At 41.1% G+C, this 542,658-nt stretch overlaps 1 protein-coding gene across 8 annotated transcripts; it reads right to left on the minus strand.

Moving 5' to 3' along the window:
• Window positions 1–637: 637 nt before the first annotated feature.
• LOC124554686 (homeotic protein female sterile-like) lies at window positions 638–263,620 on the minus strand. Of its 8 annotated transcripts, XM_047128310.1 has the most exons (18): window positions 263,477–263,606; window positions 257,325–257,513; window positions 248,379–248,523; window positions 233,909–233,957; window positions 208,802–209,032; window positions 190,598–190,792; window positions 144,640–144,993; window positions 138,753–138,881; window positions 131,274–131,435; window positions 131,070–131,147; window positions 125,328–125,408; window positions 112,049–112,150; window positions 101,845–101,990; window positions 89,996–90,149; window positions 83,659–84,157; window positions 51,264–51,434; window positions 10,551–10,670; window positions 638–6,376 (listed from the first exon to the last, which is right to left on the minus strand). In XM_047128310.1, exons 3-18 carry the CDS (start codon window positions 248,393–248,395, stop codon window positions 6,240–6,242), a joined length of 2,625 nt encoding a protein of 874 aa, XP_046984266.1. In that variant the 5' UTR covers window positions 248,396–248,523; window positions 257,325–257,513; window positions 263,477–263,606; the 3' UTR covers window positions 638–6,239. The 8 variants fall into 8 exon arrangements, with proteins under 8 accessions (XP_046984266.1, XP_046984264.1, XP_046984267.1 ...); XM_047128308.1 differs by lacking the exon at window positions 257,325–257,513 and having other exon boundaries at window positions 263,477–263,620; XM_047128311.1 differs by lacking the exon at window positions 257,325–257,513 and having other exon boundaries at window positions 131,070–131,144; window positions 263,287–263,620.
• Window positions 263,621–542,658: the final 279,038 nt, after the last annotated feature.

Raw genomic sequence — 542,658 nt, forward strand, 5'->3', positions numbered from 1 at the left:
GTTCATGTTCAACTGATATACCTCTACCTTGTGCCCACTGTGCTCATTTTCAAATACTTTACAGTGTCAGTTCCCGTATCAACACAAAAATAATTGAGCACGAGAAAGAGGAGGATGTTTTTGCTATAACACTTTAGTGTCAATTGAGTTGTGGTCCATAGCTGAACGCAGAACATTTTCCGATGAGTTGCTGCATATGGTCCAATATTCCTTGTACCAGCAACAATACCACAATATATTTAATGTTAGCTATTGTCTCAATGCAGTTATTAAAAGCAGAAATTAAACAACATTCATTAAATGAACCACAAACTGTAATTTAAGCAGTGTTAATGGCCACTTAATACATCATGACTCTTCTGATTGAATAACTTGAGCATACAAAGAACAAATTACTTTAACGATTCAGCACTACTGATGTGAATCTTGTGTAGATTGAAAGTTTTTCCAGAATGCATCACAGTTATCTACAAAAACTTCAAATTTACTTTGAAGAAAATTTTTCTTGTATTCCTTTTGAAAATAGTTATGCATACATTTTAGGTAATTATGTTTCCATGGTTAACAGACAGAACTCTTTTTTTAACTTTTTGAAGTACAAAGGGATTTGAAAGCAGTTGTCAAGTGAAACACAATGATTTCTTTTCTCTTTAATATATTCTTCCAAATAAACAGAGACCAATACAAAAATCACTGCAGTTAGGTAACCGCCATCATGACTTCACATTAGCAAGATAACAACAAACTCTCATTGGAGTTCAATATGTTTTAGTGTCCCACACATAAATAAGACCTGTTTTTAAGTCATTTGCTTATTGTAAACATTTCACAACCCCCTTCCTCTTCATAGTAGAGCACAAAAAATTTGCTGTTTGAACAGCTGATTGTCCACTGCAACCTTGGCGTTTTCACATAGCTTTAAAATGAAGAAATTTGAGAAAACAGTAAATCCATGCCGTATTTCAAAGACTGTAACCATCTGCACATGGAATGCCTCTTAAAATATGTAACACTGTGTGCCACATTTTCTGCACAGTTCCCGGGAGATCCTTTTATCATCATAAATCACCTGTACAGGATCGTCTTATTAGACTACCCTACCTTAAGAAAATCATTAATACATTAACTTAAAAGCAAAGAAAATGACACACTAAGACTTACATAAAGAAGTAGTAGTAGGACAAATGTAAAATATACAATGAAAATAAAAGGGACAAATCTGATCATAAAGCAGTGACTGGTTATTTGCAAACTGCAGTTATTGAAAAGTATAATCTTGGGGACAGGACTGGGAGTACTGTGAGCAGGATGGATAATTCACTGGAAAGGTTCTAGGGAGGCAGATTTTTAACAAAATACAGGACAATGCCACCATGTTCTGCACTGCTATTCTCCACTCAATGAAGCCTAACATCACATTACAGTAGTTACATCCCGTTCTTTCTACATTTTTTAGGCATGACGAATGTAGTCTAAGAAGTGAATTTCAGAAGACAGACTAACCAAAATAGTTTATAGTTATCTCAGAGTACAGGACTACAAATGATGTATCACCAGCACAAATTGCAAAGCAATTGATGGTATAACTTTTTACAGGGGGGGGGGGGGGGGAGGGGGGGGGACTTCTTAACATGAGAGAGGGAGTACGACTCCTAACAGACGTTGATAATTTCACCCCTGTCTTCAACACAGACAAAACAAAGTTATGAATAAACAGCCGTAAATGATTTTGATATGAGAGCACCATTATAATTTGTTTTGCTTTCCATGAACACATCATCAACCTGAAGAGCAAGGCACTTTTCTCTGCCACAAAAGCACCAATAGTGGGAAAAAATTGTATCATATTGCTGCCATGAGACAAATGATAAATAATAATAATGTAACCACTTAGGTAAAAAAAAAGGAACCTACAGATTATAGTCAAAATAAAGAAATAATTTCCAAACTGGGAAGAATGAGCACGTTTTCAGCTACAAAAATATTTATATCAAATAATGAGCTATATTTGGTGTTTTTAAATGAGACTTAAATGTGAAGTGGAGAAAGGTATTGCAAGACAGATGCTGTGCTAACCCCATTCTAAAGATACTGTAAGGCAACAAAGCTTTCAAATCTGATGTAGCAATATATTGCCCGTTTTACACGTTTTCATAAATTAGTTGCTTGGGTTCCTCTGCCTTTCACATTTACTTTGTACTCTCCAACTTCTGACAGACATTTTCTACTGTCTCTCCTCCTCCCCCCAAAAAATTACTCCTTTTGTGTGTGTGTGTGTGTGTGTGTGTGTGTTCTATGAAAATAAGCTATGGTCTTGAAAATATGAGAAACAGCAGGAGCTTATTCATGGTGCTTTTGGCTGTACTGGTATTTTTGGAAGGAGTGTGCATGTGTTTACACACTCTTATTACAGATTTGCAATGAAAAACACCGAAGTTGACAAGACAAACTATAATAAATCTTCAGTAGCTAGATCTGCCACAAATGTAGTATTCCATGGCTGCCACTTTATAAGAACATGTATTCTTATGGGCGAACACATCTTTTGTAAAACACCCATCAGCTAGTTGTTAAATGTATAAGCAAAAAAAGAAAAAAAGAGCATGAACTATGTTAAAAAGATTACGTGTGCACAGGTTGTATAGCTGATGCTACACTGGCAGGGGAAATCAACTGGGAAAATACAGGTGTCTTATTTACAACATGTAGATGAACAAGTACAAAGGCATGTGTTCACACACTCATCCACATACAAAGCAAATGAACTGCACAATTATTTCCATGGATTAAAGAATAATATACAAATCTTAGTAAAATGTTTACAAGAAATGAAATGTACAAATATTTCTATAAACATCTAAAAAGTAAACTGTAAATTTATGGTAATCACAAATGAAGTTTACACTCATTGCATATTACACCTATATTTTTAGTGTTGCAAAAATAAGAATTCAAAATCCAGCAACACCAAACTTCGAAGACGTAGCTTCAATTATGAGTGCACTATTACATTCACAGCCATTCAAATGTACCTTGCTACGAGTCATGATGACATGCTTAGCAGGTACCTATTGCTTATCGTTGTTTTCTTTTTTTTTTTATTGTTTAAATGTGGTTCATACACTTCACTTTCTTAGTCTTCAATAGGTCTCTAAACACTGAGCATTTGATCTGCTGTCCTGCTTTGCTGGATATTACTCACATAAAAAAATAATTCACAGAGACATTTATTCACAACCCTCAAATAATAAAGTATGTTTATCATCTAAAGATATCAGTGCAACAGACAAAACGTATCACACAAGTTGCTGGTTATTACATATAACCATTTACATGGTGCTTTTATTATATGAAATTGCCTGAGATGAACTCCATGAAATAGATGATCAATATGTACAAACTACTCAAATAATTACTGATTCAACTGTCACAACACTCATCAAGCTATTCATATTGACTATTGAATAAAATACAGATAACTGTATAAAATGCACAGCAACTGATTAACCAAAAGCACACTAAATGAAAATTAAAAATAAATACGATAGAAATAACACTAATGTTCCCTGAAATTTGATCCTGCATCAACAATAATTGAAAATACTAATCTCACTATTATCACAAGCACTTCCCGGAAGTGAATGTGAAGCTGCAGCAACCAGTAGCACATATACTGATCAATAGTATTTGGCAGTAAAAAAATGTCCATAAGGAAGCAGTGAGAGAACATATAAAGCTACTGTGTTGAAAATTACAGTCACATGTGCCATAGCCACTCACAACTATTTTTACTTTTATGTAGCATACTGAACACAAAATCTTTGAGGTTTTGAGTGCTGGTTCCTTTATACGTTATAGGATGATGCAGTATCACATTTTAAATGTTTTATGAGGGACACAAATCTGAACTGCAAGCAGTTACGAAAGTTTGAGGGACAAAAATAGAACTATTACACATTCACTGCCAAATTATCTCGCAATGTAAACATTTTGTCTTCATTAAAACAAGGTTATATCAAAGTTTTGGTTATTAAGTTCTGAAGACATTTAGAACAATTTTATGATAGCTTGCATGCCAAAATAATGAAAAAAAAATACATTCTTTGAGAGGAATACCATGTATCAGCTCTTCCACGGGAATAAAAAGAGGTATTCCTATTTCAGTTACCCACAAAACTGAGGAAGTGCGGCAGTTCTTTTATTCAAAACATGGCAAATGCATAGATCTTCTTCATTCAGGTACAAATATTTAATTAAACAGTAATTTCAAAAAGACATAGATACATCAGACATTACTGGTGTTCCCTTTTTTGTTGAGAATCACTAATAATAATAATAATAATAATAATAATAATAATAATCATAGACTGTGAAACAACTACTGGCTAACAAACCCTAAATACTGACGATGAAATGGAATGTCATAAATACAGTGTCTGGTAGAGAAGGGCTATAATGAAAAATGGGAAATAACCTGTGCCATCAGAACCAGTAAAAATTTGGGAAAAGCTGCAGTGTGTGCAATTCTACAGAAGATATCACAGTATGTGAACTTACATAAGAAGAATATTTCATTATCACAAAAGACACGAGTACAAAAATGAGTAAAATATGTATTGAACATGTTATATCAAATGCTTGGTATCACCAATGTTCCATCTGAATCTGAACAATGCTATGGAACAGACAATGATAACACACACAAGTGTTCAGATAAGAAACTCTCACATTGCAGCAATTTTCCTGTACCAAAATAATGTTCCAAAAAAGACTTTATGCTGCTATGTTAAATGCAATGATCTCAGTTATCAAACAAATTCTCCAGATGAAAATATGGCTCTTTGACAAAAAAAACAGAAATGAGTACAGCAGAAATTCCCGATTCCCGATTTGTAACAAATCTTTAAAAAAGTTCAGATTAAAAACAGTCTACAATTCTGTGTGTATACAAATAATACTGACTGTTTTTTCTGCAAACTATCTACAAGCATTAAAAATGTGATTCAATGGGTACTGCATCCTTATGGAAGAAAAGTTTGCAGCAAAAACTGACAAAATGGTGTTCATCAGCATAGTGCTAATAGTCACTTTATGTCCTATCTATTATTGCATTGGTTAAAATATATGGGTCATTCCACACGAAGTCATCAAAAATCATACAACTGAGAGTCTTGCACACAAAAACACTAATTTATTATTCACTATTATTTCACATGGTAAAAACTAAGCTTTCATGTAGAACCACTCTCACGCAGACGAGTCACGAAAGATACTGACTAAAATCAACAGAAAAATAAGTGTAAATGATACGTAACGAGGCATAAAAATGAGGGGTGGGGGGTTATGGCGGCACGGGGATGGGGAAGGAGGGGAATTGATGACAAAATATTAATAAAAAAATATTTCCCATCATAAATAACAATCAGAAAACACTGTCAAACAGCAATTATGAAAGCTAAAATGAAATGTATGTGTTCTGCAGTTACTTTACGAAACAGTCAACGATGTCAATGAACAGTTTGAGCCTTTCCTGTGCAAGGACAGGAACTATCCAAATGGATTGAAGAAGTTGAGTTTGAATCACACAGATTGTCACAAAACAAACATTTGATTACACAGTTAGTAATATAACAACTGTCTTAAAATATGCAAAATAATGATAACAAATAGGTTTACTTTTGACAACAAAAACTATAAAACTCATAGTACATTAATTTTGAAGTTGCTCTTCCTCTCACTCGAATCTGCATGAAGCATTATGGCTAGTTCACACTACGCCATAGGAGTCACACTAGCTCTTATCTTACATTTACTTATATACATAAGAAGTAACATCTTAAGTTCACTTAAAGAGACACTATAATCCACATTTGTTAAGATTCATACAAATCATAAAAAATAATTGCGGACACCTGATACATGTACTCCTTGATAATACAATGTCTTTGTTTCTGTTTAAGAAATTATTGAGCATAAAAAATAAATATTTACGCCAAAGTCATTTTCACATCAATACTTAATTGCAACAATACTGCTTCATGAGATTATAAAAACTACACCGTCACTGGAAAATGAGAATAGCTGTTACAAATAGTAACAGTGTTAAAACGAGACTGATACTGAAATGTATTAAAACAAATAAAAGCCAAAGACAAGAGGCTGATGGAATGACCCACATCATATTTTTTTTCTTCTTTTCTTTCCTTCAAAAAGTCGATTTGTACAGTTTCTAATATCACCTAACCTGCTTCTGAATCACTAGTGTCAGTCGAGCTACTAGAAAGACTTGAGGTGCTAGAGTCTGTGTCTGAACTGCTTGAAGTGGAGGCTGAAAGATGTGCTGGTCCACCAGCACCATCAATTGATCTGCTCTCATCTGAAAAACAAATTTATTTTTAAAAATGACAACACACTTTTATATTAATGAAGCATTAGTACGACCAATGAAGGAAATAGAAGAGGAATAGATGGAAAGGATTATTATATCATAGATCTCTTTGTTAATCAAAGGGGAATGTAAACGTGAACTAGGAGGAATAAGTATCTAAGTGAAATACAGAATGTAAACTGAAACTTCAAAAAGATTGGTGTATTATATCTGATGCTCAACATTCATCAGCAACTGAATTAAATGGCTCTGGGCTCTGTTGGGGGCTGGGTGGGGGGGGATTCCCTTCTTTTATACATTTTTCCAACCAGAAATTTCCATTATTGTCAAAAGCTTAAGTTTGAGCTATTGAACTGGCACGCAATACATATGAAGTTGCTGTGTTAACGTTATTAGCATTGGTTTTCAATGTATCCATTGAAGAATTTTCTATGAGGCATTGATCTCCATAATGACACAACTTTATAACAAAGATACTGCAAAAGTTTCATTTTTAAACAGCACTAGATAAGTACTTTTTATTTATTTAATCTTACCAAATTCATTCTCTCCCAATACGTCCACTTCAAAAAACATATAGACTAAATCTCTCTCCAAAGAACTGACTCAATTCTTTTTTTAATCAATATTACAAAGTTAAATCCTAATAATGGAATACACAATTAAAAATGCATTCAAAGATTAGTGATCAACGTTAAAGCATAATTACTTCAACAGATTTCTGTTAAACAAAAAGTTAATAAAAAGAAACAAAACAACATGTGCCTATGAGCAAACTATGTGGTTGCAGTATGGTATATCTTACCAGATTGACTAGGTCATGTCTTTTAAGCAGGATGGGCAAAAGTGTGGTATCAAAACATTTTACAGTGATCAGATTGTAGGGACACACAGTATTTCCAAAGTCATGCAGAGTGTACCATACATCGATTTGGGGAAAACAGTCACTTTCAGAATAAAATGAAGTGAGCCACAAACTGATGACAGGTTAGTGTCAATTACCACTAATTGTAATGATGGTCTGGCAGGCTAAAGTGCGGAAAATCACTTGGCAACTAAATAACTAAATACTGGACAACATAAATCGATAAGCAGTCATAAAAGTTAAAAATACATAGCCCAGTCACATTAATGTGACCAGCGCCTTAGTTCAAAACAGTGCAGTAGTTGTAATGTGGAAATGGAGCAATTTATCTGATGTTCAAGAGGGCAGGATCATTAGCTTTCGGGCCAAGGGTGGAAACATTTCCGAAATGAAGTTTGCAACTGTTTGTGTGCCACCTTGATTAAAGTATACCATACATGGCAAATTGGAGCTATCCAGAACTGATGTCAATGCACCTATGGTACCCCACAGGGCCATGAATGACAGCTGCGGACATGTATATGGGTGAATAGATGTACGACTGTTGAGCAACTGACCGCTCAGATGAACCAAGGGGCTACCAACGTTGTCTCATCAATGACAAAGGCTGGAATCTGCACCACAAAACAACAACTGGACATCCACCGAGAGGTGGAAGGTGGCCTTCTCAGATGAATCACGTTTTATGCTCCATCGGACAGAAGGCCACTGGCATGTATAGCATGAAACGTCTGAAAGAAAAAACCCTGCAACAATTGTCAGAAGGGTCTATGCCAGAGGGTATTCCCTGGGTGATTTTGCCGTTATGGAAGGCACAATGGATTAACGCAAGTATGCATCTATCCTTGGGGACCATGCCTACCCGTACATGCAGTTTGTTTTTCCTTCGGCATGACAGTATCTACCAGTTGCTCGCTGTGTACATGCGTGGTTTGAAGAGCACCAAGATGAGTTTGCCCCACTCCCCTGGCCTCTAAACTCCCCATGTCTAAACCCAATAGAAAATTTGGGTGACCACCTTGACCAAGCTGTTCCTGTCATTGATTCTCAACTGAGATGCCTAGCACTCCTGGCTGCAGCAATGGAGTTGGCATGGCTCCATATCCCTGTTGGTACCTTCCAGAACCTCACTGACTCTTCCTGCACACCTCACAGTGGTCCACGTGGTAAACAGTGGTTGTTCAGGCTCCTGACAGGGACTCACAATAAAGTGAGAGGACAGTGTCTCTCATAACTATGGGTTACAGAAGGCACTGCCCCAAATAAATATCTCCAGTCACACCAAAGCACAGAGATTATAATAGGTGCAGGAACACCACCACTGGAGGCTACAGTCATGGAAAAAGGTGATACAGATTGATATGTAAGAGTAAATATTGGCAAATACGAATGTCAACTTAAAATATGCTGAAAACAACAGGGGCAATGTGTATATGCAGACAAATAAATAAATAAAACAAAATAAAAAATTAAAAGAAAAATAAATAAATCTCATGTTTTCCAGTTTAAAATACACTTTTTACCAAGTGAAAATACACTTTCCCTCGGAGCTGTAAAACTTTCCAATCATTTGAATGGTAAAGATTTGAAACACCAGCATAGAACTTCTGGGCACTTTAGTAAACGAAATGCAGCAAAAAAGTCTTTTGGTAAGATCTTTGATGTGCAACAAAACGTATACTGCACATTTTCTTAATGAATTCCACCAAATACAGTACGGTAGCTTCCAAAGAGCAGAAACTGATTTTGTGCTGTGCGGCACACTATAGCTCATGTCACATGATTTCATCAGTCAGTGGCAGTAGATGTTCAGCGCACACGGCACACAATGTAGTCAGCCAATAGTAACCTCACTGTTACGTAGTGCCAACACACAGAAAGTGTAAGTTAATGGTTTGAATTAACATACTTACAGTATAGTTACAAGAAAAGCTAAGCTTTCAAATGCAATATCAGCCATAATTTATTTATTTATTTTGCATTCTTATGTAGGATCCTACAAGAACAACTTTAATTGCAGCATCTGAATATTTATTACAAGCTCGATTTTAAATTTCACTTCTGTACACTTCGAATTTTGTGAGTTACCTGGTTGAATACAAGTTTCGTCAAGCACTTCGAATTTTGTGCATTCTTTGTGCCCTCGTTACTGCATGATTTGTAATCTATGAAATAAAAATGAAAAACTAACTTTGAAGCTTGGTCTTTTTAAGTGTGTGTTACCCTGTAAGATATATCAAATGCAAATGTGTCAGTGAAATTTTAAATACGGCTTAATGATATAAACGGCTGGTCCTCTGGGCCCAGAATTTTGCCAGGTGGCTGTTCCTCAAAGTGTTAAATTTTGAAGAGGAGTCATGTCTTCTGTGATCTAAGACATTCATCACACATTCTCACACCAAACATAATTCATCTTGAATAAAAGGAAATTTACTTTGAAAGTAATGCTTCTCAAGCCACCATTCGCAATATTTCCTCGCGACCTGTTAGAAATGCAAATAGTTGTCATGTCATGCTCACATTAAAGACTTTGGTGTTAAGTAGTATTGCATTGTCCTTGTCCTAAAGCCTTCAATACATTTTGCTATCAGCGGACACTGCATGTACATCGTGTTTTGTTGTAAACGCCATATTTTCTTTGGACTTAAAGTTTTATTATGGTGTTACTCTCTTGTTTATGTTTTATTACTGGAGTATTATTCTGCAGTAATAGGCTAAAGCAAAATTCTTTGTTAGAGTATCAATTCTTAACAGTTAAAATAACAAAAAATCAACTTAAGATAAAAGCAATGAAAAATTCCTGGAACTCTAAAACAATTTTCGGTTTTCCAAGATGAAACAATTCCTGCATTTTTCGCGGATTTTCCAGGGCATATACACCCTGAGGTGGTTATGCAACAGGGCAAGTGACGGAGGAATTTAGTGTGGGTGGTATTTACATGAGTTGAAATGGAGTCTGCCATAAAATCTCACTGGTGTACAGTGCAGAAAGTTGCTGTAGTCTTTGCATCTGATTATTCACCTACAGCAGTCCAAGGGTGATCCGTAATTTTGGTATGACAATACAAAACATCTGAATTGTGTCAGAATGGTTTTGGGAACACTTCACAAACATGAGGGGCCTTGAGTGTGGCACATTCTACTAGGTGTGTGTGTGTGTGTGTGTGTAATTCAATTGCTCCTAAGTGCACACAAAACAGATAACAGCAGATTAATGTATATCAATCCAGATTCAAGAATTACTTAAGTAGTGCAAAGCTTTGCATGTCAGTACTGGCGAATGTTCACTGCAGTTACCTTTTCTTGCATGCTTCTTTGCTGAGCCTAACTGACCAGACACATGCTGCAATCTTTTCTCCAGTTCTTGTTGCTTTTCAGCCATTTGCTCATCTTTAGATTTTCCAGAAAGCTTTTTATCTGAGAAAAAAAAAAAAGTGAAAATAAATTAAGCAATTTATATGAAAATAACTGGAAAATCCAAAACTCTCTAAATATGTTACTAACAACTAAGTGGCACACATAATCAAGCAATGCTGAGATATTTAATTTATAGAAAAATGGCATAATTATTCACTTGAAATATGGAATGACGTGTGTTCAAGAGAACATAATGCAGGAGCTGCAGTTTGCACGTGTATCGTATGCCTTATTTTCGTAGATTAAGATACTCTGACATATGGAATTAATGATGTTACTCAGCCCATTGTATTTTATCTGCCAACACCTACAGAGGAAGGACAAAAAAAAATGTAAATGCATTCCTGAACATAAATGCAGATGCTAACCAAGCCTGCAGGTTTCACTGTTTTGGCTGACCAAGAATGGCACCTGTGCACTGTCCTCAATATATTGCTAGTGTCAGTAGTAGTCAGAGCAGTGTTCCGTATAGTAGTTGGTGCATGATGCCTTAGCTCAGAGCATTATAACGTGGGTAAATTGTTGGTGCTTTTAAGGTGGGTGCCTGTGTAACCAAAGTAGCTGAAGTGTTTGGTGTTTCAAGAGGCACCGTATCGAAGATTTATACTACATACAGGGAAAGCAGAAAAAGTGTGTCTTGAGTGATCATGAAGGACAGTCACTGAAGAGGATTGTGACAAAAATAGGAATACGATGGTTGTGAAAGTCAATGCCAGCACTAAAACAATGGAGCTCCACAGGACGGAGTGCAGGATCTGTAATTCCAAACCAACTCATCAGTGATGGAAGTGTGGTACTGAAGCAATAAAACCTGGAGCAATGGAAGAAAGTAATTTGGTTGGACAAGTCTTATGTGACCATTGTGGATGATCAGGTCCATCCCATAGGCCAATGTTTGTTCCCCAACGGTGATGGTGCATTCCAAGACAACAGTGCCCCTGCTCGCACAGTTCATACCATCCTGTGAGCAAGTGGATTAATTGTATCCTGTAAATTATATCTCACACTTGTGTATCCAGAATTTATTGCTTGCTGCCACCAAAACTTGCAACAAATGGAATAAAAATTCACTAAATAACTCACTACCATCACATTTAATGCTCGCATTGGCTACGAAATTCACAGCAGAGCACCCAAAACACTACTGAACACTCATATGCTGTTGGTGAATGCATGACTCAGGTGCGCAGAATAAGTCTAACCTCGACCGCCATTGTTCGTATATGTCCCACAGCTGTTCCTGTACTGTCAAACGCTTCGGGATGACCAGATGAAGTAGTTTCTTGTACTCGGGTACAATGCTCAAAATGGTTTTCTCATACAGACCACCTGCCTTTTCATACATTTTAAAGAAACTAATGGTGAGTTTTGACCACGAATCTCTCTTTTAAATCCCCAAATGTCCTTCTGCATCAAAATCTGGTAAACAAATGTCTGATCAGATCAAATGATATCTGAAACCGGTTTTCTTTCCCAGCAATGGAGCAAAATCTTGTATTATTGTTAAATTCTTGGGGGTGGTCAATGTGAAAGAACTGTTTAATGCATAGTACCAAAGACAAGATACTTGTTCACCTGGTGAAACCAAAGAGCTTGACAGCAGAGGTACAGCCGTTGGACGTACAAGGCATTTGATGTTGGAATTATTTTGGCCCCTCTAGACAACCGTCAACTTTCACAAATATTATTTATTTACTCTTGCAAATGTTCCCTTGTCAGTCATCTCCTTACATGATTATGTTGCTGTATACAATTTCAAGCAACATTCAAAGATGTATTAAATGTTTCTCAAGTCTATTTTATTTCTTACTTTAGAGAGATCATTTAATGAAACATTTGACTTCTTTTTCTCCAAACTTGTTTATTTCAGTTTTGTCCAGAAAGCATGAAATATAATATATTGAAATACCAGTTGGTATTCTATTATTAATGAGAGCATACAGATGGAGAGAATGCAGGAGGAGTTAGAATTTATGCTGTGATTCGACATTTTTTTGATACTGCATTTACATAGCTAGTAGCAGCTGTTCATGAAGAACTTCAGTTTTGCCTCGAACCACTAATTAAGTAGCCTGATTACTTTCACACAATCAAGTCTTGCAAAAGCAGACCTCAAGCTGGTCAATTTGATATCCCACTTTTCCATTTCCTGCTTTTCATTTGGCTATGAAAATTCATGCAAAAATCCATAGAGTAATTTCTAGGGAGACTTGTTTTCTCTTCACTCAAGCATCTGAACACAAATTCCTAATAGTCTACACCACATTTTCTCTCTGTCCACCGCGGCCTGCACGATTGTGAGCGTTTGGTTTTTAATTTGCCACAATTCCACTACACTACTTTTCCGTGTAACTCCGAACAGCAAAGATCGTGAGAGTTCCAGCCTCTGTTTAGCAACTGTCTTGTTTCATTTTGTGGCCACCAGAGTGCAACAGATCACTTCAAACTTCAATAAGAAGTCAAAGGCATGTCTCACTGAGGTAATAACTACACATTTTCCTATGTTATTAGCTGAAGGCAATTCTTGTATAATATATAATACAGGGTGGTCCACTGATCGTGACCAGGCCAAATATGTCATGAAATAAGTGTCAAACGAAAAAACTACAAGGATGAAACTTGTCTAGCTTGAAGGGGGAAACCAGGTGGAGCTATTGTTGGCCCGCTAGATGGCGCTGCCAAGGGTCTAACGGATATCAACTGATTTTTTAAAAATAGGAATCCCCATTTTTATTACATATTTGTGTAGTACGTAAAGAAATATGAATGTTTTAGTTGGACCACTTTTTTCGCTTTGTGATAGATGGTGCTGTAATAGTCACAAAAATATGGCTCACAATTTTAGATGAACAGTTGATAAGAGATACGTTTTTTAAATTAAAATACAGAACGGAGGTTGTTCCAATGTGATACATGTACCTTTGTGAACTTATCATGTCTGAGAACGCATGATGTTACAGCGTGATTACCTGTAAATACCACATAATGCAATAAATGCTCAGAATGATGTCCATCAACCTCAATGCATTTGGCAATATGTGTAACGACATTCCCCTCAACAGCGAGTAGTTCGCATTCCGTAATGTTCGCGCATGCATTGAAAATGCACTGACGCATATTGTCAGGCATTGTCAGTGGATCACGATAGCAAATATCCTTCAACTTTCCCCACAGAAAGAAATCCGGGGACGTCAGATCCAGTGAACTTGCGGGCCATGATATGATGCTTCGACGACCAATCCACCTGTCATGAAATATGCTATTAAATACCGCTTCAACCCCACACGAGCTATGTGCTGGACATCCATCATGTTGGAAGTACATCGCCATTCTGTCATGCAGTGAAATATCTTGTAGTAACATCGGTAGAACATTATGTAGGAAATCAGCATACATTGCACCATTTAGATTGCCATCAATAAAATGGGGGCCAATTATCCTTCCTCCCGTAATGCCGCACCATACATTAACCCACCAAGGTCGCTAATTTTCCACTTGTCGCAGCCACCGTGGATTTTCCGTTGCCCAATAGCGCATATTATGCCAATTTACGTTACCGCTGTTGGTGAATGACTCTCCATTGCTAAATAGCACACATGTAAAAAAAATCTGTCATCGTCCTGTAATTTCTCTTGTACCCAGTGGCAGAACTGTACACGATGTTCAAAGTCATCACCATGCAATTCCTGGTGCATAGAAATATGGTACAGGTGCAATCGATGTTGTTGTAGCATTCTCAACACTGACGTTTTTGAGAGTCCCGATTCTCGCGCAATTTGTCTGCTACTGATGTGCAGATTAGCCACGACAGCAGCTAAAACCGACGAAAGGTCCGGACACTTGGATGACGTCGTCCAGGATACCGAGCAGCATACATAGCACACGCCCATTGGGCATTTTGATCACAATAGCCATACATCGACACGATATCGACCTTTTTCGATGACAGATGATGGACTTAGGAGTGGCTACATTTACCCTAGAAGCTGCTGCAGAGGACCTGCCAAAAACAGCATTTTCTTCACTGTAGGGACATTATCAATTCAGAAGGATACCTTCGTACTTGAAAAAGCACCCGTGATGTTTCAGAAGTTGTTGGACGAAGTTCTCAGAGGGTTGAAGCCACAACAGTCCATGGTATATCTTCATGATATAATTGTCTTTGCCAGTGATATGGAGCAGCACATATGGGATGCATATGGAAGATATTTTCGAGACTGAGGGCTGCGAATTTAATTTATTTGGTCAGAGGATTTTCAATGTGCTTTTGAGACACTGAAAGTAGCTATGATGTTGAGTCCAATCTTAAGTGTTTACAAATTTCAATAAGGAATTCATTCTGTCATGCAATGCGTCCAACCATGCACTTGGTTGTGTGTCGTCTCAAGAACTTCATGGCGTATCACATATGATGGCCTATGCATCAAGCTAAATGAACTCAGGAAAGAAGAATTAATCCATGACAGAAAAGGAAAGTTTGAGCCTTATCTATGGAATCACCTAGTTCAACTGTTATCACTATAGGAACAAGTTTCAAGTGGTATCGGATCACGCAGTGTTGAAACGGTTGATGAAGTTACACTACAGGCGGTACAACTGAATTTCATTTTTTGGTCATACATAAACCCTAAAAGAAACACAGATGGATTGAGTGGGAAAGTAGCAGTATTACAAATAGGAGGCAATGAGCTTAAGGAATGGCAGACAGCACAGAAAATGTCTTGTGTATATGATGGGTTGCTTTACAGAGATAAGAGTAGTATGGGAGATGTGATTATGTGTTAGCTGACCATGGGCTATGTAGGCCTACTAACAGCAGAGTAGCGGAGGGGTACTGTTGGAGGAATAAGAAGGCAGAGATGGAGCAATATGTGTGAAACTGCATACAGTGTGTTTAGAGAGTGATTTTTTGTCAGACAAACTGCCATTGTAGAGATCACCTGAAGAATTAGTACTGTTTCAATTGTAGGTCGTTTCAACAAAACACCTGCTGGGAATAAATACATACTTACGCTTATAGACCACCTTTCAAGATATGTCGAAATGGTCGCAATGCTCAACCAACAGGCAGAAACAGTGGTGCACACACTAGGAAACAACTGGATACTGAAGTTTGAGGCACTTGAGATGATAATGATGGCTCAGGGAACCGACTTTATGTCTGATTTGTTCAAAGGATTCTGTAGGATGTTGTGTGTGAAAAAAACTGAGAATGAGTCCTCTTTTTCCCCAAGATAATGGAAGGATGGATAAAAATTTACAGAACTATATGGAAGATGGTAGGATACTATGTGGATGCACACCATGTGACTTGAGATAATTGTTTAAAGTGTGTGGTCGCAGCATACCACTCAAAGCAGCACACGGATACAGGATTCTCACTTTACGAGGTGGTATATTGTTGTAAGATGCCATAACCATTCGACATGTTAAGAGCCAAGAAGGGTGACAGAGGATAATCTGTTAAGGAGTTCATGAGAGTGATAAGGGAAATATGGAAGAGGGCAAACAAAGCTAATTCCACGGCACTAGAAAAGCAAAAAGAAGCAGTGAGCCGCACAGCAAGAATGCCACAATAAAAGGTTGGCCAATTGATAATGTTGTTAACTTCTTATACTCCAAAGGAGAAGACGAAGACATTTTTTTGGAAAATGTCAGGAGCCATATCAAGTTGTGGAACGTATGTCACAAATGTACGTCTAAATCCAGTAGCCAAAGAGGACATCAATTGCACACATGAGACAGTTGAAACTGTTTCGCAGGAGCCCAGAAGTTATTGGAGGAATTGTAAGGTTGGGATGGAAGGAAAATGTGAGAAATAAGATAAGAGCAGATTTTAGTTTTGTGTTTGTTCCAGCAGTTTGAGGCACACTGGTTGTACTCTACCTTCAATCAAGTGATAGTAGTAGCCAGTTTCTATGAACAGGGGAAGCTCATGGCAGCAAAAAGACTGGAGCTAGACAGAAGTGGATTGCTTATAAGCAGGACATCACATGAAATAGTGGGACCTACTTTCTGTCTACCAGACAAAGTTATGAGAATAATCCACCTGAGCAATTTGCAGCCTCAGTTGCATTGGCCAAATGAACCTAGTGACCTGTTACCAGCCACAAATCTATGTTAAACCACACTTTAGAACTCAAGCTGATTAAGTCCGTAGACTAACTCATTAACGAGCAAGAGGGGCGAATCTCCATGGAGACATTGATGCAGCATGTGGATCAGTACATGGAGGATCAGTACAAGAGAGAAACAATCTGGACCATTGCCATACCAGGTACTACTATGTCACTTACCCTGCCAAGCACACTCCTTGTTTATGTGTACAAGATCACAACACAAGACGAAGTTTGGGCCCAGCCACTGTTCAAATTCCGGTGGACTGGATCCCCAGAGTCATATGACAGTAGCAGGAACAATAACCGCAAGTTTTTAAGCTAAAAAGCAACAAACAAAGCTTTGAACATGTAGCCCATAAGGAAATGTAGTGGTAAGAGCAATCTTGATTGAAGATGGATTAAATTCAACTGGGCCAACCGCCAGGGAACTTTAGATTCCATGGGTTTATGATGACCCAAGGGTCGGCCTTGAAAGTAGGAGGGCAACATAGCTCACTCACCATATCTGTTCAGAAATGTGCAAAGTAGGAAGTCATTTGCAATTACCATCAGCCACCAATCACTGGTGTTCTGCCTTACAAAATAACAAATAGTTGTCAGAATGTTGTGAGGTGAGCTAGCCTGGTGAAGAGTGGAAACAGTTGATACAGCAGATGAGTCCTGAGCCACTGCCTGGCTGACACTGTTCTCTAGTCAGCAGTGCAGGGCAACACCACACACGACGCCAATGGAAAACTCAGCCATCCTGTCACTTCCTGTGGTGAGTCACAGTGGTGACCAGTAATAATGCAATTTAGAATTTCAGGCTCTTTGATTGGCACTGCATGACATCTTCCTGCATCCCAAATCCACCAGCTATTACAAAGTGAAGAGGAAACAGGTTACTAATGGCAACACGATGGGAACAACCAAAACAAGCAATGCATGACCGTGTTTGTCAGACAACAGATTGTACCATTGCAAAATAAACTGCTTCTAATTACAATTGCAACACCAGAAGGATAGTAAATAACTAAATTTTACTTACTGTATGTGTACAGAACAGTAGGAAGAATACATGATTAAATTTGTAGCTGTGAAATTTAATAAATAGAGCTGCCACTTATGGCAACAACTATGGCTCTAACACAACTGGTCATTGAGATGAAATGAGCTGGATTCAGTCTATGCTGGTACAACTAAGCCAGAATTCATCAATCATAGCAGCTGGAGAGTAGTGGCATGCCAGTCTCTTGGCAACCTATGACCATTCGTTTTCTATGTGTGAGAAATCTGGAGAATATGCTAGTCAACGCAGCAGCTCAACATCCTCCAAAGTAGGGCAGCATAGAAAATGTGCACTGTGTCATGAAAGATGTCATGGAGACCACAAAGACAGGTCACACCAACCCCCCTTAACAGATCAGATATGTAATGGCTGCCAGCCAAATTATTGGCTATGCAAACCAAATATATTTCTGCTGTGTACCCAATGGCACCACATACCATCACACAAGATGATGGGCCTGTATGATGATGAAAAGTGCAATCTCGCATTTGTTCTCCTCAGAGCATACATAAACTGATAGGTCCATTGTGATGCTGTATGCAGAATCAGCAATCGCCTCAAAAAACTTAGGTGCTGCTCACACGAAATCCTCCACAGCATTGAATATGGCCCTCCAAGAATCCTTTTATTGCATATTCGCATGACAGCCGTGGGATCCTAACCAATGCCACCAGCAATAACAATAAATTGTAGTCTCAATTGGCCACAATTGGCTGTCAAATTCAAACATGTGTGATAGATGTTTCTCCTTACATCAGGCATAATACAATATTCTCACATGTAAACAACATTCAAATGTTACTTCTGACTGATAAATTCTCTGTGTACTTTCTGTGCATACAGAGTGTAGGTTGGTGTAAAAATATACAGAGGGTAGATTGGTGTAACACTTACCTACTTTGTATGGTTGGACTAAAATGCGAATCATTTGCATTTCCAAGCCTGTAGTGCACATCTTGCCAATTTGACATTTCTTTCATGTCGCCTGATTGTATTGCCACTTTATAACCAGTGTACAAAATGTGTAGTGAAAAAGTTATATATTACCGAAGAGTCATTATAAGTACAGTGGTAAACTACAGGTGCTTTGTGATTTTGGCACGCAACAAGCAGCACGAGCACATTGCTTCAACAGGTCAGTTACCATAATGAAAGGGATACTAAATTTGTTCTCTGATAGCACGGTGAATTTTTTGCTAGCTTATGCTTTACACACGAGATCCAACAAGTGACTTTGCTAAGGACGAAGCATTTTGCCTGAGATTTTGAACCTCAGAAGACTATCAACATATGGTTTGATGTGAAGAGTCATAGTACTGGTCAGCTTGTACTGAAGCACTTAGATGCAGCACAGACTGCATGTGGCAATGGATCCTTGTTGTCAACCATGCCCTGCACAAGATGGTGCTAGAACCATATAGGTGCAATATGACTTCTCTCATGAAACTGATCGTATTTATTATCTTTCTGTATAGTTACAGTTGATAGGAGCCACTAAGAATGGCTATTGAGACTACGTATGCTCATTTCATACAATTTAAGAATTCTCAAAACAATGGATTACTCCATCAGGATGATGCATCCACTCATATTGCATACAATATTAAAAGTTACATTGATCACAACTTTCAAGAATCTTTCCATCACATTTTTCAATAGTTTATGGAACAGTTTTGGTGTGTGTGTGTGTGTGTGTGTGTGTGTGTGTGTGTGTGTGGCCGGGGAGGGTGCGCGGGAGGGGGGGGGGGTGGATGACGACAACATCCTGAATTGCCTTTACCAGCAATCTGTCATTTTCCTGAGCTGTTGAACAGTGACAGAAAGATATATTACAGTGCACAGCTATCAGCACTAGGAACTGCTACACCTTCTTGACTGAATCATGAACAGTGAACAGAAACAACATTACTGTTTAGCACAATTGAAGAAGACAATCAGGACAGTTGTCTAAATCCTGTCCAAAATGAAACAAATAACTTTATTATCCTCCTCACCACATAGCAGAGAGGCCGAGTCGCGATAGGCACAACAAAAAGATTCACACTATTACAGCTTTCGGCCATTAAGGCACAGCAACACACACACACACACACAAAAAAAACACAGAGAGAGAGAGAGAGAGAGAAGCGTGTGCACGCGCGCAAACACAACTTACACACATCTGCAGTCTCAAACAACTGAAACCACAATCAATTCAGCATCTCCGTTATATGGTGAGTAGCAACTTTCATTCTCTAATACTGTTACATTCCATCCTGGATTATCCATTGTTTGATAATCCTTCTGTCGCAAGTTGCTGACGTTACGGGTATACCCATGAGTACATTGAAACACATTGTGAGAGAGAGTCATAGGGCCGATACAGAAGTTGGATCATTTACCACACCAAATAACAAACTATTAGGAATTTGGAAACTGAATTTGGTAAACAGAAAATGTACGGTTTTCACAAACTGAATTGTGAACTCCATGAAACGTGATTAATGGTTTACGATTCAGACACAGTGAAACAGCAACCAAGCAGAAATTATTTAAGGAAAAGAATGATATTCGCATACAACTTGCAATATTTATGAGTCATTCAGAGGTACAGAACTGGTGGGAGGCCTGTGATATTTGTGGATGATCTGAATTAGGCTTACATCAACTTGTTCTATGCTAATCATCATCTTACAGTTGTAGGATAAGGGCTTTCTTGCTTCTCGTTTGAAAGACAAAGTGAAATACTACTGTACATGTTGGTAGTGTTACATTAAATGAATAGCTTTCGTGATAAAATCTTCTGATTGCCACAATGACAGGAAACTTTGAGGAATAGCTCAGAAGCAAATTAATCCCAAATATCCCATCAAACTGTTTTAGGGACAGCAAAACTTCTTATCACAATATTAAAGTTAAGCCAAGTTTTTCTCAAAAAGAAATAAACTTACTTCCACAAAAAGGTTTTCTTTCTGATGAAGCTACATACAAATAAAAAATGTAATTTCTAATCAAACGCAACGAACACACATCTGAAACATTCAAACATTCATAATATCCGCACCAAACATCGATATTCAGTTCTTAAATTACTCATGCCTATAAGACATCAAACTTATTTGGACTTCAGCAAAATATTCTACAAAATAAGAATGTTACATTCACACTAAATTACACAGTTCAAATATCAGAAGAAAAAAATTTAGTAGTAGACGCTTAATTCACAAAGCTAAACTTCTGTAAGGATTAACATTTAATGGAACGAACTACTGACATAATGACATAACAATCTCTGCTAATGCACACATGAACAGTAGTAACGATAGTGAGGGTAATAATGCTACCAGTAATGATGAGTTAAGTGATATTGAAGACACTGACATTGACACAGTAGTAGTGACACCAATGCAAATGGAACCCAGCCACTTTACCCTATTAAGATCTGAAGGGGATTCTGAGTCGTCCTTGAAGAAAAATGGCAGATCATATTCTCCATTGTTTGAGCCCTGACAGTTCTGTGTATTCTTAGTTTCATATGTTGTTAACACACTATATTATTGGTAGCTCCAGAGCTGTTTAAATTTCAGTGCACAAATCCCTCCTCTATTTGGTTGGGTGTGGTTAGGTGGTTGTCATTCTGTGCCCGATTCTGGGAGTTTCCTGTGACAACTTGGGATTTCCCCACTTTATAGTAAGCCTAGTTGTGCTAATAATTGTTCAGAAAATATGTAAGATGTTTTGAAAATTTTTGTATAAAAAAAAAATCTATACTTTTAAGCCCCGTCAGGCCTATAGCTTCACGTTTTTGCAGGATGGACTACGGCAAGGAAGTTGAAAGATTAGTAGATTTTAGTGTTGCAACAGGATGATTTTCCAACTGACATTGGTACATCAAGTGAAAAAAGTACCGATGCTGAAACAGGCCAGGTTCTTAAAGAATTCAGACTCAATAATTCACAGGCCAAACAACCAAAAAATCACATCAACAAAATACTTAATTCTCCACAGCCTGCAATTAAATTTGAAGTTAGCAGTGATACCAATAAACAAATCCTAACTCTTTTCAGTCAAGGGAGATGTGACAAGTGTGCAATTTATAATACATAATCAAGACCGCATTCATTCATTCGAAGAGTTTCCAATGTAAGGTATTTTCATGTGTCAATAAGAGAAGAGACATCTCATTAAGTAATTTTTGTTGATGACTGTATCATTGCAACCTGAAGGGACTTTCAGTTTTTGTTTTTTGTTTTTTTTGGTGGAGCGAGATTGAAGGAGGGGGGGGGGGGAGGAGGTCAAAAAAACTGTTTTCTCCTGGTTTTATTTTACTAAAACAATTTCCAACTGACTCAAAAAAGATACGTGTCAAAGCCAAAGAACAAAAGTGCAACCCCTAAGGGTTAAGCCTGTGTTACTTGCACATAACTTTGATACTATAATATTTTTAAGGTGAGTAGGAGCAGATCCATGTGATCTCCCTCCTGCATGTGGTTTCCTATAAATGACTTATGTTCTGCTTGCAGCTCTTGAACATCTAATCAACAATATACAAATTTCGGCATTGTCAACAATATAGCACACACAGTAGAAAGATCAATAAGCAAATTGTTACAGCACTTCTTGCAAAAATGCGTTTTTTATTTTATTTTATTGAGGCATTCACTCAGAACAGACCCTTCTCAAATGAAGGTGTAAGTTACTTGGGGATAACTTCTCTTTAGATGGTATACATAAGAATGTTTTCCTTCTAACACTACAATTGTCAAATGCTTTACGTGCCACACACGCCTTTCTGTTTTTCTAATGAGACAAATCTGCAAATTCATGCTTAAAATCATGGGACGTGATTGCAGGAAAATGTTCACAAGATATCGCCTTAGTCCATTAGAAAACTGCAAGGTACCAACCGAGAATATAGCACATTGGTGTACTGAATTGTTGATACACATGCCAGTCTGCACAATTATATGGATACAAATATAGTTGATCTGATTCTCTCCCTGCTGCATTCTTTTCTTCACATAAACGTCCATTAACACCAAAGAGAAATATTTTTCTAGCTCCCTTTCTTTGATAAGGATCAACATTCTAGCAGAAACAAGGTCATGCAAGAACGTATTACAGTTATGCCTGCCTCTTGTGAAAACATTATGTGCATTTTTTAAAAAACTGTTTTCTAGTTTTTTTGACTGAATTTGTGTTTTGAGCCTGGGACATAAATACAAGTCTAACCATTCAGTGGTTTAAATGTGTGAGAAAATTACCTTGCAGAGCAACAGATTTTCCTGCAAGTATATTACTAATCCAGCTAACAGACTGGTTCTGTTCCTCGCTACTTGTCTGTTGCAGAGAATAGACAAACTCTGTGTGTGTGTTTTGTGAATTTTCAATTTATTTATTTATTTTGTTGTGAGAGAAATGCAGTAAAAGCACACATTACGTTTATATGCCAATTATCAAGAAGATGAAAGTTGTTTTCCAGCATTAACCAAAAAATATCAGTTGAATCTGCCATAATGGAGAAATTTCAGTAGGTTACTTAGAAACAAGAAAGTACAAAGCATTTTTGCAATAATCTACCCTCGTATAGGAAACTGAACACTGCATGTATGATTTAGTTATCAACTATTATGATTTTAAACAAATTTCCAACAATTAAAGAATGGGTTACTGAAATCTGTATCTGCCAATTAAGCAGCTTAATAAGATGTAATTAGTGGTATATTAAAAAAAGAACAGGAAGAAAAGCAATTCCTTCTTGGCTCAACAACAGTTGCCTTCTTCTAAAGATATTCAGTATGTTTGTCATTTAGCCTTACACATACAGAACAGTATGTGTACAAACACACAGCAGTATTAGAATCTACGTCTTGGCATAATTTTCTAACTGCAAAACCCACAGCAAATTTGCTGACAAATCACACAGAAAAAGTTGTGTGTGTGTGTGTGTGTGTGTGTGTGTGTGTGTGTGTGTGATCTCTCTGTCTGTCTCCACCTCTCCGTCCATCCAATCTCTACATATTTCACACAATTAGATGAACGAGAATAAAATATGTTTCACAACAAATTTATTTGACAAGAGATCATTTACAGCAGAGAACAAATTGTATTTTTCCCTTTATGCAACACAATTAGAGATATTTACATTTATTCATGCCAGTAACACTAGCATCTCACATATCACAGTAATTTATAAACATTCAACTGTCATGAAAGACCACATAAACTTGTCCTAATGCTTTCGGATTCAGATAAAAATACAATCTATCAAGAGATTTTGAGCCTTCATTTTAATTCACTGTATTCTCTTCACCACCACATGAAAATAGTACTATTAAGGGAGTAATTATAATCTTTTCTACACCAAACAGCATGGTAACCCAGCTTTTACACTAGTTCACCATAATTCTACAGCAGTTCTCAGTACTGGCACACTCAGATGCTCTAGATATTTATCTTCACACTGGATATGCAGACATATTTCACAATAGTGAGAGAAATTTGAGGAGGGAAATAGCACAGTTACTACTTACAATCACACATATCTCCGCTCAAGCTGTGCTCACTGATATGCTCATTTGCGGATCTGCTGGAATCTTCTGTACAAATTGTTATCTGCATTGATGCAATGAAGACTTTCATGGCTGGTGTTTACTTCAATTAAAACTTCTGGGCCGAAAGGCCACGGTCGACATATAACGCTATTTATTGATGTTTCATTCTCAGCTGTGGGTGATATCTGCAAAGATAAAACTGGCAACTACATCAAGAACTTTTGATGCAGATGCTAGTTTTACCTCTGACGGTGTCTCTCACAAATAGGGACAAAGTATTTGTAAATAGTTTGATACATCGACCATGGTCTTTCCACTGAAGTAGCAAGTAGATGCTTCAATACCACTGGTAGCTATAAAATCAATTTTGCTCAGCCAAAAACATCTCGATATTTGCAGTGTTAGTGACAGCGCACTGAACAGAATGAACTACTCATTTGCTATGCACATACACAGTCTAATAAATTAAATTATTTTTAGCATTTTTCCTGTTACAATTTTACATTAAACTATGTCATAACAATCTTTACATAGAAAATTCTAAACTGCAAACAGCAAATTATATTTATTAGTGCAACAGAAAGCGATAGTATATGTTTTCACTGTCACTTAATGACAACTTCAATTTGATGAGGCAACTGCCTGTAACACTGACTTTGTACAGGAAACCACATACAACACAATTCGCTCAGTAAGTCACCCAATGAAGCAAGGTATTACGTGCACTTTCCACTTTGTGTAACTTAATGAAGTTTGTAACTTAATGAAGTTATCACTCTTACAAAACACGGAAGTTATGTCATTAGTACTTGGGTGGTGTATACTTAATTTTAGCATGTATCACATAGGATGCATGGAATATAAAACTGTTATTTGTTAAGAAAGAGGCTGTGCAGTTATGTTGGAATCACTGTATCAACATTTTCACAAAACACAATTACAGTACTGAATACGAACAAAATACTGGTAGATTTTTCAGTTGAAAATTTAAAACCAGTATTTTTACACCACACCTCCAGCTTCTTAATTAATTGTTAGTTTTTAACACCATGTGATTGCTGGGAGACTGGAAGAAAAGTGAAAATTGAAAAATCTTTTCCAATAAGGGACCTTAAAATACCCTTCTTACAATTTATTTCCACTAAAAACATATTCACAATTAGAACATTTGCTTAAAACGCAGTGACTGACATACAATGTAAAGTCATTTCTTTATAGCTATTAGAGTGACAGTGGGATTCCATTTGTGGTATGCACGTATCTGCCCATGTTTGAGAAGGTGAATTAAAGTAGTTTGTTTCCTTTTCAGCGGAGTGCCACAACATGCTACAGTGATTATGATATTAAGTTTGTGATGTGTCATGTGCTTCAAATAATGCTAACTCAAGCTCTTACAATGAAAAATGGTGTTGTCACCTTCATTGGAAGACCTTGATTTATCAGCTGCTCCTCTCAGTGATTGCTTGGGGACAACAAAACATTTGATCTTGGTTAGCAGAGGCAAGATGCACTCTCATGGTTTTGACAATTTATGAAGTTCAGCAATTCTTGTAACGATCTCTGGTTGTACTTTTTGAATTATGAACTAACATTCAGCAATTGTCATTTGGAAAGCTTTGAGGTTCATTATAGTTTGTCCACAGTTCAACTTATTAAAGAGCTGGTGCATATCTCTCTCTCTCTCTCTCTCTCTCTCTCTCTCTCTCTCTCTCTCTCCCCCCCCCCCCCCCCCCCCCTCTGATTCTTGTGTTACATTCCTCACTGCGCAAATGAACAGGATGCCCTCTCAGTTATCCTGAAGACTTTGGCACAGATGCACAATGACATGGGGAACTGTGCGTGTAGTATGATCCTCCCATTCTTATGTTCTGCCTCTGCATTAAAGCACAGCTAGTTCACTGTATATCATCCAAGTTACCTTTCCTAATGCCAATCCTTACCTTCTGCCCCTTTTCTGTCTAGCACGTGGCTTCAGACTGGGAAATGATCATCAACCAGTTTTCATTGAACAAGGTCTTCAGGAATGGTCAAAATGGGATATACAGCGGAGAACGACCACATAGCGCCGCTTAATTGGATTCTCTATTAATGTTCAGAAAACAACAAGAGGCTTGCAACAGCTAGACTCCTGGGGTAGCTAGTATTAAAACCCCATAGCAGATGATATGGCTTAAAATCCATCCAGAGGGGAATGGGCGGAAGGGTCGTATGGTCAAATTACTGATAATCTTACAGTCAACTGGTTCATGTGACGGCAAGCAGAACAAACACACAGTGACCTAATGACATAAATTGTAAAACCAACGGTATATACTCTGGTGGTGGAGTGAACCGAAGCCATAATCTACATAAACGCAAATGTCAGCACTCCACTAAAGTCTCAATTCCTTCGCAAATAGCCTGAACCAATTTACATTCTAATTTAAATAGATGTCATCTTGTAAGTGAGATTTTCATTTTATTTCAACTCTCCATCTCTCTTTTTGTCAAGATGTGGATGCTATAACAGTTGAAGGTTTACTGGTTTTCTACAATGGGTCTTTTTCAGACAGAGAAGAGTGGCCTGATGATTTTGGATTCATTATTTTACACCTTTTACAGGAGAAACGTACTGAAGAATCAATAGAGGTCATCACAGATACTTATCTCTGACGAAGGACATTGTCCAAAAGCTAAGCTGCTTTTTGGACTTTTCTACCCGACTTGCGTGCACCTACCTCATTGCTGTATTCCCATATGCTTATTTCATGGAGTTTATCATTTACTTAGATGTATTCCTGACAAATGTGAACATGTGCAGGCCACTGATCCATGCACTGTTCTTCCAATCATGTTGAATACTACTAGTCTTTAGCAATTGTTTGCAAAAACAGCAGTGTCACAGTTTTCTGTATAATCGTGCTGATCACATTCAGCAGTTTTATAGTTCTAAAATCATCAGCAATGACAGTGAATCTGTTTCTTGAAACAATCTGGTCCACAAATCAATGAAGTAACAGAGGAAATATTCAACAAACTAGTAATAAAGTTGGCCCTAAAGAGAAAGACTAAATGACTGATGGGACATTGGTACAAGTATTTGGAAGACTGATGAAGCAGCATTGAAAGAGGATTGTTGAAATGATAGGCAAACTTACAGCACAGTGTATCTGTGAAACTTCACAGATTGCTAGAATCACTGAGATGATGACTGTTGTTTTCATTAAATCCATATTATAACAATGAAAAAATATCACACAATTATGATGTTGCTAGATGAATGCCATTATCTTAAAAAAACAGGGTGTCCCAGGTGGAATGGTCAATATTCAGGGATATGGCAGGAACGATCATTTGAAGTAAAAATGTCTAGTGAACATAGGCTCATTAATGCATACCTTAAAAGCAATGATATGGGCATACATTAAGGGCAATGATACTGTGAAACAAATCTCTTCCACTGCAAGCTGCTTGCATTCCAATTTTTAGAAAAGAAAAATAGATCCAGTTCACACTGGCTCTAAAGAACATACCTCAAGAGCTACGAGCACTTTTTCATCTCAGCTACTGTGAAACACTCCTCTTCTGCTGAGCAAGTGCTCCTAGCTGTAACGTATACATTCTAGAGCCCTTGTTTACTATACATTTTCCTTCGAATGATCGTTTCTATTACACCCCTGAATACTGCCCATTCCTCTTGGGACACCCTGTATAACTGGTACCGGAAGGGGTCGCATACGACAGAATGGTGATTAACACAAATGATGATATTCTTTGCGAGTAAAAACAGTGAGATACGGGATCTTTTTTCATACATCAAACTTCAGCAATCTCTTGAAACTGGTAATGTTTGCTTACAGCAAATCTCATGCTTGTGAAATATGAGCTGTTCTACTGTGAATTCAAATACACAGATAGGATTCAACCACAACTCACTTGGTGCCTCGTTACACACTTTTAATTTTAAAACTATATTTGTCCTCAATACTTGCTGTTAGCTTAGATTTCACTAATATTTATATGCCAAAGAATAGTGTTTGAAACATATTTGTTGTCTTCAAATTTTCTAATTACATAATTCATAGGAGAAGAAAGACTGGATTGCCACTGTTTACTTTTTGTCATTTGTAACATCCTGCGTCAAAAACTTGAGACAAATCACAGTAACTGTTTTGTGAAATGGCTGGCTCAGATATGATATTCATACACGCTGTGTTAGACTTTGTAATTGCATGGCAATGCCAGTACTGACATGTTACAAAATAATATAATATTATTTTAATAATAATAATAATAATAATAATAACAATGACAACAATAACATTAATAGTAATAATAATAACAACAACAACAGCAGCAGCAGTGATGATGGATACCCAGCACCTGTTAGTCTGATTATACATGTGTGGTTCTATTTGCCAGTTTTATGCACATTCTCAACTATGTAACATTATCAACACATATGTTATCACGCATCTATCTTCAGTCAAAAAAATAATATCTACATATTGACACAATAACACTACAGTGTTACTGCCAGGTAATATTAGTAAAAGTAACAAAAAGTAATTATATTTAAACCTTATTTCAGTGAGACTCAAGAATGTGTTTATATAAAAAGGGTCTTTCAATTACCAATGAGAAAATCAAACTCAAACCACTGTTCACTAACTAATCCTATTGTACATGTGGTTCTTAAATGAAATCATTGATTTATTATGTATTTTATAGAACCTCAAATGTTCAAAATCCACCCTCTTTTTATTTGTTCTCATAATTCATTTGAGGCAGTATGAATTTTTAATCAAGTGTATAATATGAGAACAGCCTTTCATGTAATTGATTTGAGACATTTAAAAATAACTTTATATGAAGAGAACAACAGACTAGGTGGCAGTGAAAGGTACTGATCAATTTCTTATGCAACTATAAAAAGTTTGAAGATGAGTCAATAAACAACTAATTATTAACAAATTAGCAAGTTGTGTACAAGTGACCAGATTCCTTATATACTGACATCATCTCAGTTCTAAAGATCACTAAAACAATGCAATATGATAAAAGAAACTAAAAGCAATTGCCACATTACAGATTTGGAAGATGATGAATGTCAATTAGGATGAGAGACATAATGGCATGCTGCAACACATGAGAAAGAAAACAAGCAAAATTTGTTAAATTATCTTACTGCAATCTAAATCTAACCTGCAAAGCTCCTCAAATCTTGAAAACAACATCCACTTATATAGGATGAAGTACACAACCCTTTGGGGTTAATTCTTCAGAGTAAAATTAATAAGAACAACAGACACCAAACACTTAAGTTGTTTTGAGCTATAATTTCATTAGAGCTCCTGCTTATAATGACAAGCATTACGACAAATATATTATTGGGATAAATTTTTAAATACTTCCACATTCAAGGTTTCTACAAAAAATTAAAAATAAAATAAAAATATATATGTAGCTAATATCTTGATATCAAATGTGCTTTGCTTTTTTTTTCTGTCACTTATAACTGTAGGTGTTAACAGTAATTGAGTAAAATTCTCTGTTTATAGCTGTACAATAGTACCTTGGCTAGAAATGGAACTAAAGACAGTATAGAGAAGGACGTCAATTAGAAACAGCAAGTAAGTTGCATTCTACATAAAATGCAATACTAATACATAAAGGAAAGACTACGGAATGTAAATCTATAAAAGTTCCATGTCTCTGGGAGATGTAGGGCACATTGGATGGATGTGATGTACGAAAAAGAAACTTCAAACCACAGCGCAAATGAAATTCAGATATACAGATGCAACAACCCAAATAACAGCACACAGTAGTTGTAGGTCTCAATTGGAAGACTTAAATTATTTCACAAATTACTTTAACGAACAAACAAATAAATAAATATTCTTTCTGAAACAGATGAAAAAGGAATTAAAAATAAATGACAAAGATAACATTCAAGCACTACGAAGAGTGACAGACAGAAAAATAAATAAATAAATAAATAAATAAAGACTATCTTGAGGTGACTTGACATTTCAAGACGAAACACGAAACTACTGAACAAACACAGAAATTTAACTCAAATGAAACATGTTTATAAAAAATTTGGATTTTTTTGTTTGTTTCGTATATATACAATGTAACTAACTTGATAAAAATATATTACATTGACGTCATTTAGATTCTATGTTCTAAATTTTCTTGTAGCCTGGACACACACACACACACACACACACACACACACACACACACACACAAATAAACACAACTGGTTAACACGTATATGTCTGTGAAGGCGTTTCAATGAGAAACACAAAAACACTTTGACTTCAACATGTCCTGGGCAATATTATAAAGCCACTAAACATGGGCCTCTGTGAACAATCCAACATGGCGAGTCTGTGGTCTGCCAATCATAGGCCGGTGTGGTGTACGACAGACATCACAATCAGCTTTCCCCAAGAGGTAGTGAGTGTGACAACATAACCACGATGTCCAGGTTATGTCACTGCAAACACAACAGTGGGACATAAAATGTAATGGCGGACTCTACTTGTTACCAAGATGTTTCACTGCAAAATGTAATGACCGAAGCTACTTGTTACCAAAATTATCATATCATTTGATCTGATTTATGCATGTACAAATTATTAGTGTGCAAAAGTTCAGTGAGAAACTTTATGAAAAGCAATATAGTACGCAAAAATAAACATGTTTTCAATATTCCATCTTACAATCTGAGAAATTATGTAGCAATTTGCATGAAAACAAATTGGTCCAATGACTTCTAACATGCTTAGAAAAACTGATAGCATAAAACTGAGGGTGTGCCCAGAAAAGTGCTATATGAGCGATCACAACAAAGGGACATGGTTAGATAAACTTGAAATACCATTAAAATATGATTTACTATATTAATCATAAGAAAGGATATACATATATATTTTATGTAAACCATATATGTGGCCCAGAATAAAACAGCAAAGATGTGAGCAGTAATAATATATACTTCTGAGGAATGAGAAACTTCTGAAAGCTGTGTTCTGGATGAAAGTTAATGAAGGGTATAAGTGTAGTTAAAGACTCCAGAAAATAATAGAACAGCACACATTTGGTAGTAATTTAACTTCACTAACCATTTAGACAGAATCAGCAGAATCTACTACAGATTCTGAACTTTCCTAACAAATTAAACATTTATGCCACAGTGACCTCAAATGTGACATTTATCAATGACAAGGAATAAGTCATGATCCAACATACAGTTTTAATTATCATGAATGCGCCTTACAATACACAATTAGTAGCAGACAAAGCTCAGTTCTATCATAACTGTTTCTGTACATACAGGGTGAATCACCTAAAACTTGCACTGAAAATATTGTGGAAATGGAAAGCCCTATTGATGTGCAGTTTACACAGAATGGACTGGTAGTCAGGGGCTCGTATTGTTAGCCAATCAACAGGTTGTAATACTACTTAGAAAGCGTATTTTTGTGCTCACACACACTTTTTAAATGTACCAATGCCTATTGACATAAATAAAATAAAAGTAGGGTCAACTAGAATGCTAAATGTGTTTGTTGCAGGATTCTAGTGCAAATTGTTTATGAGATATTGTATTTTGGAAGGTTTCCACATGGATTGTGCCAATCAACCTGCATGGTTGTTAGGTATGATGGTGTTATGTTTCCTTACAGTGTGCTTGTGTGTTCCGGAACTGCATTGTGACTTGCTAGTTAGTCAGTGTGACAATCCAAGCAGTAGGTCATGAGTGGATGATGAATTTTACCAATGCAGAAAAAGCTGACATGCTCACTGTGTATGGAGTGTGTAGGAAGAATAATATCCCAAAGATATCAACCACCTCACCAATTTTTTATCAACCTCGTCAACCAGTTACATCAAAGCCAGACAACATAACAGAAGGAAATGTGACAACAGAAATGGGGGAAATTAATTATCTTGCAGCTGTTGCAGTTGATCCGCACGTTGGATCCCATGCAACCGCACGAGGAAGTGGCACGAGTCAGGCAAGTGTCTACGCACTCTCCATTGACATAGGTTCCATCCCTGACATATTTCTTTCCATCAAGAGCTGCATGGAAACGATTAGAGGATCATGTTAACAATTGTACATGGGCATTAACATAGGATACTTCAGATGTATCATGTATCTTGTTAAGTAATGAAGCCAGATTTACCAATCATGTACAGGTAAACTGCCAGATCATGCTTTGTTGACAATCCTCACTGGCTTCGTCAGGTGGAATATCAGCTTCCATGGAGTGTAAACATATGATGTGGGATAATGAACAATCAGCTCATATACCCATCTTTCATAGACGGAACCCTGAATGCGCAGAAGTATTGCAGCCTCCTAAAAGAGCATCTTCCACAGACGCTAGCAGATGTTCCTCTGCAGACTAGGAGGAACCTGTGGTACCAACATGGTGGCTGACCACACCATAGGGCATGAAGTACTAGAGTGTGTCTTCACAAATTGTTTCCAAATTGTAGGATTGGATGCAGAGGGCCTGTACCTTGGCCAGCCCATTCCCCAGATTTGATGCCTGTAGAACACTTTTCTGCGGGGAAAACTGAAAGACGCTATCTACAGGGACATACCAACTACACCCAATGATAAGCAATCATGTATTACTGCCACCTGCTCGAACATTTCCACTGAAATGCTAGCATGTGTGCAGCAGTCATTCCGTATCAGACTGGAAGTGTATATTGCTGCTGCCAGTGGTCATTTTAACCACAACCTGTCATGGTCAACTGTCTCATTACTGGTAAGAATCCACATAACTAGTGTATGTACTTCTGATATTATTCAGTGTGTGCTACCACAAGTGCTGTAGAAGTGTCAGTGTGGGAACTTTTCAAAGTATGTTATCTCATAAAAGACTCTCACTAGAATCCTGCCACAAACACCACTGCGATTCTAATTTATACTACTTTTAATTTGTTAATGTCGAAAGGCAGAGTCTCATTTAAAAAGTGTATGTTTGCACCAAAATACACTTTGCAAGTATCTTTACAGTCTGTTGGTTGCCTGACAATACAAGCCCCCCTGAGTATGAAGCCATTCAGTGAAAACCACACAAAAGCACTTTCCTTTCCTGCAATATTCGTGGTTAAAGTTTTAGGAGATTCAACCTGTATATAGCACATCAAATACTGTGAATGCTTGTATCTAATTACCAATACAGATGTTAAACCAGGTAAATTTGATACAGAAATACAAAGGAATCTACAAATTAAATATAACTATTTATCTGAGAATGGACAATAATATCCAAAATTAGTAATGGATTAAAATGAATCTTCAAGAACAGCAACTGATTTTAGGCAGTGTTCTACGATATTTATTCACACTATCAGAAAATAAAATGACTGAAAAATAAAAGCAATGTACCATCACAATCAATATGAAGATGATTCAGAATACCATAACAACAGTACTGTCGTAAACTTTTGTGACTTGTGGGAGACTATACCTTCATTTCAAAGATATAATACTGCATTAACAGGTGGAAATTTAAGAGTTCATGATATACTGTTATAGTTCAGGAACCACTATTTATGTTTCCAAATGATGTCAGTTTGATTACAGACACAAAATATGTGAATGTTAAGAGGAAAATATATATCACCACACTGAAGCAAACGAGGTTATCAAGATCCACACATGAAAATTTTAATATGAAATGGTTTCTATATTTTAATTAAGAAATACAACTTGCTCTGGGACACTGGATAAAATCCTATACTATTGGTAGCTCCTTGTGAAACTGAATGAAAGTTCTTATGATTAGTATAACTACAAGAATATCAGGTATAATTACAGTATAGTCCTCTAGTACATCGATGACTATATGGCAACACAGATTTTATGAAGCAGTCATTCACTCACTGGTATAGGTGAAAAATGAGATGGGTTGAATTGAGCCAACGGAAAAACACAAAAACCTGCCAGACACAAACTGCCTTAACAATATGAGTAGAAAAATGGAAGGTATGGTTATGAGTTAGTATCTGCTGACTGAAAATTACTTCGAAGAAAACTGTTCAAAAATTCCGGAACACAGGCACAAAAATGTGAAAAATCTAATCTGTGTACATACCGCAAATAGTGATCACAAAAAACTTTAAGAGCTAGCAAGTTGCAATTCTCTCTTGTAAGTGACACAAACACTGTGTATTAATAAAAGTGAAATCTTCTCAGATTGTCAGGCCAAAAAGAGTATCACCTCGAAGCAATGTTTCTACAGAAGATGAATAGCAAAAAACGTGTCAAAGTTGCTTCCAGAATATGTTGTTACATCAGTGAAATTTTCCACAGAATGACTGCATCATCAGGTTAATATGTTTACAGTAATGAGAGAACAATTTTCAGCTCTAACATCACTTTGATATTCAATATTCTTTAGTTCATGACTCTCTCCCCTCAATGACTTTATTAAAATTGATATTATGAACAAATTCTTAATGCCGCAGAATTATAGTGTGTGCGATAAAGTGGAGAACTTGCAAAATTTATTATCACAGTAAAGTGGGGTGAAATTACACTATCAATGTCACCCCCCCCCCCCTCTCCCCCAATCACAACAACTGCCAGGCGTAACAGTATCGAATGCAAAACATGATGTTCTTATTGATCACCTTGTTAACAGTAAAATAAACTCAAAGAAGAGGCCTGTTTAACAAAACGATAAAAAAATTTCATCAAGAGAATACAGCTCCCAACAAAAAATGGTTTCATAATGAGAAAACTGGAGTACACATTACTGTAACATTCATCTTAGTCTCCAGATTTTGCCCCACTGACTTCTACCCTACACCCCACACACACATGAATACTTGTGGATGGAAAATGTTTGAAGTGCAATGAAGATGTTATCACAATCATACACACATATTTTGAATACTCTCCAGAGCAACAGTTTAGGGAAAGAAACTACTCATTGGAACAGCTTCAGACGTAAGTGCACTGACGTTAAGGGGAAACTACATAAAAAAAAGTTCATTTATTACACATCAAAAATCTTTCACTGCCTGACAGAGACATGTTCATCCTGTTGTCATTTTGCAAATGATACTAATAAAATTAGAAAAAAAAAAAAAAAAAAAAAAATTGGAGGGAGAGGGGGAACAAATTATTGAGCCACAGAACTAACATCTGAATGTAAGAAAGTGAAGGTAATGCAGAAATTACCACAATCATAACATGAAAATGGATGGAATCTATTTTACACAATGTTCGGGAGTACTCAGGCACAACATGTAGAGAAAACATTTAACAGACCAAAAAAAATGTCATTCAGAAGTATCAGGAAAGCGCTAATGAGAATTAAATAAAACCAGACTTAATCAAAGCCATTATGGCATCATACCTGGCCTTATTAAAAAAAAAGAATTTGTTCGGTAACATATATTAGTAAATGCACCAAGACTGAGTGTTTTGGTTGACTGACACACAGGTATAGCACCATATAACTGAAAGTTACACCAAAATTTTCAATATATAAGATAAACCTTATTTAATACTGAAGAGAGAAGTACACCATATAAAACTGTCTGTTTATAATTTCATTGCTATTTGTCATGGGAAGTACAAGTGCACACTGCTTGACAAAAAACATGGAGCACCCAGAAGGGAAGGAGGAAACAAAATGAAACTTCATGGGATGAGAGGGTATGTGATGTTATTTCCTTGATTAAAAAAAAACTGGCACTACGAGCCCAACTACCAGAGAGATGCTGCATCCCCTCTAGCCTGGAGGCACGCACCGATTCACCTATGAAGCTGTTATATCCTCTCCTTAGGCAAGCTGGTTCTTGCTATTTTGGATACTGGCACTGGGAAAGAGTTGATATCAGACTTGGTCCCACATCTTCTACCGGAGTTAGATCTGAGAATCTAGCTGGCCACAGTAGTACCTCAACAACATGCTGCCAGCTTACAGACGCATGCCATGTGCGAATTAGTAATGTCCTGTTGATAAATGGCACCACAATACTGTTGCACAATAGGTAACACACGAAGACGCAGAATGTCCATGACATACTGTTATGCCATCAAGAGTTCCTTCAATCACTACCAGACATGACCCGATATCCCTCCTGATGGCTACCCACACCATAAGACAAGGAGCAACATCACTCGTTGTGCCTCTCCATATCAATGGAAGAATGGGACCTCTCCCCAGGTCACTGCCATACCCGAAAAATGGTCATTTAGGGTAGCACCTAACTGTGATTTATCACTAAACGTGATGCAATGCCATTCATCTATAGTCCATTACTCCCAGTCATGGCATCACTTCAAATGCACCCATTCGTTACAGTGTTAATGGCAGTGTACACATGCAGTGGCAGTTCCTAGTCTGGCTGCTGCCAGTCTCTGACCAATGGCGTGATATGACACAGATGTTGCAGCGAGTCCCTTACTTGTTCTCAGATGACATGTGCAGAGGTGAATTGGTTACAATGGGCTTTGTGCATCATACCCACTGATGGTGTGTACACATAAGAAGTTACACTGACGTCCAACCATTTCTTCTGGGTGCTTCACATTTTCTGTCACACACTGTATACAGGGTGTCCCATTTATCTTGACCACCCTAAATAGCTGTTTGTCCACATGCAAATTAGAAAATGTTTCAAGCAAATGTTCTTTAGCTGTCAGGGGGTCAATTGCCTTTCTTTGTCGTATGACTTTTTTTTTAAATGGCACCCTGCATTTTCTATTCAATAATTCATTTCCTCTCCTAAAGACCTATTCAAAAATGTATCACAGTTTACCATTCTACACCACTCACTGAAACACAACGTTGTTAATTACATAACACTACACTGACATTGACGCTCCCAGCACTTAGTGCAGGTACTCGGGGTAACGGAACACATCCACGTGCCGACACAAGTAGAATACAAAGCCATCATTCCGTCAACCATCGTCAGATGAAGAGTTGTGTGAGTAGAATGTACACCAATGAAGAGAAGGTAGAAATGCTACTCACCTATTGGGAATGTAAGTTAGCAGAACAGTAACTGCAATACTGTTTTCTTATTTAGGGGTACATTTAATACAGTAGTTTAGTCCTTTTAAATACTGTTGTGTAAAGTAGGCATACAGAAAGGCTGTCCTTCCTACAAAGTGCATCAACATAACGTTTATTTTATTGTTGTTGTTGAAGGTAGGCAAAATTCTACGCAGGCAGCGGAACTGTACAGAGAGCAATATTCCGACAAGAATTCACCTTCCCAACAGACGTTTTCTCATCTTGTTATGACGCTTCAGGAAATGGGAAGTTTCAACACACAACAATGCAATTGTCATAGCACTCGCATAGACGAAGCTGCCGACGTTACTGTTCTCACTTTCGTTGCTATGAATCCACATGTGAGCACACAACAGCTCGAACACGAGATTGACATTCCTAAAACCAGTGTACATCGTATTCCTACACGTCGCCAGTTCCATCCTTACTATGTACACCTACATCAACAATTGCATGGGAACGATTTCCAGAATCGTGTACAGTTCTGTCAGTGGGCACAGCAGCAAATCCTCGCCAACTTGAACTTCTTCTCCAATGTTCTATTTACTGATTAATGCTGCTTCTCAAACGAAGGACAGGTAAATACAAGGAACATGCATTATTGGTCCAGCAACAACCCATGATGGCTTAGACAGGTGGAATATCAGTGTCAATGGAGAGTTAACATCTGGTGTGGCATGCCTGGTCTACAATTATTGGCCCTTATTTCATTAATGGTAGTCTGACAGCACAGTGTATGTCAAATTCCTCAGACGAATTCTTCCTCCCCTTCTGGATGAAGTGCTGCTAAGAACCAGAATGCTTATGTGGTATCAACACAATGGATGTCCAGCACATAATGCCTCGCGTGCACTTCATGTTCTGAACTGAAGGTATCCTGCCAGATGGATTGGTCGAGGAGGAACAGTTACTTGGCCTGCTGGGTCTCCTAATTTAAATCCTCTCAACTTTTTTCTTTGGGGATGCATTAAAGACTTTGTCTATCGCGATATTCCAACAACTCCAGAGGACATGCAGGAACGTATTGTGCTTGCTTGCAATTCCCTTCAGTAGGCAACACTGGAAGCAATAAATAATTCTTTCATTCAACAAGTGCACCAGTGTATCAGTGTCCAGGGTCACCACTTAGAGTACCTTTGAATGTTCTACTCCTGGGCAATGGTACAGGAGAGTCAAAGTCAATTTTGTGTTATGTTTTTACTTGGTTTTCATTTGTGTTCTGACAACTCCAGCAAGTGGACGAGTTTTTCACCCTGGGCTCAAATTCAATGTTGTGTTATGCAATTAATAATTTTGTGTTTCAGTGAATGGTACACTGTGATACATTTCTGAATAGGTCTTTAGGAGATGAAATGATTTACCTAAACAAAATACAGGGTGCCATCTTAAAAAGTCATACCGCTGCTTATACCTTTGTAAAAAACAAAGCTACAAAGGAGGCAATCATGCTGATTGATTTCCCCCTTAATGTAAATGTCGTGTGACTAGGGCTTCCCGTCGGGTAGACTGTTCGCCAGATGCAAGTCTTTCGATTTGACGCCACTTTGATGACTTCCCCCTGATGGCTAAAGAACATTTGCTTGAAACGTTTTGTAATTTGTATCTGGACAAACAGTTATTTAGGGTAGACAAGATAAATGGGAGACACTGTGTACTAAGTGCAAGGATTTCTGTGTAAAATGATTGCAGTCTAATATATAACTGATCAAGGCCCTGGGTCTACAAAATAACTAATGGCAGGTCATTTCCTAATAAGGATTAACATTCAGTTGGAAATGGGGTTAGATACGGAGCATAAGCTCGGCTGGACATGGGATCTGGGAAGAAATGCCTATTTCCTCATCAAAGGACTGTGGTAGTGATATGAGCTTGTGTGGTAAAGAACTTGTTACAGGTCTGACTCAGAAAATATTATCATGGCCACAGTGCTAAGGTTTCCAGTGAGAGTAAACAAAACTGAACTTATACAAAAAAGGATGAAAGTAATTAAAAATATTCTTATGGAAAAGATGTAGTACAATATTTGTGCTGAATACATTCTGAAGCAAAGCAAGAAGTAATACAATATCATCCTGAAGATGTTCATGGAGAACAGCAAAAATGACTGTGAAAATACTATCTAACAAAAGGGCAGGTATTATTTACGAAGATACAAAGCCAAACTAATGACTGAAAATTCAGCTGTTTGTTACTCTTAGTGGTGTATAATTTTGAACGAAGTTATTAACAGTTCAGTATACTTAAAAATTCTTAATAGCTGTGATGTGAATGCAAAGGTAAAATGTCCATTCCAAGTTGGTAGAGCCAAATGAATAATTCCCTGAGAATTTGTCAGAACTGGCAGCTATTGACTATTCAAAACTCAAGGATTGCTTCATGTCCAAGACACACAAAATAAAATTATTCCATGTACGAGCCATGGGTAAAAGAAACATAAGATGACTTTATATTCATACGATAAATGAGAAGTACAAATAACAAGCTAATGTAATCAAGTGAGTTCAACATCATGACTTTACTAATGGTTATCGACAAAACTGGAGAGCATAGTTCTATTTACATTACTCTTTGAAATTGTCAATGGGGGGAGATACGCAATCTGTTGATTTAAAACACGTGTGAACAAAACTTCTACATCAAGATCGCAAATTTTCTTTATTGATTTCCGGTTTCACTCACTGATGGGCCATCTTCAGATCAACCTAAAATATTGTTCAGTGTGTGACAATTACCACACATTGTCGCATTCTTTAGAGTTAAGTTGCCCTAAAATGAGAAATTTAGTTGGTTATGTAAATTGATTAGTGATTAATGTTGTCAATTTACATAAGCAACTGAAATTTTTCATTAAAAGGCAACTTAGCTCAAAGGATATGACAATGTGTATTAATTTTCACACACTGAACAACATTTATCTGAAGATGAGCCGATACTGGTAATAAACAAAGAAAATTTGCGATCTTGACATAGGATTTTTATTCACACAGTTGTATTTACTGGTCAGGGATCATTAAATGAGATACTTCACTGAACAAAAGAATTTTCATTATGTGGAACTGAAATGGATTCAGTTTTGCAAGAAGAACAGCAGGCAGTTAATCCTCTGGCATTTATGATGAAAGGCAAAGACTTGAAGCATGAAGATGTTAATACATGTATGTTTTCAGGTTACCTATTTACCACACATGTAAGGCAGGAATATGGTCTCACAATTTCACCAAGATGGGTGCAAGTGCTCACCTAATGTAAGTGACAAAATGTGAGGTCCAGTGATCAGTTCATGCACGCATGATGGTTGATCAATACACAAAGCATGTTAACTGTTCCAGATGTGTCTTGGTACTTTTTCCCTTCATAATTTATATAATATATGTAGTTACACAAAACTGCTACGGACATTAGCATCCATTCTGTGGCTTGGTGAAGTGTAAAAAACCGAATTTCAAATGTGCAGCAAATGGGAGCAAAACTTAAAGAGGAGGGAAACTAAAAACAGAAAGAAATCTTAGAAAACTGCTATTGAAGGTAGGTTGTTTTCCCAGAAAAAAGACCTTCGAATAACGAATGTCAAGGTGACAGCTGTAAACAGGCACGCAGCGGATTAAAATAGGGGCACTGAAGTAAAAGGTGTCTCACCATCAACAGTTGAGACCAGTGGGGACAAAGTGGGGCAGGACCGACACTTAAAAGATGTCAATGGCTAAGAAGACAGTGCCCTATCCGGAGTCTAGTTAAAATTACTTCCTCCCAACAATGAGGTCGAGAGGAAGAAGTCCAAGTACAGTGACGAGGTTTGACGTTCCGTAATTTATTATTGGGAAGTGCAGACCAATGTGTATGCCATAAAAGAGCAACACGACGACATAAAATGCTCTGTAGATTGACAAACAGAACCATGCGAACAGCAGGTCAACAGAGAGGCTGCAGCCTTTGCCGCTATATCGGCTGCCTCGTTTCCGCGGATACCAACATGCCCTAGGAGCCAGAGGAATGCCACAGAGATGCCTCCCAAGTGGAGCATGTGGAGGCAGTCCTGAATCAGGTGGAGCAGAGGATGGACGGGATAAAGGTCTTGGAGGCTGAGAAGAGAGCTGAGCGAATCCCAGCATAAAATATACTGTATCTGCTTATGGCAAAGGATGTGTTGGACAGCCTGGAGAACAGCGTAAAGCTCCACAGCGAAAACCGAACACTGGCCGGGAAGCTAAAATCTAATAGGGGTGTCACCAACAATATAGGCACTCCCAGCACCAAATGTGGTCTTTGAGCTGTCAGTGTAAATATACGTGGCAGCCTCCATTTGTGCACATAGAGCAGCAAATGCCCAACAATAAACTATGTGGGGGGGGGGGGGGGGGGGGGTACTATCTATGGGAAGCTCTGGCAAAGGTCAGAGAGAAGGCAGGTCCGGGGGCAAAGCCAAGGTGGCACCGTATTCCCATTTGTCAAGAAAGTTTCTGGAAATTGGAAGGAAAGAGACTGTAGCAGTTGACAGAAGCGAACTCCTGGTGGTAATAGACAGGAAGGGTGGCCTGCATACCCCAAATCCAAGGAGGTGTCGATAAAAAGGGCATGGGTCAGATGAGCAGGCATGGAAGACAGAAGACTAGCATAACGACTCAGAAGGACAGCGTGCCGATTGGACAGCAGAGGTTCAGCAGTCTCAGCGTAAAGGCTCTCCACAGCGCTGGTGTAAGCTCCAGACGCTAAACGCAAACCATGGTGGTGGCAGAGTCGAGACGCTGAAGAATAGACAGCTGTGCAGAGGAGCAAACTATGTTTCCACAGTCCAATTTCGAGCGCTCTAAGGCATAATATAGGTGGAGGAGGACCACTCGGTCCGCTCCCCAGGAGGTACCACTCAGAACACTGAGGGTGTTGAGGGATTACAGACAGAGAGTCAAAAGATATGAAACGTGGGATGACCAGCACAGTTTCCTGTCAAACTTAAGTCCTGAGAATTTTGTGACATCCATGAACGGAAGGTCGACAGGGCCTAGATGTAGGAAAGGGGGATAAAACTCCGTGCAATGCCAAAAATTTACACAGACGGTCTTACTGGGAGAAAATCTGAAGCCAGTTTCGATGCTCCATAAGTGGAGGTGATCAATAAATCCTTGAAGCTGTTGTTCAAGGAGGCTGGTCCATTGACAGCTGTAGTAGGTTGTGAAATCATTGACAAAGAGGGAGCCCGAGACATCGGGAAGGAGACAGTCCATAACAGATTTATGGCAATGGCAAACAGTACAACACATAGCATGGAGCCCTGGGGCACCACGTTGTCTTGGGAGAAAGTGTGGGACAGAGTAGTGTTCACCCGCACCTTAACTGTGCGCTCTGTCATAAATTCATGAATGAACAGGGGTAGACGATCTCGAAAGCCCCAAGAGAACAGTGTGTGGAGGATGTCTGTCCTCCAACAGGTATCGTATACCCTCCCCAGATCAAAAAATATAGCTACCATTTCGTGTTTCCTGAGAAAATTGTTCATGATACAAGTGGAGAGAACAACAAGATGGTCAACTGCAGAACGATGCTTTCGGAAACCGCATTTGCCAGGCGTTAAAAGGTTTCGGGACTCCAGCCACCAGTCTAAACATCAATTTACCATCTGCTCCACAACCTTACATACACTACTCGTGAGAGAGATGGGGGATAACTAAAGGGGATATGTTTCTCCTTTCCGGGTTTTGGAACAGGAATGATGATAGCTTCCCGCCATCTTCTGGGAAAAGATACTGTCAGTACAAATTCGATTATAAAGGCGAAGGAGGTAACGCAGACTACGGTATGATAAATGCAGCAACATTTGCACGTGGATGCCATTCGGTCCTGGAGTGGAAGAGCGAGGCGAAGAGAGTGTGTGTTGGAGTTCCCACATAGAAAAGACAGTATTACAGCTTCCACAATTTTGAGAGGAGAAGGCAAGAGGTGACATTTTTGCTGCTCGTTTCTTTGGGAGAAAAACTGGTCGGTGATTTGAAGAGCTCGAAATCTCAGCAAAATGTTGACCCAATGAGTTAGAAATTGCGACTGGGCCCACGAAGGTACCCTGCGCGACAGTTGGGCCAGAGATCGAGGAGAAACTAGACATGCCGGATAACCGTAGAATTCGACTCCAAACTACAGATGAGGGAGTGAAGGTGTTAAAGGGACTAATAAAGAATTCCCAGCTTGCCTTCTTGCTATCATGGATGATGCGATGGCATCACACATGTAACTGCTTACAGCGGATACGGTTGGCCAGATGGCGGCGGAAAATGTGAAGAGCACGTCTCCATGCACATACTGTGTCATGGCACGCTTGGTTCCACCAAGGAATTGGGGGGGCACCGGGGCAAAGGGAAGGTACTATATATTGAATATTCCGCACCTGTAAGAATAACTTCCGTAGCATGAGTGACCCGATCGTCGATGCTAGGAAATGGACGGTCGTCAAACGTTGCGAGAGAGAAGAAAAGCGTCTGATCGGCTTGAGAAAACTTCCAGTGTCTTGGGTACATAGATGGCAGTTGTGGCTGTACTCGAAGGACACATGGAAAATGGTCACTAGAGTGTGTATCAGCAAGAGAGAACCATTCAAAGCGCTGAGCTAGCAGAACAATACCAACCGAAAGGACCACATGAGAGAAGATGGACATGGAGGCACACAAAAATGTACGTTCCCGAGGCATACAAGATCCACTCGGTGGAAAAGGTCAATGAATAGGGAGCCTCTCTGACAAGGACACGGAGATCCCCAAAGTGGGTGGCGGGCACTGAAGTCCTCCACCAGCATATAGGGGGGTGGGAGCTGACCAAGGAGATCAGCTCTTGCCATTGGAGTGGCCGATGGAATGCATATGGTACAAAGGGAGAAAGTATATCCAGAAAGGGAAAGATTTACAGAGAGAGCTTGGAAGGAACTGTTTAAAGGGGTTAGATGTTAATGGATAGTATCATGGAGAAGAATCTTAAGTCCCCCGTGTGCCGGAGTGCCATCAACAGAAGGCAGATCAAACCTGACTGATTGGAAATAAGGGAAAACAGAGCGATCATGGGATGTAGCTGTGTTTCCTGAAGACAGAAGACAACTGGGGAGTAGGATCGTACGAGGATTGACAATTCATCCCGATTGGAGCAAACTCTGTGGATATTCCAATGAATATTGACATAGGGTGGACAGGAAAGGGAAAAATCTCACCACAGTTGCTATCAACTCAACGACCGCTGAGAGCCGGTGGCCAACGGTGTGGAACGGCATTCAGCCAAAGGCAGAAGATCCTGATCCATAGGTTGTTCGGGGGCAGCTTCTGATGCCAGTGATCAATTGGTTGATTTGCCACCAGCACTGTGTCTCGCCAACACAGAAGATGGCTGAGGGCGGCTACCGCTGGGTGACGCTGTAGAAGAGAGACACCGCGGCGGAGAAGGAGAGGAACTTTGTTTCTTATGAGCCTTCTTGGAAGCAGGATTTTAGAAGAGAGAGGAGTTGATGGTTGTGAGGTCTGGGTACATAAAAAAATCTATGGGAGTAGTCTCTTTTTTGGAAGTCAGGGCGTCCGATTTTTTGGCTCATGATTTAGCAGGAGCAGACAAAGGCTGAGGCTTAAAGTGAGCAGGTGATAGTGGGGAGGTTGAACGGGCAATCTTTGGGCTGGCCGATTGGACGACTGTGGCGCTAAAGGTGAGATGGCAAGTCTGTGTGGCTACCTCCTTATTAGGTCAAGAAGAGACATGGTCAGTGCTATATTTACCCGCTGGGAGCTCAGTGAGCTTTCTACTGGCAAATAACTTACGAGCAGCAAAGATGGGCACCTTTTCGTTCACTCGGATTTCCTGAATAATGTGTTCATCTACAAAGGTAGGGCAATCTCTAGAGGAAGCAGTGAGGTCCCCCATACAGTTGATGCAATGAGGATATGGAGGTGGACAGTCAACCTTATGGGCATCACTGCCACATGTAACACATTTGGCCGTACTGGAACACGACTGGCTGAGCTCGGGTAATCACCCTTCCCTGGGCCTGGCCTCTACCAGGGCGTACGTACGTGTCCTACCTGTCTACCTGCAGCGGGGAATTACGCGTTACCCCATCAACGGCTAGGCGTGGGAACACGTGGGTCGGCCTTCAGACATGCACAGGGAGGAAAGAAAGAGAAAGGGAGGAAAGAAAGAGAAAAGGAGGAACAAAGAAAAGGAAAGAAGAGATCTCAAATGCTGCAGCAGAGAAGGAGGTTAAGAGAAGAATCAAGGAAAAGAGAAGGACGAAGTGAGGACAGAGACCTTTCAGTATAGAGAGAAAAGAAGAGAAACAAGGTCTTACAGTCATAAGCGGCTGTCTCTGGCTGTAGGCACAAAACATGTCCCAGAGAGATAAATAGAGAGAGAGAGAGAGAGAGAGAGAGAGAGAAGAAGAGGAAGGGAAGGTATGCAGCCCGGAAAGGAAAGAGAGCTGCACTAGCTCGGAGTCCTGTGCTCAGTTCACGTACACATGATGGCTAATCAATATACAATGTATGTTAACTGTTCCAAATGAGTCTTAGTACTTTTTCCTTTCATAATTTACATAATATATGTAGTTACATGCACACTACCATGCTTGTAAGTATTCAGGCTCTGAGAACAGTGACAGAAGAAGACTTTAAGCAATGACATTAGGTAGAGCTGAAGAAAAATGATCCTCCCCCCCCCCCCAAAACACACACACACACACACACACACACACACACACACACACACACACATTCACAAACCCCTTCAGAAAACCTTCTGTACCCTGGCCCCAGAGTACTGTGTAAAGCCCTAACAGGAATTAAAATAGTTCAAACTATTTGAAGCAGATTTGTTACTATCACGATTCCACTGAATTCAGAGGAGTTACATATAAGAATGTACAGATATTATATATGCATTCCCTTGAAGCAGCAAAACTGCAATGTCAACCAATCTGACTCAAATTATACATTAATAATAGAATGAAAACACTGTTTTTGACAGGAGACAAGGTCTACTTACCAACTGCTGGAACGGGTAACTGTTGCAGAGGTCACTCGCGCGCGCGCGCGCCCACACACACACACACACACACACACACACACACACACACACACAAAGCCGACATTAAAAATACTAGATTTTGAAAATTTTAAAACAGTTTCTGCATCACATAATGAAGAGAAACTGAAACAGGACAAGTAAAAAATGGGCATAGAACATTAATGTTTAAAAGCTGATTTCTTTTTTATATCAGTGAAGCTGTATTCCCTTTTTCTGACATGTGCCCTGTCCTCTAATCAAATAATTAGCATCTGTGTGAGATGAATCAATCACAATTTACACACAGTGTTAAATGGATCGTATAGTAGATCCATAGTCCGGGTTAGAGGAGGAGGAGGAGGAGGAGGAGGAAAATTCAGTTTGTTAGCAAAGAGGTCACTCAAGACAAAGAACAAGTTAAAATTTTGGAAGGAGGGGAAGGAAACTGGTAATACCCTTCAGTAAAAGCCTGCAAATACCTGAATCTGGGTGGCTGCGACATGGATTTGAACTCTGGTCCTGCCGAATGAGAGTCCAATGTCATAACCACTGTGCCACCGCACTTGGTGGATCAGAGGAGAGAGAAGAGGCACAAAATTACTTTATTATTATTATTATTATTATTACCACCACCACCACCACCACCACCACCACCACCACCATTATTATCTCCAATTTTTGCACTGTATATGCATTCTGATTTGTGGTTATGAGTGCTATTTCCTTCAGTATCTATACATTTTCCTTTCATTATTCTGTCTTTGTCCTATGTCCGCCTAGATGGAGAGCCAGAAGCACAAATGTGCCACATACCAAATAATGTGCCAGTTGTTGATGAATTTATATGCAGCAGGATAATTTTAACACTTTTTTATTAGGATGCTTTCTTGTCTGTCTGTTCGCTACAAATTTGACGACCTATTCTAAATTAAGTTCCCGATGAGCTACAGACTTGAAATTCTAAACACAGCTCATAACTGGATGGCAGTGCAATTGTGTGGGGGTAAGAACGATCTACCTGCAATAGGGGAGGAGGTGGGATGAAATTGGGGTGACACTATACAACAGCCGTGCTTAGCAGTTTGTGTCACTGCACCTACACGCTTTAAGTGCGTCAATTACCTGCTGCAGAAAGTGTCTGCAAGAATTCATCTGATTTATAGGTGAACCTCTGTAATGCCTGAAGCAAATTTTCACAAAACTTGGCACACACATCACTTAGTACCTGGAAAAAAATTACTGTGGCAGTAAGAACCCTGTAGCACCCCTACAGAGGAGGGTGGGGATGAAAAGGAGTGATATAAAAGCATTACTCAGGGATGTATGAAGCAACATCAATCAAATTTGGTACATTCATGACTCACTTTATTATGTTTTTATTAATTCGTTCTCTATCTGTCCATTTGATCCAAATTTTGCAACTGATTTTAAATTAACTTCCCCATGAGCTAAAGACTTGAAACTTTCAACACAGCACAGAACTGGGTGGCAGTGCAATATAACTCACTTGCTTGTCTGCTGTGTGGTGGAATGTACTTTGTGTGCCATTGTCATTTCCCCCTTTCCTGTTCAAGTTGCAAATGGTTCATGGGAAGAACAGTTGCAAGTAAGCCCCTGTGTGAGCTTAAATCTCTCTAACTTTTACCTTCACGGTTTTTTCTTATGACATATGTAGTAGGAAGCAATACGCTGTTTGGCTCGTGAAGAGAAACTGAAATAAACCTGAAATTTGTCACATGTATCTGTTGTAATCCCATCAAAATGTTTGAGATCAACTGAAAAATTTCACATCCACAACACTAAAAAAGAAAGAAAATTATTATCTAAATAAAATAACTTTTTCATGTAACATGTTTTTTATTTCAGACTGAAAAAGTATAAAGCCCAATACAGATAGTTCCGGAAATTTGTAATTGTGAACTTTAATTAGCTATATGGGATTTATTATGAAAAACTTGGGGTGCATACAATACATAATTGATGCAGGACTAGTTCACGTCCAAACTATTGTTTTTTGCACGTGCCTCATATTGTTTGTTATAAATCTTGGAAGCATTTTCATAGCTATTAAAAACACAATCGCGAATTTTTCAAAACTATCTGTATTGGGCTAAGAGAAATTATTTTTAACTTTTTACTCTGACATAAAAATGTAATACTAAAAATTTATTTTTATTTAAATAATTATTTCTAGGTTTTAAAATGTCCAAATTTGGAAAATCGTCTGAACTACAAATATGTGACAGTATAACCAACTAAATTCATTCAGTATATTTTGTGTGGCTGGGATATTTATTTTTGGGAACACTACACACACAGATAAATGTGTGTGTGGATAAAGCAGCCACATTCAATAGTCTCTGATCTGAATCTACAGTGATTAATTTTGGAAGAAACAAAGATAACAACTCCCATTATGGTCGACGTGTTGAGTGGTTAATAGGCACATTAACAAGATGGAAAACACTGCTAAGCTTTCAGACACTTTCCTTCTTCACCACTACATTGACACACAGACAGACACGCACATTCACTTACTCACAGCTTCAGTGTGTCAATTCACTACATTTTATTGGTACGGCAGCTAAACTGGGATAAGGGATTGTGTCAGGTAAAGTAGTCGAGAGGAGGGGGAGAGGGAGGGAGGAATGGCTAATGGCAGGGAGGGAAAGGCAGCAAGGGAACGTGACAGCAATGTGGCACCAATCAGCGTGTCCTGGCAGGGGCAATGCGACTTGCATGTTGTATATAATGAAGTGCAGAAGTAGATTGGGAGGGAGAGATAAAATGAGGGAAGGGGGAGGGTGTAAGTGTAGACCGAATGAAGTGGAGGATATGGGGGGCAGGGGTGGGATGGGGCAGGAGCTAGCAGAGATTGAGGCCAGATGGAGTGCAGATTGGAGTATGTTCTGAAGGGACAATTCATATCTATGTAATTCGGAGAAGCTGGAGTTTGAAGGGTTGGGAAGGAAGTGAGGGAGATCCAGATGGCACGAGTTGTGAAGAAGCAGTCACTTAAGTATATTATATTGTGCTCATTAGTGTGATCCACTACTGGGTGCTTGGCCATAGTTCAGCAGCGGCCAATCATTCTGGTGGGCAGTTGGCTGCGAAAGTTACAATACAGCTCGAGTATGATCTGGCTACTTTCACAGGAGGCACATGCCTGTTATGGGGCTGGAATAGGACTTGCTGGATGGGTTTAATATGGCAAGTCTTGCACCCAAGTCTTTTGCAGGGAACGATCCATACAGAGGGGGATTGGGAGTTGGTGCAGTAAGGATTTAGTTAGGAGCAGGATGAAAGGTAGGTTAAGCCTCAGTAAAGTTCTTATCAGCGTAATATTGCATAATAAAGGATTCCTCATTTTCAGTTTGTGTGAGCGTGCTTGAATTAGTAGTGTGTGTTCTCCATTCTCACCACCTTTCTCCTCTAACCACCTCAACTCCACCTGACACATCCAAACATATGGACTAAATTGATTTGCTGGTACAATTTAGTCATACCTGGTTCAGCTGCAACAACAAGCCAAGTACGTGTGTGTGTGTGTGTGTGTGTGTGTGTGTGTGTGTGTGTGTGTGTGTGTGTTTGTTTTGTCCTAAATCAGTTAGCTCTGAAAAAAGGAAGTTGTCCAGCTATATAGTAATGTTGTCATTCATTTAGTCCTTCCAATATTTGTATTACACCCAGGATTTTCCATTATATTTATGTAGCCATAGTTATTAAAGTTTTTAAGGCACTGCAGCACAGTCTGGGTGCTGGAACTCTGATGGTTGGGGATGCACCACGGCTAAATTAGTATGTTCTGTTTGCTGAAACCTGTACACTTGTGTTTTCCATTTCTCCTATTACTGAAAAACTATTGTATTCTTTTATCCAGCCTCATATATTGCATCAAATTTAAAGTCACAGAGATGTGGGTGGTGTGAGAATATACCTGTTAACATACAAAACAAGCCACTATATCGTTGCCTTCTCCTTATCATAAAAAATGATGAAACTTCTGTAGATCACCAATTTCAACTTGATCTCGCACATCAGTGAACAGTCACTTTGCTTCACCTAACATGAAACTTAGAACATGTTCTTAATTTTACTGATGCAGTTTAAACAATGTTTAACTTTGGTGCATATTTTAGCTGGTTGCTTACACACGACAAAGTACTAACTGAGGGAAGCTGGAAGTTCCCACCTTTTACAGCACTGGTAACTAGTGACCAATGATGATTTCAGGAACATGTTTCCCAGATTGAGCAAAACTTAAGATCTTGCCAACACAATGTCAATACTTGTAAGTAAAGCACTTTTTAACTACAGGATAAGGACAGAAGCAAAATTATTCCAAAAATACCCAACGAACATTCGTTATTGCTTCATGCAATCATTTACATATATGATATGTAACATAAGTAAATGGAAATTTTGTTACTATTTACAACTTCCTCCAGTTTTTAGCCACAATGTTTTTATTACTGTGGAAATCCACAGATGTACCTTTGGGTATCAGCATACACACAGGCTTTTAAAGTAATTACTACTACCTATCATTTACCTCTCATGCAAAAATAGCAATGAAACACTATGGCAGAACCACACACGTCATGCAACATTCCCAGTATTAAGTGTGAATGAATGATATGTAATTCTCTTATAAATAATAACATCCAGTATCCACGAAACTGAGCTGGTTTATAATGTACAATAATGACATTTAAAGCAAATGAAGGCTCTCTCTAATATTGGTATGAAAAATTGAATTCATTAAAACATTATTTAGTACTGGGAATGTCACAAAATAGCAGGATGTTAGTAATGTGACTTACAGTATGGCTTACGTGGCTTTTTTCTCAGACAAGAGGCAACATATGATTCCAGCTCACGCAGGGTTGATGGTTTTAGGGTTTCAAAGTCAATTTCTATCTCATCAGGATTGGAATCACGCAAAGATGGCTCACGGGACTGGATAATATGAACGACTCTTCCCAATTTGTCACCTGCAATTCATAATACAAAAAGTGCAATTAGGAAACTGTCTTAGGCACTTCAAACATTATTAACTTACAATCAAGTGAATATTTACACAAAATGAGTAAATAATGTGATATTCGCCTAGAATTTAATAGCTATTCGTTTAACATGAATTTTATTATTTATTAGTTTCTAGAGTTTCTGTGTGTGAATTTAATATGTAATAGGCACAGTTCTCGTGTTTTCATTTGCGTCGGAAAGTAAACCGATTTTTGTGACATATTACAAGTTCCTAATCAGTGACGAATTATTTAGTTTCACCTGAGTGATTCAATAGTTAGGTATTTGAATCTCTGCATATTATTAGACACAGTTCCTACGCAGCACGTGCTGATAGTCCGTTTATCTGCATAGTTTAGTTTTCCATGGTGCTTAGTATGGACAGGGACTGCGATAGTTGTGTGCAGATGCAAGCAGAGTTGCTGACACTTCACTCTCAGCTTCAGGGTGTGATGGCTTCGGTTACACAGCTTGAGGCTGCAGTGGATGGGCACCACTGTTGTGGGCCGGCCGAGGGGATCCAACAGATGTCCAGCACGTCTGAGTGCTCCGATAGGTCCTCACCGGTGGCCAACCCAGTTACTGCTTGCACCTGTGGTCGAGTGGGAGGTCGCCCCGGTGCGAAGCAGGCGTCGAAAGACTTCCCACGCAGCCGCACATAAGGCCTCCCCGGTTTGACTGAAACAGGTTCCAGGTGCTGTCTGTGGCTGATGCTGTCGCCTGTCCTGTTTCAGAGGAAACCACTCAGCCTGCAAGATCTAGGCAATCACGGAGGGTGGGATCATTGATAGTTGGGAGCTCCAATGTTAGGCACATTATGCGGCCCATTAGGGACTTGGCTAACAAGAAGGGAAAGAAAACCAATGTGCACTCTGTGTGCATACCAGGTGGAGTCATTCCAGACATGGAAAGTGTCCTCCCATATACCATGAAGAGCGCAGGGTGCAGCCAACTGCACGTGGTTGCTCACATCAATATCAATGATGTGTGTCACTTCGGATAAGAAGAGATTCTCTCTGGTTTCAAGTGGCTAACGGAAGTGGTAAAGGCTGCCATTCTTGCTTGCAAGATGAAAGCAGAGCTGACCATTTGCAGCACAGTCGACAGGACCGATTGCGGACCTCTGGTACAGAGCCGAGTGGAGGGTCTGAATCAGAGGCACAAACGGTTCTGCGACTGTGTAGGCTGCAGATTCCTTGACTTGCGCCAAAGTGTGGTTGGGTTTCGGGTTCCGCTGAATAGGTCAGGTGTCCACTACATGCAGGAGGCGGCTGCATGAGTAGCAGGGGCTGTGTGGCGTGGACTGGGCGGTTTTTTAGGTTAGAAGGTCTCGTGTAAACACAAGAAGGGCTTCAGTCACAAAGGGTACAGGCCAAAAACAGGAAGAATGTAGTTACAGCAACCACTGGTATAACAGTTGTAAATTGTCGTAGCTGTGTTGGGAAAGAACCAGAGCTCCAAGTGCTAATAGAAAGCAATGATGCTCAAATCGTTATAGGCACTGAAAGCTGGCTAAAGCCGGATATAAGCTCAGCTGAAATTTTTGCAAAGTACCTAACGGTGTTCCGAAAGGATAGGCTAAACACGGTTGGTGGTGGCGTGTTTGTTGCTGTTGGAAGTACTTTAACCTGTCGCGAAATTTGAAATAGATACTTCCTGTGAGTTAGTAAGGGCAGAGGTCAATGTCGGCAACCACAATAAAATAATAATAATAGGATCCTTTACCAACTTTCCAATTCAGATGATACAGTTGCTGAAAGATTCAAAGAAAACTTGAGTTTGATTTCAAACACATACCCGATTCATACGATAATAGTTGGTGGTGACTTTAATTTACCCTCGATATGTTAGCGAAAATACATGTTTAATTCCGGAGGTACGCATAAAATATGATCTAAAATTGTGCTAAATGCATTCTCTGAAAATTATTTTGAGCAGTTAGTTCATGAGTCCATGCGAATAGTAAACAGTTGTGAACACACACTTGACCTCTTAGCAACAAATAATCCTGAGTTAATAACGAGCATCAAAACTTATACAGGGATTAGTGAACACAGGGTTGTCGTAGCGAGACTGAATATTGTAATCCCCAAATCCTCCAAAAATAACCGGAATATATAACTATTCAAAAAAGCAGATAAAAATTCACTTGAAGCCTTCCTGATAGACAATCTCCACTCAATCCAAATTAATAATACAAGTGTAGATCAGATGTGGCTTGAATTCAAAGAAATAGTATCACTAGCAATTGAGAGACTTATACCAAATAAATTGACAAACAACGGAGCTGATCCTCCTTGGTACACAAAACGGGTTAGAACACTGTTGCAGAAACAATGAAGCAAACGTGCCAAATTTAAAGAGAGAGAAAATCCCCAAGATTGGCTATCTTTTACAGAAGCTCAAAGTTTTGCGCAGACTTCAATGCAAGATGCTTATAGCAGTTTCCGCAATGAAACTTTGTCTTGAAAACTGGCAGAAAATCCAAAGAGATTCTGGTGGTATGTGAAGCATGTTAGAGGCAAGAAACAATCACTGCCTTCTCTGTGCGATAGCAATGAAGATACTATAGAAGACAGTGCTGCCAAAGCAAAGTTACTAAACACAGCCTTCCAAAATGCCTTCACAAAAGAAGACGAATTAAATATTACAGAATTCGAGTCAAGAACAGCTGCCAACATGAGTAACATAGAAGTAAATATCCTCTGATTAGGGAAGCAACTTAAACCACTTAATAAAAGCAAGTCTTCTGGTTCAGACTGTATACCAATTAGGTTCCTTTTGGAGTATGCCGATGCATTAGCTCCATACTTAACTATCATATACAACCGTTTGCTCGACGAAAGATCTGTACCCAAAGACTGGAAAGTTGCACAGGTCACGCCAATATTCAAGAAAGGTAGCACGAGTAATCCATAAAATTACAGGCCCATATTGTTAATGACGATATGCAGCAGGATTTTGGGACATATATTGTGTTCAAAGATTATGAATTACCTCTAAGAAAACTGTCTATTGACACATAGTCAACATGGGTTTAGAAAACATCGTTCCTGTGAAGCACAACTAGCTCTTTATTCACATGAAGTGTTGAGTGCTACTGACAAGGCAGATCGATTCCGTACTTATGGATTTCCGGAAGGCTTTTGACACTGTACCACAAAAGCAGCTTTTAGTAAAATTGCATGATTATTGAATATCGTCTCAGTTTTGTCACTGGATTTGGGATTTCCTATCAGAGAGGTCACAGTTCGTAGCAACTGATGGAAAGTCATCGAGTAAAACAGAAGTGATTTCTGGCGTTCCCCAAGGTAGTGTTATAGGCCCTTTGCTGTTCCTTATCTATATAAACAATTTGGGAGACAATCTGAGCAGCCGTCTTAGGTTGTTTGCAGATGACACTGTCGTTTATCGACTACTAAAGTCATCAGAATATCAAAACAAACTGCAAAACGATTTACAAAAGCTATCTCATGGGTGCAAAAATTGGCAAGTGATCCTAAATAATAAAAGTGTGAGGTCACCCACATGAGTGCTACAAGGAATTCATTAAACTTTGGTTACACGATAAATCAGTCTAACCTAAAAGCCGCAAATTCAACTAAATACCTACGTATTACAATTTACGAACAACTTAAATTGGAAGGAATACGCAGAAAATGTTGTGTGGAACGCTAACCAAAGACTGCGTTTTATTGGCAGGACACTTAGAAAATGTAACAGATCTACTAAGGAGACTGCCTACACTACACTTGTCCATCCTCCTTTACAATACTGCTGTGCAGATAGGACTGACGGAGTACATCAAAAAAGTTCAAAGAAGGGCAGCACGTTTTGTATTATTGCAAAATATGGGAGAGTGTGTCACAAAAATTATACAGGATTTGGGCTGGACATCATTAAAAGAAAGGCATTTTTCGTTGTGACAATCTTCTCATGAAATTCCAATCACCAACTTTCTCCTCAGAATGTGAAAATATTTTGTTGACACCGACCTACATAGGGAGAAATGATCAGCACGATAAAAGAAGGGAAATCATAGCTCGTACGAAAAGATAGATGTTTCTTCTTTCCACGCGCTATACGACATTGGAATAATAGAGAATTGTGAAGGTGGTTCGAAGAACCCTCTGCCAGGCACTTAAATGTGATTTACAGAGGTATCCATGTAGATGTAGATGTATTGAAAAATATGACAAAAACCACAGAAAGCAAAAAAATCAACTTTAACTTTTGGCAATATGCCAAATGTGGCATTTAACAGTCTTAAAATATGGCTCTACAGTGAGTAACAGTGACAACTGATTTTCCTTACTCATTAAGAAAATAACTGATACTTAAACCAGGACTGCAAAATTATACCTTTCGTTCAGTCCTGGCAAGTAGCAGCATGTTACAGAATAACTTGACAAAACACGCAGCCAGCTGGCTGCCAGGTCTAGTGGGATTGGGGTGGTAAGTTGTGTGCCCTGTAGGAAGGAAAGTAGATTAAAGAGTGTAAGTATAGAAAGGCTCAAAGAATCAGAAGCCTGTTTCTTCTTCTTCTTTTATTGGGGGGGGGGGGGAGGAGGGGGGGGGTCAAGATATTATTGGTGGAAGTTGCTAGGAGCCAGCTCAAGGCGATGTATTTTGTACGACTTGTTAGTGGTGTGCATATCGCTGTCCAGTAGTCAGATCTTTTAATCTTCCTGAAAGTAGTTGGATTGCTAAAAGGCTGTAATTATCGCCCTGTATCATTAGTCAAAGTGATGCTTATGACCCTTAATATAAAGCTGTCATCAACCCAAAGGTTGGTTTGAATGCCACAGAACTTCACTACACTTAATTCTACCCAGCCACTTAAAAGAAAAACTTAAGTTTAATGGGGTCTCCAAGTCACGGTGCAATTAGGCACTTTTCAGATTATCAATAATTGCCTGTGGTACAAGGAAGGATGAGTGACAAATAAAAATGCTAGGACTGACAGGAGACTGAACCTGAGAACTTTGGATTTGTAGACTGGCACTTAACCACTGGGCCAACAAGCCACATTGACTCTGATTTTAATAGTGTAACTGTAAAGAGAATTAATTTGATTCTGTGAATTAACACTTCTGAGAAAATATGTGAAGCAGTACATCAAGTAATTTGTCACAAACGCTGCCACTTCTGGCCCTGGTAGCAAGTGGGACACGATGTGATACAACAAAAGCTTTGAAGACAAAAGTTATATTTTCGGGTGTCTTGTCTTCATATATGAATTTATTGCCTTCAATTTTTACAAATTTTTCTGTCTCCTGACATTTTTATAGCAAATCCTGTTTCACATCTTGTTCTTTCTTCAATGCAGTAAGTAAACAAATCAAATGCAGTTAAAGCTTATTACTTAGTAACAAAAATTATCAAAATTTATTAACCACTTAGACACTAATCATGCAATGTGGAAAATGAAAGATAAATGCAGCACTTATGGTCTGTTGACAAACTGAAGAGTGAACAGGAGCGTCCCTGACCTCTTGTAAAGACACAAGTGCAAACAAATGGGCTGTGCCACATTGTGAGCCACTTACAGCAAAACACTGACCCAACAATATGTCATACCATGCACCAGATGCCACCGCCTACCACTCAGTCAGTGCCCGGACACATACCAAGACCACACACACTTTGGCACGTGGTGTAAATGTCTTGTGCAGCCATGAGACTAGAACAAACCCTTTTTTTCTTCTTCTTCTTTTGAGATAGTGTCAGCCTCCACTGTTAAGGTCACTGCTGCTCTGCCATCATCCGAACAGGACTGGCTACCAAGGGGGTCCAGTCACTGCCATCAAGTTGCACCGAGGCCCTACTAGCCACCAACCCACCAAGGCACTTGCCAGTACCAGTCGCCACCAGGCCGCAGCTCACTCCCTGCATGCCTGCACCTGTCACTTATCACAGCTGGGTGGGGGTTTAAAAGAGTCTTGCACTTAGCAGGCAGTGATACCTGCCACATGTGCCTTGATGCAACTCAGCCACTGGCCAAGACTGTCTATGACACCAAGAATGCACCATGCCAAAACTGTGCTGAGCACAGAGCCAGTCCCCTAATACAACGCTTCACAACCATGAGGTCCATTCGTTGATGCCTGCCTCACTGGTTGAGGCCCACCTTCCACCTGTCAGATGAGCATTTGAGCTTGTAATAAATTAATAAAGTGATTCTACTATGTTCGAATGGCTCCTGTCTCACCCCAATTCACCATCTTCCACCAGAGCTCATCTACACTCTGTACCCCTCTGCATCAGTAGAACAACCTACAGACTATTACACAAAGTTACAGTGACACTTGCACAACATGCAGACATATCATGTAAGTGTTCATTTTCCACCAAATGCTTTGAAACTATACGGAACACACAAATCAGCAACTAATACAAGAAATTCACTTGAACACAATTTATGTACATCACATGTTGTACTCCACTGTTTGATGACAATCTGCTTCTTAGTGTTTTGGTACAGCAGATGTAGAACCCAACTGGAAAAGGCCACTTCCTCCACTAAAGGAGCTGCTCGCTCTCCAGTTTATAGATGGACTATAGCTAATGGGAAATCACAAGAACTGGGGTGGCACGACACTGGTCAGGTGAGATTTATGGAGGCAACAGTTGAACTAGCAACAAATTATACAAAATCTATGTTCGCGGTAGTACAACTGTTGCGCTGTCAGCTGCAAATGTCAAGTCTCCAAATTTTCGCAACAAAGTTTTGCGATGTGCTGATTTTTCACCACATGTCTCATTTTCAAAACTACCCATTTGGATACAGAGCTGAAGTAACACCGCAAGAGTGTGCACCTAATAACAAGCCTTTCAGAGATTTCAAAACCTTATATGTGACCCAGACATGAGGAAGCATAGCCATATAAAGTCCTTAAATAAGATGGAATCCATCGCATTCTTTTCAGGATGGGTAAAGTGACAAATGATCAGCTTGTGTGAGGCCTTCTCATTCTACAGCCTTTCCACTTCTAGATACAAATTTTGAAGGTATCTCAGGAATCATCAAAGATTCCTGTCCTAAATTTTCTTTTAAGATTTCAATAGTGTTGAACTGCTTTCTTCTCAGTTGTTATTTAAGTAAGGCTAAAAAAGAAATCTGCAGAACACTTTTCACAAGGGTAAGGTTGATGAGAGAATGTCACAGATTTCAGTATGCAAAGCTGATAAATTTAGATGGTGAAGTAGGCGGCTGCAGTACAGTGATATGTTACCTTCAGTTTGTGCCATTTCCATCTGCCTGTTACAGCTATTATTTTATCCCCCCAAAAAATTCTACATAGCAATTTTGTTTAGCAATCTGTTCTCACAGAAATTAACAGTGCTCAATTTTTTGGTTTCTGCCAGGATTTTGCAGCATTAGCTAACAGAATAAGTTAATCTAGATAATCAACAATGGTTCTACAATCTACATACATAAACCACAAGCCACCACACAGTGTATGTTGGAGGGAACCTTAAGCCACTACTAATCATTGCCTTTCCTGTTCCACCCATGAATGGAGTGCGAGAAAACCAACTGTCTATCTGCCTCTGTATGCACCCTAACTTCTCTCATCCTGTCTTCACGGGCCTTATGCAAAATGTATGTTGGCAGTAGTACAAGTGTTGTGCAGTCAGCTGCAAATGTCAAGTCTCTAAATTTTGTAAACAACGTTTCACAAAAATGTTGCGCTTCCTCCACAGATTCCAATTCGAGTACACAAAGCACCTCTCTAATACCTGTTGATCGCACCTACCGGTAACAAATCTAGCAGCACTCCTCTGAAATCCCTCGATATATTCCTTTAAGTTGACCTGGTTGGGATCCCAAACAGTCAAGCAGCACTCAAGAATGGAACACACAAATGTTGTATACGGGGTCTCCATTATAGACAAACTATACTTTCCTAAAATTCTACCAATAAACTGAAGTTGACTGTTTACTTTCCCTACTACCAACCTCTAGAACCAATTCCATTTCATACCGCTTTGCGTCATTGTCTATATATATATATATAATTGACATGATGCTAATACTTTAGCCAAACATTACAGGACTGTTTTTCCTACTTATCTCCATTAACTTACACTTATCTACATTAAGTATCTGGCCAATTCTATATCCCACAGTCACCAACGATACTTTCCCCATATTTTATATCCATATCAGCAACCAGTATCAGACTGTTGCTCACTATCAGTCAAATCATTTATGTACACAGGGAACAAGAGCAGTCCTGTCACATTTAACTCTGGCAGTCCTGACAATGATGATACCCTTGTATCCGCTGAACACTTGCTGACAAAATACTGGGTTCTATTACATAATGAGTCTTAGATTGACTCGTGTATCTAGGAAGCTATTCCATACCACTTGGACCTTTGTTAACAGTCTACAGTATGACACCATGTAAAATGCTTTCCAGAAATCTAGTAATATAGAATGTGCCTGCTGCCCTCCATCCAAAATTCACGAAGTATTGTGTGAGAAAGGACATGCTGAGTTTCAAATGAGCAATGCTTTCTAAATCTGTGCTGATTTGTGGACAGAAACTTTTCCCTCTCGTGGAAATTCATTATATTTGACATTAGAATATGTTCAACAATTCTGCAGCTGACTGATGCTAAGGATATTGGTCTGCAATTTTGCAAGTCCATTCTTTTACCCTTCTTATATATAGAGTCACCTGGACTGTTTTCCAGCCGTTTGGAACTTTGCACTGTGTGAGGAACTCTTGATAAGCAAAGGGGCCAATGCCATAGTGTCTCCCTGTATAACCAAACTGGGATTCCATCCAAACTTGGTGACTCATTTGTTCTCAACAGTTTCAGCTGCTTCTCTGCACCAGGGATGCCTATTACTATGTCCTAAATACAGGACACTGTGTGAGACAGTCAATTGATGGTATGTCTGTATAAACCTCCTGTGTGAATGATTTCTTAAAGAGGAAATTCACAATTTCAGCTTTTCTTTTGATATCACCACATCAAACTGGTTGACAAGTGAATGACTGCTTAGTAAATTACTGCTTAGTGATTTTACACAGAACCAAAATTACCTTGAGTTCTCCTCAAGATCTTTTGCAAAGGCAAGACTGAGGAAACTGTATGCTTTGTGCACTGATTTTTGTAGACACAATGTTATTAAACCACTGTAGTTCTTTTCCGTCCTTAATACACTTAGTACACAGTTCTCCAGAGCATTATTTACAATCAATTTACACTTTGCCCATAATTTCTCAACACCCATTATATTGGAACTAAATGACATCTATTCACTATCTAGGTAAGATGCTAACAACTGCTTATCTGCTATTTCCAGCATAAATACTGTCCTAGCCTTCTTGATGGGTCTATTAACTTAGTAACCATCATCATTATGATGACAAGATGATCATTAATCACTGTCTCTACACTGAAACTGTTGACAAGGTCATGCCTCTTTGTAGTTAAAAGGTCTAAAATATTTCCATTATGTGTGGGTTGTCAAACTAACTTCTCATGACTGACTGTCCATATAACTTGCAATGAATCCACAGACATGGCAGTCTGTACTTGGGATGTCATAAAGTGGCTTCCAATTAATACTGCATGTTCATAGTTTTTCCAAGCTACTAAGTGTAGACTTACATTCAATGATTCTGCAACTGTTATGACGGTATTGGGTGCCCAGCAAAAACATCTCATTAGCTCACTTCTAACATTTTGTAAGTTTCCTTAGAAGTCTTACAAAGTTTGATCAGAACTTCATTTTGAAGAACTGCCAGTCAGTAATAAGCATTTTCACAAATTTTGAAGTACCTTGAAGATGGAGGTATCAAAAGACTGAAACAGGTTACTTCTTAAGCTTGGACTACTCACCATACCTTAAACTTTCACTGTCTTAATTATTCCTTTTGTACGTGTCAAGCAAGTGCCACTTCTAATTTCTTAAATCACTCTATTTATGATACAAGTTTTCCTCTTAAAAACTGTCATTGTGATGATTAAAATAAAAAAACATATCTTATTTCAATACATTTATGATGCACAATGAAGAGATCTGAATTGCTGGTTACACCACAAGTAAAGTTGGTATATATAGTGATAGTCAACAAACACATTCTTCAATTTTGATCTGAGGACCCCTACAAAATTTGCATACCAAACAGTTAATATTTATTACCGAACAATTCTCTTACTGCTTAGAATAATAATAATAATAATAATAATAATAATAATAATAATACAGGATCAAACAATAAACACCAGATATTACAGCAAGCATATTATTAAAGATCCCAATACCACAACAGATAAATGCAGACTTTACAAACAACAAATAGAAACAGTAGATCACATCACAAGTGGATGTACAATACTAGCAAATACAGAATACCCCAGAAGACATGACAATGTAGCAAAAATAATACATCAGCAGCTTGCCTTACAACATAAACTTATAAAACAACATGTTCCCACATACAAGTATGCACCACAAAATGTACTGGAGAACGATGAATACAAATTATACTGGAACAGAACCATTATAACAGATAAAACACCACCACATAACAAACCTGACATCTTACTCACCAATAAAAAGAAGAAATTAACACAACTAATCGAAATATCAAAAAATGGTTCAAATGGCTCTGAGCACTATGGGACTCAACTGCTGTGGTCATCAGTCTCCTAGAACTTAGAACTACTTAAACCTAACTAACCTAAGGACATCACACACATCCATGCCCGAGGCAGGATTCGAACCTGCGACCGTAGCAGTCGCACGGTTCCGGACTGCGCGTCTAGAACCGCGAGACCACCGCGGCCGGCAATCGAAATATCCATACCCAATACAACAAATATACAAAAGAAAACAGGAGAAAAAAATTGAAAAATACATCCAACTGGCTGAGGATTATTATTATAATAAATTAGTGTTATTATTCTAAATTAAAAATCAATTTTTTTAATGACTGAGTGGTATTATGTGAGACATCATTCATGGTGTGAAGTGATGAACAGTACACATAAAAAAGCAAGGAAAAATGAAAGTCAGGAAAGCAATATTGGTTAGTATTGAAACTTCCTGGCAGATTAAAACTGTGTGCGCCGACCGAGACTCGAACTCGGGACCTTTGCCCGCGAAAGGCAAAGGTCCCGAGTTCGAGTCTCGGTCGGGCACACAGTTTTAATCTGCCAGGAAGTTTCATATCAGCGCACACTCCGCTGCAGAGTGAAAATCTCATTCTGGAATTGGTTAGTATTGTTGTGGGAGAACATAACCAGCTAAAAACACAAGCATAGATAAAATAGTATTGAAATTGCCTAGCCACACATTCTTCATCATGAATACATTTAAAAGTATTTGTAACAATCCTTAATTGAATAACAGACACAGAGTTCATCAAGCTCCAGTATGGACAAAATAGTGTAATTAATTATTTCGAAAGGAGCCCAATCTGATGAAACTCGCATCAAAGTGCTTAAATAAAATATGAAACTGTCTCAGAAAACTTAAATTACAAGGCAACAGATTGGCTGGCCAGCACTTACTTTCAGTCGGCCAACTTGCAGTGCAGATGTCAGACACATGGTAGTAGGCAAAAACCACTATTCACAGCTTTTGGAGGTGTTAGTTTCTTCATTAGGAAGAAACAAAGGAACAAACAGTTATGAAAGCTAGAGAAAGTTTTTTCTACTTCTCAATATAAGGATACTGCATCCTGAAAGTAGGTACTGGCCAGTATACTTGCAATATTACTAGATAAAATATGGAGTAATTACAAATTAAAATTATTCCTGAAGGAAGAACAAAATTGATTCATGTGGTGTATTGATTAGTAACAAAAATAATTCTTTTTTATCACAAGATGTAGATTTACGACAATTTATGACTACGAGAGATAACACTAAGGCTTCTACGGCTAGCCAGATGAAGGTGACAACAATTCAATATTTATACATAAAACATTTATACATAAACAGAAAGCAACTGCAGCTGGGCGTGGGGTTGTGGAACCTGAGGACTGATTTTCACTGACTAATCTAGTATTAATTATTGACAAAATGTATGCAAGAGTTTGAGAAGACAATCTACCATATTTACTCGAATCTAAGCCGCACTTTTTCCGGCTTTTGTAATCCAAAAAACCGCCTGCGGCTTAGAATCGAGTGCAAAGTGGAAGTTCTGAAAAATGGTGGTAGGTGCCGCCATAACTAACTTCTGCCATTGAATATATGTAGCGCTACACAGGCATTCTTCGCAGCCACAAAGATAAATACTGGCGCCAAAACCTCAGCGTCAGTTAAAAAAACAGGTGGAAGACGAGCTTTTACTCCGCCCCGAGTTTCGATTACTGCATTTTCATACATTATCCAATGAAGTAAATACAAATTCCGTACTGTTCATCTTCAAATGTAGCAGCATTTCAATGTACTACGAAAATCCGACTGGCAAGATTGTTTGGGATGTTTTTCAATATGGCCAACTCTAAGTTCTGAATTTTTTCCTACCTGTGAGAAGAGATGGTTGCTTATAGGAACTTTTATGAATTGTTAATTACATGCAGTATTCTCTTCACCATAAGAATAATATGAATATAAACATTTTTCCGTGTATTCTTTCGTGTTTGCTGCTATCTCATTTAAATCCTGTCTGCCTAATAAATTACGAAACTAGAGTGAGACAACAGAAAATGCGAAAGACTATACACATCATGTCATGTTTATATTCGTATTATTCTTATGACTAATAGTCATACAGTCAGACATGAAGCACGGCAATTGCCTAGATTTTTAAATCTAAGATGACTAATTTTTGTGCAGAATGTAATGTACTAAAGAGACGTCTGCAAAGATTTTCAAACTGAGAAAATTTTTCGCTAAACTCTCGTTCAGAACATCATCTATCACACGCATTCTATTATTTGGTTCTTGTTGATTATTATCAAAGAAAGCAGCAGTGTAAGTAACAACAAATAGCAGTCTCTTGCCATTGTTTCGCTAATGAGATGATTCATCTCCTTTTAAGCGGTGGTAGCATGCACAAAAGCAAGCCATGCCGCGAGCGGCAACATGCCGTAAACACAGAATGTGACAAACAATGCATGACACAGTACAGTAATGCATTTTTAACTTAGAGTGATGTAAACACCTATAACAAAGAGAATGGCACTTATTGTATCAAAGAAAAATATGCAATCAATTCAAAGCAGACGAAGCACATGAAAAAGGAAGGGTACCCGTATAAATATGGACAGAGTGCCTGACGCATAGCAATGGCTACCTGGTAAATTACCTCTAGCAATTAAACAGAGAACCGACTCGTGGAGATAACATCTTGGACCTACTGATAACAAACAGACCCGAACTTTTCGACTCTGTATGTGCAGAACAGGGAATCAGTGATCATAAGGCCGTTGCAGCATCCCTGAATATGTAAGTTAATAGGAATATAAAAAAAGGGAGGAAGGTTTATCTGTTTAGCAAGAGTAATAGGAGGCAGATTTCAGACCACCTAACAGATCAAAATGAAAATTTCTGTTCCGACACTGACAATGTTGAGTGTTTATGGAAAAAGTTCAAGGCAATCGTAAAATGCGTTTTAGACAGGTACGTGCCGAGTAAAACTGTGAGGGACGGGAAAAACCCACCGCGGTACAACAACAAAGTTAGGAAACTACCGCGAAAGCAAAGAGAGCTTCACTCCAAGTTTAAACGCAACCAAAACCTCTCAGACAAACAGAAGCTAAACGATGTCAAAGTTAGCGTAAGGAGGGCTATGCGTGAAGCGTTCATTGAATTCGAAAGTAAAATTCTATGTACCGACTTGACAGAAAATCCTAGGAAGTTCTGGTCTTACGTTAAATCAGTAAGTGGCTCGAAACAGCATATCCAGACACTCCGGGATAATGATGGCATTGAAACAGAGGATGACACGCGTAAAGCTGAAATACTAAACACCTTTTTCCAAAGCTGTTTCACAGAGGAAGACCGCACTGCAGTTCCTTCTCTAAATCCTCGCACAAACGAAAAAATGGCTGACATCGAAATAAGGGTCCAAGGAATAGAAAAGCAACTGGAATCACTCAACAGAGGTAAGTCCACTGGACCTGACGGGATACCAATTCGATTCTACACAGAGTACGCGAAAGAACTTGCCCCCCTTCTAACAGCCGTGTACCGCAAGTCTCTAGAGGAACGGAAGGTTCCAAATGATTGGAAAAGAGCACAGGTAGTCCCAGTCTTCAAGAAAGGTCGTCGAGCAGATGCGCAAAACTATAGACCTATATCTCTTACGTCGATCTGTTGTAGAATTTTAGAACATGTTTTTTGCTCGAGTATCATGTCGTTTTTGGAAACCCAGAAACTACTATGTAGGAATCAACATGGATTCCGGAAACAGCGATCGTGTGAGACCCAACTCGCTTTATTTGTTCGCGAGACCCAGAAAATATTAGATACAGGCTCCCAGGTAGATGCTATTTTTCTTGACTTCCGGAAGGCGTTCGATACAGTTCCGCACTGTCGCCTGATAAACAAAGTAAGAGCCTACAGAATATCAGACCAGCTGTGTGGCTGGATTGAAGAGTTTTTAGCAAACAGACCACAGCATGTTGTTATCAATGGAGAGACGTCTACAGACGTTAAAGTAACCTCTGGCATGCCACAAGGGAGTGTTATGGGACCATTGCTTCTCACAATATATATAAATGACCTAGTAGATAGTGTCGGAAGTTCCATGCGGCTTTTCGCGGATGATCCTGTAGTATACAGAGAAGTTGCAGCATTAGAAAATTGTAGCGAAATGCAGGAAGATCTGCAGCAGATAGGCACTTGGTGCAGGGAGTGGCAACTGACCCTTAACATAGACAAACGTAATGTATTGCGAATACATAGAAGGAAGGATCCTTTATTGTATGATTATATGATAGCGGAACAAACACTGGTAGCAGTTACTTCTGTAAAATATCTGGGAGTATGCGTGCGGAACGATTTGAAGTGGAATGATCATATAAAATTAATTGTTGGTAAGGTGGGTACCAGGTTGAGATTCATTGGGAGAGTCCTTAGAAAATGTAGTCCATCAACAAAGGAGGTGGCTTACAAAACACTCGTTCGACCTATACTTGGGTATTGCTCATCAGTGTGGGATCCGTACCAGATCGAGTTGACGGAGGAGATAGAGAAGATCCAAAGAAGAGCGGCGCGTTTTGTCACAGGGTTATTTGGTAACCGTGATAGCGTTACGGAGCTGTTTATCAAACTCAATTGGCAGACTCTGCAAGAGAGGCGCTCTGCATCGCGGTGTAGCTTGCTCGCCAGGTTTCGAGAGGGTGCGTTTCTGGATGAGGTATCGAATATATTGCTTCCCCCTACTTATACCTCCCGAGGAGATCACGAATGTAAAATTAGAGAGATTAGAGCGTGCACGGAGGCTTTCAGACAGTCGTTCTTCCCGCAAACCATACGCGACTGGAACAGGAAAGGGAGGTAATGACAGTGGCACGTAAAGTGCCCTCCGCCACACACCGTTGGGTGGCTTGCGGAGTATAAATGTAGATGTAGATGTAAAGCTTAACTGCTAAGCTTAGACTCGAACCAAACTACTGTAGCTGTATCGTCATTCATTCGACCTAAATTGTGTCTCATATTAGAATGGACCAACTTTGTTTCGATTTGGAGGTGCGGCTAAAACTTCTCTCTCCCCTTGAATTTCGCGTCTCATTTTTCAGGTGTGGCTTAGATTCGAGTAAATACGGTATGTAGTAAAAATTATTGCTAACTGGACTCTTCTGTCCTGTATCTACTGCTGTCTATCCTTTGCTGCTGTCCTGTGTTCTACATCGTATTTTATCTCTCTCTTACTCTCTGCATCGTTCCCTACATTTTCCTTCACACCTTTCTTGTATGTGCTTAATAGCATCCCTGACCAATATGGCCACAATGGACTTTTGTAGCACCATCTGGCAGAGCTCGTAGCCACTTCGACTACAGCACACATTACCCACCTACTTACTCTACTGCTGGATTCCAGTTCGACATTATTTTAATAGCTGACGACCTCATGTTGCCTCCAAATATATCCATCCTCCTTCCGCACACTGTTCTGGTTATTTTATGTGATTGAGCAACTCTCTTTTGTCTCACATGCAAAATTATCACTATCGCATTTTCATTTTGCACACACTCAAATTGTTTTCCATTTTTGTCTACCCCTCCCCCTTTCTAGTGTGTATTGCACAACGAAATTTGCCTGTGTCAGTTCATATCTCTAGCCATCTGTCACCCTCCCTCATTCCTACCTAAGCACCCCTGGTTACCTTAAGCACCCCTGGTTACCTTACAGAAATTCCTTACTTCCAACTTGGGATGCACCCCCCTTCCTAGGTCCCTTCACAAGAACACAAACCTCTTGACAGAGGAGAAAACAGCCACCTACTATCTTCAGAAAGGGGCAGACTGAATCATCTTTCCAGCATGCAAAGGTTCTAACACTACTATAATGAACTGTAGTGATTGATGCCATCTCCCTCCATGCCCCAACTATCTCCAACTTCTACATATTTACCTCAGAAACCTAACAATCCTGGATGTCCCGCCGTAGCTGGTTACTATGCTCCTGCGGAACGAATCAAAGCTCTTGTTGAACAGTAGCTCCAACTCAATGCTCACATCCCAGTTTCCCATATCAATGACACAGACTTCTTCCTTCAGTATCTCTCAAGCATCCACAGCCCATTACAACCTGGATTACTCCTCATCATTGTTGATGTCACCTCCCTATACATCAACACCCCCATGTCCATGGTCTTGCCACTGTTAAACACTGTGTGTCCCAAGATCATACCTACAACAAACCCACCAATTCATTCATTATACACTTGATAAAGTCTACCCTTGCACAAAACTACTACTACTCTGAGGAGAAGGTATTTAAACAAATCCCCATCATGACAATGTGCACCTATAGGGCATCCTCATAAATGTTAATGGGGAACCTAGAAAAGGCCCGTTCAGGAGGCAGCTAAGCGAATCTCGTTCGCCACAGGGGAAGTGATCACTCACATTAAACGGGGCCATCAGATGTTATGTAGTGCAGAAAAATGAAAAATGCACAGCCTTCAGAGTAATGACCACTTGTTAGGTTCATTATAGACTTAAGACACAAGTGTATACACACAGTGCTTGAAGTGCGGAGTAATATTTTTTAAATCAATGAAAAGCAGCATGATGGTTAGGTTAGGAACTTCAAAGTAAAGGTCAGAAACATCAACACCAATTTACAACATATCAGTGCAGGATGTCTATGTTTTTAATGTAAGTGATTGTGTCTTTAGATGCCTTGTGTGCTTCAAAACTCTGAATACAATGAAAAAATTCAGTTTGCAATGGCATTATAATACCACCCACACAAAAGATTATGAACACTTAGAAGTTAAAGAGTGAGAAGTGGAGGAGGACAAATGCTCAAAACATGCATATGTAATTTGGGCAAGTTACCACATCGCTTTTCAGATTGCCAAAACATTGTGCAGTTTCACTGAAGGAGGATTTATAAAAGACACGTTCAGTAACTGCACCCATGTGACTAGATAGCTGAGCACATTAAAGTGCCTCCTTTCACAGCTCGGGAAGGCAAATACAACTCATGGATAAATGATGAAGGCTACTGGGCTGAGCAGCTTGCATGTGGTTTTTAGAGTTTCTCCACAACTAACTAGGTAATGCCAGGCTGGTACCCACATCCTAGCTCAGATACATATTATGCAAATACTTAGAAAGGATTCTCACATCTGGAACGTGTGATCTACCCTAGATGTACACAGATGGGGTACACAAGATTCTTTCCCAGGGGGAGTGATGGCATCAGGAAGGTCATCCAACCTCCATACTAACACCACAAAAACCGATCTATAACAATGCTAACCACACAGACAAACAGGAAATGGCAAAAGGAAAATATGATGTTAAGTGTCTGCAGCTGAACAGATAGCACCCGAGAGACTTTAGAAATTAGAGAAACTGCCAATACCATTTAAGATACGGTAATGGTTGTTGCACAAAATTTATTGCACTGTTCTTTGGTGCTGCTCGAGTGAACAAACAATTTCTGATATTACTAGTTGACAATTTACAATAACAAAGTTGACAATAGTCTCACTACCACAAATCAATTACCAGACTTGATTCCAATGAAAGACACTATAACGAGGCAGATATTTGTACCTGTGTGCTAGACAGCATTTACAGAATGGGTCTGCAATGGAAGAATGTCAGTTCTGTGGTTACAGACGGCACAATGGTTATCGCTGGCCAAATTATCTGTTTCCTAGCATGGTTGGCCAAAATATTTGTTTCCTAGTACAGGGTGTATATGTGGACAAAGAAACAAAAATTCCCAGTTTCTTCCCGGTTAAAAAATACACTTTCTCCTGGGTGAAAATACGCTTTTCCCATGTTGAGTGACACTATACTTTCCCTCGGGATTGTATAAGTTATTAATCCTTTGAATGGTTAAGGTTTTATACACCGGCATAGAACCTCCCGCCACTTTAGGAAATGAATCCCACAAAGAAATGTGTTTTGGAAAGATCTTTGATGTGGAGCAACATGTACTCTGCATATATTAGTAATCAGAAAGTATATAGTAGAATTCCACCAAACACTGAACGATAGTTTCCAATGCATTGAAGTCGAGATCGCGATACGCTTTTGTAAGCCAGTCACAGCTCATGTCACGTGATCTTGCCAGTCTATGATAGCAGATATTCATCACGTTTACATGGACTCCCAAAACAAAATTTTGTGAACTGATCTCCCAGACTGCTCCTGGATGGTTGTGTAAACATTTCAAAATCAATTCTGGAAATCTGCTTCTGGTTGCTGGTTTTCCAATTCCGCAATTGATTTCCGCTCCCATGTAAACACAACTGGTTTTGAAATGGGCTTGGTCTGTCAAGTTTTGTCTTTTACACTAACTATTCACAACTCGTCTAACTGAAGAGAAATAGCAACTGCGCTGACTAAATCAGAAACTGTAACAGCTGTTTTCCACATGCCATAGTTAACTGCGCTAACAAATGCACTCCAGGCCTTAACGTATAAACAGGACAGCGAAAAATCATTTCTGAAATTCGATCTTCATCTTTCTGAAGATGTCGCATGCAAACGTAGTGATACGGGGCATAGGACACGTGATGTAGTCAGCATATAGCAACATCACTGCTAAGTAGTGCAAAAACACAAATAGGAAAAGTTCATGGCTTAAATTAATGTACATAGTGTAGCTACAAGAAAAGCTAAGCTTTCACATATAACATTTGTCTTTTCTGTGTGTGTTACACTTTGATACATCACACAAATGTGCCAGTAAAATTTAAAGTAATGATGTAAATGTCTGGTCATCTGGGTTCGATATTCTTTAAGTATCTGGCCCTCAAAGTGTTAAGCTTTAAATGAAAATCAAATGCTTTTTTGATTTAAGAAATTCAAAGCATGTTCGCACAAGTAACATAACTCATATTGCATATAATAAAATGTACTTTAAAAGTAACGCTTTCCAAATGACCAACTAAAATATTCTCCCAGGACCATTACAATTCATTTCAGCAGTTGTCAGAGATTGCCAGAAAACGCTGTTACTGTGCCTGCACAGCTAAGATGATGTAGGTAGCCCGTATGTATGTGCGTATATGGCATTAAGAGATCTTACATTATGTCATAAACGAAACTGGACATCTGAGGATACTCCAAGAACACAGGAATTTTGTAAATACTAAAATGCATAATTCAACTTACAGAGCACATCTGTATGTGCAGAGTCACAAGGAAGTAGCCCCAACGTGATATTAAACTTTTCAGTGTGGTTTTCGAGATGAAAATTTTCTTGGCGTACCAGTACTGTATTATCTCATGTTTAGTTCTTTATTATGGCACAACACCATACGTACCAAAAGATAACATCGTGCACTTGAAATTCCGCAAACAGCTGACACTAGACAACAGCGTTTCAAATTAATCGACTACCTCCGCGAAAAAGATTAATTAAAGTCAATTTTTTTAGCAAATCGACACAAAAATAACTTCATTGTTCTGCAAGGCAATTAATACCAGACTGCCAAAAACCTGGGAACAAAATAAAATCAGAGAAAAACTAACAACATATTTCAGCCTTTGATAACTATATAAATATTTTAATTCACTTCATAGCTCCTGGCCACAGGAAATGTGTTTTGTTCTTGAGAGCTGTAAACCCACAGTGCTGGCCACTGTGGCCGAGTGGTTCTAGGCCTTCAGTCCAGAACCACGCTGCTGCTATGGTCGCAGATTCAAATCCTGCCTCGGGTATGGATGTGTGTGATGTCCTTAGGTTAAAGTAGTTCTAAGTCCAGGGGACTGATGACCTCAGATGTTAAGTCCTATAGTGCTTAGAGCCATTTGAACCCTTTTGTAAACCAAGAGGAAACAGCAAAATCACTAAACATAAACACGGTTCACATGGAGACTACCTCTCATCCCACTACAACTCGGACTGCTCTGCGCATGCACAAATCTGGCAGCTTGAGTGCGGCAGAAAAATGTTTCCTGGTAGCATCTGGCTGCTTGTTGCCACTGCCGATACAGCTAACAGTCGCACTTCAAGTAGCCAGAAGCTGGAAAAGATACTGCTCATACGCGACTCAACTGCGCATGTGCAGAAGCCCGCTGGTAACTGCTCAAACGAACCTAATGTTAACCGATGTGAAGTCATGCCCATCGGAAGCAGTTTGTTGTTATGAAATATTGCATAGTCTTCGTCCTAAAGCCTTTGACACATTGCTGTTGCCAGACACTTGTGTGTGCATTGTGTTTTGCTGGGAGATTTCCTTTGCAAGTTAAGTTTTATAATTTTTTTGCTTGTTTGTTTTATTGCTGCAGTAGTATATAAATAAAGTAAAATTCTTTGTTAGAGATCAGTTCTTACCAGTAAAAACTTCAAAAACCTAACTCAAAACTAAACAATGAAAAATTCCTGGAATTCCTAAAACTTTCCGTGTTTTTCTCCCGAATGAAGGAAATTCCACATTTTTCACAGATTTCCTGGAGCATATACACCCTGTAGTACTTTAACAAGAAATGATATATTTGTTACTGGTCCACCATGAGTGTGATGAGTGTGGTGACCTGTGCAACCTAGTTCAACCAGTCATGCGTTCATTCATAGCCAGTAGGCCTTGAAAGCAGTTACAGCAACATGCCATATCACAGTAAACAGCGATGGATGAGTCATGGAAAAGTCCTTGAGAGATTTTTTCAGCTTAGTGTGAAATAGATATACAGGGTGTACATAAAGTCTGGGAACACTTTCAGTTATTTATTTCACAAGAACCAAACATTGTACAGATATCATACATATTTCATTTTGAAGAGAAACCCTGAAAGTAGTAGTTGTTTTTTTAATTTGCTGATAGTCAGTGCTAGTCACAAACATGGCAAGTTCAGGTGCGCAGTGAGCTTTGTGCATGTTGGAGTTCGTCAAAAACAAGTGTGCTACATCTGTTCGTTGGATGTTTAGAACCCAGTACAGTAAGAAGTCACAACAAGGAAGACCATTTATCACTGGCGCAACAAATTCGTTACGACGGGTTGCTTGTGCCAGCAAAGAGAAGTGGACGTCCCAGTTTGAGTGAAGTGAATGAGGAGCGTGTATGAGAGACATTCATAAGGAGTTCAAAGAAATCCATGTGTCATGCATCCCATGAACTCAAAATGGCTCCAATGACAGTGTGGAAAGCCCTGCGACAGAAGCTGTGGGTACCTGAACACGGAACTGCCCCATCGATGGATCGGCCGTGCTACAGAAGGGGACAGCTGTTTCATGAAATGGCCTCCCCAATCACCAGATCTCACTCCGTGTGACTCTTTTCTGTAGGGACACATTAAAGATCTGGTGTATGTACCACCTCTACCACGTGATGTAGCGGAGCTCCGGGAGAGAATATGGGAAGCGACTGCCACAGTCGAAGATGTCATGCTGGGACAGGTATGATATAAGAACTCTATTACCATACTGACGTCTGCCAGGTCACTCATGTTCGCATATTGATTGTTTTTTATACAAACACCTTTCAGACTTTCTCTTCAAAATGCAATATGCACGACATCTGTACAATGTTTAATTCTTGTGCAATAAATAATTGAAAGTGCTCCCGGATTTTATGTAAACCCTGTATTTATTGACATGAGTGGTATGCCTACTGCAGAATTAAACAATGAACAGCAGGTAGCACATTTTGCCTCCTTCTGTGACATTACACACCATTTGAAAGATCCAAATTTAGCTTTGCAGTGTGTAAAAACAGGTTAATTTTGGAGATGTATAACTGTACTCAGGGATTTAAGACAAAATTCTCTTTGTGGAATAGACAGCCACTCATTTCTCCAAAGCTGTCATCCTCAACAATGAGACCATAGCAGAATTTTGAATAGTATGAAAATACACAACAACCCCGCTTTTACGGTCCCAGAACTAATGCTTTCCCACTGCTTACGACGATTTTTAATAGCTCCTGTCAAATCTTCTACGCCCACAATGTTAAACCGCACCTGATTTTGCATTAACATCTTTATAATTTTCCAATGACTTACACTTTATGAAAAAATGTTCGTGGAGAAAAAACTGACGTAACTGAGTAAAACGCACTCGCATAGCATTGGCCTTCAAATAGTGTTTACAAACGCTAAGCAGTTAAATTTCTTGACACCATGGCACTCTTAATCAGCAGATCTGAATCGGTAAATGAGTAGAAGATGGAAAAATTCATGCCATATCACCTGCCACTGCCAATCTCTACTTGGCATGGTGGCTGATGGGAGTCAATAGGTTTGTTTGAATAAACATATCATGACCAATCACAACCATTTTCAAACTGTCTCTACTGTGCATGCATAGCTTTGTGAATGTTGTGATCGTGATGACACCTTTGTCAAACCATATTTAGCGTGTTTTGTACCACTAGTTGACACCTTCACTGACTTAGTGTTACTCAAATGTTTTTGGTTTAAACGCAGCATCAATTATGCATTTTTTCATGCTTAGCAAGATATGTTTCGAGAGTTTATTCTCATTGCCAAGTGCAATATTTATGTATGTATTTTTTGTGCTGCTTTACTCATGTGTGGTTTTCTACATAATTAAGGAGACACAGTACTTGATAACCTCAAAGAGGCAACTACAGTGCAAGAGATGTAGAACAACACATATGCAAACACCACACAAAATACTTACGTAAATATTTGCACTTAACAACAATAAAAGATCCTGAAAAATTGTGCTAAGCCCTGAAAAAATATGTCACTGGTGCAGTTTTTCATTATTTAAATAACAAGTGAAAGCTGCCGCCTGCAGTCAAACATTTCTACTTCCCAGGCAGTTACCAATCACAGTTACACAACCGGTTTTTAACAGATAATAAACCATAATAAACAAGTCCTTGACAAGGATTCTGATGCCTCTTCTGTATATACATCATACAAAATGTAAAAGGGGACTCTGTATGTAACTTTTACCACTTAAAACATTATTTCCCACATTTTTCACTTTCCCCACATTTTACATTTTTTTTTTTTTTTTGTTTAAACAAAGTCTCTGAACTATCACTATCGTCAAAACTTTATACACCCCTAGTGGGGGAATGGTGCACCTGTGAAATTTTTAACTTTTAAAAACGTGTTATAAGAATTTCCATAAACATGAATCTTCACAATTTTGCAATTGCAAGAATGTTGCTGTTTGACTCTACACATGTGCGAGGAACTTTCTTCCACAATTAAGTAACAAAATCCACACACAGAACCTCACTGACACACTTCAACTTAAATGCTTGTCTTCAAATTAGCAGTGTTCAGAAAGTGATACCACACATATGATACTTTAATAAAAATCAAAAATAGGTAATATTGATTGATATCATGTGTTTTTGTGTTTAATGTGTGAATAAAATGATCACAAAATACGAGTAAAAGATGGTGTAAATTTTAACTTTTTATATTCATCACAAGGTGGCATCAATTTTGAGCAACATCATGTTTTGTGCTTAGTTCACCCACATCACCCACATTCTTCATTTAACTGGCAGATTAAAAGAAATGTACATTTTATTTCACTGTTATTTCTCATCAATGTGACATGCTTATAAAATAAAATTTTCAGAGAATGCTTTAATGAGCCACTGTGAACCAATACATCTCCATAGAACATGACATTAGCAGCTGCAGAATTACACTTTTGACAATAGTTTCTCTTGGGAAGCTACCTTGTTCTGATTCCTCCCTCCTTCCCTTCTCCCTCAATGAACTTTCATGAGCTGGCTGTTGCACACTATTGAGGCGTGAGTGGGAGCCACCTCACATGTGGTGTACAGGTCTGTTCTAGATGATGATGAGCTCCACCTGTCCAATGCCTCCACTCAAACCAATGTTCATATCAAGCACACTAATTACCAGTCTATACCAAGCACACTAACCACCAATAACACCTTAATTTTGATAGATACCATCGTTTCCATTCTAAAGTGTCTCTTTCATATAGTCTGGAACAAGTGGCCGATGCATCTGTAGTGATGAGCTATCTCTTGCCGAGTATGCTGAAGGTCTTCAGAGGTAGGCATCAAACCCTGAAACTCTTCTGCAAACAGATGCCATATTCATGTATGCCCTAATCTTCCGAACACCATTAGGAACCAGCCAGTTCATCCCACACTAAAACCAACTTAGCCATACCTTCGGTCGGGACTTCAATTACGTGCCATTGTACTCAGAAATGACGATCACTATCACAATCCTTCTCAGACTGCTACTCTGCCACCCATCCAAACCATGCCAATCCTTTTGCCACTCCTACTCCAAACCCCTTACCACATGGGCAGGGACTGAAAAACTTAGAATATATCTTTGTCGAAATTCACATCTTTTGATTGGATGCACAAACGTAGAAGGTTGTCATGCTACATGAGTGAATACAGAGAAAGCCTTAGTTGTTTGAACCTGACTGTTCAAAAAGTGCCAATTTGGAACTTAGTAACTGGAATGTTTGCTTCTGCAAAAACTTACAGTACCTTTTCCTTCGGAAATTGCCTTCATTTTCTTTGTTTGGCTGATTTAGGCTTTCAAAAATGATTGTTCTGCTGACAAGTAGCAGCATTTTCCTGCCACTGAACTGAATGTGCTTCTGATTTAAGGTATTTCTGGATATTATTTGTCTTTTCCCACCCAATTTCATGATTACAAAATCTATTAATTTCAACCTTTTGTGGGCATTCACAGCCATGCAATCCATGCTTGTATCGCTCCAGATAGAACTGATATGGCCATTAGCGTAGAACTGAAAGTATTGTAACTCTTTTTTTTTAACATTAGGGGAAGAATTTCGGTACAGTCGAAAAACGTTACAGATATTGTTTTCCAGTTGTTATAGTCCAGAATGCTGGAACAGTAGGCTATAGTGACAGATGACGCGAATGTATAAAAACTAGAATTTTAACCACAAGAAGGGTGAGGAGTGGTCTGGGGGAAACAAGCCCCGCCTCCCTTTTGCAGGGCAATAGCCCGCAATATAACAGACACATTGTCACAGGGACTGTCGACCTCTTCTGGTGTCATAAGTATAGTTATCAAAATCCACGATGGGCCATGATTAGTCGCTTCACTTATTACAAAATAAGAAAAGAAAGCAACAAGCAATACAAAACATAAAGCATTTGGGGATGGCTATGGGGCAACTGCCTGTTGACGTTAGCAGAGTATTGTTAACAACACAGTTCATACCTGATATCTAGCACTATTCGATGCAACCACAGCTCAAAACACCTGGCACCTAATTTTTCCACATTAAAAGTGTTCACATTGAACAGACCATTCAGCTACCTACAACAGGCATGGCACCATATCAGTGAGCACACAGATAAGTTGTGGTTGTGCACTTCCTATTTGGAAAACAGGTTCGTGTGCACATTAGCTTTTGAAACTGTGCTTCACCATATGATGTACAATAACAGTTACTGAAAATTGGTTACATTTTCGATATTTATATGCAGAAAATAAAACTATTTCAAACTATCTGATAAAATGTTTATCTGGATACAATTTGATACAGAATAGTAATTTTGTAGTTTTGCATTTTGAGGCAGAATTTGCATCTATTTTGCAATGATCACAAAATGCAAATTTTTCCATTCGCTACACATGGATCAGAAACCATATGGCAAATCCAGTGCAACGCCTGTCCAGTACACCCACACAGCATGTCTTACTCCAGTCTTGTCACAGGCTTATCCTACCCTATCCACTTGTCAAAACAGTCATATGATGCCATTGGGAAAATTCCCCCGTCAGAGCATTAAAAAAATGAATGTGCTCCTGTTCATCGAAAGACCGACTGAAAAGAGGGTATCAGCTGCCTCATTCTACTTTCTTCAGCACCCTTAAAAATTTTCCCAAAATTCTGGACTGTGAATATATTCGCTCTCTTTTTAACATGCAACTCACCTCTCACTCCCACGAGTTCCTCTAACTGAAACTCCCTCACACCTACTATAGTCCGATTAAAATTATTCGATAGCTCACATCTCTCAATTGTTGCTAAGGTGTTGCCACATTGGCTGCTGGCTACGGCTTGGTTGTATGAATAGGTGACACACAAATACAGTGGGTGACTTTACAAATGCTGCTAATTTGTAATTCGGAGCAATGTTGGAAGTAGCCCTGCGAGGTACGTATGAAATACAAGATACTCTATCTACAGCTGATTTTAAATGGTCGATAACTAAACTGCAGCAAATCGTGTTTGGTAGCCTTGAATTGCAGCTCGTGTCCTGAGGTAACCACAACCTCGTGATGTGGAATGCAGGCGATAATACGACCGTCGTCAGTCCTCAGAAAAGCCAATCGCTTTGTTCGTGGCTATTAATGCTAACATCTATGAGTAAACTAGAGACAGAAAGAATTCAGTTTCAGCGCTGAAAGCAAAACCTTAATTTCTCACTACCACTGGTTACCTGACACTATCCTCACATTGGCTAAATGAGCTGCTGTGTTACTAACTGATGATGGCATTTGCTCTCAGGTTATAGGTGACACATTTGGATTCCAAATGAAAAAAAGCAATGATAGGAAGAAAAATAAGAGCAAATAAAAAAGTCAACAGGAGCACGAAAAAGAGGCAGTAAAGTATTAGAAATAAAAAAATTACATTTAAACCAATTAACTGAATAAAAATAACAATCAAACTCTTTTGATTACATTTAAAATTAAAAAAAATACTTTGCTACATTTGACAAGGTTCATTGCAGCATTCAAAAATTCGGCTTCATGAAATGTCGTGCGAAGCTTTAGTGCAAGACAGTCTCCGAGATTATGATAACTGTGTATGTTACGCTGGATCATGCCTTATGCGGCAATATCTAGTAGTCCAGAATGAGATTTTCACTCTGCAGCGGAGTGGGCGCTGATATGAAACTTCCTGGCAGATTAAAACTGTGTGCCAGACCGAGACTCGAACTCGGGACTTTTGCCTTACGCGGGCAAGTGCTCTACCAACTGAGCTACCAAAGCACGACTCACGCTCCGCAGGAGAGCTTCTGTTAAGTTTGGAAGGTATGAGACAAGGTACTGGCAGAAGTAAAGCTGTGAGGATGGAGCGTGAGTCGTGCTTGGGTAGCTCAGTTGGTACAGCACTTGCCCGCGAAAGGCAAAGGTCCCAAATTCGAGGCTCGGTCCGGCACACAGTTTTAATCTGCCAGGAAGTTTAATATCTAGTAGTGTTTGGTTAATGCTGGCGTATGAAACATGTATATTTCATTAGTATTGTGTGTGTGTGTGTGTGTGTGTGTGTGTGTGTGTGGGGGGGGGGGGGTTAATCATGTGATGAAATATGAAATAAAAGTGCCACACCCAGTATTTGAGACTCAAGCACATCACAAAAGGAAGGCTAACAAGGGATTGGAAGTGAACTGACCAACTGTTGTGGCAGTCTGGCAACAGTGAACAGTTTAAGCGCGACACTGAGTGCTCCGATTGTAGGGAACTAGTTCAAACACATGCAGTGTTAACTATTAATTAATTTTAATCAAACAACAGTTCACTGCTTTAAGTCGCTCATACCCATCCACTCCTACTTACCCATTCTCTTTCAACTCATTCAGCCCAACTCATTGTCATTATCCCTTTGGCTGTGAGACAGTGGGCAGTGACAGATACACAGTTTCCTTCATTCTGCCCTATTAATACTATCTCCTCTCACTGTCACTGTCTCCCTCTTGCTCTCTCTTACTGCCACTATCTCATTCATTCCTTCAGACTGCTGCTGTCTCTTCTCACTGTCACTACTACCACTCTCTCCCACACTGTCATTACCACAGACTGTCTCTCACTGTCACTTGCTCTCACCCATCTATCCTTTCTCCTTCCCTTTATTCCTCTCCCACTAGTACTGTCCTCTTCACTCTTTTCCTGGCACTGTTCTTTAACTGTCGACTAAGTTCCACTGCCACTGCCCCCCCCCCCTCCTCACACATTGTCACCAACCACTGTCTATCTCCCAGTATTTATTACTTTTCCAACCCTCTCCCACTGCCACTGCACCGTCGTCTTCTCTCTCACCGTAAGTAAATATATATTCAAATGTTGAAATATCTGAGAGGAATATAGACTGAGGCAGTTGGCACTCCACTTTTGAGTCAGAGCCTTTTAATAAAGAGAAGTATATGTGGTTTTTTATGCTCTGATAGGAGTATTTTCATCTGGTTCCCTTCTTTTCACTACTACAGCGGGTAGGTATCTCATATGAAAAGAAGAGATTCAGTAAAATTGTGATAGTTTACTTATGTGAATTGAAATAATGCAAAACTATATGATTTTACACTTCAGACTGGATTCTATGCACACAAAAAAATCTGCATGTGTATCAGTATTACAATGAGCCTGGGTTCTCAGTCCCCTTCTAATGATAACAAGAAACACTTTACATGGTATTTCTCTGTGCTACATCACTTTATTGATTACGTTTTTGCCTCACACCGGATGTTATGGGAATGATTTACATGTACAAGTAGGGTAATTTTGAATATCTGTACCTTGGAAACGGATGAACATACCAAGAAACTTTTGAATATGATTCAAGATCGACCCCTTAGGAATCTATTGTAAAAAAATTTTAGGCATTTGCTGTGCATACTTGTTTTGGAATCCATGGCTCTGTTTTAGTATCCAAAACAGGTTTTTTTCAGGTTTTCTCAAGAACTTCCCATGAGCTAAACTGTCTCTACATAAGCCCCTTAACATGCTCTGTCGGTCACATTTAATGCAAAAAGAACTAACTGAGCTGCACCACTTGCCTAGGCTGGAGGAAGTGCGTAATATTCAAAACCTGACCCTGTATTGCAGTATAGATGCAGTTGGACAATCCTTCTACCGTATTTACTCCAATCTAAGCCGCACTCGAATCTAAGCCGCACCTGAAAAATGAGACTCGAAATCAAGGAAAAAATATTTTCCCGAATCTAAGCCGCACCTGAAATTTGAGACTCGAAATTCAAGGGGAGAGAAAAATTATATGCCGCATCTCCAAATCGAAACGAAGTTGGTCCACTGTAATATGAGACACAATTTAGGTCGAACGAATGACGATACAGCTACAGTAGTTTGGTTCAAATCGCAAGTTAGCAGTTAAGCTTTACCAGGTAGCCATTGCTATGCGTCAGGCGCTCCGCCCATATTTATACGGGTACCCTTCCTTTTCCACGTGCTTCTTCTGGTTTGAATTGATAGCTTATTTTTCTTTGATCTGATAAGCGCAGTTTTGTTTGTTAAAGGTGTTTACGTCACTCTAAGCTGAAAATGCGTTACTGTACTGTGTCATGCATTGTTCGTCGCATTCTGATAGTGCATGTTTACGGCCTGTCGCCGCTCGCGGCATGGCTTGCTTTTGTGCGCGCTACCGCCGCCCCCCCCCCCCCCCCCCCCTTTCTCTTTTTTTCTTTTTTTTTTAATAGGAATCGTCTCATTAGCGAAACAATGGCAAGAAACTGCTATTTGTTGTTACTTACACTGCTGCTTTCTTTGATAATGATCAACAAGAACCAAATAATAGACTGCGTACGATAGAAGATGTTCAGAACGAGAGTTTAGCGAAAATTTTTCTCCATTTGAAAATCTTTGCAGGCGCCTCTTTAGTACATTACATTCTACACAGAAATTAGTCATCTTAGATTTAAAAATCTAGTCAATTACCATGCTTCATTTCTGACTGTATCACTATTAAGCATAAGAATAATGTGAATATAAACATGACATGATATTTATATTCTTCCGCGTTTGCTGTTGTCTCACTCTAGTTTCGTAGTTTATTACGCAGACCGGATTTAAATAAGATAGCAGCAAACATGAAACAACACATGGCAAAATGTTTATATGCGTATTATTCTTATGGTGACGAGAATACTGCATGTGATTCACAATTTATAAAAGTTCCTATTATAGCAACCATCTCTTCCACAGATAGGAAAAAAATCAGAACGTAGAGTTGGCCATATTGACAAACATCCCAAACAGTCTTGCCAGTCGGATTTTCGTAGTACATTGAAAATAGCTCGTCTTCCACCTTTTTTTTAAAATTTATTTACTGACGCAGACGTTTTGGCGCTAGTATTTATCTTTGTGCCTACAAAACATGCCTGTGTAGCGCTACATATATTCGATGGCAGAAGTAAGTTGTGGCGGCACCCACCAACTTTTTTCAGAATTTCCGCTGGCTTTGCACTCGATTCTAAGCTGCAGGTGGTTTTTTGGATTACAAAAACCGGAAAAAAAGTGCGGCTTAGATTCGAGTAAATACGGTATTGGGTACACAAATGGTCCCTACCCAAGGCTATTCAAAACACTTGGCTCTACCTTTCTATCACCAACAGAACCCGAGGTATGAGCCCTGGAAACATCTTGTTTTATACACAGTGATTTGGAACACAATAGGTAGCATGTGCATTCACATGCGTACCAATACCACCTCTGCTGTAATTTCTGCACAGTTTTTCGTGGGGACATGACCACTGATCAGCTGTCCACCTGAATTAATGACCACTGCCAAATTGTGACTAAAAGTAGAGTTTACCACCCAGTGCTAGAACATGTTGCTGAACAAAACATGCTCAATTTCAGCTGTTGCTTCACAACCCATGCCACCTGGATTCCAATCACCGACATAAGCTCCTCTACATTATTTTGATAGTAATTGTCTTTGCAACATGTTACTTTATCTTTTAATACTCCTTGTCCCCATCTCATTTAGCTCCTGTCCCAAATTCATCTCCACCTGTTGTCCACGACCCTCACTTCACTGATCCTGCACTCTCACCCTTTTCGCCAATCTCTCCTGTCTTCTATTTCTGCCTCTCAATCCATTCCTTGTCATTGGCCTCTGAACACAACTCTCCCTGCCTGCAATCCAGTAGGCTTTAACCATTTACATTATTTTTATAAAGTAATGCACTTCAAATACAGTGGGAACATTTTTGGATTGGAATTTCTTTTTGTATCAGCATGATCATGCTCCTGTCAACACTGTAAGAACCACAGCATAATAGTTCAAAGGAAATCAAGCAGGTCTGCTGAACTGCCTAGCTCGAAGTCTCCACATTAACCGCTTCTGCAGTTTTGCAGTGAATTGAAGTATCAAAAATGTGTCACATCAATTACTCCATAAACTTGGCAGTAACTATTTACACAATTTCAAAAAATATCGACACAACAAATTTCGCCTCCTGTGTTAAGTCTGCACTACAGATCCTACAAACTACTAGTAGCAAAGCTTCTGTCTTTGTAACCTCTGTGCATCCAGCCATCCTAAACCATAAGAAAATTGGTAGAATTTTTTTAAACACATTTTTAATTTACCTCAGTTACTCGTTTCATTATTCAAATCAGGAGATTTAAATGCATAAGTGTAACACTTTGGATCTCAGAAGGCAATTTTGTGTAATACAGTTCCATTTTCTACATGTTAGTGTTGACATAAAAGTAATTTGGCTAGGTGAGTTGATTAATTTAAAAAGGCTGGAGAAAGTTTGCTACTAATAGGCTTTCATGAAATTTCTTTAAATTCTTTAATACATGGGTTTGTTGCCAAAATAGGAATGAGATACAACAGGGTATTTGTGGAAAACATCTTACCTGGCAACTTATTTATATCAAGGCTCAGCTGTCGTTTCTCATCATATGACATTGGTTTGGCATTATCTTCATCCTCCGAGTCAAAACCCAAGTTTGGTGGCGGCATACTGCTACTTCCTTTCTTCTTGCTTCCTCCTGAACGTGAGCTAGTTTTAGGCCGCTTCTGACTACCTGACTTTCCCATCCCACGAGAACTTTTTTTATTTGCCTTAGATGAGGTAGGTGCACCAATCATCACACCAGAGTTTGCACTAAACCCACTTCTGGTTACACTATGAGGCAACTCTGCTCCAAGTCTATCACCGGTTCCTAACACAGAAACATTAGCACCAGCACTTACAGCATCACTTGCAGATACTGTCCTTGCATCCTTCAATGAAGATCCATGTTTTTCAGACTTCTTTTTTTTTCTCCGGTCTTTGTCATCCTTCTTTTTCTTATTGCGCTTCATGGAACTTTCTTCAACAAGCTTGCGCATTTGGTCTTGCATTGCTTTCAGCTGCAACGAACCATTAAGAAAGTTAGAAAGTGTAAAGTTTCTCATACAAGTAGAACGCATTTCTTACTAAGAAACAAGACATATGTATAGAATTCTTAACATTCCTGGAAGCTTTTATAGCTTGTTTGCAAAAGTTTGTGTATATTCACAATTGCTTGACAATTTTCAAACTACAAAAGCATAAACAATTTGCTATATTGCTAAGGGTTTTGTTCCCAGAAAAAAATCAAACTCTAAAGAAAGTGAAATCTTGTATAAAGACTAATTCAATTATTTAAAAATGTCTTTTAATCCTCTTTCTATAACATTTTCAATATCTAACAGAAATGCTGTGAATATCTGACATAATATGGAGAAAAGTACCACACAAGACAAACATCCATAACATTTTAAATAAAGACATTTTTTCGTGCCTATTCGGTTTTGTACATCAGTGCACCATCTGGATATCCAGGCACATTTGTCAATGCACACAACCTTGCCAATTGATATTATTATTATTATTATTATTATTATATTCTGCAGTTTGAATGTAGGCAGGAATTTTGCTAGGTGCTTCAGAGTGTATCTGCATGGGATAAGACCACTTTTGACAATCAGTATAGCTAGGCAGGCATGTGTGGTCAGAGTAAGTAAGATGGGTGGTGCAGTGGCTGCGAGAAAGAACTTGGGCTATCAGCCACAAGAGGAAACAAGATTTGGTTGCCACATATATCTTGTCATAGTAGCAAAATGTTTAATGATAGTTGTCTGTGTTAATACTAAATCTACCTTATTCATTTGAATAGCTCTTATAAAGGATGAATTTATAATGTACAATGTATATTTTAGTTGTGATAGTAAACCAACAGCAGTAAGTGTAATACTGTTTTATACAACAGTAGAAAAATATGGCTATGTTGCTTTATTTCAAGTAGTTGATATGAAAAGAAGGGATAGGTGATGTAAGGAATATCATACACATCACCTAGAAGGTGGCTCATCTGTCTTGTCAAATGAGAGGAATAGGGTGTCTTTGTACATACACTGAAGCGCCAAAGAAACTGGTGTAGGCATGCTTATTTAAATACGGAGATATGTAAACAGGCAGAATACAGTGCAGCAGTTAGCAACGCCTGTATAAAGCAAGTGTCTGGCGTAGTAGTTAGATTGCTTACTGTCGCTACAATTACAGGTTATCAAGTTTGAATGTGATGTTATAGTCGGCACACGAGCAATGGGACACAGCATCTCCGAGGTAGCGATGAAGTGGGGATTTTCCTGTACGATTGTTTCACAAGTGTGCCGTGAATATCAGAAATCTGGTAAAACATCAAATCTCTGACATCGCTGTGGCCAGAAAAAGATATGGCAAGAACAGGACCAACAACGACCGAAGAGAATCGTACAATGTGACAGAAGTGCAACTGTTCCGCAAATTGCTGCAGATTTCAATGCTGGGCCATCAACAAGTGTTAATGTGCAAACTATTCAATGAAACATCATCAATGTGGGCTTTCGGAACTGAAGCCCCACTCGTGTACCCTTGATGACTGCACGACACGAAGCTTTACGCCTCGCCTGGACCCAACAACGCTGATATTGAACTGATGATGACTGGGAACATGTTGCCTCATCAGACACGTCTCATTTCAAATTGTATCAAGCAGATGGAAGTGTACAGGTCTGGAGACAACCTCATGAATCCATGGACCCTGCATGTCAGCAGGGGACTGTTCAAGCTGGTGCAGCCTCTGTAATGGTGTGGGGCGTGTGCAGTTGGAGTGATAGGGGACCCCTGATGCATCTAAATACGACTCTGTCCAGTGACACATACATAAGCATTCTGTCTTATCACCTGCATCCATTCATGCCCATTGCGCACTTAGGCAATTCCAGTAGGACAATGTGATACCCTGTACATCCAGAATTATTACAGATTGGGTCAGAGAACACTCTTCTGAGTTTAAACACTTCCACTGGCCACCAAACTCCCCAGACATGAACATTATTGAGCACATCTGGGATGCCTTGCAATGTGCTGTTCAAAAAAGATCTCAATCCCTCATACTCTTAGAGATTTATGGACAGCCCTGCGGCATTCATGTTGTCAATGCCCTCCAGCACTACTTCAGACATTAGTCGAGTCCACGCCACGTCATGTTGCGGCTTGTCTGCGTGCTCAAGGAGGCACGACACAATATTAGGCAGGTGTACCCGTTTCTTTGGCTCTTCAGTATATAAAATAGTAAGTGCTTGAAGGGGTTGAATATGTACTACATGACTATATAAATGACTCAGCCTTGGTGAGCTTAACGTAACTGGTATAAAATCATTTTAAATTTGTGTATAAATGGTTTCATAATGCAACACAAGATTCTAAATTGTGTTGATATTGCGCTTTACAACAGTTTAGTTTGTGTTGTTAAGTTATAAATTTTGGTCTTTCTTGTTATAGATCTGATTATGGCTACAATAGGCGAAACCTGTAATGCTGAAAAATTATTAGTTGTGACCAAGGCTGTGTAAAATAAAAGTTGCAAATTTATCGCCTATTACACTGGAAAATTGCTGTTATTGTGCAGTATCAGCAATGCCGAACAATTATGTTTCCAGAATGAAATTTTCTCTCTGAAACATCCCCTAAGCTGTGGCTAAGCCATGTCTCCACAATATTCTTTCTTTCGGAAGCATTAGTTTTGCAATGTTCACTGTAGCGCTTCTGTGAAGTTTGGAAGGTAGGAGACGAGATACTGATGGAAGTAAAGCTATGAGGACGGGTCATGAGCCTTGCTTGGGTAGCTCAGTCAGTAGAGCACTTGCCCACAAAACGCAAAGGTCCAGAGTTCGTGTTTCGGTCCTTCACACAGTTTTAATCTGACAGAAAGTTTCAATTATGATGTTGCTATTTCTCTGTAGCATGGCTGGCTTGTCTAATAATATTTGTCCTACACCACACTTCCATTAGTCTGGCATTCAAGATTCGCAACACCCGTAACATGTCCATGTTCCTGGTACAACTCAATTTCTAAATTTTCACAGGAAATAAACCTTCCCTGCCCTATATTTTAAACACATTATAAATTGGGAAGACCACAAAGGCCAAACCAGATCTTCCAGAACTATTATTTCCACTAAATGTAAGTATTAAACATTTCTATATTCACTTATATGTTTTTCACTATTTATTACTGAAACATTCCATTGCAAAAATGCTACATGAAACATGTGATGCTGAAATAAGGGTTGAAGTGTCACAACTTTTGTTGGTAACACCACATATTCTTACTACTGACCAACTAAAGTTCTTCCGATTCATGAATTTAGTAACAGCTTACTGGTAACAAACTATGGTGGACTCCACTTGATGATAGTTGCCAGTCCAGTAGGCTTGACGTAAAAGATGTGACAGAAATGTTAGTCAGCATAAAACCACCGTTAGCTCTTGTAGTTAAGTTCGTATGTTCATAGATCTTTTGTTTCCATTTTCCATCTGTTTATTTGTCTCCCTGATATTTGTTGATTCCACATTATTTACCATGTGAAAGTTCCTAAGCTTGCATTTGTTGATGTATGGATAACTTTGACCACTAACATATAACATTTCAGCAAATTTATTCGATTGTGTGTGTTTGAATACTAATAAGAGTGTGTGGTCAGTGCCACAACAAACATAAAAAGTGACCAAGTGATGTAAATTTCAGGATACAAACAGAATGAAAGCGAAAATTTACAGAAGCACTCCACAAAGAATTTACATTTGACAATTTCATAAGTAAAATTGGAGACTCATCTTAAACCCAGAGGAAGTATTCATTTTTAAATACAATGTCTGAAATAAGGAGACATCAGCACACAGTGCACTTAGCACTGATGAAAAACCATTTAGCATTGATGAAAAGAATACGAATAATTCCTTAGTGATCCAGCAACAGACATGTTAATTTCGGGATGGATTTCAAAATAATTGGAGATCTATTATTCTTGCACAACTGTAAGAAAATTTAAAATGCTTGAAGCTGAATATTATAAAAAGGTACAATAATAATTTCAGTACCGACAAATATTAATGAATGCATCAAGAACTACGTTAAAAAATAGAAATGGCTGAAAAAATGCTTTTGGGGTGAGCCAATCTGCTGAAAGAGAACATTATCTGATGAGGTAAAATGTTCTTTCGGGTTGGATTCGAACCAGAGATCTACGGACATCATCTTACAAAATTCGACACTGAGCTACTGAATAACTGAGTTATAGTTGGGTAAAATGACAATTTTCACTAGGAGCTTAATTTTGTTGAATGACACTATCCTTCACTGCAGCAGTGGGAGAGCATATCTCAGAGGTAAGTGAATGTTTATCTCCTCACAATGCATCACACGTGTAACTAAGCTAGTCCACTCGTGTGTCGACATTGCGACAATTTGCCCTTACAGTGCACCAAATTTTACACATCATCTCACTCACTGGAACACCAAAAATAAGTTTTCAGGAGTTTTTATAGATGTATTTGTACCGTATGGTACTACACACCATTTGTAACAAATTTTCCATAGCATAAATTCCAAAACAAGACATATCTCTGACTGAACATTAAGACAGTAGGAGTAGTGAGCTAACCAGTGACGTCACAAGCATCACGACTCGAATGGAGGGTTTTAGCGGGCTTTAAAATTATTTGAATTTTCTTTCCTTTTTTTACAAAAGTATACTGGAATGAATGAGGAAAAAAGCATGCCAGGTGCATAAAATGACAAATTAATCATTTAAAACAATTTCCAGAAAACAGCTGAATACCTATTGCACAGTAGGTGTTATTAAATACTTTGCATCGTGTGTGTTGCTCATTGTTTTCTTTTTTTGCTTTGAAATGACTGAAAAGACTAATCCTCGTCAATCACAGAGTTTGATTACAGCCCTCACAACACCAGAAGGGATTGATGAGTCCTCTAACCCCATCTGTCAGATTTGTTTTCACAGAAAAACAGAATATGGGTGTACGTTGGCACCCTGCAGGAAAGAGGTGGGGCTCCTTTCACTGCTCCTCATCCCTCTGGTAGTCTTAATTCCAATTTGTTTACACTTTAGCTGACTGCCAGTTTACAGTGTCCATACTCTGCACTATAGTGACCAGAAAGGACAACCTGCCAAAGTCTTATTCTAATATGTGAGTATTTATTTTTGGTTCTACTTCAACGCTACCTCATCAGTTCTACCTCTAGCACTGTCAAATATGGGTCGCACACCTACAAATGTGCATGAAAGGTCAAAACCAATATTCTGCAGATCTTGTAATTATCAAGTTGAGTAGGAAAAGAAAAATAATATTGAGAAACATCTGTACTCTGTTCACATTCAGGACAATGCTGCTGCTTCTTCTCACCAGAAACACTTATACTTAAATAGAAGAAAAAGAAGAAAATAATTGACAACTGAAACAGTCAATTTCAATTTGTCTTCAGGCGCATTGTACAACAACTTTCTAAATTTGTACATCTAATCATTTAGGGCCGTGGGTGGAGGTTGGCAGTGTTTAGTTGTGAATTTTAGAGGAGCAAAGCAATCATATTTGTTACACAATTTAGTAATAACCATACACAGAATTTGAAAATGAACATTGCAAACAACCAAGCAGAAAAAAACATTACTTTGAACACACTCTTGATCACAAAACTAGCCAATTGAAATGATAATCCACAAAACTTCAATTACAGTATTGACCACAAAGATGATCAACATTATTTAAATTCATACGTGCTCTGTCCATCTGAAACAATGCTCTGCTAGCTTTGAAGATATTACAAGAAATGGTTACAGTGACTTCTTATGGGAATAGTGGGTCAATATCAATAGTATTACCTGTTCCTGAAGGAGTGCTAGCTTGCGAACACGCTCGGCATCAGAATCGTCTGAATCGGATGATGATCCACTGCTTGATTCACTTCCTGAAGTGGTCACAGACATCTTTTCATTCTTGCTCCCAGAAACTGGTTCTTCTGGTATTTTTGCATATCTGAGAACACACAGATTACTTTATTACTGTAGCAATATCCTAGAAATTAGTATCAATGACAAGGAAAGGGAAGTTATTTCCTGATAAAGATGAAAATACCACAAATGGAAGTATTAAAGTTCAAAAGCAAGGAACAAACACATGAGCAACAGTAGTAAATGACCTTAAATGTTATTAGTAACTGTACTTTTATGTCATTATCCTGTAACAATGTGAAACCCCCACAGCCTGGGTTGCAGATGGACAGTGTCTAAGAAACAACTATTTACATGTTTATCGATAATGTTACAAAAAATATCATGATAAAATTTCATCACCTGATACTTTTTAAATACTTATCCTAAAATTTTGACTGTGTTAAATTTTTCGAGAAGTGTAGAATTTACTGACGGGTTTTCAAAAGGTTCTATCTTTCGTTCTCTCTATTCATTTAATATAGTAACATGTTACAGCAAGCAAGGTACAAAGTTAGGGAACAACACCAGGCCGAAATACTCAGCCAAACTGACTAGATTCAGCTAGCACTGCCACAAAAATAGCTCTCAGGTTGGAAACAGACACCAAAACTATTTGCAACATTTTCATTCAATCCTGCTAACAGTATTTTATAAGAATATTTATTAATGACAAGGCAAATACAATGCGTATCTACCTTTACATAGTGAACACACCCGTGGCATGGAACTGACTGACTGTTGTACACAAATTACTCATAGTTGAGAGACTTCTCAACTCTGTTGATACTACTGATATAAATGTACCTCCTTTACAAATTCATCCTTGCTCAAAGATCTGGTGCTACATTGTTTTCTGACTGTACTTTACAAATATCTATCACACCACTGAAGTAACATACATTCACAAAATCCCCAAGGTACTGATTTTTTGTAATGTTACCATGTCTAGCAATGCTGACTGCCTCTAAGTTGTCTTCATACGTCTGAACAAACTCATCAAGACTTTACATCAAAAATATTTAAAATATTCAGAATTAGCTTAATCTTAGGACAGTTTCTGAGAATGCTGCATACTCAGAAAAAGTAGCAGATTGCATCACTTCCTGTTTCTCAGATTTCCAAAATATCTCTAATCAATGGGCCATTCGACAGTTGGCTCTTGAACTTCCAGGGATGGGGGGACAATGGATGAAACAAGCTCTCGTTTCTTGCATTAAGAACATGTTCCTTTCAACATTGAAACATCCCATTCAATCTTTGTACGGCATTCATTCAACACCCAGGCTATCCACTTGCTGCAGACCTAAGGTTAGTCTAACTCCTGTCAAATAATGTGTTGTATGATACTAAATCTGATGTCAAGGTCCTCTGCTAGCACACAAATGGTTATGTGCTGGTCCGCGCTAATTGCATCATCAACTGCCTGCTTGTTGTCCATGATGGATGAGGCCAGCCACCCAGAAACACTGCCTCCCACCCCCCGCACCTCTCAATGCACATTCTTTATTTTATGATGGATGTCTACCTGTATTCATCCTTCGACAGCCAAGAAAAGTATAGCAACATGTTGGGACGCATTTGGTACTAACGTCGCCACGGTTCTTGTCATTTACACCCCCCCCCCCCCCCCCCACCCCACCAGAAAGATGTGAATGCCACACTACTCCTATGCCTATATGTCAGTGCTTGTGTACCCACATTGGGTTCACACTATGTTGCATATACACAGCAACGATATCGTCAAATGGAAACCTCTTATAGACTTACAATCTATACGATCACCTGCCTAATCCACAGCCACAAAACAATGTAAGAGATCAATTATTTTCAGTCCTTCCATATGTTAGCTTCAAACCTTTTGTTTAATGCAATTATTTCGGTACTTGCAAAGCATACTTTAACTGAGCATTACTGTGACAATTTTAAAATCTACTCAAATAGTCTGCACTATAACTTATATTTGGCCGTATTGTTGAGTTAATATACAGGAGTGCACTCATGAAGGTCCTATTCTTAATATCATGATTTGCGTCTTGTTCTGTTTCTAATTTCATGGAACATGTAACTTAATACATAATTACAATATTAAATAGCAAAGCAGTACAGAAATTGTCAAGTATTGGAAAAATGGATGGGTGAAGTTCTTGTGCAGTGTACTCATTTATTAACTATTAGAAAAATATGTATTTGTCCTCCTCCATTCCTTAGCCTCATCAACAGGAAACATTGAGCCAGTTGACTTACTGATTAAAAATACCAAATACCGTCACACTAACAAAGATAATTTTATTGATACAAACTTTGTTCATGGAAGGCTTTTGACTGTGTTGACCACAAAATATCACTGCAGAAGTTGGACCATTATGGAGCAAGGGGAGTAGCTTACAATTGGTTCGCCTCTTACATCAAGAACAGAAAGCAGAAGGTAATTCTCCGCAATATTGAGAGTGGTAGTGATGTTCAGTCCCAATGGGGCACTGTCAAGTGGGGCGTTCCCCAAGGGTCGGTGCTGGGGCCACTGCTGTTTCTTATTTATGTAAATGATATGCCTTCTAGTATTACAGGTGATTCAAAAATATTTCTGTTTGCTGATGACACCAACTTGGTAGTGAAGGATCTTGTGTGTAATATTGAAACAGTATCAAATAATGTAGTTCATGAAATAAGTTCGTGGCTTGTGGAAAATAATTTGATGCTAAATCACAGTAAGACTCAGTTTTTACAGTTTCTAACTCACAATTCAACAAGAACCGATATTTTGATCAGACAGAATGGGCATATTATAAGCGAGACGGAACAGTTCAAGTTCCTAGGCGTTCGGATAGATAGTAAGCTGTTGTGGAAAGCTGATGTTCAGGATCTTGTTCAGAAACTAAATGCTGCTTTATTTACCATTAGAACAGTACCTGAAATAAGTGACAGTTCAACACAAAAAGTAGTCTACTTTCCATATTTTCATATGCTTATGTCGTATGGTATTTTTTGGGGTAATTCTTCTGATTCAAAAAGGATATTTTTGGCTCAAAAACAGGCTGTTCAAGCTATATGTGGTGTAAGTTCGAGAACATCTTGTCAACCCCTATTCAATAGTATGGGAATTCTGACATTGCCCTCACAGTATATATTTTCTTTAATGTCGTTTGTTGTTAGCAATATTAGCTTATTCCCAAGAGTTAGCAGTTTTCACTCAGTTAAGACAAGGCAGAAATCAAATCTGCATGTGGAATGCACTTCCTTGACGTGCAGAAAGGAGTGCAGTATTCTGCTGCATCCATTTTCAAATAGCTACCACAATAACTCAAAAATCTTAGCAGTAGCCCAAACACTTTTAAGCCTAAACTGAAGAGTTTCCTCATGGCTCACTCCTCCTATTCTGTCAAGGAGCTCCTGGAAGAGCTGAAAAATTAAGCAAATTCCATAGTTACATTGTTGATTTTCTTTATTTAAACTTACGACTTGTCGCCTGAATATGCTTCTTATATTTCATTTTATCAGTTTCTACTATCGTGTTATAATTTCATGTATTGACTCGTTACATGACCATAGAGACTTCTCCTTAATTTGGTCCCACGGAACAAAAAAATTGTTTCTGTGCATTTTATTCGTATTTTGTTATACTGGCATTTAACCCTTTCACTGCAGTGAATGTGTATACATGTCCTACTCTGTCATTCCCCAGGTGCTGTGGACACGTACACATGCGCTTCTCGTGTGCTATTCTGCATGCATAGTGAGCGGCCAACTTCTCACCAAGGTTGATGAATTACTTCCATATCTTGGTGAATAAAAAAGCTCCTAGTATTTATCGTACAATTTAAATGCCTCTGTGTGCTATCATTTGCTAAAAAAACATCATTTTGATATCTTGAATTGTTTATGAAATATGTCGTTGTTACGACCACATAATGCCCGATGCCTGGGATGGAAAGGGGCACATAGCATCCAACCATCCACTGGACGTAAAAATCAATATCTTGATAATGAAATGGGAACCGATCTGTTATCAATTTTAAATAAAATTTCTATATCTTACCTACATTTCTTATACTGTAGAGTATGATCTAAAATAAACCAGATGCACAGTTTACACAATGCATTTTTACCTCTGCAAACTCTCTAAAATTTCGTCCAATGTTTTACTTAATTTGAGGCAGTGCAGTAACTATGATGAATAATGAAAATAAATGCAGTTCTTTATTAAGCTAAGATAGGAGACTGTAAGATGTGGAAAAATCAAGTTTCTCCAGTTTCGAATTTGGTAGTTAAAAATACGCTTTTTCCTGGGTGAAGCACATTTTTTCTGCATTAAAGAGACAATCTGCAAAACCAATCAATCCTTTATATGGTAAAGGTTTCATACACTGGTATAAAACTTCGCAGCACTTTACAAAACGAATCCCAGCAAAAAACAACACTTTTGGAAAGATCTTTGATGGGTGGCAACTTGTGTGCTGCATACTTTCATGTTACAAAAGTATAACTACAAATTCCACAAAATACAGCATGGTATCTTCTCAATCACTGGAAATGAAATTGCCCTATGTGATTTGTCAGCTGGTCATAGCTCATGTCATATGATCTCACCAGCCATGGACAGCAGGGTCATTCCATGTCAAATTGACTAATTTCTGAACATTTTCATGCTCTAACATCACAAATTTCAATAAAATGTTTTGTGAACATTTGCACATGTCTCCAATAAACAGTGGTATAAAGTTTAACATTCATTGAAGTAAAGGTGGCTGAGGTATAATCACTTATAAGGCCAATCCATATGAAGTGGTCCAGTGATGGTTGCTTGACCATTTTTCAATATTTTAATGTTTTTATATGTGATTGCCCTAATTTGAGAAGTTCAAAACAGTTTTTTAAAATACTTTTTATCTTGCACCTTTACTGGATGGCAGCCATTTTTTTTTTTTTTTTTTTTTTTTTTGTAGACGTGACATTTTTCAGTCTGGAGACATTAGCGAAAATTTGAAAATCTCTGCACTGGGTTAAGTTACAACATTGCAATTGACATGATTGTTTTTAGAAAAGTGTCCTCTACAACATTGTCTGTTACACAAAATACCCTAAATTAAAAAATAACCAGTCACATTGACCAAAGTTTGGTAACCAAATTTTCAAAAATCCACTATTTAGGCCCAAAAATAACAAACAAGGGCTGATTCATGAGAGTATTTTTTTCCTACAGTTAGATGTCATACACTACTAGCCTCATATAAAGCAAGAACACTTACAAATGTTTCATTAATTTTTTATGAATTTTTGAAATTTGAAAATTTTCATTTTTTGTAAATTTTGGGGTTAGTTATCTCAGGCAGGACTGAATATAAAAATATGACTTTTGCACGGTTTGTATACCTATATGACAGCAACGTACTGTAAAAATTTGAACACTGATATCTGACTGAACGAAGATATGAATTTTCGAAAATGAGGAAATAATTCACATTACTCTACAACTGATCTTATGGCTGTTGCCTATTTAAAAGGTTTACTGTTTCATTGTAATAAAATTTAATTGTAACTTATATTTAGTTAACACTATCACCCAATATTCATTTAGTTTATTTATTTTTAATAATGCAATATTAAACAATAGGAGCTTTCACTTTTGTTCTATGGTAATAAAAATGCTCTTTTACGTTTAGGTTTATTGTCAATAAAGAAGTACATTATTGCTGGGTGTGGTATTGTTGTAATCAGTCTGTTCTGAAACCTCTGTTAGAGTGGTTGTACATACTTCGAGAGTGTAGAATGTGTTATGTGCTTTGTTCTGTGTGTAATATGTAATTACTTTTGAGAGATTAAATGGAATGCAATAACATGGATGAACAGTGCTCTGTTGGACAGACAGCAAATGAAGTGTGTCACAAAACAGTTTAAGGTTCAAGTTTCAAAAAACTTGAAAAATGTCAATGACTTTGATAAAGTTAGACAAACTGTTTAAATTCCAAGTAAGTTGTTCTGTAACATCGCTGTTTGAGTTAACATCAGTATGTGAGTATTATGAGAAGAAATATATTCTGAAGTACAATCACATTTTTTGGAAGAAATGTGCTGTGATTCACTTAAAGTTCATAAAAAACCTATTACTAAAGCTTTGAAGGAAATAAAACTTGAACATTTGTTCTTGTTATGTGAGAGTGAAACAACTTCCCAAGTGAAACGTAATGCGATTCCTGGAAATTCCCTGTGCCCAAATTGTTACTCAAAAATATTTGTTGTGAATCTAGAACCAGAATCGTTTAACATTGTTAATGACATTGATATTCCTAATGAGGAAGCTGTTAGCATATTGGATTTTGCTTGTTCTAAGTTAGACATATCTCCTGCTTCGAAAATAATAAAATTAAGTAGTAGAAAAAGAAAAACAGCTATTGAACATAAGGTACAACAAATTTCAGACAAAATTAGTAGAGACTTGGAATCATGCTTTAATAATACAGATACAAACATTATTTCTAAAGAAGAAGAAGAAAACCTACCACGTCAACATCTGACACTGAATATTTGAGATTAATAAACAAATTAAAAATTAAAGGTTCAGTGACATCTAAAGAAGAAAAAGTTAACATTTTAAGTTTGCTCCCTGGCTCATGGTCAAGAGATAAAATAATTCACAAATTCAACATTTCTCATCATTTGGTTAAACTAACACAAAAATTTGTGAAAGAGCAAGGCATTCTTCCAGTTTTAGGAAAGAAGAAAGGAGCAGGTATAAGTGCAGAAAAAATTAAAAAGATCCAACAGTTTTTGAAGATGATGAAAACAGTAGACTGCGCTCATATTGCAAAGATAACAAAAGAGTTGTTATAAATGGAGTTAAAGTAGCAAAGCAGAAATGACTAGAGTTGTCAAATTTAAATGAACTTTATGTAGTTTTCAAAAGTTATCATCCTTAATGCAAAATTGGAAGGTCAAAATTTTGTGACCTCTGCCCTGAGTGGTGAGTTTTGGCTGGATCCTCAGGGACACACTCCATGTGTGTTTGTTTATATCATCAAAATGTCAAACTGATGATTGCATGTGCAAAACTCAGAGATCTTAACTACAAAGAGTTACTAGATTTAATAGTCTGTGACACTAACAGTTATGACTGCATGATGAGTTTGTGTAATAAATGCCCTGGTAAGGAAACCGTTATTGAATTGTTTCACGAATATGATGAGGAAATGCCAGATAGTATTACCTTCAAACAGTGGGTCACAACTGACAGGGCAGAAATGGTAACAGTGGTTAAATCTCAGGAAGAGCACTTGGAATCTTTAATTGATAACTTACAAAAACTCAAAAGTCACCACTATGTTTCTAAAATCCAAAGTAAGTTTTCGAAGGACAAAAAAGCACAATTTCATGAAACTGAATGTATAGTGCTAGCTGATTTTGCAGAAAATTTTACATTTGTGAGTCAGGATGCAATACAAGAGTACCACTGCGTCAATGACCACGTAACAGTGAATCCATTTATTCTCTACTTTAAAAATGAGAAAGATGAAGTTTGCAGTTCTTCAATTTGCATTTTAAGCGACTACTTGGAGCACAACACTTTGGCGGTACATGTGTTTCAAAAGTATGCAATAAATCACATAAAAGAAAATTTTTCCCAAGGTTAAGAAGCTGGTATACTTTTCAGATGGAAGTGGTAGACAGTATAACAACAAAAAGAAATTTTCAAATTTGTGCAACAACAAAGTAGACTTTGGGTTGGAGGCAGAATGGCACTTTTATGCCTCTTGCCATGGTAAAAATGGATGTGATGGAGTAGGAGGTACAACAAAATGTGAAGCAAGTAAAGCCAGCCTACAAAGACCAACCACAGATCAAATTCTCACAGTACAGGTATGTCTTTTGCAAGGATAATATTAAAGGCATTACCTATTTTCTGATCAAGAAAGAAGAAGTGGTTCTGCAAATGAAAACAACACTTCAAACCAGATTTGAAAACTGTATAGCAATAAAATGAACAAGGCATTTCCACAAATTCCTTGGCATTGCAGAAAACTTAGTTCAATGCTATGTAACATCAGAAACCGAAATTTATGAGGATCATTGTGTCAGTACAATTACACCTCTGCCTTTAATGTTGAATGAAATAGTGGCATGTGTGTATGATGGACAGTGGTGGCTTGCAGAGGTTGAAAGAATAATTTTGGAAAACAATGATGTTTTTGTGCATTTTTACCACCATGCTGGCCCAAGAACATCATTCAAGAAATCTACTAGTGACAAAGTTTGGATACCAATGAAAAATGTTTTACGGAAACATTCAGTGCTTGAACTTACCACAGCAACTGGGAGGACTAATTCTATATCACAGAAGCAATCTGAAGAAATAAGTGTTCCTAACATTCACCACAAGGTTTAGGAACAGTCGCATCTCGAAGGATGTTAATTCAAAATATTTATTTTAAGTATGTCAAAATAATATAAATGTTAATTTCAGTGATGTTTCCACTTTTTGTATTATAATTCAATACCTTACTACAATAATAATTGATTATATCCCACCAACATCACACATTAACAGGCAACAGCCATAAGATCAGTTGTAGAGTAATGTGAATTATCTCCTCCTTTTCAAAAATTCATATCTTTGTTCAGTCAGATGTCAATGTTGAAATTTTTTCAGTACGTTGCTATCATATAGGTGTACAAACTGTGCAAAAATCATATTTTCATATTCAGTCCCGCCTGAGATAGCTAACCCCAAAATTTACAAAAAAATGAAAATTTTCAAATTTCAAAAAAAATAAAAAATTAAGGAAACATTTGTAAGTATTCTTGCTATATATGAGGCTAGTAGTGTATGATATCTAACTATAGGAAAAAAATATACTCTCATAAATCACTCCTTGTTTATTTTTGTGCCTAAAAATTGGACCTTTGAAAATTTGGAGGTCGTTTTTGAAGTGTTGGCAGAAGAGCCAACACTGTGTTGCTAGGACACGCCGAAATGCACGTGTTTAATTACACACTGACTGGCGTGAGGTCTGGAACAGTTAAGGGAATTAATAGTAGCAAATAAAGTACGTAGTTGATATAATACTTAACTTTAATCCACAATTGTAGAACATCTCTCGTTACTGTACATTCTTCAAAATATTAATTATCAAATGCTATGGCGCCTTGCTAGGTCGTAGCAAATGACGTAGCTGAAGGCTATGCTAACTATCATCTCGGCAAATGAGAGCGTAGTTGTCAGTGATCCATCTCTGGCTAACTCTGCTGTACAACTGGGAGAGAGTGCCAGGACGTCTCTCTAGGCCTGCCGTGTGGCGGCCCTCGGTCTGCAATCACTGACAGTGGCGACACGTGGGTCCGACTTATACTAGTGGAGCGCGGCCAATTTAAAGGCTACCACCTAGCAAGTGTGGTGTCTGGCGGTGACACCAGTTTTCACTGGTTATTTTTTAATTTACGGTATTTTTTTTGCAACAGACTATGTTGTAGAGGACACTTTTCTAAAAACAATCATGTCAACTGCAATGTTTTAACTTAACCCAGTGCACAGATATTCATATTTTTGCTTAAGTCTCTAAACCGAAACATTATCGCACACTTACAAATGAAAATGGTCGCCATTCAGTAAAGATGAAAGGTAATTTTAAAAAAAACTGTTTTGAAGTCCTCAATTATAGGGTAATCATATATAAAAAATTAAAATATTTAAAAACGGTCAAGCAACCAACTTAATTTGTATTGGGCCACTTCATTCAGATTGACCCTTATTTGACTTTGCCCATAGCGAGCATGAATTTCTGACAAATTTGAGCAGTTATATCTCTGGCTATATTTCAATCAAAGAAATGAAATTTGGCCCTCTTACACAACTTTGTGTGTTCTCTTAACAAAAATAACCAAAAGAATTTTACAAGTCATATTCCACCAGAAAATGTTAGACAAAAATCACCTGAAAAAATTTCAACGTCTGGCTTCTTATATCTCGGGGACAAAAGATATGACGAATGTGAACCTTGGCATGTAGAAACCTAATAATACAAGGTTCTCAAATATGAAGTATTAATTTATGTACCACTGTTCAATACTGAATAAGTGAAGTGCAAAATTAGAGATTCTGTAAAAAAATAAAAAATCCTGTGTTTTCAAACAGTTTTTCCAAAAAACTGTGTTTATAAAACTTTCCAGGCAGGGCTAGTTAGAAAGACCATTGTTTTAACTGCCAAAAAACGTGTATTTGACTATCAAACACTGGTTAACCATGCTAGGTAATATGAATCAAAGTTCGACGTGAAAATTGCGGCCTAGAAAAGATGTAAACTTCAAATTCTTATATCTCATACAGTAAATGCATGCTGAACATGTCAAAAATGTGGAATACAAAATTTCATTCCTCTACTATTTTCTAATAATCTACACATTCGTTGAAATAATAATGATTTTTGTAAAATGTTGAAAGTAAGGTATATTTTGCACTTCTTTTACAAATTACATTTTTCATTAACTTCAAAACCAGTCTCATTCAAAACAATGTGTTTTAAGTCCTTGGGTTCACGTGCGAATGTTCACATAAAATTTCAACGAAATCTGATCATCAAGCGGGAAGGCCTAGGTGAGTTGACATGGAATGACCCAGGCCATATTCAGAGCATAGAGCAAGTGATGTAGTTGGCTAATAGCAGCACCACAACAGTAGCACAAGCACACAAATACGAAAAGTGAGTGTTGTGAATTAATATACAACTTTTTTTTTTACAGTGCTTCAATTTCAGCAGCTGAATATTTATGACAAGTACAATCAAATTTTCACTGCTGTTCACCGAACATTTTGTGGGTTACCTGGCTGAATACATGTTCTGTTGACAACTGACTTTTCCATAGAAAAGACAGTTACATGTGAAATTGCTCAAGAACTCACCTCATATTTCTAAGAATATTTATACTTTTTGCCATCATTATCATATGATTTGTAATCTATGAAAGAACTAAAATAAATATCAAAAAGTAAGCTCGAAAGTTGGTCTTTTTTTAGCATGTGTTGCCCTTCAAGATATATCAAACACTAGTATGCAAGTAAAATTTCAAATAATCGCATAAATGGCTGGTCTTCTGGGGATGAAAGTTTTCGAGTGGCTTGTCCTCAAAGTGTTAATTTTAATGAGATCCAAACGCTCCTCCACGATTTAAGAATTTTATCACAAATTCTCACAAATAACATAACTCATCTGGTGTAAAACAAAATTCACTTTGAAGGTAACGCTTTTCAAACCATTATTTCCAATATTTTCCTGTCGACAGTTGTGACATTATGCTCATTAAAAGCAGTTTTTGTTACAAAGTATTGCATAATCTTCATCCTAAAGCCTTTGACACATTTTGCTGTCAGCAGACGCTTGTGTGTGCACAATGTTTTTTCTGTTGTAAACGGCACATTTTCTTTGCAGATAAAATTTTAGCCACAACAAAGCTGTATGCTCAGTACAAGATGCAGAGAGCACATCTGTAACATAACATTTATATCAGATGCTGCAAAAGTACACTAATGCACTTTGGCGTTCTCTCTAAACAGATAATGACCAGATTATCAACCACCAATGAATGTATAAACAATAGATATATTTCCCTGCACCTAGAAATGCCATGGGAACTTAAAACAGTGCACTTATAATTCCTAGGAACAAAATTTTTGAACTTTCATAATAAAATACTGGTTAGCTCTGTTAAACAAGTATCTTACTGAACCAGTGAAAATTAGTATTATGGTAACTCACCTCATTTCAAACACATCTTGCAGCTTTTTTGCCATTGTTACAACATCGTGATCAGGAGGATTGTACTTGTAACAATTTGTGAATATTAATCTTACATCAGCAGCAAATTCTGCAGCAGTTTTGTATTCCCGATTATCCATTTTTTGCTATATGGAAGGAAAAAATTATCAAATACAAAAACTGTATTATGTATCATGTATAAATATAAGGAATCATGCATTCTAAAGAAATTTTCTTCAACAGAGAGGAAGGAATGAAAGAAACATCCAATTGATGTCTATGTCACTAAAGATGGGATACAAGCTTACACTGACATACAGAGTGAAACACATTCTTTTTTCAAGTGGGCTTGCCAGTGGTAATGCCACAAGCACAATTTACACTTACTGAATGATTACTTATGAAAACGTTGCTGCTTTTAACTGTTCCATCACAGCCCACTTTATTCATCTCAGCCATAATGTTAAACTGCCACAAATGAATAAAATTTAACACTTCTACCAAACTGACAAAAAACTCTACTGAACAGGAAAATAAGTTGAGCTTTGAGAAAATTTTCATCATATTAGAGATGTGACAATATAAGAATGCAGATCTAGTAATGTGTTAAGAGTAGTTTGTTTAAATGCGTGTTTTATGGGTGGATTATTTATTGTTGAGTAGCTCTCTGGATTACACATGAAACAGTTTTGCTAACATCTGTGGTCAATATTTCTGTGGTTTTACTGGCTAACCTCAGCACAAATAAAAAACTTGAAGAGAATGTATTGCTGGAGATATGATTATTGCACAAAAATTTGCATTGGACTGGCAACTAAACTTAACTTTAATAGAGCCTGACTCAGTTTTGACCTCAACGGAATATGTCTGTCAACTGCAATGAACATTCCCACACCTATGGTGTCTAATCCCCCCCCCCCCCTCCCTCCCACCCTCCCTCTTCTGGTAAATCATTTTGTGCTAAAGCTTTTTAGAATCATTCAAAGAAAGTCAACATTCAGTATCGTGGAAACACTCTTATCATTTAACATTAGTTGGAGGTCCTTTAACCTACCGAGAGTAGACTTTTATGTATCTGGATTCAGTGTAGGTTACCATATTTACTCGAATCTAAGCCGCACCCGAATCTAAGCCGCACCTGAAAAATGAGACTCGAAATCGAGGGAAAAAAAAAAATTTCCCGAATCTAAGCCGCACCTGAAATTTGAGACTCGAAATTCAAGGGGAGAGAAAAGTTTTAGGCCGCATCTCCAAATCGAAACAAAGTTGGTCCATTGTAATATGAGAGAGAATTTAGGTCGAATGAATGACGATACAGCTACAGTAGTTTGGGTCGAGTCGTAAGCTTAGCTGTTAAGCTTTACCAGGTAGCCATTGCTATGCGTCAGGCTCTCCGTCTGTATTTATACGGGTACCCTTCCTTTTTCACATGCTTCGTCTGGTTTGAAGTGATTGATTATTTTTCTTTGATCTGATAAGTGCCGTTTTCTTTGTTATAGGTGTTTACGTCACTCTAAGCTGAAAATGTATTACTGTACTGTGTCGTACATTGTTTGTTGCATTCTGATAGTGCGTGTTTACGGCCTGTCGCCGCTTGCAGCATGGCTTGCTTTTGTGCGTGCTACCGCCGCTTAAAAAAAGAGAGAGAGAGAGAGAGAGAGAGAGAGAGAGAGAGAGAGAGAGAGAGAGAGAATTGTCTCATAAGCGAAACAATGGCAAGAGACTGCTATTTGTTGTTACTTACACTGCTGCTTTCTTTGATATTGATCAACAAGAACGAAATAATAGACTGTGTATGATAGAAGATGTTCTGAACGAGAGTTTAGCGAAAACTTTTCTCTGTTTGAAAATGTTTGCAGACACCTCTTTAGTACATTACATTCTGCACAGAAATTAGAGTCATCTTAGATTTAAAAATCTAGTCAATTGCCGTGCTTCATTTCTGACTATCACTATTAGGCATAAGAATAATACGAATATAAACATGACATGCTATGTATATTCTTCCGCGTTTCCTGTTGTCTCACTCTAGTTTCGTAGTTTATTAGGCAGACAGGATTTAAATGAGATAGCAGCAAACACGAAACAATACACGGAAAAATGTTTATATTTGTATTATTCTTATGGTGAAGAGAATACTGCATGTAATTCACAATTCATAAAAGTTCCTATTAGCAACCATCTCTTCTCACAGGTACGAAAAAATTCAGAATGTAGAGTTGGCCATATTGACAAACATCCCAAGCAGTCTTGCCAGTCGGATTTTCGTAGTACATTGAAATGCTGCTCCATTTGAAGACGAACAATACGTAATTTGTATTTACTTCGTTGGATAATGTATGAAAATGCAGTGGTCAAAACTCAGGGCAGGGAAAAAAGCTCGTCTTCCACCTTTTTTTTTTTAAATTTATTTACTGATGCAGATGTTTTGGTGCCAATATTTATCTTTGTGCCTACAAAGCATGCCTGTGTAGCACTACATATATTCGACGGCAGAAGTCAGTTGTGGCGGCACCCACCAACATTTTTTGAACTTCCGCTTGCTTTGCACTCGATTCTAAGCCGCAGGTGGTTTTTTGGATTACAAAAACTGGAAAAAAAAGTGCGGCTTAGATTCGAGTAAATACGGTACATGAACAGCCAGTCTCGTGAAGCTAGTTCTGAACATGTTTGCCGAAAACTGTCTTGAGCAGCTAGTTTGAAAAAACATGTGCAAAGTAAATGTTTTAGACATTGTAATGTGAAACAGGCCTGACCTTATCAACAGTTTCCGTAAAAAGACAAGAATTAATGATTATCATGTCATCACAATGACGATGGTTACTAAAGTTAATAAACCCATCAAGAGGCTTGGAGAGTATTTATACTGGAAAGAGCAGATAAGCAGTTGTTAGTACCTTACTTAAGACAGTAAACTGATGTCATTTACTTCCAATATGATGGACATTGAGGAATTTATTGGCAAAGTTTAAGCTGATTGTAAATCATCGTCTGGAAAAGTATGTACCAGAAAGTGGATTAAGGATGAGAAAGGCCCACAGTGGTTTAATAACAATATTCGGAAAATGTTGAGAAAGCAGAGTTTGTTGCACAGTCAAGTTTAAAAAAGAACACAGAAATGTCGACAAGCAAAAGTTTGTAGAAATTTTTGTGCCTATAGAAAGATCAACCCCCAAAGCGTACAATTTCCACTGTCACACTTCAGTGAAAGATCTTGTGGAGAACTCAAGAAAATTCTGGTTCTATGTAAAATTACTAAGCAGTTGAAGTTTTCTATCCAGTAACTTGTCAACCAGTTTGGTGTGCTGATAGAGGACAGCAAAAGGAAAGCTGCTATCAGCAAAAGGAAATCTGAAGTTTTAAATACCTCATTTAAGAAATCATAAATGCAGGAAGACTGTACAAACAAACTGTTGTTTGACTGTCACACAGACTCCTATATTTAGGACATAGTAATAGGCATCCCTAGCGTAGAGGGGCAACTGAAAGAGAGTTGAAAACAAGTAAGTTGCCAGGTTTAGATGGAATCCCAATTCGGTTTTGTAGTGTCCTCTATGGCATTGGGACCTTACTTAGCTTGCATTTATCGCAAATCTGTTGCCCAGCGCATAGTCTCAAGCCACTGGATAAAAGTACAGGTGACTCCTGTATATAAGGGTAAAGGAACGGACCCAGCAAATATCCTTATCCTCACTTTGCTGCAGAATTCCTGAACATTTTCTCAGAGCGAATACAATAAATCTCCAAGCGAGACAGAACGCATCTGTCCACAAATCACCAAAGCTTTATACAGCATCAGTAATACGAAACTAAGGTTGCCCTTTTCTCACATGATATCCTGCAAACAATGGATGAAGGACAACAGACAAATTTCATATTCCCAAATTTTCAGAAAACGAGCATACAGAAGAGGTTCCCAGCTATGTGAGTTGCTCTCAGACTTCTTACGTAATAGAAACAAGTGTGTTGTACTCAACAGCAAGTGTTATATGAGGAGTGTCCAAAAGATGAGAGATACGACTGCTCTTGTTCTCTATATCCATAAATGATATGAGGGCCAGGGTGAGCAGCAATCTGTGGCTGTTTGCTGATGGCGTACAGGAAGGCGTCATTGTCAAGTGACTAGGACGATATCAGATTACATAAGATAAAATTTATAGTTTGTGTGATTAATGGTATCTTGGTCTTAAAAAAAAAAAAAAGTAAGTTAATGCAGATGAGTAGGAATAACAATCCTGTAATATTCCAAGTACAGCTTTAATAGTACGCTGCTATACACAGTTACGTTGACTAAACATCTAGGCTTAATGTTTTGAAGCAGTACTGCTTGAGTGTTTGGGATCTGCACAGGAAACAACTGATGGCTATCACTACCTCAATTCTTTCGACGATGAACATCTGAGATGAAACATTTTTGTGCCATAAACCTAGGTTGTGGATACCTTTTGAAAGGAATAACTTATTCCAAAAAACTGTGCTTCTTTGAGGCTGAAAAGAAGTTTATTTAAAACAGAGCATTCCTTGCACTGATGATAACAGTACATATGCTGGTATATTACATCCAGCAGGAATGTGTCCATTTTGGTTGCCCACATGTATAATTAAAATTACTCTGTGACTTGACATGTTAGTGAGTAGAGTGGTGTGGGCCAGCTGCCAGCCAATTGCAGTTCTTCCTTGAGTGCCGTGTGCTGACTGTGTTGCCTGATTTGTAGTTTTCATGCAGCGTCTTGGGAAGTGTGGCTGGCTGGATGCCAGAAACACTGTCCTCTTCCACTACAATCTGTCAATCACAAAGTAATTTTAATCGGATTATAGTAACTTACTTCTTGCCCACTTTCCTGTAAATAATGGTTCAATTTGCTACATTATTCTCACCTTCCTTCTTTCCTTTCTATATCCTATTTCTCAGGACTGCAGACCAATGTATCTTAAGTGTCAAAACCGATTCATTCAAAACTTTTGCTTCACTTAAAATCAGGGCACTACAAATATATACCAGTTCCAAATACTTGTGCACGGAATGCACAAAGTCGCTGCCTTGTCCATGGATTAGAATTCCTTTACCCACCCTTGACATCTTTGAAAGTGTTCTTTGATGAACACTTTTAATGGAGAACCCTAATTGAAGCAATGCCAACAAATGTTTCACAGCAAAGTGCTTAAAAACACAAACTCACAACAAAAGTTAGGGGAGGGGAGGGGAGGGGAGGGACTGGAGGGGAGGGACTGGAGGGAGGGGAGGGGAGGGGAGGGACTGGAGGGAGAGAAAAAAAGACAGAAAGGATAAGAAAAACTGAAGCCAATGATGCAAGGTTCCACTGATAATGTTGCAGAAGAAAGTGTTACACGTGCTGCAATGTTAGTTTCACATTGGGGAAGCTGTCTTTCCACTCATGTTACCAGCACAATGACATCATAGGGCCCAAATAGGGCTAAACATCAGAAGACTCAAGCCATTTTAATCAATCTGTAACAAGAGCTACATCAGCAGCTTATTACGATGGTGAAATAACTGTCAGATGAAAGACATCCAACACACTGAAGTAGGTATTGACTTCAATGTCAACTAAGAAAGGAGACAACTCTACTTCATTTACTGAAAAATTGTTTCATAGTAACAAAGCAGAGATTAATTTTCAGTTAATTGTGCATGACAGTGACAAATGGTCAGTTGAAAAAAAGGTGAGGGGGAGGGGGAGAGGTAGGGGGAGAGGGAGGAGGAAACTATGGGAATACTGGAGGGGGAAAAATTATTCATTATACATAAGAGAGATGATACATACAAGACTTTTGCCAGTAAAAAGACTGAAATTGAAACACTTCACTTTTTTGCAGGATGTGCATTTGTTTGAAAATTTGTGAAGGTTAAAAAACTGTGAATTTGGTTGGGAATAAAATCCAGACAATGTTTTTAATATGAACAGCACTCTTCCAATAGAGGCACACCCTGTTCAACAGTAGCACCTTGATTTGAACAGCTCTTTACTATCCATGGTCCTACTGAAAGAGGAATGCAGCCACTACACCTTGTATACTGACTGACAACTTCGGAAAAAAAGTTTAAAAATGAAGGCTTTTAAGTGGTCTGTGAAGTGGTTTTAGGATGCCCAGGTTGAGGACAACTGCCCATGAAAGATCATCTTTCAGATTTAAATAAAAAAGGAATATCAGCAGGGGGGCTGTCAGCTAATGTAGAAGACAACAAATGAAAAATCAACTGAGGCTTACTAAACGAACAATCCCATTACTCGCATGAAGTAATTTAGAGAAATTATAGAACACCTGATTTAGAGAAGCCATTCAAGAAGAGACAAAAATGATGGAAAATCCAGGATGAAATGTAACAATATTATGAAAAGAAAGGTTGCTATTCACAATATAGCGGAGATACTGAGTCACAATAGGCATAGAGTGATGTCAGTTGCCCGAGACGGCAGTCACGGGTGTGTGAGTTGCGTTTGTGCGTGTGCGTGTCACCTATTTCTGACGAAGGCCTTACTGGAAAAACGTTTTATTAGTGGCAGTCTTTTTGCTGTGCCTAACTGCAACTCAGCAGCATAGTGAGTAACAACTTTCCTTTACATAATATTGTTACAGACTATAATGCTGGACAGATATGGAATCAAATAGCACTCTCTCCATAACCAGTCATGTCTCATTACAGTTTCAGCTTCACATAGTTCGATCCACAGTTTAAGTCTTTATGAAACACACCACTTTCATCTGATCGAAGTTATTGGTTTGAAATTATCCCATTGATAGGATAACAAAAGATGTAGTGAAGTGGCTTAAATTTAATCTGCCTACTACTTATAATGAACGCAGCATCCATGCACAAATTTATGAAGACTATAGGCCAAGTACCTTCACTGTAAAATATAAAGTATTTGTGCGAATATAGGTTGCACTTTTTTCCCTAAATTCTGGCTTGAAAAATCATAGTGCAGCCTCCGATCATAAATAATTAATTTCAAAATGAGATGTACACGTGACTTGTGGGTTGAAATTAGTACCATTACAAGTTACTGCAGTTACTTTTGTAAACTATCAAAAATGTAAGAAGAATATAGCAGAAAACTTACACCTTTGTAACATAACATTTTATTTCGAGTTTTTTTAATGCATTTTCCATATCTTTGACTGCACTCCAAGAAGACATTAAGTTTACAGTGAATTAAGTCATAGATAACCGATTTACATACCCTCATCACTGAATTATTTACAAGAGGACAAATTAGAATCTAAAGAAGGCATCCAACTTAAATTCATGTGCCAGTTTCATGATCTTACCTGGCATACCAGAATTTCAGTCACTATTCTGACTAGTTTTTATTCTAATCATGTACGAACCTGCTACATACATCAAATATACTTGTTCAGATCATTCAAATTAAAGACTACAATAATTATAAAATATTTGTAATGCCAACTGTTGCCAAAGAAGATGGGTGTTATTCTCTTATTGTATACTGGTACTCACAAACAAAGTACGCTTTTTGCTAGTCTCGTGTTAGTCAAAGTTTTATCACAGTTTCTGGCAGCTGCTACTATACCTTGTTTGCAAATACAGAAGCTGTTCTTGAAAAAAGAAAAGCAAATCCGTTTTGCAAAACTGCATCAGCTTGTTTGTACCTACCAGCGCCCAAATCACTTCCTACCATCTCAGTATCACCAGAGTCTGATTCTTCACTTTCGCCAGACAATTCAGAATGTTACTCAGAGTCACTATCACAAAGATCATATTCGGTCCCATCAAGATTATCAGAAATTCCAGTTTTTTAAACTTTTCATGGCAATTTCTGAAAATATTAACTGCCAAGCAGCCAAAATGCAATGGCACACTTCTGATGAATGCAGATGTTGCAAACAGCCTCCTGGCATTGAAGCCGTTTTGTTAATGATGTAACTTTTTCACGCTACCTTTGAAAGGATGATTGATACACACATCCACAGCCTGCAACACACTTGTAATGAAGCCTGGAATAATCACTAGGTCACATAGTAGTCTTTTCAGTTTTTGTTTCACCAGCATGCCTACGAAAAGTATCCAACAGAAGCATTGATTTTGGGCGAAGAAGAGTTCCTGGCTGCTTATTCCACATTGCTGAAATCCAGTCCAGGACCAGTTCCTCTGTCATCCACCCACCATCACGAGCTCTTACAGTAACACCAGCTGGGAAGCTTTCTCCCTTGGGGAGGATTTTCTGATTAAAAACCACATATGATGTCAATTTCTGTTCATGTGCTCAATATCACTGTACATCGCTGCTTTTCAGCACTACATGTACATATCTGCACACTATGTTCCCCTATATTATTTACTGTAGTACTGTTCAGCATATCAAAATGAGACCCGTGTTTGGCCTGCAGTCCCTATTTGGGAAAACAGATAATTTTTGCATCGAAGTTGGATCACATAACACTGAAAAGACATTAAAAACTCTTTCCTAAGCTTGAGGCAGTTTTTGCACAATTGCAGTTCTGTGATGGATAGATAGATTATTAGCCAAACCCATCCATAATAAACTTTTAAATTCCACTGGCAAAATGTTTCTTTAACATGCTAATTTCCAGCCTTCAGTTCAAATCATTCAAGCTGTAACGGCATGCTCACGTTTCCTGTTTAGACCTACAAAATCAAGAAAGTCTTTTTCTACATCTGGATATCTGGACTTTTGCTTTTGAAATGATCTCAAACTTTTCAAGCTCTTCACTTGCACACCACCGACAAACATGTTTTTCATCAAATCAAATCTGCAGCCATCTTCCCACTTTCTGTGATCCTTCGCATAGCCGATGACTTTAAATTTAAATTTTCACACAGTTGCTCACACACCAAATGCTAACTAGTCTCTCACCCTTAACTTTCAACTTCATTACACTGTCTTTTAATTTAGGCACGTCAGAAGACTTCCCAAAATGCAAAACTTGTACCATTACGCCCAAAGCACAAAGCACAATTTTGGTGCTCTGCACTGTTCAATTCTTATGTATGGCTGCCACGTAATTCAGTGTCTGCATAATGTCCCATTTGTTTACAATAAGTAAACAATTTGCATAGTGGCTGTTGGGGGCAGCAGGAGACATGCTTTGACCTCACATTTTGGCTGCCAAGGGAAAAGAAGCAGTGAGGGGATAACAATGTTGGCTGCTTGCCGCAGTCCCGGTGCCATACCCTTAACAATGTGACACAGTAATACTTCACATCTAGGGGCATGACAACCAACAAGCTGTCTGTCCGCATGAATGGCCACCGACAAACTGTGGCCAAAAAACAAGTGCACCACCCTGTAGCTGAACACGCTGCCAAACATGATACCCCTCATCTCAATGACTGCTTCACAGCCTGTGCCATATGGATCCTTCCCACCAACACCAGCTTTTCTGAATTGCACAGGTGGGAACTTTCCCTGCAATACATCCTACGTTCCCATAACCCTCCTGGCCCCAACCTTCGTTAGTCCATGTCCTCACCCATCCAGCCCCCTCCCTGTTCCCATTCCAGCACTACACAGCCGTCATTTCACCACCACACTCAGTCCTTTAATTTCTTTTATTTTTATTTCTCTCCTTTCCACCACTTACCCCCTCCCCCCTCCTCTCCTACCCTCCGTCTAAACTGCAACACTTAACTGTCCGCCACTCCCACCATACTATCCCTCCCACTGCCCGCCCCAACCTTCTCCCACCCCCACCCAGTCGCCACTCCCATCACGCACTGGTGCAGCTGCTCGCAGTGTAGTTTCAGCTCTCTGAGGCTGCAGGTGTGTGTGTGTGTGTGTGTGTGTGTGTGTGTGTGTGTGTGTGTCTACTGCTGACAAAGGCCTTAATGGCCGAAAGCTATGATTGTGTGAATCTTTTTATTGTGCCTATCGCGGCTCAGTATCTCCGCTATATGGTGAATACCAACTTTCCTTCTCTCGTATTGTTAAAAACCTTGTGATCTATACGTAGCAGACCATGAGCCCTACCAGAGTACCTAGTACCATATACGGACAAAAATTGTTTCATCTAGAAAAATGATCGGGTAAGTGGTGTTTGCATAACACCTTCTACAAAGATATGGTTCTGTATAAAGTAAAACCAATTCAACACACAAATAAACTGACTGGAAGTGTGATTATATGGCAATCTACTCATACCGTATAGCCTTCAAAAGTTTCAAATTTTATAGTAAACTTTTTAAATATATAACAAATACCTTTACAGTCCCAAGATCCATTGGTTTCTTGATTATGTCATGGTAATCATGGAGACCCAGTAATTCAGCATCAACAGGCTTGTAAAATGGCCATGCATAACCCTGTACAAACATCAGTCAGTATTAATTCAAGAGCAGACAGACTTCTACAACACGTGAATTTCTTCATTCTATTCGATCACGCAATTAAAAATATGGCGGTGCATCTTACAATCTGACATTTACTCATGGAAACTTTATATCAAAAAGGAGCTGACATCATTTTAAAAAGAGAGTACACACCATACTTTTAACTGGCACGTGTGATAACATAATATTCTTGGACTTGTCGAAGGCTTCTGACACTGTTGACTATCAAATAATACTGCTAAAAAAGGTAGAACCACTAGATGTAAGAGGAGTAGTGAACAAGTGGTTCCAGTCCTAGCTGAAAAACAGGATACATGAGGGATAGTCCACTCATCTGCTGTTTTTGTAAAACTACTAGGCAAGAAACACACAAATGTCCGTGTTCCTCAGGGTCATGTACTGGGTTCAATTCTGGTCTTAACATAGATTAATGACTTTTCAGATAGTACAAGACATGGAGAAAGATTTCTCTATGCTCACGACATCAATATCAGTCACTGATAAAACACCAGAGCGCCTATTATTGAAAGCAAATGAATCCCTCAAAAGATGTTTACAGTTGGGTAGTATACAAAAACTGACCTCAAACATTAAGAGAATGAACAGCACGCACTTCAACATTAAGAGGGAAAACAACTGTGTCACATTAGGTATAGATGACATACCTTTAGAAGATCCTATAACGAATATTGATTATCAACTGATGTGTAATGAGCGCACAAAGATACTGGCAAAAAGAATGTCATCAGCATGTTATGCTTTTAGGATTTTATCATCATTTTTAACAGCCAATGTCTTGTGGTAACATACTATTCTTAAACATTCCTGAGGGTGTTTTCATTCAATCATTACAACTACACGAAAAGTGTGGTCTTTTTCTTTTTTTTTTTCACCAGACATGTTTCATTTTATTGAGGTAGAGTACCATCACATGTCTGTAATTAAAGACATTTAAAATTTGATAAGTTTTTAAGATCGAAAAACAGTTCTTTAACAATTTGCTGGGTTTTACTTACAGTGATTTCTGATTGTTTTTTTACCAACATCACGAAATGTCATCTGCTGTCAGGTCTTTGGTGTCTTTCTTTATTAGACACAGACACTTGTAGTTTAATTTTTCGTTGCTCTGCACAACTATGCATTTCTTATGTTTTGCACAGTACACTTTTTCATACACCACTGTTTACTGTTTATTTTTATACTTCTAAGTGTGTATTGTGTTTTGTAGTGTTACTAACACACGATAATGCCTTTTTTGTTTTATACTTTTTTTATTTTTTCAATTAACTGTATGTGTGTTAATCTATTTAATTATGTTGTTGTGTATTTATATACTGTGTAAAAGTGCAAAATAGTGTGATGGAAGAAAAGGTGAGGAGTACGAAGTGAAATGAAACTGGTGGGGGGATGGGGGGGGGGGGGGGGGAGGTGTATGAAGGATAAAAAAGGTTCTTTTCTTTCTCCTATGATTTTTTTCAATTTTGTATGTAGTGTCTGGTTTTCAGTATTTATTCAGTCATTGATCAATTGTTTATTTTGTGTTAATTCTTTGTGTATGTGGAAATTTTCTGGGAAAGGAAGGTGGTTTCTGTCTTTACTGATTCTTATGATGTTCATGTCTCTTTCACTATTGCTTGGTCTGTGGTATTCCTGTTTTAGATTATCTACAAATGTTGAATGGTTTGTACCATATTTCAGTGCTCTGATGAATTCTTTACATCTTGTGTCAAATGTCCTGCCAGTCATTCCAATGTATATTTTTTTCACAATCTCTGCAACTTAGCTGATAGACAGATACCAGGTTGTTGGTAACTATCTGGTATTGATTTGTTTTGGGATGTGCTTTTGTATTGAGTTGTTTGTTTTGTAAGCAACATTTATGCTTTGTTTTTTGAATATGTTGCCTATTTAGCCAGCTAAAACTAATGTGTACAACAGTGCTAAAGATAACTTGGATGACAGAGTAGTAGATAACAAACAATGAAACAACACCTTGTTGAATTTTAATACATACTCATGGTTTACTGCTTTTTAAAGAAAGTCGTGTGCCAGTACCTGAAATACATGGTAGTAATGTCGTGCAGAGACAGTTTTTTTCAGGTGGGCAGAGGAGGAGACAATGGCAACACGTGGCATACTTCAATGTTGGTGGCCTACGAATTGGTTGTCCACACTGGAGTTATCACAAGGGGTATAGCTGCATGTTAATGTCCCAAAAGTCATCAACAAATGTCCTAAGCGTGTGTGGCGATGAGGAGTAAAACTATATTTTTATATTATCAGTTACCAGAATATGTTCGTGTATAAATTAAAAGGCACTGACCTCATGTTCGGGAGGACAGGTTTACTCTGTCCTGCCATCCTGTTTAGGATTTTCCATGGTCTTCCCCGATTACTACAGGCAAATGCCACGATGCACGATGGTTGGTTCACCAATGCCACAGCCTATAGACTATACTTAAGTAGTCTATATACCTATACTTTAAGCTACTGATCTTTATTGTATTACTGTGACAAGTCCTACACCACTGTGAGAGGATTCTTGGATGAAATAAATAAATAACATTGGTTAAGTGAAAAATGTGAAGCTATTCATTAGCGAAGGTTGTTTTAAATGTCACAATGCTTTCCCAGCCATTGCCATATTGGTGGTGGTATGCCCTTGCCTTCCACTGAAGCCTGAACCGACTAATCCAGTCAGTTACAGGTCAACCTACAATTTATAGCAGACTTCAAACCACAGTTCAACTTAGTATTTTTCATACACAAAAATCGTTGTCAAAGATGAAAGAAGTGATTATCATTGGTCATGGTTTCTGAAAAGTTTCTGCTTGCACGGAAAATGCTTTGAGATACACTACTTTACTACATATGAAGTGGATGTTAAAATTCTACTATGAGGAAAGTCATTTGGTCATGAAATCTTCATTGTCTTCCCACTTTTGGTGCAAATATCAACAAACTGTGCCACAACTTTTAGAGACAACTAAAAAAGTTTTCCCCTCAACATAAGATACTTGACCTCTCATACTCAATGAAAGGAAGTGTTTTCTTAATATAGGGAAACAGGAAAAATAATAAAAATCATGACTGGATTGTTCACCAGTTACATTCATGATATTCCACAGTTCCACAATAAAGTGTACAGAGGTACTACACTAATTAAAGAGAAATCCTAATAAAATGAACTTCCTGGCACCTGTCTGAAGACTCTTGCAATGCAAGTTCTGGCAACAATAGCATGTTTCTATTACTGAAGAGGAAAGGATGTGAGAAAACCAAAGTAAGAGAAAAACCGACACATCATACATGGTGTAACAGCATGTTGTTTTAAAAATTTGAGAGTCTGTAGAGGATGAAATTTTGAACATTTTCTTGTAAAAAACTAATAGCCGGAAATGTGAAATAAAGTTTCTACAGCACTATGCACTTTCTACACATTCAGTAGGCTAAATGTAACACTTGAATACTGTAGTTTGGAAAACATTTATTAACAGTAGAGTACAATCAAAGACTGTAAACCGAATATGTGGCTTCATTACTATAGGGTAAATATTCAATGTGATGAAAATTAATTTCATTACATAATGTGCAACAATGAATCATGTTTTGTTTTTGCAATGGAACATCCTCCAGAAGTTCAGGCAAGACCATGCATCATTCAAACAATCTAGTAAGACGTGTTTCAATAAGGTACTCTCCAAGAATTTCAGCCCAAATCTTCACTATGAATATTACCTGGTAACTTTTTGCATAGGTAATGTGTGGATTTTCAACAGCCCAGTGATGGATGTAAAAACATAATTTCACATTTCCGGCTATAGGATGCTTATATCACAAAGTTCAAAACATCATCCTCTATGATCTCCCAAATTTTTGGAGCTCCATTCTCTTATACACTGTGTATAGATCATCCCACTTCCACACCATTCTATACTGGTCACATTTTGTTATTTCAGCCTACATTTTTTGCACATTCACTTGGTTATTAAGTCAAATGCATTTTGAATTAACTCTTTATGTGACTGGTAAATATATACCATATTTACCCAGTTATGAGATGATGTTTTCTCCCAAATACATCATTCGAAAAATACAGGGTAGTCTTATATTCACAGATTGAACTATTGTCGCCGAGATCAACATTTTTACATTGTTTAATGGAGTATACAGGGGTCACTGGGGAAGCACTGGCTATTAAGGTCATATGCAGATTTATTTTGAACCAAGGGCAGGTCAAATGGGGGGGGGGGGGGGGGAGGCAAATGATACTCTCATTCGGACATGCTCGAGTTCGAACATTTCCCCAATATGGCGAAACATGTGACATTTGACTAGCATGGTGCTAGTGCAAGGAATACACGAAAAACTAGGAACTAGCCACTACGACAATCTATTGCTCTGCTTAAAATTTTACAGTTTGTGAAACACAGGAGGAAATAGCATTAAATTCTATCATCTTACAAACTCTTGTATTTCAGCAGGTTTGCAATTAAAGTTCTCATACATGTATTGACACCACATACAAATATTAATGCTACTTTATAAGTAAAGGTAATATTCAAAAGAAAAGGTTCCTAGAAAAGCATTACTTGATTCTGAACCCAGATCAGTATCTTATTTGGTTTTGAGATAATTAAATTATTTACTAAGTGGGTTGCAAATGATAAATTCGTTCATTGTTCATGTATTAGAACACTGGGCAAAAATTTACCAGCTTTTGGTCAGCGTTAGAACTTGATGATGGCGTTCAGATGAAACAAGAAGGAAAATTAATACAGAATGAAATGTATAACGAACAAAATAAATCACATTAAACTAACAGAATTTATTATCGCGAGAATAAGTAACAATGGGCGTAGTACCTTGTCAGTAAATCATGTGACAAGTAAAAGTTGGACTGAATCTTCATTGCTATCTTTTCTCTATGTATTAGTTGATGTTACACAAAACTTGGGCCCTACAAAGTATCGCAGCCTGTCTTTCACAGTTGATCAACAACAGCACTACAGAAGGGTTGGAGAGGGAACAGTGACACCAGCTTGACTTGAGGGCTACGATGAGTGCAGGGAGAGGAATAGTGAGTGGGCAGAAAACATCGTGTTACCAACCCTGGGAATGTATACCATTTTTATGAAAATTTACCACATCTGAACTGCAGTTTGCCTGGATCCATTTGTATTTGGAATTGAATTGACTTTAGAATTGGACAAATACTTTACAACAGTATTCATTTCTGCAGAAGGGAAAAGTCTAGATAAGGCCTATGGCACACTTGCGTGTTTTGTGCTGGAACGTTGCCAACGCCCACCTTGGAATATGACAGGACTGAAAGGGGATGTGTCAGCAGCTGGTTCTATGCAGCCAATGAGGGATCGGCAGGCAGACAATATGTTTGGAAGCAAGAGACATTGTAACATTCTCATGTCAGTATAGCAATGAAATTGCATGTGTATTCGTGGTGGTGGTGGTGGTGGTGGTGGTGGTGGTGGCAAGAGCTTTGTTCTCTGATACCACAGTAACCACAACCGCAGAAATGGCAACATATTCAGAAGAAATACCAAATATTCCTAACAATGAAGATATAAATTTCAAAGACGACTGGGTTAGTAAGCAAAAATGATAGAAAAGAGACTGGTCTACTAATTAATGTGAACTATTTCTTTATTATATTTCTCCTTGTATTATCAAAATGCAGACTGTCAATAAATGGCATAAGTTTAGAATATGTGTAATGTTAACTTTTTAGGCAGATGCTTAATGTCAATAAAATGTTCTGCAATTCTGATTAATCAGATTATGTTGAAATTAAATTTTTCAGATGGAGCCTCTTTAAAAAATGGGAGTCATCTTATGCTCAGGTAAACACAGTATATACCACTGGCCTTAAATGCTGTTTTGTTACTTTATTTACAACAATCAATCAATTTTACTGGTATTAATAAATTCATAGTAGTTTCTCTGATAAGTGTGTATACGATTACTGTGTTTCTACATTGATAGGCTTGAGATTTAAAGGAATACATGAGTAGTGGTATAAATATTTACCAATAGTCTTTGTGGCATTAGCCTTCAGAGCTGGCTTCAGATTCATCTACCAACTGTCACCTGTGCATGTTATCTTCTGATCTATTCTGCTGTAAGTATAAAATCAATAGGGAAGTCGTCTGTCAGCATACACTGCGGATTCGATTTTCTGGACCTCAGTTATATGGATTCGTAATTATCCAGATTGTCAACCATGAACATCTTTGTAGTCTAGTGCATGCGTGCAAGTACACGCCACACTGGTATTACCCAACCAAACCCTGTGCAGTCTTTGCCCCACGAGATTCATTATTCCTTGAGTCAGACAGCCCCCATTTCATTATTGTTTGAGTCAGACATGTTCCAATTGCTACGCCACTGTACCATGTCATGTCTGTGCTCAAAAACGTCAAAACTGGTGTTATTGTTTAAAATCACAAAAAAATATTACTGATTCAAAAAAAATGAGGAGGAGGAGGAGGAGGAGGAAGAACTAGGTGAAAGATAGCTGATGAGCATGGTGTACGTACTTTTGTGACAAGCAATAGTAAGAAGAAAACCAATTTAATTCTGAAGTAAAAATGCAAACTTGATAGTGAAGACATGAGTAAACATCAAAAAGTGATGATGAACGCGAAAAATGAACTCTTGAATGAAACTTTGTATTCTTGGTTTTTACAAAAGCGATCACCTAACATTATGTATTAACCATAGAAAGATAACCATACTTAATAATAGAAAAATCACTTTTCTTCATACATTCAGTCATTTGGATTTTTGATTATCTGGATGGCTTATGACAACAGCCTGGATAATAAAGTCTCCATTGTATTTACAGGTAGTTTTCTCCTGTGTCGCATACATAAGTAAATAGACTGTTGTGAATTCATAAATACCAGACATTATTTCTGCTGATTATTTCTGCAACATGACAAAAACAGTTTACATACACACTTGAATGTAATGGAGGTATTATACATTCATTTTCGGTTGTTTTTAGTGTACTGACATCCATGAACATTTCCTTTACATCTATAAGAGTGACATCACTGAGGAGGCTTAGTTAGATGGTAGATGAAATTCTGGCTGATTATGCAATGAACTGCTACAATGAGGTTACAGAAAAGCACACACAAGATTCTGAATTTAGAGGACACACTCATTCAGATGGCATAGCTACTATTTCTACAGTTTTGAACACTACTATGGAAACTGATGATAGTCTGGGTAACACAGTGTCAAGTGGACCAGTAGGTGAAATGTGTAGTGCAGGTGCATCAGATTGGGTAGTGCCTGTGCCTGAAGCAGCATTTCATTGGAGTTGTTAAACTGACTTTGATATTGAAGTGGTTGCAAATGAGAATTTTATGCATAGTCCAAAGTTGGTTGTGAACCCCACTTTTTTGGTAAATGTCTTCCTCCTGAGGGCATGTGTTTACTAAAAGAATTGACACTGATAATTTTCTGCAGATTTTTTCTCAAATTTACCAGAGGAACTACCATGTATAATTTTGTGCTCCTGATTCATTGGTATGAATATTTATCATTCCAACAATTCATAGTGGACTTGAAGATACAGAATAAATTGAGCAGATTTATCGATTACTAAGAGCCGAAAATGCAGCATTTACTTTTGGCAAATTTCACATCTATTTCTGGTGAAATTCACATACATATTGTTTGTATCTGTAAATGACTCTTCATACATATTTAAAAGATTGTCATGCTATGAGCCTGAAGACATTGTCCTAAAGCTTTGAAATAACTTTATGGTGATTGAATAGCTTCTAAACTTTTATGTTTGCTTTTGCAGAAACTTTCAAGAGGGTTTTTTTTTTCCAAAATGGTCATTGCTTGTTCTGTTTTTTTGGCTCTATTCAAGCTTCCCACTAATGGTTGTTCCTGTTAAAAAGCAGCAACATTTTCCCCACATGTGATCTGAGTGCTTATCTGGTTTAATGTGTTTCTTCATATTAATTTTTCCCAAACCAATTTGATTATTACAAAATCTAATTAAAAGATTAATTTCAACCTTTTGTGGGTATCTGTAGCTATCTCTCATACGAGAACACTACAGGTAGAACCGACGAAGTACTTAGCGTAGCAGTAGAGCCGAAAATAACTATTTGCTCATTAGGAGAAAAATTCTGGCTTGTTCAAAGTAAGCTGACAGGTTTTCTTTTTGGTTGCTATAGTGCAAAGTGCGGACACTATAAACTGGCAGTTAGCCACGAGTGTAAACAAACTAGAAGTATGAACACCACAGAGTGAGGAGTAGTGTGGGGAATTTAACCCTGCCACCCTCTTACAGGTCAGGCAGCCTATGTTGTGACTTGGCAAGACAGCCAAGTCACTATGAGAGGAAGCCGAAAGGCATGCACTTAAGCTCACGCAGGCTGGCGCGAGGTCTGGAACAGTTAAGGGAATTAATAGTAGCAAATAAAGTACGTTGTTGATGTAATACTTAACTTTAATCCATAAGTGGTGTACATTGGTCTGACGGTACAGGCATCACAAGTTAAATATCTATTGATAATGGCGCCTTGCTAGGTCGTAGCAAATGACGTAGCTGAAGGCTATGCTAACTATCGTCTCGGCAATTGAGAGCGTAATTGTCAGTGAACCATTGCTATTAACGTGGGCTGTACAACTGGGGCGAGTGCTAGTAAGTCTCTCTAGACCTGCCGTGTGGTGGCGCTCGGTCTGCAATCACTGACAGTGGCGACATGCGGGTCCGACGTGTACTAACGGACCGCGGCCGATTTAAAGGCTACCACCTAGCAAGTGTGGTGTCTGGCCTACACCCATGTTCCATTTTTCTGTGAAAGCTGACCTGACATACAGTCACATGAATCATCAATCCCGTCTCATTGTGTGAGGGTCATAATAGAACCCCATGATGGACAAGGATTAGTCTCTTCATTCAATCAAAAATAAGAAAAGAACGAACAACACACACAATGTAAGGTATTTGGTAACAGCAACCACACAATTGTTTGCCGAGATCAGCAGTGCCACAAACGAGGAAGTCCTGGTCCGACCTCTACCGTTATTTGACGCAACCACAGTTCAAAACACCAGCCACCTAAAATGGCCATGCTAAAATGTTGGTTGGTTGGTTTGTGGGGGTTGAAGGGACCTTACTACAAAGGCCATCTGTCCCTTTTTCCACGATCATGAAACACCCACAAGGAACAAAAACAAGCAACGGAGATGACAAGGGATGACACAGAACAAGAAAGAGAGAGAGAGAGAGAGAGAGAGAGAGAGAGAGAGAGAGAGAGAGAGAGAGAGAACAGAAAAAGAGGAATTAAAAACACACAGTGTTACAGAGGTTGGCTGACCATGGAAACAAAAAAAGGAAAAGTCAACCACCAAGTGACACACTAAAAAGCTCAATCTAAAACCGTAGGGCAAAGGCCAGACTCAACACAAAACCTCAGATCGAGCGATAAAAGCCCCCTGCGCAAATAAAACTCAAAGCTAAGCCTGCCATCGCAGTGTCATCCATTTAAAGTGCAGGGAGCGTATCAGGCAGCGCAAACTTCTGCCTGAGCACAGTTAAAAGCGGACAGTCCCACAAAATGTGGAGCACTGTCAAAGCTGAACCACAGTGACAGAGAGATGGGTCGTCACAGCACAATAAATAACAGTGCGTCATACAGGAGTGGCCAATGCGCAACCGGCAGAGTACAACAGAGCCCTTGCGAGAGGCCCTCAAAGAGGAGCACCAGACACCAGTAGTCTTCTTGCCGATCTGAAGTTTGTTGGGTGAAGGCAGGGTGCGCCATTCATCACCCCAGGTACCAAGGACCTTCTGCCACAAAACTGAACGGAGATCACACTCCGAAAGGCCACTCTCCAAAGCCAGTGTACCAACAGCCTGTTTGGCCAGTGTGTCAACACATTCATTACCTGGGATGCCGAAATGACCCAGGGTCCACATAAAAACCACAGAGCAGACGTAACGGGCAAGAGTATGGATGGACTCCTGGATAGCCATCACCAGACGAAAGCAAGGAAAACACTGGTTGATAGCTTGTAAACTGGTCAATAGCTTGTAAACCACTCAGAGAGTCACTAAAGATAATGAACGACTCACCTGAGCAGGAGTAGATATACTCTAGGGTACGAGAGATGGCGACCAGCTCGGCAGTGAAAACACTGCAGCCAGCCAGCAATGAGCGTTGTTCAGAATGATCCCCAAGAGTAAGAGCATAACCAACTCGACCAGCAGCCATCGAATCGTCATTATAGACCACGTCAGAGCCATGAAACGCGGCAAGGATGGAAAGAAAGTCGCGGAGGAGGGCCTCAGGAGGGACTGATTTCTTCGGGTCCTGTGCCAAATCCAGCCGAAGCCATGGGCGGGACACACATCACGGGGGTATATGTATATGGGCCCGGAAAAGAGCTGGGAGAGGGAAAAACTCAAGCCCAGAGAGAAGAGCCCAGATGCGAACCGCGATCGTAAACCCAGACCGGGGCTGCCGTTCTGAAAGATGGATGTCCAAGGTGAGGAACAGGAGATGGTAATTTGGATGCCCGGGCAAGCTATAAACATGTGCAGCATAAGTGGCCAGTAGTCGCCGGCGCCGGATCCGCAATGGAGGGACACCAGCCACCACAAGTGGGCTGTTTACAGGGCTTGTGGGGAAAGCTCCAGTTGTGAGTCGGATCCCGCAGTGAAGTATGGGGTCGAGCACCTGCAACACGGAAGGCGATCCGAACCATAAGCCAGGCTGTCATAATCAAGACGGGACTGAATCAACGCCTGATACAGTCATAGAAGGGTAGACCGATCGGCACCCCAGCTGGTGTGAGTCAAGCAACAAAGAGTGTTAAGATGGCGCCACAATGTTTTTCTAAGTTGCCGAATGGGAGCCAAGTCAACCGGGCATCAAAAAGCAAGCCCAAAAACCGATGCGCCTCCACCACGACAAGGGGTTTGCCGTCAAGATAAAGCCGTGGCTCAGGGTGAACAGTGCGATGCTGGCAGAAATGCATGACGCAGGTCTTGGCAGCCAAGAACTGGAAGCCGTGCATGACGGCCCAAGACCACGCCCTGTGGATAGCGCCCTGTAGCCGCCGTTCAGCAACCACAATGCCAATGGAGCTATAATACAGGCAAAAGACACCTGCATACAAAGAAGCCGATACGGACATTCCCACAGCCGCAGCTAGCCCATTGATAGCAACTAAAAAGAGGCAGACACTCAAGACAGAGTCTTATGGGACCCCATTCTCCTGGACTCGGGAGGAACTATGGGGGGAACCAATATGGACGCGAAAGGAACGAAGCAATAGAAAATTCTGAGTAAAAAGCAGGAGTGGGCCCCTAATACCCCACCCATGAAGCATGGTGAGGATGTGATGTTGCCACGTCGTATCGTACGCCTTTCGCATGTCAAAAACGATGGCAACCAGATGCTGACGGCAGGCAAATGCCGTGCAGATGGCAGACTCCAGGCAGAACAGATTATCGGTGGCAGAGCGGCCCTTACGGAACCCACCCTGGGACAGAGCTAGAAGGCCCCGAGACTCAAGTAGGCAACCCAACCTCCAGCTCACCATGCGTTCGAACAACTTGCACATAAAGTTGGCGAGGATAATGGGGCAGTAGCTGTCCACCTCCAGGAGGTTCCTTTCAGGCTTCATTAGGATGATAATGCTTTCCTGCCACTGAGAGGGGAACTCACCCTCAACCCAGATACGGTTGAAAAGGTTGAAGTGGTGTCGCTGGCATAGAGTCACCTAATCTTGCACCAATCCTGTGATGGGGAGGTATGGGTGCCAATGGTGGAGACATACAATTCCCAACATTCCTGCTTCCATTGGCGAGTTGAGGGGACCCGGAAGAACAGGGAATTGCAGATTCTGGGGCAGAAACCACCACATCAATGGCATCATGAGAAAGAGGCTCAAGAGTGGCAATGGAGACGATCTTGTCCGAGTCAGCCTTTTTCAAAGCCCATCTGGGGAGGCACTCAGGTGAGTGATGCTGGGGCAGTGACATAAAGATCGGAAAGTGGTCACTATCGCACAAGTCATCATGCACACTCCATTGGACAAACTGTAGAAGGCCAGGGCTGCAGACCAAAAGGTCAATGGCTCGGTAAGTGCCATGCACCACACTGAAATGTGTGGAGGCACCATTATTTAAAAGAGAAAGGTCGAGCTGTAGCAACATTAGCTCAACGACAGTGCCTCAGCCTACCAAAATGTCACCATTATACTAACTTGTAACTTTAGCTAGCAAACATACGCGTTATATTGTTCTAAGATACTAGATCCCGTGGCTACGTCCTATGATGTAGTACAACGTGTTTATCTTATGCAGACCATTCATCATCTCAATTGGCTAGGCACCAGAGCCTAGAGTGCACTGAAATGCTGTTACATTTGTGCACTTTTTATTTTGCAAACACATTCTTACCCACATCATCTTTCCAAATTGAGCTTCGCAAGATGACATGTAATACCAGTTACTAAAAAGTTGGTTCAAATTTCAATATTTATATGCAGAAAACAAGGCTATATCAAACTATATCTGATAAAAATAGGTCATCTGGTTACAATTCGCAATGAAATATTTTTTAGTAGATAATTTTGCATTTTGAGGCAAAATTCACATCTATATTCACATTTAAAGCTATACGAGAATTTTTATTGTCCCTACTGATTACTACTCCCAAAGAGTACATATCGACATGAATTTCATTGTTATGCTGGATACAACATTTTGTCACTTAATGGATTACAAAAAACCTTAAGATGGAAATACATTTCATGTCTGTTAACACAACAATCGTAGCACAGTAATTAAAATTTTGCAAAACACAGTCTACTATGCGATCTTAAAAATGTGACTCTGTGACCACTCCTTAAAAACTGCAAAGCTCCACGTCATTCCCTTCATAGTTCAAAGAAATTTATGGCTGACCACGAGATTGCATTGAAACTTCTAGGAGTAAATTTTGAGGAAAAAACTTGTAAATGATGATAATATTATTGCTTTAAAAATAGGTGAAATTTTGTATATATGTTACAATACGAAACTAACATTTTCGACACAACAAATGTATATACAAATTATTTCATGTGGAGGTAAATTGATACGTACCGAATGCTTCTTTGAAAAGAGCTCCTTCAATATCTCATTGCAAGCCTTCAGAGATTCATTTAATTTATCCTTCAGCTTTACCTAAAAATAACACAAAACCACATAGTTTATAACTAAGCCAGTACATTCCCTCCCCCCCCCCCCCCCCCACTCTAAACATTAATTATGAATGAAACACAGTACGAGTGCAGGCATTCAAAGAGGGGAATTTTCTGTTGGTACAACAGGTACAAATGGAGTTTCCCCCTAACAATAATGACTAAAACTAAATAGAAATCCACAAGTGTAAGAATACAACCTCTTGCAATTTTTGTAAAGTAATCACATAATTTCTTTCAAATGATGAAGTGACAAGCATACAAACAGTTGCATTTTTTACCACAGAAAAGGAAGGCATAACAATTCTTGATGCATTGGTCCCATTGCTGTGAACAGGTTTCTCATTTGATATCAGATGCACTTTACTACTTGCAATTTTGTAGTATCACACATACAGATAGTTTTACAAGCACCTTTTATCATCATTATTGATGCAAGTGTGGTACTGACAAATGTCTGTAAGTCCTGACTTACACTAACTGTTAACGTGAATTCTTAAGGTCTTGTATATAAGTGTGTGTGTGCTTTTTTTTTTTGCACTTATATGAAAACAATTATTTACAACCACAAATTGCATCAGGCCATTTTAATTAAAAATGGTTTTCTGTTCCAATATTTCCTATTATCATTGTTTATGAGATATATATAAGGTTGAAACAGTTCTGTCATGGGAACTTTGTTGTACTCCTTATTTTGGTACCCTTCCCCTGTTAGTGAGACTGTGAAGATACCTGTTTCGCAGTGTCACACCAATCATTACTGTGTACCTCTAAAGAAGTTGGTACAGTTGTATCCACACACTAACAAACTCACACCAAGGTATGATTACCATGCAACATAAGGAAACCAAGTCCTATATTATATGCCAGATACTGAGCATTTTTTTCCGATACTGACATCAATTATGTTGAATACACTAGCCTCCCGGCATGAACCATGGACCTTGCCGTTGGTGGGGAGGTTTGTGTGCCTCAACGATACAGATAGCCGTACCGTAGGTGCAACCACAACAGAGGGGTATCTGTTGAGAGGCCAGACAAATGTGTGTTTCCTGAAGAGGGGCAGCAGTCTTTTCAGTAGTTGCAGGGGCAACAGCCTGGATGATTGACTGATCTGGCCTTTTAACACTAACCAAAACGGCCATACTGTTGTGGTACTGCGAACGGCTGAAAGAAAAGAGGAAACTACAGCCGTCATTTTTCCTGAGGGCATGCACCTTTACTCTATGATTAAATGATGATGGCGTCCTCTTGGGTAAAATATTCCGGAGGTAAAATAGTCCCCCATTCGGATCTCCGGGCGGGGACTACTCAGGAGGACATTGTTATCAGGAGAAAGAAAACTGGCGTTCTACGGATCGGAGTGTGGAATGTCAGATCCCCTAATAGGGCAGGTAGGCTAGAAAATTTAAAACGGGAAATGGATAGGTTAAAGTTAGATATAGTGGGAATTAGTGAAGTTCGGTGGCAGGAGGAACAAGACTTTTGGTCAGGTGAATACAGGGTTATAAATACAAAATCAAATAGGGTAATGCAGGAGTAGCTTTAATAATGAATAGGAAAATAGGAGTGTGGGTAAGCTACTACCAACAGTATAGTGAACGCATTATTGTGGCCAAGATAGACACGATGCCCATGCCTACAACAGTAGTACAAGTTTATATGCCAACTAGCTCTGCAGATGATGAAGAAATTGATGAAATGTATGATGAGATAAAATAAATTATTCAGGTAGGGAAGGGAGACGAAAATTTAATAGTCATGGGTGACTGGAATTCGACAGTAGGAAAAGGAAGAGAAGGAAACGTAGTAGGTGAATATGGATTGGGGCTAAGAAATGAAAGAGGAAGCCACCTGGTAGAATTTTGCACAGAGCATAACTTAATCATAGCCAACACTTGGTTCAAGAATCATGAAAGAAGGTTGTATACATGGAAGAACCCTGAAGATACTAGAAGGCTTCAGATAGGTTATATAATGGTAAGACAGATTTAGGAACCAGGTTTTAAATTGTAAGACATTTCCAGGGGCAGATGTGGACTCTGACCACAATCTATTGGTTATGAACTGTAGATTAAAACTAAAGAAACTGCAAAAAGGTGGGAATTTAAGGAGATGGGACCTGGATAAACTGAAAGAGTAAAGAGTTTCAGGGAGAGCATAAGGGAACAATTTAAAGGAATGGGGGAAAGAAATACAGTAGAAGAAGAATGGGTAGCTTTGAGGGATGAAATAGTGAAGGCAGCAGAGGATCAAGTAGGTAAAAAGATGAGGGCTAGTAGAAATCCTTGGGTAACAGAAGAGATACTGAATTTAATTAATGAAAGGAGAAAATACAAAAATGCAGTAAATGAAGTGGGCAAAAATGAATACAAACGTCTAAAAAATGAGATCGACAGGAAGTGCGAAATGGCTAAGCACGGATGGCTAGAGGACAAATGTAAGGATGTAGAGGCTTATCTCACGAGGGGTAAGATAGATACTGCCTACAGGAAAATTGAAGAGACCTTTGGAGAAAAGAGAACCACTTGTATGATTATCAAGAGCTCAGATGGAAACGCAGTTCAAAGCAAAGAAGGGAAAGCAGAAAGGTGGAAGGAGTATATAGAGGGTCTATACAGGGGCGATGTTCTTGAGGACAATATTATAAAAAAGAAAGAGAATGTAGATGAAGATGAAATAGCAGGTATGATACTGCTTGAAGAGTTCGACAGAGTGCTGAAAGACCTAAGTCGAAACAAGGCCCCGGGATTAGACAGCATTCCATTAGAACTACTGACAGCCTTGGGAGAGCCAGCCTTACAAAACTCTACCATCTGGTGAGCAAGATGTATGAGACAGGCAAAATACCCTCAGAGTTCAAGAAGAATATAATAATTCCAATCCCAAAGAAAGCAGGTGTTGACGGATGTGAAAATTACCGAACTATCAGTTTAACAAGCCACGGCTGCAAAATACTAACATGAATTCTTTAAAGATGAATGGAAAAACTGGTAGAAGCCGACCTTGGGGAAGATCAGTTGGGATTCCGTAGAAATGTTGGAACATGCGAGGCAATACTGACCCTATGACTTATCTTAGAAGAAAGATTAAGGAAAGGCAAACCTACGTTTCTAGCATTTGTAGACTTAGAGAAAGCTTTTGACAATGTTGACTGGAATACTCTCTTTCAAATTCTACAGGTGGCATTGATAAAATATTGGTAGCGAAAGGCTATTTACAATTTGCACAGAGGGAAGCAGTGGTTGGGAAGGGAGTGAGACAGGGTTGTAGCCTCTCCCCGATGCTATTCAATCTGTATATTGAGCGAACAGTAAAGGAAACAAAAGAAAAATTCGGAGTTGGAATTAAAATCCATGGAGAAGAAATAAAAACTTTGAGGTTCGCCGATGACATTGTAATTCTGTCAGAGACAGCAAAGGACTTGGAATAGCAGTTGAACGGAATGGATAGTGTCTTGAAAGGCGGGTATAGGATGAACATCAACAAAAGCAAAACGAGGATAATGGAATGTAGTCAAATTAAGTCGGGTGATGCTGAGGGAATTAGATTAGGAAATGAGACACTTAAAGTAGTAAATGAGTTTTGCTATTTGGGGAGCAAAATAACTGATGATGGCCGAAGTAGAAAGGATATAAAATGTGTTGAAGTTGAGTGACTGTAGGATGATACAAGACAACTTTAACAAAATTTGTAGTTTGTGTGACAACTGGCAGCTAGCTTCAGGAAAGTGTGGTTCATCTGCAAACGAGACTGTATACAGAACAACTGTGCGACCCATTCTCAAGTATTGCTTGAGTGTTTGGTATCTGCACCAGGTCAGATTGAAGGAAGCAGTTCAGAGGTGAGCTGCTAGAATTGTTACCAGTATGTTCAAAGTTCGAAAAGCACACAAGTATTACGAAGATGCGTTGCAATCTAAAATGGGAATCCCTGGAGGCAAGGCAACATTCTTTTCGAGGAACATTAACAAGTAAATTTTCAGAATTGGTATTTGAATGCCTCTACTGCTGCCAATGTACATTTTTCGTAATGACTTCAAAGATAACAGAAATTAGGGCTCATATGGAGGCACATAGACAGTCTTTTTTCCTCGTTCTATTCGCAAGTGGAACAGGAAAGGAAATGACTACCATATTTACTCGAATCTATGCCGCACCTGAAAAATGAGATTCGAAATTAAGGAAAAAAAAATTTCCCGAATCTAAGCCGCACCTGAAATTTGAGACTCTAAATTCAAGGGGAGAGAAAAGTTTTAGGCCGCACATCCAAATCGAAACAGTGTTGGTCCATTGTAATACGAGACACAATTTAGGTCGAATGAATGACGATACAGCTACAGTAGTTTGGTTCAAGTCGTAAGCTTAGCAGTTAAGCTACACCAGGTAGCCACTGCTATGCGTCAGGCACTCCGTCCGTATTTATACGGGTACCCTTCCTTTTTCAGGTGCTTCGTATGGTTTGAACTGATTGCTTATTTTTCTTTGATACGGTAAGTGCCGTTCTCTTTGTTATAGGTGTTTACGTCACTCTAAGTTAAAAATGCATTACTGTACTGTGTCATGCATAGTTTGTCACATTCTGTGTTTACGGCATGTTGCCGCTCGCGACATGGCTTGCTTTTGTGCATGCTACCACCGCTTAAAAGGAGATGAATCGTCTCATTAGCGAAACAATGGCAAGAGACTGCTATTTGTTGTTACTTACACTGCTGCTTTCTTTGATAATAATCAACAAGAACCAAATAATAGAATGCGTATGATAGATGATGTTCTGAACGAGTGTTTAGCGAGAAATTGTAACCATTTATCGAAATCATAACAACTAAATAACTATCATACACTGCACCAACAAAACAACACAGTAGTATTCTTACTGTGGAGGGTAGTAATTACCTAGTTAATGACAAAGCCTAAAGAGAAAGCTCACAATGAAAATGTAACCCAGATCCTGAAATAAGCATACTAACTGGACTGCAGGGCCAAAAAACATAACACAGGATTTGATGTATGGAGCAGTGTTTGTAGGGATGGTGTTTGAGGTTTTGGATTAACCCTTGTTGAAAGAAAATGATGAAATGAGGCTCTAGTTAACTTTAGTCAAGTACTGGTGGTAAAACAAAGCTCAGACATTTCTGACGCTATCTATGCTGCTGATACTGAGTAACTGTTTTAAGGAGTCCAAACAATGAAGGTCATCAGTCTCCTGTTCACCTCCCAGGACAGAAGCTGTGTACTCAGTCTGTCTGCCTGTAAGTGTGAGAAAGTGTTCAAAATGTTTACATAGTATTTATCTTATGTATCTGAGGTAGAACATGGGAACCAACCTGGTATTCACCTAGTGGGATGTGAGAAACCAACAGTCACGTTGACCTGGGCAGGTCACCATTTCACAAATTTTTTCAAGTGTAGTTAAATATGAAAAACGTACATTTTGATGGCACCAAAAAAGCTTGCCAGAGCTATTAGAATGTACAATCTTAAAACCAGTATTGAAAATATCACAATAGGCTGTTATGTACGGCACGTATAACTGTAACTTACGAAGGTATGTCCTAAAATTTGCTCATTAAGTTAAGACCACTAGAAAGAACTTCTTACAATCTGTGTATCCTGAAAATCTGCTTTAAAAATGTTTACTGTACCTGTGATGTTATCCCAGTAGCTGAATGAGGGACCGTAGCTTGACTAAAGGGAACACCATCATCTTGTCGTTGAGGCTGCTATAAAATATGTTACATTAAACATGGACCTGCTCTCTCAGTATATAATTAAGTCAATGAACAGAATAAGAATCAATTAAGAAACTAAGCAACAATAGTTAAGTACAGAATGTAGTATTTTCTAACCTGGTAAACTGGCAAATCTTTCACAACCTTCCTGATTGTCCTTCCAGATTCTCTCCGTGTAGCAACTTTGGCAGACTTAGAATCAATTGAATTGTAAAGGGGCTCAAAGGAATCTGATGATGGTGTTGTTGTATCTGCCTTTCTTTTCACACCCTTCTTCATCTAAAAGTTACATAAAAAACCTTAAGAATCTCACTTCATTGAACATACATACCAGCATCACATTATAATAAATGCTTTTGTATTATTAACACCTTGAGTAATGCTGCAAACAGCAAAACCAGCATAAAATTCTGTAAATATGTAAGAGGTATTCAATGCAGGACAAAACAACAATACTGTACCTCTCTTATGACATATTACTAGCAGGTCAACAAAAATATTCATCCATTAAGGCAGCACACTAGTTCTTATAGCACACAGATTTATATACAGGGTGCTTCAAAGTCCATGGAACAAATACTGACGGTTCCAGGCAATGCTTCTCGCCCGTCTGTAATGGTTATGTCCCTGAGAAGCAGCAGGGCACAGGTTCTCACGGTATGTGCACGCCTTGTGGGTTGCCTATAAAAACAAGACATCTGCCACATGTGGAAGGGGGTAGGTCCAGCAAAATTAAAGGTCCCAATTAATTCTAAAATATCTTTCTCTACTTAGAGACACTGATTTTTAAGGTTTTCTTGTTTAAAATCAATCTTATTAATTTAGTGGGGTAGGTTGCATGCAGAACACCAGAAACTCTCAACGCACAAGAGCCAGCGAATACTAAGGTTGCCTAGGGTCACCACAATGCATCAGCGAACACTTTGCCTCTCACTAAAGTTGTTCTCAATGACATTAGTAATCACTATCCCTAGATGTTGGAGGCAAAGACTTTGAAACACCCTGTATACTTTCAGCCTGACACTCACAGATCAGGCATTAATATCTGGAAATTTTCTCTCCACGACATCCAAGAGCGTCTCAATGGACGACACACTCGAGACACTCTTATCTTCTGGCATGTGAAGGCCAAAGCTTCTTAAAAATAACTGCAGGGTATTTTAGTCTAAATCAACACTGGCATACACTCTACACAAAACAGAAAACAGCTGATATCCCTGCAGTTTCTATTTACAACTCAATGTTAAACAGTTATTGAGGTTATAGCTAATGTGGCTGGCACAAAAGTAGAGTCCTCACGGTCACAGCCGCTGCCTGCCGCCAGCAGGGCTGTGATTCGCCTGCCTCTCGGCTTTGTTGCCATGTAGGTACCGTTAGTGGTGTGGTAGATCAGAGCAGCTGAAAGCTCAGTGTAACTGTGCTATATGGAGTGTTCACGTCTGACCTCAGTGTCTTACTGTCTTTAGAAAGGTGCTTTGACATGCGTTTGGTGGTGAACGACACTGCAGGAGCAATGGCCTACTTGTAGTACTCCTCCAGTCGGTGTGCGTAAAGGGTGTAAAGACATTCGTGCATGAACAATCTAATATAATCATATCAAATGTACTCAAGTTTTTTACTGATCTGGCAGACAATGAAGACGTGAGGAATAACTTAAATTTTGCGCAAATTCATAAACTTACTGCCAAAGCATGTGGTGTCTCAAAGTCAAATGTAGGTCGTATTAGCAAATCTGTGTCATGTGAACAGAAATCAACCGACTTTGACGATTTTAACAACGAACTCGTGTGTAGAACTGTACTTGGATATAAGACAGAGTAGAGTATCCAACGGCTAAAGAAATACAGGTTGACCTCAGTGAAAAAATTAATTGCTCAGGCTCAGAGACCTCCACTCTTCATCTTTTTCAAGAAGTGTAATGATGGACGGAAATTCTTAATGGAACTCCGAGACACTGGGGCAGCAAGAGCAAAGTTTTTGCAGACAATGCACTTCTTGCATGCTGAAGACACCAGACCTATAGTGTACTTGTATGAAACTTGTGTTTCACAGAACCACACCAATAAGTATATATGGCATGACTCCAAAGGAAACGGCAGTTTGAAAGTGCCTACTGGTAGAAGTGACAGATTAATCATCACCCACACTGATTCATCAACTACAGGCTTCATACCAAAGTTCTTGCTAATCAGATTACCACTCAGAAATGAATGGAGAAGTTTTTAAGAACTGGTTTATTCGACTGTTGTCTGCACTGGAAGAAGGGTCAATTATTGTGATGGATAATGCCAGCTACCACACTATTCAGATAGAAAAGCTGCCACATTGAAATTGGCTCAAGGCACACATTATGGAGTGGTTAAAGAGAAAGAATGTTTCATTTTCAGTTGATGAAACGAAGGATGAACTCCTGTCTAAGGAAGATATCATAGGTGCCAAAAAGACTTATGAATTAGATCAATTGGCAAATGAAATGGGACATCAAGTGGTACGTCTAACACCGTATCACTGCCAGTATAATCCCATTGAATTGATATGGGCCCAAGTACAGCGAGAAGTAGTGAAAAGAAATATACTACTTTCAAACATGCTGATGTCGAGAAGCTAATGCACGAAGCTCTTGACAACGTTACTCAGCAGGACTGGCAGAGGTGCGTAAAACACACAGAAGCATTGCCAAGAAACTGATTTCTTGAACCACGGTTTAAGAGAGACCATAGTGGAAGTTATGATGATACACCTGGCTGAAACAAGCGACAGTAATCTGAAGACACGGAGTCAGAAGACCCTTCAGTTTAGCTAAGTGCCGTCTATGTAAAAAGCCAACTTGATTCAAATGTTTGTCTATTCATTTCAGTTATAGAGGGCATACTGCAGATGTTTTTCCCTTACAGTAGACGTCTGATAAATTTACCAGAAGTGGTGGCGTTTAGTTTACTCGACAGTAACTGTCAATTAAAATAAGATTATCAATTCTGCATTAATAAACAACCGTTTTTCCTAAAAACCTGTATCGAATGTCTTTACACTCGGATATAATCTTACTGCATTCGGTTTACTTCTACATTCGAAATTTAACTTTTTTTTTCATAGAATGATTTACTGGCTGTTTCGTAGGAAGGGTAATGCAGTTCATAAAATGACAAAACATTGTGGTGCTTCTGTATCGATTGTGTATATAAACAGAGCAGTAACATCACAACAGTCCCAGCACCTATTCTGATTCTCCAAGAAGAGCATAGAAAACTGTGATATTTGAAAACTTTTACAAAGAGCTAGAATGTTAAATTGTATTACTTTAGTATGACAGAAGATAGTAGCCGATGGCTAGAGAAATACAGGGTAATGTCAGTGATATAACTGATTATTCTGGCCAGTCACTTCAATGTACTGTCTTCTCCACCCACTTTGTTTTTAATTCAGAAACTGTAATGATGGACGAAATTTGTAACACAAGACAGGGACATTGCAGTAGTAAGAACGAGGTTTGCGTGTACCAAGCACGTATTGCGTTTCGAGTATAATAGGCTTACAGCAAATTTAGATAAAACTTGGGTTTCACAAAACCTTTCGAACAAATATTTTGCTAGACTTCAGTGAAAATGTGGGCTTCAAAATAACTACAATTACTTTTGCGTAGCGTATATTGGCGTTTTCAGTGATGGATGCAATGCCGAAGGATATGTATTAGCAGCCAGTAAAATATTTTTGGGAAGTAGGGAATATTCTCGGTCATATTAATGTGAGCTGTCCAAACAAAACTCTTGGTGATGGCCTATGACTTGCTCGCTGCTGTGCACGGAATAGTGCGGAAGTAATTTGCCTCTGTACGCGATACGAAACAATAACGTTGTCTGAAATGTTACAAAAAATAATTTTGTAGTTTTCTTAAGAACTTTCTCACGGGAAGTTTCTTCGCAGTCCTACAGAATGAAAATTAATCAGTGACGTACATTTTTTGCTACGCAGTCAGCACAGTTTCACACCTCAAACTTTGAGGAGCAGGTGATGTCGCTTTGATGTGCCTAATTTTGTGACAAGCCCTTTTCGGAACTTTATGTCTTTCTTGTGGGGAGAAACGATGTAGCTAAAAATGAAGTAAAAGATTTCGTGCTCTCCCTTAAACGGAGGTTGCATGAATTCCAGAACACGAATGTGATCATTTTTTCTGTACCACATTGTCACGATCTACATAATTGTTCCTGTGTAAACAAGGAAATAGAAAAAAATTAATAAAGCTGTGCAAGATATATGCAGGAAATTCAAAAATACAACATACATTGATATAAGCACACTAGGGAAACGATTTCATACATCACATGGTTTGCACATCAACAGACTAGAAAAAGCATATGTTAGTTGGAAGATCTTGGATATAGTTGATGCAAAATCAAACATGCAGCGAGCTATAAAGCCTGTTATACCTATGAAAGACAAAAGTGATGTATCTTTTGAATTTAACATGCAACATGATGAAACAGTGACGTATATGACGTATACCAAGAGCATTGATGAAAATGCTTTTTTAACGGAAGTAAATATTCCAGCGATTCCAACTTAGTCAGAAACAATATGTGCAACTCGGATTTGCTACATGCTGATGAGTGCTCAGTTGAGAATGAAAACAATGACAAAATATTAATATTACTGCAAGTCAATATTTGTTGTTTAAGAAATAAACTGTTAGAATTAGAACATTTTTGTAACATTAAGGATGTAGATGTGATGTGTGTGTCAGAACACTGGCTAACAGAAAATTAAGTTGACAGTTTTTTCCCTCAAGGATATGTTTTACCTAACAATGTGCATGAAAATCAGAAAAAATGGGGGTGCTGGAATTTATATCAAGCATGTCCAACAATTTTCAAAGTTAGATAACGCCACATTGTTCAAAAGTAAATGCCTAATGTAGCTGTATAAGACTGACTGAAGAAAACATTATAATTGTTAGCCTGTATAGGTCTCTAAATGGAGACATTCATTTTTTATTTTATTTTTTTTTTTTTAAACAGTTTGAACTAGTAGTTTTGAAGCTTTTTAAGTTTAAAACAAGATTGCTATTTGTGGTGATTTTAATATTGAAATGGGAAACTCAAGGCAACACGACTCCAGAACATTTTTTAATATATTAAGATCTTTAAACTTGCACTGCACGAACAAGTGTCCTACTTGTAATGATGCATGCCTAGACAATATTATTGTTAATTTGCATAGAGATGAATATGTGGTTAGCTTGGCTGATGGTCTTTTTGCAGATGGTGATCCATTGCTTTTAACACTTATAATAATAAACCATCTTATTTCAATGAATTTAATGTGGCACGGGTAAGAGGTCAGAGAGAGGAGCACTTAATGTCATTTACTAACAAGTTGAAGAACGCAAACTGGGACTCTGTTTATGAGTGTCATCCAGGAAAAACAGGAGTTGAAAATGATTTTGAAGCTTTTTAAAAAAAAAAAAAAAAAAATAAAAATAAAAAAAAAAAAAAAATATAGACATATGGTCCTCCTGTTCCCGATTAATAAAAGTTAGGTCCTCAGTTAAATGTAAAAATACAAAAATAAACTGGTATACAAAAGAACTGACTGAAATTAGAGAAAATATGCTCATACTGTATCGAACACATAATGGCAAGGACAATCAAGGGTCTGAACCTGTTGTTAAAAAAGAACAGTCCACCTAATAAGTAAGCCACAAAGCTTTATTTTTAACAAATGTTTAGAGAATGGAGTTTTTCCAGCTTTGCTAAAAATCTCTAAAATTATCCCCGTATTCAAAAAAGGTGATAAACAACTCCCCCAGAACTACCGAGCAATATCTATTGTGCCAACATTTTCAAAAATAACTGAATCACTCATGTACTTTCAATTAAGCAATTATGTTGAAATGCATGATCTGCTTTGCAACAATCAATATGGATTTAGACCAGGTAAAAATACCACTGCAGCTGTTCTGGAAATTGTTGATCACACTTGAACAGCTTTTGAAAATAAGAAGATGGTGTCACTTGTATTATGTGATGTAAGTAAAGCTTCTGATTGCATTCCTTTGAACATATTACTAACAAAACTGGAGTATTATGGTGTACAAAAATCTACATTAGCAATATTTTCTACCTATTTGACCAACAGAAGACAGTTTGTCTCAATTAGAAATAAGCATTCTCCCTTAATAGAAATTGGTACAGGTGTGCCACAGGGCTCTGTCCTTGGCCCCTTCTTTTTCATAGTCGCTATCAATGACCTGCCCCATTCTGTATCACAGTGTAATCTGCTATGCAGATGATAAAACTCTGCTTACTTCACACCATAACATCCCAACCCTTGATAATATCATACAAGAAACTCTTGACCCTGCATTAAATTGGTCCACAGCCAATAAACTTGTGTGTAATCCAGACAAAACCCAAAAGCTTATGTTATGATTATCTAAGAATACAGAAAATGAAAGTGTCAAGCTCCTAGGAATACATATTGATGCTAAACTAACTTGGGAAGAGCATATAAGCCAAATCTGCAAAAAAATCTCAAGAGTGACCTACCTCATGTGGAAACAGAGAGAGATGGTCAATAATAATTATCTCCTTATAGCCTATTTTGGACTCTTTCAATCACATATATCATATGGACTACTCATATGGGGACATTCACCTCGTATCAGTAACTTCTTGTAATGTGTAATGTTGGTCAAAAAAAATGGTTCAAATGGCTCTGAGCACTATGGGACTCAACTGCTGTGGTCATAAGTCCCCTAGAACTTAGAACTACTTAAACCTAACTAACCTAAGGACAGCACACAACACCCAGCCATCACGAGGCAGAGAAAATCCCTGACCCCGCCGGGAATCGAACCCGGGAACCCGGGCGTAATGTTGGTCCTGTAGAACACTGTCGTCCTCTTTTTATCAGGCTTAGGGTACGAACAGTGGTGAATCTGTTCATCTAAGAGGCTGCACTCTTTGTCAGGAATAGCATTAAAGAAGGTATTGGCAGGGAAACAATTCACAAACGTGATACTATGGCAAACATTGACATTCCAAGGCACAGACTAGCAATAACAGGAAATTCCCATAAAGCAAATGCCCTCAAAATTTTTAACAAATTTCCTCTTGCCACTCGATCCTTGCCTTTAAAAAAGTTCAAAATAAAATTATATGACTGGCTAACAAAAAACCATGTTATCATATAAAAGAGTTCTTGATATTGACATTGTTGATATTAATAATTAAGATTATAGCTGTATATAAGCTATTTAATTTTCACATATAATGTGATCAATATTTGTATCTTACTATCACTGTAAAAGCCTATTCTACTGTATGTGGTCAACAGCAATAAAGAATCTGAATTATGCCTGTGTTACTATTCAGTCCACTTAAACTGACCTTAATTTGACCATACTACTTCTTTGTTGTTTGTAATAGCTCACATACAAGCCACCATCAACAGATACAGTGAGACACTACAAAGTCATTATAAATAAAGCGAATTTTAGTCAAAACAGACTGTTATCAAAGCCCTTTTTGAATTAAAACTTAGTTTAGCAAACATTTACAACGATATATTTCAATGCTCCAATCTACTTTCTAAGTGTACCTTTGCAGGTTGTGAAGGAGGAATAACAGCTGACGGCTGATTCTCAGTCTGGCCAGTACTCTGAGGCTGAACATCCAACGATGTGACGACTGCTGACTGACCATGGTATGCACCAGCAGGAGCTGTCACCTTAAAATTGACGTGTCATTGAAATAGTAACTTCAGTCCTGGATAATAATATTTTCAAGTTGAAAATTTGATGAGTGAAGAATAGTATTCGAAAATTACATTAAATAATACTGCATATGAGGATAATATCAGCCCAAAAGCCAAGGAAAAGACGGAACTTCCATTAACATAAAACATGTGAATATAGGCTAAAATTTTAAGGTTCATTGTGCTTACGCTATTTTCCAAAATTTCATAGACTTTGGTTGAGAACACCATTCCTACTATGAATTTAGGACTGTGTGAAAGCAACATGCACTTATTATATCATCTTTCCCTGTTTGACTGCTGCTGACAAGTTTACTCGCCATGCTGCCTGTTGCTTCCTGGGTGCTACTGACGAGTATAGTTGCGGCCGCCGGTTTTCCCTTAGCACTTTTGATGAGTTTAGTCGCACCAATTTTCTGTCCCCTGAGCGATGATGACGAGTATAGACGCGACACTACCCAAGTGCTGGTGACAAGATAACTCACACAGCAGACTTCCTGCACCATGCCTCAGTAGCCTTTTGCAGTTCTGGCTGCTAGCTTGTTGTCCCATTCTCTGTCTGTTGTGAGCCTAGGCTTTGCACTACAGTTCACTGTTCATCAGAATTTACTTTAGTGCTCTTCGCGTCCTGCATTTTACAAAGAAAGTGGCAAGACGACGTGGGTGCACTGAGGAAGAAATCATGGAGATTCTTACGAGGAACGACAGTGAAAATGAACTACTTGATCTTGATGAAAGTGATAGCTACCACAGAATCGGAAAGCTGTAGTCATAAACTGTCCACATCAACAGGGGTGTCAATGCAGTCTCGTGTTTCAACAAGAGATGTTAGTAGTTCTGATTCTGAAGACTCAGAAAGTGATAGTGAAATGCCTACGAAGAAATCATGTTTCAGTTATTAATTTGACTGGAAATAAAATAATTTTCGACCAGTTAATCGCGCACTTCATGATACGCTATCAGGACGTGTGTCAAATAGTAAATGAGCCAAGCATTCTGTCAGTTTTGATGTTATTCTTTACAGAAGAACTGATGAAATATATTACTGCAGAAACAAATCAGTTTTATTTATTCACCAAGGAGAACACTCCAGAACCAGTGCATTCTCAAATATCAAAGTGGACAGATACTGGATTGAAAGAAATGTATTGTTTCATAGCTGTTTGTCTTCTGATGACTCATGTGAAAAAACAAACTTGGCGAGTACTGGACCAGACATGTTGTTCTAAATACTCCAATTGTTAGTGAACTGATGTCAAGAGACCACTTTTTGTTACTTATGAAAATATTACATTTCAGTGACAACTCTGCCAATACTGGAGGAGACAGATTATTAAAAATTAGGAACATTGTCGATAAAGTTCGTACAGCTTTCCATAGTGCATTTAATCCACATCAGAAACTCTGCATTGATGAAAGTTTGTTATTATTCAAAGGACGCTTATCTTTGTCTTTCATTTCATCGAAAAGGAGTAAATTTGGAATAAAAACATTTGTGTTATGTGATTGCAAGACTGACTATGTCTTAGATTTTATTGTTTATACAAGGACGTCAACAGAAACTGAGTTTCGCAATTTGGAGGAAAGTAGTGACATAGTAGCCACTATGTCAGAATGATAAGGCCATATTTAGAATGTGGACATACCCTCTACCCTGATAATTGGTACTAAAGCCCGGACTTATTTTCCTGGCTTCACAGTAACAGGAAGAACGCATGTAGTACTGTCCGTACGAAAACACGCAACATGCCACAACTTCAGAAGAAACTGAAATGAGGAGATATTCAATTTATGTGCACTAATACAATGCTTAGCCCTGTCAGATGTATACATAAAACAATCAAGTGGTATAAGAAGTTCTTTCTCCACGTTCTTTATCTGCATGTTTTAAATGCTCCTGTCCTATGCAGATCACTAACAGGTCGTAAAATTTCGACAGCAGAGTTTCATCTGTCACTGACACATATGCATCAGAGTGCAGAAAAGCTAGCAGGGGAAGGTGTTCTGATGATAATCCTCTAAGGTTTGTGGGAAGGCATTTTCCAAACATTATAACAAGTAAGCATTCCAAGGAAAAGAACACTAACATTCATTGTTTGCTGGAAGCAGAAACTTGTCGAGAAAGCAGGTTTGAATGTAACACTTGCAAGGTACCATTGTGTGTCCTACCCTGTTTTGAAAATTACCACACGAAAAGGAATTACTAATCGCAGCACAGAACGAATGCAGCAATGTTATCACAAAAAGCTTTGAAAACTAAAAAAATTATAAAAAAGAGAAAACAAAATAAAATTATATTTTTAACTTTGCCAGTGCCAGTCCAGAACACAGATAAAAAAGGATGGAAAATACATTCACGAAGCGTAAAGGGAACTCCTAAATTTACAGTTCATGACATTGAATCTTCTCTATAAGCGAATTTAATGCGTTAAGAAAAAGACAGAGATTTCACAGCTTTCAAATGTTTGAAAATTTGTTGAGTACTTATGTGCGACAGTTACAAGTACAGCACAGCAAAAAATAATATCTGTGGCAAAACAGTCAGTCATTTCCGGGGTTCCAAATTATAATAGCACTTATTACCATCAGCAAAGGATAGCTGCATCTGTACCTGGATGGAACACTTTACACAGTGTATCTATTACAGGTAAAGAATCTGACAGCGGATGACTAAGCACTCAGTTTATTGTATTCTCAGAAACAAATAGTAGGCTGTGTGAAATTTCCTAACAAGTCACAAAATGAGTATAATTGTTCTTACTGCTGCTCACAGTAAATTCCGATATTGTAGTGCGATATGAATGATAACCTGTATGTCACTTTCTCCTATAAACTAAGTAATACAACATTTTGAACTACAAAAACAATGTACAGTTATCTGTAATGTATGGTTCATATTATTCATTCTTGAGTTAGTACAGTGAGGAACCCATAGAGAAATTCAGATGTTATAAACGGGTTTGCAAGACGGTACAGTAAACTATCGAAGTAAAGCTGACAAATCTCTTTCGGCATGAACTACAAAAATCATGCAAAAAACTACAAGCAATATATAATTCTTAGTGGCGGAAAATAATTCTAAAGATTTAGTTTGATTCTGCAGTAACTCATCTGCAGAGAAACTTTGTAGTGAGAACATTTATTCTGTATCAGTCATGAGAGGGCACAGTGTTTCGCCTGGAATCGTCGTCACTCCAGAAATATTCAGCACAGGGCAGGTGAAGCTGTGTGGGCCGCTCCAGTTCTGGCTGCGGATTGAGGAACAGGCACTTAGCGTGGGTAGCCAGATTACGCCGCACGTCACAGCACCTCAGTGTGCCAAGCAGATGGTGCGCCTCCAGCAGTCAAAGGGTTAATAAGTTCACTCCCCAAGATAAGAAACAGAGCCACATAAACCTACGGAGACCAAAATTGGTTTTATGTTAGGATTTAGTTTTCAATTGACACTGAAGGGCGAGGGGGTTGGGGGGGGGGGGGGGGGGGGGGGGTCATACACACAAGTTTGGAAAGAATCAGCAATGGCTTTGTTGAAGAATATGCTGGGCAATCATGTGGATCAGTTTAAATAAACTGATGACAGCCTACACCAAAATAAGTTTTTAAATTTGTTTTGTACGAGTGTGAATCCAGTGTTACATCACTAAATTGAAAAAAATATACATTCAATGGGAAAACAGTTTAAGTGTGGAAGCAAATTTTATCTTGCTGAAGACAGACAACAGCACTCCCAGCCAGAAAACTTGCACATGCTTTCACAGCAATTCTTCAGTGGAGCACGTACACAACAGAATCACTAATAGTGGTACATAAGAGACAGTGTGACTGAAAACTGCCTATGAGGGCAGTTTGGTTAAGTTTGCAAAATCACCATTGATGTCAGCATTTGTGCGACTTAGTTCCTGCATAATAATAGGTCGTCCTTTACGAGTAAACACATGACGCATCAGTGCTCTGGTAGAGAGCTGTCGTGTGGATAGATGTCTTTCTGCTGTTGTTTCCATGCAGTGATTGTTAAAGATGGGAAAAATCAGATTCAAGCAATGATTAAGTACTTTGTAAAGAAAGGTACAAAAGCAAAGTAAATTCATTCAATTTTCAGAACACACTGGGGGACTCTGCTTCTTCATATTCAAATGTTGCCAAGTGGATCAATGAGTTTAAATTTGGTTGGGCTAGCTGAGTTAGCCTTTGTAGTGTTCAGCTAAGATGTACCGCTACCCAACAAATTACTGCGAAAGCGCATAAAATGATTATGATCCAGGCTGAATGTGTGAGAAACTGCTGAAGCTATGTGATGCCATCTGAATGGGCATATCACATTTTAAAAATGGAGTTAGATATGAGAAAATTACCTGCTAGATGGGGGCTGCAACTCTTAATGCAGAATCAGGCATGCACCTCAATGGAAATGTCTGAACAATATTTGGCCAGTTTTCAGAGCAACCAACAAGATTTTTTGCACTGGTTTGTGACAACAGGTGAAACTTGGATCCACTACTATATCCCAGAGGCAAAACAAGTCAAAACGGTGGAAACATGTTCATTCACCACCACCAATGAAAGCAAAGACAATACAGTCAGCTTGAAATGTCATGGCGTTGATTTACCGAGGTGCTAACGGGATTCTGTTGATATATTATCTTCCAGTTGGTCAAATAACTATGGGACAATGCTACGCTAACCCGCTGGCCATCTACAGAAAAAGATATGTGAAAAAGGTCAGGTTTGGCACGGGAGAAAGTCATCTTTCATTAAGACAATATGCACTCAAATACAAGTATCATTGGCATGGCAAAAATGCATGAACTAACATATGAACTACTGCCAAACCACCTTATTCACCTGATTTGGCTTCTTCAGACTTCCACCTCTTGCCCAAAATCAAAATTTTCCTCAGCAGATGCAGATTCTCTTCAAATGAATAACTGGCAGCTGAAGTTGACATATTTTGTACGCATGGAGGGATCTAATTTTCAAATGGGATCAAGGAACTGGAACATTGCTAGACCAAGTGCATTAGTGTACAGGGAGACTATACTGAAAAATAATACAAGTTTCACTGAGTTAAGTCATTTCTCTCCTTTTCTTTCTCAGAAATTTTCAAACTATCATTGTAAAATGCTTGTGGTGGGTGATCCGCAGACAATGATGTTACTGCTAAGCTGTAATAATCAGAATATAGTGATGTTGCAAGATATCTGTGCTGCCACTGTTCCACAAAAATCGCTGAAGCAGGCACACAGTGCCTTGGTAAAACCATGGCCTATCTATGATTCAGTGTACAAAATTTTAACAGGCTGCTTGTAATTATTTGAAAATGTATGCAATACTTCCCATCAGATAACCCTCTAGGTATGTCAAAAAATGCCAATACATACAAGAGCATCAAAGCGTTATTTAATAACAACATAAACTGATTATACGTATAAAGAAAACACCTTTGAACACCAACTATCCTGCACATCACAGCTCCAAATTATAGCAGTTGTTTGAAACCTTGGGGATTTGTTAACTTTGCATGCAACATAATTTTCACTTCAACAGATACTGTTACAGCAACATAAGGAAAAGTGCACTAGAAAAATGTATTTATATTGAAACTCAATTCCATTTTTTCCCCGAATAGTGCTGATCTCAGATCAACTAGACATCAGCATTACATATGGCACAACCACAAGTTATAATAATTTCAGACACTCATACAAATAAAGACTACAAATAATAAAATTACCTGCTTGGGCAATGAATTGTGGGTCCCATGTGGCAGATTACTGCTAGCTGGCACAGTAGTAGTAGCCGTGCTTCCTGGTACAGGGAGAGGAGGTTGTGTGCCAAGGGGAAGGTGGACAGATCCTGTGGAACTGGCAACAGGTGATGTCTGTACTGTTGATTGTGCAGGAGCTTTGGGTGAGGAGGAAACTGCTGATACACTAGAGCTAACTGTTGGTCCACCACTGTTGCTACTGCTTGAAGACGGGCGACCTCTTAGAACAGCTCCTGAAGAGCTGCCACGAGCTTTCTTCCCTTTTGTTCCTTTTGCTGTAGGTGGATCCAGCTCTACTTCCTCTTTAGGCAGAGCTGCAACCTAAAGACATTGAAAGAAAATATGCAATGCAACATTTTGAAAACAAACAAAAAATTATATGTAATCTCTGTATGTTTGAATGAGAACAAAGTTTGTAATCAGTGCCAGAGATGGGGAAAATTGTTCCACAACTTTCTTTTGCATGGTGTCAGAACAAAAGTAAGTATTTTATGAATTTATTAGGAATTTTTCCAATTTTTGCCCTTTACCACGTACCTCAAGAACCCAGGAAAACAGTTTTAAGATTTTTATATACTTTCCTACATCTGTGAAGTAAAGGTATCCTACAAACAACATTTTGCAGAAAATGGACTATGCAGATGATAGCTACAGTTGATGTAGAAAAACGTCAAAGCCTAAGGAAGTACTGTTTTCCAGCTGTTCAACTGATACAGCCAGACATGAGTGAGCAAATGAGAGTGAATTTTCCAAGCTCAACATATGGTGACTAGATAAGTATCACAGTCTTAACAAAATCATACGACACAATGACTAAAGAACAGTATTTTTATTAGTTTTTAAAGAAATCTAGTACATTGTGACTTGGGAGATTGCAGGACAGTGCCTGACAAGCAAAGCAGATTTCTTAGCATTGGACATACTTAATTACTAAGACCAGACTAATGTCTTGCACACAGCAGTGCCTGGAATGTTACTTTTGTGTGTTAACTATGAAATAACATCTTTCAGAATCAAATTATGTTACCAAATGTAACTCCTCCTTTCCTTTGATAACACATGGTGAAATAATTACATTACTGACAATGAAATAATACAAGAATCTTCTTATAATGCTAACACTTCTAACATTTGTGAAATGCTGCTTATTTTAGATTACTACACAGTGCAAGCATGCAAACTTACAATGACCAGGAAGAAATCTGGGCATGAAAATAATCATTTTTCACAAATAAAACAGCAAAATACACAAATTAGAAGTATTGAAATACATTTCACCATATACCACATATTTTACTTTTCCATATCTACAAAAATATTGAGTATATTACAGTTTAAAGATATGTTGTGCAGAAATAATGGAAATATTCTGGTCATGCAGAAGCACTACACATATTTGTTGTAGCTGTTCTGTCATTATCTCCATCAAATTTCACTCTAAGATATATAAGCAGTGGCCAATATATGTGATGGCATAAAATTGTGCTCTATATTTCTGCTTGGAACCAACTACCAATTTACATTTATGATCACTGCTTCCTGATTGGGGATGGAGTAGGAGAAGGAGGGAGGGGTGAGGGGTGAAGTGGGGGGAGGGGGGGGGGGGGAACACTAACCACTAAAGCACAATAACGAGTAGCTAAATAGAATGAATGAACAAGAGTAAGTTAAGGTTTTCATCACTCGTATGCAAAAAATGGAATAAAGAAAGGAGAAACAAAGATAAAACTATAAAAGAAGCCTATCACAATATTTTATGCCAATCACATAAAAGCGCAAACAAAATCAACACTAATAGCAAATCCAAATTGTCCGACATTTATAGTTCATCTTGTACCATAGTATAGCCATGAAATCACTTGCACATCCACAAGTCCTCACATTATTATTTATAAAATCTCATTCAACCTATTAAGTGAAAAAGAAAGAAAAAGAAATACTTTTCATGCAAATTCTTGTCACATAAATAGCAAATTCTACATGACAGCTGGCATTTTTTAACATATGCAAAACATAAATAAGGAGACATTTATCTACATCTAATATCAAGATCATGTCACATAAAACTCTGGTGACTACTGCTATATACTATGCATCATACACAGTGCAACTTTATTTGGACGCGGCACAGTATGTATCAATGAACTACGGGATGAAATTATGTTTACTGATGTTCTTACCTACATACTGAAAAGCCTGAAACAGAGTTTCACGTTTCTATGAATGTATACTGGAATACAGTTACACAAATGTATACTCAAACTGCCCTACACAGTATAAGAGTACGTTCATAAATAAATCATTTTATACATATCAAAGTCACACAGTACACATAGAAAATAAAACTTGTGAAGTTAAGAAGGCAACATTCCTATCTACAGATATCCCCTCTACACATTTCACATGTCCTACAATAACCAGTTCTAGTTCTTTATTTAGTGAAAAACAGATGTATCTTTCATCATGCTGCAAATTACTCACAGACATGACAAAAAATTCCATACTACACAAATTTAACTGAAGCAATGTAAACAATTCTTGACTTTATAAACCATTTTTCATAAACCAAATTTACCTTATCAAATGTACCTTGTGTGTGTGTGTGTGTGTGTGTGTGTGTGTGTGTGTGTGTGTGTCCGTGTCCGCACGCATTCAGGAGAGTACTTAATAACCACCTTTCTCTAGTTGAGTATCTCCTCATAGTCGAGGGACAACAAAGGAAGATTTTTGCGGAAGAAAACATGAATCTCACAAGTAAATTATCTCTCTAAAACATTGAGAAAAACTTTAACATCAGGCAATATAATTTCCGTATAAAAAAAAATATTATTATTTGCAGTTATAAACACCACTCAAAATAAGCTTTACCCAATACGTTCCAGATTCTTTAAACTCAATGGTTACGCAGTTCTCATTTAGATTTCCCTGCAACTCTAACTAAAGCAAACCACAAAGTGATGAAACCAATGTATCTCTAACACAGCACACAGGAATGTGAACATAATTTGGTAAGTCAGTCGACAAAATTTCCTACCTTCTGTTAAAACTAAATGAATTTTCTACTCAACAAGACTGAGTGACTATGGGAGGATACAAGATGACTTGGACAAAATTTCCAGTTAGTGTGATGAATAGCAGCTGGTTCTAAATGTAGAAAATATTTGTTAATGCAGACAAGCAGGAAAAACAAACCCGTAATATTGGAATACAGTATTAGTATTGTGTTCTTTGACACGGTCATGTCAAGTAAATATTTAGGCATAACATTGGGAAGCGATATGAAACAGAATGAGCATGCAAGGATTGTAGTATGGAAGGCAAATGGTAGACTTTGGTTACATGGAAGAATTTTGGGAAAGTGTGGTTAATCTGTAAAGGAAACTGCATATAGAACACTAGAGCAACCCATTCTTGAGTAGTGCTCGAGTGTCTCTGAATAGCATCAGGTCAGATTAAAGGAAGCAATTCAAAGACGGGTTCCTCGATTTGTTACCTGTACGTTCAAACAACAAGCAACTACGAGGGCTATCCACAAAGTACATTACGTTTTCGTTTGTGTCTGTTAGGGGCGGGGCTAGCGCGGCCATCTTGGTGTCATGGCATTCTGCCGCTCAGTCAGCATCCTGCCGTGCTAGTGAGACGTTCATGCTGTACTCCGTTGAGTTACTGTGACAGTTTGAAATGTCAGCGTAAATTGAAAATGCCGCCAAGTGTGAAGTGCCTGCTGTAATAAGGTTTCTGACTGCAAAAAATTGTACACCGATAGAAATCTATCGGCAGCTTTGTGAAGCGTATGGGGACAACATAATCACTGAAGGTGGAGTGCGTCAATGGGTCATAAAATTTAAAAATGGCCGAACTAACGTTCACAACGAAGAGCGAAGTGGAAGACCCAGCATAGTGACTGCCGAAGTTGTCGAAAAAGTCAATGCCGCGGTCCATGAAAACCGTAATTTCACAATAACGGAACACTCTATGAGTTTTCCAAATATTTCGCCAAGTTTGTTGCACGAAATCATTACCGAAAAGCTTGGTTACCACAAGTTTTATGCAAGATGGATACCAAAAATCTTGACAGAGATTCACAAAAATCAGCGAATGGCTGCAACGTTAACGTTTTTGGACGCTTACGAGAAAGATGGCGACTCATTACTGGATCGCATCATTACTGGTGACGAAACATGGGTTAAGCATGTGAACTGCGAGACAAAATTGCAGTCAATGCAGTGGGGGCATACAAATTCCCCCCAAAAACCCAAGAAATGCATGCAATGTCGGCAAGGAAGGTGATGGAGACTGTCTTTTGGAACAGAAAAGGTGTGATTTTTGTGGATTTCCTAGAAAGAGGCACTACAATAAACTCTTAAAGGTATTGCCAAACGCTGCACAACCTCAGAAGAGCAATACAAAACAAGTGCAGGGGAAAGTTGGTCTCAAAGATCTTGCTGATTCACGACAACGCCCAGGCCCACACGGCAAATGCCACTCGTGAAGTTCTCGAATCTTTTAAGTGGGAGTTGTTTCCTCATCCGCCGTACAGTCCCGATCTGGCACCGAGTGACTTCCACTTATTCCCAACACTGGAGAAGTGGTTGGCTATGCAGCGTTTTGATGACGACGCACAGATTCAAGAAGAGGTAACCACGTGGTTGAAGGCACAGGCGACCGAATTTTACGACGAAGGAATTACCAAGCTCGTCCATCGTTACGATAAGTGCGTTATTTTAAATGCCAACTATGTAGAAAAATAGTATTTAAGTGTGGCTTTCATCTGTATATAATAAAAAAAATTTCCAATACTTTATTTATTTTTAATTTCAAAACGTAATGTACTTTGTGGATAGCCCTTGTATTACAGAGATGCTTTGTGAACTCAAATGGGAATCCCTAGACAGAAGGTGACATTCTTTCAAGGAATACTATTAAGAAACTTTAGGAAACCAGCATTTGAAGCCGGGTGCAGAAAGGCTTCTGCTGCCACCAATACACATTTTGACTACGCACCTCAAAGATATGGTAAGAGAATTTACAGCTCATATGGAGGCAGGCAGACAGCCGTTTTTCCTTGCTCTGTTTTTGAGTGGAACAGGAAAGGAAATGACTTTTAGTGGTTCAGAGTAGCCTCCGCCACATACTGCACAGCAGTTTGCAACCTATTCATATAGATGTACATCATATAAATATCATACAGTACTTTTCCCAAATTACTTGTAATTGTTCCATTTTTATCAACTTATTTCTCGCCCAAATTAAGAGCAGTTAAACTCAGGAAACACACTGCAAAAATTAACACTTTATTTGCGGATTATTCTGTCACTCCTTGATTGATAAATTTCATATTTAAGGTTGAAAAATAAAAACTGAATTTTTATTCTACTAAAATTTTCTTATTTCAAACCAGTTTTTGACTTACTGGGTGCCCACAAAACACTCTGGTGGATAGGAAACCAAACATAATAACCAAAGATACTTCAACACACACAGACTCCAATATCGTAACCAAAGATTATTTGTGTTGACAGTATCTGTGTTTCTAATGTATGATTTCCTAGACACTAGTGTCTCTTGTGGACAATAGTCAGTTGTTCAAAATAGACATTAGTAGAAGAGAAATGCAGTTTCTTGCTTTTCAACCTTTATTCCTTTTTTCTTACAGATTTACCTTTTAACAATAATTTCTGTATAAACTCAAATAACACTATTTTTATTAATCATAATCAACAATCATGATTTTCAACCAAAATTTAATTCAGTCGAAAAATTCCCAATACGTTTCACACCAAGAAAGCTCTAAAGCTTGTAAACATGTAGATTGCTCTCATATGGGAGGTACCATCTGACCTACTGTAAGTGTAACCCAAAGTGGAATCATGTTTGGTTTGATTTTCCAGATTTTAATAGAATGGAGGAGTAAATTAGTAATTAAAATATCATTCACTCACCATAGCTCCAAACATTATTTATTTATAAAAACTGTCATGTCCAAGCACAAGTCATGGCACGAGGTGAAAAGTGTAGCATTCATTCAAAGGCTGGTCGTACAAACTACAGTCTGCACATTTATTTATGTCAAGCCACTCCATCAATTCATTGATTGGCCTTTCCAACGCACAAAGAGTGTCAAATAAGTAAGAAACCCTATTTTAGAAAAGAGTAAGTTCACACAATTTATCATGCTGAAATAATTTTATTTATGACATACAATGCTGCTTTTACTTTTCAGCTTAGTCACCCTGTTTTTCCAATCACTTTTCGTAATGCAACAAGTTTTTCCTGACCAGTATTGTACAAGCTTGGGTCCTGCACTCATAACAAGCTGTTTATTTGATTATTTGAGGCGAGGGCCCTCAACATCATGGTCGTTATGGCCCTGACGAAATGTCAGCATCCCAATCTCATGGGTGGGGATGAAGCCTGTCCCCATAATGGCGCTGCAAGGCAGGTGTGGTGAACAAGTATAGCCCCTAAAGTCCCAAGGCATGATTGCCACATAACTTTCCCTGTCGAATGTGTGATCACTGCCTCTTTTGGGGCACTTTCACCATGTTTCTTCCACATAATTCCCTTATGTTTTTGTCTCATCTGCAGAGAGAAGCCATTTGATAATCCTACCTCCCACACACTGACATTTCCAGAAACATTATGGCTGAATCCAACCACTGCCACTTGTGGGCAGCACTCAGCAAACGTGTCACCCATCTTGCACAGACTTTGCGGTAGTGAAGATGGTCTGTCTGATCTTTGCGAGGGCAAGTGTTCAATTGCAGCCCTCATACATAGCTGCACTAGAATGTTGTTAATGGTAATGCAACAACTGTCTTCCACAATAATGTTAATTGCAATAATGACATCACATGTTGCTGCAATGGTTCTTCCTGTGTGCTGTTCGTCACGCGCATCTTTGTGCCCTTCCACAAACATTACACTCCAACATCAAATTGTATGCTCATACAGCCTTCCCCACAGAGAGAGGTTAACTTCCAATGGACATGGAATTGGACAGTTGTTTTGAGGTGGCGGGGCGAGGGGATGACAGAATGCAGCTCACAAGTGTACACACTATGTTGCAGTAACTCCATTCTAACTGATAAGATACTGCAGTATGCACTGTACGACAGTGTGAGCACTGTCAACACACAAAGTTGAACTCGCCAGCCTTCACATAGTTTATTTTTTTGAGAAAGAACATAGAGAAACTTACTTATTGGACAACCCTTGTAATTTTTTATATCCAATACACAACATCCAAATTAAATCACTGAAATGTTTCCTGTAAAGAATGCAGCACGTCACAGTGTTCTGGTGTCGTGATTTTAAGTATCTCTGACATTCTTCCACCATTCAGAATGCACAATTCTGAATACTTAAACATGCAATTACTTCCCAATATATCAGACTAGTATCAGGAAGGAGACACTGAACGATTGAAAGGCAACTGCTTCACCAACCCAGCCAATCACGTGAAAAACACAAAATGGACAAAGTTTTCATAGAGCATATCAATCAAAACTGTTAGTATAGTATAATGTACTTTTGCAACATCTACTTTCAATACATATCAATGACAGGTAAATTCTGTAAGGTGCATGTCTCAGAATTTTTAAGGAAAAAATGAATGCTAATCGGTACACTCCTGTTCACAGCAGCAGCATTTCAGGTGAGTAACACTGAGCTAAATGTAGTTACCACGCAAAAATATGTACAGCACATAAGTATCATACTACTGAGAATTAGAATCAGGGTTGGTTACGTCTTATATCTATTCTGATTTTCAATATTTCCTTAAACCATTCATGGATAATGACAGAATGATTTCATTTTTCCATCTGCATGTGTCAGTATGGTAATCTGTTTCCTGAGGTTTTAATGTTATCTATATGAAATATTAAATGACTGACTGAGATGTCAACTTAGCTTAGTGAGTATGAAAAATTCACTGTCAGAGACCAAAGGGGTCAATGGAATTAAAAATAAATGAACCTCAACCATAAGAACCTTATTCTTCTGCACAAAATTTGCACTTCCTAGGTTACTTTTGATAGAACATATGACAGGTAAACAGTTCCAGTAAAATAAATAGTCAATGTTGAAAAATCATACATTCGAAATAAATACAAAATTCTAGACAAAAAAGAAAGAAAAAAAAGATTTAACACAGCATTTACTGTAATGCACACAAACTTTTCATGTGTGGCATCACAACTATCTCAGTCCTCCTAAAAGTCGGTATCATATATTTTGGCTAGTTAAGCTTTCTACCAATAAATTTTCCTTGATTCTGGTACTTAAAACTATGCAGACAAGTAACACTACACAGTAGTTCCTAAGTTTACATCAAGACTATTTTGCAAATTGACCACTCATCCTTTAATACTCAGAAGTAATAGCAGCAACAATTGACAACAGCCATCATTAAATTAAAAATTCAGCCAACCATCACACAGACCATGGCACAGTGTCAGTTAACAAGATAACACAAGGTTGTAAAGGACTGTTTGAGGCAAGTTCAAAATGACATCAAAGAGAAAGAAGGCACTGCATATGATGGATTTAGGGGAAATGTTGAAAACACTACTGATGAATTTGGTATTGGAACTTCAATTGCATCTGACTGGAAGAATAACGAGAAGGCAAAGGAAGACTTTTGCTCCAAAATGAGGACAAAGCAAAGTTTAGAGAGTCGCAGGATAAACCGGATGCAACATTAAGATGAAGATGTGGACAGTCAAAAACCCTCGCGCAAATAGTAGTAAATGTGATTTGGAAACATGTCATTTTGATACATTTCATTCACTATTAGAATATCACTTGGTTCCTGCAACTTGTAAAAGAGAGCTTTTCCTTACCCACAGATTTCATAGGAACAAGATGGCAGCACTCAAATTTAACTATTTGTTAGGAGGTATTTTGGAAAATTATGAGTTGCTCTAGGAAACTAAGAGGCTGTAATCGAGTTGTGATTTATCCAAATAGTAGTTTGTCATCTTTACATTACACTTCCCTGTCTTGACCACTGGACAATCAATGTAGTCAATTAATAAGCAATATCAACAGATATGAACAAGATTGCATACATAGGAAAGACAGAATAGATTACATTGCAAATTTATGTTTTATTCAGTCAATGTTTTTTCAGCTAAATTATTATCTGGTACAACCATCTTCAAAGTTAATATATCAGATGTTATTGAGCAACATCTGTACCTTAGCATGTCAGCACAACAATTATTTACATGTCATCACAAATATTTACTCATCAACGAAAAGTTGTCTAATACAATATATGTTGGCCAATATAATAATTCCCTCATTAACAAATATAATCAATGTGCAATATACCTAATAAAAGTTGACTATGAATACTTAGTACGTAATAACACTTATGTGTTGCGTGATGAAATAATATTAGGAACTACGTTCACAAATTCCATTTTGGTAGCAGCAGTATGGGAAAGGATATAAACATTTTTTTGAAAAGACAAATAACATTACTTCATGTTTATATAACGTGACCCTACCTACCCTTTACCAAATTTTAAAAACATCGAAGCCCAAAATTCTTGCTACACTAATGTAATGGCAAACAGAGTTAAATATTCATTTTGTATTTATTTATCACCTTATAACTAGTAAAGATAGTGTAACACAGGTGCACAAAACTCAAGGTCAAAAGTAAATATTGCATTATGTAACACAGCTCTACGAAAGTTGGACCATACATGAAAAGAACTGTTACAGTGTATTACAGAAGGTGACCAAAAGAAATATGGAATAAGACAAACAGAAATGACACTTTTATTCAAAGACAATAATCACACTGATGTCACTACAATTCATAATGTTCCCCTGGACATAACAAAAGGTGGGACATGATTAATAGGGTGTGTGGTCACTACAAATAGCAATGCATGGTCTGCAATGTGCTCCCATCCTGGCCAAAAAATTGGTAAGGATTCCTTATGGTAGGGAATTCCATTCCTATACCAGCACAGTTGATAAGCACGTGCTCAATGGGATTTAAGTCAGGGGACAGGCAGGCTGTGCAGTTCAATGTGGTCACACATTATCACCCATAAAAATGAAGCCAGGGCCGAGTGCACTCCTGAAAGATGCGTAAGCAGGAGGAGTACAGTGTCACAATAATCCTTAACTGTGAGTGTACGATGTTCAAAGATTTGGAGGGTAGTACGCTTATGCAACATTATGCCTCCCAACACTAAAATATCATGTTTGACAATGATCCTGTGTGCATTACATGTTCCCGGGTCTTGGCATATGAGGGTATGTCCAGTATTCCATCAAGCATGCGCTTGGGAAACATACTGCAGCATGAGCACACTACACATGCGCCAATGACCATCCAGTAGTAGTCCAATGCACTGGTGTACGAATGGAACGCACTACCACAAGAACTCCTTATCAGCTTTGTCACCAGCATGGGAACACATTACCACTGCCACCCGTGGTGATCACACACCCTATTACGGACTATGTTCCACCTTCTGTAATGTCCATGGGACCATCATCGTAAATTGCAGTTACTTCAATGGAATTATTGTCTTTGAGTAAAAGTTTTTTTTTTCCAGTTTTTCTCATTGTGTATTTCTTTCGATTTCCTTATCCACTGCACTCTCTACATATTGTCCAAGTTTCATTGCGCTTGTTATTCAGCAGCGACACATCATGCAAAAGTTACTTTCAGCCGTAGGTTTTGCATAGAAGTTTGTAATTTCTTTACAATTCAGTAACCAATAACTAAAGACACAGGCCAAAACTTTACTCGAATGCATGGAGTTTTATGCACCACTTAGTATGTTTCCTGCTATTCCATGTCATCATTGAGCTGTTACCACTAGTATGATTTTCCATACCATTTCAAATATTTGAATTTTACTCTTTTGGAAGCCATATAAAATTGGAAATAATCACCTGCATTTGAAGGACTTACATAGACCAGTTGTCAAAATATTATGTGAAAAACACAACCAACAACCCTGCTGCACGCCCAAGTATTCTTTTTTAAAACCCTTATGATTGGCATGTTAACATAATGTGTGTGTGTGTGTGTGTGTGTGTGTGTGTGTGTGTGTGTGTGTGTGCGCGCGTGTCAGAGAGAGAGAGAGAGAGAGAGAGAGAGAGAGAGAGAGAGAGAGAGTTCTTACACAGTATAAGAGGAGATAATTTTAATATACGTGGTGAATAATTGTTAGGTATAGCATCCTGGAATTGTCGATTTTTCTAATCACAAAACAAAATTATTTATAAAATGTAAGTAGTCACTTATGACAGTTACAACCATCAAATTCATCTTGCAAACTGGAAATAACCGGTGAAAGTACGATAATGTTATTTCATCCACATTATTAGTTTTCTTTTTCATATAATATATAAGTCTCAATCCAATAATCTCACTTTCACTACAAAGCAACTGGACAACCTACTTCTCACAAGTTTTATAAAGATATATTATTAACATTACAAATGAACACAAAAGAATTGCTACCACTGATTTTTATTATGTACTACAAATTCCAATGTCCCGTGTTACAGATACTATCATTTCATATAGGTCATATGAGTTCAGTGGCAAACAAATACACTAAGTGTGACATGAGGGCAATTATTATATAGCACACCATACTTTCAATGAACTTAATAACAACAGCTGAGAATTTTAGCAACATGGGCTAGTATAGAACGCTGTTTTAATAAAATTCCTAAAACTTTTCACAAAACCATACACAATCTAGAGCTGTAAAAATGACACCTATACTAAAGCAATCACATGAATGTGCAGTTCTGTACATGCCACTCTTAAGCAGTTCTAGGCATAGTTGCAGGGATTAAACATAGGAATGGAGAGTGTCTGTTTGCATTTTCAGCTCCAAGGCAAACAAATGACAGACTTAGATGGTAAATAACAAAAGTGTTTTCCTGCTAACCAAGTTTATGAGTCCTACTGAGTTTTGTTTCTTGATTACTTCATTGTAACTACTGCTACTCTCACAGATACGTTAGTTTTACAAAACCTGAAACTAATTAACCTGTCACATGTATGTACACAACAAAGAGAAGTCCGCATCATATAACAGTCCAGTAACCTAACAGTAATAGTAGAACCTAAACAAAAAATACATTTCTTTGCACCAAACTCGCCTGATCACTAAGTCAACTTGTCTGCATACCAAATGAACGTAATCCCAGTGGATGATGCACCCTCTGTTGACAAGACAGCAAAATAATTATGTATGGGTACTCCAACAGATAGATACTAGTAACAGCTGATACGACCTATCTTCACTGCCTAACATTTCCGGAAGACAATATTTTTTTTATTTAATCTTGCAATTCAGCTGCATCATAGTCTCAATAAATTCAAATTTATAATCAACTAAAATTGATCATCAACCATCAGGTACCACCTCCACTGCCATCAAACCCATGCAGAGCAACACGAATTTCACCAATGACCGTGTATTCATATGGTGTAATTTTAACGGCATCGATAAGTGGAGATAAGCATTCCGAGCACGTACTAGTTGCAGGCAGAATTTCTCATTTCAGCTAGGTTTTATGACCTTTAGCCACAAATGTCATCTCATGAAACTTCTCATTTAAGGCTTGGTAAATTTTCCTAACAAAAAGAGTTTATAGTTTGCTTTACTATTTATTTATCTGTCAATCATTACACGGCATTCACTATATTCCAAACAGCAGACAAAGAATGCACTCAGCACTGATCTACATTTTACAATAACATGTTTTCCAAAACAGTTTTAGTGTGATGGAAATTTATCTTCATTCAGTGTCCACCACAGTAGTCTTGTAGACACTCTGATGTATGCTGGGTTAGGCTCCTTTTATTCCAATGACAACAGTTCACTGCGAGCAGGCCTCTGTAAATAAAAATAATCACGTGTCTCGAATCTGTGGCTTCCAGCGTTTCCGCATATTCCACCTACTTACAAAAATTACAAGTAATCACACTAAAATCCTCCGTCTTTTTGTTTTTAATACATGAAATTACTTTACATCAGAAAACAAAATACTGTCACGTTTTAAACGGAAAGGTTATCAAAAGAATTCCCAGCTGCCTCCTACATAACAGCATTTGTTAATGCCACTACGCAACCTATGCAACATGTTACTCTCTGAAACAAATGTTTCGTGTGCCCTTTACCCATTATGGAAATTATGCCATCTGAATATCATATTGTTGAAGGAAGAGTGAACAAAGTCCAGCCAACAAACAACAACTTTGTGTCACCTAAATGTTTCATTCTGTAAATTATTTAAAATTTAATTTACCACCAATAAAATAGAGCAAACAAACAACTGACTCAAATGATGATATGTTCTGTAGCTAACGATTTTAAAGAATGGTAACAACTCTACTGACGCAAAATAATTGTAAGCCTAATGTATGTTTATCAAGTACTGGTAGGATTTGGCACAAATCACCACGAATTTGATACATCACTGTCACTCACAGGACTCATTTATCCGCAAAGAGGCAGCAAAATGTATCAACTACTAGTAAATCTGATACAATACCTTTCTCCATTTATACCTATTACGCAAAAACCATGGCAGAGCCCATAACAGTTTTAAGTCACAATCTGTGGGTGTAATACCCCCAAAATTGAATTTCTGTTCAGCAAAATAAGTCCTAACAATTGGCAAAACTGAGATTAAGGAGAAAGTCATTTAGGTTACTGCTATTCAGTAACAAACAATTTTATTTTAAAGTAAGTTATGTTACAAAACTGTAGCAATTAATTAAAAGAAGACAAGCGGTATCCTCCTGAACTTACTAATTCTTTATCCATACCAAATGAAAAGCCCACATTCTACATTCTTGAAACCTTGATTTTTCAATCAATGTTCATTGGAAGTGTTGTATAATGAATCTTGGGTGACACCAAAATTCAGTATTGCAGTTAACTGTGATAGATAAATTGTAAAAATACGGCAAGTATGTGTACTGCAGTGAGGAAATTACTTTATTGTTGCATTCATATTTCAGCAAAATATTGAACTTTGATGGGAAAGTGAGACAATTGTGATTTCATGCCAAATGTTCAAATGTTTGAATTTGTCTCTGAAGAAATTTTTGTATCGATCACACTGGAAAAATCTCCCCCCCCCCCACAGTAATACTCCAAAAGACAACATTCCTTGTGCCTCCAAATATGTAATTTCTTCTAAATCACACTGCTGCTGCTGCTCCTGTTGTATTTTTCCCATTTCTTTTGAGTTATCCATAACTTACAGAGAACATGTCTAACTGTTGCAGGACAGTATTACAATTTCAGTTAAAAATAGAAGAGAAAGTAGGATTCTTAAATGCAATGAACATTAAGAACCTTGGAGAAATATGTTTATGGCACAGGAAATTCACAGGCTCTGCCCCAGAAATAATAATTACACAGGGTTTTTTTAAAAATAGGTTCACATATATTTCATAGATTTCAAAGTTGATTCCCTGTGTGCTTACAGACAGTGTAACATTGCCACCACACTATATAATCGGGCTGGAAGTTTACACAATGGAGTTAAATTTCAGTGTCCCTGACTGCCATTTGGTTGTTTGCAATGGTCCTGAATGGATTCTGCTCAGATCAGGATTTGATGCCAGGGAATGAAAAGAAGTCTCACAAGACTATATCTGGGTGGAAGTGTGGCTGAAAAAATACTGTTATGTTCTTTGTGCCAAAAACTCCTTTGCTGATCAAGTGTAGCTTGCTGCATAACTGTGGTGAATGATACAGGCATGCTGGACTTCAGAGCACACATGTACAACCCTTTTTATCAAATGGTTGAGTGCTTTGATATAAAAGCATGCATTTCCTATTTGTTTTGTTGGTACAAACTCAATGTAAAAGGCTCTTCTATAGTAAAAAAAATTAAGCCGAAGCTTCCGCTCAGGACTACTATTTTGTACTGTACTACCAATGTTTAATTGATTTTTATTTTCTCGAGAAAATTACATTTACTTTTCAAAAGGTTACACAGTTTACATAATACCAAAATATATCAATGTTCTCATTTTGGTAACTCGTATAAGCTTTGCAATTCTCGCACAAATATCTTCTGTTCACATTTGCAAGGCAAAACTGTTTTAGGCAGCTCAACAATATCAGCAGATACTAGTGACAGTATTCCCTTCTTCTACATGCACTTTCTGGTTCAATGTAAACACAGAAGCAGCCAGTATTTTTTCCATCTTCACTGTGCAGCCACTACTAGAAAAGCAGAGTAAGAAGCAGAGCAGCTTCTCTGCTAACTTTTCTGAAGTTTGTACTTAGTTTTATAGATATTATACAAAACTTTCTCGTTTAGCTTTGTTTGAGACTACACTGCATTTTGGCACACTGTGTGTCATTGAAACAGCACTAACCAAAATAGTAATCTACAAACTAGAAAAGATAAAAGGTGACACTTGCACACCTGACATTCAACCACCACACACACACACACACACACACACACACACACACACACACACTGCACTAATAACATTTTTGATCTTACAATATATGGAACTCAAATGCAAACAGGAAAATAAGTGAAATTATAGGGCACTTCAGGCTAAAATTTATGGACCAAGAAAATATGGAATGAGGTGGTTTGTAATAGAGCAAAGAACATATGGCATTATATACTATGATACAGCAGTATATTTATCTGCCGATGCCGGACAAGTGACTTTTAATTAAAATGTCCCCCTAGTATGGGTATTTACATGACAGATCTGTGAGTGCACTGCAGACACATGGTTGATGACCTATGGAAGTTTGGATCTGTTCGTGAAGCATTCTCAGGTAGCCGAATGGTTAGGTGACATGGACTGTAGCTAAAACAACTATGATTTTGGATGCTTATGCTAACTTCTGAAAACCAGCATCAACAAAGACATTTGTCTTATACCAAGTTTTAACAGAGTGTATGTGTAGGAACCATCTAGGACCAAGCCTTCCATTACATGCAGTCCATTTCCAAAGAGATTCTATTTTACCCCTAACTATAACTTTTAATGGTTATGTTTCCAACAGTTTTTCATTTTTCTCTCTACTGCAAACACATTAGCTGACAATATTATCCAGATGAAAAAACATGTACCCACCTATTTTGACCAGTGCTTTAGCTTTTAAAAAACAGCAAGGAAACTTTGAATATGAAATGAATTCTGTTGCTAGATGGTAACCACCTGTATGGTGCAGCATCATCCACAGACCACACTATGGTAAAGAGCACTGGGTCACTAGCACATACATACTTTATAAAACGTAATAAGCATGGCTGTTCAGGAGGCAGTTAGGTGAGCCAAAATATTACTGATAAAATGGGATGTTCAGGTGACATTACGTAGCACACGGGAAATGCAAACATTTTTGCTGCCTTCAGAGTGATGACCCTAGTTAGGTTCGGCATAGCCTTAGACGTGAGCACATATACTTGCAGCATAGTGCTTAAAGTAAACAGTAGTTCTTTGATAAAAAGTAACCTGATAATCGGGTTACGAACTTCGAAGTGGAGGGAACACACACTAACATCGAACTCCAACACGTCATTGGAGGATGCACAATACTTATGACATGCAATGATGTCTTAAGACATTTTGTGTATGCTTCAAATCTCTATACACAATGGAAAAAACTCAATTTTCAACGACAATACAATACTTTCCATGGAAAGTAAAGGCATTTAGAAAGTAAAGGCTCAGATAATATGGAAGTGCAAAAATTAAAGAAAGTTCTGTTAAACTATGTAACTGAAGTCAAATCATCTTCATGTGGGAGCCAACAAATATGAGTCTGAAGTATTTTCCCCAATTTATTCTCTATGAAAACGTATTTTTACTTTCAGAAGGACTACTCAACAAATGCGTCTTCAATTTGAGCAAGCTATCGTACTGCTACCCATACTGCCAAAGTATTACACAGTTTCACTAAAGGAAAGTTTATGAAGACATGCTCAGTAGCTGCAGCTAAGCAATAGCTCCCTAGAGATTTGACGAGTTTCAGGCAGTTAAGTCTCTCTCCTCCAACTGTTCCATGCAGAATTCAAGAAATGGATTACAAATATATATTATTACATTTTCTTTGGAACTGGATGAGTGCAAACTCACTTCTGATACTGCTAAGCTGGCACTTTACATTCGTGTATTTGATAATAGGCTCATCATTATGAAAGAACTACTGGACTTTGTTCCGATGAAAGACACTGCAACAAGGGCAGATATTCTTGTTTTGTGTGTGTGTGTGTGTGTGTGTGTGTGTGTGTGTGTGTGTGTGTGTAGGGGGGGGGGGGGTGAAGTGTCGACAGTACAGGTCTGCAATAGAAGAATCTCACTTCTGTGACAGCTCAGTGGCTGTGATTGACCTAAATACAGGTATACAGGTTTGGTGATACTTTTATAAGGGATGTTAAAATTGTTACTTGTTCCACATGAGATTTTTGCAATACATTACATGCTCTACCAAGAGGATTTATGTGCTAAAATTGTGAGCATGAGGGAAGTAATGTGTGTGGCGACTCTCACAAAAAATTTCATCCGCAGTCATGCTCATCACCAGTGCAAAGTTTTCTTGTAAGACCTGTAAAGCACTTTTAGTAAAAGTTCGTGAGAAATTTTTTGAACTTAGCAAACTATGGTCATGTTTGATACGCCTGTTGCAGAATTGAAAAATGAGTGGAGGATACATCTGGCCCTCCTCTGTGACACTGTGCACCATATGAATGTTTTGAATTTAGTATTGCAGGGTAAAAACATGGTTAATTTCAGATATGTATGATTGCATTCAAAGCTTTGAGGTGAAACTGTTCATGGAACAGGCAGCTATAAAATGGGAATACTGTTCATTTCTACAGGCTCTCATTCTTAATTATGGAAGCAGAGCAGAGTTTTGAACAGTAACTAATATACTCATTAATGAAACAGATTTGTTTCATATAATTTCAAAGTTAAATAAAAAAGTTCAACATCTTTTCACATCCTTTTCCAGCTGATGTTGACAATGTAGGAACTAAGCTAGTTACTACTTCTAGACCTAAAGTGTGACTGGCAGTTGCGTGACAAGTTTCAAAACAAGATTAATCTTTGTGACTTTTATAATAATTTTCCACATCACAACTTTCCACAACTTGACAGATCTGCAGATACAATTATGTCAATGTTTGGTTCTAGATAGATGTGCAAGCAATTTTTTCCACAGTGAAGAGAATGAAATTTACAGATAGCAGCTTACTCACAGACTTCAATTTAAAAGCTTACCTTTGAATTAGCAGTACTCAAAAAGTGGTACGAGACATTAATGCTTTAACAAAAAGCAAAATAAACAATACTGACTGACATCCTGTTTAAATAAAATGGTCACATAATACATTAAAACAGTCTTCATCATAAGGCGGCATCAATTTTAAGAAATATAATGTTTGTATTTAGCTGCCACACGTTTTTCGTTTCATGAAAATACAACAACAGAGATACAAGTTTCATTTCACTGTCATTTCACACTAATACAACAACCTTAGAAAATAAATTTGCCATGAAACATATTAATGAGCCACCATGAATTGATTTATCATGGGAGTAGTATCAGGTGCAGAATTACTCTCTCTGCCAATGCTTCTTCCTTTCATGAAGCCCAGATTCCTCTCTCCCATACCTCTTTTCCCCAGTATTAGTCGCCCCAAGTCATCCACTTACTGCTGTGGCACGAATGCAAGCCAGTTTGCACATGGAGACTGGTCAACAGGTCTGTAGTACAAGATATAAAGCCACTGTATATGGATTCTTTAGCAGAGATTCATTAAATGACAGTGCATGGTATAGACACGAGTAGAGATGGGCATTGTGCACACGACTATACAGGATGACTAAGCAAAAACTAGGTTTCAGACTTATGGTACCAAGGTGGATTTTGTAGAGTTTTGTTGACTGCATAACCAGCCATGCATCATTGGGATTGTGAAGCATGAAGGCTGGCACTGTTCACACTGAGCTGGTAGCCTTCTTTATTACCAGAGCTTCTGTTTTACAAAGTACAATCTACAGATAAATATTCCTTGGACGACAATGATAGTTAAACTTATTAGACTGAAGAAACTGGGACTGATGTCACACACACAAGGGTAGAGGATACAGGCCTTTATTAGTGTAGATTCAAGTAACAGGCATCCCAACTTACACAAGGTATCCAAATCAAACAGTTACTTTCAATTGTTACAAGGAAAGCAAACTACAGAGGACTGAAGGATATCACACAGAAATATTGATATATTGCTGGAAAAAGTCACTGAAGTACATCTTGAATATGAAACGGCGATGAAAAATGGGATTAATTCTAATATGTGATTACCTGTTTCGGCTTTTTTTATTAAAACCTACCTTCAGAGTTATGTACAGAAAACACAGTCAAAACAGTGTTACAGTTTACATTAATATTCGGATACAGCAGAAGTAGTAAAAACATTCGTACCACATCATTGCTTCCATTATAATAATAGTAGGTCTACTTAGCGAACATGATGAATGGCACTCTGTGGTGAAGCATGGGAATATTTGCAATGTATCAACAGTTTGACAGCATGCCATTTGATATGCTTCACTGAATGTCATCTTGTTAGGAATGATGTGGTATATATTTTATTTAATATTGTTGCTGCATAAATTGAGTTGTAGCCCCTTCAGTTCCAGGGTGCCAGTGGCATATTCATCCCCTGTGTGTATCTTTGTAACTTTGGCATTACATGGGTTCTGTCTGCAGATAAAAGTTACCACACCAGTGTGCCGTATAAAACACGTGCAGAGAAAAGAGGTAAATGATTAACTACAAAGTGACGTCTTCAATATTTGTTGTTGTAGTTGTTGTTGTGGTCTTCAAGTCCTGAGACTGGTTTGATGCAGCTCTCCGTGAAAAATCTACAGGGGGAGGAAATGGAACAGCCCATCCCCATAAAATATATACTAACATTTGTAACTGTCTCCATAAATATCCTGGCATGCAGCAGCACATCAATACATAGCATTTTCATTTAGATGTTTGCAAATCATTCATGTTGTATTGTCATGGGCCATGAAACATTCTGTTCATAAAATTTTGTCCAGAGCTCCACTGGACATCTTCAGCAGTGCTCATGGTTCTGCTGCATCTTGTCGACTGAATGTCCAAGAGCAACATAAATCGAAAAATTCGAACTCTCAGCTCTACAAAAAGCAAATAAGAAACCATCTCGATGGTACAGGTTTGTAGATGAACAATTATGGTTTGGAAAAGTGCTACAACCAAATAACAGTAGGTCAAAGAACAAGGATAAAATACAAAGATGGAAGAACACAGTTTGTCACTTTTGACAAAAAAAGTAACATAACAGACTGGGAAGATATTGCAGAAACGTGACACCATACCAGTTTTTAGACCAACAAAAAGATATGTCAAACCCTTACACGTGTAAAGGATAAATGCCCTATGTTACCTGTCAACACGTAAGTTATATGAAATTCTGTGCACGCATGGTAAGGTTTATATTGGAAATATCAAGATAAATGTGAATACATGGCTGATGGAACATGTACGTCTTTGCTGGCTAGGAAAATTAGGAATATCAGCTGTATCAGAGCACGCTCTTCATTCAGGAAATCATGGGGTGAAGTTTTCCAAAACCGAACTTTTATCTACAATGACAAACTATTACCCATGGCTACATAGAGAAGCTATCAAAATACATAAACATGAGGATAATTTTAAAAACAAAAAGCTATGAAACTTTGCAATATATGAAGTTTAATTTTGCACAAATGACAGTTCAGTTTTAGGTCTTACGAGCATTACAACTTAAAGAATTATGCATCGGTTGACTAGAAGAGGGGAAAGGAATGCAATAGAACATGAATAGGTAGCTTTGAGAGATGCAACTGTGAAGGCAGTAGAGGATCAAATTACGTAAAAAGACAAGGCCTAGTAACAATCATTGAATAACAAAGAATATGCAGCAAATGAAGCAGGTGAAAGGGAAGGAAAAAGAAAGAGAGAAAGAGAGAGAGAGAGAGAGAGAGAGAGAGAGAGAGAGAGAGAGAGAGAGAGAGAATTACACGAACAACAGGTTCAGCCAACCTTGGGAAAGATCAGTTTGGATTCTGCAGAAATGTAGGCACATGCGACGCAATACTGACCCTATGATGTGTATTAAAAAATAGGTTAAGGAAAGGCAAATCCACATTTATAGCATTTGTAGACATAGAGAAAACTTTTGACAATGTTGACGGAATTGAAATTCTGAAGGTAGCAGGGGTAAAATACAGGAAGCACAAGAGGGTATTTGAAATCTGTACAGAAACCAGACAATAGTTGTAAGAGTCGAAGGGCAGGCAAAGGACAGTGCAGTCGAAAAACGAGCTATACAATCTGTACACTGCGTATACAATAAAGAAAACAAAAGAAAAATTTTGGAGTAGGAATTTTTAGTTCAGGGAGCAGAAATAAAAAATTTTGACGTTTATCAATAACATTGTAATTCTGTCAGAGACAGTAAAGGACTTGGAAGAGCAGCTGAACAGAATGGACAGTGTCTCGAGATGAGGATATAAGGCGAACATCAACAAAAGCGAAACAAGGATAATGGAATGTAGTCAAATTAAATCAGGTGATGCTGAGGGAATTAGATTAGGAAATTGCACAGTTGTAGTAGAAGATGAGTTTTGCTATTTGGGCAGCAATATAACTGACAACGGCCGAAGTATAAAGGATATAAAATATAGACTGGTAATGACAAGGAAAGTGTTTCTGGATAAAAGGAATTCATTAAAACAGAATATTAATTTAAGCTTTTCGAAGTCTTTTCTGAAAGTATTTGTTTGGAAGTGAAACATGGACAATAAACAGGTTAGATAAAAAGAGAATAAAAGCTTTTGGACTGTGATACTACAGAAGAAAGCTCAAGATTAGACAGGTAGATCATGTGGGTCAAGTCCTGTTTGTCCAAATTCGCAATTGCGAATACATTTCTTGTATTTCACAATGGCTGTAGTTGCCACAGTGCCTGTTCCTTTGGACATGCATGCACGTCCAAAGGAACATTGCATAGTAATAACACAGACACTGCAATATCGTATTTATCTGCAAACACCGAGCAACTGACTTTCTAATAAAATGTCTGTTCTGTACGGTAAGGTACATAATGGATGTACGTTGCAAACACGGTTGACGACATATGGAAGTTTGGTTCTGGCAGTGAGTCATGCTCAGATAGCCAAACGGTAAGGAAACTGCTTGCAGTAAGTGGGAAATCCAGGTTCGGGTCCTGGTCCGGCATAAATTTTCATTGTCATCATTCCATTCTACAGCTGTGGTTGTGCATATCTGTAACTGCAAATAAATTTCATGTATAAAAGAAATTTGTGCCACAACCTGAGAAGAAGAGATCGGTAGAAAGGACGTACTCTGAGGCATCAAGGGATCATCAATTTAGTTAGTACTGGAGGGAAGTGTGGTTGTGATGGTGGTGGTGGTGGGGGAGGCTAAAAATCGTGAAGAGATAAATACAGTAAGTAGATTCAGAAGGATACAAGTTAAAGAAATTTTCGGAGTGTAGGGGTTTGCAAAGCATAGAGTAACATGGAGAGTTGCAGCAAACCAGTCTTCAGACTGAAGACCACAGCAACAAGGATTATCTCTGTTGATGATGTGTAAACTTCCAACACGCCTTTTCCCAAAGTTTATGTTTCTCTCCAATGTCCGACGACTCAGTTAGCAAGATACTGTGAAACCAGAAGCACCTCTGAAGATGCCCAATGCAGCTCTGGATAAAATGTTAGGAATGGAAAAGTTTTACAGGGTGTATACGGGGACAAGCTAAAAAATTTCCCGGATTTCTCCCGGATATCCCATTTAAAAAATATGCTTTTCCCTGGGCGAAAATACACTTTTTCTGTGCTAAGTGACAGTAGGATTTCCGTAGATTTTCCCTCGGAACTGTAAAACTTATCAATCCTTTGAATGGTTAACGTTTTATACAATTGCGTAGAACTTCCCAGAAAAAAAAGAAAAGACGAGGGAGAGAAGTTTTGGAAAGACCTTTGATTTGCAGCAAGACATACGCTGTATTTTTTCGTATTACACAGCACGTTAGTTTCAGGAGCGCTGAAACAGGTTGCGATGTCCTTTTGTAAGCCAGTCATATCTCAAGCCACAAGATGTTGCCATCCGATGACAGCAGATATTCAGAGCACAGGACACGTGTTATAGTCAGCCAATAGCAAGATCACTGGTTACATAGCATGAACACACAAGAGGAAAAGTTAACGGTTTACATTAATGTGCACAGTATAGCTACACGAAAAGCTAAGCTTTCATATATAATATCGGTCTCTAAGATCAACACGCTACAACAGAAGCTAAGCTTTCCCATGTTATATTGATCTTTTTTGCGTGTGTTATACTTTAAAATACATCACACAAATGTGTCAGTAAATTTAAAATTATGACATAATTGTCTGGGCTCGAAATTCTTGTATGTGGCTGGTCATCAAACTGTTCAGTTTCGAACGCTCTGTGATTTAGAAATCCATCCCACTTTCTCACACGTAACATAATTCATCTTGCGTAAAAAGAAATTTACTTTAAAAGTAACGCTTTTCTAACCACCGTTCGCAATACTATCCGGAGACTGTTAGAAATAGATTCGATTTACCAGTTGCCACAGAGCACCAGAAAACAGGCATTATTGTGCGTGTGCAGCTGCAGTGGTGTAGGAAGCCCGCATGTTCGTATATATGAAGCACTAAGAGAGCTTACATTACACCATAAAAGCAACAGGGGATCAGAGGATACTCCAAAGAGCTATGGAATTTCGTAAACCATACTAAACTGCACAAGTCGGCTTGAAGTGCAAATTGGTTTTTTCCAGATTCACAATGAAGTAAGTCCCATCTGATATTAAGCTTCTCAGTGTGGTTTTTAGATGAAGATTTTCTTGGAGTACCAGTGCTCTACAATCTCATTTTTGGTTCATTATTATACTGCTACTAACTTGGAAATAAAATTAAATCAGAAAACAAACTAATAATATATTTTTGCACTCCATAATTATGTGAATGTATTTTACACTTGATAGCTCCCGGCCACAGAAATCCGTTTTGTTTTCATTTGACGTGGGAGCTGAACACGAAGAGAAGCAGCGAAATCACGTAATGTAAACACGCGTCACATGGAGACTAACTAACCCCTCCCCACTACAACTCAGACAACTCTGTGAATGCCCGAATCTGGCAGCTAGGGCGCGCGAGAAAAATTTTTCTCATTTGCATCTGGCTGCTTGCTGCTACAGCCGATACAGCTAACAGCCAAACTTCAAGTAGCGTGAGAAGGTACTGCTCATACGCGAGTGAACTGCGCATGCGCATCAGCCCCCTGGCAACTGGTCAAACGAACCTAATGTGAACAGTTGTGACGTCATGCTCATAGCAAGCAGTTTATTGTTATGGAGAATTACATACTCTTCACCCTACAGCCTTTGACATATTATTGCTATTTGCAGACGCTTGTGCATGCATAGTGTTTTGTTGTAAATTGCGCATTTCCTTTGCCACTAAGGTGTTTTTTTTGTTTTTTTTCCCCCTCTCCTTTATTGCTGCAGTATCATTCCCCAGTAGCAGGATACAATAACATTCTTTGCTAGAGAATCAATTCATAAAAGTCAAAATTACAAAAATTTAACTGAAAGCTAAAACAATGAAAAATTCTCGGGATTCCGAAAAATTCCCAGGTTTTTCCTGGTTTTCTCCCGGATGAAAAAGTTCCCGGATTTCCCGGTGGTCCCGGGTCGTATATACCCTGTTTTATGAACCGCAATCATCCAAACCAGAAGATTTACCAGCAGCTAAGACATCCAGCCATGAAAGCCTTCATTGCATTTTCATTTATATTTCATTAGTGGATAGGTTCAGTGTCGGTGATCACTAGTACGGTATAACATGACAAAGCAGTGGTATTAATGACAAACTGCCTATTGGCTTCTGTCTCGGGTTCTTCGGCCGACGTTCGTCTGATGACTTTACTGATGTTTCGCCAGCACGAGTGGTTGGCAATGTCAAAGCTTCACCCTCCATTGCCAGAGTTCACCACCAGCAATGTAGGGTGAAGCTTTGACAATGCCAGCCACTCGTGCTGGCGAAACGTCAGTAAAATCATTAAATGAACGTCGGCCAAAGAACCCGAGACAGAAGCCAATAGGCAGTTTGTCAACAAATGGCCACGAAAGCCTAACACTTTAGTGGTATTAATGTTTGGAATTAGTAAAGAGAAATTATTACACTCATGTTCATGGAATTTACAATCACCAATCCACTTGCAGCACATTAACTCATTCAATTTTTAAATGACCGCCAATGGCATTAGGTATATAGGTACTCTGACACAAAATACCATGAATTCATACGTAATTTTATTACTTTCATGAAACGTGCTTTCCACTAAGATACATACAAAACGTATGCTCATATTTCTTGCAATAGGCTGTGGGTATGTAATGGCATAGTGGATGGTAAAATGTCATACCCAGAAGTACAATAAACAAAAACTTGTAAATACTTTAAAAACCCAATTAACAATTATCAATATATTGCAGAATTCCCGTAGACAGTATCCTATTTCCCTATATTGAAATAAGGTAACAAGTGTATACCCACTGACAAAATTCATCTACAAATGCTCCAAGAATTTTAGCACCACATTCATTTCTTGATGATGCATACACAATTTTACTATTGTTTCATATAGAACTACACATGTAAAAATGGCATTATTATTATTAATTATTATTATTATTATTAAATAGACTGTTGCTCAGTTAAACTACATGTTTGTTGTCTGTATAATTCTCTGTGTTTTTAAGTACCGCACATAGTTTTTCAAACTGTTAACATATCCAAGACTGCTGAAGATTCATTAGAGAACATTGCCTAGTTCATATTGAAACTGATAGCAGAAAAAAATTCCTCTACCGAGGGTATCATGAGACAAGGGAAACTACCACCACACTGGATTTTTCACTGGTAATTAAATGCTGTCTATCTAAAACCCTGGAATTATTCTTTATCATTGGTCTCCAAAAATGGGTAAAAAACTTATCTACGTAGAAGTTTCTTCCATTTACAAATGGTATCTGAAGTCCAATGTTCACGTTAATGAAAATTTTGCTGCAAGTTACGACTATTGTCAAGTCAGCCCAGGCATTGCCCCCCCCCCCCCACCTCCTATTTCCCAACACTAATCCGAATGAAGGTACATCAATATCGATGACATTAGTGAAATAACACTAACCTAATTCAAAGTGACACTTTTCTCGCTAACTTTACAGTACTTGTCACTGCTCACGGTACTACAAGTTTTTGCCAAAATCTTTCCAGCAATAAAGGTGGTCTTTTTTTGCACGTCCTAGTAATCCACTTCTTAACCACTTACAACGAACGGAAATGGTTTCAGATCAAATCTAAGTCATCTCATGTTTGTTAGAAGTTAACCTTTTCGAATGAAGTAATACCACAGCTCATAATTTAGTGGAAAACCTTTCCTACAAAAATTTTGATCTCTCTCTGCAGATAGTCACCACACACAAGCAATTACAGATTGATTTCAAGCTTCAGAACATGTCGCTAATGTATCGTACTTCATTAATTTCATAGAATTGAATTTTGGCCACATTCATGCAATCAGTACTGTACTGAGAACTTTTACAATTTCCTTTGTCTGTCATTTCTTGCACTGGACACAAGCCACACAGATTAGACACTGGATAAAAATACTGAATGTGTGCTTGTTAATAAAAAAACTAATGCAACTTGTACGAAAACATTTTTTCCTTGTATAATAAAAAATAAAAAATAAAAAAAGAATAATCTTCATAAAGATTGTCATCCTTTTACAGTAGTTTAGAAAACTATTTCCTGCTTCTTTTACTATCAACTACTACGCAAGTTAATATATTAACAGTTTAAAAGACTGCATGTTTTTTTGCAACTGTTATGGTTGCGATCTGTAACAGAGAAATTTGCAACTACCCCACTGAGCTCAATGGACAAATATTAGGAAGCTATATATATATATATATATGAGGAGCTCAAGGTCTTCAACAGTACCAACCAAACATGACCACACCAACTCTTATCACAATATCTTGGATACTTAGTTTTTAAAACCAACAAATGCATAACAAAGCCAAGATTATTGCAACAGGCTATTTTGCATGCAGTGTTACTCAGTTTATTCTGAACTGAATGTCTAACATTGAAACCTACACTCTTCAATCAATATCCTACAAAACAGTTTTAACTGAATCTAATTATAAGAACCCAAAATTCTTCTGTCACTATCTTAGTGTTTTGTCTGGTTTGCTGTATAAGGTTATAATGTGTACTTCCCACTTATTTACAGAGCCAGACTACAAATAAACATGCATGAACTTCAATTATTGTACCATCAATTAATAACATGTCCTGCTGAGTGAAAAACTGCTATAAATCTTGTACTTTTTTTATCTCCAAAAGTCTTTCACTTTATTTAGGACAAGTTAACATTTTGAAATGAATGAACCTTTTGCAGTCTTTTCAAATTTCTGACAGCTGCTTCATTGCTGATCCCATTTATTACTTGAAAAGGGTTTAAATATTTAAAAAGCTTTCAGTTGTTTGTAGATAGCTATAGTGATAATTTAGAATTGTAAAATGTGCTTTGAGTTAACTATTTTTACATACTGCTGTCACAATGCAGCTGTTTTTAATAAAGAACACCAAAATTGATTTTTTGTCAATTCAGACCTATTTTATCTTTATTCATATCCTTCATCAAGTAACATGTATCTCAGTTTCACTAATTTTAAAATATTACTGGAGAATCACTTTTCTCAACAAATTTTTCAAGATTGGTCATGAAGGTTTCTGGTATCTCTTATTGTAACAAAATTAAAAGGCCAAACTAATTCCTTGAAACGTTCACTTTCTCTCACAGGGGAAATTTCACTTTACACTGGAACTGGAGTATTTTAGATGCATGTTAAGATTTTGCACACAAGAAAATCACAAAATGATATTACAGCAGGAAGAAATACATAGATTTTTATTTCTGCATTTCTACGAGCTTAGTAACTTGCCACTTACAACCACTGCTTACGGTTCCAGTTGACACTGATCACTTAAAAATTTCCCATCACTGTTTTCACTTGGTACCTGATAACTTTACGGGTACAGCTTTACACCAATACTCTTGTGGCAGTGATATTTTTCATGTCTGGTGCAAAGTGATATCAAAAGTGTGCGAGAGATTTTTTTGGTCATGTGTTGTTTTTCATCTTTGCCGTAAGATTATAAAGTCTCCTAGTTTTAGTTCCTTCTCATTGCGAGCTTTTGTGAATAAATATTTTTTCGTTAACTCATTATACCGGACGGCTATGCAATTATTTGTTTTAGGCAAGTCGCCTACATAATTGGTGATCTCCGATTAAGGAACTTTAAATCTTTCATTAGCTACGTTAAACATTAACTGCAAAAGCAATGAACGACGATGGCAAACGATATGGTTCGATAATGGAAGAAATTCATATGCTTCAGAATGAGATAGATATGAACTTCAAGCATATACCGGACCAAAGGAATGACGTTGGTTCAACAACCATGGCACACACCAGCAAGGCAATATCATCGGAAACTGGGACTACTGCAGCACAACCACAGCAAGTAACAGCAATGGAACTACCCGCTGGTTTCAACGCTTCACCAACTCAAAGGTTGCAATTACAGGCACCCCCATTCATGCCTTCTCAGCCACACACATGGTTTGCGGTAATGGAAAATGTATTTCTACAACAAAGAAGAATGCTGAAGATTAGATGGGTAGATCACATAACTAATGAGGAGGTGTTGAAGAGGATTGGGGAGAAGAGGCGTTTGTAGCACAACTTGACTAGAAGAAGGGATCGGCTGGTAGGACATGTTCTGAAGCATCAAGGGATCACCAATTTAGTATTGGAGGGCAGCGTGGAGGGTAAAAACCGTAGAGGGAGACCAAGAGATGAATACACCAATCAGATTCAGAAGGATGTAGGTTGCAGTAGGTACTGGGAGATGATGAAGCTTGCACAGGATAGAGTAGCATGGAGAGCTGCATCAAACCAGTCTCAGGACTGAAGACCACAACAACAACAACAACAACAACAACAACAACAACAACAAAGAATAGTCAGTGATCACAAGAAGTTCACCTTGGTGATAAGTAATTTGAACCATCAGACCTCGGCTTTGATATCTGACATTATAGTGTACCCGCCTACAGAAGGAGCATACTGTAGACTGAAATAAGAATTAATTTCTCGGTGTGTGAAGTCAGTCGATATCAGAGTCAAACAAGTACTGTGCGAAGAGAAATGGGGAGATAAGACCCCATCAGAATACTGGCGTCATTTACGCAGCCTGGTAGATAGTTCGACAGTCTTTGATAGACTGTTACTCCAAGTATGGCAACAACAGCTACCAACGCAAGGAAGAACTACACTAGCTATATACGACAAAAAATCAGTTGACAAACTGCTGCTCACTGCAGACAGAATCTACGAGACGCACGAGCCTACTGCAACAGTCGCAATGACGTCGACAGATGCCACGTACGGTAACTACCACTACCAGCAAGATCAAACTGACTATATAACAGTAAACCGTGCCGCGGTCGCAACGCGACAAACAACAAAAAGTTCAAACAAAATTAGAGATTTAAAAACTGCAATAGAGGATTTGCGAGCGGAGCTACGCACGCTACAGCGACCACAAGTTATCTTTAAGCGCAAGAGAGACCGGGCTGGGTGTGAAACACGAAGTCAATAAGAGGATGAGTGTAAGGTGTGTTGGTACCATAAACGTTTTGGGAGAGATGCTACAAGATGCACATCACCGTGCGCTTACTCAGACAACCAAGGTATGTACAGAAACAGTGCTGTGTTTTCATGTCAGCGACAGCAATCATCACTACATATGCCTCCTGCTTCGAAAAGATTGTATGTATCAGACGTACTTACGGGTACAAGGTTTTTGGAGGATACCGGGTCAGACATTAGTTCGCTTCCTGTCAGCCATGCGCCACACAATGAAAAAGACATACAGCCATGTTTGAAGGCAGTGTACAACTCGGTGATTAACACGTACGGAAGTAAAGCGTGCAAGATAGATTTGGGTTTTTCGAAACAGTTTACCTGGTCTTTTGTGATAGCTGGTATATCAGAACCTATTTTAGGCGCTGATTTTCTGGCACATTTCGAGTTGGCGGTCGACTTACAAGGAAAACGTTTGTTAAATCTGACAGACAACAGTGCAATATCAAGCACTAAAGGGCATACAACTTGTGAGAAGCTACAGGCGATTGGAAACTCTGTAGCCGAAGAGCTACATGACGAAGAGAAGAATCGGAGATGTTCTGACAGACAGACAGACAGACAGACAGACAAAAGAAGTTAAACATATACGGTTCACTATATTCGTACCATGCCAGCACAACCAGTTTCACAATGAGCACTTAGAATCGCATCACAGAGATTGACAGAAACAGAGGTGATATTCGAGGAAATGTTACAGTCGGCAATAATTCGCCGTTCAGACAGTCCGTGGTCTTCACCCCTACACTTAGTACGTAAGAAAGATGGATCATGGAGACCGTGTGGGGATTACTGAGCATTAAACTCAAAAACTATTCCAGATAGATACCCAGTACCTAATATACAGGACTTCACATGTGCTTTGGCCGGCGCGAAAATTTTTAGCGCCCTCAATTGCAAGAAAGCATACAACCAGATACCGGTGGCTCCAAGAGATGCTCAGAAGGCAGCAGTGATTACACTATTTGGATTATTCGAGTTTTTATTTATGCCTTTTGGCCTTAAGAATGCAGCACAGACTTGGCAGTGTTTTATCAACGAGGTGATAAAGGTATTAACATTTTGCTTTGCTTATCTTGATGACATCTTGGTTTTCTCTCCGGATAGTCAAACACATGAACAGCATCTGTGTCGACTTCACAAGCGTCTATTTGACTATGGAGTCATTTTAAACGAAAATAAATGTGTCATGGGCAAGAACCAAGTCACTTTCCTTGGTCATACTGTGTTAGAGAAGGTATATTGCCTCCGACAGAGAAGATCGCAGCGATACAGGCCCTTCCGAAGCCGACAAACTACCAAGAGATACGACGATACATGGGAGTAATAAATTTTTATTGACGTCACCTGCCAGCAATGACTACGGTGCAAGCACCACTCACTGATGCACTCAAGGGACGCGACGCCTAAGGTCAATGAATAATTAAGTGGACACAAGAAATGGACAAAGCATTTAATGATCTTCAAGCAAGCCTCAGCAAAGCAGTGTTGCTTGCTCACCCAGTTCACTACGCACAGCTACCTATTGTTGTAGACGCGAGCCAGTCAGCAATAGGGGCAGTGCTGCACCAGCATGTAGAAGGGCAATGGCAATCACTACGGTTTTTCTCCAAAAAGTTACAGACTCCACAACAGAAGTGGACTGCGTATGACAGAATTGTTCGCGATCTACGAAGCAATTAGGTACTTCCGCCCCCAAATAGAGGCTAGAGCACTGACTGTGTTTACAGACCACAAATCCATAACATCGGCTTTTAAAAACGCCAGTGATAAGTGCTCACCAAGAGAGTTCCGTTATATTGAGTCCGTAAGTCAGTTCACGGCAGATATACGCCATTTAAGAGGCGCAGAAAATTTAGTGGCTGACTATTTTTCACGTATTTGCAGGATTTCAGGAATTATAGACTATGATAAACTTGCAGTGGAACAGACCAAGGATGCAGAGCTACGACAGCTGTTAAACGACCTGTCTACAGTTCTGAAGTTCAAGCAAATTCTGGTGCCTAATTCCAAGAGGAAACTGTGGTGCAACTTTTCTCAAGGCAGACCAAGACCATTAATTTCAGAAATACTGCGCAAGACGGCATTCGACAGAGTCCACACACTATCGTACCCAGGAGCCAATGCTACAATCAAGCTGCTGACAGACCGCTGTGCGGCCTTCTATGAAAAGAGACGAGCGCCTTTGGGTACGTTCCTGCATTCCTTGTCAACAAAGTAAAGTAGGACGACATGTGCGTGCTGGTATTGGAGATTTCCAAGGTACCTCTGCTAGATTCGCACACGTTCACGTGGACCTGGTTGGACCTCTCCCAGAGTCAGAGGGTTACAGATATTTGTTTACGGCCATAGACAGGTGCACATGATGGGCAGAAGCAACTCCAATAGTCGATATTTCAGCCGAAACTACTGCGAAGACGTTTCTGTGTACGTGGGTTGCCCATTTTGGATGCCCCCTTCATGTCACAACTGACCAAGGATGTCAGTTCGAATCTACGTTGTCCCTCGAGCTATCCAAAATGTGCGGTTTCCAATGCCACCACACGACTATCACCCTGCCAGTAATGGTATGGTCGAACGATGGCACAGAACACTCAAAGCAGCATTGATGTGTCATCAAGAGAGATGGACGGCAGCATTGCCATTAGTGTTTTTAGGCCTGCGGACAGCTCACAAACCCGATATTGGTGCATCAGTTGCCGAGATGGTTTACGGCGAGCCGCTACGGATTCCTGCAGATTATTTAGTACCAACCTCATTACCTGGATCAGAGGGCCTCACACACTGGGTGCAGCAGCTAAAATGTCACTGCACAAATATACGTTGCCTGCCACCTTCTCGCCATGGCAACCGTAAGGTGTTTGTACACAAAGACTTATACAATCGCTCTCACGTAATGCTGCGAACACTCAGTCAAATCGCCTTTACAACCACCATATATGGGCCATATCAGGTGCTGAGTAGAAATAAGCATACCATGGACATAATGTACAATGGTGTTCCGACAAAGGTATCGATTGAACGTGTCAATCCAGCATGGGTTTTACCCTCTCCGACCTCTGACACCACGACAGTGCATCAACACATGATGGACACAGAGCATACCGAAACACCGCTCAGTACGTCGACCGAGACAAGTGAACCACCACCACAAACAACAACATCACTGCCCCCGAGACACCCGATGCACACCAGAGCTGGATGTCGAATAAAATTCAAGTATCAAGATATCCCTGGGGCTCCGCACTTTCAGGGGAGGGGGGGGGGGCTGTGTGGCAGTGATATTTTTCATGTCTGGTGCAAAGTGATATCAAAAGCGCACGAGTTGTTGTTGATGTTGTTGTTTTTTTGGGGGGGTCATGTGTTGTTTTTTATCTTTGCCGTGAGACTACAGAGTCTCCTAGTTTTAGTTTCTTCTCATTATGAGTTTTTGTGAATAAATATTTTTTTGTTAACTCATTATACCGGACGACTATGCAATTATTTGCCATAGGCAAGTTGCTTACAGTCTAATCTGTTCACAACCAGCTATTCCCAGAATCCCGTCAGCCACACTCATTATGTGACCATGTCAAACAGATTCACAGAAGAGGGGGAAAAAGAAATCAAGAGTTACATTTTATTAACCAAACTTCACAAAACAACTGCAGAAGCATAAATGAAAACACTAAATGTATTTCACTAATATTTTACTTTTTAATAACATGTTATGAGAGAAGAACACAGCAAGGAAGGAAAAATGTTAAAGAGACTTCAGCATCCCATCAAAAACCTATTGTGTTTGATAAATACCCACTAACACAAAAAAGAAAAATATGCACCACGAAGGAATTATCTGAATGGGGCGGCAATTGGTAGATGTGATGTACATGTACAGACAAACAGATGATTACAATTTCAGAAAAAATTGGATGATTTATTCAAGAGAAAAAGCTTCACAAATTGACCAAGTCAGTAAGATGTTGTTCCACCTCTGACCCTTAAGCGAACAGTTATTTGGCTTGGCACTGATTGACAGAAGTGTTGGATGTTGAGCCAAATTCTGTCCAACTGGCACATTATATCATCAAAATCCCAGGGTTGGTGGTGGGGCCTTCCCATCATGCTCCAATGTTCTTAACTGGGGAGACATCTGGTGAACTTACTGGCCAAGGTAGGATATGGCAAGCATGATGACAAGCAGCACAAACTCTTACCATGTGTGGGCAGAAATTTTGTTGTTCAAATGTAAGTACAGGAAGGCTTGCAATGACGGGCAACAAAATAGGGCGTAGACTATCTTTGACCCACTGCAGTGCTGTAAGCATGCTACGAATGAAACCCAAAGGTCTCCTCCGTATATGGAAAGGAACGGGACCCCAGACAAGCATTCCTGGCTGTCAGGGCATATGGCGGTTATCAGGTCGGCATCCCACCGCTGTCCATATCATCTCCAGACACGTCTTCAGCCTGGAATCTCACTGACTGGAGTGGCACTGTTTTCATTGATAAGCTCAACTTCAAACCAAGCCCCAATTTCCAGCGAAGAAATGCTTGGAGACACCGAGACAGTGGTGCGATACCAATCTGACTGTCACTCACCATACGGCTGATTGAGTGGTGGTCTGGGGTACCATTTCTTTTTGTAGCAGGACTCTTTTGGTTGTCATCTTCTGGCACCCTTACAGCATGATGACATTTTGTTGCCCCTCATAGCAAGTTATCCTGGGTTTTCATTTCAGGTACATATCACCTACCTGCACACAGCAAGAGTTTCTACTGCTTGTCTTCATGCTTACCGAACTCTACCTCAGCCAGGAAGGTCACCGGATGTCTCCCTAATTAAGAATATTTGGAGCATTCTGGACAAGGACCTACAGACAGCCCAGTATTTTGACAATCTAACCACCTGGACAGAATCTGGCACAATATCCCTCACGGGGGTATTCAACATCTCTATCAATATATGATAAGGCAAATATAACTTGTTGCAACACATTATTGACTTGCTCAATTTGTGAACCTCTTTCTCTTATTTCGGTTTCTTTTGAATAATTCCTTCTTGGTGCGCCTCCTTTTCTCTCTCTCTCTCTCTCTCTCTCTCTCTCTCTCTCTCTCTCTCTCTCTCTCTCTCGTTGGGGAGGGGTTCAGTAATCTATAAGCATTCACAACCTTCGGGTTGGTTTGAACAACACAGTGCTCAAACTTCCTGGCACATAACAATTGCATGCCAGACCAGGACTCTCAACCTGTGACATCTGCCTTTTCCAGGCTAGTTCTCTACCAACTGAGCTGTCTAGCCACGATTCCCCACCTCCTTTCCAGGACTGCTAGTGCCATAGGGTATACAGGAGAACTTCTGTGATGGTGGGTTACAAGTCATGCTTTGCTAGCTCAGTCAGTACAGAACTTGCCCATGAAAGGAGAAAATCCCAGGTTCAGACCCAGTCTTGACACAATTTTGATAAACAAGGAAGTTTCAAATTAGTGCACACTCCAAAGTGCATGGTCCTGATGGAGATGGTATGCCCTCCCCTTCCTCTGACCTTTGAACAGACTTGGGTAGCTACAGAGGGATCTACTATTTAATTTACCTTCTGAACCACAGCGCAACTTGCCATTTTTCACAAGGCATAGTCCATATCAATTCATGCACGCTAGGAAAAAATCTTACCTTCATACTCTCTGATGTTATTGAATTTAGCGTATGTTAAAATAAAGAACCAAGTAAGGAACACATGTTTTTTTGTTTTCTCAAAAAAAAAAAAAAGAAAAAAAAAATTGTTTCGTGATACACCCCTCCAAAGATGACATTGTGCATACCATTTTGATGATTAAAATTTGGTAAAAAAATTAAAATGCTGCATCGCTGGAACAGTTCTGTCAAAGTTCGTTTAGTAGAGTGTTCTTAACTTTTTTTTTTATAATTTATGGAATTTTTTTTTTTTCAAAATGCCAACCCATAAAATTTTGATTTTTTCTGTTTATTAGTACCATACTGTTCTACATTCCCTGAAAAGGAGAGCTTTCACTTTTACATTGAACAGATTTTATAAACAACTAAAATTTTTGCCATACATAAAACCTGTTTTACTACCAAATTATCACATAACAGGCTCATAAAAATGAAAACCTAGCCTTATTTAATATAATTTTAGTTTTGAAAGATGAATAAGAGACTCATTTTCCTAGCATTTTAAATGGTTCCAAAATGTATGAACAGTCCACAGACTTAAATGTTTCAATTTATACAACTTCCGTGCACTCTGTTTTGTACTGAAATTAGCCAGTCAAAGAACTAAAAATGTGTTCCACTGCTTCAGTACCTTCCTTTGATATAGAGTGATGCCTTCCCGTTGAACCAATAGGAACTGGTGTACTTATAATTTTCAAAACATTGTAAACAGGAAGTAAAACATTTTGAACAGGAAGTGAGCACCGATGGCGTTGTTGCTGTCCTTCAGCTGGAAACCTATAACCCGAAGTTGGTCCATGTGGTAGCGCGCGCGCACCGGCACACGCACACACGCACCTTCTCAAGTTGTGAATCTGAATATTATCTTGCTGTTTCTGAGGTATTGGCCGATAGAACGAAATTTCTTCTTTCTTGCTCTTTAAAGTGCTTGAAATATGAGTTTGCCCATTGCTTTGATTCCAAAAATCTCTCTTCTGAATTCCTTTCACAAGAGTAGTTTTTTTGCACATTTCTTCTTTTTCCTGCTTATGGAATTATTTGATTTCCTCTTTGGAGAAAAGAATGAGGGCTGTCGACGTGTAAGATTTCACGACTCTCGTAACATCCTCAGCATTCGGAATCGCAGCTGTATTTGGTCTGAAAGGATTATGTTTTGTAGCATGATGCTTCAGCAGGCCTTGTACACCATCACAGGGCCCCTTCTTGTGACCAGTAACACTGTATACCTAGTCAGCTGGCACAAGTGACTTACTCAATTCAAGCAGCTCTTAACGATTTTTAAAATGACTTAGAACGCCATCAGAAATACTGATGATCTTCTCTGCTCCTGTTTGTAGTTGAAGAATCTTGCACATTGCTAACAGAGCATGTGCTGCATCATGTTCTGTGTCATCACTTATAAGTGCAACTCTTATAGTCTTGTTTTGAAAATATGTCACTCCTATAAAAATTGAAACCTGGTCATTACTTCAACGATACCCTTTTACTTCTTGTGGGAGAATTACAGACCAGTTCTCAGCAAAATCACACTGAAGCACTGAACATAGTTCTTCAGCCTGTACACACCCTTTCACTTCCACAATGTGGTGGTGTTGGAATTTCTTTAGATGCTGGTGTGTTACTGCTTTCACTGACCATTTACCAAGTTCATCAATTAAACTGTTAAAGGCAACAGTTTTCTTAATTAGTTTATTTTCCTCCCATGTCGCATATGTAATTTCTGCAGAGTTATCTGCTATGACTTCCAGGCCAAGTGTCTAAAGACAGTCCTCCGATCCCAGGGCAGTCACAGCGTTCTTGGAACAAACAAGTCTCTCGCTTTACGTCGCAGACTACTAATTAATTCACACTCCCAGCCAAGGCGTCATATGTCACCAGCACCAATTAGTTCTTCAAAGTTATCACACAAAGTTCAAAATTCGCGCAGTAACGCATGTGGAACTACCCACTTAGGTCGTAGTGCATAAATTTTTGATCTTCCAACATGTGAAGTTGTATAGTTTCTCTAATAAATTGCAGAAGTTCCTTTAATACTACAAGTCATGTACCTCCTTACTTTCACAACTTTTTAACCTTCAACTGTTACAGTTATAGCATCTTGTGGGCACGCTGGTGAGAATAGTCCCATGTATCTCCCAGATAAAATGACTGCACTATTTTAACTTGAGCTGCTTCTACAGGATGACCATAATAGGGATCTGGTCTTATAAGACTCCTTTTACAGGCCTCACATTTCTTGATTTGTCTAACATGTACTTTGATACGGATGGAACGTGGTTCAAAATTGTTTTCTTTGAAAATGTCTCTGGAATAATTGTTAAACTTGCACCTTTTCACGGTAGGATGCACAATATTCAACAGCTGAATTGATATTTGTGAAAAATTCCTGACAAGAGGTGCAAGAGTGCTTTGGTTAATTTTCTTCTGAAGATTGAATTCCTACTCTGAAGAGTATGGTCAGTTTTACAGTAGTAAATTCATCCATAGCTTTAGTAATTTCTCTGCACTTTCTTGATGCATAGAGCTTATGACTCTACTACTCTGACCAAGGTTTCTTAACAAGACTAACACCTACCTCTGTAGGTGACTGGTTCAGGGTATTTAATTATTCCTCTATTGATGCAAAATCTGCATCTTCTGCACCATGGAAGTCTTCACCTTGTTCAGATACTATCATTGTTGTTATTCTGTCAAAACTTTTAGAACACACAAAGTCGTCACTGGAAACATCTTCACTTTAAACAAAGTTTTCATTTGAAAAGACTTGTTCTCCACCTGAACAGAGTCTCTCCTTTTTTTTTGGTCTTATATAGCATATAGTCAGCACACTTCACTCTTCTGTGGTCCAGTCAGAAGACATTTGAAACAGTCCTTTTCACAAAACACACTGCACCTGTGTCAACTGGCAAATTTCTCACAAAAACACAGAACTAACTAGATGGTCTCAGATTTCTTAGAAGCCTCTTCAGTAAGCAAATTAGCAAATACAGAAACTTGCAATGAACAACCACGACACAAGACAAGAAACTACAATGAAGTGCATGAAATATATGCAGCAATGAAAGTGGAAATAAATAACTGCAACAAAGAAAGTGATAAGAAATAACTGCAGCAAAGACAATACAAATAAACATGTAACAAAGAAATTAGTAAGAAAAATCATCAGTGAAGACGGGTACTAATCAACAGAAAAAAAAAAATTAATTTTTCTGGATTGGCATTTTTTAAAAAGAAAATTTTTTTCTGTAAATTACAAAAAAAATTAATAATAAAATAAAAACACGATGGTAAAAGAACTTTGACATGTTATGTCCAAACAGAGGATAGCATTTCCGAAATTCGCATCTTCAAAATGGTGTTTGTTGTGTCTTCTTTGAAGGCCTGTATCTCAGCGCAGGAATTTTCTTGGGGGAAAAAAAAACGTGTTTCTTACTCACTCCTGAATTTTAGCATATGCTAAACTCAATAACATCCGAGACTATGAAGGTAATCCCCCTGCCTGAAGCGATACGGATTATGCCACAACATATCATGGTCTTGGGTGAAACCACTGGTAAGACACAAAAATCGTTGTTTATATTCTGAAACTAGCCACCTGAGCCATACAATAGAACAACACTATGTAAAATCTAAGTATCCACTAGGCAAGAGTAAAAATGTGCAGTTGTTTGAAAAGGAACCAGATGAGTCTTAATTTGGGTAGGACATAAAATAAATCTGGTAATGATGAGCTGTAATTTAACACACCCACACCAACTACTCTTAATATCTTATTTAATGTGGCATAGTCCACAGTTAAGGAAACTAAATCAAAATACATATGTAAACATCATCCCAAATTGAAGTTTCATCAGATGTATTGGATGAACTGTGCTGCTGAGCACTGCAAATTAATACCTAACACCATTTACAATTTTACACACACAATTATCACAACAGAGCCACAAAAAGCAAACTTTTGTCAAATTTCAAGCAACTACAAATATAATCTGTTGGGTAATTTCATATCGTCAACTACAAATATAATCTGTTGGGTAATTTCATATTGTTTCCTTAGTTTTTGACTAAATTCAATTCCTTTAGCACAGTGTATATAAATCTGTTCCACCATGTCAGTTGCTTGACCTCGTAAAGTCTTTTCCGTATCAAAATATAAAGAACATTCATACATTCGCAGAAAGCACATGCTTTAATTTACCCTGAACACAAACTTCAATATGTAAAACAAGAATCAAATTTTAATGACATTTACATCATCTCAGCTGATTAAATGTGAACACATTACCGTTTTAAAATCCACATCAACTTTCAGCATTTGGTATGCAACGGCAGTCCAGATATGGTAACCATTTGCAGCTGCTAACTTTGCTTTCAATGTACTCTGAGACCCATCAAATGATGATACACTCAGAAATTTCAGGTATATATGGAATCTCTGTAGTTTCCTTAACAAAAACACCATAAAGGAATACAGAAAATTTTACTACACTAAGGAAAAAACAAAACAAAAAACATAACATTACAAAACAAATTGTTTTGCTCTGAACGTGTTCTCAGTTCTTCAGTCATAAATCACTGACAAATGTGAGGTTGCAGTTATGAAAACTACTTGCACACATGCTGACCAACACATGAAGGATGCAGTCCTTTCTTGCAACAAACACACATTGTTCGTGAGCGCCGCTTCTTATCCTTCGTAGAACAAACACTGCAGTAGCGTTCCTTTCTCCCCGGAAGCATCTCTACACCATATACTGTTGTAGCAGGTACATTTGTATCTATTGCACTTTGGTTGCAGTCCTTGTCTGAAACCACTACTCAGAGTGTTTGCAAATGACTATGCTGTTAAACTTCAGGCGTGTCAATGGTTTGTCATTGGGGTTTAGGCTTTCCTCATACAAAACATATGCATTCAGCAACATCCTAGTAATTATGCTGAACACTACCTTCTTCCACATCTTGACAGTCCTCCTCTTATCTAAATAGCAGTATGCCATCATATCAGATGAGTCAATGCCACCCATATACTTATTATATTCAAAAATCACATCTGGTTTCTTGACCGACTGTCTATTGCGAATTGTCTTTTCTGATGATGTAGCAGAGGATGATGTACTCACAAGGAGGACTGGGTTTCTGTGCTTTCTTCTGTCTGAAGCCACAGACAAGTATAAAAGATTTCCTGAAAAAACTTTAGCTGACCTACAGCATAATTCGACAGAAGACGACGTGGCAGGAATTTTCTGTTTCTTCTAATTGTTCCCGTTAGATAAGTGTCGACTGAATACAGCTTTTCTGCCAGAGGAATAGATGTAAAAGATACACAAAACACATGGTAACCTTTTTGCATGTAGCACCCTAGAGCTAGTAGTTTCATGACGACTACATATCCCAGGCCATTCTCTTTTATTTCGTTTTTGTCATCATCACTTTTTGTACCACGGTATACATAAAACCCTAGGCAGTAATTTACTACTGAATCGCATAGCATCCAAAATTTGACTCCGCACCTGTGATGATGTTTAATGGGGAGGTACTGGATTAGCTGTGAGTGTGCCTTTGTCCCAACAAGACTTTCCATCAACACTCAGTTGCTGGTGTTGAGTGTAGTAGCGATGGAAAACATTGTTGGCAATATCCACCAACACTTGAAATTTGGCTGTTGGATCATACAATGGGTGACCAGGAGAGTGAAGTTTCGAATTGTCTACAAAATGTAAGAACCGCAGCCATAACTGAAACCTGTTGCGTGAAACCATTTGCGAAAACCACGGTGTCAACAGGTTCGTATCAGTTGACCAATAACTAAAAATGGTCGGTTTTTTTTTTATCAGTCCCATATTCAAAATCACTGCTATAAAAGCCCTCATTTCTACTACAGTTGTTGGTTGCCACTGTTTGATTCTCGAATTTGGCGATAAATGCGTTGACTGAATCACCTGCCAAGCGTATCTGTTAGTCTCAGTCACCATAATCTTAAGAAGCTGCTGTGAAAACAACAAATTGAAAAAAAAAAAAAAAAAAAAAAAAAAAAAAAAAAAAAAAAAAAAAAATATTGGTGTGGCATTTGCTGGTATATGTTTAGGGCCTGGTAGTTCTGCATACACAAAGCTTGGCGGGGACGGATTATCTGATGCCTCATCCCTTATTTCAACAAAAGTATTTCCACTGCAATTCCGTTGTGTGTGATCATCGTCGTCGTTTGCTGACGCACAATCGTCACTTGAAGAAGAAAACGACGAGTCCTCTGCTCCACCGGACATCTCACAATCCGATTCACTTTCTGCAAATCCTGCAAATTCATCTTCACTTTCACTACTTATCATATTATTGCCTAAATCACTCGTATCTAACTGCAACTTCTTACTTGACGACACCATGCTGCCGCAAAATATTAGGAAAATAAAACAACACCAAAGAAGTTTATTTTACTCAAAATATCGCACTGACAATCGAAAAGAAGATTGATATGCTGTGCCTTCGACCTTCGTTCTGCGTCTTGGCTAGGAAATACTACCAACTTTGCCTTCAAGCGCGGAAAAGATGAACGAGAAGGGCATCACGATCAGATCGTTACTGGAATTTTTCACCAAAAATCTGGATCACGATCAGATCGTATTTGGCACTAAAAGGGTTAAACATTGGTTTAGAAACAGACATTGCTGTATTTCCCTGCGTGATCAGTAACTGCCTTGGACAATGTGAGCATCCAATGCAAGTGAACAATGTCCCAATTACAAAAACCAAAAGGGACATTATATGGCTGTCTGGTTATGGAATACCCTATTTTGTCACAGATCAGAATAGAATTGCTGATTCTGTCAATGCCAACACGCTTGTATACCGAATTTATGAGATAAATGAAACTGTCAAGCAGTACTGACACTATTGTTAAAGCACCAAAATACCACTGTCGTCATAATTCAATCAGTCTCTGAAGTCTGAGGTGAAATAATATATATTCAAGATGTGTACGGTACACGGAGAGGAAAAAAATTTCCCAGATTTCCTGGTTGAAAACATCCAGGTGAAAATACACCTTTTCCCAGGTCAAAGCACATTTTTTCCACGTTAAGTGACAATATACTTTCCAGAGCCATAAAACTTATCAATCCTTTGAATGGTAAAGATTTTGTACACCAGAGTAGAACTTCATGGCATTTTAGGCACCATAAAGCAACATGTTTGCATGGATACATGTATACTGCATATTTTTATATTACAAAAGTATAAATACGAATTCCACCAAATACAGCACAATAGCTTTTGAAGCACTGAACTCCAAGATTGCGCTGCATGATGTGCTTTTGTCAGCCAATCACAGCTCATCACGTAACCTTATCAAGGCATGACAGCATGTATTCAGAGCGCGACACATGACAGTCAGCCCACAGCAACATCACCATTAAGTAGCACGAACACATAACTTGGAAAAGTGAATGGTTTAAACTAATATATGTACAGTACAGTTACAAGGAAAGCTAACTTCTCACATATAACATGTGTCACCCTTTAAGATATATACAAATTTGCAACTAAAACCTTAAATAATGGCAGAAATTGCTGGACTTCTGGGGCCAAAATTTTTCTAGTCGGTTGGTCCTCAAAAGCGTTAAACTTTGAAAGTAACGCTTCTCAAACCGCCATTCACAATATTTTCCTGCGACCTGTAAGAAACATTAACAGTTATGACGTCATGCTCATTGAAAGCAGTTTGTTGTTACGAAGTGTTGTGTAGTCTTCGTCCTAAAGGCTTTGACACATTTTTTGCTGCCGGCAATCGTTCATGTGTGCACGGTGTTTTGTTGTAAATGGCACATTTTCTTTGCAATTGAAATTTCATTTTGGTGTTATTATCTCATTCATGTTTTATTGCTGCTGTATTATTCTGCAGTCGTGGGCTAAAGTAAACTTTTCTGTTAGAGTATCAGTTATTACCAGTAAAAGCTACAAAAGTTTAATTGAAGACTAAAACAATAAAAAATTCCCAAAATTCTAGAAAGTTCCTGAGTTTTGCCCAGATTTCCCGGGATATATATACACCATGAAATTGCTGATAAGAACAACATGTTTTAGAACTGAAGATGCTGAGATACTTGTACCAGAGGCAACAGACAGCATTCCAACATCCATCCGTATGGGCAACTTTAACCGACACAACAAAACTAACGATATTTCATAACCCCCCCCCCCCCCCCCCCTTCCTATGCACAACATATTGTGCTGCTCGCCCACCTTCATTTAAGGAGGGACACAAAACTGAGACAAGAGGAATTGAATAGTAAGTTATGTGATGTTATGAACAATTCAAGAAATTCTAACTTTATGAGAATTGCTCAGCTTATTGCACAAAGAACCTGACATTTGGGCTAACAAAGAATCTCTGAGAAGGGTAAGGCATGGTGCGATCAGAGAACAGACTGAATGAGGATATCATTCTGGGATTTCATTCTGGGGATATTCTGAGAAATTCGACGAGATGAATTTCCTTAATTCCTGTGAAATGGCCTCAGATTTTGAAACACTACAATGGCTTTGTGTGTAAGGCACCAGTTTAGTACAGAGATGTGATCAATCTCAGTCTGAAGTCAATTTTGTTTTACTTCTAATTTTTTCTTTACTCTTGCTCTGGTTTCACTATCAATAACAGTTTTCAGTACCTTGGTTCCAAAATATATGACAAAGAAAGAAAATAAATTATTTAATATGTAGAAAGCACATAATAAGTTATCAATTAAATAGAAATTTAAAATTTTTTTTAACGACTGATAGTCATCATCATGGAAGTACTGGTAAGAAATTGTTTGAGCACCACAAACATTGTATGAATGACATCTTTTCACAGTTGCATTTAAGTTTCAATACGAATGCCTACCAGAGTGAATGGTTTTAATGTGAGGTAGCTGGAATCTAGAAGTACACCACTACTCAGTCAGTCTGTTCTCTGATCATTTTCCACTCCCCCTTGACACACGTCTTCCTCATGTGAAAAAAATTATTCTGTCAATGAAATTGTTTTCAGAAGGTGCCAGAGAAAGAAGTTATATATGAATAAGAAGACAGTTTCAAAAAGGGCAAGCTATATTAGATCTTTAGGATGTGCCCACTGGGTTACTTAGATGATATGTGGATTCACATATTCTGTGAGAAAATGCCGGTTGGTTGGTTGATAGTGTCCAAGGAGCATTGTTACAAGTGTTGGTCTAAGTTTGTTATTCTATGCATGGCATTGGTGTATAGATGTATACTGTGTGAAAGAGCTCCACTTGTAAAAATACTGAAGTGTTCACTATTACTACCTCCCTTCCCTGTTTCTCGAGTGTCAATACAATAGGTCTTTCATGGGGAGAAGGTCTTCAGTTTCCTTTGCAGGTAATATATTCTTATTAATTCCGTAACAATACTAACACATTCTTGTAATAGAGTGCTGCAACTCTTTAAGACAGTCATTTTGCACACACAAAATTTTCTTCTCTAACTAGGCAACACAGTGCACAACAAAAAGGCCACTGTTTTACAAGTACCTTTTTAAATCTGCACCAACAGTTAGTGTTTAACACTGCTTGGGCAGCAAATCTATGAGAGACTCTACATTGCACGTATGTTGTGGCTGTGGTGATCTGGCATGACAAGGAACATTTACTTTGCATAGAACTTCAAGCAAAGTTAAGCTGATTTTGCAATCAATCTTGTCAAGACAATGTCATCATTTTAATGTCACCAAGGACGAAAAAAATGTGAAGATGCCAGTTACTGGAGTCTCTTAAGCACTGCAACACCAAAGACTGCATTCAATTGTGCAGACTTAATATATAGCATATGGCTAAATTCTGTATTAGGGCATTTATTTGATATTACTCAGCAATATTCATAAATATACCTCCATTCTCCTCCACATATTCAATTATTATGTTTGTAATATTTCTAAGCAGACATGTAGAACTTCAGACTTCATGTAATTTTATTTCTTAACAAACTTCACACAATGCAGAAGCAGGAAATGTTTTATAAACTACAAAATGTTTACTATATAATCTTAGGCCTTTTGGACACCATACAAAAGATGCAGTTTGGTATTTACTGCAGAAATACTGACCAAATCAGTAGACGGCACTGAAGGCCAATTAATGAAACTCTGCAACATCTCCTTCCTGGCACTGATGCTTCAAATATTGTTCAGATCACAAAGCTACACAGAATTGCGGACAGGAAGCCACAAGCACAAAGCTTTGCCTTCACAATACTGTTTTCTTTACTTTTTTTGCCAAATATGAGATGTGAAATATTTATTTTCATAGTGATCAGATTTCTAATTAAATTCACTTAATTACTTACTTTTGTAAGGAAGAGCTTTTCAAGGGTCTGGGCCATGACCACAACATCTTCACCAGGTTTGTTATAGACATAACAATTTGTAAACATAGTATTGAAATCTTGAATACATTCTCTTCCACTCCAATAATAGTTATGCTCAAGACGTTTCTTTATTGTCCCCAAGTCCATTGGCTGCTTTATTATTTTATGGTAGTCCTGGAAAGTGAAACAAAAAAATTCAATAAATAAAAAATCATGCTAAAAGTTATTTCTCCAGTAGTATACCCAAGTTCAGTTTCTCACAGTGGTAGTGGTAGTAGTAGTAGTAGTAGTAGTAGGGTAAATGATAAAGATATATAGGATTAAATACTATGAAGGAATTTCTGATAAAATAATGAGCCAAAAAAATTAGCACATCAACAAAAACCTGGAAATCCAACCAAAAACAAATGTTCAAACAATTTACGTTATAAACACCTTAGTAGTTTGGGAAAACTTGTCCCCCCCCCCCCCCCCAAGAGCTGATGTACCCTTGCCCTCACACCTGATAACCAGCTTACAACCAATAATAAGGGGACCTGTTTGCGATGGAATTCAGACAATGGTGCAACTTGGCATTTCTCTCACGCAAAAAGCACTGTTGAAGGTTAAAATCATATTTCAGTACCAGAAAATATTTGATCAGCTGAGAACTGAAAAATTAAGTCTTTTGTGTAGTATAGTAAAACCCCCTTCTCACATTTTTCAGTGGATTGACCCCAAAGAAAGTTTTGCATCACCTCGGTTCCAAGAGTTCTGGAACCTGTACAGAAAATTGGACGAGAGATCAACATAAACATCATTTCCGCCCTTTTTATTGCTCATAAAAACCACACATTGCATGTTGTACCACCATACAGTGAGACCTTCAGAGGTGATGGTCCAATCTCCTGTACACACCAGTACCTCTTATACCCAATAGCATGTCTTCCTGCATTGATGCATGCCTCTATTCTTCGTGGCATACTATCCACAAGTACATTTAGACACTGTTTGTCCAGATTGTCTCACTAATCAACAGCAATTCAGCGTAGATCCCTCAGAGTGGTTGGAGGGTCACTTCGTCCATAAGCAGCCCTTTTCCATCTATCTCGGGCATGTTCGATAGGTTTAGTGTCTGGAGAACATGCTGGCCCCTCTGGTCGAGCAATGCCATTATTCTGATGGAAGTTAATCACAAGACGTGCACGTTGGGGGTACGAATTGTTGTCCATGAAGACAAATGCCTTGCCAATATGCTGCCGATATGGTTGCACTATCAGTCGGAGGATGGCATTAGCGTATCATACATCCCTTACAACGCCTTCCATGACCACCAGCGGTGTACATTGGCCCTACATAATGCCACCCCAAAACAACAGGGAGCCTCTAGCTTGCTGTACTTGCTGGACAGTGTGTCTAAGGTGTTCAGCCTGACCACGTTGCCTCCAAACACGTTGCCTCCAAACACGTTTCCGACAATTGTCTGGTTCAAGGCATATGCGACACTCATCTGTGTCGAGAACGTGATGCCAATCCTGAGCGGTCCATTCGGCATGTTGTTGGGTCTATCTGTACAGCACTGCATGTTGTCATAGTTGCAAAGATGGACCTCGCCACTGACGTCAGGTGTGAAGTTGTGCATCATGCAGCCTATTGTGCACAGTCCGAGTCTTAACACGACGTCCTGTGGCTGCACGAAAAGCATTATTCAACATGGTGGCATTGCTGTCAGGGTTCTCCGAGCCATAATTCTTAGGTAGTGGTCATCCACTGAAGTAGTAGCCCTTGGGATGCCTGAGCGAGGCATGTCATCGACAGTTCCTGTCTCTCTGTACCTTGTCCATGTCTGAACAACATCGCTTTGGTTCACTCCGAGATGTTTTGACACTTCCCTTGTTGAGAGCCGTTCCTAGCACAAAGTAACAATCCGGACACGATCGAACCACGGTACTGACCACCTAAGCATGGCTGAACTACAGACAACACAAGCCGTGTACCTCCTCCCTGATGGAATGACTGGAACTGATTGGCTGTCAGACCCTCTCCGTCTAATAGGCGCTGCTCGTGCACGATTGTTTACATATTTGGGTGGGTTTAGTGACATCTCTGAACAGTCAAAGGGACTGTGTCTGTGATACAATATTCACAGTCAACGTCTATCTTCAGGAGTTCTGGGAACTGGGGTGATGCAAAACTTTTGATGTGTGTAGGAAACACAACAAGCAAAAATGAGTAACCAGAATGAGATTTTCACTCTGCAGCGGAGTGTGCGCTGATATGAAACTTCCTGGCAGATTAAAACTGTGTGCCCGACCGAGACTCGAACTCGGGACCTTTGCCTTTCGCGGGCAAGTGCTCAGTTGGTAGAGCACTTGCCCGCGAAAGGCAAAGGTCCCGAGTTCGAGTCTCGGTCGGGCACACAGTTTTAATCTGCCAGGAAGTTTCATATCAGCGCACACTCCGCTGCAGAGTGAAAATCTCATTCTGGAAACATCCCCCAGGCTGTGGCTAAGCCATGTCTCCGCAATATCCTTTCTTTCAGGAGTGCTAGTTCTGCAAGTTTCGCAGGAGAGCTTCTGTAAAGTTTGGAAGGTAGGAGACGAGGTGCTGGCAGAAGTAAAGCTGTGAGTACCGGGCGTGAGTCGTGCTTCGGTAGCTCAGTTGGTAGAGCACTTGCCCGCGAGAGGCAAAGGTCCCGAGTTCGAGTCTCGGTCGGGCACACAGTTTTAATCTGCCAGGAAGTTTCAAAAATGAGTAAGTTACTCCTGTCACTCTTTATATTGTTCAGTATATGAAATTGAAACAATTTAAATATTGAACATTTAAAAAGAATTGAAATAATTGTTTTTGTTTCTTTCTGACACCAATTAGCTCTAACTGCCTCTCCACAGTATACAAAGCATCAATCACAAAGGCAGTGGCCAAGTGCTTACACACAAACATGTGCACAGGTTTCCCTCTTTGCTCTGGCCATGTCAAATGATGAAAATAAAACAAGCAAGCAAAAATCTTTCGTCAAACCACACTGAAAAGATGTTCTTGTTCTAATGTGAGACTTATTATTTACAATCATTATGGCAAATAAAACTTAACACAATACTGGTTAAAACAATAGGCACAAAAAAATCTACAGTTTGTTGCCAACAAGGTCACTCAGTTCTGCGACAAAGTGGGTGAGAAAGAGGGTGGCAATTGTCATAATGTTACAGAGCATCTTGAGGTGGAATGTTTAAACCCGACATCAGGTCATACCAACCTAAGATTCTGGGCTTAGTATGGATGACTGTAAATTTGAGTTACAGCGGTTTTAATACAATACGATGAGCACAAGGAAGGTTGCTGCTAGAGTCACTATCATCAGATCATGATTACCATAAAGGTAGTAACTTGGCATACTTTCCCACTCCTACAAACACTGTGACCCATAATACAAGTGACGGTGACCAGACATGTTGACAATGAAAATCTTGATTATTGTGCCAACACCATGCTACAAGACCAATAACTTTGCATATAGTCTGTGTTTTCTGTTTTGTTCACAGGCTGACTTTGAGCAGGAATATGATGAACTTTTTGCAGAAATCTGTACGAAAACCAGTGTTAAAGGTCATGATAACGTCGAAAAATACTTAAAATGAAGGATATATTGTAAAACAGAATCATTATGAAGGGAAAGCATTGCATTTAGAGAATGGGACTTCTGTTGAGAGCGACAAAATTGAACATAAAAAGCGGGAATACATAAAATGCAGGAACATAAAAACGGGGTTTACGGTATATCAATGGTTAATGAAGAAATTCTCAGAATAAAATAGTAATTTATAGCTCACTAAAAATTCGGTGTCAGATTAATTCATTTTGTGTCACATGGAGAAACATCACTCAGTTATCCAATACATGTAGAGAAGTCAACATGGAAAACTTATTTTATCCTACAGAGAACATGCAAATATCAGCAGCAATAGAATGTAACTACAGTGAAATCCCTCTTTTACATTTTTCATGGTACTTTTAAAACATGTGTAAAAGTCAGGAAACTGTAGATGGTGGGAAATTACTTTTTAAGAACACACAAGTTCCATATTTCAACAATACATTGGTAGTTCGAAGCTTTTGTGTGTGAAGAATGCAGAACTATAGTTCATTTCAGCTTCTTCTGATGGATTTCTTTCTATCTGGTTCTTCTAGTTCATAAATACACTTTGATGTCAACACAAAAAAATTAGCATAAACCTGAAAGTGAAGCCACTATGCCATCTCATTCAGTGATTAAGGAAAAAAGATCCAGACTTATAGATGACGTGCGTAATTGAATCTGAAAAGTATGAAGTAACAGATGTGACAGCATTTATTTCCTTCCTGCCTAGCAGACATGAATGATGTTAGTAACATTTCCACTGAATGTGGCCTCTAATAAGGATTAGAGTTAAATTGTTATACAGAATGAATTGTTTGTACACAGATTCAAGGGAGATCTTATTACGTTATTGTTCAACAGCTGCAGCAGACTGACGTGGACTCTAGACTTTGGCATCTGAGATTTACGCTCACTCGAATTGCTCGGTGCATGAAATTCCGCAGAAGTCCGTCAGATGTCAATACAGCCACTTTGGACTGAGGAGGCAACTGCATTCGACTTGAATGATGCTCGTGTCGAGTGTCACACGCTCTTATTGCTCGGCCATCTGCTACTGTTACCCGAGCACTGCTCTGTCGCCCACTGCAGGATCACAGATAATAAGTACGAGATGAAGGATAGTGCGAAAGTTAAACTTGATTCAAAATAAAATATCCAGAGCATGAGAGACAATGTTTGTAACAATGTTTGGGAGAGAATTTCATCAGTGACTGATAAGGGTGTCAGTTACATGTACTCTGCTCTCCCGTCTTACAGATCTGCCACCACCCATCCGTAGGTAAATAACTGCAAGTGTAATTTCTAAAGCATTAACAGTTTCAGTGAAAGCTACAATAATTAAAAGAAGGCAAATGAGTGCAGATTAAAACAAAGTGCAATTTCTGGAGCATTAACAGTTTCAGTGAAAGCTACACTAATTAAAAAGTTGCATAGAAATGGCAGATAGAGACCTCCTTTTTATATCAGGAGCTTGTAAATATAGGTTCAGAATTTGGAGAGGAAGAAGTTTCCAACATTTTGCCTCATACAAAGTAGTACAAAACCCTGAAAGACAAAGTCGATGAAATACTAGTGAGTATGATGCCCAGCATTAACCAGGCCATCGGCATGAATGTGTGTGGATGTACAGCGGATATATGGACCGACATATCAGAAAATGTGTTACTTATCTAGTACTTTGCACTTTGTTTATCGAGATCAGGCACTGCGAAATATGACACTGGTGATGAATCACTTTCCTGGGGAGGGGGGGGGGGGGGGGGGGGGGGAGTAAGTATGAGTAATTTATTAAGAACATCAAGGGAACATATTCTAATTGTTAGGTGTAAATCTCCAGCATTTTAGTAATATTTCTTTTTCCCCTGAAGAAGGCACTAATACGTGCAAGGCATGGCAATCCTTTCAGCATTATGCCTGCATTACACGTTTTGAACACAGTCCTAAAACACGTGTTATATAACACATATTTGATACATGGGCTTGGAGTGGTTTTTATTTCACGACATACGATGCTGAAGATAATGTAATGACCATTTCATGATGGAAACTGGTGACATGAATTTGATACAGACAAGCTTGAAGCAAGAAACAGAGTACATACAAAAGCTTGATTAGAATGCTACAGTATCTACCAAACCAATAAGACAAAATTGTTGAACTGCTTTAGGAGAAAGGTTTGTCTGAAAACTTACTGGTTACATCAACAATGCTGCAAAAGTACTCTTGACTTTTTAGAGCCATTCAAAGGTGCAACAGGAACACTGGAAGATGAGAAGTTTCCAACCGTTAAGTTTGTTTTGTTATGGGTGCACGAACTCAAAAGTCATAGTAATATGAGCACAAAGGCACAAGGGTGCATACGTTTTAATTACTGTTCTCACACTGCATGTCTAGCAAGCGAAAATTGTGTGTAATTGCAAAATGCTGCTTTCAGTATCACCAGTATTTTGGCAGTACACTAACACTATCTCTGACTGACAAAGCAAACTTGATCTGAAATCAATCAATTCACTGTAATTACGCTTACAGGGAATAATTTGGAGCCAATTTTGTTCCTGTTAGATTTCTAATTTGTTGGGTCGTCAAGTTCACATATTTACATTTGAATCATTACAGCAGATTGGCGTTATCAAAAGCAGCTATGTGATGATTCATTACAAGACTGACAAAAGTTGGTAGTTACATAGTTTCCTGAGACATTCCTAACTATTCTCAAAATTTGATTATTGCATAAAGCAATCTAGTTTCTCTTAAGGATAACAATGATGTCACGATTACAAACTGCCACTCAGGTGTATATGTGTACAGCTTAAACTGCCGTCCTGTCCCTAGGGTGCCTTGTTTGACCACAGCCTGCTTTGAGCATTCATAATCAGGAAAGTCGTGCGTGGGCATGGTAGGATCGAGTGAGTTAGCAAGCAAAACTTCTTATTTGATACCTCTAGTAAACTTTACCCAAATTATGATAGATCATAACCACAAAGATATAAAATACACTGAACATATTGACCAAGTTGTTCTGTGTACAGAGAATCGGGGAACATATTATATGCACTGTGTCTACTGTTTAGGCCAACTGCACACCAAGTTATTCTGATCAAGCCTTTCTTCGCACTTTAATGCATACCCAGTATCCTCTCATTCATTTTCAGTGAGCCTCCCTTCTTTGTTCAGTCTATTTATTGTTAGTTTCAACTTTGGCTCTTTTTTTTTTAAAGCACTGATGTCTTCCAAGTTTCTTCTTAGCTAGGTTAAATTCCTGCACGTCTTCCTATGTGGCTCCATCTCTTTTAGGTTATGTCGGACCTCCCTGAACCAGGGACTCACTCACTCTTCAGAAAATAGGGAAAAACTGGGATCGATCCTGTTGTGTGTTCATAGAAAGCAGTTTTTAAATGGAAGTGCAGTTTGTAGCTATGCCATCGTTTAATTTAGTTTTCTTGTATTGGACCTAAGGTCTTCCTTTTCTTAGATCCTAACTTCTCTTTCACACCTTTCCAAGAAATCTTTAGGTCATCTGCTGCATACCGTGTGTCCAGTACGATAACTGCACCATAGCATCAAAGTTTAGCATCAAGTAATGTGCATCATTTGATGTAAACATTTCTAGTCAGCTGGTATGTCATATCCATCTTGTTGAGCCTTGAGCTTTTTATCAATATTTGGTTCTATCAACTATATTAGATACTTTTAACTTATACCATTCCCCTTCCAATTTTTACTGTTATTTTTTTAAATTTACATCTGCTTCTCTGAGCACTGGCTAGACATCTCTTGTAAACTGCTTCCTCAAAGGAGATCTGGTTGCATTCCTACTACAATTAGATTTCAAGTTCTTGAATTTGTTTTGTGGATGGGCCTGGGGAACCTGAAAAGATCAGATGATTATCTGCAAAAGCTATGCAGTAGATAGACTTACTGAACTTTCGCAGCCTTCATTATGTAGTTCTTTGCACCACTCACAAATGATTTTCACATTAGTGGTGGTGGTAGTTAAGTGGTGTTGAGTAATCATTCATTTTCTCTAAAACAGTGCCTTTCAAACTTTTTGGGTCCACTGTCCTTTTGATATGAATGTATATGAAATGCTAACATGACACTTGTGGGAAAAGTATTCTCGTGGTTTTTTTTACCAAACTACCATGATTAGACTCAAAATATCATTTCATTTTATTGGGAAGCACATTACCAGTAGCAAGGACATTGAAACAAATGACACACTGAAGTCATTCTCCATTTCTAACAGCAGTACACAAAAAAAAAACTCAAGTAGCTCTAGTCATACTTTCTACATTTTCATATATTCACGTCTTTAGAACAGCAAGATACATTTGAAATGTCACATTTAACATTAGAACCACCAGAGCGGTCAAACTGACTGCAACACGTTTTCAAAACGTTATTTTGACTGCAGTTTTTGTCGTATTACAATAAGCTTCGGTGACTTTCCCAGGTTAAAGGTCAGAATCACCCATACTACACATATTTATTTTTTGAAACGTGGTTAGGATGTTGTTAAGAAGTATACCTAGAACTGCAATAGTCATTTTGACTGCTGTATTGATTATTGTAATAAAATGTCTCACAACATGTCCTCCTCCTGGTTGAGATTAAATCTTAACGATCAGTCTCTAAACAGCAATAATATGCAGAATAATGAAACTCTTAATTTACTTATGTTCATTGTTTGTCTCTGTGTCTCCGGTCATATTGTCATTCATTAACCCATAGCAACATAGTAATCAAGGCTCACAGATCTCTGTCGCTTACCGATGCAGAATTGTTCGCACTCTTAAATGATATTCCAGATGGTAAGTCTTAAGCAGAATGCGGCCTAGATGCAGAAGACCTAAGAGAAGATGTGGACGAAGATTACTGTCAACCAAACGATCAATCTGGAAGCAGTGATTCAGCTTATGCTGAAAAATGTATGGGTGATTTTCAGCCAGGTTAGTAATAATTATGAAATGTGTTATTTACATGTCAAAATTCAACTTTCATATAAAATTCGGGATTTAGATGACAATTACTCTGGGCAGACACTTCTAATTTGAAGTTTTCTATTGTTTTATTACAGCTGTAGAAAATGTATCATGTAAAACAAGACATCAAAATGGACAGATCAACACATGCCTCCCAAAGACCACGTAATATGTTGCTGGGTATTGATGGCATCACAGAGTGAACTGCTGCAGAGTTTGGAAAGACCACATCTGGCAGATTGGCGAGTATACCATCATCAGAGAAAATCCAGGACCTACACCATATTCAGAGCGGTATGTTTCTGATGTCAGTGTAGTGAGTGCATGGCGTTTGTTTATCGATGAATCAATACTGAATGACATAAAACACTGAATGGAAACTGAGGCAAAATGTGTTCTACGAAATGAATTGTGGAGTGTAATTTTGGGGATTTATTGTATGCTCTCAGTGTTCTTGGAGACAATAGTACTGAACTTTATTAACTGTGGTCTACGAAGTGGGGCCCACCTGTCTTCAGTGATACAAAGGCGAGAAACTGCTTTCAAGAAATTATAACATTTTTGCACTTCGACGTTAGACACACAAGATCAGAATGTTTGAAGACAGATAAATTCACTTTAGTATCAAAAGTTTGGAACAAATTGAAAATTGCCATTTGACCTATATTCCAGGTGATAATCTGACTGCTGATGAACAGCTTTTTCCAAGTAAAACAAGGTGTCCACTCTTACAGTATATGCCAAACAAACCAGATAAATTTGGTATAACATTTTGTCTTCTTGTCTACACTGACTCAAAGTTTCTGTGCAATGGGCTCCCTTATTTAGGAAATGACGACAACATATCACGTGACCAGACTCTTCCTGGAAGTATAGTAATGAAGTCAATGGAGCCATTTCAAAAGAAGGAGCGAAAAGTGACTACAGGAAATTTTTTACAACAGTGAAGCTGGGCGAGAAGTTGAGAACTATGGTACTAGCATTGTTAGAACAATTAGACGATCAAGGAGAGAAATTTCAAATGCTGTGAAGGCAATGTAGGCTGATCTTTACCACTCGGATCCCTTCAAACATTCTAGTAGCATTCTCACTGCATATCAAGGCAAATGAAACAAGAATGTGCTTCTGTATAGCACTTTGCATTCATAAGATGAACTTCAAACAGGTTCGGAGGAAAAAACCACCAGAAACAATAGATTTCTACAACAATACAAAATGTGGTGTTGATGTGGTGGATCAAATGGCAAGAAAATACAATGTTAGAGCTGGTACTCGTAAATGGCCAGTTCATGTATTTTATAAGATCACTCGTCGAAATTATATCCTGAAGCTAGCAGAGGAGTTTCGTGTGGGGTACATGGACTGTAAAAGTAACCTGGCAGAAACAGGAGCTGAATCTGGAAACACTGTGGAAGGAAATAAAATGAGGAAACAATGTCAAATGAAGAAGTGTAGGAATAAGACAAGTTATATCTGCAAAACGTGCAAATGTACACTATGTTCCAGCCGTTCTAGAGTTAAAAAGTTGTCCATGCTGAGTGAGAACACAACCATATAAGACAAACATTCGAAAAAACTAACCTTCAAACTGACCGACCCTGAATACAAATGTGTCAGCAGTATGATTAGGCTTCTATCTACCTCACTGCCATAGTTACAGTACTCATTTGCCAGTTATTATATATCACTCTTAGTGCACAAAGAGAGTAGCTGGTAGTGTATGTGCAATAAATGTGAATGACGACTCAAATACCTTTGTCACCATACTCCTATACTTTTTCCTGCGAATATATGTCTTGGAACAGTACACTTTGCACATTACTGAATTACCCGCAAATTAGAAAGGTTAACCAATCATGTACACGAAAGTTCAGATTTTATTTTGCGTTTGAGTGAGTTCTACAATACATCATCAGAGTTACATGGTAGTGTATTTCTGTCCCAAGTCACTTTCCACTGTCTGGCTTCTGAAGGACTGCTGTTTCTGACAGTGTTGCCAGTTCGAGTCTGCACATGAACTGTGGAAGGAGCAGACAGACAAGTCGTGAACAAAAAATGTTATGGAAGCTAAATTTGAATTCAGAGGTGAACGAAAATATTTTTGTTAAGAGTAGTAACTAATAAAAAGCACTAAACACTAAAGCCTGTCTTAATTTTGTTGATCTTGGACATTGATATAATGTGGCAATAATGCTTCCTGAACAGGAGCCACATGATATTTTGAAATGAAACTACCACCAGCACTTTACTATGTTTTTTTATACATTTATTTCACTATCACAATTTCAGCTGTAGAGCCATTTCCAAGCGCAAGGTGAAAATTGCAATTTGATCAATAGTTCAAGGAGCATTACTTCAGTTTCCACCTTGCACTTTAAAATGGCTCTACAGCTGAAATCATCATAGTGAAATAAATATTTAACACCTTACAGCCAAGTAATGGCAATAATTTCATTTAAGAAGATTATTATGACTAAGGTTCCTAATCAAGGAAAAGTCATCACATGATATTTCCCTTTTCTACAGCCTACTGTATTTCAGAGTGAGTGGAAGCGATTTCAGCTGTGAGCATGTGTAAAGCTCATTTTACACGGCAGCATATCAAAGCAAACAAGCGAACCAGCATTCACAGACCATTTGCCATTGTTCACCACAATTTGTCTGTATCTTTAAACAAGCATTTATGATGGAGGTAATGGAAAATAACACAAGGGAACAAGTAGAGTAGGCCAACTCTACTAACACTGTGTATTCTTTTCTGTAACATTCCTCACAGGTTTCACAAGGTAATACTAGATACACTATGATGTAAATCTTTGATATTGAGATAGGATTTTTTTGTCCCCAGTTTTTGACAAAGAGAGCAAAATGGAGTAGGGAAATAAGTATGTAGGTGTAAGAATTTGTAAGTATTCACGAAAAGCATGGAGGTAGTGCATTTAAAACTGAGTATCAGCCCCAGCCTTCTTTACCATTATTCCAAAACTTTACATACATATCTGCTGATACCTTTTGCTGATTCCTCATTACACTAAGTGGAAATTTAAAAGCAGAACATTTATTTAAAAAAAAACACTGTGCAAAACAGCTGAAGAATACACTCTGTGATGTTAGCACAGAAGAGGAGACAACACGAGCTTCCTCTGATGCTTCATTAAAGACTAACAACCAGCTGAAACACACACACACACACACACACACACACACACACACACACACACACACACACACACACACTCATAACAAACTTTATCAAATGTTTTCTTGGAATCACCAGAGAAAATTTTCATTCCCTTGTGTCAGTTCCAGTGTAAACCAGGATTAAGTGAGCAATTCATTCACACTCTCTGCCATCCTTTTCTATTACTTTGTGTCTCTTCCATGGGCATTTACTCAGTAGTGAATGGAAGGGAATACCACAGAATGAGATCATAATAATGATGTTGTTGTTGCTGCTGCTGCTGTGGTCTTCAGTCCAGAGACTGGTTTGATGCAGCTCTCCATGCTACTCTATCCTGTGCAAACATCATCATCTCCCAGTACTTACTGCAACCAACATTCTTCTGAACCTGTTTAGTGTATTCATCTCTTGGTCTCCCTCTACGATTTTTACCCTCCACGCTGCCCTCCAATACTAAATTGGTGATCCCTTGATGCCTCAGAATATGCCCCACCAACCGATCCCTTCTCCTAGTCAAGTTGTGCCACAAACTACTCTTCTCCCCAATTCTATTCAATACCTCCTCAATAATTATGTGATCTACACCATCAAATCATCAGCATTCTTCTGTAGCACCACATTTCGAAAGCTTCTATTCTCTTCTTGTCCAAACCATTTATCGTCCACGTTTCACTTCCATACATGGCTACACTCCATACAAATACTTTCAGAAACGGCTTCCTTACACTTAAATCTATACTTCATGTTAACAAATTTCTCTTCTTCAGAAACACCAGTCTATATATTATATCCTGTCTACTTCTACCGTCATCAGTTATTTTGCTCCCCAAATAGCGAAACACATTTACTACTTTAAGTGTCTCATTTCCTAATCTAATTCCCACAGCATCACCGGATTTAATTTGACTACATTCCATTATCATCATTTTGCTTTTGTTGATGTTCATCTTATATCCTCCTTTTAAGACACTGTCCATTCCATTCAGCTGCTCTTCCAGGTCCTTAGCTGTCTCTGACAGAATTACAATGTCATTGGTGAACCTGAAAGTTTTTATTTCTTCTCCATAGATTTTAATTCCTACTCGTAATTTATCTTTTGTTTCCTTTACTGCTTGCTCAATATACAGATTGAATAACATCAGGGAGAGGCTACAACCCTGTCTCACTCCCTTCCCAACCACTGCTTCCCTTTCATGTCCCTCGATTCTTATAACTGCCATCTGGTTTCTGTACAAATTGTAAATAGCCTTTCGCTCCCTGTATTTTACCCCTGCCACCTTCAGAATTTGAAAGAGAGTATTCCAGTCGACATTGTCAAAAGCTTTCTCTAAGTCTACAAATCCTAGAAACGTAGGTTCGCCTTTCCATAATCTATTCTCTAAGAGAAGTCGTAGGGTCAGTATTGCCTCACGTGTTCCAACATTTCTACGGAATCCAAACTGATCTTCCCCGAGGTCCGCTTCTACCAGTTTTTCCCATTCATCTTTAAAGAATTCGTGTTAGTATTCTGCAGCCGTGACTTATTAAACTGATAGTTCGGTAATTTTCACATCTGTCAACACCTGCTTTCTTTGGGATTGGAATTATTATATTCTTCCTGAAGTCTGAGGGTATTTCACCTGTCTCATACATCTTGCTCATCAGATGGTAGGGTTTTGTCAGGGCTGGCTCTCCCAAGGCCGTCAGTAGTTCTAATGGAATGTTGTCTACTCCCAGGGCCTTGTTTGGACTCGGGTCTTTCATTGCTCTGTCAAACTCTTCAAGCAGTATCATATCTCCTATTTCATCTTCATCTACATTCTCTTCCATTTCTATAATACTGTCCTCAAAAACATCACCCTTGTATAGACCCTCTACATATCACTTCCACCTTTCTGCTTTCCCTTCTTTGCTTAGAACTGGGTTTCCATCTGAGCTCTTGATATTCATACAAGTGGTTCTCTTTTCTCCAAAGGTCTTTTTAATTTTCCTGTAGGCAGTATTTATCTTACCCCTAGTGATATGCGCCTCTACATCCTTACATTTGTCTTCTAGCCATCACTGCTTAGCCATTTTGCACTTCCTGTCTATCTCATTTTTGAGACGTTTGTATTCCTTTTTGCCCACTTCATTTACTGCATTTTTATATTATGATAATGCTTGCAAAACATTGTGATTTTGCATTCACAACTAAATTGTTTCTTGCTGTGAATGTAAACTAAATTATGTAACAAGCAGGAAACCTAAATATTTAGAGCCTAAAAAGCTTGAATATAAAGAGCTCTGTTAGCAAAGTCCACAAAATGAATGTAAAAGTGGCACTTCAGGTCTTCAGCCACACTGTTTCTCTAACTGACAATACTTTTACAGCAACTAAAGAATTGCAACGTGATATAGCAGAGAATACAGATTGTTTTACGGAATTTATGAAGCCTTCTCTATCTAGTGAATAGCAGAATAGCAATCATTTTTTTTTTTTTTTTTTTTCAAATTATTGTTGAATTGTTTGATGTTCTGAATTGCAGGACAGCAATTACCTCAAACCCATATAGGTGTGTATTATCAGAACAAAGCCTAGTAGTAACGGAAACAACTGAAAGGACAAAAGAAGTTTTATGTGCAGTATGTGAAATTGACAAAATGACCGGTAAAATCACACCAACATGCAGTACAGGCTTTTTTTTTAAACAAATTGTTAGTGTTAAGTTTTGCCGAGTGGTAGATAGAATCAAGACGCACTAGAGAATTTATTTTGAGAGTACCGTCGAAGGTGGCTACAAATGGAACCCAACAGCAAGAACACCAAGTTGTTCCTCACAAGCTCTATTAACTCTCATATGAAACCTCCTGGCACTTCAAACTGTAAGAGTAACACTGATCATATGCTGATACTGAATAACTATGGGTTAGAAAAGGAAGATTATGAACCTCGGCTGTTGGAGAGCTCTTGAAACGTGGAAATCCTCCCTCTGTGGATTGAGAAAGGCGTACCACTGATACTGAAGAGTAGTTTTCTTCTGAGAGGAGCCCAATAGCAAATTTTTCTGGCTACTTAGTACAAAAATGAACCTAAAAGTATGGTTGTTTGAGATATAAGGAAATACTTGTGGTAATGAACTTCAAGAAGAAAGCAATTTATTTTTTCTCCATAAAAGTTACTTAACTGTCAGTTTGTGAGATTCTTCAACTGGGCTCAGAGCTCCAATTACTGAGTTAATAAATGGTACTGAAGTGTTTTACAGGCATATGAATCCTGGTTTGCATTTTACTGATAAGGAAATATTATATTTAGGATCTTTAACTAAATGAAATACAGACTTGACAAATTTCACTGGCTCAATGAGAAATATGGAGAACATAAGAATTTTAAATCTTGTGCTAAATGCAAACTGTATTACAGTTGCAGAACAATACTGGAAGACAAGTTTCGTAAAACTCTCAAAATTTAAGGTATTAAAAATTAGGTAGTTTCTTTATAGTGTATTCAAGTGTGAAACAAAATAAATCTTATTTACACTGTGCTAATGTATTTCATTGTCTTTCTTTTATCACTCTACTCCATTAAACTGGAAGGAAATATGAGGGGCATTCAATAAGTAATGCAATAATTATTTTTCTGAAAGCAGGTTGGTTTTAGGATTCCAATACTCCATACATTATTCCCCACTCCTTTGGCTACAAAACCTTAGTTTTCAGCATAATCTCTCTTCAATACAGTGTCCATACACCACCTTACTGGGAGGGTCTGTATGCCCAAATGGTTGAAGCCAGTGTCAACATCTTGCTGCATCAATAACCTCCCCATCGTTCACGTACTGCTTCCCATGGAGCGCATTCTTCAGTGGATGAGTGTGTCAGCACTACCAACAGGAACATCCAGTTGAGCAGTGAAGTGCCTGAATATCATCCGTCTATCACATTTAACGAGAATGTCCATACGGTCAACATAGCACGTATCACAGCTGTGTGGGGCTGGCCGGCATGCAGGAGATCCGTCAGATTTGTGTGACCTCGATGTCACGACAGACTGTTCGCTCTATGACTCACCGTGGTTTTTAGTCACTGCCAGGTCTCCAACAGACTTTCTGCAAGTGCCTACGATTATCTGCGATGCTCTCGTTTTCCGCCATAAGAAACTCGATGGCAGATCTATGCTTGAAATGCACCTTCATTACAGATGACATTTTGAAGGCTGTGTATAGTCACAACCACAACAAATTCTGAGTTTTTTCAAACAAAACTAACCAAGAAAAAAAAATGTGTGTATTACTTATTGGGTTTCCCTCATAACATATTAAACCTGAGCAAAAGAATACTGTTTACGTCAGAGAAGAATGTGATAATATACTGAAGTTGCTTACAGCCTCACAGTTTTCTTGAAGATGCAGTTGTTCAGTGCACGGATTAAATGACGTTCATTTACAAATGATTGTAGTGACATACAAAATGAGGTTGTGGTCAAGAATGTGCACAGAAACACACAGGAGGCGAAAACCGTTTCTTAAACTTGTTTAGTCTCAAGGTGAAAAATATAATGTCATCATAATTTACCTCATCCTTATGCACACTGTGCAAAAATAAAGGATTATGTTTGTAGCATCAAGACGATACTTAGAGATACCCAAGTTGTATACACTAGAGGAGCCATGTTCAATTTTTTACTTGATTAGTGGTTGTGATGAGCCTTCTACACTTGTTACTGATCAGTGAAACCATTATTTCAAGCAGTGAAATCTCTGTGTTTTGTTGTACATATTTGTTTTAATGTCGGACACGAGCCACTAGATGAAAAAAGGTAGACAGTAGTGAGGTGCCTGTTCACTTGTGCTATCTGTGAGTACAGCGCTGCAGCTCGCAGGTGATGGCTTACATTCTGATAAATTTATTCATACTTACTCTTGCTATCATCTGATAATCAGGAAACAAATATAACCACTATGATTGTATTGGGTACTGATTGTAAACTGAATGACTGTTTGCATAAGCAACTGATACATTTGAATGCTAAAGCAACAGAGTCCTTGAGCACACTGCTGTAGGTGACGAAATTTGGTATCACCACTGGGAATCAGTCGAGAGCTTTGATGATCCAATGGTGTCATCCATCGTCCCCTCATCCCAAGAAGTTCAAGAGCCAGCCATCTGCTATAAAAGTGATGCTCACCCCGTTATTAGATTATTGAGGGCCACTGATTGATCTCTAGGGACCTGATGTCGCCATTACTGGGGAAGAGTTCAGCACAACTCGCTGGAGAAATTATTGCACGGAATTAAGGCAAAATGTCGCGAAAACAACGACAATTAGTGCTGCTGCTTCATGATAATGCACGTCCTCATATCGCAAATGTTGTAACACAGGAAGTTACGTCAACCCAGGTGGGCGACACTAGAGCACCACCCTAGAGTCTTGAACTCTCCCCATGTGATTATTACATCTTCAGTCCCTTAAAAAAGGCCTTGGAGTATTGACAATTTCTGCTGGACAAGGATGTGAAGTGAAACAGTTACAGACTCTCTCACACAGCAGGACAAGGTGTTTTACCAAACACGAATCTTCAACCTGGTGATTGCCTCAATGCTCACAGCAATCTTGCATGATTAGCATTCTGATTCTGGAAAGTGCAGCATTTGAACAGAACATTTTTGATCACCCCTTATATTTTTAAGAAGCTGAGAAGAAATTGGAAGCTATCCAGCGTTATATCTACATAAGGAGATTTTTGTACCTACATTTTACGTACCAAACAAGCTGCACAATATAGAGCAAACATGCCATGGATGGCGACGAGTGTGTAAATTGTGCAACTGCATAAATCCAATAATTTCTAAAAAAACTATTATTGCAATAAATCCTGCTTTCAAGTGCTTAATTCGTTAGGAATGTGTGTAAGTGTTACTTTTGACTGATTACATTTATTTGCATTTTTGAGAGGTGTCCCTATTGTAGAAATAAAATTTGTTTGTACAATTACAGAGCTGATTTGCTATCATCAAGAGAAACCTTGATAAAAATTGCTTGGGAGAAACAGCAAACGACCTTCAATTACAATTTGCTACGGGGCAAACACTCTTTGCTCGGGGTGGCCTGCAGGACTGGTCGAGCAGACTTCTATTTGGCGACAAACTTATTCCCACAGGTAATGATACCTCATCAAAGAAATAGTGTTGCCAGTTCTGTGTCGTGTACAACAATGATGATCATAAGTGTTCCTTATGACATGTTTATTAGAACTATGGAACACTTCTGAACCACATAATTTTCCTACACGAGATCAGGAACTGCCAAGCTTGATAATAGTATTGTACAATTTCAGAAAATTTGTGAGTGTAACCACTTAGTACACTGAAATACTACACAATATAAAACACTGTAACAATACGAAACATCATCACAGCTGCAAAACTTCATGTTGCAGAGTACTTACAGGTAAATTGAGCTTCTTAGCATCCACCGGTTGATAAAATGGCCATGCAAATTGATGTTTCCATACTGTCTTGAGCACTGCTTTCAAAAGAAATTGAAGTTGATTGGTAACACGGCCTGGACGGTCTGGATGTGGGTAAAAGGGAGGCTGAACTACACCATTAACTGGCTCCAGATGAGGTTCCTCCCTAGGGGGTGGTTCAATCACATCTTGCTGGCTGCTATTTGCATCCTATGGGGGGAAAAACACATTTACAGTAATACATTAAAAAATTTGCGTCAAAGTAACTAACTGAACAACAATTACACCTGTATAGTATGTCTTTAAAATGAAGAGCAAGCACCACTTGTGGTGGGGAAGAGGCCACTCTCTGAAGGATGCAACAACTGCTGGATATTATCAATAAAAATCAGTTTTCCAACTGGCACTACAGCACATTCTATCGTGGTTTGTGTGTATTCTGTTTGTATGCATTTCTTGTGTAAGATGTTACAAGTAAACTGATGATTCTTTAGAGTCAGACTCTTTTATATAAAACAGCTTCAAATGTCTGATCACAAATGAGTTACTATGTGAAACATTTGCTTTATTCATGTAAGTGAGAAAACTGTACAAAAGGTTAGAAATTATGTATAAAGTTTGTTTTAAGTCATTAAGTGCTCTTATTCTTCAATACTGAATTAATGAAGTCCAGGTATTTGCAAGCCATTAGTTACCCTGCCTCAAGACAAACCAATACTTTCTATTTTTAGTCCTTTTCTTACTGAAATGTTTTAACAAGGACTATACTTCTTAATGAGCAGATAATGACAGCATTTTAATTTTTTAAAATCGGTCAGTAATCATATGAAAGACAGAAAATCTAATCTTTCCTGCCCCTGGAAGCTATTAGATGGACAACCCGCCAATCGGCCAGGGTACAGTGCCTCAGGTTCCAGGATAGTCATTTTCTACATTTTGCGCAGAGATATTCCATGCTAATGTGGTCCAGAGGTTCCCACATGACCATCATGGATTTTGACAAAGTTGTGTGTGAACAAAACCATGTTCCCAATAAACATCAGTAAAGTTTCACTATCATCAATTCAGTACTTCCAGATATAATCATTTGTTTGACCCCCATGGCGCAGCTTTCAAGAATGCATCCCGAGTTTTTGACACCTTTGAGACATAATAGCTATGGCAATATTTTTTTTAAAGAAAATAAACTTGGCCATTTTAAACAACTTTCTGCACACACTTGTGAGCAAAATAATAATTTTTAAAAAAGATTGCTTGATAAACCTGGAATATTGTATGTAATAACTTACCAATACAAGGTTTCAGAATATAAAATTTGATGTGTGTGCCAGTTTTCCATAGCTTACAAACTGAGGGCAAAACTGAAGATTTTTGTAAAAATGTCAAAAACGTGTTTTTTAGCCCACTTTCACAAAAGTCTTCTGCAAACTCTTAAACCATTTTCATTAGAAATACTATGTTATAAGTACCTTGAAAAACTATATTTAGCATTGCAGTGACAGCATAAAAGTCCCAAAAATGATGTCAAAGCTGAAACGCATTGAAAATGCACCCATATTTCACTGGTACTCAAATCTGACATATTTTTGTCATGACTCTCGCCGGCCGAAGTGGCCGTGCGGTTAAAGGCGCTGCAGTCCGGAACCGCAAGCCCGCTACGGTCGCAGGTTCGAATCCTGCCTCGGGCATGGATGTTTGTGATGTCCTTAGGTTAGTTAGGTTTAACTAGTTCTAAGTTCTAGGGGACTAATGACCTCAGCAGTTGAGTCCCATAGTGCTCAGAGCCATTTGAACCATTTTTTTTGTCATGACTCTCGACATATTTCAGCATTTTTTCTGCTGTAACTATGAAATCAAATTGGCTATTAACTTCAAAATTTAACTATGCTTTACCAAGGCACTGCAGATCATGGTAGCAAAATTGTTGAGTAACAGCTACAACACAGAGAGCATAAACTGTGTTCAAGTTTTACACTGTTGTCACATTTGGTAAATTTGGTGAAGTTCACAGCAGTGTATCTGACATTTTTTGAAAAGGATTCATATATTAGAGAATTTTTAGTGTCTTTTTATTATGCAATGCTACTGACATGCTAGTTTAATTCCAGTTTAAAGTATAGCATAGTTTGCTGGTTGGTTGGTTGATTTGGAGGAGGGGACCAAACAAGAGGTCATCGGTCCCGTCGGTTTAGGGAAGGAAGTCTGCTGTGCCCTTTCACAAGAACCATCCCGAAATTTGCCTGAAGCGATTTAGGGAAATAACGGAAAACCTAAATCAGGATGGCTGGATGTGGGTTTGAACCGTAGTCCTCCCAAATGCGAGTCCAATGTGCTAAGAAGTCCAGTGTGCCAACCACTGCACCAGCTCGCTTTGTAGCATAGTTTGTGTTCACACTGTTTGCAGTTTACGTGAACCTATGAAAAATTATGTAAATGTATTGTTTTGGTCCATGGTGGCGTAACCACTGCTGGTTTCTTTTAAAGTGAGGAAAGCCAACATTCCCATCACCATAGGAGTCACCCTGATAGAAATCCAAGAGCAGCCACCAGTGTGTCTTTGCTACAGGTTCCAAGCTTGATAAGGATTTCTTAGAGGTATATCAACATCAGACCTCCAAGCCAGGACAGTATGCTGCATGCATTTAGGGTAAGAGTGGTGGATTGGAAATACCTGAAAGTTTTCTGCTGAGCAGGAGTTGTATTTAACCTTTAACTGCTGAGGTGCAGTCTGTGAGACCACGCACATGTTCCATCACGTGATTACATTACTTTCTCTCGCTCAGTTTCCCCCCACCCTTTCAGTAGCTTCTGAAAAGTGCAAGCAGAATAACATAGTTGTGAGTGTACCAGTTGTTCCAATAGATAGGTGAGTTAGAACTAATTAAATGTTGACTGCAGTCTCTCAGACCGCACCTCAGAGTTAGCGTAATTATTTACAATAAAGAGGTTATTTTGTTATTCTGCTTTAGATTGTACAGATAAACATTGGAAGCAGCCGGATCGTCTGATAATAAAAGGTTCAAGGTGGATCAAAGACATATACCAAAAAACAGGTATGTGTTACTGATGGAAATTTTGAATCGGTAGTGCAGAGTTGGTTGGACAAAACACCGATTCAGACTTTAGTATTGTAGAGGAGACATCCCAGAATGCTCAAAACAAAACAAAAATTGATTACAACAGTCATTCAGAAATTGATGTTTCAGAAGTTTCATCATCTGATGAAGAGCTAGACATGGAACCCATACAAGGATGGAACTCATACAAGGAACCTCAAAAAGTTTTCATTGCATGAACAGGTACAGGTGGTTGAAGAATGCACTGAACAGAGCAGTTAGAACTCCTTTGCATAAAATCATCATAAAATTACACTCATCACAGCTGCCTCTTTCCATTTGGTGTAAGCTAATGGATAATGAAATGATGGATGAGAAGACATCGCTGAAGGCACCACTCAGTGAGACAGGTCGATGGGGAACTGCAATAGATGGTAAAATCATCAACAAAAAGAGAGCCAGAAATGCCCGGTGGGAGACAGGCCACGATCGGGTTAATGGCGATGGCTACAGCAAAGACAACGACTCAGGACGAACGCTGAGGTACACCCTTTTCCTGGATAAATGGTGTCTGACAAGGCAGAACCCACACGCACCTTGAAAACACAATCTTGTAAAAACGCCTGAAGGATACAGGGCAGGCAGCCACGGAATTGAACTGAATTTTATTTGATCCTGTAAGATTATGCTGTGTACGGTATATGTATGTGTAATATAGGGCATGTCAAAGTAGTAACATTCATTATCATTTTTTTCTACCCCTTTAGCTTACATTTTTACATCATTGATAATGAATAACAATATATTCAAATTTAATTGCATAAGTATTCTGCAACACTCTAAAACTTTTTCAATGAGATAGTCTAAGTTTCTTTGGAAAGTCATAGTCAAAAACACTATCTTGCAGGTTTTTAAGCAGACTTCTTAGTAGTCTTGACACCAGAGTACTGGGGTCCTTTTTCTAGCATTGCCAGTCAATGGGGTATGCTCCGTACTTCATTCATCCTTCTTGTATTGTGGGTGTGTACACTAGCATTTGTAACCCAGTCCTCACTACCTTTTGTGATGTACATTATCGTTTTGTATATATACAACGATGAAAAAATTAAGATACCTAACTTCTTGAAACAGTTTCTGCACGTTTCAGAGGTCTTTCTTCTTAAAATGGTCCTAATTGCTTTTTTTTTTTTTTTTTTTTTTTTTTGTAATGTGAACACTCGTTTTGTCTCTTGTTTGTTAGAGTTTCCCCACACAGTCACTCCATACTGTAAGTATGGTTCGAAAAGTCCACGATACACTGTACACAGAAGGTTCTTGTCTGAACACTGTGATAGCTGCATCATTAAGAATATGACAGAGCTCAGTTTCTTACAGACATTATTAATACTTTCTTTTTCATTTGAGTTCATTATCCACAAGAATACCTAAAAATCTAGCAGATTCTACTTCTTCCAGCCTTGTTCCATCAACCTCTAAATCCATGTCTACAGCCTTCTTGTTTTTAAATGCTGCATATGTAGTCTTTTTTAGATTTATAACCAGTTCACTTTCCAACAGCCATTGAGCTGTGACATTTGCAGATACGTATGCTCTTCTCTCAAGCTGTTCCACATTTTGGTCACTATTTAGTATTTTCATGTCGTCAGCATACAATATTTTCTTTTCTTCCTCCTCAACACCTATATCATTAACAAACACATTAAATAACAATGGCCCTTACCGAACCCTGCAGCACTTCGTATTTGATGGGTTTGGTTTCTGACTGGTATGAGTTTCCTAAAGATACATACTGCCTGCAGTTGCAGAAGTATGATTTTATCCATTCACCTGGTTGCCCTTGAATGCCATAGTTGCCTAATATTTTGTATCAGGATTTCATGGTCAATGGTATCAAATGCTTTTGAAAGATCCAGAAACATTGCAGAGACAACCTTTTTTTCATCTAAGGACTGTAAAATGTATTCTGTTAGACTGGCAATTGCTGATTCTATAGATTTACCCTTTCTGAAACCATGTTGTGAGGGTATGAGAATGTTATGTTTGTCCAAATAATTAACTAAGTATACATAAACATTTCCAGGATTTTCGAGAAACCTGATATATGTGAAACTGGTCTGTAGTTATGATTCTTGAGTTTCTCCCGGCGTATTTGATAATCAAAATATCCACAGGTGTGCTGCCGGTCTATAGTATCCAACGGGCACAATATTTCGGCGATCATACATGTCGCTATCATCAGGTGAACTGACGGACTGAGCTCCTGTGAACGTGCCGGCACGGAGATCCGCACGCTATGGCTGCTCAGAGGGAACTGGGTTCGGTCGCGGCGGTGGCCGATTTAAATACCCTCCGCCATGGATAGCCCACTCTCACCGGTGGTAACGAATTTGTACATGGAGAACTTTGAGGAGGAAGCCCTGTCGTCATCCGTATGGAAACATACTTGCTTTTTCCGTTACGTGGACGACACGTTCGTCATCTGGCCACATGGTATGGATAAACTCCTTGACTTCTAAACTCCATACACCCCAACATCAAATTCACTATGGAGACTGAAACGGAGGGTAAATTACCTTTCCTTGACGTCTTGGTCAAGAGAAGGGCTGACGGCACCCTAGGTCATGGGGTGTATCGGAAGACTACGCACACTGATCTGTATTTGCACGCAGACAGCTGCCACCACCCTTCACAGAGGAATGGGGTACTTAAAACTCTAGTACATAGGGCGCGCAATATCTCGGACGCAGAGAGTCTACCCCAGGAATTGGAACATCTGAGAACTGTATTTCGAAAAAATGGGTACTCAGAGTGGCAGATTCAACGTGCTCTCCGCCCAACCACTGCAGCACAACCTGTTGAGATGGATGAAGTCACGAGGGAGGAGGTAGGCACTGCATTTATTCCATACACAGGCGCACTCTCGGGGAAAATCGCCCGCATTCTGAAGAAACACCGCGTCAGAACTGTGTTTTGTCCTCCAAATAAAACTCGTGCACTGGTGGGGAGCGCCAAAGATGACCTCGGTTTGAGGAAGGACGGCGTGTAGCAGATTCCGTGTCAAAGTGGCAAGTCTTATATTGGTCAGACGATGCGTACCGTTGAGGATCGATGCCGTGAACACCAGAGGCACACTTGACTGATGTATCCGAGCAAGTCGGCGGTCGCTGAACATTGTTTGTCGGAAAATCACGCCATGGAGTATGACCGCACGAGGATTCTGGTACAGACGTCGAGATACTGGGACAGCGTTGTTAGAGAGGCCATCGAAATTCGCACCAATGACCACCTCATAAACCGTGACTGTGGCTATAATCTTAGCAAGGCTTGGGAACCAGCGATCGGGTTAATCAAGAGTAAATCGAGCAAACGTATAGTTGTGACGACCACGGCGGACAGAGCCATCACACCGACATCATCTCAGATGCAATCTGTTCCACTGTTCCACAGCGCAACCGTCACGCGGGGCGCGGACGGCGGAGGGAGCAGGCCGCGGGCGGAGGGTATTTAAATCGGCTGCCGCCGCAACCGAATCCAGTTCCCTCTGAGCAGCCACAGCGTACGGATCTCCGTGCCGGCACGTTCACAGGAGCTCAGTCCGTCAGTTCATCTGATGATGGCGACATGTATGATGGCCGAAATATTGTGCCCGTTGGACACTATAGACCGGCAGCACACCCATGGATATTTTGATGGTCTGTAGTTGTTGGGGTCATCGTTATACCCTTTCTTGTACACTGGCACCACCTCGGTTATCTTCAGTTTTTCTGGAAAAATTCCATCTCTGAAAGAACAGTTTGCTATGTTCAGCAGTGGTGTTATTATCTGCTCACTTACCAGCTTTATTACACGATTTGATATTTCAGCATCACCAGCTGATTTCTTAGACTTCAGTTTCTGTATAGTTTTCCGTAGTTCATCTTCCGTGACTGGTCTTGAGAACACAGTATTGCATGATCTTTTTGGTACCTTAATGCTCTTCTGTTTTTGACTATTTCTTTCCAATTTTAAGTTTTCTACTACACTGATATAGTTATTATTCAGTATGTTTGCTATTTCCATACCATCTGTGACCACTGTGTTGTCTATTTTAATTGACCTAATACCTTCTTCTTTGTTTGACCCATCTTTTTCCTTTCTTTCAGCATTGAGATCCTGCAGCTTCCTTCGCTGTTCTAGTATTTCACTGGTAATCCACTGTGTTTGATCTTGCAGTCTTTCTTGTCTCTTTACTTTGGGAAATGTTACATTAAAATGGTATTTAATTGTTGAAATGAATGCGTCATATTTTTCATTTACACTCTGGGCCTGTAGGGTTTCATTCCAGGTTTCCTTACTTAACATTGTTCTAAAGATGTTGATATTTTGTTCACTGATGATCCTAATTTCTTTGGTTGTTTGTTTTGGTTCTGATACTGTTTTGGTTCTGATACTGTGTCATTACTTCTTCAAAAGCTGATTATTTGTCCATGATGATCAGATATTTCTGTCTGAATTACATGTGACTCATAGTTACACATATTAGTAATTATGTTGTCAATAACTGTCTCACTTTGTGAAGTCACTCTTGTTGGTGCAGTTATTGTTACTTTCATGTTATGCTGTATTAACAATTTTTCAAAATCCTGTCTTATTTTTGTGTCTTTTTCCCGTGTCAATGTTGAAGTCTCCACATATAATAAGCTCTCTCTTCATATTCATTCTCAATAAGCTAGCAATTTTTTTTTTCAGATATATGCTAATATTGCCACATGGTGATCTGTACACATAAAACACACTAAAATCCTCTGTCACTATACCAGTAAATTCGAAGTCTTTCTCTAGCAATGGGCAATGTAGCAGCTTCACTGTTTACATTCTTTAGGAGAGTACCTGTTTTTATATCTAAATATAAGGGTGGTGGCATTTGTGTGTGTGTGTGTGTGTGTGTGTGTGTATTGCAGAAGTAATTTTTCTAGTTTCAGTCCTCTATTGCAACATTACCGATTTTACTTTCAGGTAGTCCATGTTCACTGACACGTTATATGTCTGGTCTTACTTCACTCAGGAGTACTTCTGATTCTAAATTTTTTTTACCAAAGTATTGAATATTTTGATGAAGTACTTTTACGTAAAGCCCCATGTGTAAAGAGTATGGAGGATACCAGCTCTCCAGCAGGTGTAGTAGGCCTTCTCCAAATCTAAAAACACGACCAGTCTGGGATTTCCGCAGAAAACTATTCATGACATGGGTGGACAAAGTAACAAGATGGACAACTGCAAAACGCCGTGCTCTAAATCCACACTGTGCTTTTGTCAGTAAACTGCGAGACCCGAGACACCATACCAGCCAGGCATGAATCATACGTTCCATCACCTTGCAGACATAGCTGGTAAGAGAGATGGGGCGGTAACTAGAAGTAAGCTTTTTGTCCTTACTGGGCTTAGGTATACGCATGACAGTGGCTTCACACCAGCATCCAGGAAATCTGCCCTCTGCCCAGATGTGGTTGTATGTGTTAAGCAGAAACTGCTTGCCTGCAAGAGAAAGGTGTTGCAACATCTGAATATGGACAGTGTCCGGCCATGGGGTGGAGGATCGGGATGAATTGAGAGCATGATTGAGCTCCCTCATAGTAGAGGTGGCATTGTAGCACTCACGATTCAGAGAAAAGAAGGGTGTCGCCTGGGCCTGCTCCACATGTTTCCAATGGAGGAAGGCAGGGTGATAGTGGGAAGAGCTCAAAACTTCCATAATTTATAATGGAGGCAGTTTTCCATCATAGGATGACTGTTAAAAACATGGAGAGTACGTCTCTGTGTGCAAATTGCATGGCGGCGTGCCTCAGTTCACCAAGGGACTGGGACACAACGTGGTAAAGAGGAACTGCAAGGAATAGAACAATCTGCAGCATTAAGGATAACGTTGGTGATATAGTCCACCTGGTTATCACAAATGGGGAAATCTTGTCCTTCAAAGGTGGCCACGGAGGAGTAAAGCTGCCAGTCAGCCATAGTAAGCTGCCATTTGCACGTGCAAGCGGATGGGGTAGGAGTCAGCAAATGGAGAGCACACGGGAAATGGTCACTCAAGTAGGTGTCTGAACAAACGGACCACTCAAGATGAGGGGCAAGCTGGGCAGTGCAAAAGGAAGGTCCAAATGGGAATAGAAGTGAGAGGAGTCGCAAAGGAAAGTGGGTGCTCCATTGTTAAGGCAGAAAAGGTTAAGTTGGTTTAAGAAGGTCAGCCAAGAGGGCACCTCTCTGACCGGTCCTGGGAGAACCCCAAAGGGGATGTTGTTGTTGTGGTCTTCAGTCCAGAGACTGGTTCGATGCAGCTCTCCATGCTACTCTATCCTGTGCAAGCTTCATCTCCCAGTATCTACTGCAACCTACATCCTTCTGAATCTGCTTAGTGTATTCTTCTCTTTGTCTCCCTCTACGATTTTTACCCTCCACTCTGCCATCGAAATACTTAATTGGTGATCTCTTGATGCCTTAGAACATGTGCTACCAACCGATCCCTTCTCCTAGTCAAGTTGTGCCACAAATTTCTCTTCTCTCCAATTCTATTCAATACCTCCTCATTAGTTATGTGATCTACACCATCTAATCTTCAGCATTCTTCTGTAGCAACACATTTCGAAAGCTTCTATTCTCTTCTTGTCTAAACTACACTCCTGGAAATGGAAAAAAGAACACATTGACACCGGTGTGTCAGACCCACCATACTTGCTCCGGACAGTGAGAGAGGGCTGTACAAGCAATGATCACACGCACGGCACAGCGGACACACCAGGAACCGCGGTGTTGGCCGTCGAATGGCGCTAGCTGCGCAGCATTTGTGCACCGCCGCCGTCAGTGCCAGCCAGTTTGCCGTGGCATACGGAGCTCCATCGCAGTCTTTAACACTGGTAGCATGCTGCGACAGCGTGGACGTGAACCGTACGTGCAGTTGACAGACTTTGAGCGAGGGCGTATAGTGGGCATGCGGGAGGCCGGGTGGACGTACCGCCGAATTGCTCAACACGTGGGGCGTGAGGTCTCCACAGTACATCGATGTTGTTGCCAGTGGTCGGCGGAAGGTGCACGTGCCCGTCGACCTGGGACCGGACCGCAGCGACGCACAGATGCACGCCAAGACCGTAGGATCCTACGCAGTGCCGTAGGGGACCGCACCGCCACTTCCCAGCAAATTAGGGACACTGTTGCTCCTGGGGTATCGGCGAGGACCATTCGCAACCGTCTCCATGAAGCTGGGCTACGGTCCCGCACACCATTAGGCCGTCTTCCGCTCACGCCCCAACATCGTGCAGCCCGCCTCCAGTGGTGTCGTGACAGGCGTGAATGGAGGGACGAATGGAGACGTGTCGTCTTCAGCGATGAGAGTCGCTTCTGCCTTGGTGTCAATGATGGTCGTATGCGTGTTTGGCGCCGTGCAGGTGAGCGCCACAATCAGGACTGCATACGACCGAGGCACACAGGGCCAACACCCGGCATCATGGAGTGGGGAGTGATCTCCTACACTGGCCGTACACCACTGGTGATCGTCGAGGGGACACTGAATAGTGCACGGTACATCCAAACCGTCATCGAACCCATCGTTCTACCATTCCTAGACCGGCAAGGGAACTTGCTGTTCCAACAGGACAATGCACGTCCGCATGTATCCTGTGCCACCCAACGTGCTCTAGAAGGTGTAAGTCAACTACCCTGGCCAGCAAGACCTCCGGATCTGTCCCCCATTGAGCATGTTTGGGACTGGATGAAGCATCGTCTCACGCGGTCTGCACGTCCAGCACGAATGCTGGTCCAACTGAGGCACCAGGTGGAAATGGCATGGCAAGTCGTTCCACAGGACTACATCCAGCATCTCTACGATCGTCTCCATGGGAGAATAGCAGCCTGCATTGCTGCGAAAGGTGGATATACACTGTACTAGTGCCGACATTGTGCATGCTCTGTTGCCTGTGTCTACGTGCCTGTGGCTCTGTCAGTGTGATCATGTGATGTATCTGACCCCAGGAATGTGTCAATAAAGTTTCCCCTTCCTGGGACAATGAATTCACGGTGTTCTTATTTCAATTTCCAGGAGTGTATTTATCATCCATGTTTCACTTCCATACATGGCTACACTCCATACAAATACTTTCAGAAACGGCTACCTGAAACTTAAATCTATACTCCATGATAACAAATTTCTCTTCTTCAGAAACGCCAGTCTACATTTTATATCCCGTCTACTTCTACCATCATCAGTTATTTTGCTCCCCAAATAGCAAAACTAATTTACTACTTTAAGTGTCTTATTTCCTAATCTAATTCCCGCAGCATCACCGGATTTAATTTGACTACATTCCATTATCCTTGTTTTGCTTTTGTTGATGTTCATCTTATATCCTCCTTTCAAGACATTATCCATTGTGTTCAACTGCTCCTCCAGGTCCTTTGCTATCTCTGACAGAATTAAAATGTTATCGGCAAACCTCGAAGTTTTATTTCTTCTCCATGGATTTTAATACCTACCCCGAATTTTTCTTTTGATTCCTTCACTGCTTGCTCAATATAGAGATTGAATAACATCGGGGAGAGGCTACAACCCTGTCTCAAGAAGCCATCACCTTCTCCACGATAACAAGTCAAGAACTTCATCGCACACTCAGATCTTTGGTTTTTGTGGTCGTCTGTTAGGAGCTTCGGGACCCAACGGGAGCACAGTTTCCTAAACTTTAGGTGTTCAGAAACAATGTTGTAAAGCATTGATTGACACGTCAGGAAATTTGTTTGAGAGACCTGTTATTGTGAAGTGCCTGTTCTCACGAATCCTCACTTCAACTGAATCCACCAAGTCGTATGTAATCAAAGAAGGGCAACCAGAGCGGTCCTCATCATGGAAGTTGTCATGGCCATCTTTGAATTCTCGTACCCACTTACGCACTTTGCTTTCACTCATAACAGTATTACTATACACTTCACAAATCTGTCTACGAATTTCTGCGGCATAAAGGTTCCTTTCTGACAAAAATCATATCACTGAGCGAACCTCACAGAAGGTGGGCGAGTTGGTAATCTTAAACATTTTGAAACACAGAACAGAACCATACATGTTAGCTACAGAGCTGAAACTGAGCACAGTTGTTCCCGAGGCATGCCAGTACATGATGCACATGCTTGTTGCGGTACACGCACAAACTACTAGTGTCTACAACAAAACGGACCTTACTGGAAAAACACGCCTCATAGTGTCAGACAACTAGACGTTGCTTCAAATCTTACTTAGGCCTCTATAGCGCATGTTTCAAATCTTATTGTGTCCAACATTACTTCTACATGAAGCAGTTTTAAACATACCTTATCGCCTTAAATCCGAAGCGGGATACATAAAAATAAAATTTAGAAAAGAATACTGGGATTGTAAGTCTCACTACAAACAATAACCCGACCCTGCCAAAATTTTAAATAATGCTGAAATTCTGTATTTATGATACTCATCCATATTTATTGTAGGAACTCCTATAAAGATCCTGATATGACCATGTTCACACCACCATGCAAGCACAAAGAACGTCATTTCTATTGCTGTAATATACTAGCACATTTCCTACTAAATGCCAAAAAATAAAGTACTCTGAGTCCTAAACAAAAGTGAAAAAGATCAGCATGTTTCATTGACGATACATGTTTGTGCGCCACAGAAATGCCACTTAAGAGCTGATACTAGGAAAGCTACAGCAATGATCGTGAAGTATCACATTCCAGTAAATAAAGATTTGAAACCAGTGTGTACAGATTGCAAATCTGTTTGAATACCGACATAGTCACCTAAATAGTATTGCTAAATCAATTAGGGGTGGTAAGGGATGTAAAGAATGGAGAGGGGGTAATCACAAGAAAGAGAAATGTTGTTAGTTTCATCTTCAGCCTAAAGAGTAGGGAGAGCTATCATTCTAGGAAGAATGACTGTACTTTTCTTCAGAACTGAGCATCAGTATGTTCAAAACGTATAATACAAGTATATCAAGTGAATTAAAGGTAGAACTGGCTGTTCTTTCAGAAAATATTCAGCTCAAAATTTAACTTAGTTTTTGGAACACTTGCCTCAAATACTCGAAGCCACTGCCTTAAAGTGTCTCCGATTGGCTACAGCTGCCCAAAATGAAAAATCACAAAGTTCTTACTAATTTGCATCCTCACAGGTTGAGGGCAAAAACTTTTCATCAACTTATGAAGGAGAAGCTCTGTAATTCAACAACCCTCTGCTTTGATATGCAACAGATACAGGTCCTTCCTAAACTATCAATTAATGAGGTATATTATTCACGTCGAATAAGCCATCACACACTCTGTGTAAGAGACGCAGATAAAAAAATTCCCGACTTCTATGTCTGGAGATAAAATCAAGCGGACAGATGATCTGTTGAGGTTGCTTCAGGTCTTTTGATCATCTCAAGAAGTTTGGTGAGTTCCCTATTGATAATGATAGCTTGATGCTTGTTGCAGATTGTTGTGGAAGGCAGACTGGAATTCCCATGTGGTACACACTTTAAATCCCTTTCTAGTTAAAGTTCCTCAGCAGCTCAAGAACATAACACTGTTTTTTCTTGTATGAGGCCAATCATTTCTTCCTGCTGACGGAGTTTTGGAAAAACATATTTGAAAAATGTAAGACACTGACAGCCACACATTATCATAGTGTTTATAAATTGGTAGGTTCACATCGTGTTTGAGATGACAATTGGAGTGAGAGAGACTACAAAGCAATCAGTTAACATTTTAAAAAGATTGACAGTATTAGTGACATGAAATGAAATATTCTGAAACTCAATTAAAGGTGAAATTTCATCGTCAAAATACAAATGGAGCAAATTTACTGTTGTAATGATCCATCCAAAATGTTCAGCCCCATTCTAAAAAATGGGAAGACAATGTGGTATGTTGCTGAACCATCAGTAATTTAATCATACAAAAGAAAGAGTGAAGCAAATAAGTCTGATCTGAATAATTTACTATGTAAATGTCTTGGGAATAATTGAAAGGCCATAGGAGATTTAGATTTCTATGCTAACATTGTTGATGCAGTTCCTATACGAAGACATTGTAAATTCAATATAAAATGATTACTGATGAACATCAGATAGGAGATATAATACTGCACGAAGAATTTGACAAAGCTCTGAAAGATCTACGTCGAAACACGGCCCTTGGGTTAGACTATATTTCCTCAGAATTGCAGACAGTCTTAGGAGAGCCAGCTATGGCAAAACTCTTCCATCTAGTGTGCAAGATGTATGACAGATGAAATACCCTCAGACTTCAAGAAGAATGTAGTAATGCCAATTTCAAAGAAAGAAGTAGCTGACAGGTGTGAAAACTACCAAGCCACCAATTTAATAAGACATGGTTGCAAAATACCAACACGAATTATTTACAAAAAAAAATAAACAGAAATGATCAGTTTGGATTCCGGAAAAATGTGGGAACACATGAGGCAGTACAGACCCTACGACTTATCTTAGAAGATGGGTTAAGGAAAGGCAAACCTACATTATAGGATTTGTAGACTTAAGAAAAAGTCTTTTGACAGTGTTGCACTGGCATCACGGACTGCTCATAGTACACTAAACAGTAACAGCATGTTTTGACCCTTTGTCATCAAAAGAGTGATAGAGCAAGTGCAATCATTACATTTTGTTTCAAAGTGGGAAGAGTGTCACACAAACTTTTCAAGAGATACGGTGTGTGTGTAGTAGTAAAGCAATGAGTCGTAAAACCGTTTTTATGTTGTATGCAAGATTCCGTGATGGTAGAGAGAGCATTGAAGATGACTGACATCCAGGAGCATCAGCAATTCCAGTAGAAGAAAATGTTTGAACAGTTGCTGAAATTCTTCAAAATGATCATTGTGCATCTACCAGCTTAATTGCGGAGTTCACTGGACTTCCTAAAAAACTGTGCATCGCATTGTGACTGAAAATTTAGGCAAAAATAAAAAACCTGTTGTCACTTTGTGCCACACTCGTTCAAGGATGATCAAAAACATTGCAGAGACATGAAACAATCAGCTGATGGGTACCCACACTTTTCGTCATAGGGAGGGAGGGGGAACATGAGTTTTGCTATTTTGGCAGCAGCAAATTAAACACAGATGATGGTCGAAGTAGAGAGGATATAAAATGAAAATGCCTCATGGGGCAAGATCTGGCAAATACGGCAGGTGGGAAAAAACAGACAGACCATTCCTGAGATGCCAAATGGTGGGTCACTCTTAAGGCCGTATGTGCAGGAGCACTCTCATTATGAATGAACTGGACACCTGATGCCAAAGTTTGAGGAGTTTCCTACACACATCCTCTGTCGGGTGTCTTAAAACTTCCAAACGAAACTGCTGGTTAATGGTCTGGTGAGGGAGGTACAAATTACTGATGCACAATTCATCATCAAACATAGAAAAAGACAATGATCGGCGTCTTCACATTCGACCTCACTTGCCTTGCTATTTTTGGCCTGGAAGAGTTGAGAGTCCTCCTCTGGCTTGACGCATGCTTGGGTTCTGGGTCATACCCACAACACTAACACTCATCACCTTAACTATTTTGTTCAAAAAATCTGGATCACTTTCAGTCTCTGTTTTCAAGTTCTGACACACATTCATGTGCATGGTTTTTTTTTTGTTTTTCTTTTTTGTCCTGTGTGAGAAAGTGCGGAACAAATTTTGCAGCAACATGTCTGAAGTACAGATCCTCTCCCAAAATCCACTAGCATGAGCTCCAACTCATGACTGACTAGTGAAATTGGGTGAATCATGAGAGAATGATCTTCACTGATTGTTTGGTGGATTTATCAATTTTTTTTTCTTGTTTTGTGAGGTTAGTAGGGCATCCAGAACTAAGTTGGTCTTCAACACTCATCTCACCATGTTTTAAGTGCCCAAACTAGTTGAAAACTTTTGAGCAGCTCATAGCATCCTCCTGGAAAGCCTTTTTAAGCATTTGTTAAGTATATGTTGTCGATTTTTTAAGCAGGAAACAAAATCACACACACACACACACACACACACACACACACACACACACACACACACACTTTGTTCTTTTAAAGTTGAAATAACGACTTCGCAAGCAGAAGATGCCAACAGTCAGAGAAACACAGCACTAAGCTCAAATGTTGACCTACACGCTGTCCCCTCGTATACTTCAAACACTGTATTTTTGATCATCCCAAAAGATATTCTGAATCTAAACATAAAAGCTACTAACTTCAGAATTCTGGTAGTGTCCTTAGGTGTACAGCAATAATTTACTGTGTTGACTAGCAATTTTGGTTCAAAGCAAGCACAGCACTAAAAAGTCTCCTCCCAGCCTAGGATGCAAATACACACTTTCCACTAATATCACACAATAGCAGCAATAAACATTATATGGCAAAAAGTGCAAGCAGCCAGTACAGATAGTTGTTTCAAACAACTCTTCATATGAAAGATACTGACCATTTGTTCAAATATACATTTATCTCATATGTGATCATAAAATGTAATTATAATTACAGGAAGTTTAGGACAGCCATTTTTCCAAAGCAATGTGGAAAGAATTCCATGCTGCCTAAAAAGTCAAAAGCCTATAGCAGATCCATTAACATGACATAAGGGAGTGTGTTGTTCCAAGACACTTTTCCTCAACACCACAAGGGGAGATTCTACGCCCATGTAATTACTCCACCCTGAAGCTACACTCTCATTTTGGATTTACACGATTAGCAAGGTTATGGATGTATATCATAATCATGAATGTCAAGCTTTTACCAACACCACCCACAATAAAAATTTCTCACTGAAATCCCCCAACTTGTTACAGAGAGTCTGTTTTAAGTTTGTTCATATTCCATAGAATTCTTCTTAAAATACACCACACTGTGCAAGCAAATGTTTTTAAGTAATACTTATTTCCCACTTTTTATGTTAGCAGAAGCAACACATATCCAGATCCTATCCACCTGAAAAGATGTTTATAATTAACTGAGCTGCTCTTTTTCTTCTTTTAGCTGAGCTTATTGTTATGAAGTGTTCAGCCTAGCTCTTACACATCCACACCCCCACACACACCCACACCATTAATATGACATCTACAGCATTCTGGGTCACCTGGTTTTCAACTGCAGTTTGAGATTGTTCACGACACATCTGCTTTGGTGTGTGTACTGTTGTGTATTTGAAGAACAGTTTCTCATGTTGTGAAGTAAATACCCTTATCAATCTCTTCCTATATTTATCTGGCATCTTCAAACAGGAGCATGTCCTAAGCTATCAGATAACTTCAGCTATAAAGCACTAGCTGCCTGTTTTGACTTTATTCATACTAGGACAAAGTATATTACATGGTGTCATTTCGCTTACTTTTGTTAACAGAGCATTTTGTTTAGCCATGATCACTGGGCTCTATCTTTCAGTACCTTGCTTCACAGTAATTTGCACTGCCAATGTACCCACTTCTGACAGACTGATATAGATGAATTGCACCAAGTCAAGACGTAGGAACCAGGCAACCTTTTTGTTTCCTGTGATGCAACTTATTCAGGATGAGTACTACTATGTTGAACATCAATAAGTGAACTGCTATGGTGGCTATCACTACGTATCTTGTGGATATGTAACACTTTAACCAACGTAGAATTGAATACAATGATGACAATGTTGAGGTATTCACAACCCTATCACAATTGACCTCCAAGAATGTGATAATGACACAGAAAAATTCACAGACAAGGAAGTTCAAGTAGGTTCCACCCACTGTTAAGTTTAATCTTCAGAATGTCTAGAAAAAGATACAACTAACACACTTGCCCTATCTTTTCCACAATACCAATCTAGTATTGCACTATATAACACAATTTATAGTAGAAAACTCTCAAACACGCATTCAGGCATCACATACCACCATTCTGAATGAACTGCAATTCTGATCTCATGAGACATGACGAATGTCATTTCAAATAACATTCTAATGTCTTAAGCATGGATTTTAGCCTTCTTTTTTCTTCTGGGAAATATCACGAATATTGATGGTACAGTGAATTTCTGCCTGGTGAAAGTGTTGTTTAGTCCTGACATTGAAAATGTGTTGAAGGGACTGCACCCAAACAAAAGTAGGTTCCATTTTGTTGCAGTTCTGAAAATTTATACAATTTTCACTTTTTCATGTATGTAGTGGTTGTCAAGTAATGAAGACAAATGGATATTGGTGCGGTCTGTTCGAAATTACTTTAGGATTGACAACTCTGACAGAAGTATCACCGGGAGGGGGGGGGGGGGGGGGGAATGTAAGGAATAATGACTGCATTCCACCAATACCATGATACGAGGGTTTTTTTTTAAGTAAGGGCCGTTTTAATTTTAGAAAAAGATACAAATACTTTTGTAAAAAAACTTATTTTCTGATTCTACACACTTTTACCTATTTTTCTACATAGTTGCCTTGTTTATTTAAGCACTTGTCATACCGTACAACTAAGTTTTTAATTCCCTCTTCAAAGAATTCGGCCGCCTGCTCCGACAGCCAAGAGTTCACGGCCGCTTTCACTTGGAGCTTCTTTAGAGTTGCACAGTAAGCATCTGAGTTGATTGTCGTTCCTCGTGGCATAAAGTCCACTAGCAAAAGCACCGTGCCGGTCCCAGAGCACAGTTGCCATAATCTTGCACTTTGACAGCGTCTGTTTGGCTTTGACCCTGACGGGTGAGGTTGTGTGTCGCCATTCCATCGATTGTTGCTTGCTTTCGGGAGTGATATGGGATACCCATGTTTCATCTCCAGTGACAATTTGACTCAACATGTCATCCCCTTCTTCCTCGTAACGAATCAAAAAGTCCAATGAAGTGGCAAATCTCTTCCCTTTGTGGTCCTCTGGGTACCCACCGAGAACACAGTTTCTTAAAGTTTAGGTTTTCAGACACAATTTTGTACAAAACCGATCTTGAAACTTGTGGAAATTCCAAAGAAACAGTGGAAATTGTGAATCTTCTGTCCTCACGAATCTTTGTTTCGACTGCAGCCACCAAATCTTCAGTGATGACAGAGGGCCGGCCTGAGCGTTCGTCATGGACGTTTTGACAGCCATTTTTAAACTCTCTAACCCACTGACTCACTTTACTTTCACTCATTGCATTCAAGCCATAAACTTCTGTTAACTGACGATGAATTTCTGCAGCTGATAGGCTTCTCGCGGTCAAAAAACGTATCACTAACCGTATCTCTCACGCGGCGGGCGATTCAATAATCGTAAACATTATAAAGCAGTGCAGCGATGCGTACACGTCAGCTACAGAGCTGCAACTTGCATCAGTGTGAACGGAAAGGATGCCGGTAAGTGGCGCGGTGGCTCTTTACGGCGTCCGCGCGAACTACGGGACTATACGCGCGAACGGCCCTTGCTTAAAAAACAACCCTCGTACATGCAGTCAAAGAAACCATCCAAAGTTGTCAAAATTTTAGCCCCCCATCACAACGCTTTCCACTTGCACTGCAAGTCTCAGGCAGCTTGCTGTCCTGTGCAATCGTTGCACCCTGTGATTTTTTTTTTATTACAGGAGCTATTATTTTATTTGTCGTTACTGTTATTTGTCATGTGATACTAAACACTGTCAAAAAGCAATTCACCAAAGGTTATGAGCGGGATTCCACGTTTTCTTCGACAGAGGATTTTGATACGAGGTCTGTCAAGAGAAATAGTAAGTGCATTACATGCCTACTTTGAGACTAAGAAACGCAATGGTGGCCCCCCTGTTCTCTGTTAACAATGTAATTGATAGTAATGCTGTAACTCTGAACATACACAAAAATGCTGTTGTGAAGACTGGCAAAAAGATGTTCAGGTAATAAAAAAACTGCAAAAATCACCACAGCTTGAAGCTATTGGGGAGGGGGCACGACACTTTGCGTAAGCGGATTGCGAATATAGATTCACTTCTTAAGGATGTGATTCATCATCACATTTACGATTGTTACTGCAGAAAGTAAAACCCGACATTCGGCAAGTTATTAGCCACCCTTAAGAAATCAAGTCTTTTTCAAGGCAGTTGTACACAGTTTCGCATGACATAGGATTTTACTATTGAGATTTCCGTGGCCGTTAGTGGTATGGCTTGATAAAACACGGGCCACATCTGACCACATTCTCAAGAAGGTCTGGACAAATAACTAAAAGGAACAATGGCAATGCCTTCTGATAAAGAGGGGCAGACATTATTTGTCATGCTGGCACCTCACAAGGTTCTCTCTTTACAGGTCTCCTGCTAAAATCAAAGGAGACATGAGATGATTATGAAGAGAAAAACCACATTATGTTTACAAAGTTGTTCATATAATCACTAATTCAGAATCTGGGAAAAAAATCGACAACTGTTCTAGATGGTGCTCCTTACCACTGAGCTGTTGAAGAGAAGGCACCTACAATAGCAAAGGAAGAGGAGGAAATGATAGTGGCTTCAGCATCGTAACAATGTAAGTGACAACCTTAGAAATGTGGAGCTTATGGAATTACTCTCTCTCCATGAAACAATTCCCCACAGACAAAATCTATGAGCTGGCAAAAATGTAACAGCATTATTAGGCTACCACCTTACCACTGCCATTTCAACCCGAAGGAGTGAATACAAATTAAAGGCAAAAAGGAATACAAACGTCTCAAAAATGAGATCAACAGGAAGTGCAAAATGGCTAAGCAGGGATGGCTAGGGTATAAAAGTAAGGATGTAGAGGCGCATATCACTAAGGGTAAGATAAATACTGCCTACAGGAAAATTAGAAAGACCTTTGGTGAAAAGAGAACCACTTGCATGAATATCAAGAGCTCAGATGGAAACCCAGTTCTAAGCAAAGAAGGGAAAGCAGAAAGGTGGAAGTAATATGTAGAGGGTCTATACAAGGGTGATGCTTTTGAGGACAGTATTATAGAAATGGAAGAGAATGTAGATGAAGATGAAATAGGAGATATGATACTGCTTGAAGAGTTTGACAGAGCACTGAAAGACCTGAGTCCAAACAAGGCCCTGGGAGTAGACAACATTCCATTAGAACTACTGACGGCCTTGGGAGAGCCAGCCCTGACAAAACCCTACCATCTGGTGAGCAAGATGTATGAGACAGGTGAAATACTCTCAGACTTCAAGAAGAATATAATAACTCCAATCTCAAAGAAAGCAGGTGTTGACAGATGTGAAAATTACCGAACTATCAGTTTAATAAGCCACGGCTGCAGAATACTAACACGAATTCCTTACAGATGAATGGCAAAATTTGTAGAAGCCAACCTCGGGCAAGAACAGTTTGGATTCCGTAGAAATGTTGGAACACGTGAGGCAATACTGACCCTATGATTTATCTTAGAAAATAGATTAAGGAAAGGCAAACCTACGTTTCTAGCATTTGTAGACTTAGAGAAAGCTTTTGACAATGTTGACTGGAATACTCTCTTTCAAATTCTGAAGGTGGCAGTGGTAAAATACAGGGAGCGAAAGGCTATTTACAATTTGTACAGAAACCAGATGGCAGTTATAGGAATCGAGGGACATGAAAGGGAAGCAGTGGTTGGGAAGGGAGTTAGACAGGGTTGTAGCCTCTCCCCGATGTTATTCAATCTGTACATTGAGCAAGCAATAAAGGAAACAAAAGAAAAATTCGGAGTAGGAACTAAAATCCATGGAGAAGAAATAAAAACTTTGTGGTTCACCGATGACATTGTAATTCTGTCAGAGACAGCTAAGGACCTGGAAGAGCAGCTGAATGGAATGGACAGTGTCTTAAAAGGAGGATATAAGATGAACATCAACAAAAGCAAAATGATGATAATGGAATGTAGTCAAATTAAATCCGGTGATGCTGTGGGAATTAGATTAGGAAATGAGACACTTAAAGTAGTAAATGTGTTTCGCTATTTGGGGAGCAAAATAACTGATGATGGCCGAAGTAGAGAGGATAGAAAATGTAGAATGGTAATGGCAAGGAAAGCGTTTGTGAAGGAGAAAAATTTGTTAACGTCGAGTATAGATTTAAGTGTCAGGAACTTATTTCTGAAAGTATTTGTATGGAGTGTAGCCATGTATGGAAGTGAAACATGGACAATAAATAGTTTGGACAAGAAGAGAATAGAAGCTTTCAAAATGTGGTGCTACAGAAGAATGCTGAAGATTAGATGGGTAGATCACATAACTAATGAGGAGGTATTGAATAGAATTGGAGAGAAGAGGAGTTTGTGGCACAACTTGACTAGGAGAAGGGATCGGTTGGTAGGACATGTTCCGAGGCATCAAGGGATCACAAATTTAGCACTGGAGGGCAGCGTGGAGGATAATAATCGTAGAGGGAGACCAAAAGACGAATACACTAAACAGATTCAAAAGGATGTAGGTTGCAGTAGGTACTGGGAGATGAAGCTTGCACAGGATAGAGTAGCATGGAGAGCTGCATCAAACCAGTCTCAGGACTGAAGAACACAACAACAATTACTACATAACAAAAACTTTCATAACTTATGAAATTATAATAAGAACGTCTTATCAGTAACTAACTCCAAATGAAGGTAGTCTCAGGAATTCAGTCTATATCACAAAAAATAAATATTAATGTTTACTATATAATTGCTGCAATACCAAAGCAACTTTTTTGCATTCATTTGTTCTTTCTCCTAACATTTTCTCACTGCGATAAACATGCATAAATATTATGTTTTGTTATGCTAGAAATAAGTAGGTGGACAACAAAAATTAGTAACAGGTTAATTATGAACCTAGCAATCCATTTCTTGTAACAGAAACATAAGGGCAACTGCTTAGTACTTGACATGTGAGCTGACCATTGTGTGTGATAGTTAACAGATATTATCTCTTGTTAGAAAACTGAGTTCTGATTTGGAGCAGAGGAAGATTTGATGTGTTCTTAAGATTTCACTTGCTTAATCTGTTCACCTAACTTCAATAACAAAAAAACTCCACTCTTGTTGAAAATTCTGTAACATCAGAAAATGGATTTTCGTAAAGTGTGTCTTGTTTTAATAATTTATTGCCACAGTTAAAGCTAGAATGATAAGATACTGCACCTCTTCTAGCACACATTGATGCAAATTACATAGTTATAAAGTTAGTAGTTTACAAGTTTGAGTGAGTTGAATGAAATTTAAGATTGTGCGCGAGTTCTGTGTGGGACGTGGCAACCCTGCTCCATGCCTCCACATGCTCCTGCCGAACTGTCAATCCAAAAGTAATTTTAAACAGGCTATAGTGATGTCAAGTAAGTGGTAAAATTCAGGACTTCCCATCAGTATGCGCAGATCACCAACTCAGATTGGACATAGATGGTGGGAGGAAATCAGTGGTGGCCTTTCCAAAGGAACTATCTTTGCATTTGCCTCAAGAAATTTTTCCACTACTGGCCATTAAAATTGCTACACCACGAAGATGACGTGCTACAGACGTGAAATTTAACCGACAGGAAGAAGATGCTGTGATATGCAAATGAGTAGCTTTTCAGAGCATTCACACCAGGTCGGCACTGGTGGCGGCATCTACAGCGTGCTGACATGAGGAAAGTTTCCAACCAATTTCTCATACACAAACAGTAGTTGACTGGTGTTGCCTGGTGAAACGTCGTCGTGATGCCTCGTGTAAGGACGAGAAATGCGTACCATCACGTTTCCGACTTTGATAAAGGTCAGAATGTAGCCTATCGCGATTGCGGTTGCGGTTTATCATATCGCGACATTGCTGCTCGCGTTGGTCGACATCCAATGACTGTTAGCAGAATATGGAATCGGTGGGTTCAGGAGGGTAATACAGAATGCCGTGCTGGATCCCAAAGCCCTCTAGTAACTAGCAGTCGAGATGATAGGCGTCTTATCCGCATGGCTGTAACGGATCGTGCAGCCATGTCTCGATCCCCGAGTCAACAGATGGGGACAATTGCAAGACAACAAACATTTGCACGAACAGTTCAGTTCAATGACGTTTGCAGCAGCATGGACTATCAGCTCTGAGACCATGGCTGCAGTTACCCTTGACACTGCATCACAGACAGGAGCGCCTGCGATGGTGTACTCAATTACGAACCTGGGTGCACGAATGGCAAAACGTCATTTTTTTTTTTATAAATCCAGGTTCTCTTTACAGAATCATTATGGTCGCATCCGTGTTTGGCGACATCGCGGTGAACACACATTGAAAGTGTGTATTCGTCTTCGCCATACTGGCGTATCACCTGGCGTGATGGTATGGGGTGCCATTGGTTACACGTCTTTGTTACCTCTTGTTCGCATTGACGGCACTTTGGACAGTGGACAATTCAGATGTGTTACGAACCATGGCTCTACCCTTCATTCGATCCCTGTGAAACCCTACATTTCAGCAGGATAATGTGCGACCACATGCTGCAGGTCCTGTACGGGCCTTTCTGGATACAGGAAATGTTCGACTGCTGCCCTGGCCAGCACATTCTCCAGATCTCTCACCAATTGAAAATGTCTGCTCAATGGTGGCCGAGCAACTGGCTCGTCACAATACGCAAGTCACTACTCTTGAGGAACAGTGGTATCACGTCGAAGCTGCATGGGCAGCTGTACCTGTACACACCATCCAACCTCTGTTTGACTCAACGCCCATGCGTATCACGGCCGTTATTATGGCCAGAGGTGGTGCATTGATCCTCGGGATCTATGCACCCAAATTGTGTGAAAATGTAATCACGTCAGTTCCAGTATAATATATTTGTCCAATGAGTACCCGCTTATCATCTGCATTTCTTCTTGGTGTAGCAATTTTAATGGCCAATAGTGTAGAAACCACGTAATACCAAAATGTTGGTATCTCAATATCTATTTGAACCCTGCTGGTATAAACTGTGAATCCAATACCTTAATCACTGCAATACATCCTGCAATTTACCTTTCATGGGAATGGTCTAAACATGTGAGTTATCCAGAAATACTAACTAGATAGAAATAAACATTGTCTATAATGGTAAACAGCACTTACCACCAAATTCAGACGCTAACAGAAAAAAAAAGATTGTTTACTCACCGTACTGCTATGAGCCACCGACTCTACCTGCTGCATTTCCTGGTCACGTCTGCAATTAAAAGGTATTTTCAGTTATTGAAGTTCAGAACATAATGACAAAATAATAATACAACATCATACCTTTGAAGCTTACTGAGCAGCTTGCGTATATTATTCTATATGTTATAACCTTTCCCTGACAACCATTCCACATCTGCAAATAAAACCTTATTAAAAACAGCCCAGTCCAAGCTTCCAAGAAAAAATTAGTGAATGAGAAACAATGTACCTTGAAATATTACTTACTGAAGTCTTGTCAATAATCCTGAACACATTCTTATTGCGTACATGTACAACAAGGCAATGTGAAGTACATGAAATTAATACATTGTACAATTCCCACAACAAAGGCACTAAGAGTAGACTATTAATCTCATTAGATGTGTTCAATCATGCAAACCAAAGTGCTACAACTTGCATTCTGATAAAAACGAAGCTTCTGGTTGCAGTTCACACATTTACAAAGTGGAAAACATACGAAGTGAGAAAGTAAAACAGCAAGTAGAAATTGCTAAGGTTATTATACCCAAGCGTATGTTGAGAACACAGCTTTTCCCCTCATTAGAGCTCATAACTGTTACATGAGTGAGCAGATTCCAATTATTTTTCTTTGCACCTGGTTTGAGTAAAATACAACATCACCATTCCCCTAAGCTCCCATTAGGTACCAACAAAGGAATGGCTGGTTCCAAAGTATACAACTCTTATTTCCTTGTTTCTGGTAAGCTGTTGTGATCCACTTCTTGCAACAGCCAGCCAGGTAGCTTCATTCTGTCAACCACAACTACAGGGTGTCATACTCTACAGAGGCCCTGCAAACATGTAGTAATTCCACTGCAATTGCATTGTGTAATTTCTGACGTTTGATGTGCCAACAATGCACTCTGCAACGTGGTTTGACATAACAGCGTGTTTCTGCACGTCACTGTGGTTGGAGATCAGTGTTCAGTGACAAAGTGTGTCACACTCTGTCAAAAAGCATGTGCTTCTTGTAAAACAATATCCGATTACTGGTCCCATTAAGACATGTGTGTTGAACGGTTTGGTGACCAACATATACTGTCTAAATGCTGCGTACAAAAGATAGTGAACAAGATGGAGAGCAGTGGAACAGGGTTGGATCTTCACGACGGGGGCAGCCGCCATTGTCAGAAGAAAACTTGACTGATGTGAAATGATTGTTGGTCTCTCCTGCAAAGTCTGTTCAACATTTATCTAAGGAATTCTGAATGTCATGGAGCATGTCACAGAGCTACAAAGAAAGCTGCCATCTATCCATACGTATTTACAGTTGTTCAGGAACTGAATGTCAATGGCAAAGACAAATGCACAACATTTTGCTGTTGGTTTCAGCAATTTATTGCTTAGGCAATGGTCGAACAACCCCCGAATTAACAAAAGGTTGGCGTTTACTGTGCAATATCACAGCGTCGCTTCATCGGACTTTTTTTTTTTTTTGGGTCTACTGAGACACGTGCAGTTTACATCGAAACGTTTCGGGAATTTGCGAACCAGTTGGATGATGATGAACTCACCCTCAGCTGGTACCAACAGGATGGCATCACATCCCCCATGTCTCGAGTGATCATGGCTGAGGTCTGATTACTTTTCCCCAGCAGAGAGATTTTGAAAGGACCTTTTTTGTTGTGGTTTTAGGGCACAAAACTGCTATGGTCATTAGCGCCTGGTCTGTGGATTAGGTAAAAAAAACACGAAATGGAAATCAGCAGCAATGGGAACAAAAATCAAATACTGGGGAAACTAAAAAACAGATGGAAAGCTTAGAAAACCTATATGGGGGGGGGGGGTGTTGTTTTCCCCAAAAAAAGCTTCAAATGACCAACATTTCACTGACACTAATAAACTCGAGGATGTGATTGGCCGAGCACGTGTCATCTGCTAAAATGGAAGATGTATCGGGCGACAGCTGTAGATGGGCGTGTAGTGGAGTAAAATAGGGGCACTCAAGTAAAGGGTGTCCCACCAACACAGCTGAGAGCAGTGGGGACAAAGCAGGGGAGGATCACCACTTAAAAGATGTCAATGGCTAAAAAGACAGTGACCTGTCCGGAGTCTACTTAAAATTACCTCCTCCCAGCGACTAGTTCGGGAGGAAGAGGTCCAAGCACAAGGAAGAGCATTCACGCCCCACAATTTATTATTGGGAAGTGTGGACCAACGTGCGTGCCATAAAAGAGCAACACAACAACATAAAACACTCTGTTGATCAGCGAAGGGAACCATGCGAACATCAGGCTGAAGAAGAGAGACTGCAACCTTAGCCAATGTATTGGCCGCCTCGTTTCCACGGATACCAACATGTCCTGGGATCCAGAGGAATGCCACAGAGACACCCCTAAAGTGGAGCAAGCAGAGGCAGTCCTGAATCCGGTGGACCAGACAGCCGAGCAGAGTAGTAAACTACGCTTCCATAGTCCAATTTTGAGCACACTAAGGCGCAACATAGGCGGAGAAAAACCGCTTGGTCCACTCCCCGTGAGATACCATTCAGAACACAGAGGGTGTTGACGGATTGCAGACAATGAGCCAAAAGATAGGAAACGCGAGAGGACCAGCACAGTTTTCTGCCAAACGTAAGACCTAGGATGTCCGCGAAAGGAAGGTCAACATGGCCTAGATGTAGGGAAGGCAGAAGAAACTCCGTACGACCCCGAAAATTGACAGTAACAGTCTTACTAGGAGAAAAGCGGACGCCGGTTTTGATGCTTTGAGTGTGGAGGCGATCGAGACCTCTTTGAAGACGTCATTCAAGAAGTCTTGTCTGTTGAGAGTTGTAGTAAATCGCAAAATAGTCCACAAAGAGGGAGCCCGAGACATTGGGAAAGAGACAATCAATAATAGGATTTATGGCAATGGCAAACAGTACAACACTCAGCACGGAGCCCTGGGGTGCCCCGTTTTCTTGGGAGAAAGTAAGGGAGAGAGTAGTGTTCACCCGCACTTTAAATGTGTGCTTTGCCATAAATTCAGAAATAAAAAGGGGCAGCCAACCTCGAAACCGCCAAGAGAACAGTTTGCAGAGGATACCTGTCCTCCAACAGGTATTGTATGCTCTCGCCAGATCAAAAAAATATTGCTATCGTTTGGCGTTTCCTGAGAAAATTCTTCACTATATAAGTGGAGAGAGCAACAAGATGGTCATCTGCAGAACGATGCTTTCGGAAACCGCGTTGAGTAGGTGTTAAAAGGCTTCGGGACTCCAGGCACCAGGCTAAACGGCAATTCACCACACGCTCCAAAACCTTACATACACTACTCGTGAGAGAAATGGGGCAATAGCTAGACAGATGTTTGTCCTTTCCAGGTTTTGGAAAAGGAACGATGATAGCTTCCCGCCATCTTCTGGGAAATGTACTGTCGGTCCAAATTCGATTATAACGGTGAAGGAGGTAATGCAGACTGGTATGATAAATGCAGCAACACTTTGAAGTGGATACCATCTGGTCCTGGGGCAGAAGAGTGAGAAGAAGAAGAGTGTGTGTGTGTGTGTGTGTTGGAGTTTCTGCAAAGGAGAAAACGGTATTACAGCTTTTGGTATTTTGAGAGGAGAAAGCAAGAGGTTGCACTTCCGTTGCACGTTTCTTTGGGAGAAAGGCTGGCGGGTAATTTGAAGAGCTCAAAATCTCAGCAAAGTGTTGACCCAATGAGTTAGAAACTGTGATGGGTTCCACTAAGGTATCACGCACGACAGTGAGCCCAGAGATTGGGGAGAAACTAGGCCGCCAGATAACCATCGAATTCGACTCCAAGCTTCTGAGGAGGGAATGAAGGTGTTAAAAGAGCTAGCAAAGAAGCCCCAGCTTGCCTTCTTGCTATAGCGGATGATGCGACGGCATTGCGCACACAACTGCTTGTAGCGAATACAGTTGGCTAAAGTAGGATGATGGCAGAAAACGCGAAGAGCACATCGTTGCTCACGTGTTGCGTCACGGCACGCCTCATTCCACTATAGAACTGGGAGGTGCCGGGGCAAATCAGAGGTGGGAGTTATTGAACGTTCCGCGGCTGTAAGAATAACTTCTTTAACATGAGTTACCTGACCGTCAACGCTAGGGAAGTGTGGTCATTGAATGTCGCTAGAGGTGAAAAAAGTGTCCAATTGGTTTGGGCAAACTTTCAGCATCTTGGGCACATATATGGCAGTTGTGGCTGCAATCTAAGGACACATGGAAAATGTGTCACTCGAGAGTGTATCAGCAAGAGCGAACCATTCAAAGCGCTGAGGTAGCTGAACAGTACCGACCGAAAGGTCCGAACGAGAGAAACTCGTTGTGGAGGCAGACAAAAACGTAGGTTCCCCAGTGCTGAGGCAAACAAGATCCGCTTGGTGGAAATGTCAATCAATAGGGAGCCTCGCGAACAAGGACGCTGAGATCCCCAAAGTGGGTGGTGGGCATTGAATTCCCCAAAAAGCAAATAGGGGGGAGGGGGGGGGGGGCAGAATCTGACCAAGGAGATCAGCTCTTGCCATCAGTATGGACAATGGAATGTATACGGTACAAAGAGAGAAGGTGTACCCAGAAAGGGAAAGACTGACAGCAACAGCTTGGAAGGAACTGTTTAAGGGGATTGGGTGATAATGGACAGTATCATGGAGAAGAATCTTAAGCCCCTGTGTGTTGGAGTGCCATTAACAAAGGGGACTGACTGAAAATGAGGGAAAACAAAGCGATCGTGAGGACGCAGCTTTGTTTCCGGAACACAGAAGATTACCGGCAAGTAGGATCGTAAGAGGATCGACAATTCATCCCGATTCGCTTTAATGCTGAGAATGTTCCAATGGATAATTGACACAGGGTGGACGGAAAAGGGAAGAATCTTACCATGGTTGCTCTCAACTCAACAACTGCTGAGAGCCGGCGGCCGACAGCGTGGAACGGCATTCAGCCAAAGGCAGAAGATACTGATTCATAGGTTGTTCGGGGGCAGCTCCTGCCACCAGCAATCGGCCGGTGGATTGGCCGCCAGCAGTGCGCCTTGGCGACAGAAGACGGCTGAGGGCAGTTACCGCCAGGTGGCACTGTAGATGAGACACGTCGTGGCAGAGAAAGAGAGAAACTTTGCTTCTTATGAGCCTTCTTGGAAACAGGACGTTGAGATGAGGGAAGAATCGATGGTTGTGAAGTCAGGGTATGTAAAAAAACCTTCATGAGCAGGCTCTTTTTTCGAAGTCCGGGTGTCTGATTCTGGGGCTCGTGATTTAGCAGAAGCCGATGAAGGGTGAGCCATAGAGTGAGCTGGTGATAGTGGGGAGGATGAATGGGCGATCTTTGCACTGGCCAATCTGACAACCGTGGCACTAAAGGTGAGATCACAGATCTGCGTGGCTGCCTCCTTCGTAGGCCGAGGAGATGCAAGGACAGTGCTATATTTACCTCTAGGAGGCACAGTGGGCTTTCGACTGGCAAATAACTTACGAGCAGCAAATGTAGACACCTTTTCGTTCACTCTGATTTCCTCAGTAAGCCGTTCACCTTTGAAAATGAGGCAATCTCTAGAGGAAGCAGAGTGTACGGGTTGGAAACAAGTCCTTGTCAACCCTTTTCATGACTATGTACAGCCGTTATGCCCTGGTCAGACAGGTAGTTTTGAATTTCCTCATTGGACAATCCGTCGAGTGAGCGCGTATAAACCACCCCGCGTGATGAATTTAAAGTGCGGTGCACTTCCACCCGGACAGGGAAGGAGTGTAGCAGTGGAGTTCGCAGCAAGTTTTGTGTCTGGATGGCACCAACTGTTTCTAACAACAAGGTGCCGTTTCGTAATCGGGCACAAGACTTTACAGGACCTGCAATTGCTTTGACATCTTTCTGAATAATGAAAGGGTTGACTGTGGAGAAGTCTCGACCTTCGTCCGACGGAGAAACAAGGAACTGTGGCACTGATGGAAGAATTGTCCGTGGCTGAGACTCATTTAACTTTCGCTTGTAAGCAGAAATTGTAGACATAGAGGAAACTATTGCGGAAGTATCCCCCATGATTACCGGCATCTCCGATGGCGCGCTCCTTCCTTGTGGGGGCCCTCTCTGAGGGCACTCCTGACTTAGGTGATTGTTCACACCTCCCGAGAAACGGACGGAGGGACCAATCGGCACGTTCGTAAGGTACCAGCTCGGGAAATCACCCCTCTCTGGGCCTGGCCATTATCAGGGGGTACGTACGTGTCCTACTTGTCTACCTGGAGCGGGGAATTATGCGTTACCCTGTCAACGGCTAAGCGTGGGAACACGTGGGTCGGCCTTCAGACATGCACAGGGAGGAAAGAAAGAGAAAGGGAGGAACAAAGAAAAGAAGAGAGGTCTCAAACGCTGCAGTGGAGAAGAGGGTAAAGAGAAGAGGCATGGAAAAGAGAAGGCCAAAGGGAGGACAGAGACTTTCCAGCATAGAAAGCAAAGAAGAGAGACTGTCTTACAGTTACAAGTGTCCGTCTCCAGACATAGGCACAAAACATACTCCCATGGGGGAGAAGGGGAAGGGAAGAGGCAGAGGGGGGGGGGGGGAGGGGGGGTTGGGGAAGGATGTGGAAAAGGAAGGTATGCAGCCCGGAAAGGAAAGAGAGCCACACTAGCTCGGGGTCCTGTGCTCGTCACGCACGTATCCACAAAAGAGTTGTGGATCTCCAGGGGGTTCGAAAGGACTGTGGCCCCCCAAGGTCACCTGATAAAACACCACTTGACTTTTTGCTCTGGGGTGGCCTAAAAGCGCATGTCTACATGAGCACATCACACAACTTGGAAGATTTACGAGAGAAGATCATCTGTGAAATCGAAGCAGTGACACCAAAGGTTCTAGCAGCAACGTTCGAGAATCTGCAGTGTCATGTTCAACTGTGTTTGCAAGTTGAGGGCAGTCACTTCCAGCACCTTTTGTGATTCACCTTTATTTCCCCATGAACAAGATATGACATGTTTATTTCATTTCCTGATTTTTATGCAAAGCCTTTAGGCGTAATTTAAGCTAATGTACGTATGTATGTATGTATGTATGTATGTATGTACGTATGTATGTATGTCTTCTTTGGAGCTGGACACACTGTACAATGTAACATTAAGAAAAACCTGCTAGTTTTAACAAAAATATGTACAACTGGATTAGCTTTATACAAATCAGGTAAGAGTGTACTACCAACCAAGTACCTCTTCAAACTCTTCTTGGCGCATTCTTACATTAATCACAAAAGGAATAATTAAAATTAAGAGAAAAAGAATTTGTTTTTACCTGAACAGCACAGGTGGCCAATTGTAGTATCAAGTTATCAACCTAGTTATAGGAAAGTTCAGTTTAACAACTATAACTTTCAGTTTTGTGATTAACTTTGATATCAGAGGGCCACAGGGGCAAAGTACTAAATCTTCCATATTGAATTACACACATTAATTTAGATATTTGTTTTATGGGCACTAGGCTGTGGTCCACGGCATAATTCTCTAAGATTTTGCCTTCCAATGCTGGACACATGAGATACTTAAATGACTCACAATCTCAAACAATCCCAACAAGCCAAACCATTTATATGTATCCATGCAATAGTGTTCATTTGCATGTTCATGATGTCATCAGATCATTGCCTAGGATCATGGAGTCACACTGACTGATGTTATGGAGCTAGTAGTGGGTAAGAGTTTCAACTCTTTATTGTTGATTTTGTGTTTTTTAATTTCTATTGGTTCTCTGTACATACTAGTGTAGCAATGATTAGATCTTGCAGAAAATACAGTGTCAGAGAAATTGATTTGGTGGTTCCTTGGACCCAGTGCATAATCTGCTGCTGCTGCTGCTGCTAATGATTTTTTTCTGCCTTGCCCATGAGGTAACTGTTTCTGTTCCTTAAGGCATGTGCTAAGGCTTATTTTGTAGTTCCTATGTACACTTGACTGCAAGTGCAAGGGATTTAATATAATCCTGCTGTGGAAAGCGTAAATCCTTTCCTCTGTTCAAATATTCATGCATCTTTCTTTTTGGCTTGAGCACTGTACCAATACCGTGTTTTCTGAGTGCTCTGTTGATGCAATCTGTGACAGTTTTTACACACAGAAGGGAAACAGCCTTCAGTCGATTCCTTGGCAGCAGTCTGACACCACAAGCTAACCATTTTGTGCATACAGATAAAGCTTGTTTGAGATTGTAACTGTTTTGTGAATCGCTCAAGCCTATGAAAATGTCTACATTATTGGAAGACAAAACATCCGGCAGACAACTATACCACTGGTCCACAGCATAATGTCCATAAAACAAATACCAGCAATAATGCAAATACCAGCGATGAAAACCTGCATTCTATTGTAGTGTCATAGTGCTGATACTAAGTGTGTTGTGTAATGTTGCCGCAGCTGTCAGATTTAATTGTGCGCCAGCCAGTGACACCTTATGTAGCAGTAACACTGACAGTTTATTCTTTGATTTTTTCACTGCATACTTCTTGCATTATAATGTGTATAGAGTTACAGTTTCTAGTTTCCCAGTTACAAGACAGTGCTTAAAATTCAGGGACGAGTCTACTTTCAGGTATATCATCTCATAATATATTTATTACTCAAAGTTGTTATGTATTTGAGTATGTTTATTCTGATTAATAGTTTCTACATTTAACTGATCAAAAAAATTATGTTTCCAGCGCTACCACTTGGCCTAATAAAACCTGTGGAACTTAAGCTTTTACATTTTTCATGATTCTACACCATAAATTCATAGCCCCTATGAAAAACCCATAAAATCAATTATAAAAATTCCCCAATTTTACATTTCTTCCTTGTAAGGTTTACCTCAATTCTAAGTTCTTACTCGACGCCTCGCTTGACTTCGTCCCGTTTTCTTCCTGTTGACATTTGATGTGACTGAACAAGTTATAACTGGCACAAAAGGCAAAAGGTTCACAACATGGGTGGTGACAGAGTTAAGGGAATATTTAAGGCCATCATGGAGGGGGTAGATGTGAGAGAGGAAATGCGACTAGTGTTGCCAATACAACTTGCAACATTTAGCTTCACCACACTACTATACAACTACTGCTAAGTTGCAGTGGTACTGGGAAAACAAGACAGTCAACGCAAAGTATTCCGGACCGAGCCAATACATTACCGAGGGGCCCATACAGCACCTTTTCTTTCGAAACTTTTAACTCAGTCTCCTCTTTTTGCATGTATTTCCAATGTACTGTATTCAGCAACAATATCAAGAGTCAAGTATTTAAATTCAAACACAGTCTTGAAGCATACACTCAATTATCATTGAGGAAAGGGCGCCCATTTCCAGCTAGTGAACTCTTATTGTCTGGTTACTTGTTAAGTCACCAAATAGGCAGCGCAGCCACCACATCACACTAACACACACAAAATGAGCTCGCCTACTGGATATGAAGAGAGGGGGAGTGGCTCTTCAACGACTGGAATGCAGGTAGGGGTGAAAGCATTTTGTGAAGTGCTGAAAATATACTTTTCATGCAGATGGTGTGCTATGACAAAGATGTCACACGGAAATAGAAAAAGTTTTGCAATAGCACATTTTACAGACTTTCATGTTCAAATCCAACATAATACAGTGCTACAACTACATACACTACTCATGTATATACTTTGCACCACACACTGTAAATTGCAAAGACTGGCAGCAGTGATAGAGGGCATAAGCAGAACTGTAGCACCCGAGTTCGTTCGTTTGTTTGTTTTATCAGATTTACATTTTACACAGTGTACAGAAATTCAATGAGCCAACTTCTTAGAAACGTGAAACATCAATTGGGGACGCAAACTCATTTTTCCATGTGTGTGTTTCTCTGATCAAGACTAAAATAACAGTAACTGTGGTGAGCATATGAAGTGCCGCTCATAAGAAAAGCATCAGCCAATAACAGCAATGGTGACTAAATTTGTCACTTAGCAGATGTCCACATTTCTGCTTCTGGTTTAACCACATAGGTGCTGTGATATTTTTGGTGTAATTCAACATGTTCATCAATTTTTGCTTTTTTCTGGGCGAGGACAAAGGATGATCTCTCAAAACACGCATTTTGAATGTATATTCTGATCAGAGCATGTCAGAAAATAGCTCAATTACCTGATACCCAGAGATCAATTTCAATTTTTGGTGAGTTTTTACTTGATGTTACACATCTAATTTTTTAAAAAAACTGATGAAATCCATTACCACAAATTATTGTATAAACATTGTATTGAACATTTAATTTCCTTCACTTAGATTTTATACAAAGTATTGGAGAATATCGTGATTTTTAATCATATATGCCCCAAGTACGTGTGTTTTTACTCATATTTTAGGGGGTTTTAACATTTTCCTCAGTTTTGCATTTTTTAAGTCCGGACCACACGAAAACATAAAATAGGGGTTTCACTGCACATGCTACCAAAGGTCTGATAGCTCTAACTATATGTGCACTTGAGCAATTGGTGATCTCAGTGTGATTTTAACCCGATGAGAACTAAGCTGCAACCACAATTTGAAAATAAATAAACAAATTTTCACTAGATGCAAGACAAATCAGCTGTTTTAAGATCAGCCATGTGCTTACCTCCACTCTGGCCACATAATCCTATACTATGGTTTGTGCAAGTTGCAGTGGGTCTTTACAATGCCAGCATTATGGCTGATTCAGCAAAGTTTGCCCTTTTGCCCTAGTAGTGAGACAGCTAGATTACCACATCCCAAGGAAGTACCGGATGTCATAACTGTGCCACCGCCAGCAAATTCTTATGACAAGCTCAAAAGAGAACTAATTTGAAGAGTCACAGCCTTGCAGGAGGATACTGGAGATTGTATGCTGACCCAGTACCTTCAGCACTTAAGGAGCGAGGTGGATACTGGTACTGCTACATAATTTGCTGTGCACCATTTGAATCAGCCACCTACCACCAACAATCAAGGCAATAGCAGCATCCCAAATAGCGATTCCATTACCCGCCATTGCAGAGCTTGCACACAGAATTCAAAGATGCTATTACTCCTGCTCAGTTTAGCACAGTAACAGAGCCGTGCAGCAGCAATTGTGTGTGCTGATTGCAACTCTATAGCAGGACAGGCTTATTTATTGTGCACACAATTCAACTAGCTGTTGCCTCAAAGACGATACCATAGAAGACGAAGGAGCTGTTCACTGACTAACGTTATGTCTTCTAATGCAGAGCATTCCACGTGCTGGTACTGCCGCAAGTTCAGTGAGTAGGTGCAAAAGTGTACTGTGCTGTGTTCCTTCACATACACCAGCAGCAGTCTGCAACAGGCACAGCAAACTGCCTGTCCACATCACAGCACCAGTTTATCAGCAACAGGTTATTAGGCCAAAAATATCTGGTGGACACTGGTTCTGGTTTAACTATAATGCCACGAACATCAGCACAACACAGCAGACCACCAACGGCATTCTGTTTGTCAGCAGCTGACAACTCTTCCATATCGACAAATGGATTTGGATTTAGGACTGCATCACCCATTTGTCTGCATCTTCACTGCCACCAACATCTCTGAAGCAGTAATAGGTGCTGATCTTCTGGCTTGTTACCATCTCCTGGCAGAGGTGGTAAATGCTCAGATCATTGACAGTGTTAATAGCCTGACTGACAGGATTTTGTCGCAGTGCACAGTGCCAAGCTAACACAAACCAGTGACTGGAGTGCCCTGTTACAGAAATTCCCAGCTTTGACTAGACCTGCAGGCACTCCAAAACAAGTGCTACACACAATACTTCGCACCATATTAAAACTACTGATTGCCCAATGGCTATTGCTAAAGCCGCGTTTGACATCATGCTGAAAGAAGGCATTATCCGATCAAGTGTCACATGGCCATCCCCTTTACAGCTAGAAATGTAGAGTGCAAGTGTGCATGTGGAAATAATCATGCACTTAATGCCAAAATGGTGCTAAACTGCTGTGGGACTATATTTACACCTTGCATGATGCAACCATATTCAGTGTACTCAATTTTACTAAAGCCTACACACAGATCCCAGTAGCAGAGGAAGACATACAAAAAATGATGATTATCACTCCACTTGCATTATCAGAGTACATACATGACATTCGGCTTATGGTATGCTACTTAGATGTGGAAATGATATGTGACTCAGTTCTGCAAGGCCTGCCACTTTGCTTTGCTTACCTCAATGAAATTCTTATCTTTTCAGTCACTGAGAAGCAACATCAACATCTTACTGAAGTATTAAAGTCCTTAGATCAGTTAGTATGGTCTTGAACACAGTTAAATGTATGTTCAAGCAATCAGAGATTACTTTCCTTGGCCATCAGATATGTTCTGCAGGCTCCTTACCATGATTAGAAGAGGTTAAAGCCATCCTGCAAGTATCGAAGCCGAACACCATCAAAGAATTATGCCAATTCCTAAGAATGTTGAATTTCTATCGTCACCACCTACTAAGTTCAGCAGAACTACAGTAACCATTAACTGCAGCACTTGCTTGCCACGAGGTTAGAGACAATATTCCAGTTCAGTGGACTGATGTGATGTCCTCTGCTTTTTTGATGCCGTAAAACAGAGTACGGCGAACATTGTACTTCTAACACACCCCAAAGCTTGATACATCCTTACCATTAGTGGTGGACCCAAGTGGGACAGCTATCGGTACAGTGTTGTAACAACTGTCTGATGGCTCCTGGCAACTGCTTGCTTACTTACTTAGTTTCACAAACTATCACTGTCACAGCAAAAGTGGAGTGCCTACGACCACAAACTTCTTGTGTGTATGAAGCAGTCTAGTATTTTTTGCTGCAGACAGAAGCAAGGGAATTTAACCTCTACATGGATCATAAACAACTAACTTATGCCTTTAAGTGGAACAGTAACAATTGCTCACCTTATCAGAATAATCAACTAGAATTTATAGCTCAATTTAGCACCGACATTAAGAACATTCTTTACAATGTAGTTGCTGACTGCCACTCATGCGTCAAGTCCCACCAATTCCACAGAACTCCTCCAGGTATAACAAGATGACCAGGGGCTCCAGAGTTTCTTAAACAATGCTACATCTGCGTTACAGATGAATCTTGACATTCCTGAAGATGTCCAGCGATGTTGCAATGCCCCTCAGAGAAGATATTATCCTTTCCTTCCAGTTGAATTTTGTAGAGAAGCCTTCAACAGCCTACACAACTTATGTCACCCTTGGATCTGTCCCATATTTTGCCTGGTGTGTAAGCATTTTGTCTGGCCTGAGATGGAAGAAACAGACTCCCTGGAGTGGACATTTACAAGTTTATAATGTCATCTTAGAAGAGCATCTCACGTGCAATCTTTTACTAGCTGGCTGGAACTAGTGTCAGACAATCTTTCTGCAGAAACGTTAGCCCTCACTTTTGTGTCAGCCACTGCACATTACTACTGACTGCGACAAACAATTTCGAGTCAGACTTACTTTCCAAGCCTAAATTCTAGCCGCCGCTGACACTATGATTAAATTACATATGTATTATAAGGACAAGTTTGTGCCAATAATCAGGAAAGAAACAATATTTCTGGTAAGCCCAATGTGCTGCACAAAAATACTTTAATAGGTTATTTAATTTTAGCATTGATCCCTTTCATTGCGTACTGCCTAACGAGGGAGCAATTTGTTCCCAGTTACAAAAATCACACATAAATTTTACGTGTAATCCCTGAAAAAATCTTTGTCACATTTAAGTGAGCTATTTTCCATCTTCCATTTCACAAATCCTGACAATGACTATTGTATGCAATAGTGTGTATTTTGTTACTTTTATTGGGCCTGTTTGAAAACCCTTGCTTTATAGATAAAAACTATGCAACTTGTCCGTGTCCAACTCATACTAGTACCTGGAGAAACACTTATAGCATGCTCAAATGGCAAAAGAATCACTATCTTCTCCTTTTTTTAACAAAATATAAGGTACATATGTAGTTGCAAGCTACTCAGAAAATCACTAATGTGGGTGGGAAGGAAATACTTTATCACAAAGAAATGCCTTTTCTCGTTCCATCCACAGAGGAGATTAGAAATAATGACCATTATATGGCCCTGCATAAGCTACTGATCAAGATTTATACTTTACACTCACTTCACTGATCTTCCATCATATCTTCATATAAGGTATTTGCATGACCTCGACTGACCTTTCTGGTATAACTATTTTGGAGTTCATATGATACTGTTACAGACCTGCTTACAGGAAGTTGAACAGTTATTAGTATTTTCTATTTGTACTACACAGAAAAAGCTAATACTATCAAGAGGTGGTTTGAAAATTCAAAACTTCCGTCAAGTTCTAACATGATGCCAAGTCTCTCGAGAAAAAACATACCTTCGTGGGAGTGGAACATCAGGGAATGTCAACAGCCCTAAAATCTTTCAACATGTGGTAATATTACAATTTTGGTTGCAAAACTACAGTATGCATCACTGGCATAGCTTTTTTTCACTTACCTTCCTGAAATATACATGTGTGAACAATAGCCTCTTCATTTACGTCACAAAGCTGCAGGTACATGCCCTTTCTTAATGGTGTGGTGTGCAAGACAACACCAACAAATTTTCATCTGTATCACTGTGCATTCTCAATAGCTAACATCTGGAAAAAAAAACAGCATAATTTACAGAGATTTTCCAGGAAATTATTCGAACACAATCTGACTATTCTAATTCTTAACACTTGATGATATTTTGAGTTACACTTAAATACAACACAAAGTCATAATAAAACAATTACGTCCTCCATAAAAATAACACACTGAAGCATCATATGACCAAACATCCAAAATTTCAAAGTACAAGAAGACAACCATTAAAAACACTACACAGCCAATACAACAAATGAAAGATACAAAAATCCCAGACACAGCAACACTCCTCTCATTTGATATAGAAAGCACGTATTCCATACAATTCAAACAACCTCCCTCCCCATCCCCCCCCCCCCCAAAAAAAAAAAAAAACACTCTCTCTCTCTCTCTCTCTCTCTCTCACACACACACACACACACACACACACACACACACACACAGGAATAGAAGTTAGTCTTTAACATATACTTAGTTAGGTTGACAACAAGTAGGTATGCACACCAAAGAGGAGGAAACACGTAATGGAGTTGCAATATTTACGTTGTTAAAAGCAGTGTCCAACGAAATAGTTATATAGAGTGGCAAAAGAACAATAGTACACCACAAAAACAGAGAAACATGGTGAACAGTGTGAAGAAAGTCAAAGTGGTGGTGCGACCTCCAGACCAGATGAGAGGAAACACAGATCAGCAAATTCTAAGTAATTGCCCCCCCCCTTCCATCAAAAATCGCAACATGAACTGTTTAATAATCTAAAAATAACAAAACTGTACCGTTATAGATCCCACTGATAATGCCTTAGAACAAGAAAAAGGTGAAAAGCATCTTAGATAAATAAAGTGGCAGCAGAAAAGGGCAGTTTTATTTACAAAACAAGTAAAGTCCACGTGTTTCATTAACATGCAATGACACCCATGTACATGAGCATTTTCTGCAACAAATTTCATAGCACAGTAACAGCTAAGTAAACATTAAGTTCATACCAATTTACAGTAAATTATTTCTGTGGAACAGCAACTACTTCAAACATCTTTTCAGACTTCCATTGGCGTTATACCAATTCCAAAACATGCAAATATCAGACAATTTGACTACAAATGACAGCAACAGAAATCACCCACAAACTCTCAGAAGTATGGCGACATCAGTTAGAAATAGTTTACTATGAAAAATATCACACACTGCGGGAATTGGCAGGATACAGAGAGCTCTACATTGCACAGAGTTTCTTTATGTAAGTATGAGCTACCCATAATCATGGGAAACATCTGTGGAAATTTACTTCTGATACGTCTCATTAACAATTAGTGTACCAGTTAAGTTTTTTTTTTTTTAAAAAAAAGGGCAAAAATACAATATAACTGCTGAGAAATCAACAACATTAACTGAAAGTAAGGTTACCAGTCTTAATATCTTGACACTGTTCATATAGAATTATTCAAAGGGCAAAAGAGAAAGCGAAACATTGTAAAAATCAGTTAGCATTGTTACTCACCAAAGTAAACCATTCTGCATAAATCTTTTAGTTTTAGTTTAATTATGAAGGATAACGTGTGTGTGTGTGTGTGTGTGTGTGTGTGTGTGTGTGTGTGTGTGTGTGTGTGTGTCTGTGTCTGTGTCTGTGTGTGTGTCTGTGTGTGTGTGTGTGTGTGTGTGTGTGTGGGCGGGCGCGCGTGCATACTTGCACTATTTTTTATTGTTTTTAGCACCATATATTAAGGCTTCAGTTTTCATCATTGGCACACTAGTGCAGAAGGTGACACAAAACCCATTAAACTACTTATATCACATATTTATTTACATATACTCGCATATTTATGCTGACTTTCGCTATTTCTCTTGTGTTCAGAGTGAAATCAAACGTAGGACAAAGCTACTTCTTAGACCTAGGCCCTAAAACATCACTTAAAACTTTGTTTTATGTTGAGTGTATTAAAACCCACAGATGTGTATTTTTCAACATTCATTGATCTGAAAAATGTATTTTGTGTTATAGCATCAGTTTTAACCTATATTTGTGCTTTATACAAATTTGGAAGTAGTATCATTGTTCACCTAAAATAGCAGCATGTACCTACATATACAAAAACACATTTTTGAGGAGTTCTGAAGTTACAAATAAGTGTTCGGCATAACATTCCATAGTAAATTGTTATTTGAGTTACACTTACTGTAGCATCTATAACAACTACCATACGATGCTCCACAGTTTCCCTGTTCTATGTGAGTGTACGCTTTCTGCATGTATTGTAAGCTTTCACCATTTTCAAATTTCTTAGTGACCATAACTATGAAAAATGGTCCAAGCAGCTCCAGGAAGCGACTAATATTATCCCCGGTTTTTCTCTTCTAACAAAAGAATCACTTTGTTGGGTAATCACTTCATTTCTTAAAGGAAGGTAGTGTAAAATATCCAAAAATTATTTATTTAATGTTCCATAAAATATTTCACCAGCCACAATGCAACCCCACAGACACGTACAAGAGATACCGAAGATACCTAAAGTACTACCTTGTCATGCAGATAGTCCCCTCTACAGGAAGTACAGGATCTGTAACCACTCGTCCACAAGACTGAGTGGCATGTCAATGGTGGGTACAGTGGCCGTGCAGAGGGCAGACAGAAATCTAACACCCCCACCCATTCCCCTAATCAACAAGCAACAAGTCTGAGGTGATTTCTTCCACTGAAACTGATCGACTGACACACACTTCACTTTTAAAACCTTGCTGTCTCACATGTCAAGGGGATGTTAACACATTAGGGCAGAGGACTAGTAATCATCAGTAGTTGAAACTTATTGGAAATAATGGTACCCTTTATGGAAATGGCAGCATGGGATGGGAAGATGATCATCTGCATACACTTAATATTAATGAGAATGTCTGGAGAACTCATTCAACCTGAACAGCCTGTTCCAGCAGCCACTGAGGCAACAAGGAGCACCAGTTGAAACAAAAGATGGCCGTCACACAAGTTCTGAGGTTATACTTTGATCATTCTAATGACTGGCAGATATGGTTGACAGGAGCAGTCTTGCAGAATTTCAACTAGGTTCACAATCTGCATCACTGCCCTCAAAACTGATTGTGGGCCCATCTGGTTCTGAGTTGAAAGCAAGGCTAGAATCGGATACTTGAAGGTTCTGTACCATACTCACCTCTCACTGTAACCAGAAACCTTATAGAAAACCCTGGTTCGTGGGTTTTCAAGTTCCCCGTCATACTGTAATCATAAGGGAAGACTCATCACCCAACAATAATTATGATAATTACAGTTTTGTTAGTGGCGGGCATGGCGAGACATGCTGCAAAACTTTACCGAGCGCATTCTCTGAGAAAATTGCCTAGAATAGTTCATACAGGACCCTACTCGTGATGAGAATAAATTTGATCTATTAGCAACAGACGTGACCTATTTGAGGTCATTCGTGCCACAAATGGTATCAATGACAACCAGTTATTTGCAGTGATGTGATTACCCAATGACAAAACAAGAAGGAAGATTTATACATTCAGCAAACTAGATAAAGAAGCAGAAGTGTCATATTTCAATGAGGAACTTGAGAAGTTTAGCTCTGACCAGGAGTACACAGAAGAGCTTTGCTTTAAGTTTAACGACTTAAAAGAACAGTTGATCATGCACTGGATATTTGTGCACCAAGTAGAACAGTATACGATGGGAGGAACCTTCATGGAAAACAGACACCATAAAGCAATGTCTAAAGAAACAGGCTTATGCACAATACATGCAAAACAAAATAAGAGCTGTATGTCTGGATCAGAATAACAATGCGATTGGCATCTACACGTTTACAGTGTTGCTGTCGTAGCAACAAGCAATCTGAGAACACACACTGTTGCACCTCCTGTCCCATTCACCACAACCAGAAAGGACTGCAACACTATTCTGTTGCTGATGATGTTTGTGGCCAGTAAATTAACTGTTACCATTTGTTCTCATTGTGTGCTTCATTTCTTTGTGTGGCATGTATTTTACACAACATAATGACCGAGGCGTGCAATGAAAGTGAGCAAATAAATGTGGCTGCTAAACAGAAATTTTGTAGGGTCAGGTGTGCAGGCATGGGCATTTGTTTCGAGGAGAGAGGCAATTGTGACCCTGCTGCTCCTAATGAAGGTGGTAAAAAAAACTCCAGACACTCACAACATTCACAGTGTGGTCCCAAGTAAGGATACCGCCCCACATGCAGCATTATGTCAGTAACAGAATTTCAAGTTTCTGTTTGATACTGATAGCCGTCACGCAGGATCGGGTGTAATTAGTGGCGCACACCCGCTAAGCCACACCTCCAGTGACTCCATACAAGTGCCCTCTGCTGCTGCGACACACAGCGGCCGGAGGCAGCCACTTGGCCTACTTGCACTCGCAGTCACTTCGACACATGATGCTACACAGATCATGTCTAGTCGCAGTTCCGACACCATCATTCATGCTTTAGTAGACTCTCTCTTGTTGACTTTGTCATAGTTGGACTCTTGTTTTGTGCTGCATTATTTGTAATGAATTGTCATACACTGATAAATAAAAGTTAAAGTAAATCTTCTGTTTGTCGGATAATCTTGTTCGCTAATCATTTCTGCTCCTGCCCAGCTTTCCTATGACAACAGTTGTCACACCACTCTGTAGCCCAACTCTCCTTACCATTGTGTGTGAAGTCTTACACAACATACAGTGTCATGAATGTTCACAAAGAATACCGCATAGAACATAAAGAGGCTTGTTACCTAGGCTACAAACATCCAGTTAGAAAGAGAGAAAGATGAAAATGAGTTGGGCACAATGTATGTGGGTATTATGAGAGAAAGAAACATCAAACCATAGAAGTATTACTTCTTGCAAGATAGAACTATTCAGTGGCAGCAAAACTAATTTATTAACAATTGTCAGAACCCTGCAATTCAGATCTAAAAAAATTAAGGGATGCAAAATAATGTGAATGCGTGATGTTCTTGTGTGGTGTTATCGAATTCTAAGAGGCCTAGTGTGGCTATATTTGACTTTGATAAATGCCAGTTATTTTGTCAGCAAAAACTGAACAGAAAATTATGACGTACTATTGTTCCCTGGGAAAGGACAGAAGAGGTTTTTTCTTGCAAGCTGTTTCCGTACTAAATTGTCACTTAGTTTACAAATCGAGGGAATCACGAGGCTACCACAAGATGAATCCAGACAATTTTCTTTCGTGGCTCAACTGGTCGCTACTGAAAAAGTTTGGGATGACCTGTGTAAGGCAGAGCTTGTGGTACTAGTGAAACAAAAGAAACCATGTATTTCACTTTTAAATATTGAAAGACACCCCAAAAGATAATTTGGCACATTAGGTTTGGAGGGGAATACCTTCGAAATAATGAAATGCAAAAAAATGTTTCTCATATAAAGGTCTGTGTAATCAAATTTTGCAATAATTTGAAATTTTGCAAAATACTCCACCACCATCAGTTAACTTTGAAAAATACAAAATTTTTTACAAAATAAATTAAAAAAGCTTTCAAGCTCTATACATCCATACGTAATAAAGCTGCTTTCTGAAATTCCATTTTTGGAAACAAGCTATGCACAATGTGCTGGGTATTTTCAACATACCTCATTAAACTATCTAAACATTCATTATTAGCCTAATTATATATTTTGATTACAATCGTTTTAAGTTTCAAATTGTTATTTTTCATTCATTTGTGTTTTTTTAGTTTAGTGTTTCCCATACATGTATTTTATTAATTGAAAATAATAAGTAACTCATTATTATGACCCAAAATCATAGCAACAATGACACTCTGTAATTAAATGCTTAAACCAATGTTTTCCTATGCCACATACAAAAAATGAACAAAGTTTCTTCAAATAAAATACACAACAGAGAACACAATATAAAACAAAATTCAGCAGGATTTCAAATTGTCACAAGTGACCCTATAAGTATCAGGCATATTTCGATACATTGGTAAGTCTTGGTTAAGAGAACTGATTATGTACCAGGACTGCAGCTTTATTATGTTGTTTCTCAAGTGGAGATTGAAATCCATATTCTTTAACCATAACTACATCTTAAATTCTCAGAAAGTTCTTCCAACATTGAAAACTGTATACATCTCACAACTGTACCTGTGCCATTGAGCCCTTTGGGATCACCAGATGAACTTCCTTATCCTGGGGTTTGACGGTCAAAACAGCTTTTCCACACTGAATCACCCTTCACATGGTTTCAAAAGAAACTAATCAAGAGTTTGGACTGATAATTCCAGATCTTTTTGAAGTCCCAGCTGTCATCATAACAGCATCTGTCTGATCGGATCAAAAGATATTTGAAAAACATTTTAGTGTGAAAGGACTGTTTAGAGCACTATACCTGAGGACAAAAAATTTGCTCATTTCGTGACCCCCAAAAGGGCTTGTGGCGCAAGTACAATTGTGAGCCCATATACAGCTTTCGATGTTGGAAGAACTTTGTGAGAAGATTTTCAGATCTACTTCTGTTGAGTTGTTATGTCAATCTCCACTTGAGAAACAATATAATCAAGCCGCAATCACTAGTATATAATTGATTCTATTCGCCAAGGCTTACTAATACACTGAAATATGCTCAATATGAATCAGATTATTTAGAGGGTCACTCGCGACAATTTGAAATCCAGTTGATTTCTGTTTTCCATTATGTTCTCTGTCATGTATATTTTGTAAGGAAACTTAACTCATTTTACACGTATGCTGTAAGAAAACATGTTTTAAGCATTTATTTTGTCATTATTATAATGATTTTTAATCATCACAATGAGTAACATTATTTTCAATTAACAAAATACTTGTATGTGAGGCGGTATACTAAAAAACAAGAATGAATGTAAAATGACAATTTGAAACATAAAACAACTAGACTAGATAGTTTAATTATGTTGGAATACTTTGACAGCACAGTGTGTACCGCTTATTTTTCAAGAACAGTATATCAGAAACCAGGTCTATTGCAAATGCCTGCAAGATTAAAGTTTCATTAACTTATTTTGTAACGAACGTTTTCATTTTTCGAACTTAATGGTGGTGTGGAGTATTTTGCAAAAATTCAAATTATTACAAAAGTTGATTATACAAATATCAAGAACATTAATTAGGCCTATGTATCAACTTTTATGTGAAAAACATACATATCATTTCAAACAATTTCCTCCATACTTAATATGCCAAATTATCTTTGGGGGTGTTTTACCCCTTAAAAGGGGACTTGAGAAAAAGTATTGCATCCTTTGGTCCTCTCTACACACACACCAAGCCACTTTAAGTGGCACAAAATACTGTCACAGGGTTCTTCAAGCTTTCACCATACTACGGCTACTTAATATTGTCAGACGGATTTGGGTGCAAATCAAGCATTACATGCTAACATAAAAGCTTCAAAGAGGCAGGAATTTAAAAATTGTTACAGGAAGCAATAGCACAAAACACACCAGAGAAGTGAAGCGGTGATACACACCACACAGGAAAAGTTGTTAAAGCAGCCTGGAAAAACTAAGTGAGCTTAGGAAACAATATTGAGGATATACTCACATCCATAGACAATTCTACAAGCTATTCACAGACCGTAGTTCAGACGACAGAGTCGAGAAAGGAGGGTAGTGACTTGGCTAAGTTGCATTTACCCTTTGCCATTATTCAAGCTCGTTCAGCGTTTGCAGACGTGGTTGTGTTTTGTATTTGTGAGCGACTTCTGCTACAGTTCTATAAGAAATCTCATCTTGCAATTAACAAATACCTCTGCACAAGAATCATATACTACATGCACATTACAGTGATTAGTATATTATATTAATGTAGTTTGTTGGTTAATGAAGGAGTCGTATCTGTTTGAGCCGACCTTTAACACTGAATACACCTTTAAACATGAATTACAGTGCACACACTGTTGCTTTTATGAAGTCTACAAATAGGAAAACTATCATGTTATCAACAGGAACGTGTTCCATAAATGACGAGTTTACCACCATCCTGTGAAGTGAACCCAATACTGCACATTATCAACAGGGAGCGTGCGGAAGTAGTCAGTACAGAACCACACAGCTGTTGATCCCACAACCAAATGCGCACATGCATGTAATTGTGGCCCAACAACAATGCTCCATTCAACACTCAACAGTGTCTTGCTGGCATTCACTTTGTTATTCTGACTCAGGTATACACAGATGCTGATTGAAACATTTGACATTCAAGATGGCAACATGTGAAGACTTAAACAATTACTGCAGTAGAATCTTACTGAAAGATCCCTCACAAAATCTAAAGAAATACTGGCCATATGTGAATGATGAGCTGAAAATCATGCTAGCAAAGCAAAAATCATAAATTCTGAACTCTGCTTTCAAATGTTATTTTATATTAAAAAAAGTCCAGGAGTATTGCCCCAGTTTAGTCCTCACACCACTGAAAAGATGAATGGTACAGAACCTAGATACAAGTAAAATCGTGAAAACTGAACCAAGCTCCAATGCTTGACAGAACCCCTACTGCCTGACAAAATACCAATCAGATTCTACGCAGACCTCGCGGCTGAGTAAGTCTCGCCCCTTTTGATACCATAGATCCCTTCAACAAAACCTATATCTAGTAATTGGAAGAAAGCACAGGTTACACCAGTCTGCAGAAAAGTTAGCAGAAGGAATCCACTAAATTATTGTCCAATACCCACAACATCCGTGTGTTGTAGAATCCTACAACCTATCTGACCCGCACAGATTCCAAAAACATCAGACAAGTGAAAAACAACTTTCACTTCTCATATAAAATTCTGAAACTCACTGATTGAGACATTCAGATGCAGTATTTCTCAATTTCCAAAAACTATTTGACTTAATGAAAGTAGAGAGGATTCAGCATGTTATCATGGACGGAGAGTCATCAAGAGATGTAAAAGTAACTTCAGGTGTGTCCCAGGGAAACGTGTTGGAATCCTTATTGTTCACACTGTTATATTTCACGAACTACCGCCTGAAAAGAAAAGCTGCACAAATATTCAGACCTTGATTAGATGTTACAGAGGTACAAAGACTGGCAACTTAGTTTAAATGTTCAGAAATTTAGAATCGGTTGTAGGAATATGAAATAGAGTGATCACATAGATTCTGTCATAAGTAAAGCTGGTAGCAAACTTAGTTTCGTTGGTAGGATGCTGGGAAAATTCAACCACTCTACGAAGTACGTTGCTTACAGCACACTTGTGTAAGCCGTCCTAAAATAGTGCACAAATGTGTGGGATTTGTACCAAATAGGGCTAACGGGCAATACTGAACATATACGAAGAGCAGCAGCATGTGTAATGACAGGTTGTTCGATCAACAGGGAAGTGTCAGAGTTGATACACCTGAACTGGCTGGCACATCTGAAAATTGATGCAAACGATACTGTGAAAGCCTACTTACCAAGTTGCAACTATCAGCTTTACGTGTGGAATCTAAGAATATACTACACAACCTTTATGTACTGTTCGTATCATGATCGTTAAGATAAGATTGGACTAATTACGTCATGTACAGAGGTGTTTAAGCAATTATTTTTCCAATGCTCCATAGGCAATTGCAATGGGAAGAAATCCTAATGCAGTACCACAGTAAGTATCCTCCACTCTGTACTTCAAAGTGGTTTGTGGAGTACCACTCTTCCTTCAGATCATGCCCAGTTTACCATTTTATTTCCATTTGCATCACACAATCACAATACATGATAAACTCTACATTCTCTAAATATGACTATTTCACTTCCCTTATAGGTTAGTTATGTTTCCAGTGCATAATCTGATACTTTGCATACTTTCAGCTGCAGATCTGCAGAACATAAGCCACTCCAAAAGTGACTCGTTTTACACTTATAAGATCAGTGGGCACTTACACGCAGCATAAACAAATTGGGGGGGGGGGGGGAGAGGGAGAGGGAGAGAGGGAGAGAGAGAGAGAGAGAGAGAGAGAGAGAGAGAGAGAGAGAGAGAGAGAGAGAGAGAGAGAGAGAGAGAGAGCGCCATTAGAACAGCACATATCACTACATAACATAATAAAGTACACATTCTGAACTGTTGACAGCAACTAAGAAAGGTAGCTGCTGCCACACAGTTAAATGCAGTGAATGTGTCAAATCAGAAATGAGGCAAGCAAACTACCAGAACTTCATAAGAATGTTGCCAACTGAAGAAATCTCATATGATCCCTTGGTAGGCAGCAACTACTCTCATTACTTATGCATGGAGTACCAAAAATGCTCTGGGCACAAAGCAAGAGTTCTCACAACAGTGTTTTCTCTGCAGTACATTTTCTTTTTTATTTCATTTGTACCTCAAGAGATAATACTATATGTGCCATTCATACATCCTTCTTAAGACATAAAATCTCCATACTTTTTTTATTGTTGACCAATATTAAATAGCTGCTGCTGTTAACATTATTATTAATGAAGCAAGAAGCACATTTTAACTACACATACATTCAACCAGCAAAATCATTTCAAACTATGTAGCTTGTATGCTTCTTTATATGGCAAACTATATCACACCATCACTACAAAGAAAAACAAGCTTCAGTCGGTTAAGTTCTAAATGCACAAACTGCCAGCAGAAACTTAACACTAGCTCCATGCAAAACAAATTAGCCACTTTATAATGTAAGTCAACAAAGTCAGACATGTTTTTCTATTATTACGTAATTTCAAAGCTCATATCACTGAACACACTGTTTTAACATTACACAACATTTAAACAAAGAAAAATCACAACTGATCAGTTCATAGTCTAAATGAGCAACTTGTTTCCACTATGTTCACTTGAGGTTACATTCAACCCCGATAACCTCACATTACACGTATACCTATATTCCACAAGCCACCTTACGGTATGATCAGAGGGTACTTATGTAGCACTGTCACTTCTGTTACCTGTACCAGTCGCAAAGTGTTTGTAAGATGAACAATTGTTGATAATCTCATGTAGACTTAAATCTCTTTTCTCAAGATACTGATAGGAGGCAGCACTATATTGGTCAACTTTTCAGTATGTTACACAACCAGAATTTTAACAGTAAAGCACACCATATGCTGAACACTGCTTCTGCAGTGTCTACAGTTGGAATTAGATGAGCACCTACACGACATACGTGATTACTAAAGGAGTCAGTAACAAGAAACATTGCTCTCTTTGGATCTTCTCTATTCCTTCTATTAACCCTATTTAATACAGATCTGAGACTGAACAGCAACATTCAAATCTTGGAGGAACTAGGATTTTGTAAGCTACCTCCCTTGGTGACTGGTAACCCTTCCTGAGTATTCTTCCACAAGCCTGCCTGGCTTCGCTTATGATAAGTTGTATGTGGTCTTTTCTCTTCAAATCACTCCCTGTGCATACTTGCATTATAAGTAGTGGGTATGACTGCTTCCAGTGATTGTCCTGCCTGTTTATGTGCAATATGTTAGGTTTGTTTACATTGACAGTTAACTGCCAACCTCTGCACCAAGTATTAAGCCTCAGAACTTCTCCCTGCATTCTGCTACAATTTTCACGTGTTGCAAATACCTTGTGTACATCAGCACTCTTCGCAAACTAACTCGTGGACCTCCTGAAATTATCCACTAGGTCATTTATACATACTGCGAAAAGTAATGGTGCTATTAACACTCCCTTGTGGAACACCCAAAGATCTTGATTTCACTCCCTGAGAATCACGTCTGCTACAAACTCATCAATCCAAACACACCACCGGGCTGACATCCTGTATGTTCATAATTTGTTCATCAGGCAGCATTGGGGAACTATATTTAGTGCCTTCTAAAAGTCAGGAACATGGCATCAACCTGGACACTAATATCAACTGCTTGCTGGGTCTCAAATGAACAGAGGTTTCACACAATCTTTATTTTCATAACAAATGTTGATTCCTACAGGGAGATTTGGTCTCAAAAAATGTCATCCGTGAGCCTAAAACCTGTTCCAACATCAGAGATACAGGCCTGTAGTTCCGTTCAATGGCCCTTCTTGAAAAGGAGAATGCTTCTTTCTACACACTACGTAAACTATATTTCTCTAGTCCCTGTAAGAGGAAGTTCTTTAGCATACTATACATAGACTTACACTGGTATATGATCTGGTCCAGTGGTCTGTCATCTGTTGAGCAATTTGGGTTTTTCTTCTCTATTTCATGATCACTTGTTTTGATATGTCATTTTGACACTGATGGACTGACTTAAAGGAGGAAGCAGTACAATATTCTTCCATGAAATAGTATTGGGGAAAAATCACTTTGTAAAAAAGCTTATGTCTTCACTGGCTGCACTCAATAGTAGGAACTATTGGCTGCATATTGTGTTTTAAGGACACTTAGTAGATACAATGTTTCTCAAGTCTTGTTTATTCAACAGCTTTCCATATAATGTACCAGATCTTTCATTCCCACAATGAACTAGTAACAAAAGCTTTTAGTAAAATACGCAAGGTTAAGGATACTTAAAAACACATATTCAAGTACAGCGGAAAGATGAATGACTTTCATGGTGGAAGTACAAATTTGTCTCTACAAATTTAGAGCTTAACTGTATTTCAACCCCACAGAATGCCCAGCTTGACTCCCAGTGCCTTTTTACTATATACACTGTTTACAAGACCTACATTAGTCAACAGATATGGTGAAAATGGATGCCTACATTGCAGTAGCTTGATTTCATCCCCATACACAGCAATGATCTGCTACTAAATGTTTACAAATTATCACTTCCACCATAATCTTTATTTTTACTGAACACTTAGAATTAGCAATTACTTTTTCCTCACATTCTTGATAGTAAGTGCATCACTGCATTTATAAACACATAGTGTGCACCACTTCTGTACAGAAAGGGTAAAAAAAAAAAAAAAAAAAAAAAAAGAAGTTTGTGTGTATCAATAGCTTAACTTTGTCTATTCTGTGAATTAAATAAGTTTATGGTTCAATGACTAGCTGGCAACACGGCCATTGGTGAATGTAGGAAGTACTTCTCCCTTCTTATACCACTGCATTTATTCCAACCACAATTTTCCATTAAGCTATGTTATTTCTACATATGTGATGTGTAAAGCACTTTACTTACCATCACTCAAAACAAATTTAAATTTGTTTTAAAATAACTATCTTCCCTGTTATCTAGCTACATTAAGAAGCTGTCAGTTAAAATAATAACAATAAACGCACTGTTGTAACTGATGTTGAAATATGTAAACCATCATAATATTTTCAATTTATCACATCACTGAAACGAAAATCAACAGTCATTATTACAAGATTGGGCTCTATTAAAGTTTACTCTATTACTACCCAATAAAAGTGAATATTTAAAGGAAAAAAATGTGGCAAAATAGAGTAGAAGTGTGAACAGAACTTCAGATTCAGCTCTAGCCCCAACCCCTCAAAGCAAAAGGAAATTAATGCTGATATTGATCGATACAATGAAATATGTACAATAAACAGCCACTCTGCTGTGAATTTAACACAATTTTCATAAGTAATAAATTTGGATTGCTTTAGTTCTTGGAGACTATGAGTTATATGGAACCCCAACACATCACAAAGTAAAAACACAGTGCTACAACGCTAAAATGTTTAATATTGTAGCACCATTTACCAAATAAGTATATATAAATTTCTGAGCATTCTATTTATACATACAACTGGTGGCTTTATATTTCAGCATTTTTCAACAAACTTTACTTTCCTGCTGACCAAGCATTGCCCACCAGTGTAAAAATGTTGACAAAATTGGAATTATCACAGTCACAACCTCCAAGACACTTATGAACAGCTGTACCATTGAAAAAAACGACTACCTCTACAAAATCCCTTCTCAAATCAGACTGAATATTACTCTGAGGTGGCAGTGTTTCTTATAAAAAAAATAACTAGCAAATTCCAGTCTTCAAGATATAAATTCTAATCAATTTTCTGAAGGGCATGGAACTGCATGTTTAATAAGCACTTCCCCAATGTTCCTGAACGAGTGGAAGATTACGCCCACTGTAGATACATGTGCCAATTGTTTAATAACACAGGCCATAGACAACGTTCAGTTACAATAAGTAGATATACCAATAAACACAACAGACGACAAGTCTTTCACGTGTCAAACTTCATTACCACTGGAACAACCCAACAGTTCTTCTCACAGGTCGATTCGGAATGTGCATACTAGTCAAGTAACTCAAACTACAAAACTTACTAGTCTTTAACTACTAATATTTATCGACTGGGAGAACTTCTTAACGCCGCTCCCATATTTATTTACGATACAAATACACTGGAGGAACTCACTGTACTATGCATGCATCGCCAATAGACACTGTAAAGCTGCATAAAATAAAAAGAGTAGCACAGTTTCCATAATCACTTTATTTTAAGTAACACTGCGTTCAAGAGTACTACAACTCTCATGAGTAAGTACAATAACACCTTTAACATCACATTATGACTGAATGTAAGCACAAACAGGAACTTAAGATATACCTAGTTCTTAGACGAGACAACACAAGCTCGACATATCAAACAGACGCATGTTTGGCCTTCTAGGTATTCCCTACTGCGTCGCCTCTGTGTAACCAAATAGTGCAGTAGCGTATTAACAAACTGCTTCAACATGGCGGGTTCCTCATTCAGGGAAGAAAGGCACAGGACGAAAGTTGGATATTTTACTGCGTCGCTTACATGCACGATAGACTACGTGGCTCAGATTGCACCGGAAAAAACTCATTATTACCTACCTGACAAGTGTCGTTGCATACAACACGTGAATTTTAAAATAAAAATAAAAAATCACTATGTTTAACATTCCTCTGACGCTATCCTTGGCGTTATTATGGCCGTCTTCCCTGCAACTGGGGAGCCCGTTCGCTGTAAAATATGCATAGGGTCCTTACTGCACAGTCAGAAATGCTAGAAAGGATGCAATACCCGGCACTGAAGGTGGAAGCTCGTTGCAGTTCGAACAATTTCGAAACAACATTTGATAAACACATGATGCCCACTGATTTCTCACACCCCACAAACACATAACATTGCACCAATCCTGTAGGCAGTGTAGTGCTTGGACAACCGGTTGTTTGGATGGCGAAATGTCTTTGAAATTCCTACGTTCCGATTGGTCCGCCGTGCCCACGTGACATTCATGCTTTCGATCACACGTAATTCGAAATAAAAATTGGCTGGAAGCTCATCCAAATTGCGAAAAACGTCCTTCATCGTTTATCAAACTTAAATTATGGCCACACGTTATATTTATGGAGTATAACACCACCCCATATCATTTGTCTTATGCTAAACGTTTGTATTTTCTCGGCGCCTTCCTAATAACTTACATATGAATTTCCTGTGATTTTGGTACCAGACAACACCGCGATAACAATGTGTATTACTGAGTGAAATTTCCTCAATGCTAGTTTATCACATCGAGGTACATCGCAACGTCGCCAAGTGGGTAGTACTGCGAGGAATGCTTAGTGCGCTCAGGACATAATGTACAGCATCAGGAACAAACAAACATCACAACTATCCTCACTTATCTACTAATTAATATAGGTACTGCCAACAAGCTGCATTTTGCGTCTAAATTGAGACTTCGTGAAGTTTAACGATATGACCGTTCTTGTAAGTTCTTTTTCATCGGTCACGCTTACTGGAGGGACACAACAATTTATGTCGCTTTATTCGTATGAATACTGTACTTAAATTTTGGCGTGTACTATACACATTACCGCATGATTTATATAGACTCACAACTATCTATGACTTTGCCCAGTCTGCAGATTGATGTAGAGTGCGCGGCAGGGAGCGCTATCTATTGTACCGTAACCTACAGTCAAGTACGTATCCATCCATGTAAACCGTATTATGGGAAGTATTATAATGTGCCTCTGTACATAGATTAACTTAGTAGTGCCTAGGGAGGAGGAGAGGAGTGTGTGTGTGTGTGTGTGTGTGTGTGTGGGGTGGGGTGGGGGGGGGGGGAGACAGCTAGAAGTAGGAGGAGGGGGGGGGGGGGGGGGGGTTGCCAGAAGTAATCAGTCTCAAGAAAGGCGAAACACGTAACAGCAAGTCTATCCAGAATCATTTGACATGAAATCTCAAAACAATATGGTCCTCGGTACTCTCTTAATTTTGTTGGAACTACTATCACACTAATTTGATCTTCACAGTTTCTGCGGGAGTGGCAAGTATCAGGTTCAATATTAGACATAAAATTCCATGCACAAGGCATTATCATGGAATTTTTAAGGGCTCCGCAGCCATTTTTCTTTATGTGTCTACCAGTTTCAGCTTTTCAGTTGAAAAACTTAAAAACGTCGGCTGTAACACCTCGCAGAGCAGAATATATCCGATGCTGACATCCCTCATGTCAAACAAGCCTTTGGCTTTCCTTTCCGTTTTAGTTTTTATGACGAAAAATAAAAAACTACAACAGAAAGGTAAGCCAAAGGCTTGTTTGACATGAGAGATGTCTGCACCGAATGTATTCTGCACTGCGAGGTGTTACAGACGCCGTTTTAAGTTTTTCAACTGAAAAACTGAAACTGGTAGACACATAAGGAAAAATGGCTGCGGAGCCCTTGAAAATTCCATGGTAATGACTTGTGCGTGGAATTTTATGTCTAATATTGAACCTGATACTTGCCGCTCCCGTAGGAACTGTGAAGATCAAATTAGTGTGATCAACAAAGTTAAGAGAGTACCAAGGACCGTATTGTTTTGAGATTTCACGACAAATGATTCTGGATACATTTGCTGTTATGTGTCTCGTCTTTCTTGAGACTGATTGCTTCTGGCTACCCCCCCCCTCCTCCTCCTACTTCTAGCTGTCTCCCCCCCCCCCCCACACACACACTCCTCTCCTCCTCCCTAGGCACTGAGTTAATCTATTTATCATAATTAATCATTAAACGATATATGTGTGTGCCCCTGAATATATTACAGTATTTTGTGTATTTTATTGTTACTGTTAATTATTATGTTAGCATTTATTTGCACAATTTCCAGCACATGCTGAGCAACTCCAATGGGAGCCGTACTTTGAGGTTCAAATGTATTCACAACGTTCCTCACGTTCTCTGGATTTTAGAATATTTGCTAATTGCAAGCATGTATACTCTCCTGAGAATGGATTCTTACAGGCGGCACAAACTGACTGTCGCATGCTGTTGCTCTGATGGTTTGTTTTCCATACAGAAGTTTCAACAAGGTGAATATTTGTACAAACAACTTCTGCAACAAGGCAACCTAAATCAAATTATCAATGTTTGGAAATATAATTTTGAGGGCATTACGGACATTGATCTAGATATTACTGACATAAATCACAAAAAGGAACCTGTACTCGTACTAAATGTCATTCGGCGAAGTAAATTCATGGAAATGATAAAAAAAAACTGAAAAACACTCTTTGTACAACGGAATCACTGCTGACAAAAAGACTTCGCACTATGCTCCAGGTGTCTGAGAAAAACTAAAAGAAAATTCTTTCCAATAATTTTTCAAAAGCTTCGTGTATTTTGTTCTAATTTCCTATTTACTATGAGCGGCATTCGGATGCTTAACCACTTGTAGACGCTTTTGACACTTGGTAGTGATATTTTACTACCCAGCTTTGCAATCTATTCTGCGTGGTCGCACTGATGCCGCTGAAACTTTAGATATTTGTTATCACATTGGCCATTATATGTACATAAAAACACGATAACAAACACTAAAAATACATCACCAACTCCAGCTGAAAAAGCATACATGAGACAGATCTACCGACACAAAACATCGATGAAATAAGTCTTATGTATTGCTAGTTTTCTATTGATAATAACCCAATAATGCAACACCTTGGAAAACACTAAGTGAACCCTAAAATCATTATTAGTTACATTAAATAACAAAACTAATATAATTTTGTATTATGAATCCTACCTAAATCGTCGCAACAGATTGGAGAAGTCCCAACAGCAGAAGTCCCAACTGCGCACAGACAACGCACAGCTCGCTCTACAAAAACGCTCTTCACGTTTAGTAGTGACAGTTTGCCACACAGCTTCTGTGTAGTCCCACTGATATTGCTGAAATTTTAGATATTTTATTTGTTATCACATTAGCCACTGTATGCACATAAAAACAAGATAACAAATACTAAAAATGCATTACCAGTTCCAGCTGAAACAGCTTACGCAAGGGAGGCCTCTGATGTGGAACATGGATGACGTCTATGTAATGCTGGTTTTGTGTTAATAATAATCAAATAATGCAGTACTATGATATGTAAAATGTAAATATTTGTAAGTTATATTAAATTATAAGACTAAAATCACATAGAACATGAAAAACTGCAACTGAAAAAACGGAATAGGAGCAGGTCTACCAAACGGAACGTGGATGCAGTCCCTGCATTACTAGTTTTGCGCTGATAATAACCCAATAAAGCAACACCACGAAATACATTATATGTACACTAAAATAATTGTTTATTACATTAAATTACAAAACTAAAGTAATGTTGTATTGTGAATCCTACCTAAAACCTCGCAACAGATCTGAGAAGTCCCAACCGCTCATAGACGACGCACAACTGCCTCTGGCAAAGCGCTCACTGAGGGACCCTCCGGTAAAGGTGAGATGGCTGCCGGAAGCATCTGAATCGATAGATATCGAATGACTTTGAAATAATAAGATAATAAGATAAATAAGATAATTTCAAACAAAATTTCAGCAGTCATATCCGCATGTTATTTCTCCTTTTGTAGGTGTAGACGCACTATACAAATGCTATTTTCTAAACTAGCAGTGTCCAGAAAACAGTCTTTACTGGTGTGTGTCAATCGATTCTTATCGATCCAGCTACTCCTGGCGGGCACCGCCCACAGTAGAAAAAATAATACGTTCGAAATGGGGCTTTCAGGAGGGAAAGAGGTTAATGAAATATAAATAAAAGGAATTTTACAGCAAACACAGAAAGTATGAACATAACATTTAAGAAGTTCAAATTTTAATGCAAAATATGCATCTCAAATAGATATTTATCAAAACATAACGCTTCTCTACAGAACAAACAAAATCTGTACTGTAAAAGTGTGTAAAAAAAACTTTAGACATAAGCAACTCTTTCCATTAAGAATTAACTGCTTAAACAAAGTTCATTGCATTTTTGCAATCCACGTTAGATTCCTCTACCAATTACAGCTAATTGTCCTCTTTCAATCATGCAGATATATTGTTTTTGGTTTGTCAAACCTGCGCCATTTTTGCTGTTCATTTTATACTTTTCCAGATTTAAACATTCATCGTTCTCACAGTTAACTGCAGAATTTTACCGTAAGTCTTTTTTGTTCTTGCTTAAAAGTTACCTAAGCAACCACAATTTTAGTTAATTATGTGCAGTCAGAACCAAGATATTAGTTGTAGGACAGGAACAAAATAATAGACGTGATGCTAAAGTGCCTTATGTTGTTTTCTCGTAGTTACTGATAAAAGACAGATTCCTGCTTGTCCAGTGCTTCCCAGTCGTTTACTACTGAGCTGGAAAACCGCGAAGTGATATGCTGTTAGAAATATTTGGGTGGGGCTTTGCAGTCGCCACAGTTATCTTCCAATCAAAGAGGACCGTTTAAAAACCGCTGTGGATTTATTTTATTCTATTGCAAGGAAAATTAAGTTGCAGGAGTAGATACTAGTATCCAGTTTGTGTAATTTTCAAGGTATAAAGCCAAAAACTTGTTCGTCATGCAACGGAGTCCACCATTAAAGTCTCAAGGTCATTCGAACGTTTATGAACCTACAGTTAGTAGACCTTTTACGTATGGCATGACACAGCATTCCATATGTGAGGCAGACTACTAAAACTGAATTACTTTGCACGATGTATCATAATGACTTGCAAGTAGTCCCTTTATAGAATGTTAACTTATTGGTATTTAAATATGGCTGCCAACTGACTACAGAAGAGTTCAAACAAGAGAAAACCATATTTAGTTCAATAACACAAATAAGTGTGTAACACTTTTGCACTAAATAAGCTACAAGTCTGTAAAAAAATCTGTTTCTCAGATTACTTTCAGATTTAGTCTTGCTATATGTCAAGCATTTGATATCGTTTGGTAAGGAATCAAAGATTTTGGTACTGGAATAATTCTCCCCTTTCTAGGCTAAAGTATTTTTATGAAGAGTAACAAACGTAATTTTTTTCTTCTTGTTTTGCAATCATGTGCATAATTATTGCTTATGAATTCCAACCGATTATTTACAACAAAATTTCTTGAGAGAAAATATGTACTTTGATGCTGTAGGTAGAATACGTTACTCCTTACACAGCTGACGACATGATGATCGAGGGTGAGCACCATATAATATTCTCATGGCAAGCTTTGGTGTACCGAAAACTTTCTTTCTTATAGATGATTTACCACAGAATACAATTCCATATGACCTTACTGATATAAGTGAAATATGGCAACTTACTGTTTTGTCCTTCGCCAAGGCTTGCGGTAACAAAGTGCAAAAGTGGCTGAAATTAGTTGCTTATGAAGTTCTAACGAGTTTTTTTTATCAATTTCAATTCTCATCAGTATGAACATCGGAAATTTTTAATGTTTTGCCTTGTTTATTAACTCTTGTTCATTCTTTAAATTTATATCTGAAGCTGTGCTCCTTAATATTCAGAACTGAATATGGTGTGAGTCCTTAAAGTTAAGAAAGAGACCATTTGCAGAAAATCAGTCAACAAAACTTTAAAATTAAATTAAATGTCCAGCTTTAACATTTTATGGAATCTTTGCAGACACAGAGCAAGGACGAACTGGACAGGCAAAGCTAAGGACAAGCAACGCTAAGGAAATTGGCTGCGACCTGATGAAATCAAATGTTTTGGCGTTTGCCTTTAAATTATTCAGTGAAATCATGGAAAACTCAAATCTGGATGACTGGTCAGAGTTGTAACTAACACAACCAACAGCAGCCTTATATTTTTACTTGTACGTAGTTTTGTCTTATTTATTCTATTTCATTTTCACAGGCCTACTCTGCATGTTGGAAAAGAGATACATTAAAAACCTGACGTGCTTCATCCACTGGCCCATGGGGTACTGGTGGTAGTTCAGCTGCCCATCTATTTCAAATAGTAAAATGGGATGCCATCTGTGTACCTAATTTACACTCAAAAGTAGCACGATATTTAACGTTACTAAAGAAAACCCAATTTTCACTTAGAAAAATAGTTTTGAACTTGTGTACTTAGAAAAGGGCAACATTTATTATACAAAAGGAGACAGAAAAGTTCCATTAATAATGGGTAAGCTCTTGCAAACATCAAACATATAACGTCAACATCGTTACGATGTATTGTACTACTCTTCCTATGAATACGTAATGAACTGAGTGAATGATTGTCTGACATCATCGGTGACAGTGCCTGACGTGGACCACTAGATAACCGCCAAAACAGTATTCAGAGAAATGAAATCACTATGCCATCTGCCGCAAATAACCAATGCGTTCCGAAGACCTATGAAATATACAGCCGTTCCCCACCGTACATATTTCTGGCTCAATACTTACGGTTTAACTCAAGTTAAAGATACTAAGAACATGTTAACAGAGAGCTCATGTAGTGCATCACTGACGGGCAGTTGCAGGCGATCAGCAGGTGTAAAGGTCGCTCCTATACGGGACTGGGATAGGAATTAATTCGTAGCTCGGTCATACACGTAGCAGAAGGTAAATCGGCGAAATGTCATAATGAATCACCTGTAATGGGAAAGACAAGCTCAATAAGTACATTTTAAGTTAGTACATTATCTAACCGTCATAATATTTTCATAATTGCATTTTCTCCTCCTTTCGCTTACAAACATTATAGTATCAGAAAATAGTCGCACCTTTCGTCCGTTGAGCACGTGACTAGAAGCAAAATTTTGTGGTATGATCATAATCAATTCACTAAGTTATTTCATGACTGCTCACTGAATATTTTTAAGATGTGACATACTTTAAGATGTGACATACTTCTTTTGAACACGACATCTGGCTATGTTCCCGAACTCTTTAGGTAATTAGCTTAAATAAGACAATAGGCGAAAGAAATTCATCCGTTTGGATAATATTAACACGCCACTGTTCGGAAACTATGACAGGTATGAAAATAAACTTAAGCACTCGCATTTCAAATGGTTGTAAGAGTGAACAAAAAAAGTGAAGGAAAATCCTACAATATCGGCTGCATTTCGTTCGTCTGACGTTAAAAGACGCAAATCCCTAATAAGATTAGATATGTAGTTGGCTTAAAATGATGTCAGCTGGAAGCACCCCGACTTTTCCAGATGTGTCCTGTAGAATGTACTGGGATTGGACAAAATTGTGGAAACACCGTGAGAAACGCATGCAGATTCTTGCCAAGCCTACAGGTTGACCACGAACGGCACCTTTGCAGTGTCCGCAATACGTCTCAACTGTCAGTCGTGGTCAGTCGGAGCTAAGTGAATTAGAATGTGGGCAAATTACTAGACTCGTATTGCGGGTGCTTCTGTAACCGAGGCACACGAAGGGTTTGGTGTTTCAACAGGCACCGTGTCGAAGTTTTATACCGCATAAGTCACAACGCGGACGAAAATGTGTTGAGTGACCGTGACAGATGGTCACTGAAGAGGACTGTGACGAAAAATACGAGGATAACAGCTGCAAAAGTCACTGCAGAATTGAATGTCGCACTCGCGAACCTTGTGAGCACCGAAACAACACGAAGGGGACACCGTGAGTAGGAAATTGCAGGGCGAGCTGGAATTCGAAATCCACTCATCAGTGATGCAAATGCCCACAAAAGGAAAACGTGGTGCCGAAGCCAAAAAACTGGGATTATGAAACAATGGAAGAAAGTAATTTGGTCGGACGAGTCTTGTTGCACACTGTTTCAAACTTCTGACAGAGTTTAACGTCCCAAGAGTGATCCGTGGCAGGCGTTCGGTGACGATTTGGGCAGCCGTATCGTGGGTACCCTGCAAGGTCACATTACTGCCGAGGTTTATGTGGCGAGTTTGGCTGATCAGTATTCGGTGGTACAATGTTTGTTCCTCAATAGTTGCGCTGTTTTCCAAAACAACAGGGCTCCTCTTCACAAAGCTGTCATAGTCCAGTAGTGGTTCTGTGAGCACGAGAATGAACAGTCGCATCTCCCCTGGCCACTACAGTCACCGGATCTCAATATTATTGAGCCTTTATGGTCTACTTTGGAGGGAATGCTGCGTGATAGCTGCCGACCTGCGTCGTTGTCACCTAAATTTTCTACAATTTTCCAGGAAGAATGGAATTAGATTCTCTTGATAACCATACAGGAGCTATATTTACCCATTTCTAGACGACTGGAAGTTGTTTTGCTACGCCGTATTAGGCACGGTAACGTATTGTGTTTTTGATGTTTCCATATTTTTATCCACTCCCTAATTTCTTCTCTGTCAGCTTTCGTAGAACATTCTCCTTCATCATCATAGCGCTTATAGAAACAGAACTCGACTGACAACGAGAGGTACTAGCACGGTGCGAACGCCATGTCATTCGTCGGCTGTTTGCTGCCCCATTTCACGTCGTGGATTGAGAGTTTGCAATACGATCGAATCTTTAGGATGAAATGATGGGGTATACTGGTGATAGTCGTAATGGCTTGCAACCAACATTTGTTCGATGATACATGATGGGGTGCGGTTGGTAAGAGCACGACGACTGGTTGAAATAGCAAGCAGAGCCAGTGTTCGACTTTCTATACGTAGTTCCCATAACGCAAAATGCTGCAATAGACACAGACAACATGAAAAATGAAGTGACGTTTGTCGGAGAGTCAAGTGGGGCAGTGAATAAGACGCGGGACTCTTATGCGGGACGTGCGAACTTCAAATTTCCCCTGGGTGCCTACATCTAGGGTGACCGTGATTTTCCTAAAATTCTTCGAGTGAATATCGCCCTGGTTTCTCAAATAAGCCACGGTAATTTCGCCCATGCTCCTAGGCCTCTAATATGTGATGTTATTTCAGTCATTACAGAATCGAGTCAAATTTACAAATAACTTGGCAGTATGAACCCTCTTATCAGTAAGATGTTGCTCCCCTCTCCCCCTCTTCCTCTTCTGACCTGGATGCATGCACTGATTCGGTTGTGAAGGCTTTCATAAAGCAATTGTGTCTTTCCTGAGGCAAGCTGGACAACAAATGTTGTAACTGTTCCGTGATACTGAGACGTCCGAGCTGGCCCCAGACGTGTTCTGTCGTGGGGAGGTCTGGGGTATTGCTGGCCACGGGAGTACTTGAGCATCACACAGACACGTGACGTGTGTGGACGAGCATTGTCCTGTTGACAATACTGTCGCATGAGAGCTAAGAAATGAGGCTGCAGGGTTTCCATGACATACCGTTGCGCTGTCAGAGTACCATCATTCACTATTAGTCGTGACCTGAAGTTATTGAAGGCTCTGTAATGGGTTGGGGCGTGTGCAGTTGGAGAAATATGGGACCCCTGATACGTCTAGAGACGACTCTGAGATGTGACATGTATGTAAGCATCTTGTCTGATCACCTGCATCCGTTCATGACCACTGTGCATTCCGACGGACTAGGGCAATCCCAGCAGGATAATGCGGCACTCCACACCAGAACCCATTGTGATGCTATGGTGTTTATATTTATAGCCCTCGAGCATCCTACTGTAACTTCATGCATCCTGTTCCCTAAACAGGAACTGATCAAGACATGTACTCTTTTTTTTGTTTCTTTTTGGCGACTTGTCCGAAGCATTTGACTGTGCTACTTATTCATCATTTGGATTTGCAGCTCCTTGTGTTTGCCGTGTTTGCAGTTAAAATTGTAGGATGTGAGGTCCGCCAGTTATGCAAAACACCGTTTTTTCCAAGTACCCAAACATGTTTCAGCACCACTGTGCCATCATCAGTGGGTTTCCGTTTTATTTAATCTTTACACTTGGTGTGCACGACTTTTCACGACCGCTTGTGTGTTATTTATGACAGGTAGCTTGTAATGTTTTCGTGTGGCAAGCCCTTTTATTCTCAGCATCACGGTGAGGTGCCGTGATGCACACGTAAATATGACACGTATTTTCACAAATAAGGTCGTAAAAGCACTTGCACTTCACCAAAAGACAGTGTAATTGCGGTTGTTGTGTGTCCTAGCCCTTAGGTGCTTTGAAGAGGACGTCCTTCGTCACGTAGAGGAGAATCCGACGACGAGTACTCCCGTAGAGCACACAGGTCAGAGCTGACTGCGTATCGTGAAGTGGGAGATTTGAAAGCAATTCCATCTCGAAACTTATTTGACATCGAAACGGTACAGTTCACGATACGGGTTCCTTTTCAAACCTTTAAGTCGCATTCGGGAGGACGACGGTTCAATCCCGCGTCCGGCCATCCTGATTTAGGTTTTCCGTGATTTCCCTAAATCACTCCAGGCAAATGCCGGGATGGTTCCTCTGAAAGGGCACGGCCGCCTTCCTTCCACATCCTTCCCTAAACCGATGAGACCGATGACCACGCTGTCTGGTCTCCTTCCCCAAACAACCAACCAACCATCAAACCTTTAAGTCTCCTCTACAACCCCTAGAAGCCTGTAATAAGAATTGTGATACACCTCGTATAAAGCTGTAGTGAGCCCGCAAGTTGGTGACTCACATTCGGAAGAACGACGGTTCAAACCTGCATCCGGTCATCTAGATTTACGTTTTCCGTGATTTCCCTAAATCGCTCCAGGCAAATGCCAGGATGGTTTCTTCGAAAGGGCTCGGCCGATTTCGTTCCCCATCCTTGACTCAATCCGAGCTTTTGCTCCGTCTCTAATGACTTCGATGTCGACAGGACGTTGAGCTCAATCTTCCTTCCTTCCGTAAGCTGGCTTTAACACCACAGCATTTTACAGAGCATTGTCTTAAGATTTTCGTTCCGAGAGTGTGAACTGGGGACTTGGATTTACTTCACTTCTACTCTAGCATCGCTTCCGCACGTGAGAACTGGAAGTGGTAATTTTATCTTTCCAAGAAAGCCTACGCTGAGGGGAGCGGTAAGGCAGGCTGCACACTACTAGCGGCGGCGCTTTGCCGCTGATTTCTTCCAAGTCGGGACGCTGCGCTGCACGCTGTTGCTCACTTCCGGGAAGCTTTTGTTACACTCCCACGCCGCCGCCGGCTTTCAAAAGATTGCAGCAAATACGTGTCCACGCTGAAGACTTCCTAGTGAACGATTTTCAGTGCATCGTTCTCAGAGACGACATCACAAATGCCAATCCATTTTCAGTATTCAGTTAATGTCGGTCAGTTTCAGGAATCAGTGTAAGTAAATATAAGGGCCGATCAAAAAGTTTCCGTTTGACGGCGTTGCTGCAGCGTACATGAAAAGTAGCGCGACCCCGATGCTGGTTTATAAGCACCGACATGAAGACAAGGTGTTAGTATGACACGCGTGTCTTTCGACGTGCGTGCGATAAATACGTAAACAGGAACTATGGCGAAGTTATTGCCAAATGCGTCCAAACAGTACCAAAGTGCTGTTATTCTTTTCTTAGCTGCCGAAGGACAAACACCGGTAGACGTCCTTTGCAGAATGAAGAATCTGTATGGAGCAGCATGTCTGCCGAAAACCGTCTTTGTGAACAAGGGGTGCTATTGCTTCATGATAACCGACGTCCCCATATCGCGAATGTCGTAACGCAGAAGTGTGAGACACTCGAGCACCTATTCTACGGTCCCGATCTCTCCCATGCGATTATAACGCCTTCTGTCCCTTAGAAAAGGGCTAGGCCGAGGGGAGCAATAATCCCCGCCACACACTGTCCCGTCGGACGAGGAGAACTTCTTCATGCAGCGGGAGACGGATATCTTCAACCTATTGCGTCGGCGGGATGTGGCCGACTGGCATATCGACTCTGGACTTTACGGCCTCGAACGGGCGCTTTTTCATCGTTGCTTCTACCTGCACAATACTGTAACAGATCAACAGAGTTGACACACAAACGCCGTACGATGTGCGTAAGCTAGGACACGTCGTTGGAACACACTCGGCTTATAATCGTATAAGTACGTAAAAAACGTTACCATTCGATGATTACAATGTTCCCGATCCGCACGACGCAGACAACATTAAAAGACGAGGCTGTGCGAACTCAGTATACACCAACGTCTGTTAACTAAAATCCGCTCATATGGGATAGCAAATGAAATCTGTGGCGATACTGAGGGTTTAGCAGTAGGGAGCAAGCAGCGTGTCAACTTGGATGGAGAGCCAGCGATATACACTCCTGGAAATGGAAAAAAGAACACATCGACACCGGTGTGTCAGACCCACCATACTTGCTCCGGACACTGCGAGAGGGCTGTACAAGCAATGATCACACGCACGGCACAGCGGACACAACAGGAACCGCGGTGTTGGCCGTCGAATGGCGCTAGCTGCGCAGCATTTGTGCACCGCCGCCGTCAGTGTCAGCCAGTTTGCCGTGGCATACGGAGCTCCATCGCAGTCTTTAACACTGGTAGCATGCCGCGACAGCGTGGACGTGAAACGTATGTGCAGTTGACGGACTTTGAGCGAGGGCGTATAGTGGGCATGCGAGAGGCCGGGTGGACGTACCGCCGAATTGCTCAACACGTGGGGCGTGAGGTTTCCACAGTACATCGATGTTGTCGCCAGTGGTCGGCGGAAGGTGCACGTGCCCGTCGACCTGGGACCGGACCGCAGCGACGCACGGATGCACGCCAAGACCATAGGATCCTACGCAGTGCCGTAGGGGACCGCACCGCCACTTCCCAGCAAATTAGGGACACTGTTGCTCCTGGGGTATCGGCGAGGACCATTCGCAACCGTCTCCATGAAGCTGGGCTACGGTCCCGCACACCGTTAGGCCGTCTTCCGCTCACGCCCCAACATCGTGCAGCCCGCCTCCAGTGGTGTCGCGACAGGCGTGAATGGAGGGACGAATGGAGACGTGTCGTCTTCAGCGATGAGAGTCGCTTCTGCCTTGGTGCCAATGATGGTCGTATGCGTGTTTGGCGCCGTGCAGGTGAGCGCCACAATCAGGACTGCATACGACCGAGGCACACAGGGCCAACACCGGGCATCATGGTGTGGGGAGCGATCTCCTACACTGGCCGCACACCACTGGTGATCGTCGAGGGGACACTGAATAGTGCACGGTACATCCAAACCGTCATCGAACCCATCGTTCTACCATTCCTAGACCGGCAAGGGAATTTGCTGTTCCAACAGGACAATGCACGTCCGCATGTATCCCGTGCCACCCAACGTGCTCTAGAAGGTGTAAGTCAACTACCCTGGCCAGCAAGATCTCCGGATCTGTCCCCCATTGAGCATGTTTGGGACTGGATGAAGCGTCGTCTCACGCGGTCTGCACGTCCAGCACGAACGCTGGTCCAACTGAGGCGCCAGGTGGAAATGGCATGGCAAGCCGTTCCACAGGACTACATCCAGCATCTCTACGATCGTCTCCATGGGAGAATAGCAGCCTGCATTGCTGCGAAAGGTGGATATACACTGTACTAGTGCCGACATTGTGCATGCTCTGTTGCCTGTGTCTATGTGCCTGTGGTTCTGTCAGTGTGATCATGTGATGTATCTGACCGCAGGACTGTGTCAATAAAGTTTCCCCTTCCTGGGACAATGAATTCACGGTGTTCTTATTTCAATTTCCAGGAGTGTATGTATGAATAGGGTTAGACTTGCCCCAGGGAAGTGTTTTAGAACCACTGGCGTACACATTTCATATTAATGACCTGGTGCACAATATTAATTGTATCCTCGTGCTTTTTGCAGATGATACAAATAGTATATCAAGGCGGCTTCTGGGTCAGGTAATGATCTTATCTGGAAGTCACTGATAAGAAGTTCCGTTGTCACGTTAAACATTTGTTCGACTTATAATCGAGGTGGGAAGGATGACGATTCAAACCCCGCATCCGCTCATCCAGATTTCGGTTTTCCGTGATTTCCCTAAATCGCTCCAGGCAAATGCCAGAATGGTTTCGTCGAAAGGGCTCGGCCGATTTCGCTCCCCATCCTTGACACAATACGAGCTTTTGCTCCGTCTCTAATGACCTCGATGTCGACAGGACGTTGAGCTCAATCTTCCTTCCTTCCTTCCTTCCTTCCTTCCTTCCTCCAGAGAATAACCGCCGACTGATCATCCAGGAGAACCCCTGCTCTACCCACGCAACCATCATCCCTTCCCCTCCCTTCTTCATGGACCAAGGAGATTCAGGCGTCCCATCCTCATCTCCATCTTTTATAACTATGGCAATTGAGTGGGTGGCTTCACTCAGGATCTGCACAGCATAGGAAGAGGATCAGTCTGTATCTTTCTGTTAGTAACAAATTAATGATATTGTAATTACACTAAGTCGCATCACTCAATGTCTATTTGTTAAGAACAAATTAAATGTAATATTACATCATTTTCGTCATTCAAGGTGCCAGCCGAGACCCCACCAAGGCATATATTTAAGTACTCTCATTCTTCAATATTCTCCACATTTTCCACACATATTTCACATTTTTGGATTTTTCAATATGCTATACAATTTTACATATTTCTCAACATTTTTCGTATTTTACACATTTTTCCATATTTTTCGTATTTTTTTCGAAATTTCATCCCATTACAGGAGTTCCATCCCACTGCTCTCGGCATTGTGTGAACGTCGCATCATGTTGCATCGACGTTATGATGCTCTTAGCCGATCACAATGCAGCATTTGCCCAAAAAGTATCGAAATTATTTATGATTACACAGGCACCACTATATTACCAGTGTGTGTGTGTGTGTGTGTGTGTGTGTGTGTGTGTGTCACGTCTCAAAAAATGTTCAAATGTGTGTGAAATCTTATTGGACTTAACTGCTAAGGTCATCAGTCCCTAAGCTTACACACTACTTAACCTAAATTATACTAAGGACAAACACACACACACACCCATGCCCTAGGGAGGACTCGAACCTCTACCGGGACCAGCCGCACAGTCCATAGCGTCCCAGACCGCTCGGCTAATCCAGCGCGGCTGTGACGTCACAACTAGGGCGACCATATGTAGATATACACTACTGGCCATTAAAATTGCTACACCAAGAAGAAATGGAGATGATAAATGGGAATTCATAGGACAAATATATTATACTACAACTGACATGTGATTACATTTTCACGAAGTTCGATTGCATAGATGCTGAGAAATCAGTACCCAGAACAACCACCTCTGGTCGTAATAACGGCCTTGATACCCCTGGGCATTGAGTCAAACAGAGCTTGGATGGCGCGTACAGGTACAGCTGCCCATGCAGCTTCAACACGATACCACAGTTCATCAAGAGTAGTGACTGGCGTATTGTGAAGAGCCAGTTGCTCGGCCACTATTGACCAGACGTTTCCAATTGGTGGGAGATCTGGAGAATGTGCCGGCCAGGGCAGCAGTCGAACATTTTCTGTATCCAGAAAGGCCCGCACAGGACCTGCAACATGCGGTCGTGCATTATCCTGCTGAAATGTATGGTTTCGCAGGGATCGAATGATGGGTAGAGCCACGGGTCGTAACACATCTGAAATGTAACGTCCACTGTTCAAAGTGCCGTCAGTGCGAACAAGAGGTGACCGAGACGTGTAACCACTGGCACCCCATACCATCACGCTGGGTGATACACCAGTGTGGCGATGACGAATACACGCTTCCAATGTGCGTTCACCGCGATGTCGCCAAACACGGATGCGACCATCATGATGCTGTAAACAGAACCTGGATTCATCCGAAAAAATGACGTTTTGCCATTCGTGCACCCAGGTTCGTCGTTGAGTACACCATCGCAGCCGCTCCTGTCTGTGATGCAGCGTCAAGGGTAACAGCAGCCATGGTCTCCGAGCTGATAGTCCATGCTGCTGCAAACGTCGTCGAACTGATTGTACAGATGGTTGCTGTCTTGCAAACGTCCCCATCTGTTGACTCAGGGATCGAGACGTGGCTGCACGATCTATTACAGCCATGCGGATAAGATGCCTGTCATCTCGACTGCTAGTAATACACGTCCTTTGGGATCCAGCACGGCGTTCCGTATTACCCTCCTGAACCCACCGATTCCATATTCTGCTAACAGTCATTGGATCTCGACCAAGGCGAGCAGCAATGTCGCGATACAATGAACCGCAATCGCGATAGGCTGCAATCCGACCTTTATGAAAGTCGGAAACGTGATGGTACGCATTTATCCTCCTTACACGAGGCATCACAACAACGTTTCACCAGGCAACGCCGGTCAACTGCTGTTTGTGTATGAGAAATCGGTTGAAACTTTCCTCATGTCAGCATCTTGTAGGTGTCGCCACCGGTGCCAACCTTGTGTGAATGCTCTGAAAAGCTAATCATTTGCATATCACAGCATCTTCTTCCTGTCGGTTAAATTTCGCGTCTGTTGCACGTCATCTTCGTGGTGTAGCAATTTTAATGGCCAGTAGTGTATGTACCCAAGATTCGTTATTTTTACTATGAGGGTGATGAGTTTGGATTCATGCTCAGCCCACAGAAGTTTAAAGAATTAGTCATCACTGACTGCTCTAAGAAACATTGCATTCGCCAACAAAGGACAGGTATTGATGATGTTTCCACCATCGTCGCCTCTCGTAATTTAGTGCGGTACAAGACTCGATGGACAGCCGCTTGGCTGACTCGCTGTCACCACAGAAAGTGGTGGGATGATAACGCACTGCAGTATGAGGAAACAGCGACATTGCTCTGACCCTGTGATCGTAACAATAGCATAATTTACGTTAGAGGCTGTGAAAAAGCGCTGCGGCTTCGTGACGTTTTGAAAAGCGCTTCACTGATGGACATTGAAGATTATAACTGTCCAGCTGTTCGGAGAGTCAGTAAAGAGTGTGGTTGGCGCATAAGTGGTTACATATGTGCTTCGGAAAATGTACAAAAATTTTTAAGTTGGATTATCAGTAAAATATATTGTCTTGTTTTTAATGTGTGTTTTTTTATTTATTCACGTCAACCTCTTACAGGGCTCACTTAAGTATTCATTATACACTCCCTGTGCTGTTCACAGAGGATCAGTGTTATAATTACAGAAGCCTTCACAATATGTTTCTGGAAGCACAACCTGTCCCTAGACACCTGTATCCAAGGGCCCAAAGGGATATCTCAGTACACAGTAAGTGGCCAGTCATTTAATACGTGAACTGAAGTGCTCATCAGTTGTGGGATGATGGCGGTAGGAGTGCGTTTTTAATATCAAACAAATGTACAAATTAAGTTGATCAATTAATTACCCCTACCAACACACAATACCACACCACCACTCCCATCCCCGGGTAGTAACATGAGTTTTCACCCAGATGGCACATGGGTGGCGGGGGCCACGTTGCCCAGCCCTCCCCCTCTCCAGCTCCCACCTACCCCGTTGGTAGGAATTCCGAATGTTCGCGGGAATTTCGAATTTCGGTGGGAAATTCGAAAAATGATAGTAATTTCAAAACAGGTGAGGATTTATTTATCCCAAGGTTTTGCTGACGTCCCGCCTCACCTCCCACCCGGGAATCAGTGGGATATTCAAAATGGTAGTTGCTAATTTTGGGACTCGAATCCCGGTCCTTCTGGATAGAAAACCCAAGTGCACCCACCAACACAGGGAAACTGTCCAGATGCCGGAGAGGAAAGTTAGGTTAGTGTACTTGTTTACTTTGGGCAGGAAGATGAAGTAAAGATCGGTCCTAATTACGTAATTCAAATGGCTCTGAGCACTATGGGACTTAACATCTGAGGTCATCAGTCCCCTAGAACTTAGAACTACTTAAAACTAACTAACCTAATGACATCACACACATCCATGCCCGAGGCAGGATTCGAACCTGCGACCGTAGCAGTCGCGCGGTTCCGGACTGCGCTCCTAGAACCGCTAGACCACCGCGGCCGGCTAATTACGTAATTAATCATAAAGTTTGGGCATAATGACAAACTATATATAACTACACAAGGAGCTCCTAAAATCGCAATAAGCTCAAAAATTGACGACGTCATATAACTGGTGTTATCCTGATCGGAAAAAAATCACAATTCCACTCGAAACTATAATAGATGTACTCAATCTCTACACAGCTACAGCTTTACCTACAAGCTAGCTGGAAAAAGGCTGGAATGGAAGATACTATCCTTATTTTTGGCGGGAATTGTGTTCAACTGATGAGGTGTTGGAGTTGGACAGAGAGGAGTTTAATAGGTGTATTATCTGTAAGTATACAGCTGAGAACTGAGTCTATCACTGTTTGATATTGGAGGTAGCTAGCTACAAATGGCTCCCACTTCATTGCTCGACAATCACCCTACGGCCCTGGTGCTAGAAATTCAGAAAGACCAATAAACGCTACCACATCTGACAAAATGCTTCACTGTTCTAATTACACATCTAAATTGTCACGAAAAAACTAACACTCATAAGCAACAGGTCATAATGCTGCACATGTAGTGGGGATTGACAAAATCGTTGTATTAAACCAACTACCACAAAAACCGAACTCAAAAGATCACACCAGGAGAGCGGAGCTGAAGCTGCACTTGTGTTTTCCTCTATGTGCGGCCACAAACTAATAAACTTAGAGCCGGCCGCGGTGGTCTCGCGGTTCTAGGCGCGCAGTCCGGAACCGTGCGACTGCTGCGGTCGCAGGTTCGAATCCTGCCTCGGGCATGGATGTGTGTGATGTCCTTAGGTTAGTTAGGTTTAAGTAGTTCTAAGTTCTAGGGGACTTATGACCACAGCAGTTGAGTCCCATAGTGCTCAGAGCCATTAATAAACTGAGAGCCATTATTACCCCCCAATATCACTCCTCATCGCTCCCTCTCCTCACCATAGGTAGGGAAACAGGCTTGGCTTGTTCTACACTGTCACTGATGGTCCACAAAGACGTCCAGTGGTGGCAGTGACATACTGTTTCGAGTCTGTGGAAATCAGTCACAAATAATCAAAAGATTCAAGAACAGAGCGCTTCCTGCAAGCTGTTAAACGAATTTCTCAGAAAGACTGCCCCCCACCTGGAATAACAACAAAAGTACAGAGAACTCTCCAGGTCGCCTTCTAATGTCTGCCAGTTCGGTAACAGGCTGCTGCCACTATCATCCACCACCCATCATGAATTGCAGTAGCTAAGTGTGCAGTCTCTGGCCCACAGACGCACAACCTGAGTAGCGGGTCAAGGCAGATTGTGGCACATTTTGTTAGTACAGATTGCCTACATCAATGGTAGGTATGCACTCAGGGGCAAACCTATTGTTCTCCTTTGATTGACAGGTACTTACCCTATTGTTCTTCTTTGACTGACAGGTACTTAACCTATTGTTCTGTTAAGTGGTTTTCCGTGATACTCCCATTTCCTTTTGATTGACAGGCACTTATCCTATTGCCCCCGACCCCTCCCCCTCCCACAACCCCCTCCCCCCTCACTGCTACAGGTACACTTTCAGGTCTGTGTTATTGGAATATCTCCTCTCATTCTTATCAATTTGATTGACTTCTTAATTAAATTGATCAATTAATTGACCTCTCACCCACTGGTAAACCGCCTCCCTCCCATAAAATGGTGGTGAGTTCAAATTCCATCAGGACAATGCAACACACCATGGATACCTCTACTAACCTAAGAAAATGGTGGGAATGAAAGGACAGTTAGGCTACCTCCACTAACCTAAGTTATCTGACCGCCACCTCATCCTAGGAAATGGTGGGCAGAGGACTCACCCTGAGCTGGACATAAGTCTTTATTTTCAGTTTTTATCTAAACAATTAAAGGCAGTACCACCATAAAGTGTGTTCATCCCAAGGTCCAGAGTCCAACTGACCTAGTATACAGTACTGCCACCAGAGGGCTCTGTTGTGCCTTCTGTGACATAATCCAAGATGGCGGTATGGTGGTGGTGGAGGGAAAGGATCTCATAACAGGAAATTCAAGGGTATAGTGCTTGTTTGTAAAAAATTCAGTTTGTGGGGTTGAATTTCTCTTGCTCATCATTCTCTGCTGCTTGGAAACATGTAAGAAGCAATTACATGGGACAAACATGTTGCATAACCTAATGTTTGGCACTGTACTCTGGTTATCTTAACCTAATTTTTGTGCCTTTGTCGGCACTTAACGTATTGTTCTGTTAAGTGGTTATCCATGTCAACCACATTTCTTTTTCCCAGACAAATACCATGACACTGAATATAGACAGTGATTGCTGGAGTGTATATTATCACAGCAGCATTGCGGTTACACGTCGCCAACGGTGCACCTTCTTAATAAAATTATCGAAATTTGAAAGTGGTCCAGCTAAGGAGCGTGGTATGAAACAGGTATTTGCAACCCCCCTCACTTTGCCGCCACTAGATATTTCTCCAGTATTTGTAATGGATTCTGCCTCGATGCCATTCCATATTTCTGGCACTCTCATATCTCGAAACGGGCCACCTTTCTCAAACCTATCTGCTACAGTAAAATTCCAACATGGTTTTAGCTAGCCCCTATGTATCCTGCAACTACCCCTCAGACTCTGCACTACAGTCCCTACAGCTTTGCGCATGTGATTGTTCCAATGTAAGTCAGAATTGAGTAGAAGTCGGAGAAAGCTATATCTAACATCTTCTGCTACCCGTGTAGAAACAGGCGGAGCTGAGTTACTGCGACAGAACTGTGTTTGGACCATTCGACGGAAATAAAGCCTGCTCCTGCAACATGAGGTAGTATAAAAGAAAGCACAGGAAGTGGGGGAAGGACGTGGATTTTGGTACTGGATTGTGGTGCGTCTCCAAACTACAAACAGGTACTACAGAGCCATGTCCCTCAGGGTCTATCCACGTCTATCAATCCAACATTCTATCATCATTATTCTGTTCCATCCACCAGAGAAAAATTACGAACTATAGAAGCTCCACTAACGTCATCCGATAGAGAACTCGATATGATTTTTTACCGCATCTCTCTCCTGCTATACATAGAAAACAAATACCGTATGCATTCTGGCATCGAGCACATGTGATGATCCTAATAAATATACAGGTATTGATCCACTGCACAGACCAATTTATAGTTCCATCACTTGTACTGTAGGAGGATGATCATATCCCACAGACTATACTGTAAGTCGCAAGAGACGCTCCCTGTGATCCCGTGTCGTTGTTTGAAACACTGTTTTTTTTCTGCTGTAACATGCTCTGTACACTGCCATACATTTTGTTTTTCCGCCATGACATCGAGGTCCGTGTCAGGCTCTAAACTGACATTAACACTTTCTGATCCATTGTCTCTTGCAGAAAACTAGACGTCGCACGGTGTAAATCATCTTGTTACTGCGGCTAACATAACACACTACACACACTGGGTGATTTTAACTAAAAGACAGTTACATCATAAGGAAACTGGGAGTCTGGCGGCGTTATGGAGAGTTTCCAAACTGCTGTCCGAGAGTGACTACATTTAAACTCATCTTTCACAGTGATGGAATACCTGATGGCTCTGGGTTCCGTTTCGACTAATTCCTTACATTGCAGTCACGTACGTGATCACTATTTCGGTGCTATCCGTCCCCAGAAAGTGTTGTCCCTCCACCAAAACTCTTTCTCCAAGTCAAACAAGCGATGTCAGTCAATCAATATGTGGTAACCAACAGCGTACCAGTGGACGGATGCTTATTATTTTAATAATAAACATCACAGTTGATAGTGCGAACAATTTTAGCAGTTTTACAGTAATTTCAACACCGAGCAATGCTGTGACAGCATGTTTCCCAGTTTCAGTATCATAGCTAAACTGCCCCCCTCTCTACTTTGTGAGTATCATTGTGAATGTAGACAGATGCCTGTGCAGTACATCCATTCATTGTTAATTGTCGAACACATACTTCATCAAAGTATACCAGACAGCACTTTTCATATTTCTAACGTCTCGAGCATAGTGCTTAATTTACGATCTATCTCTATGCTGATGGGGGGTCACAGAGCATTCTCACAGTCTTAGGATAAAATTAGAGACTGGAAGACCCCTCACACTGTCATTGACCAACCCGCCCTGCAGCACTATTACCGATTTAATCTGCAACCAATGAGAAGTAGACCATTACATTCCACGTCACGTGAGTGAATTAAGCTAGCCAAGTCTTCGCCCATCCAAGTTCTCCAGATGCACCCATGTCGAGGAGGTTAGAACCCCTTATCGGTGTATAGTAACAGATTTGAAAGTATTGCTATGTAATAGCAGGCAGTTCAGAAAAACAAGAAACGGGTGATTTTTGTGCATGATGGAGCTCCAGACTGATGGAGTTCGAACATTTTTACGCAAATCAGCTACGCTATCAACTCTAAAGCATTGTTCTAGAGTCTCGGATCAGAACCTGGAAGGTCAGAGCATAAACACATGCACTCCTAAGGCTACAACGTCCCGCACGTAAAGCAGGCTATAATATTAGATCACTTGAGATTACGCTCTATCAGTCATGTGGACTGCAGCACTGTTAATATTCCAATGTGAGAAATATATTTCCAGCGCATGACATACATCTTGCAGGTTTCTCTACGATAAACTATGGTATTGAACCATAAAACGAGAAAACTACTTCTGTAAACAGTGGCTCTGTGTGACACATGCACAATATAACTTTCCAGAGATGTATAGCGTCCACTGTCCACATCCGATCATGGTTCAGAAATTATACTATGCCCACATCAGTTCTATATAAAATGATCCTTAGTAATGGAAAATACCTCTTTCAAGGAAACAGATAAACGCATAGCAGCGGCGTCCGACACGTGAAATTACAAGTCATGCCAACACTAACTTCGTAAACAGAGCACATCTGTCAAGCAGATGTATACACAGGGGATTGCAGTGTCTTACAAATACCTATCGCTAACTTAGTTATGAAACTGAAGTATCGATTTTACACTTAAGATGCGACAGGGGAATGGAGTACATCGCATAAATCTTCGTTCGTTTAGAGGAATGTGTCACGTTTCATCACACGTGAGATGGAGATGACCGAAAGGCTTACTGTTAACGATCGCAAGTAGACACTGTTATAAGACCCGCACAGAACAAGCGGTTGTGTACATGTCGAATGCAGGCTATGTCACATATGTGATGCATCCTGATAGAACATCAGGAAAAAAATAGTCAAATGATTTGCTGCAACTTCCCCCCCCCCCCCCTCTCTCTCTCTCTCTCTCTCTCTCTCTCTCTAGAATGCATCATCAGTCAACCATTAAATCGCACCTCGTTGCAATTCCATCTCAACCGACCAATCCATCCACTCTATGTCATCCTTTAACGCAGATGCAAATAAGTTTAGAGGCAGATGGTTCTCTGTCTTCCTGAAAAACGTCAAATACCGTATTCAACTCGAGTGTATCACTGTTACCTCAATAGACATGCTGTAGAATGCTGCCTCAACGGAAAAAAGTGACTTTCCATGGACCCCTTGGCATCCATGTCGATGTTTTTCTCAGCTACCTCTTGCTGTCGCATGCTTGTTCCCATGTAGAAATTGTTCTGCGCCAAGCAGAAGACACGCAAGTACCTCCTCAATTTCCCAGCATTTGGGTGTATTTTCCATCATTATATAAGGTATTTTCCGCAATTCTATCGATTTTTTTATGTCAGTTCTGCCCATGCGATCATGACATAACCTCTCGATCTAAAATTGCTTGTAAAAGTAGTACAGCTGGCAATACCTAGCGCAGATGCACTGATCGGGAGGAATAGTGTAGCACTATACTCGATTGTATCCAGTCGCCTCCACCCCACATATTCCACATTTGCTAAGTGTTTCCTCTGTTTTCTGTATATCTGTGTATGTGCACGTCCAGTCGTAGGGAAGGTATGGATTTGACGTGGAGTACTACGACAGCAAAGGGAAGAGTATGTCAAGTCATAAGAATGGTACAGATATTTCTATTTCCAGAACCACAGACATCAGCAGGGTGTATTTCCGATACTTCGCTCGTTGTCGAATGTCGTTCAACTGAGACCGCATTCGCAACACTTAGTTGTAAGTACAATGATAAAAAATATATGTGACTGGTTTCCTAGGACGATTCTGCCTGTGCGTGCTTGGCATGCAGCGCCAGTGACGGGAATGATACGTGTTTCCCGTTAACGATAGAAGCCGTCTGAATGGAGAGGCCTGTTGGAGTGTAGGAATGTAACTGACTTAACCGTATTGTCCTCTAGACAGTTGAATAGCGAACTAATACCTACTATGTGTTGGGCAGCTTTATTGATCAAGTGGAAATTTGACAAGATTCAATATGGACATGTGTTTGCGCTGCGTCATTATTCCCTCTCATGTAAATTGTTCGGTTGACTGCTTCTTTGCATTTGACTTCTTTATTTAGTTGAGAGAAGATGGATCATGGTGTGTGCGTCCAGCGGATGGAAGACACATTTGCTAGTTCTCTAGACATGAGAAACACCTTAGTTGACTTTGTAAATTATAGGGATGATTTGGAATCTGTTACATCACCGACATCGGTATTTGCGAGTGGAAATATCATTTTCCTCTATTTGTTTCGAGTTCTCACGTAAAGGTCTTCGCAGACGGAATAAGTTTCTAGTTACTCAGTAGTCTAGAGCACGCTTCACCTCGCTAGAGTTTGGGGTTTGTAGAGAAATAATTTCAGTCTATATCTTCGGAAGTATGTTGCACGTGCAATCGGTAGGATACTGCTGTGTGCTTGATATCGAGAAGTACCGCGAAAATGATAAAGTGTTATGGAAAACCATGTGAAAATACATGTGTTCTTGTAATCTCAGAGTCTGGAGATGAGTGTAGAAGAGCAAGCAAACAAGCAGGTCTGGACCAGAAACAGTAACGCGTTTGCGCCGAGGGGAACGAGTCCGAATTTGTAGAACAGTTCTGAGAGTGACTTCGGTCTGCTGAGGGCGCTCTGGTACTTGTGAGTGGATGACCGCCACCCTCGCAGGGAACTGTGTAGTGCTGCAAGGAGTATATACGGTGCTGTTTCTCTTCGTGGTATATGTACAAATGATGTAAGAGGGCTGATTTTGTGTTGTGCAGAATACAAATTGTGTGTTTACTACATCGACACAGTACATGGTGATATATTGCTGGGTTAGAGATTGGTTTCACACTCTAATATTCGAGCTCCTGTCCTCAGTTGGAGAGCAGTGTAATTGAGTAAGAGTCTTTCCGTACTTGACGATATGTAGGGCACTTTCACAAGGTTTAGTTGTCAGTGCAATATGGCGATCAGTGTAAAATAGTTTTTTGCCACTGAAAGTCTAGTCTACAGAAAGAAAAAGAAAGGCGTACGGTGCTTCTACACTGGCGACATCAGTAATTCTGCAGGTAAATTTGATAAGAGCCAATCATAATCCCCCATTCATTCACAAGACATCCTGTGTGCTGAGATATAGGAATCTCTATCTAGTGCTGAGAACGTTTGTGTATGTTGAAAGCAGGAAGTGTAACACGTGACGGATGGGGTGCCACGTTAGGACCGCGAGGAAGAACGAATTCGCATTTTCCTTGTTGTTCTATCGATAGTGATGATGATTACAGTACACCAACCCACGTCGGTGATGTCTTTCCAAGCATTACATCTGCAGGTGCAGTATTCATTATCACACATAGTGCCGGACGCCTGTCCTTCGTAACACTTGTTTGAGAGAATCTTGGCAGGATGCAGCACCTTCCAGAAGCGCTGATTGTAAGATTTTGTCAGATATTGTCCTAGGACAGAGTAGAATCGAGACATATAGCCAGTGTGAGTGTAGGCATACCATAATTTTTTCGGGCGCTGTGCAGATATGAAAGATAAATGCACAGTTTGTGTAAAATGTGTATATATTGCAGTGTAAAGTTACTGTGGCTTATGTTGTGGCATGACCAGAGAAGATGAGTGTGTGTCCTATCGTGAGGGACGTATAGATTCAGCACATCGGTAACCATGAGGGTATGAGACAGAGTTCTTACGTTGAAAATTATGTGCGCTATAGATACTGAGATTCGTTCCAGAACCACAGCCATCAAGAGGAGACATTACCTGTATATCGATCGGAGTCAGACTGTTGCAGCAATCATAATATATAATTGTAGTTACACTGGTAAATATGTTCCTGGCTTCCAATATTCCTCTGAGTCTTGTATGTATTTGATGATCTGTAGACGACTTCTGGGGGGTTTAACTATGGTTCAAATGGCTCTGAGCACTATGGGACTTAACATCTATGGTCATCAGTCCCCTGGAACTTAGAACTACTTAAATCTAACTAACCTAAGGACATCACACAACACCCAGTCATCACGAGGCAGAGAAAATCCCTAATCCCCCCAGGAATCGAACCTGGAAACCCGGGCGCGGGAAGCGAGAACGCTACCGCACGACCGCGAGCTGCGGACCGGGGTTTAACTGCCAGTGCAATAAAGCAATGTGTAGAAAATAGTTTTTTGTCGCTGAAAGTCTCGTCTGCAGGAAAAAAAGGGCAAACAGTGCGCACACACTGGCAGCAGCAGCAGCAGCAGTTTGACGGGTAAATTCAGTGACAGACGGGCTGTCTCGTTAGTATTACTAGGAACAACGCACCCTGTGCTATTCTGGGAAGCACTGCAACGTCTCTCGGCGCTGGACCCACACCTCAGCTATGCGTCATCGTGCTAGCAATGGTGCCTAGGTGAACACGTATTTCAACAGGAATTTCTGGGGTGTCAAGTATGAAAGGGAAGCCACTGCCTCATGCTTGTGGGTCACGAATGAACACCTGTGCGTCGCTGGGCAGCTGACAGCCGCATCACCACTTCGCGGGGTCCGCCAATGCACCCGGATTCCAGTGTCGGCGTCGATTTCACTGACCAATAGGACGCTGTGAATTAAGAAAAACAACCCTATACATGTGAAGAATACCAATTTAATTAATTTGCATAAATTTTTTATATCATCGTGGTGTTGGCAGTACAATATTTAAGGGGAGAGTGTGTGCGAGCGAGTGACATGGAGCAGAACAGCAGGTTAAGTGCAGAACAATAGATTAATTTGCATAATTTTTATGTAAAACGCAGTACAATAGTTCAAGGGGGTGGTTGACAAAGAAGAATGTGTCAGAAATGGTGATCAAAAGCATGTGAAATTGGAAAAGTGTACCAGAAAATGGTGGGAGGACATAACTAATTACTTAATTTGGTATCAAAAGCGGTACAATAGTTTAATGAAATGGGGGTGACATGTAAAACCACTTAACAGAACAATAGGTTAAGTGCCGACAAAGGCGCGAAAATTAGGTTAAGACACCCAGAGCACAATGCCGAACATTAGGTTATGCAACATGTTTGCCCCGTGTAATTGCTTCTTACAAGATATACAAGTTTTCAAACAGCAGAGAATGATGAGCAAGAGAAATTCAACTGCACAAACTGAATTTTTTATAAATAAACAATATACACTTGAATTTCCTGTTATGAGATCTTTCCCCTCCACCACCACCATACCGCCATATTGTATTACATCACGGAAGGCACGACAGCGCCCTCTGGTGGCTGTACTGTGTACTAGGTCATTTGGACTCTGGACCTTGGGGTGAACACACTTTATGGTGGTACTGCTTTTAATTGTTTAAATAAATACTGAAAATAAAGAGTTATGTCCAGCACAGGGTGAGTCCTCTTCCCACCATTTCCTAGGATGAGGTGGTGGTCGGATGACCTAGGTTAGTGGAGGTAGCCCAACTGCCCTTTCTTTCCCGCCATTTTCTTAGGTTAGTAGAGGTATCCATGGTGTGTTGCATTGTCCTGATGGAATTTGAACTTACCACCATTTTATGGGGGGGAGGCGGTTTACCAGTGGGTGAGAGGTTAATTAATTGATCAGTTTAATTAAGTAGTCAGTCAAATTGATAAGAGTGAGATGAGCTATTCCAATAATGCAGACCTGAAAGTGTATCTGTAGCAGTGAGAGGGGGAAGGGGTTGGGGGAGGGGAAGGGGTTGGGGGGACAATAGAATAAGTGCCTGTCAATCAAAAGGAAATGGGCGTGACATGGAAAACCACTTAACAGAGAAATAGGTTAAGTACCTGTTAGTCATAGGTTTGCCCCTAGTGCATACCTGCTCCTGATGTAGGCAGTCTGCACCAATAAAATGTGCCACAATCTGCCTTGACCCCATACTAACCCACTCCAGGAGGAAGTGGGTTCGACCAGTGCAGCACTATCGATGCCAACAAAAACTACACATACAGAACAGGCGGTGATGCCAGCAGACTACAGAGCTAAATGAGATTTGTGATGACTACCCCGACCACGTGTTGTCTGTCTAATATTGCATGCCATGACAGATAGCTTCCACTGCCGGCCACTGTTCTGTGAGGGAAGACATTGACTGTAAGAGTTGTATTTCATATCAACACACCTCTTATAAGTGAGCGCCACAGCTGCGACGACAATAAAGAGCAGTCTTGCTTCCACGAAAAACGGCACAGTCCACTTTCTTTTAGTTTCATGAGCAAAATCGGTATAACCTGAGAGCATTCATCGTGTTCAAATTATATATTGTCGTGCATAAGGGCATTACATTCTTTTCAGATGATTGAATTATCAATATAGAACGGCATCTATACAATCATTCTTTCATGTTTGACTGAAGGATATAGTTGACATCTCTCTCTCTTCCATCGCCTCCCATTACTTTGTGACATCCAATGATGTCAAAAAAGAAACTTACAGCACAACCATCAATTACAGATGAGCAGAGGTTGGAGCAGTATAGCAATAAATCTGACAGATGTATTAACTTATCTCACATTCTCTACACATGTCCACCCTGCATATATATCGAATCAACATCCATTATATGAGGCTGAATAAGCGGTGCAGATTGGAATCTCGATGTTTGGAAGCAGTTACGTGTACTGCTACGACACAAAAGAGAGCTTGTCTGCAGAATCACGTAGTGATGTATTTGACTGAAACTCAAAGTCTGGAAGCAGTTCTAGACATTCATTTGACTTCCAACCTATCGAGTAGGAATCAGCAACAGCTAGCTGACATGTGTATAGAGCTGATTTCTACTACTGCTCTGATACTTTTCCCGTAAGTACACTATGTGATCAAATGTATCCGGACACCCCCAAAACATTCGTTTTTCATATTAGGTGCATTGTGCTGCCACCTACTGCCAGATACTCCATATCAGCGACCTCAGTAGTCATTAGACATCGTGAGAAAGCAGAATGGGGTGCTCTGCGAAACTCATAGACTTCAAACGTGGTCAGGTGATTCGATGCCACTTGTGTCATACGTCTGTACGCGAGAATTCCACACTCCTAAGCATCCGTAGGTCCACTGTTTCCGATGTGATAGTGAAGTGGAAACGTGAAGGGATATGTACAGCACAAAAAGGTACAGGCTGACCTCGTCTGTTGACTGACAGAGACCGCCGACAGTTGAAGAAGGCCGTAATGTGTAATACAGACATCTATGCAGATCATTAGACAGGAATTCCAAACTGCATCAGGATCCACTGCAAGTACTATGACATTTAGGCGGGAGGTAGAAAACTTGGATTTTGTGGTCGAGCGGCTGCTCATAAGCCACACATCACGCCAGTAAATGCCATACGAAGCCTCACTTGGTGTAAGGAGCATAAACATTAGACGTTTGAACAGTGGAAAAACGTTGTGTGGAGTTACGAATCACGGTACACAATGTGGCGACCCGATGGCAGCGTGCGGGTATGGCGAATGCCCTGTGAACGTCATTTGCCAGTGTATGTAGTGCCAACAGTAAAATTCGGAGGTGGTGGTGTTATGGTGTGGTCCTGTTTTTCATGGAGGGGGCTTGCACCCCTTGTTGTTTTGCATGACACTATCACAGCACAGGCCTACATTGATGTTTTAAGCACCTTCTTGCTTCCCACTGTTGAAGAGCAATTTGAGTATGGCGATTGCATCTTTCAACACGATTGAGCACCTGTTCATAACGCACGACCTGTGGCAGAGTGGTCCTGACCTGAATGCTATAGAAGATCTAAGGCATGTTTTGGAACGTCGACTACATGCCAGGCCTCACTGACCACCATCAATACTTCTCCTGGGTGCAGCACTCCATGAAGAATGGGCAGCCATTGCCCAATAAACCTTCCAGCACCTGGCATAACGTATGCCTCTGAGAGTGGAAGCTGTCATCAAGGCTAAGGGTGGGCCAATACAATAGTGAATTCCAGCATTACCTATGGAGGGTGCCACGAACTTGTAGGTCGTTTTCAGCAGATGTTCGGATACTTTTGATCACATAGTGTATATGCTCTTGTAAGGCGGTAGATTAAATGAATGTCAATTTTGCATCTGACGTGAGAGTTTTTATATATCGTAACAGGAAGGTGAATATGTCACCTGACATACTTCAGCGAAAATGAGCAGATGCAAAGGGATGACACTCAATCGACGGTATTAACACACCGAACCTAAATCCTGCATGTCAATGAGCAAGATATGAAACAAGATGCTGGAGGAAACGTTTTATTTGGGAGCAGATGTGAGGGGCGATGTCACATGCTGAGTACAACAGAAACCTCTTGAAGAGACCCGCGGCGCAGGACAACGAAAGGGGCCAGGTGACTTATCCAGGAGGGCAAGTAGTGGGCCACTGGAGTGGTACGGAGATAACATCTTTAGAAAACTGTGTTGGGGAATTTCCAGATGGATACGAACAAACCAGTGATGCAGTCGATCACGTGAACTGCATGTGGTACGCTCATGATGTCCGTATGTAACTTTAAGGCGTCTGGAGCAGGCACAAAACGTCCGATTGGCTGACTGGAACTGGGAGGAGTAAAATGCCGAAATTTCGATACAGTTTGATGGTAGGCCCTTTGCGATTGACAGAGATAGTTTCCACAAAATAATGGAATTATTCTACTGGTCGGAAAAAGCCGTGACGTACAGCACGAAAGGATCCATTTGGGGGAGAGTTTTGCTACGGGAGACTCAGGACCGAAAATTTCGTGGACTCTCCTCTGAACCAGCATCAAGTGCAGAACAGGGCGCATCACGGTCTATATGACGCAAAGGAGGAATTTTGTGTGAACACTGCATTCACTTCGGCTGACATTCAGCTAGATATTAGCTGTAGCGTAACAGTCACATACAGCGTGGCGCACGAAATGTGTTACCAATTGTTTCTTTCGCAATTTACGACGCACATTAGATATCTCGCTGGGATCTCTACAGCAGTACCAGCAGAGCTTAGAAAAACAAATGAGACGTGTAATTCACGATACTGCCGCTAGGAGACTAGTAAGCAGCAATGGCTGACAATGGAAGACTAACAACACAGCAAAGATCGGCAATTGTGTTACTTTTTCATGAAACGGAAAGCCTTGTTGTGACTCAGAAGTGCTTTCGACAACAGTTTAACACACGATGGGTCCCTTGCAAGAAGACCATCCACAGGTTGTACGATAAATTTGTACAGGAAGGAACAGTATTGTAAACGAAGCGACCTCGGCCTAAGCCTGTTTGTTCGCTGGAGACTATTGAAGCAGTACGAGTTGCTGTACAGAGAAGTCCCGGGAAATCGTGTAGAAAGGCAGCAGTGCAACTAGGAATATCCAGGCGCTCCGTTCAACGCATTCTTAAAAGTGACCTCCATATGTACCCATACAAGATGACCTGTGCACAGAAGTTCACTGAAGCACACAAGCAGCAGAGACTACTGTTTGCTCAGTGGGTGGAGGATAGGGAGGAAACTCTCAACAACGTTTGATTTTCAGACAAGGTGCATTTTCATTTACACGGTGTGGTTATCAAACAAAATGTACGCTTTTGAGCCACTGAAAACCCACAAGTGCTTCATGAACGACAACATTATGCTCCAAGGATTACAGCATGAGCAGCAATTTCCAGTCACGGACATACTGGACCTTTTTTCTTCGAAGAAACTGTGAACAGCGAGCGTTATTTGAGCATGCTTCGCAATAGCTTCAATCCACAAATTCTTGCTACTGCCTTGCCCTTCAACACGCAGTGGTTCATGCAAGATGGAGCAAGGGCACATACTGCAAACACTGTGTTGGCGTTTTTACACGAGCATTTCGACATGCGGATCATTTCACTCAGGTTCCCAGGCCGCTTCAATGGCGGACGAAATTGGCCCCCCAATAGTCCAGACCTCAATCCATGTGACTTTTTTTCTTTGGGGATACGTAAAGCAAAAAATTTTCCCGAAACGTCCACGTGATTTAATGGAGCTCAGATGACTTATTCTTCAAGCTTGCAGTGAAATTACGGAAGACATGTGCCGTAGGGTAATTACTAAGTTCAGTGTTCGTTTGAAGGAAGTTAGGAAACGAAGTAGTGGACATACTGAGCATGTGCTGAGTTAGAACAAATCTCCATGGACGGCTCTTCATTGTAGTATATGTTCCTTTCAGATTGTATTGACAACAAAGTTAATATTCAAAAACAAAATGGTAAGACATTTTGTGCGCCCCCCTGTAGTTAATTGTTCTTGCGAGAACTGAGGGGGTATTGTAATATACACGCTGCTCCATCCATGCACGTGCATTTCGCCATATTTCAAGACTATGGATGAGTGCATGTTTTCTAGCCTAACGAGAAACATAGGAGAGTTTCTGCTGATAAAATCAGCAAAGGTTTTGATTAGCCTTTATAAGACTTTCAGAGGACGAGAGCAGCCATGCAGCCGACAGCCCATCGCAGCTAAGGTAAATACCGCTAGCAGAGGCGTAAACTTGTTGGTTCACCAGCTTGTGTCCACTCTGAACTCGAGCAACCTTGGGTAATCTTTTGCTCAGCTTGTCACAAAAACTATCCATCCTCCGTAAGCTTGATTGTCATCCTAAATAGTATCGAATTTAGAACCGGAATCGGATGATTTGTTGTAACGCTAGCCAACTTCACAATGTAGTAGTAAGAATAATTTTGTAAAGAAACTTCTGGTTAAAATTTGGTATTGTTGTGTTTAGACTTATTTTGATTAATCGAGAGGAAATGCGTTATCTTAACGACTGTAATAACATTGTTACGTTACAACCTATGCAAATTCGTGTATTTCTTTGATAATAATTCTGAATTAAACATAATTTGTACTCAGCTAAACACCGTTGTGCTCTGTCATAGAGTAAGGGTGCACACCTAACCCCAATCATTTGTTCTATAGACTCTAACGGCGCTACAGTCTTGAACAGCGCGACCGCTACGGTCGCAGGTTCGAATCCTGCCTCGGGCATGGATGTGTGTGATGTCCTTAGGTTGGTTAGGTTTAAGTGGTTCTAAGTTCTAGGGGACTGATGACCTAAGAAGTTAAGTCCCATAGTGCTCAGAGCCATTTGAACCATATAGACGCTAACGCACTAAAAGGGTGTTTTTGCTGATTTCTGACAAAAGAAAAAATGAGTGGAGTGTCGGATAATGGGGGCCCTGCCAGGATGGCAATTGGTCTGCCAGGATGGCAATCTAGTAAAATTAAAAAGAGTAATCAAAGTTTAGTATTTTTTGTGGCAAGGTTACTCAGGGTGTGTATCGCCATAGTGCTGTAAATGTGTGATCCACAGTGTAGAAAAAGTTATATTAACGAGTAAAGAAAAAGTTTTGTGTTTGTGTAAAAGTAGCTTGTGCATGACTTTGCTGGCGCGCGCGAAGTAATCCACGGGTTGTTGAGTTGGTTTGAATATCCGCGAACAGTGAACGGCGTTGGTAATGAAGTGTTCATAGTCTAAGAAACTTTCAGTGATATATTGGAGACGTGTCAGGTCATACAATTCATATTGACTGGAGCTCAACTCAGGCTCGCGCAATTCGAGAAAGACAGAGGTTAGTTAGACGATAGGAGATGGCGGAAGGACGGAGAACATCGCAGATAGGGCAAACTGAAGATCTTCATAGGACAAAAATTGATGTACAACAAAAAGTATCTAGTGCAAGTCACGAAACCGAACAAAGTGACAGTGCAGAGGGAATAGTGGCAGTTTCGCGATTGGCGTCACAGTCTGAGACCGCACGAAAACGAACAAATGACTTATCTGCTGGGTTAGAAGTAGAATCACAGAATGAGCAACTTCGGTACGTTGAACCAAATGTTGTAATTCTGAATCAAACGGGACAGTTTCCCAGGGAAGAATGTGTGTAAGTATGTCCGCACTATGCACAGAAGTCGGTGAGACGTCACGCGAAAGACGTGAACGACAGGCAAAATTTATATCAAATGTTGAAATGTAACGATGGCGAAGAGTCGGATAGTGTGTTCGCACTATTATTGCAACTCACTATTGTCGTCAAGCAAACTAATACGGGGTTAGCAGATTTAAAACCTGAAACAAATGTAGGGTTAGTAAACTAAAGAACTGAAACGGTGAATTAAAAAACCGAAACCGCGAATTTAAAAACAGAGACAAATGCTGCTTTAAATGGTCTCAAATTTGAAACGAATGCTGGGTTCGAAAAAGTCCGCAAAGATCAGCAAAAGTTCTACATCCATACTCCGCAAGCCACCTGACGGTGTGTGGCGGAGGGTACATTGAGTACCTCTATCGGTTCTCCCTTCTATTCCAGTCTCGTATTGTTCGTGGAAATAAGGATTGTCGGTATGCTTCTGTGTGGGCTCTAATCTCTCTGATTTTATCCTCATGGCCCCTCGCGAGATATACGTAGGAGGGAGCAATATACTGCTTGACTCTTCGGTGCAGGTATGTTCTCGAAACTTTAACAAAAGCCCGTACCGAGCTGCTGAGCATCTCTCCTGTAGAATCTCCCACTGGAGTTTATCTATCATCCCCGTAACGCTTTCGCGATTACTAAATGATCCTGTAACGAAGCGCGCTGCTCTCCGTTGGATCTTCTCTATTTCATCTATCAACCCAATCTGGTACGAATCCCACACTGCTGAGCAGTATTCAAGCAGTGGGCGAACAAGTGTACTGTAGCCTACTTCCTTTGTTTTCGGATTGCATTTCCTTAGGATTCTTCCAATGAATCTCAGTCTGGCATCTGCTTTACCAACGATCAACATTATATGATCATTCCATTTTAAATCACTCCTAATGCGTACTCCCAGATAATTTATGGAATTATCTGCTTCCAGCTGCTGACCTGCTATTTTGTAGCTAAATGATAAGGGATCTATCTTTCTATGTATTCGCAGCACATTACACCTGTCTACATTGAGATTCAATTGCCATTCCCTGCACCATGCGTCAATTCGCTGCAGATCCTCCTGCATTTCAGTGCAATTTTCCATTGTTACAACCTCTCGGTACACCACAGCATCATCTGCAAAAAGCCTCAGTGAACTTCCGATGTCATCCACAAGGTCATTTGTGTATATTGTGAATAGCAACGGTCCTATGACACTCCCCTGCGGCACACCTGAAATCACTCCTACTTCGGAAGACTTTTCTCCATTGAGAATGACATGCTGCGTTCTGTTATCTAGGAACTCTTCAATCCAATCACACAATTAGTCTGATAGTCCATATGCTTTTACTTTGTTCATTAAACGACTGTGGGGAACTGTATCGAACGCCTTGCAGAAGTCAAGAAACACGGCATCCACCTGTGAACCCGTGTCTATGGCCCTCTGAGTCTCGTGGACGAATAGCGCGAGCTGGGTTTCACACGACCGTCTTTTTCGAAACCCATGCTGATTCCTACAGAGTAGGTTTCTAGTCTCCAGAAAAGTCATTATACTCGAACATAATACGTGTTCCAAAATTCTACAATTGATGGATGTTAGGGATATAGGTCTATAGTTCTGCACATCTGTTCTACGTCCCTTCTTGAAAACGGGGATGACCTGTGCCCTTTTCCAATCCTTTGGAACGCTACACTCTACTGAAATCCGGAAAGATGCTAGAGACTCGAGCGAACTAATTCAATCGCTAATGGCTGTCCAGAAAAAGATGCGTACTGACATTGACGAGATGCAGAATGCAGTGTCTAATATCAACCAAAGAGTTGATAACTTAGCACGTAAGGCGTCTGGTAAGGCGCAACAGATCGTGGAAGAACTCAATGTCAGAAAACGTGTCACGCGAGCCGCGTAAAAAAGATTAGATACACCCTTTGAAACCATCGTCTCCAAAAATCAGCATCAGTATGAACAGTTTCGTATAGAACTGAAACAGTATATCGAGAACCGTACAGAAAGCAGTAATGAGGCGGCGGAATCGGTAGTATCACCCGACATAGTGGTGAAAAAAAATCAGGAGGTAACCAAGTCAGTTATACAATCTTCCGTGGCAGTTGCGGAAAAACAAAAAACTCATGGGATTCCACTTTTATATCCACAAGAGGTTGCGTCAGTATTTTCCGATCCGATACAGAAGCAAATGGGAGTAGCACAGTTGAGACAGGTGAGCGAAGCAGGTAATGTGCGTTCACAGCAGACAGTTGTGCGAAAAGCGGGAACTGCGCGCATTCCAAAAGCGCGACAGCCGACCCTCCGAACGTACGCGAATGACGCGATAACAGAGCAGTTTTCGGCGACACATGCACCATATTCTCAATTTACGAGTTACAGCACAACAGGACATACACTGCAGGAAAATACGAATCAAATACAAAGACAGAACACTGATCCAGTAACGGGAAATTTAAACGTATCTTTCAGTCCGATACACGAGGAACGGTACGTGTTAAATAATTACACGCCACTGCGTAGATGCGATGCTAGTGGGACTCAAATATGTCATATCAAGATCCAAATGTGGAAGGACGAATAAAAGACAACATGACGCAGTTGAAGGGAACGAAAAATATTGTGAAAACACATAAGTCATATGGCGCAACAGAAAAATTTGACAATGATCACTTTTTTACAGTCAGAAAATTCCAACATTACAAAGAAAGCGGGAACGGCTTGCACCCCCGCACGTTTATACATCAATTCCAGATTGGTTTACCAGAGCTTTTGCCACTTAGCCATAAACGCAACTTCATTTGTGGTCATATGGAAGGCGCAATAGCGGAAACCATGCAAAGAGTCGCTGCAAACTGTCAGTCGTATGAACAATTTAAGTCTGCATTCTTGAAGCTATACTGGTCCACGGAAACCCAAAATAGGATAAAATATGAATTGTTACAGAAGGCGTCATTCGAAAATTCAGGAGAAAAGAAGCCAGTTAGATTTTTTTGAAGAAATAACAAAAAGAATCAGAGTTTAGACAATCCATACAGTCATGGGGAACTGATATGTATATGCACAATGAAGTTACCGTTGCCTAATCAGCAATCGTTGTTTGGCAGAGAAGGGGATAACATACAGGCATTTAAAGGGATGTCAAGTCCGGGCTGAGTGGTCATTGCAACAGAATGTCAATTTTACGGGCCCGGGTTCGATTCCCGGGTGGATCGGAGATTTTCTCCGCTCAGGGACTGGGTGTTGTGTTGTCCTAATCATCATCATTTCATCCCCATCGACGCGCAAGTCGCTGAAGTGGCGTCAAGTCGAAAGACTTGCACCCGGCAAACGGTCTACCCGATGGGAGGCCCTAGTCACACGACATTTACATTTTAAGGGATGTTAAGAGAACTTGAATTCATCTTCAGTGAAGGGTGAATAATAGCAGCAGATTGGCCTTTAATAATGTTGGGAAAGGTAATCGTTTTGGAAAGAATGGTAATCGCCAATGCAATACTAATAGCTATGGTTTTAGAAACTCACAGAGTTCAAACAATAACTATGGTTTCGGTGAGCCGCGGGATTGCAATAACGGCTTTGGTCCCAGAAACTATGGTCGTAATTACAATTCGTGATACGATACGATCACCGTACAAACGAAACAGGAAGGTTTAGATGTTTTCCATCACAAAACCCAAGTTATTCAGGTGGAACTGGAATGCTTAGCACGCAGAAATGTTGGAAGAATCAGCCTTCAGCAGGACAACACACGCGAAATGAACCGGTACAGGAAGTCGAGTTGAGGCCACCAAACCTGGGTAATAGGCAGAATTGACGAGATGAATGGCACGAAGACCAGTCAAAAGTGACTCAATCGCCAAATGAAGTTGATTTTATAATTTAACATGTAAATAGACTTAGCTTTGATCAGCCAGATTCTGAACTAGGTTTAAGGGGTGACCAGATACAAACACCAGAATGGTGGGAGACAATTGACTGGGAATCGACCGATGATGAGGAACAAGAGTTGTTAACAGTTAATATAGACAGTTGTACAAAAATTGATGATGACCAAATTGTGAAGGATGTATTTCATTTATACGAAACCGAGAGAGAAATGGTATGCCAAGAGGATAATGCACCATTGGCTACACCAGTATCGATACCGAAGTCAGAATTGCCACCAGTACCCAGAGTATGACATCAGCACCTAGTAAGATTATCACTGTGCAATAGCAAGGCTACGGCGTTGAAGTAAGTTCTTTTCGGTACACAAAGGATCTATGGAAGTAATTAAAGTAGTCCATGATAATGCAGTCGAGTTGATTAATCCAAAAACAGGATAGTCATTGGGTTTGCACCATGTGAGTCATTTGAAATTGTGTAAAGAGTAACTCCAGCAGAAGCTTTAGTTGTATTAAATATCCAGAAGTCAAAGAGTAGGAAAGCTAAGAGAAGGCACGCAAATAAAGCTTTTTAGTTTGTACTTATCTCATTTAAATAAATAGGACAACTTTCACAGTAGGTTAAAAAGATAATTGTGAAGGAAAACAATAAAGTAAGAACTAAAGTAACTCTTCTGCAAACTAAATGTGTTCTGGGGAAAGATTAGAAAGCAAGGAGGAAGATAGAGATCAGCATGTGGATAGTTTGACGAAATAGTAGTAGATTCTCTCTTACAAAGGTAGTGTAAAGTAGAAAAAAAGGTTCTTATTGGTGCCATGTCGAGGCCCATGGCCAACTGTCATTCCATGCTCAGCAGAGACACGTCAAGGCACATGGCCGACCGCCATTCCATGCTCAGCAGAAACGTGTCGAGGCACATGAAAAAGAGAGTGACGACTTCAATGAACAACATTGAAGATATAGGAGAAAGGACTGTCTGTGACAGACTAGTATCCAATTAAACTGAAAAAAAAGAAAAAATTACAAACACATGAAGTTTACTGTTATTTTAAAATATTTGATTTTTGGAGAATCTTGTGTGTCAGAAACAGATCTTTATTAACAATGCTTTTCAGTTTTAATCTTGACATATCAATAATATTTCCTTGTATTTCATATTTTTCAACATGTCTAAGTTAAGAAATCCGAATGTTAACATTTTCTTTGGAGGTTAAGATTCTAGTATGTAATGTGTTTGTTAAAATATAGGGTATATATATATAAAATGGGTTTAGCAATTCCATGATGTTAATTCAATATTTGCAAAGTAATTAGTAGGATTAGAAATTTAATAAGTTTGTAAAAGCCACCAATAATTTAAAATTTTTGTAAAGCTATAATGTATAAGTTTAAGACTTTTGTGGGATATAATTATGTTTGTGAATGGGATTGTGTCCGTAAAGTTATGAGAAAGATACAGTTAAGTATAGGTTAAGTATAACATAAATCACGAATTTATTGTAAGAAATGAAACTTTCTTAAATTATGATTGACATGATAAAAATAAGGGGTTAAGTATAGACAATAGGTATTGAAAAAGGGGAGGATAATGTTAAATGAAGGTTTCCTCAACTTCAATACATCTCCATCATCATTTAACATAAGTCTTAAAGTCAAAAACAGATCATTCTCAAATTTAAAAATTTAGGAATGGTACAAATTTATAGAGGAGCTCTGATTTGCTTGAATTTAAATTAAAATTAAAACATAGACAACTATAAAACAGAAAGAAAAGACTTCAGATTAGTTAAATAATTGTATTAAATCAGAAAATTAGAAAGAACATGTTAAATTTTGGAAAAAATAACTTTAGTGCTCAAATAAGTAATATACATGAAATCAAGTGCACTGTAAAATAATGATAAGAAGACTAGAACGAACCACTGTTTAATTATGCCATATATTAAAGTAGAATGTTGGTCAGTAAATATGTCAATTGCTACAGTCAGCAGTCGAAATCAATTTTGCACTGACTTCAATCAATTTCTCAACAATTATAAAAATTTTTGAAAACATTATCAGCGATCTTATACAATATAATTAAATACATATAATTAAAACAGTCTTGATGATAACAATTTCTTTTAATTGGTGCGACCAGTTTCAATCCTTAAGGATCATCTTCAGACTCCAGAACGGCAGGTGGACTTCCATGGGGCAAGCTGCACTGACTCACGATGCTGAACTGACTGCTCATGAGCAGTCACTTCAGCAAACTTATTTTAATCGGAGTGACTGGTTTCAATCCTTAAGGATCATCTTCAGACTCATGAGCAGTCAGTTTAGCATCATGGGTCGGCGCAGTATGCTCCATGGAAGGCCACCTGCTGTTCTGGAGTCTGAAGATGATCATTAAGGATTGAAACCGGTCACTCCAATTAAAAGAAATTTGAAATCAAGACTGTTTTTTAATTATATATATTTAATTTCCCAACATTTGATTGATCCAGCGCAAAATTGAAAACAGAAGGAGGAGGATACGTAAGGTGGCAGATTAAATGAATGTTAATTTCGCATCCTACATGAGAGTTTTTATACATCGTAACAGGAAGGTGAATATTTCAGCTGACATACTTCAGCGAAAATGAGCAGATTTGCCTATGAAAATGTACAGTATGCAATGCAAAGGGATGACACTCAATTGACGGTATTAATACACCGAACCTAAATCCTGCGTATCAATGAGCAAGAGGTGAAACAAGCTGCTGGAGAAAACGTTTCGTTTGGGAGCAGATGCGAGGCCCGACGTCACTGGCCGAGTACAACGGAAAGCTCTTAAAGCGACCCACAGCACAGAACAACGAACGGGCCATGTGACTCATCCAGCAGGGCAAGTAGCAGGCCTTCAGAGTGGCAAGGAAAGAACCTTTAGAAAACTGCGTTGGGGAACTTCCAGATGGATACGAACAAACCGGGGATGCAGTCGATCACGTGAACAGCATGTGGTACGCACATGATGCCCGTATGTAACTTTTAGGCGTCTGAAGCGGGCACAAAATGTCCGATTGGCTGACTGGAACTGGGAAGGAGTAAGGTAACGAAATTTCGATGCAGTTTGATGGTCGGCCCCTTGCAAATGGCAGAGACAGTTTCCACAAAATAAAAGGAATGCTCGTATTGGTCGGAAAAAGCCGTGACGTAGAACATGAAATGACCCAGGTGGGGGACAGTTTTGCTACGAGAGACACAGGACCGAAGATTTCGTGGACTCTCCTCTGAACCAGCGTCAAGTGCAGAACAGGACGCACCAGGAAGGAGGAATTTTGGGCAGCTGATTAAATGAACAAAGGTTTTGATTAGACTTTATAAGACTTTCAGAGGACGAGAGCAGCCATGCAGCCGACAGCTCATCGCAGCTAAGGTGCATACCGCTAGCAGAGGCGTAAACTTGTTTGTTCACCAGCTTGTGTCCACTGTGAACTCGGGCAACCTTGGGTAATCTTTTGCACAGCTTGTCACAAAAACTATCCATCCTCCATAGATTTGATTGTCATCCTAAATAGTACCAAACTTAGAACCAGAATCGAATGATTTGTCGTAATATTGGCCAACTTCACGACGTAGTAGCAAGAATAATTTTGTAAAGAACCCTCTGGTTAAAATTTGATACTGTTGTGTTTAGAGTTATTTTGATTAATTAGGACAAAATGTGTTATCTTGACAACTGTCCTAACAATGTTACGTTACAACCTATGTAAATTCGTGTATTTCTTTGATAATAATTCTGAATTAAAAACAATTTGTGTACAGCTAAACACCACTGTGCTCTGTCATAGAATGAGGGTCCACTCCTAACCCCAATCATTTATTCTATAGACGCTAACGCACTCAAAGTGTGTTTTTTGCTGATGTTTGATGAAAGAGTAAAGGAGTGGAGTGTCAGACTCTTATTGCTTACCAGATGAGCTTCGCTACTTTTGTTTATACCTTCCAACTCTGATACATATCCACAACCCTGTTAGGATTTCCACATAATGTAGATTTCGGGTATTTTTTTTATCCTAGCAATAAGTTGTACGTTAGTTGACAGTGTTTCGACTGCACTTAGCATTCTGGGGCCATAAGAGTGTCCCTTTTTCCTACCTAAGGAATGTGTCTCCTCGGCAGCATAATTTATAGACAATCAGTTAGTAAGTTATGCATTCGAACTGCAACTTTCCCACACTGACAGCTCTACACACATGCACATAAAGACCCTGCACGCGTATAACCAATCGGAAATCTCGATTTCAACCACTTGTACGTTATTTTCGACAGTGCTGCAGAGCTGTAAATAGCGAAATACCCTTTGCAAAACGGATCTGTAGGTGATGTAAGCACATTTATATTCCTCTTGCTAAAGAACATAATATCTTCGATGCAAGTTACATTACTCATATTTTGTAACAAGTTGGTATAGATTCTCCAGCAATAACAACAAACCAAGGGATCATTCAACGCCTGTCATATCTCCTTATATACTCTTAAAGTTTCGTGACGACGGCACATAATCAACACAATTTTGCAGTTTTGTGTGGTAGATGTCGGGTGGACTGAGGGAGACAATCCTTAGTAGGTATTATTCTTCTGTATGAGATAGAACAGCGCATTCCTCGAACGGTATAGTACAACACAAATTGTATTTGTTTTTCTTTATATCAGAAGAGGGAGATGCGTAAAGCTTAAGTCATACAGTGCTTGCACGGTTGACAATAGAAAAACAATGTATACAACTTCTTATGAAAGAACTACGCAGGAACCCTCTCTTGTGATTGACAATTTGTGGGACTGGTCTTCACCCAATACAGGCGACAAAAGTTTACACAGGTTTGTGCAAGCGGCTTCCATCACTGGCCACCTGCTCCAGTGAACCAGTACGTGTATACGTAATATGGCTGAGGTCAACATGCAGACTGTATTTATTTTTCGATACATCAGAAGAGAGAGAAATGGTAAAATGTTATAGGAGGTTCTGTTACAAGGAGTGGTATAACACGTCAAAGTTTGGGTGCATATAGTTCTTAGTTTCTTTTTACCTACTGTGGATGTTATAAAATAAGAATGAGGAGTGCAATCGAACGTAATAATTGATTGTAGAGGTACTGATCTGTATCGGTATTTCATACGTCTGAAATGTATGTAATGGCCTCATATATGATATTTTGTAATTGTAACATGTGGTATGCTCTCAAACTACAACGATTTTGCTCATAAAACTGACAGAAATCGGCTTATCATGGAATCATGACTGTTTATATATACAGGGTGAGTCACCTAACGTTACCACTGGATATATTTCGTAAACCACATCAAATACTGACGAACCGATTCCACAGACCGAACGTGAGGAGAGGGGCTAGTTAATTGTTTAATACAAACCATACAAAAATGCACAGAAGTATGTTTTTTAGCACAAACCTACGTTTTTTTAAATGGAACCCCGTTAGATTTGTTAGCACATCTGAACATATAAACAAATACGTAATCAGTGCCGTTTGTTGCATTGTAAAATGTTAATTACATCCGGAGATATTGTAACCTAAAGTTAACGCTTGAGTACCACTCCTCCGCTGTTCGATCGTGTGTATCGGAGAGCACTGCAACATACATCGCGTTTCTACAGAATGGTCTGCCAACGTTGCTCGAAAATGTCCCACTGGAAACGCGTCGACGTATGTGGTATCAGCATGATGGTGCACCTGCACATTCCGCAATTAACACTAGGCTGACCCTTGACAGGATGTTCGACGGGCGTTTCATAGGACGTGGAGGACGCATAAATTGGCCAGCCCGTTCTCCTGATCTTACACCTGTGGACTTCTTTCCGTGGGGTACGTTAAAGGAGAATGTGTACCGTGATGTGCCTACAACCCCAGAGGATATGAAACAACGTATTGTGGCAGCCTGCGGCGACATTACACCAGATGTACTGCGGCGTATACGACATTCATTACGCCAGAGATTGCAATTGTGTGCAGCAAATGATGGCCACCACATTGAACATCTATTGGCCTGACATGTCGGGACACACTCTATTCCACTCCGTAATTGAAAACGCAAACCACGTGTGTACGTGTACCTCACCCCTCATGGTAATGTACATGTGCGTCAGTGAAAAAGACCAGTAAAAAGGTGTTAGCATGTGGACGTAATGTGCTGTTCCAGTCTCTTCTGTAACTAAGGTCCATCACCGTTCCCTTTGGATCCCTACGCAATTCGGTGCTCTCCGATACACACGATCGAACAGCGGAGGAGTGGTACTCAAGCGTCAACTTTAGGTTACAATATCTCCGGATGTAATTAACATTTTACAATGCAACAAACGGCACTGATTACGTATTTGTTTATATGTTCAGATGTGCTAACAAATCTAACGGGGTTCCATTTTAAAAAAACGTAGGTTTGTGTTAAAAAACATACTTCCGTGCATTTTTGTATGGTTTGTATTAAACAATTACACTAGCCCATCTCCTCACGTTCGGTCTGTGGAATCGGTTCGTCAGTATTTGATGTGGTTTACGAAATATATACAGCGGTAACGTTAGGTGACTCATCATATATATATATATATATATATATATATATATATATATATATATATATAAATCACAACCCCCGTGTTAGTTCATACATCGTCACCTCTAATTATAAAGAAACCACCACTTGAATTATATCCCATTGTGGAACCTAAAAGCCGGCTGTAGTGGCCGAGCGGTTCTAGGCGCTACAGTATGGAACCGCGCGACCGCTACGTCGCAGGTTCGAATCCTGCCTCGGGCATGGATGTGTGTGATGTCCTTAGGTTAGTCAGATTTAAGTAGTTCTAAGTTCTAGGGGACTGATGACCTTAGCAGCGCTCAGAGACATTTGAACCATTTGAATTTTCGAACCTAAAAATTATAGTGTATTTTCCCGTTATGTGAGTAGATTGCGTGAAGCATGCTGAGTTGTGATGACCAAACTGCTTACGGAACTACAACACAAGATCTGCTCCTATTTCGAATGGTGGTCTGTTGGGTGACAGAAAGTTTCCATACAGGTCGGGAGAGGCAAGTTATGGAGCAAAAAGTCAGATGTCAGCAAGCAGATGGTATTTGTTTTCCGTGTATCGGTGGAATATTATAGGCTACTTTGCGACATTATGAGGTTCTTCAAGGATGCTCTGATGATCTGTTTTTTACGTCTCGTAAAAGCCAGCACGATATACCATTGTGCTGGTAAAACAGCACCTGCCATAGCGTACAAAAAGCAATGTCCTCTTGAATTATAGCTTGTTGTTGCTGAAAATAAAATGATTTGTGCCTTTTCCAACATGTTTTTAATACACACGTGCATCCAGGGTCGTTCACAAACCATCTAATTTTGTCCTAGGAGTTTAAATTCTCACTTTTTCGTTACCCTGATGAAAATTTTGAAATAATGAGGACATTCTGCAGTGATTGGTAGTTTTCGCAGCAAAATGGTGGAAGTTTCTTCGATTTTATGCAGGTTGGACATGTGTATGGATGTGAGATAAGTTAATACGTATGTCGGATGTATCGCTATAGAGCTCCAACCTCTGCCGCTTGCTCATCTGTAATTGGTGGCAGTACTGTAGGTTTTCTTTTTAACTTCATTGGATGTCACAAAATAATGAAATAATGTGAGGCGGGGGAAGAGAGAGAGATGTCAACTGTATCCTTCAGTCGAACATGAAAGAATGACTGTATAGATGCCTTTTTATATTGATAATTTAATCATCTGAAAAGAATGTAATGCCCTTGTACATGACAATATATAACTTGAACATGATGAATGCTCTCAAACTATACCGATTTTTATAATGAAACTAAAAGAATGTGGACTGCGCCGATTTTCGTGGAAGGAAGACCGTTTTTTATCGTTATCGAGATTCTGTTTTTTTAACAGATTCTCACTTATAAGACTTTGAATAATAATAGCAATAAGGCTACCGAGAGAGAATGATGTGATATAGGATACTTACTTTTCCGTTTAGTCCTGTTCTGCATGACTGTACTGGAGTGCGACTGCTGTTGACACTTCATGGTTCTTCTTCAAAAATGGTTCAGATGGCTCTGAGCACTATGGGACTTAACATCTGAGGTCATCAGTGTGGTGTCACCGCCAAACACCACACTTGCTAGGTGGTAGCCTTTAAATCGGCCGCGGTCCATTAGTATACGTCGGACCCGCGTGTCGCCACTGTCAGTGATAGCAGACCGAGCGCCACCACACGGCAGGTCTAGAGAGACGTACTGGCACTCGCCCCAGTTGTACAGCCGACGTTCATAGCAATGGTTCACTGACAAATACGCTCTCATTTGCCGAGACGATAGTTAGCATAGCCTTCAGCTACATTTGCTACGACCTAGCAAGGCGCCGTATTCAATTGATAATTAATATTATGAAGCATGTACCGTAACGAGAGATGTTCTACAATTGTGGATTAAAGTTAAGTATTACATCATCAACGTTTTTTATTTGCAATTCTCAAGATATTGTCCTGTTCCAGACCTCACGCCAGTCAGCGCGTAATTAAACGCGTGCATTTCGGCCTCCTCTAGAAAAACAGTGTTGGCTCTTCTGCCAACACTACAATCAGTCCCCTAGAACTTAGAACTACTTAAACCTAACTAACATAAGGGCATCACACACATCCGAACCTGCGACCATAGCAGTCGCATGTTTCCAGACCAAGTGCCTAGAACCATACGGCCACAGTGGCCAGTGGTTCCTCTTCTTCTGCCGACTGAGTGAACAAGACTGAGGCTCCGGAGCTTCTGAGCCTCACCTATATCTCCTACAATGATGTCGCAAGATACTTCCATCCTACTGGCTGAAGTCAAACACGTGACTGGATTAAGGATTCCTATTGGTTCCCACCATTTCCCCCACCCCAGAACGTCATCAGCTGACATCACGGTAGCGCCTTCTGGTGCTGCCAATATGTACTAGGCCTTGTGGTGAACACACTGTCTGTCGCCATCTGGGATTGCATCACAGATGAGAGTGCCCTCTGGTGGTGGCACTGTGTACTAAGTTAGTTGGGCTCTGGACCTCGTGGCGAACATACCTGCATGAAATTGTTTAAATAACCCCCGCAAGTCCTTTTCCCACAAATCCTAAGGAGGAGGTGTCAGTCGGGTGACTGAGTTTAGTCCAAGTGTCCTTTCTTTCACATCATTTTCTTAAGGGTGATGCATTATTCTGTTGGAATTTGAAGTTCCCACCATTCTTCTGTGGGGAGGGGAGGGGGTTAGGTTAGTGGAGGTAGCCCAAGTGAGCTATCTTCCCGCGATTTTCTTTGCTTATTAGAGATAACTGGGGTGTGATGCATTATCCTGCTGGAATTTGAGCTTCCCACCAATTTTCTGTGGGAGGGGGGCGTGGCACTTTCCCACCAAAATTCAAACGCCACCAAAATCCGCCATCTTGAAGGACGTTATGACCATCATCTTGGATGATTTCATGCGCTGTTGACAAGTCTACACGACGCCATCTTGGATGACATCAACACCGCCATCTTGGATAGTGTGGTGAGAGCGCTGTTGCCCCTATACTCGTGGCCAGGCCTTGGAATTGAACCCCTGCCCCCTTGCCTCCTCCCACCTGCTGCTGACTGTGCTCCTCACAAATAAATAAATAAATAAAAATAAAATAAAATAAAGTATATCTTGGTACGTGGCCCGGGTTCGATTCCGGCGTGATCCATTTGTTTTTAATTTACTGTTCCATTTCCGTATACAAGAGGGTGAAGAAATGAAGTAATTTGTTTTGCAATAAAAAAACAAAAAAGTGGTCAGTGCATCTGACCACCACGCAGTGGGCCCAGGTTCGATTCCTGGCCAGGCTAGAGATTTTCTCCACACAGGAACCGTGTTGTGTTGTCTATATTATCGTCAACGCGCGAGTCGCCCAATGACGTCAACTGAACAAATTTACAAGTAGGTGGCCGAGCTTCCTCAGATGGAAACTCCCAGCCATCAATGCTGTACGATCATTTCAATTTTTTCAGCTATCCACACGAACAGTGAGACAACGTCGAAAACAATGGAGGCAGGACTGGTACCGCTTCGTCTTCTGACGAGTCCATGTTCTGCATTCAGCATCATGATGGACAAATGCGCGTGTGGACACTTAAATGGAGAACGAATGTTACCATATCGCATTCGCCGTAGTCAGAAGGTCCCAGCACCTGGCGTGATGCTATGGAGTGCCGTTGGGTACACAACACTATCACCTCTGGTTCACATAGCCAGTAACTTGGGTGGCATCTGTTTCGTTTTTGGCACGTTAAGGTCAGTAACTGTGCACTACATTCGAAGTCACCGTGACGTTATCTTTCAAAACGGTAACAAAAGACTGCATGTTGCCTACACCCTTCCGTTATACAGAGGGAGTTCGGCTTTTGCACGTTTCCCACATCTCTCACCCACTGAAAGCATTTTAACATGGCTTTGCGGAAAACTGGCACTGCACCACTCATCTGCCACTAGGATCACGAACTCTGGCAGAGAGCTGAAGCAGCATCGAATGACGTTCCCATATCTGTCATCGGAGCTCAGTTCAACTCAATGCCCGGCCCGGTCCATAGTTGCTGCTAGATGTGGCAACTCTGTGTACTAAATTTCACTCCCTGTACACCCTCAAAACAAATTTAATCGTGTATTCTTCCTAATACACTGTATAAGAACACTAAATAAAATTTCGCTACCGTTTTTGCTGTTCTCGGTGTCGCAATTGTTATCAACAGCCGTAAAGTTGTAGGAAATGCAGAGACCTGATTGAAATTCTTTGCGAGAATCCTAAGGAAAAGGAAATCATCGTGAAAGATGTGACTTTCAAAACACTCGTTTGACTAACTCTCGAGTATTGCCCAACAGACGGAGAAGATCGAAGAATAGCATCGTATTACTTCACTGGTTCTTTCTACACACTGTTCACAAATGAAACACTCCTCAAACACACTGTAACTTGTTTTCCGCAGTACAAATGTAGATAGCCTCTGAAAACGATTTGCTCCGAGTGAAACATCAAGTAGAACAGGATACACGAGACGATGGCCTAAGAAACAAAGCAACACATCTTCAGCGAAACACAGAATACTGGAACTATAAAACAGCATTTTACAAGATGGTGAGATTCTACCCTGTCCAGCCACATTAATGCGACCACTTGTCAAAATCCCGAATACTCAGCTTCTGCAGCGCAGACCGGATGTGGAGCCGTGCCAACTCCCTTGTCGTGGACAGCTGCACTAGGTTTCTCGGTTGAGGTGGTCCCACAGATTCCCCATTGCTTTCAGATCCGAGGAGTCTGGTCGCTAAGAGAGTACGGTAAGCCCATCCTGGCGTTCTTCAAACCACGTACGTAAACTGCGAGTTGTGTGACACGTTGCACGATCCTGCTGGTAGATGCCATCATCCTGAGGAAAACAAATTGCATATAGGACTAGACATAGTCCCCACGGATGGATGAATATTTGAGTTGGTGCATTGTGCCTTCCAGAATGACGAAACCACAACGTCACGAAGACGTTCCCCAGATGATAGATTAGATTAGATTAGATTAATACTTGTTCCATAGATCACGAATACGACACTTCGTAATGATCTGGAACGTGTCAGATTAATAAAAGATGTCTGTACAAGATATTGCATTACACAAAATATTGCATGACACTAATGTTTAAGTTGGTTTTTCCCCCTCCCTTAATTTATATCTAAAAATTCACCCAATGAGTAGAAGGAGTTGTCATCCAGAAATTCTTTTAATTTATTTTTAAATTTTGGTTGGCTATCTGTCAGGCTTTTGATGCTGTTTGGTAGGTGAACAAAGACTTTTGTGGCAGCATAATTTACCCCTTTCTGTGCCAAAGTCAGATTTAACCCTGCATAGTGAAGATCATCCTTTCTCCTGGTGTTATAGCTATGCACACTGCTATTACTTTTGAAATGGGTTGGATTGTTAACAACAAATTTCATAAGTGAATATATATACTGTGAGGTTACTGTGAGGATCCCTAGATCCTTAAATAGATGTCTGCAGGATGACCGTGGGTGGGCTCCAGCAATTATTCTGATTACACGTTTTTGAGCAATGAATACTTTTCTACTCAACGATTAATTACCCCAGAATATGATGCCATACGAAAGCAGTGAATGAAAGTAGGCATAGTAAGCTAATTTACTGAGATTCTTATCACCAAAATTTGCAATAACCCTAGTAGCATACGTAGCTGAACTCAGACGTTTCAGCAGATCATCAATGTGTTGCTTCCAGTTTAACCTCTCATCAATGGACACACCTAAAAATTTTGAAAATTCTACCTTAGCCACAGACTTCTGTTCGAAGTCTATATTTATTATTGGAGTTGTGTCATTTACTGTACGGAACTGTATATACCGTGTTTTATCAAAATTTAAAGAGAGTCCGTTTGCTGAGAACCACTTAATAATTTTGTGAAAAACATCATTTACAATTACATCACTTAGTTCTTGGTTTTTGGATGTTATTTCTATAATTGTATCATCAGCAAAAAGAACTAACTTTGCATCTTCATCAGTGTGTAATGGTAAGTCATTAATGTACATCAAGAACAATAACGGACATAAGACCGAACCCTGTGGGACCCCGTACTTGATAGCCCCCCAGTTTGAGGAATCAGCTGTTGTTTTAACATTACATGAACCACTTATTTCAAATTTCTGCATTCTTCCAGTTAAGTATGAATTAAACCATTTGTGCACTGCCCCCCTCAAACCATAATGATTTAGCTTATCTAAAAGAATTCCATGATTGCTCTTCATCCGTCCTGGGCTATTCTGTGACTGTTCTACGGCCGTACACGACGATGGCTATCTGTCTGATGGAGAATCAAAAGAAATTCATTTGAAAAGGCCACCTGTCACCACTCAGTGGACGTCCAGGTGTCGTACTGGCGTGCAAATCCCAGCCTTCGTCGGCGATGAGCAGCAGCCAGCACGGGCGCCTACTGCGGAGCCCCACAAGCAGCAACGCTCGCTGAGGCACAGCTGGTAGCTCCTCGGTGCATCTGGGTGGTCAGTTTTAAAGACTGCATGTCTATTATTCCGCGCATATCGCTGCAGCCGTCGTTGACTCCTGTCGTCAGTGGGTCGTTCCTAGATAACAGAACGCAGTATGTCATTCTCAATGGAGAGAAGTCTTCCGAAGTAAGAGTGATTTCAGGTGTGCCGCAGGGAGTGTCGTAGGACCGTTGCTATTCACAATATATATAAATGACCTTGTGGATGACATCGGAAGTTCACTGAGGCTTTTTGCGGATGATGCTGTGGTATATCGAGAGGTATTAACAATGGAAAATTGTACCGAAATGCAGATTGACGCATGTGCTGCGAATACATAGAATGAAAGATCCCTTATCATTTAGCTACAATATAGCAGGTCAGCAACTGGAAGCAGTTAATTCCATAAATTATCTGGGAGCACGCATTAGGGATGATTTAAAATGGAATGATCGTATAAAGTTGATCGTCGGTAAAGCAGATGCCAGACTGACATTCATTGGAAGAATCTTAAGGAAATGCAATCCGAAAACAAAGGAAGTAGGTTACAGTACGCTTGTTCACCCACTGCTCGAATACTGCTCAGCAGTGTGGGATCCGTACCAGATAGGGTTGATAGAAGAGATAGAGAAGATCCAACGGAGAGCAGCGCGCTTCGTTACAGGATCATTTAGTAATCGCGAAAGCGTTACGGAGATGATAGATAAACTCCAGTGGAAGACTTTGCAGGAGAGACGCTCATTAGCTCGGTACGGGCTTTTGTTGAACATACCTTCACCGAGGAGTCAAGCAGTATATTGCTCCCTCCTACGTATATCTCGCGAAGAGACCGTGAGGATAAAATCAGAGAGATCAGAGCCCACACAGAGGCCTACCGACAATCTTTCTTTCCACGAACAATACGAGACTGGTATAGAAGGGAGAACCGATGAGGTACTCAAGGTACCCTCCGCCACACACCGTCAGGTGGCTTGCGGAGTATGGATATAGAGGCCTTAGTGCTGGTGTTGGATAGCGCCATTTTCCGCGTTGCCCGACATGCCTTATAGTATACACCCTCAGTGTTACCTGTCGTCTGTGAGTGTTTACTGCAAGTTGACGTTGAACATAGGCGGTGATCACATTAATGTACTGAACTGCGTAATATTTGTTCTCTTGTCCGAGATTGCAGTCAACTATTCTGCAGAACTGTTGGAAGTGTATTATGATGTCAACCACCCCGAATCAAGCAATGACACTATCAGCTAAGAGTAACAGCGGATGAAAACCATTGCTCAATTATTGGGAATGGAGACTACTGACGAGAATTGTCACAAAGCACTGGAGAGTTAATGTGATACAAGAGTAATGATGTCAGAACTCTATCAGCAACCAATCACACTCTGATGTTAGCTGCAAAAACACAGAATATGAGAACAGATGGCAATTTTCAGGCAGCAGCAGCCAGCCGAGACAAGCAGCAACAGGGAAGTACCCGATTTTGTCACATTTTACGAGTTCCTAAGAGAAGTGAATTATATAGTTTCATCTTGCATGTTTTGGTAATCTAGTTTCTTGAATTTCTGCTGCTAATTAAATATTTAATAGACACAGTTCTCGCGTTTACGTCTGTGTCGGAATGTAAACCGATTTTGTGACATCTTACAAGTTCCTAATAAGGAGCGAATTATTTAGTCTCACTTGAGTGCCTCGGAAGCTTAGATTTTGAATCTCCGCGTGTTAATCTAATTTATTAGACACAGTTCCTGCGTTTTTGTCAGTGTCTACAGGAGACTTCTGTAGCACAGGTCGATAGTCTTTTCTTTGTCTGTATAGCGTAGTTCTCCACGGATGTGAGGATGCAATCTGAGTTGGTCACACTTCGATCACAGTTCCAACCTCTGATGGCTTCAGTTACACTGCTTGAGACTGCAATGGATGGGCATCACTGTTGTAGGCCAGCCCTGGGGACCCAACGGACGACCAGCACGACTCAAGAGTCCGCATCGGTTGCCAGCCCAATTACTGCTCGCTCTGCGGTTTACCCTACACCCATGGTCAAATGGGAGGTCGCCTTGGGCGTGGCATGGGGCGAAAGACTTTCCAGGGGACCGAATGTAAGGGCTTCCCAGTTAGTCTGACAGACACGTTCAAGGTGCTGTCTTTGGCTGACACAGTCTCTCAGCCAGGTGCAGTTGCTTGACATGTTTCAGAGGAAACCTCTCACCCTGCAAGATCTGGGCAATCACAGAGGTTGGGATTATTGGCAGTTGGGAGCCCTAACGTTAGGCAAGTTATGGGGCCCCTTCGGGACATGGCTGCCAAGGAGTGGAAGATAGCTAATGTGCACTCAATGTGCATACTGGGTGGAGTTATTTCTGAGATGGAACAGGTCATTCCAAATGCCATGAAGAGCACAGGGTGCAGCCAGCTGCAGGTGCTGGCTCACGCCGGCAACAATGATGTGTGTCACTTTGTACTGGAAGAGATTCTCTCTGGTTTCAAGCAGCTGTCAGCAGTGGTAAAGGTGCCAGTCTTGCTTGTGAGATGAAAGCAACGCTCACCATTTCCAGCATAGCTGACAAGAACCAATTGCGGACCCCTGGTACATAACCGAGTAGAAGGTCTGAATCAGAGGCTCACACGGTTCTGCGACTGTGTGTTCTGAAGATTCCTCGCCTTGTGTCATAGGGTGACAGGGTTTTGGGTTCCACTAAATAGGTCAGGAGCCCATTACACGCCGGAGGCGGCAGCGCTCGTAGCAGGAGCTGTGTGGTGTGGACTAGGTGGTTTTTTAGGTTAGAGGGTCTCAAGGAAAAATGAAAAGCGTTTCAGTCTCAAAAGCTGCGGCTCGAACACAGGAATAACGTAGATCTAGGAACTATCGGTATAACGGCTGTAAACTGTCGTAGCTGTTTTGGGAAAGTTCTAGAGTTCTAAGCACTAATAGAAAGCACTGATTCAACTAAGAGGATGCAAATCAGGCTTGCTGCAAAAACGCGCTGAAACGGTCGTGAGCGTTAGTTACTTTTGAGATTCGACGTGGTGAGTTGATGTTAGTCAAGAATGTCTTTAAGGCGACAACGACGCCATTATAAACACCACATTGAGTTTGAACAAGGTCGTGTAATTGGGCTGCGAAAATCTGGATGCTGCTTCTGCAGTATTGCAGAAAGGCTTTACAGGAATGTGTCAACTGTACTTGATTGATGACAGCGGTGGTCACGAGAAAGCACGGTCGCAAGAAGACGGGGCTCCGGGCGGCCACGTGGCAATACTGAAAGAGAAGACCATCGTGTTTGGCGTATGGCTCTGGCGTATCGTACAGCATCTTCAGCCGCAGTTGGCACCACACTGACACAAGGAACTGTTACAAATCGGTTACTTCAAGGACAGCTCCGTGTCAGACGGCCTGTGGCCTGCATTCCACTGACCCGAAACCACCGCTATTTGCGACTTCAATGTTGTTAAGCGAGAACTCATTGGATGACAGTGTGGAGGTCTTTTGTGTTTTGTGATGAAAGCTAGTTCCGCGTCAGTCCCAGTAATTGTCCTCTCTAAGTTAGAAGAAGGCCTTCTGCGTGTTAGACACGTAGGACCTACACCTGGAATTATGGTCAGGGTGCGATTTCGTACGACAGCAAGAGTGCTCTCGTGGTTATGCAGCCTACCCTAACTGCAAATCTGTTCGTCAGTCTGGTGACTCGACCTGTTGTGCTGCCATTTATAAACAGCATTCGAGGAGGTGTTTTCCAACAGAATAACGCTTGCCCATATACCGCTGATGTAACCCAAAATGCTGTACAGATGCCTTGGCCTGCTCAATCACCAGATCTGAGTACACATGGGACATCATCGGACGGCAACTCGAGCGTCATCCACAAACAGCACTAACCGTCCCTGTATTGACTGACCGAGTGCCACAGGCATCGAACTCCATCCCACAAACTCACACCCTTTACGTGTAAAACACAATACATGTATGTCTGCACGGTTGCATTCAACATTCTGGCGATTACATAGGTTTTTAATGTACCAACTTTTCACATTTGCAAAGGCTTACCTCACGCTTACATTAATACGTAATCTTGCAATATTAATCAGTTAAATGTGTTATCTAGACAAATGTATTCCCGAAATTCCATTACTCTACAGTAACTATTTTTTGATATTGCGATGTCTTTTGCGTCGTTGTAGTACACCGAGAACTACAATTCCTGAGATGAACTCAACCGGTATAAAAACAGAATTTGGATGTGTGACAGGTTCATCTGCAATACATAAATTGTCTTTATTGGGATCGCTATTTCTCGAGTGCTTCTTTAAGTAGAAATTGACCACTGGGTTGAGACTGTAATAGATTGTGGACATAGATGTTGGGAACTGGAGGAGCTTAAAGTAGCCTTCATTCAGAGATCGCATAACGCTGCATTGTCATAATTTTGGTGGTGGTGATCCAGTAGGTCAGACTAAGTTTCATCATTAATATTTCCCTTCTTTTTCCATTTCGTATTTTATTTTGATACTTTATTCTTGTCTACTCTGATGTATACAGTAATTTGAAATCTAATTGTCATACAACACTCATACAGGGTGAACCCGAACTCCGCCGACAAAATTTAGGAAGTTTTTCAGGGATATTTTTGGAATATTTTGTTGTAATGTAAGCACGGTCACTAGTGGCTCGTTACGGAATGTTACGTAATTGTGATGTATTCGGTTTGTTACACCAGTTATCTTTGTTTCTGCAAAGATGCCTTCACGACAGTCGAAGATCCTGCAGTACCTGCCTTTATAAGACTGAAGGGTCCGGTTTCTCGTGGACACTTATTTACAGACCCAGACGTACGATGGTGCGTTAAAAAGTAATGCTTCCCAATTTTTTATACTGTTCTCAATATGAGTTGAGGTATAACATGTCATCCATACGACTTTGTCGCTTCGCTGACACAAACTGCAACCCTCTGTCATTAGAGGATTCTGAATTGTGGAGTGTAATGTGCCGGTGTGGAACGTCCTTATCTTGGTGCGTAAGAGACTCTCAGAAAATTTGAAAAACAAATTCGAGTTCGTCCACACATGGAGCTCCCTCTCCCTCAGCATGACACACGAGCGCTGTGATCAACAAACTGGTCTCTCGTTGGGAGAAATGTGATCGACACCAGGGTGAGAAATAAATATATAAACATGAATAAAAGGTGTAGAATGTTAATAAAGTAAGTTTTATTTAAAAAGCTTTAAGTGTTGTCACATAAAAATCTCTGAGGTATTATTGTTCAGCACGCCCTCGTATAGTAATGTGGTTCCATCGCTACGGGGACAGTGCTGCATCGCGAGCCGCTCTTACGTTGCATTCAGGGAACCCATTTACGAGATGCATTTCTGATAGCCAGTTGTTGCAGTCTTTCATAATCGTAGCACGTTTACAGTTTACGATGTGAGTCTACTGTCATCCATTCCATACGTCTCTGTAATTTGTAGTCGCCTTTTCCTGATGCTGTCTATGATTTTTCCGAGTTAAACGATTTTGTTTTGAGAACCATCTTAGACATCCGTAGTTTTGCCTTTTGTTCAAAAGAGCACTACGGGACTTGACATCTGAGATCATCAGTCCCCTAGAACTTAGAGAACTATTTAAACCTAACTAACCTAAGGACATCACACACATTCGTGCCCGAGGCATGATTCGAACCTGCGACCGTAGCGGTCGCGCGGTTCCAGACTAAAGCGCCAAGAACCGCTCGGCCACACCGACCGGCTTGCCTTTTGTGATATAGATTTTTGTATACTCCATGTGAGCCTGCATGCCTTTTACCACTTTTAAATAGTTGTGTGTTAGCGGTTCTATTATTTCACCTATTTCACCTAGTTACTTGAATCCGCCCAAGTGCGAATGGGTGATTTTTTTTTTTTTTTTTTTTTTTTTAGATTAGTGTTGACTGTTGATTTGATCGCTTCCGAATACTGTGTTTCCCCATTTTAAACCTGGGCGCTAATTTTTGCTGTTACTTATGGAATTTCTCTATAGACGAGATGGTCTGGCCTGCTGTTAGATAAGGGGTTGTATGAATAAAAACGAGAACATTCTCCACAGTTGATACTCAGAGCAAAAGAACATTTTCAAACAAAGTTCTCAGTTTCGTATGAATAAAAACTAGGAAGCATAATCTCTGACCCTGGAGTACTTTCTCTCTACCTCCCTTCCTTACTGAGTAAGTTCTCAGCAAAGGCCGGCCGTAGTGGCTGAGCGGTTCTAGGCGCTACAGTCTGGAACCGCGCGACCGCTACGGTTGCAGGTTCGAATCCTGCCTCGGGCATGGCTGTGTGTGATGTCCCTAGGTTAGTTAGGTTTAAGTAGTTCTAAGTTCTAGGAGACTGATGACCTCAGAAGTTAAGTCCCATAGTGCTCAGAGCCATTTGAACCATTTTTTTCTCAGCAAAGAGATTAAAATCCAACATCTTTGGTTCTCAGTTTGTTTCGTTTGCGTGTGTTTTGTGTTAGTGAAAGTTTTTCTCAAGTTATTTCTGTGCCGAAATGGAAGGCTCAGGATTAGCCTTTGTCAACATTATTAAAGATTACCCCGCAATCATCAGTAAATCGTAAACCCCGGCCGCAAGAAGAGAGAAGGCGGATTGTGTTAAAGAAATACAACACCGTTATATGGTTAGTTTCGGGAAAGAAATAATGGACTGGCAGATAATGAAGAACCTGCACAACATGAAATCCCGTATCAAGGCCAAAACGGATGTTAATAAGACGGGAAACATTAAGATTTCCCTGAAAAATTGAGAGCAGACATTTTTAAAGTTTTTGGACGGAGATGACTGCAACCCAACTATCCACAGAGTTCCTGTTAAGTCCCATACTTTCCGATTTTTTTATTACGCGCTTAATGCTTTGAAATTTTGATTCAGAAAAATACGTATTTTTAACATGTGAAAATGAAACAATGTTTGGTAAATTTCGTCTACTATATCACCACTTTTCAGTAAAAGTATCACAGTGTACTATGCATGAAATTGGACGAACCCCTCCCACATTTCTGCGTAAACCTGTTTGGTATATTTACTAACTAGAAACTGAATCCTGACACACTACTATTACTTTTTTTAAAAAAGTTTTATTTGGAGCTTGTGCAGTAGGTTGTGGTTCCACCTCTGTCCTCACTTTACCACGGAATTCAGAGGTAACTGACACAGACTGCACATTGTATGAACAAGAGTCAGTTTTGCAGCTACCACTACTTGTTGCAACAGACCATATGGATCTCGTGGGCCCCGAAGTCGTCATACCTTCTCAATCGCCTGCTTCGGGGCATGAGAGACTGCCTAAACGTCGGAGATTAAGCATGGAAAAAGATGAGACACGTAATTTGTCTACTTCAGAGCTGCAAAGGCTGGTGCTATTGTACCAATTGGACATATTGAAACGATAGCAGCAAAAATTGATGCGTGGTGAAGATAAACAATAAAACAAATTGTGTAGTGTCTTATTTACGTACCGAATTGTATTAATAAAGACATCTTTTTTAAGTGAATGTTCATTTACATTCCTCATTTACCAAATTCCATATCCTCTTACAAAAATTATTCAGTACAAATTTCTTTTCAGTGAAACAATAAGAGTAATATAATCCAATTTGAAATGTTAAAAAAGTGTATGCACTTATATTGCTGTGTCTGGCCAGTATCTTCACCACATCATTGTAACAATTTCTGGTAAAGTAAAGCAGAAAGAGTAACTTGTTTTACTGTATCATCTGGCAAATACCTTCACCACTAATCTTTGGTACAGTAAAGCAAAAAGAGTAAGTTGTTTCTATTTTAAATGCTGCAGGTAAGACAGTTGTGCTCTTATTTACTGTACCACCTGGAAAATATGTTCACCACATCCTTGAAACAATTTCTGGTAAAGTAAAGCAAAAAGAGTAACTTGTTTGTATTTTAAATGCTGCAGGTTAGACAGTTGTGCACTTATTTACTGTAGCACCTGGCAAATATCTTCACCACATCCTTGAAACAATTTCTGGTAAAGTAAAGCAAAAAGAGTAACTTATTTGTACTTTAAATGCTGCAGGTTAGACAGTTGCACACTTATTTACTGTAGCACCTGGCAAATATCTTCACCACATCCTTGTAACAATTTCTGGTAAAGTAAAGCAAAAAGAGTAACTTGTTTGTATTTTAAATGCTGGAGGTTAGACAGTTGTGCACTTATTTACTATAGCATCTGGCAAATACCTTCACCACTAATTTTTGGTACAGTAAAGCAAAAAGAGTAACTTGTTTCTATTTTAAATGCTGCAGGTTATACAGTTGTGCACTTATTCACTGTAGCACCTGGCAAATACCTTCACCACATCCGTGGAACAATTTTGGTAAAGTACAATAAAAACTTGTGCCATCAATCTGCTGAAGTTACAGTACAGAAATTACATTAAGGTTCCAGCGGTTCATGTTAACCTGTTGTGTCCAAAGCTATTTACAGTAGTATCTGAAAATTCTGTTCTGAGGGAATAATTATTGTAATTACAAAAAAGTCCGCAGCTCGTGGTCGTGCGGTAGCGCTCTCGCTTCCCACGCCCGGGTTCCCGGGTTCGATTCCCGGCGGGGTCAGGGATTTTCTCTGCCTCGTGATGACTGGGTGTTGTGTGATGTCCTTAGGTTAGTTAGGTTTAAGTATTTCTAAGATCTAGGCGACTGATGACCATAGATGTTAAGTCCCATAGTGCTCAGAGCCAAGCCAATTACAAAAAATATACAAATTGGGTTTAATTATTCAATGTTTGGACAGACACCCATACATTACAGTTGTCGTATTACATTTACAATTTCCCGTCTTTTATTTGTTCCACGTACACGTACGTTTGCTGCTTCCTCTTCTCCCAGTACTGGAGGATTGTTGTCGTCATCCCTAGGTGCCTCAAAATCCTCATCCCCTACATGTTTTGCTACGTTGTGCAAAACAAAACAGGCTATTATCACACTGGGGATTTTTGTTTGGGCAAGCCTTATTTTATTTTGCAGAATTGGGAAACGCCTTTTCACCTGTCCAAAGCACCGTTCAATTATCACCCTTTCCTTAGAGTGAAGTCTGTTGTATGCCCTCTCATCAGGTGTTTCGGGATTTTGAAATGGTGTCATTAACCACGGTGCAATGCCATATCCTTCGTCTCCTAAAATTAGGGCGTTGCACTGGTTCTCACGCAATATACGATAGACATCGGAGTTTCTCCATATGCTAGCGTCATGTACAGACCCTGGTCATGAAGCATCAACACTCGTAAACATTTCACTGTTTTCACACGTCGCCTGCACGTTTATAGATGGAAAGCCCTTTCGATTAACGTATTCGTCTCAATGTGAAGAAGGTTTCATTATAGGTATGTGAGTGCAGTCTAGGGCCCCTACCGCACATGGGAATTTGTATCTCGATTGCCGTTTAACTTTCGCTGTTTCTAGTTCGTTAATATTTCTCGGAAATCTGATCCACGACTAACTTTCCTCCTCTCCTTTCGCGATTTTCCGGAAAAAGTGATTCGCCAGCCAATTAATGTTTTGACTGTTAAATCTATACAAACTTCTACAGCTCCTTTCTTCTGTGTTCCTGCGTGCTACGTATATCTTTTTTTGCCTTTCAAGAAACATAAATTCCGCCATTTTCGCTAAAAGCACTCGGTAACGCTTAATCACAACACAATTCACTCAGCTCGAAGTATGCTACGGAGCTCACTCACAAAAACAGAGAATGTTCTCTGCTTGTGAGAAACTTCTTTGGCTCTATTCATACGAAATCGGAGAATATTCTTTGCTTTGAAACACTTCCCCCACCCTTCAACCCACACTGAGAACATACTCGGGTGAAGTACGAGTATATTCTCAGACTCGCTTTACTCATGCCAACCAGAGAACTTTCTCCGAACTTCTGAGTATAAAGTATATTCTCCGTTTTATTCATACGACTCAAGATTACAGAATCCTCGGAAAACGCTTTGCAATCAAAAATTTAGGGACGTATATCAATATTATACCATCAATTTCTTTTCGTGGTTTCCATAACTATGATGAATAGTGATTCCTACAGTGATTTAGAATGGTTCAGAATTTCACCAATACTTCATAGAAAGTGAAGTACCGGGGGCGAACAAAATGCTATCTATCACAAGACCCATCAGCGTCTGATCTTGTATCCAGCGACTGTTGGTCGGCGTTTGTTCACCTAGCAGGTTGGATAACTCACCAAATCGCTCGTCAACGGGTGACCTGGCACAGGTAACTGTGTGACAGGGCTACTTTAATTTAGACTGAAGGATCAGAGAAACTGATACACCTGCCTAATATCGTGTAGGGCCCCTCGTGAGCATGTAGAAGTGCCGCACCACGACGGGGCATGGACTCGACTAATGTCTAAAGCAGTGCTGGAGGGCATTGACACCATGAATCGTGTATGGCTGTCCGTAAGTTTGTAAGAGTACGAGGGGGTGAAGATCGCTTCTGAACAACAAGTTGCAAATCATCCCAGATATCCTCAATAATGTACATGTCTGGGGAGTTTGGTAGCCAGCGGAAGTGTTTAAAATCAGAAGAGTGTACCTGGAGCCACTCTGTAACAATTCTGGACGTGTCGAGTGTTGCATTGTCCTGCTGGAATTGCACAAGTCCTTCGGAATGCACAATGGACATGAATGGATGCACGTGATCAGACAGGATGCTTACGTACGTGTCACCTCTCAGAGTCGTATCTAGACGTATCAGGGGTCCCATATCACTCCATCTGCACAAGCTCAACATCATTACACACCGAGCGAGATGGCGCAGTGGTTAGACACTGGACTCGCATTCGGGAGGACGACGGTTCAATCCCGCGTCCGGCCATCCTGATTTAGGTTTTCCGTGATTTCCCTAAATCGCTCCAGGCAAATGCCGGGATGGTTCCTTTGAAAGGGCACGGTCGACTTCCTTCCCCATCCTTCCCCAATCCGATCAGACCGATGACCTCGCTGTCTAGTCTCCTTCCCCAAACAACCCAACTCAACATCATTACAGAGCCTCCACCAGCTTGAGCAGTTCGCTGCTGACATGCATGGATTCATGAGGTTGCCACCATACCCGTACACGTCCATCCTCTCGATACAATTTGAAACGAGACTCGTCCGACAAGGGAACGTGTTTCCAGTCATTAATGGCCCAGTGTCGGTGGTGACGGGCCCCGGCGAGGCGCAAAGCTTTGTGACGTGCAGTCATCAAGGGTATAAGATTGGGCCTTCGGCTCCAAATACCCATATGGATGATGTTCCGTTGAATGGATCGCACGCTGACACTTATTGGTGGCCCTGCATTAAAAACTGCATCAATTTCTTGAACTGTTGCACTTCCGTCACGTTGAACGATTCTCTTCAGTCGTCGTTAGTTCTGTTCTTGCAGGATCTTTTTCTCGCCGCAGCGATGTCGGAAATTTGATTTTTTGCCGGATTCCTGATGTTCACGGTACACTCGTGAAATGGTCTTAAGGGAAAATCCCCACTTGATCGCTACCTTGGAGATGCTGTGTCTCATCACTCGTGCGCCGACTATCACACCACCTTCAAACGCACTTAAATCTTGGTAACCTGCCATCGTAGCATCAGTAGCCGATCTAACAACTGTGCCAGACACTTGTTTTCTTATATAGGCGTTGCCGAGCGCAGCGCCGTATTCTGCCTGTTTACATATCTCTCTATTTGAATACGCATTCCTATACCAGTTTCTTTGGCACTTCAGTGTATTTTCCTTTTAGTTTTCAATGTACTTTGATGTTCAAAGTCACTGGGAGCCTTTCACTTACTGTAGCATTGCCCTGTCCTTTCTGTTAATTGTATCAACAACTCAGCAACAAACCTTTCCAAGTAGGTGACGAAGGTGGATGCCTTCGCGGTCCAGGGGCAGATGTTCGGTGGGTGAGTGACCATCTCGCTGTCTGATAGGGAAAAGATGACAAGTCGTACATCATTCTATTAATCTCAGTCGCCACTGATGCGACGAAAGTCACGGTCACTGTGACACCCGTTACAACCAAGTAATAAAGACTCCCAGTCTCTGCGATGTTAGTGTTATTTGACACACACACACACACACACACACACACACACACACACACACACACAAACATATGCATGTGCACCATCCGTGGGTATGTAAAGTATGTAAATGATTAAAGTTGCAGTTCTCTGTGACAAGTAGTGTTGTTCACGTTTAGTTGTGTTATGAGGCGTGGTAGTGCACATAAAAGAGATGTAAACAGCACCATATGTTGAGTGATCACTGTCCAGGACATGGAGATTCTGCATCCTCGTGTGAAACAGCGTTATGAGTACCAGTCATAATTTATAACGGGGCCTGATTCTGGATCTTCATTTGGCCGGCAGGTCGAATCGTGCAATATCCGGATTTTGGGGCAATCGGTTGAGACAGTGGCTCGATGTTGGACTGCGTGGTGGGAGGTATACTCGTCATCAAGATTGCGGTCCGGTCCGACGATTCCTGGCCACCACAAGCAGGCTGTACTGTGTACCAAGTACATAGTAACCCCGTTACCTCTGTGCCAGTCATCCGCAGACAAGTAATGAACTCTGTGTCATCTGCTGCCATTTGTTTGACACTAGCAGCAGTTGGACTAGCGAATTAATATCCCAAGCGTAGGCTGCCGTCAAGGCCCGCCACACACGTGCCGGTATACCTGTCAGGTAAACCTGCACAGGCATACCGGAAAGGTATACCTGTGCAGGCTGGAGTTCACACACGCTACGGTAATCCGGAAGATTTTAACTTAGTCAGTCGAGAAATGGCGAGCAGACAAGGAGACCACGCGATCGCGTTAGTCGGTTTGTTAGTGGCCATGAAGTGTAGAAGAAAAACCGAAAAAAGTGGTGTAAAGAGTGGCTTACCAAGAGAAATTAATACATTCACACGAGATTAGTAAGAGAGTTATGTTCAGATCCTTCAGATTACCGTAATTATTTGCGGATACAGTTATGAGAACTTCTATTTCTGCCCATGAAAGACTGACAGCTACTCTGAGGTTTCTTGTACAGGTCGATCGTACGAACGTAAAAATGAACAGGGTAGCGAACAGCCGCTGCAGCGCAATCGCACCCTCTCACATACCGCTGCGACTGAGCAGTCTGCGCCGCCTGGTTCGGATTATCCCGCCGATGTGGGAGGACTGAACTGGGCTGACGACGAAGACGACGAAATGCGTGATTGAGTGGGCTCGTTCCCACATGAGCTGCCTGGTATTCGTCTTTAACATCCGGGGTGATGTAGCAGGGTTACAGTTACGATATTTACACATCTGCTTACATACGACCATGACCTTATCTGACGTTACTTTCCCTGTGTTGCTTTCTCATGCCTGCAATTGAACGTCAGCCGGGAGCCCTCTCCCTTTTAACAGTAAATATCAACTCCATCTCCAACCCAGTAAAACTACGCTCTCTGAAGGACTTTCTGCGCCTTGGTGCATTTGATGTGGTTTTTCTCCAGGAGGTTTGTGCCCCCTTTCTCTCTGACCTGGTTGGTTATGAGGCACTGTATAACATCGACCCTGACGCCAGGCGGGGCACTGCTTTGCTATACAGTTCAGAGTTAACTCCATCCGATGTTACAAAACTACCCAATGGTCGCGTTCTTGCATGTATCATTCGAGATGTACTTTTTTAATGTCTATGCTGCTTCAGGAGCAAATCACAGGCATGACAGAACAACACTTTTTACGTCAGATATCACCCCTTTCTTTACAGCTCGTCGTCCTATCGTATTTGGCGGAGATTTCAACTGTGTGGTAGCCGATGCTGATCAGGTCCCAACGCCTATGCGATGTGAGGCGCTCGCTTCACTCCTTCGGGCGGCTGACCTTAATGATACGTGGCGCCACTTTCATCCCGTCTACACACAATTTACTCACATATATCCCACTGGGGCAAGCCGTATTGACCGTGTTTATGTCTCTGCTGATCTGATTCCTGCCCTCTGTGCCGTCCAAGTTATTCCCGTGGCCTTTAGTGACCACTGTGCATACTCTTGCTCCTTGCATATCACGGGTCCAACCCCGGTTCCTCGGGGCACCTATTGGAAGATGAATACACTTCATCTCCCAACGCCCGAACTTCACACTCTTGTCACGAAAACATGGCGGGATTGCATCGCTACTGCTTCGAAGTACCCTACCACTGTGGTCTGGTGGCTCCGCTGTGCGAAGCCACGGCTGCGACGTGTTGTCCAGCAACATAGTCTCGAAGTCGCACACTGGAAGCGTAGCACATTAGACTTCTATCAGCAATGACGCACTAACCCTTCCCGCTGACAGGTATGATCAGCTACGCATGCGCCTCAACAAAATTAAAGCGACAGTCCTTCGCTTCTCTCGGAAGAAGGCCGAGGGGATGGTGGTGCGGTGCCGCTCCGCATCCCTGATTGAGGGCGAGAGGCCATCCATCTATCACCTTGCCTCTGAAAGGAATCATGCAAAGAAGAACACCATCCTACGCCTTAAAACAGACGATGGTACGCGCCTCACAGACCATTGTGAAGTCCTCAAACACCTAACGGACCATTATACGCACCTCTTCCAGGATGTTGCGGTAGACGTCGCCGCCCAACGAGCACTTATCGGTGGGGTCCCAACTTCATTGGATCGTCGAGACCGCGACTGTTTAACCGAGCCACTCACACTCGCTGACCTCACATCTGTCCTCCGTGCCTGTCCGGGACAAAAATCACCTGGCCCCGACGGTCTCCCTTATGAATTCTACCAACAATTTTGGGACCTGATCGGAGACCGCTTCTGCAAAATGTGCGAGGAGATTTTTGCTGGTTGCGAACTACCCGCCGAATTTCTAGCTGGACGTATTGCCCTTATTCCAAAGGTCACAGGTCACTGCCGAGCTAAAGACCTGCGTCCTATCACCGTTCTTAACACTGATTATAAGTTGGTGGCACGAAGCGTGGCCTCTCGTCTTAAACAGGTAATGAATAAGGTACTTTGCCCCACTCAATCATGTGGCATTTCGAATCGAACCATCTTCACCGCCGCTTCTATATACCGTGATGCTGTCTTACTCACCGCCGACACTCGAACCCCGGCTGCAATTCTTTCCCTAGATTTCGCCGGTGCCTTTGACAGGGTCTCCCACCCTTACCTGCTGGCCGTTATGTCGCGGATGGGTTTTGGGGAGCGCTTCATAAGAATCATCCGGCACTTCTTGGATGGAGCAAATTCCACAATCGTTGTGAACGGCTGCTGATCACGGCCTATTCCCATCAGACGATCAGTTCGACAAGGGTGTCCCTTGTCAATGTATTTGTTCGCTTTAGCGCTGGACCCCATGCTGCGTGACATCGGACGGATGGTCGATGGTGTCGCTCTCCCAGGCGTCACCTTCCGCAGTGCGGCATACGCGGATGATGTCGGTGTGTTCGTCGCAAACGCTAGGGACATCGATTCAGTTCGCCGAGTTCTCAGCGTTTATGAACGAGCATCCGGTGCCATGTTAAATTCCAACAAAACGGTGCTGATCCCGCTAGGACCACGATCATTGCCCATCGAACGCCCATGGTACCGAGTTGTGGGGGAACAACGTATCTTGGGCCTTGAGGTGACTGCCTGTCCGCAGCGCATGTTAACACTCACGTGGAGGCGGCTTCTCACGCGCATCAGAGGACTTTGCGTGAGTCACGCTGATCGACGACTCGACCTCCATCAACGAATCCAACTGATTAATACTTACATCCTATCACGGGCATGGTATGTAGCACAACTCCTTACGCTACCGAAACAAACCGGCAGAGCCATCTCACAAACAGTATATTGGCTCTTGTGGCGGCATGCACTACTCAAAGTTGATGCACAGACTTGTACACTGCCAAAGGTCGATGGTGGCCTTGGACTCATTGACTTTCCCCGCAAATGTGCGACCCTCCTGATTCACCGTATCGCCACTTTGCGTGAAACTGACCCAGGTGGGACAACAGCGGTTCTTTTCGACCGTTATCGCCCACAATCGGCGCGTGCACCAGTATGTTTGACACATATTCCGTTCCGGATGACGACAGTCAAGGACTATTACCTCAATCAAAGTTACGTCCTAACAGTGGCCACTGACAAGGCACGCACGTCGAAGCGCCTTTACCAGGCACTTCGAGGCCAGCCCACACCACATAAATTAGAGGACAGACGACCGTCGGTCATCTGGCACCAAGCTTGGGCTAATATCAACAACCCAACCCTTCCCACGGAAGTTTCAGCGCTATGGTATCGTGTCGTAAACAATTTAATACCCATTAATCATTGCCTGGCGGCCATCCGCCTACGGCCCTCGGCTGCTTGCGGCCGATGTGGTGACGTAGACACCAGAGAGCATCGTCTCATATGCCCTCACGTCACAGAAGTGTGGGACCTTGCACGTGTGCTATTAGCGCTGATCGGTGGGACGACACCAGACAATGTGTCAATCGACTGGTTCCTTACCCCTGATATTCAGACCTACCCCCGACCACGACGTAACGCAATGGTGTGGCTCTTGGGCCACACCATTTTCACGATCTATCACCTTTCCCTCACCGATGCTGTCCCTTTCACGGACTACCTGACGGAATCTGACCGGAAATATACCATTACTTTTGCAAGATTTCTGAAAGTTGCAATGGTTCATGGTTATCAAAAGATGTTCCGGGTTGACTAAGGCACCTCGTCCAGGAATTGCCTGAGTTTACCCCTGGATCTTTGTCACTCGGACTTTCAAACTACCCTTGACTTGCCTATACCCAAGATTTGACATTGGCCTTCTGGGCATCACTAGAGTAGACTGTTCTATGATACTGATAATATGGCAATTGGTAACATGGGAATTGTGTGAACCTTGTATGAAAAATTATTGGAAAATTAGAAAACACGTAATCTATCTTAGAGGATTATTACTTCGTTAATTCCATGGGCGATGGGATTATCTCGCCAGTTTCGTTTTCATTTGTGTGTGCTGCCGTCCCTGTTTTTAATTTGCCTTCATTTCTGTCTTTATTTATTTCTTCCCTTTCAGATTCTAAACTCATCACTTGCTTCACACCTGCAGAGAGAGGTGTATTTCTGAGTAGTGTGTCGTCGCCCCCTGAGGCATAGCAGAGTATGTCTCCGCTTTTATTTTCGGTTTATGGCAATAAGTCTTGCTACTAACAGCACCCTGCTTTACGTGCTGCGTCGACACTAGAGGATGGCGGCATTTTTGGAGAGGAAAAGGTAGGGCTATAGGGGAGGAAGGAGGCCCAAAAAAAACAAAAAACAAAAAGAAAGAAACAAAAAAAAATAAAAAGAAGCGTATACAAACGTCTGAAAAATGAGATTGACAGGAATTGCATAATGGCTAAGCAGGGATGGCTAGAGGACAAATGTAAGGATGTAGAGGCTCATCTCACCAAGGGTAAGATACATACTGCCTGCAGGAAAATTAAAGAGACCTTTGGAGAAAAGAGAACTACTTGTATGAATATCGAGAGAAAAAAAAAGAAAAAGAAAAAAAATGTCTCAAATAGTCTACTATAATATAACCCGCGCCGGCAGAGCGGTTTTAGGCGCTACAGTCTGGAACCGCGCGACCGCTACTGTCGCAGGTTCGAATCCTGCCTCGGGCATGGATGTGTGTGATGACCTTAGGTAAGTTAGGTTTAAGTAATTCTCAGTTCTAGGGGACTGATGACCTCAAAAGTTGAGTCCCATAGTGCTCAGAGCCATTCGAACCATTTTTAATATCACCTCAAGCTCTTGGCAAAATAATTCCAGAGACGTGTGACGCCATATACAATGTTCTGAAAGGAGTGTATCTTCAGATATGTAAAACAAATACATTTTAAAATTTTTTTATTCTTAGTAACTCTTTTTACAATTCAAAGAGAAAATTTTAACTGAAGCATAATAATGAGTAATACGTGAAATTAGAAAAATAATTGAAAATTTGCTAGTATTCGTCAAATAAGACCATAGAAAAATTAAAAATGCCTCAAAAATCAAATATTATTAAAAGTAGCTAAGTAAGTAGCTGCTGAGTGTGGAAGTTCTTGACTGGTTACCAATCCTGCAGGCGCTGTTTGTTGTTAAACCGATCATATGAAGCAGCTGCGGCAGGACTTAGTGAGCTCGTACTTGAGCTGGGACTGCTTGGATATTCGGAGCTGTGTGAACTCATTGGCACGTTAAGCATTCCCATTTCAGCTTCCCATAGGAGGTCATTGATTCTTCTTTCAACAATCAAACGCTGACGTTTTTCCAGTGACCTCATTCTCATTGCAATAGATTTTCCCAATAGATAATACCTGCCATCGTGGGGCGAAGGCTTTTTAAAATGATCTTTCACTGATAGCAGGACATCATTGGTCAATTCCACACTTTTCCTTTTTTTGCCAAATTAGGTCGTGATATCGGGAGTTGTTTGGAATTTTGAGGACTCTCGTTTTTCTCTGAGGATTCTTCACCGCTGGGTATTTGTGGGGCAGCATCCACGATTCCATCCTGAAGGACGCATATTATTAGACCCTAAAAGTCATTTACCCTGGTTTTAATGTTTATATTAGGAATATAATTTAAAATAAGAGAAAACTATAAAATAAAAATAACACAAACCTTCTTAAAAATTATCAAACAAATAGTTTTACTGTAGTATTTTAAACTTCTATTTCTTATTTTCTTTATAACCCAACTTTTTAAAAAAGCATTGGTTTTGTGTCATTTTAATTGTTATTTTGATTTTGCTTGTAAAAGTAAATTTATAAAGCCCGTCGAAATCTTTTCGGTATACATCCACAGTGTGAAAAAAATACAATTAATTTGTTGTTGTTTCAGTTTTCTGACTCCGCTAAGAAATGGAAAGTTATGCTAAAACATTTGAAGAGATGGAATTTCCCACATTGTCTTGGTGGCATGGATGGTAAACAAATAGACATAGTTTCCTTAGCAAATTCCGGAACTTTTTTCTTCAACTACAAAGGCAGACACTCTGTGGTACTTTCTGCAATAGTGGATGCTAACTGTCGGTTCCTTTTAGTGGATTTTGAAACTAATGGACGGGTTTCTGATGGAGGTGTTATTCAGAATACTAAATATTATGAAAAGTTAGAGAGTAATGAGCTCAAATTTCCAAAGCCATGCAATGTTACAGATTATTTTGAAAATGTCCCTTCCTTTTTTGTGGCTGATGATGCCTTTCCTCTTACACTTAATATTATGAAGCCTTTTCGACAAGGGCAACTAGATTCAGCTAGTAAAGAAATTTACAACTACCGCATTTCAAGAGCAAGACACATTGTCGAAAATTGTTTTGGAATACTTGCATCCAGATTTCGTATATCCCATACTCAAATCAATTTGGAACCAGAGAACATAATAAAAATGGTGATGGCAATACGTGCATTGCATGATTTTTTGATCGAACAACATCCAAGCTTTTAAGCTCCTCCAAACAGTACCTATCAGGAGATGTACGTTGGGACTACTGCCAGGTTTGGATACGTCGGAATCAAATATGATCGCACTGAAACGTCTGAACCACGGGAACGTAACGCATGCTGCTAAACAGCTTAGAAATAGGTTCACTTCATACTTCATGAATGAAGGCAAAGTTCCATGGCAAGACAATACGGTACTTCGAAACAAAAATAGACTAAAAGAAGAAGTTTGGCCTTAGTAAGTTAATAATTCATACAGTTCAAAACATTTTGCATTAATTAATAAAAAACGTGGACTCTAAACATAAACTTTTCATTTGTAAATACAAAATGTAGTTTAATTAAATTAAATTATATTAATATTATAAATAATCTGAGTACTTACTTCATCGATCTCACATCCATCCTCGTCATCCAAGTTTGCACATACGCGCCAGGAGTATCTTCATCGCCAAGAAAATCGAACAGATCTTAGTACCACAATTTTGATGTGTAGACGTTGTCAGTTGAAGCTCCGGATTTCATTGACATGTCACCCGGCCGGATTGTGGGATTTTCTCTGCCCGGGGACTGGGTGTTTGTGTTGTTCTCATCATTTCATCCTCATCATCATCATTCGTGACAGTTGCTAGATCGCACTGTGTAAAACAAAAATAGGACTGTGTATAAATGGGACTTCGTACGGGTGCTGATGACGACGTAGTTGAGAGCCCCACAAAACCAGACATCATCATCATCATTGACATGTCACGTTTCTTCATCTCTTTACGTACATTACTTCTTACATTATTTATTTTCTTAACTACAGATTTCTTTGTAGCATCGGGTTCTAGCTCCTTCAGTTTAATAACAAGTGTTTCATAGGCTCCTTCTCTCTTTTCACGGTCGTAGTACTCTTTATTTTCACCTGCCACAGACAAGGTTCCAACCTATACATTTGGCTAAACTCTTCCATCACTTGGCTCCGTTTTCAGTTTGACAAGTTGATCACACTGTGCGTGTAGCCGCTAGTTGACACTGTTGTACACGTAAATACAAAGACAACCGACGCTCTCTACTCAGGGAGCTAACCCCAGCTGACCAAAAACATGTACAGGCGTGCCAGAGTGACTCACACACACGCTCAGGTTTACACGGCTGCGCAGGTAGAAAGATGTGATTTTTTATTCTTGTGGTCGACTGCGCAGATCGCTACGCCTGTATAGTTTGGCCTACAGGTATACCGGGACGTGTGTGGCGGGCATAACACTGCAACACGAGTGGTGCCGTGACCGGGAAGCACGGCGTCGCATTGCAAATGGTTCAAATGTCTCTGAGCACTGTGGGACTTAACTTCTGAGGTCATCAGTCCCCTAGAACTTAGAACTACTTAAACCTAACTAACCTAAGGACATCACACACATTCATGCCTGAGGCAGGATTGGAACCTGCGCCCGCAACGGTCGCGCGGTTCCAGGCAGAAGCGCCTAGAACCGCTCGACCACACCAGCCGGCGCGTCGCATTGCATTCGGCGATCAATTACAGTTCTGCAGTACTCCACTTGACCATCGACAGCGATTATGGCAGTAACCTGAGGAGGTTCCATTCTTTCAGTGTTTTCGAGAGACACAGTAGTGTTACTATTGGCGTCATTGTGTGGGAAGCAGATGGGTGTGATTTCAGGTCACGACTGGTAGTGATTGAGGGCCCCCTGACGGCATGTGGTATGTCGTGGACATCCTCCGTCCACACGTTCTACCTCTCATGCGACAATATCGTGGGACGATTTTTCAGCAGGACAGTGCTCTTCCACACATGGCACTTGTCTCTACGAATTGCCTGCGCGACACTGAGGAACTCCTGTGGCCAGCAAGACCCCCAGATCTGTGGACCTGGCACGGTCGTCAACTCCGTTCCAGTGCCAGTATCGAGGAGCAGATACAACAGTTTTGGGACAGTTTGCCTCAGAAGACGATACAACGGCTTTATAACACAATTCCCAGCCGAATCAGTGCATGTACGCGTCCAGGCCAGAGGGCTGCAACGCCACACTGATAAGGAACGGGGAGGGGGGAGGGTTCATATTGCAAAGTAAATTGTAGACGATCGTGTAAGCACTGAAATAATATGACATAGCCCCTCAATCCCTGAGGTTTTATTTCGTTCCCCCCCCTCCCCCCCCCCCCCCTCATCTAGGTGCTCCATATTATTTTTTGGGTCAGGCAATGTATGACGAAAAGTTGATGTACGACGATTCTCGTCGTACCACAGTTATTCTCATTTCGCACTTTTAGCCGTTTTGCTACCCTGTTCATCATAGAGTGTAGTTCCTCCTTCGATTCTGCCAATACCACTTCGATCGCTTACATTCTGAATTGTCTTTACTGCTTCTCCTCACAGCATTAAGGGGAAACACCACTGTAACGGCCTAACAACGAGTTTCAATGCCGTTTTGTTTTGGGTGGAAGAAAAAGTGATAGAGAAATAATACTTGGCGTCGTTATGGAGCATATATTTAAGTATATAACCAAAGAATTTTGTGGGAAAATATTACAAACAGTGCAACAATTTTCCCAAGCCATTTTGAATTTGCGGTGATCTGCGGCAAGCACTATAGCTGGTGCCAGTTCGAATCTGCAGAAAAGAAAAATAAAAATCAATGCAGTCTGCGTGAGTGTAGCCAGTAAGCTACGTAGGAGATTTTACACTGAAGCGCCAAAGAAGCTGGTATATGCATCCATATTCATTAAGAGATATGTAAACACGCAGAATACGGCGCTGCGCTCGGCAACATCTATATAAGACTAAAAGTGTCCGGCTCAGTTGTTAGATCGGTTACTGCTGCTACGATAGTAGGTTATCAATATTTAAGTGAGTTTGAAAGTGGTATTATAGTCGGCACACGAGCGATGGTGCACAGGATCTCCAAGGTAGCGACAAAGTGGGGTTTTCCCGTACGGCCATTTCACGAGTGTACCGTGAATATCAGAAATCCGGCAAAAAATCAAATTTCCGACATCCCTACAAGAACAGAACTAACGACGACTGAAGAGAATCGTTCAACGTGACAGAAGTGCAACTCTTCTGCAACTTGTTTCAGATTTCAGTGCTGGGCCATCAGCAAGTGTCAGCGTGTGAACCATTCAACGAAACATCATCGATATGGGCTCTCGGAGCCGAAGGCCCACTCGTGTAGCCTTGATGACCGCACGACATGAAGCTTTACGCCTCGCCTGGGCCCGTCAACACCGACACTGGACTGTTGATGACTGGAAACACGTTACCTGGTCGGACGAGTCTCGTTTCAAATTGTATCGAGCAGACAGACGTGTACGGGTATGGTGACAACCTCTTGAATCCATGTCAGCAGCGGACTGCTCAAGCGGGTGGAGGCGCTGTAATGATGTTGGGCTTGTGCAGATGAAGTGATATGGGACCCCTGATACGTCTAGATAAGACTCTGACAGGTGACACGTACGAAGAGCTTGTCTGATCACGTGCATCCGCTGATGTCCATTGTGCATTCCGACGGACTTGGGCAATTCCAACAGGACACTGCGACACCTCACATGTCTGGAACTGCTACAGAGTGGCTCCAGGAACACTCTTCTGAGTTTAAACACTTCCGCTGGCCATCAAAGTCTCCAGACGTTATTGAGGATATTTGGGATGCCTTGCAACGTGCTGCTCAGAAGAGATCTCTACCCCCTCGTACTCTTACGTATTTATGGTCAGCCCTGCAGGATTGGTGGGGTCAGTTCCCTGCAGCACTACTTCACACATTAGCCGAGTCCATGCCACGTTGTGTTGCGGGAGCTCTGTTTGTTGGCAGGGGCCCTACACGATATTAGGCAGGTATACCAGTTTCTTTGGCTCTTCAGCGTAGAAGTATTGATTTTTGTTTCATTTGCGAGTGTTTGAATAAAGTCGTTCAATTTTCACCAAAAGGACAATAATTTGTTAATGAATATCGTTTAAATTAGTTAATCGAAAATCCCCTATGTGGTTCACTTTGTAATGTAATTTCGAAGATGTAGTTAAATTTTCACATAAAACGATTGAAAATTGTTGGAGCTATGCTGCATACTGTTTTGGAAAATAATATTCCGAGAAAAAGGTGTTTGAACTTTTGAAATGTGTTATAGACATGGACAAATGAAAAAAATTTACTTTTAGAAAACTCTTACCACTAATCTACTCTCCTAGGACTGCCCTGTCCTACTGTTGCCCTTTGCGATCGAAGTCATATCCTCAAGTTTATCATGGAACGATCGTGGCAATTCCATGAACTCATAAACCTTTACAATTCCGTTTAACCCTATTCCAAGCAGGTTCATTGCTAGGACGGTTCGATGGTTGATATGACATGGGTTCCGTATAAATTTAGTACTTGGTATAACAACTCCTGGGCAGTTTGGAGAAGTAATAATTGTTGTGGAGCCTAAGAATCATGGCCTTCGTTCTTGCAACATGATGTCTGCATTACACGTTTTACATTTAACGTACTGAGAAATAACAGAGAAAATGGCAAGAAAATTTGTAATCCTAGAGCTCAGTTCGTAATTCTCATCAAAATCCTGGTCACTCTCTTTCAGTTTCTTATCAGGCAACCTCATATCTATTCTTTGGACGCTTTGATGACATACTGCTCCGACGCCGCGTTGAATACGATGTTTCCGCACCTTTTCCGACCGAGAACACTTTCTTACCACTCATTCTTACTTGTAAGACGAAACTGTATACAGTAAGAACACAAATAAACTATCAAAAGTAAAATTGCACACAAAAATCGAGATTCGAAGCGAACGAATTGTCCTTTTCGTACACGTACTGATTCTTGCTGACGCCAAGCTAATGTGTTACTGTTCTGAAATTCTTCTAATTATACTCAGACACAACAGTGGGTGTCGAGTTGGTGCAGGTAGGCCGTTTCGGACCATCCGAGGCGCTACGGGAGAAGCTCGAAAATTCCATACAACAATTTTTTGCATGGAATAGACTTCTTGCCTCATATTGTAGGAGGTTCAAAAATCTTTTAAGCCAATAAAAATATGATTTTTTGAAAATTCTGTAGTGGTGTTACCTCTTAAGACGCGAGCAGACAGAAGGTGACCTGACGCGCGACTTAGAAGGTGCTTTCGGCCGGAAGAGCGCTCGCCGAAAACGCATTGCAGTACTTGCACTTTAAATGTGGACAGGCACTGATCCAAGGATGGTGAGCTAGGTCACGCATCATATCCTCCTCCACCTCTTTCAAACAACAGTTTGCTCAAAGCATTTACATTTTTACACTAGCGACCCGCCCAAGCTTGGCACGGGTAGCACTATCTACAGCCGGACATCTTGTCCGGCGTAGCGATAACAATTTATGAACACAAACTTTCTCCGTGAATCAGTCTTTCTATTACTGAAAATCGTATCAAAATTCCTGCCGTAGTTGCTGATTAAGCCTCAACATACAGACAGAACAACGTGGCAGAAGATTTTAATTCATCATAGTCCAGTCAATTTGCACTAAATATTTGTAAATTATATACACAAACCTGCATCATGACTCAGCGTATCTCTAAGCCAAAAATGTATCAATGTGGGTACAGTAGCTCCTCAGATTAGTCTTCACATACAAACAGAAAACCTCGACAGGGGTTTTAACTTACGTGTATTGATACACCAATCTCTATCTTTTTCAGCGAACTGTCGGATATTAATAGCGTAGCGTGAAAACTGTGGGCCTCGAAAATTACGAGAAATTCTAGAAGATTACGAGCAGGACTTTCAGTAAGAAAAGACGGGAAAAAAATAACAAAGTCTGAGTTTTCCAAATATATGCAGAAAGACCATTTACATGCTCACTAACACTAGCTCTGCAGACATGTGTTCGTAACATTGTGGTGCTAAGTGAAATGCTGATTGCACACTTCGAATTTAAATCGTGCAAATTATGACCTTGTCAAAGCTGTTACAGTTTGTATCTATTATGGGTCTTAGATCAAATACACGACACGCAAATTTTACTTTTTTTGCAAGAATCAGTTTCAAACAATGTATATCTCTGCACTTCAGTTTCTTGAAATTTATGCCAAAGCGATTAACTAAGCACTAAAGCAAACAAATTATTGTTAGATTTAAATATTTTATTGTTGTGTTATAATGAAATGAAATGTCGTGTGGCAAGGGCCTCCCGTCGGGTAGACCGTTCGCCTGGTGCAAGTCTTTCGATTTGACGCCACTTCGGCGACCTGCGCGTCGATGGGGATGAAATGATGATGATTAGGACAACACAACACCCAGTCCCTGAGCGGAGAAAATCTCCGACCCAGCCGGGAATCGAACCCGCGCCCTTTAGATTGACAGTCTGTCACGCTGACCACTCAGCTACCGGGGCGGACTGTGTTATAATAATAATAGGCATCTGTGGCATGTTAGAACGGTGAGGGGTGCTAAGAGGCGGTAACACTGTGATTGCCGCTCCCAAGGAGCGGAAGCGCCTGGCCTGCAGGTGGAGCGCATTTGCCGTGGTGGTAGACTCGGAAACGTCGTTTATGACGCATTTCTTTGTGTGAGCCATCTCGTCTGTGTGATATTTCTGCCATGCCTCAAAAGCAGTGTAACTTTCAGGAACCTCACTTTTTTTACTGATGTCATGTTAGATTTTGATTTATTTGGTACAATACATCTTCACCTTGCAAGCACTTAAATTCAGTCGGAGTTCCAACTAAGTTCTGTAACTGGGAGTTCTAATAGAAAACTAGCAACTGTGGGAAAAGTCTCATCAAAAAAATAATTAAAACCTCATTGAGAGCATAAAAATGAACATTGAATTCCATCAATTATGTAGTTGCAAATGTGTACAAGTACAAAGAATAAAAGCCCGCCCGCCGCGCAGTCTAACGCGCTGCTTCCCGAGCGGTAAGGCGTGCCGGTCCCCGGCAGATAAGTGTCGAGGTCCGATTTGCCGGGCAGCCTGTGGATGGTTCTTTAGGCGGTTTTCCACCTACCTTGGCAAATGCGAGCTGGTTCCCCTTATTCCGCCTCAGTTACACTATGTCGGCGATTGCTGCGCAAACACTGTCTCCACGTACGCGTACACCAGCAAACATTTGGGGTTACACTCATCTGGTATGAGACGTTCATGGGGGGTTCTGTGCGGGCCGAACCGCACAATAATCCTGGGTCCGGTGTGGGGGGCAGTGGGGTGGGTGGACTGCTGTGACCTGTTGTGGGGTTGTGAACCACTGAGGGGTACGGCTGGACGAAGCCTCTCCGTCGTTTCTAGGACACGAGTTTAATACACACACACACACACACACACACACACACACACACACACACACACACAACGAATAATCTGCAAAAATAAATCATAGTGGCGGTATATTAAAAACTGCAAGACCCGACACTTTATCTATTTTCCAGCATTTTTACAATAAATTTGACTGCAGTCATTGACATGTACTATATTTCTGTACTTCCCTTTTTTTTTACCGCGTCTTCCTTCTAGGAATGTACATACTTACATCGAGAAGAATATAGTTATTTCAGGAAGCATAAAACGAAGCACAAATCACTCTCGACCACAAATCGCAACCATCTGAGAGCAGTAAACTGGCGCAGGCAGATGGGACTGCTCTCCAATGACTCTACACTCGTACAAGATATTCCATCTCTTCAAGGAATGCAGGCAGTGCAAGAAAGCTACTTAAATACCATAGACTACGTAGACGAGTAGACGACATGGCATTGAATGGTGCCATACACTACGAAGTAGCCAGACAATTGAAAAAGCAGGTTTACTACTGGGTAAACTATCAGAATGCACTACACGCACGAATTGATGAGCTGGAGTTCGAAGTGACACACAATGCAGACAAAAACACGCAGAAGGAAGACAACCACACAAACAACAACACACACAGAACAATCTGATACCTCAGTTGACATACGGATAGTATAAAACCAGATGTTATGCGGAGAACGTACCAACGATTTCACTCTACGAACGCTCACATGAAAGACCAAACGACAGACATTACACAGAAGATGTATGACACTAAACGATGCACAGGCTACATAAGTCCAGTGAATTTTGTGTCAGGAGGGATAATTAATCCCTCATCCCCTTCACAACACAGCGCAACACTTCAGTACAAACAATCACAACAGCATACCAGTAGCTGCGAAACTAAAGGGAAGAGAGTGATACCTCTCGATGAAAACCTCTTAACAGACAATCGCGATAGTGAAGATGGCGAGAGTGTAGACGACAGTGCAAATAAGAAGGCAAGTGAGGAGAGTGCAGCCGGTAGTGTAAATAAAAAGGAAAGTTTCGGTAAAAAGGGAAGAGCTGGCATACTGACTATAATAATGTAGAACTAAATCTTAGATTAAGTAGCTTAGAACATAAAGATATCTTTGTTACGGCCCAGAGACTACTGACCAGACTACTCCATCCACTTGGTAGCTACGTCTGCTTCCCGACCACTGAACAATCAGACAGAATGACACTGAAGACAGAAAATATCCCTACTGACCCTGCTGAATTGGAAAAACTAGTAGTACTTGCGTGCAGTCGGAGGGATCAAACCTACCACCCACACCAGGTGTACAAGGATCCTACATTATTGGATGTCGCACTTACTGTTGCATATCAAGACTGAATAATATGCTGTGAAACGTGTCTCATGAGTGCCTGAGATTTTTTACAGCAGATTGGATTAGATTAGTACTTGTTCCACAGATCATGAATACGATACTTCGTAATGATGTGGAACGTGTCAGGTTTATAAAAGGTGTCTATACGCCATAGTGTGGAGGATGAAAACCGAAACAGAAAGAAGACCGGCAGAAATGCATTAGTCTAAAAATACAGATATCACAATAGATTACACATAACTGCCGGCCGGATTGGACGAGCGATTCTAGGCGCTACAGTCTGGAACCGCGCGACCGCTACGGTCGCAGGTTCGAACCCTGCCTCGGGCATGGATGTGTAGGATGTCCTTAGGTTGGTTAGGTTTAAGTAGTTCTAAGTTCTAGGGGACTGATGACCTCAGCAGTTAAGTCCCATAGTTCTCAGAGCCATTTGGACCATTACACATAACTAAAGCTCAACTTGAATAGATGTAAACATTGTCGGCGCACCGCCGCAATTGCCACAGGCGAACACGGCACTTTAAACCTGTCAATAGCGTAATTATCGTAGTAACAGCTTTAGTAATTAGCATAGGAATTACAGATTAGTTAAAGGTAAGCAAAGGATTGGAGACTGAGGATCAATGGCTTGACGACTAATTCCAAGGCTTTCATCCTCAGTTCCCCAGGGTGGAGGGACTATAAACTTCTTCCTTTCCTATCTTCTTTCCTCTTCTTCATTCTAAACTATATTTTTGTATTTCTTTTTCAAAATTCAAATTTCATGTCAAATTTTTGTCAAACGGTTTGGGAAAAGTACCATAAAGAAAAGAAAAGAAAGAAAAATAGCAAACAAAGATAACCAAGTAAAAGAAAAGAAAATAAAAGAGACAAAAACAAAACACGATCAACTATGACCTGCCTCCACTTGGCGGGACACGGGCAACGGTGCGATTGAATGCGGGAACTGGTGTGGAGGTTCAGCCACATCAGCGCCCATATACCGATCGCAGCGGCCACGTGGTCAATAAAGACCCACCTTAAGCAATTAGGTGGTGGGTCGTAAAATAAAGGCGGCCAGTGAAAAAAAATTCTGTATCTCGATAGAAAAAAGTTTTCAGTATTAATCGTACAGCAAACTTTCCAGCCGTTTGCATAAGATCATTTAGCGGGAACCTTGTTTTGATGTCTTGAACACTTTCTGGAATATGAATGGTTCGAGATGTCGAAACGAGGTTTTCGGCAAATGGTAGGCAGAGAGACAAGTAATTTTTTGCATGGGAAATACTCTTAACTGTTCTATCAACTGAGTTACTGAAGCAAGTATAGTTTTTTTCCAAATCAAACGATGTGCTTTCTTGAGCGGCAATCGAAAGCTCTTTAAAGCACCAGTGCAGTGATATAACGGTTGTTAAAGTCAATAACATTGAAACTTCTAACAAAAATATTCGAGAAATGTGCTAAAGTTGAAAGGCAAGACGGAGTGGAGTAAACACCGGCAGGTTCCGACTTTGCATCAAGCCTTTCGACTTTCTAATTGTTTCTGCAAAAGCTGTTCACTGAAACGCGAATGTGTGCAAACATCTGAAATAGTTTTCTTGAGCGCCATCTGATAAGCTAGGTGGTAGCATACAACAATCGTATCTGACTTTGTATCTGTGTCATGTAACGTAGGACCAACAGGAAATAAGTTTCATCCTAGCATCGTAGGCGTATCTTTTTGCGGTATGGCACGGCACGAGAGCACGGCTCGGCGGTGTTTAGATCACAACAGCTGATTCTGGATGCCTCGCCTTTCAACTTTAGCACATTACTAGGATACTTCAGCGCCAACATTAGCGGCAGTTATGTCACAGTACTTGTGTTTGCTAGAGTTTTCGAATCCCATCAAACGACAAAACAAGAAAACATGCTTGCCTCAAATGTAGGCTGACACAAGAGTTTGAAATATTACCCTTACAACGAAGTTACGCGCCCCTCTGTCTACTATTGTTTGCCGAAAACCCCATTCCGATATCGCGAACTATTCACGAAATGAGAGATGTGCAGTTTTATGTGATCCAGCCTACGTATATACGGTCAATGGATTCCGTACTGGAGAGAGATATTGCTGTCATTACACGATTAAAATGCAGCATTGCACAATCCAAAGTGCACTACAAGCAAAGTAGCCAGCAACAGCAAAATTTACTGCAAACTCTTCGAATTACGTGCCAACAGTTGCTCGATGTCGAATTATCATCTATTAGTTTTCCTAAAATTCCGTGCTGAAGATTGGACAGCGGCGCTGCAGATGAGTCGTGGGAGGCCGTCCGCTAGTGCCTTGCGCAAGGCCACACCCTGCTGCTTTGCCGTTGACTCACCGGAAACTGAAATCACGTGACAGTCCCTTTCGTTTCTAGCAGCCATATTGCGGCCTTGGTTCAGGACCTTGTTATTTCGTCTTTTATGTTTTGTTCCGTTGTCTATGCAGCTTGTTGCTGATTTGATTGAAGATCTTCCTTTTTCTCAGTAGAATAAAGGAAATATAATGGCTGCGGTTAAAGCTTGGACTAGATTTTTTTCGAAAAAAGGGAAAATACAAGTCCAGAAACGTCGACGATTTCTCCAAATTTCTAGTGTAATAAGTAAATTAGGGTTCCACATTCTAGTTTCATTTTAATTAATAGAATTTCATTCCTACAACTACGTTATGTACATCAAACGTTTTGACATGGAACTGCATCATACAATAAAACACGTTATCACTAGTCCACGTTTTTTAGATCAGATTTACCTATAGTTGCCATGTGAGCAATGAAGTTTGTGATAGTATTGATATAAATGTAAAACGATAAAAAAAACCTTATGCAAGTTATATTATGGTATAGTATGTGTTCAAACCTACTGCTTATCATAAAGACAGAATAATTTTTACAAATAAGATAAACACTTGGATTTTGTATCACACTACATTATTGGATGTCGCACTTACTATTGCATATGAGGACTGAATAATATGCTGTGAAACGTGTCTCATGAGTGCCTGAGATTTTTTACAGCAGATTGGATTAGATTAGTACTTGTTACATAAATCATGAATACGACACTTCGTAATGATGTGGAACGTGTCAGGTTTATAAAAGGTGTCTATACAAGATATGACATTACACAAAATATTACATGACACTTAATATTTTTTTTTGTGGGGTTTGGGAAAATTACCCACTTACTATATCCAAAAATTCATCTAATGAGTAGAAGGAGTCGCCATTAAGAAATTCTTTTAATTTCCTTTTAAATGCTATATGGCTATCTGTCAGACTTTTGATGCTATTAGGTAAGTGACCAAAGGTTTTTGTGGCAGTATAATTTACCCCCTTCCGAGCCAAAGTTAGGTTTAACCTTGAGTAGTGAAGATCATCCTTTCGCCTAGTGTTATAGCCATGTACACTGCTATTACTTTTGAATTCGTTCAGATTGTTAATAACAAATTTCATAAGTAAATATATATATTGTGAGGCCACAGTGAAGATCCCTAGCTCTTTAAATAAGTGTCTGCAGGATGACCTTGGATGAGCTCCAGCAATTATTCTGATTACACGCTTTTGTGCAATGAACACTCTTTTACTCAATGATGAGTTACACCAGAATATGATGCCATATGAAAGCAGAGAATGAAAATTGGTGTGATAAGCTAATTTACTAAGATGTTATCGCCAAAATTTGCAATGACTCTAATAGCATAAGTAGCCGAACTCAAATGTTTCAGCAGATCCTCATTGTGTTTTTTCCAGTTCAACACCTCATCAATGTATACACCTAGAAATTTTGAATATTCTACCTTAGATACCGATTTCTGATCGAGGACTGTATATTTACTGTGTGGAACTGTATATACTGTGTTTTGTCAAAGTTTAATGAGAGCCCATTTGCAGAGAACCACTTAATAATTTTCTGAAAAACATCATTTACAATTTCACCGGTGAATTCTCGTCTGTTGAGTTTGATAGCTACACTTGTATCATCGGCAAAAAGTACCAGCTTTGCATCTTCGTGAATATAGAATGGCAAGTCATTAATATATATTAGGAACAGCAGAGGACCCAAGACCGAACCTTGCGGCACCCCCTTCTTGATTGTTCCCCAGTTTGAGAAATCACCAGTTTTTTGCATATTAGGTGAGCTGCTTATTTCAACTTTCTGTACTCTTCCAGTTAGGTATGATTTAAACCATTTGAGCACTGTCCCATTCATACCACAGTACTTGAGCTTATCTAGAAGTATTCCATGATTTACACAATCAAAAGCATTTGATGGATCACAAAATATTCCAATGGGTGAGTCCGGTTACTCAGAGCATTTAATATTTCATTAGTGAAGGTAAATATAGCATTTTCCGTTGAAAAACCCTTCTGGAAACCAAATTGACATTTTATTAAAACTTTATTTTTACAAAGGTGTGAAGCTACTCTACAATACATTACTTTTTCGAGAATTTTGGATAAGGCAGTCAGAAGGGAGATTGGGCGGTAGTTGTTGACATCAGGCGTATCCCCTTTTTTATGCAGTGGTTTAACAATGGCATAATTCAGTCTGTCTGGGAAAATACCCTGCTTCAGAGAGCTATTATATATGTGGCTAAGAATCCCACTTATTTCTTGGGAACAAGCTTTTATTGTCCAGCTGGAAATGCCATCAATTCCATGTGAGCTTTTATTCTTGAGAGAGTTTATTATCTTCCTAATTTCAGAATGAGAGGTGGGTGGAATTTCAGTTGTATCAAATGGTGTGGGTAAGGTCTCTTCCATTAGCTGCCTTGCTTTCTTCTCATGAACATTTAGAATCTATTTTCTCTACAACATTTAAAAAATGACTATTCAAAATGTTTTAGACTTCCAGCTTGTTGTTTATCAAGTTTCCATTCGCTTTGATGGTGATGCCGTCATCCTATTCTCTTGGTTGCCCTGTCTCTTTTCTAATAATATTCCAAATTGTTTTGATTTTGTTATCAGACGTATTAATCTCAGACATGATGCACATGCTTATGGACTTTTTAATAACCTTTCTTAATGTAGCACAGTAGTTTTTATAATATTTGGCTGTTTCAGGGTCATTACTCTTTCTTGTTGTTAGATACAGTTCCCTTTTGTGGTTACAAGATATTTTTATTCCTTTAGTAAGCCAAGGTTTTTTGCATGGTTTCTTATAATTAGATTTAACCACTTTCTTGGAGAAACAGTTTTCAAATGCTTTACCGCATACAAAACAAGATATAGACCAAGAAAATTAGAGTCCTGCTCTCCAAAAATTTGTGGAATTATGGAACAGTCTTAATCACTCAAGTATGCCTCTGTTATGAAAAATCTGTCTTTGCCCTTCTTTCTAAATGGAGCTCGTAAATGGGAGAAAAACATGATTATTCATATCGGAGTGATTAAAACAATTTCCAGAAGTGCACTAATTTTTGAAGGCATCCACCTTTTTGCAGCAAATTTTAGTGGTCTAGTATTGCATAACTTGATCCGTGTTGTATGTAACTGTATACGACGTCCAGATGTTCATAATATAACCTGCAGCACCGAACTCGCAATTCAGACAGTTCCCAGGTATTAGGGATAACCTACAGCACCGAATTCGCAATTCAGACATTTCCTAGGTATTAGGGATAACCTACAGCACCGAACTCGCAATTCAGACATTTCCCAGCTATTAGGGAAAAAGTAACTTACACAATTTCTGTGAAATAAAGTGGGGTATCAAATGAAGTTTGTGGCTAGGCTGAGGATATCTTGCTAAGGAGAATGAAACATGTTAATGTAGATGGAGAGCCAGCGACTGATGCAGAAATAGGTATAGGCGTGGCCAAGGGAACTGTGTTGCAACACTTGGCATTCATGTTTTATATTAATGAGCTGGTAAACAATATAAGTAATAACCTCAAACTTTATGTAGACAACGCAACTGTCTATAATGAAGTATTACCTGAGAGAAACCGCGTAAATACCCAGTCAGACCTTGATAAGATTTCATAGTGGTACAAAGGTCGGAGACTTGTTATAAATGTGCAGAAATATAAAATTGAGCACTTTACAAAGCAATAACGTAGAATCCTATGGCTATAACACCAATGAGTCACAATTGGAGTCAGACAACTCATACAAATACCTGAGTGAAACAGATTGTCAAGAAAATTGCCCAAGTGTGTAGGACCTGTACCAGATAAGGCTAACAGGGGATATTAAACGGGCACAAAGAAGGGCAGCACAACCTATGACAGAGCGACACTGAGAAGCGCAAAAACTGAACTGGCAGACGCTTGAAGACGTTGTTGTTGTGGTCTCCAGTCCGAAGAATGGTTTGATACAGCTCTCCACGCTACTCTATCCTGTGAAAGCCTCTATCTCCGAATAACTACTGCAACCTATATCCTTCTGAACCTTCTTACTGAATTCATCTCTTGGTCTCCGTCTATAATTTTACCGACCCCCCCCCCCCCCCCCCCTCACCCGCACTCACCTCCAGTGCTAAACTGGTGATCCCTTAATATCTCATAATGTGTTCTATCTACCGATACATTCTTATGTTAAAGTTATACCACAAATTTCTTTTCTGCCAAATTATATGCAGTACCTCCACAACAGTTATGCGATGTACCCATCTTCAGCATTCTTCTGCAGTACCACATATCAAAAGCATCTATTCTCTTTTGGTCTGAACTGCTCATCGTCTACGTTTCATTTCCCTACAAGGCTACAGTCCAGATAAACCCTCAGAAAAGACTACCTAACACTTAATTTTATATTCAATATCATCAAATTTCTCTCATTCAGAAACGCTTTTTTTGCCATTGCCATTCTACATACAGGTATTGTATCCTCTGTACTTCGGCCACGATAAGTAATTTTTCTGCCTAAATAGCAGAACTAATATATTAATTTTGGTGTGTCATTTCCTAATCTAATTCCCTCAGTATTGCCTGATTTAATTCTACTACATTCCATTATCTTTTTTTGCTTTTGTTAGTGTTAATATAATATCCTCTTTTCGAGACACTGTCCATTCCGTTCAGCTGCTCTTCCTAGTCCTTTGCTGTCTCTGACGGAATTACAATGTCATTGACTAATCTCAGCTTTTACTGCCACTCCCTGAACTTTAATTCTCTTTCCAGATTTCTTCTCGCTCTCCTTCACAGCTTGCTCAGAGTACAGAGTAAACAATATTGATAATACTGGGACTCGACTAAAAATAGTTTCTCATTTCCTTCTCAACCACTGCTTCCCTTTTATGCCCTTCGACTCTTACAACTGTCCTCTGGTTTCTGTACAAGTTGTAAATAACCTAGCACTTCCTATATTTGACCCTCGCTACCTTCAGAATTTCAAAGAGTGTATTCCAGTCGACAATCTCAAAAGACTTCTCCAAATCTACAAAAGCTGTGAAAGTAGGTTCGCATTTGTTCAACGTATCTTCTAAGAGAAGTTGTAGGGTCAGTACTGCCTCGCATGTCCCTACATTTTTCCTGGATCCAAATTGATCTATCCCGAGGTCGGCTTCTACCAGTGTTTCCTTCTTCTGTAAGTCATAGTTTATTAAACTAATAGTTCAGTAATGCTCACGTTGAGTCCCTAATCCGTTATGCATGGAAACATTTTATCCGTATTCCTTGCATTCACACGACAGATTTGCACCCGCTGGCCAAAATTTTAACTCAATATTTTTCAGCGTAAATCGGTTTCGCATTAACGAATTAAGAATATCTACTAAGTTTCACTGCCACACAATAATTACAGCTCACAATGGGCCTCTGTGAGCAGTTGCACTTTAATTATAACCACCCGGTTTGTACCTAAGTCCTGAGTCGCCAGCCCCGGCGATGGACAACTTCCGGCTGGCCGCGTCCAACCTACCATTTGTGTGGGCGAAATGATGCTATATTAGGACCAACCACGAGGCTACGTTCTGTCTGCTCAGGCCTTAATGCGTAGCAGTCCAGAATATCGATGTAGTTTCCTTCAGGATAGTGAGAAGCGCCTCATGCGCTACGAAAATTTTTAACGAAAAGGTTGGCAGTTTAGTGTTTAACGTCCCATCGACAACGAGGTCATTAGAGATGGAGCACAACCTCGGCTTAGGGAAATAAGGGGAAGAAAATCGACCGTGCCCTTTCAAAGGAACCATCCTGTCATTTGCCGTAAGTGATTTAGGGAAAGCACTGGAAACCTAAATCTCGGTGATCGAAAGGAATTTGAACTGTCATCCTCCTGACTGCGAGTCCAGAGTGTTGGCCACTTCGGCCCTCGCTCGAATATTTTTGTACCATTAATACGTCACAACACTACAAATGGTGGACGTTTAATTAGCTCCTCATTTGCTTCGACTCCAGCGAGCAGGTATTGCGTTTTTCTAAAACGAAATATAACACATTACTCACCCTCCTTCACTGTATCCCATACTGTCTTTATTTTGTTATCTGATATGACTATCTTTTCCTTGAAATATATTTGCTTTGATGTCCGTATTACAGTCTTTCATATTTTGCAGTATTTCTTGTAATGTGCTATAGTATCAACATCAGAACTGCAGCAGATGTACTCAGCCTGCGAATGTGTGCTCTTTCGTGCCTGGATGGTTATGTGCAGTCTGGCCGCAACACGACCCACGTGGCCATGAAACTGAAAAGTATCCTGTATTAAACGTAGTTCGTAATTTCTCGGCATTTATGAGACTGGTAGTTTTCATGCAATTTGGTTGCGAATTTGGAAATACACAAAAAAAAAAAATCTCACCACGAAGGAATGTTTTGAATGGGACAGAAATCGATAGATGTGATGTGCAGAGAAATAAATGATTACAATTTTGGAAAAAGTTTGATGATTTGCTCAAGAGAAAGAGCTTAAGAGCTTCACAAATTGAGTAAGTCGTAAACCATTCAACTTTTTTGAAATTGTAATCATTTGCTTGTCGGTACATGTACATTACATCTACCAATTTCCGTCCCATTGGGATAATTCCTTCGTGGTGCGGTTGTTTTTTTTCTTTCTTTTTTTTTTTTTTCTTGTGCCTGCAAGCACTTTTACTGAAAAGTTTATTTATTTAATTTTGGAGCATACGGTCATGATCCTGATGATTCCCAACTTCCAAGGGTAAATGATACATTGGTGACAGATGTGTATAGTGTTGCAGAACTTTTTAACAAACACTTTATAACTGTTACTGAAAAGATGTGGTTGTCAGGTTATATAGATGCTGCTATGGAATACCTCAGACCAGACACTTCAAGCAACTTCCATAATATGAATTTGGCCCTCACTACCCCAGTAGAAATAATGTCCATCATAAAACCTTTAAAATCAAAAACATCTAGTGGGTATGATGAATTATCAACAAAGTTAATTAAATAATGTGATTCTGAGTTAAGTAACATATTAAGCTATCTGTGTAACCAGTAGTTTATCAGTGGAGTATTTCCTGAATGGTTGAAATATACTGAAGTTAAGCAACTGTTTAAGAAGGGAGATAAAGAAATAGCATCAAATTTCCGTCCAATTTCACTTTTGCCAGCCTTCTCAAAAGTTTCAGAAGAAGTAATGTACAGTCGGCTTTATAACCATCGTATGCCAAATAACATACTGTCAAAGTCGCAGTTCGGATTTCTAAAGGGTTCTGATGTTGAGAAGGCTACACATACACTGAAAATGTGCTTAATTCATTATACAAAAAATTGCAGGCAACTGGTATATTTTGTGATCTGTCAAAGGCATTAGACTGTGTAAATCACAATATCCTTTTAAGTAAATTAGAATATTATAGTGTAACAGGAAATGCTGCAACATGGTTCAAATCTTATATCTCTGGCAGGGAACAAAGGATGTTATTAGGGAAAAGACATGTATTAAGCTATCAGGCATCATACAACTGGCAACTAATTACATGTGGAGTCCCACAAGGTTCCAATTTAGGGCCCTTACTTTTTCTTGTATATCAAGACCTTTCATCAATAACAGTGCCAGATGCCAAGTTTGTTTTGTTTCCCGATGATACAAACATTGAAATAAATAGCAAATCAAGTGTAATCTTAGAAAGATTGGCTAATAAAATGTTTGTGGACATTAATAATGGGTTCCTAGCCAATTCTTTGTGACTAACTATTGAAAAAAACACACTACATGTAGCTCAGAACTTGTAAGGGGTGTCCCACGAGTATATGCCCAACATACGATGACAAGCAGATAGAAGAAGTGGGCAGTGTTAAATTTTTGGGATTGCAGCTTGATAATAAATTCAACTGGGAGGAGCACACCACAGAACCACTCAAGCGTCTTAACAAATCTCTATTTGCAATGCGAATTGTGTCAGACATAGTGGATATAAAAGTAAAAAAGCTGGTATACTATGCTTACTTTCATTCCATAATGTCATATGGGATTATTTTTTGGGTAATTCAGCAAGCCAAGCTAAAGTTTTCCGGGTATAAAAATGTGCAATAAGAGTTATATGTGGTGTGAACTCAAGAACATCCTGCAGAAGCCTGTTTAGGGAACTGGGAATACTAACTACTGCTTCCCAATATGTTTATTGCTTAATAAAATTTGTCATTAAAAATATATCACTTTTTCAAACCAACAGCTCAATCCATGGAATCAATACTAGAAATAAGAATAATCTTCACAAGGATTTAACGTCACTTACTCTTGTACAAAAAGGTGTGCATTATTCTGGAACACACATTTTCAATAACTTTCCAGCAGCCACAAAAAGCTTAACAACCAATGAAGTTCAGTTTAAGAGGAGCCTAAAGGATTTATTGGTGGCCAACTCCTTCTACCCCATTGTTGAATTTCTCAGCGGAACTAACTGCACAATTTCAGTGCAGTAATGTGTTCATTGTAAATAAGTCTGTGTGTGTGTGTGTGTGTGTGTGTGCAAGTACAATCTAACTTCTGCACCATTTCAGTGCAGTAACGTGTTCATTGCAAATAAGTATTACAGTAGTTCTATTACATTTTTATTACCTTATAAATAAATAAAAACTTTTTTTACTTTAAGTTCAGTGCATTAGTGTTTGTAAAATGATTCTTTCATATAGTGTTTATTAAAAGAAATGACTATCATTCCACTTGGGACCTGTGGAATGGTACGTTAGCTTATTTGTTTGAGTTGTAAATATTTGTCGTGTGTTGTAAATATTTGTCGTGTGTTGTAAATATTTGTCATGTATTATCTTTTTTATGAAATGTTCTACATCTTGGAGGACCTCCTCACTACGGATCAATTGGAATGAAAGTAAATCTAATCTAATCTAATCCAAAACCTGCTATGGTTCGTGAGTCCACAGGTATAGTTCACACACTACAGGAGGTTGAGTGAGGCTAGACAGTATGGGAAAGACCGATCACTAAGAAAACAGTAACATAAAATTTGCCTTCTCAGATGTATGGAAAAATAACCGAAAGCATTCTCTCCCCCCCCCCCCTCCCCACCCACATTTTCATGCTCCCATAGGCTTAGTTTGCAGACATGTGTTCACAAGTGTTCACAATCGCAACGTTGAGTGAAATACTTATTCTCTAATTATATATTCTGTAAATTAGGACGTAGTTAGAGTTTCGAGAGTGTGTTTCTGTCACATTTCTATATCATTTACATGACATATGCTGTTCTCAAATTTTCGAACAACTGTTTTTCAAATGTTTTATTTATTTGAATTGCAGTTCCTTGGAAGTTACAGGCTTTAGCCTAGTGCATAGGCCCTCCTGCAATACAGATATGTCTGCTGGGTCGCGTATATGCCAAATACACTCCTGGAAATTGAAATAAGAACACCGTGAATTCATTGTCCCAGGAAGGGGAAACTTTATTGACACATTCCTGGGGTCAGATACATCACATGATCACACTGACAGAACCACAGGCACATAGACACAGGCAACAGAGCATGCACAATGGCGGCACTAGTACAGTGTATATCCACCTTTCGCAGCAATGCAGGCTGCTATTCTCCCATGTAGACGATCGTAGAGATGCTGGATGTAGTCCTGTGGAACGGCTTGCCATGCCATTTCCACCTGGCGCCTCAGTTGGACCAGCGTTCGTGCTGGACGTGCAGACCGCGTGAGACGACGCTTCATCCAGTCCCAAACATGCTCAATGGGGGACAGATCCGGAGATCTTGCTGGCCAGGGTAGTTGACTTACACCTTCTACAGCACGTTGGGTGGCACGGGATACATGCGGACGTGCATTGTCCTGTTGGAACAGCAAGTTCCCTTGCCGGTCTAGGAATGGTAGAACGATGGGTTCGATGACGGTTTGGATGTACCGTGCACTATTCAGTGTCCCCTCGACGATCACCAGTGGTGTACGGCCAGTGTAGGAGATCGCTCCCCACACCATGATGCCGGGTGTTGGCCCTGTGTGCCTCGGTCGTATGCAGTCCTGATTGTGGCGCTCACCTGCACGGCGCCAAACACGCATACGACCATCATTGGCACCAAGGCAGAAGCGACTCTCATCGCTGAAGACGACACGTCTCCATTCGTCCCTCCATTCACGCCTGTCGCGACACCACTGGAGGCGGGCTGCACAATGTTGGGGCGTGAGCGGAAGACGGCCTAACGGTGTGCGGGACCGTAGCCCAGCTTCATGGAGACGGTTGCGAATCGTCCTCGCCGATACCCCAGGAGCAACAGTGTCCCTAATTTGCTGGGAAGTGGCGGTGCGGTCCCCTACGGCACTGCGTAGGATCCTACGGTCTTGGCGTGCATCCGTGCGTCGCTGCGGTCCGGTCCCAGGTCGACGGGCACGTGCACCTTCCGCCGACCACTGGCGACAACATCGATGTACTGTGGAGACCTCACGCCCCACGTGTTGAGCAATTCGGCGGTACGTCCACCCGGCCTCCCGCATGCCCACTATACGCCCTCGCTCAAAGTCCGTCAACTGCACATACGGTTCACGTCCACGCTGTCGCGGCATGCTGCCAGTGTTAAAGACTGCGATGGAGCTCCGTATGCCACGGCAAACTGGCTGACACTGACGGCGGCGGTGCAAAAATGCTGCGCAGCTAGCGCCATTCGACGGCCAACACCGCGGTTCCTGGTGTGTCCGCTGTGCCGTGCGTGTGATCATTGCTTGTACAGCCCTCTCGCAGTGTCCGGAGCAAGTATGGTGGGTCTGACACACCGGTGTCAATGTGTTCTTTTTTCCATTTCCAGGAGTGTATTAGCAGCATAACAAGAACAATCCACATTGGATGGACAAAAATATGGAAACACCACGAGAAACCAGGATGCATGCGAAAGCATATCCACGCAATATGGCCCAAAATTCCACGCATAGTAATGAGATTTCCCAATGATTATACCTTGGGTATGATCACTAGGTCGAGTGTTTTGGATAGCCCATGGGCTAGGGACCATTTGTATAACGAACAGAAGGGTCGTGTTAGTGTCACTATCCTACATCACAGGGTCAAAGTACGAATGTTACGTACTTCCTCCTGCTTAGGCACGTGGAGCAAATAGGCTGCTTCGTTTTGCATCTGATGTCGTCTACAGTGGGCTTCATGAGACGTATGGAGGCAGCATTAGCTCACGAGCGGTTCCTTGGAAAACCGCAAAAAAATGTTTATTTCTGTATTTTCGCTGTCTCCAGCGGATTAAAATCCAGCCGAGGATTCCATGACGGCTATGCAGAACAAATTGGTGAAATTTTTGTGATATATTCTTAAGATCCCGATCTCGAACAGTCATCAAAATTTTCTTGATATGTTTATACGTATCCATTATACAGAGGATCAAAATTGCCCAACTTCGACACGTAAAACCCTGTATGAGGTGACATCTAATAACATAAATAACCAAAACAAAGTGTTCAAATTTTGACGGTGTATTCGCTAGGCGCTTTCCTGTAGGAACCATCTCCCCGTTTTCAATAATCTTTATCCGTTATCGAGAAATAGCATAAAAACTCGGGTACCAAAACCCGGCCGCGGATTCCGAAACGTCTATACTCAGCAAATGGCTGTAATTTTTACGATGTATTCCTAACAGCCTTGAAAGTCTTTTCGGATCTTTACTCTTTTGCAAGATACAGAGGCTTCAAAATGGTTCAAATGGCTCTGAGCACTATGGGACTTATCATCTGAGGTCATCAGTCCCCTAGAACTTAGAACTTCTTCAACCTATCTAACTCAAGGACATCACACATATCCATGCCCGAGGCAGGATTCGAACCTGCGACCGTAGAGGTCGCGCGGTTCCAGACTGAAGCGCCTAGAACCGCTCGGCGACAACGAGCGGCAATCGCAGCTGAGGACTGAGACAATCTGGACCAATAGTGCCTTGATGAACTTGTGGATAGTATGCCACGAGGAATACAAGCATGCATCAATGCAAGAGGATGTCCTACTGGGTATAATAGGTACCGGTTTGTACAGCAATCGGGACCACCATCTCTGAAGGTCTCGCTGTGTGGTGGTACAACATGCAATGTGTGGTTTCCATGAGCAATAAAAATGCCGGAAATGATGTTTATGTTGATATTTCTACAGGTTCCGGAACTCTCGGAACCGAGGTGATGCAAAAAATTTTTGATGTGTGTATTAAGCCTCTGTGGTCAACTTTGGAGAGAAGTGTACGTGATCGCTACCCACCACCATTATTGTTACCTGAACTTACCACTATTTTGCAAAAACAATGGTAGAAGTTTGCCTTGACAACCATACGGGACTTGTATTTATCCATTCCAAGACGACTGGAAGCTTTTTTGAATGCCAACTGGTTTCCTGCGCCGTACAAGGCATGGTAATGTTTTGTATTTGTAGTGTTTCCACCTGCGTTTTCCAGTCAGGCTTGTTGCAGGCGCCACTTGGAGAAGTGGCATCGACATCGCTATAGTTTTGCGGTATACCGGTCACGTGCACGAAAACAAGATGGGACAGGTATTTAGGAGAACGCACGACAGCAATTGAATTGTGACTCCACTAACGTGAACTGTTTAGCAGTTACCTTCGAGTTCTACAAGCGGCTGCCCACGAGTTTCCTAGCAGTTTTCATTGAGCAATCGAGCGACGTTCCAGGTTTCTATTCTCATTAACGAATATTTACAGACTCGACTGCGCCCAGTAAGCTGGTCAGCCTCAATTGGACTGTATAAGGAATGCATAAATTATCCAGTTTGGGCTCTGCTTCTAAGGAGTGTTTAGTGAACGCGTTTATTTTATGCCGAGTCTTCTCATACGTCTCTGTATTGTACCTTTATTAATACTGTGATTTGAAGTTCGGTAGCCACTTTGGAGAAACTCTCTGATTGCCGTCACAACAAAATGACGACGAGGATGTTAAACATGAGTGATAATTTACATTCTAATTGTAGCTACTTCGAGCAGTGCGTATTTCTGAAATATTCTCAGTGAAATATTTTGGTGTTCTCACTACTTTTTGACTATGTGCCAATCGTACGCTTTAATGTTTCACTATGGCACGTCCGAACTGGGGTATGTTAGTGCAAGTGCTATTCTTGTTGCAGAACATGCAAAGGCCATAGGAGCCTATGTTGGCAAAATTGTTCAACTCAGAACCTAACCTGCCCCGAGTGATACCGATGACGCCTCTGCCATTCCAAAGTATCAACAGTAATTTGGAGCCGTGGCTGAACTGCACTGCGAGACACAATTAAACGATCACTTTTTCGAAACCCCGTAATTGTTTCCCATTGCGACGTAGAAGTTTGAAATTTGAATCAAAGGTGCCTACAACGTTCCTCTGTAATTATGTAGTTCTGTAAGCGCGGCACCCCGCGACGTCACCCTCGGGCTCAATAGCTGGGTGTCTACACATGAAAACAAGGCCAGAATTCAGAAGTTCATGTGATGTGTGAAGAGGGTTGATATCACATTGGCACTGAATTTCACCACAACTCTGCCCAGCGCCACCGTAGACGTGTCACACGATGGGAAGGTCGTCGCACCCCCTCTTATATTTCACTCCTTCTTTCGATGCCTTCTCGATGGAGGTCAGAGCCGTGAGGCCCACTGTTTTCTTACAGGTGGCCGATGAAAGCATTGCAGGCACACCACCGCTCAGAATCGACACGAAAAAGCCTCATGCGATGACATAAAGGGCATGAATGAAACCACCTCTTCCCTTGGGGCGTTGATCTTCATTCCCACACATTTTGTGGTCGAAAACGGCAGTTTTCAATGCACTGAGCAACAGAACGACGTTCTTGACATTGCTGAGACCCCGGACGTTTCAACCCTTCTCTAAAGACATTGTGAGGCTGTATCCCCATTGAAAGTAAACACACGCCTTTGGAGTGCAGCGCCATCGCAATTTTTGCTCTCGTGTACAGGTTGGAACCACTAGAGACCATTCAAAACGATTCGACGAAATTTGAACCTGATCCTAAGTAGCAAATGGTGCATATGTGTTTTCAGCCCTCCTGTAGCGTTATCACGTGGGGAGTGGGGGGCTATACTGACCTCCAGTTTTGGCAATACTCACTTTTATTGAAAATTTTAAAAATGTAACTGTACAGAGACAACCTTTGAAATACCCCTGGCCCTAGGCAACCCGTTGACGCCATTCCGATTCCAGATGCCTAGGTGTAGATGATTAGGACTACTTCGCAGGTTCTCTCTGTAAAGCAACGTTTTTTAAATTCTAAGTAAAGGCGGACAGGTGCCTCAAAAGGTGTTGCAAAATGGGGGATCTTAGAGAGATGCTTTGTAGCTTTAAAAGAGGGCGCGAAATACGAGGGTTGAAAACACATAAGCAGTCTTTGCTACACTATGTGATTAAAAGTATCCGGACACCCCCAAAAACATACGTTTTTCATATTAGGTGCATTGTGCTGCCACCTACTGCCAGGTACTCCATATCAGCGACCTCAGTAATAATTAGACATCGTGAGAAAGCAGAATGGGGCGCTCCGCGGAACTCACGAACTTCGAACGTGGTCAGGTAATAGGGTGTCACTTGGGTCATGCGTCGGTACGCGAGATTTCCATACTCCTAAACGTCCCTAGGTCCACTGCTTCCGATGTGATAGTGAAGTGGAAACGTGAAGGGACACGTACACCACAAAAGCGTACAGGCTGACCACGTCTGTTGAGTGACATAGACCGCCGACAGTTGACGAGGGTCGTAATGGGTAATAGGCAGTCATCTATCCAGACCATCAGACTGGAATTCCAAATTGCATCAGGATACACTGCAAGTACTATGACATTTAGGTGGTAGATGAGAAAACTAGGATTTCATGGTCGAGCGGTTGCTCCTAAGCCTCATGTCACGTTGGTAAATGCCAAACGTCGCCTCGCTTGGTGTTAGGAGCGTAAACGTTGGGCGACTGAACAGGGGAAGAACGTTGTGTGGAGTGACGAATCACGGTACGCAATGTGGCGACCCGATGGCAGGGTGTGAATGTGACGAATGCCCAGTGAACGTTCATCTGCCAGTCTATGTAGTGCAAACAGTAAAATTCGAAGGCGGTGGTGTTGTGGTGTGGTCGTTTATTTCATGGAGGGGGCTTGCACCCCTGTTGTTTTGGGTGGCACTATCACAGTGTGAGCGTGTGGGTGCTATTCTGTCATTCTGCGCAACGGATTAATCTGAGATGTACCCTTTACCCTGTGGCTCCTGCAAGATGCAATTTCCACCCCCACACTACTACAGAAGTCAGACAGCGCTCCTAACGTTCTGAAAAACTTTCAGCAATAAATATCTTCTGGACTTGTCCATTGTAAGGAAATGACACAAAAATTCACAAAATTTCTTACGTAACCAGTGGGATACTTGGGTACTGGAGTAGTGCTAGTTAGTGTAAGAAAAACATGAAACTAGCGAAAATTATTATTTATTTTGCAAAAATTCTGAGAAATCACAATGGCACGTTTAGTTATGAACTGAACAAGTTATTTCCGGGTTCTTTTCGGAATGTGAAGTTACCTCTTAAGGATAGGATTCGCTAATGAAATTTCTGTACAATGTTTAAGATTGTTATTGATTTGGCAGAATGGCTGAGAGCCGCGCCTACCCAACTTGAATAATTATCCGTTAGAATGTGCCTAGGTACGGTCGGGGCTGTCGCGTGTGAAATGTAGTGAAGTGTATTGTTGTGGAGGAAATATGGGGCGCGCAAGAGCTGTAGCGCATAATACCGTAAGCTGAGATGACTGCTATCTGCGCCGCTCGCTGCTGACAAATAAACTAACTCTCATTCTATCTGGATTGACCATTGCCAATCAAACTCTCCCTACACCTTGATGAAGTCAAGGACTCCTATTCGCCCCTAGTCTAACTATTGGCGTGGTACACCGGTCAGATAACCAGTCCACCGCGATGCCACTCAAAAATACGCTCGCAAGCCTTTAACTGCGAGGTGCATTCAAGTTCTAAGGCCTCCGATTTTTCTTCTAATTAACTACTCAACCGAAATCGATGAAACTGGCGTTACTTCTCTACAAAATTGCCCTGCAGACGTACACGTTTTTCACAACGCTGACGCCATGATTCCATGGCAGCGTCGAAGGCTTCTTTAGGAGTCTGTTTTGACCACTGGAAAATCGCTGAGGCAATAGCAGCACGGCTAGAGAATGTGCGGCCATGGAGAGTGTCTTTCATTGTTGGAAAAAGCCAAAAGTCACTAGGAGCCAGGTCAGGTGAGTAGGGAGCATGAGGAATCACTTCAAAGTTGTTATCACGAAGAAACTGTTGCGTAACGTTAGCTCGATGTGCGGGTGCGTTGACTTGGTGAAACAGCACACGCACAGCCCTTCCCAGACGTTTTTGTTGCAGTGCAGGAAGGAATTTGTTCTTCAAAACATTTTCGTAGGATGCACCTGTTACCGTAGTGCCCTTTGGAACGCAATGGGTAAGGATTACGCCCTCGCTGTCCCAGAACAAGGACACCATCATTTTTTCAGCACTGGTGGTTATCCGAAATTTTTTTGGTGGCGGTGAATCTGTGTGCTTCCATTGAGCTGACTGGCGCTTTGTTTCTGGATTGAAAAATGGCATCCACGTCTCATCCATTGTCACAACCGACGAAAAGAAAGTCCCATTCATGCTGTTGTTGCCCGTCAACATTGCTTGGCAACATGCCACACGGGCAGCCATGTGGTCATCCGTCTGCATTCGTGGCACCCACCTGGATGACACTTTTCGCATTTTCAGGTCGTCATGCAGGATTGTGTGCACAGAAGCCACAGAAATGCCAACTCTGGAGGCCATCTGTTCAACAGTCATTCGGCGATCCCCCAAAACAATTCTCTCCACTTTCTCGATCATGTCGTCAGACCGGCTTGTGCGAGCCCAAGGTTGTTTCGGTTTGTTGTCACACGATGTTCTGCCTTCATTAAACTGTCGCACCCACGAACGCACTTTCGACACATCCATAACTCCATCACCACATGTCTCCTTCAACTGTTGATGAATTTCAATTAGTTTCACACCACGCAAATTCAGAAAACGAATGATTGCACGCTGTTCAAGTAAGGAAAACGACGCCATTTTAAGTATTTAAAACAGTTCTCATTCTCGCTGCTGGCGGTAAAATTCCATCTGCTGTACGGTGCTGCCATCTCTGGGACGTAATGACAATGAACGCAGCCTCATTTTAAAACAATGTGCATGTTTCTATCTCTTTCCAGTCCGGAGAAAAAAAATCAGAGGCCTTAGAACTTGAATGCACCTCGTATAACTCTGTCCGTTCACACCGCACAATAAGTGTGGCGGCCAACACAGTGAACAACGCTTAATCCCAAGGACTCAATATAGAGTCGCACTCCGATTCGCTCTCGACAGAGGTGCTCTGCCAGTGAAGTACTGAGGAGAGACTTGTTCCCCACTCTCAGAGTACACGTACGAGCGCACACACTCTCGTTGCGTGTTCTTGCTCCAAGAGCGACAACGGAACGGCCCCTCTCCACGCCAGACGTGAAGAGGTATATCTTTCGATCTCTTCCATTACTCCTTCAGCTCAAGACGTCAGGAATATCGTCTGCCAATCAGCATTGCTCTTCTAAAATGGGAGAATGACGTTTAGTTTAAGGCGACCAATCCAGAAATCTGTAGCATCGGCGTTTGGCGTTTGCTGTCTCCCTGTGAAAACCTCTGAAACTGCGTGCTATGTTTGTAAAGAATGCGTAGGCTGGGCGCTCCCACACAATGTAGCGAAATTTGCTTTTAAGCCTAACACGGGGTCGTTCTCCCCTTTCACTCGGGCAAACGCTGTCCGCTCCATGGGCGGTTGCCATCCGATGTAGATAGGCTGAATCGTCCTCTGAAGGGACCAGCCTCTCGGCGTGTGGTCCGCCTCTCCCGAACTAAAAGCTCTTGTGACCATCGTGTCTTGAATGTGTATGCCAGCCTCAAGTACCTCAACCCTGGTGCGCACTTGTTATTTGCGTATCATTTAGATGAATTCTTACAACATTGACTTTATCTTATCGAGTTTGGGTGCGAATGAAGCTTCTTGATATGCGGAATATGATTGTGAGGGCGGAATATGTAAGCAATGAAGGTCTGGAGACCACGACGTCTTACATAGCTCCCTCCTTCTGACAAAATTTTTGTCTGGGGTTTGTCAATGCCTAGGAAAACATTGACAAAGTCTGGCCAAAATTTTTCTTTTAGATTTTCCAGTAACCTTTTCTCAGTCCTCTTAACAATTTTTTTCTAATGATTTCTTTATCGTTATTGTTTCTATTTTTTCAATTCTACAATTTATGTTTTGTTGTTAGGCAAATATAGACTTTACAAAGGTTGTTATTCTTTGTCGTTGCCAGTACGTGTCTCTGTTTTTCTTTTTCATTTCCAAAAATTGTTTTTACGATATTAATTTTTCTAAACTCATAAGTGTACAGTGTATTATGTCTGTGTGTGGTTATCTCTTTTCTTGAGTAAGGCTTTTGCGTAAATGTTCACAAAAGCTCTGTTTGTTACTTTGTTTTATTTATTTAGGCATTATTTTTTTTTATGTGTCACTGTTTTTTTTGTGTAAGAATGAAGAAGCGTTTCCTCTTAATTTTATCCTCGCTATTAATATTATTACCCCCAAAAAAGTGTTTCTGAATGTTACTTAAAGAAGAAAAATCCTGCATAAATCCTTTTCTAATTTTACATATAAAAGAAATAAATAGACATTGCATGAGTTTGTGAGATTATATAACTATACTAAGTTTCTTTACAAAAGGTTTTAAGGTATCTATAAATTATGGGCTTTATGTATTAAAAATAATTACTTTTACAAAGAAAGAGAAGAAAAATATCATATTACAATTGTATATAATTTTCATAAATCTACACTTGTTATAGTACAGAGAGAATTTATTTATTTATTTATTTTTCGAAATAGTCTTTTCGTTTTGTGCTGCTCTGTCAGTTTCTGTGCTTGACGATCTCCATTGAAGTACTGCAAAGCATCGACTCATTTATATGGGTGTCACAGGTCATGTGAGAAGCACTATAGCATGCGATGCCGGGTCTTATTTGTTGACGTTGTCATCATGAAGTGGTATTCTAACCAATATTTGTTCATGGCTGTGGTTTACTGAATATACAGTGATGTCCTTGTACTCCTTTACTGTCACACCTGGTGCAGTATGGCAGTTCAATGACTGTAGTAGACTACCGACGATCGTCACTTAATACATGTGCTGTAACGTCTTGGTACTTCACACCTGGTTCGGTATGGCGATTTGATGACGTAGTAGGCAGAACACTGTTCATTTTGTTGAATCTATTTCTAGTTAATGTTGGTTGGTACTACTTAATATTCTGTTTGCCGTTAGCTTGTATTTGTTTGACGATTCAAGGTTTATTTTTCCAGAGGTGGTTGTGGTGGTTGCCATGCCTCAAAGTTCATAGAAAGACGTTTGTAGCAATTGGCTTTGTAGGACAGGAGAGAAAGGTATCTTGCTGTCTTCTGCCCTTCTTCATCTCGCATCTTCTGTTCTTCTCTTCTTTCTTGCACTCTTTTGTTTTTCTTGGGCTAGGAATATGTGAATTTTAGTGTAGGAGTGACATAGGATTTGTAGGATCTGAGTGCCTTTCCAAATGTTACTTGATGAGTTAGTAGATCTTAGTAATTTTTTTGTACCTTCATTGTCGTCTCGTTGTATTATGATTCACCCCACGCGCTTCCGTTGTGTAGCAGTGTCGTGACATATGAAATGTCCATGCTGCGCGTTCTCCTCCTGTTGTTGTTATTGCCCTAAGTGCTTTCTCTACACGTCTGTACCCTCTCCGTCGCTATCTCGAAGCATCTGGTGTTAAGGGAGCTGGTGATAGGTGTTGGTGGCGATGTCCCTCTGATGCGTAGAGATATTTACAATTTTTGTTTTACATATATTTGTTATTTACAAAAAAACTCTGATTTTATACAATGCAAAAATGTTCTGATAGTGGCAAAAATTATTGTATGTATATGATTTCTTTTCATTATTCTAATTATGTCCTACCACTTCTTCATTCTTTTAATTGTTGTGTACCATTCATTGTTTGTGTGCATGTTGTAGTGTACTTGATACTACAAGAGATTGTTAGTGTGTATTGTGTCTCTTTTTCTTTTAATTAATATGTTGTTCTGTTGATCTATTAATTTAACTTTTATTTAGTGGTTAGTATAAGATAGGGTGGACGTTAGTTTGCCTAACCTCTTCCGCATTTTTCAATTCAATCTTTACGTTTTGCAGTATTCGGTGGCCGAACTTCTACATCTGGTTTCTCTTTGCTGTGTTGTTCTTGCCTCTGTGGACCATAATTTCCTTTGTAATTATTCGAGCCTTGGTCTCGCCAGTTGCTGTTTCTAACATAGTGGCCTCTTTCAAAGTAACCTTGACCATTGGCATTTTGATTCCTAAACCCATATCCACCGCTGTATGAGTGTCCATTACCGTCCCTATTTCGGTACCAATTATTCTGGTTATCTTTTCTATGCCAATTGTCTCCATTGTGCCACTGTCCTTGTCTGTTAAATTGCATGAAATTATTGGTGTTAGGATTACGATTATTACTGTTGGAATATTCGTTCCTAGTCCTCTCCTTTGCTGTTCCATTTCCTTTCTTTTTTCTTTCATCTCGTCTTCTTTAAACATAAATTCAAGTTTCTTTAAAACCTCTTTGAATTCTTCGGTATTTTCATTTTTTCCTACTGTCGCCTGTTGATACTTTACCGGTAATTTCATTCTACATAGACGTATCAGCTCTCCGTTACTGTATGGTTTGTCTAGGCATTGATTCTTTTTGTCCATTGTATCAAAGAATTTTACCACGCTTTTCTCTCCTGAGTTTTCATCTGGTGTCATCTGAAGAAACTCGAATTTAATTTTTTTTTTGCCCCTCCTTGGACCAATATCTTTCGAGAAATGCTGTTCTGAACTGTAGGTAAGACGTACAGGTTGCCGCGATCTTTTGCATCACGTCTGCTACTGTCCCTGACATGTGTGCACAAATGAAGTGAAGTTTGTGAGCTACGCTCCAGTAGTTTCGTAAGCCTACTTGAAACTGATCGATGAATGAGCGTGCATGCAAGCTACCGCCTTTTTCCTTGAAATTTTGAAATTTTCTAACTGTAAGGAAGTGGTCTGTATCATATCTACTCATAAATGCGGTTTTTGGCTGATTCATGGGCTCAAATAATCTGCCACTGCTTGTGTCGTCGTGTTTATTCTCTGGTAATCTACTGCCTGTCTGCCTATTCTCAATTTCCTGACTCATATCCGGGTCATATCGTATCGTTGGTGAACAAAAGTGTTGTTCGTGTGTTTCTATTCTCGTCGTTCGCGGTATAGTACCTGTGCTGCTATTAAGTTGTGTCATTGGATTTACTGGTTCAGTGGCCTGTCTTTCGATTGGTATCGGCCGAATGTATGAGTTGCGTTTTTGTAGATACTGTGCCTGGTCCTGTGGCATGTCATGTATTACTTTAATCGGAGTTTTCCGTTTCGATTTCTGCGCGAGTGTTACGTCCAGCTTTGGTTCTACTTGAACTTTCTTAGACGGCGCGTGTTCGTGTACTGAATTAATGCTTGATGTGTCAGTTGTTTCGCTACAGGTGTAATCGGTCTCGATCTTTTCTTCGATAGTTTGTATCAACTCTGTTCGAAGCTTTTCAAACTGATCTTTGTTTTTAAGTTCTATTTTATTGATCCGCTGATCATATTTTTTCAGTGCAACCTTTGCGACCTTGTTTTGAATTGCTTGCTCTTCCGAAATTTGTATTGCTGTTCGAGTGGCTTTTTTCGTAAGAGTTCCACCTTTTTGTCAACGTTTACGATGTCCAATTGGAATTTGTCAACATCAGTGCGTAATTGCTGCTGACCTTGTGTTAGTACCTGAATTCTTTCTCTAGATTCTTTCGCGTCTTTTTTTTTTAACTGAGTGATCTGACTATCACTTCTAGCGATCCCTTCTCCCATCTGAATTTTGACGTGTTGAATCTGCGTCTTTATCTCTTGTCTCAAGTTCTGATTATCTTGTTTCTATTGCTGATTCAATTCCTGATACTGTTTTGTCATCTGTGTATTAATATCCTGATTCTGTTTCGTCATACTAGCGTTCATTTTTTGTAACATCTCCACGATCGCGTCCTGTCCTGTAACACTACCTTCTGCTAAACTATGTATTCTCGAACTATTGTCTTCTATTCGGTCAGTTACGTCGTTTACTGGGCTATGCTGCGGCGTTTCTAAGTTGGATAACTGCAATAACCCGTGCTGTCTGTGTTGAGGAGTAGTTGCGTTTGTCATTGAACCATTACGTGGCGCAAACAACTCCGCATTCCGCCCTCTCTGTTGTGCATGTCTTGTGTTTGCGGGAACAGCTGCGTCTGTTACGGAACCTTTTCGTGGCGCTCGTTACTCCGCAAAATTTTGTGTCTGTTGTTGGGGCATATTTAGGATGTGTACGATAGGTTCGACGTATTCTAAATGTTCCCCCTCTTCCTCACTGTCTACTTCTCTTTGAACGTTAGCTAACTGCCGGTTCATTAACTGTATTGACGCGTATTCTATTCCTGAATATGCGGCAAACAAACGAGTTTCCTGTGCTCGTTTCGGTTCTAATCTTTGCCATTTCCTACGTGGGCTGCCTATTTCTGGCTCAGTATGTGCCCTACCTGGAATTTCATATTCTGGAAATTCGATGTTATCGTCCCTTCGATTCTTATCTGTCTGATCTGTCTATCTGTCTCAATTTTATCCCAGTCTAACTGAGCCTAATGATTCTGCAGCTCCCCGACTGTCCTATTCTCTGATTCACCGTCTGTCCTGTTCTCAATAAGCTCGTTTACTTGATGTCTATCTGGTTGATTCTCCCCCATCTCATCTACTTGCTGTCTCTCACATAACCTTTTGGCTTGTGCTGTCGTTAACATGGAAATTCTTGGCTGGAACAGTGAAATGATATTGAAATATTACTCAAATGATTTGTGTACCCTTTGTTAGTGATATTTTAGGAATCTTAAACGTACATAAACAATAACAGAACATTTGTTCCAAGAACAGAGTAACCTTTCTGTGCTGATTTTGTGAGATTTATGTTTCCTTTTTCAGGTTAACAGGCTCGGATAACGTGGTAGAACTTGAGAGACACTTTTGGAAAAAATATAAAAGACAATATGACTCCAAGAGCGGTCAGGAAGCTACTGCATCTGATAAATAGCCCTCTTTAAAAAGCATGCGGTTTTTGAAAGACATTATAACACCTGGGCCCAGCTCAGGAAACTTGCCTGCCAAAGAGAAAGAGAATGAGCCTTCTCCACGTGATCAAAGGCCCACCACAGCAAGTGGGAAAAGTACAAATGATCGTGAAATGTGTCTTTCTTCAGAAGAACGAGAGGTGTCTGCTTCTACATCGTCTTCTGTGAAAGCAGACAGAATCAGACCAAAACGTCATGTAGAAAAATAGATTATGATTCACAGGCTCTGGACATAGAGAAAAGAAAGATCGACCTATTTGAGCAACATGTTTCTCGAAAACAGAAATATCAGGATGATGACGACTACTACTTCTTCATGAGTTTACTGTCATCAGTCAGACAACTGGATCAACTGGAGAAAATGAGACTACGTATGAAAATCTTGGGGGACGTCACCGAAGCCTTAGAAGCTCACAACTTCAAAAATGATGAGAGATCGTCACGTTTTATAAAAACACACACTGGATGTCCTATACCATCGTTACACCCGTCACCTTACCCATCACCAGGCGCATCTAATTATGCCCAAGATTCGTCTTCCTTTGTGAACGTAGTTAAAATGTGTCCTCCTGCCCCACAACCTGATGGCAACTCATTCTAATGGGCGATCCCTAACGTACTGTTAATATGTCTTTGTGTATAAACTACATGTTTATTATCTACAATTTTCTTCATCACTTTTAACGCTGATATTTCTCAGTCGTTAACCAAACAATTGTTTTTATAGTGATTTTTAGATTATACATAAATACTTGTTAACAGTTGCTTATTTGCTAAAAATACCTAAATTACTGTGAAGGAACGTTAACAAATATATGAAAGGGTCGGAGACAGATAGTCGTAAGCCACATTCAACTAGTTTTGAGATACAGCGACTTTAAAGTTTCATGGAAGTATAAAAATGTTGAAGACAAAATAGACACTTTCTTTTTGCTTTTAATTATACTTTAATACATTGGAAACCTTGTGTAAAAGACATCATCTTCTTTCTGTTATGTAATATTAATTTGAGAGTCATTTTAATTATGATGTGGTCGCAAATGGCTTTTGACTGTGTCTCCCTGAGAATAATTTAGAACACAAAATACGTTTTTAAGGTTTTATTTTGAAAATTATATTACAACTAGTAAATTTTAACAATTTTTGCTCTTTCACATACACACATACATAACAGGTAAGTCAATCTAATACTTCACTTTACACTGTAAATGCGAAATCAAGGAAGTTCTTTTACGTCATCATCGTTCTCATTATTTCCAGCACATGACCGAAAAAAGCTTTGATATGCTTCAGGTATGTATGCCATAAGAGACAGTATATCATCAATCTTTTTCTTCTTAATTTGAAGTGGCTTTCTATATTTTATTGGCAGCTGAAATAGATCTGCTTCAGCAGGTCTTCCTGTCCTGTTGCTACATTGATCCACTGACGTAAAGGCTCCTATATCTGAGTAGCAGTGCTTCACACTTATCGTGAAGGGAACTTTATACTCAAACTTAAACTGAGTTGCTTCACTAAAAAGAATGGGATCTCCAGATCTATATAGAGTGGCTATGGAGATTAATGACTTCAGATCGCCCAAGCTTCTAAAGTCTTGTTTGTACACTTTCATCAAATGAAATTTTTGGACTAGCAGATTTGACTACTTCTGCCCGTTCATCTGACGTGTATACTGCTGGACGTCTGTTTCTCGCATTAATTTCAATGCGACCAAAATCACGATCGCAAGGAAGTCTAGTGTGACCTACCACAGAGAAACAACGCTGCACAGATTCAAATTTTTTGGTGGCAACGAGAATCCTTTCCAGAGCAATAAGACACCAATTATTTGCCTGGCCTTTACAGTTATCTGCGATTATGTGGCGATTTTTGGTTCGAGTGTTAGTTATCTCTAAGTATTTGAATAAACAGCTCCCAACTTCATCTGAACCCTTTCTCCATCCTTCTCACTCCACAGAAACATGTATCCCTTATTTGACCCACAATCGTGTATACTGTAGTTATACATCCATATTTTTCTCTTGTAGAACGCTGGGCCAACTTTAAGTTTTGGCTTGGGAATCGTTTGTTGCATGTCCATTGCTATTACTTGGTGCTCTTTCACATTCTCTTTCGTCAGAGAAGTTAAAGATACTATCATATTTTGCCCACGATCAGCCTTTCTTAGATGCAACTCATGTTGTTTTTTCCTATGTGTAATTTCTTCTGCACATAATTCTGGGTTACTCGTTACTATTAGAAAAGTATCACATGTTGAACAGGTGTCGCTTTTCGGCAGTTTGAAGCCTATGTTAAATTCGGACACAAATATTGCCCTGAATTTGCTTTGTGATACAGTAGGAACACCCTTTTCCTTGCAGTATTCAGAGTATTTGTCCTGAAATAAGAATGCAGTTGTGAGATCACATCCAAAATATACTTTGGTGGAGTTCTGCTGCCTGCTATAGTGACTTATATTTTGGTATAGCACTGAGGAAGTCTCTGACACCTTGCACAGCTTTGTCTTGAAATTTATGTGGATGATTGCCACGTGTGCCTGAAAGAAAAGACCACATAAGTTGATACATTACTTCGTGTTATTATTATACTTCAACATTATCTTATTTGGTTAAAATGGATACCTTATAGCAAAGTGTAACATAGAAACCTATTCCATCTTCTTTTAGAACTGCGTGACCCAACTTCATTTGCTGTTGCAAATTCCTCACTCTTCGGATGTGGTTCTGTAAGACATGAACCCTGAGGAAAGCTTGCTTGCAAATCATGACTTCTATTCCATTTACTTTCACACTGTATGAAAATGTCACAGTTCTAGATGAAAGTCGCTTTGTAGTCTTTTTGGTTAGCTGTGAAAGAAAGAAATGTGAAGCAGAACAAGGTAAAGTAAATTTGTGACTATTGGTCCATTCGTGTCTAAAAACAGTGAAACGAACCTTCGCTTTTTTGGTACAATTTCCATACAACGCACTAGGTAAGTATTCTAGGCATTAAAGTTTACTATGTCCTAAAACGAATGGAAAAAATTTTCTTCTTCTCTGAGTAGTTTCGTATAGCACTTGCTTGAACAACTACCGGGACTTCCCAAAGATGCTGCCCGAACCGTCATGTTGGTTTTAGAAGACACATACTGCTCAGCCGCGTTACCCAGACGTTTGGCCTTAATTTTTTTTCCACTGATCAATATTACGCTTTTTTTTCTTGAAGAGCTTGGTTTCTGGGGTAATACTTCATTTGCTCTGCGTATTTCAAGCTCCTGATATGAATAGAAACACAGTCACAGAACTTCCGTGACATATAGTCAAAAGCCACACAAATCATTATATGCTGCTAAATGGCATTGATAATAAAAATATTCTTACAAGTTTGTAGCCATGAAAACTATATTATTACTGCAATCAGTGGACATTAAGATTAGGCTCTAAAGGTTTCTCGTTAACACAAAAAACGACGATCAACTGTGAGAGCATTGTCACGATAAACAAAGTCACAAGCCACTGAACAATGATCACCAGTAAGAAAAGTTTTCGTATACTTACATCTACATCTACATCCATACTCCGCAAGCCACCCGACGGTGTGTGGCGGAGGGTACCTTGAGTACCTCTACCGGTTCTCCCTTCTATTCCAGTCTCGTATTGTTCGTGGAAAGGAGTGTCGGTATGCTTCTGTGTGGGCTCTAATCTCTCTGATTTTATCCTAATGGCCTCTTCGCGAGATATACGTAGGAGGGAGCAATATACTGCTTGAATCTTCGGTGAAGGTATGTTCTCGAAACTTTAAGAAAACCCCGAACCGGGCTACTGAGCATCTCTCCTGCAGAGTCTTCCACTGGAGTTTATCTATCATCTCCGTAACGCTTTCGCGATTACTAAATGATCCTGTAACGAAGTGCGCTGCTCTCCGTTGGATCTTCTCTATCTCTTTTATCAACCCTATCTGGTACGGATCCCACACTGCTGAACAGTATTCAAGCAGTGGGCGAACAAGCGTACTGTAACCTACTTTCTTTGTTTTCGGATTGCATTTCCTTAGGATTCTTCCAATGAATCTCAGTCTGGCATCTGCTTTGCCAACGATCCACTTTATATGATCATTCCATTTAAAATCACTCCTAATGCGTACTCCCAGATAATTTATGGAATTAACTGCTTCCATTTGCTGACCTGCTATTTTGTAGCTAAATGATAAGGGATCTATCTTTCTATGTTTTCGCAGCACATTACACCTGTCTACATTGAGATTCAATTGCCATTCCCTGCACCATGCGTCAATTCGCTGCAGATCCTCCTGCATTTCAGTACAGATTTCCATTGTTACAACCTCTCGATAAACCACAGCATCATCTGCAAAAAGCCTCAGTGAGCTTCCGATGTCATCCACAAGGTCATTTATGTATATTGTGAATAGCAACGGTCCTACGACACTCCCCTGCGGCACACCTGAAATCACTCTTACTTCGGAAGACTTCTCTCCACTGAGAATGACATGCTGCGTTCTGTTGTCTAGGAACTCTTCAATCCAATCACACAATTGGTCTGATAGTCCATATGCTCTTACTTTGTTCATTAAACGACTGTGGGGAACTGTATCGAACGCCTTGCGGAAGTCAAGAAATACGGCATCTACCTGTGAACCCGTGTCTATGGCCCTCTGTGTCTCGTGGACGAATAGCGCGAGCTGGGTTTCACACGACCGTCTTTTTCGAAACCCATGCTGATTCCTACAGAGTAGATTTCTAGTCTCCAGAAAAGTCATTTTACTCGAACATAATACGTGTTCCAAAATTCTACAATTGATCGACGTTAGAGACATAGGTCTATAGTTCTGCACATCTGTTCGACGTCCCTTCTTGAAGACGGGTATGACCTGTGCCCTTTTCCAATCCTTTGGAACGCTACGCTCTTCTAGAGACCAAGGTACACCGCTGCAAGAAGGGGGGCAAGTTCCTTCGCGTACTCTGTGTAAAATCGAAGTGGTATCCCATCAGGTCCAGCGGCCTTTCCTCTTTTGAGCGATTTTAATTGTTTCTCTATCCCTCTGTCGTCTATTTCGATATCTACCATTTTGTCATCTGTGCGACAATCTAGAGAAGGAACTACAGTGCAGTGTTCCTCCGTGAAACAGCTTTGGAAAAAGACATTTAGTATTTCGGCCTTTAGTCTGTCACCTTCTGTTTCAGTACCATTTTGGTAACAGAGTGTCTGGACATTTTGTTTTGATCCACCTACCGCTTTGACATAAGACCAAAATTTCTTAGGATTTTCTGCCAAGTCAGTACATAGAACTTTACTTTCGAATTCATTGAACGCCTTTCGCATAGCCCTCCTCACACTACATTTCGCTTCGCGTAATTTTTGTTTGTCTGTAAGGCTTTGGCTGTGTTTATGTTTGCTGTGAAGTTCCCTTTGCTTCCGCAGAAGTTTTCTAACTCGCTTGTTGTACCACGGTGGCTCTTTTCCATCTCTTACGATCTTGCTTGGCACATACTCATCAAACGCATATTGTACGATTGTTTTGAATTTTGTCCACTGATCCTCAACACTATCTGTACTTGAGACAAAACTTTTGTGTTGAGCCGTCAGGTACTCTGTAATCTGCTTTTTGTCACGTTTGCTAAACAGAAAAATCTTCCTACCTTTTTTAATATTTCCATTTACGGCTGAAATCATCGATGCAGTAACCGCTTTATGATCGCTGATTCCCTGTTCTGCGTTAACTGTTTCAAATAGTTCGGGTCTGTTTGTCACCAGAAGGTCTAATATGTTATCGCCACGAGTCGGTTGTCTGTTTAACTGCTCAAGGCAGTTTTCAGATAAAGCACTTAAAAAAATTTCACTGTCTTCTTTGTCCCTGCCACCCGTTATGAACGTTTGAGTCTCCCAGTCTATATCCGGCAAATTAAAATCTCCACCCAGAACTATAACAAGGTGAGGAAATCTACTCGAAATATTTTCCAAATTATCCTTCAGGTGCTCAGCCACAACAGCTGCTGAGCCAGAGGGCCTATAGAGACATCCAATTACCATGTCTGAGCCTGCTTTAACCGTGACCTTCACCCAAATTATTTCACATTTCGGATCTCCGTCAATTTCCTTCGATACTATTGCACTTCTTATCGCTATAAACATGCCTCCCCCTTCACTGTCCAGCCTGTCTCTGCGGTATACATTCCAATCTGAGTTTAGGATTTCATTACTGTTTACGTCTGGTTTCAGCCAACTTTCCGTCCCTAGTACTGTATGGGCATTGTGACCGTTTATTAATGAGAGCAGTTCTGGGACCTTTCTATAGACGCTCCTGCAGTTTACTATTATCACATTAATATTGTTATTCCCTGTTGCATTTTGCCGCGTCTCAGGAGGCGTCTTGTCGGGCCTAGGAAGGGAATTCACAAACCTAAAAAAACCCCACGTGCACTCCACAAGTACTCCGCTACCCTTGTAGCCGCTTCCGGCGTGTAGTGCACGCCTATTAAGGGGGACCCTACATTTCTCCACCCGATAGCGGAGGTCGAGAAATTTGTATCCCAGATCTCCGCAGAATCGTCTGAGCCTCTGGTTTAAGCCTTCTACTCGGCTCCGAACCAGAGGACCGCGATCGGTTCTGGGAACGATACTACAAATAGTTAGCTCAGATTCCACCCCGCGAGCGAGGCTTTCCGCCTTCACCAACTCCGCCAACCACCTGTATGAACTGAGGATGACCTCTGAACCCAGACGGCAGGAGTCATTAGTGCCGACATGAGCAACAATTTGCAGTCGGGTGCACCCAGTGCTGTCTATCGCCGCCGGCAGGGCCTCCTCCACATCTCGGATGAGAGCCCCTGGCAAGCAGACAGAGTGAACACTGGCCTTCTTCCCCGACTTTTCCGCTATTTCCCTAAGGGGCTCCATCACCCGCCTAACGTTGAAGCTCCCAATAACTAATAACCCCCCCCCCCCGTGTGCCTGCTCGGACCTTGCTGAAGGAGCGGCCACATGTCCACTCACAGGCAGAGCGGGCGATGCCACACGGCCAGCCTCCACATTGACCCTCCGCCTCGTGCCCCGCGAACGCCGCTGAACCCGCCACTCCCCTTGGGGAGAGGGTGGCCCAACCACGCCCGGTACCCGCGAAGATGTCTCGACAGCAGGGACAGTGGGTGAAGCATGTAACACCTGGGGTGTACCATGCGATGCACCAGACTCCCCACTGCCGCTACACTCCGAGGCAGCAGCCTGAAGACGGCTGAGCGCTCCTCCTGCGTCCGTACAAAGCAGTCACACATCCTATCCAGCCTAAGAAATCAATTTACTGTAGATTGAAAACAAACACTAGCACAACTGGCACTATGGCTGACTAATGGGACTCCCTCTGACTGTATTCAAAACAAACACGAAATCTATGGAACACTATTACTAGCACTCGACAATTAAAGCTTCCTAAAAGCAAAAACACACGGAAGAAGAAGTGACAAGTAAGAAAAATACAGTTAATACTTAAATTAACGTAGCTCGCTGCACAGCAGACGTGAAGCAGACGGCAGTTACGACGACACTGACACTACTTACCGAAACATCTACTGAACTAGCTAGTACTGTTGCCTGATGGACACCAAGACTCATCACCATCACTGTCAAAATGATCAGAATCCTCATATACACTACTGTCACTGCCGTATACGCCTAGAATGCGCGATGCATCTTCAGATGTATGTCAGCATTTAACCATTTTGGTGTGGTTTGTGACTATGTATCTTCTGAAGAAGACATCAGGTGGCAGAGTGTAGAACCACACTACGTCACCACCTGCCACCTGTTGTAGAAAACCAGCCGGAGTGGCCGAGCGGTTCTAGGTGCTACAGTCTGGCACCGCGCGACCGCTACGGTCGCAGGTTCGAATCCTGCCTCGGGCATGGATGTGTGTGATGTCCTTAGGTTAGTTAGGTTTAAGTAGTTCTAAGTTCTAGGGGACTGATGACCTCAGAAGTTAAGTCCCATAGTGCTCAGAGCCATTTGAGCCATTTGTTGTAAAAAGACAGAACTTCTTCAATCCAATATGAGGAGGGCATCGTTAAGAATGTCATAGAGTGAATATCTCAATTTCGACAAAAGTGTGGCTTATGACTATATCTCTCCGACCCCTTCATATGTCTATGTTAATAAATATATTTTATTGCAACTGATGCTAGAATTTATTTATAATATTCTAATATTATTTGACCAGTTATGCCACTCACAATAACAAAGAGGCTATCAGCTGTTTTTAACGTTGACTTACCTGACTGTGATAGTAAGTTTTTCTTCGGGAGTGATACATTCCCTGAAGTTGGAATGGCCAGTTATATCGTCTCTTATGCCTTCAAGTATATAGTCAAACGTTTCTGTAGACATGTGGTATTTGAACTTAGCTGGAAATTTCTCAATGACTGGCAAGTTGTAAAGAATTCCCCTGCAAATCTGTCTCCATTAAAACGATGCACCTAACTCCTTTTCTTACGTCTTGTCTAGCAGCAGCCAAGCCAAAAAATCATCATCAGAATCACTCATGATAGCTTCTCAACAACTGCAACTGGTGGCCGAGCGGTTCTAGGCGCTACAGTCTGGAACCCGCCCGCTACGGTCGCAGGTTCGAATCCTACCTCGGGCATGGATGTGTGTGATGTCCTTAGGTTAGTTAGGTTTAAGTAGTTCTAAGGTCTAGGGGACTGATAACCTCAGCAGTTAAGTCCCATAGCGCTCAGAGCCATTTTTCTGCAACTGGTGACCAATAGTGTGTAACTGAATCCAGTGCGGAGAATCATGAATGACGACTGTACACTGGGTTGACGCTCAGTACCATCTCTTCCATTGTTTATTAAAGGCGGCTAGTCTCCAGCGTCCCACGGGTGTCAGCTTCACGCCGTTGCCAGATCGGGTTGGACCCAGTGTATACATTCACGTCGGACGACGCTGGGGCGCGTTTATCCCCCTTCACAGGACAAGTTCGGATCGGACGGCTTCCGGATGCAATGTAGGTGCAGCTAAAATAGCAGCCATTGTCAGTATGAAAGTGGTATCAAAGAAGTATCCGAGCACTAACCAGCCAGTGATGCCATGGCAGGAGCCACTGTCATCAGTGGTTAACAGCAGCTACTGACAAGGCAGTACAACTTCATCCACGAAAGAACAGTACTACACTGAAGTGACAGAAGCCATGGGATATCTCCTAATATCATGTCGAACCTCCTGTTGGCCGGCGCAGTGCAACAGCTCGACGTGGTATGGACTCAACAAGTCGTTCGAAGTCCCCTGCAGAAATATTGAGCCATGCTGCGTCTATAGCTGTCCATAACTGTGAAAGTGTTGCCAAGGGGGGATGTTGTACATGAACTGACCTCTCGATTGTGTTCCACAAATGTTTGATGAGATTCATGCTGGGCGATCTGGGTGGCCAAATCATTCGCTCGAAATGTCCAGAATGTTTCTTGAACCAGTCGAGATCAATTGTGGCCCTGTGACATGGAACACTGTCATCCATAAAAATTCCATCGTTGCTTGGGAACAAGAACTCCACGAATAGCTACAAATGGTCTCCAAGCAGATGGACATAACCATTTCCATTCAATGATCGGTTCAGTTGTCCCAGAGGACCCAGCCCATTCCATGTAAACACAGCACACACCAGTATGGAGCCACTGCCAGCTTGCACTGTGGCTTGTTGACAATTTGGGTCCACAGCCTCGTGGGGCCTACAATCAGCTCTTACCAACTGAAATCGGGACTCATCTGACCAGGTCATGGTTTTATAGTCGTCTAGGATCCAACTGATATTGTCAGGAGCGCTGCAGGGTATGTCGTGCTGTTAGCAAAGACACTCGTGTCGGTCATCTGCTACCATAGCCCATTGAAGCCAAATATCGTAACACTGTCCTAATGGGTATGTTCGTCGTACGTCCCACACTGATTCCTGCGGTTATTTCACGCAGTGCTACTTGTTTGTCTGCACTGACAGCTCTATACAAACGCCGCTGTTCTCGGTCATTAAGTGAAGGCTGTCTCCCACTGTGTTGTCTGTGGTGGAAGATAATACCTGAAATTCGTCATTCTCGATACACTCTCGACACTGTGGATCTCAGAATACTGAATTCCCAAACGATTACCGAAATGGAATGCCCTATGCGTGTATCTTCAACTACCATCCCGCGTTCAATGTCTGTTAATTCCCATCGTGAGGCCACAATCATGTGGGAAACTTTTTCACATGAATCAGTTGAGTACAAATGACATCTCCACCAGCGCACTGCCCTTTTATACTTTGTGTATGCGATACTGCTGTATATGTGCAGTCTGTCTCTGTCTCAAACACCAGTGCAGCGGCCGTGGCGACATCAAAAGGACGGGAGCAGAAGCGCCTGGAACCCTCCGCCTCGCGTCGTCTTGACGCTTCGAGACATTATGACGCCACGGCTATATAAAGCCCACCCTGCTCTCGCAGTCAGTGTGGATAGTTTCATTCAGTGCTTGCTGTAGACGTTTTTAGTGTTCCGACTTTAGTGTCTAGTGGACTATTTTATACGACTATATTTTATTCGTTTACTTTAGTCTCATAGTGTATTGTGAATTAAGTTTTCAATGGATAAATTTGTTACCAAAAAGGCGCGCTTGGAAGTTGATGGTGCCGCAAGTCAACATCCAATAATTATTGTGTCGTCAATTGTTTCATCGTCTTCAGGCGAGAACCGTTCACAGCCGAAACCTGGAAAATCCGGCCAGGGAAGGTCATTGTAGAAGGCTTGGTTGATCAAATATACATGGCTAGAATATGAATCATCTCCAGAAAAAGTTTTTTTCAAAACCTGCAAAGAGGCAGATGCTAAAAATTATTAAAATTTGCTTCGAAAAAAAGAAGACGCATTTACTTCCGTAGGGTTTTCTAACCAGAAAAAGGCTTTGGAAAAGTTCCGTCTTCATGAAAATACGTTTACGCATAAAGAAGGTGTTCTGAAACTAAATTCTATCACTAACCGAAGTGTGGCCTCCCAATTGAATGAGCAGTTAGATAGTGATATGAAGAAAGGCCGTTTAGCTCTTGAGACAATTTTTACTACCGTGCAATTTCCATGCCGACAAGGACAAGCAGTTAGAGGGCACGAAGATGTAAACTCAATTTTTTTTCAATTGTTCGAACTCCTAAAGAATGATATACCTGAGTTCAAAGATTGGTTATTCAAAACGATATCATTGATCTACTAGGAATGTCTGTGTTGAGAAAGGTATTGGCTTCGATCAAGAAGACTGAACATTTTTCTATTATGGTTGACGAAACTAGTGATTCTTCGGTTCATGAACAAGTGTCATTTTGTATTTATACTGTCGATGATTCCTTAATCATCGACGAAGACTTTATTGGCATATACGAGACCCCCAACACTGAATCACAAACTCTGTTTACTATTTTAAAAGACTTTTTTGCTCGTCTTGATTTTTCAATGGATAACTTAAGAGGACATTGCTATGATGGTGTCTCGAATATGAGAGGTAAGTTCAAAGGACTAAAAAAAGTTAGTTTTCGATATACAACCAAAAGCACCTTATGTGCACTGCACTGCTCACGGTTTAGACTTGACAATTGTAGACAGTCTCCGCCATCTTACGTCTATGGGGGACATTATGGCTTTAGCCAAGGACTTAATAAACATCGTAATGGAATCCAACAAAAGGATGGGACTTTTCAGAAGCATACGCTGTGAGAGCGCCAACGACCAAGCTGGTCTACGACCCCTTTGCCAGACTCGATGGACTATGTGGCCTTCTAGTATCTTGACAATACTGAAAACTTTGAAGAACTTCTAGAGTTTTTTGAAACACTTTCTGCAGAGGACAAAACAGAGACAGGTTGCAAATGTGCATGCTACCTTGAGTCAATGCTACAATTCAAGACTTATTTCTTTTTACGTCTTTATTACCATGCAATGAACCCAGTAGAGGATGTCAATGAAAAAATTCTATGCCCTCATCTAAGCGTGGCTGATCTGGAAAAAAATGTATGAGGGCTTGATTTGTATATTGAATGGAAGGCGTGATAGTTTTGAACACTTTTGGGAATTGTGTTAAAAAGAAAAATCTTCACAAGTTGATGATCCTTCGCTTCCTCGGAATCGAAGTAGACCAAAGAAGTATGAAAACAACGAAGCCAGCTCACCGCACACTTTCAAAACCCTAAATGGATGCTACAAAGCTATTTACATCGAAGTTTGTGAAACAGTGCAATCTTGCATTACTGAGCGGTTTGCTTCAGCTGGACTCACACAGGTCACTGCAGTTGAACAGGAGTGCTTACTTTTAGTAAATAGAGGTGAAACGAGTTTGGAAAAATCAACTGAGTTTTTCAAAAATGACCTACACATTGAGAGACTGCTCTTACACTTCAATATGTTAGCCGATATCGCTAATAAAAAACAAACTGGTCTTAAAAAAACATGCGTGATGTAAGAAAGTACATTACACAAGAGCCTGCAGTTGGAAAAATGTCATGTGAAGTAATGGAGTGCATTAAGCTTCTCCAAGTAGTTCCAATCACGACAGCAACAGCAGAACGGTCATTTAGCGCCCTTAGACGTCTGTCTTTTCTTCATGCCCACCGAGATGTTTTGGATGAATTGGATGCCCGACCAGTCATCAACGACTTCATATTCAGTAATACAGTCAGACGGTCGGCATCTGCACCTTTCTAAAGACACTCTAACCCTAATACTGGCATTTAGAGCAATATTAAAAATCTTTATAAAATACAGAATTAAATACACACATAATGTTAAATTTTCAGTTTCGAAATACTAGTACTAGTTTAGTACCGTACTGTATTGCTATAGTACTGTATTAGTTATTTTCAAATACTTAAATATTTTTAGGGTTTAAGACCCAATTAGACCCCGCTGCTTACATACTTTTTGACTGAAAGTATTAGGCATACTGTATTAACTTTATTAACTGTATTAAAGCATTAACTTTGCGATATTGTTTTTATTTCCTGAACCCTGAGCCTTATTCAAAGTAAGCTTAAATTAGCTATTTCACTTATTAATCAAAGTGCTATTACTGTGCGACAGCAATATTTTGTTTTATTCTTTTAATGATAGTTTAGAATTTATTTAAATATCATTTCAGTCGTTTCAGAGCTATGTGTTCACTGCTCTGTTATAGTCTATAAGCATGATTATTACTGTAAAATAAATTAGCTTTTTGCGAAAATACCGTGCGTGTTTATGTTTCGTTTGTTTTTTCAAAGCCAAAAAATGTGTCAGGGTCGTCGAGTTCCCGGAGTGTCGAGTTATCGAGAGTCCAGTTTTCGGGGCTCTAATGTTGATCATATGACTCTAAAATGTTTAAAAAACTTTAAAACTCATTACTTTTCAACTAAAATTTAGACATTTTCCCAGGGCAAGACCTCCAGTATGCCCCCCCCCCCACTCCAAATATTTTTTATAAGTCGGCGCCCGTGTGGGAAGCCTATATGTAATAGGACGGGATGATACTGAAAGGAGTTCCGTCTGATGTATATGTGTTCGTGAATCTGTTGATCAGTCACCTTGGATATAAGTATGTCTAAGGGTAAATAAACTTGTTTAGAGAGTTCATATCCTCTTCCTACCTTGTCAGGTCACCAACCCTGTCAAATATCTTTCCCGGTTCTCCAGCACCGACCCTAAACAACCAACGAGTTTCTACTCTTTCCTGACTCTGTTATAAGGGTTAATTAAGAGAAATCACAACACAATACTGTCGTCAACGTTCTGATTGTACTAAGCAGACCACACCTGCTCTGTGTTGGTAGCTTGGACCTGCGCCAGAATGCAACATATAACTCCAGTATCCTGTGTGTTGGATGTGTGTTAAAGCAAATGGGAGGAACATGAGAGAAAATCTATCAGTTGTATCGTCGAGTATTACTGCAAGAAGAACAAGAAGCCCATACAAGTGGCAGAAATCAAGGAACGAAAGACCAGAAGAGCCCAGCAGACTGAGACCCATACAAGTAGCAGCCCCCAAGAAATGGACAACCAGCAGATTGAATGACCTGCACCACTTCAAGACATCAGAACAGGCAAGAGAGCTCAGCGAATTAAGTATAAGATCTTTTATGATTGTGAAAAATGTAGACCTTGAAAGGTGGCTACACTGAGTCACAGCGCCAGAGATTGCGCCAAAGAGTATCATTCCGCCGCCTCCACTGGAGCAGTAGTAGTTCAGAGGTTGCCGAGGGCAGTGCTTGTTGAGAGGATGTCGATAGCAGTACTAGTTGAAGGTATGTTGTGTGCAGTTGTTCTGTTGGGCGAGACAGCAGATGTTGTTCGATTGGGGATGTTGCAATGATCACAGTGTATTTTTCGTCAATATATATGAAGGTAACAAAAAAAATTTTTATTTCAAATTTCCTAAATAACAATACCTCTTGGTCACAGGTTCAGTCAACAAAGCATCTGGCTTGTGTTCATGTATTAGACTGTAGTTCTGGTTTCTATGTACAATTATAGTATTTCTGGTTTTTTAATTACTTCATTATAAATGGTGTTTAAAATATCTTGTCGTATTGAGGAAGAACCGTGCCAGATGTGTACGTTGAATCACACTTCCACATACAGAACAGTTACACTTGTTCTTTGTTGTTTCGTAGCTTTTATAGTTGCTGGGGACTTAATTAATCAATTGTGTTAACAGAAATTTCCTTTCATTCTTTATTGTTATTCTATGCAGTCAGATTGCGTACTAATACTACTCAAGGCCAACCGGTTACGAGACTTCGTAACCGGACATACAGCTACTAAAATTATTTGCATTTTATTTAATTAAGCCCCGATGCAACCTTCAGTAGTGATAGGAGTGTCATAAGTGTTATGGATGCGCTAGTATTAATTGCAAAAACATTCGAGGGTAACAAAAGAGAACTGCATGAGTTCATTGAGAACAAGAACAGAGCATTCTATGCAGTTAACATTGAAGATAAATAGCTACTATTTCAACATTTGAAGTCTAAAATTACTGGAGATGCATGGGCAGTTCTGTCTGAGATAATACTAGTAGCTGGCCATATGTGCGAAGTAATTTAGAGTAAAACTATTCTAGTATAGGGATAATTTTCTTTTCTGCATGTAGAATGTTTCGAACCAGATAACATTCAGGAAAATCAATAGCCTCGTGGATAAACAGGATGGATGAGCTACCCAAGGCGATCACCCTAACCATAATGAGGGTGATGGAAAAAGTATAATTAAAAGGGACGATAGGCTTAGTTTACGCGTTAGGATACATCATGTCTCACTCAGAGGCTGGAAAATGATGTAATACATGCCATCATGAGTAATACAGACAAGTGAAACAGTTGAGCTTGTACTACAATATGGAAGTGTGATAATGTCTATGAAATGGAAAAATACGAACATAAGATGGGTGCAGACACCCTCAGGCCAGAAGAAGAGAGGGTATTTCGAGTAGTCTGTTACCATTGTGGTGAGTCAGGGCATACAGTTGTGAAGTGTACCAAGATAATAATTGGTGAAAAATGCTCAAGATATGGGCATAAGGCAAATACGTTATCAACGGGAGAACTGATCCAGATAGCGACCTTCTCTCGAGACTACTATAAGGACTTCCAGCGTCAGGTTATACACTTGGATGACATATAATCAAGGTCACCACCAATCCCTCTCCCCAGGGAGGTTGGTTTTATTCAGGATTCCAGTACACCACATTATTCCCACTCTCCTGGTTACGAAGCCCTAGTTTTCAACATATTCTCTGTTCAATGCAACGGCCTTACGCCACTTTACTGGGAAGGCGTGTGTGCCCACGCGGTGCCACTCGACTGGTCGACGTCGGAGCCAACATATTGCTGCGTCAATAACTTACCCGACATCCAAGTACTGCTTCCCACAGGGTACATCCTTCATTGGGCCAAACAGATGGGAATCGGAACATTCGAGATCCAGGCTGTAGGGTAGATGACGAAGAACAATTCAATGAACTTTTGTGAGCTCCTCTCGAGTGTACAGATTTGTGTGAGGCCTCGCGTTGTCAAAGAGAAGGGGAAGTTCGTTTGCATTTTTATGGTGACAAACTCGCTGAAAACGTTTCTTCAGTTTGCTGAGGGTATCACAATACACTTCAGAGTTGATCGTTGCACCAGTCCCAGAGGGCCGTCGCCGTGACTTTACCAGCTGAGGCTATGGCTTTGAACTTTTACTTCGGAGGAGAGGTGGTGTGGCGCCACTCCATCGATTCTCGTTTTCTTTCCAGTTCGAAGTGATGCACACGCCTGTGACGATATTCGAAAAAAAATTGTCGTGCTCAGTCCCATAACGCATAAGCAGTTGCGCACAGCTGGTCCTTCGTTGCTCTGTATGGTCTTCTGTTAGGTGGTGAGGGACCCAGCAGGAAAACACCTTTCAGTACTCCAGCTGGTGGACGAGTGTGTTACCACTACTACCAGATACGTCCAGTTGAGCAGCGAGGAGTTTGCTTGCGATGTGCCGATCACCTCAACTGAGTATGTCCGCACGGCCCAACACTGCAGGAATCACAGCTGTGTGCAGCTGGCTGGCACGCAGGAGATCGGATAGGTTTGCGAGACCTTGTATCGGCGATCACAGATGCTTCGTCCGACAACTCACGGTGCTTTCGTTCACTGCCAGGTCTCTGTAGACATTCTGCATGCATCTGTGAATATCTACGATGATCTGGTTATCTGCCAAAAGAAACTCAATGACAGCTCTCTGCTTGGAACACAGTTCCGTTTCAGACGCCATTTTGAAGGCCACGTATAGTACAGCTATCTACCGGAACTTCGTGAAACTATAGGGGCTGAAGCAGGAATATTCCACAATGTCCCACAATAAATTTTGCATTTTTTCAACCGAAATCGGCGGAGAAGAAAAAACGTGTTGCATTACTTATTGAAAGTCCTTGTACAGTGTGTGATGTCATAGTTTATGTATTAAAATGAGTTTTCGGAAATAATGACGTCTTGGAAAAATGCTGTAGTGCCCAACAAAAGATACAATGTGCATAAGAATTCGCACAGTGCTACAAAATACGCACCTAGAGATAGTAACCACCCTAGTGTAGAGCAGCCCGCTAATCCTGACATGTAGAGTATGGCTGCGGCCGCGAAACACTGCGCTAGTTTTCATCGTCTCCTACCTGGCTGCTGGCATCAAAGACTCTTGTGCTGGTATATGATCATTCAGCGAGGGACCTCTTACAACAGCAAATAGATCCCAAAGCGTCGGTGGAAACATGTTGCCCGCATTGCTGATAAATCGCAGGCATTCCCTCTATCCTTTCCCTCTCTCGAGCAACCAGAATCCAGCTTTCCAAACTAGGTGGAATGGAGAATCGTAATTACGATTACGATACCTAAACAACTAAATCGTGCAATATTATTACTGTATGCAACATTACCGTAGATCTTCATTATTAACCACAGAAAGAATATGAGTATCATAATCGTTTGATGAAGCACGCAACGCGCCATTTGCCGAAGTCATGTAGCAGCCAGAAGAGATTGGAATCCGTAAAAAGCTCTAAAATATTATTTTTATTATACAGTCCTCTATATACTGAGAATAATTCCTTTAATGACATACTACTAATGGTAGTGTACTTTAGATGTAAAGAGTTAATTTGTTAAGTCGACTGCACTATGAAAAGAACGTTCTGAAACAAATATACAGTATCATGTTGGCCACCACAATACGATAATTTAATATGAGTTTTGTTTGCATATGCAGTGGTAAGCTGTATCACAAGACAGGTCCACACACTGTATCTTACGCAATAATACTAATAATAAAGTTACAATTAGCCCATGTTGTTTGCACTTCATAGGAGTGAATCCACTGTTGCTTCTGCAAATGCTGTAACACACCCCTTACTAACTTAGCAGAAGATTTTTTTCCCAAAACCAATAACGTGATGATTGGCTTGTTACCGGTAGGTTCGATCAACGTGCTAGTATTACACTGAAGTGGCAAAGAAACTGGTATAGGCATGCGTATTCAAATATGAGACAACAATTGTCTGGCGCAGTTGTTAGATCGGTTACTGCTGTTACAATGACAGGTTATCAAGATTGAAGTGAGTTTGAACGTGGTGTTGTAGAGTCGGCTCATGGGCGATGGGACACAGCATCTCCGAGGTAGCGATGAAGTGGGCATTTTCCCAGTCAACCATTTCACGAGTGTACCGTGAATATCATAAATTCGATAAAACATCAAATCTCCGACATCGCTGAGGCAGGAAAAAGATCCTGTAAGAGCGGGACCAACGATGACTGAAGAGAATCGATCAACGTGATAGAAGTGCAACCCTTCCGAAAACTATGCGGATTTGAAACTTCCTAGGAGATTAAAACTGTGTGCCGGACCGAGACTCGAACTCGGGACCTTTGCCGCAATATCCTTTCTTCCAGGAGTGCTAGTTCTGCAAGGTTCGTAAGAAAGCTTTTGTGAAGTCTGGAAGGTAGGAGACGAGACACTGGCAGAATTCAAGTTGTGAGGAGGGGTGTCAGTTGTGCTTGGGTAGCTCAGTTGGTAGAGCACTTGCCCGCGGAAGGCAAAGGTCCCGCGTTCGAGTCTCGGGCCGGTACACATTTTTAATCTGCCAGGAAGTTTCATATCAGCGCACACTCCGCTGTAGATTGAAAATTTCATTCTGGTTACTGCAGATTTCAGTGCTGGGCCATCAACAAGTGTCAGTGTGCAAACCATTGAACGAAACATCATCGATATGCGCTTTCGCAACCGAAGGCCCACTCGTGTACCCTTGATGACTGCACGACACAAAGCTTTCCGCCTCGCCTGGGCCCATCAAGACCGACGTTGGGCTGTTGATGACTGGATGCATCTTGCTTGGTCGGACGAGTTGCGTTTCAAATTGTATCGAGCTGATGAACGTGTACGGGTATGGAGACAGCCTCATGAATCCACGTCAGCAGGAGACTGTTCAGGCTGGTGGAGGGTCTGTAATGGTATGGGGCGTGTCTGTTGGAGTGATGTGGGACCCATAATACGTCTAGATACGACTCTAACAGGAGACACGTACGTAAGCATCCTGTCTGATCACCTGCATCCGTTCATATCCACTGTGAATTCCGGCGGACTTGGGCAATTCCAGCAGGACAATGCGACACCCCACAAAGCCCGGACTGCTGCGGAGTGACTCCAGGAACACTCTTCTTAGTTTAAACACTTCCGCTGGCCACCAGACTCTCCAGACATGAACGTTGTTGAACATACCTGGGATGCCTTGCAACTTGCTGTTCAGAAGAGATCTCCACCTCCTCGTTTTCTTACGGATTTATGGACAGCCCTGCAGGATTCATGGTGCCAATTCGCTTCAGCGCTACTTCAGACGTTAGGTGAGCCCATGTCAAGTCGTGTTGCGGTACTTCTGGGTGCTCGCGGGGGCCATACACGATATTATGCAGGTGTGCCAGTTCCTTTGGCTTTTCAGTGTATGTGAACTCATTCTGGACAACGTTCTTTTCGCGAAAACTCTGTTGAGAACTGGCAATCACAGCTGACTTCGTACATTTTGCGTAAGATAAGAGAAATTAGCACTCATAGAGACAGACCTTTGCCTCTCTAGCCGGCCAGGGTGGCCGAGAGGTTCTAGGCGCTACAGTCTGGAACTGCGCGACCGCTACGGTCGCAGGTTCGAATCCTGCCTCGGGCATGGATGTGTGTGATGTCCTTAGGTTTGTTAGGTTTAAGTAGTTCTAAGTTCTAGGGGACTGATGACCTCAGAAGACCCATAGTGCTCAGAGCCATTTTGCCTCTCCAGCATGCCCTTTTTTTTTTTTTCCCACAACGTATGATACGGAGTGTGTGTGTGTGTGTGTTCAAAAAAAGTGTGCGACGACTGTATGTGTATATATATATATATATATATATATATATATATATATATATATATATATATATATATATATATATATATGTGTGTGTGTGTGTGTGTGTGTGTGTGTGTGTTCTAAAGAAACGTAATGATCGCAAAAACATGATTAATCTGTGTGCAAGCGTTTGCCTAATAATTGTTTGGAAATACATTTATGTCGGCACTAGACGGGTAGCGAAATAGGCTTCTACGGGAGAGCTACAATATAGTTATGGCGATAACTGTAGCCCACAGCTCTTGATCCAACATGGTGAGTGTTTCTGACTGATGAGAAAATCCTGCTTTTGTCGTAACACACCACGAAAATCCTAAACGTGTTATACATGTGATAATAATTATCGATTCGATGGCTAATCATAGATATTTATTTACAACACCATACTGCGTGCTGGAACTGTAACACATCCTAAAATGCTATGTTTCTGCCAGCAATGGTTGCGAGTGCATAATAAAGTATGTTTCCCAGACTTTGATTTACAGGAAGTATCCGATGGCAGTAACGTGACTGATGAGCTGATTTCAGTCATCCGGCAGAGTAACACTAAATTCCATCATTGGATCGTCTACAAAACGGCTGTCAGCATCGCTGTTTGTGTAATCGATTTCCACGTTAAAATAATAAAAAAGACATACAGTGCATATTTTTATAACACGTTACAGGTTTTGATTATCTTTTTTTAAGGAGATTGTCGAGGTATGGTACTGTATCCTGCATTTACTGAATAATCCATTAAAATTACAGTCTTCCACAACATGAACACATCCAGCTAAATTATAACTCTTGTGTATTGTAATTGCAGGGCTCATAACAGGAAAGACGTCATGATCACGTGATCAACATATAAGCTCGTATTACATGCCAACCTACAAAATTGCAGAAAGGTATTGAGACACACATATGAAAAATTTAATATGGTTGTAGAACCATGCACTGTATGCCTACTAACACGAATTCCTTACAGAAGAATGGAGCAACTGGTAGAACCCGACCTCGAAGATCAGTTTGGATGCAGGAGAGGCGTAGGAACATGTGAGGCAATACTGAGCTTACGACCTATCTTAAAAGATAGGTTCAGGAAAAACAAACCTACGTTTGTAGTATTTGTAGGCTTAAAGAAAGCTTTTGAAAATGTTGTCTGGAACACTCTCTTTGAACTTCTGAAGGCAGCAGGGATAAAGTACATGGAGCGAAAGGCTGTTTACAATTTGTACAGAAACCAGACGACAGCTATAAGAGTATACAGGCATGAAAGCCTATCCCTGATGTTATTCAATTTGTACATTGTGCAAGGAGTAAAGAAAACCAAAGAAATCCTTGGGGTAGGAATTAAAGTTCAGGAAGAAGAAATAAAAACATTGAGGTTTGCCAATGACATTGTAATTCTTTCAGAGACAACAAAGGACTTGGAAGAGCAGTTGAACGAAATGGACAGTGACTTGAAATGAGGATATAAGATGAACATCAAAAAAAGCAAATCGAGGATAATGGAGTGTATTCGAACTAAATCAGATGATTCTGAGGGTAGTAAATTAGGGAACAAGATACTTAAAGTAACAGATAAGTTTTACTGTTTGGGCAGTAAGATAACTGATGATGGCCGAAGAAGAGAGGATAAAAAATGTAGAATGGTAACGGCAAGAAAAGCGTTTCTGAAAAGAGATATTTGTTAACATCGAATATAGATTTAAGTGTTAGGAAGTCTTTTCTGAAAGTATTTGTAGGGAAGTGAAACATGGACGATGAACAGTTTAGGCAAGAATAGAGTAGAGGCTTTGGAAATGTGGTGCTGCAGAATACTGCTGAAGCTTAGATGGGTAGATCATGTAACTAATGAGGAGGTATTGAATAGAATTTCGAGGAAACAAGTTTGTGGCACAACCTGACTAGAAGAAGGGATGGGTTAACAGAACACATTGTGAGACATCAAGGGCTGACCAATTTAGTATTGGAGGAAAGAGTGGGGAGTAAAAATCGTAGAGGAAGATCAAGAGATGAATACAGTAAGTGGATTCAGAAGGAAGTGGGTTACAGTAGGTATTCGGAGACCAAGAGGCTTGCACAGGATTGAGTAGCACGGAAAAAAAGCATCAAACCGGTCTTTGGACTTAAGACCACAATAACAATATGTGTAGGGTTTTCGTGGTGTGTTATGACAAAACGTATGCGGACTACAATTAGCGTGATATCTATATTGTACCTCTTCCACAGAAGCCTATTTTGCTGCCGGTGCAGTGTTTACATACGAATCTTTCCTAGCAACTATCAAACAAATGCTTGCGCACAGATTCTCCGTGTTTTGCCGTGCTTGTTCGAAATCTAGGTCGCTTGTACATACCCACCTTGCGCCATTAAAAAAAAGCTAGAAAGAAAAGGGTATATCTTTATGAGCCCTAATTTCTCTCATCTTACGCAAAATGCACATAGTCATCTGTGATTGTCAGTTCTCAATAGCGTTTTCGCGAAATGTATTTTTGCTGTGGGAGGTTAATAGTAGTGAATCAGCTATCCGCTATTGAGGCATACATATATATGCAATGTCACTCATTATTAATCCACAGATAAGTTTTTGGTGGCAATGATTTATTTTTTTGAGATATTGCCGTATGTGTTTTTGGAATTCTATAAAATGGTCTAAATTACGTTAATAGCGATGATTATATTCTGATTTTTCTGGAATTAATACATAAGATTCATAATAATGTTGCATATTTGTTTAGATATTGTAGACATAATTACGTGTCTTCATTCCATCTAGTTCTGGCTGACCGAGACTGACACCACCCACACATAAGTGCAAGTTTTGAATGCTGGGTTCTGGTTAGTTGAGAAAGAGAAAGCAGAGAGGGGAGTGCCTAGCCCGCTTAGCGCTTATCTACATTGCAGGCCACATATTTCCACCGAAGTGTTGAGACCTGTCTGCGGTCTGGCTGGGAGGTTGCTTCCTGAATGCTTCATACAGCATCAGTAGTGTCTTTTTTCTCGGTCATTTCTAGCGCTTTGTTTCTTGGTGGCTATACACCATATGTCCAACTTCAGAGGGTTTCTTGGGGTGATTTCAGATACTGAACAGCAACCTCTAGATGCGCAATTTGTAGCGCTTGCTGATTCTTATACACACAGTATCTTTGGTTGGAAACCTCCGAATTTTGCTATGACGTCATTATTCCCAATCACAAAATCTATTAACGTAGTGATGGCTTAGCAAGGGTTTACCTATCACAGTGTGTGGAGGGGAGGTGAAGAGGGAGAGCCGATGAGGTGGGGGTTCTCCTGGATGGCCTTCATCGATTGTCAGTTGTTCCCCAGGGCAATGGGAGTGGGGACTGACCTTGATTATAAGTCGCCAATGTAAGTAACCATGAAATCAGTAATACGTAACAGTGACCTTGAGAAAAGATAGTTATCTGGGTCAGCTCTCTCCTTGATAACCTACACTATGTGATCAAAAGTATCCGGACACTTGGCTGAAAATGACTTACAAGTTCTTAGCGCCCTCCAACGGTAATGCTGGAATTCAGTATGATGTTGGCCCACCCTTAGCCTCGATGGCAGCTTCCACTCTCGCAAGCATACGTTCAATCAGATGCTGGAAGGTTCCTTGCGGAATGGCAGCCCATTCTTCACAGAGTACTGCACTGAGGAGAGGTATCGATGTCGGTCGGTGAGGCCTGACACGAAGTCGGCGTTCCAAAACATCCGAAAGATGTTCTATAGGATTCAGGTCAGGAATGTGTGCAGGCCAGTCCATTGCAGGGATGTCATTGTTGTGTAACCACTACACCACAGGCCGTGCATTATGAAAAAGTGCTCGATCGTGTTGAAAGATGCAATCGCCATCCCCGAATTGCTCTTCAACAGTGGGAAACGAGAAGGTGCTTAAAACATCAATGTAGGCCTGTGCTGTGATAGTGTCACTCAAAACAATAAGGGGTGCAAGCCCCCTCCATAAAAGCACGACCACACCATAACACCACCGCCTCAGAATTTTGCATGTATGAAGATGGTATCTCTGTTTTTGGACATGTCCGAAAGAACAGATACTATCATCATATAGATAAGGCTCACCGGCCATTGATCTTCTTCAATGCGGATGCACTCACATTGCCCGAACTCTTACGGGAATCGGTAAATTGACTGCCGCTAGTAATGAGTGTAGTGGACAGGGGCACTACAAATGTAGTGTGTGGACAGAAAGTTGGGAGTGAGAGTCTTACGGGGAGCATGCCAGAGATAAGTCCCTGCAGTTGCACTATCCTCTGTGTCCTCGGTGGCTCAGTCAGATAGAGCGTTTGCCATGTAAGCAGGAGATCCTGGGTACGAGGTCCGGTCGGAGCACACATTTTCAATTGTCCCCGTTGATATTTATCAACGCCTGTAAGCAGCTAAAGGCTTGGATTTCTTTGTAATTTCATCCGAATTTTACTGTTGGCACCACACACGCTGGCAGATGACGTACACCGGGCATTCGCCATACCCACACCCTGCCATCTGATCGCCACATTGTGTACCGTAATTCGTCACTCCATACAACGTTTTTCCACTGTTCAGTAGTCCAATGTTTACGCTCCTTACACCAAGCGAGGCGTCGTTTGGCATTTACCGGCGTAATGTGTGGCTTATGAGCAGCGGCTCGACCGTGAAATCCAAGTTTTCTCATCTCCCTCCTAACTGTCATAGTACTTGCAGTGGATCCTGATGCGCCGCCCGAAGTGGCCGTGCGGTTAAAGGCGCTGCAGTCTGGAACCGCAAGACCGCTACGGTCGCAGGTTCGAATCCTGCCTCGGGCATGGATGTTTGTGATGTCCTTAGGTTAGTTAGGTTTAACTAATTCTAAGTTCTAGGGGACTCATGACCTCAGCAGTTGAGTCCCATAGTGCTCAGAGCCATTTGAACCATTTTTTGATCCTGATGCAGTTTGGAATTCCATGCTGATGGTCTGGATAGATGTCTGCCTATTACACATTACGACCGTCTTCAACTGTCGGCGGTCTCTGTCAGTCATCAGACGAGGTCAGCTTGTACACTTTTGGTTGTACATGTCCCTTCACGATTCCACTTGATTATCACATCGGAAACAGTGGATGTTTAGGAGTGTGGAAATCTCGCGTACAGACGTTTGACACACGTGAGACCCAATCACCTGACCACTTTCGAAGCCCGTGAGTTCTGCGGAGCGCCCCATTTTGCTCTCTCACGATGTCTAATAACTACTGAGGTCGCTGATATGGAGTACCTGGCAGTAGGTGGCAGCACTATGCACCTAATATGAAAAACGTATGTTTTTTGCGGGTGTCCGGATACTTTTGATCACATAGTGTACTAAGGCAAAGGACTGCCGGACTCCAGACATTGCATATGTAATAAATAAGGACTTACATCGCACAACAGGAGGAAAAACATGGGAAGGCTCTGGATGAAACGAAGGGAAACCAAGCAGATGGTACTCTCAGTAGGCACTCATCACCATGGTCAAATATCCTAAGGTTAGGGTAATAGACGGCGAGGAAGAAATCGATGGAATGATGGCCGACTGCAAGAATTCGGTAATAAGTTGAACTCCTTAAGAGATATGGAAGCACATATTACTTTAATTAAAGAAAAACGATGAACACACACACACACACACACACACACACACACACACACACACACACACATATATATATATATATATATATATATATATATACGCTATTAAATAATAGGCATGAGGTTGCTTGGGACGGCAATGCTGACACTAAGGATACCGAAAAATGTGTTATGAGAGTACAAATTCCACGTTTTAAGAAAGGGAACAGGCATGCCTTATAATGGTTTAGTTTGGATGATATTTCCTCGAAAAACAGAGAGCTGTCAATGACTATAGGACTGAACGGTTAGAAGTGAATTGGTGAGACATTAAATTGTTGCTCGTACCCAGAAGTGAGATACCGAAAGGACCAACGGATCAACGGAAGGTTATTGTACAGATTAATGCATGTAAAGGTCATAGGGAAATTAAGGTTGATAAATGAGTACCATTTGAAGAAACAATGCGACGAGTCAGGCCAAAGACATTTAAAACGGCAGAGCACAGTCAGAGAGAGGCAGTCGAAGCAGTTGGCAGGTGAGAGAGAGTCATCCTACATGATGCACTGAAGAGAAAGAGAACTTCGCAGCCAAAAGGGAACGAACAGACCAAGGGAAGAGGTAATGAGAATGCTAGTAAGGGAATATAGGATTATTCCAGAAGGCAAAGCGGTTATAGCGTGAAGAGAGAAGTCCACAAAGGCGTATATCTTCCAGAAGCTCTAGTATGAAATACATGAGGAGATTGTATTATCAGTCCGTTGAACACCAATGAAGAAGACTGTGGTATAAGTTGTGCACATTTAGTTATTGGGGCACTATGCAGAGAAGCAACAGTAAAGAGGGTTCGAAAAATGCTGAAACAGCCACAAGAATATAATAGACACATCGCGCAGTCAGACTCTTTGTGAACAGAGCACCTAAATTCAGAAAGAAAACACGAATTAGGAAAATTGTGCCGTAAACATTGAGATTTATTCTGTTTAGAGGGTGACAGATTGTCATTTACTGTAACCCTGAAACATAGATCATAAAGGCAAAGTTGTAAATGACAGAACCTATTGGATCTCAGAATAACAGAAAAATATATTACAAGAACATATACAATAAATAGTAGGGACTCAAAGTACGTACCGAGCGAAGTGGCGCAGTGGTTAGCACATTGGACTCGCATACGGGAGGACGACGGTTCAATCCCGTCTCCGGCCATCCTGATTTAGGTTTTCCGTGATTTCCCTAAATCGCTTCAGGCAAATGCCGGGATGGTTCCTTTGAAAGGGCACGGCCGGTTTCCTTCCCCATCCTTCCCTCACCCGAGCTTGTGCTCCGTCTCTAATGACCTCGTTGTCGACGGGACGTTAAACACTAATCTCCTCCTCCTCCTCCTCAAAGTACGTGGAATGTGCCTGTATTTCTAGTCCCTAAAAAGGTACATGCCAATGAGAAAATAAAATGTCGGCTGGTAACAGATTACCGTGAAATATGCGAGGTTTCTGTAGGAGGAGCGTTCCCAATACCGAATGTATCAGAAATACTGGAACAGTTAGGAAAGGCTAAATACTATTCTACTTTGGATTTGGCAGATAGTCGTGGACCTCCAGGGCAGAGAGAAAACCGGTTTTAGTGCTAACTATCAGTGTTACGAATATAAGAGGATGCCAATGGTATTAAAAAGTGCACCGAATATATTCCGAAGGTTGATGAACGTTGCATCATCAGGTTTAAAGGCTACCAAGTGACATTATTTGTTACGGAAATTCTCAGGGAGAGCGCAATGAGAACCTGCGAGAGATTTTTTACAGGCTAAGGGTACACAGATTGAAGTTACAGTCAGATGTATGTGAGTTTTTGTGGAGAGAGGTCATATTTTTGGGACATACACATAGACGACAAAAGTCGTGGGACAGCGATGTGCGCAAATACAGATCGTGGTAGTATCTCGTATGTAAGATATAAAAGAGAAGTGCGTTGGTGGAACTGTCATTTGTACTCAGGTGATTTATGCGAAAAGCTTTCCGACTTTGAATGCGAAATGGTAGTTGGAGCTAGACGCTTGGGACATTCCATTTCGTAAATCGTTAGGGAATTCAATCCACAGTGTCAAGAATGTGCCGACAATACCAAATTTCACGGATTACCTCTCATCATGGACAATGTAATGTTCGACGGCCTTCAGTTAACGACCGAGAGCAGCGACGTTTGCGAAGAGTTGTCCGTGTTAACAGGCAAGCAACACTGTGTAAAATAACCGCAGAAGATAATGTGGGACGTACAACAAACGTATCTGTTAGAATAGTGAGGAGAAGACTGGCGTTAATGGGCTATCGCAGCAGACGACTGACGCAACTGTTTTTGCTAACAGCACGACACCGTCTGCGGCGCCTCTTATTGGCTCGTGACCGTATCGGTTGGACCCTAGACGACTGGAAAACCGTGGCCTGGTCAGATGAGCTCCGATTTCAGTTGGCAAGAGCTGACGGTTGGGCTCGAGTGTCGCCAAGGGCTGAAACACAGTGCTGGGACCAGCTGATTGTGGGCATGGGCCTTGCACCCCCTGATAGCGTGTTCTAAGGCAGTGTCAACACCAGGCCAGTACACATCATGTTGCACCATTCCACAGTCACATCTGCATGTATACTCCACAAGCCACAATATGGCCCCACGAAGCCACGGATTGGAGTTATCAACAAGGGACTGCGCAAGCTGGTGGTGGCTCCATAATGGTGTAGGCTGTGTTTACATAGAATGAATGGACCGGATCCTCTGGTCCAACTGAACTGATGATTGACTGGAAATGATTTTGTTCTGCTACTTGGAGACCATTTGCAGCCGTTTATGGATCCCATGTTCCCAAACAAGGCTAGACTTTTTACAGACGACAATGTGCCATGTCAGCAGGCCACAATTGCTCGCGATTGGTTTGAAGAGCATTGCGGACAGTTCGAGCGAATGATTTGGCCACCCAGATCGGCCGACATGAATGCCATGGAACACGTATAGAGAAGTGACTGCTGCACAGGGAAGACTGTTATGAATGGCTATAGAAGCACCACGAGGACTTACTGAGGGTATGCCACGGCGAGGTGCTTCGCAACGCCGGCCAAAACAAGGTCCGCCACAATATTAGGTATCCCATGAGTTTTGTCACCTGAGTGTAAAATAACGGATACTGGAGCACAGCCAGATGTGTGAAATGTAGACAAAGTGAAGACGTTCGCAATGCCAAGGACTAGTAAAGAGTTAAAGGGATACCTATGTTTAATAGGATACTGACGAAAATTTATAAAAGACTCCGGTAAAATTACGGCTCTCTTACGTAAGTTACTAAAGGTCGACAAAAGATATAATTGAGGAAGACAGCAACAAAATGATTTGAAGAATTAAAAGAGAAGTTAATCAATACTCTCATATTACAGTGCCATGATTTCTAGAAACCTTTTATCATTACTACAGGCACAAGTGGTGAAGTAGTCAGAGCAGTTTTATAACAAGGTAAGATTGGAAAAACCTACCAAAAGCGTATGCTGCGTAGGTAGGACACAGTTTTTGATCAGTGGCACTAGCGGTAACGCAGAGGACAGTGGAACGAACAGGCAGGTCAATGAGAGCTCAACTCACAATGAGAACAGCTAACCAGATACAAGTAAAAAGTGAAGCAAAGTCGTCTTCAGCGTATACCACAGTCCAGGGAGCAATCCAAATCACAAACATAAATCAGGCAAGGTCAGAATTCTACTGCTCAGTGGGATGTAGCTAAAGTGTTCAAAGACTAGCAAGAAACTGACTGGCAAGTGTCGGGCTGAGGTATTTACAGTTAGTCGTGTATCAGAGAACCGCTCTATGTGAGAATCTTGCCACGTGGGCACCTCGCATGGGAGCGAACTGTGACTATATTATGTAGCTCGAGTATCTCTGATCTGTTCTGCATATTGATACTGAGGCTGCGTGGCGAATCCAGATCACTGCCAGATACTAAATCCTCCCCTCCCCCCTTTAATCGGGACATATGGCCGGAAATTCCATAGCCTGTGCTGACTTCATCAAGGAAGGGGAGAGAGAGACGCTGGAAGCCCCGCCAAAGGTTCCCACCGAACGTCATCGACACAACTGGCTGCGATGGCAGTGGGACTGCCGACCGATCAATGTGTTCCAGCACGCAGCTCGGCTCTACCAATCAGATGGGGACAATGATTCACCGTCAATGGGCACTAATCTGAAAACACTCCTCCCCTGTCGATTGTGCTGTGAAGAGGTCGCTGGTAGCGATGGGAGCCGAAAGTGACCTAAATGGGGGGGGGGGGGGGGGAAATAGTTCTACCTCCATCAGCTCCCAACACTGGTAATTGTCGACCCCCTGTCGTCGCCGAACACGAGGGTGGAGGTTGTAGCGGTAGCAGGTGGGTTTGTCCCTGGCCTGGTTGCATAGGTCGAACCCAGCTGACGGCTGTGGGAAGGGAATGGGGGGGGGGCAGTACACGTCACACCGTGGCCAGAGCTCATTTCGATGCCTGACTAAACGCTACTGACTGGCTGCAATCTCATACATTTGCCATTCCCTAGTGGCACCGTTGACGACTTGGTTCCACCCCAGGTTCCAGCCGAAAGTGCAAGGCCAGATGTGGTGATACAGCTGTGCACATGTGCTGTGAGCCTGAGGAGCTGGGTGCAGCAGGTTGAAGAGTGTGCTGGGTCTGGACTCGTGTTAAATTTCGGCTGAGCTACAGCCATTTACAGGGCAGCACCAGTAGGTGAAAAGGAAACTAGTGAGTGCTTTCCCATAGTCAGCTGGCACGATTATCTTGCTCCTCTGCCTTTAGAGGGTCCTGAGAATCTGCACAGCTTCCGAATTGGACGCGGGATGAAAATGGGCTATGGACAGGTGCTCAATGCCGCTGCGTTTATAAAACACCGATGTAGTGAATTGAGAGCTGTTGTCAGAAACCAAAGTAGAAGATGCACCCTCTATTGCAAACACGATGGACAGGGCACGGATAGTAGCTGCGGTCAACAACTGGAAACCACAGTGCTCCCCAGAATCGTCTGTGAAATAAACGTGCAATCTTTGCCAGAGGTGGTCAGGGCATGGCCAAGGGCTGAAACACTGTGCTGGGACCAACTGATTGTTGGCACAGGCCTTGCAGTTCCTGATAGCGTGTTCTATGGCAGTGTCAACACCAGGCCAGTACACATGATGTTGCACCAATGGATCAAATGGCTCTCAGCGCTATGGGACTTAACATCTGAGGTCATCAGCCCCCTAGAACTTAGAACTACTTAAACCTAAGGACATCACACACATCCATGTCCGAGGGAGGATTCGAACCTGCGACCGTTGCCGTCGCGCGGTTCCAGACTGAAGCGCCTAGAACCGCTCGGCCACTCCAGCCGGCGATGTTGCACCATTCCACATTTACATCTGCGTGCATACTCTGCAAGCCACAGTATGGTGAGTGGAGGAGGGTACTCTGCACTACTACTACAAGTCTTAATTTCTCGTATGTTATCTTCGTGGGCCTTAAGCGAAATGTATGTTGAGGTAGTAGAATAGTTCTGCAGTCATCTTCAAATGCTGCTTCTCTAAATCTTCTGAGTAGTGTTCCTCGAAAAGAACGTCGCCTTCCCTCTAGAGATTCCAATTAGAGTTCCCAAAGCATCTCTGTAACACACGTGCGTTGTTCTAACCTACCGGTAACAAATCTAACAACTCGCTTCTGAACTGCTTCGATGTCTTCCTTTAACCCGATCTGGGAAGGATCCCAAACACTCGAGCAGTATTCAAGAATAGGTCGCACTAGCGTTCTATGTGCGGTCTCCTTTACAAATGAACCACACTTTCCCAGAATTCTCCCACTAAATCAAAGTCTAGAATTCACCTTCCATACCACAATCCTCACACGCTCGTCCCATGTAATATCGCTTTGCAACTTCACGCCCAAATATTTATACGACGTGACTGTGTCCAGCAAGACACTTCTAATGCTGCATGCGAACATTACAGGTTTGTTTTTATTACTCGTCCGCATGAACTTACATTTTTCTATACTTAGAGCTAGCTGTCATTCATCACACCTACCAGAAATGTTGTCTATGTCATCTTGAATCGTTCTACAGTCTCAGAACTTCGACACCTTCCCATACACCACAGCATCATCAGCAAACAATTGGAGATTGCTCCCCAGCCCGTCAGCCAGATCATTTATGTATATAGAACACTCACCATCGAGGACAGCATACTAGTTTTATTACTTAAGGACTCTTTAAGCCACTCACAAATATGGGAACCTATTCCATATGCTCTTACCTTTGTTAACAGTCTGCAGTGGGGCACAGTATCAAATGCTTTCCGGAAATCTAGAAATATGGAATCTGTCTTCCTTCAGCCATGCTCCACAGGGTATCGTGCGAGAAAAGGGCAACCTGAGTTTCGACAAGCGATGCTTTCCAAAAGAGTGCTTCTCAGCCTCAAGAAAATGTGTTACATTCGAACTGAGAATATGTCCAAGGATTCTACAGCAGCCGGATATTAAGGATATTGGCCTGTAATTCTGCGGATCCATTCTTTTACCTTTTTATAAGCAGGAGTCACTTGCACTTTTCTCCACTCGCTTGGGACCTTGCAATGGGCGAGAGATTCGCGATAAATGCAAGCAAGTAAGGGGCTATTGCCGTATTGTACTCTTTGTAAAACCGAATTAGGTTTAAATCAAACCTGGCGACTTATTTGTTTCCAACTCTTTCAGTTGTTTCTCTACGCCAGGTATGCTTATTACTAAGTCGTCCATACGGAGTCTGTTCGATGGTCAAACTACGGTATGTTTGTACTATTCTCCTGCATGAACGATCTCTTAAATGCGAAATTTAAAAATTCAGCTTAGTTTTGCTGTCTTCAACTGCCATACCAGACTGGCCAACGAGTGACTGGATGGAAGTTGCCGGCCTGAGTGGCCGAGCGGTTCTAGGCGCTTCAGTCTGTTAAGTCCCATAGTGCTCAGAGCCATTTGAACCATTTTGGATGGAAGCCTTAGCGACTGTACATAGCACCAGAATTTCCTCGGGTTCTCGGCAAGATCTTTTACTACGAGGTGCATTCAAATTCTAAGGCCTCTGATTTTTTTTCTAATTAACTACTCGCCCGAAATCGATGAAACTGGCGTTACTTCTCGACGTAATCGCCTGCAGACGTACATATTTTTCACAACGCTGACGCCATGATTCCATGACAGCGGCGAAGGCTTCTTTAGAAGTCTGTTTTGACCACTGGAAAATCGCTGAGGCAATAGCAGCACGGCTGGTGAATGTGCGGCCACGGAGAGTGTCTTTCATTGTTGGAAAAAGCCAAAAGTCACTAGTAGCCAGGTTAGGTGAGTAGGGAGCATGAGGAATCACTTCAAAGCTGTTATCACGAAGAAACTGTTGCGTAACGTTAGCTCGATGTGCGGGTGCGTTGTCTTGGTGAAACAGCACACGCGCAGCCCTTCCCGGACGTTTTTGTTGCAGTGCAGGAAGGAATTTGTTCTTCAAAACATTTTCGTAGGATGCACCTGTTACCGTAGTGCCCTTTGGAACGCAATGGGTAAGGATTACGCCCTTGCTGTCCCAGAACATGGACACCATCTTTTTTTCAGCACTGGAGGTTACCCGAAATTTTTTTTGGTGACGGTGAATCTGTGTGCTTTCATTGAGCTGACTGGCGCTTTGTTTCTGGATTGAAAAATGGCATCCACGTCTCATCCATTGTCACAACCGACGAAAAGAAAGTCCCATTCATGCTGTTGTTGCCCGTCAACATTGCTTGGCAACTTGCCACACGGGCAGCCATGTGGTCGTCCGTCTGCATTCGTGGCACCCACCTGGATGACACTTTTCGCATTTTCAGGTCGTCATGCAGGATTGTGTGCACAGAAGCCACAGAAATGCCAACTCTGGAGGCCATCTGTTCAACAGTCATTCGGCGATCCCCCAAAACAATTCTCTCCACTTTCTCGATCATTTCATCAGACCGGCTTGTGCGAGCCCAAGGTTGTTTCGGTTTGTTGTCACACGATGTTCTGCCTTCATTAAACTGTCGCACCCACGAACGCACTTTCGACACATCCATAACTCCATCACCACATGTCTCCTTCAACTGTAGATGAATTTCAATTGGTTTCACACCACACAAATTCAGAAAACGAATGATTGCACGCTGTGCAAGTAAGGAAAACGTCGCCATTTTAAGTATTTAAAACAGTTCTCATTCTCGCCGCTGGCGGTAAAATTCCATCTGCCGTATGGTGCTGCCATCTCTGGGACGTATTGACAATGAACGCGGCCTCATTTTAAAACAATGTGCATGTTTCTATCTCTTTCCAGTCCAGAGAACCGATAGTGCAACAGCGTTTGCTTATTTGGCATTTTCCGAATTTTGTTGTTAAACCGTGGTAGGCCTTTTTCGTCCTTAATCCAGTTTCTAGGAATGTAGTTTTCCAGACCACGACTGTTTAAACTGTCTAAACTTTACCCCATAATTTCTCTACGTCCATTTTATTGGAACTAAGTGTTGTCACTTCACTAAGTGAGATGCTAACAACTGTTTATCAGCTCCTTCTAGCAGAAACATTCTTCTAGCTTCCTTGACTGATTTATTAACTTTCGTAACCACAGTTGCTATAGTGACATCACGATCACTAATCCACGGCTCTTTTGCTAACGCTGTCTATAAGGTCCAGTCTATTTCTAGCTACAGGGTGTAACGCCACCGTCACACACTTCTCAGTGGCGCTTCCGATGGTTTAGATGGGCAGTTCCACTGGGTGCAGCGGAACAGCGGCCTCCTCACGATGCCACTCGATGGCGCTGCTGACAGCCCAACCTGCGAGTAACGTCTCGTGTTGAGACGAAATGTATTCGCAGTTGCGAATATGGACACCCATCGGCTGTAGAATGAAAATTTGTGCCGGACTGGGACTTGCAGTGCCTGTGTTGTTCAGAAATACGATGCAATGTTCGCCAGCCGCGGTGGCGGTGCGGTTCTAGGCGCTCCAGTCCGGAGCCGCGCTGCTGCTACGGTCGCAGGTTCGAATCCTGCCTCGGGCATGGGTGTGTGTGACGTCCTTAGCTTAGTTAGTTTTAAGTAGTTCTAAGTTCTAGGGGACTAATGACCACAGCAGTTGAGTCCCATAGTGCTCAGAGCCATTTTTGAACGATGCAATGTTCCTTCGGATGTTAACGCATATTCGATGGAACATTGCATTATACACTGAAGAACCAAAGAAACTGGGTTACGCATGCGTATACAAATACACTGATATATAAACAGGCAGAATACGGCGCTGAGGTCGGCAACGCCTATTAACCCTGCGTTGCTACTGTGTTCGTTTGTACCACCGTTGCTACGAGGGGTCTCTCAGACCCGAGCTGCATATCAGTCTGATTTGTTAAGGATAGGGAGCGCAAAAGGGTTTCACATTCACGTATGTTGTCTAGAAGTCATGTATGCTGTCAGACACGTTTTGCTTTGGATTTGAGTAAATTGTTGTCCTTTATTACTACGTAAGCGAATTAGACAGTGATTCTAACATTTACATGCCGTACAGGACAAAAATAGTTACACGATGTGGCTCTCGTGTGTCGTAGCACACAAAGTAGAACAATGAAAGCTACGAAAACCAAACTCAGGTATGAACAGATGAGTAGAAAACATGTACGAAAACGTTGTAAGGAAACGGAGAGTCTCCACAATGTCTTTTGAACGTACTGTTTCCACATGTCGTTTTACCACATCAGGCTACTACATGCAGTCTTTACAAATTAAACTTGAGTGTTTTTTGAGACACACAAACGTAGAGCATTTGTAACAAATATATTGCGTTTTGCTATCTGCACACCCATAGCACCGTCCACTCTTAGGCTCCGTACTCTGGTTCACACTCCCATCGTGTTGCTGTTCGACCCCCGCCAGTCTGTTGACAGGTCTTTTGAGAGGTCAGTTGATATGCTTACTGCCAGCCCTGTGTAATAACTGGTCTCTGACGAGAGCCTTCCCAAGCGACTTCAGAAAGTCTCTCCTCGTGGTCTCCCCCTGAAGATGACGAGACTATTTATGTCTGCTACATTCAGTAAGCAAAAGAATAAAGCCAACGGCCACCTTATAGTTGTTCGTGCTACATCATAGGTGGCACACATCTGATCTACTACATCTGTCCCACCCTTAGTAGCATTACACAGAGTTATCATCTCCGGCTTCATTTCTTCCCCAGCTGTTGCATTTAGTTTGTTATCATGGTGCATAGTACTCATTGGAAGTAGGCACCTGTTTTTCTTTGGTACATAACTCACTAGTGCACGCCTTCTGAAAGCCAAAGATACTTGTAAAAGCATTTCAACCTCTTGTGTTCACGAATTCTGGGGGAATTTCCGTCTTGTTCTTCCTTACTGTTCCCAAAACTGTTAATTTATGGTCTTTCAGAAGTGACAGGGCCAGTTCAAATGGTTCAAATGGCTCTGAGCACTATGGGACTCAACCGCTGAGGTCATTAGTCCCCTAGAACTTAGAACTAGTTAAACCTAACTAACCTAAGGACATCGCAAACATCCATGCCCGAGGCAGGATTCGAACCTGCGACCGTAGCGGTCTTGCGGTTCCAGACTGCAGCGCCTTTAACCGCACGGCCACATCGGCCGGCGACAGGGCCAGTTCATAGCTCGTAAACCAGTTATCCATCGTTATGTTCCATGATGTTTTGGAAATATGATTACACAACCTTTTGACGACATCAGCTACACGATTACTCAACTTGTACGGTCAATCTGGGTGCTCACCTAAATAAACTTCCAAATTTGACGTGTACGCCGTTCTTGCTTCGGCTAGATTGAACACTTTTATTCCATATTTGCCAGGTTTGGAAGGAATGTACATTCGAAAACTACATCGTCCTCGAAATTTGACAAGCATTTCATCTACAGTGACATATTCTCCAAGAGAATAGTGTGCTACGCAGTTTTTGGTGAACAAATCAAATATATCTCGTATAGGAGCCAATTTATCCACTTTTCACCTGTCGGATCTCGATGACTTGTCGTCAAATCTCAGACACTGTGCCAGAAACCTGAATCTCTGTAGGATCATTGTAGAGCAGAATAATTCCAATCCTGTTCCATCTCTGTCCCAGAGTTCTTCTAAATTAACACTACCAAACTTGTAGCTTCCACCCAAATACAACAGACCAAGAAATGCTACAATTTCACATTTATCTGTCTCATAAATGAAGGTCTGAGACGAAGAGTATCTCGACTTAGCGGATTCGATACATTGGTTAGTATGTATCACTACTTTATCCATTATTTCATCCGTGAAGAACAGCCGCCATATTTTTACATCTGTCCTTTTATTCTTTGCCATTTTCCTTACAACATGAATATGTGACACAGTATTATGTGACCTCGTTCTGATACGAGCAGTAGGCATGTCGTTCATCCGTTTAGTGCGCTTGTCCTTACCAACAAAACATTTCTTATTGTTCTGACATCTATCACTGTCATCCCCACTTTCGACGCTTTCCGTATCGTGTTCACTATACAGTTCGACGTCTACGTCTCCACCTTCGTCAGCTGATTCGTTACTAACGATTTCATTTCGCAGAGTGTCATTACACAGATCTTCTGTTACATGCATTATAGCCCTCGTCTGAAACAAACAGGCTAATTTAGCAATCTGAATGTGTGCTACAAACGTATTTGTGTTGGGACAAACGATACTATCATTGCAGCTCTGGGTCCTATAGCCCCAACAAGTAGTTACGTACTTGCTACGGGCGGTCTGGCAGACCGAAACACGCTACATGCACTCCTAAACAATGGACTTCGCCGTCACTTGGCGAGAAAATGGCACAGCTGTGTAAGCTAGGAAACTACAAGGAACGCTGCTCGTGTGCAGTGTTGTGAACGTAACGAAAACGAATCGCTCACACAAGTCAGGGTCCGGGAGACCCACCAGTAGCAATGCAGGGTTAAGACAACAAGTGTCTGGCGCAGTTGTTAGATCGATTACTGCTGCTAAAATGGCAAGTCATCAAGATTTAAGTGAGTTTGAACGTGGTGTGCCGGCCGGAGTGGCCGAGCGGTTCTAGGCGCTTCAGTCTGGAACCGCGCGACCGCTATGGTCGCAGGTTCGAATCCTGCCTCGGGCATGGATGTGTGTGATGTCCTTAGGTTAGTTAGGTTTAAGTAGTTCTAAGCTCTAGGGGACTAATGACCTCAGATGTTAAGTCCCATAGTACTCAGAGCCATTTGAACCATTTTTTTGAACGTGGTGTGATAGTCGGCGCACGAGCGATGGGACACAGCACCTCCGAGGTAACGATGAAGTGGGGATTTTCCCCTACGACCATTTCACGAGTGTACCGTGAATATCAGGAATCCGGTAAAACATCAAATCTCCGACATCGTTGAGGCCGGAAAAAGATCCTGCAACAACGGGACCAACGACGACTGAAGAGAATCGTTCAACGTGACAAAAGTGCAACCCTTCCGCAACTAACTTCAGATTTCAATGCTGGGCCATCAAGAAGCGTCAGCGTGCGAACCATTCAACGAAACATCATCGATGTGGGCTTTCGGAGCCGAAGACCTACTCGTGTACCCTTGATGACTGTACGACACGAAACTTTACGCCTCGCCTGGGCCCATCAACACCGACAGTGGACTGTTGATGACCTGAAACATGTTGCGTGGTCGGACGAATCTCGTTTTAAATCGTATCGAACGGATGGACGTCTATGCTATGGAGACAACCTCATGAAACCATGGACCCTGCATGTCAGTAGGGGATTGTTCAAGCTAGTGGAGGCTCTTTATTGGCGTGGGGCGTGTGCAGTTGGAGTGATATGGGACCCCCAACACGTCTAGAAACGACTCTGACAGGTGACACGTACATAAGCATCCTGTCTGATCACCTGCATCCATTCATGTCCATTGGGCATTCCGACGGACTTGGGCAATTCCAGCAGGACAATGCGACACCCCACACGTCCAGAATTGCTACAGAGTGGCTCCAGGAACACTCGTCTGAATTCAAACGCTTCCGCTTGAGCTTATCTGGGACGCCTTGCAACGTGCTGTTCAGAAGAGATCTCCACCCCCTCGTACTCTTACGGATTTATGGACACCCCTGCAGGATTATGGTGTCAATTCCCTCCAGCACTACTTCAGACATTAGTCGAGTCCATGCCACGTCATGTTGCGGCACTTTTGCGTGCTCGCAGGGGCCATACACGATGTTAGGCAGGTGTACCAGTTTCTTTGGCTCTTCAGTGTGTTTCTGCATGACACAGGCACTGCAATGTCGTATACAGGGTGAATCACCTAAAACTTGCAACGCCGGAAAAGGAAGGTGCTACTGATGTGCAGTTGCCACAGAGTAGTTTGGTAGTCACGGGCTCTTGTAATATTACTTAGGAAGTGTATTTTTATGTTCAAACATACACTTTTTAAAAGGAACAACGCGTATTGGTATTAATAAACTAAGAGTAGGATAAATTAAGATGTCAGTTGTGTTTGTTGCAGGATGCTAGTGACAGTCGTTTAAGAGATATCGTATTTTGAAAAGTTCCCACACCTACACTTGTACGATACCTGTGGTAGCCACGTAAAGAACATTACAAGTGCATACACTAGTTATGTGGATTCTGAGCAGTAACGAGACAACTGATCATCACAGGTTGTGTTGAAAATGACCCCTGGCAGCGTCAATACAAGCTTCCGATCTGGTATGGAACGACCGCTGCACACGTGCTTGCATTTCACGGTTATGTCCGAACATGCTGCAGTAATAGGTCGTCGTGTTTCATTCGATGTAGTTGGTATGTCCTTGTAGACAGCGCCTTACAGTTTTCTCCGCAGAAAAAAGTCTACTGGCGTCAAATCCGGGGATCTGGCCGGCCAACGTACAGGTCCTCTTCGTCCAATCCAACGATTCGGAAACAATTCGTGAAAACGTGCTGTAGTACCGCACACTATGGACTGGACAGTCATCATGTTGGTACCACAGGTTCCTCCTCGTCTGCAGAAGAAAGTCTTCTAGCACCCTTGGAATTTGATCTGTTAGAAGGATGCAATACTAGTGCACGTTCAGTGTTCTGTCTATGAAAAACGCGCCTATGAGCTGGTGGTTCACTATACAAAATCACACGTTTACACTCCATGGATGTTGAGTTTCACCTGACGAAGCCAACGGGTATAGTCAACAGACCAACAGTGTATGTTTTGGCGGTTTACCTGGCCACGGTTGGTGAATGGGGCTTCATCACTAAACAAGAAACATGCTACATTTGTGTTAACGCCCATGTACTGAAGTTAACACGATTCTCATAATCGTATTCGCGTAAGTCTTGATTCAGAGAGATGTGATAGGGATGGAACGTACGCTGCTGGAGAATGCGTAGGACACTTTCCTGACCGTGCCACTCCCCTCTAACATACATGTCAGCTGCAACAGCAGCGAGAACATAAATTTCTCCCTCTTCTGCTGTCACTTGTTTCCTTCTGCTATGTTGTCTAGGTATTACACTACCACTTTTTCGTAACTAGTTGAAGAAGATGATAAATAATTACAGATATGGTTTACACGTACTGGGAAATCTTGCCGCATACACTGTACAAGAACGAACTGCATTCTTCCTACACTCTCCATACACGATGATCATGTTGGCACAAATAGAGCGACGAAAAAAAGGACTATCTATATCCATCCATATGAGCCCTAATTTCTCGTATCTTATCTTCCTGGTCCTTACGCACAGTGTATGTTGGAGGCAATAGAATCATTTGGCAGTCAGATTCAAATGCCGTTTCTCTAAATTTTCTCAGTAGTGATTCTCGGAAAGAACGTCGCCTTCCCTCTAGGAAATCCCATTTGTGTTGCTGAAGCATCTCCATAACACTTGTGTGTTTTTCGAACCTACTGGTAACAAATCTAGCAGCCCGTCTCTGAATTGTTTTGTATGCTTCTTTCAGTCCGACCTGGTACAGATCCCAAACACTCAAGCTGTACTGAAGAGTAAGTCGCACCAGTGTCCTGCATGCCATCTTCTTTACCGGTGAACCACTCCTTTCTAGAATTCTCCCAATAAACCGAAGTCGACCATTCGCCTTCCCTACCACAGTTCACACATGCTCGTTCCATTTCATATCACTTTGCAACGTTACGCCCAGATATTCAAACGACTTGACTGTGTCAAGCAGGACACTAGTAATACTGTATCCGAACATTACAGGTTTGTTCTTCCTACTCAGCCGCATTAACTTACATTTTTCAACATTTAGAGATAGCTGCCATTCATCACACCAAATAGAAATTATGTCTAAGTCGTCTTGTATCTTCCTACAGTCACTCAGCTTCGGCACCTTACCGTACACCACAGCATCATCAGCAAACCACCGCAGATTGCTGCCCACCCTGCCTGCCAAACAGATAACAACAGCGGTCCTATCACTCTTCCTTAGGGCACTCCTCACGATACCGTTGTCTCTGATGAACATTCGCCGTAGAGGACAACAAACTGCATTCTATTACTTAAGAGGTCTTCGAGGCACTCACATATCTCCGAACTCATCATATGCCCGTACATTCGTTGACAGCCTTCAATGGTGCACCGTGTCAAACGCTTCTCGGAAATCTAGAAATATGGAACATGCGTGTTGCTTTTCAGCCATAGTTCGCAGTATATCGTGCAAGAAAGGCGCAAGGTGAGTTTCACACGGGCGATGCTTTCTAAAATCATACTGATTCGTGGACATAAGTTTCTCAGTCTCGAGGCAGTTTAACCTATTCGAACCTAGCAATGGCGCAGGCTGAACAAGTCGGTGCGGAATCATTTCAAAATACGATATCACGTAAGCGACTCGCTCTAGTACCCTGCAACAAAAACCCAGTTTACCTTACTTTCAATTTGCTAATGTCAATAAGCATTGTTCCATTTTAAAAAAATTCACTTTCTAAGACACAGTTGGGTAAATTTTCTGCCTATTTAGCAAACATTTAACTAATCTTCCTTCGAGAAATAATGGCACCCAAGACTTGCTTTTAAATTACCTCTTTTTGATTTTCTTATTCGGTAAGAGAAGAAAAAGAGAGACTTCCTGCTTATCAGACTCCACGACGGAAACGAAACACGGCGACGCAGCAGCAGCGGCAGATCGGAGTGACGACAAAGGAGGCGCTTCTCTTGCCAGTAGCGCAGCGCGGTGTAAAGGCTCGCTGTGATGCACAGAAGCGCCCTAAGCTACGTTTGCCTTAGCTGCGGAAATTTATCGCAGCGTGCTGCGGAGCACGCTTGCCTCCTCCGCTGTGGGCCGCAGGACGCGGGCTGGTGCGCGTCAGAATGAAAACAATGAAAGTGAAAGTGTTGCTTTTTATAATTTGACAACTATACTGTATAAAGTGGTACGAGAATCACCTCTTGACACCATTCTTCAATACAATGAGTATTTTGTGCAATCGAAATAGAGAAATATTTAAGCTTTTACTTATCACTTCATATCTCCTAAACTATATCTCGTACAACAACATAATTAACAGCTGGCATCAGTGGTATATGTCGGTAAGTTTATAGGCAATAGAGTCAATACCAGCGAAGTAATAAATTAAGATGTCACGTATGATGCGGGATTTTTAGTGTAATGTGGAGACAGGCAGTAGATTACCAGAGAATAGGCAAGATGACACAAGCAGTGGCAGATTCTTTGAGTCCATGAATCAGCAACAAACTGGATTTATGAGTATATTTGATACAGACCACTTCCTAGCGGTTAGAAAACTTCAACATTTCAAGGAAGAAGGCGGTAGCTTGCATGCACGCTCATTCATCGATCAGTTCCAAGTAGGTTTGCCAAACCATTGGAGCGTGGCTCACAAACTTGACTTCATTTGTGCGTACATGTCGGAAACAGTAGCGGAGGTGATGCAAAAGATCGGTGCTACCTGTACGTCTTACCTACAGTTCAGAACAGCATTTCTCGAAAGATATTGGTCTAAGGAGGAGCAAAACAAAATTACTTCAGATGACACCATATGAAAACTCAGGCGAGAAAAGCGTGGTAAAATTCCTTGACACAATGGAAACAAAGAGTCAATGCCTAGACAAACCATACAGTAACGGAGAGCTGATACGTCTATGTAGAATGAAGTTACCGGTAAAATATCAACAGGCGACAGTAGGAAAAAATGAAAATACCGAAGAATTCAAAGAGGTCTTAAGGGAACTTGAATTCATGTTTAAAGAAGACGAGGTGAAAGAAAAAAAGAAAGGAGAGGGAACAGCAAAAGGAGATGACTAGGAACGAATATTCCAATAATAATAATCGTAATCCTAATACCAATAATTTCAGGCAATTTAACAGATCAGGACAGTGGCATAATGAAGATAATTGGCATAGAAACGAGAAGCAGAATAACTGGTACCGAAATAGGAACGGTAATGGACACTCGTACAGTGGTGGATATGGATTTAGGAATCAAATTGCCAACGGTCAAGGGTACTTTGAAAGAGGTCACGATGTCAGAAACAGCAACTGGCAAGACGAAGGCGCGAATAATTACAGAGGAAATTATGGTCCACAGAGACAAGAACAACACAGCAAAGAGAAATCAGAAGTAGAAGTTAGGCCACCGAATACTGCAAAACGTAAAGATTGACGTGAAAAATGCGGAAGAGGTTAGGCGAACTAACGTCCACCCTCTCTTATACTAACCACTAAATAAAAGTTAAATTAATAGATCAGCAGAACAACATAATTAAAAGAAAAAAAGGGACACAAGACAGACTAACAATTTCTTGCAGTATTGAGTATCCCTCAACATGCACATAAACAAGAAATGACACACAACCCATAAAAGGATGAAGAAGTGGTAGGACATAATTAGAATACAGAAAATAAATCTAATTTTTGCCACTATCAGAAAATTTTTGCATTATATAAAATCAGAGTTTTATTTGTAAATAACAATAACAAATATGTGTAAAACAAAAATTGTAAATATTTCTATGCATCAGAGGGACATCGCCACCAACATCAATCACCAGCTCCCTCAACACCAGATGCTTCGAGATAGCGATGGAGAGGGTACAGACATCTTGAGAAAGCACTTAGGGCAATGACAACAACATGAAGACTAACGCCACACTGGAAATGCAGATTGTAACCAGGCTGGACTTAAGAAGAACAACACGCAGCATATACAAGTCATATGCCACGATACTGCTACTTCATGGACAAGTGTGGGGAGGATTATGATACGACGAGACTACAAAGAAGGTACAAGAAAAAAACTCATTAACTCATAATTGGAAAGGCAGTCAGATCCAACAAATCCTATATCTCTCCTACATTAAAATTCACATATTACTAGCCCAAGAAGAACAGAAGAAAGCAAAAAATAAAAGAAGAACAGAAGATGCAAGACGAAGAAGGGCAGAAGACAGCAAGATACCTTTCTCTCCTATCCTACAAAGAAAATTGCTAGAAACGTCTTTCCATGAACTTTGAGGCATGGTAACTACTACAACTACCTCTCCAAAAATTAACATTGAATAGTCAAACAAATACAAACGAACGGCAAACGGAATATTAAGCGGTACCAGCAAATATTATCCAGAAATGGTTTCAGCAAAATGAACAGTGTTCTCCCTACCACATCACCAAATTGCGATACTGAACCAGGTGTGGAGTACCAAGACGTCACAGCACATGTACTAAGTGACGATCGTCGGTAATCACCAACTAAGTACAATCATCAAACTGCCATACTGCCCCAGGTGTGACAGCAAAGGAGTACCAAGACATTACTGTATACTCAATAAACCCCAGTCATCATCATCAGTAAAAAAAAACCACTTCATGATGACAACATCAACAAATAAGACCCGGCATCACATGCTAAAGTGCTTCTCACGTGATTTGTGACACCCACATAAATGAGTCGAAGCCTTCCAACACTTCCATGGGGATCGTCGAACAAAGAAACGGACAGAGTAAACACAACCAGCATAGATTATAAAAATTAGATGTATGTGAATAATACATACCATCTTTCTATGTGTAAAAGTAATTATTTTATTAAATATGTAAAGTCCCTAACTCATACATACCTCAAAATTTTTGAGAGAGAAACTAAATAGGATAGTAATACAATCTCTTATTTCCTTTATATGTAGAATTACAAAAAGAATTATGTAGTATTTTCCTTCTGTAAAAAATGTTCATAAATACATTTTTGTCGCAATCATAACATTAGTACTAAGGATAGAATTAAGGCAGAAGCTTCTTCATCCTTTTAAAAAAAATGTGACACATAAAAGAAATAAATAAATGAAACAAAGTGACACAACAGAGCTTTTGCGAACATTCACACAAAGCTTAAATAAAGAAAAGAAATAACCACACTAACGAGTTTAGAAAAATTAATATTATAAAAGCAACTTTTGGAAATGAAAAAGAGACACGTAATGGCAACGACAAAGAAAATCAACCTTCGTAAAGTCTGTGTTTGCCTAACAACAAAACACACACTGTATAATTAAAAACTAGAAACAATAGCTATAAAGAAATAATTACAAAATTGTTAAGAATGGCTGAGAAAGTTTATTGGAAAATCTAAAAGAACAATTTTTGCCTGACTTTATCAATGTTTTCCTTGGCATTGACAAACCCCAGGCAAAAATTTTGACACAAGGTGGGGGGGGGGGGGGGGTTTATGTGTGGTGGCGTGGTCTCCTGACCTTCATTCCTTCATACATAGTCCATCCTCACAATCGTATTCTGCACATTAAGACACTTCATTCGAACCCAAACTCGATAAGGTAGACTCAGTTTTGTATGCATTCATGTAAGCGATATGCAAATCTAATAAGTAAATCGTAAGTGCGGACCGAAGCTGAAAAAGTCGAGGCTGGCGTACACAACATGACGGCCACAGGAATTTTCATTCTAAAGAGGCAACCAGCCCACTGGGAGGTCCGTCCCTTCAGAGGGATGAGTCAACACACACCTACTTCGACCGGACCGACTGCCCAGAGAGAGGACAGCTTTTGCCAGAGCGAAGGGATAACGACCCCCGTGATCGACTTAAAAGCAAATTCCGCTACGTTGTGTGGGAGCGCCCAGCAGACACATTCTTTGATGGACGGATTGTGTAGTTACGGAGTTCTCACAGGAGGACAGTATACGCCTAACGAAGATGCTACGTACTTCCGCATTGGTCGACTTAAACAAAACGTCATTCTCCCATTTAAAAGAGTAACGCTGATTGGCGGAATATTTCTGACACAAAGAGCCAGAGGAGTGAGGGAAGACAGCGAATGATACACCCTTGCAATTTTTCCAGGAAAAGGGGCCATTTTGTTGTCGCTCTTGGAGTGGGAACACTTAATGAGAGCGAATGCGCTCGTACGTGTATGCAAAGAGCGAGGAACAAAGTCTCTCCTCAGTACTTTACTGGGAGAACACCTCTGTAATTACCGAATTGGAGTGATACTCTATACTGAGTCGCTAACGATTAAGTGTTGTTCACTGTGCTGGCTGCCACACTTATTGTGCGGTGTGAACATGGACAGAGTACTAGTTAAATGCCTGCAAGTGAATATTGAGTGGCATCGCTGTGGACTAGTTATCTGATCGTTGTACCATGCCAATAGTTAGCCTAGGGACAGATGGGAGTCCTTGAATCACAAGGCGAAAGGAGAGTTTGATTTGCGAAGGTCAATCCAGATAGAAAGAGATAGTTGTGTTATTTGTCAGCAGCGAGCGACGCAGGCAGCAGTTGTCGCAGCTCACGGTATTGTGTACTACAGCATATGGGAGCCCCATATTTCCTCCCTAACAGTACGCTCCATCACATTTCTCTCCTTGACCGTACCTAGAAAAGTTATTCAAGTTGTATAGGCGTGGCTCTCAGCCATTCTGCCGAGTAAATAACATTCTTAAAGAAAAGGGAGAAGAGAACCTTTCCATACTTTGTAAAATAATAGCATTCCTATCCATAAGAGGTTATATACTTGGAAGAACCCTGGAGATACTAAAAGGTTTCAGATAGATTATATAATGGTAAGACAGAGATTTAGGAACCAGATTTTAAATTGTAAGACATTTCCGGGGCAGATGTGGACTCTGACCACAATCTATTGGTTATGAAGTGTAGATTACAACTGAAGAAACCGCAAAAAGGTGGGAATTTAAGGAGATGGGACCTGGATAAACTGAGAGAACCAGAGGTTGTACAGAGTTCCAGGGAGAGCATAAGGGAACAATTGACAGGAATGGGGGAAAGAAATTCAGTAGAAGAAGAATGGGTAGCTTTGAGGAATAGAATAGTGAAGGCAGCAGAGGATCAAGTAGGTAAAAAGACGAGGGCTAGTAGAAATCCTTGGGTAACAGAAGAGATACTGAATTTAATTGATGAAAGGAGAAAATACAAAAATGCAGTAAGTGAAGCAGGCAAAATGGAATACAAACGTCTCAAAAATGAGATCGACAGGAAGTGCAAAATGGCTAAGCAGGGATGGCTAGAGGACAAATGTAAGGATGTAGAGACATGTATCACTAGGGGTAAGGTAGATACTGCCTACAGGAAAATTAAAGAAACCTTTGGAGAAAATAGAACCACTTGTATGAATCCCAAAAGATCAGATGGAAACCCAATTCTAAGCAAAGAAGGGAAAGCAGAAAGGTGGAAGGAGTATGTAGAGGGTCTACACAGGGGCGATGTTCTTGAGGACAATATTATGGAAATGGAAGAGGAGATAGATGAAGATGAAATGGGAGATATGATACTGCGTGAAGAGTTTGACAGAGCACTGAAAGACCTAAGTCGAAACAGGGCCCAGGAGTAGACAACGTTCCATTAGAACTACTGACAGCCTTGGGAGAGCCAGGCCTAACAAAACTCTACCATCTGGTGAGCAAGATGTATGAGACAGGCGAAGTTCCCTCAGACTACAAGAAGAAAATAGTAATTTCAATCCCAAAGAAAGCAGGTGTTGACAGATGTGAAAATTACCGAACTATCAGTTTAATAAGTCACAGCTGCAAAATACTAACGCGAATTCTTTACAGACAAATGGAAAAACTAGTAGAAGGCGATCTCGGGGAAGATCAGTTTGGATTCCGTAGAAATGTTGGAACACGTGAGCAATACTGACCCTATGACTTGTCTTACAAAATAGATTATGGAAAGACAAACCTACGTTTCTAGCATTTGTAGACTTAGAGAAAGCTTTTGACAATGTTGACTGGAATACTCTCTTTCAAATTCTGAAGGTGGCAGGGGTAAAATACAGGGAGCGAAAAGCTATTTACAATTTATACGGAAACCAGATGGCAGTTATAAGAGTCGAGGGACATGAAAGGGAAGCAGTGGTTGGGAAGGGAGTGAGACAGGGTTGTAGCCTCTCCCCGATGCTATCTAATCTGTATATTAAGAAAGCAGTAAAGGAAACAAAAGAAAAGTTCGGAGTAGGTATTAAAATCCATGGAGAAGAAGTAAAGACTTTGAGGTTTGCCGACGACATTGTAATTCTGTCAGAGACAGCAAAGGCCTTGGAAGAGCAGTTGAACGGAATGGACAGTGTCTTGAAAGGAGAGTATAAGATGAACGTCAACAAAAGCAAAACGAGGATAATGGAATGTAGTCGAATTAAGTCAGGTAATGCTGAGGGAATTAGATTAGGAAATGAGACACTTAAAGTAGTAAAGGAGTTTTGCTATTTGGGGAGTGAAAAAACTGATGATGATCGAAGTAGAGAGGATATAAAATGTAGACTGGCAATGGCAAGGAAAGCGTTTCTGAAGAAGAGAAATTTGTTAACATCGAGTATAGATTAAGTGTCAGGAAGTCGTTTCTGAATGTATTTGTATGGAGTGTAGCCATGTATGGAAGTGAAACGTAGACGATAAATAGTTTAGACATGGAGAGAATAGAAGCATTCGAAATGTGGTGCTACAGAAGAATGCTGAAGATTAGATGGGTAGATCACATAATTAATGAGGAGGTATTGAATAGAATTGGGGAGAAGAGGAGTTTGTGGGACAACTTGACTAGAAGAAGGGATCGGTTGGTTGAACATGTTCTGAAGCATCAAGGGATCACCATTTTTTTTACTGGAGGGCAGCGAGGAGGGTAAAAATCGTAGAGGGAGACCAAGAGATGAATACACTAAGCAGATTCAGAAGGATGTAGGCTGCAGTAGGTACTGGGAGATGAAGAAGCTTGCACAGGATAGAGTAGCATGGAGAGCTGCATCAAAAGACCACAACAACAACATCCATGAGAGGCAATCTACTGTTCCGAAAAGAACCCGAAAATTTATTAATTTATAAGAAAAAGTTTCTCTTGAGTTCTCAGAATTTTTTTGCAATAAATAATATTTTTCGTTCGCTTAATGTTTTTCTTACACTATCTAGCAATACTCCAGTAACCAAGTATTCCACTAGTTACATAAGAATATAGAATATTTTTGTGTCTTTTCCTTACAGTGGACGACTCCAGAAGATATTTGTTGCTGAATGTTTTTCAAGCAGTTCTTGTTGATACATTACGACCGTCTGTCTGACTTCTGTAGTAGTGTGAGGTGGAAATTGTTTTTTGCAGGAGCCAAAGGGTACTTGTTGGATCAATCCATTGCGCGACTTGACAAAATAAAACCCACACACTCACATTAGGAAACCAACATCCGAAGTGTACACACATCAAAAAAAGTTTTGCATCACCTCAGTTCTGAGAGTTCCGGAACCTATACAGAAAACTGGAATAGAGATCAATATAAACATCATTTCTGCCCTTTTCATTGCTCATGAAAACCACACATTGCTTGTTGTAGCACCATACAGCGAGATCTTCAGAGGTGGTGGTCCAGATTGCTGTACACACTGGTACCTCTGATACCCAGTACCACATACTCTTGCATTGATGCATGCCTGAATTCGTCGTGGGATACTATCTACAAGTTCATCAAGGCTCTGTTGGTCCAGATTGTCCAACTCCTCAACGGCGATTCGGGGTAGATCCCTCAGAGTGGTTGGTGGGCAACGTCGTCCATAAACAAAACTTTTCGATCTATCTCAGGTATGTCCGATACGGTTCATGTCTGGAGAACATGCTGGCCACTCTAATCGAGCTATGTAGTTACCCTGAAGGACGTCATTCACAAGACGTGCGCGAATTGTCGTCCATAAACAACCCTTTTCGATCTATCCCAGGTATTTTCGATAGGGTTCATGTCTGGAGAACATGCTGGCCATTGTAATCGAGCTATGTAGTTACCCTGAAGGACGTCATTCACAAGACGTGCGCGAATTGTCGTCCATAAACAACCCTTTTCGATCTATCCCAGGTATGGGAGTTTCTTTGGTGTGACGTCACGTGTGCTGCACTGCTGTTAAAATAGCTCGTTAATAATTTATAAATTTTAAACTTCGTTTACTTATTTTAAAGTTTATTTGTTTTAATATTTGCCGTAAAAGTAACTTATTAGTGGATTTTCATTAATCTCAATCTTTCTTCATGTGTTATTGACTCGAGTGGTCTATTATTTGTGAGTCTACTTTCGTCGTTCGTCTAAGCCTCGCGCCTCAGTAGTGTGTTTACATTTTGCGGCGTGCACTGCAGCTATAGCGGTTATAAGCTAGATACTGACAAACTTATTTGTGCTCTGTAATACAGTTATTAAATTTAATAGATTTCAGCGGTGTTGTGTGCCGTTTGTGGCGAAATAGCGACTTAATAAACTCTTGTAATCGTTCGCTCGCTGTGTTTTATAGAGTTTTCAGTGTGTTGAAGTCGTTTAGTAAATTTCGTGCTTTAGTTTTCAACTGACGTTTGTTATTCTTTCTAGTGAAATATTTCAGTAAAATTTTCATTCAGCGTTTTAACTTCGCTTAGTGTTACAGTGGTCGTTTTAATTTTTTGGTTTTAGCTAATAATTTTAAGTTTTGCTGGTATTGGTATCGGCTGTGTTGTAATAGTATTAATACAAGTAGCTGCTTTCTTAGTAGGCAGAGAATTTCGAGACCATTATTGTTAGTTCTTAAATAGTTCTACTGGTGTAACTGAACTTTGGTAACGTAGACGTATAGTTTTTTTTTCAGTAACTGTAAAATTTTACCAAGATTGAAAAAGTGTGGTCTCTGTCGTAGGTTTGTGAGTAGTGGATTACGGTGTGGGATTTATTCAAAGATTTTCATTGGGGGGAATGCAGTGTGGAAGCCAGTTGTCATTTTAGGGAGATCCCCTCCTGGGAATGTAGAATCTGTAGCAGAAACAAGTTAACAGAGGAGCAGGAGCGTAAGATCTGTGCCCTTCAGGTGCAATTTCAATGCGCAAAGGAGGAACTAGATAGGTTGAGGAGGGTGAAGGGTGGTGGGGAATGGGAACTGGCAGTTGGCAAGAAGGTTGCTAGGAATAGGAGGTATTCAGACAGTTTTACTTTGCATACATACAATAGATACGACCAACTGCCAGAGTTGAGTGGAGAGGAGCCTCGTGTAGCCGTAGATGTAGGTAACTTGCAGCAGTCCTCAGCAATTAGGAGGCCTAGGTCAGTTGCAAAGTCTAGCAGAAAGAAGGTTCTGCTGCTAGGTAGTTCCCACGGTGGAGATGTGGGACAGCAGTTGCAGGAAGTGTTGGGGAGTGAGTACCAGGTCACCAGCATTGTGAAGCCTAGTGCAGGGTTGGCTCAGCTGACTGAACGCATAGGGGAGTTATGTAAGAATTTTATGGAGGAGGATCAGGTAGTGATAGTGGGTGGAGCAGTGAACAGTCTCGATAGGGACGGGGAATATGTCAGTGGTGACTTGGTTAAGATACCTACTCAAACTGGTGGCACCAATGTGCATTTCGTGCAACTGTTTCAGCGTCATCATCGGCCTCACCTTAATGCGGCTGTTAGGCGCGATAATGTGGGGCTGGGGAGGGCACTGATGGCGGAGGGCATGGGTCATATCTCAGTGGTGCCAGTTGGGTCTATCAGTAGATGGGGTTTCACTAGGCATGGCCTGCACCTCAATAGGTATGGGAAGGGGAGGCTGGCTAAGCTTATAGGTGACAGTGTAGTGGGTGGTGGTGGTGGTGGTGGTGGTGGTGGTGGTATCACTCATGGAAAAATTCCTGTAGTAGTTGGTGTTAGAGCTGCACCTTTTTTAGACTGAAGTCAGCTGTTACGTATACCTGCTTAAAGGAAGTGCCTCTAACTAAGGGCTCACCTCCAGAGGATGTAATGTTTCCAAGTAGAGAAGGAATTAGCATATTTCATCAAAATATAAGAGGTATTAGAGATAAAGTTAGTGAACTGCTAATAGATGTTAACTCTGAAATTATTAGTATATCAGAGCACCACTTAAATAATTTGATAATTCAGAGGCTTCCTTTACCAGGCTACAGATTAGCTGGCTGTTTCTCAAGGAGTTTCTTGCGGGATGGGGGAGTGGCTCTTTACGTAAAAAACAGTATTCCATTTGAGTCTATAGACGTATCACGACCCTGCACTGAACAGATACTTGAAAGTTGTGCAGCATTAGTTGAATTTAGTGAAACTAAACTTCTAATTGCTGTTGTTTATAAGTCCCCTAACTCCGACTTCAGAGCATTTTTGTTTAAGCTAGAGGGGGTTCTTGATTCACTTTGTAGGAAGTACCAGAAAGTAGTTATATGTGGTGACTTCAATATTAATTTTGTGCATGATTGTGCAAGAAAAAGGATGTTGGTAGATCTCCTAAATTCATATGATCTGATGCAATCTGTGTTTTTTTCCAATTAGATGATAAATACAATGCTTTCCATAACACACTTCTCATGCTCTTTGAGAGTTGCTTTCCATTAGAACATTCTAAACGGGGTACTAGCAGCAATGGACTGCCCGGTTGGCTGACTAGTGGGATAAGGATATCATGTAGAACAAAGCGGGAATTATATCAAAATGTTAGAAGTAGTCACAATCAAGCTACAATAGCCCATTACAAACAGTATTGTAAGGTGCTTAAAATGTTATTAGCAAGGCAAAAAGTATATGGTATGCAAATAGAATAACTAATTCACAGGATAAAATTAAAGCCATATAGTCAGTTGTGAAGGAAGTGTCTGATCAGCAGCACAAGGTTGATGATATAAAGTCAGTTCGCAGTAATAATATTTCTGTTACTGACAAATCAGATATATGTACAGTATTTAACAACCATTTTCTGAGCATTGCTGGTGAATTAAATAAAAATTTAGTTTCTACAGGAAATCATATAAATTTCTTAGCAAATGGCTTTCCGAGATTGACATCTGAAATACCTCTGTGATACAGACAAGAGGGAGATTGAGTCAATAATTAAATCACTGAAGACTAAGGACTCTCATGGTTATGATGGAGTGTCTAGTAGAATATTAAAGTACTGTGCTGCACATGTTAGCCCTGTATTTAGCCATTTTTGTAATTTTTCCTTTAGGAATGGTCAGTTTCCTGAGCGATTAAAGTACTCAGTAGTAAAGCCGCTTTATAAAAAGGGAGAAAGGGATAATGTAGATAGTTTTAGACCTATTTCTATGCCATCAGTGTTTGCAAAAGTTATCGAAAAGGCTGTGTATGTAAGGATAATTGATCATTTTATATCACATGATTTGCTATCAAATGTACAGTTCGCCTTTAGAAGTCATTTAACAACTGAAAATGCTATGTACTCTTTTCTCTGTGAGGTACTGGATGGGTTAAACAAAAAGTTTCGAACGCTTGGCGTATTTTTTGATTTAACAATGGCATTTGACTGTGTTGATCTCACAATATTCCTCCAGACGTAGGACCATTACGGAATAAGAGGAGTAGCTCACAATTGGTTCACCTCTTACTTTAGCAACAGGCAGCAAAAGGTCATTATTCACAACGTTGATAACGGCTGTGATGTGGGATCTGAGTGGGGTACTGTCAAGTGGGGGTGCCCCAGGGATCAGTGTTGGGGCCACTCCTGTTCCTTATTTATATAAATGAATGCCCTCTAGTATTATAGGTAATTCTAAAATATTTGTTTGCTGATGACACTAGCTTGGTAGTAAAGGATGTTGTGTGCAACATTGACTCAGTTTCAAGTAGTGCAGTACATGAACTCAGCTCATGGCTTTTAGAAAATAAACTAACGTTAAATCACAGTAAGACTCAGTTTTTACAGTTTCTAACACACAATTCAACAAAACCTGACGTTTTAATCTCACAGAGCGGGCATATGATTAGTGAAACTGAACAGTTCAAATTCCTAGGTGTTCAGATAGTAAGCTGTCGTGGAAAGCCCACGTTCAGGATCTTGTTCAAAGGCTTAATACTGCCATTTTCACTATTCGAACGGTATCCAAAGTGAGTGATACTTCGACACGTAAATTAGTCTACTTTGTTTATTTTCATTCACTTATGTCGTATGGTATTATGTTTTGGGGTAACTGTTCCCATTCTAGAAGGATATTTTTGGTTCAGAAACGGGCGGTTCGGGCAATAAGTGGTGTGAGTTCACGAACCTCTTGTCGACCTCTGTTCTCGAGTCTGGGTATTTTGACATTGGCCTCTCAATAAGTATATTCTTTATTGTCGTTTCTTGTTACCAGTATTAGTTTATTTCCAACAAAAAGCAGCTTTCACTCGGTTAATACTCGGCAGAAATCATACCTCCATTTGAATCGGACTTCCTTAACTCTTGTGCAAAAAAGGTGTGCAGTATACTGCTGCATCCATTTTCAATAAGCTGCCACTCGAATTCAAAACTCTTAGCAGTAGTCCACGCGCTTTCAAATCGAAACTGAAGAGTTTCCTCATGGGTCACTCCTTCTATTCTGTCGAAGAGTTCCTTGAAAAATTAAGCTGATTCTCATTGTATTACTGATAGCGTTTGCTTAAACTTATGGACTGATTTTCTTTCAGGTTCATGAACATTTATTTTTATCTGTCTTTACTTTTATGTTGTAAGTTCATGTACTGACACGTTCCATGACCTCGGAGATTTGCTCCTCAATTTGGTCCTACGGAACGTGACATGTAAATAAATAAAAAAAAGTATGTCCGATAGGGTTCATGTCTGGAGAACATGCTGGCCATTCTAATCGAGCTATGTAGTTACCCTGAAAGACGTCATTCACAAGACGTGCACGATGGGGGCGCGAATTGTCGTCCATGAAGACGAATGCCTCGCCAATATTCTACTGATATGGTTGCACTATCGATCGGAGGGTGACATTCACGTATCGTACAGCCATTACAGCGCCTTCCATGACCACCAGCGGCTTACGTTTGCCCCACAAAACGCCACCCCAAAACATCAGGGAACCTCCACCTTGCTGCACTCGCTGGACAGTGTGTCTAAGGCGTTCAGCCTGACCGGGTTGCCTCCAAACACGTCTGCGACAATTGTCTGGTTGAAGGCATATGCGACACTCATCGGTGAAGACAACATGATGGCAGTCCTGAGCGGTCCATTCGGCATGTTGTTGGACCCGTCTGTGCCGCCCTGCGTGGTGTCGTGGTTGCAAAGATGGACCTCCACATGGACGTCGAGAGTGAAGTTGCGCATGATGCAGCCTATTGCGCACAGTTTGAGTCGTAACACGAAGTCCTGTGGCTGCACTAGAAGCATTATTCAACATTGTGGCATTGCAGTTCAGAGTTCCTCCGAGCCATAATCCGTAGGTAGCGGTCATCCACTGCAGTAGTAGCCCTAGGGTGGCCTGAGCGAGGCATGTCATCGACAGTTCCTGTCTCTCTGTAACTCCTCCATGTCCGAACAACATCGCTTTGGTTTACTCAGAGACTCCTGGACACTTCCCTTATTGAGATCCCTTCCTGGCAAAAATTAACAATGCGGACGCGATAGTAGGGTGGTGTTGACCGTCTGGGCATGGTTGAACTACAGACAACACGAGCCGTATACATCCTTCCTGGTGAAATGACTGGAACTAATCGGTTGTCGGATCCCCTCCGTCTAATAGGCACTGCTCATGCATGGTTGTTTACATCTTTGGGCGGATTTAGTGACATCTCTGAACAGTCAAATGGACTGTCTGTCATACAGTATCCACAGTAAATATCTATTTTCAGGAGTTCTGGGAACCGGAGTGACGCAAAACTTTTTTTATGTGTTTAGTAAGCGACCAACTTTTTCGCTTTACGCTTTTTGTGAGGTGTCAAACAGAGGAAAAGTTTCGGAAAGGTTTGAACTTATTTTTGCAGTTTGTTGGAAATCGGTGGATGCTACAGTTTCCCATGGACGACAGCAATATTATGTGGTTCTTCGTCGCGAAGCGAGTTCGAGCGCGCTGCGATGAACATTTTGCTAGACGTGGTGCAATGCGGCGCGACAGTAATAGCGGAGGCACCAAAGGCAAAACATGCGGCGCAGTGATCGAGCCAATAACCCGTTACTTTTGACTCTCCGAAAGTAGACAGAAGTTGGGGAAGAAGAGGAAGAGTGTATGTTATTGGGAAGAGTACTCAGGCAGCGCGAAGCAGTCGCACAAATGTTCTTACAATGTGAAGAACGAGTGTGTAACATTTTAGTAACAAATCGACGATGCGGAGGACTGTCATTTTCCACTGCCTTATAACGCAGACGTATCAGAAATTAATGAACTGTCCACTCAATGTCAACATGATACCCTTGGTGGCTGTCGGTGGTTAGGCGAAAGGTGAGGGATTTGCTGTTAGCAGCGGATTCACAGATTATTTCAATGCGGAGCACCGCCTTGCACGCGTTTTACGCAGCACGTTGCGGAAAATTCCCACAGCCAGGGGAACGTAGGATATTTCCATTGCATGTGGGCTTCCGAACCAGCTGTTCAAGACAGTTTTCAGAAAACGTGTTAAAAATTACTTCTCAAGACTGTCTTTCTGTACCCACCACAATGAATCTCTAGATGTCCCAATCTTTACTAGGTAGGTTAAGTCAAAAAAAGAGTAAGTAGCATGGATTAGGGGATGTGAGAGCGAAAGTGTAATTCCAGCGCTGACAGCTCACGTTCACGTGTGTGCGCAACTCGTAACGATTAGATGCTATGGTATAAATTTTGACATGGAAGTGACGTGGATTCATGAACGCCCATGAACAGAAGATCATCTTCAATTGCAGCACTTATTTATAGCAAGCAATATGCAATCAAAGTAAGCTGTAATACATCGTAACATTCAGTAAACATTTGTCATTGTATCTCATATTGCATAACACATCTAAACATAAATACTATTACTGTTATTAATCAATTGACTGTCAGATTACACAGGGAACACAACAACATTTGGACACAATTGCAGTTTCATAACTTTGGGGTTTCTAAAAACAGCGGGAATCTGAAACAGAGATCAGTCGACAAGAAGTGTTTCGAAGGTGCCGACTTTTAACTATCAGTACTCGGGGTCTGGAGGCCAACTTATCGTCCCCGTACTACAGGGGGGCTCATAATACAACATACTGATTAATAACAAGATCGGTACATATGCGACCCGACATGCCGACTCACAATGTTAGTACTGGCTCCTGAGAGAAAAATTTGACAATCACTGGTCTAATCTGTCTTTCCGATTTCCGTTCTATGTCTCACTAAATATCTGAGTTTTCTGCTTCTGGTTCCAGCCAGCTCTCGGTCCCAAGAATAATTTGAGTGCGAGAATTTTCCTGGAGAGCAGTAAACTCGTGGAGTTTGGTAGAAATACTTTGACAATTTACTGATAAAATGTTGACAGTCGAAATATCTTAACTGTGAAGGCGGTCTGATTTCCCTTCTGCGTATCGACTAGCAGGTGTTTATTACCTTCATTCTGCACGTTCTCCAATGTGCAGTGTGGAAGAGCTTCAGCATGAAAGGTGCGGAGCGCGGGTGGAACTACCACCTGGCATTCAGAATTGTCCGTAGCTAACAAAATGACATCCCCAGTGACGTAGAGCCTGTGCCGTAAGGAAAAGTAGATGCACCGTCTCGGGTTGGTGCCCTTACGAAGGTGCTCCAGCCAACTTTATTGGACAGCAGAAAACACCCTGCAGACTAGGAGATCACGCACTATTTCTGCAGCTGCATCGCATACCGTAAATGGAAATTCGTCAATGGTGTGTCACTGATTTGCGTCAGCTCTTCGTGCCTCTGAAACTCTGCACTTGGGCCACTTCACAAATGGGAAACTGTGTCAGCGTATGAGTAATGCGATGCGGGCTGATGTCAAACCCGCCAGGGTAGCCGAGAGCGCTAACGCGCTGCTTCCTGGACTCGGGTGGGCGCGCCGGCTCCGGATCGAATCCACCCGGCGGATTAACGACGACGGCCGGTGTGCTGGCCAGCCTGGATGTGGTTTTCGGCCGTTTTCCACATCCTGCTAGGTGAATGCCGGGATGGTCCCCACGTCCTGTCTCAGTTCCACGACACGCAGACATTTGAAACACATTCGCACTATTTCACGATTTACACTAGATGCAGACAGCTGGGGTACACTAATTCCGTCCCGGGGGGTACGGGATGGCGGCAGGAAGGGCATCCGGCCACCCCTTAAAAATAACCGGGCCAATTCCGTACTTCACCATGCCGACCCTGCGAACAATGTGGGATAAAGGCAGTAGCAAAAGAAAGAAAAGAAAGGATGTGGGCTGATGTCACAGGTATAGTTACTTTGCAACAACGTTCCCTTTGCAGTCCTTGTGGCATCTTATCAGGATGTGTCGAATGGGGACCGAATTGCAATATGAAGGGCTTGTGATCGGCGTCCAAGGAGGAACAACCGAGGTGGTTGCACAGTGGTTAACACAACGGACTCGCATTCGCGAGGATGACTGTTGAAACCCCCGTCCGGCCATCTTGATATAGGTTTTCCGTGATTTTCATACATCACTTAAGGCAAATGCCGGGATGGTTCCTTCGAAAGGGTACGGCTGCTTTCCTGCTCCATTCTTCCCTAACCAGAGCTCGTGCTCCGTCTCTAATGACCTAGTTGCCGATGGGAAAAGATAAACACCAATCTTCTCCTCCACCTCCCCAGGTGGAACTTAGTACCAGACAGTTACAAGTGAGACATCCTAAATACACTCCTGGAAATGGAAAAAGAACACATTGACACCGGTGTGTCAGACCCACCATACTTGCTCCGGACACTGCGAGAGGCTGTACAAGCAATGATCACACGCACGGCACAGCGGACACACCAGGAACCGCGGTGTTGGCCGTCGAATGGCGCTAGCTGCGCAGCATTTGTGCACCGCCGCCGTCCGTGTCAGCCAGTTTGCCGTGGCATACGGAGCTCCATCGCAGTCTTTAACACTGGTAGCATGCCGCGACAGCGTGGACGTGAACCGTATGGGCAGTTGACGGACTTTGAGCGAGGGCGTATAGTGGGCATGCGGGAGGCCGGGTGGACGTACCGCCGAATTGCTCAACACGTGGGGCGTGAGGTCTCCACAGTACATCGATGTTGTCGCCAGTGGTCAGCGGAAGGTGCACGTGCCGTCGACCTGGGGCCGGGCCGCAGCGACGCACGGATGCACGCCAAGACCGTAGGATCCTACGCAGTGCCGTAGGGGACCGCACCGCCACTTCCCAGCAAATTAGGGACACTGTTGCTCCTGGGGTATCGGCGAGGACCATTCGCAACCGTCTCCATGAAGCTGGGCTACGGTCCCGCACACCGTTAGGCCGTCTTCCGCTCACGCCCCAACATCGTGCAGCCCGCCTCCAGTGGTGTCGCGACAGGCGTGAATGGAGGGACGAATGGAGACGTGTCGTCTTCAGCGACGAGAGTCGCTTCTGCCTTGGTGCCAATGATGGTCGTATGCGTGTTTGGCGCCGTGCAGGTGAGCGCCACAATCAGGACTGCATACGACTGAGGCACACAGGGCCAACACCCGGCATCATGGTGTGGGGAGCGATCTCCTACACTGGCCGTACACCACTGGTGATCGTCGAGGGGAAACTGAATAGTGCACGGTACATCCAAACCGTCATCGAACCCATCGTTCTACCATTCCTAGACCGGCAAGGGAACTTGCTGTTCCAACAGGACAATGCACGTCCGCATGTATCCCGTGCCACCCAACGTGCTCTAGAAGGTGTACGTCAACTACCCTGGCCAGCAAGATCTCCGGATCTGTCCCCCATTGAGCATGTTTGGGACTGGATGAAGCGTCGTCTCACGCGGTCTGCACGTCCAGCACGAACGCTGGTCCAACTGAGGCGCCAGGTGGAAATGGCATGGCAAGCCGTTCCACAGGACTACATCCAGCATCTCTACGATCGTCTCCATGGAAGAATAGCAGCCTGCATTGCTGCGAAAGGGAGATATACACTGTACTAGTGCCGACATTGTGCATGCTCTGTTGCCTGTGTCTATGTGCCTGTGGTTCTGTCAGTGTGATCATGTGATGTATCTGACCCCAGGAATGCGTCAATAAAGTTTCCCCTTCCTGGGACAATGAATTCACGGTGTTCTTATTTCAATTTCCAAGAGTGTACATATGATAGCCAACGCCCCTCTCTGACTGCGAATAATTTGCGGTGCCACATTTAATGTTTTAGACGCAAATGCAGTGAACTGTTTTGTGCCGTCGCAGTATTTGTGGAACAGCACTGCATCACTGGCACAGCCTGTGCAACAGTGGCAAGCGTTGAACTTTTGCCAGGATGGAAAACTGCGAAACAAGGCGCCGATCTAAGGCACTTTTAACGCTCATGTTCAGAAAAAAACAGAACATATTGAACGACTAGAGATAGGAAGTTCATATTCACACAACATGTACATTAGTATGTTCGGCAGAAATGTTTAGCATTTGAATCACGTCAGCCCGCGAGTTCAAGGTCAACATCGATATAGCGGCGTAACACTACCTACCCGTAAAATGTGCCTGCAGTTCTCGTTGTCGCTATAAAACGAAGGTAATGGACCAGTACTACGTGCAGGATGCCTCGCAGATGTGGGAACCGTAGTGTCAAATCAGTGAGTTTGAAAGAGAGCCCATTATTCGCATGAGAGAATGTGATGCATCCATCCGGGAAATTGTTGCTCGTATGGGACGAAGTGTTTCGGCAGTGAAACGGGTGTGCACAATGGTTCACACGGAAGGCCGTAAAACTCGACGGGACAGGTCAGGTCGCACCATCCAGACCATCCCCCGAGAAGAATGTCACCGCATCCGAATGGCATCGCAGGACAGATCTGCTTCCGCCTCGGTTCTGGCGCAACAGTGGAACAGCGTAACACATCGTACAATATCAGGGGTGTCAGTCCGTCGCCATTTATTACGACATGGACGCGTCTTCCACTACTCCGCCTACCTTTGACGAATGTGCAGAAACATGCTAGACGGCAATGGTGTATGGAACGTCGTCACGGGAGACAGGAATGGCATCAGATAGTGTTTTCGGACGAATCCAGGTTCTGTTTGTTTGAAAATAATGGCCACATTTTGGTTCGTCACAGACAGGGGGAGTAGCATCACAGTGACTGCATTCGCACAAGACATACAGCGCCAACTCAAGGCCTTATGGTGTCGGGGGTTATTGGGTACAACCACAAATCACAGTTGGTGCGTGTCCAGAGCACTGTGACCAGTATGACCTACATAAATGACATCCTGCGTCCTGTAGTCATACCCTTTCTGCAAAACAGCCCACACGCCATTTTTAGCAAGACAATGCACGACCACATGTTGCTGCACAAACACGTACCTTCTTGGTGTGTCTCAATGGAGAGAAGTCTTCCGAAGTAAGAGTGATTTCAGGTGTGCTGCAGGGGGAGTGTCGTAGGACCGTTGCTATTCACAATATATATAAATGACCTTGTGGATGACATCGGAAGTTCACTGAGGCTTTTTGCGGATGATGCTGTAGTATATGGAGAGGATGTAACGATGGAAAATTGTATTGAAATGCAGAAGGATCTGCAACGAATCGACGCATGGTGCAGGGAATGGCAATTGAATCTCAGTGTAGACAAGTGTAATGTGCTGCGAATACATAGAAAGAAAGATCCTTTATCATTTAGCTACAATATAGCAGATCAGCAACTGGAAGCAGTTAATTCCATAAATTATCTGGGAGTAGGCATTAGGAGTGATTTAAAATGGAATGACCATATAAAATTAATCTTCGGTAAAGCAGATGTCAGATTGAGATTCATTGGAAGAATCCTAAGGAAATGCAGTCCGAAAACAAAGAAAGTAGGTTACAGTACACTTGTTCGCCCACTGCTTGAATACTGCTCACTGGTGTGGGATCTGTACCAGATAGGGTTGATAGAAGAGATTGAGAGGATCCAACTGAGAGCAGCGCGCTTCGTTACAGGATCATTTAGTAATCGCGAAAGCGTTACGGAGATGATAGATAAACTCCAGTGGAAGACTCTGCAAGAGAGACGCTTAGTAGCTCGTACGGGGTTTTGTTGAAGTTTCGAGAACATACCTTCACCGAGGAGTCAAGCAGTATATTGCTGCCTCCTACGTATATCTCGTGAAGAGACCAAGAGGATAAAATCAGAGAGATTAGAGCCCACACAGAGGCCTATCGACAATCTTTCTTTCCACGAACAATACGAGACTGGGACAGAAGGGAGAACCGATAGAGGTACTCGAGGTACCCTCCGCCATACACCGTTAGGTGGCTTGCGGAGTATGGATGTAGATGTAGAAATCAGCCTTTTGCCATGGTCTGACAGATCAACTGATTTGTCGCCAATCGAAAATGTGTGGAGTATGGTGAAACGACGGGTGCATTGCCGTAACCCAACGCCAACTACCACAGATGAACTTTGCAACTAGGTGGCGTGTAGCATGGATGGCTATACCACAGGACGTCATTCGCGGCTTATACGCGTCGATGCCATCACTCATGGAACAAGTTATCAGGGGCCATAGTGGACCCAGTGGCTACTAGGCAGCCGGAGACATGCTGAACCGAGCTGATTGAGATGCTAATCATTTCTGCGTAACATTATAATGTACACGTCCTGTGAATATGAACGTCCTACCTCTAGTTGTTCAGGGTATTCTGTTCTCTCTGAACATGAGTGTAAGTTGCAAGAAAACCTTCTGGCACGCCTCTGACAGCAAACATTTAACACGTTTTTCACGCAACTGATTTAGTCGTTGGAAAATCTGTGCCACACTGGGAATGAACTTTGCATAATAATTTACTTTGCTGAGGAATGAGTGGCGCTGTTTGAGATTATTGGAAGTTGGTAAGTTAACGGCTGCGTCCACTTGACCGTGTGTGGGCTTGATCCCTCCATTACCTAATATATGTCCCAAGTACTTGTCTGTCGGCTCAAGGACACTACACTGATCGAGGCGACAATGCAGACCACGGGCCTGGAGCTGCTCAGACAAAACCTGTAGGTTGCGCAGATGCTGCTCCCACGTGATTCAGTGATCAACTCATCTAAATAATTAAAGTAGTTGAGAATACCTTGGATGAATTGTTCAAGGTGCGCTTGCCTTTTCAAATGGCAACCTGTTATAATGATACACACTGAATGGCTAAGAACTGCTTCGTCTGATCAGTTACAGGCAATTGAAAGTAGGCAACAGCGAGATCTATCTGTGTAAAATAGTGGTCTCCAGCCATTGCTCCCAACAGTTCCTTCGACCAAGGAACTGGATACAGACTATTTGTTTGAACGTTAATGTTTGACTTAAAGTCACCACAGATTATAAGCGATCCGTTTAATTTCTTCACTACCATCATATCCGTTGCCCACAGGGTAGACGACAAGAGACTTTGCAACCTCACTAGTTCCGCATTAACTAGCTCACTCGTGGTGAAAGTCACTGGACGAGTTCTACAAAACTTAGGCACTGCCGACTGGAACACTTTTGCACAACCTAATGCTAGGTTGAAATAGTTGCTTAGATTGCCCATATAATGTAACGCAGTTGAAACTAGATTTAGCTGGTCCTGAACTTGAAAACCAAAAAGCACTAATGCGTTTAAGCCAAAATTGTTATTTGCTGTCAAAGGGTTGGCTGCTAGTAGGGTTACTTGCTAAGCGATATTTTGATACTCCGTTTGGACTACGATCTGAGCTCTCAAAGGGTTCGACTGGTCGTTGTATATCACAACTCTGCGCTGAGAGGACCTTAGCTGCGGGGAGTCAATGCATCGGTACGTGTCCTCATTAATTTGAGATACCCCCGCGTCTGTGTCCAACTGGAAATCTGCCTTGGCTCCATTGATGTCCAGATGCAACAAGAGCCTCCTCATCGAGTTTGCAACTGCTACGCGATTTGATAACACAAACTTTCCTGGGACCTTTCGACAATGACGTGGGGGAAACTGTTGTATAAGCCTCCACTTGCTTTGGGACCCGCCGACGACGAAGAAAGCGCATCTGTTTTTGCGCGTCTACCGACGATGGGGGTTGTGGATCGCTAACTGCTGCACAAACAACTGAATCCCGTATCGCCGGGCTGCCGGACGATTGGGAGCGCGGTAAATCGGATGATGACGTTGACTGGAAGTCGTTAGTTATTCACAGAGCACGACGGTAAGTGTTACTACTAACAATACCGATATCAGAGGAATCGTGAAACATAGTGTGGACTTATGCAGTTACATCAGGCGATTTGGCAATTTTTTGTCCCTTCCTCTAGGTTGGATCGGATGACTCTAACATCTCTATCGGAAGCCACATGTGCAATAACTTCATGGACTAAGGATTCCAAAAACAATGCACCACTCTATTAAATCATACTTGCGTGCCAAGTCTTGCAAGTCGACAGCCCACGGTGCGTACCATTGTTTAGGTTACGTAATAGTGACAAAATCACAGACATCAGAAAAACTCAAGCTACTGATTCCTAAAATAGAAAAGTCTCTGTTGCAAGTGTTTTATTAATAATGACACTTTTCGCGTGAACTTGTCTAACACTGAATAATGGGATAACTAAGCTAAAGGTGAGAAGTAAAATGAATCACTTGCCTTGAACAGCAGAGACCATATTAGTCATATTTAAAAGCCACTGATACGATGGCGTTAAAGCGAAGACCGCAGTCGTCAAATACGTACATAGGAAAGCCTGAAATGGCAAGTGGAAACTTCCAAGCAACAGAGACTGTTTTCGATTTTTGGAATATTCGACTACTGTTGCTGAAACAGACCAAAATGGAGTGGAGTAATGCACAGGGTGTTTCAAAAATGACCGGTATATTTGAAACGGCAATAAAAACTAAACGAGCAGCGATAGAAATACACCGTTTGTTGCAATATGCTTGGGACAACAGTACATTTTCAGGCGGACAAACTTTCGAAATTACAGTAGTTACAATTTTCAACAACAGATGGCGCTGCAAGTGATGTGAAAGATATAGAAGACAACGCAGTCTGTGGGTGCGCCATTCTGTACGTCGTCTTTCTGCTGTAAGCGTGTGCTGTTCACAACGTGCAAGTGTGCTGTAGACAACATGGTTTATTCCTTAGAACAGAATTGCTGCACGAGAGACATTCGCTAACGATATAGTGCACAGGATTGATGACGGCGATATGCATGTGGGCAGCATTTGGTTTACTGACGAAGCTTATTTTTACCTGGACAGCTTCGTCAATAAACAGAACTGGCGCATATGGGGAACCGAAAAGCCCCGTGTTGCAGTTCCATCGTCCCTGCATCCTCAAAAAGTACTGGTCTGGGCCGCCATTTCTTCCAAAGGAATCATTGGCCCATTTTTCAGATCCGAAACGATTACTGCATCACGCTATCTGGACATTCTTCGTGAATTTGTGGCGGTACAAACTGCCTTAGACGACACAGCGAACACCTCGTGGTTTATGCAAGATGGTGCCCGGCCACATCGCACGGCCGACGTCTTTAATTTCCTGAATGAATATTTCGATGATCGTGTGATTGCTTTGGGCTATCCGAAACATACAGGAGGCGGCGTGGATTGGCCTCCCTATTCGCCAGACATGAACCCCTGTGACTTCTTTCTGTGGGGACACTTGAAAAACCAGGTGTACCGCCAGAATCCAGAAACAATTGAACAGCTGAAGCAGTACATCTCATCTGCATGTGAAGCCATTCCGCCAGACACGTTGTCAAAGGTTTCGGGTAATTTCATTCAGAGACTACGCCATATTATTGCTACGCATGGTGGATCTGTGGAAAATATCGCACTATAGAGTTTCCCAGACCGCAGCGCCATATGTTGTTGAAAATTGTAACTACTGTAATTTCGAAAGTTTGTCTGCCTGAAAATGTACTGTTGTCCCAAGCATATTGCAACAAACGGTGTATTTCTATCGCTGCTCGTTTAGTTTTTATTGCCGTTTCAAATATACCGGTCATTTTTGAAACACCCTGTATCATACTATTAGGTTCCGAGAATGGGCGTAGTTTCTGCACTTCTTCGTGCAGCGTACTATTAGAAGACAGTAAGGCGGTCCGGGATTGTCAATAATATCGTGCAATATTACTGACGCTCTCCATAGACTGCTCGATAATTTTGTCAATTGTATTGTCAATAATGTTGTGCAATGATACAGTGGTTTGGAATGTTGGACGATAAAGTTATTCTGTTACGCTACGATACCTTACTACTGATAATTCTTTTGAAAACTTGAAATTTCCAAGTACAGTATCACTTTACAGTATCTGAGACGTAGTTATGGAAACGTGTCATGCAATAATACGTGCATTAAAGGTTTATATTAGAGCAAGTACTGTATACACGAAGATGAATGTCTATATAATACACTTTTATTAATGACTTTTCTTTAATATTTTTTTAAAACATCTTTTCGTGGTTGATCCCTGTATTTTCTGAAAAACAAATTATATAATTCATCATTCTTAAAACTTTTGTTTTGTAGTCATTTGCCTTAACATCTCAAAATGCCAGCAATGATTAATACATTTCGATGCACTCTAATTACATGCCTAATACTCTTTCGTCTTGTTTTGAACTCATTTCCCACACAACACCGAACCTAACCTAGTCCAACCTCGTTGGCCTGTGTAGCGCGCGAGACACTGCCGAGAATACTGTCAATACTGCCCACAGACGGCACAGAGATAAATATTTCTAAAGATTTTGATGATCTCAATGTTATTGCTCAACATCTGAATCTCACTCCTAGACGGAGAATATAATTGTACATCCTGGAAATATTGTCAATATTACTGACCGTCTGGAGGCCGTTCGAGAGAGGACACTACGTTCAGGGTCAGTTACTTGTCTTGCATTGCAGTGACGAAAAAAAGATGTAAATAGACATCCCAACTCTCGCTTGCCCCGCCGAATTAAGTAAATGGCGGAAGGGGAGGCGAGAAAACCTCAGCTGCCCCATTGTCGTTGATTTTGCAGCGACTGTAACCGCTATTTCGCTCTTGCCGGTGGAATTCCCACGTTTGTCCTTCCTGTTGCTCTTGTTCCAGCTGTTTTTGCTGCTGGAAGCTTTACTCTTTTTCTTGTTGTTGCTATTGTTGCAGTTGCTGTTGTTGCAGATGCAACTTCTGCCGTAACAATTTTGGAAACGCGGGATCAACGCTACACAAGCACGGAGAGAAATTTCCCGCCGCCACTTTTCTGTCGTACTCTGCATAGGTAGAATACAGTTTATCATCGCCGGCCGGAGTGGCCGTGCGGTTCTAGGCGCTACAGTCTGGAGCCGAGCGCCCGCTACGATCGCAGGTTCGAATCCTGCCTCGGGCACGGATGTGTGTGATGTCCTTAGGTTAGTTAGGTTTAATTAGTTCTAAGTTCTAGGCGACTGATGACCTCAGAAATTAAGTCGCATAGTGCTCAGAGCCATTTGAACCATTTTTGAACAGTTTATGATCACTCGTACTGGCAGTGAAGCAGAAATCTGTGGAACTAACAGGAGATTCCTGAGGTCGATGACGGAGTGAACGGCTAACCAAAAACAAGTCAGAACGTAACAAAGTCGTCTTAAGTGTATATAACAATTCAGGGAGCCATCCTAGTCTCAAAAGTAAATCAGGTAAGGTCGAAACTCCACTGTTCAATCACACACCCATACCTAAGGGCTTCAAGGACTTGGCAAGTATCAGGCGGCGGCTATTGCAGGCAGTCTGGCTCCACGTGACAAGCTTGCTGCGGCGGCGCCTAGAGGGATCAAGCTGTGGCTGGAGTGTGTAGCCCGAGTACCTCTGACCTGAGTACCCAGGCTGGGTGGGGAATACGAATCATTGTCATATATTAAACTCAGGATGGATCCTGTTGACCGAATCCTTATTTTAGTCTAGTTGTGCAATACACTTCTTTTCCCTCCAGCTAGTTTCAGTACCCCATATTTGCTATTCGATCTACCCATCTAATCTACAGTATTCTTCTATAGCACAACATTTCAAAAGTTTCCATTCTCTTTTGGTCTGAACTGTTTATCGTACACGTTTCACTTCCATACAAGGCTACATTGTAGGTAAATACCTTCAGAAAAAAACTCCAAACACTTCAGTTGATATTAGATGCTAATAAATTCCTCTTTCTCAGAAACTATTCTCGTGCTATTGCCAGTCTGCATTTTATATCCTTCCTACTTCAGCCTATATCAGTTATTTTGCTCAACAAATATCAAAACTCATCAGTAGTTACAAAGGGCCAGTTCAGGAATAGGAGCAACGAGGATAGGCAAACCCGCACTTTTCCTGATTAGATAATGCTGTAACTCGGAAGTAGTCGGTTAGCAGTGGGCATACGAGCACAAATAATGATCGTATCTCAGGGTCACTTCTGGTGTCAGGTGATAGTTATATTCGAGATCAACACACACTCTCTTCATCCACCCCCAGGGAATAACCGCCAATTGATCAAGGTCAACCAGGTGAACCTCTACTCCATCCCATCCCCCTGTGGACTCACTGCCACGTGTATGTCGTGCATTCACGGGCACGCATCAACCTTAGACAAGTGGACTAGATCATGACGTACCTCGACACTGGTCGTAACTGATATAAAATTAGCGGGGAACCCGGGACCAGTGAGAGCGCATTTAAATGGCGGACACCCGTCCCCTCCTACCCACTACCTCCTCAGGACCGATAAAATTCAAGCACCCTCTCCGTCGTCTTGCTTTTATTACTAGAGAACTTGAGTGGGTGGCTTCATTCTTGAGCTGTGCACCATAGGGAGCCGACCAGGGTGTGGCTATTTATTGATAAAAAAATCATTTTTATTGTAATTACATTAAGCCATGCTTCTCAAGGTCTAGGGTGCGGGTATTTGTTAATAAGAAATTTCATATTACGCGATTTTCTTCATCTGAGGCACCAGCAGAGACCACACCCAGGAGGGGACTGATGACCATAGATGTTAAGTCCCATAGTGCTCAGAGCCATTTTTTTGAACCACACCCAGGAGGATATGAAACTATTTTCGTATTTCTCCACGATTTTATGTATTTTTCCACATTTTTACACTTGTGGTATTTTTCTACAATTTAACTATTTTTTACACATTTTCCGTTGTCTTTATGTAAATATATAATAATTTAATCGCTGTTATTGCAACGAATTATTTAACAACTACTACACTATTGCAGAGATGTTAAATGTTAAAGAAATACCACAATAAACCCTTGCTACACCATCCGTACATTACCTGATTGTGTTACGTCATATTAGATGTGATAAGACGGGTGTATTATTAGAAATAATGACGTCAAAGCATATTGCAAAAAAGTCTAGGTAAATTTATGTCAACATAGCGGAATTCTAAGGTTTGCCAATTTCCAATGATGTCGCGACGTTTGGAAAAGAAAGGTAAATTATTTACAAACGACGGCGTGCACACACTTTATTCAACATGTAAACGTCACTGCAGATATTCGGATTTAGGTTATGAGATGTTCGATATGCCTGCGATTATTGCCGATGATGAAGCGCAGACAAATAGCGAAATTCTGCATGACCTGCTGAGGTGTCAGAACATGGATGCTGTCGATGACCTCCTTAATGGCTGTTTCCAGATCTGCAACGGTTTTGGGGTTATTGCAGTACACCTTGTCTTTAATATAGCTCCACGAAAAGGAGTCGCATGTGTTCAGATCCGGAGAATATGGCGGCCAATCGAGGCTCGTGAGAGTGGCCTCTGGGTACCACAGAGCCAGAGTGAGGTTCCCAAAGTGCTCTCTTACTTCACTGGGGTCGAACTCCGACTTGCATGAACCACATCTTATTGAAATCAGGGTCACTTTGGATAATGGGGATGAAATCATCTTCCAAAACCCTCACGTACCGTTCGGTAGTCACCGTGTCGACAAGGTATATCGCACCGATTATTCCGTGACTGGACATTGCACACCACACAGTCTCCCATTGAGGGTGAAGAGACTTCTCTATCGCGAAAAGGCGATTCTTAGTCTCGCAAATGCGCCAATTTTGCTTATTGACGAACCCATCCAAATGAAAGTGGGCTTCGTCGTTAAACCAAACCATATTCATATCAAAGTCCTGTTCAATTCTTTGGACTGAAGTGTTGGCGAAACGCAACCGCTGTTCCACCGCCCTGGTGCTTAATGGCTGTTTGGTTTGAATTTTGTATGGGAAGAAATGCGGGTCTGCAAAAACAATTTGTCGTAGTGTCTCCCAGTTGATTCCCATCTGTTGAGCGGCTCGTCTGATCGATTTCCTGGTGCTGGTTTGAAACACAGCCCATGTCGTCTTGGTGTTTTTAGGCGTTTTCATCCTTTTTGGACGATTAACATTGTCAACACTGTCATCACCAACACTACCCGTTCTCTCAAACTTGCGAATCAAATTCTCGATTATTAGCACACTTGGATTGACAAACTGCCTATTGGCTTCTGTCTCGGGTTCTTCGGCCGACGTTCATCTAATGATTTTTCTGACGTTTCGCCAGCACGAGTGGCTGGCATTGTCAAAGCTTCACCCTCCACTGCCGGTGGTGAACTGGAGCCGAGCTCGCGGGCGCAGACTATATGTACCTGGCGCGCCAACATCCGAGGGCTTCTCCGCGGTCATTTCCGGTGCGGTTCTCCTCTTGCTACCTGCGACGGTCGTTCGCTGCAGTACGGGAAGCCAGGATCCGTTGACCTTAAGGCTTTCCTCTTTCTTGTTCAAACTCTTCGCGTGTTTTTGTATTTCTACAGCTTCTCTGAACAAGCGCGTGTGATAATGGTTCTCTACATCCAGAACTTCCGTGTCGGCGAATTTCTGGCTGTAGAGAAGCATTATCACACGCGCTGGTTCAGAGAAGCTGTAGAAATACAAAAACACGCGAAGAGTTTGAACAAGAAAGAGGAAAGCCTTAAGGTCAACGGATCCTGGCTTCCCGTACTGCAGCGAACGACCGTCGCAGGTAGCAAGAGGAGAACCGCACCGGAAATGACCGCGGAGAAGCCCTCGGATGTTGGCGCGCCAGGTACATATAGTCTGCGCCCGCGAGCTCGGCTCCAGTTCACCACCGGCAATGGAGGGTGAAGCTTTGACAATGCCAGCCACTCGTGCTGGCGAAACGTCAGAAAAATCATTAGATGAACGTCGGCCGAAGAACCCGAGACAGAAGCCAATAGGCAGTTCGTCAACAAGTGGCCACGAAAGCCTGAACAATTTTGTACACTTGGATTGGTTGTCTTCAGCTTGAACTCGGTCGCAAACTTCCTTTGAGCCGCAGTTGGGCTGTGTAAGAGGCCTATACAAGCGCTGTGCAGTGCATGCAAATGACCGGCAACAACGAGGGGCGTGTGCATGCGCATACTAATTCCCATCACGCCCCGCGGCCAACTGTGCAGTTTGAAAGTCCTAACGCAAACTATTCAGACGTTAAGACGATTTTATTTCTTATAGTTCAATAATTGTCACCCTGTAAATGTGGTAAGACGAGTGTATTGTTATAAATAGTGACGTCAGGGCATGCTGCACAAAATCTAGATAAATTTATGCCATCATAGCAGAATTCCAAGGTTTACCTGTTTCCAGTACTGTCAACCAACGTACGTTATATATGTATAAGAACTAGCATAGCACTACAAAATACGCATCTGGGGAGCTGACCACTATCTCCAACCAATGTGGGTCATTCAAGGCGGATGGATCTAAGCAAGGGCATAACTGTACAATGGAAGGCTAACGTGCAGGCTGTTGGGGCAGATGACACTTCAAGCACTGCTGCATGGGGTATGGCTGTGATAGTGGACACTGCGCTAGCTGCCAACCCAGCAATGGCCAAGAAATTTTCATTATTTAATCAACGCATGTGTAATCGTCTCCGACATGACCCTCCTGGTTATTGGCGGAAAAATCACTCATACGTAATTGAGAACTTGGAGCTACCCCGACCACGACAAAACGATTGTAATCTGTAGGAGGAAATATGTGAACGGGTATGCATATAAGTGCCAAGAACTTCCCTCCTTTCTCTTTGGGCCAATCTGAATCAAGCTCCACCAACCACACTGTTTTCAAACCAAGCACTTACGTATGCACGACCCCATTTTCAACCACACAGCACTGCCAAGTGGAATGAAGACATGTAATTACAATTATGATATCTAAACAAATAAACCCTGCAACATTATTAGTATGTACGAAATTAATATAAGATTCGTATATTATCTACAGAAAACAAACCCAAGTATGTCCGTCACTGTTAACATAACGTCGACCAATCCATAGAATTGCAAAGACACATGCACACTGTTGTATTTAAAAAGAAAACTATTGCTACGAAAAACTTATGCATGCATTAATAATGAGTGACAAAACATATACACTGAAGAATCAAAGAAATTGGTACACCTGCCTAATATCGTGTAGGGGCCCTGCGAGCACGCAGAAGTGCCACAACACGACGTGGCATGGACTTGACTAATGTCTGAAGTAGTGCTGTAGGGAACTGACACCATGAATCCTGCAACGCTGTCCATAAATCTATAAGAGTACGAGGGGGTGGAGATCTCTTCTGAACAGCACGTTGGAAGGCATCCCAGATGTGCTCAATAATGTTCGTGTCTGGGGTTTTTGGTGGCCAGCGGAAGTGTTTAAACTCAGTGTTCCTGGAGCCACTCCGTAAAAATTCTGGACGTGAGAGGTGTCACATTGTCCTGCTGGAATTGGCCAAGTTCCGTCGGAATGCACAATGCACAAGAATGTATGCAGGTGATCAGACAGGATGCTTGCGTGCGTGTCACTTGTCAGAGCCTTATCTAGACGTATCAGAGGCCCCATATCCTCTAAATGCACATGAGCCTCCACCAGCTTGAACAGGCTCCACGGATTCATGAGGCTGTCCCCAAACATGTCCATCCGTTCGATACAATTTGAAACGAGACTCGTCTGACTAGGCAATAAGTTGCCAATCATCAACAGTCCAATGTCGGTGTTGACAGGCCCAAGCGAATCGTACAGCTTTGTGTCATACGGTCATCAAGGGTACACAAGTGGACCTTCGGCTCCTAAATCCCATATCAAAGCTGTTCCGTTGAAAGGTTCGCACGCTGACACTTGTTGATAGCCCAGCATTAAAATCTTCAGCAATTCGTGGAAGTGTTGCACTTCTTTCATGTTGAACGATTCTCTTGAGTCGTCGTTGGTCCCGTTCTCGCAGGACCTTTTTCCGGCCTGAGCAATGTCGGAGATCTGATGTTCACTCATGAAATGTTCGTACAGGAAAAGCCCCACTTCAGCGCTACCTCAGTGATGCTGTGTCCCATCGCTCGTGCGCCGACTGTAACACCAAGTTCAATTCAGTTAAATTTTGATAACTTGCCATCGTAGCAACAATAACCGATCTAACGACTGTGCCGGACACTTGTCATATATAGGCGTTGCCGACCGCAGCACGGTATTCTGCCTGTTTACATATCTCTGTATTTGAATATGCATGCCTATACCAGTTTCTTTGGCGCTTCAGTGTATATTTATGCCTTAATAATGGAAAGCCGATGCGGTACTACTAACCTGCCAGAACACGATATTTATACAAATTAACCCTGCAATATTATTAATTTTTGACGATAGTACAAGACTTGTAAATAACTAGGGAAAATTCCGCGTATGTCCATCCACAAAACATCGTTATAAACAAGAACAGAAGCTCAATATTATAACAAAGTACGACTATTTGGATCAGTGCATTATTTAACAAGAAAATACGTTCCTTATTGCACCTGCTGTAAGTACAATGATGAAGATCGCATCCCTCCGTTACTGATAGCAGTTTAGATGATTCTCACTCTGCATTCCAATGGTATTCAACTTGCGAACTACAGAGGGGTTGGGGGGAAAGTTCCAGACATACCTGGTAAACCAGGCCCTGGGGCTGCCCTGAAAAATTTCTGCCGTTTCTGGTCGATTCCCGTGACTGCTTGTGGTGTACGGTACCTCCGACATCGACACCCAGCAGCCACGACGCCTCACTCTCCCATCCACACAGCCTCTGCACCCCCCAGGGGGTCCACAACTCTTTTGTGGATACGTGCGTAGCGAGCATGGGACCCCGATCTAATGTGGCCTTCCTTCTGTTCCGGGCTGCATACCTTCCCTTTCCGCATCCTTCCCCATCCCCCATCTTCGCCCCCCCCCCCCTCGCCACCGCCTCTTTCCTTCCCTTTCTCCCCCTCTGGGAGTATGTTTTGCGCCTACATCCGGAGACGGACGCTCAAAACTGTAACAAATTATTTGCTTTCTCTGCTTGCAAGTCTTCGTCCTTCCTTTGTTCTTCTCTTTTCCTTACCTCTTCTCTTTGCCCTTTTCTCTGCTGCGGCGTTTGAGACCTCTCTTCTTTCCTTTCCCTTTCACTTTTTTCCTCCCAGTGCGTGTCTGAAGGCCGACCTACGCATTTCCATGCCGGTGACAGGGTAACACGTAATTCCCCGCCCTGGGTAGACAGGTAGGACACGTACGTACCCCCTGGTAATGGCCAGGCCCAGGGAGGGTTGATTACCTGAGCTGATACCTTCCGAAAGTGCCGATTGGTCCCTCCGTCCGTTTGTCGGGAGGTGTGACCTGAGGTGTTAACAATCACCTAAGGTGGGAGTGCCCTCAGACAGGGCCCCCACAAGGAAGGAGCGTGCCATTGGAGTCGCCGGTAATCATGGGGGATACTTTCGCAATGGTTTCCTCATCTTCTACTATGTCAGCTCACAAGCGTAAGTTCAATGAATCTCAGCCACAGACAGTCCTTCCATCGTTGCCACAGTTCCTTGTTGTTTCTCGGTCTGACGAAGGTCACGACTACTCCGTAGTCAACCCTTTCATTATTCAGAAAGGTGTCGACGCAATTGCAGGTCCTGTAAAGTCTTGTTCCAGAATACGAAATGGCACCTTGTTGTTAGAAACAGTCAGTGCCCTCCAGGCACACAAATTGCTGCGTACTTCACTGCTACACACCTTCCCTCTCCGGGTGGAACCGCACCGTACTTTAAATTCATCACGTGGGGTCGTTTATACACGCTCCCTCGACGGATTGTCCGACGAGGAAATTCAACACTACCTGTCTGACCAGGGCGTAACGGCGGTTCATAGAGTCATGAAAAGGGTTGACACGAACATCATTCCAACATGTACTGTCTTCTTGACATTTGACAAAGTTCAGCTCCCATCGAAAATCAAAGCAGGCTGAGATAATTTCCGTTCGTCCTTACATCCCAAACCCTACGCGTTGCTATCGGTGTCAGCGGTTCAATCACACCAGCCAGTCCTGTTCCAATCCGGCCAAATGTGTTACGTGCGGCAAGAATGCCCATGAGGGTGCTTGTCCACCTCCATCCCCTCATTGCATCAACTGTATGGGTGACCAAGCTGCTTCCTCTCGAGATTGCCCCATTTTTAAAGACGAAAAGCTCATTCAGGAAATCAGAGTGAAGGAAAAGGTGTCAACCTTTGCTGCTCGAAAATTATTCGCCAGTCGAAAACCCACTGTGCCTCAGACAGGAAAATACAGCACTGTCCTTGCCTCTCCTCGGCCAACAAAGGAGGCGGCCATGCAGACTTGTGATCTCACCTTTAGTGACACGGTCGTCAGATCGGCCAGCGCAAAGATTGCCCGTTCAACCTCCCCACTTTCGCCTGCCCACTCTATGGCTCACCCTTCATCGGGTTCTGCTAAATCTCGAGCCCAAAAGTCAGACACCAAGACTTCGAAAAAAGAGCATACTCGTGAAGATCTTTTACATACCCCAACTTCACAACCATTGGTTCCTCCTTCATCTAAACATCATGTTTCCAAGAAGGCTTGTAAGAAATCCAGTTCATCTCCTTCTCCGCCAAGGCGTGTCAAATCTACAGCACCACCTGGCAGTAATCGCCCTCGGCCGTCTTCTGTGTCGCCGAGGCGCACTGCTGGCGGCCGATCAACCGGCCGATCACTGGTGGCAGGAGCTGCTCCTGAACAACCTATGGATCAGGATCTTCTGCCTTCAGCTGAATACCATTCCATGCTGTCGGTCGCAAGCTCTGAGCAGTCACTGAGTTGACGGCAACCTTGGTCACATTCCTCCATTTTCTGTTCACCCTATGTCCATTATCCACTGGAATATCCACGGCCTTCGAGGCAATCAGGATGAATTGTCAATCCTCTTACGATCCTACTCGCCGGTCATCTTCTGTCTTCAGGAAAAAAAGCTACGTCTCCATGACCACTTTGTTCTCCCCCATTTTCAGTCTGTCCGATTTGATCTCCCCTCTGTTGAAGGCACTCCAGCACATGGAGGACTCATGATTCTTCTCCATGATACTCTCCATTATCACCCAATCCCCTTAAACACTTCCTTCCAAGCTTTCGCTCTCCGTCTTTCCCTTTCTGGATATACCTTTTCTCTTTGTACTGTATACATTCCGTCTTCCACACCAATGGCACAAGCTGATCTTCATCTTCTTGGTCAGCTTCCACCCCCCTATTTGCTGGTTGGGGACTTCAATGCCCACCACCTGCTTTGGGGATCTCCACATCCTTGTCCGTGTGGCTCACTATTGCTAGACATCTTCCACCAAGCGGATCTAGCAAGCGGATCTAGTTTGCCTTAACACTGGGGACCCTACATTTTTGTCTGCCTCCACGACAAATTTCTCTCATTTGGACCTTTCGGTCGGTACCGTTCCGCTAGCTCGGCGCTTCGAATGGTTCGCCCTTGATGATACACACTCGAGTGACCACTTTCCATGTGTCCTTAGACTGCAGCCTCAACAGCCATATATGCGCCCGCGATGCTGGAAGTTTGGCGAAGCCGATTGGACACTTTTTTCGTCTCTAGCGACATTCGATGACCGTCACTTTCCTAGCGTCGATGATGAGGTCACACATATTACAGACGTTATTCTTACAGCTGCGGAACATTCAATACCACACACCTCCGCATTGCCCCGGCGCCCCCCCCCCCCCCCCCCCCAGTTCCTTGGTGGAACGCGGCATGCCCTGACGCAATACGTGAGTGGCGACGTGCTCTTAGCGTTTTCCGCCACCATCCTACTTTGGACAACTCTACCCGCTATAAGCAGTTCCGAGCGCGATGCCGTCGCATCATCCGTGATAGCAAGAAGGAAAGCTGGAAATTCTTTACTAGCTCATTTAACACCTTCACTCCCTCCTCGGAAGTTTGGAGTCGGATTCGACGGTTCTCAGGCGCGCCTAGTTTCTTCCCGGTCTCTGGGCTCACTGTCGCGCATGATACATTAGTGGTACGTGTCGCAATTTCTAACTCATTGGGTCAACACTTTGCTAAGATTTTGAGCTCTTCAAATTACCTGCCAGCGTTTCTCCCGAAGAAACGTGCAGCGGAAATGCGACCTCTTGCTTTTTCCTCTCAAAATCGCGAAAGCTGCAATACTGTTTTCTCCATGTGGGAACTCCAACATGCACTCTCTTCTTCTCGCTCCTCCGCCCCAGGACTGGATGGTATCCACATCCAAATGTTTCTGCATTTATTATACCATGGTCTGCGTTACCTCCTTCGCCTTTATAATCGAATTTGGACCGACAGTACTTTTCCCAGACGATGGCGGGAAGCTATCGGCGTTCCTGTTCCGAAACCTGGAAAGGACAAACATCTCCCCTCTAGCTATCGCCCCATTTCTCTCACGAGTAGTGTATGTAAGGTTTTGGAGCGTATGGCGAATTGCCGTCTAGCTTGGTGGCTGGAGTCCCGCAGTCTTACCTGCCCAATGCGGTTTCCGAAAGCATCGTTCTGCAGTTGACCATCTTGTTGCTCTTTCCACTTATATCATGAACAATTTTCTCCGGAAACGCCAAACAGTAGCAATACTTTTTGATCTGGAGAGAGCATACAATACCTGTTGGAGGACAGGCATCCTCCGCACACTGTTCTCTTGGGGCTTTCGCGGTCGGTTGCCCCTTTTTCTTCGCGAATTTATGGCAGAGCGCACATTTAGAGTGCGGGTGAACACAACTCACTCCCGTACTTTCTCCCAAGAAAACAGGGTACCCCAGGGCTCCGTGCTGAGTGTTGTAATGTTTGCCATTGCCATAAATCCGAGTATGGATTGTCTCCTTCCTGATGTCTCGGGCTCCCTCTTTGTGGACGATTTTGCGATCTACTACAGCTCTCAACGGACCAGCCTTCTTGAACGACGTCTTCAAGGCTGTCTCGATCGCATCCACTCTTGGAGCATCGAAACCGGCTTCCGTTTTTCTCCCAGTAAGACCGTTTGTGTCAATTTTTGGCGACGTAAGGAGTTTCTTCCACCCTCCTTACATTTAGGACCTGTCAACCTTCCGTTTTCGGACGTCACTAAATTCTTGGGTCTTCTGTTTGACAGAAAATTGTGCTGGTCCTCCCATGTTTCCTATCTTTCGGCTCGCTGTCTGCGATCCCTCAACACCCTCCGTGTCCTGAATGGTACCTCCTGGAGAGCGGACCGAGTGGTCCTTCTCTGCCTCTATCGCGCCTTAGTGCGCTCGAAATTGGACTATGGAAGCATAGTTTACTCCTCTGCTCGGCCGTCTATTCTTCGGCGTCTCGACTCTATCCACCACCGGCCGGCCGCGGTGGTCACGCGGTTCTAGGCGCGCAGTCAGGAACCGTGCGACTGCTACCGTCGCAGGTTCGAATCCTGCCTCGGACATGGATGTGTGTGATGTCCTTAGGTTAGTTAGGTTTAAGTAGTTCTAAGTTCTAGGGGACTAATGACCACAGCAGTTGAGTCCCATAGTGCTCAGAGCCATTTGAACCATTTCACTCTATCCACCACCGTGGATTACGTTTAGTGTCTGGAGCTTTTTACACCAGCCCTGTGGAAAGCCTTTATGCTGAGACTGCTGAACCTCCGCTATCCAATCGGTGAGCTGTCCTTCTGAGTCGTTATGCTAGCCATCTGTCTTCCATGCCTGCTAATCTGGCCCATGACATTTTTTTCGACGCCTCCTTGGTTGTAGGCTATGCAGGCAGCCCTTCCTCCCTACTACCACCGGGAGTCCGCTTCCGTCAACTGCTCCAATCTCTTTCCTTCCGCTTTCCTAAATCCTTCTTGACAACTTGGGGTACAGCACCGCCTTGGCTCCGTCCCCGGATCTGCCTGCTCCGTGACCTTTGTCAGTTTCCCAAGGATGGTACCCCTTCACTTGTTTATCGTTGGGTATTTGCTGCTCTATGTGCACAAATGAAGGAAGCCACATTTATTTACACTGATGGCTCGAAAACATCGGTAGGTGTAAGGAGTGCCTATATTGTTGGCGACACCCCCAATCGATTTCGGCTTCCCGACCAGTGTTCAGTTTATACTGCGGAGCTTTACGCTGTTCTCCAGGCTGTACAATACATCCGCCGCCATCAGCGGATACAGTATGTTATGTTATCTGTTCAGATTCTCTCAGCTCTCTCCTCAGTCTCCAAGCTCTATACCCTGTCCACCCTCTGGTCCACCGGATTCAGGACTGCCTGCGCTTGATCCATTTGGGGGGGGGGGGGGGGGCGTCTCTGTGGCGTTCCTCTGACTCCCAGGACACATTGGTATCTGTGGCAATGAGGCGGCCGACATAGCGGCCAAGGCTGCAGTCTCTCTTCTTCGGCCAGCTATTCGATCGATTCCCTTCGCCGATCTACGGAGCGTTTTATGTCGTCGTGTTGTTCTTTTATGGCACACACATTGGTCGACACTTCCCCATAATAAATTGCGGGACGTGAAAGCTCTTCCCTGTGCTTGGACCTCTTCCTCCCAAACGCGTCGTCGGGAGGAGGTAATTTTAACTAGACTCTGGATAGGGCACTGTCTTTTTAGCCATCGACATCTTTTAAGCGGCGATCCTCCCCCACTCTGTCCCCAGTGCTCTCAGCTGTGGATGGTAAGACACCTTTTAATTGAGTGCCGCTATTTTACTCCATTACGCGCCCGTCTACAGCTGTCACCTGATATATCTTCCATTTTAGCAGATGACACGCGCTCGGCCGATCGCGTTCTCGAGTTTATTAGTGCCAGTGAGATGACGTCAGTCATTTGAAGCTCTTTTTGGAGACACTGCTCTGTCTCATCTAACATAAGGGTACCTATGGTCGCATTCACGCCTCCAACTCGTAACCTCAATACGTGTAGGTGTGTCCTGTCACACACTACACCTGCTTTTAGTTTCTCCAATTTTTTGAGTTTCGTTCCCATTGCTCCTGCTTTCCATTTTCGTTTTTTACCGTTTCCTAAATCACCGACTGGGCGCTAATGACCATAGCAGTTTTGCGCCCTAAAACCAAACCAAAAAAAAAACAGCCTCTACACCTGTGCATCTCGCGTCTGTGCTCTGCCACTGCGGACAACACATACTCTGGCTGTCGGAAAAACGACCTACCGACCTACACGTACGTCATAGAAGTAGAATCCCAGTCAATGAGTAGAACAAACCACACCGGCCGGCCGAAGTGGCCGTGCGGTTAAAGGCGCTGCAGTCTGGAACCGCAAGACCGCTACGGTCGCAGGTTCGAATCCTGCCTCGGGCATGGATGTTTGTGATGTCCTTAGGTTAGTTAGGTTTAACTAGTTCTAAGTTCTAGGGGACTAATGACCTCAGCAGTTGAGTCCCATAGTGCTCAGAGCCAGAACAAACCACAATAATTCCGAGGAACAACATTCGCGCATCCTACATGCGTAGCTGGCTTGCTAACCGTGAAATGAAGCTGTGGAGCTGTGCACGGGGTTCACCCACCTCTCCTCACAAAAAGAAAAGTTCTAGAATGCAGAGCGGTCGGTTAACGATACAGTAGCAGGGGAAGTATATCCAGTTTCAACGCTATCTCCTCTTAATTCCCGCCATCCCCAAGATAGAACAATACTCCCATGCTCGTGACGGTGCGTTCCCAACAACAGCCACTACTGTACTACCGTGCGTGTATGTCAGCCAACTAGTTGGGGGGAAAGAACCGTAACAGTCTCAACACACATACGCATTGGCTCAAAGTAACCACGGGAAATCTTTCTAAGTGTCAGAAATACCACGCCCCGTGTGTTGCTCGTGGTAACGATCCAGAATTCCTTTCACCGACACACAACATGAACCTGTCTCACGCCGATGACTCTTAATACACGGCTGCCCGATACTACCGTCCACGCACAGTGATAGATACGCTTGCATGCACTACAAAGCAGTCACCGGATGCCGTATGAAGGCGACCTTACATAGCTCAAGTATGCTGCTTCTGGGGCAGCGGGTGGAGTGAATGTAGTTATATAATGTTTCGTTTGACATGTAATGTAGATGCATTTCATGGCGGATGCACCAATTGTGGGGCGGCGGGTAGTACGATTGTTTATTATATAAATGTAGAATTGTAATGTAGTAAAGAATGCATTTCCTTGCCGATGCACCAATTGTGTGGCGGCGGATGGAGTGATGTTATTTAAAATGTAGAATGCAATGTAATGCAGAAAAGATGCATTTCCCTGCCGTTTAACCATATGTGGAGCGGCGGGTGGAATTAATTGTTATATAAATGTTCCTATTATTTTTGCTGTCTTTTGCCGTTCTCAACACTGGCTCTCTAACTACAATATTGGCAACCAGAAAGTGATTAGCAAAACGTGAAGCCTGTAATTAAATTCCTAGTGCCCACTTCATCTGAGAAATACACTTATAGCTACAGCTTATAGCTCTGAGGAATTAGGAGATTGTCTGGGATTCATAATCAAAAAACCATCCTGTAAAAACGTTCGCTATATTCTGAAAGTCACAGATGAAAAAAAAGGAATCCACACAATTCAACTACCAGAGCAGTTCAGAGTCTAATGCACTGATACAACTATAACTGTTCAAATTAAAGGTTTAAGTGAATGCTCGCCATAACTTGATGATAAGGTTCATCAAACGCCACGCTAAAATAATGGTAGAATGTCTGTCCCGCGACGGCACGTGAAAATACGACATACGCAAACTGAAGATAGACCATTAAAGTCATCCCAGAATTAACACTTCACTCGAAAATGATTTCATGGTTACGCGTATCCCGAGTAACTTAATACGGCATCCGAGGCTGTTTATAGCAATGATACCGACGCGACGTGACTCCCGACACAGATGGTGTGCTATTCAGCGTCTGGAGAGAACTGGGGCCTTTCTTTCTCGTGCAGCGTTCTTATATATAAAGCCGCGGTGCGGACGGCTAAGGGAACGCCTGATCAAATCGGCTCTCCCGACTAGCCGCTGGGCTAGTAATGCACCACTTTAAGTTATTGAATAAATCATCGCTTCCTTTGCTGATGGTCGATGAAGCTCTCAATTTAAATGTGCAATCAGCACACAGGTAAGTAATCATAAAGTCTGATGTGGCTAAGTAAAATAGTTTGGGCGAGAGAATTAATTTAATTACACTACACGCAGTAGACGAGCTCTGAACTTGCCCTTTGGAGATACGCTATCACTATAGTTTTATAGTTATTCAATTGAAACTTCTCACATCTTTGTGATTATAGCGGATCTCCATTCTACTTAAATATAAACATCCTCGCCATATTTATTAGCCTACTTAATCTATCTTGCTTCCTCAATTTTTAAGACAAAAACCAGAAAATTATGAATTTCAACAAAAATTTTAATTTGTGAGCTCCAGAAGACTGTTTCTACTAAATTATTATGAAAAAGGAATCTAAATATAAATTTTTGAGTCTCTAGCTCTTTTCTGTTGCGCCAATGATTTTTACAGAAAAAACGTCCAAATTTCAAAAATGGTTAAAGTTATTGAACTGATATTCAACACATATTGATTTAGTATTACTCCTGACACGCTAGAACCGTTTCAGGTTATTTACTTGACTTTTAAAGTATTGTGCAACATTTATGACGTCAGAGCTAGGCTGGCACACAATGGAAAGACTGATGAGAATTTTATACGGCGTGAGTAGGCTGCTTCCCTACATCACCCTCTACTTAAATTTTTTTTTGAATGTTAATGAACGAAAAAAAAAATAATTACAAAAAGGGAAGCAAGAGTACAGCTTAACTCCCTATGAAAATTAAAATTTAAATGTAAACATATAGAAATATTAAACGAAAACTGATTACCTACTTCAATTATTTAAATTGCTGGCATGTTCACTGCCTCTTAAGCAACATTATCACTCAAAATTTAAGCAAAATCAATGAAACACTTTGGTATACATATTGCCTTAGACAGACAAACACACAAAAATATGTAAAACTATAAAAATCTTAAATCCATTAAATACATTTTTACATACACAAATTCAAAGAAAATAACACAGTTATTCATAATACATAAACAGATGATATCTTAGCAGTCTTTTCTAAACCTGAAAGAAAATTCCACAATCATGACAATTTCATTTTTACACACGTGGTTCTAACCGCTTTGGCTTGCGTTCTACGCTTCCATTCACAAGGGTAGAGGAGGGGAAGTTGCTATGGTGTGCGTCCTTCACGTTCACTCTAAATTACATGGGGAAAGGGGAGGGGTCACTGTGAGTTGTGCCCAAGTCACTCCACGCTTTCACGCAGCTACCAGGCTGCCATTATCTGGTTTGTCCTGTAGAACAAACAAAAAGAGTGCCTCAGACTCTGTTCACTTAATATCTAAGGGTGGGTCACAATGAAATGGGGATATATAAATTTTATCTTTCAATATGTTGCTGGAACAAAGTTAACAGAACTTTTTCAATTTTACTCTCGCGGTTATTTAACTGTCATCAAATCGGTAAACAAATGGCTCAAAACGCCGTTAGTCACGTACTAGAGAAAATGTATGCTCAAGGCATACAATCATAAATCCTATTTAATTTCAATTTATTATTTCTGGGCCGGAACACTGAACCAATGCCCGGTACATTCTTGATACATTTGTATTTTATTTACTTAGCTGACTCATCTTCGATTACCTTATTCTTAGAGATAGTATGAGTATATTTGATTAGTAGTTGTATTCTCAGCTTCTTTGTACATGTAACTTGTGGTAATAGTACAGTTCTGAGTGTTCAAAACATACTACGTTTAGTTGACTACTAACTCCACTTATTGGTCCTCTGCTGTTGTCAGTTCCACATCTGCAATTATGTACTTACTTCATCGAAGTGTATTTATGCTGAGCTATACATAATGTTTCACGTCTGCCATTATGCTATTCAATTATGTTGCTAGTGTATGTTCTTATTTAACACTCATTCTATTAACATTTAAAGCATAGGATAGCACATTTATTCCATATCTATAGTGTATTGCAGCTGATCAGTTTTCTCACGTGGCAATCCTTTTCCACTCGATCGGACGCTGAAACCACAGGTAGTCTCTCTCGACCTACCACTAAAGTGCAGTAAGTAATTATGGACAAGCGTAATGCTAAATTCCTTAAACCTATAGGACACCATGAGCTGCTCTGTCTCATCTAACATAAGGGTACCTATGGTCGCATTCACGCCTCCAACTCGTAACCTCAATACGTGTAGGTGTGTCCTGTCACACACTACACCAAAATAATGGCCATCTCCAACCTTATAAATACTTCAGGGACGTGTCCTTCACGTCTCAACCACAAACACTGACACTGCCATTCCTTGCTATACAAGGTGAGTTTATTCTTACAACTTGTCTGCATATTTTCATAACACTAAGCACTCTCTCTTACTATTTATTAGTTAGCTCTAATGCATACTCTAGGTTTTACTGCCACTTCAGATCCTGCTTGTACACGAATTTGTATATCTTATTAAATTACTGTTGGTGGACCATTTCCAATAAAACAACACTTTGTACTTATAATATTACCAGGGTTGTATACATACTTGTTACTCAAATACATTGTATCTTAATTACCTCATACTTCTCTGATGTTTATGTCACTGTTAGGTTTGTCACATTAGGTATTTTCTTCACTAATCGGTGGATAGAATGGTTACAGAACTCATGGCTTGATAACCATGACGGAAAATTTCTGTATTGCAAAGAAGGAGTCGAAACTTTGGTGGATAGGAAAGATGAAGAATGAATGAGACCTGAAAAGGAAAGAAGATCTCACACAGCTGGGACTGCACAGCTGACACACTGTGTAGAGGTTACAGAACAACCTCCTCCCTACAGAATTCATTGGTTTCAGAAAATTTTCGTATTGGAAAGAAGGGGTCGAAATTTTTGTGGATAGCAAAGATGAAGAATGAATGAGACCTGAAAAGGAAAGAAGATCTCACACAGCTGGGACTGCACAGCTGCCACACTGTGTAGGGGTTACAGAACAACCTCTTCCCTACAGAATTCATTCACTACCTATGAACTTCTTTAGGTCGATCGCATTCCTGAGACCGAATAGCTTTTTACTCTTAAAGTACTGTAGCCTATATGCGTTGGCATGTGGTTTTTCTATGATCCTGAAAGGTCCTTGGTATTTACTAAGATTAACACCTTCGTCCCAATATCTCCTATTTTTCAGAATTCGTATAGGCAGCTCCCAAATTTCATCATTAGTTACTACATGTTTATCAATAAAAGGCACCGTAATTACTCCGGTTATCGGCAAGACCACTTTTAACTGGCTTCTTTCTAAGTCAACAACACTCTGATATTTCGTCAAGAAATCTATGCCAATTAAAACCTCAATACTGAGGTTATTTACAATTAAGCATGGATGATCAATTAAATTACCATTAATGTTAAAGGGCAGCAAAGCTTCTTGCTTTACCGTTTTTGACACCTTGCCAGTAGCACCAATTATCCTAAGTCCTGATACCCTCATTACGGTAAGCTTTTCTTTAACAGGTAATGCATCAAAGAAGGACTGAGATATCGCACTCACCTCACTTCCACTGTCTAAGAGATAACGTACATTGATACCCAACATATTCACTATTATTATAGGGTGGCTTATTCTAGGTTGTACAGGTGGTTCCTCAAACTCATCCAATAGTTCCTTTCGTATTTGTCTCCAACTAAAGTGATCGACATCTGTCTTCATTACATTTAGGTCAAAGTGTGTAGGGGTTTCCTGAATTAAATTTTCAGCTGCCTTTTCCAGTCGGTCTATTAATTTTAAATCGAAACACCGCACGACTTCATTACCCTTAGTTTGCTGAACATGACCCAAATTACTGTAGTCTGAGCGATTCTGCGCCTCCAGACCAGGCATAACACTAGTTACAGCTAAACCACTTTCATTATTATCGTCGGGTTCCTTCACAAGTGACAACTGGTCACAGCTACTGGGTTCATCGACCCCAAACAGGCTATCCTCTACATTCTCACTTACCTCCTGCCCTAAATCTATTAGTACAGTATCAACATCCAGCACAGGCACTTTAGATAAGAGCACATCATCCTCATCGTAAATATAAGCATGAATTTCTTCTGCTTCTTCACCTGACAATTCAATATTTTGTAGCTCCTCCTTACCGTTACACTGCTGCGCCTTCTCTTTCCACTTAGAAAGCGTCTCCAACACGGTATCTATCAAATACTGTGAGTGATCTAATATTTCTGCTGTATCCTTAGATGCTACCGACCCCTCATCCACATGTTCAGTCTGAGTATTCTGATCTGTCTTACCAATTACTGCAATTACTAGCTTAGGAAAAATAGAGCGCCAGTGTCCTCATAGACGGGAACTAGTTTTCCTGCCTCGGCCTACTACTGCTTCCTTTATTTCCATTATAGTTAACTGGCACAGCATTGCTTTTCGCACTGTTGTTTACCTGCATAATTTTGTTCTGAACAAAATTACTATCATTTGGATGCCATTGTTGGTTCTGATAATTATCTCTCCAATTCCTACCTCTCTTAGGATGGCGAACACCTACTGTTCTGATGTTAACATTGCCATTCTGCTCGTTCTTAAAATTACTACTAATGTTATTAGCATTTCTGTTATTGCGTGCTTGCTCCTCATTGGCAGCAACACGCTCTACACGTTCCAAATATTCAATGAAACGATCCAGATTGTCTCTAGGGGCAGATATAATTCTAGTTTGCCAATACCATGGCAGTTTGGCTTCAAGACCTAGTATTATCATTTCAGGTTTTAGCTTTTCCGCCAAATGTGACAAACGTGAGATCCATGACCTGGCAAACTCTTTAATAGATTTCTTGCCTGCATTCAAGCGTTTTCCACTCCAGAGTTCTCTCAACACTTCATTTTGCTTATTTCTAGACCAATACTCACTAATGAAAGCAGTTTTAAATTCCGCTAGTGTTTTACACTTCAACATAACATCAGCTGGCTTCTAATAAATGAGATTTTCTCTCGTTCAGACCAAGTTGGTGGAATCACATCTTCAAAATTGTTCCAGAAATCTAGCGGGTGGATATTTTTATCTGGATCGAACCACAAGAACTGCCGACACCCGATAAAAGCGGCGTTTGCAGCTACAACTTGTTGCATACTACCATTACCAGAAGTTACTTTACTCTCAATGTTAGCAATGTTAGTACTAATATTTTCTACTCTCATTTCAACATTATCTAGTCTTTGCACAATATGTGTAGTATCAGTTTTGATTGTATCTACTTCTGCTTGACATAGGTTTACCTTTATATTAACATCTTTAAACCTATCTGAGCACAGTTCAGATTCCGCCTCGATCTTTTCTGTTAACTTGTGCTCCATCTTCGCATCTTCCATTTGGAAGACTTTGCGAACCTCAGCAACTTCGGATTTTACTGTTTTATACATTTCAGAAAATTGTTGAGCAACCTTTTTCTTAATATCCTCATGGTTGTAATCAATTTTATAATTCAAACTATCCAGATCCTCTTTCAACTAATTGCAACTAGCCTTGAAGGAAGTTTCTAATTCAGCTTTATTAGATTCTAATTTATGGTCCATTGCCTCAAACCGTTTATTAAAATTGGTTTGGCTGGCCACAATCTCATATTTTAATTCAGCATTACTGGCTGACAATTTTACATTACTGGCAGCTATTGCTTGTAATATAACATTTAAATCAATAGCTCTAGTATCTTTGGGTTGCTCACTAGCAGGTTTTTTATAACACTCAGGTGACGAAAAACTAGCTCCAACACCCGAATCATCAAAACTAAATGAAACTTCTGATTGGTCAGTCATATCTAACTTATCCTTTTTAAATTCTACCACCTCTGATGACTGTTTCGTTTTTAACTCATCAGATAAACTGTTGTTGTTTGTTGTTGTGGTCTTCAGTCCTGAGACTGGTTTGATGCAGCTCTCCATGCTACTCTATCCTGTGCAAGCTTCTTCATCTCCCAGTACCTACTGCAACCTACATCCTTCTGAATCTGCTTAGTGTATTCATCTCTTGACCTCCCTCTACGATTTTTACCCTCCACGCTGCCCTACAATGCTAAATTTGTGATCCCTTGATGCCTCAAAACATGTCCTACCAACCGATCCCTTCTTCTAGTCAAGTTGTGCCACAAACTCCTCTTCTCCCCAATTCTATTCAATACCTCCTCATTAGTTATGTGATCTACCCATATAATTTTCAACATTCTTCTGTAGCACCACATTTCGAAAGCTTCTATTCTCTTCTTGTCCAAACTGGTTATCGTCCATGTTTAACTTCCATACATGGCTACACTCCTTACAAATACTTTCAGAAACTACTTCTTGACAATTAAATCTATACTCGACGTTAACAAATCTCTCTTCTTCAGAAACGCTTTCCTTGCCATTGCCAGTCTACATTTTATATCCTCTCTACTTCGACCATCATCAGTTATTTTACTCCCTAAATAGCAAAACTCCTTTACTACTTTAAGTGTCTCATTTCCTAATCTAATCCCCTCAGCATCACCCGATTTAATTTGACTACATTCCATTATCCTCGTTTTGCTTTTGTTGATGTTCATCTTATATCCTCCTTTCAAGACACTGTCCATTCCGTTCAACTGCTCTTCCAAGTCCTTTGCTGTCTCTGACAGAATTACAATGTCATCGGCGAACCTCAAAGTTTTTACTTCTTCTCCATGAATTTTAATACCTACTCCGAAGTTTTCTTTTGTTTCCTTTACTGCTTGCTCAATATACAGATTGAATAACATCGGGGAGAGGCTACAACCCTGTCTCACTCCTTTCCCAACCACTGCTTCCCTTTCATGCCCCTCGACTCTTATAACTGCCATCTGGTTTCTGTACAAATTGTAAATAGCCTTTCGCTCCCTGTATTTTATCCCTGCCACCTTCAGAATTTGAAAGAGAGTATTCCAGTCAACATTGTCAAAAGCTTTCTCTAAGTCTACAAATGCTAGAAACGTAGGTTTGCCTTTTCTTAATCTTTCTTCTAAGATAAGTCGTAAGGTTAGTATTGCCTCACGTGTTCCAACATTTCTACGGAATCCAAACTGATCTTCCCCGAGGTCCGCTTCTACTAGTTTTTCCATTCGTCTGTAAAGAATTCGCGTTAGTGTTTTGCAGCTGTGACTTATTAAACTGATAGTTCGGTAATTTTCACATCTGTCAACACCTGCTTTCTTTGGGATTGGAATTATTATATTCTTCTTGAAGTCTGTGGGTATTTCGCCTGTCTCATACATCTTGCTCACCATATGGTAGAGTTTTGTCATGACTGGCTCTCCCAAGGCCATCAGTAGTTCTAATGGAATGTTGTCTACTCCCAGGGCCTTGTTTCGACTCAGGTCTTTCAGTGCTCTGCCAAACTCTTCATGCAGTATCATATCTCCCATTTCATCTTCATCTACATCCTCTTCCATTTCCATAATATTGACCTCAAGTACATCGCCCTTGTATAAACGCTCTATATACTCCTTCCACCTTTCTGCCTTCCCTTCTTTGCTTAGAACTGGGTTGACATCTGAGCTCTTGATATTCATACAAGTGGTTCTCTTCTCTCCAAAGGTCTCTTTAATTTTCCTGTAGGCAGTATCTATCTTACCCCTAGTGAGACAAGTCTCTACATCCTTACATTTGTCCTCTAGCCATCCCTGCTTAGCCATTTTGCACTTCCTGTCGATCTCATTTTTGAGACGTTTGTATTCCTTTTTGCCTGCTTTATTTACTGCGTTTTTATATTTTCTCCTTTCATCAATTAAATTCAATATTTCTTCTGTTACCCAAGGATTTCTATTAGCCCTCGTCTTTTTACCTACTTGATCCTCTGCTGCCTTCACTACTTCATCCCTGAGAGCTACCCATTCTTCTTCTATTGTATTTCTTTCCCCCATTCCTGTCAATTGTTCCCTTATTCTCTCCCTGAAACTCTCTACAACCTCTGGTTCTTTCAGTTTATCCAGGTCCCATCTCCTTAAATTCCCACCTTTTTGCAGTTTCTTCAGTTTCAATCTGCAGTTCATAACCAATATATTGTGGTCAGAATCCACATCTGCCCCTGGAAATGTCTTACAATTTAAAACCTGGTTCCTAAATCTCTGTCTTAACATTATATAATCTATCTGATACCTTCTAGTACCGCCAGGACTCTTCCATGTATACAACCTTCTTTTATGATTCTTGTACCAAGTGTTAGCTATGATTAAGTTATGCTCTGTGCAAAATTCTACAAGGCGGCTTCCTCTTTCATTTCTTCCCCAATCCATATTCACCTACTGTGTTACCTTCTCTCCCTTTTCCTACTGACGGATTCCAGTCACCCATGACTATTAAATTTTCGTCTCCCTTCACTACCTGAATAAATTCTTTTATCTCGTCATACATTTCATCAATTTCTTCATCTGCAGAGCTACTTGGCATATAAACTTGTACTACTGTAGTAGGCATGGGCTTTGTGTCAATCTTGGCCACAATAATGTGTTCACTATGCCGTTTGTAGTAGCTAACCCGCACTCCTATTTTTTTATTCATTATTAAACCTACTCCTGCATTACCCCTATAAACTATCATCCAATAAATTAACAATTTCTGATTTCTGCTTTACTACAGGGGTCTCTATTATTGAATCACTGCCCCTTTTCACACTACTGTCAGGAGACAATACTTCATATTTCACTTTAACACTACTATTTTCATGCATATTTACACTTGAACCGTTGTCTGGATTTACAGTTCCCTCAACAGACATAGGTTCTGATTTAAGTTTAACCTGAGTTTCTTCTGGCGGTTCCATCGCCGACACTCTTTTAGTGCAGGTTAGTAAAATTTTTAACAGCTTTTCACTTAGTTCCTTCTGCACGACGTATGGCGTTGCCGGCGCGGCGTACCAGGATTACTGATGCGACGCAGCACTGTGAACTGCAGACGGCACTTCAACGGTTGTTGTGTATTGGCGTGTTTGCGCGGCTCCGGTTGCTCCGGCGGACGGCTGCGGTGAGGCGAAATTGGCTTCTTGCAATGCCGGCAGCGCCGCTAGACTCAGTGCCAGCTCCGTCAATCCAGATGCGTTGTTAATCCAATTGCGTCGTCCACGTGCACACGTAACACTATCACTGTTCTATTACTCAGTTGCTTGTCGCATTTCACTCCCGAATCCGAATATTTAAAAATCACTTTCACCTTTAGACAGTGTATTTCCCGGCCGATGCACCAATTGTGGTGTGGCTGGTGGATTTTGTGCTGTTATATAATGTGTAGTTTGTAATGTAATGTAGATGCATTTCCCGGCCGATGCACCAAGTGTGGGGCAGCGGGTGGTATGATTGTTTATTATATAAATGTAAAATTGTAATGTAGTAAAGAATGCATTTCCTTGCCGATGCACCAGTTGTGGGGCGGCGGGTGGAGTGATGTTATTTAAAATGTAGAATGCAATGTAATGCAGAAAAGATGCATTTCCCTGCCATTTAACCATATGTGGAGCGGCGGGTGGAATTAATTGTTATATAAATGTTCCTATTATTTATGCTGTCTTTTGCCGTTCTCAACACTGGCTCTCTAACTACAATATTGGCAACCAGAAAGTGATTAGCAAAACGTGAAGCCTGTAATTAGAATTCCTAGTGCCCACTTCATCTGAGAAATACACTTATAGCTACAGCTTATAGCTCTGAGGAATTAGGAGATTGTCTGGGATTCATAATCAAAAAACCATCCTGTAAAAACGTTCGCTATATTCTGAAAGTCACAGATGAAAAAAAAGGAATCCACACAATCCAACTACCAGAGCAGTTCAGAGTCTAATGCACTGATGCAACTATAACTGTCCACATTAAATGTTTAAGTGAATGCTCGCCATAATTTGATGATAATGTTCATCAAACGCCACGCTAAAATAATGGTACAATGTCTGTCCCGCGACGGCACGTGAAAATACGACATACGCAAACTGAAGATAGATCATTAAAGTCATCCCAGAATTAACACTTCACTCGAAAATGATTTCATGGTTACGCGTATCCCGAGTAACTTAATACGGCATCCGAGGCTGTTTATAGCAATGATACCGACGCGACGCGACTCCCGACACAGATGGCGTGCTATTCGGCGTCTGGAGAGAACTGGGGCCTTGCTTCCTCACGCAGCGTTCTTATATATAAAGCCGCGGTGCGGACGGCTAAGGGAACGCCTGATCAAATCGGCTCTCCCGACTAGCCGCTGGGCTAGTAATGCACCACTTTAAGTTATTGAATAAATCATCGCTTCCTTTGCTGATGGTCGATGAAGCTCTCAATTTAAATGTGCAATCAGCACACAGGTAAGTAATCATAAAGTCTGACGTGGCTAAGTAAAATAGTTTGGGCGAGAGAATTAATTTAATTACACTACACGCAGTAGACGAGATCTGAACTTGCCCTTTGGAGATAAGCTATCGCTATAGTGTTATAGTTATTCAATTGAAACTTCTCACATCTTTGTGATTATAGCGGATCTCCATTCTACTTAAATATAAACATCCTAGCCTTATTTATTAGCCTGCTTAATCTATCTTGTTGCCTTAATTTTTTAAGACAAAAACCAGAAAAAATGAATTTCAACAAAAATTTTAATTTGTGAGCTCCAGAAGACTGTTTCTACTAAATTATTATGAAAAAGGAATCTAAATATAAATTTTTAAGTCCCTAGCTCTTTTCTGTTGCGCCAATGATTTTTACAGAAAAACGTCCAAATTTCAAAAATGGTTAAAGTTATTGAACTGTTATTCAACACATATTGATTTAATATTACTCCTGACATGCTAGAACCGTTTCAGGTTATTTACTTGATTTTTAAAGTATTGCACAACATTTATGACGTCAGAGCTAGGCTGGCACACAATGGAAAGACTGATGAGAATTTTATACGGCGTGAGTAGGCTGCTTCCCTACATGCTGACCACGTCTATGAGCTGCTGGAGCTACCCACACAGTATTATTAACAAAAATACGATGTTATCATGCTTTAAACAAAATGAGTTATGTAATAACACACAAATTTCTACATGAATTCGTTGCAACAAAGTCATTAGGTTTAAAATGTTGAACATTAAGATTTACCGTGAATTCTGCTCTCGTGGTTCTCATGCATCGTCAGAAGTCCGACAATATCTTATCTATGACAGCGTCATTGAAGATTAAGCAGAAATGGCTGCCTAGAGGGGGAGTCAGTAGATAGGGGATTACTACATCATTTTTTCGTTCTCGTGTAAGGTGGTAAACGTGACAATTTATTTGGAAGCAGTTTGTAATCCAGGTATGTGATGATATGCTCTTATAGTTCGCAGTTTGCTGAGTGACTTTTTCCTGGAACTAATGTTTAAGAAAATGCTACAGGGCGAGGCAGCTAAGACAGGAGACCCCAAATATATCCTGAACCAATCAATATATCGAGGAGCGTTATTCACCAAGTTATAGCGCAATATGGCGAATTTCCTGACGCTCGAAAGTAATTTTTATCGATTGTAGTCGCCGAATTGCGTCACCGACATTCTTTTTTTTCTAATGGCACATTAGGTAACTTGCTCGAAAAGCTATTGAGACAGTCACAACATATACGACAGTCGAAAAAGTGTACATCGTTGGCGAATGTCGCAAACTGTTAGAGCAACGGAGCGGTAATGTGCAGAAGAGTATCCACATCCTGCCATACATTCACAATATGTCTTTGCAAACAGTATAACAGAAAAGTTGTAGAAACTGGAAGTGTGGAGAATAAAATACGCCAAGTGAGGCAAGTTGAAAACGAGAGGCAGAGAGAGAGCTAGGGTGATACAGACTGTACGTGCGTATGATAACCCATTTCCCTCAAAAATATTTCTCTTCTTCATACCTCCGGTGTGTTACCAAAGATTACGTGTCACTGATCTTATTTATACTAATATTGCAGTACACGCGAGGTGCCTATTTGCTTCCATCGCCGTGAGTGGAGTGCGTAAACTCTAATGTTCACCAACCTGCAGTCTTCTATAGTTGTTGTCCCCTGCTCAGTAAACAGCACGCAGGTCGTGAATCCGTAATCTTGAGGCTCTAAGAAACTCTTAGCGAGGAACTGTTACTTGAGAAATAATTAAATCTCGATTCAGTTTGTTTATACGGGATGCCACTCGCTTTTTTATTAGCAGAACACGAGAAACTGCACAATTACATTCCACTTTAGACCCACAAATAATTTCTATTCGTCAACAGATTAGTGAACTGCATATTTTCCGTAATTACTATCACACTGTTTTCAACTACATGTCCATATAACTATACATGCTAATAAAGTCCTGACGCTGACAGCGACAGACAACATGTCTGTCCTACCAGGCTACCCAACCAGCTATCACATTTACGAACTAGACATGGCAAATTAAGTCTTAACTGATACCGCGTCAGACAACATGTATGTCCTCTGACACTGCCGAACCAAGTTAGGCTTTGTCCGATCACCGAAGAGCTTCATCTGCCTTTTCGTTTAGCAGTTGTTTATTATTCTGCTAGTTATTAATACTTGTGGAATAATGGAATGATGGCATGCTATTGAGAGATGCTTTCATTGAAATTCAGGTAAATACGCTGTTTAGTTTTCTAATATTAATAATAGATTACCATCTTGGTGCCCAACTTCCGGACGTAGCAGAAAATCGCGGAGGAGGAACACAGTTTTGGCTCTCTTTCTCACGATACCCTTACCGAACACATCATCTGTCATCGGTACCTCACACCACATTACGTCATCTTGCCACTTCTGTCTTCTCAATTGCTCTAAGAAGAGCTTCTTGTACATCAATATAATGGCTGCAAAGCCAGGAATATTACACGAGGTGAAAAGAACAGCAACTGATGAAAGAAACGAAACTAACATTTTAGCAGCAGTAACACACTCTGAAAATGTCACTAAGAGGCATCTCGTAAGTATGGGAGGGCTCAACCGAACGAGTGTTCTGCGAACACTACATTCCATCGTGATTTCATCTTCTTCACATTTCACTGTATCTACAGCTTACAGTTCTCCGAAGGTTATCTACGAAAAGTGCCAACTGATGCCGCATATCTATGTAAAATTTTGTTTAAGGAAGAAGCATCATTTACAATTACGGGCAAATCAGTCTTCGCAATATGCACTAATAATCAAGTGACAATCCACTCTGTCTCAGAGAAGTGGATAAAAACAACACTCTTGGTCTATCAAAGTATGGTGCATGTTTTTCAAGACTCGCATGATAGGTTCCTATTTTATTGATGGGTATCTAAATACACTCAAGTGTCTCCAGTTCCTAAGATATGCTGCTGCTGCAGTTATTGGAGGAGATCCCACTGGACATAAGGAAATCGGCGTGCTACCAACACGACAGATGTCCCTCCCATTCTGTACATGTAATGACAGACACTCTTAAGAGAACATTTGGATGGCACAGGAATGGACGTTCGGGAAACGACAAATGTCATGCTTACTCTTCAAACTTAATACTTTTATCTTTTAGGTCTATTACGAAACACCGGCGACTCCCTTAGGTATGAAATGCCTTAGAACACTGGTCTGTGCTGCCGTTAACTCCAGATGAAATTCAGTGTGTAGTATTTTTTTCTCCAGAATCAGTTTGTAGAGTGTAGCAATGCTCAAGGTCAACATTTTGACCATGTGGTTTGTCAGCTGTGATACAGACGAACCTTACCTGACTTAGTGCTTGCTTACATGTTGTATAATAGGGTGGATGTTTATGGAACCCCTTCTCCTGACGGTGGGACAGTGGTTTGCGCGCTGTTATGTTGATACTATTTGATCGAGTCCCATGCATGTCTCATGTCATTGAAGTTCACTTAGAAGCTTCTTTCAAAAGCCACAGAAAAAGTTATATAGTTACATTATTAAAAAAAATGTCGGCGTCGCAATTCGGAGACTATAAACGATAAAATTTACTTGCGAACGCCAGGAAATACGCCATATTGTCCGCTATAACTTGTCTAAAACTGCACCTCGATGTATTTAATCATTCTGGATTATTTGAAGAGGCCTCTCTTAGCTATATCACCTTGTATAGTATATCCATTAATGCAGCCTGATAAGAAGAATCTCAGGCTGACGAGCTTTTTTACGTAACAGGTATCGAAAAAAGCAGCTGAAAATTCGAATTATTTCTCGAAATGTGATTTGTAAATGAGAAATGATTAATATTAGATTGATCATAACGGGTAATCAAGGGTATATTACAACATATTGACATTAGCATAGCGTGGATGGTCCTGTAACACTTTCATATACGATATTAGCTGTTGCAGTGTTAGAGCGGCACATAATCACTTAATATTGTTAGAACCCCCCACCCAATTTACTACACCTCTTAAAGTGTCTTGGTTTAGTTAGTAAGTCCGTAGAAGATAGCATAAGAGGCGTACAGAATGATTGGTCGTGCTTTTCCATTGAGATCTGCAGAGAGATTAAGATAACCCGTCCTTGGATTATCCCAGTGAGTCGTTGTGTGGCAGCTCTTCCTATCTCTTCTGCTGCAAAGTTCTCGAAGTTGATGTCCCTCGCAAAAGAATTGTCAGCGCCATCGGATTCTCTGATAAGTGCAGTTCTATATTATGTAATTCTAAGTGGTGATGTGGGAAATTATATTACTTGAAATAATATTCGTGTTGCCCTTACGATGCATTTATTTACGAAATCACTGTAATCTGATAATAGTGAAACAATATATCACTTACTAACTCAAAACTACCGATTTCTCGACAAGATGGTCTTACGACAGAATCTAGATCTCGTACTCAGAATCGTGAAACATCTTAGTTGTTTGTACAACTTCGTAACCTTAAACATTGTTCATTTGTTTATTGAAACTACTGCATTTTTCGGTCGTAATATTGTTGTAAGAAAGTACTTATGACCAGTAGGCTTCTCCTAATGTCTGTAGTGGAAAAAGCGGCTTCTACCATTAAATAGTAATTACACAAAATCACTCGCTTCGCGCCAGATTTACTGTGGCTTCCATAACGTATCGTGTGCTGATGTAACTGTCTTTCTCACAGCTAGCCACAGCACCTCACACCAACGTCTACTCGCACCGCCAGATGGTCCAGCGGCTACTTCAGACAGCTCCGAAATCTTAATCCCTATCATGCGTTCTGGAGAACTGCCTGATCCCACTGAATGCTACTGATATATGCAGAAGCTGAATAAAATGTAAACCTGGAAACAAGGAATAAAATGTTTGAAAATAAGGGGTACCTTACACATTCCCTCGGTAAATCGTTCCAAAACTAGTTTTTTTCGCAAACAAACTAGCAAATTTGGAAACATTAGGATCGCGATCTTACAGTTCTTAGGAGCAGCCTGTGCAATTTAGGTCATTTTAGATTTCTTTTTCAAATTATTTATAGAATTTGGTTGTGAAAAGTTTTTACACACAAAATGTAACTGCTGAAGAGATATCATCAAATTTGCAGCTAATAAACAGATTTTTTTTTTAGATTTCCGATTAACTACATTAACAGAATCTTTGCTTTTTTCTCCCACGCGCTCGTAAGATTAGAGATCATTACTCTTTCGAGTTGAGAACTAATTAACACAATTTTTTCCAAGTTCAGAACTACTAAACATATTTTATTATTTTTTTACGAAAATAATAAAAATATTTTGCTCACATTTTCCGGCCATTACAATGAAATCCCTCAGTGTATTTCATCTACAGTTACATGGTTTCTTTGTAAATCACACTTAAGTGAATGGCGGAGAGTTCATCGAACCACGTTTACACTAATTCTCTATTGTTACGCTCTAGAAAAGTGCGCGGAAAAAAGTACACCTGTATCTTTCCGTGCGAACTCTGATTTCCTTATTTTATTATGATGATCATTTCTGCGGATGTAGGTCGGCGTCAACAAATTTTTTTCGCATTCGGAGGAGGAAGTTGGTAATTGAAAGTTCGTGAGAAGATTCCGCAAAGCAAAAAACACCTTTGTTTTAATGATGACCATCCCAAATCCTGTATCATGTGTTTGAGATTCCATACCCCATTTCTCGATAATACAAAAAGTGCTGCCCTTCTTTGAAATTTTTCGATGTACTCCGTCAACCCTATCTGGTAAGGATTCTGAGCAGTACTCATAGAGGACGGACAAGCGTCGTGTAAGCAGTCTCTTTAGTAGCTCTTGCACCTTCAAAGTGTTCTGCCAAACGCAGTCTTTGGTTGCCTTCCGTACATTTTTCTATGTGCTCTTTCCAGTTTAAGTTGTTCACAACCGTATCTCCTAGGTATTTAGTCGAATTTACGGCCTTCAGGTTTGATTGATTTATCGTGTAACCGGAGTTTAATGGATTCCTTTTAGAATTCATGTGGATGTCCTCATACTTCTCATTATTTAGGGTCAGTTGCCAATTTTCGCACCACACAAATATCTTATCTAAATCGCTCTGTAAATGGTTTTGATCTTCTGATGCCCATACTAGACGATAAACGACTGCATCTTCTGCAAACAACCTGACAGCTGCTCATATTGTTGCAGAAGAAACTGTGGTGTAGTGGTTATGTTTCATGGAGGGTCGTGAGTTCAAAACTAACCTGAAGTGTAAAATTATAATTTCTATATTCGGTTCGAGTACATTTTAGAAGTATCCACAAATGTCAAGAATCATTGTACTGGAATGTTCTGTAACTGTATATATACCGTATATTTCTGGCCGGAGGCAGTTCGCTCCGCGCTCTTGTATGTGCAAGTGAACATAACTTTCGTTCAGTGAAGATAGTGTTCGTCATTCACCTAATTACACCTTCTTCTACGTGACAATATTGTTTCCTAAATCGTTAATAAAGATAGGGAACAGCAGACGGTCTATAACAGTGTCTTGAGGAACGCCATATATCACTTCTGTTTTACTCGATGACTTTCCGTCAGTTACTACGAGCTGTGGCCTCTGACTTCCAAATCACGAATCCAGTCGCATAACTGAGACGATATTCCATAAGTACGCAACTTGGTTAGAAGCCGCTTGTGAGATACGATGTCAAAAGCCTTCTGGAAATCTTGATATACGGAACCAATTTGAAATCCCTTGTCGATAGCACTCAACACTTCGTGTGAGTAATGAGCTAGTTGTGTTTCACAAGAACAATGTTTTCTAAATCCGTATTGACTTTGTGTCAATAGGCCGTTCTCTTTGAGGTAATTCATAATGTTCGAAAACAATATATGTTTCAAAATCCCGTCGCATATGTTCAAATGTGTGTGAAATCTTATGGGACTTAACTGCTAAGGTCATTAGTCCCTAAGCTTACACACTACTTAACCTAAATTATCCTAAGGACAAACACACACACACCCATGCCCGAGGGAGGACTCGAACCTCCGCCGGGACCAACCTCACGGGCCACGGCTGCAGCGCCCGAGACCGCTCGGCTTACCCCGCGCGGCCCCGCCGCATACCCGCGTTAATGATAAATGCCTATGAGTTGGTGGATTACTTTTATTCCTTTCTTGAATATTGGTGTGACCTGTGCAGCTTTCCAGTCCTTGGGTATGGATCTTTTGTTGTCGAGCGGTAGTATAAAATTCTAAAGTATGGAGCTTTTGCATCAGTATACTCTGAAAGAAACCTGACTGGTATACAATCTGGACCAGAACACTGGCTTTTATTAAGTGATTTATGTTGCTTCGCTCCACCGATGACATCTACTTCTAAGTTACTCATGTTGGCAGCTGTTCTTGATTCGAATTCTGGAATATTTACCTCGTCTTCTTTGGTGAAGGAATTTCGGATGGCTATGTTTAATGACTCTACTTTAGCAGCACTGTCATAGACGATATTTCCATTGCTTCGCGCATAGACGACATTGATTGCGTTTTGCCGCTAGCATACTTTGCATACGACCAACATCTCTCTCGATTTTCTGCCAGGTTTAGAGCCCGCATCTCGTGGTCGTGCGGTAGCGTTCTCGCTTCCCACGCCCGGGTTCCCGGGTTCGATTCCCGGCGGGGTCAGGGGTTTTCTCTGCCTCGTGATGACTGGGTGTTGTGTGATGTCCTTAAATTAGTTATATATCTCTATGTTGATCAGAGTCACAGAGCATTCTCGGAGTATAAGGATAAAACTATAGACTGAAAGACCCCCCTCACACGGTATAGTTATATAGGCTTTATAAATCGAGGTACGACAGTGCCTCTGAATGAGATGGTTTTTTTGTCCAGACAAATACTGTGACGGTGATCGCAGGAGTATATAGTATCACAGCAACAGTGCGCTTACACATCGCCAATGGTGCAACCTCGTAATAAAATTACCCAATTTATAAAGTGATTCAGCTAAGGAACGTGGTATAAAACCGGTATTAGCGACTCTCTCACGCCACCGCAGCTGGATATTTCTACAGTATTTGTAATGCATTCTGCATTGATGCCATGCGAGAGGATTGGTGATATATTCACTGAGTTATAAACAATGACCACATACATTCGTTGGATCCTATGGAGATATATTTTAATGATTACAGCCACATGTAAATCATATTTCTGGCACTCTCATATCTCGAAATGTCTGCCCCTGGTAGGTGAGGGGTCAGTACGACAGAATGTGACTCCTAAGGGCCTGGTTTCGATTCCTGGTTGGGTCGGAGGTTTTCTCCGCTCAGGGACTGGGTGTTGTGTTGTCCTAATCATCATCATTTCACTCCCATCAACGCGCAAGTCGCCGAAGTGGCGTCAAATCGAAAGACTTGCACCCAGCAAACGGAGTATCCTACGGGAGGCCCTAGTCACACCACATTCATTCATATCTCGAAACACGTCACCTTTCTCGAACCTATCTGCTACAGTAAAATTCTCGCCTCGTTTTAGGTAGCGCCTATGAACGCAGCAACTGCCCCCTCAGACTCTGTACTACCATGCCTGCAGCTTTGCGCACGTGATCGTTCTAATGTAAGTCGGAACTGAGTACGGGTCGGAGGAAAACTACTTCTACCACCTTCTGCAACCCGTGTAGAAACAGGCGAAGCTGAGTTACTGTGACAGATCTGTGTTTTGACCATTCGATGGAAACGAAGCCTGCTCCTGCAACATGAAGTAGTATAAAAGACAGTACGGGAACTGGGGGAAGGATGTGGGTTTTGCTACTGCATCGTGGTCCATCTCCAAACTACAAACGGGTACTGTAGATCCACATCCCTCAGGGCCCATTCACGTCTATCAGCCGAACATTCTATCATCGTTATTCTATTCTTAACCTGCTACGCTCGCAGGTTCGAATCCTGCCTCGGGTATGGATGTGTGTGATGTCCTTAGGTTAGTTAGGTTTAAGTAGTTCTAAGTTCTAGGGGACTGATGACCTCAGATGTTAAGTACCATAGTGCTTAGAGCCATTTGAACAGCTGTTAGTGTACCAAGGCCACTCGCGCAGTTCGCATTTCAAATATTTCTTAGATGTACCTGTAATTCGAATAAGACAAATTGTTTAAGGAGATAAGAGTAAACATTCTAAATATGTGAAATAGCCATTAAAATCTGTTTGAAAGAAATTGAAGTTTTACGGTGGCGTCTACCTTTAATACGGCTGTAGTGCACTTCGACATCGTTCAAAATGGCTGCCAGCCGCTGTGGCCTAGCGGTTCTAGGCACTTCAACCCGGAACCGCGCTGCTGCTACTGTCGCAGGTTCGAATCCTGCGTCGGGCATGGATGTGTATGATGTCCTTATGTTAGTTAGGTTTAAGTACTTCTAAGTCTAGGGGACTGATGATCGCGGATGTTAAGTCCCATAGTGCTTAGAGCCGTTTGAACCATTTTTTTCAGAATGGCTCTAATCACCATAGGACTTAACATCTGAGGTCATCAGTCCCTTAGACGTGGTAAACACCGTTAATATTTGTTCATATAACATTAAAATTTTAGTTTTAGTAATCAGTAATTGTTTTTTTCCATCCCCTGCAACGCGGATACTATTAGTCCTAGAGAAAAAATGAATAGGACCATTTTTGTAGAAAATTTAATGGAGTTTAATTTTGTACTGGGAAAAATTTTCTCTAGAAGCAGCGGTTTTCGAGTTATTCAAGAAAAACGTAAAAAAGTGATCTTTAAATGCCGCCCCCCCTACGGGTGAGGATTTTTAGTATGTTACTCATGACAGTCTTTCCTACCAGTGTATAAAAACTTGAGAATACACGATTTCTTTCCCCTAATATTCAATCGTTGATTGGACTGTATCCCCAAACCAATGTGGCATTAAAATCTTTAATAGAAACAGAGGCTTCGAAAGATTATTTATTTAAAGTGAATTTTATTTAAAAACATGATATCTTGGTATATCACAAGTTCTACAACGTTGCATTACCAATCTACAGTTACCTGGAAAGTTTCACTTGATTACACTTCCACTACCTTACTCTGACCTTATCATCAGGTTGTTTTTCTCCATCCTGCAATCGTGTCTAATGGTAACAGAGTTTAGAGATCACCTGAAATCACATCTTATGCTTCCAAGGAGAACAAAGGTAACAAAACCCAACAATGGGATGTATATCCAGGTCCGTTTTCTGCCATGTTTGTACCACTGTGCAGCAAGATAATCTATATGTGCTAGCCGCTCGCTTCAAAGATGCTGTATAACAGCCTGCCAGTATGACTCTCAAATTCATTACAGGGGAGACCTGTGGCAAACTCTGTTGCCCGTTTGGTCACTGTGCGTCAGTTCCTGGCCACATTTCGTATCTAGATCTTCACAAGCAAAACTCGTATCCTGCTCCGCTGCACTGACAGACGTATCAGTATGAAGAAAAGGTGGAACATGTAATGGTAGCAAGTGCACCCTGGCGCATTTGTCGTGAAATGTGGAAACTATTTCGTCATCCAGCACGAGACTAACATCAGTCCCTCCCCCGCCCCTCCTTTTCCCGCAACAGCTCAGATCATGCATGGCTTAGACCATAGGTGATACAGATCGTGCATGACGTCATTATATTGAAACAAACATCTCCGTCAGGTGATTAGTGGCGGCAGCTATTAGCGGAATACTGGAATATTGTTCAGTTTATCTTTGTCTTAATTACAGCATTTGTAGTAAAGCTTTCTTTATTACAGTGGTGATATCTTATGCAGCGTTTGGTTGCATTGAAAGATATATGAAAGGAAATAATAAGTTAAGGTCAAGTTCTTTTAAGAAAATAAAAAATACTGCAAACCCATTGTGATGCATGTTGGCTCTCCGACGTAAAACTCTTTAATTGACTCAGATTTTGGGGTGGTAGAATGTTAATACCTAATTTATCACAAGATTTTTTTCTTTCATTAACGTTTTCTACAGGGTGACAATTATTGAACTACATGAAATAAAATCGTCATAACTTCTGAATGATTTGCGTTAGAATGTTCAAATTGCACCCTCCCTGGTATTGAAACGCAATTTGGTTATGAAGAACAGCCAGTACTAGAGCAGAGCAATGCAATCGGATATGTAACATAGATTTCTACCAAGAGATAGTCTAAAATATACCTGTCCCTCATCTTTTTAGTAGAGTATTGCCGTTCGGTACTGCATACTGTCATTAACGAATGGTCCATTAAAACTTTAGTCTTCTATAGCAAATACAACCTCTCCTGTTTTGAGATGTAATTTTCTTATGATCAATAGCCGGCACTCCAGCAGAGGAATGGAACTGAATTTGTAATTTAGAGTTCCACATAGTTTATAATTCACATGCAAATAACTAAAATCTATAGGAAGATATAACACAGTTTATAATCTTTCCCCAGTCACGATTGTCTGTATGGTGTACTACTATACCTGCCAATTTTAGTGTGTTCTTATTACTGCAGTAGTTAAGCTTCAGTATGATTGTAGTGGTACATGTACATTTTATACTCAAAAGGAGGCTCTCCTAATTTGGTAATATTCTTATTTCATTGACTGTATTGTGCCGAAAAACATTCTCTCCAGCTTATGGTTCGGGCAGTCGACCTATGTTAACGTCGCCTGCTTCCACTTTGTAGCAACAGTGTATTTATTTGCTTCAATAATTCACTGTGGTTTTATTGTTATAACATTCCAGATTTACACAAGCAACAATAGACTTACTGTTGCCAAATTAGTACCAAACGGTTTCCAATGTGCAAACAAACAGACATCTTGTGGAATAATTCCAAATCCAACGTTCTGTCACAAAGATTGCCCTTAATCAGTGGCACTGTTTGTCATCTCTTTAGAACCATTAATCCATATGGTCAGCACCTACATACCAGGACTACAAGTAACACATGACAGTTCACTGTCAATGCCTGCATTGATGATGGCGCTGTAATAGTTACGGAATCCCAAGACAACATGAAAATCTCGGACATAATGGAGGTTTATAAGCAAGCAGTGGGGGCAACTATGAGCAGTTATGAAGCATACCTATTGTGGCTCAATGAAAGCGCCCATCCTACTCTACATCATTTAGTGAATATGATGAAATGGGGGTGTAGGGTACGAAACTAAAGAAAGACGTACATGATCGAATTGACGTCAGTTACAAAGAAATGGTAGATAAACTAAGAGGTGATCTGATAGAGAACAGTACAAGGCAATTTGTATATAATTCAAAGGATTGAATACATCAACACATTAGACCATGTCATACCCATTGATAGAAAATATATAGCAGAAATAAAAAAAAATACGTAAGTTCATTCATTTGTAAAGGTATGTTTTGTGTAGCCAGGGATCAGCTGACGAAATCACATGCAGGCGGCGGCTTAGGCTTAACAGATTGTGAGACAAAATCTTCCCCACTTGGGGTGAGAAACCTTACAAAGATACTGAAACAGCTTGCAGATCGGTAGGATTTACTAAAGACTGCATGGAGTATCATGGCAGACTACATATCTTTCAGACAGATGCCAGCAACTATACCTCAGGTTTTACAAACCGCAAGGTATGTTTTGGAGAAGATTCCTAATTAAAACTGGAAGACGGTATGGGTGGATCTCACCATCAGATCCATGAGCTTGCAGACACACTCAGTGGCATATATGTTTGTAAATGATCTAATCCTGACAGCATCTCATCATCACAAAATAAAACTGATAAGTTATCCATACTGCCAGCGCCGTGGTGTAGTTGACACACCCAGCGCTTAACAGTAGTTTACCACAAAATTACGGGTCTGTGGGAACGTATAAAGTTAAAATCAGTGAGTGTTAACGAAATAAACACCAAGAAATTAATGTATACGGACATTAAAGTGTTTCCAGCACCAAAGGCACGAACACTTGCTATGGTCTACATCTTCGGTTTCACCGAGAGAGGGGAACCTATAACGGTTTTCGCTGTCATAGGGAAACCTTAAAAACTCACCAATTTCGTAGCTGTGGAATGAGTTTTAGGAAAATAATCAGGGATTAGTACACTGAACAGCAACTCCCCACTTGTGATGTAATGATTTTAATAATGGCTGATTACTGGAAATAGTACTGGGAATTAGAGGGACATGTAATAAAGGTTACTAAATCAGTTAATACAGACTGCATTCTGCTCTGCTGGCTGCTTCAATAGGATACGGCCTATTGGCTTCTAGTAGCTGGAGGTAGGAGTGTTATCATAGCATTTAGCCTTATCAGGTGGAAAGAAAAGAGCGACTATACCCCATCTCACTCCCTCTCATCTACCAGTTGTGTGGACGATGGTCAAATGTTACCGGTGGCCAAGGCAAGTGAATTCAGTGAGTTAACACATGTTAGCCGTGGGCAACTAGATATCTATCTCTATCTCTCTCTGTCTCTCGATATATATATATATGATAGACAATAGTACAAGGCAATTTGTATATAACTCAAAGGATTGAATACATCAACACATTAGACCATTGATAGAAAATATATAGCACAAATAAAAAAATACATAGGTTCTTTCATTTGTAAAGGTATGTTGTTTTGTGTAGCCAGTGATCAGCTGACGAAATATATATATAATCGGAACACCAAAAAGTGATTAACATAGAGTAATGAAATTTCAGGAATACATTTGTCTACATAACACATTTAAGTGATTAACATTGCAAAATCACAGGTTAATGTAAGTACGATATAAGCCACTGCAAATGTGAAATTCTGGTACGTCAGTAACCGGTGTAACTGCCAGAAAGCTAAATGCAAGCATGCAAACGTGCACGCATTGTGTTGTCGTCCGATGATGTCCCATATGTGCTTGTCTGGAGACAGATATGGTGATCAAGCAGGCGAAGGCAACAGGCCACACTGTAGAGCATGTTGGGTTACAAAAGCGGCATGTGGGCGAGCGTTATCCTGTTAGAAGACACCTCCTGGTATGCTGTTCATGAATGCCAGCACAACAGGTCGCATCACCACGTTGTCGTACAGATTTGTAGCCAGGGAGCGTGGAATACCCACGAGAATGCTCTCGCTGTCATACGAAATCACACCCCAGACCATTGCTCCAGGTATAGGTCCAGTGTGCCTAGCATGCCGACTGGTTAGTAGCTAGCCTTCAACTGGCCTTCTTGTAACCAACACACGGCCATCACTGGCACCGAGACAGAACAGACTCCCTACACAAGAGGAACGGGAAGGGGAAAACTTTATAGGCTATGCCACCAACATGGCGGCCATCTTGAAAGCTGCCATCTTGGATTCAACTCCAAAATTACAAAGGGGAATGTGGTCATGTGACATATCAAAAAGATAGAGAATTTCACCAGAAAAACAATGCCATTGTTATTTTAAACATAGCTTTATTCATTCTCTGGTTACAGCCAGTTACATGTGGCAGCGGTGGGACGCTCGGTAGCATTTGTGTTATGTGCCGAAGAGACATTACACTGATGTTACACAGTTCCAAAAGACCACCAACAGTCACAGGAATGGCTCGATATGTTGTCCATTATGTTGGATTGTTAATGCTATCCTCCGAACCCAGTCCTGTAGAACTTTGACCAACACATCTGGCTGAATTTGACCACATGCGTCAACAATGCGCTGCTTTATATGATGCAAATAACGTATTTTCACAGAATAAATCAGTGCTTTGACATGACCCCAAAGATAAAAATCCAAAGGAGCCAAATCTGGTGAACATGGTGGCCACTCCACAGCACCCCTACGACCAATCCACTTTTGTGGGAACTGCACATCCAGGTATGCTTGCACATTGTGCCCATAATGTGGTGGGGCTCCATCATGCTGGAAGAATTCTGGAAATGTCCCGTCCTCCGTTAACAACTAGGGAAACACTTCTTCATCCAATAACCTCAGATAACCATTGGCTGTTAATGTACCATCAATAATAAAAAGGTCCGACGATTTTGGTACCCCACGCACCACACCAGTCCATCACTTTTTATGAGTTGACCCTTAAGGAAGCATCAATCCAGTCCGGATTTGCGTTGGACCAGTATCTGTGATTCTGCTTGTTCACTTCACCATTGATAAAGAAATTGGCTTCATCACTGTACAGCACCTGATAGGGGAAACATGGGTTTATCTGCAACTGCTGCGAACTGTACCCGACACTCTGGGACATCCTCGTACAGGTGTTAGAGAAGCTGAATTTTGTACGGGTGCCATTTGTGCTGCGATAAAATTCGCAGTATGCAGGTACGGCTAACCCCACATTCTTGTGACAGGCGACGAGTACTCCGTTGCGGACTCTTTCTAAATGATGCCAACACGCTCACAGTTGTTGCGGATTTGGTCTTCCAGCCTTAGGTTTATTTGCGACAGAACCTGTTGCTCGGAATTTGGGCAAAAGCTTGGCAACTGCACTGTGAGTGATGGGATGCCTGGTTGGGTGACGACTGTTGAAATCCTCAGCAATGAAGCGTGTGCTTCTTTCTCCTGATATCAAGATGATTTCAATGCGTTCTCTATGTGTTAAGGACATTTTGTAACCTGTAAATAAGGAAACAATGATTAAAACGTTAGCATGAGTAAATGATACCTAACAGTTAAACACATGTAACACATCAGGCATGGGATAGTCACTTTGCACCGTTACAGACTCCATTTTATGACTTCTCAGTACGTAATACTCACGCTGCCGAGCGTTCCACTGCTGCCGCAAGTAATTGGCTATAGCCCAAGAATGAATAAAGACGTGTTTAAAATAACAACGGCATTGTTTTTCTGGTGAAATTATCTATCGGTTTGATATGTCACATGACCACATTCCCATTTGAAATTTTTGAGTTGAATTCAAGATGGCGGCTTTCAAGATGGCCGCCATGTTGGTGGTATAGCCTATGAAGTTTCCCCCTTTCCGTTCCTCGTGTGTAGGGACTCTGTTTCCTTGTTTGATACTCCATTTGGACTTTATCAGGGTGTATCCGGACTTTTGGACCACCCTGTATATACAGGGTGGTTCGATATATATATATATATATATATATATATATATATATATATATATATATATATATATATATATATATATATATACAGGGCTATTACAAATGATTGAAGCGATTTCATAAATTCACTGTAGCTCCATTCATTGACATATGGTCACAACACCCTACAGATATGTAGAAAAACTCATAAAGTTTTGTTCGGATGAAGCCGCACTTCAGGTTTCTGCCGCCAGAGCGCTCGAGAGCGCAGTGAGACAAAATGGCGACAGGAGCCGAGAAAGCGTATGTCGTGCTTGAAATGCACTCACATCAGTCAGTCATAACAGTGCAACGACACTTCAGGACGAAGTTCAACAAAGATCCACCAACAGCTAACTCCATTCGGCGATGGTATGCGCAGTTTAAAGCTTCTGGATGCCTCTGTAAGGGGAAATCAACGGGTCGGCCTGCAGTGAGCGAAGAAACGGTTGAACGCGTGCGGGCAAGTTTCACGCGTAGCCCGCGGAAGTCGACGAATAAAGCAAGCAGGGAGCTAAACGTACCACAGCCGACGGTTTGGAAAATCTTACGGAAAAGGCTAAAGCAGAAGCCTTACCGTTTACAATTGCTACAAGCCCTGACACCCGATGACAAAGTCAAACGCTTTGAATTTTCGGCGCGGTTGCAACAGCTCATGGAAGAGGATGCGTTCAGTGCGAAACTTGTTTTCAGTGATGAAGCAATATTTTTTCTTAATGGTGAAGAGAACAGACACAATGTGCGAATCTGGGCGGTAGAGAATCCTCACGCTTTCGTGCAGCAAATTCGCAATTCACCAAAAGTTAACGTGTTTTGTGCAATCTCACGGTTTAAAGTTTACGGCCCCTTTTTCTTCTGCGAAAAAAACGTTACAGGACACGTGTATCTGGACATGCTGGAAAATTGGTTCATGCCACAACTGGAGACCGACAGTGCCGACTTCATCTTTCAACAGGATGGTGCTCCACCGCACTTCCATCATGATGATCGGCATTTCTTAAACAGGAGATTGGAAAACCGATGGATCGGTCGTGGTGGAGATCATGATCAGCAATTCATGTCATGGCCTCCACACTCTCCCGACTTAACCCCATGCGATTTCTTTCTGTGGGGTTATGTGAAAGTTTCAGTGTTTAAACCTCCTCTACCAAGAAACGTGCCAGAACTGCGAACTCGCATCAACGATGCTTTCGAACTCATTGATGGGGACATGCTGCGCCGAGTGTGGGAAGAACATGATTATCGGCTTGATGTCTGCCGAAGCACTAAAGGGGCACATATCTAACATTTGTGAATGCCTAAAAAAACTTTTTGAGTTTTTGTATGTGTGTGCAAAGCAGTGTGAAAATAACTCAAATACACTCCTGGAAATTGAAATAAGAACACAGTGAATTCATTGTCCCAGGAAGGGGAAACTTTATTGACACATTCCTGGGGTCAGATACATCACATGATCACACTGACAGAACCACAGGCACATAGACACAGGCAACAGAGCATGCACAATGTCGGCACTAGTACAGTGTATATCCACCTTTCGCAGCAATGCAGGCTGCTATTCTCCCATGGAGACGATCGTAGAGATGCTGGATGTAGTCCTGTGGAACGGCTTGCCATGCCATTTCTACCTGGCGCCTCAGTTGGACCAGCGTTCGTGCTGGACGTGCAGACCGCGTGAGACGACGCTTCATCCAGTCCCAAACATGCTCAATGGGGGACAGATCCGGAGATCTTGCTGGCCAGGGTAGTTGACTTACACCTTCTAGAGCACGTTGGGTGGCACGGGATACATGCGGACGTGCATTGTCCTGTTGGAACAGCAAGTTCCCTTGCCGGTCTAGGAATGGTAGAACGATGGGTTCGATGACGGTTTGGATGTGCCGTGCACTATTCAGTGTCCCCTCGACGATCACCAGTGGTGTACGGCCAGTGTAGGAGATCGCTCCCCACACCATGATGCCGGGTGTTGGCCCTGTGTACCTCGGTCGTATGCAGTCCTGATTGTGGCGCTCGCCTGCACGGCGCCAAACACGCATACGACCATCATTGGCACCAAGGCAGAAGCGACTCTCATCGCTGAAGACGACACGTCTCCATTCGTCCCTCCATTCACGCCTGTCGCGACACCACTGGAGGCGGGCTGCACGATGTTGGGGCGTGAGCGGAAGACGGCCTAACGTCGTGCGGGACCGTAGCCCAGCTTCATGGAGACGGTTGCGAATGGTCCTCGCCGATACCCCAGGAGCAACAGTGTCCCTAATTTGATGGGAAGTGGCGGTGCGGTCCCCTACGGCACTGCGTAGGATCCTACGGTCTTGGCGTGCATCCGTGCGTCGCTGCGGTCCGGTCCCAGGTCGACGGGCACGTGCACCTTCCGCCGACCACTGGCGACAACATCGATGTACTGTGGAGACCTCACGCCCCACGTGTTGAGCAATTCGGCGGTACGTCCACCCGGCCTCCCGCATGCCCACTATACGCCCTCGCTCAAAGACCGTCAACTGCATATACGGTTCACGTCCACGCTGTCGCGGCATGCTACCAGTGTTAAAGACTGCGATGGAGCTCCGTATGCCACGGCAAACTGGCTGACACTGACGGTGGCGGTGCACAAATGCTGCGCAGCTAGCGCCATTCGACGGCCAACACCGCGGTTCCTGGTGTGTCCGCTGTGCCGTGCGTGTGATCATTGCTTGTACAGCCCTCTCGCAGTGTCCGGAGCAAGTATGGTGGGTCTGACACACCGGTGTCAATGTGTTCTTTTTTCCATTTCCAGGAGTGTAATAAAGTTATTGTAGAACTGTGAAATCGCTTCAATCATTTGTAATAACCCTGTATATATAGGGTGAGTCACCTAACATTACCGCTGGATATATTTCGTAAACCACATCAAATACTGACGAATCGATTCCACAGACCGAACGTGAGGAGAGGGGCTAGTGTAATTGGTCAATACAAACCATAATAAAATGCACGGAAGTATATATTTTAACACAAACCTACGTTTTTTAAAATGGAACCACATTAGTTTTGTTAGCACATCTGAACATATTAACAAATACGTAATCAGTGCCGTTTGTTGCATTGTAAAATGTTAATTACATCCGGAGATATTGTAACCTAAAGTTGACGCTTGAGTACCACTCCTCCGCTGTTCGATAGTGTGTATCGGAGAGCACCGAATTACGTAGGGATCCAAAGGGAACGGTGATGGACCTTAGGTACAGAAGAGACTGGAACAGCACATTACTTCCATATGCTAACACCTTTTTATTGGTCTTTTTCACTGACGCACATGTACATTACCATGATGGGTTAGGTACACGTACACACGTGGTTTCCGTTTTCAATTACGGAGTGGAATAGAGTGTGTCCCGACATGTCTGGCCAATAGATGTTCAATGTGCTGACCTTCATTTGCTGCACACAATTGCAATCTCTGGCGTAATGAATGTCGTACACGCCGCAGTACATCTGGTGTAATGTCGCCGCAGGCTGCCGCAATACGTTGTTTCATTTCCTCTGGGGTTGTAGGCACATCACGGTACACATTCTCCTTTAACGTACCCCACAGAAAGAAGTCCAGAGGTGTAAGATCAGGAGAACGGGCTGGGCAATTTATGCGTCCTCCACGTCCTATGAAACGCCCGTCGAACATCCTGTCAAGGGTCACCCTAGCGTTAATTGCGGAATGTGCAGGTGCACCATCATGCTGATACCACATACGTCGACGCGTTTCCAGTGGGACATTTTCGAGCAACGTTGGCAGATCATTCTGTAGAAACGCGATGTATGTTGCAGCTGTTTGGGCCCCTGCAATGAAGTGATGACCAATGAGGTGGTCGCCAATGATTCCGCACCATACATTTACAGTCCACAGTCGCTGTCGCTCTACCTGTCTGAGCCAGCGAGGATTGTCCACGGACCAGTAATGCATGTTCCGTAGATTCACTGCCCCGTGGTTTGTGAAACCCGCTTCATCGGTAAACAGGTAGAACTGCAACGCATTCTCTGTTAATGCCCATTGACAGAATTGCACTCGATGATTAAAGCCATCACCATGTAATTGCTCATGTAGCGACACATGAAACGAGTGAAAGCGGTGACGATGCAGTATGCGCATGACACTACTTTGACTCAGTCCACCGGCTCTCGCAATGTCCCGTGTACTCACGTGTGGGTTCATGGCAACAGCAGCTAACACACCAACTGCACCTGCTTCTGCTGTGACGGGCCTGTTACGGACCCGTTTGCGTGCTACGACCATACCTGTTCCATACAGTTGGCGGTAGATGTTTTGCAATGTGCGGCACGTTGGATGCTCTCTGTCCGGGTACCGTTCTGCATACACCCTGCAGGCTTCAGCTGCATTTCGTCGACACTCGCCATAGATGAGTATCACCTCCGCCTTTTCAGAGTTCGAATACACTATGGTCATAGTTCCTACAACACTACACTATCACAGACGTCTGGTAACACGGTGTACTACAGTTGGTCTGCGTGCGGAGCCGAATGCAGAATAACAACAGCAGCAAGCGCTACATGCGGACACTGCGACAGCTAGACCAAACCACAACAGTGCACTACAGCCACACTCGCAAACACGGTCGTCATCGTAAACATGTCCCAGCAGATGCTGCTCGCCGACCGTGGCCCGTGTTTGTTACAACACGCAGCTGAACGTCGGAGGTTTCAAGCGTCAATTTTAGGTTACAATATCTCCGGATGTAATTAACATTTTACAATGCAACAAACGGCACTGATTACGTATTTGTTTATATATTCAGATGTGCTAACAAAACTAACGTGTTTCCATTTAAAAAACGTAGGTTTGTGTTAAAAAACATACTTCCGTGCATTTTTGTATGGTTTGTATTAAACAATTACACTAGCCCCTCTCCTCACGTTCGGTCTGTGGAATCGGTTCGTCAGTATTTGATGTGGTTTCCGAAATATATCCAGCGGTAACGTTAGGTGACTCACCATATATATATATATATATATATATATATATATATATATATATATATATATATATATGTGTGTGTGTGTGTGTGTGTGTGTGTGTGTGTGTGTAGGGTGAATCACCTAAAACTTCCACAGCAAACATTGCAGAAATGAAAAGCGCTATTGTTGTGCGATTTTCACAGAATGGATTGGTAGTGGGTGGCTCCCACTGCTAGCCAATTAACAGATTGCAATAGCACTTAGCAAGGTTGTTTTTTGTGCAAACATGCACTTTTTAAAAGGAACAATGCTTATTGACATTAACACACTAAAAGTAAATTAGAATGTCATTGGTGTTTATTGCAGGATTCTAGCGCTAGTCATTCACGTGATATCGTATTTTGAAAAGTTTCCACACCGACACTTGTTTGTGCCATTAAACCTACATGGTTACTAGGTACTATGTTTTTATGTTTTCTTACAGTGTGCTTGTGTATTTACCCGAGTGCACTACGGCTTGCTAGTCGGTCAGTGGGACAGTCCGAGCAACAGGTCGTGGGTGGATGATGGGATTTACAAACGCAGGAAAGCCGACAAGGAGAAAGTAGGAAGCAAGCAGTTTGTTCTTGTACGTCGAATGCGGCAAGATATCCCAAAAGATGTCAACCGTCTCGGCAATTATTTAACAACCTCTTCAACCAGTTACTTGAAAGTGTTAGTGTAACACCAAGAAAACGTAATGGAAGTAAACAAGTGAGGCTGGAAGAGGGAAAAATTGATGTTCTTGCTGCTGTTGCAACTGATCCGCACATTAGCTCCCGCACAATCGCTCGAGGAAGTGACTTGAGTCAGGCAAGTGTCCTGTGCATTCTCCAACGACCTAGGTTCTATTCTTGTCACATCTCTCTCCAGCAACAGCTGCACGGAAATGATTACGAGAATCGTGTTAACTTCTGAACATAGGCATTAAGAAAGGATACTCCAAATGTATTATGTATTATGTTTAGTGATGAAGCCACATTTACCAAACATGACCAGGTAAACCGCCGAAATATGCGCTGTTGGTCTGCTAACATCCTCGTTAGCTTCGTCAAGTGGAACTCAACGACGGTGTGGTGTCTGGGGAGCCTGCATTCTCGCTTCGCTAGACAAACATTCGAACAAATCGTATTAATGATTTCATTACAAAATGATAATTACAATACTTAACTTTTGCAATTACAGAGACGTGTCGCAAGCAAAGGGCGACATACAAAATAAGCAATCTTCTTCAGTATAGGTAACTCCAAGTCGGCGTTACATAAAGAGTACAAGCGAAGTAACTAGAGCTGACGCTGCTACGGGACTGGGGTGTCGCCAGTCGGTCGCCGCACTTTTGTGCTCTGCAGGTAGGGGCCGCTGCTGTCGCCTTCTCGTTATGGACAGCGTGCGATTGGCTCACGTCTTCTCACAGCCATCTCTCCTCTGTCGTTCCCAACTCGAGCGCCGGCGCTTGACTTTAGGCCGTAACGGACGGAACATCGAACAAGTATCACAGCCTCCTAACAGATCATCTTCAACGAATGCTAGAATACGTTTCTTTGCAGACTAGAAGGAACGTGCGCTACCAACGTGATGGCGGACTTTTACGTTGGCCGGCCCGTTCCCCGGATTTGACACCCGACGGCTTTTTTCTATGGGGAAATCTGAAAGATGCTGTCTCCGAGGATATACCAACTACATCCAATGATACACAACGATATTTTACAGCACCGTGCTCGGTCATAACCGCTGAAATTTGAGCACTTATGGAGCAGTTGTTTCGTGCCAGACTGGAAGCGTGTATTGCTGCTGTCAGTGGTCATTTTGAACACAACCTGTTACGGTCAGTTGTCTCGTTACTGGTCAGAATCCACATAACTAGTGTATGCACTTGTGTTGTTCTTTAGTATATGCTTCCACAGCTCTTTAATGTGTGCTACCACAGGTATTGTACAAGCGTCGGTGTGAGAATTTTTCAAAATACCATATCTCGTAAACGACTCGCACTAGAAACCTGCAACAATCACTGCTGACATTCTGATTTACTCTACGTTTAATTTGTCAATGTCAGTAGGCATTGTTCCATTTAAAAATGTGTATGTTTGCACAAAAACACACTTTTTAACTATTATTAACATCTGTCGATTGGCTAACAAGACGAGCCTCTGACTACCAATCCATTCTGTGAAAACAGCACGTCAATAGTACTTTCCATTTCCGCAATATTTGCGGTGCGAATTTTAGACGATTCACCATATATATCCAGCAAAGTATAGCTCCCCAGCCGAAATCTGTTATGATATATATACACGAGACACAGAGGTGTGTGGCAGAGAGCAAGCTACCGTACAGGTACTCAGTACCGGAGTGCCCGAGCGGTTCTAGGCGCTACAGTCTGGAACCGCGCGACCGCTACGGCCGCAGGTTCGAATCCTGCCTCGGGCATGGATGTGTGTGATGTCCTTAGGTTCGTTATGTTTAAGTAGTTCTAAGTTGTAGGGGACTGATTATCACAGCAGTTAAGTCCCATAGTGCTCAGAGCCATTTGAACCATTTGAGGTACTCAGTGGTGGTCGGCGTCTGATGGCACTATGCTCTGAACCAGCGATTTGCAGAGTCATGCTTGACCATAGATACGATGATACGTGCCTCTCCATCTTGCATTTTTAATTTGCTTCAAATAAAGTGCCTACCATTCCAGTGTAATGCCACTGGTGGTGGCGGTAATTCCTTACAGTTTAAAATTGGCCGATGCATTGTGCGTGTACATACTCAGATTTTTTTGTCATTATTTACAAGTCCACTACAATCCTATAGGGTCATACTCCTTGAAGGCAACATGACAGTGAGCCGCGCGGTCTCGGGTGTCTTGCACGGTCCGCGCGGCTCCCCCGCCGGAGGTTCGAGTCCTCCCTCGGGCATGGGTGTGTGTGTGTCGTCCCTAGGGTACGTTAGTTTACGTTAGATTAAGTACTTTGTAAGCTTAGGGACCGATGACCTCAGCAGTTTGGCCCCATAAGATCTTACCACAAATATCCAATTTCCAACATGGCAGTGATATCATTATTTTTTAACTCACCAGTAATGCAGGGGAGTTTCTCAAAGACTTGCTAAATATTTGTTGCAGTGTGCTATTTTTTTTAATGTAGGACTTCAGTATTGTTGTTTTCAGTCTCAAGGCTGGTTGGAATCAGCTCTTCATGTTACTCTAACCTGTGCAAGCTTCTTCATCTCCGGATAACTACAACAACTTACATCTTTTTCAGTGACCTTAATGTATTCATTCTTGGTCCCCCCCCAACGATTTTTAACTCCCATACTTCCCTTCACTACTAAATTGATGATCCCTTGATGTCTCACAATGTGTCATATCAAGTGATTCCTTCATTTAGTCAAGTTGTGCCACAAATTTGTCTTCTTACCAGTTCTGTCCAGTAATTCCTCATTGGTTACACGATCTACCGATCTATTCTTCAGAATTATTCTGTAGCAGCACATTTCAAATCTTCCATTGTCTTCTTGTCTAAAGTGTACATCGTCCATGTTTCATTTGCATACATAGCTACACTCCTCACAAATACCTTCAGAAAAGATTTCGTAACACTTCAATCTATATTCGATGTTAACAAATTTCTCTTTCTCAGAATGTCTTTTCTTGCTTTTGCCAATCTACATTTTACATTCTCTTTACTTCGGCCATCATCAGTTATTTTACTAACCAAATAGCAAATTTCATTTACTACTTTTAGTGTCTCGTTTCCTAATCTAATTGCTTCAGCGTCCCTTGATTTAAGTAATCCAGTCAACACTGCCAAAACCATTTTCTTCCAAATGCTATAACCATAGGAATTGAAACTTCTCCTTTGAATGTAAAGAATGACAGTGCTGGAAAAACTCTTACCTCATTTGATTTTCAAACAGCTGACCAAAACTGTACGTACTCAGATAGTTCTCTCTTTACTTATTCTGATCATCACTAAGCTGACACACAATATTTTTAGCACAACGCAATTTGACTTTCAATAATCCCTACAAAAGAATGGCCCTGATTAACAATAACCTTTACCTTTCATGAATCACTTACCTCACAAAAATCTTCGTTACTCGAACTACTGCAATACAGCGATCGCCAATACTGCCAGCTAAATAAAAGGTTCTAACTACTGAAGGCACTAACTACTGATAGGCATAGTTAGCAAATGAAAGACTTTGATAGATAACAATGTATTTACGTTAATAGTGGTCAAAAGTCAACATATATATATATCAGTTGATGACATCCAGTCTTACAAATTTCCTTTTTCTGACGGACACACGTCCAGATCGTCCGCTCATAGTAACCTCTCAAAACTCTGGCATCTCTCTCCCCACATCCACCACTGCTGGCGGCTCACCTCCAACAGCCCAACGCTACGCGCTGTTCACATCCAACTGCCCAACGCTACACTAGCGAATATTCCAACAATGAATCCAACCAGCCACAGACTGCAAACAGCGCAGTCAACGATTTTCATACAGAGCACTACGTGGCGTTACCAACATAATAACCTAAACAGCCTACTTACAGAATGTCTTTCTTCAACCTATTTTCTAAGGTAAGATGTAGGGTCCGTATTCCCTTGCTTGTTCCTACATTTCTCTAAAATCCAAACTGATTTGCCCAGGTCGGCTTCTACCAGTTTTCCATTCTTCTGTGAAGAATTCGTGTTAGTATTCTGCAACCATGACTGATAGTTTTGGATTATTCACACCTGTCAGCACCTGATTTGAGTGGAATGGAATTATTAAATTCTTCTTGAAGTCTGAGGGTATTTCGCTTTTCTCATATATCTTGCATAGCAGGGGCAATAGTTTTATTATGGCTGGATCTTCCTAGGATATCAATCGTTCTTCTTCAGGCACCTTGTTTCGATTTAGGTCTTTCAGTGCTCTGCCAAATTCTTCTCACAGTGTCGTATCTCCCATCTCATCTTCATCTACGACCTCTTCCTTTTCTATCACATTACCTTCAAGTTCATCTCCCTTGTATAGCGCCCTATATGTAATAATTCCACTTTTCAGCTTCCCCTTCTTTGCGCAGTACTGGTTTTCCATCTGAGTTCTTCATATTCATACAGCTGCTTCTCTTTTGTCCAAAGGTCTCTATAATTTTCCTGTAGGCAATATCTATATTTCCTTATTGATAAATGTTTCTACACCCTTACATTTGTTTTCTAGCCTTTCCTACTTAGCCTTTTTGCATTTCTTGTCACTGTCATTTTTAAGACGTTTGTATTCCCTTTCGATTGCTTCATTTTCTGCTTTTTTATGTTTTCTCCTTTCGTAAATTAAATTCAGTACCTCCCGTTATATCCAATGATTTCAACTATACCTTGTCTTTTATCTATTTCATCTCTCAAATTTATCCATTCGTCCTCAACTGTATTTTTCTCTGCTGTTTCAATCAATCGTTGCCTAATACACCCTCTGAAGCTATCAACAACCTCCCGTTCTTTAAACTTACCCATGTCCCATCTCTTTAATTTCTTACCATTTTGTAAGTTATTTGGTTTTCATCTGCAGCTCAGAGTCGACATCTACTCCTAGAAATGTCTCACAGTGTCTCCGAAATCTCTGTCATACCATTACATAATTAGTCTGAAACCTTCTGGCGTTTCCAGTTCTCTTCTACGTATACAGCCTTCTTTCATGATACTTAAACCAAGTGTTGGAGATGATTAAATAATGCTCTGTGCAAAATTCTATCGTGCAGCTTCCTCTTTCACTCCTTTCCTCTAGTCCACATTCAGCTATTAATTTTCCTTCTCTTCCTTTTCTTACTATCGAACTCAAGCCCCATCACAATTAAGTTTTCGTCTGCCTTAACAATCTGAATAATTTCTTGTATCTCATTATACATGTCTCCGATCTCTCCATCAGCTGAAGAGCTAGTTGGCATATAAACTTGTACTACTGCGATGGGTGTTGGCTTTATGTCTATTTTGGCAACGAAAATACATCCACTATGCTGTTCATAGTAGTTTACCCGCACTCCTATTTTCTTATTCTTTAATAAAGCCACTCCTTCATTACCCTATTTGATTATGTATTTATAACCCTGTACTCATCTGGGCAGAAGTCCTGTTCCTCCCGCCATCGAACATCATTAATCCCCAGTATATCTAACCTGATACTGTCTATTTCCCCTTTTAAATTTTCTAACCTGTCTGCCCGATTAAGGAATCTAACATTCCATGCTCTGACCTCCTGATGACGACATCCTCCTGAGTACTGCCCGCCCGGATATCCGAATGAGAGACTATTTTACATACACAGTATTTTACCCAAGCAGATGCCATCATCATTTAAAAAAAATTACGGCTGTAGTTTCCCCTTGCTTTCAACCATTTACAGACAACAAGCCCATGTTTGTTGACGCTAGAAGACCAGCTTACTCAGTCATCCAGACTGTGCCCCTGGAAAAGCTGCTGCCCCTCTTCTGGCATCTCAACAGATAGCTCTCTGTTGGGGTTGCGCCTATGCTATGGCTATCTGTGTTGCTGAGGCACGCAAGCCATCCCACGACTGCAAGGTCGATGATCATGGGAGGATATCGGTGGGTTTGTGAAAAATATCACACTGTGATAATTGTGCTCATGCATTGGAGTGCTTACATAAACTGTCATGACGTCAGTAATTCAGCCCCAGTCATGACCTGGGACTGGATGATAGGACACATGTCAAGACATCAGGGAATTGCTTCTATGATACTAGAGGGAGCTGTGCAGGCTAGAAACAATAGATAAAGACAGATATTGGAAATAATACTACAAATAATTGAAGCCATCGGATGCAGGGGTTAAGGTTTCACACAGGAGCGGAATTCGTAGCAGGCCCTATCATCAGCGGAAGAATGATGTCTAAAAAACAAAACTGCTACGGAATAATTTTTCTGGATAACACGACTTACAGGGATAATACATTCAGAACACAGAAGCGTGTAATAAGAATCATACCGTGTATTAGTTCTAGAATTACCTGTAGGCACTTCTTCAAGAAACTTGGCTCTTGGACAAGTCTATCACAATTCACTTACTCAGTAACGTCCTTTGTCATTACGTATACTTCTCTCCCTCCCCCCCTCCCCCTCCCCCTCCCCCTCCCCGCTTCACCCTCTGCGACGTTAGTCAATCGTTGCTGTTAAGTGTAGTTGCTCTGCCAAACAACATCCCATGGTTCAAATGGCTCTGAGCACTATGGGACTCAACTGCTGAGGTCATTAGTCCCCTAGAACTTAGAACTAGTTAAACCTAACTAACCTAAGGACATCACAAACATCCATGCCCGAGGCAGGATTCGAACCTGCGACCGTAGCGGTCTTGCGGTTCCAGACTACAGCGCCTTTAACCGCACGGCCACTTCGGCCGGCCAACATCCCATACGAGCAAACTAGGTGCGGCTTTGACTGATATTGCTCATACGTTAGGTACTAGGGCTATACACGGCTCTATTTAAAAAAAAAAAATAGCTCGATATAGTCCCGCGCACGTTTGCTTTCATGCCTCGGAGATAATTCACTGCAAATAATAACCTGTAGCTGTGATCCTACAGTCAAATAGTCCGTGTATTGGTCAGAGTTGCGAATTAATATAATGCACAGAAATATAAAATAAAACATAAATGAATACTTTAATAAAAAGTCTCTATTCAGACATCTGCAATTGATGTAGACAACAGAGAATTATGAAGAAAACGTTTATTCAAGAAAGGACATCTCAAATAAACATTAAGTGGTCCTACGATATTCAGTTAAAAAACAGACAGAAAATATTCTTATCAAATGCAGTAAAGTTACGTTGAGAGCGTTACGAGAATGGTAGCAAAATCTCCAAACTAAATAGTCATCAAAGATACACGAACGCTAAATCCATTTAGCAATCACAATACATGAAATATTCTCGAGCTCAAAACAGTTCAGAGTTCAACATGATGAATAATGATTTACAAATTATCACAAGCGATACAAAGAATAGTAGCTCAAACTCTTCTGTCCTCAGTCTCGTAATTCAAACGTAAAAAGTTAAAGTTCTACGCTGGAGAACATTCAGACCTCTCGAAATATGAAGTCCCTTCACAAAGTAAAGTATCGTAGCGGCGTTTCACCGCCCAGAATCAGTCACCTAGACGACCGAATCATGCACGGTACTGCAAACAGGTGTGCCTTCTTCCAGAACTCACGTTAAAGTCCAGAATCGATCCCTTGAGCTCTTCACTCGAAAAGTCCCAGTCTCCACTTGACTTTAGCAGAGTTCCACCACTATCCAACACCCATTGGCCAAAGGCCATCCCCACCAAAAATATATCGTTCTCAAGCTCAACAGACGTGAGTTGACTCACTTGACCACTTTCACGCACTAAACTAGTATAACAATGCTTAAATAAAAGAAATGTTATAATCATTCGGTTACATCCAGACTATTTACAATAAACGTAGGTAATAAATGGCTCTTAAATAAATAATCCAGCATTCTTGCGCAAGTGCGCTCACGTTAAATGATAACGAATTGTCGTTAAATATAGTTTAAACAATTATTTAGGCCAGCGTGCCAGAAGTGTCATTTGGCATTCTTTTACAAAGGTGGCGTCCGCTAACACACGCGATTGACCACTTTTAAATTAGCACAGTTTTTTAACAGAACTTGCAATCAACATTTAAATAACGTTACTGGCAAAATAGTAAACTATTCATTAAATAAAAACGATAGTGTGTCTAAATATTAGGTACTCATGCGGCACTCATGTACTGTGTAATTGTGTAGAATACGATGTTCTGACAAATATTCGCATAATGAAAAAGATGTATAAGACGTCGTAAATCAATAAATAAAGTAGATGCAGATACATAGCTTTCAGAGATGATAGCTATAGTGCAATGCCATCATCTGAGATAACGTTTGTTGAAATCGCTTGAAGCGATTAAAAGTTGTTGTTTCAGAGGGTCATTGTGAAAATGTTTATTCGCTGTGAGATATTAACTTCTGTAGTTTTAATGATATTAAGATATTATTGTGCCATTGGATGCGCCTCAATTTTCATATTTGCAGTAATATTTGAGTTATTGTCGAATCTCAAAGAGCTTAGCCATCTTTAAGAATGTCTGACGCTCCGCCATTTCCTTGAGCATATTGTGCACAAAAGCAATGCGAGCATGAGCCGTCCAAATTTCCAGTTCTGGGATTTACCCTCTCCGGAGACGTACTCACCATCTCTTTACCTGGCAGGCCGGAAACGTTCGACTACACGGACTGGCTGCGGCGCTCCCTCAGCCCTGGGCCCGCTTTCTTTCGGCCATGCCTCAAATCCACCATACCTCGTAGCAATTCTAGGCGGCCGATTAGCACACTTAGATAAGCGTAACGTTAAACCCCCTCCCACGCTTCTCCCTCCTTCACCCCACAGAAAAGAACAATAAAACTAAAAACAGCTAGTTGTCGCAATGGTCTGACATTTGGGAGGATGACAGGTCAAATACACATCGAGGCAATCAGAGTTAGATTTCTGTGGTTTCCCAAAACCACTTGTGGCAAATGCTAGGATATTTACTTTGAAAAGGACACAGCTGATTTCTTCAGGCGTTTTTCCTCCGTCTGAGCTGGTACTAAATCTCTAATGGCTACGTCGTCGATGGGACGTTAAATCCTAGTATTTCTTCCTTTACTTCTTTTCTCAAGCAGACAGTATAAAGCGTCATTATTATACTAGGATAAAGAACAACCACTCTAATGACTTCAATGGCTTAACGTTAGTGCATAGTATAGATGTTATTAGAGACATCACAACTCTTACAATGGCTTATTGACAGTTGTTCTTTCCTCGTACCACTCACGAATGAACCAGAAAAGGGGTGGCTTGCAGAGGATACACGTAGATTTAGAAACAACTCAAATGCATTGGTACTAATGCAAGTCACATAATGCGAGACCGTATTAAATGTCTTGTCAATAATATAGGGGAGCTTAAAAATGAATTACGAGGGTTGCCCAGAAAGTAATGCACCGCATGTTTTTTAAACAATTCTTTATTGATCATAATGAGAATCACACACACGACAGAATAGTGTCTTAGCTACACACGCCATTTTTCCACGTCATCTCCATCCCGTTCTATGGCCTACATCCAGCGCGAAACAAGAGGCCCGTCGGTACCAATCCTTATCCTGGTGGCAGAGCTAGTGCTTCACTGTGTGAAACACCTCCACATCGTCCTCAAAATGTCTTCCGTGAATGCGTCTGTCCTCGTGAATGACAACATCAGCTGGCTGCAACATGTCAGGTGTGACAGCAGCGGATGGTCTCCCCGAGCGCTGCAAATCGTGGAGCTCCACCGCACCGCCTTCTGATCATCTGAGCAGTGACGGCCCACTAGGCACGGGCCTAGGGGCGGCATTTTTTGCTCTGTACTCATTTTAACATTTTACGTTTTAAAATAACTGCGCTTACTAACGAAAAACTTTTTAATATTGTTAAACAACTTGCTAGTTTAAATAAGCCTTAAGAACGAAATTCGACAATACAAGCTTGGAAATATACATAGTTTACTCGGTGACTGTGTAACACCCCCCCCCCCCCCCCGTCACTTATCTGGTTTTGGCGTGTGTTCACCCCAGCTAATTGACTAACAGATCAACAGAGTGTGCAAAACTGCCGCAATATCGGATAACGCAAGGAAAGTATTAAGGCCCTGTGACTCCTGATTGAACTGCGGTGGCAGTGTTGACATTAATTGAGTCAGAATTGATCACTTTTAATTAAAAAGGGGTGCACATGATGTTATATTCAGCTATTGAACGCCAGATTCAAATGTTGAACATAAAATTAACTAAGAAAATGACTTGGGATTTCAACTACTTGATTGAAAACAGATGCAGTCGATTAGCACAAATTTATTTTAACTCACGACCTTCAATCATCACATTCCATGACTCTCCTACCAGGCAGTGGTAATAAATTGCGTTTGCATGGAGTAAAGCGAGATAACTCAAAAGTAATTCCTATCGACTGACCCAGGCGTAATGCGAAGTGCGAGAAGAATTCTACAATACACGGTCCATGAAACTCTTGTGGAAACTTTGCCGACGTGATCCAACAAATTAATCAGTGGCCGGAGCGGGCGCAATATCACCGAACACAGCGTGGCGGAGCGTCGTCGTTGTGTGGACGTCGGCCGACCTCGTGGTGCTGCAAGGCTGCACTCGTCTATTCACTCCTAGCTATCTTGCTCAGTACATAGCTGAACCAAAACTTCCTATGTCCAAGCTCAATCGTTCCATTTGCTAAGTCCTAAACTGCAGAGATGCTCACTCTTTCTCAGGCAAGCTGAGTAAAGAACGCCACGTCCGCACTCTAGGCAAGCTGGGAACGGAAGACTACTACGGAGACTTCTCCCAGTCCGCTCTTTGCCTCGGTTTCCCCTCCAGCAAAATCACTTACGCCAATTGCAGCGCAAGTCGCGTTAATTATGCGTCGCTTCCCAGCGCCTACCAATGCCTGCTCTGGGAAGTGAACAAATTCCCACAAAATTTCCCTTCCTCTCAACTTCTGCTATTTAGCTCCTCCCAGGCCACCCATCAAGGTTAGCGTCTGCACAAACACCACTTTTTCCGGAATTCTGACTCCCAGGAGAGTACTTCAAATTCCTTGGTCCTACGTTCCCATCGGAGGCCGGCGTATTTCATTCTATCGCTCTTCACCTGATTTACTTCAGGCTCTGCAGACCATGAATTCAGCGTGAAGTTGCTATAGTCACGAACATGCATATTTTGACCTCTGTTGACCGCTCCACCAAAGCTTTGCACAGCTTTCTCGCATGTTTCACTGAAAACGGGACGACGGACATTTATCAACAGGCGTACAAGTTCTCTGTCTGCTTCCCAGTACACCAGCATAGGGTCAACCACCCACTCACTGTCACTCGTCTTAAGGCAGCTGGAGGCCGCGCCCGATTACCACTTTCTCAGTGCTTGAGCCGCCCTAAACTGCCTATTGTCGCTTCCCTATGCCGCTCCCCCACTGACCATGGTGGTCAACTCGAATACTTCCCTGGGATAAACCAGCCTCCAGTAAATCGACGTGTTTCCACAAAGTTTTCATGTTGTGTGCATTACTTTCAAACCATCATCCGACATTAATTATTCCAATACGTCCATACTATACCCTCTACAAGATGCATTGTGCCTTGTCAGTCATTTCTGTTCAGCCCTACTGTTCGCTCAACGTGAGTTAGGTGATCTTTAATGACTTCATGTAAGGGGCATAGTTTTTGCCATCTTACAACTGAATGGAAATTTAACATTATCTTCCTGTCTGGTATCATCTTCATGATTGTTCAAATATTTTGAATAAGCTGTCAGGGCGGCAATCTACAATACAATGTTTGAAACGTTATTATTCCGAGAATGTTGTCAGCTGCAACTCAACCCTACCATATTTTCCTCATTAAAATACCAGGACCACTGAAAAGCTGTGATAAACTAATCAGCAGTTTCTTAATTACAGTAAGATGTGTGGCCTCAGTATGTAAAACCCGACTCTACTTAAATTTATTGTAGAAATTATGGGAAGTATCAAGTCGACCCTCCATTACTGTAATTAATGTGAAATCCCTGTGGTTTTCAATATCTGAGCTTTGATTTAGTGACACCTGTTCAACAAAACATGTTGATACTGGAAATGTTTTACATTTTTAAACATGTTTATACGAAAAGAACATACCCAGGATATCTAATAATGTGTGAAATGGACTTCACAACAGTTCAATAATTTTATTTATTTACTTAGTTACTTTTTTTGGCGAAAAAGAAGAAGAAGAAACCAACTTTCGTTTGTCTCACTTATTGTGCTGCAGCCTCCACGATATCAAAGTTCCCACTCTGTACAATCAAATAGTACGTGGCATTGCAAATTTTATATTAAACTTTTTCACTAAGTTTTTTTCTTTGAGGAAAGGTTATTTTTATTTTATGTTGGAACAAAAGGTGCATTTGCGTGTAGACATAACAGCAGTGTTCACACAAATGACAAAACATCACATCAACTGCCAACAAGAATACTTAAATTTTGTAGTCAGTGTTTTCTGCCCACAGAAACCGCTAAAATGTTATAAGAATAAGTGGGATAAGAGTCGATCCAGCACACCTCACTGTAAGAAATTGCAAAAATTATTTGCTTTTTAAATTAGAAAGACAGAGTCAAGAATATTCAGAACATATTTGCGTCCCAGCTAAAATTCCGGCGACGCAGAAAAGGAAGCCAAAAAAAGGCACTGTTCCGTTTTCTTTACGAGAAGAATTCCAACCGGCAGATGTGCTTCTACTGCTCACTGACAACAGAGAAACAGGTGACAATGAAATTAAATTATTCTGCATTGTCGTTCTTCCATAGCACAGTTACGTCGAGTAATCCGAGTTGATCAGTTCATCACTCCATGTTTAAAGGAAAAATCTTTGTGCTTGTGTGCCGTGTTCAAAATAATAAGTTGTGTGCTCATGTGCGGTGTAGTACGATTATTGGAATTGGATACAGTCTTTCTTTCTTTCCTTTTTCAATTTTTTTTCTTTTGTTACAGCGTGGCATTAATCAAAAGTGTAACGGTGATTTTTCTAATTCAAGAAGATCAATAGGCGATAAAACCAGATACTTGAACAAAAATTTATTTTACCGTAAACTTTTAAATGGTGAGTCAACTTTGCGTGATTTTATAGTACACTCCTGTAGCACCGGTACAGTTTTTTGTGCACCATGTAAATTGTTCGCAGGTAAGCTCGCGATTGCTACTAATGGTATTGCAGTTTGGAAAAATATTTCTAATATTTTATCTCATCATGAGAATTCACTTGAACACAAAAATTCTGAGTTATCGCTCTTAACAAGAAAAAAGTCACTCGGAACAATAGATAACCATTTTGAGTCATATGTTGAGACAGAAGAAATATGTGTTGAAAAGGATGTTTGCAATAGTGAAGAAGTTAACAAGTCGTGGACACGTTGAACGATTCCATTCATTACATAATGGTCAATTTATGATGTCTCTTGAACTTAAAGCCGAGTTTGATCCTCTTCTCGCAGGGCACATTGGACAATATGGAAATCCAGGGCAGGGACATACAAGTTACCTTTAACAATCTATGATGAAATAATACAGCTTCTTTCTGAACAAATAAAAAGAATTATCATAAGTGAAATAAAACAGGCCAAATATTTTCTGTAATAGTAGATTCTACTGCGGACATTTCACATATTGATCAATTATTTCTCATATTAAGATCTGTGGACGTGAATGGTGAACCTACTGAACGTTTCCATCTTTTTTTTTTCAAACCCGGGGCAAAAGTCCGAAAACTTAGCTGAGGCCGTACTAAAAGTCCAGTCTACAAATTCCATTGGCATTACTGACTGTACTGTTGTCATACGACAACGCAAGCAATATGTCAGGAACCTACACTGGTTTGCAGGCACGCATTAAAGAACGAAATCCGAAAGCACATTTTGTGCAGCACATTCTTTGAATTTAGTCGGCACTAGTGTTGCAAGCTGCTGTCGGGAAGCATGTTTATTTTTCAGTGTAGTGCAAAACCTTAATAATCTTTCCTCTGCTTATACACAGCACTAGAATAAACTTCTTTCTTTCATGAAAGCAGGCAGCAAAACGGTAAAACGTTTATCAGAAACACGTTGGTCAGCAAGAGAGGAAGCTTATGTAATTCTAGATGAAAACTGGGAGGGAGTTATCAATGCCCTCACACATACTGCCAATAACACGTTTGAAAAACCACTTGTGCGAAATGACGATTCTGCTTTATTGAATCAACTCAGCAGACTATAAACAGTATTCATGATGACAGTTTGGAAGGACATACTCCAGAGATTTAATAGTGTAAATATTAAATTGCAAAGTGTAAATATTGAAACTAAAACAGTACATGAATTATACGAATCACCTGTTCGACTATTATTAAAATAAATCCATGGAGATTGTGGCTGATATAGACTATGAATGCACCTATAAAAAAACACGAAAACGCAAACTTCATGATGACGAAGAATCGGTCTCTGAAGAATTTTTTCTGACTGGAAGGGAAAAATTTAGAGTCGAAACATTTCTCCCAGTACTCGACAACTTGTACGCCGAATTAGTGAGGAGGAAGGAAAGCTATAGAACACTGCTGGACTCCTTCACAGTTTTCAGCAACCTTAAGAACAGTTCACCTGAACGTGCAGCAAAACTCCATGCGTCATACGATACAGATTTAGAGCCTTGCTTCCCTAGTGAATGTGTACATTTCGCGGAACTTTTGAAATCTTTTGAGATTAGTTATATAGCAGTCGAAATGAATAAATTTTTACGTAAAGAGAGGTTACAGTCCGTGTTTCCGAATGTTGACTTTGCTCTTAGAATATTTCTATGTATGGCACTTGTTCGGCAGAACACTCGTTCTCGTCTATTAAAAGACTGAAATCGTACCTAAGTTCTACGTTATCTGAGGAGAGATTGAACTCGTTGCCCATTTTTCACATCCAAGCCGACCTTCTAACTGATAACCGTCTGAACTATGAAGATATGATCAACTTGTTTTCTGTCGTCAAAGCCAGACACAAACTTTGCTGACTGGTGAGTTTGTTTACTTATTCATACTAGTTTTAAAAATTTATGATTATAATGTGATTTTTATTATAACTTAGAGCACATTTATTGGATTTACAAACTACGTATTACCTTTTAATTTTACAATTGCCGATGGCAGAACTCGGAACTAAACCTCGTATACCTAAAGACGTGACAGAATGTGCCCGACAGTACTAAATACCTGAAAAACCCAGGCCGCTCGGCGCTGTACAGTAAAGTCATACTGATACTGTAGTACATTACAACTGATGCGTCTTCTTGGCGTCTGCTGAAATGTATAGTTATCGCGGAAATATACGTTATCGGAGAGTACGCTCAGATGAAAAAGTGTTAATAAATAACGTAGTTCAGTTCTGTCGATAAATACGTAAAAACTCTGCTAATACCATTAGAAAGAATATGGTGAGAGCAGTAGCTGCAGTACAAAACTGTTCAGCCCTTACATGGATTAAAGGTATTGTGTAAACTTCTTACGCAGCATCTAGCTACACAGACCCTAATGCTTTACACGCTAACTATAAGATTATAAAAGACATTTGATTTTTTCCCACTAGTCTATAAAATTATGTAATACCAAATCCAGTTCTGTGTTTGTTCGTCTGTATTTAGTTATTAGTTCGTGCACCGAAATCTCTATTTCATTTCCATTTCTTATGCTTTCCTATAGATTCACGTATTAATACCAAACGTGTTTTTTAATCTGTTACACATTCTATTTATTATCTCGTAAAACGACAGTTCAATTTTGAACGCAACTCTCTAAAAGTACGTATTAATTTCTAATTTCTAATTTTTAGGCTATAAAAGAAAAGTCATTCTCCTTGTGTTCGTTTCGATAGAATAATGTGTTAACACAATGCAGTAAACCACGTACAGTTCAGGAAGCATATTACACTTTGATTGAGCGCGACTAGGCCGCTGACGCGTCCTTCAGAACAACGAATAGCAGAGTACGCAAACAGCTCACAGCGCTCGCACCCAAAACGGCAATCAGGTAATAGTCATCATTAAAAACATGCTTTTTTTTGGGGGGGGGGGGGCATATAATATGGTGTGCCTAGGGGCGCAAAATTTTTAAATCCGCCACTGGACCTGACCCTCCGTGCCCAGCGACTAACTGTACTTCTGTCGACAGCAAATACCCCATAGTATTTCCACAAGCGTTTGCTAATATTCCCCACAGTTTCTTTCTATGCAATGAGAAATTCAATGACGGCACGTTGCTTGTAACGTACATCACCTACAGACGCCTTTTTGAAACTGTTCTGTAGCTACCCTATCTGTCGAAAGTGACGGAAACGTGGCGCGCTCACTCAGGAGACTTCAAATAATGCATACGTAACGTTTCGCATTCGTATCATTGTTTTCGGCTGAGAAAAAGAAACGCGGTGCATTACTTTGTGGGCAACCCTCGCAAATGATTTCTACTCCATTAACCCATTATATCCCCTTGTATGATTTATCATACACTTGCTCTTCTCAGGCATATTTGTTTTCAGAAGCTCTTTGTCAACAACTGAAATATTTTTTTATGTTTTATTTTAGTTTGAAGTGCGGTTAACGGCGCTGCAGTCTGGAACCGGAAGACCACTACGGTCGCAGGTTCGAATCCTGCCTTGGGCATGGATGTTTGTGATGTCCTTAGGTTAGTTAGGTTTAACTAGTTCTAAGTTCTAGGGGACTAATGACCTCAGCAGTTGAGTCCCATAGTGCTCAGAGCCATTTGAACCATTTTTTTTAGTTTGAAAGTCCATTGCTGAAACTAACAGTAGCAGTGGAGATCATAATTGTTTATTTCCTGGTGGAAAGCATTTGTTCTAGTGCTATTGACTCTGCTGCTTTCCGCCATGGACAGGAGGTAAGAAATAATAAAATTATGATGCGTAGGTTCATAATTTCACTCATATTACTACGGATTAGTAATTTGAATAATTAAATGCAATATATAAGCACAAATTGAAAAAGAGTACTTTATTTGCTTTGTTATGATACTGGCTTATATCTTTACGTATGAAATATCATACAGTGGGCACCAAGGGGTTATTTTCTCGCAGTTGGTCCGATTTATTTGACATATAATTTGGAAAAGGAGACGTTATAAATATCCTGTTTGATACATTTCAGGAGCTTGAATTTGTACTTGTTCCGCCAAATGATGGTGAGGACAGTGATGCAGGACAACCCGACACTGTTGCTGATTTAGGGAAGAAGCTTCTGGAACAAACTGCAGAGATAAGATCAGTAAATACTGACGGCCTTGTTGAAAATGTTACATCTTTATCCACTCAAGAGGAAAATACCTGCTGTTCCAAATCACGATCGCGGTCCCGAGTTAGGAAAACAAGACACTGGATAGAAGAAAGACTAGACTCTTCACAAAAATTGGAGGTGTCTCGGAATGAGCAACTCGGAATGACATCCTTGAACTTACAGTGATATCGCAAATAGCTCTGTGTCTCACTGGGCGTCAAAAACGTCAGATATCGTTAGTGTTGTCAACGAATGAAACTACATTAAAAATCAAAATTATTATCCATCAGCAGATAGGTGTTCTCATGCTAGAGCTTGATAATACATAATGGAAACTTTAGTGCCGGGCCAGGATTCGAACCCATTCACGTGCAATATCGGGAGATGTTGAGGAATCAGCAGTTTTGAACAAACAACAAATTGTAGTCGTGCTGTACTGTCCCGAAGGGATCAGATTCCGCGTTAAGGGCGGTCTGAGTTGCATTCCCAGTTCAGAACCAATTTTATCGGCATACAGAAGGTCAAATAAAAGATGGAATAACTGTCCTGTGGCCCCACATAGCGTTTGTTTTGTCACCAGAAATAAATAACTAGTATAAGAAAGGTTACTGCTGATAGAATTTCTACGTGTCGCGACTCCTGACTTCATTGTGGTTCAACCTAACGTCTACTTGGTAGAGAAGGGATATCGTGTTTAACGTGAATTTCAGACCACAATGCCATTATACCTTCTTCACTTGGCGTAGCCAGAAGAGAATAGAGTCTGTCTCTCCTTGTCAAAAATCATCAGCAGAAGTTGGAATCGAACCCAGACCATAAGTATATGAACCCATCAACAATCCAAGAGACCACCGAATGCTCTTCTCTGTGACCAATTTTTCTATCAAAACAACATTGCGCCACACTGGATGAGAATTCTGACACACAGGTCCACTGTAGTGGTTTGCAGCATGTTCAATACATTCATTTACTTGGTTGACCGAATCGCCATGAACTAGCTGCCTCGGCTACCCAGTGCATACATTCGACTCTATTTTATAATCACCGAAATAAAATCACATAACTGCCACCTACACAGAACTGCCAACAGTGTAGGATGCAGAAATTTAAATAGGAAGTGTTCCTTTCCACTTGAGCTACTCTATTGCGCTATCTGCTTGTTGAAAACGTCGAGCAGTGCAGAAGAAAACATGTAACTGTCTGCTCTCAGAAGTCTAGATCCGACTATACGCATTATCTCACAGCACTGTGGAATGCGGAAGTTCGGCAAGAATTGTTGTTGACTTCTGGAGCTGCTGCAATTACATGTCAGCTAATAGTGTAACGGTAAACGTCGCGAATTCGAGTACATTCACTACTACATTTTTTTTAAAAATGCAGATCTGCTGTCTGCTGAAGTTCTCAGTCTAAGGGTACTTTCAACATAATTCCCTTCACTTCTCAACCCAAAATACACTCCTGGAAATGGAAAAAAGAACACATTGACACCGGTGTGTCAGACCCACCATACTTGCTCCGGACACTGCGAGAGGGCTGTACAAGCAATGATCACACGCACGGCACAGCGGACACACCAGGAACCGTGGTGTTGGCCGTCGAATGGCGCTAGCTGCGCAGCATTTGTGCACCGCCGCCGTCAGTGTCAGCCAGTTTGCCGTGGCATACGGAGCTCCATCGCAGTCTTTAACACTGGTAGCATGCCGCGACAGCGTGGACGTGAACCGTATGTGCAGTTGACGGACTTTGAGCGAGGGCGTATAGTGGGCATGCGGGAGGCCGGGTGGACGTACCGCCGAATTACTCAACACGTGGGGCGTGAGGTCTTCACAGTACATCGATGTTGTCGCCAGTGGTCGGCGGAAGGTGCACGTGCCCGTCGACCTGGGACCGGACCGCAGCGACGCACGGATGCACGCCAAGACCGTAGGATCCTACGCAGTGCCGTAGGGGACCGCACCGCCACTTCCTAGCAAATTAGGGACACTGTTGCTCCTGGGGTATCGGCGAGGACCATTCGCAACCGTCTCCATGAAGCTGGGCTACGGTCCCGCACACCGTTAGGCTGTCTTCCGCTCACGCCCCAACATCGTGCAGCCCGCCTCCAGTGGTGTCGCGACAGGCGTGAATGGAGGGACGAATGGAGACGTGTCGTCTTCAGCGATGAGAATCGCTTCTGCCTTGGTGCCAATGATGGTCGTATGCGTGTTTGGCGCCGTGCAGGTGAGCGCCACAATCAGGACTGCATACGACCGAGGCACACAGGGCCAACACCCGGCATCATGGTGTGGGGAGCGATCTCCTACACTGGCCGTACACCACTGGTGATCGTCGAGGGGACACTGAATAGTGCACGGTACATCCAAACCGTCATCGAACCCATCGTTCTACCATTCCTAGACCGGCAAGGGAACTTGCTGTTCCAACAGGACAATGCACGTCCGCATGTATCCCGTGCCACCCAACGTGCTCTAGAAGGTGTAAGTCAACTACCCTGGCCAGCAAGATCTCCGGATCTGTCCCCCATTGAGCATGTTTGGGACTGGATGAAGCGTCGTCTCACGCGGTCTGCACGTCCAGCACGAACGCTGGTCCAACTGAGGCGCCAGGTGGAAATGGCATGGCAAGCCGTTCCACAGGACTACATCCAGCATCTCTACGATCGTCTCCATGGGAGAATAGCAGCCTGCATTGCTGCGAAAGGTGGATATACATTGTACTAGTGCCGACATTGTGCATGCTCTGTTGCCTGTGTCTATGTGCCTGTGGTTCTGTCAGTGTGATCATGTGATGTATCTGACCCCAGGAATGTGTCAATAAAGTTTCCCCTTCCTGGGACAATGAATTCACGGTGTTCTTATTTCAATTTCCAGGAGTGTAGTTGCATCTGGAAAAAGGGCTGACTTCTGCGACATTTTGTTCTTTTCAGGATTAATAGACGGCCGGACAGCAGATACATCTCGAAACTTTTGTATTATGTACGGGGAGAGCGCATCGTGACAAAATACGTCAGAAAAGTATTTTCTACATTAGCTGTCATGTGGTAGTAGCATTTTATTATTGATCAACCTTGTTTGACAGCTTTAACTCAGGGCAAGTTTTCTACATGCCGGTAACCAATAAACTGATTGTGCATTTTCAGACTGTTATACATAACATCAGAGAATTCGTATATAACGTTGATGATTAATTTCTCTCTCATGTTTACTATTGTTTTAACAACACTAAAAGAAACCTTACGAAAACTGTGGACTGTATTATAAGAAATGAAATAAAACTACCCACGATAACCTTACGACGAAAGTCTGTTTCAATAAAACTGAGTATCTGTACACAAGCGTGCCTCTATCGGCACGAATTACTAAAATACTACTCACTTAGATTTCGATTGGGTCTATGTTTCGTTTGTATGCTGTGTCATACTCAAGTGGTGTGCAAATGTGGCATTTCATAAATAAAGCTATGTATTCCTAGAAAACCAAAATTTGCTTGTCAGCAGCGGAAAGAGGCGTTACCTGTTGTGCAGCATTGTAAGTTTTTCATCATTGCACTATGAACCGAAAATATTTTCTTGCGATTTCCTTATCGATGTTTGATCTGACAGCTTGTAGCTCTTTCACAGAATAGGTAAAAACGTTACAGTTACAAGACTGGAATCGCAAACTACAGAAGACGCTTTTTCGCAGGTCAGCACGTTACTACAGAGCTACGAAATAGCCGCGTGTTTAGGCATCAATTTACAAAGCCAATATTGGCTAGAAATCGTAAATCGCTATTTAAAGGACGGGATTAATTGTGATTTCCACGTGCAACTACTTTCCTGGGCTGAAAACTGCAAATTTACAATCTTTTGTTACACCTCAAGTGATAATAACTCAGATTATTCAATGAAAATGACAGGAAAAATTAAGTGAACTTTGAGGCTATCCTTAGGATATTTTAGGTTAAGTAGTGTGTAAGCTTAGGGACTGATTGTTTTAGCAGTTAAGTCCCATAAGATTTCACATACATTTGAACATTTTGAGAATGTGTGTGTGTGAGACAGAGAGAGAGAAAGAGAGAGAGAGAGAGAGAGAAGAGAGAGAGAGAGAGAGAGAGAGAGAGAGAGAGAGAGAGAGAGAGTAAAAAATTGTTGTAAAGAAATTGAATCATGGTATGTAAAGAAATATTTCATTAAAATGACACGTTCTACATCATTATGAAAAATCGCATTCATGATCTATGGAGCAAGTATTAATCTAATCTGTTGTTGTGGTCTTCAGTCCTGAGACTGGTTTGATGGAGCTCTCCATGCCATACAGTAAAACTGCATGCCCTCGGGAAAAATTACGGCCGTTCGCAGTACCAGCACAGCAAGGCCATTTTTCTTAGTGTTACAAGGCCAGATCAGTCAATCATCCAGACTGTTGCCCCTGCAACTACTGAAAAGGCTACTGCCCTCTTCAGGAACCACACGTTTGTCTGGCCTCTCAACAGATACCCCTCCGTGATGGTTGCACCTACGGTACGGCTATCTGTGTCGCTGAGGCACGCAACCCTCGCCACCAACGACAAGGTCTATGATTCATGCTAATCTAATCATATCATATTTCTGACTAGCCATGAAGAGGCATGAATGTCGGAAATTTTCGCCAATATCAGTAACCACATCTAAACTTGAAAATAAAGGATGACAGTTTTTGTAATAAACCGGGACTCCTATCAAGACCCTTTCGTCCCTGTTAACTAACCACGAAAGATGTCTGCTATACCTCCATTCAGAAGTAACAAAGTGTGCATGCATTCAAAGATGAAGCGCATGATGTGAAGTTCTGTGACGGAGATACGAACCCAACACGTAATCGGATTGTTAACTAAGTAAAATCAAATGTTACGTATCGGTTTTTCTTACCTGCTACCTGTTTGAATCTAAAATAAGGATACAAATTTTTGCGCCTGAGCGACAATCGAACCCCACGCCTACCGTTCTTCTTTGTCATCCACGAATACAGCTAAAGTATCAATTGCTTACTCACCAACAGTAAGATGTGTGCGTGTTTGCCCAGAAATAACGACGCCTATTGCGGTTGTTGGCAACACATGTACAGACATTAAAAGTGCACGTTAATTTTCACTAGCAGGCCGGTGTGCCCGAGATAGGGCTTGAAATGAAATTATGAATATTTTTGTACTGGATCAGGATTCGGACCGACATACTTACATTTGGAGGAGACCTACAGAAGATTGCAGTCTTGGAAAAAAGGAACGAAATGATTGAACTATACTGTTCCGAGAGATTCAGATCCTCGAAAGAGGAGATACGAATTCGAATCACACTCCAGCAGCAAAATTTTCAACGTCTCTAGTCGAATCAAGTACAAGTAAAATAAGAGCCCTGTTTCTTTAAATGGCTGTCGGTTTATCAAATAAAATAAAATTTTCTAATGTAAGTAAGTTTACTGGCGACAGTATTTCTGTTTACCATGACTTCCGCCTATGTCATTACCCAACGTAAACCGGCTCTGCCCAGTTGGTAATGAAGGAACGTGATGTTTAATGCGAATTCTGGATTATAACGTCTTTCTCTTGAGGTTACCAGAGGTAAAGTAAATCTGTTTGTGCCTCTTAAAAGTAAATACCTGAACCCACGCATTGCACTTGTGATACTTCGTTCCACCAGGGCATTCTGGCCACATTTCCCAGCCCCAGGAATGTGCTGTAACGGATGATGTGCTTAGCTTACAAAATTAGTCACGGTGGAAAAAATGCGAGTCTATTAAATGGTTAAGTAGAAGCAAGTTTCTGACGCGGAGATTATGCTATTCTCATGTCAGCAAGATGTAAAGACTCTTCTAGGCATCATAGCCTCGACGTGAAGCCATTTTGAAATGTTCACTAATTCAGCAAATTCTTAGTTCGAGAAAATCCACTGTGAAGTTACCGGATAATTCGATTATTACCGTCATTATTACTATCATTTTTTTCCTACCGCTGGTAAAACACATGGGCTTGAAGATCATTTAATGCCTTTTGGTCATTATAGAAGTAGTCGCCCAAAAAGAGGTTCTTTTCCTGTCTACGGAATCCTTTGCATGTTAATATTAAACATCAGCAATTACTCGTAGATTGCGTTGAAACTAAAGGAATTGATGAAGACGTTACTTGATAACAAAAACGTGCTGCCTTTCTTCTTTTACTTGCGCCTTAAAATTGCTGTGGAATACTGCCAAATCAAAAGCCAAGGGGTCTTACTGCCTTCCGATATACGTCGTTGACAGTTATTCCATATGATTTGGTCGGCGCGACCTGTTTCAAGTTGTGTATGACAGAGAATGTTTTAGGGAATCAATTGTTTTCCTTTGCAATAAACAGAACGATTTTCATTCTATGCCATCCAAGTTTAAAATTTTCGTAATATTAGTTCATATTTAATGTTCGCTTCTATAATGTAGGAAAGTATTTCACAGTTGCAAAACCCGCATCCGACTCATTGACCTGACACTTAGTCACTGACCATAAATTTTAGCTCAGAGTGACATCAGTTTAAGTAACCTAATGTAGCGAAGATTGTTTGCCAGTGCTTTATCTCACCGGAAAATACGCAGTTCACTCATTAGGCTCCATTAGTACACTGTCTAACAACAACAACGCTGTACTATTATACAAATAATATTTTTTTCTGATTTTTCGATAAATTAGTGTAATCGATGTTCCGATTTCATTTCTTTTTTTTTTTTTTGTTTCATGCCATTATGGTAAAGAAACTCAGTTAATGCCTAATTAGGCTGGCGACCGTATTATTAACAAATTGGTAGCATCTTCTGTATCGTTTCTTGTCCGTCCTGACGTGTAGTTGCATTTCGGACTTGCTTGACGTATCATTGTTATTACAGAGTGGGTGTAAGTCTGATTTGCCTCCATTCAGGTACACGCGGTCAATTTCTATACAAAAATCCCCTCTCATAAGGTGAAGCCCGTCAACTTACCATAGTACTGGCTTTAAAGAGTATTGTGTACCACGCGCGCACGTTACAACTGTAACAGTAATTTCTGTGTGCATGCAATGCATACTGATTGTAGAATTTAGTAGTGCTCCTTCTTCCACTTCTGTATACAATATGTCTGACCTAAATGGGCCCTTTATCATTACAGGCCCTGGGCAGTGCAACATCATACTGCCAACAGTAATGTGCTTATATTGACAACCTCACTGTTCGTTTTAGCTGATTTTGTGATCATTTAAATAAAACAACATGACATTGCAGTGGGAGACTATAGTTAACATTGCTCTGATAAACTAATTTTGTTTTTTTAATTCTTCTGGGTCTTCAGCATGCAATATGTGTTGTAGAGACAGTCTTAGACAAAAGAACTGACCGCCGAGTCGTTCACGTAAGGTGGACAATACAGTCGTGCTCCCCTCAGAATTCTGCATCGTGCTGTAAGCTCGATCTGGAAACATTGTAGACCGCGGCACTTCCCGGAAGAAGTCTTGACGATTTTTTTTTTCCTTTATTGTAATTTTAATCACCTATACAGGCGGGCTGGCAGCAGCACATTACGCTGCCCTTCAGCCTTAAGGGGAACAATAACATGACAGAGGTGATACAGACAATACAAAAAACGGCGGGCAAAAAATGGAGATACAAAAAAAAAAAAAAAACAATAAACATGAAGCCGTTCACGTTGGACGATAAAAACACTAACACTTGTGGACGCAAAACACGGAGAACGGCGATGGCACATGTGAACAGTGGAGTCGTAACTGCACGAAACACAAAACGAAGCACACACACGAGATACTGATGTCGATGATCTCCGGCGCGCGAATGTTCACTATGCGTGGGCGAGTCCGGGGACCTACCAAGAGAGGAGGAGGAGGAAGGAGAGTGGGAGAGCGAGAGGGGAGAGCAGAGATGCCACGGGCAGGGGAGAAAGAGGGGAGGGAGGAAGGGGGAGGGGAAACCCGGGGGAAGAGGGGTGGAGGGAGGGGACGTGGGAAAAGGAAAGAGAAGGGAAGGGAAGACAAGGGAGGGAGGGTGCCCAAAGGAAAGGACACCGGAAGTGGGGGGTGGGGCAGGGTCAAAGTTGATAGGAGGGGTAGATGGAGGGGAGGAGGGCATCATCAGGGACGGGGAGCTGGCGGAAGCCACCTTGGGAGAGGGTAAGGAGGGTGTAGAGATGGAGACCGGGCGGCACGTGCGAATACAGGCGCGGTAGCGGGCGGGGGTGGGAGAGGATCGGGGAGACGAGCGGGTGAGGAGGATCGAGTTTGTGGGCGGTGTACAGGATCCGTATCCTTTCAAGGAAAAGATGGAGGTGGGGGAAGGGGATGAGATTGTACAGGATCCGTGTGGGGGAGGGGAGACGGATGCGATAGGCGAAGCGGAGAGCATGACGTTCAAGGATTTGGAGGGATTTATAAAAGATTGGAGGGGCGGAGATCCAAGCCGGATGGGCATAACAAAGGATAGGGCGGATGAGGGACTTATAGGTGTGGAGGATGGTGGAGGGGTCCAGACCCTACGTACGGCCAGAGAGGAGCTTGAGGAGACTGAGGCGGGAGCGTGCCTTGGCTTGGACTGTCCGGAGGTGGGGAGTCCAGGAGAGGCGACGGTCGAGGGTGACGCCAAGGTACTTAAGGGTGGGAGTGAGGGCGATAGGACGGCCATAGATGTTGAGATAGAAATCAAGGAGGCGGAAGGAAGGGGTGGTTTTGCCTACAATGATCGCCTGGGTTTTGGAGGGATTGACCTTGAGCAACCACTGGTTGCACCAAGCGGTGAACCGGTCAAGATGGGATTGGAGAAGGTGTTGGGAGCGCTGTAGGGTGGGGGCAAGGGCAAGGAAGGCGGTGTCATCGGCAAACTGGAGAAGGTGGACGGGGGCTGACGGCGGCGGCATGTCCACCGTGTACAAAAGGTACAGAAGGGGGGAGAGGACGGAGCCTTGGAGCACACCGGCAGAGGGGAAAAAGGTGTAGGAATCTGTGTTATGGATGCTGACATAGGAAGGACGGCAGGAGAGAAAGGAGCCGATCAGACGGACGTAGTTAATGGGAAGGGAGAAGGTTTGGAGCTTGAAGAGGAGACCGGAATGCCATACGTGGTCATATGCACGTTCGAGGTCCAGGGAGAAGAAGATTGCGGAGCGACGGGAACTAAGTTGTTCGGAAAGGAGATGAGTGAGGTGAAGGAGAAGGGCGTCGGAAGAGAAGGACGGTGCTGGCGGAGATGCTGGTGGATGCGTCAGGTGAGGATAGATTCCAGGACCTTGCTGAAGACCGAGGTAAGGCTGATGGGACGGTAGGAGGAGACGGCGGACGGCGGACGGCGGTTTGCAAGGTTTAAGCAACATGAGGATACGGGAGGTTTTCCACAGGTTGGGGTAGTAACCGGTGGACAGGACTACATTGTAGAGCCTGGCCAGGGTGGAGAGGAAAGAGACAGGAGCTTCACGAAGGTGACGGTAGGTGACACGATCGTGACCAGGAGCGGTGTTGCGTTTTGTGCGGAGTATGTCAATGAGATCCTGTGTAGTGATAGGGGAATTGAGTTCCGTGTGTGCAATGTTGTCCAAGTACTGGAAACCAGGAGCGAGGAGAGGGACGGAGGTGTCAGTTCGATCGCGGACATCCGGGAAGAGAGAGTAATCGAACTGGGGATCATCGGGGATGGAAAATACATCAGAGAGGTAGGAGGCAAAGTGATTGGCCTTACTAAGGGTGTCAGGGAAAGGGTGATCATCATGGAGAAGAGGATAATAGGGGAAGGGTTTAGTTCCGGTAAGGCGACGGAAGGCCGACCAGAACTTGGACGAGTTGATTGGTAGGGTAGCATTTAAACGGGTGCATGTCTGTCGCCAGTCCCGGCGTTTCTTAGCCACGAGCAAATTACGAATGTGTCGCTGGAGTTGCCGGTGGCATCGTAGTGTGTCCGGGTCACACGTGCGGAGGAAGGCACGGTAGAGACGACGGGATTCACGGAGGAGGAGAACGGCCTGTGGGGGTAAGGTAGGACGGTGGGGGTGGACGGCGACAGTAGGGACGTGGGCCTCCACGGCCTCAGACAAGGTCTGCTGGAGAAAGGAGGCAGCATGGGTGACATCGTCAGGGTGGTGGTAGGTGAAGGGGTGGCTATCGACCTGGGTGGAAAGGGTATCCCGGTAGGCATTCCAGTCGGCACGGGAATAGTCATGGACATACTTAGGGGGAGGGTCAGTACGAGGGTCGGGGTGAGGGCGACGACCGTCTGAAACGGTGAGGAGGACAGGGAGATGTTCGCTACCAATAGGCTCCAGGACATCCACCGTTATGCAGCCAAGGAGGTTGGGGGAGGAGAGGATAACATCAGGAGTGGAGTTGGATTCGGGACAGGTGTGCTGGGGGATGGGGATGAGGTCGCCTTGAAGGGAGGAGAGGAACCGATGCCACCGCCGTAACTGGGCGGCGGAACGACTATGGATGTTGAGGTCGGCGGCGATCACGTAGGAGGAGAAGGTACAGTCAATGTGGGAGAGGAAGTCAAAGGGAATAGGGGCGTTAGGGCGGACATAGATGGTGGCGCAGGTAACGGTAAGGCTGGGGAAGAAGAGACTAAGGATCAGGTGTTCAGTGGGGTCAGGAAGGAGAGGTTGGAGCCGAACGGGGATCTGGCGGTGGTGACCAATGGCAACTCCGCCACGCGCAATTGGGAGGGGGTTATCGGAGCGGTGGAGGAGATAGGGTGAGGTGTGGATGGAGTGGTGGGGAGTGGTGGGGTTGGAGGAAGGTTTCATTGAGGAGGAAGGCATCCACGCGGTGGGTGGCAAGGGTGTGCAGGAAGAGGTTCTTGTTGGCGGAGAGGGAGCGGATATTGTTGAAAAGGATACGTTGCTGTCGCGCCATGACAGGGATTTAGACGCGGGTGTCAAGACGTGAGAAGGTGAAATGGGCCTGGTTGTTGGAGTAGGTGGCGTACATCTTGAGTTGGAATATGGAACGGGCGGCAAGGGAGATCTGCTGGAGGGTGTGGGGGCGCTGAAAGGGATGAACATTTTGAAGGACGATGGTGATGAACCTGATGATGTCCTCAGCGGTGGGGGGGGGGGGGGGGACGAAGGGAATTGCCAGGAGGGGTGGGGGCGTCCAGGGGACGGACAGGGACGGTGAGTTCAGGAGTGGTCGTAGGGGGTCAGGCTTTACACTTTTGGGAGTAGGTGGGATGGGGGAGATTGCAGGTATTGCAGGAAGGAGGGGATTGGAGGTTAGGGCACTGCCTGAGGAAGTGCGCTTGCCTACAACGCAGGCAGGTGGGGGCCTCGCGGCACTCAGCTGTGCGGTGCGCGTTATAGCGCAGACACCTCTGGCAGCGCAGTGATTGAGGAGGGGAACGGGAGGGGTCAACCTTATAACGCTGGTTAAAAAGGAGGGCACCCTCCTTCAGGAGACTGTCTATGGAGGGGGTGTGCTCAGAAAAAACCCGCATAAGGCGGGTGGGGCCGGCAGCGTTATGGATCCGGCGAACCGCACGCACCTCCAGATGGGGATGGGCCTGAAGCTCTGCCAACACCTCCTCCTCCGTGATCACTGGACTGAGCCGAGTGATCACGGCGGTGAGGGTCGGCGGGCGCCGCGGAGGTTGGGGTTGGCGGGAGGGAGGTGGTGAGGGAGCAGGGGTGAGAGAGGCATGAGGGCCAAAGCGGATGACAGGGATGCGGGAAAGGAGGTCTGTGTGGAGGGTAGGGCTGGGGGAGGAGATGAGTACCGAACCACGGTGAGGAGTGAGGAGGGAGATGGAGGCACCAGGACAATTCTGGCGAAGGAAGAGGGTGAGGTTCCGGGCTTCAAGGAGGGAGGGATCTGGACGGGAGAGGAGGTAGCGGTAGGAGGAGGGGGTAGAGGAGGAGGAGGAGGGGGCAGGGACGGGCGGGGAGACATCCATGGCAGCAGGGGTGGGGGAAGGAGGACGAGGCGGAGCCTTTTTTGGAGCAGACGAGGCAGGGGTGCCACTGGGTCGCTTGACGGCGGCGGAGGAGGTGTGGGGGGATGGGAACAACTGGAATGTGGCGGGGAGTGGCAGGTCCCGGGGCTGGAGTCGGCGCCGGAGATGGTGACGGTGACGGTGACGGCGAAGGCGACGGCGACGATGACGATGACGGTGGCGGTGGCGGCGGTGATGGCGAAGGCGACGGGGGGAGCTGGGCATGGACAGTGGCCCGAAGGGGCCACCACCCTAGCCGGAGCTGCAGTGACAGGCTGGGGGAGTGGGGGGAAAGGATCAGATCGAGAGGAGCGGGAGGAAGAAGCTGGAGAGGGGGCGACAAAGAGCGAGGGCGAAGGGAGAGTGAGAAGAGGTGGGATGGAAGGAGGGGGGTGGGACTGGGCACACCACGTGATAGTGGTGGAGGCGGCGGAAGGGGAAATGTAAACTATGGCGGTGGTGGTAGTGGTGGCGGTGGTGGCGGGGGCGGACATGACGACAGGGAGAAACAATAACGCACAGAACGAAAGGGAAAGGACACAAACCGGGGCTGACGAAGACAAAGACGGAGGAAGACGATGACGGCCGAAGACCAGGGTCGGACGGCGACGGCGGCGGCGGCGGCGGCGGCGGCGGCGGCGACCAGGCGGCGGCGGCAGCGGCGAGCACCGGCTGGCGGCGGCGGCGGCGGCGGCAAGCACCGACTGGCGGCGACGGCGGCGGCGGCGGCGGCGAACAGACGGACGGACGGACAGCAGGCAGCAGCGGTAGCGGCGGAGACGGACAGCGAGCAGGCAGGCGGACGGACGGACGAACGAACAGCTGAGAGTAGCCCAGGCTTTGCAATCTGGCGCCTTCGAATGAGGGGATCCAACCCTCTGATGATCTTGACGACAGTCTAAGTATATTACTGTTGACTACGACCCTAGTCTCGAGGTAAAACGCAAGACTAGCTAATACGACGTTTGGCAACCGAAAGCACACGTTGACAAAATTTTTATCGCCCCTTTCCTCTCGGTGCTGAAGCTATGAGTGTAATTCAAGCAAATCTACAATATATTTCGCTTTCTGTCACATTGGTAATAACAGTTTGGTTCAACAATATTTTAGCGAGAGATTTCTTGGCCGACCATCTGCTTCTGAACACCGCGTGCGTCAGAGTTGTCTGGGACCCGTTTGCTGCCTACCGGCGGGGCTGAGCACTGCGCTGCCTCGCCTTCTGCCGACAATGTCTGCTCCACTCCTCACTATCGTTGGTGTAAAATGCCTTAATGTTGTTGAGTGGTGACCCATAAAATCTGTCTACGATTTGTGTTTCAAACTCGATAGCAACGCAGGAACAAAACCGTTTTTATTTGGTGAGTATTTTATTACACTAGTATGCAATACATCAATGTGGCACAGAATTAATTTCATTGTTTCTAATCCAGTGCTCTATAATTAAAGCATCGCATCCTGTTCTTTTTCATTTCGCAGGAGATTCTTCAAATAATTTACTTTTGTCATGGATTCATATGTGTTAGTCAAGGCACAGAGAGGAAATGCAATGTGTTTGGCTTCTTTCTTTGACTCGCTATGGTAAATGGATGCAAAACATTGTGTCAATACCTTTCAGAACCTGCTCTATAGCTACTCAGGCATATTGCTTGTTTTGAGGTCCATACATTAAATAATGGAGAAGTGAGCGCTCTTCAAAAGTGATATTCAAATTATTCAACTAGATTTAAGGCTCAGACTCATGGGTGTGGATACAGTGTCTCATTACAAAATTAAACAAGAGGGAAACATTACCAAAGCAATGAATACGCTGTTTAGTATACATTATTTGTATAGATCTGAAGATGAAAAAGCGCAGATCTGCACAGTGCCCGCATCTGCACTTTAGTTCCTGTCTTAATGGGCATGATTTTTAGTTTCTTCTCTTCTGAATTTTCAAATGAATTGATTATTATGTGGCACAGAATAATTACTTAATTGTGATTCTTGTAGCTTCCATTCGCACCAACATTTTTCTACATTCTCGTGCAATTCATGAAATTCTACTTGTATGATCACAAGACTGCACATAGATGCAAAAAATGTTTGCTATCTTACTTTTAGTGACAGGTGGGCGAAGTTGATTTCCAAAGACTTTTTATTGTACTGGAATAATCTTTTGTCACAAAGTAACAAGGTAAGTGCTTTATTCGTATATATTATGTGGGAGATTGTAATCGCGATGGAAGATTACACACCTGAATGTTTGACACAACTGGTAGGAGAAAACGCTGCATATTAACCAAACCCTGCGCCTCCTCGCCATATCCTCCTGTGGCACGAGCGTGGGATTCTCCTCACATACCACTACAGAGCTGTTCCTAGCACAGCTGAGAATTGGCAACAAGGTCACAAACATTTGGCAACACTGTGACAGTGCAATCACTTCTGCGTATGGTACTGAATTGACTAGCTAAATTCACTTGCTATTCCCTTTCCATTTGAATGATCGTGCTATATCATCATGTAAACTAAGACACTGAGACTGAAAATTCAATTTTTTTGCTTAAGAAATGCTATTCTTCACATAAGTGACAACATTTATTATCTTTCACGATGCGTTATGAGGCTGAGCGACCAAGACCACGATGAGAGTGGGGTGCTAGCAGCAGTGTGTCCTTAGCCACGTGGTACCGCCCGTGTCTCGAGTCACAACAGGTCAATGAGTCGTCAGTTCTAACCGTGGTAGAGGCCAGCGTGTGCGAGCGTTTTCTTTCAGATTTATTTTATGGAACTACGAATTTCCAGAATATTTTCTGTAACGAAATTGGAAGAAAACCTTTACACATCAAGTCCACTTGGTAGCTCGACTCAGTAATTTGTGTTAATGGTAATAGATCTCTGCTTTCTGACTACCAAGCTGCTTCACAATACAAGCGGCTGTGAAGAAATTTGAATCTACCGTCAACGACACGAATTTCAATATTGTTCTTCACTTAAGACTCACATGCCAGTGTGATAAATATGAAGAAAATGAACCTCTTGATGCTATAGGGCCTCTGTGCTGAATTTCCACAGTAGCATTAGGAACTCTCTGCAGACATTTGCTAACAGCGGCTCTAGCAACTTACGTTTCCTCTGGATAGCTTCAAATATGGGCAATTTTGTCGCCTTAAATCCAATTGAATATTTCAAATATCACTTTTGAAAAGCGTTCACACCTCCATTAATTAATGTATGGACCTCAAAACAAGCAATATCCCTTAGTAGCTATAGAGCAGGTTCTGAAAGGTATTGACACGATGTTTATCATAGGGAATCAAAGAAAGAAACCAAACACATTACATTGCATTTACTCTCTGTGCCTTGTCTAACACATATGAATCCATGACAAAAATAAATTATTTGAAGAATCTCCTGTGAAAGTAAAAAGAACAGGACATGACACTTTAATTATAGCGCACTGGATCAGAAGCAATGAAATTAATTCTGTGCCACATTGATGTATTTCTTACTAATGCAATAAAATACAAAATAAAAATAAAAACGGTTTTGTCCCTCCGCTGCTATCGAGTGTGAAACACAAATCGTAGACAGATTTTACGGGTCACCACTCAACAACATTAAAGCATTTTACACCGTCGAGAGTGAGGAGTGGAGCAGACGTTTTCGGCAAAAGGCGAGGCAACGCAGTGTCTCTGCCCCCGCCGGTAGGCAGTAAACGGGTCCCAGAGAACTCAGACGCATGCGGTGTTCAGAGGCAGATGGTCGGCCAAGAAATCTCTCGCTAAAATATTGTTGAACCAGACTGTTATTACCAATGTGACAGAAAGCGAAAAATTTTGTGAATTCGCTTGAAATACACTCATACCTTCAGCACCGAGAGCAAAGGGGCGATAAAAATTTTGTCGACTTGCCCTTCCGGTTGCCAAACCCGTATTAGCTATTATCGCGTTTTACCTCGAGACCAGGGTCGTAGTCAACAGTTATGTACTCAGATTGTCGTCAAGACTTCCTTCCAGAAGTGCCGCAGTCTACAATGTTTCCAGATTTGGCTTATTGCCCGACGTAGAATTCTGAGGGGAGCAGGATTGTATAATTCACCTTACGTGAACGACTCGGCGGTCAACTTTTTTGTCTAAGACTGTATCTAAAACACATATTGCACGATGAAAACCCAGAAGAATTAACAAAACAAAATTAGTTTATCAGAGCAACGTTAGCTACAGCGTCCGAAGTATTTATAGTATTGTACACGTGTGTGTAAATGCCTTCCAATGCCCACTCAAGGAAGACAAGGATATACAGTCTAGCTTCAATATTATAAATACGCCTCAGTTTGTGGATGAACTCAGACTTGGATAGATAATATTTTTGAGTATTGAGCAGTACTGTACCCATTGGTGTTAAACTCGTTTTCGACCAACGACTCCCACAGCTACAGGAACACTACTTGTGATACCTTTTAGACAAAATACTAACGCAGTGCTGTCAGACGAAAAGATCAACCTGACACAAACTGTGCGAAGTTTGTTTTACGACATTCGTACCTGGATAAAGAGCTTTTCCTATTTGAGATATATGTGAACGTTGCTGCATAAGACGATTTAAGAAGAAACTAAATTCCTTCAGCTACGACAATGTTTAAGGAAATCGTCTTAACGGCACTAATCGTGGCTTGTGAATCGTTTACTGGCCGTACTCTACCGCATTTTGTTGGTCGGAAGACAAACAGCTTACTGACAATTTTCACAGAAGGAAAATAGGGACGAAATGTCTCCCACAGGAATATCATGTTGTTTTGTTTAAATGATTACAAAATCAATTAAAACGAACAGTGATGTTGTTACTATAAGCACATTACTGTTGGCAGTATTATGTTGCACTGCCCAGGGCCTGTAATTATAAAGGGCCAGTTTGTTGTTGTTGTGGTCTTCAGTCCTGAGACTGGTTTGATGCAGCTCTCCATGCTACTCTATCCTGTGCAAGCTTCTTCATCTCCCAGTACCTACTGCAACCTACATCCTTCTGAATCTGCTTATTGTATTCATCTCTTGGTCTCCCTCTACGATTTTTACCCTCCACGCTGCCCTCCAATACTAAATTGGTGATCCCTTGATGCTTCAACATATGTCCTACCAACCGATCCCTTCTTCTAGTCAAGTCGTGCCGAAAACTTCTCTTCTCCCCAATGCTCTTCAACACCTCCTCATTAGTTATGTGATCTACCCATCTAATCATCAGCATTTTTCTGTAGCACCACATTTCAAAAGCTTCTATTCTCTTCTTGTCCAAACTATTTATCGTCCATGTTTCACTTCCATACATGGCTACACTCCATACAAATACTTTCAGAAATGACTTCCTGACACTTGAATCTATACTCGATGTTAACAAATTTCTCTTCTTCAGAAACGCTTTCCTTGCCATTGTCAGTCTACATTTTATATCCTCTCTACTTCGACCATCATCAGTTATTTTGCTCCCCAAAAACCAAATTCCTTTACTACTTTAAGTGTCTCATTTGCTAATCTAATTCCCTCAGCATCACCCGACTTAATTCGACTGCATTCCATTATCCTCGTTTTGCTTTTGTTGATGTTCATCTTATACCCTCCTTTCAAGACACTGTCCATTCCGTTCAACTGCTCTTCCAAGTCCTTTGCTGTCTCTGACAGAATTACAATGTCATCGGCGAACCTCAAAGTTTTTATTTCTTCTCCATGGACTTTAATACCTACTCCGAATTTTTCTTTTGTTTCCTTTACTGCTTGCTCACTATCCAGATTGAATAACATCGGGGACAGGCTACAACCCTGTCTCACCCCCTTCCCAACCGCTGCTTCCCTTTCATGCCCCTCGACTCTTACAACTGCCATCTGGTTTCTGTACATATTGTAAATATCCTTTCGCTCCCTGTATTTTACCCCTGCCACCTTTAGAATTTGAAAGAAAGTATTCCAGTCAACATTGTCAAAAGCTTTCTCTAAGTCTACAAATGCTAGAAATGTAGGTATGCCTTTCCTTAATCTATTTTGTAAGATACGTTGTAGGGTCAGTATTGCCTCACGTGTTCCAACATTTCTGTGGAATCCAAATTGATCTTCCCCAAGGTCGGCTTCTACCAGTTTTTCCATTCGTCTGTAAAGAATTCGCGTTAGTATTTTGCAGCTATGACTTATTAAACTGATAGTTCGGTAATTTTCACATCTGTCAACACCTGCTTTCTTTGGGATTGGAATTATTATATTCTTCTTGAAGTCTGAGGGTATTTCGCCTGTTTCATACATCTTGCTCACCAGATGGCAGAGTTTTGTCAGGACTGGCTCTCCCAAGGCCGTCAGTAGTTCCAATGGAATGTTGTCTACTGCCGGGGCCTTCTTTCGACTCAGGTCTTTCAGTGCTCTGTCAAACTCTTCACGCAAAATCGTATCTCCCATTTCATCTTCATCTACATCCTCTTCCAGTTTAGGTCAGGCATATTGTTTACAGAAGTGGAAGAGAGGACACCACTAAATTCTACAATCCGTATGCATTGCATACACACATAAATTACTGTTACAGCGTGCTAATGGAGCCCAATGAGTGACTTGCGTATTTTCCGATGAGAAAGAGCACTGGCAAACAGTCTTCGCTACATTAGGTTACTTAAACTGGTGTCAGTCAGAGCTAGAATTTATGGTCAGTGACTAAGTGTCAGGTCAATGAGTCGGATGCGGGTTTTGCAACTGTGAAATATTTTTCTACTTTATAGAAGCGAATATTAAATATGAACTAATATTGCGAAAATTTTAAGCTTGGATAGCTTAGAATGAAAATCGTTCTGTTTATTGCAAAGGAAAACAATTGATTCTCTAAAACATTCTCTGTCATACACAACTTGAAACAGGTCACGTCGACCAAATCATATGCAATAACTGACAGCGACGCATATCGGAAGGCAGTAAGATCCCTTGGCTTTTGGTTTGGCAGTATTCGACAGCCATTTCTAGTCGCAAGTAAATAAAGACTGCGAGTAATTGCTGATGTTTGATATTAACATGATAAGGATCATGTAGACAGGAAAAGAACCTCTTTTTGGGCGACTACTTCTATAATGACCAAAAGGCATTAAATGATCTTCAAGCCCATGTGTTTTACCAGCGGTAGGAAAAAAATGATAGTAATAATGACGGTAATAATCGAATTATCCGGTAACTTCACAGTGGATTTTCTCGAACTAAGAATTTGCTGAATTAGTGAACATTTCAAAATGGCTTCACGTCGAGGCCATGATGCCTAGAAGAGTCTTTACAGCCTGCTGACATGAGAATAGCATAATCTCCGCGTCAGAAACTTGCTTCTACTTAACCATTTAATAGACTCGCATTTTTTCCACCGTGACTAATTTTGTAAGCTAAGCACATCATCCGTTACAGCACACTCCTGGGGCTGGGAAATGTGTCCACTATGGTCTGATGGAACGAAATATCACAAGTGCAATGCGTGGGTTTTCTCTCTGTCTCACACACATACATTCTTTTCTATTTTTATTTGTTTGTTGTGCTCGACTATCGGCGAGGCACAAAAACGTCCGTCAATGAGTTTCTTAGTTTTGAATACACTTACGAAAGAATTATAAAAACAACTATGAGAGTTAATGATTTATGATGCTTAGTTTGTAGTCAGTTCTGAGTATTGTTAGTAACTACGCTCCAGTCCCTAAACCTACTTATAGAAATGTGAATCAGACGGATTACGTACTCCAGGCCGTAGCAGCCGTGTCTTTGAGACGCCAGCTATGGTCACTTCGCAGCCCACTGTAGGATCACATCGGTTCTTCTTCTTCCTGCTTGTAGTGTAACTGATATTTGGCATCAAGGCAAGATATGTTTGGGAACCCTGTGATCGAAGAGTTACTTCCTGGAGTGCACGGAATTAAGCCTCAAGGTTCACTTGATTTCTCCTGTCATTTCCATTGAATAACCTGAGTTATTATCGCTTGAGGTGTAACAAAAGATTGTAAATTTGCGGTTTTCAGCCCAGGAAAGTAGTTGCACGTGGTAATCGCAATTAATTTCATCCTTTAAAAAGCGATTTACGAGTTCTGGCCAATATTGGCTTCGTAAATTGATACCTAAACACGTGGCTATTTCCTAGCTGTGTGGTAACGTGCTGACCTGCGAAAAAGCGTATTCTGTAGTTTGCGATTCCAGTCTTGCTAACTGTAACGTTTTTATCCCTTCTGTGAAAGAGCTATAAGCTGTCAGATCAAACATAGATAAGGAAATCGCAAGAAAATATTTTCGGCTCATAGTGCAATGGTGAAAAACTTACAATGTTGCACAACATGTAACGCCCCTTTCCGCTGCTGACAAGCAAATTTTGGTTTTCTAGGAATACATAGCTTTGTTTATGAAATGCCACATTTGCATACCACTTGAGTATGACACAGCATACAGATGAAACACAGACCCAATCGAAATCTAAATGAGTAGTATTTTAGTAATTCGTGCCGATAGAGGCACGCTTGTGTACAGATACTCAGTTTTATTAAAACAGACTCTCGTCGTAAGGTTATCGTGGGTAGTTTTATTTCATTTCTTATAATACAGTGCACAGTTGTCGTAAGGTTTCTTTTAGTGTTGTTAAAACAATAGTAAACATGAGAAAGAAATTAATCATCAACGATATATACGAATTCTCTGATGTTATTTATGACAATGCACATTCAGTTTATTGATTACACGCATGTAGATAACTTGCTCTGAGTTAAAGCTGTCAAACGAGGTTGATGAATACTAAAATGCCACTACCACATGACAGCTAATGTAGAAAATACTTTTCTGACGTATTTTGGCACGATGCGCTCTCCCCACACATAATACAAAAGTTTCGATAAAATTGGTTCTGAACTGGGAATGCAACTCAGACTGCACTTCGCGGAATTTGATCCCTTCGTGACAATACAGCTCGACTACAATTTGTTGTTTGTTCAAAACTGCAGATTCCTCTACATCTCCACATATTGAACGTGAATGGATTCGAATCCTGGCCCGGCACTAAGGTTTTCATTATGTATTATCAAGCTCCAGCATGAGAACACCTATCTGCTGGTGGATAATAATTTTGATTTTTAATGTATTTTCATTCGTTGTCAACACTAACGATATCTGAAGTTTTTGACGCCCAGTGAGAGACAGAGCTATTTGCGAGATCACTGTAAGTTCAAGAATGTCATTCCGAGTAGCTGGTGGAGAAAAATTCGGTAGCTGGCGTCTCTTTGTGTGCAGTCACCAACGACATGTGTGAGGTTCGATTCCCAGTCAGCACTGAACTCTTCGTTGTATTATTTCTAGTTCAGACATGCTGACATGTCGCTTCTGGTGTAACAAACCCATATTTAACGTTCGTTTTCTCTAGAATATAACAGCGATGGGTGTCAGGTTGGAGTCCTGGAAAGGAAAAAAATAATGTTTCTTCTCATCATTTCAGTTAAAACATCTAGCTACTGCCGAGAAAATCCGATATGTCACAGTTGATTGTGTTTCGATACCAATCCGATTAGGTTGTGGGTTCGAATCCCTGTCCAACACAAAGCTTTACCTCACGGCATTTCAAGTAAGAAGAAGCAATATTTAACATCTTTCGTAGTTCGTTAACAATGACAATAGATGCTGGGTAGGAATTCGCGTCCGTTAAAAATGTTTACGTTACGTAATTTAAAGTTGATATTTGCAAACTGATACAGTCTAAAATCGAGGTATATCACTCTCTGTATGCCTAATCAGGAATGACTCTTAGTTTCCATCAGTCACGAAGTCTTTGCTTAATCTGCATGGTTCAAATGGCTCTGAGCACCATGGAACTTAACTGCTGTGGTCATCAGTCCCCTAGAACTTAGAACTACTTAAACCTAACTAACCTAAGGACATCACACACATCCATGCCCGAGGCAGGATTCGAACCTGCGACCGTAGCAGTCGCGCGGTCCCGGACTGAGCGCCTAGAACCACTAGACCACCGCGGCCGGCTAATCTGCATGATCTGGGTTTGAATCCATATGTAGAACGAGACGGTTCGTCGTGTCATTTGAAGTTCATACATATTCTCAACTAGCTGCTCGTGAATAACTTAAATTTTTAATGTCATTTTGTGTGAAATAATAAGTACGGTATGTTACTTTGAAGAGGAAATCATGAATACGACGAACTTACTACGTGCATTACCTATCTGACGTAATAATGAGTGGTAACATTTCAGGTATATCATTAATTGTAATGAATGTGAGCTTACAAGCCTTAAGGACAGTATTATCTGTGATAAGGCGTTCCCTGACATTTTTAGTACCTTGGTATTACTTTTTTATCTTGAGTTATTGCGATACAGAGCAGTGTTTTCTAGTGGTAACTTGTTGGAACCATTTTCAATAGTCAAACGATTCTACCGAGGAGCGATTAGAGGACCTGCTAGACAGCTGCGTTATGTGGGTTGCATGCGAATCAGGCGAAATGCAATTCAGGTCGTTCGGATACTTTTGAGCACGACTGTACTTTTAATAAAAATCATAGATTCTGCCATGTCAATGATAATGACAGCATTGAAAAAGAAGATAAAGTTTATAAGTTTTGGTCATTAATTTCGCATCTAAATAAGAAATTTCAAGACACCATAGAGCCTCTAGGGTCAAACTTCTCCTTGGATGAGACCACAGAGTCTTATTATGGCCACCACTTTATGAAACAGAGTATAAGAGGCAAGCCAATTCGCTATGGTTTCAGATGGTGGTGTTTAGCTACATCTAATGGACATCTTATCAAATTTGAGCCATATGTTGGAGCAAGTCCAGAGATCCCCATAAGCCACTGGGACATTCTGTAGTTGAAAAGCTCTGTGTGGGCTACATCCCTCAGAACAGCACAGTTTACATTGATAATTACTTTATCTCTTTGTCTCTACTTGAATCTCTTTCTTCAGATGTAATCAGATGCACAGGAACCCTGAGAAGTAACCGATTGGAGAAGGCACCCGTGTCAGATATAAAGAAGGCACCACAAGGTACTACTCACGTGTAACTTGATACAGAGAATTCTATCATACTTGTAAGATGGAGCGACAATAGTCAAGTGACTCTGGGGAAAATGTACTGGATGAAGGTGAATTAGGTGAAAGTAAATGCTTGAGGTGGAATAGAGAATCAAGAAAGAAGGTTTCCATACCACAGCCTTCCCTTTTACAGGGATATAATCAAAAATGGTTCAAATGGCTCTGAGCACTATGGGACTTAACTTCTAAGGTCATCAGTTCCCTAGAACTTAGAACTACTTAAACCTAACTAACCTAAGGACATCACACACATCCATGCCCGAGGCAGGATTCGAACCTGCGACCGTAGCGGCCGCGCGGTTCCAGACTGTAGCGCCTTTAACCGCTTGGCCACCACGGCTGGCGGGATATAATCGCCATATCGGAGGAGTACATCTTTTTGACAATCTACGAAGATCATAGAAATGGTACTGGCCAATCATCAGGTTCCGCCTATATGGTGCTGTTGTGAATATGTGGCTCCTATACTTTCAGCTAAATAAAAATGTAAGCTTACCGGATTTTACTAGACTTATTGTACCTTCAATTCTGACTTCGCCCAACACTGAAAAGCCAAAGGTGTGAGGCCAAGATTTCTGTCACAGGTGCAAGAAGACATAAGATTTGATAATGTTGGACACATGACTGATGAGCAGAGCACTCAAAGAAGATGTCAACAGCGTGGTAAATGCACAAAATTTCTCTGAGTAAAATGCAATGTGGGACGCCATCCAAAGCGATGTTTCATTTTGTATCACCGGTGCCTGGAGGACTATGTGTTCTAATAAATATTTTTTTTGTTACTTTTCCTTTATTGTTGCAATGTCTTACTTTATTCATGTAACACAGTGCAGTTATTTTTTTGGTTCTACTATATGAATTTGCCATGTATTCTTAATGTATAAATAAATAATGTAATTTTGAAATAAAATACAATGAACATTACAATACCTGGAAATTATTATTGTACTTTTTCTTCATTTATTCGTGTAATGAATGATAATCACGAAAAATTCAACATAATACTTGTGACAAAATTGTATAATTAATTCTACCCCTTACTGCCCATCGTATGATATATCATACCTCAATAATTTTTTTACTCCTCACTGCCCACTGTATGATAATCATATATTAAAAAATATGAATTTAAGGCCACCATCATAAATTAACATTCATACTGTGATTATTAACACATGTGGGTAGTGGACCTGAAATTGTATCAAAATCTAAAAAAAGAAAAAAAAATCTGGGATATAATGGGTTAAAGAGAAACTTCACTGGAGCTCTTAAAATTGATGTAGAGGTTATAATTAATATTAGTCCTGTATTACAGTAATATACTGACCGAAATGTAAAACGCTTTACCATGAAGCACTAGTCCAACATAACGGGTTACCCAAAAGTCCGTTAACATCTGAAAATTCAATACTTCACGGAATAATGTAGGCAAAGAGGTAATAATTGACACACATGCTTGAAATGATATGAGGTTTATTGAAACCAAAAAAGTGCACAAAATGACCAACATAAGGCGCTTCGTATGATACAAAACCAATAATTAGCGTACAGCATATAAGTAGATATGGTGAGAAATTGCCGTCGGATGTTGTCTTTTAGTATCCCTAATGAGGTCGGACGATCGCTGTGGACCTGCGACTTCAGGTAAGCCCACAACCAATAATCACACTGATTGAGGTCTGGGGACCAGGGAGGCCAAGCATGACAGGAAGTAGCGAAACAGCACGTGATCCTCGTCAAAAAAGGTGCGCAAAGGCTATTTCACACGTTTAGCAGTATGGGGTGGAGCTCCATCTTACGTAAAAGTCGTACTTTCCAGCAGGTGTTTATCAACAAGGCTAGGGATGGTGCGATTCTGTAACATATCGGAGAACCTCGCACCGTCACGCTGACAGTTTGAACAGCACCACCCCGCATTTCCTCGAAGAAATAGGGTCCGATCACGACTGATGTGGCAAACCACACCATACCGTGACTGCAGTGGGAATCCCACTACAGTTCTAGGAATTCGGCAGCACAGATTCTGCAGTTGTGGTTGTTGACACACCCTTAGAGCGTGAAGTGGACTTCGTCGGTCCAGCGCCCTCTGTTGGCTGGCTTTTGCAGTCGTATTTGGTTTCAGTAAAACCCCAGGCATGTGTGTCAAGTTTTGTCTCTCCACTTACATTATTCCGTGCATTAGTGCATTATCAAATGTTAACGGACTTTTAGGTCACCCTGACTATCAAATTTTTGTGGAGATGTCGATACATAACGGGTGTTAAATGATTAAACTTTCATTCATTTCGGAACTAACGTCGATCATCAACGTCAGTGTGAGGTATGACTCCTAGGGACACGAATGCACGTGTGAGGAAATTCGTGCCTGAAACATACGTAGTGCCATTTTCAGAAAACTCACTGGGGGGAACTGATATGAAAATATACGTCTTTCCATCGCATCCCAGACATGCTCTGGACGACAAATCAGGGGACCCGGCAAGCCAGTATGTTCTTCAAGGCATTGTTATAAAAAAATTTAATCGAAGTAATAAAAAAAATTTAATGGAAGTAAAATGTGAACTAAAGTGCGAAGTCTTCGATTATCCTGCTGGAATATACCTCTCAGTAGCCTAGTCGTGAAGGACACGAGTTCAGGATTTAGCATTTCTGTCATGTACTGGCGAACATTCAGTCTCCCTAGAACAATTGACTCAATCATTATAGATTGGGCTTTATTCCAAAATCTCACTCTAGAGATGGTTCTGTTATGTATTTGCGCATTTCTGTATACAATGAGCTTCATTCCAGCCATCTTAGTGCACACAGTAGACACGTTGTTCCATACTTCACTCAAGAAAGGTCTTCATTCCGGGAATAAAGCCTTTTCTATACTCACTCTGCTAGTGTTAGTTTCTTTAACTGCAGTTTGTCATTCTTTAACTACAGTTTGTCAAAATATGGAGATTGCAGTGCCTTGTTCTTCAGAGTAAATTTCCTCAAGACATGAGAGATATAAAAAATAAAAATTACTCTTTGCCTCCGGAAAGGCAGAAACTAATGTGTGACCACATTGACAGAAAAATTTATGCATGATATGTTCCCGGAGAAACATCTTGAATCAGGAATGTATTAGGCTAAGTGCTTCAGAGAAAACATCAGTCTTGCCTTTGGCCGTCGTCAGGTGGACATTCGTGTAACATGTGAAGAGCTCAAACTGGTAATAAAGAGTTGATTTCATGATTAAGCTGCAAAACGAGAGCTTGTTGTTGAGTTAATGTTCCATCAACTGTGTAGCAAGGCACCTTATTCTGTAATGAAACAAACTCAAGAAGACTGCCTGAAAGAAAATAGCGTGTTACGTCAGTGTTTTGATTTTATGCAGAATTCGACATTACCTCACATTCCTGTCCAGGATTTACTTTAACTCAGGAAATTTCGGATTAATGTTTTTTGTGTAAAAAAATATGAAAACAAATTCTTCTGTGACGTATGTATACCATGAGGGAACAGCAAACAAGGGTGCAAATGAGGTATGTTCATTCCTGTTAAACTTTATAGAAGGAAATGCGTCCAACAACATTACTGAGGAGTTGAGATTGTTTTCAGATTGATCCTTTGGGCAAACATAACTCATTACATGATTAGGTTGTGCGTTGCGCTAGTGGATACAGGGAAATTTCTAAAGTGAAACAGTTCTTTTCTATCAGGGGCCATTCATTTAATTCTTGTGACAGAGATTTTGTTCTGATAAAACGTGCAGTAAGAATAGTGGCTCATATGTACAGTATACTGTGAAGGGCCACTATGAACTGATCACTTTACAGTGAAACTTGTTGAAAATGATGACATCTATGATTTTTCCAAATGATGATCAAAATACCATATGAAAGGAGGGTCACGTGATAAAGGTGTTTCGCCACAAGACAAAGTATCCTTTCGACCAACAGCTTTCATGTATTTTGAGCACTGTTCTACAAGTAATCAGATTATGGCATCTCTATAAATTGCAGGCTTGTAAGACACACTTTTAATTTGCGACTCCTTGCAACTTGAGTTCAGTTCTCATTAACAAGGGAATGTGATGACCAAGTTCCTATCACTGTGTTGAAAATTAATGATATATGCGGCTTCCTAAGATATATTTCTGAATAATATAAATCTTTCTATGATCCGATTTCTGAGAAAAGAATATAAAATGCATGATTGATTTTGTTTAAATTTCGCACTTATATGAATAACTTCATACTTTAAATTGTAATAATGCATTCACTATCTGTGTAGATATGCAGTCACTTTGTAAATCCAGAGAAAATAATGTAAAACTATATGCACTGAAAGCAAACGGTATCACATTTTACTTTTATTATTCATTTCACTGGTGAAAGGACTTCATTCCAAATTTCAGATGACCATTTTTAAATAGGAGATAGATGTGGGCTAAGGTTAATGTATTCTCTAATACTAGCCTATGTATGTATATATGTATGTATGTATGTATTAAACTGGGGACCTAGAAACGACGGAGAGGCTTCGTCCCCGTCATAACCCTCAACACTACACAACGCCACAACGGGCTACAGCAGTCCACTCAACCCACCGCCGCCCCACACCGAACCCAGGGTTATTGAACGGTTCGGCCCCCAGTGGACCCACCTGGGAACGTCACATTCCAGACAAGTGTAACCCCAGTGTTTGAGTGGTAGAGTAATTATGGTGTACGCGTACGTGGAGACAGTGTTTGCGCAGCAATCGGTGACATAGTGTAACTGAGGCGGAATAAAGGGAACCAGCCCGCATTCGCCGAGGCAGATGGAAAACTGCCTTAAAAACCATCCACATGCAGGTCGGCACACCGGACCTCGACATTAATCCGCCGGGCGGATTCGTGCCGGGGACCAGAACGCCTTCCCGCTCGGGAAGCAGCGCGTTAGACCGGCCGGCTAGCCAGGCGTGCTTACACTTGTCTATCAACTCATTTTTGGTACTATTAAAAACTGTTCAAATTATTACACATACAAGGTAAAAAAAATTTCAATTCCTAAAAAATGGTGATTTTTTCTAAGATGACTGATTCAATTAGTAATACAGTCCTGCAGTCACGTTCAGTCGCTTCCAGCACCGTATTTCCAGGATTTGGAGGAGTACAGGTTTCGAGAAAGGCCGCTACCTGTGAGCTTCCATTTGTTTGTCTACAGACACATTGTTGTCGGCGTTACCACCACAAACAGAAGCGGACCTCGTCGCTGAACGCAACAGAATTCCACTCACTGTCCCAGTTATCTCTGCCTCTACGCCGTGCAAGCCTTTGTGGTTTGTGGTATGGTGCCAATGGTAAACGACAGAGAAACTCTAGATTTCAACTCAGATTCTAGTAATCTGTTCTGGGCGGTCTGTGTGACACTTTGTATGAAGCCTACAGTCGGATTTCATCTGTTCTCACCAGTATGTTCGTCTGAGCCAATCGATCAGTCCTCCGAAATTCTCGTGGTGCAGTCCGTCTGGAAAGATCCTTGCCAACTCTTCTTGTGAACTGAGTCCATCTCGTGACCATTCACTGTGCAGTCACTGCATTACAGCTAACTGCCTGTGCGATCTGTCAGTATAACGTACCATGTCCCTCCTGATAATGATTCGGCCTGAGGTCCATAAGATGGCGATATGTTGCACGAACACGTCCTCTGTGCATGCTGAGTTGCGATCTCCACGTTACAAGGTCCAGCAACGTTAGACGGACCCAATAACCATCATGTACTCACACCATTCCTCATCTCAAGAATTACTTCTTTGAAATTAAGCTCGCAGTAGGATGCAGTTATAATGAACAAAAAAAATACTTCAAATGGCTCTGAGCACTATGGAACTGAGGTCATCAGTCCCCTAGAACTTAGAACTACTTAAACCTAACTAACCTAAGGACATCACACACGTCCATGCCCGAGGCAGGATTGGAACCTGCGACCGTAGCGGTCGCGCGGTTCCAGACAAGCGTCTAGAACCGCTCGGCCACACTGGCCGGCTTTAATCGACATATTCCAAAGGCATGCAAATACTAGAGTACCAGTTTCATAGCGTTCAGTCGAGATATTTCAGTGAATCTCATAAAGTTATTCCACAGCATTACATCTAGGTGAGAAAAGTCATGGGATAGCGAGATGCACATATACAGATGGCGGTAGTATCGCGCACAGAAGGTACAAAAGGGCGGTGCACTGGCGGAGATTCACGTAAAAAGCTTTCCGACATTATTATGGCCGCACGACGGGATTCAACGGGCTCTGAATGCGGAATGGTAGTTGGAGCTAGATGCTTGGGACATTCCATTTCGAAAATTATTAGGGAATGTAATACTTCTAGATCCACAGTGTCAAGAGTGTGCCAAGAATACCAAATTTCAGACATTACCTCTCAACACGAACAACGCAGTGGTCGACGGCGTTCACTTAACAACCGAGAGCAGCGACGTTTGCGTAGAGCTGTCATTACTAACAGAGAAGCGGCACTGTGTGAAATAACCGCAGAAATGGGCGAACGACGAATGTATCCGTCAGTGCGTTTGCTAATAGCACGATATCGCCTGCAGCGCCTCTCCTGGGCTCGTGACTATATCGGCTGAACTCTAGACGACTAGAAAACCGTGGTCTGGTCACATGAGTCCCGATTTCAGTTGGCAAGAACTGATGGTAGGGTCAGAGTGCGGAGTAGACCTCACGAAACCGTGGGCCTAAGCTTTCCACGAGGCACCGTGCAAGCTGGTAGTGGTTTGATAATGGTGTGGGCTGTGTTTACATGGAATGGACTGGATCCTGGTTATGTTCGGCTAGTTAGAGCCCATGTTCAATCATTCCTGGTCTTCATATTCCCAAAGAAGAATGGAATTTTTGTGGGTGACGATGCACCATGTCGCTGGATCACAATTGTTCGCAATTGATTTTAGAAGCATTCTAGACATTTCGAGCGAATGATTTGGCCACCCAGATCGCCCGACATAAATGCCATCGAACAGTTATGGGACATAATCGAGAGGTCAGTTCGTGCAACAAATCCTGCACTGTCACACCTTCACAGTCCTGGACGGCTATAGAGGCAGCATTGCCCAGTATTTCTGCAGTGGCCTTCCAACGACTTATTGTGTACACGCAACGTCGAGCTGCTGCACTGTGACGGGCAAAAGAAGGAGGTATCCCATGACCTTTATCACCTCTGTGTATAATTAAATAAATCGTTTATCCTTATGCCATTCCACGTTCACAGATTTCTCGACGTTTACATCTTATGGTATGTGGTAGATGGTCCTTTTGGTCACTCTATCATTTCATCCCTCATACTCCATTTTGGCGTGGAGCATGGGAAGAACAAATGTCGATAACCCTCCGTATGAGCTGTAATTTTCCATGTTCTTTTCAGCTTCTCCCGGAGTAATTCATGACGAAATAGTTCATGGATGAAAGGTCGGATGTCAATGTACAAGGGGCACAATGTTTCGGCGAGCGACCGCATTGCCTTCATCGGGTGCGCTGACGAAGAGCATCAAACAATGGCAACGTGATCACTTGCTGCAATACTTTGCCCATTGGACACTGACATTCGTGCACTGTTTTATCTAGTTTTTCATTTTGTGATACTCATGTGGGAAGAGTACATCTACATCTATATCTACATCGATACACCGCGAACTACCGTACGGTGAGTGGCGGAGGGTACCGCTGCAGTCATGGACTGTGGGCTGGTCCCGGCGGAGGTTTGAGTCCTCCCTCGGGCACGGGTGTGTGTGTTTGTCCTTAGGATAATTTAGGTTAAGTAGTGTGTAAGCTTAGAGACTGATGACCTTAGCAGTTAAGTCCCATAAAATTTCACACACATTTTTTTTTTTTTTTTTTTTTTTTTTTTTTTTTTTTTTTTTTTGCGGAGTGTACCATGTACCACTAGTAGTCATTTCCTTTCCTGTTCCACTCTCAAATAGAGCGAGGGAAAAACGACTGTCTATATGCCTCCATTTGAGCCCTAATCTCTCACAACTTATCTTCGTGGTCCTTACTTGCAGTGTATGTTGGCACCAGTAAAATCGTTCGGCAGTCAGCTTTAGATGTCGGTTCTCTATATTTTGTCAATAGTGTTTCTCGAAAAGAACGTTGCCTTAACTCCAGGGATTCCCATTTGGATTCCTAAACCATCTCCGTAGCATTTACATGTTGTTCAAACCTACCAGTAACAAACCTAGCAGCCCGCCTTTGAATTGCTTCAATGTTTTCCTTCAATCCGACATGGTACGGATCTCAAACACACGAGCAGTACTCAAGAATAGCGTCCTATATGCGGTCTCCTTTACAGGTGAACCACTCTTTCCTAAAATTCTGCCAATAAACCAAAGTCGACCACCTTCCCTACCACACTTCTAAACATGCTCGTTCCATTTCATATCGCTTTGCACGTTATGCCCAGATGTTTAAACGACTTGACTGTGTCAAGCAGGACACTACAAATGCTGTATACGAACATTACAGATTTGTTTTTCCTCCTCATCCTGATTAACTTACATCTTTTAAGATTTAGAATAGCTGCCATTCATCATACAAACCAGATATTTTGTCTAAGTCGCCTTTTACTCAACTTTGACACCTTATCGTACACCACAGCATCATCAGAAAAAATCACACCAGATATGCTGTCCGATTTCTCTCGGAACGTACACTCTCAGAACATACATAGTAAACTTCTTTGCAGTGCACAACTTCTCTCTTGTAGCATATGTCACCGGGGTTTGTTCAGTATCTCCGCAACGCTCTGGCATTTACAATAGGATCTAGTGACGAAGCGTGCCGTTCTTCATTTCATCCTCTCTATGTCTTCCAGACGCGGATTCCAGAAGGAGGGGGAGGGAAGGAGGTGTCATAGGAGTCGCCCTGAAGAATGTTTCAGTAGAAACATTTATATTTTTGCATATGACAGTCCCCAAATGTCACAGCCATCTTTCGGAGAATAAATTGGTATGAAAGCAAAGTGTTTTGAAAATGGGGAGGTATTCCAGAATTTACAAACTGCGCTTTAAACACAGGATGCAGTTCAGTTGCTGTATGAGGGTGTGCTCACGTGGGTGGGCTTGCAACCTAAACGTTAGGTTCCAGCCAGGTAATGGCGCGCGTACGAAAACCTGACCTATCTGCTGTTATAAAAAAAAAAAAAATCCAGCACATTTCTTGCACCTGCAGGCAGAACCGGCAAATCATAGGAAGCTAAGTTGAGTTAGGCAAGTCAGACGAGGTAAGACCCTGCACTTAGAAAGAAAAAAAACCGATTATCTCATTTCCCAAAAGTAGGTGGCAAAGATTCAAAGAAACAGGATTCCCCCCATTTAGACTCTTGTTTAGTCATGTTTTGCAGACTAGAGTTCACAATCGTAGTACTGAGTGAAATACTGATAATTGTGAGTGTACACTTTGATTTTATGTTCTTTTATGATATTATCCAAATTGTGTTTGTTTGTTGCTATTGTACACTATTTGATCGAACGTGTGCAGACTCTCCTATATACTCTGGAATTGACCATTATATGCCGGCCGAAGTGGCCGTGCGGTTAAAGGCGCTGCAGTCTGGAACCGCAAGACCGCTACGGTCGCAGGTTCGAATCCTGCCTCGGGCATGGATGTTTGTGATGTTCTTAGGCTAGTTAGGTTTAACTAGTTCTAAGTTCTAGGGGACTAATGACCTCAGAAGTTGAGTCCCATAGTGCTCAGAGCCATTTGAACCATTTGAATTGACCATTATGTGTCACCAGCCCACTGTGCAGAAGGTGGTGGAGAGTGTTATGTTGCCAGTAGAGAAGAAATAACAACAGAATGGGTCGTTCGGGAGAGCTCAATGACTTCGAACGTGGATGTTACCTGAGTAACAAATCAAGTAGGAGCATTTCAAGCCTTCTAAAGCTGCCCAAGTCGGCTGCTGATGTCGTGACTAAGTGGAACAACCACAGCTGAATCAAGTCCAGACACACCTCATCTACTCACGGACAGGGACTGTGGTCATTGTAAAATATCACATGAAATCTGCTGAAGAAATCATCCGCAGCTTCCAAAGTGCTACAAGCAGTCCACCTCGTACAACCATTGTGCTTAGGGAGTTGCAAACGATGCGGCTCCTCGTAAGCTACACATTTCCCGTAATCACCGCTAAGCGACGCTTTAGGTGATGTAAAATGCAGATCCACTGGGCAGTGGATGACTAAAAACAAGTGATATGGAAAGACGGATAATACTATACCATGTGGCAATCCGGTGGAAGTGTTTGCTTTTGGCGAACGCCTGCCATCACGTGTAGTGCCAACAGTGAAGGACGGAGGATGTTGTGATACGGTATGGGGGTGTTTTTCGTGGTTAGGGTGTGGTCTCCTTTTTGCCATTAAGGAGACGCCAAATACGGAAAGATATGAACTCACTTTACAGCACTGTGTACTGCGTACAATAGAGGAACAGTTCGGAGACGACAATCGTATCGGCATAACAATGCATCCTGTTACAAAAAATCGTGCCTCGTGGAGCATAGCATTCCTGAAATGGACTTGCCTGCCTTGAGTCTGACCTGAATCCAACAGAACACGTTTGGGGTGAGAGTGAACATCGACTTCACTCCAGTCGCCAGCGTCAAACATTCCTCCGCAGACATTCCTTAGCAGAATGAAATTCAACTCTCAGTTCTCTCATATTACATACTGGAACCTATGGATTGAGGCAGTCAGATAGATGCAATATTTCTCGATTTCCGAAAACCATTTGATTAAGTTACACACCTGCGTTTATTATCTGAAGTAGGGCCATATGGGGTATAAAGTGAAATCTGTGACTGGATTGAGGAGTTTTAGTAGGAGGCAGCACGTTATCTTGGATGGTGAGTCATCTACAGGTGTTGAAATAACTTCGGGTGTGCCCCAGGGGAGTGTGTCGGACCCTTGCTGTTCGTGTTGTGTGTTAATGAGCTTGGGTGTAATATTGATAGTAACATTAGAGTTTTCCCAGATGATCTACTCGTCTATAATAAAGTACCGTCTGAATGAAGCTGCACAAATACTCAGTGAGATCTTGATAACATTTCAAAGTGGTGCAAAACGTAGTAACTTGCTATAATGTTCAGAAATGTAAAACTGTGCACTTCATCTAACCAGTAACGTATCATTAATTAAAGAAGCGTATTAGCTAAACGAAATTATTAGTTTGCACATGGCAGCTGCAGCATCCAGATTTCTGTCGATGTTTTAACGATGTACTTACTGAAGTTTCAAATATGTATCACACCAATGGAAGACGCCCGAAAATCGTATTGGCATAATTAAAAATACGTAGAAAAGTAGCTGGTTACTATATTCTTTAAAATAAAATTTAAAAAAACCTAGTATCCTACGACTGTAAAATCAATGGGAAACTTTGGAATCGGTCAACTCACGCAAATAGATGGGTATCAGATTTGGTAGAAATATGAAATGGAACACTCCTATAATCTCACAAGGGACGTCCCCCAGATCGAACAAGACTTAACACTTTCGCGCACAGGCCCATCTAACATTTGTAACCATGCCTGCCACGGAGTGTGCTCTTACACTACTGGCCATTAAAATTGCGACACCAAGAAGATGACGTGCTACAGACGCGAAATTTAACCGACAGGAAGAAGATGCTGTGATATGCAAATGATTAGCTTTTCAGAGCATTCACACAAGGTTGGCGCCGGTGGCGAAACCTACAACGTGCTGACACGAGGAGAGTTTCCAACCGATTTCTCATACACAAACAGCAGTTGACCGGCGTTGCCTGGTGAAACGTTGTTGTGATGCCTCGTGTAAGGAGGAGAAATGCGTACCATCACGTTTCCGACTTTGATAAAGGTCGGATTGTAGCCTATCGCGATTGCGGTTCATCGTATCACGTCTCGATCCCTGAGTCCACAGATGGGTACGTCTGCAAGACAACAACCATATGCACGAACAGTTCGACGGCGTTTGCAGCAGCATGGACTATCAACTCGGAGACCATGGCCGCGGTTACCCTTGAAGCTGCATCACAGACAGGAGCGCCTGCGATGGTGCACTCAACGACGAACCTGGGTGCACGAATGGCAAAACGTCATTTTTTTGGACGAATCCAGGTTCTGTTTACAGCATTATGATGGTCACATCCCTGTTTGGCGACATCGCGGTGAACGCACATTGGAAGCGTGTATTCTTCATCGCCATACTGGAGTATCACCCGGCGTGATGGTATGGGGTGCCACTGGTTACACGTCTCGGTCACCTCTTGTTCGCATTGACGGCACTTTGAACAGTGGACGTTACATTTCAGATGTGTTACGACCCGTGGCTCTACCCTCCATTCGATCTGTGCGAAACCCTACATTTCAGCAGGATAATGCACGACCGCTTGTTGCAGGGCCTTTTTGGATACAGGAAATGTTCGACTGCTGCCGTGGCCATCATCATGATGCTCGCATCCGTGTTTGGCGACATCGCGGTGAACGCACATTGGAAGCGTGTATTCTTCATCGCCATACTGGAGTATCACCCGGCGTGATGGTATGGGGTGCCACTGGTTACACGTCTCGGTCACCTCTTGTTCGCATTGACGGCACTTTGAACAGTGGACGTTACATTTCAGATGTGTTACGACCCGTGGCTCTACCCTCCATTCGATCTGTGCGAAACCCTACATTTCAGCAGGATAATGCACGACCGCTTGTTGCAGGGCCTTTTTGGATACAGGAAATGTTCGACTGCTGCCGTGGCCATCATCATGATGCTCGCATCCGTGTTTGGCGACATCGCGGTGAACGCACATTGGAAGCGTGTTTTCGTCATCGCCATACTGGCCAATCACCCGGCGTGATGGTATGGGGTGCCATTGGTTACACGTCTCGGTCACCTCTTGTTCGCATTGACGGCACCTCGAACAGTGGACGTTACATTTCAGATGTGTTACGACCCGTGGCTCTACCCTTCATTCGATTCCAGCGAAAGTCTACATTTCAGCAGGATAATGCACGACCGCATGTTGCAGGTCCTGTACGGGCCTTTCTGGATACAGAAAGTGTTCGACTGCTGCCCCGGCCAGCACATTCTCCAGATCTCTCACCAATTGAAAACGTCTGGTCAATGGTGGCCGAGCAACTGGCTCGTCACAGTACGCCAGTCACTACTCTTGATGAACTGTGGTATCGTGTTGAAGCTGCATAGGCAGCTGTACCTGTACACGCCATCCAAGCTCTGTTTGACTCAATGTCCAGGCGTATCAAGGTCGTTGTTAAGGCCAGAGGTGGTTGTTCTGGCTACTGATTTCTCAGGATCTATGCACCCAAATTGCGTGAAAATGTAATCACACGTCAGTTCTAGTATAATATCTTTGTCCAATGAATACCCGTTTATCATCTGCATTTCTTCTTGGTATAGCAATTTTAATGGTCAGTAGTGTAGTTTGTGGACAATAACGCTTGCAGTCTTGGAGGATGGGGGTTAGCAAGACAGTCAGTCAGTTACCACAGCAGGTAGCTAACGTATTTAATATACATGTATCAGTATTGCCGCACTTATACAGCAAAAATGAACGAAATCATTAATTTTTGGAACGCTTTAATATTGTGGCATCCAAGTCAAGAAGACGTTATCCAACGGAAGGCGGTGTAGGACAGGATGATGACACTTTGGCAGTGTTTTTGATAGATCGGATTATTCAGAAACGTAAACAATTAGTTGACTGCTCAATTGAAGTTACAGTGGATGGGATAGTGGATGAAGAAAACGACTTTATAGGCGATAACGCGATTAACAGTGTTTAAGATTGTAGTGTTTGAGTGAGTCGCGGAAACAGACCTCCTCAAAGAGAAACTTGTAAGGTGGCTGTATTTTCGCACCTTACAAGCACTCACTACATACTTTGCCGTGATTTACAACCGGAATGAGGTATCATTTGGTAGGTTGTACATCGTATATATGAATATTTAGAGAAGACTGACATTGTCACTTACACCTTGTAAATAGTTGTTAAAGCTTATTGCATGAAAGGTGATGGAGTGTAGTTATTATCAAAACGGCGTAATGGATGATTGCCTATACTAGAAGAGGTTGGAACACCAGTGGAAAAGAAACAGTGGGTGTAACTGAAGCCCTGGGTGGAAAAGCCCGCACAGGTGTGTCGGTCCTGCGTAACACAGGAAGTAGCCTAGACCGACGGTCAGGGTAGCTGAGCGCTGAAGTACAATACAGTGGCTGCCGGCCGGCCAGTAGGATGACCAGGTAATACTTCGCAAACTCTCAAAATCTTGGACGAAGCAGAGAGGAACGGGCAAGTGCTACCTCGGAAATCACACAGGCTGGGTTATTTCTGAGGATTTTTACTCTGAGAAGCGTATGTATTCCTAATTAACGAGTATAGGTATTTCCTCGCCAACTTTCCGCACTGGACGACAAAAGACTAAAATATGGTAGTCAGCGTTGGGAAGAATCTGTAGAGAGGGAGAATATTCCGTGGTTTCAAGAATATGATTCGCCTTCTGCAGTTATGAGGGAGGGGAGCCGAGCTTTGCTGGGAAGCCAGTAGTGGAGAGAAAGAGGTCTTCCGTTTTGAGCACCCGTGTTGGACGGTCGCTCAGTATCAGCTTTTGTTGGTACAGACGGGCTTGCTTTCTTTGCTCCCAGGATATTTTATAGTTAGAACGGTTAGGCACTGTACTGTTGCTAACTTATCCCTTTCCACCCTGAACACCTTTTTTTGAAAATGGTGAATAAAGTTGAATTCTCTGTATACTTGGGCATAGTAGACACTGGGAAAAACAATAAAAAGACTCTTCCATAAAAAATTTAGTGGGAAAACAACTAGCACAATCGTGAGGGTCAGGTTTTATTTCACCAAAATTATTCTCTGACTTCCCGCTATTTGTTTGATATTATAAGTTACCTGAGGAACAGTTATGGATAAAAATTATTCTTCCATTACTTTTATTTATTAGTTATTATAAAAAATGTTACATAGATTGCAAATCATGTTCATTAATAATAAATTGTTTTTATTTATATTGTAACACAAAGTCATGGTTCAGACTGCTTCACTTTTCGTGAAATAATTTGAGACAATCCTTTCCTTTTCCAAGACATAAGTACTGATTGCATTTTATGCACTTTGTCTTTGTTCTGGAACTGCAGCGCTCATACTGACCAGTGATCATACCCATTATATCGCTTGTCCAAACCTGCTTTCGGATGGGGTTTGTAAACTTTTGCCTTTGTGGAGGTACTTAACGTATCATCTAACGGTGTTTCAAACTCTTCAGCTCTCCTCTTTCTGTCTGGATATGACAGAAGAGCCTCAGCTAGAGACATTATAAATTTCAACAGATCCATAATGTTCTTTTTGGCAGTCTGGTTTCTGGTTTCTGTGACACTTTGTGAACTCCTGCACTCTTCAGGAACTTCTTCGGCACTCAAATCATCATCATACGAGTCGTCTGTCTGCTGAATATTTGAAGGAGAAGGAACAAACTCGTCGTCTTCACCTGACGAAATGCCACTCAAATCCGAATCCTCTAATAGAGAACGGATTTCTATGTCTGATAAACCTGCATTCAATAACGCGAATGTGCATAAAAACTTTCCCATTCAAAACTGTATGAAAAGCAGTAATATAGGGAGGCCAATGACACAACCAACAACACCCACTCGAGGATGAAGTTACACAGTCAACACCTAACCCGCACAATCGTGCTAGTACAAATTTAACGCACAATTACTGTGCAAAGATATGAAGTTACTAATAATTATCAATATCACAACGTTGTACACACTATTACAAATAACCAGATACAGCAAATCGCCGAAACAATTCAATTTAACTTAATTATGAGCTACTAACCAGGCGTCGCCATAATGCTCACTTCTTGATCAACTTAAACAATATGTGCTGCAATCTGTTGGCGCCGAATGGCAACATAAACATGAGAAACGCGTAGCGCACAACCTGCACGATCGTTGCAGGTCGGTTGGAAGCAAGGCAAGAGATTCAGTTTCCCGTAAAAAAATAAAAACCGAACCCGCACGATCGTGTGGGTTCGGGTGGAAACGGTTATACAATTCTGGACTTCGCCTCCAGGTAGGGAGTCATCGTTGAGTATGCAGCGTTCAGTGGTTGAGATCACTTCTTGTGCCTATATTCATGTAGAGATGTTATCTGAATTCCGTCCTTGTGGCTGGGAGTTCGCGTCTCTTGTCTGTAGAACACAGAGAGGAGAAGACAGTATTAGATTATACTAGTCAGAGGACCACCTTCTGCCGTCCTAGTATTTGGAAGAGTTTTTATTTTGTGGCTGGAGTTGTTTCATCGTTGCAGACGTGTACGGGAACCATCACTCCGACGCGCCGGACGCAGTACGTACGGGATATTGCTAATTGCTTCGACTTATCAGGGCTATAAAGCTAAACAGCTGTGACTTTGTAAGTTTTATTTCCACTGAGGTTGCACACCACTGTAGATCATCTTTCAAAGTGTTATCTTGTAGTGTTTGGTACGTAGATGATGTCAGTCACCTCATGTTAATTACATTAGATCGTGTAGCCATAAAAAGGGGCAGATTTGGGCACTTGATCAATAATATTAGTTAGGAAATTAATTTGAATCTCTTAATGCCCATTGGACATTGATATATAAACATTTTTAATATATAAAGGGGTTTTAATCTACAAGTAATGTATAAGCAGAAACAGCATTTATCATTTTGTAGTTACTAGTTCCCTTAGTCATCCATTTATGTTTATGTTGTAATTTATATGTTAAAGAGCAAGAAGGAGGAGATAATATCACCACTAGGAGATCCTAAGGTCTTCTTCAGGGGGGCAGTCAGACAGGACCAAATCTTCATCTTCGCATTCAGTATTTTCGGTTGCGCACATTCATTTTTACACCTGCCTGGAGTAGCATCTTGGAAACTAATAGTTTTGGTGACCACGAACCTTTACAAGAAAAGATATCCAATGGTTCATTACTATCCCCTTGTTATCTTTCAAGCAACTGAGACAGTCTCATTGTGAGGAATAGCAGAGTATCCCGTTCGACAGCATTCACGATTTGTATGTATCCGTTACCAGGAAAATTCTGTCTATTTTGAGTGTGAAAGGAGGAGTCTCATCGTAAGTAAGTGTGAGTCTCTATTACTTTATGCAGCACCTATTAAAGAGATCTATAGCCTCAATGCAACTAAGTGATACCAAGATTCAATGACGTTCACACTATAATAATCACCTGTTAGTGTCAATCAATTACACAGACGTCAGGTATTCTGTAGTACTGAAAGCAAATTCGCTGAACACGTCATGTAATGTTTTCCTCTTTTTCATTTTGGCATTATGTTTCATAACGGCGACTTATTTCTTCAACTTCTTTTTTTTGTGTTTTATCATCTGCTGTAGATATACCCTAACCCAGAGAAATGTATGTCTGGCAATGACGGCGGCGATATCCTCTTTCGTGTTTCGCTAAGATAAATGTTGTGCTATTGTGTACTCAATCTGACGTGCTCGTGTTATTTAGCTTGTAAGGTGGGAAGGAGAACCAGACTAGGATCGAAACCAAACTGCGATGTAACCGTTGGATGGTACACTGAATGTGTTTTTTTGGCGATTCCTCATGTCGTTTGTGCAAATGCCAGGTAGGGCCCTAAATACCGCCTCAGCATAGGATACACAAATAGTTAAAGTACACAGAACGTTGTTTACACGATTCACAAATAGATGACAAACATGACTTTCCGCCCTTGGAGTGATTGATGACTGTGGCGTCTGATAGGGCATTTGGCTAAAAACTTAAATAATAAAATGAAATGTGCCAAATCCTGAAAAACTAACCCTATACTAGGATGGGGAAAAGCTAGGGAAAGATCATATACTTATAGCAAATGAAGTTATAAACACTACAGATAGCTGTGCATATAATGTCTTATTCTCCTCTGTGCAGTAGTAATTCGTAAAAATAATGAGCAAAGAAGATCAAGAGACCTTGTAGTTCAAACAGTTCCAAAAATGCACTGTTGTCTTTCCAGGCACATTCTCCCTTTGGTCGACATAAAATGTGTGTTCCAGTTCATTTCATGTTTCCTTTCGATTTAACAAATTCTCCTAATTTGTGCTATTACTTTGGACTAGCTGTAATTGATTAGAATGCTATTAAGACAATAGGCTTTTGGTAGAATTTCATCAATCACAGTATTTTATCTGTTTGGACCACTTGGTTTAAAATGAACAATATTAATTTTTTATGTTTACTTTTAGGTTCTCTCTTTCAAAGTGAGCTCTTGCCTTTTCAGTAAAGTTATGCATTTCTTCAACTAGGCTGGGCTCATTGTCTGCATAGCAGACACCAGATGTATCCTTTTTTTCTTTTTTTTATGGGACATAACCGCTAAGGTCATCAGTCCCTAAGCTTACACACTACTTAACCCAAATTATCCTGAGAACAAACACACACATCCATGCCCAAGGGAGGACTTGAACCTCCACCGGGACCAGCCGCACAGTCCATGAATGCAGCACCTTAGACTGCTCGTCTAATCCTGCGCAGCCCAGATGTATCATCTGAATACATAGTGATCAATTGCTTATTGTCAAGAGAACTTGGGAAATCATTTACATAGCATATAAATAGGACTGGACCTAAAATAGAACCCTGAGGAACACCAAAATGTATATTTCTTATACTTGACCTTCTCCTCTCCAGCATTTCTCCGTTAGAGTACATAATCTTCATGCACTGTTGTCTACCCTTTAAATACGTTCCTAGCAATTGCATGAGATTTCCAGTGACACCACTCTTCGCAGTTTTTGATAAGAGCACGTCATGATGTACTCTATCAAAAGCCCTTGAGAGGTCTAGGAACACTCCTGCTACTTGGGATTTTTCATTTATTTTTTTCAAGTACATTATGGTCAAATTGTACTGCTGCTGACGTGGTACTTCGACCTCTTCTGAATCCATGCTGGAAATCGCTTAATTTGTTAGCATTGTTGTAATGTTCCAAATTTTTTAAAATATTATTTTCTCTGTCACTTTGCTGAAAGTTGATATTAGGGCAATGGGTCTGTAATTCTGTACATGCTTTATTTCCTTCTTTCTGTGTATTGGTTTCACTACAGATAGTTTCAACTTGTCAGGGAACACACTATATTTGAGAATACAGTTTATTAGATGAACTAGTGGTTTCATTAGTTCATGTTTACATTTCTTCAATAGATATGCAGAAATTTCATCTAATGTTGCTGATTTTTTGTTTCTAAGGCTATCAATAAGCTGCAGAATGTCATATGTGCTTACTGTGGGTAGTGTACTGCAGTTCTGTTTGTTACAGGACAATTATGAGTGCTATATACCCTGTTTCATCATTTTCGACAGCATCTATAAAGTAATTATTAAAAATATCGCTGAGTAGAAGAGAATCAGAGATATCTCCATTGTTCACAGTTAAGTGTACATTATTAATTTTAGTTTCTGTTTCATTGTTCCTAATTTTATTTACAATAGACTAGCGAATCTTTGAAACGTTATCTGAACCTCGTATCTGTTGACTAATTCTTTCTGATTTTAATCTCCTGACTTCTTTATGGTACTTATATTTCTACTGCTTGTAGAGTTCTTTATGTAACTCTAAGTTAGTCAGTCTGTGTAAGCTGTACATGTTTTCCATTTTTTCTTTCAGATATTTTATTTTAAAATCTAATGGCATGAGTTTTGATTTTGAAGATTGATTTTTCTGGATACTCACTTCATTAATGGGATGGCTCTATTTAAGTGCTCAGTCATTATTTCTGTGAACATGTTCCATTTATTGTTGACCTCAATGGTAGTCAAAACTGATCCCCATGATACCTGGCTTAAACTGTGTCTGTTGTTTGCAGATAATATTCGCCTGTGCTTGTACATT

The sequence above is a fragment of the Schistocerca americana genome, chromosome X, assembly GCF_021461395.2.
Source record: "Schistocerca americana isolate TAMUIC-IGC-003095 chromosome X, iqSchAmer2.1, whole genome shotgun sequence".
Lineage (NCBI taxonomy): Eukaryota > Metazoa > Arthropoda > Insecta > Orthoptera > Acrididae > Schistocerca > Schistocerca americana.

Excerpts from the sequence above, each read along its gene's own strand:
- LOC124554686 (XM_047128308.1), bottom strand. Across the intron at positions 190,793-208,801 it reads CTAAGAAGCTCAATTTACCT|GACTACCATAAAATAATAAA; the intron begins GTAAGTACTCTG and ends TTCACTTTCCAG. Across the intron at positions 6,377-10,550 it reads AAAGAAGCATGCAAGAAAAG|ATGAGAGCAGATCAATTGAT; the intron begins GTAACTGCAGTG and ends TTTGTTTTTCAG.